This window comes from Lepidochelys olivacea, assembly GCF_965140295.1.
Source record: "Lepidochelys olivacea isolate rLepOli2 genome assembly, chromosome: 1".
Lineage (NCBI taxonomy): Eukaryota > Metazoa > Chordata > Testudines > Cheloniidae > Lepidochelys > Lepidochelys olivacea.
The window spans coordinates 282,429,194-283,005,909 of record NC_140411.1 but is presented as its reverse complement, the minus strand read 5'-3'; the positions used below and the strand labels follow the sequence as shown (position 1 = coordinate 283,005,909).

General features: G+C 40.5%; 1 protein-coding gene across 3 annotated transcripts; it reads left to right on the top strand.

Annotated features, from left to right (window-relative positions):
* The first annotated feature begins 197,481 nt into the window (after nucleotides 1-197,481).
* Nucleotides 197,482-563,535, top strand: NAV3 (neuron navigator 3). Of its 3 annotated transcripts, XM_084632115.1 has the most exons (40): nucleotides 197,482-197,872; nucleotides 309,232-309,349; nucleotides 309,980-310,032; nucleotides 334,676-334,748; nucleotides 341,410-341,593; nucleotides 358,526-358,594; nucleotides 361,450-361,589; nucleotides 378,379-379,414; nucleotides 395,586-395,701; nucleotides 412,375-412,483; nucleotides 412,907-413,290; nucleotides 417,197-417,316; nucleotides 469,727-469,865; nucleotides 487,143-487,419; nucleotides 490,105-490,810; nucleotides 492,239-492,393; nucleotides 492,514-492,727; nucleotides 500,043-500,084; nucleotides 502,538-502,698; nucleotides 505,173-505,361; nucleotides 507,737-507,789; nucleotides 511,823-511,846; nucleotides 514,035-514,112; nucleotides 528,189-528,272; nucleotides 530,863-530,974; nucleotides 532,202-532,323; nucleotides 532,895-532,915; nucleotides 534,091-534,263; nucleotides 540,212-540,365; nucleotides 542,652-542,826; nucleotides 545,553-545,650; nucleotides 546,838-546,933; nucleotides 547,210-547,378; nucleotides 548,154-548,389; nucleotides 550,497-550,651; nucleotides 551,612-551,683; nucleotides 552,155-552,351; nucleotides 553,096-553,214; nucleotides 556,344-556,547; nucleotides 560,754-563,535. In XM_084632115.1, the coding sequence occupies exons 1-40, from the start codon at nucleotides 197,630-197,632 to the stop codon at nucleotides 560,871-560,873; spliced, it is 6,990 nt and encodes a 2,329-aa protein (XP_084488241.1). In that variant the 5' UTR covers nucleotides 197,482-197,629; the 3' UTR covers nucleotides 560,874-563,535. The 3 variants fall into 3 exon arrangements, with proteins under 3 accessions (XP_084488241.1, XP_084488239.1, XP_084488240.1); XM_084632113.1 differs by having other exon boundaries at nucleotides 492,239-492,727; XM_084632114.1 differs by lacking the exon at nucleotides 532,895-532,915 and having other exon boundaries at nucleotides 492,239-492,727.
* Nucleotides 563,536-576,716: the final 13,181 nt, after the last annotated feature.

Sequence of the window (576,716 nt, the reverse complement as noted above, 5' to 3'; positions counted from 1 at the left end):
CTAGTTAGTTTCTTGGATCCTGTTTATTAAATAAAAATATCAAACCAAAAATCAAGAATTCCAGTCACAGTTGGGACAAATCACAGATACAACAAGAAAAATCCGAACTCTCCCTAGCCCAGACTCTTTATCCGGAGAACTAGCGGATCAATTTGATATGGATCCCCATGCCGATTGCCATTTTGCCAAGCTCATCTGTTTTTATTTTTGTTTCTCCTCAGTCATTGCTAGCAACTAAAAGACTGCACAAACAGCAAGACTATAGGTTCAGGTGAGTTGTTCTGCACCTGAAGACAGGCTGGACAGTAGCTCTGCCATAGGTAGTATTAAAGTACTGTTTTAGCAACTGCCACAGTCTCAAAAACAAAACAAAAACAATGTACGCGGCATATGTCTGCCCTCCTTTACTGTCGTAGATAAGGCTAAATCCTCTGGTGTCTGAGAAAGTCAGAAAGGCAATTGTCCATAAGTCTGACCGTGCATCAATGGAACTTTTATTTTTAGGTTGAGAGATCCCAAATAAAGATATTAAGGGAGCAGAATAGCAGAAAATGTTCCATGGTATCCTCTGATCCAGAGCAGACTTCCTGTGGGCAGCCTTTATCTATTGTGTGCTTCCCTCGTAGGTTACCTCTGACATACAATTTACTGTGAAATACTTGCCACTGTATTATCCCTGTACTTGAAGGGAACTCTAGTTTGTGTCTATCTGTTACACTTGGTCATAGTTATCTAACCTCTTTCAAAATGACAGTGGCCGCTTTGGTTTATTGATTCTCAGTTCATCAGGTTGACTATACATTGTGTAGAGAAATATGTCCTTAATTAATTTAAACATGTTCTACCTATCAATTAAATTGAGTGTCACCTTATTCAGAGGCTGAAATCTGATTGTGTCTCACAAAGCCAGATATTTATTTTATATACCCGTATATTGGCCTGTAAAGTAAAGCAGTGCAGGACAAATATCAAGTGTGGGAGAGGGGAGAAAGAGAATAGAAAAGAGCTATCCAGAGAACTGGGATTTAGTTCTTCCCTGGAAGCAGATGGAGCTGGTAACACTGAGCTTTCGAGTGGCATCAGTCCCTTCATAGAAAGAGTTTTCTGGCTCTCAATCCAAAGCAGCTCTGTTTTTACAGATTTTACTAGTTGTGGAAGCCAGCTTGTATGGCAGCCCTGGCCACAAACAAATAGAATAAAATGGCACAAATAGTACCCAGGAGTCCAGGAAGCCAGAGCTTACATTACTTTAGGTTTAAAAGCTGCTGTATAAATACTTGGCTTCTCATACAGAAAAATACTTCTGTTTTCTACATTATTCGGTAATCTGTGGTAATGATCCAAAACAATGCAGTAAACACTGTTATAAGCAGAGATGGGCCCAAGCAGAAAAATTCAAATGTGGACCTGTCTTTCAGAAGTCCCAAAGTTTGTGTTTTTAGATCGGGGGGTTCATTTTAGCCCAACTTGAATCAAGATAGAGGGTGGCTTTTGTTTTTCTATTTTTTTTTTACAAATATGTTGCATTTTATAAGGGCTGCTGTATGCAAATTATACAGAATGAAGACAGCTGCAAAGTACCCCTCAGGTGGTCAGTACTTCTTTTCCTTTCTCTCTTTCTCTCTCTCTCATTGTTGAGAGAATGATTAATGCAAGTTAAGTCATTCTTCCACAGTGTACACACAAAGTGTGGCTGCTGATTCTGGCCAATGCAAATTTGAGTTGTCAAAAATCTTGTAGTGTTTTCTTGATATGTCAGTTCATGGCAAAGCTAGAGAGAGAGACACACAGACAGAGTTCTCTTTTCTTAGCAGAACAGCTGGCAGAACAGACTGGAAATTGTGCTCTTCAGGAATGAGCTTTCACCAAGGTAAGTCCAGTGTCAGATCTTAAAGTGCCAAATTTGCAACCCACATTGTGCTGTTTTGTTGAGTAACATGGAATTTCAAAAGAGGCAAGTGAAACAGTGGGAAAATAATTTTTCTTTAAAAGAGGGGACTGTGACTGAGGTGATTGCTGTGGCAGCTGTCCAGAGAAACTGGAGGCAGTTCTATGTGGGAATCAGACACTCTACAATGGTCTAATTGTTTATTTTGTTTCATTTCATTTGTAATCAACTCCTCTCTTTCCTTAATGGGACTTTACTTAATAAAACAAGCAAGTAAAATGCCCATTAAGGAAAGAAAAGAATTCATTACCAGCATATAATACTTGTGAAAATGCTTCTTGAATACAGGATCTTAGTTAGAGCAATGCTGTTTTGATTACGTTAAATACTATCATTTTCTTTTCTTCCTCTTTTTCCCTTACACAGCATGTGTTTATGATTGCCATGGGCACAAAGTTCCCAGAAATGCATTATTTGGAACAAAAAAGGACTTAGCTGAGGGAAGGAGAGATGGTGTTGGGGGGTTCTGTGTGGGGAAAGCACACTTTGCTTTTAATATTTATTTTCTATATTTTTTAGTAACACTGGAGATTTTAGAAATCTTTTACTACTGTACATTGAGGTTAATGCTAGAGATCAAAAATAAGAGTGTAGTCTTTTGCTGTACTTCCCAAAATACAGATCTTGTTGATTATTTCACAAGTATTTCATGTCTTGTATCTAAGAAGTGTAGCTTAGCAAATGTTCCTGGTATATGCCACATGCAGCTATAACACAATCTTTGTTTTAGCAAATTTCATTATGAATTACTCTTCAAATGGACTAATGCAGTAGATATCCATACAGTGATTTGGATAAATGAAATATATGGAACTGTTGTTAGTGATTCCCAAGATAAGGCTTTCTTTAGATTTGAACTAAAATCCCTCTTTGTCACACTGTAAAGATTTAAAGGAGTGTCCAGATGGGTGGCACAAGGGGCCTGATCCAAAGCCCACTGAGATCAATGAGAGTCTTTCCAGTGACTTAAGCAGGCGTTGGGTCAGGCCCTTGTACTCTTCAGAGGACAACTGAGTTTTCCATATACAGGAGTGAAGTTCTGGAAAACCGTCAAAGAGGAGCAGTGGGGGCAAAAAACCTAACTGGCTTCAAGACTGAGACTGATATGTTTATGGAGGGGATGGTATGATGAGATTGCCTACAATGCCATATGGCCCCATCTGCGACTGCTAGCTGCAAATATTTCCAATGGCCGGAGATGGGACACTAGATGGGGAAGGTTCTGAGTTATTACAGAGAAGTCTTTACCGTGTACTTGGCTAGTGGTTCTCTTCCACATGTTCAGGGGGTTTAACTGATAGCCATATTTGGATTTGGTAAGGAATTTCCCCTTCAGGTTAGATTGACAGAGACCCTGGGTTTTTTTTGCCTTCTTCTGCAACGTGGGGCCTGGGTCACTCACTCATCTGAACTAAAGTAGATGGTGGATTCTCTGTAACTTGAAGTCTTTAAGTCATGATTTGAGGACTTCAGTAGCTCAGCCAGAGGTTATACGTCTATTACAGGAGTGGGTGGGTGAGGGTCTGTGCCCTGTAACGTGCAGGAGTTCAGATGAGGTGATCATGATGGGCCCTTCTGGCCTTAAAGTCTATGAGTCTCTGTAAAATTTGTAGTAAAATATTTACTACATTTTGCAGGAGAAACATTGAATAATATTCCTGTTTTAGAAAATGTCCCTGTTTATCTCTCATTTATTTGGCTAAAGAACCGCAGTCTCCATGAACTGTCAATTTTTAGTACATATGCATGTACGCACACACAGATACATTATGATAACATCGTGGTCATAGGCCACTTCTGAAAATTTAAGATTAAATAATCAAGAGTTCTTCACCTCATTCAGAGCAACCTAACAGGTATGCCAAGGAAATCCACCAACTGCTCAGATCCAGCAGCTACTCCCCTTTCTGATGCTAGATGGATCAGCTGCTTCTTTGGAATTGCAAGCTGCCAAGCTATGACAACATGGACTTCAGCTCTTTCTCTCTCTCTCTCTCTCCCACCCAGTCCCCCACCCGCATCCTAGACCCTGCTAATGGGTTAATGAAGAATTTGTAGACGTTGGGAGTTGAAGCCAAACTTGCATCTCTGCTACACAGGCAGCTGCTCCCTTTGACAAACCAAACTCTGGTCTTTCGACTTCCACTGTACAGGCAACATAATAAGTGTTGTTTTGTAGGCCACACAGAAATGGCTGCAATTACATTTTTTTTTCTGGGGGAGGGGGGGGAAGTCTTAACAATGAAGTTGTGGATTTAAAAAATAACCAACTATCAAGGTTCCTTCCCCACTCTGAACTCTAGGGTACAGATATGGGGACCTGCATGAAAGACCCCCTGAGCTTATTCTTACCAGCTTAGGTTAAAAGCTGCCACCACCAAAGTTTACACAAAGAACAGGGAAAGAGCCCACTTGGAAACGTCTTTCCCCCCCAAAATCCCCCCAAGCCCTACACCCCCTTTCCTGGGGAAGGCTTGATAAAAATCCTCACCAATTTGGATAGGTAAACACAGACCCAAAACCTTGGATCTTCAGAACAATGAAAAAACAATCAGTTTCTTAGAAGAAGAATTTTAATTTAAGAAAAAGTAAAGGAATCACCTCTGTAAAATCAGGATGGTAAATACCTTACAGGGTAATCAGATTCAAAACATGGAGAATCCCTCTAGGCAAAACCTTAAGTTACAAAAAGACACAAAAACAGGAATATACATTCCATTCAGCACAATTTATTTTATCAGCCATTCAACAAAACATGGGGGAGGGATAGCTCAGTGGTTTGAGCATTGGCCTGCTAAACCCAGGGTTTTGAGTTCAATCCTTGAGGGGGCTAATTAGGGATCTGGGGCAAAAATTGGGGATTGGTCATGCTTTGAGCAGGGGGTTGGACTAGATGACTCCTGAGGTCCCTTCCAACCCTGATATTCTATGATTCATATCTAACTAGATTGCTTACTAACTTTTTACAGGAGTTCTGACCTGCATTCCTACTCTGGTCCTGGCAAAAGCATCACACAGACAGACAGACCCTTTGTTCCCGCCCCCGCTCCAGATTTTAAAGTATCTTGTCTCCTCATTGGTCATTTTGGTCAGGTGCCAGCGAGGTTATCTTAGCTTCTTAAGTTTTACAGGTAAAAGGACTTTGCCTCTGGCCAGGAGGGATTTTATAGCACTGTATGCGGAAAGGTGGTTACCCTTCCCTTTATATTTATGACACCAACCAAAATCTATTACAGAGGATCCCTCTTGGCTTGGTAGTTAAGACAGTGTTGAGAATTGTGCTTTACAGCAAGATAGAAATCTTTGACTGAATGTGGTCTCCAGATGTATTACAATAACTCTTCAGAGAATGATTGAATTTTCTCTAATAATATTTACTTATTTACTAACATTGACAAAGGAAACAATTTAAAATGACCCCTTTGTGAAATTTCATCCAATATTCTAAGATTTCTGTAACTAAAGAAATGTCTAAATGTCACACACATACACTTTTTCATAGTACCTCAAACACAGGGTGGTCTTCAAATTTTGCTCATATATATTATTCCCCATATTTATTAAAACCTAATTTAGATCTGTGAAAACAAGCCAATGGAACGGCCAAGGTCTCCCAATGATTTCCATCTCCAAAGCTGCCCAGCTTGTCTGCCAAAGCTGTGCTTCTTTCATATACCCCACCATCTCTGGATATAGTGGAGAAAAAAGGAGGTAATACTGGAATGGTGGTAATGGATTTGGAGATGAGAGGGATTGCTACTATGGGGGCATTTTGAACAGGAAACAGCAGCACCAAAGAGAAACTATGCTCTGAACCTCCTGTGATTTGTCATAGTTTTATAGATTCCAAGGCTGGAAGGGACCATTGTGATCATCTGGTTTGACTTCCATGAGTTAATTCCTGTTTGAACTGAATCACATCTTTGGCTTTTTATTAAAAATAAATAAATAAATAAATAAAAATCTTGATTTAAAAATTGCCAGTGATGGAGAAACCACAATAATCCTCATTGTTAAAAATTTATACTTTATTTCCTGTCTGAATTTGTGTAGCTTCAATTTCTGGCTGTTGGATCGTGTTATGTCTTTTTCTGCTAGATTGAGAGCCCATTGTCAAATGTTTGTTCCCCATGTAGGTAATTACAGACTGTAATCAAGTCACCCCTTATTCTTCTCTTTGTTAAGCTAAATTGATTGAGCTGCTTGAGCCTATCACTATAAGGCATGTTTTCCAGTCCTTTAATAATTCTCCTGGCTCTTCTTTGTGGAGTGATCAGATGTGTGGCTAACGACTATAAGTGGGGACTTCATGACTCCTCCCTTTGCCTCAGTGGCCAGTTAGAAGATGTAGGCCACATATTTGCAGGGTGCATCCATGGTGAAGGGCTGCCTGTTTCCCGCATGGACTTGCTAATGTGCTTCCCTCAGCTGATGAATGGTTAAGATCTTTAGACTAGCATACGTGACTTGATAGTCTATGTAGATGCCTCCCCCACCCCATACACAGATATTCTCTGAACTCTCTCCAGTATATCAATGTGCTTCTTGAATTGTGGACACCAGAACTGGACACAGTATTCTAGCAATGCCAAATACAGAGGTAAAATGACCTCCTTACTCCTACTCAGGATTCTTCTGTTTATGCATCAAAAGATTGCATGAGACCTTTTTGGCCATAGCATTGCACTGGGAGTTCATGTTCAGATGATTATCCACCAGGATGCCCCCAAATTTTTTTCAGGGTCACTGCTTCCCTGGGTAGAGATTCCCATCTTATAAGTGTGGCCTACATTCTTTGTTCCTAGATGAATGCCTTTACATTTGACCATATTAAAATGCATATTGTTTGCTTGGGCCCAGTTTGCCAAGAGAGGCAGATAGTTCCATATCAGTGAGCTGTCCTCTTCATTATGTACCACTTTCCCAATTTTTGTGCCATCTGCAAACTTTATTAATGATTATTTTGTTTTTTTTCCCAAGACATTGATAAAAATGTCAGACTGTGGCTGCACTGCTAAAGCACTGGAATTTAAGTGAAGGACTTCTCCTGTCCAGCATGCTTCTCAAATCAGTGGGAGAGCACAGGGCAGAGGTCTGTTGTGGAGCAGGCTATGGAGGAGAGTAGTGAGGGGGAGTGAGCCTCTTCACCCTGTCCCAATTCACTCTTCTCACAAAACCCACCTCTTTTCTGAGGATTTAAGGATGGTGGAGTTATTTGAGGATGGCTGGGGCCTTAAAAAGAATGGGGTATTTATTTAGGGCTTAGTTCTGCCATCCTTTCTCCTCAAGTCATCCTACTGAGGTCAAGGACAGATCTAAGATATTCGGTCGTTCGGGTTGTGTAGAATGGGGCTGTACTGGCCTGGTTTGTTTCATTTAAATGTTTGTATAGTGTCTAGGATCAGTGCTGTTAGTATGTAATGTAGTTTGTGGAAACTCTGCATCTGTATGTAAATTCAAGTAAATAATAAACCATATTTGTATCTATTGCATAAACTGGCTTAACAATTTGCCCCTGGCACATTCCTGAGTGATATAAGAGTGGAGGGTCAGTAAATTAGGATTCCAGCACACACATCATCATAGTGCAAAACAGTCATGTAGGTGATGCAGCGTTTCCACAAACTACATTACAAAGAAAAATAGACAAGCCAAAGTTAATAACAAAGTAGAATATGGTGAATACTTAAGTCACCACACAGTGATATCTGAGGTGACCATATTTTTCTATAATCATATAGAAGATTAGTAGGGTGACCATATGTCCTGTTTTGGCCAGGACAGTCCCCTTTTTAAGTTCTGTCCTGGCCATCCTGCCTTTTTTGAGAAAAATGGTCATTTGTCCCATTTGCTCTGATCGGTTGGCAAGAGCAAATGACTAAATGCTCAGTTTACCAAAACATTTGGGTGCACCCCCGTAGGGGAGTGTGGAGGAATGTGGGGTGGGGTGGTGGAAAGTGACACGAGGTGCTGAGCAGTGCGGAGGTGTTTCAGGCAGCAGGAAGCGAGGGCAGCTCTGGCGAGCCTGCGGGCGGGGTGTGTGTGGGGACTCTGGCAAGCTCCATGGGCTGTCCCATTTTTACTTTAGGAAATATGGTCACCCTATGCATTAATCGTAAATGTTGACTTTAATTGTTGACCTTTTTAATTTGCATTAAACATAAAAAAGAAACTGGTTTCAGCAATGGGAAATCAACTTGGCTATTCTTACCTGCTCTCCTTTGCAGACAACTGTACACCCCTCTAATGGAGTCAGAGCTTAGTTAAAAAAAAGAAGACTAGGATGGAAAGAAAAGAAAAACCTTTACTTTAGAGAACACTGTGGGAGATAAAACTGTTTCAGCCTCCTGTCACATTCACAAATGGTGACTCCCTTTATGTACAGATCTGTTTTGACATATTATTGATAAAAGAAACATGGCCATCTTGGTGATGGAATTTAAAATTCACCTTTTTTTTCCTCTGTCTCAAACATTCTGCTTCTAAGTGTGGTCTTTTGTTAGAGAGAGCACGATTGGGTATTCCTGAGACCTCAAGATTCCTGCACTTGGTCTTCATCAGAAGTTTGATACTCCTTGTCTTATGTTTTCTTCCTATAAATATGGAGTCCTTTCTCAAAAGAAAAGTTGCTAATCTTCTTCTAACAATTGCACAAGAAGTCTTACTGTAAAACTGTTAAGACCTCAAACATTTGGCCTTTAGCTGCTATCTACGCAGTACGTCTTGCTTTTATATTGGAAAAGGCAGCTGCAGGAAAAAAGGGTTGTACAAAAATGTACAGAGAATTATTCCAGTAATAATAGCATAGCTACTCCCTTTGAATCACCTACCAACATTGGCAGGCTTGCCACTGCAACCACCTGTGAGCGTCCCTAAATCAGATTTTTTTCTTCAACAATATTTTCGTTCACCTATAAAATTAATACTTTGTTGTTCATCAATATTGTTTAATTTTAATAAAAGTAATAAAATTTACCAACACAGAAATTTATCTGCTTCACCAATTCAGGAACCTGCTGGTTGAAACAGGATTCAGATGAATAACATACTTGTAGCTGTTTAGGGAATCCGAAGTTTTTTACATGAAGCACAGGATATATGCTGGCTATGAGAACCAAGCTCAGCCTCAGTGCCCTAGTAATGCAGATTCCTATCTATAGGAGGAAGCACTGGAAGATAAGTACCTACAGCAATTTCAGATAAAGATATAAATGTTAGGTCAAGTTACCTTCAAAAGAGTTCTGCATTTTGTGGTGAGAGTTTTGAGAGTCCCAGGCTGCTAGTGATATGGAAAATAATATGGAAAACGTGAGAATATTATTGGACTGTTTCATGAAGGTGACTTTTAGTGAGAGTTTAATTGGACTTCTGAGTCAATGAGGCTCTAAAGACCAATGAGAAGAGAACCAAACTGTGGCTCATCAGAATAAAAATACAATTTATCTTTTCCCTGGTTGAGAATCTAAGGAAACTGACTGGCCTTTAACATGCAGATGAAATGTAAGAAATTGTTTATCTGAGTGCAGGTTTTTTATATATGACTTTTTATTGTCCTAGTACATCTCTAGGGCAAATAAAGAGGTTTTTGATCATCCTGTGTAACTAAACTTTTTAATAGGGGGTAAGGGGAAAAATACTGTATGAGTAGGAAATGAATACTTGTGCTTCCTTCCTCTAAGTCAGTTTCTTTTCTGAACCATTCCACAAGATAAACATAACTGTGCCTTTGTTTGAAATCGTCTGCAGTGGTAAGAGTTATTAATGTAACAATGACACTATCTTTGGTAAAATATATTTGTCAATTACGGGTTGTCTCAGCTGTCTTTATCCTGCAGAATTTCTCAGGTACTATCAGATTTCTCTGAGATTCAGTAGCGCTTGTTCAGTTTTTGAACTGGTATGCCAAATAAAATAATTTAGCTTTTTTGGGGGGAAGGGAAGTATATATATAATGCTGAAAGAATGAATGAAGTTGTAACATAAATGGGATAAAAGGTTCAAGTGCTGGGTGTAGCATGCGTTGTGTCAGGCTGCAGGACTGAAGACAGATTAGTTGAAATTTGAAAGCTCTTTTGAAGTGTTGTTTGCATTAATTGACACGATGCCCACTAAACGCTGCTTAATGACCATCATTGGCCAGCAGGTAAGTTGTGACTATGGTTTACAGTACAAAAGTTGGTCATTTCCCTGTTACCTCATTCTACTTCCTTCTGTTTGCTAAACCAACATTGTAAGCTCTGTGGGACAGAAACCATCTCTTTACATCATGTCTGAATAGTGCCTTGTAGAGAAGGCTTATTTTTTAATGTTTACATTTTAGATTTAGCCATCCTACTTTTGCTAAAGACTAAAAAACATGCTTTCCGTGCCAGTCGGAGCATTTAGGCAGAGCTTGGGCAGAAGTCTGAAGTGTCACCCTGTATTGCAGGGTGAGACAATGCTGGGGGGGACGGGACTCCTTTTTTTTATCCTCTGTCATATTGCAGATTTGCAGTCTTTGGATACATGCAAATACCTGCTTTTGGCTTGGTTTGACAGTAATCCTTTTAGGAGGAATAATTAATACTACCATAACTATTCTTACTATCGTTATTATTTATTAGTCACATATGTTCAGGAAGCCCTAAGGGCCACAGTCATGATAAGGGAGTCCCATTGTACATACACAAACAAAGACATAATCTCTGTCTTGAGGAGTTTAGAGTCTAAATAAAACAGGTAGCTTATTTAGGGAAATTAGGTCTCTTCTAAGAGCAGTTTCTGCTGTCTGTACCTTCCTTATGTCCTTATTTATAATATATTTTAAATGGCCAGAAGTCAACATATTTGAAGGTTAGAATGCAAACAATAAACTGGAAATATTTTACCATATTAATGTAGAAGAATTAAACAATTAAAATAGTATCAGAGCTTTAAAACACTATAGAAGATCATAGATATTTTTGTGTAACAGTGTCGTCTGTCAGGATGCATTTACATACACTGATACTTAAGCACGAATAATACATGTGGTCAAGGTAATGCAGAAGAAATGTCAGTTTAATCTGTGGTAAGTAATTTTACATGCTAGGTTTTATAGTTCAAAAAATGTTCTAACACTGATTTGTTTTCATTGTTGTTATTATCCCAAAGGCTTCACAGAGTATTTTTAGCTGTTCTCTGTTTTGAAAAGCAAGCAAATAGCTTAATGCAAGTGACAATTAATGTACAGTTTCATGCTTTCATTTAAAAAAAAATCTCTTTGTATATAACCTGCCTCTGTGGATTTCATATTGTATAAGCAGTTGATAGTGTTTCAGTGTTAACTTACATTATAGTGGAAAGGGTTGTTTCATGGCACTTGCTGCCTGTGAAGAGCAATGAACAACTAAACCTTGTTGTGTATGTACAGTTGATTTAAGTTTTGCCCCTTTGTGATGATTAACTGCAGTGTAATGCTGAGATATTACTCATGCCGTTTTGTTCCTTTTCCCCTAATTTAAAGGAGGATACATGGTTAAGGGGGAGATTTGCAAAGGCACAAATGGTGAAAGCTAATGGGACTTAGGCACTTAAGCACCATGTAACTTCTCTGCCAGTAGTTACATTACCGTAATGCCCAGAAGCTCCAAACAGAATCCAGGCCCTATTGTGCTAGGCACTACACAAACATATATGAAGATATGGGTCCCTGTCCCAAAAAATTATTCACAATCTAGGGGCTTGATCCTGCAAGGAACTTATTTCAGGGTCAGAGTCTAGATGAGCATATTAAACTGAGTAATGAAAACATTATTTATGTATAGGATTCTGTATAGCTTTGTGGTGTTCCGTTTTCTTAGAGGTAGTGGAATTAATGCAGCAGTATTCTTATGTATTGAATAACATGCCAACCACACCTATTTCACAAATGTATTTTTTCAGTTTCAGACAGTCTAATGCGGGCATAGGGCAATAGTCTAGCATCAGAAGATGCATGAGATCACTTTTTTGTTTTCATGCTGATAAAGGGAAAATATTCATAGCAAATATTTGGTGGTGTTCTATTGTTTCTGATGATGAAGGGAAAAGAACGGCTTAGGAGTTGCAAAAATACAGGTGCTTCCTTTAGTTTCATTATAGCACATGCAAGGAAACGCGGCTATGTGACACACCCTGACAAGAAGGGAAATTCACTGCTTTATCTTATCTGCCTCAGGACAATATGCTCAATAAATAAGGATGAAGGGGGCATTAGGTGCTATGGAATTTGAAACCAGAAATCATTGATACCTTTGAGCTAAAAGGGAGAGGACTCTACTACAGTGACAGGGCAGGCTGCTTGAATCAAATGAAAGTGAACATCTTTTGTATCCGAATAGGACACAGTTGTATTGATAGCTGAATTTACAAGATTTTGTAGCATTCTCTTCATATTTTGCCAAGATTAAGGTGACATCTTCTAGTTGCCCCAGAACTTCAGCAGGTTTGATGGACTTCTATCTGCAAGAAGGAAGGGGGACTCTTATGAAGGGTAGACTGGCTTTGTGTGTTAAAGATGATGCCCAAATTTGGAGTATAAACAGCAATGGGCACATCTAGAAGCAAATTGAGGTAGAAGTAAATATTTTATCCTTAATGGCAAAATACAGCACTATTGCTGCATGTCCTTGGTTAAGTGTGTACTCTTAATGAATATTATACTGTAAATTAATTTGGTAGGTATAACAGCAATGTTCATCAACATCAGGAATAAACCATTTCTGTCCAATTTTAAACTATTGTTGTATGGCTACTTCTAAAGAAGTTTCCAACTTCTCTTCAACCTGCCTGCTCAAAGATCTTAAGACACCTTCCACCTTCCTTTCAGCTTTTGCCAGACAGCATCATTATTTATTCTTTCCACTAAGAAAGCATTTTTGGTGGCCATGTATTCCGCTTAAAGAGCTTGCAAGTCTTTTCAATTAATTTCTAAGACATATGAATTAGAACTTGCACTGAAATCCCATCAGAAAAAAATCTCTCATCATTATATGCTAAATGCTAAGGAAAAAAACGTGGCATTTAAAATCATAATACTAGATAGCAAGTCATGCAAAACTGAAGTAAACTGAAAGACAGTAGTATAGAATTGGAAGAAGATAAACTTCTGTACTTAAGACCATGGTATAATTTGGATGATTCAATATTTGTGAGAGAACGTGCTCTGGTTACAGAGAACAAAGCAGCTCATCATGGTTAACACAGTTACCAAGGGACTGATTTTCCACTTCCATGCAAAGTCTATGTAAAGTGCTGCCAATCTGATTTAGCAGTATTTTAGTGACTTTGCACATGAGTTGCACAAGTGTAACTAACTAAATAGGGTGCAAGGCAGTGGAGAACTGGGCCTCAAACTTTAGTTGTACTCTGAAGAATGACAGTGTAAAAATGGCCCCTTCTTACTATACAGGTTTATGTGATGTGATCATTCAGAGATGCATCTACTTCTTCAGTAAGAAAAATGAGTTTTCAGTCCTGTGATGGGGTGTCCATCCCACACGAGCCTTGGAGGGGTTAAGATGGGGAGCAGGACCAATTAACTCACTAGGCTGCACTTGGAGGAGGAGCCAGGGAGAAGGGATTAATTAGAAGAGGCTCAGCAGGGGCCTGTAGAAAGACCAGTAGCTGAGAGCAGCTAGGGGGCTGCAAGGAAGTAGTTTGCAGTCACTCCCTGGGAGAAGGGAGATGGGTTTGGGGCTATAGCAGCAAGTAGCCTACATTTACTCTCTAGGTGGAGGGAGTTTTGCAGCTGGGAAAACCCAGAGAGGTGGAGGAGGAGCCAGAAAGGTAGGAAAGGCTCAGGCAGTGCTTAATTTGTGCCAAGGCTGAGCCCGCACCTCTAGGATTGGCAGTTAAGAGCCCCAGAACCTCTGGGCTTGCTGTATCACTTATGAATGTAAAAAAATGGCTTGAGCCCCAGCACCTAATTACTTGAATTCCAACACCTCTTTCATTACAAGCTATAAGCACTGGGCTCAGGGGAAAGGCAGCAAGGTCTGAGATAGGACAGACTTTGGCTGCTGATGAGAACCCCTGAGCTGGAACCTGGAGAAGAGGATGGGCCTGCGTTCCCCTACTAGCTACTAGGGGAAACGGCACAGATCAGGCAGGAGAGAGAGGACTGCCTGGGGCAGTTTTCACTGGAAGACTCTGATACCCTGCAAAGGGGGGATACTGATAGTGACCTGGCCAGGCGGTTGCAGAATAGAAACTCCCTGCTTGGAAAACACTGACATGGATATATTATGTTGCCATCTGGTGTTGATGGATCTTCAAAACGTATTGATTACCTTGTAAGAGTTTTATATTACCTTAGTGCACAGGCTATCTGTAGTACCACATTTCTCTCAAAGCTCCGTTATGTGAAAATGCGGTTCTGAGACATCTACTCAGAATGACTGGTTGGTTGAGCCTTATCATAAGGAGGAGAAAGAATGGAGCAGGAGCCTTCAAAGCTTTGCTGCCATCACTAAGGTTATGTTGATTTAGTGTTCGTTGTTTTGTGTGTCAGTGAAGTGTGCCTTGAGGGTGATAGCACTGTTGAACTCAAACTGAATGTACTAGAGCGGTTTTTAGTACCTGAGATGTTGGAGTGGCACGGCAGAAGAAGGGCAAATGCTTGGTATTATTAAGTATTAAGTGAAAACGTGTGAACACATTTTTGCCTCTCTATTTGTCATTGCACAGCAGTGCCAAAATCAAACTAATGTGATGTTAATGAGTAACTGCTAACAAGCCCCCAAATACAAATTTAAAGGAAAGAACTCTTTTTTGTGGGACCATTCACCTTGTCCTATCCTTTAGTTCTACCTTCTCTCCTAGGAATTTCAGTGTGTGTATGTATATAATGCATATTCTGTGTGCTAGGGGTGTTTAACCTATAGTCTTAACTGTGGCCCTCCAGGGTGACTGTGCTAGGAAGAAAAATTGTATTTATATTTTATTACAAATTGAAAATGTGTTTTCCCCAATAGCTTTTTTTCCCCCTGAGAGAGAAGGGGAGAGTGAAAAGCAAAATAGCTGTTGAGCCTTCGGAGGAGGGGAGCAAGTACTGAGAGAACAGGAAGCTCAAGATGTGTAGTCTCCACAAGAAAAGAAGAGGAAAGGGACCAAACTAGCTGCACACAGATAGATGCAGTAATGCTGGTCCTCCCTGGAAATTGAGTCTAGGAAGAGGGAAGGAAGCACTGGTTCAACAAAAATAAGGTAGGGGTAAGAGTGATTAATTTTAGGGCAAGGAGCAGCCACTGCAGTTGTTTTTATAATGGTGATAGGGCCCCAGTAATTGTCTTGAATTGATTTTGAGCAGGGGGCAGGTCAGGGCGGATTGGTGTAGTAACAAGGGATGTGGGAAGGTGGGGGTATTCCTGAAGAGCATAGCGGGGAAGAGGGCAGAGATTTGGGGGTTAGGGTGTGTTCCTGGGCAACAGAGTCCAGACAGCTAAGTCCTTGAGGTTTTCTTGGGAGGGAGGCAAGGATGGGGTTGCTGGCGAGGAAGGATGCCTCCTCCTTCAGGTCTTTAGGCTGAAAAGGTGGTTTCCCAGCAGATGGGTTGGGGTAGAAGGCTGTGATGAGTTGTGTTTCTGAGGGACTGGAGGGGGCTACAACCCAGGACGTTAGAAGGAAGTACTTTCCACTCCAATTCTGTCTGATACTCAGGAAAAGCAGCTGAGCAGCTTTGAACCTTTGGTGTTCAGGATCTGAGTTGAGAAATACTTTTATGTTCTCAGTGTAGCTTATTGAGAATTTAGGAGAGGATAGCAAGAAGAGGGAGGGAAATGACCACTTTAAATGGCCCTTCCCCTCCTGAATGCACCCCCTTGACCTTTTGAAATAACCTGATTGGTCCTTGGGTTTAAAATGTTGGATACCACTGCTGTATGTTATGATAGATGTATGTCATCACTAGCAGTATTTCAGGACCTGCTCCAGTTGAAGTCAATGGGAGCCTTGTCATTGATCTGAAATGGGAGCAAGATTGAGCTCTAAGCATTTAAGATAATTTTTTTTTACATTTTTTAAATTGAGGGATAATATTTTTCATATTTCATTAGAAAATACTTGTCTTGGGATTTAGGGTTTTTTTTTTATTAACTTGTCTATTAGTTTTTAGGAGCAGAGTTCATAAACGATGAGGGCTTTTAAGGCTCAAACTAGTGGCCTCCTTACTGAAGGAACATTTTCTTATGAGAGCTCACCAATTTTCTGTACTTATTTTTCTCAACTTGATTCAGAATCTTCATTTTTAAATGAGTCTAACCACTAAGGTCTACATGTTGTGCTTTGTACTTTATGTGAAACTAGTCTGTACTACCCTAAGCTTTCTATACTTTCCTGAGTTGCTTTTTATAACAAAAATCTGATGTTAATAAGCTCTCTGTGCCGTGCTGCTGACCTAGTTATGTGTGACTGGAGTCAGAATGGGAAGAAAAGACTGCTGTTTTTCTATTTTTGGTTTTTGCTGATAAAATAATTTTAAAATATCAGATCAGAAAGACCACTAGCTATTCTTTAAAAAGGTAAGCGTGGGAAATATTGATTAAAATTGCAGACTAACAATGACTTTAATACAGGGGTTCTCAAACTGGGGGGCAGGACCCCTCAGGGGGTTGTGAGGTTGTTACATGAGGGTTTGTGAGCTCAGCCTCCACCCCAAGCCCTGCTTTGCTACCAGCATTTATAGTGTCTTTAATATATAAGGGGGGGTGTCATACTCAGAGACTTGCTATGTGAAAGGGGTCACCAGTACAAAAGTTTGAGAACCACTGCTTTAATATAATCTTTTCAGAAAATTCACATATTGGCTTTGAAAAGCATATTTCATAAATGCAATAACTACTGTAATATGCCAGTTAGATGATTTTTTTTTAAATTACAGGATTTTACACTCAAAGCCATGTGTTAGATTTTTCTATGTTAAGAAGGATATAACAGATCTTTTTTTGCTATCTTCTTACCTTGTCAGTTTAGATTATATTTTAAAATCATTCCTTTATTTAACAGTGCAACAACTTATACAGACCAAATTACCTCTTTAAGGGTGACCTAGGCAAAGTAATATAATACCAATTGTTTTGATTTAATTTAAATGCTACTCTTTGAATATAATGATATTAAACTTTCTAAATAAATACATGCACATGAAGATCAAGAATTAGCAGGAAAAGACACTTGGAAATCACTGAAGGAGAATGCATCAATTTGCAGATGCATTACTGCTATTCTGATCCTAGGTTTTTAATGATTTTCAAACAAGTAGCAGATGCTGTAGGAAATGTGTAAGAGTGTATCACATTAGCCCTGTTCAGAATGTACTTGCACAATTCATAAATATAAGATAAGGCTCCAGTATTCTGCCATTCAGAACAATATACTGTATTTTAATAGACATGCAAATGGGATTAGAGTTGTGCAGGATCATTACCGTTCACATCCTTGAGCTGCTGTAAACAGTGGGAATGTCATTGTCTGTTGTGGGCTTGTTAGCCTGTTTCTTTCTGTCAGAAGCTTTGTGGAGTAAGTCCTTATTAGAACTAATCACAAGTGTCTGTTAGGGCACTGTTGTTCCTGCTCATGTTATTCAATGAGAACGGGGCATCACCCTGTATTAGCACACTTGTGGTTTATCTGATTTCAGGCATTGATATTTGTACCACAAGTCAGATACAAATAAAATGAAGATTTGGAACTGAAATGTTTCCCCTTTCTATCCGTGCCATACACATATGAACCCCAAAATATTTGTGTTCTCCTTCCAGCAAACAGTAACATGTTGGAAGAAGAAACCCCACTATCTTCTGATAGTGAGTGGGGGAAAGGACACTGAACCAAAATGTTTCTGGGAAGGTTTTTAGAGATTTTGTCTGTTATTTATTCTTTCAATTTGTATGTATGTTTTTAAAAAAACCACCCATCCAGCTGGTGCCTCTTACAAACGTTTAGATGAGATATTGCAATACATATATAAATTCAGTAGCTACTACTCCCTGTACAACAAATAACCAAACACAAATCAACTTAACTTACAAATACCCCAGTTTCCCCAGACATCCCAACCATCAGTCATCTCCCGCACTTCCCTAAGCTTGAAAATATAGATCTACCTTGCAACATGCCAGGGAAGTCAACAAATCTGGGTTATTTGCCAAATGACAGATGTGAATTCTAAAGCAAAGGGGTCCTCATGAAGAATGCCCTATTGGCAGTTCTTTCTGTGTTAAACTGAGAGAGACCCAACTCAAGCCCCTCTGCTATCTCACCTGGGGCAGTACAGCACGTGGACAGAGGCCGTCTCTCAAATAGGCAGGTCATAGCAATTGAGGGCTATATGCACAAAACCAGCACCTTAAACTCAAGATGGAAATCAATAGGTAACCAGTGCTCCATGATATTGCCAAGTGAACTTTGTATTTTGTACCAGCCTTGGTTTCTGAATGGTTTTAAGGCATAGACCCATCTAGAGTGGGTTACATCAGTGTAACACATGGCCCTGATCTTGGCAATACTCTCCACATCTGAAAGAAATAGTTGTGAACTTCTTTCCAGGCACAGACGGTAAAAGTCAGTATTGGTCTTAACTGGTCATCCAGTACCAGATGTGAATCTAACCAGACCATTATAGTGCGAACCTGAGTGACACACCACCAAAAGATTCCTTTCGATATAATCTTAACATATCTTCCAGTTGATTTCCTAGATTAACTGGTATATTTGTTGCCATGATAAAAACACTATAGTTACAATTGTGTTTAACATTTCTGGTATGGACTGTAGTTCTTGAGGGTCTACTATGTAAATTTGTTCCAGGCTAGAACTTGACTTGGTTTTTGTCTTGGAAATGATATTTTTTTTTAACAAATGTAGATTAAATTGGTCTACATAGATTTTAAATTTAGATGTTTTTACAATTTTGTCTCATGTATTTACAAGGAACTGACAACATCGTGAAATCTTAGATGATCAATTATTATTAAAGATTGCTTGTTTTGTATTGTAAGCATATATGTTACTTTACAAACATAGTGTAAGGCATGTTTCCTGTCTAGTAGAGTTTATAGTTGAATATGCTGCTATACCTTCAGTGCAGTCTGTTTAAAAGTATGGGGATCATATGTCACAACTTTATCAAAGTCTGGCAGTGAGTTATTTTGGGCTAACAAATATTTTAAGTGTCACGGGCTTGCATGAGCCAGTGGAGCGCCTCATGAGGTGAGCTCACCAAGTCTTACAACAGTCAAATTAACATTCAGCTCAGGATGGTCCACTAGGGCTTCACATTCCATAAAGTAAACAAAACCATCTTTTGTTGACTCAAACAAAACGATGCATTCAGAGTTAGGCCTGGACTAGACCAGTTTTCTTAGGTTAAGACACAGGGAAATCCTTCCTCCCTTGTTCCAGCTTCACCCAGCACCCCTTGGAAGAAGCAGCCAGCCTTTTTAAATCCTCCCTGCTGGGCCCTGGTTGGCAACTGCCTGCTCCCAGCCCTTTTAGCTGCTGGAGGACCACTTTTCAGTGGTTCCATCTGCAGCTGGTTCTAGGTGGTCTTTCTACGCAGCTACTGGAGGTCTAAGCTCAATGCTCTTTTCCTCAAAAGAACACCACCTTGAGGTGGGATGTGCCAAGGCAGCGAGGGCCTCCAGCAGGAGGCAGGAAATGCCTGATATACTCTGTCACAAAAAGCTTTATGTTCAGTTATGCTGTTCTTCAGAAAATCCTTTCTAATGGTTATCCCTCTTATTGTCGAAGATGTTCCACCCTTCTTCCTGTTTTCCCCTCCTTCTCATCCTCCATCATGGGCACTATCCTGCAATGCTTATTCTGGGAAAATTCTCACTGAAATTCGCAAGAGTTTTTTGCCTGAGCAAAATATATAGGATTGGCCCTATATTATTATGTATTCCAAAGATACAGGTATGGTATATCCTCACTTTTAAGCCTGTGCTCCTGACTGAGACTAAGGCAGAATTTCCTAGGCTCAAGCTGCAAGGTCTTCACCATCTGCAGGCAGTGTCACCCAGCAGCCCCCTGATGCTGCCTGTCACAAGTTACTGATTGTCGTCGGTGGAGGAAATTACTTGCATTGCTGTGGCCAGCTGTCATGCCAGCCAGCTCAGTTTGCAGCTTAGCTTATTTTACATCAGAGGTTTTGGGTCCTGTCACCACATCTTTCTGGTGCCCATCACTTTTAATTAACATTTTAACTGTGTCTGGTCAGAATGTCTTCGAAGGAATATACTAATTGTGCCGCAGCTAATGCCTCAGGGCTTTGAGTCCTAAGGCTTCCCATACCTCAGACTCTTAAAATTGCTGGATTACTGCTTGGTGACTGTTCCCTCTCCAATCCCACATTTCTGAGTATGTGGGAAAACCCAGTAGCTTCAGAAAGTATCTTGAGGATAGGCATACTGACTAAATCCTCCTGTCAATTGCTGCCACTCTGTTGGAATCAAAGGCCCATTTAACCTAGCTAAGGATCTAGCCCATTGTGCCTGTCATGGGCAAACATGATTTTAGCCTCATGTGTCTTGGAAGAGGGGTAATGCCTGGGTCAGCTTGTGGCTCAGTGCATAGTTATTACCACTGCGTTGAGCAAAATTGACAGAAAAACCTAAAAGCTTCACAATAACAGTTTCCAGGCACAGAACTCTGGGGTCAGCTGGCTGAGCTGAAGGACTGATGCTCTCATATCCCTTCTTTGCCTAACTGATGTGCCTTGCTTTTCACCTGCAGGAGGATGGGTCTTGTACCACATGTCTGGCTGGCATTGTCCTGCTCCCCCTGCTCTTGTCCATGTGGCTCTGTAAGGCAAGGACAGAGTTTGGCTACAGTGGTAAATTTAAACAAACAGGGCCTAATTCTTGTTTACACCAGGGCCACTTTACATCACCCTGGCTGCGTAAATGGGTCTTATGGTAGATATAAATTCCACTACCAATTGTACAATTTCAAAAGGAAAAGTATCATAGCAACATTAGCTAATCCATGTTGCATATGTCTGATATGTAATATTTTGGATATTTAGGTTATTAAATGTATTCCCCAATACACACATTAGTTAAGTGCTGTGTGAGTTAGTTAGCCAGCTTTTATAACCTGAGTTTTTGATTTCTAGACTCTGTTTAAATTCACAATCTTAATATTGCAATACAGTTTTTGCATTTTGTTTTAATGAATTTCAAAGAGCACTGACCTAAAAGCTCCCGGCTCTGTAGAAGCTGGCACTTCTGGATGCAGCTGCAGTCTGAGCCTTGGCATCTGCTGTTTGAAGTATTGGAACTGAGTGCAGCTTCAGCTTGAGCTGTGTCTCCTTCAGAGGGGAAGCAAACACATTCCTAGTCTCCTCACAGACAAGCTGTGCTGGATACCTGCTTCCTCACTTTTCTCAATATCTACACACCTAATCATGTGTAATCCTTATGTTACCGCACACAAGGAAAATATTGTGTGCACACAACCAAATGAATTTGTGATTGTATATGTATTTACACAGACACATACCTGTATTTTACCCTACAAACCAAATCACTTTGGAACTATGTTTATAATGTAAAATAGTATAATGGTAAAATCTCCTTCCTTAGAGGTTTTTAAGGTCAGGCTTGACAAAGCCCTGGCTGGGATGATTTAACTGGGAATTGGTCCTGCTTTGAACAGGGGGTTGGACTAGATGACCTTCTGGGGTCCCTTCCAACCCTGACATTCTATGATTCTATGATTCTATGTCTTTCTGTTTGCCAGAAGCTGGGCTGAGAATAGGCAACAGGGGAAGGATCACTTGATGATAAACTGTTATGTTCATTCCCTGTGGGCACCTGTCATTGGGCTCTGTCAGAACACAGGATACTGGTTTGGACCTTAGGTCTAATCCAGTATGGCCGTTCCTATGTTCCTTACGTAGTAGATCAAGACCCCCTGAAAAGATTACATAATCTCACTTGACTGTTTTGCCTTGCTATTCTGGGTCCTTATGTCATATACCCTTCTAGTGTAGTTAAGCTTCAACTGACATTGCTCTTTTTTCCATAAACAGGGATATGAATCTTTTTGGGAAAGAACAGCTTCATTTTTTCAGGCCTTCCCGGTGGAGACACTGGGTCCACACTATGCTAGAAGACGGCATGTGTCAACCGTTCAATAATAACAGAGGCCACTTAAACCTCCAAAGATGTAATGTCAAAGGTCTGGACAATTTTAAGCTGCTGATCAAGTTTTGGTGGAGTTTTTTTATCAACTTCAAAGATAAGTTTGATTGCATTCAGAGGAAAATGTGACTTCTTTTGTTGGGTGTCAGATACTTGTGCTCACTGAGGCTCTTAAGGTGTTCGGCAAACTTTAGGGTATGAGCTAGGATTTGTATATATGCCCCTCATGGCTAGTTAAAATCTAACAGGCAGACATTGAGTCCAGAAATAGGGTGTCAGATGGTAGGATCCTTCGCAGCGGTGCAGAGCTGTTTTTCTTGTTCACTCTGGTGTTTGGTTTAAATATCTGGTATCTAAATATCTCTCTGAAATAGAAGCAACAGGGAGAGGGACATGTAGATCCTACAGGGAAAATGTTAGAACATCTAAATTCCAAAGAAAGCTTAGATTGATGCTTAGGTTTTGTTTGGTGTTATTTAAGTTAACAATAAAGGTAGATCCCAGAAATGTAGTAAGTTTATACTTGAGAGCGCACACGTGTGCGTGCGCGGACTTGGTTAGGAGCAGAATGCAAATGCCACCTGTTTACAGTTCATTATTGCTGGAGTTTATCAGCGTCTCGCTAATGGCGGAGAGTGATCTATCGTCTCAGAAACAAAAAATTGTTTGGCATTTTGCTCAATCCTTTATTTTTCCTTGACTCACTGCATTCTGCTTTTATACGTAGTTGTAGTACAGAGACTGTCTTGGAGTCTTTAGTTGACCTCCTTTTAGAGGTGGACAAGAATGTTCAGACACTTGTTTATTTTTTGTTTGGTTGATTTTTTTGGGGGTGGGGAAGGGGACGTCTTTGTTTTTTTTTTTCTTTTTTTTTTTAAAGATCTGTTAACTGCCTTACATACCATTGATCTCCAGGTTTTATTGGGGTCGCTGTGACTTTAGTGAGGGGTGACAGAGTGCTGCTTCAGTTTCTCTATCCTTTTCCCTCTGAAAGATCTCAGAGTGTAGTACTGTTGCTTGCACTTTTGTCCTGTACGTTCTTAGGCCTTTTCACAATAGCACTGACCAGTTTTCCTAGTTTTGACATGGCCTCAGGGTTAAGCGTGTTTCTATTCTGTAACCACTCCTTTGAAATGTGTATGTAAGGCTACTTGGAGAGATAATGAGGCAATTTGGACTGCAGTGCTTTGCAACCAAACTGGACTTTTCAGTTTTTCAGGTTTCTGGATATGTGATTAAAAATTAGGGCCTGAATGAAGAGTGTTTTGAAGCTCAGTCTGGATAGGATAAATGTGATGCTGATTGGCTGTAGAGTTGAGATCAGCTCTCTTGACAGATATTTGCCCAGCTTTGTTAGTAAGGTGTGTGGTTGAGGGGTCCTCCCTCTGCTTTCAATTATCACAGTAGACAAAAATCAATTATATGTCTTGAATTGGAACCTTTCTGTTAAGAGCCAGACCTCACCATGTTGGTCCATGTCTTTGTCACTTCAAAACTGGATTACTGCAATGCACTGTACTTGAGGCTATATCTGAAAACCCTTCAGAAACTTCTGCTGGTGCAGAATTAGTCTTCCTGCTTGCTTACCAGTGTTTCCTGCAGGAGACCTGTGCTCCACAGTATGCATGGGCTTCCAGTTAATTTCCAGCTATACGATTTTATTAGTAAAGAAAGGAGATGGAAAGCAGAAATATGTTATGGCAAAATAATTATTAAAAGAAAAAATGAAATTGAGAATAAAAATAAAAATAAACACCCATTACACACAGCTATTTGTTTTACATCTGCTATGAACTCACCACAATATTCCAATAAACAGGTTACTTGCACATAGCATTTGCTGTAATTCTGAAGTATAAAAATAATCGATTTACATTATATCAAAAAAGTGTATTTCACTTGTACTATATATACATATACGTTACACTGTGCAAATTAGGGCATTTTCTGTTTCTGGGCCCTTAAATATATCCTCATATATTCTGCATTATTGAAATCCTTATTCTAACTATTCTATTTTGAGCCTTAGCTTTCCCTCCTTGTTAACTCTGTTTTTAATATTCATTATGAGGTATTAATGAAATTCTATTTCTCCTGTTGAGAGTATGCTTGTAATACTAGCAGACTATCATGCACAGTGGTAAGGAAATTAGATTAGCTTTTTCTCACATTAACAGATTGATTCTGTGTGGTGGCTTTATTAATTTACTCACATCTATTTCAAATCACTCAGTGCTGTTCTGTTCTTTACGTGCCACAAATACTGTAAGATTGAAAAATAAAATTATCATGAAGAGCTAGACTTGGATGTTTTCACTTGTATTTGTGATGTGATCTAATTTGATTTCTGCTTTTTAGATGCTTCAGTCATAGTCACAGTAAATTATTGTGTTATTATTTGCCGTACAGCCAAAATGTAATGGGTTCATGAATCCAAAGCATGAGACATACTGTAGATATTCTTTAAGAGGTACAGTGTAATCAGAAGATAAAGCATTTGAAAGATCAGCTTTAAATAAAATATGCTATTGGTTCATATAAGAAATCTTTGATTTTTAAATGCATTGTTTTTATTTTTAAAAAGTAGTCTCCATGCAATTCCTCTTCTCTTTAGAAAAGAGTCTCGTAATTTACAGTAAGTCCTCTCAGAAAGAGAAGAAAACAAGTAAATCTGGGAGCCTGGTTATGCAAGCTTTACTCCCGTTCAGTAGTCCTCATGGTCGTGCTTGAATCTGCTCTTGTGAGTAAAGACTATTGAAGATAAATAAGAGTTACAGAATTGGGTCATAGGTTATTAATGGGGTGATGCCAAATGTTTCCTACTGTTTTATCTGGTAAAACTGTTATTGCTGTAATTAAATGTTTCCTGCTGACTGGGGTGGTGTTCAATGAGCGTAAGAGAGGTAGAATCTTTAACTGTACTTAGACCAGAGCTTCTCAAGCTATCTGAGGTTGGGGACCGGCAATTTTTTTTCCCAATGTGCGCGCAGACCGGCAGCCAATGGCTCCGCAGACCACCACTTTGTGTAGCACTGTTTTAGACTACACCTCGATCTTTTTCAGTCTGCTGTTTGGCTAATGCTTAGTCATCTTTTTGTAGTAGTTTTTGTTTTGTTTATTTAAAACATTGAGGCCAGTCTACACAGCAAGTTACTGCAAAGCAAGATGGTGTGCTGTAGATTCATACCCTGGCCTGCTGTGCAGTAATTCTTTGTGGAGACAAGCCCTGAGATTAATATTGCATAAACAGCTTTATGTAGATGTGTATTGTATTGTTTTGTATCTATAGCCAGAGCCGCCACTTCTTGTAGTTTTTACCTATTACCATTGTGAAGTTCTTAGGGTGGGATTTTCAAAAGCACTCAACATTGGCCCAGCTCTGCTCCAGTTGAAGCCAAAGACTGTCCCACTCTTATTTGTTAAGAACTGGTTAAAGAAATTTGAAATATGTTGGGAAGCAGTGTGTCAGAAGCTGTGGCTGTGTTTGGCATGGGACATACCCAGGCATGCGTATACAGGACTATGACTTTAAGGCCGTGTTGAGTAGGGAAGCATGGGGGGGCTGTCTAATTTATCAGCCCCAAGATGCACTATGCCTCGGACAGGCAAGACATGTCTGGAAGGACTAGGGGAATTCATCCAATTGCCTTTGTTGTACACTTTAATAGGAAGCAGCGTCACCATCCGTGGACCACATCAACACCATCATTGGTGCATAATGTGTGAGGGTCATGAATCTAGCCCAGGGGTGGGCAAAATTTTTGGCCTGAGGGCCACATTGGGGTTGCAAAACTGTATGGAGGGCCGGATAGGCATCCCCAAACAGCTTGGCCTCTGCCCCCTCCCACTTTCTACCCACTGACTGCCCCCCTAGAACTCCCCACCCATCCAACCCCCCTGCTCCCTGTCCCCTAACTGCCCCAACCCCTTATCCACACTCCTGCCCCCTGACAGGCCCCCCGGGACTCCCACACCTATCCAACCCCCTCTGTTCGCCGTCCCCCGATCACCACCCCCAACTTCCACCCCATCCAACTGCCCCCTGACAGGCCCCCCAGGACTCCCACACCTATCTAACCTCCCCCTGCTCCCTGTCCCCTGACTGCCCCTCAGGATTCCCCCCCTCCTTACCATGTCTCTCAGAGCAGCATATCTGGCAGCTGCGCTGCCTGGCCAGAGTCTGCCGCGCTGCCCTGCAGGAGTGTGCAGCCCCGCTGCCCAGAACGCTGCCTGCGCGGCGGTGTGGTTGCAAGGGGGGGGGGAAGCAGGGGACGGGACGGGGCCTAGCCTCCCTGGCCGGGAGCTCAAGGGCCGGGCAGGACAGTCTCGCAGGCCAGATATGGCCCACAGGCCATAGTTTGCCCACCTCTGATCTATCCCCTATCTAGAGTCCCCCACTCCTTGTGTGATAGGAACTCAAGCGCTAAGTTTGTGTCAAACTTCTGCACGGGGGCAAAAAGTAAGGGGAGGTGGCTTCTTGTGCCCTCTCCCTTCCCTCCCTTGTGCACCCACACCACATATTATGCACAGTCAAATCCATAGCTTCTAAGCTCTGTACTGTATCCACCAAACAGGCTAATTTATCCACTCAGCGGAGAGTGATGGAAAGCTGTGCCACCCTATGGGGAGTTTTGGAGGGACTGTGTCTGAAGGAGTCGCAAACTCTTACCAAAGAGTCTAGTGCGCAGGAGCTGGATAGGCTGCACTCCAATTTGGTTAGTGGGCGAGTGCAGATGGAGGGGTGATGGTCTCACCTTTTCCTTCTGCCTTTGGGAGTCTCTGTGGCCCAAGGGTGCATTAAATGAGCAGTCCCTGTGCTTCCTGGCATGCAGGAGCTGCAACTGTTTTAGGTATTTGTGCAGGCTCCTTGCACACTGTCCTCCTCCCACGCAGGAGCCTCTCTCAGTCTGACCCTATATGCTGAATTTAGCTCTTGAATGTACTTTCCCTCACTGTTTCTTGAACTCCACCATGGACTATATGTAGTTTCATGGATAATCAATACTTTTGACAAACACATAGCACAGATGAAAAACAGGGGAAAAGATGGTTCCAGCCTAGATTTTTTTTTTTGGAAAATTTGGAAAATATCAAGAAATGTTGGACCTGGATAACTACAGCTGTTTTCTCCTGATTACTGCAACCTAGAAAAACCCATTAATTGTCTATCAGAATTTTCAGGTAATGAAGGTCTGAGTGAATTAGAGCAATTGCAGTAAAGAAAACCTAGGACCCCGACTTTGTGCGAGTGGACCTTGGTGCCTGCCTGGATGCCTGTTGTCTTCAGTGAGGCTCCACACAGGTGTGTGGGCCTGCCTGAACTCAAATAGTTGCAGGACAGAGGCCCTACTGTGTATGAGGTGCACCACTTTTTTCCAGCGGTGTATGTTACACTTCCATTTTGAATAAGGGATTCTGTAAACATTGTGTAACTTCTCTGTCTGGGTTAGTAGCTAATCATGAGACTGACTTGATTTTTGATACACACACACACGCGCGCGAAATCTTCTTATCCTACGTCTGAAATGCATAACAGTTACTGTTCTGCACATTGCCTAATCCAAGTGATGCAAGGGCCCAGTGCTCTACAATACTGTTATTAAGGTAGTGTCAAGCTGTCTGGTGTGGCTCCAGGGTAGGAGTACCAACATGAGACCAGACTGTAAAGAAGAAGGAACACACACCAAATTGGTTGTGAGTTCTATACTTAGATTTCACCAATCAATTATCAAGTGTAAACTCTTTAGGCACCACAACAGCCTTAACATGGAGTCACAGACCGTTCCCTTGGGTACGCCCATCTATCTTGCCATCCAGCAGGCTTCCCTTTGTGATAGATGGTCCCTTACACTAAAAATCACAACTATATTCAGGCTACTCCCAGTCCCAAAGGACCAATCACTTACCTGAGATCAGTTGCACTTTAGATCTCACACCAAAGATGACCGCTGTAGCCAATCCTATAATAAACTAACTAAAGATTTATTAACTAAAAAAAATGAGAGTTATTTACAAGGGTAAAGCAGATACACAAACACACACCAGTCTTAGGTTCCAAAAAGTGGTAGAAGCTTCTATAATAAGCAAGTTTTATATGTCCTTTAGGGCTAACCAAGGCTAAGCAGCTGGGGATTCCTTGCTTATGCTTAGAAACCTTGTTCTCTCAAGATCCAAGCAGCATACAGATCTAGTTTCTTCCTGTCAGGGATTTATATTCTCTTTCCTTAGAGTTCAAGCTGATGGGATGAGTCCTTGTGCACATCTCTTCCTGGGTATGGAGGGAACAGTCAACAAAGTGTTTTGTCGTCTGATGTTCTACGTTGGCTTGTCTGGTTTCTATGGACTTCCTTTTGTTGGGCAGGAAATAACACTCCTGTGGCAGACTAGAATTTCACTCTTGGTAATGTTTCTCTCCTGACTGTGGGGCTTTACAGTTTCAGAGCAAACAAACTTATACAGTTCCAAAGCAAATGCTTAAATATTACTTTATAACATGGGATACAGAGATAAGTGAGATTAATGCAATTTACAGGCATTTCGTAAAGTCTGAAGACATTTCTATAAACTTAACATCTATTTTAACAATGCTGACATAGAGGTGAGACAGACTGGTTTCCAGTTATACATTGGCCAGTGTTCAGTTGAGTTGGCACCTGATCTGTCACCGTCACAGGCAGTTCATCTGCTTTTTATTTGAGGTGGTATTTTTATTATTGCCTACATTTATTCTGAAAGGATGGCTTATCAGTTTGGTGATTCTAAGAAAAGGAATAGAAGGAATCTTTTTACAAGGAAGTCTTTAAATGGTCACACATATAATCTTACATTTTGGCAGCTACCACCTTCTCTTTCAAATCATTTTGTGATGGTTGGTTCTTGATGGAAGCATCGTCTACTGGTTAGGGGGTCAGTTCCTCCTTAGTGCAGGGGGGGAGGGGAGAGGAAAGGGGTTTGGTAGAGAGGCCCAGGTCCTTGCTTTCCACCAGCCTCCTGCCCAGGGCCGCCTAAAGGTTGCCAAAGACCAGGCACCCAAGAGCACCTTACAGCTACCTTCCCTGGGGCACTGCCTACACCCCCACCTGCCCTATAGTCCAAGTTTTGCATTCTGTAGCAAAAGGTACTGAAGAAAAGTTATTACCAGACGATTGGGCCTAGCAGGTAAGCTCTTTTTTTCCCAGAGGAACTGCTGCATTCTCCCTTCTCAGAAGATCCCAGTGCAGGTCCTTCTTTCTACCTTCTCAGAAAGGGTCTGACCTGTCTGGCTTCCTTTTAAGCTCCACCTTCATCTGGCTCATGCGCTGCAGGTGTGTGTGTGTGTCTAGGCCAAGAATTGCTCTTTAACCCCTTCAGTTTCAGTGCGTGGTTTATACCCCCTGTCACACACTCCTTAAAGTCTCTCCTGCCCATGAAGCCCCTATGAAGTAAGTCAACAATAGTATTTATTTTTGGATATTTAAAAAAATAACTGTTGAGGCACAAAGATATGCACTTAACTGAGTCACTTGGTAACTGCATTGGTGAAACCCTTGCATGTCTTTGCCCCATTATCCTTATGCTATATTGTGCCTGTCTTGTTATATCCTATCCAGAATTAAATTAAAATGTCTTTGGATTGCCGTTCTGTCTGCAAAGCAACTGGTTGCTGTAAAAACAATAAATAGAATAACAAGTCATAATGCATAGCATACAGTTGCAGAAAGATTCACATGTATAATAATGTTTCATTGTTTCATGTTCTCTATGTATATAAATCTCCCCACTGTATTTTCCACTGAATGCATCCAATGAAGTGAGCTGTAGCTCACAAAAGCTTATGCCCAAATAAATTTGTTAGTCTCTAAGGTGCCACAAGTACTCCTTTTCTTTTCGCGAATACAGACTAACACGGCTGCTACTCTGAAAAATGGCTAATATAGCACTTGCTTACGCATATGTTGCTTGTAAATTCCCGTGAAAGGGGCACTCTTCTGTTCATTATAGCAGGCTTGATCCAGGGGCAAAGCTCCTATTTATTTTGGTGCAAAATGACCCATCGATTATGATGCTAGAGAAGTGGACAATATGCATGCAACATTGTTCCTTCACTACAGGTATATTGTTGCATTATCCTGTTGCTTGTTTTTCAATGTGTAGCATTTCCTGTGAAGGAGCTGCTTAAACCACAATGTCATGGTCAGCATTTAAAAAAAAAAAAAAGATTAATTGGAAACTTGCTTTTATTACAAGAGGCCTAGTGTGGATGCTGACTTTTGTGTTTCTATAAATGGTCCATGCATCAGGCTTAGGGGCTGTTTTCAAGGGAGAATGTTGCAGTGTGTATGTCACGCCTTCCCAATAATGCCAGAGCAGAGAAGCTACTTTTTAGTGTGTGTCTGGGAAGGGGACAGGTAGAAGAAAATTGTCTGGTAAAGAAAAGAGGCTTGATTCTCTCTTTGAGTTTTGGGCTCTCTCCAGCAGTAAATTCGTCTGTTGTAGAGATGTGTGGCACAAGCTGTGTTCTACCCCTGTTCTACTATAGGGCCTGGAACTGATTGGGTCAGCCTGGTGAGTTGATTCATGGTCACACCATGAGGAGTAGATTGCATTGTCCTTCCTCAACTTCCTCCCATGGGCTCAAAAACTCAGGTGGCATCAGACCACCAACAAAAATAAAATAAAATGCTGAAGTATCACTTGACTTCCTCCACCAGCTTTCCCAACCAATGCCAATATAAATGGACAGTATTGTGAGTAGGGTCCCCTCAACATAAGATTCCTGGCCTAAGGGGTTTTCCCTGAGAAAGATAGTGGGACACAAATCTATTTCACAAAGGTATATGGGACCATCACCACTGCGATCAGGTGCTCAGGCATATCAGTTCCTATCAGTTCTTAGTACTAAAGTGGGAAACTTGATGGAAAACTAAGGCTATTAAGAGGCATTGGAAAAAGTAGACTTACAATTCTGGCTGCTATTAGACACTATAGAAGGGAATAGAGATCACATGCAAGTTGAAGAAGTCCCTGGAGTAAAACAATAAAAAGTGCTACTTTTCAAGGGGTAGCTGGAACAAAGCCAGGTGCTGAGGTGAGGTCAGTAATTGCCCTCAGGTGCATCAGAGTTCTCTGCATGACTCCCAACCAACCCTTTATGGAATTAACCCCGATTGGTACCAGCTTCTTTTAGTTTGGGAACAAATGACTATCTACAGCTTTAGTCAAAGTGAAGTTACTGGATATTGTACAGAGGGGTCCTGTATGCATCTATGGGAACAGCTTTGCCCCAGTCTCAAGCAGCCTATGGAAATGCCAGAACATGAATTAAACCATACATCTACTTCAGATCAGAGGAATATAACCTATTCCTTCTCAAGGGCTGCTCCCCATTCTATTTCTAGCCTCAGAGAATAAGGAACAAACAGAGAATCGTTCTGTCTGAAACATCTGAACAAGTTCCTAAAGTAGACTTAGCTTCATATTCCCATTTTACCATACCACAAACAGTTCTCCTGCTTTGCATATGGATGGTAGGATGCGGGTTTTTTTCAACTTTGATCATTGCCATTTAATCTGACCAGTGCTCCCAGGGTCTCTTTCAGGATCATCGAATTATACAAACTTGACTTTAAGGAAGTAGGAAATTTACTTCTCTTTCTGGATAAGATTTCTGATTAGGGCTCAGTACAGAGGAAGACAAAACAAATTTACAGAATGATATGATTCCTTCAGTATCTTGGATTCATGCTAAACACAGTAGTGTGGTGCCAGGGAAGATGACAGCCTGGGGTGAGGGTGAACACTATCAGGTACAAGATCTCATCTCAGGAGAATGTTAACTGAAGATGGGCATAAAGAAACACAAGTGGTGTGTCAAATAAAAATCCAGTTCTTTGTGAAAACTATTGGGAATGCTGATCTCATACAGAGATGTGGTTCAGTCACCCAGAGTTCACATGATCCATACCCAGTAGTTCTCTTGGTCTCACTGAAGAGGTCAACTATTGCAAAAACTGGTCCTCCATCCAGGACCAGACAAGTTCAGAATGTATATTTGGATGAAGTGATTAGCACTTTTATGGACCCTAGAAAGAAGTTAACCAGTAGAACTTTCTATTGGCTGAAGCAAATAGACAAGTAGTTCTCACAATCATCATAGCACTCATTCCCAAAGTAAATTAAACAAATATTCTTCCATCTGTCAAGTGTCAAAGCTCTAGGAGCATTGAATCTCAGGGCAGCAAAGTCATTTCTGCTGCAGTGAGATCTGCTAGGTTGCCATGTGGCCATTGATACATGAATCCATCACATTCTCCCATTGGTCATCTAATCTTTAGCCAATGCCATTTTTGGCTGAAGTCTTCCCCTCCTTCATTGCTTAGGGAAAACGAGAGGATTTTTTGTATACCACATTTCAGATGCCCATAATTAATGGATGGTCCTGTTTTCCACCCTGGAGGCATGCTGCTATGGAAAGCCCATTGTAACAGATTGGTGGACCTTAGCATAGTGAAGAATAGGAAAAATTATCTCTGCTTACCTGAAAATTTCACTTCTTCATGTAATTAAGTCCAAGATCTAGCCTACTCTAGACAAATGAATCATCCTAAACGGAGATGGAAATTGACACCCAAAGATGCAGGTTTATTCTGTTAGGGGAAATTATTCCCATAATCTGTAATAGCAGAAACTGTTATTTTTCTTCAATAGTTAATGCAACCTGTAAATTAGGGTAGTTTTATTCTATTTTTCTAACCGTGGAAGTTGTCTCAACTGGAGGTAACTTTATGGTTGGGTCACTCTCCTCTGCCAGTGACTGACAGGTTTGTTCTGTGTCCCTATGCTTCAATCAGGCCAAAGTATCCCTTGTAACTAATCTGTGAACTTTATTACTCGAAGAAAGGAATTTGTCAACTAAGCACGGATAAATGGTCCTAGTCTATATTCTGTGTCCTACCTCAGAAACCTTGAAACCATTTTGTTTAACCTGAAATAAGACTCACGTATTTTTTTCAGGTTTCAGAGTAACAGCCGTGTTAGTCTGTATTCGCAAAAAGAAAAGGAGTACTTGTGGCACCTTAGAGACTAACCAATTTATTTGAGCATGAGCTTTCGTAAGTGAGCTGTATTTTTTTCAAACAATCTTCTTGGCAACCTTTGATCTTTTAATGTTGAACTTCTGTTGCAGAACCTAGATTTCTAAGTTGTTTGCAGTGTTAAAGTCATCTTGGTCCCAGGATATTAGAGAGAGAAAAGATGTTACCTCACTCATCTTCTCTCTCTAGAGTTCTAAGGTAATTCCTGACAACAAATCTATTACTCAACATGAACCCTGATCCAGAATCAAAAGAATCATTTTACTTCTGCATTCCTTTTTGCATTTCTTTTAATGAATTCTCTATTGATTTCCTTACTACAGGGAAGTTGACAAGGATTTAGTTGTAGTTAGTCATTGCAAAGTCATTATCTGGTTTGCATTCTGTACTTTGCTGGTTGTTGCTTGTATTTTTCTATGTTAATTACAAAAATTAATATAGAAAAATACAAGCAAAAATACAAGCAACAACAAGCAAAGTACAGAATGCAAACCAGAGTAATTTGAGTATGAGCAAACCAGAATGCATTTGAGTAATTTGAGGTCTGTGGACATTTAAAAGAATGAAATGCATGTTGTAATGAAACTCTTAATAACAAGAATCTGTAAGAACTTTTTTTATTGAAATGTCTTTTTTAGATCTGCATTAGAGCAAGGCAGAGATTTCAAACAATTTTGAAGAAATATTTTTTTCAGATTTTTAATAAATTTGTTTAAACTGTCAGAGTTGGCAGCAACAAGGGCCAGATTCAGTATCTAGGGGTTCCTTTTCAACACTACAACACAAAACCAGCTTGAGCCCCCAGTCAGTGACCTGTGACATTACACACCACCCCCTGGGCACCTCTAAGAGGCAATGCTTCCCCTTTTGCAAGCACAGAGTCTGAGTGTAGCAAAAAACTTTTCATAAAAAGAGGGAAATGATGGAGCATTAATTTGGGGAAACACTGCAAACAGGATTTATAAACATAAACCATGAGCAAAAGACCCACCACCAAGTAAGTTGGGCAGTATCCTTTTCCCCTCGGGTTCTTAAGTCCAGCAACCCAAAAGTCCCTTTAATGTGCCTGTCCCTTCTCTGCACCCCAGTCACAGTTGCTGTCCTTGGACAGAGCAGACCCAGAGTTCAGAGGTGCATCTTCAGCTTTCACCTCCCACCCTGGGTAGAGTGGGGGTGATAAGGAGGCACCTTACTCGCTCTGCTGCTCGGGCACTCACTCTTCACCAGCCGCCCTGCTGACCACACATCTCCACCAACCATGATAAGATGTCTTCAGGGCCCCCACACTTAAGAGAGCTCTCAGTGATTTCAGCTGTTAGTAGGGGAGCCTCACTGCTGGTGCACACTGGGCAGTCTCTTGCATCAGAGACACTGTCCCAAAGCAGGTTTAATACTTAGGCCTAGATATCAGTGATTTCAGCTTTGCTGTGTTTAACAAGACTCTCAAATGAGTCTAACTTAGCTGTTATACAGTGGAGAGGAAAGGTTAAAGGGTGTTTAAGACCCCTAGGCAAGGCCCACACTACCAGGTACTAGTACCTATCCCCACCATCTCTCAACTCACTGAGCTTTGGAACCCATATCCCCTGCCTAGTGAGTGCCATTAAGTTGAGGGTGAGTCCTTCCATCGGGATATGCCAGGTACAGTTTTGCTGCCCTTGATTCACACAACAAGGATAACTAGCTTTTATTACTCCTGCCCCAATAACAAGGAGACTGGGGATCTAACACTAGCCAAAAGTGATCATTTGGGCAAGCAATCCCATCATGCTGAGCACCTAGGCAGGGTGGGTGTGCCCATGCAAACGAGATCAGCTCCTGAAGTCCTCTTCCACAGCTCACCACCATGTCAGGGGAGAGCTCATTCAAACTCTGCTTACAACTGTATTTGCACCTCCTTTGTGATTACTTTCCATAAAATATTTTTGTAAACACATTTTTTGGCAGTAATAGTCATCGGCCTTCAGTAGCCTAGGACAATATCTGTGTGAATATGTGAATTTGTTCTGAAAATATATCTCTTTTTACAGACTTATGAGACAACCCAATAATTTCATGCAATCAAACTCAAAGATATTGCCTCTGTGGCAAGGTAATATATTTTAACTGCTGATTCGTCTGACTTTCATGGTATCAATGCATTTTAAAGTTGCATAGAAAGCTTTTATCATTTATAGGAGGTTCAATATTTTTATCCAACATACTTTCCAGAGAGTATGGAATGTTTTTACATGAGTGCTCTCCTCTGGCCTCTTCAACGAGAGCTGCTAATCTCAGATTACAGGTTTTCCTTTTGTTCTCCAGAAATCTGATTTTACAATATAGAAAATCCATTGACCTGTCCTAGGACACCAGAGAGCTTTACAGCTGTCCATTTCTGTTTGTATAGTCTGCATATTGTCAAATACAGCTTTAATAATGTTTTCTGGTATTTCCGAATTTTCTTGCTAATTCAGGGCTAAAATAAGGGATTGCTCCTAACCCATTGTAAGAAACTACAAGGAAATGCACTGTTCCAGGAACAGTCCAGGGAAGGTATTGTGGTTCTTAGAGTCACAGTGGGAAGTCACCCATTAGTCTGTGGAAGCTCAGTTCTGCTGGTTGGTATATTGGAGATAGTGGTGCCAATGTTTTGCCTATTCCCCACTCACCCTTATGGGGCGTGGGGGGTATAGGGGGAAGGAGGGAGATATGGAATAGAGGCCCTGTGGAGACTTTTCCTCCTCTCAGTCTCAGACTGGTGATCTGGGGTCTCTGTATATCCTTGAAATACTGAGGGGAAGCTGTTCCTCACACAGACTGTGAAGAACTGTGGTGATTAGTACCATGTCAAGTGAGGTAGGATAGGATCTGTCATTTTATGTAAATGTGTGGGAGAGCACTGTGGCAGTTGCTGCAGCCCATAGCCATAATGTAACTTCCCAGGTTGGAATCCAGCCAGGACAATGTGGTTAACATCCCTACTTCTATGAGAAATATTAGTAATCAGGGCCTTGGTTTTAGGCTTCAGTAAGGAAACTGCACCTCCAACAGCATCGTGCCCCTTAATGTCATGCCAAGAGCCCTGGTTCTGTACTGACTCAGAGTTAAGAGAGCAACCTAGCAAATAATGAACACCAATCCTGGGGCACTCTGGATTTCACCGAGGAGGTCTTCCAAGTGCTGACTAACGTCAATATTTTGTAGCTTGTGAAATCTGATGAGATTATAACTGGAGGCTGTGTAACTGTTTCCATCATCAAAAGGAAAGATATTCATCTTTGAAGGGGATATTGAGAAAAATAATTATATTAGGCTAAATAATCAGCAAACTCTGGGAGAAGCAAAAATCAGAAAGAGGTTAACACTTCTCTTTCTCAACAACTGCTCCCTCCCACAAGAGTGTCATTTTTATCCCCCCAGAAGCCCTTTGACTTGAGTTTCCAAGATTGATGTTTCTCCTGTGGTTACAACCTAGGACCTGCCCCCTTGACAAGCTAATCTGGTGAATTCAATAGGGTGTTGGAGGGAGGACCTCAGAGTGAACGGCTCCTGCATTGTCTCTTAGATGTTGGCCAATGACTGGCTATCTGAAGCCAATGGTCTCTTACCTCCAGTGAGCCTCTTCTTGAATTGACTTCATGTTTTCATTCAGTAACCCCTGTGACAAAGTTCCTGCTCTACCTTGGTGGGTCTTGCGCTTAGTGGTGGATTTGCTCACCTTGGAGCTTCACAGCAGCCCTCAGCTTGGCCATTTTTCTGAACCCACAGTCCAGGTCGACGACTCCTGTGTCTGACCAGGAGTTGGGAGGAACCCGGGCCCGTCCTCTACTCCGGGTTCCAGCCCAGGGCCCTGTGGAATGCACCTGTTTAGAGTGATTCCTGGAACAGCTGTGCGACAGCTACAACTCCCTGGGCTACTTCCCCATGGCCTCCTCCCAACGCCTTCTTTATCCTCACCATAGGACCTTCCTCCTGGTGTCTGGTAATGCTTGTACACCTCAGTCCGTGTTCTCGCTCTCAGCTCCTAGTGCCTCTAGCTCCCAGCTCCTCACACACACACCACAAACTGAAGTGAGCTCCTTTTTAAAACCCAGGTGTCCTGATTAGCTTGCCTTAATTAATTCTAGCAGCTTCTTGATTGGCTGCAGGTGTTCTAATCAGCCTGTCTTAATTGTCTCCAGAAGGTTCCTGATTATTCTGGAACCTTCCCTGTTACCTTACCCAGGGAAAAGGGACCTACTTAGCCTGGGGCTAATATATCTGCCTTCTATTACTCTCCTATAGCCATCTGGCTGACCCTGTCACATCCCCTTACAACAGACCAAATATACAGAACATAACTATTCCTCAACAATTACTGACCAATTCCACATCCTTCACACAAAAATAGATGGAAAAATGATTTACACACACAAGAGAAGCTGTAAATTCTCTGCTTATTACCTGATTTACCTGTTGCTGCTCAGTATATTGCTCCATTGAAAAACAAGTAGTATGTAAATGTATTTGCAGCTGGTCTTTGATCCCAGACAGGCATGTTATTTTCACATTTTGTACTCTGGATCCTGAAAATGAAATGTGCATATATTTATTTGGAGAGTCTTGGAATATCTGGGTGCACAGGATGCTTAGACCCACCATAAAGCTGCCATTTTTACCCAGATTAAGGGAGCAATAGTTCATTTTTTGTACATGAGGATTCATCATATTACTCATGCTCCATGAAATGAGAGAGTTTGTGAATTTTTGTTTATTTATTTATTTTTTAGAAAACATGTAGGTAACATCTGTGTGAAGATTCACTTTTAAAAATTCCTACTCCCTTTGTCTCACTTGTGTTGATGATGACGTCCAAGAGATAGCATCATGACTCCTCTGCTTCCCCTCCCTGCCCATCTGCTTTCTGCCGGCTCAGCGGTACTAAAGTAGAAATAGAAATTACTCTTCACATCTTTTCCTCTGTAGTGTCTCCATTGATAGCACTTGACTTAACAGTTAAAGATGTAATTCTCAAGAGTATGCACTTATTGAAATACAAATATACAGTATACATAGAGCTTGCTTTGTGCAAACTTCTATATGCCAGCAATATATCTAAGCAGCCTTACTAAATGCATGCTCCTTACCTGTATCTGTATTATGTAATTAAGGGCACATACTCCATGATTTTGCAGAGAGGGTATTAATCAAGCATCTGTTGAGGTTATCCAATTAAAGCATAAAGCAAGAGTGTTGGGGATAGCTCAGATAGACATTTCATTTATATTTTCCAGACTCAAAGAATGAATCATAGGTCACTTCCAGCACTTAACTTTGCTCTCCTTTCAAGGGAGTTTTACCACCGATTTCAGTGGGGAGGTAGGCCAATGCACTTTTGAAAATCTCACCTTAACTGTATATGATTTATTTTGTATTAAGGAAAACAGAGAAAGGAAGAACAAATAAGCAATCTCCATGTGAGTGAGAGCAGAAATTCCCATTCTACAACAAAAGGTTGAGAAAACCTGACCCTTGAGGAAAGGTTAAAAAAATGTTTAGTCTTGAGAAAAGAAGACTGAAGGGGGACCTGATGAGTTGTCAAATGTGTTAAGGGCTGTTATAAAGAGGATGGTGATCAGTTGTTCTCCATGCCCACTGAAGGTAGGGCAAGAAATAGTTGGCTTAATCTGCAGCAAGGGAGATTTCAATTAGATATTAGGAAAAAATTTCTAACTACCGGTAGTTAAGGATATTAAGTACTGAAATAGGTTACCAAGGGAGCTTGTGGAATACCTATCACTGGAGGTTTTTAAAGACAGGTTAGACAAACACCTGTCAGGGTAGTCTAGGTATACTTTGTCCTGCCTCAGTGCAAGGGAATGGACTAGATGACCACTTGAGGTCCCTTCCAGCCCTACATTTCTATGATTCCATTATTCTGGATTCCCCCTACCAAATATGCAAGAAAACTTTTTCCATTTCACAGGTGCCATATGGAGGGGAAAAAATCCAACAACCCCAGAGCCCTAGCTATGCACACAACAGTCTTGTATGTTGTTAAAGATCTTGATGGTTTCGTCTTCAGAATGAATCACCAAACTTGCGTAAGGAAATATAATATATATATATTCTTTTGTACCACTAAATCCATTGCACTCAAGGGAGATTCAGTCCTGCAGAGGATAGGAGATATTTCTGACACTGTTGGGATTCTTACAGAGGAAAGCTAACTTTAGGTCCTGCTGGGACTCCATAGGAGTTCCCCTGACAGAGAACCTCTTGGGGCGGGCAAAGGGTGCCCAAAAAAGCCTCCTGTGTCAGATGACAATTCAGATGCCCTCAATAGACATTAGAGACCATGCTTTTTCCTTTACAATTTCCTCTCAGTGAAGTTATGGCTACTTTGCAGCACTTTTTTGTTCTTCCATATGCTTTTGTTCCTCAGGATCCCCCATCCATATTTATGCTGGCATAAACCGACGGAGTATTTTGAAGTTGGTAGACAATTCAAAAAAAATAGCAGTGTATCTCAGTCAGCTGTTCTCCTTGAATGAAACACTTTTAAAATAAAATAATGCCTTTAATACAGGTCCTTTAAGCAAGTGAACTATTAATTTGTTTGCTGACAATTTATGAGCAACTGAAAACACATTGTAAAAACCACTCATTCACATAATAAATATATGTCCCTCCATTCTGCAGGAAGACTGCTCTCAATGATTTTTCTTTTAAAGTAAATGTTTATATAATATATTTTATATGAGCTTTTTGGCTTTGATGGATTACAGTCCTATTGCCTTTTCCAGAAAACATAATGGAAGGCCTCTCCAGGAGCGGGGAGTTCACTTGGGGAGGGGGGGGGGGAGGGATGGCTCTGGGGGAGTTCATACATCGTGTGCAACTGTGTATTTAGTGGAAACTCATTTAAATATCATGGCCGATTTTGTAAATCATTTATGCACGGAAAACTACTTATGTTTAACTAGAGAACAAACAGTAAGCTCCTTCAGTGGTCATATATTGGAATGGGAAGAGGTAGGGTCTGTACAAAGTGGTTGCTAATTTAGATTCTGGTCTCAATTGCACTGTAGTAAGTCCAAAGCAATGCCCTTGCCTTAGGTGGAGCTACTCTGGATTTATACTTGTTAACTAAGATCAAAATCTGGCCTCTCTATTTGTAATTTTTCATTTTGCTTCTTTTAAGTATGGAAAAATAGGTTGTATCCCAAATTTTGTGAAAAGATGAAATCTAGAATATATCTTATCATACTAGGAGATGATTACATTAAACCAGAAATAGGTTAATCTGATTGGTCATTATTTGTTTTCTCATCGATTTTATTTTTGTTTGTGAAATATTGCTGATGCTCTATATTTGGGATCAAATTTTATATCCACTTCATTGCTGAATAGCCCTAGTTTAGTCACTCAATACACAGAAGACCAGAGCAACCAAATTTTCTTAATTTTCCAGGGGAAGGAGTCCACAAGTCACCGTTTACACAGCCAGAAAATTTCCCCAGCATGGGAATTGCCACCTAGGCTTTAAAATGCCATTGATCGCAGGGTCACGTAATAAAGATTACGTACCTAAAATGTAGTCGTTAAATCTCCTTAACTTCCAAGACAGCTTTGGAACAGCAAATTACATTATTTTGCTTTAAAAGTTGAGGAGAAACTGTTCCTGCAAGCCCACAGATAAAAGGTTTGGGTGGAAAAAATAGCATCTGAAGCACTGGCGCTGTATAGTAAGCCAGCAAATCCAGGTTTGATATAGAAAATCATCTTTGGAATCACATATTTATGTACACAGAGCTGAACTTGATCTGAATGTTCAGTAAACTGAAGGGCGTGGGTATGGGAGGAGTTGATCTACCTCTGACTAGATCATCATGTTTTTTCAACTCTTTAAGACATTTCAAATAAAATATACTCCTTTCTCCCCCTTTCCCACTCAATGCTTCATGTTACTAGCATTCTGTTAACCAGCAGTTTGTGTTTTATGATCATTTACAGGGAATGTAATAAACCTTTACAATATTATTGTTGTTCATCCTGACTTTGTTTTACTATTCAATATATACCATACATTGGCTATGTTACATTTATTTGATCCTACTCTATTTTCTATGATGTACTCTTTATTCTCTTATCCTTTTGATGTAGTGTATCATTCATATGTTATCTTTTGATTATAATTTACTTAGGTATTTTGTATTCGTTCCTTCATTCATTCCTTCACCTTTCACTCTCTCCTCCCAAAAGAATGAAACATAACGCAATATTTGAATAAAGGAAAAATAAATAATGTTTCTTAGGCTTTTTAATCACTATTCAATATTCCTCCGCCACTTGAAGACTGGCTGCCTGTACCTACACCTACACCTACCTCACAGTGTTGCTACTACTGACTAGTATGCTGCCTTATTAACAATAGCATGTACCCATTTGTGACAGACCTACGATCCCTACTGCAATAACCAGCAGAGTCTATTCCCAGCTATGTCCTTTTCGCCAACCACACTCCCCAGTGTGGGGGAAAGGAATCACAGAAAATGATTGCATGATGGCAATCCTCAGGGGAAAGCCATTACATAACAGTACCATCTTTGCAATATATTTACGCTAAATTTAGTTATCCACACTCTCTAGAGCTTTTCATCTGAGGCTCTCCAAGCACTTTACAATAATTAATCAATCAAGCTCCTCTGAGGTAGGACAGTATTATTATTGTACACAGTTTACAGATTGAGTCCCAGAGGGGTTTAAAAAACATACCCAACGTCAAATATCAAGTCAGTGGCAGAGCTAGGAATAGCATCCAGGAATCGTGGCTCCCAGTCTTCCTAGAACCCTTCTCTGACCACTAGATAAGCTTACACTGTCTCCCATTCTTTTCTCCTGTCTTCAGGTTTGAAACTATACCAGTCAAATAATTAGGGCTGAGAAAAATCATGAATGAATATCAGGATAGTTTCTTACCCTTATTTCCTATGACCATGACTGAACTAAGTGGTGGATTTTTGTATTTACTGTTAGCCCTAGGGTTCATACCACATCTTGCATAACACAAAATAGTGCTTACATCAACAGAAATATTTGACTAACGTAACTCTGAAATGTCGTTACTTAGTATTATCCTAATGAGCCCACACTGGACTCTATTCTGTCTCATGTTGAATGCTGGCCTTTGTTATTACTTAAAAAAGGAGGTTTTTAGTCAGTGATTAAATTGAATAAATAGCCATTTAAAATGATTACACTTGTCAAAATAAAGAATGGGAGTTGTATTATTTTTTAAAAAGATTACATGGTTCCTGAGAATTTTTTTTATCAAATAAAATGGAGGATCAAAATAACCAATAATTGAATTAAGTATCATTTGTAATTTTGATTGTTGAACCCTGTCTGAATTCTTCCTTCTGTTGATATTTGAAATTTCAAGGACACTCTTGATGTGGGATTGTCTGTTAGAGGCAATGTCTGCCGATCCTCTGCAGGCATTTCATAGAGGTTTCACATGGTGTGCCCTGTCAATTTAGTTCACACATGATATATAGCATTAATTATCCGTGGGCTGCTGAAAGGATAAATGCTTTTATTATTACAGGATACCAGCTAGAAGAAAAGTACGAACAAAGACAGTTGCCATTATTTCACTACTTTTTTTTTAAAAATTGTCATTTTCTATTCTCTTAAACTCAGTGATTGTTTAAAAAGGACTGATTCTTGCAAAGACTTTTGTGTTCAGAATAACTCTATAAATATATTCAAAAGTAATTAATAATAGGTATAAAGAAAAAAGAGGTGATACAGATGGAATGCTGAAGTATACAGTTGGCTGTATGAAAAGAAAATCTAGCTTTGCCCATGTAATAAAACTAACAAACAGCATAGATTGGAATGATGCTTTCTGTATTAACTGGTAGTTAAAATGGGACTATGTTGATATTAATTTTTTACTTCCCCCTCAGAACACTGCTGTTACAGAAAAACAGCTATCAAAATAGAAGTGGGAAAAAAGATGCCATCTTTACCTGGGGAAATAACACACGATCAAAGCACTTGTCAGGCTGCACAGAATTACAGTGGGGCTGGGTTACAGGGTGCCCTCTATAGAACATGGATTTGATTCACTCTACAAGCCAGAGTATGGGTGTGTCAGTGCAGGATTCACTGCAGGAGGGGAGAGTAGGCTGCAATACTGCTGGCTTAGGGTGACCAGAGGGCAAGTGTGAAAAATTGGGGTAGGGGGTGGGGGGCAATAGGTGCCAATATAAGAAAAAGCTCCCAAAATCGGGACTGTCCGTATAAAATCGGGACATCTGGTCACCTTATGCTGGCTGTCCATGGGCAGCTTTAAAAACTGACTATATCTTCATAGGAGCTCTGTCAGTTGAGACTGTACAAAAGATGTGCTGAATAAGCCATTTCCCAAGTGCCCTGATCCAGCTCCTTTCCGTAGCTGCTTCCCTGTCCAGTTTGAGGGCTGCCTTAGTCAGTTCCAGGCCCCTTTCCTGCTGGAAACTATGCAGTGAATCTGATCACCTGAATCTCAGTAAATCTGCCCCACTTTCCAGTTAATCTGTCTGATAGCCATGTACAAAATATTTGATCATGTATAGGTGTTCTTTTTTCTGGTATGACTAAAAATAAAATACAATGGAAATTGCCCAAATGTGTACTCATCTCACGGGAAAGTTTTTGCTTCATTTGGTAACTATGATCACTCCTTTTTTTCCGTGGCATGAGCCAATGATTCTCCCATTGGGGATTAGATTGTTGCTGCTATGTAGCTGGGCAGACATTGGAGCCAGGAGTGATTTGGTTTGCTGGTAGTTCCTGCAGCAGCCACCAGGCCTACAGAAGTTCATGTACAGTGGCCACTGAGAAAAGACTTCACAGAGGTGCAGTGTTGCCTCCTCCACCCCAGTTTAGCCCTCTGAGGAAGAACTGAAAGGAAATAAGACTGTGTAGGCCAAGACTGAGTCTCTAGTAAATGACCTGAGGGCTTGCAACTTGACAGTTCTTGGAGAGGAACAGAATGATTTAATGGAATTAATAGAGGAAAAAAGCACTGAGAAAATATTATCCTGGATAGGAAACAAGTCCCAAATACACTAACATTAGAAAATATTCTGTAAGGATCAGTCCCACACAGATGACTGAAAAAAGCTTGATCCTGTAATTCCTGCACATTTGGAACTCCCATTGATTTCCTCTGTATGCATGTTGTCAAACACGTGTGAGGGGTTTTGAGGTCAAGAGGGCATTCAGAATGCTCAGGAAGAGCCCCACATGGCATCCCAGGATAAATGACTCCCATGAAAACCAGAGGATAAGGAACTGGTTCAGCAGTTCTGTTCATCTCCTTTGTTTGCATCCTACTAATTCTACATCACTGACTCTGTCCTGTTTCTCCCCTCTGGACTGCTATCACTGAGCTCTGTTCAGTCTACTCTCGCTCTCTCTCTCCATAGGTTCAAAAATCAGCTGCTATTCCTAGCCTGCCTAGAACCCTCTGATACTAAGAGTCATTCCCTTTTTAAAATTTTCTTTTAGGAGCAGAGATTACAGGGATAGCTCAGTCTTATAAGACATATATTGCTTAGCTGTTAGAGTGTGAAAGGTGAGCACCTCGCACCAGGGGTCAAATTCAATCCCAGGCCTCTCTGTCCCTGAGTTGTTGATCACTGAAACCATCAAGAGAGCATTTTGTCAGTTTTTACGGCTGACTCTAACCCTCCTGGGCATTCTTCAGTTGCAGCTCATGAGATGTCTTTTTTGCTGTGCTGTTTTTTTCTGTCTTCAGTCTATGCTCTGTATAATGAACAGGACAAAATTCCAAGCCAAATTTTATTAAAAGGACATCACTAAAAACATTCTGCTGGCTGCTTGTGTACTCCTTGGGAATGCTTTAACGGTTGTGCTTAAAAGGAAAGGTCACCTTTTACATAAGTGCTATTATTCTATGACTTTCAGAAATCAGAGACAAAGGTAGGACCCTCATTGAGGCTGTAAACACAAGGGGCATCCGACTGGTGTTTCCTGATGTGGGATCCTCAACACTAATAACACAGTTCTGCTGAGACACCACTCAGAATATTGAATTCAGTTAAATAGTCCAAGGATTGGAATAGAGGGAAGTCAGAGAAAATGATTGAGGCTAGTGGTTTTATTTGAGGAATAATTTTAAATAAGAATATGTAGGCCTTGATTCTGCAAAGACTTACGCACATGTGTAAATTTTATAGACTGTGAATAATACCATTAAATCCAACAGGATTATTTGTGTACATGTGGGAGTGGGGGACTGATTGGTATGGATGGGGCAGCAAAATGTCTAGTGCCAGCCCTGTTGCCTGGTGTTCTGCTAGTCGTAGCTCAGTTCTATCTTGAGGAGAGCCTCGCAATTTGGTTTTGGTCATATCTTGTACACTGACTTTCTGCAAAGGAGACCGCCATTCTGGAAGCCATTTCAGTAGGCAGAGTAGGACGAACGACAACAGTTACCTTTCCCCCACCCCCACCCAAAGTGATTTCTATGATATTGAGAGGAAATATTGTATCTATTAAAATGCTTTAAAAACAAAACAAAAACCTCACTTTTTCCCCCCTCCAAACTTTCCTGGCTTGGCATGTATTTTCTGGAATGCTGATGCTGCAAAGGAATTACTAAGTCACATTGAAGAGGGGCAGATCTGTATGACACTATAGGTGTGTAGCTCTGAAGTTAGCTCGGAACTGAATAAAACCTGAATTTAATAGCCAGTATTTGACGTAGGTTCTCAATTATTATCCCTGATCTACAGATAAGTAAATTTAGGGCACTATCCTAAAGATTAGTAATTAGAAAGCTATTTGTAATGTGATTGGCATTTGTGTACCCTGATGATACAAACTGTATTAAAACCTTAAATAGTTATGTAAGGGGACTGTTGCCCCCTTACTAACATTCAGTGGTGGTGTTTTAGTTGCTAGCTCCCAGAACTAAAAAGGGGGAAGGGTCGTTGGGGAATCAGGACCCTGAGACGGACAGTCCCCAGGAACAATGGGGAGAGGCCAATGCTCCAGGTTAGCCTGAATGACAGGGCGGGCAGGCTAATCAGAGAGTCAGGAGGCCAGGGTGGTCCTGTCCTCCGTGTGAGCTGGATTTGCCTGGGTCAGACAGAGTGGGGCCGAGCTAAGGAGAAAGCAGGGGCCCAAGCTAAGCTGGGGAGCAGAGCTGGGCCAGATCCAGAGGGATCAGAAAAGCAGCCCAGAGAGAGCAGAGCCTGTCCTGGGAGCAGAGCTGCAACCCATGAAGCAGGTCAGTGCTGGGAGCAGAGTCACAGAAGCAGCCTGCAGAGCAGACCTGTGCTGGGAGCAGAGCAGCAGCAACCAGAGGCAGAGGGGCCAGAGAAGGGAGGTGGAGGCAGAGCAGCAGTCGTGCTGAGGCAGAGTGGAGCTGGAGCAGTCTGGAGCTGGGTGAGGTGAGCAGCTGGGGAGAGCGAAGGCAGTGGGCCCAGCACAGGAAGACGCCTCAGCCAAGAGGCTCTGCAGGCCAGGCTTGGATCGTAACCCCGACAGGGCGGGGGTGACACTGGGAAGAAGGGTCCTACCACTTAGAGCCTGAGAGCGTGTGGCCACCACCAGAGTAAGTGTCCAACCCACAGCATCCCTACAGCACAGCCAGGGCCTGAGAAGGAGGCCTGGGACTTACAAGGAACAGGCTGGGAACTGCCCTGACATTCCAGAGACACTGTTTGTGATGTTCCCTGCCACAGAGCGGGGTGATGTGTTTCCTTTAACCTTTCCCATTTTTCCTTATTCTTTTTAAAATTAATTTTTGATTAAATAACTTGCATTTGCTTTAAATTGTATGTAATGATCAGTGGGTCAGAGACGTGCCCAGTGCAGAGAGAGTACCCCGGAGTGGGGACACCCTAGCCCCTGTCCTAGATGACCACAGCAGGGTTGGGGGTCGAGTCCCCCAGGAAAACGAGGACTCTGCTAGACAGGAGAGTGGAAGGGGAGTCCTCAAGGGCAGAGAGGCCACTGGGTAAAGGAAGTGGGAGCGAGGACTCAGATCCTTTCACTAGCCCACTTCACCGGGGTAGTGCAGAAGCCAGGAAAGTTCCCCACAATAGTGGGACTATTCCCCCGCTTACAGATGGATTACTTGGCTACACCTTTCTGTTTGTTGAGCCATGAATAAACTTTCTTGAGTCATTATTCGGTTCATCTCCAGAACTGACAGAACTCAGTACTTAAGGTCTGATTTGGATTCAGTGGGAGTTGCAGGTCTTCAGCACCTTTGAAAATTGGGTCATAATCAAATTGCCCACAGTCACACAAGTAGATTGTGGAAGAGTGGGATATAAATCCCATGTGTCTAGGCTCCCAGAAAAGTCAAGCCAAAGGGGAAAGCTTTGAAATTAAAATTGTCCAGTTGAAATGTGAACAGATCTTTTAAAAATGACCAAGTACAAAAAAAACTTTCAGAACCTCAATTATTAACTGAATAAATGGTAGGTTTAAACGTTAATAAAGTATAACAAAAAAGGTTTCCTCATTTGACGAGATCTTTATTCAGGCTTTCTTTGTGCCTCTTGCAATAATTATTAACATGATCAACACTTACAGCTCTGTAAAGAAGGAAGTTCAGCTTTGGGTATTAGTTAAATTGTTAGCTGTTGCTGGGTGAAAAACCTGAATGCAGCTCTTGGCAGATGTGAAAACAAAAAGAATTGTTTACTTTTAAAATGTGTTTTACTGTTATAACTAAGATTTCAAATAATTGTATGTATTTTTTGTTTAAAGCATTTCAGTTCAACTTTAGTTTTGTTACTATCCATTTGAATAAGCTAAGTGGTGGCATTATAAGGTATAAGGGACTTTTGGAGAAGTGAAATGTGAAGGTAAATAACAACTCATTAGGATTTTGGCAGTAAATACTGGGTATATACTACTGTTACACTGGTGGCAATTCTGAATGCCATTTGGTGGGATATTAACAGGAGAGGTTGATGCTGTATTTTTTTTTAATTGCCATTTAGATTTTGTGCCCATGAAAATATTAATTTAGTAGTTGCAAACAAAATGGAAAGACAGGGTGTGTTTCATTTCATGGTACTTTGTTAGCTGTACTTATTATTTTGTAGTAAGGATTGCTGAACTCTGGGGTCTAGGTTTCTGTAGTCATCATCACTTTGCTGAAACTGCTAGTTGCAAACATAAAATTATATGGGTTTAGCCTCAGTGGGAAATTCGCAAGCATTTTTAATGTGGTTTGAGTAAATAAACATTTGTCATCTTTCACATTCCAGGTGTATAAAGAAATCTCAAACCCGTTTATTAACTGAGCTGAACATTGAAAAGATACCATATACAACAGGCAAAAATACCATTTGCTTGGCGATAATTACTAGTGTTCATTTTCTCACTTAAGTGATAGGACACATCACACTGTTGCCATAGCAACTTCTATTCTGTTCCATTAACTGCTTAATGTGAATTTATGAATGCAAGTTTCAATGTGTGAAGAAAAAGGCTTGAAATAGAGTGTGATTCATCATTTAAAATGTGTACAGCCAAGTTATGGGCTAATTGGACCTTTCTTATTTGTTTTTGAATATTAAAATAGCATATATTATGATCTATAAATTGTGTGGGTAACCAATTAAGCAGGAAGTAATTTAATATTAAATGAATTTCAAAATGATTTAAGTATTTCTCATTTTGAAAATGTTTCAACCGTTTTGTGTGACATTAACAAAATAACATCATTTTATATTTTTATGAGGAGTTGGAAGGACATTGGCTTTTTTATGGTGTATTTGAGACATGTTGTATGTCATTCTATTTTAGTTCAGATTGTTAATTTTGGGTTTATGGGTCTTATATGATCCTCACTAATTTAACTCCATTAATTTAAGTAGTGTTACTCCTGATTCACAGCAGAGAAAAAGGAGACTCTTATGGTTAAGGCACTGAAAGGAGCTGTGGATTCAAATTCTGGGTCTGGTCACAGACTTCCTTTGTGACCTTGGGCAACTCACGTCATCTGTGTCTGCAGCAGTTCCTGCCTGTAAAGTGGGAATAAAAAGCCTTGTTATCTCCCACCTTTTGTGTGTCTTGCCTGTTTAGGCCAGATCCTGTAAACACTTATGCTCATGTATAACTTCATGCATGTGAGCAGTTCCATTGAGTGTTAGTGTCTGCAGGATCAGCACCTTGGATTGTAAATTCTTTGGGGGCAGGAAATATGTCTTGATTTATTATGGATAGGGCCCTACCAAATTCACAGTCCATTTTGGAGAGCCGTAGCTGCTGGCTGGGAGCCCAGCTCTGAAGGCAGAAACTGCCACCAGCAGCAGCACAGAAGTAAGGATGGCATGGTATGGTATTGCCACCCTTACTTCTGCGCTGCTGCCTTCAGAGCTGGGCACCTGGCTAGCAGCTGCTACTCTCCGGCCACCTAGCTTTGAAGGCAGTGCAGAAGTAAGGGTGGCAATACTGCAACCTCCCCATAACCTTGTGACCCCCCCTGCAACTCCCTTTTGGGTCAGACCCCCCAGTTTGAGAAACGCTGGCCTTCCCCATGCAATCCGTGTAGTATAGTGTAAAAGCACACAAAAGACCAGATTTTATGCGGGGTGGGAGACCAGGTTTCATGGACCGTGACAGATTTTTCATGGCGTGAATATGGCAGGGCCTTAATTATGGATTAGGCTCTAATCCTAGCTGCGGTTTATAAGCACTACCATAATGAGAATAATACATTAAAAAATAAAATAAACCCTACATTAAAGGAATGATATTAATATTGCAAAGTAAAGCACCCAAAAGTTAATCAATGACAGAATTAAGACTAATTGGGCAGGATGGTCCCGAAATGTATATTTCCAGTCCTGGTCCCAGGCTGCATGACTCTGGCATGGCATTTTTCCTGGATTCCCTGCAGCGCCGCTCCGTGACTGCCCTAGGCTCAGGGGTGGCACCAGCCTCCTCTTGGTGGGGTAGGGGCTCAGGTGGGCCTTAGGCTCCTCTCACCACAAGGCCCCTCCCTCTGCTCCTCCTCTTCTCCCTAAGGCCCTGCCCCTGGCCAGACCAGAACCTAGAGCTGGGCAGTAGTAAGAGCCACCTATGGAGTCCAGGCTGCTGTAGGGAGCCCTGGACCCTCCGCCTGACCAGGGTGGTGTGCCCTGGGAGACAGAAGGACAGCTTGGGGGCTGCTCTTGGACACACCTGTCCCCTGCCCAGGGCAGGTGGAGAGTCTGGGGCTCCCCACAGCAGCCCAGGCTCTATAGGTGGCTCTTATCACTGCCTGACTCTGGTTTCTGGCCTGGTCATGGGGCCTCATGGGGAAGAGGAGGAGCAGGGGATGGGGCCACATTGGGGGGCGAAGCTCCTGCATGTATCAGGTTTTTGTATTTTGAAAAGGTAGTCAGCCTAATTAAGACTTCACATACAACCTTAATTTAGCTCCATTCTGCATATATGTTAGGATACAGCCTTTAATTATTTGATCACATACTACTTTTGGTAAGTTGTTCAGTGTTTAAGAATTGTTATTCTTTCTTTGGAAAAAAGTCTCAAACTATTCAGTGACGAGTATAAAGAAGTAGGAAGGAAGTGTTTAGGTTTACTGGGAATAATAAGAGATGCACTTTTTTTATGTTTGATGCTTTCACACTGACAATTGTTCTCATTACAGCAAATGTAATCAATCCTTTTTTAATAGCACATTCTCAGTAGAATCAGACCCTGGGCTTCATTTTCATGTAATTCCAGGAAAATTTCAATTTTATATTTGTAATTCAGAAGTTCACCTTTGAGGATGTCATGTACTAGAATGAAAGACGTACTGTGTAGATAGGTGCTTTGGTAACATATAAGGTCAGACATGACTCACTCCCATGTCCCTCTCCCTTTCATTTTCCATTTTTTCCTCTAGATTTTTCCCAATCCTTTTATGCCACATTTAACATTTTTGCTGTGTATCTCTATGGCTCTGTCAGCAAATGAGGATTGCTGCTATTCTGTATTAAGGATGATTCCTACCACTACTAGTCACGAAATCAAAGAAGCAAATTCTGCCCACAGATGTCTGCATACATACATCTCTCATTGAATCAGTGATAGTCACATGTCTGTATCTGGGGTAGACAGTTTAAGGTCAGTTGGGAGCTCTTGATATTTGGCTTCATAAGTATGTGGTGTTGTCTTAAGATAACCTAACTGAGCTTTTAAAACAGAGAAGATTTAATAGAGTCCTTGACTTTAAGTCTGGAGCGGTGTAGGGAGCAGGGGATGGTGGTCAGGCCTAGTGGTTAGTGTCAGGCACCTGGAACCAGAGCTGGGGTCAGAGTCAGATGCCAAGCCTAATGTCAGAGACACAGTCAGGTGCCAAGTCAGGGGTCAAAGCTGGAGTCCGTGTCATGGGTAGGGTGTAGCAACAGGGACCTGGAGCGAGGCAGGATACCAGGAACAAGGTGGGAAGGCAGGGCTCAGGCAAGTAGGCAGGGTCAATACTAGGAGACAGCCAAGGATTCACCTAGTAACTCAGACAACTTCTTGTGCCTCTTTCTGGTTTAAGTAGAGCTTCCCAGGCAATTGGTGGGACTGGATGTCACTCCCAATCCGGAGCCTCATGGGCAGGGCCCTTTGTAGCTAGAGCTACTTTAGCTTTCCTTCTCCAGTGGTTTGGGTGGTGGCTGTGGTCTGAATGCTGCCAGGAGACCAAGAAAGCCATTATTGCTGTTGGAATGCTGACAATAAATGTGATCATAGATGAGTAAAATGAAGTCCTCTAAGCTTCAGGCAGTGGTAGTCCTTTTGGCATTCACAGAAAAGATGCACAAATATTAAACTTTTCTGAACATATGTGAAACAGATAAATAAAATTAAATAGATGTTTAACTTCCAGGGAATAAAGCATTCTGTCATGGAGAGAGTCAGACAGAGCGGGGAAAATGAGAAGTTTGTTGATGTGGAAATCCACGTTCACGATAGATCTCCATCATTGCCAGATTTTATCTTCTCAGTAAAAAAAACCAAAAAAACAGAACACCCTGAAGATATGTGTATGAGTGTTTTTAATAAAGTAGGAGCTCAGTTCTCTTACTTATCCAGCAGATTTTACTACAATTTAACACACCACCTTACTACAATTTAACACACCTCCTTAAAATTCAGTGCCTTGAAAGAGACTTTCTCTGTTGCTTAAGATGGGAATCTGTGAATACTTTAAAAATGAGGAATGTGTCCCCTGAAGAGTCATGGGACTGGATAAGAGAAAAATAATGGGCCGTGAAATCGACACACCTAGAAGTGATGGTCTGTTGGAAAGATCTGGCCACCAGGTCACCCATCTATGGAAGAGGCATCATAGCTATCAAGTCGGCGGCCATCAAGTCTGAAAAGAAAGTGGGCTTGGGTACAAGAGAATGATTATCCTTACTGGTGAGGTGGGAGAAGGGAATGTTAATGATGGAAGGAATAATCAGAGAGTAATTTTCCTTTTTCTAATCACTGAACTACCCCGCTAAACTATGTTAAGAGTACTGTGGAATAGGATAGTTTGCATTTTCACATGTTGTAAGCAGGATGAAGTCTCCTGAATCATATTGATAAAGACATAATTTCTCATGTTGGTCTGGACTCCTAGAGCCTTAGACTGTTGTTCGAAGAAGACAGGAGGATCTGGGTGACTTCCAAATGTAAGCCACTGCATTGTGGGGGAGAGTCTGGAGGACCAGCCAGCTGGCATAGCTGCAATTCTTTTGTAGCTTCCTATTCACATTGGTAGAAACCACTGTAGAAACTGTATCAATTCAGCAAGAGCTGAACTCTAAAGGATTTCTCCCAGGTGTTATGACTATATACATAGATGCAAGTGCTTCAAGGTCAAAATATTTCAGTTAATGGTTCCTTGCAAACCCTTTTCATTTATTCAGCCAAGACTTCATTATGCCTGGTTTCTACTCAAAACCATGAACCAGAACGTCTGCCCTGCAATAGGTCCTAAGTAACCCCTCTTGGTTTCAGGGTTTGCAGTGAACGTTTCAATGATTAGAAAAAGTTAGATATTCATAAGTGGAAGTTAGGATGACCAGATGATAGTTAGGAAGAGACGTTATTTCTTTGTAACCTTCTAACATAAAAGCGATAACTTTATTAGATTACATATGTGTAGAGGGTGTTCACGTGCATACAGTTTATTACTTGTATTGCAGGAGCAATGCTAACCCCTTTTTAACAAGAAAACCTGATGCAAATGTGTGAATCAGGGAGTGGCAAAAGGTTGAAGTTTAATCCCACAATTCTTTTTGGCAGCATGCTATTAAACAAACAAAACATAATCATGTACTATTTGTTGGATGGTTGTTCGAAAGTGCCTTGACTTTACAGCTGCAGGCATTGTATAATATAGCAACACAAAAAGGTGTTGTAAGCATGTATAGTTAAGAGAGGGGAAAAGAGAAAAAGGAATCAGGGCAAATGGGAAAAAAATGGCAAGAGAATTTACTGAATTTCAATAATTATAAAATGATCTAGGGCACTGTTTTATAAGGAAAGAATTTTTTTTATGTTGCTTATTTCATGTTCCTGCTATCCCACTGAAAACCCTATGCAGGAATATTCCCCTCAGTACTAAAATAGGCAAGGTATTATAATAAAAGCAAATAGGGGGTCCCCTTGAACTGGTTGGGGCCCTAAGCAATTGCTTAGGGCATGTCTACACTACAGACTTAAATTGACCTATGTTAAGTAATTACTGCGAAGGCTGATGCCCACAATTCCTTCCTTCTGTTGGTGGTGTGGTGTCCTCACCAGCAGTGCTTCCACCTACTGAAGAGGGGCAGTGTGGGGGGCTGAGAGCCAGAGCTCTCAGCTCCATGCAGCTCCCCGTCGGGAGCCCAGGTGCCTCCTGGGCTCCCCGCTCCCAGATGGGAGCAGGCCGATCACCCAGGCGTCTCACCTTCCCATTGCCCGCTGGGGTTGGGGGCCAGCCCCTATAGCTTCTCGGCCCTGAAATTGACAACAGAGCCAACAGCTGACACCCTAACTACACCGACATAAGCCCTACGCCTCTTGTGGAGGTGGAGTTATTGTGTCGGTGTAGTAGGGCACTTACATCAGTGGGACAAGACCTTATGTCGACCTAACTGTGTAGTGTAGATCAGGCCTTAGTCTGCTAATGCCTAGCGCCTGCTCTGCTTATATTCAGTTTTAATTATTGGATTGAAGTCTGGGGAAAAAATAGTTTTAAACATGGAGTTGAAGCCACGGAAATATAGCTAAATTAACAGTGGGTAAAAAGTGACATGATTTAAAAAATGTTGAATGCTCATGTGTTTTTGATACATCTATATATTAAGGTAATGAAAGCCATTGTATTTCTATCAGCAGCAGATTATCAAATGTTTAAAATGATTTACAGTGTGTGGAGAGCTGAGTAATAGATTTTCAACAAAACTTGCATCATTCCATTTAGGATTTTGAAGCCTGCTGATTTAGACCCAGATTCAGCAAAGCATTTAAACGTGTGATTAAGTCCCAATGATCTCAACAGGACTTAGAAACGTTTAAAGTTAAGGATGTGCTTAAGTATTGTGCTGAACAGGGATCATCTTAAGCATGTGTGTAAGTGCTTTGCTGAATCAGAGCCTGAATGAGTAGGCACTGATTGATCTCTGGTTATAGTAGAGGTATATTAGAGAGAGGAATAGTCTGATTTTTCAAGTCTCCTTTAGTACAGCCAAAACCCACCTTTGTTTACAATTGCTTATTCTTTACAAATATTCTGAGTATTTAGGTAATACTGAATTGTTTTGCATTTAAATCTAAGATTCAGCTGTTCTGTTACTTATGAAGAATGCAATATATCCTCTCCAAAATTACAGCACTTGCTTTTTAAGTAAAGAATGAATTTTCTGAGAATTTCCAATAAATCCATCAATTTCTACACCTTAACATGTTTAATTTTCTTTTAACGTTAATATTAACTCTGGAGTTCCTGGATTTGTTTGTTTAGGTAATAATTACAACAACCCTATATTGTATTTTACCCTAAATTACTGATTCTATTCTCAGTTTTAGCTCCATCTTAACATAGTTTTTCTCTGACAATGGGTTAAGCAAGAGTTAGATTCACAGATGGTAGACACCCAGCGATGATACATCTGACTGGAGTGGGATGCTATAATTCTCCTGAAGTCAGCCAGCACTACCCCAAATGGGAGTAGGTCTGATGGAGAGGTAACAGGGCCAGGAAGCTGGGAGATGGATCATTGGATCTTTCAGTGATCTCCTGACAAGGTCCATCAGTTGAAATCCTCTGGGCTGATTTAAAGCTATTCACAAGGGTAGAACCTGTTGGTGAGGGACGTCATAGTTTCCCCTTCACCACAGCTGTCCTTGGTGGTCATAGGGGGGTGCAGATTGTACTCACAGAGGTTAAATTTGCCCCAGTTTCCTAGAGGGGATTTTAAGGCAAAGAATGCATATTCTGGATATCGTGTTACAAAGTTATAGGCATCAGACTGTTTCTTGAATGAACATTCGCCAAAACACTAAATGGGTAATCCCTGATTTGCAAATTTCATGAGTCTTAATTTGATTCTGATTATCCTATAAAACCAAGTAATTGGATGATTTCAGTCTGTAACATAACTCCAGAGTGACTAGAATAGAAGAGATGCAGTTATTTCAATTTTCTGTTTAGTTAATATTTATGTACTTTCTGTGGTGGTCAGTGTGGGAGGTTAAAGAGCAGTGTTTTCCAGTTAATCCTATAATGTACTCACAAACAGGATTTGTGAGTACAAAATCCTGAGCCCCTTTTATGTGATTGGAATGGATGGCTGTGTAAGCAATCTCTTCGGGGGTCATGAGTTTGAGGGATGGTTAGCTTGATGTGCAAGGGTTGGTGGATGGGATGTTCTTTTGGAGGGAGGTGCAGAGCTGCTCAAGGGCCTGTAGGGAAGTTATACAACTAAATACCCTGTGCCCTCCGCCAAGCATCTCAACCTTGATCTTGGTCCTATCCTTAACCCTCTTCTCCACTGGGAGCTAGGAAGGATACAGTAATCCCTAGATGGAAGGAGAGCGGTGTTGGAACAGGAGACCCGACATTAAAAAAATAAACACATTTGTATCTAGGCCTGTCCCAGCGTGGCTGGCTCTTATGAAGGGAGATAAGTCCCAGCCCACCTGTGACATAGCTAATTTGACTCCTCAGGTGGAGAGAATTCGGCAAGTCATGTGACTACACGGAGACTCTGGGAAGGTATTAAAACAGAAGCCTGTGGTTAGTCAAGGAAAAATGAAGCTCTAGGAAGGGAGTTGGGGCTGGGCAAGAAGACCCATCTGCAAGTTCTCTTTTCCTTGTGGGAAGAAGGCAAAAAGGCAGGCCAGGCCCTGAATCTTCTCCATGTACTTAGAAAGCAGAATGGGGAAGTATCTCAGGCATGAGGGGTTGTGCCCAGGTTTAAGGGTGGGTGGAAGAGTTTTGGTGTTTGGTTTTAGAACTTTATGTTAATGAAATCAGACCCCCCAGGAGGGCAGTTACTGGGTGAGCCAGAAGGTGTGGAGTTCTGGAGCCCTGAAGAGGGGAAACCGAGGCATGGCACTGCAGAGTGACCTCTGACCTCAAGGGCAAGCACAGGAGGTGGCTGCCCTGTTACAGGGCTCCAATCCAGCAAGGCATTTGGCACATGTTTAATTTTATGTATCTACATAATCCCACTGACAGCAAGGGACTACCCGTGTACTTAAAATTAAGCAAGAGCTTAAATGCTTTCCTGGATTGGGGCCTTGCTGTGTGTGGTGGGGGTAATAAGGAAAGCTCAACCTCAGAGCTGTTGGCCAGGTGAGCTGAGGAGAAACTTATCCCCCCACCAAAAAGAGATGGGGAGGCGCTGAACAGCCTAAGTTCTTCCTCGATACTGTAATGAACAGTGCTGTATACATCCTTGGATTTTTATAAGTGAGCATTACAATATCCAGCAGGCAGATGTGGGTGGAGAAAGAGATTTCAACTCCTGTCAACAGAAAGGATGGGTCCTAGTCACACCTCAGTGGAGTGCTCGATGCTGCCAGGATGCAAGCAGAACTGGGTCAGGTCACACACTTTTGGTGGCCTCTGTAGCACAGACATGCCAGGATGCAGGATTTAGCCTCACATTCATTTTTACACCATTAAACTACAGTGCTCCCGATAACAGAGCATGTAGGTAGTTGTTCCATTGTTTATCTGTTCAGAGACTGTGTGGAGTATGCAAATATGATGCTTTCTTTGTGAGAGCAACAGAGTGACATAAATCCTGCCTGTTCAGCTTTATGTTGTAACTCAAGAGGCGCTTACAATTGTTCAAATCACAATGTACTCCCATTTCTCCTTCAGATAATTATCTTTATTTTATTTTGGTTAAAAAGAATGTGTAGTAGTTTGAGATTGCAATTAATAAATAAAAGGTTTTCACAGCTAATGGGTTCCCTTTCATACTCCAAAGGCAACCTTTGTCTTGCTGTTTTTACAGCTTTTGCCATATTTATTTGTATAGTATAGCATAGGATAGAGTGAGGTCTCCTTAAAGATTTATTCAACTAGTGATTATCAATTGAAAAACTAATTTCAGATAATCCCCATGGGTGAGCAGGACTCCTGCCTCCTCCAGCACATAGATGGATGGTGTTCACTTAATGAAGAACTATGCAATATTGTGTTTTGTCCTCATTGTTCAATGTGTGACCGCAGGCCTTATTAGCTGCTCGCTGTTCACGCCTTGCTCAGAAGACCAAATTAATGGGTTTTTCTTTGGTGTTATAATAGATCACTATAGTGTCTGAGTGCGTCACAAACACTAATCAGTCTTTCTGGAAGTATTTTCTTGTGTACAGGTTGCAATGTTTGATGGGTTTGTGCATGTTTAATGTCTATACTGTGATTTCTGGCTAAGGGAATTTGAGCCAGAGGTGAAACTGGAGGAAAATATAGTCAAATATTGTCACTGAGCCTTGTTGTGTCCAAAGACATACATTCTGGGTACCTCAGAATCATTTAAAATAATCAAAGGGTTTGGGGTAAGGCCAGAATCCGATTAACTGCCATCCTTGGATGAATGAACAGATGAATGAAATGAGTTTGATTCTTAATTTCTTTACTGTTTTGGAGGTATGTATTGGGCGTCTAATTTTCTCTCAGTGCAGGGACAGTTGCACACACAACTTCCCAATGCACTGAGAAAACAATAATAGACCCTTTCATCAGTAAACACAATTAGAGATTACTCTGTGTTCTGCACCTACTGTAATTGCAAGGACCAATCTCATTAGATTCTGACTACAGAGTTTGTCCTTTCAAGCTGTAAGCATTTTCCATGTGTCACCCTGTTGAGTGGCTTCTGACCGAGAGTGCCAACCTCAGAGCACACTGTCAAAAAGCAGGGCAGACACTCCAAACTGGTTTTATGTTCTATAATTAGATTTCACCAACCTCGTAACAAATGTGAACTCCCAAAGTACTCCAGTATTCTTATAATGGGGTCACAGACAGTCTCTTTAGACACTCCAGCTGGACTATGTGATAAATGGTCACTTGCACCACAGATCACAAAATATTCAGGTTGCTTCCAGTCCCAAGAGACCAGGTCAATTTGTACTTCAGAGCTCACACTAGTACAATGTTGGTAGCCAATCCTGTAATGAACTAACTAAAGGTTTATTAACTAGGAAAAAGGAATAAGAGTTATTTACACATTAAAGCAAGCAAGTATATATACACAAATGAGTTCCAATCTGTAATTCAAAAGGTAACAGAGTTGTTGTAATCTGTCAGTTCAAAGTGTCTTTCATGTCTACACCATACCCAGCAGCATGGGGATCTCCATGCTTATGTTTTGGAATCCTTGTCCTTCAGAATCCAGACAGCATAAAAGAGATTCAGTTTTTCCTTGTGAGGAAGTTTTATACCCTCCACTTCAGAGTCCAAAACTGATGGGACAAGTTCAAGCTTAGGACTTTTCTTCCTGGAGGTAGTTAGGAATGCAGTCAACAAGCCTTCTGTCCTTTATGCTACACAATGCCTCATTTGCCTTCAGTGGGCCATCTTGTATTCAGAATGAACATTTTACCTTAATTTCTGATGCTTTTTCTTTTTGGTGAGTTACACAATTGCAGAGATTTACAATGCAAACATTCAATATAACTTTATATCATGAGCTATAGCGGCTAGAAGTGAGATCAATACATGCAGCATCCTACAAGCATTTACAAAGTCTAAACACATTCTTATCAATTTAACGTCTAATATCACACAGGTAAGCAAGACTGATTTCCAGCTATGCGTTTGAAAGTGTTTAGTGAGACCTGGGGCCTTGGAATGAGCTGGCACCTGATCTGCCAGCATCACAACATGATTTCAAACTGGTTGCAATTATTATTTTTTCCTGCATCAGTTCTGGGAGCATCTAGGGCTGAAATATTAACATTTTAAAGAAATACAGGGTACTAATCTGTGACCCATTGCATCTGGCAATGCATTTCTCTAGTACATTTACGCAAAAAATATCTGGTATCTGCTAAGTATTGATGTTTTAAATTTAGGCATCTGCTGCAGTTTTTTCAACTTTAAATAACTAGGCCAAAATTTGAAAATTAAATGCCTCAAATTCATACATTTAAGTGACTATTTAGACACCTGACTTTGTAGCCTGATTTTTAGAAGTGTTGAGCATTTGTAGCTCTCCTTGAAAATGTTGATTTCTGCTCATAATCTTGATCTCAGATAGAACAGGCAGTATAATTTGGGAGCACTTAATTGTCAAACCAAAGATGTTTGGCAGGAAAAAACCAAAGAATTATGTCTGTGTTTTTATATATTTGATTACTTTTCTTGAGTGACTGTGCAAACAACTGTACCAATGTTCTTAACTTATGAAATTGCTCCAGGAGCAAAAATAAATACTTGCAAAATGCAAAGCATTGGAGAATTGTCTAGGGCTGGGAGCTCTGGTAGCATTAACTGTACTATACTCGGGCACTTTTCAGTAAGAAGTGTCACAAGGAAATTTTTCCATAACTGAGTCAGTAAGAGCCTCTTGTTTATATTGTGTGGCTTAATGTGTTCCTTTAAAATTTCCTTTTTAACACATTGTGCTGGGGAATGGCATTTGCAATGCTAATGCAATTAAGTAATAAAAGTTAAGCACTCAGTAGGATTATGGAAGTATAGAAATTTGTAGATTTCAATATAAAGAAGAAAGTAAAACGTTATTGAACCCTCAACAGAGCATAATCCAATAGCAAAAATATTGTAGTAAAAGTTTTGTCTAATTACATGAATTACACTTGATTTCAGTGCAAATAGGAAAAAACACCAAAGTTATTTTTCCTTTTGAGTCTGGTTTTCATAGGAGCTATTTGTTCCATTCCCTAAGCTAATGTAAGAGCATTTTCAGTAGTCAGGTGCCTCTGTAGTTTCCACTCCTCCACATTACAAAACTGCATGAACTATGAACCATTTAACTTACTATCATATATGTTAAACTACTTTATATATACATTTGTACTCTAAAAGGTGGAGTTAAAAATCAGAAATGTTATACATGGATTTTCCTGCGAAAGCTGATATTCACACCTACCCAGTTTTAAGGAAGAGATTGCTTTTTTGGTTCAAGCTATTTAGGGAGCCATCAGTGGAAAGCCACCTGGCAATACGAGCTATGACTTAAAGGGATGGATGTTCTTACCTTGAAAACTGCTGCTGTGGCTGTCACTGGGAAGGAATGAACTGTAGGCAATAGCAATTCAGGTCTTCTGTAATAGTTCAGGCTCAATTAGAAATATCTTTTTTTATTGAGTAACCCTTTTTTTATTGAGTAGTACTATCATCAGTAGCCCTTTACGAGTGAAATAAAAATGAATGTGCTTAACGAGAAAAAAATTTTTTTTTAAGTTTTCCATCAGGTTTATTATATCTTTTTGGCGCTTGGTGTTGGGACCAACACACCAAGGTGGAAGTAAAATAATTAGATGTATCTTTCTAAGACAGCCTAGTAAGGCTACGACATCCCGTGAAGCTTTCAGTCCAGAAAGAGAAAGATTCCTGAATTCCATGTTCAGGCTTAATTAGTTATGTCCTTATGATGATGAGAGAGTGTTCTTTCTGATTTTGTTCAGTATGTTTAGGCTTTTGAAATGGAGCGGCTAATACTTTGTGCAATGGCTTACAGGAAATATTTTCCCTTTCATTCTGTATTTGAAATTGGAATGAATTACAGAGTAAAGTTTCTGCATATTATTAAAATCACCTTTATCAGCACTGGGAACTTGACAAGAACTAGAAGCTAGGGTATTTTTTTATTGGAGATTGCTGAGAAAATAACATATCAGTGAGGCAAATTTGTCTAAAAAGCACTTCTCTTTGTTTGCAGGCTTGCTTCTTCACTGCCATTGTGGACAACAGTGAATTGCAAAGTTGAGGTTTCTATTACTGTTTTACATATTGCAAAACCTGTTATCAGGGTGACCACATATATTTCAGAGACATACATTGCAACTGTTTTGAAAAATATGGGACAAAGCTTATTTTTAAGAGAGCAAACTCCATTATGGTTTTTATTTAGTGTACAAAATCCTACATTAGAATATACAACCCTTTGCTGAAATATAGGGCACAGTGTGCATGATGATAAAATTGGATGTGGGATGTAAGACCTGAAATAAGGTGCAGTCCGTAAAATATTGGACAGGTATAAGGTCCTTATTCCTTACACTTTATAGATGATTAGATAGTCCGGTATTTTCTATCAAGTATTTTCTAAAGTATATTTGCTTTGAAGAAAATATGAGACATGAAAACCTCTGTGAGAAGATGCTCCTCTCACTCGGGATGCAGATGACAGGCCAACTGGCATAAAAGGCCATTACTTATTTGATTCCTCTGGTTGGATTGTGCTGGACACCCTCCGGGCTCGCCTTCCCTCCCATCTATGCTGTAGACAACGTTCCCTGAAGATAACACTGCCACCTTGAGATCAGAAACTGTAAAAACATATTCAGGAAATACAGACAAGACTCTTGTCTTCTAACATTGTTTCTTTACAGTAGGGGAATTAGCTACCTTTAACTTGAAAACTTAACTCTTCTGCTCAAGCACAGTAAGTCAACCTTTGTCTCAGATAATCAAACTGCTACTCATTAAAAGGTGATTTTCTTACTTTCATCTTTAGTAGTGTCTTTTGGGTGCTTAATTGTGAGCTTAAAAATCATTCTGCTGTGGATGCCTAAAAATATAATTTGGACAGCTATTTTATTTCAATGAGCCTTTTAGTTTTAAGTTATTCTTTTGATTGGGCCTCCCTGTAATCTCAGATGTCACTGATTAAAGGCCAAATTCCTACCTAGGTTACCCCTAGACAGCCCCCCAGTTGCCTCCCATGTAGATGTATGGGTGCACTGATGACAAAGCTGTACCTGTTGATGCAGAGGGGTAAGTGAAGGCAGAATTTGGCCCTAATTGAGAATTTTGCTGAAGAAGATAAAATCTCTTGGAGTTCACTGAAAAAAAAATGCATCTGCAGATTCACCTTCCCTTCTTGTATCAGCCCCAATATGTTAATTGACTTGGGCTGATCTATAAGTAAGTAAGAGAGAACTAATTAGCATTGCAAGGCTTCAGGAGCAGGTTTTGTTTTAAATGGACTGTGAATTATTCTGCTTGAAGACATTGCTTTACCAGCTACTGCAACTATGCTCTAATGAAACTTGACCATTATTTTGACACTTAGTAAAAATGTATTTGATGGAAAAATATAACCCTCTATATGCTATGCAATCTTCAGCTTTAATTCTCTTCCTAAAGTTTGCATACAGTTAGTTTTTTTTTCTGTTTAGACATTTACACCCTTCAACATAAGCAGCAGTATTTCCATTCCCTTCCTCTTTGTCTGTTTTGTCTATTTAGACTGTAAACTCTTCTGGTAGGGATGTCTCTTTCTATGTGTTTGTACAGCACCTAGCACATTTGGGCTCCAATATTAGTTGAGGCCTCTAAGCACTACTGGAACACAAGTAATAAATAATGACAATAACAATGGAAGGAAGATGCTCCTGTGGTTAAGTCTTTGGACTTGGACTCAGAAGATCTGCTCCTTTCCTGTGGTTCTGCCACAGACTTCCTGTGAGATCTTGGACAAGTCCCCTGGGGCCAGATTTTTAAAGGTATTTAGGTGCCAAGTGGAATTTTGTGAAGCATTTAGGCATCTAGCACCCATTGAAATTAATGAATATTTGGCACCTGATTGCTTTTGAAAATCCCATTATGCACGTAAATACCTTTTAAAATCAGGCTCTTAATCTCTCTGTGCCTGAGTTCCCTATTTGTAAACCACAGATAAAAATGCTCCCTTGCCTCAGGCATGTTTACTATATGTTACTATAGAGATGCTCAGAATCTCTGATGATGAGCACTGATAAAAACTTGAAGTGCGGAACAAAATGTTAAGACAGCGTGTCTCTCTTCTCTTCCTTTGTAGCATTGTCTTAGATCTCTTCCCTTATATCCCCTTGTTACTCATTTCCATTTCATTTTCACTGCACAGTTTTTGTTGCTCCAACATCATTAGGGCTGTTCTTGTAATATGTTAGCAGAATAGCAAGTAGAAGGCTGATCAAAGAGAGCGGACCTGATGGCCTGAGAGCAGCACTGCATTTCCACACAATAGGGATCAGAGGAGTGGGAACATGGAGAGAACTGGCAGGAAAAATGGTGGGCAAGGGGAAGGGACAGAAGGGATTTAGTGGCAGGAAATCAAGAGGTGGTCTCTAAATGATGACCAGAAAACGATCCCCAAAGTTGGGATTTCTTGAGAAATGTTTTATTGCAGTTGTTTACTTACATGCAGTAAGCACATAATAGTGTGGACAGTACATCAACATTGTTTTCTTGTAGCATGGGTTAGAAGATGGAGAAAAATGTTGTTTGTTGAGATTGTGGTATTGTAGAGGCTTAACCAGATATGGAAGTTGGAATACTGTGCCTGTAGCTTACTGTTCTTCCATTGACTCTCTCATTGATTTTTGGAAGGATCTGGAGAGAGAAAAATGAGTGTTAGCTTTCTCCCTTCAAAAGAAAGAATATAGCTGGCCCAGCCTGAGTATGAATGCTGCTGAGTAAGTACATTACAGACTTACTGCTCTAAATTGTGCGTTTATAGTGGCGTCAGATTTTTCGATAGAGCCGTTAAGTGTAGCACTCATTTCCTGCATATTTAAGCATTCTCTTCAGGAACTCTGACAAAGGAAAATATGTTAATTCCTTTAACCATCAATTATCAAATTCACATGTTGTACATCAAATGATCAATCAGAAGAATACCTCATTTTAGTGAAAGAGCAATTGTGATAGAGATGTGTCTTACATTATTTTTAGTTTGTGCTATATTGATACTCTGTCTTCATGTTGACTGGAAGCAAATGAGGCAAAACCCTGCACAAGTCACATGAAGCCTGCCTGATGGATCGATTCAGTTAGCTTCAGTAGAGTGTATATACAGCATGATGTGGATGTGTAAGTAAAGTAGACTTTAATGTTATACCTAGCACAGTATTACCAAAAATGTGAATAGGAATCAAAAAGGGATGTTAAATGTATCTTTGGATTTTGTTATTGGCACCCATCACTGCAGTCTTAAAGGAAGGACTTTTTTATTTTGTTGTTTTTGTTTTAAGCCATATTAACATGAAAGGGGCTGGATTGACAACACTGGAAATCTATGTCATTGATTTGTTTACAGCACACAGGAACCAATGTATAATTACTATGGGTGGTCATTTTTGTGATTGGAGGCATGTTTTCACTGTAGAGTGGAGTGATACTACCCATCTATTTCAAATAGGCCACCCATTTAAAAAAATTAAGAAGGTTTTATTATTTATATCTTACGTGAATATAGCAGTAACATTTTATATGAAGATGTAAATGTTTAGTCAAATTTATGTAATAAGGTAGACACTACAGACCTGACACATCATATGATGAGCATAATGATCTATATAATAAGATTTCAGTTTTGTCATCTGTCTGTATGTCACTCTGAAGCCTAGAATGTCTGCTGAGTCAGTGAGAAGCAATGGAGACAGCTACAGGCATGGTTAAGAGCTCTTTTTGTTCAGAATATCAATAGATTAAATCATCACGCTGATTCGCAGTCTGTTACTATCCAATTTGTAAGTGCTCAGATATTTTAACTTTATGAATTACACACGTGCAGTGTACAGCTAAGTAAAGTACGTATCTATTCCATGCCAAGGTTACTAACTCAACCAATCACCACCATTTCTCTACAGCTAATTTTCATACCACAGTTTCACAGCTGAGCAGAGATGGTGGATTACTTGGCCCAACTGCCATACCTATTGCCATACCTATTGCCATACAACTGCCCATACCATGGGCTAGTCATGGACTAGAACCACATTCTGCTAGGTGCTATACAAATACAAAACAAAAAGATGGTCCCTCCCCCAGGGAGCATACATTCTAATAACAAGACAAGAATCAAGAGAGGGACACAGCGAGACTGGTGGGGCAGTACAAGGAAACAATAAGACAGTTTCGGTCAGCTTGATAGGCGGTGGTCTCAGCACACCGGGAACCTAACCGTCATGTGTTTTCTAGTCCTCATGAGAAAGGAGAGATCTGAAGATGAATAATGAGGTATCTTCATGGCGAGCACCATCCAAGCATGTGGAGCAGCATGGGAAAAGTCATGAAGGTACTTGGTTAAGAAGTGGAATGTGGATGCTGGTATCATGAGCTGCTTGAAGGCAGGAGTTGAATTCTCGATAGAGAATGAGAGATAGGATGGGGACAGGCTGTGAAGAGCCTTGAAAGTGAAGACCAGCAGTTTGATTGATGCAATAGAGAAGGATGAGCCAGTGGAGGGTAGAAGGAGATGATTGATATGGTCAACGTACCGGGCGAGAAAAATGAACTTTTGCATCAGCATCTGGATGGATATCAGCAGGACAAGATTACATTTGTCAAGGCCAGAGAAAAGATATTGTGGTTCTCAAGACATGAGATGATAAGAGCCTGGATTGGAACTTTAGCTGTGAGGATGGATAGGAAAGGCCATATCTTAGAGAAGTTACGCAGAAAGAATTGGCAAGCTTTAGACATAGTTTGGAGGTAAAGACATCAAGAGAGGTCCACATGAAAGATGACACCCAAGTTGCAGGCCTATGTAAGAAGTGGGGTGGTAGTGTTGTCCACAAGAAAGAAGTAGAGGAGAGGGGGAAGATTAAGTGCTCTGTTTGAGCCATATTGAACTTAAGCTGACAACTAGACATCCATGAGGAGATGTCAAAGAGACAAGCCAAGATTTTAGTTTGGATGGAAGGAGACAGGTCTAGAGAAGAAGGTAGAACTCTGAACCATCCGCCTAGTGGCCGTAGTTAAATGTGTTTAGGGACGAGATCAGCCAGACGTGAGGAGGAGAGGACCAAAGAAACCCCTCTGGAATCCCTACAGAAAGCTGGAGGTGGATGAAGAGGATTCTTCAGACTTACACACTGAAGGAACTATTTTTAAAAGCTTGAAAAGAATTATGTTCTTATGTGAAATACTAGTCAGAAATCTATTTTTATTTTAATTGGGTTCATTTATTTCATCTCCTATTTATGAGAGATCGTTTCAAGGTTCTCATTTATTTTTATTATTGTAGCAGAAATTAACTTACGCTTATGTTTACTGTTTTTATTTACTAGATGGAAGTTTATCTGCTGCAGCTCCCTGCCTGCTACTTCCATAAATCACGCAGCATAACTAGATCTTGTGTATCAATCAGTACTTACCCGTGTACCTACAATTTAACAACAGAAGCTAACTAAGAGGTAAATACAGGGCCTAATCTTTCCTCCCCATGCAAAGCTTGAGTAAATTGGCTTTGAGCAGGGTTTCTCCATGGGGATAAAGGAAACATAATCATTCCCTACACCACAAAGGGGAAGAAAAGCTGCTCCATAGCTGCAGCTATACCCTCTGAACCACTGCACTCCTTGCTCTGGCCCCAGTTAAGTGAAAATCTTAGAGATGTCCTTACATCAATTTGTGTTCAGCAAAGCACTTAATTATGTGCCTAGTATTAAATTCACTTGGACTTAACCTTAAAGTTAAGTACATAAGTGCATGTTTAAGTGCTTTGCTGAATAGGGCTGGTTTGCTGTACTGAGAATGGAGAGTGTGGCCTTTGGACCCTGCTCTTCCCCCAAAATTCACCTCAGTGATACTGCAGATGGAGCCTCTTGAGAGCACAGTTTAACAGAACTCAAGGCTTTCCCTGACTTGTCATCTTTATTCACAGAAATGGCACTGGTTCAGCTCCCTTTCGGGACCTAATCATCTTTAGAGAGTGTATGCAGGATTTTGGCTGTATTATAGCAGAGCTCAATTAGGGTTGAGAGTCGCTTATTGTTTACAAGACCAACTTGACTATTCTAAGGGCTCTAAAATCCACAAGCTAACTCAGTTTGCCTTGACATTTGATGTACCCCATGGTGGTGCAGGGTAGTAAAAATGTGATGCAGCTGTGAGGAAAAGGCTAGTTTCATTCTGGGAAGTATTAATAGCAGTGTTGTATGTCAGATAAGAGAGAGGTAACTGTCCTGCTGTACTTGGCATTGGTGAGGCCTCAACTGAAGGACAGTGTCCAATTCTGGGCACCGCACTTTAGGAAAGATGTGGACAAACTGGGAAGAGTCCAGAGGAGAGTAACAAAAATGATAAAATACCCAACCTACTATGAAAGGTTAAAAAATCTGGGCATGTTTAATCTTGAGAAAAGAAGACTGAGGTGGGACCTAATGATAGTCTTCAACTGTGTTATAAAGAGGATGGTGATCAATTGTCCTCCATCTTCACTAAAGGTAGGACAGGAAGTAGTGGGCATAATCTGCAGCAAGAGAGATTTAGGTTGGATAGCAGGAAAAACTTGCAAAGTACAAGGGTAGTTAAGCACTAGAATAGGCTTCAAGAGAAGTTGTGGAATCCCCATCTTTGGAGGCTTTTAAGAACACACTGGACAAACACCTGTCAGAAACGGTCTAGATTTATTTGGCTCTGCCTCAGCACTGGGGATTGGATTTGATGACTTCTCAAAATCCCCTCTAGCCTTACATGTCTATGAATATATGGTAAATTCTGGGGTCATTTCATCAAAGGGTTCCTGATACACAACCCACCTAACTTGAGCTGTGCATAACATTTTCAGATACTTACAGCTTTTTTTTTTTTGGTGCAGAGCTATTGACTCTCGGGGGATGTGGAGATTGTGGTAGCAGGGCAAGCTCTGTGCTGTTTGGGGAGTGCATGGTGGGGACTCTGCCTCTCTGCCAACCTTTAGTGTGGTGTTCTGACACCGCTACTGAGGGGCCAGCACATCCCTAGATAACAACCCTTAGTAGTATATTTACAGGCCAGTAAGTCTAACTTCAGTAGCAGGCCAATTAAATGAAACTACAGTACAGAACAGAATAATCAGAGAGATTAACACAGTAGGCTGGGGAAGAGTCAACACAGCCATGTAAAGGGAAATCATGAGTCACCAGTCTGTTAGAATTCTCTGAGTGGGGGTCAACAAACATGTGGACAAGGGTGATACAGTGTACTTGGACTTTCAGAAAACCTTTGCTAAGGTACCTTACCAAAGTCTCTTTACCAAAGTAGGTAGTCATGGAATAAGAGAAAAGATCCTGTCCGGGATCAGTAACTGGTTAAACGATAGCAAACAAAGACGAGGAATCAGCATCAGTCCCAAAACCTAACAGAATGTTAGGAACCATTAGGAAAGGGATAGATAATAAGACAGTAAATAACATAATGCCACTATATAAATCCATGGTATGCTCACATCTTGAATACTGAGTGCTGCTCTGGTCGCATCATCTCAAAAAAGGTACATTAGAACTGGAAAAAATACAGAGAAGGGCAACAAAAATGACTAGGGGTATGGAATAGCTTCCATATCAGGAGATATTAAAAAGACTGGGACAGTTCATCTTCTAAAAGAGTCTACTAAGGCAACGGTTCTCAACCAGGCATATGTGTGCCTCTGAGGGTATACAGAGGTCTTCCAGGAGGTAATCAACTCATCTAGATATTTGCCTAGTTTTACAACAGGCTACATAAAAAGCATCAGCAAAGTCAGTACAAACTAAAATTTCATACAGATAATGTCTTGCTTATACTGCTCAATACACTGTACACTGAAATGTAAGTACAATATTTATATTCCAATTGACTGATTTTATTATTATATGGTAAAAATGAGACAGTGAACAATTTTTCAGTAACAGTGTGCTGTGACACTTTTGTATTTTTATGTTTGATTTTGTAAGCAAGTACTTTTTAAGTGAGGTGAAACTTGGGGATACACAAGACAAATCAGACTCCTGAAAGGGGTACAGTAGTCTGGGAAGGTTGAGAACCTCTGTCATAAAGTACCCGACCCAAAACAGATGCTTTATTTAAGGAGAAACATAGCTAATACGGAGGAAATTGTTACTCCTTCAATTTTAATTAGAAAAACAATACACACAGGACACAGATTCTGATTTTTGTAAATATACTTTCAGGGTGTGGGAGGAAATAATGTATATTTGTTTAACATTTAGCAGTTATACCATGATACAACATAGAGAACAAACTTTGAACTTTATACTCTGTATTCAGTTTTCTAATGCTACATCTTTTGTTATTATCAGTATGTTATCGTAACATTGGGCTGCATCACAGAATACCCCCAAATGATTATGTTACCATGTGGAGCCTTTGGATGGATATATATGACCTTTATAAAATAGTCATTTGGCTAGGAGCCTGGAAAATCCTCATACACTAATTAGAGAGGGGCCTAAGCAACAAAATTCAAAATCTAAGTTTTGGTCCAGATTTTGAAGTCAATGTCTTCTGACTCTCAGTCCAATGTCTTCTCCACTGGCACACACTACCTACTGTATATACTATGGCCCAGAGAGTAGATCATCCCTTTCTTTCCAGCACTGGAAGGACTGCACTTAGAATTCTGCTCAAGTTGGCACTAGAAGTGTAGCAACAAATTGGAAGGAATTCAGAGAAAATCATCGACAATAATTAAGGATTTAGATTCATGAAGATATATTAAAAAGTAATTATATTTAGTTTGACTAAATGATGAAATAACCAATATGCTAGCACAAGATGATTTTTATGGGAGATAGCTGAGAAGCAGTAATTAAGAAAAGATGGTAGATGGTTGTCTCTGCAAACACTTTGTTGTGATATGAACATTATTGCTTGGCTGCTTCTTTGCTAATCCACAGAAATTGCATGCTAGAGGGTTGTACAGTGCCTTACATGGCAAGCTGAATTTCAATGGTACGCATTTTCCTGCATAATCATGTTAATGTTATTTAATCAGTGGTTGTGTTGTTGTGCCATTTACAGTTTATCGCACTTTCCTATCCTCTGGGGTGGGGCCAGAAATGAGGGATTCAGGGTGCGGGAGGTGGCTCTAGTCTGGGGCAGGGGGTTGGGGTGCAGGAGGGGGTTCAGGGTGAAGGCTCTGGGTGGCACTTACTTTGGGGGGCTCCCTGGAAGTGGCAACGTGTCCCCCATCTCCTAAATGTAGGAGCGGCCAGGAGGCTCTCCACAGTGTGCTCTGCCTCTGCCCGCAGGCGCTGCCGCTGCAGCTCCCATTAGCTTTGGTTTCCCCCCGGGCCGCGTCTATGTCTGGGAGTGGAGGGACATGTCACTGCTTCTGGGAGCTGCGCAGAGCTGGGTAGGGAGCCTGCCTCTCCTGTGCCAACAGGACTTTTAATGGCCACCAGGGTCCCTTTTTGACCAGGTGTTCCGGTTGAAAACTGGACACCTGGCAACCCCTACCTAGCATAATGGGGATGGAGCCACTAGGCATTTCTGTAATGGAAATAATGGATACTAATAATTGTTATGTGACCTATTTATTAGTAGGCTAGCAGAAGCAAGGCAGAGTTTCCAAAATAGTGACATTAGGCACAAATTCAGCAACAGAGTCACATTTATTTATTGCTGGAAGATGGTACAGAGGCAGGTCCCCTCCTGTTGCTAGATTTGCTGTTACAAAACAGTTCCCCTTTTTCCCAGAGGCAGGAAACACCAGACACAACAATGAACTTCCTCGGAGAGTTAATTTCTCCGACCAGGGTTCTTCCCATTTGGGAGCTGAAACACCATTTAGGATGATTTGTAGCTTTTTAGAGAACATTTTGTGTACCACGTACTGGGTAATAACATGAAAGGATGTTATGTTTCTTAAAATGAAACTGTCTCTTTATTAAGAGAACTATCTACAGAGATACAACAACTGCAGCTAGGATTCCAGCCATGGACATACAGACTGAGTTCCTAGGGCTTTCTCCAAATTCTTCCATCCTGCAACCTGCGCTCCCTTCCTCCAAGTTCCATGCAGGTTGCTACAGTGCACAAGATGATTTTGCTGATCTGCCATTTTGTTGTACCTTATACTTTAGCTTTGTTTGGATTTTAACCTCCATTTACATTTATGGGGCAGGGACTATGTATTCTTTTTGCTTGTACTAAATTGAGCACATTGTGGGCACTTAACAAATAATAAATTAAATGTTTGTTTTGGTTTGATTAGTTGTTGCAAACCTGCAGGCATACTGTAAAGTCTAGTGCACAACTCATTGTAGAGTAAGGATAAAACCATAAGCCAGAATTTTCAAACTTGAGTGTCTAAAGTTAGAAATCTAGATAACTAGCTTTAAGCACTCAAGGTTGAAAACTTTGGCCAAACCATGAGGGGAAAAGACTTCCGTTTCAATATGTCAAACAAGTTGATGTAGATTGTAGATTATGCTGATAATGATAGAGTGAACAAAACACTGAAAATCAGCTGAAGGAGCAAGAAACTAGCTGAAAGAAAAAAGTTGCTTTAAGATAAAAAAGAGAACAGAGTAATAAACATTCTGGTTGTGATGCAGAAATTCCCATAAGGCTGTAGTCCAGCCCCCGGGTACACACATTATACTCCCTCTTCAGCATTACATAGATGTCCAAGAAAATAGGCATGACTGAAAAACAAAACCCTATTAAGAGAGCATGGAACAATCTGGATTTTGCTAGTTAAAGGACTTAAAGCATGAAAGAGAGAGCTGAGACTAAAATAAGGTGAAAGATGTGCATGAAATAGCAAATAATATTTTAAATGCTAGTAGGGATGCCTGAGCTAAAAGCTTTGAGCAGTTCAGACAGTTAAAGTTTCATAAAATAGCCTTTTAAAATCCTCCTGCTTAATATGATTCAGTATAATTTTCCAGACTGCACAAGATGATCCAGACATTCATTGGCTCATCAAATCCCAGTTTAAATAATCTACAAAACTGTACAAAAAGTTGAGCCAGGAGTTTTCTGTCATTTTCTCCCATGGAACTACTTGTTTGAAAATATTAACTCCTGAAAATTCTGGATACTGAATTTGCTGGATCGTCTCAATATCCACACATCACCAGTGGCTTTACTTATTCAAATTTACACTAATTGTACAGAAAACAGTGGATGTCCCAATCTCTGTGCACTGTTGACATTCTTAAATATATATTCATACAGAAACGGATTCATGTATTTAATCTGAGATAACATTACCGATGAAAGAAAAGGAGTACTTGTGGCACCTTAGAGACTCACCAATTTATTTGAGCATGAGCTTTCGTGAGCTACAGCTCAGAAATAAGCTGTAGCTCACGAAAGCTCATGCTCAAATAAATTGGTTAGTCTCTAAGGTGCCACAAGTACTCCTTTTCTTTTTGCGAATACAGACTAACATGGCTGTTACTCTGAAACCTGTCATTACCGATGAAGTGAGCTGTAGCTGACGAAAGCTTATGCTCAAATAAATTGGTTAGTCTCTAAGGTGCCACAAGTACTCCTTTTCTTATTACCCAGGAAGTATGTGATTATAAAAATAAATAAACCATACAAACAAACTCACCCCCTCCAGCCACTCTCCAGCTTTACCAACCTTCTTGCAAGTAAGGGAGAAAAGAAGGGCTTTGTATTGTGTTCCAACACATGATTAAAATTTTATAACATTTTATGTGCTTTCAGGGAAATTGGAAAAAAATAAGAAATAATCCTGGTTTCTGTTCTTTAAATCGCCAGATTGGTGCTTAGCTATTAATGTGAGTTGCATCTAAAGTAGGTAGGGAGGACCTGGTCTATCTAATTTATCTATTGTGTCTGTTTTGTGTGATGAAAGGGATCATTTGACTTAGCTGGAACGTATTTCCCTAGCAGCAGAAGATGGCTATTGTTTTAACAGCTTTCAAATTTAAAAATGAAATGCAGGGGACATGAAAGGTACCCTTGTCTCTGCTTTTCCATAAGTAAGTGCCTCAGGTTGTTATAAGGTTAACTAATATAAGGAAAAGAAGATTTGAACATTTATGAGGAGGAGTTTATAATCCAAAATTTAATCCAAGGGATCATAACTGCTGAATTTAAAGATTTAGTTGACTATGCAGATGGATGCAAGAGCCCTTGCTTAGAGACTGAAGTAATTTTACCAATTTATAAGGGACACTAGGCTGAAGTTAAAATGAAATGTACGGTGTGTCCTATTAAAAGTGAACTATGCAGCATGTGAGGAGAGAGATTACCTGGGTTTACTCAGTTATTTTTAGCTGAGGTATATTCCACATACTTGGGTTAACTTTTTTTTCTGACAATCTCCATTAGCAAGATTGCCTGTTAGGTAGGAAAAACCAGGTAGGAAACGGGGCACTCCCTGAATTTCTACTTAGATCTTCCACTGCTTTGTTTTCATGGGGATGATCCCACCCTACAGAACCAGCAGAGGATTCAGCTCCCTAAAGAAGTGGTCCTCCAGAAATCTGCAGAGGTTCTATGCCTTTCCACTGATTCATTGGACTGTCATGATGTGAACAACTGCTGTTGTCAACCTCCTCCCTAAGGGATTATCAGAGTGTGAGGGCAATGAATGAGATAATGTTGACAGGGAAAACATGAATTTACTGTGAATAACCCCATACAGTTGAGAGGGAATACTGCCATGGAACCAGGCATGATCTCTCATTCCCACCCTTCTTACTGTTGACCAGCCTCCTCCCAAGTAACATCCTTGTGGATGGGGCTTCTGCAGGGCTAGGGAAAGGACTACAGTGCACAGACCTATTACTTTCTCTTCCCCTCTTCATTGTCCAGGCTAGATGCAACGGATATGCGAACCCCAAAGTTAGAATGATAAAAATGGGTGCCTTATGGGTGTTATAGGTGGAGAGCATAGTAACCTATACTTAAGGTTTCCTAATACTTTAGATTATGACTGTCTGTTTTCAGTTGCATATAACTCAGGCTGAATTTTCCATGCTTAGTCTCTGCATGAGTTTGAACTTTTTTGCACTACACACACATAGTATTTCTCTTTCAGAAATGCTCTCTTCCCATCCCTGCTGTATTCCCAGTTCCTCTGAATTTATATATTCCTTTGCTCTATTTTCACTATACCTTTCATTAATTTTTTTCTCTCTGCTCCTTCTTTCACAGTGTCCTTTTGGCAGCAAATAATTCTAATGGCATGCAAGTTCACACCATACTTTCAAACACATCATTTGAATGGATTTGTGACTAGGCAGAACTACCGATACTTGGTCCATCCCCAACTCTTTGCTTTATCTAGTAAATTTCTCAGTTTCTTTTTCTCTTCTTCTACTGACCTTATTTTCCAGTTCCTTTAACGCTTTGCTTACGTGCTGAAACTCTCGGCTCTTCAGGCATGAAGCGATTGTCAGCAGGTGACGCTCTTCGCTTTTCTGGCAGTTGGCCCATAACATCAGGAGACTGAATTCTATCTGGCCAGTGGGGATGATCTTCCTCCTGTCTTTTGCTCTGGCTCGTAAAGGGCTTGGAACAACCTCTTACACTGGGAAAGCATATCCGGATAGTAGACATTCTGGGACATCCCATAAGCTGTGGCCTAAGTCTCTTAAGGAGTGAGAAGAGGCATAATATATTTTAATTGTTATTTATTATTTGAATTGGGGTTGCCCCGGCACTGTACAAACAGAGAACAGAAGATGGTGGTTTGAAAAAATAAGGCACACAGGCCTTTTTACAGGAGAACTTTTTTTCTTGTGAAAAGTGAAAGTACCAGATATAATATAGAAATTGAATAACGCATGGTTCTCTTTAAATGTGGGTTTGGTTATACAAGTGGATGGGAAGAAACGTTTTGTTCCCAACTTTCTGACATTTGAACACTCAGGACCAAATAGTCTCCTTGTATGAATCAATGTGACTATGACACAGCAAATGTTCTGAAATTAATAATTCAGGGTTGAAGACGAGGTTTGGAATTGAGTCAAATAATATTTGACAGTTTTATCAATCAAATTATGAAATGTTACAAAATATACAGCACACACGTATATAATTACCTTTTATTGACAGACAAATCCTTTTTATAAGAGGAAAGATTTCCTGGAGGCAGTGTTGCAGTATGTGTGCATTCTTTGTTCTCTTTATGATGTATCCCTAAATTGATAAAAATAATAATTGGCAAATTGATTTATCCCTAAATTTTTAAAGTGGTGCTCAAGGTTTGAGCTATACATCTCTCTCGGACTTTAATTGACTTCCCATTGACTGAGAATTGACATGTGTAGTGGTTGAGATATTTTTTGGAATAAGACCTTGTGTAAATCTCAGATATTAAAAAATCTGGCCAAGGAAGTGTTCCGTGTGTTGTTGCTGAAGTTTCTGCATATTTGTGTTTGGTTACATGCTGCTTGGCATGCTGCTGGCTACATGTGCATGGCAGGCGTTTTCTTTTATTTAGTCTCACATAAAAATACCCTGGGCACATTACACATAAATTGTTACAATAAATGGCTCAGCCACTCTGAATGAAACCAAGACAGGATATCTGACACCTTGCAGCGGGCAAAATAGTAACAGCTTCTGAAATCTAAATTACCGTTTGACTTTCCCAAAGGTCCTAGCTGTTCTGTCCATATTTTGGACTCAGGGAATCAAACTCTCTACTTGGATATGTGCAACAGCACTTGAAGCCATGTGAGTTTTACATAAGTAGCAGGGGACAGAACTGAGCTGATAATTGAATAATATATAGTGAGTTAAATCCTGAAGTCCTTACTCAGACAAAGCCCCTATAGACTTTAACAGGAGTTTTGTGTAAGTAAAGACTTCAGGACTTGGCCCAATATTTTTATGAAAAATAATTAATGTTATTTTTTTCTAAGTAGGTATCTGTACATGTAGGGGAATTAAATTATGTGTCTTTGGCACTTTCCCCATGACTGTGCTGAATCTGGTTAAGAGTGAGATAATGCTGTAAAAAGAGAAATAGCTGGAAGGTAAGGGGGAAACTGTACAATCCTGCTGTTGTGGAATTTTATTAATCTTCTGATACAGAAATTCGCAATCTGGGGTTCCAGATGGAATTCAGATACAGCTTCATTTGCTTTTAGGTATCCAGAAGCAACCAAGGATTCAAGAGAAACTTGGTATTCAAGAGACCTTCAGTATCAAAAGGTGGTAAAATCCTTCAGCAAAGGGAGTTACATAATCTTGCCCTACATCTTCCCACTGTTTGTTTCATTTTACCAACATTATCTCTGCCTTATCCAGACTGTATGTTAGCCAGCAAGCTTTCTGGCTAGACAGTAGGAAAGCAGCACACACATTAGAGATATCCCTCGATTGTGAAAACATTTCCAAGTTCTCTTTTGTTTCCAGACTCTCACTAGCTCTGATCTTCCCAGTTCCCCATATGTGCTTGTTGAATAATTCCACAGTGCTTCAGAAATAAGAATGAAAGTTGAAATTTTCAAGGCTAACTCAGGGATTTAGCCACAGGACTTCCATTGATTTTAATAGTTATCTGGCTAAATCCCCAAGAACATACTGATAGATTGCAGTGTGTTAAAGGTTAAGGACATATTACAGACCAAAAAAGAAGGCACTTTTATTCACCCAAACGTTACCAATTACTTATCAGTTCTATTACTTTTCATTGTGCTTTATCACTACTGTGCGTTCAAGAAATGTCAATATTTTTATTCTTTGTATAGTCAAATGTGATGTAATGCAGGATATTTCCATTCTGGAGCGTGTTGCTAATTGTTGTTAACAATTCTTCATACAAATCAAACATGAACTGCTAGTATTATCTGACTTCTTAGGTATTGCTTAATTTAAAGACCAGAATGCTATAGTTTGACCTGATGGCTATTAAATTCTGAGTCAAGTGTCACAAATATTACTAATTAGATAAAATGCCCCACTGGAAGTCTTTGATGATAGTCTCAATTTAATATGCTCTTGCAAATGAATTCTTAGACTGTGGAGCAATTAACTTGTCACTGTGTAAGCCCTTACATTTACTGCTTAAAGAATTACTCTGAATTCTGAAATTAAATCTTGTTACTGTAGTTCAGGAATTCTGCATTTTTGAGGTACTGGCTAGATGGATTCAAAACTTTGTCTTTGAAGTACAAAGTTGTAAGGTCACAGATGAATTCAACCTCTCAAGAAGGGTAACCTATGATTAAAAAAATGAAAGGTCATAGAGGGCTAAGAAGAAAGAATAAAAGAATACTTTGATTTAACTTCCTCTTTTCTTTCTTATAGTAATTCAAATTTGCCAGACCCTATCTAACTGTATATTTGACTTGCATATGAACAACTAGAAGCCAAGTTGAATTGCCTTTGAGGAAAGTCCCTTTTGAATAGCGGTCCTTTCCCCCATCTATTTAATATATCTACAACATAGAGTCTTTAAAATGAATGCTGGAGTTTTCATCATTATATAATATGTACAATATTTAATGTACTATATATAATATATAGCATTTTAAATTGCCTCTTTGTATAAGTAAATCTGAGTACCTCTGTTCTCAGGAAGATGTATTTATATTCAAATGAAATCAAATCTTCTTTTCCATACAAAGCTGGATTTGGGTCTGTAGGGGCATCTAATTATGAAACCACATTTTTCAGCATACTGGTGACTGAATTCTCTCCCCTCTTTTTTTTTTTTTTAAAGAATGAGCTTCCGATGTTTTCTGTAGAAAGTTAAGCCCCACTGACATTGAGTAATTGTCTTTACAGCTCACATACACTTTGAATTTAAAATTTAATCTGTTCAAATCAGCTTGCATTACAAGCGACTTGTGCTTAGCATGTTCCATGAATGATTCAGTAGATCTTAATAGCTACCTTAGTAATTTCTTATGAATCATTGAAAGAGATCACATTAGTAAATGTTGGTGGTAAGTACTAGGAACACTTTGCTTGAAATAGTTTACCATGAGCATTGTTGAATCAAGAATCTGTGTCTGTAACTGCCATAGAAAGAGTTGTTTACTGCCTCTTAGATTTATTGTATTTGAAGAAGAGGGCATTCAAGATTTTCCAGTTTCTTCCTGTGAAATATAGAATTAGTGTGCCAACCTGACAGCCATAGTACAATGCTTGCCAGCTTACATACAGAACTATGCCTCATTGGCCAACTCATGGAGTAATATAAATATATGTAATGTCAGGAGTGGCTTAATATTGTCAATGAGATGAGAGAAAGTGCTTTTGGCTTCCACAGAAATCCTTCCTTATATTATATTCATTATAGCATATAGAGTAGTTTTGCATTTCTGTAAAGGCAAATAGTATTAATAGCAATTGGGTGAATTGAAATATCTCATGGGAAGTATCATTAGAAAGGGAGGTTCATGTTTTGTAAACTTGATGTTCTAAGGACTTATGAGTAGTATTCAGTGCAGCAGCAAAGGAAGTATAGTGCTTTTTCCTTATTATTCTTCACATAAATATGTAAATTATGAATGGGAAATGCTGTTATTTTTTCTGACATGGTAATTTTTGGTTAGATTTAGCTTCTTGGTGAAAGAGAAGGCTAAATATCATCCTTTTGAGAACCTTAAATCTAAACCGTGGAGCTGTGATTATTATATGTTCATTATATTTAGTGTGTTTTGCTAGAAAAACTTTCACTTTTTTTCAAAGTCATAAATATCAGTGAAAAGTGATACTTTTTAAAGCCATGAAACTTTAAGGTATGTTCATGGCTTTGGGACATTGTATGGTGATGCAGAGTAACTATGATAAATTGAGCCATATAGTTTCAAAGAGAGTCAGTAGAACCTGAAACAGTCATAGAATCCATACATATATTTAGTACTGGAAGAGTCCTTGAGTGGTCGAAACATGACCAAGTACTTAACTATCCTTATAATTAGGAAGTTTTCCCTAATATCTAACCTAAATCTCCCTTGCTGCGGATTCAATTGATTACTTCTTGTCCTACATTCCTTGGACATGGAGAACAGTTAATCACTGTCTTCTCCCTAACAGCTATTAACAGGTCCCTCAGTCTTCTTTTCTCAAGACTAAATATGCAAGATTTTAGAATGATGTCTAATATCATTTACTGTTTGGGTTTTTTAAACTAAATGAATATGGATGCAGTATTGTAACATATGTGGGGCTTCATTGAGATGGTTTGTTGACCAACATTGACTGGGGCTTATATGAAGAATGTATTTCAGTAAACAAAATTCTAATAACATCAGAGCACTTCATTTTGACTGTAGTTATTTTTTGTGTTATATTACATAATAAAATCTAAATGGTAAAGTCAAAATGAGGTGATTCATTAATGCCATTTTGATATTTCCAAAATGAATTTTTTCAAAACATTTGTTTTTTGAGAAATTTCAAAATATTTACTTTTTGTTCCAATTCAGGATGCAAGGAAATTTTGAAATGTTGGAATTTCCTGCCAAATGGAGGAAGCGCTACTGTAACCCACACACCTCTTGGGTGTGGTGTTCCGTCCTCTCTAGTGGCACGGAGACCACTTAGAGATTAATGAGTCTGCTACACCCTTAGCTAACTGCCATGAGGCTTTTGGGTCATGCATTTAGCTCCAGAGGTCCCAGATTCAGTCCAGCCCGCTGATGACTGGGGTCTATCAGTGATACACTACTCTTTCGACAGGCAGCCAATTTGTTTCTGTCTCAACACTGCTGGTTTATATTCTGCAAAGACGTTACCATGGTCTATTTTATTTTGGTCTATTTTTATTTCAGTTTTCCTATTAGACCATAGAATGGAGTAAGCACGTTTCTTCTCAGCACTTGAGACTTATGGGTCTGAAACATTATCTCCAAATAAAATGATACAACCAGAGCAGTGCAAATATGGCAATGAAATTGTTAATGTTCAATTTGAGGTTGTTTGAGTTTTGTAAGATAGTTGAAAATTTATATTACTTTTTGCATTTATTGTCTGAGAAACCATTTTCAGTGGAAATTGACAAATGTAAATGTAAAAATATTTCACTAAATTTATGAAATATGGAGCGATAAGAAGCCCATTTTTCAGAAAAGTATCACCAGCAAATGATTTTTTCTTTGATGCAAAATTTTATTTCACAAAAAGAGAATTTTTGCTAGTCATGAAATCTCCCAAAACAAAACTGCACAATTGTATATTTTCCCACAGTTTCGTGCAGCCCTTGTTTCAAGAGATATTTTAGTTCTAAGTTATAGACACTCTTCCTTGACTAGCCTTAGAAGTTAATGAGGTCTGCTGAGAGATGTCGACCTGTATATGACATATACAGTAGTGGTGGGTAAATAAGTGTACCAGCATGTTAGAAAGTTGTAATCATCTCTGTTCCTGCACAACAGTTTTATGTATGGAATTATCTTTCAAAAAGCGAAGCCTGCTCATTTAGGACTCAATCTTGCCAGGTGTTGAACAGACACGTGAGGTGGGCGTTGAGTGCCTTGCAAGATCGAACCCTTAATCAATCCATCCTCTATGTAGAACACCAGTGTTGAGAATGTCTGAGGGATATTCTTCAAAGTAAGGGCTAAATTGTGCTGTTTAGGTGCTGCCCTAAGAATGGAGAGATGGAACCACACCTCCCAAGGGGGAGTTGCAGGGCACTCTAAGCGTCAGTGTGGCCTATAAGGGATCAGACAGAGTCAAACAGTCCTACAGTTACTTGAGAAGTTATGCATAAATATAACTACAAAAATAGCATCTCTCTCTAATTAAATGTACAATTGGGGTGGTGTCAGGCACAGTCTTATGTTTACTTCTCTGTGTCTGAAATGAACAGACACCATGTAGGAGCTTAAATACCAAAGTATGCTAAGATTACTTAACATGGTTTGTGATACATTACTGTACATACATATGCATTAGTAAATATATGCAATTTTATGAATATCTGTTACTCACAGCAGTAATACAGTACTGGCATTTATATTGTGCCTGCTCTGCTGGGTGGCCTGGAGCAAGTCACTCATGTGCTGTGTGCCTCAGTTTCTCCATCTGTAAAATAAGAACAATGTGGGTCTCCATAAGTGCTTTGAGATCTACTGATGGAAAGAGCTATGGAAAGGCTAGGTATTATTATAATTTCCCATGTGATGGCCCCAGATTTTTACAATCCAGCTGTGGATCCACTGACTCAGTTTTTCTGCCTGTGTGGAAGAAGCTGAAATTTTCTTATTAAAACTCCTATCTCCTCTACAACGATAATGGACTCAAGATGGCCCGGTTATAACACTGTTATCCCTGGGTGTAATACAAGTAAAAGTATTGTAGATGGGAGCCAAGCCCCTCCATGACTTTGGGGTTAAGTACTGATGGCCTCCAGGGAGGGGCTGCTTCAGGAGGAAAAGGGTGTTCAGCCTCAGGCCATGTCAGCCCCAGAAAGTTTTGCCAGTAGCAGCAAAGCAGGCCAATGGCAGGGCCAGGAATACAACCCAAGGCTTTAGCCTGGTCTAGTTTACATTCAGGGAGGAGGGATAGCTCAGTGATTTGAGCATTGGCCTGCTAAAACCAGGGTTATGAGTTCAATCCTTGAGGGGGCCATTTAGGGATCTGGGGCAAAAATTGGGGATTGGTCCTGCTTTGAGCAGGGGGTTGGACTAGATGACCTCCTGAGGTCCCTTCCAACCCTGATATTCTATGATTCCATAACATCCCAAAGTGCTTCACAAATACATGCAAGTGTGTCTATATGATATAATGCTACAGAAATAGCTGTGGTGCACAGTATAATTGACAAAAGGGGGGAGAGAGAATTTTTGGCCAGTGACATGGGGCAAGCCCTTACTCTTAAGAAAATTATTGTGGAGTCTGTTTGAAGCAAGAGTTCAGTTTCTCCTAATTTTTCAATGGAAAATGGGAGGCAACCTAGTGACAGAGGATGTGGAAAAAGCTAATGTACTCAATGCTTTTTTTGCCTCTGTCTTCACGAACAAGGTCAGCTCCCAGACTACTGCACTGGGCAGCACAGTATGGGGAGGAGGTGACCAGCCCTCTGTGGAGAAAGAAGTGGTTCAGCACTATTTAGAAAAGCTGGACGAGCACAAGTCCATGGGGCCAGATGCGCTGCATCCGAGAGTGCTAAAGGAGTTGGCGGATGCGATTGCAGAGCCATTGGCTGTTATCTTTGAAAACTCATGGTGATTGGGGGAGGTCCCGGACGACTGGAAAAAGGCGAATGTAGTGCCCATCTTTAAAAAAGGGAAGAAGGAGGAATCCGGGGAACTACAGGCCAGTCAGCCTCACCTCAATCCCTGGAAAAAGCATGGAGCAGCTCCTCAGGGAATCAATTCTGAAGCACTTAGAGGAGAAGAAAGTGATCAGGAACAGTCAGCATGGATTCACCAAGGGCAAGTCATGCCTGACTAATTTAATTGCCTTCTGTGATGAGATAACTGGGTCTGTGGATGAGGGGAAAGCAGTGGACGTGTTGTTCCTTGACTTTAGCAAAGCTTTTGACACGGTCTCCCACAGTATTCTTGCCAGCAAGTTAAAGAAGTATGGGCTGGATGAATGGACTCTAAGGTGGATAGAAAGCTGGCTAGATTGTCGGGCTCAACGGGTAGTGATCAATGGCTCCATGTCTAGTTGGCAGCCGGTATCAAGTGGAGTGCCCCAAGGGTCGGTCCTGGGGTCGGTTTTGTTCAATATCTTCATTAATGATCTGGAGGATGGTGTGGATTGCACCCTCAGCAAGTTTGCAGATGACACTAAACTGGGAGGAGAGGTAGATACTCTGGAGGGTAGGGATAGGGTACAGAGGGCCCTAGACAAATTAGAGGATTGGGCCAAAAGAAATCTGATGAGGTTCAACAAGGACAAGTGCACTTAGGACGGAAGAATCCCATGCACCGCTACAGACTAGGGACCGAATGGCTTGGCAGCTGTTCTGCAGAAAAGGACCTAGGGGTTACAGTGGACGAGAAGCTGGATATGAGTCAACAGTGTGCCCTTGTTGCCAAGAAGGCCAATGGCATTTTGGGATGTATAAGTAGGGGCATTGCCAGCAGATCGAGGGACGTGATCATTCCCCTCTATTCGACATTGGTGAGGCCTCATCTGGAGTACTGTGTCCAGTTTTGGGCCCCACACTACAAGAAGGATGTGGAAAAACTGGAAAGCGTCCAGCGGAGGGCAACAAAAATGATTAAGGGACTAGAACACATGACTTCTGAGGAGAGGCTGAGGGAACTGGGATTGTTTAGTCTACAGAAGAGAAGAATGAAGAGGGATTTGATAGCTGCTTTCAACTACCTGAAAGGGGGTTCCAAAGAGGATGGATCTAGACTGTTCTCAGTGGTAGCAGATGACAGAATGAGGAGTAATGGTCTCAAGTTGCAGTGGGGGAGGTTTAGGTTGGATATTAGGAAAAACTTTTTCACTAGGAGGGTGGTGAAACACTGGAATGCGTTACCTAGGGAGGTGGTGGAATCTTGTTCCTTAGAAGTTTTTAAGGTCAGGCTTGACAAAGCCCTGTCTGGGATGTTTTAGTTGGGGATTGGTCCTGCTTTGAGCAGGGGGTTGGACTAGATGACCTCCTGAGGTCCCTTCCAACCCTGATATTCTATGATTCTATGATACAATAGCTACATTTAGGACAGCTTAGCCATTTAAATAGTGAAATAACACAAGACAAACATTGACTAAATGTGGCACGTTCATAAATCTACATATGGGAGTTCTGACTATAAGAGGAGGAGCTATGCTAGTCCTAAATATGTTTTGTTTAAAAATACTATTTAAATCACTAACCCCTTTCTAATCAGGCTTTCTCCACTGACAGCGTTGGGCAGAGGATCTGCTTCTGCTCACTTTGCACCATTCAGACAGCCAAAGGGAGTGGAAACTTCCTCTAAATCACCGATTGAGGATACCTGTGTTATGGGGGAGTCCCCAGTAGGCACAGAGCTGGAATAGCTGTCTCCTACACCTCCCTTCCTATAATTCAGGGGCACTGTGCATGTTGGGGTGGGAAAGGGGAGAACGGGGGAGTGGCTGGAGCACATTGCACTTTGGCAACACCCAGCTGTCATATGAACCCTAAGACCATAGCCAGCTGATGCCATTTAGAGTAGCCCCCAGGCTGTTCAAACTCATGGTGGGGCTGGAGCGGGGGCAAAAAATCAGGGAGCCATAACAAGCTTCCTGACAGACAATGGAAACTGCAGCAGAGACTCTGTCCCCACATACTTGTCTAGAGTGAACCAGTGCCGATGTAGAGAGAATAATCACAGCAATCAGCCATATAAAGGCAGCCATTGAAAGTTATAAGTTGTCTACTATATATGTGCAGGACCAGGATCTTGTGCTGGTGGATTGCATTGCAGGAATGCAACTTCACTCAGCATAGGGTGCTCTGATTTTGTGTCTGATTTTTGTCTGGAGTGGTCATGAGGATCTATAAACAGAATATTGCAAGCTGGTGGGAAGAGGGAAATATGTGCTGGCAATGAAAAGGACCGTGTAAATGCCTCCCAGGAGTAATTAAAATATGTTCCAAAATATTTCACTTGTTAAAAATCAAGTTGATAAAGAAATGTTGTTAAAATCATGCCCTTTTGTATATTAGAACTCATGGGTCTGATTCTGATCTTACTGGGCTTTTACATCTGTGTAACTTTACTATCAGAGTTACTCCTCATTTACATGGTGGCAACTGATACCATACTTGGGAATATTGCTTTGATTTATGTACCAGATAATGTATCCTCTAAGCTACATGGGTAGTTTTTTACTGTCTCCTATGTAAATTTGTAAGTTGTTAAATTTTCTACACCAAAGCTCCACTGTTGTTCCTTGAACATAGTGGAAATATAGTGGAAATATAAGGAGAACTAAAAGCACAAAATTAATAACCTTGTGAATTTAAGGGCGCAGATTTGAGATAAAGACTATTTTCTGGCTTATCTACCATCTACATGACTCTTTTTTTACCGTTAGATTTAATAGCGTACATACTTTTTTTGTTTTCTTGGTGAATAGAAAGTTGTTTTATGTTTTTGTTAAAGACAACATTTTACGATCAAAATAATTCAATGTTATAGTGTAGTGATCAGTTGAAAATGGAGACAAAATGCATATACTTCTTTCATAAAAATGTGATTTCCATAGGATTTGAACACTATTTTTACAATATAAGGAGGATCCTTTAGCCACTTAGCTATTTTCTTAACATCCATGGGCTTTCAAGTAAATTAATTTGCAATAGAAATATATTACCTCACACTGGACACCTGTTACAAATAGCCATGTGACGTTGCACCCCATAATGCTTTATAGAAGTATGCTTATGAGTGTAAATATGACATAACTGGAATATGTTTTATGTTAGATATGCCATGTCACATATCTGTGCAAAGATTATATTCTTCTGCATATATTCATCCTATTTGTATGACTGTATCACTATTGTATCTGAAACTAGAAATATGAAATATAACTGAGTTCCTATTGTAATTATGCAAAGTGTGGGCCATTAATGTGGTTTGGAAACTTGATGGCTCCCATTAACCAGGACAACTGACTGTAGATGGCTCTATTTACTTGTAAGCCTTCCTGTGAGTCAGGACAGGAAGAATGAAGGCTTGGGGTCTCACAGAAGATGTGACCTTGTCACCTAGTACTGGAATCCATCTTAAACCTGGTGCTTTTCCATTTAGGAGGTGGAGTGGAAAGCCAGAGAGGTACAAAGGATTCCTGCCTTGTGCAAAAGATATATAAGGGGGTGGAACAGAACAAAGGGGGCTGCAGTCATGAGAAATCCCCTAGCTACCACCTGAGCTGGAACAAGGACAGTACTGGGGAAAGGATTGGGCCCAGAGTAGGAAGGCATCCAGTCTGTGAAAGAAGCTTACTGAAACATCTCTGAGGGTGAGATTTTATCTATATTCAGTTTTCTACTGTATTAGGCTTAGACTTGCGTGTTTTATTTTATTTTGCTAGGTAATTTACTTTGTTCTGTCTGTTATTATTTGGAACCACTTAAATCCTACTTTTTGTGTTTAATAAAATCATTTTTTACTTATTAATTAACCCAGAGCAAGTATTAATTCGTGGGGGAGCAAACAGCTGTGCATCTCTCTCTATTGGTGTTACAGAGGGCGAACAATTTATGAGTTTACCCTGTATAAGCTTTATACAGAGTAAAACGGATTTATTAGGGGTTTGGACCCCATTGGGAGCTGGGTATCTGAGTGCTGGAGACAGGAGCACTTCTTAAGCTGTTTTCAGTTAAACCTGCAGCTTGTGGGGGACGTGGTTCAGACTTGGCTCTGTGTTTGCAGCAGGCAAGCGTGTCTGGCTCAAACAAGGCAAGGGACTGAAGTCCTAAGCTGGCAGGGAAAACGGGCTCAAAGGTAATCCCAAAGGGGTTTCTGTGATGCAACCCGTCACAATCCATTTTAGCTAAACACCTTCTTCCCTAGTCTACATAAAGTCTTACTGTCACTTGTAGAGTGACGATGTCAGTAAAGGCAGAAGAATCTAGCATCAGAAATGCACTGCTGTGCACACAGGCAGACCCCTGTTCACCATTCCATCCCTATTCAGCAAAGCACTTAAGCACATGCTTTGCTATAGACACATATTTAACCCTCATATATTTCAGGCGTTCAGATGCTTTGCTGAATCAGGACCTAAACCCCACATTTGCGGTTTGCAAAGGAAAGTCTGACCCTACCATTATTATAGGGTTACAAATGATGCTGCAATAATAAACAATACCAATTACAAGTTCTGTCATTATTGGCAGAGCTAGTTCCTTTAAAATTAACAAGAGAATTTGGATGACCACAGTTTCACCATAACCAGACCTTTTTCGTGTGGAGTTGTCTTTCCCTGTTATAAATGGCTCTGGTAGCACCCCTCATTATTAGGATTGCTTTACATGTCCCGTTATAAGACCCTGTTTTCAGTTGCTTGTAACTTTGCTAAACTTGAATGATTTAGGCTGAAATATTCCAAGCCAGGTGCCTGTCTTAGACTGAATTCTTTTGGAAAGTTTCGGCAGAGAGGTTCAGCCCTTTCTAAGAATGAGGCTAGACAAAAATATTTCATTTTCCAAATATTAAAAGTAATACTAGTGATCTTTTCTTTAGGGAGTTTTAGTGTCCTTGGGCTTTGCAACAGGGACTTTCAATTTGGCATTGGAGTGGCCTTTGTGTCAGGGATGTTCCTTTTACTGTTCTTGTGAAAGTCCTCTCAAATTTAGCATATTATAAGGCAGGGGATTGAAGGAAGAGCAAAGACAGGCTGACAGTTAAAGCAGTTGAATGCTGTCCTAAAGAACTAGATTAAATCCCACTCTCGGCCAGAATTCCTGTATGATGCTAGACAAGTCACTTAAACCAAAACTTTCACAAGTGACCACTAATTGTGTGTTCCTCATTTTCTGGGTTCCCAGCTTGATGCTTTGGGTGTGATTTATAGAAGTGCAGAGTGCTCACAGCAGTAACTGTGCTCTGAACAATGCTATATCATGCTAAGTACTCTGAAAAATCAGGTCCTAGGCATTTTAAATTGGACACCCAAAATTAATGGAAACTTTTGACCTTAATTTCTCTCTGCCTCAGTTTCCCATCTGTAAAGTGGGAATAACAATACCCCTCACACAGGTGTTGTGAACATAAACTGTTTGTGAAGCACCCACATACTATAGTGATGAGCAGCATAAAAAAAAAACCGTGAGGAAAGTAATAATTCTGTATTCAGACCAAGGTTTGAATAGTGTATAGGAAATAAGGCATGTGGTCAAACATTGAACAACTAGGACAATATCGAGTAGCTGTTCATTAAGTGAGCATTGTCCATTCTGTGCATTGGATGAGGCAGAGGTCCTGTGGAAAAAATAGTATGGAATCATGTAATTAAAAACTGCATCATAATGCATATGCACAAAGGGGCCAAATTAAGGTTACACAGGCAACCTTAATTCTGGCATTTCCTAACTTTTGAATGCTTGATTTTGTAACCTTAATATATTAAATGCTCTTTTAATGTTACTTTTTGTGTGCAGTGTTCTATAGAGTTAAAATCGAAAAGTTGCTGTTTGCAAATATTTTATGCATTTCAGACGTGAACTCTCTCACTCAATGGCAGTTTTCATGAAAGTACAAGGGTAGAATTTGGCCCTCCATTTGAGAAACCATAAGTTAAGAAATTCAGATTTGAGTGAAATGAACCATATGTTATATGCTGTTGAAGCAAAACAATGCATCTTTTGCTAAAATGCATCCCATTGTGCCTGGTTTGAAGAACAGGTGCTAGGTTTCTTCTTTCACTATGAATTTCATAGTTTGTTAATTTCTGTCACAATATCGATATTATTTAAAATAATATGTTTGTAAACTAACATTTGGCCTATAACTATATAAAGAGAATTATGTTTAGCTTCTTCATAGAAGCGTAATATTGTAGCTCATTGATATAAGCAAAATAAAAGTTAATGTAAGCAGCAATAAGATTTAGCTCTGTCCATAAAGTCAACTTTTTTAGAAACATAAAATACACATGTGTATTTTTGACACAGTAGTGAATCAGAGACTTCATTTAAGGGTTGGAGTGGGAGGGTGAAGAGGCTGGAGTAGTTGTGACTGTACTTTGCTCTAGAAGTGGAGTCTAGAAGGTTTGTGGGGAGAGAGTGAGTTTTGTATGTGTTGGGGAAACACGTATAATATCTAAGTAACAGTGACGATATTTTTGTAAACATTGCCTGCTGTTCCAATCCCTGAAGCCTATTAGTTGTGCCACGACTATCATTAGAATGTAAGCTCTTAAACCCAGATTTTTAAAGGTAGTTAGGCATTGCTCTACTCAGTGTTGCAATGCCTAACTAATTTAGAAGCTTAAATGTCACTTTCAAAAGTGATTTAGGCACTCAGGGAGGCCAAAATTCCATTGCAAGTCAATGGGATTTAGGATCCTAAGTGCTTAAATTACTTTTGAAAATTATATTTAGGCTCATATATCAGTTCGGTTTCCTCTAGCTAGTCAGATCATTTTGTTTGGCCTGCATAGAGGCAGCTGGTGAAATTATTCTTTGGGGTGAGTGCTGAGCAGGGAATAGCTATGGATGGACCTGGGTTGCCCACAACCTACCCAATTAGCAATCAGGTCCACCTAAATATGAACACTAGGCATAGTGCTTAAAGTGAAGGTTGTTGAAGCGGGTGCAAAGTGGAGTGGAGCCCCTAACTGGATGCAGGAGCTCATGCACTGAGGTGCAACATCAACCATCTCTCTATCACTGCTGCAGGGGAGGGGATCTGCTTCATGCCCCCCCCCCCGCTCTGATTACTGCCTTCCCATTGGCTCCCAGCTCCCACACCCAATCTGATTGTGGCCACCTCCCTGCCCCCTGGTGAGGGAGGCTCTGGGAGCCCCTGTACCAATGGGGAGGCAGTAATCAGAGCTGGGTGGCACAATGGCAGAGCTGGTTCTCTGCTGGCATAACAGAGGGGCAGCTGAGGTAAATTTGAGTGGCATAGTGACTTGATGCTATGGGTTCTGCTGCTCCCAGTCTCTGCCTCTGCTCTGCTCAGGAGCTGCTCAAGAATATCTGCTGCCCTAGCCAAAATTCTCACAAGTTTGGCAGCGTTTGTTTAAGAAAGGTGAATTTGCCATAAAATGCCTACAATAGGCATAATCTCAGCGTTTCTACTGAGGCAAGACTTACACAAGTTGTATCAAATTAATATCAAAATACTATAAACCACGCAAAAGCTTCCATGAACATCAATTCACTGCAAAGTCTGGCAACACATGCCTTAAAAATAATGTAATCAAATGCATTTGGACACATGAGTGTATGGTACTTGCAGCTTCACATAAGTCTTTGTTGCGGGCAGTTGGCAGTAGACATTATTTTACTTTTTCTATTTGGATGAGACTAACCTGGAGCTACAAACAAATAAAAAAAAAGTCCACATGAATGTTTCAATAGTAAATTGAAAATCTATAGGGATTGTGTAATGAAGAGCCTGTGTTCCCTGCCTTTTAAGACTAGCAAATATGTTTCTTAAGACATGAACATCTAACCTGGTTGTCAGAAGTTCCATATGGGAATCAGTAGATCAGGACTTTAATTGCTTTCTTCACTGCAAAATCTCTAACCACATCATTTAGATCCAGTGCTTCGGGTAAAACATGTTTGACAGATTATTTCAAGACCCACTAACCACATTTGAGACACGAAAGATCGCACATAAGAGTTTTGGTTTTGAGTTTTGGTTTTATGAATTTTGGTTTTGAGAAGATGCGCTCAGCACTGGCAACAGTTATGTGAAGTGTCAGAAGAATATGCAGGGCAATAAATGTATTGGGGAAAACTGATGCCATGTTATTCAGGCAGCGGATGTATTCCAGCTGTTGTGTAGGACTAGCCTTATGTTCCACTCTGTAAGCAAGCACTGTCAATTTATCTCATAACTCTGAAGCATATATATCCTTCAAATCACCATCTGTCTGGACGAATTGGAGAACAGTGCACTTTTCAAATAATGTCTCCTGACTCCTTGAAGGCAGTTCAGGAATTTCTACTAAACACTGAAAGACTTACTAAGTTTTTGAAGTTGAGAAAATCATTCCGCAGCTGACTGTATGGCAGTATCACTACTGAATAAAAGAAGTTCACTTTGGAGCTCTGTTCAAGGTTGACAGTTGGTTCATTGCAAGCCTCAGTGAAAGAGTCTTTTTCCTTCAGCTTTTGACTTGGATCTCTTCTTCAAATCTTCCTTGTAAGTTAAGTGATTCTGCTAATTGTCAAGCAATAGCAACTGCAGATGCAAAACTGCAATCTGACCAATAGTTTTGGCAGAAATCTTGTAGACTGCTTGCTTAATTGCTTGACATGGAGGTCAAGTTTTACCACTTGTAAAGTCTTGCTCACTATGTTAATTTCAAACAAAATATCATGCCCTTCCACTAAGCTGCACAGAAATTTGAAATTAAACATTTGTCCAGTGATGGATCTTGCTTCTTGCGAGATTTGCTTCAAGAAGTACCCGTGTTGCATCATCAGCTATGGCTAGTCTGACAAAGCTCTGTCCTTGCCTCCATGGGTCCCGTGTTTCCTGGTGGATTTCGCGTGCCTCAGAGGCTCACTGTGACCCTCCACGTAACCCTTCTCTCTCTAGAGACAAGGGTCACAGTCTACTGAGCCATTTTCATCATAAGCCAGCGAGGGAGGGGAGGAGAAGTTATCCTTCCTTGCACAGTCTCTGTTGTCTCCCAGTCTCAGTGATTAATCAGGGGGCAAAGATGGGGGGGAGGAGAGCCCGGGCCCACCCTCTACTCCGAGCTCCAGCCCAGGGACCCTAATAGTATCAGCTATGGTAGCTGACCTTTTAGAAACATAACATGTACAATTCCCTGGGCTACTTCCCACAGAGCAGCCCTCACTTCCTCAGGCTCCACTTCACCCTTACCTCAGGGTCTCCTTCCTTGTGCCTGATATGGTGTGTACTACTCAGCCTCTCCAACAGCGCAACTTCCTCCCACAGCTCCTGACATGCACACCCACCTGACTAACTGGGAGGCTTTTAACTAGTTTCAGCCAGCCCCTGATTGGCTTCAGGTGTCCCAATCAACCTAGCCTTCTCCCTGCCTTCTGGAAAGTTTTTAATTGGCCCCAAGTGTCTTAATTGACTGGGAGCAGCTGCCATTTCACTTATCCTGGTACCAAGGATTTGTTTAGCCTGGAGCTAATATATCTGTCTCCCACTACTTTTCCATAGCCATCTGGCCTTGCCCCATCACAACAGCCATGCATCGTGCACTTCTCAAACTTGAAACCTTAATGCTCTGACTCTGCTTTCCCAGCTTGTTCCAGACAGTTGTTTCACTGTAAGACCTGAGTTTCTGTTATTTCCAAAAATATCCCATTGATACGTTGACAGTGAAAAATAAACAAAAATTGCCTGAATGACCCCACCAAAGCTTTCTGCATCAGTACAACATCCAGCAGCATTGTTCAGTACCAGGTTGAGCGAATGGGCATTGCTAGCCATGAAAAATGTTCAAGTTAAGGTTGTGCACCCATTTCTGCACTCCACTATTCTTTCCCCTCATATTAATTCTGTTGACGTAATCATGTCCGCAAGAGATAGTCCCATCTTGTTTAACTTACGGAGAAGAACTTCCATCATACCTGCACCAGTTGAATCATTCAGTTTCACAAAAGCTAAGAAGTTTCCCTATATTTCCATGTTTACATCTTGTTTTCCTCATCTTGTGGAAATCTATCTTACAATCACAGTGATTTGTTGTATGTGTCTAATTTCTGGTGTACATTCAAAGATGACTGAGTAATATTTTGACTCCTTCACCAGGGATAAGATTTTGCCTTTGATTTTGATACTAAGAGGTCAATCAACTCTTCTGAAAGTTTTTTTTCCCCAAGGGAATGAAAATAGGATTTATTTGATGTTATTCTTCTCAAATGTTCTTTTGCAATGCCATCAAACATGCCCATCAACTCTACAAATTTTACAAAATTTCCATTACTTGATTTATACAGCCTGTCTGAATGGCTCAGAAAAGCCAAGTTCTCAACAGCAATTGTCCAAGAATGAGCCATAATTCTGTGCAGATCATTGCCCCAGTGTTCTGTTTTGACTTTTATACACTGATGATATTGATCAACTGTCTTATTACAGTTTAATCTTTCTTCCATTTTCCCACATCTAGACCAATGAGATGTGATCAAGAGATTTTTCATGACTGCAGATAATTTTTTCCAGTTTCAAATGCCATCGCTTGCCAGCCCAGACATCACATTCAAAGTAAAGATCTTGCAGCAAAAAAAAATACACTTCCACTGCTTACTGAGTAAAGTTACCAGATCCTTGCAACAGCCCCACCAGTTGACATATGGTGCTTGTAGTGATTTGGAGCAAACTTCCTGTTTCCAGTGTGGGAAGTTCAAAAGATTTTACTTGCGTGGGTCCTTTTGCCACTAGCTGTTCTGCAACTCTTCAGTTTATTTTGGGCCATTGGACAGTATCAGATCAGCATCAGTCTTCTTTTCGCTAGTGATGTTGCTTATAGTACTCATATAATCACTATCTTTTCCTGAAGAGGCTTTGTCCGACTCCAATCCAAGAGTGGTTTTTACTTCAATGACTTCATCACCAGGCAGTTCTGGTTCCTTATTTTCACAAATTTCCTCCACATCTCCAGTATTAGCAACATTCATTTTTCATATATTTTAACATAGAACCTTTCTGTGACTCACAAAAAGCATCTTTTTCTGCTATGTGTTTTTCATATTCTGCACCAGACAAATACTTTCCGTTATCTGACATTGTAAAGCTCCAAGAAGCAAAAAGCACTTTTTAAAACTCATGTTGGTGTTTGCAGGACCTGAATGATCAAAAAACTCCTAACTGAGGTCATTCATTGTTGCTAACAGTTTGTGACCTCAAGTAGGAGTTTGTTATTTAAGGTATTAGTGACACTGGTAGACTGCTTTATAATGAGTAACTGAATTGTAAAACTATCATTTTGTTCTCATTTCAGTTTCGTCAGTCAAGAATTGAAACTATAAATAGCTTCTACCAGCAATTTGCTGCCTTAGAGAGCTACCTAGTTTGCCTATAGCTAGAGTGGCCCCCGGCTCCGCTCCCCATGGATACAGGCTCTCTGTCTTGTGAGGAGCCCAGGTCCCAGGCTTCCCATCAACACAGGGTCCATCTCCATCCCCACACCACCCAGCTCTTATTTCCTCCCCATTGACAGAGGTGTGCCCTGCCCACTACTGGAGAGACCCTGGTCAGAATCTCATTGGCTTTCAGTTCCCAATCAGCCAATGGGGAGAGTCTGAGACTGTGGTGATAGGGAAGCAGCGGTGAGCAGAGTGGTTCTGAGGTAGGAGCAGCTTTAGTAAAAGACTGTGTCCTGCAGCGATCTGCCTCAATCTTTAATTAAAAAAAAAAAGGCTGTATGGCTTGTCAAAGGGTTTTAGTAGATTTTGTGGTCCTCTACTACCTTAAAATTGCATTGCTGTCCCTGAGTTATGCATTGCAATGCTGAGTGCAGCAATGAATAAATACCTTTAAAAATCTGAGTCTTAAGGCCAAGGATTTTGTCTTCCTATACATTTATAAACCACCTAGCATATTTGAAGTATTACCTCAATATATACAAATAATAATAATATTAAGAGTTATAATAATTAATTTACAGAAGTTGTGATTACTGTATATAGATTTAATCAGAAATAGTGCCAAGCGAGAGCTTTTACATGCACAAATCTTTTCAGCATTTGGAATGTGCTGAAGTAGGCATGAAAGGCTTGAAAGATAAAGAAGGATTTTAGGAATTTTAATACCACATTAGTTTTCAGGCCAGACACAGGGCTTTTATGTTTGTTTTTATCAAGAATGCTTCAGCTACAAAAAGAGAGATAATTTTGCAAACTACATTTTTTGCAGGTAATTAGTCCCTAATGTGTTCTATAGTTCTTCTTGGTGTTTTGGAAACATTCTGAAATAGTTCAACATTTCATGTTTGCAAAGGAGTAACTAAATGTAGATTTTTTTTCTATTTGCATCTGTGTTTCACAGTAATAAATTCCATGTGTTATGTTTTAGCATATAAGCTCTGATTCATTTAACTGGGAATGGAACAAACAGTGTAGACTTGAGTACCTCCTGCTTTTTATCTTTCATACTCTATCATTATTTGAATCTAAGTTGGGATTCATGTTTTGTAATACCCAGACTAACCAGCATTCTATATTACCTATGCTATTAAATATGCAACACATATTACTGCTGTATTGTATGCTATTAGAATATGTGTCTGGTACTTGAAATGTCTTAGTAAAAACAATAAAAAAGGTGCAGAATGAACATACACACTTTGTTTTTAGTACACACAGTGCTATAATACAGAACAGGTCATGATAGATTATCCCTGGCTCTTACACTGGGGTGGTGTGAGAAAGGGAAGGGTGCAAAGATTCATGCTGCCCATTGTAAGGCCATAGGGGAACACTGTGATTAACTGGTCTGACCTCCTGCATAACAAAGGCCTCTATCTTTTTTAGAGAAACATCCCATCGTGATTTAAAAATTGCCTGTAATGGAGAATCCACCACAACCCCTTGACAAGTTGTTCCAGTGGTTAAGTACTGTCACTTGTTAAAAATTTGCATCTTATTTCCAATCTAATTTTTTCTGGCTACAGCTTCGAGCCATTGGATCTGGTTAGACAGTTGTCTGAAAGAACAAAAAGAAGGAGGAGGCTTTTCCCCTTTGTGTGCCCAGCACAGGAGCCCGAGCCAGTACCTGCACTCAGGAAATGCGTGGACTGTTCCCTCATTGAACCCCACAGGGCACTAATCACCTTAAATGAAGCAGAAAGGAGACAAGTCTCTCTAAAAACCACATTGACCACAGAGGCCACAATCCATCAAAGTACGTAAACACATGCTTAAGTTCCTTACTGGATCACAACCAGCGTTAGGGGAACAAGCTCACTGTTCTAGAAAGTGGTGCAGGCCAGGCTGCACGGTCCCGTCCCCTTCCCCCCCCCGCCCCAGTGCACTGAGCTACCTGGGCAGGGTTATTGTGAGGCACAATCCCTCCATCCTCAAGCTCATGATGGCATGGTGAGACTTTGCATCACCCCTCCTTTGGGCTGGGGACTAACTGTCACAAATGGACCATTAGTGTTCATCTTGCCTGAATTTCCAACTTTCACCACAACATTGTAATGTGGTGGTTACACTAGCCACAACATCAGTGCTTGGTATTGAGGTTCATTTTTCTTTTGAGAGTTGCATGTGGAATCCTCAACCTGACCTGCAACTGAATGAAAAAGTAACAAAGAATATGACTTTGGGAAAGGATTTCCTCATTAATTGGGCCTGATATTTATATATTACTAAATATGACTGGCATTAGGCTGGATTTATCAAAGAGATACCAGGTATTTGTAGATATTTATTTTTAAAATGTTAATAAGTGGCACTCCTTTCCCAGTACTAAAGTAGAAAGGACTGCGAATAGATATTAGATACTGTAACTTTCACCTCAAGCTTTCTTGTTAGAAGAAAGACCACATTGGTAGTAACTGACAGTTAATTATAGCCTGCCAGTTGTTGTTTGGCCTATATAAAATGAGTTGATAATTTCACTTCAATCTAGAATGGCCAGATACCCACATTTCAGGCAACACCATGACAATTAGCTGTAATTATCATCATAGCATGAAGTTTCAAGAAGGGGTACGGGGAAGAACTGAATTAGCCTGGAAACAGAATTATCCTCTCATCCTCTAGAGGTGCTCTTTCCATTGTAGTATTGGCAGAGCTTTGTGGGATAAGACTGCATCACGACTGCCCTGTGATGTAATTGATCTGCAGATCAGCAGCACACTTTCAGTTTCTGTAGCTATGAATCAGTCACCTGTCACAGTTAAACACTAAGCATCCAGATTCTCCTATCCATACTCATGTTGAATAGTGCCTTATTCCAGGAGTAGCCCTACCAAAGTCGATATGACAGCTACTGGAGTAATGTGTTACTCAAAGGAAGGGTATCCAAATCTGTTCCTAAATTCATTTTTTAAATGTTTCTCATATCCAAGAGTAGACAAACAATTGTGAAATTTACTGCATGTTTTACAGTAAAATTGCACTTACTCTATATAGCTTATGGACCAATTTGATGTTAACGAAATGCCATTTCTCTGAAAATGTGATACTTATTGCTGGACTAATCATTTACTTCCAAATTTTAAAAAAAGGAATTGTACTTATTAATTTAAAAACCAATCACCAGTTGTCATCGAATCCTGCCGACTAAGTGAAGAACTTTGTACCATAGTAGTTTGAACCAAGAAAAACATTCTGAAATGAAACTTGGTTCCTATCACCCTCTTCAGTATTATGGAAGGTCAAAAAGTCTGTTCAAGAAACAGGAAACACTGTGTGTTTAAGAACTGGTTTAATGTAAATCTGACAGAATATTTAGAAGTTAGAAAGATGTAGACAATGGTTTTTAGGCTCCCTCTTTGAAAGCCCTGATGCCTGAAAAATTTCAATGTGTTTTATTCTTTCATGAACCATGCCCAGAGTGGTATTTCCATTTCATAAATGGAGCTAGAAATCAACTTCCCCAGAGCAGCACATCATTTCCCAGTTTCAAACCCTGATAAATGTTATGATTTCTATACGCTGATACATAAAGTCTGTGAAGAGTCTTGATAAAGACAATATTGGAAACCTAATTCCTAATCTGATCTGCTGTGAATTTTCAGTTTAAAGAGAAACTTGATTGTTATGGTGAGGGACAACAGATTTAATAAAATGCATAATTGGATTAGTATAAATTGATACCGTAATCCATTGCTGCTCAAAAAGGACAGAAAAACAGTTTTTTTAAATTAATGGTTGGATTTTCCCCCTCAAGATAAGTTCTTGCTTACGTAAACTTATATCAGGAAAAAGAAAAGGAGTACTTGTGGCACTTTAGAGACTAACCAATTTATTTGAGCATGAGCTTTCGTGAGCTACAGCTCACTGTGAGCTCACGAAAGCTCATGCTCAAATAAATTGGTTAGTCTCTAAAGTGCCACAAGTACTCCTTTTCTTTTTGCGAATACAGACTAACACGGCTGTTACTCTGAAACCTTACATCAGGAAAGTAATTCATATTGGAGGTTCTCTTTGTATATAGTTAGATACAAATTCAACGTTATGATTTCTGAAGTTCATAGAAGTCAGAAGCAAAGGTGCTATCAAATCACTACAGAAGTGGATACGGGCCAGGTGGTAAAGATAGTCAAGTGGGATTTGACCACAATAAAGCCTGTTCATTCAAGGCCATTTAAAAACTCAATTAATGTCATGAGTCATTGTTTGACAATTCAATTAAAGTCTATGACTTTCCCAGTTGATTTAATCAGTTACTTCTGCCTAATTTAATAGATCCTATGTCTTTAGCTGTTAAAGCATGATCGGCATTTCCGTGTTGAAATGGTTATACAGATATCATGATTTGGCACAATTCAAAAGAATTCACTGTGTCTATCTGTGCATAGAGGTACCTACAGAAAATATGGAAGATGTTCTTTATATACATTGTTTATTGTTGAAAATAAGATCTGAATTAGGCCTTTTAATGAAGCTTCAGCCCTTTTTCTTTACAATCTGTGGTTTGGAATATGCTTATATAAATCTTACGTACTCTCGAAAATGAATGTCAGGTTTTATGAAAGCATTTTGATGTTAAATCTTTCCTTGCTTAAAGAACTGGTTCTTGGATTTGAAGAAGACACCTAAAAGACTTCTTGTCATTGGAAGCATTTAATGTATTATTCGACCAATTACGTTTAGAATAAAGAAAATTATTCTTCCTTTTCAATTCATTTGAAAGATGTCCTTTTGGCAGCATTTTAGTTTTGTGATTCAAATATTCACTTTCCTGAAAATGAGGACTACAGGTGTATACAAACCCTAATGTTGTTCATCATATATACTATCTGCATTTAAAAGAGTTAGCACTATTAGATGTAATTGGTCCAGCTCCTCAGCTGGCATAAATTGGTGAAAGTGCATTGACTTCACTGGAGCTATTCCAATTTACTCTAGCTAAGGGTCTGGCCCAGTTGACTAGTACATTGTAAAAAGAAGTAATTTTGTGAAACATTTGTTCCATATGTTCATAGATATATAATGACTGCCCACTTCATTTCTCTTAAAATACATTTAAAAGTTCTTGGAATTTATCTCTTATCACTGAATTTACAAATAACATTCTGCGGTGTAATCTTCTTTATGTGGTAACTGCATATCTTTTCTTTCATCCTTTGTGAAGTCTGTGGAAATATGGGAAGGATGGCCAAGTGTTTGAAAACAGAACTGGAAAATCAGGGAAATGAGTCTTTTTCCGGGTTCAGCCATAGATTTCCAGTGTAACTTTTGGCAAGTAACTTAACATTCTTTGTGCCTGAATTTCCCCATCTGTAAAATGGGGCTTGTAATACCTACTTGTAAAGCACAATGAGATCTTTCTACACCAAGGCACTACAGATTAAGTACAGAATATTATTGTTTTATTTTTGAAATTGGACTATGACTGTAGTGTTAGGTTTGTGAGACATCAGAAGACATATCTTAATAATATTATCTTACATTGAAACAAGCCTTTCATCTAGAAGGATGTCAAAGTGCAGAGGGCACTGCTGCCACTGAAATCCATTGTAAAACTCCCATTGACTTCGGGGGGAGCAGGACTTCAGCTATTTGTAAATTTGGACTGGAAGAACTGTTTTGCAATGTACTATAGCACTAAATGACATTAGTCAGGAAATGAGGAATAATATTCTATCTATTTGGAAACATCATAGGGAATTTATTTAACTTGGATGTACTTGAGTTAGAATTTGACCAGGTTAAGGGGAACAGTACCCCATTATGTTTTACTAGAAGTGCCAACAGATAGTAACAAGTAATGCCTTCCTGTTTTGTGTGTCATCTGAAATATTGTATGTGAATAACAAATTCCTTTTTGAAGAGGTAACAGCAATGTTGTTGTTTAGAGATTCTTCTTTAAATATTTTCCATAACTGTGAACTAGAATGAGTAGAAGAACAGGTTGGCTTTTCTTAATATATTGCCCATATTTTTTCTAGAAGGTATTTCTATTGTTTCTTATACTGAAGAGGTATTCTCATATATAGTTTTACTGTATGTGCCACATGCCATCTTCTGGGCATTTTTAGAATTGTCAGTTTGTTAAAATTGCCCTTAAACTGCTAAGTTGGTCGTTTCTGTATTTAATTATACGATGAAGAAACTTAGAATAGTTGACATCCATCTACATTACAACATTATCCTAGAAGAAATCTTGAATTTCTTAATGAGTCATTTTTAGAATTGCAAGATAATGGTTTCATTCTCAGTACTAAATACACTGGGTATTGTCTCAATGCAGGGACAACAGTTCTTTGTAGAGCCAACAAATTCATTGACATCGCAGGAGTAAGTGTGCATTTTTTACAGACTGCAAAAAAGCACTGTAGGCAAAAAAAGCAGAAAGAAATGAAGAGCAATATTAAGTAGCTGAAATGAGACGTGTTCAGATACCAGAATGATGAGAATGGTATATAAGAACCATAGATAGAATTACTATGTTAGAAGTTAGTTTTGTGCAAAAAAAAAAAAATTTGAACCAGTTCAAATCCCAATTTTTGGAGACATCTTGTAGTGGGGAATGGAGGGCTCAGTGGGCAGAACATTACATTTGTTGACACAAAGCCAAAAGTAGGATCTATATCCTCTGGACTTGTTTAGGTGATGCAGGCTTTTGTCCCCTTTCATCCATATCCTAACTCTCTCTCTCTCTCTCTGCCAGATACTTATCCCAACTTGAAATCGTCTTCCACCAAATAGAAATGTCCCGTGACTTGTCTACCCTCCACTATCTCAAAATCCTCTACTATTAATGAACAGATCCTGCCACTCTTACTCCTGTTGCATATCTCTTTATTCATTGTGTAACCCTTTGGAACAGTGGTTCTCAACGTTTTGTATGGGTGACTCCTTTCATATAGCAAGCCTCTTAGTGCAACCTCCCTTATAAAGTAAAAACATTTGTTTATATATTTAACACCATTATAAATGCTGGATGCAAAGTAGTGTTTGGGGTGGAGGTTGACAGCTCGTGACCCCCCCAATGCAATAACCTCAAGTCCTAACCCCCAGTTTGAGAACTCCTGTTTTGGAAGCTTGTTGGCCTTCTTAATGAGTAATATGGACTATTCAACATGAGTAAGAGTGGCTGGATATGACCCTTCATTAGGCTGCTGTTTAGTAGCATTTTGTTGCTTAGAGAATGAAAATTTTAATGGGTGGGTTTAATTCCACTTTGTGGACTAGTATTCTAGTAGATATAAATGAAGGCTCTTTCTACTTAGGGGTTTGGGATTTTTGGACGGAGTCGGGGGAGTTGGCTTATTTTCATTTGACAGTAATAACACAGCTACATACTTAAATTTGTCTTTTGTTTATTTTGCACTGTCCACTGTTCTCCTTAATAAGATTTGAGGTTCTAAATAGGTTTTTAGATTATATACACAAATTATATACAAATCTTAAAGACAATTGGCAGGGGGTCATCATAGTCAAATTGAATTAGAATTGAGAGAGGAGATCAGGAAGTTTCTAAGATAATTATAACAAAGCTTGCATTTTGATGTGGAGCTGCAGAAATTTTCCTTTCTTTGCCAGGAAATTGATGGTAAATCTAAAAAAATCTCAAAGCTGTCCCTTTCAAATGGTCCTGCTGTAGATGCTGTATCTCTAAAGAGATGCTGTGAATATGCCATCAGTACCCATATGGCAGCCAACAATTCCTTCTTTTAAACCTTTCCCAAAATATTCCCTTCCTTGTGAGCTACTTCTTGCACTTCAGAAAACACAAAACGTTTTTTTTTTCCCCTGAATTCCCTGGTGGATAATGTGCTTGCAAAAGAAGCTATGAGTTTTTATGCCCTATTAACTGTGAATGGAAAAAAAATGCCCTTGAGAGTTGCCTAAGTGAAGTCAGTTTAAAAACTTTTAAATGCAAACCGGACAGCTAATGATAGAGCATGTGCCTGAAAGCCAATATGAGAGTATCTCTATGAGTTAAATTAAAGAACTGTTAAATGTGCCTTTTGAACTAGTCACATGTTGTGGGGGGAGGAAAGAAAAAATGTAATTTTTAAGGAACAGTAACTTTAGAATTACTGTTACCGGGATTAAGAGTGAGTGAATGGAGCTGATCAGGCAAATTACACAAAAAATCTCCAGGTTTCAGAGTAACAGCCGTGTTAGTCTGTATTCACAAAAAGAAAAGGAGTCCTTGGGGCACCTTAGAGACTAACCAATTTATTTGAGCATGAGCTTTCGTAGAAGTGAGCTGTAGCTCACGAAAGCTCATGCTCAAATAAATTGTTTAGTCTCTAAGGTGCCACAAGGACTCCTTTTCTTTTTGCGAAAAAAATCTCCACTGACTACTCAACAGCTCACTAATGGGCAGGTAGTCAGAACTACTATACTTGAAGAAATTTTAAATTGAATTTCAAAATGAGAATAATCAGATATTTCCTATGAACATAGAATTAGAACTAAATAACACAATCCTGCTGGTCAGTTTCAACTTGTATTGCAGGCATTGGCCAAATTCTCCACCAGTGCAGCTTTAATGGGGCATTCCCCGGGGGAAATTTGTCTCTGTTCCTTTGGATATGGATGAGGTTCTTCATTTTTAAGTGACCCAAAATGTAAAACCACCTTACTCAACTCTCAGCTTAATAGACACCTGTAATGAATCCTTTCCCTATGCAGTGAAATACACCTTAATATGCCAAATAGATAGAAGCTTCTCATAGGAAGTCCAGTGTAGTGTAGTTGGGATGGGTGTGCGTATTCCAGTTTAATTGCAGAGGTACTTGTGCACTCTCAGCTTCAATGCAAACCAGAATTCTTCCCCAAATATTGTGTGCCAATAGCTGCAGCCACCATGAAATGTAAATAGTTCAAAAAACAAGAAGAGGTGTAGGAGAAACTAGCAATATGTCAAGTCTCAAACCACAGAAATATTCTTCACATCTCGGGAGATAAAATACTCTCTCAATCTTTCATTTTGAAACGGTCTGGAGGGAAAAAAAGCTGGGGGAACCTGTAACTAGGGGGTATAGCCGGTAAATATATTTTTTGTATATGGTCAACTCCCTTTAACACGTTTGATGTACAACATTTAAAGCAAAGTAGACATATGGGTTGTGTTCACTTTAATGTGATATTTAACTTATATTTTTAAGTGGGAGTCCTCTGCCCCCATTTCAGAACTCTAAGGGATTCATATTTACCTCCACTTACGTCTTCCTCCATGTCACAGACTTTAAGGAAGAGGATTGAATGGGACTCCCTGCGAATCCCATCAGTGCTCTTCCTACAATGGGGATCTGTAGTTAACTTTAATGTAGTAAATCCTTAAAAGTAAGTCTAGTTTTGAACTCCTTGAGAAATTGTCTGGTGCAGAGCTTTTTATCTCTGCCAGGAGACATCAGAGAAATTAATGGAAAAGTAGATTTGGAGTGCTACTGTGTGCAGTTCTCAAAGCACTGACTATGTAAAACAGGCATTCTGAAACCTACCATAGGTAGTCTCAGCTGAACTTTAGTGTAATCTCTAAGGAACAGATCCTGCTGACCTAATGCAGATAAAACTCCCAGTGAACTCAATGGAAATTTTACTTGTGTAAGGACAGCCGTATCAAGACATGTTTTTATTTGTTATTACTGTAGCGCCTCGGAGGCTAATCGTGAACTAGGACCTCATTGTGCTATGCAGTGTACCAACACAGAACAAAAAGATCTGCTTGGCTTTGTTGAGCTCTCTCCCAGATAATTAATTACTCCTTGTCCAAAGTTCCACTGCAGTTACTAATATAATGCCAAACAAACATTGACCTCTGACAGTACTGTTTGACATCACTTACCTCCATTTTCCTTTCCTTGAATTCTGATGGCTCAATAGGACTCCATTTACTACTACTCAGAATTCTGGAATCCTATTTGCTGCTACTACTAATGGGATTCTGCTTGCCATTTCATGTGTGACAGTTTAAGATCCTGCCTGCTTTCCTGATTCCATAATCTGAGGTGCCTCTCTGGTTCTGAAATCCTGTGGATGCTCTTGATCCTATTTGTATTTTCTGTGTCCAGTTTCTATTATTCTAAACTTTGTAGCTAAATTATAACTCAAGGGATGGGATAGGATAAACCTCTGTGTAACACCAAAGAGAGAGTGGAATTATTTTGTGTTGCCCCAGGAGATAACTAAGAATAATGGGATGAAACTGAGCAAAGGAAATGATAGGTGAATATCAGGAAGTGGTGAAATCCACATCGCTGAGTCATTTAAAATGACACTGGAAAAAGAATGTACTGCGGGGAAGAATCATGCTTTGGTCCCAAGGGAGAGAAGTGAAGTGAACAAAAGATGACCTCATAGATTTGTTTTATCTGTCAAATCTTGATTCTTTCCTTGCCATGCTCTTCCTTTCTCTTATTGATTCATTTTCAGTGTATTGTCATGCATATTTACACATGCTCCCTGATAGACTGATAAAAAGTACAAAGATGATTATTTAGAAATAACTCATTAAAAAATGTAGAAAAAAGTTACCAAGTACAGTCATCAGTTAAATTACAGCTTTCCGGGCTTTTGTCCACCTGGTGACTACTTCACAGTTGATGAGTTAGTCCAAGAGTTATAAACAAAATAAGAGATTTCTCTCTGAAATTTTTCAGAAAATTTTCCTGACAAAAAGTCATCAGATGGGCCCAAGCCTACTTACCTTCTTTCCATGTCCATCACTGCCACAAATGCCAGAGAAATGTCAGTGCACTTTTTTCCTATACACATTCTGTTCTTCGTCTCTTCTTTTTGTCCCCTTTGGCTTAATTTAAAATTAATTAACCTATTATACTTAATAGATTTTTATTTTGTATTAATGTGGATATTTTTGGCACCAATTTCCATTTTATTTTAACGTTTTGGTTTAATTTCTATTTAGTTTAACATTTTTTATTGGCCTGAACTTTAGAACCATTACACTAGTTAGCTCATATCCAAACCAAATGACTTATAAACCAAACAAAAGTAAAGTACTTTTGAAATTATGGATTAGTTGGTACTTCATGCAGATATTTGAACTAAGGAATAATTAACATTTCTGGAAATTCCTTTATTTTGGAAATAACTAGTTTTCAAAGTGTTTTTTCAAAAGCACCAACCTTCCAAACTTAAGTTGCGTTTCAGAGAATGAAGTAACAGAAGCCTCTGTTTATTCATGTTTTCTCGGTTTGGAGAGACTGTTTCAGTGTCCCAGATGGTCCTAGTGAGACTTGGGTTTTGTTGTGGTTCCTTAAGAAACCAGAAGCATTTTGTTTCCTTCCCAACCAGCCACACGCCTATGCTGTGTACACCCTGAGCAACAACTGACTCTCACCTACTTAATTTCTGTATAGTCATGTGCAGAGGAAACTGCACTAGCTCCCACCAGGCTCTTTGAGCTGCTCCAAGTCCCTCATCCACCTTCTAACCTTCCAGCTGCTCTGCCTTCCATTCTTACTCTCAGCAAATCTTAGGGATGTCCTGGATCCCAGCAGGGAAGCTGGGGTCAAGAGAAAAAGGGTAGAGATGAGAAATGAGTGAAGAAAGGGTGCAGTTGAATTGAGGGAAATGAGAGGGGAAAAGCATTCAGAGAACTGGGGAGGAAAGGTGATGAAAACAATGGGGAGAGAACTAGGGAAAAGAAAAGATAAGGAGCAGAACATTTTGGGTTCAGATTTTGGGCAGGGAGAAAAGACTGACGGGAACATTTCAAAACCTTTAGGTTAGTGGTCAGTTGAGGGAAGATAGAGAAGTGAGAGGAAACAAAACCAGAAAACTCCAAAAGAGGAGAAGAGATTATACAGACAGGAGGGGAGAGAAGCAATAAATCAGGCAGGAGTTGAAACAAGTGGTGAGTGAGAATAAGAATTAAACAAAAGAAGGGCCTATGGAGGGCAAGTTAATATGCTCTAAGGAGGGGGACACATGCAAAAAATGGCAGTGTTTCCCAGATGTTCATTTTGAAAATTTTTTCACCCTAAATCAGATTGTTTAGAAATTGGAACTTTTCAATAATGTGACAGTGCACTTCTCCATGGTTGGCCATTGTATTTCCTTGTAGATCAGACCTACTAAGAGGACGGATTTTCTTGGTCCTGGAAGTCTCTCCCCCAACTTCCTTAGTGACAGGTCCCACAAAGCAGAAGCTCATTCTCTAGACTCTCAATTGCTAGACTTTTATTTCTTCAGTTGTTGTCTCCCAACTCTAGGGTGCACTGTTCTGACGACTAGGTAGGCATCTTGTGTCTACCTCAACTCTCTGGCCCAACTTACTTCCCTTTTTGGATTTCTGCTATTTACTGCCTTTGAATATATGAGTGAATGATGTTGCCCTCTAGTGGCTTATAAGTAGAGAGGACCTACTACTACTACTGTCAGTTTCCTGCTCTGTTCTGCAAAGCACAATTTATGACTTCTTCACTCTACCTCTACGTATGGAAAAAGCTATTTTAGTTAATTTTTAAAGGTTTTAAAATATTTATAATTTCTCCCGTCTGTCTTGTACAGTAGAACTAATCATAACTGATTAGTGCAATATCTACACTGCAATCAGGAAAAGTGATTGCAACACATGTAGAAATACCCAAACGTGCTTTGATCTACTCAAGTAACGATGACCATGAAACTGCAGCAGCACGGGCAGTGGATTCTCAAGTATGTACCAACGTCCTAGGTGGGCAGGGCTAGCCCAGGTTACATGCTAGAATCACACCTCCTGACGGCAGTGTGGGCATAACCTAAGCTATCTAGCTTCCTAGTTGGACTGATGCTAACGTAGTTATGTATAAATAAAATTTCTCTAAACATGGTTTTGTTAAGCATATACAGAAAATGTGGTGGTGTTATGTAAAAGTTTTATTTGACCTCATTCGGAACGTTCAGTGTGCATAACTCACTTCCGAGTAAGGTGGCCATCCTGAACTCATGCTGGTGCCTTTATATCACAGCTCAACATCATGTTGTTTTTTTTTCTTTTGTGTGTGTGTGTATATGTATATATTGAAGTCAATGGACCTACTCATATGCCTAAAGTCAAGCATGGACCTAAGTGCTTGTCAGAATTGGGTTGAGTGCTCACAAGATTGAACCCTATAAAACACAATATCAATTTTTGATCCCAAGTGCCACAGCTTTTACTATAAAATTAAGGATTTTTTAAAAAAAACAAACAAACAAAACAACTTTCACCTTTCATATAACCTGTAAAAAGCTATTTTACCTTAAATGTGCTACATCATGACTTTTGCTAAGGCCACTCTATTTTATCTCACAGTGTCATGTGACCTTCTCAACCAATAGCAGAGCTCCAGGGGTAACATCAACAGTTATCTCATATCATTGTAAACATGAAAAGTGACAACCGTTAGATAATTCTTTCTGTGTTTTCCCCAGAATCCCACCATTCTTTTTAAAATAGTTTTACAAAACATAGTTCTTCTTAAGTCCTTGTGTTGATTGGTAATGGTTAAAAGTCCATTAATTGACATTTAAGTCTGTGTTAAATTCCTTTCCGTGCTATAGTGTTTGTGTCTTGCAATATGGGTTACAAAGTTTGGTAGAAAAAAAAGGAAATGTGTCCTTAAAGCTTCCCTAAGTGTGTAATAAGTTTAAATTTATCAAATAACAGACTCTTACAGCTCCAAATGTGCTTCTAGCATCAGATCTATTTTGCTTCTATTTTAGGACACAGGGTTATGTGACTTTTGGCTAAACCAGTGACTGATTGGCTGATCACCAATTTTGCCACTCTCATAGCATGGCTAATGTTCTGCTAAGAGTATAAATCTATTTTATATTGCATGATCTTGTCAACCATTTATTGCATTTGACAGTCCAAGGTTATAATAAATACACTGAGGGTGTGAATGTAAGGGATGAGAGGGGGTTTAATTTCAAGACAATGGTTATCCTTTTAACAACAATCAGAGTAATGGAAACAATAATCACAACAATAGTAACTGAAATTATTTTTAATAGAAATATTTAATTGGCATTTTATTGACAATGCAAAGAGGAAGAAAGAGTCAGAGTGAGTCACAGCCATTCTAGGGCAGATCCCTTTGGGTAAATAAACATATATGGCACGATCGATAAAGATGAACGTTAAAGTTAGTATGTCACAATACCAGGCATAAAGAAAAATGTGCTAAACTGTGTAAAAAAAAAAGTGCACAGCTGTGTGTAAATTGTCAATAGGGGATACATTCTACAAGAAAACTGCTTTACTGTACATCTGAGTTAATGTTGGTGAGAATGAAAGGAAAAAGTATATAACTTTTAGCAGAAATACTCTGAAAGACTTTTTTTTCCGTTGAAAGAAAAAGAAATCAGATTATTAAATTGCAGTAAAAAGAGTAATATTTAAGTATTTATTAAGTGAAATAAAAGCTTCCATTGCCAGGAACTATTTTTTCAAACAAACAAGTTATTGGTGAGTTTTTAAGTAAAATTCATTTTTCTATTAGCTTTTCTTAATATACCTCAGGGTGCATCATTAATGAAACTCGGCATGTGGTCTGAATACCCCAAGTTTGCTGATGTGGTCATTTTCATTTCAAGTATTTTTCTTAACTACCACGTGCCAATTTTGCTGAGAATGAAGAAAGAAATTATGATAAAGATCAGTCATTGTTCCTGGAGGCCTCTTGTTTACATCATGACATTGAAGAGCTGTGCCGAACAGCTTTTGTATTCCCATATCATCCCTGTTGAGCAAATTTGCATATCACTGTGAAAATATTCCACTGAAAAGCTCCCCACAGGAGGATAAAAGATATTGTTGTACATTTACAAGATATAACTCCAAGTTATAATTATACTGTCTGAAACTATTGGTGTATAAGATTCAGGCAAACTTAAAAAGAAAAAGACAAAATGCAAACTACCCCAACAGCCTAGAAATAAACATGCTATTCTCAGTATTACTCCAGCATAGTATTTGTAAACATTGATTATATTAGCATTTATACAATTTTTAAAAGGAGGGGGTTATATCTCTTGTTAGAATTGCTAATTGAAATGGCTAGAACAAAGGATTGGATCTTTAAAAAAGTAATTTCAGAGTGGCCATTATTACAGTCAGATCAGATTTTCAAACTCTGAATGCCTGACCCTTATGAGCCTTGTAAAACCCAGAAAATATCTTCAATTTTTTTTAAAAAAACGTTCTGATCCATACATTAAAGATTTGCAAAAGAGCAGAGTACAAGATGTATGCTGTTTTTTAAAGCTGTGTGAACAATCAATTGATCTGAAACTATGTAACACATTTTCATTGTTCATGGTGAAAAAAACTGGAAAAAAATAATTTCAGGTGCAATCCACTGTTTTGTTCCATTTTCATGCATTTTAACTTCTTTTTTAAATTGAAAACAAATTTTGGATTTTGGGATTTTGGAAACAGCATTCACAAAACTATTGGTCCTTTGTTCTATCCTATGGCCTTGTTGGTTAGAGCAGTTCCCTGGGCTGTGGGAGACCTGGATTCAAATCCATATTCTGCTTGCTTCAGAGCAGGGACTCATGCTTGGATTTCCCACATTGCAGGTGAGTTTCATGTATTCCCTGGGCCAGAGAGAGTGAGAATGGCTCTACAACCTGGTGGTTAAGAAACTCTCCTGGAAGGTGGGAAATCCAAGTACGAGTCCCTGCTCTGAAGTTGGGTTTCAGTCACTACTTTGTTAAATATTGATTTATACAAAATGAGACAGCTTCAATGTGAAGGATCAAGAAACATCCACCCCAGAAAGCTCAATCACCCAATGGTTAGGGCACTCATCTGCAATTCAGGAGACCCAAATTCAAGTACCTGCTCTGTATCAAGCAATGTGGGAACTTGAACCATGTCTCCCACATACCAGGTGAGTGTTCTAACCACAGGGCTGAAGGAGTGTAGCACCTCCCCTGGTGGTTTTGTGAATGGCACTTAAGTCCCTTTGTGAATCTAGCCCGCAGGTATGGCCGCTCGCAGCACCCAGTGGCCACAGTTCGCTGTTTCCAGCCAATGGGAGCTGCGGGAAGTGGCGCAAGCTGGGCCATCGCTTCCCGCAGCTCCCATTGGCCTGGAATGGTGAATCACGACCACTAGGAGCTGCGAACGGCCGTACCTACAGACGTTCAGGTAAACAAAGCATCTCGCAGCCCACCAGGGGCTTACCCTGAACAAGCTGCGAACCAAGTTTGGGAACCCCTGATCTAGCCTATGCTTCCTCCCCACAAATGTTTTGGCTGAATCTATTCAGTGAATTTGACATGAAGTCATGACTCATTTCAGTGGACTTGAAACTGTTTTCAGCAAATTAACTATATGTCCAAAATGTTTTGCCCAGCTCTGTTGATTTTCTTGTTAACAGAAGAACCTCAGCAATCCTTACTAGTCGCTGGGAGGCAAATTATGGGTTAGCTAAATGAGCAAATTAGCAAGAGAACAAACATGATTAAAAATAAATCAAATATATCACATTAAAAAACGTGTTTTGTTCTCTCTTTTGACAAGTGCAATTTACAGTAGTTTAATTATTTACTATAATACTTCAAAGCATGGAAGGAAATGTCCTGTAATATATTTTGTAGAAGCAAGAAGTCTTTGTAATATGACAACTCCCCATAGCACTTTGCGATGAAATAACAGATTGAGAAGTCTGGTGAGACTAGCATGCAATTTATGAGCATTATTGGGTTTTTGGGTTAGCAAAACAAGAACTGTTCAAGTTCTGCTACATATAGTAAAAAAAAATAATATGGTGTAGAATCTATGTGAGAGTTAATTACATTTTTTAGAACCCTGAAATAGGTGACATCTTAAAATGTTGTCCGTCAGTGTAACAAGCCATAATATCGAAGTTTAATTTTGATAATGATTTTGTTGAAGAATGCACCCTTGGACACCAAAAATCATCACTGTGCCCTTAACACTTGTTATGACCAGTATTTGCAATAAGTCAGTTTGTTTGGGATCCATGCTGCCTCTAGTTTAAAATGTTCCTTGTGTTTGGGGTTGGATGGTAGGGTAGGCCAGGCCAAGCTAATGCTAACTTTCAGATCGTTAATTCCTTACTTACTTTTTAACACTGACAGGGGTCTGAATAATAGGGGAGTTAGATTATACAAGGCCTAATAATGAATCTGAGTAGGGAGATATAACATTTGTCCAATCTTTATGAAGGAAAAGACAGATGCTGCTTTTATCCTTCATGTGCTTCTCTAAGAATGAGCAAGAATTAGTAAAAATGGATGTGTAAATCTGAATTGAAATGTCAGGATCCAAGGAGGTGACTCAGGCCTCTGACTAGTTGTACACTATGTAACGTAACTGACTTCAGTGAGATTACTTTTGATTTACATCACGATGAGATCCTATTCGGACTGAAGAAATTAATTTTATTTAGATTGTCATCCAATCCCACGTAAGACTGACACTAGATTATGCGGAGATCAAATCATGCATTTTTCTCCTGATTGTTCAGCGTTTCTGGGTACAACGTTTGGATTATTCATGAATATATTGTTTCATGGGTGACATTTACCTCTCCTAATATGAATGCTGCTTTGTTGTACTTCATCACTGCAATTTAATAGGGATAATATTATGTTAAATTACTTACTAAGTAGCAGACATCTCTCATCTCTGACATTTATATGTGAAGGTGTAGGAGCTCTAATATGGTAACTGTATGAATGCATTCTCTGAAATTCCACATTCAGTAGCATACTTTCAGATGCTGGAGCTCAAACAGATAAAGTATCCCATATTCTAATGGTGCATTACAGTAGGTTTTGGTTACTGCTAACAAGATTTTGTTGATGTCTGCAGCAGTACTCAAATTACACCAAAAATTGCAGAAATGGAATAAAATGAAAAATACTCTTTTACAATCTGGTAGAAATCGCTTTAATTTATATTATTATATGGGCCATTGAGTTCTTTGAAGAACATCCAGGCTGTTTCCACACTTATTTTTGCAGGAATATGGTTTAAATAAAAGAACAATCAGAACTATTCTGGGATACAGCCACATTTTTAAATTGCCATTACTGGCAGAATATTATCCAGTTCCTTTGAAATTAGGAATGTTCATCAATATAATAGTTTTCAGCCAGTTTAGTCTGTGATGTCCCATTAACATATTGTCCACAGTTAACGTACTGACGGAGCTTTTTTGCTCCTCCTTTGCAGGGCTTGAGCCTGCCATGAATTAAGAAGTATCAGTTCAAGAGTTCAAAGGTTACAAACATGAAGCAGATCGTGGGCCTTGCTAAAGTCCCCTTGAATTGCCTTAAATCAGCCCTTACTTATTACCGTTATTTATTATTTGATATTACGGTAGTGCTTAGAAGCCCAGTGGGAGACAGCATCTGCTTCAAAAAGCTTACGTTCTAAATAAGACAGACAAATTGTGAGAAGGGAAATGACTTGGTCTAGGAATAGAGCCAGGAATAGAACCCAGGTTTGGTGCCATATTAATTAGACCACAATATTGCCCAGTGTGAAGGAAAACTCATTTGGCATAAAGCTCTCTTGCTATTAAGGAGGCAAGAAAGAGGCATTTTAAGGTTGGGAGTAGGGAACAATGCACTGTGGTGGTCTGGGATCAGTGGAACTTTCCTATGTGGCCATTTCAGCCAACATTAATTATAGCAATCCTCAGGCTGCTTTAAAATGTGCTGCTAGGAGCCACTCTGGCCACAGGATCAGGAATGATAGAAAGATAGCTTAAATCTGCTTATTCTTATCCCACCTCAGCTGCACTGAGCGCTGTGTAATTATATATACTCTTTGTTTGCCATTTTTGAGTCAAAATGTTATTTTTGTTTCCAAACAGCATTTTGAAAGGAAACAACAATTTTTGTTTCATTTTGACTTAAAATATCATTTCATTTGGTTTTTCTGTTTCAAAAAAACCAAACCAACATTTTAAGTTGAAATGAAATGAAAAGTGTCATTTCTAATCAACATATTCATATAAAACTCATTTTGGTTTGGTTTTTTAAAACTGAAAAACTGCAATGAAACAATATTTCCCATGAGAAAATTAAAAAAAATAATTGGAATTGACGTTTTGCTGTGAAAAAATTTGGTTCAAGTGAAACCATATGTTTTGGTGGGAAAACTTTCCACACACAAAATTTTGAGTAGTTCTGTTTTGTACACTCTCAGCTTTGTGGTACCTCACTGTGGGAGTGGAGTGGAACAACCATGAAAGGGATGTCTGCACTCCAGGCACACTGAGGAGGTGCTGGCTACAAATTTGCCCATATGAAGAGGAGCATTACAGGCACACCAAGTTGCTTACATGGATCCATTGTCCCAAATTGTCTGACAAAGGGCGGTGTACACAATTTCAGTCCATAGATTGCAGTAACAGCTAACAAGGGTGTTAGCTGTCATGGCGCCTCTTAATGGGTTGTAGGCCAGTTATTTAGCTTTGCATAAGGAAGGAATACATCCACAGAGTATTTCTGGAAGATTAACATGTGCCTTATGTGTTGTTTATATACGGCATCAACGTAAAGAACTCCAGCATTACAAATATTATTTTAAAAATGCACAAACTGGTGAATTTTATTGCTATTATGAAATTTCCTCATTTCATTTCAGTAAGGTTAGAAAGAAACTCAAGAGCTTCATTGGCCTGCTACAGCAAGGTGAATCAGGGTAAAGGAGCCATACCCTCTGTCACAGGGTATAGCTGGGTCTCCGACAACCCAGTCTGAGATACCTGCTGCCATCATCAAACTTCTAACTTGGACATTTTATCTCAGGGCACCCCTCCCACTTCTCCCTTGTTACAAGGACTCTGTTTCTAGGAGCAGGGGTCCTTGATAGATATGGTAGTAGATGAAGACCCTGTACAGACCCTTTGAAGACCCTGTACAGAAATCTCCATTCATCAAACTTCACTTCAAACTAAATTCAGGGATTTGTGACTTATTGTTTACAATTAAAAATTAAAACCTATGAATGAACTCTGGTACTGATCATCTGGCAGGACCCTCTGTCCTTTTTAAGCCTCAGGAAGTCTTCTTTCAGGGTTACCTAAGTCACTGGTCTGACGTTTGCCCAGTCTAATCTCATCACCATCATCTTAGCAGCCCAGATCTCTATTATCCCTGATGGACCTGTCTCTGCAGCCTGGAGGGAACTTTCTTGGCAATTTCCGCTAACCTGGACCAAACCATCTCCAGCTGGCAAGTCTCCACTCTCCCTCCTCCAGTGGTCCTCTTCCAATGCTGACTTTGCACCTAACATTCCAGGGTGGCTCCCAGCAACCCAATGGGCCCTCACAGAGTCTTTAGGTTTCAAAGCACTTTCTCACTTCCACCCATATATTTTACCTCCCCCAAACTTCATACCTAAAATAATATAAATGCAACCCATACCTTAACGTTCTCCACAGTCTTTCTACAGGGATTTGTGCTGTCAAGGAGGCAGATGTTGGCTAGTTAACTCAGATGGAATGATTCAGAAAGTGTTTCTATTCTGGTAGAATAAAAGTAAATTTCACAGGAATACAGACTGCATGTTTGATCCTCATCTTATCCAATGAGTCCAATAAATTATTTCATTCCTGATGCTTTTTGAACATTTTCATGATATTATGATGTATATGCTGACCTTAAAAATGTGGCTTTAGTATTTTTTTGAATCCTTGTTCTGAAATTTTACTATCTTGGTGGATCTTCTGTGTAGCAGTTTTGCTGAAGGAGTCTGTATGCACTCTGATCCTGGGTCAATGTCTACTACATCTTGGTTTAATATGTCTCACAGTATTGTAGTTTTTTGAACAAACTGTAAGGCATTCTCTCCTCAACTCCCTACATTACCACTGTGATTCCTACATTTGAACAGTAGAATAAATAAAATTCAGATATTTCTGAGCTCAGTAATTTCATGCACTATCTCCACCTCATGACTGTGTCAGCAAGTTTAGTCCATTCAATTTATTTTTGAATGGCTTGAGTTATTATTTATTATTGAAATATGAAGCCCTTTTCATTTTCCGCATTTCTGGCTGTCTAGACATTTATACTAAGGTGTCTGACCACTTGCAGATTTGTTAGAGGAGAACCACTTGCAAATGTAGGGCAACTGAATAGTCCAATCGCTCCAATGTTGAAATGCGGTCAAAAATCTAGTCCTTTGCACACGAAGAAGCACACTAACTTGACACCATTGCCCTCTCTCCTCTTTGCTTGATCCTCATAGAGAATTTTTATTGTCTTTTGAGTAGTTAGATGCATTGAAGGCCAGTATCACTGAAATTTGTAAGTGCTGATCTCAGCTTCTTCTTTTGAATAATAAAGTTATTGTAAGTATCAACTCTTCTCTTCTTAAAATTGTGATGATCATGTCCTTCCTTTTTGTGTGGCTGCTGCTAGAAGAAAATAAGTAGATAAATGAAACTGGAGCCAACACAGAGCCTTTTAATTTCTCCTCAGGATACAGTCACTGGTTTATTTGTTCGCTGGCACTGGGAGTATGTACTTGCCTCTGTGCCATTGATGACAGCTGGAAGAAAGAAAGGGGAAAAACCTGACTAAGATTGAAGACAGCCTTTTAATTTCTTATTATAACTGGGGTTGTAGCACTGCCTATTGTAAAAGTTGCCCAATGCTTCCCATTATAAGACCATTATTCAGTTGTTTATAACTTTGCCAGATTTTAACTGTTTGGGATGGATTTTTCATCTCTGCCTCGGGATTTTAAAAAAAATTAGCCAAAATAGATCAGGCGTTTCTGAGAACAAGGCTAGGGAAAAATACATTGTTTTGCAACTTTTTCTTTGAGAAGATCCCTATGCTTTCATGGATTCCAAGGCCAGAAGGGACCATTGTGATCATCTAGTCTGAGCTCCAGTATAACAGATGATAGAACTTCCCCAGCATAATTCCTAGTTATACCTTTTAGAAAAAACACCCAATCTTGATTTAAAAATTGTCAGTGATGGAGAATCCACCACAAGCTTTGGCAAATTGTTCCAATGGTTATTACTCTTGTTAAAAATTTATGCCTTATTTCCAGTCTGAATTTGTCTAGCTTCAACTTCCAGCCATTGGATCATGTTATACCTTTCTCTGCTAGACTGAAGAGACCATTATTAAAAATTGGGAGCAGGACTTGAAATTTGGCAGGGCGGTGGCCATTGTGTCAGCGACGTGCCTTGTAATGTTCCTGTGAAAAAGTTATAAGCCTTTGAAAATTCCCTATTTGTACATGCTCACTAGAGATTTCTTATAGTTTAGTGGCTAAAATCTTTGAAAAATCTGTCCTCACTGGGCATACTCCATTCCATCACAGCTCCTGTATGTGACCAGACTCTGCATGCATCATCCCCATACAGTGACGATGCACATCCATCCCAGGGCTGGAGAGGCAAAGCTCTGATTGGGGTCAGGGTCTCGGATCTGGGAGAGGAGAGAGACTGGCACTTGGTTGGGCAAGGAGACTGTGACTGTGAGCCAGTAGGGATTCTGGATGTGGGACCCCATGAATACAGCCCTATGAAATTCACTGTCCTTTTTAGTCAATTTCACAGCTGACGAATTTTAAAAATAGAAAATGTCATGCTTTCAGCTATTTAAATCTGAAATCTCACAGTGTTGTAAGTGTAGAGGTCCTGACTCAAAAAGGAGTTGTGGGGGGTTTGCAAAGTTATTATGGGGGGTGTTACAGTACTGCTGCCCTTACTTCTGCTCTGCTGGTGGCAGCAGCGCTGCCTTCAGAGCTGGGCAGCTGGAGAGCGGCATCTGCTGATGGGGAGCCCAGCTCTGAAGTCAGAGCCGCCACCAGCAGCAGCCCAGAAGTAAGGATGGCCTGGTCTGGTATGGCTATTCTTACTTCTGGGCTGCTGCTGGTGGCAGCGCTGCCTTCAGAGCTGGGCAGCTGGAGAGCGGTGGCTGCTGGCAGGGAGCCCAGCTCTGAAAGCAGAGCTGCCGCCAGCAGCAGCCCAGAAGGGAGGATGGCCTGCTGTGGTATTCTGTGCTGCTGCCTGCAGAGTTGGGCCCTCAGTCAGCAGCTGCCACGCTCCGCCACACAGCTCTGAAGACAGCAGCACAGAAGGAAGGGTGGCAGGGTATGATATCGCCATCCTTACTTCTGAGCTGCTGCTGATGCAGTGCTGCCTTTGGAGCTGAGTGCCCGGCCGACAGCCACCGCCCTCCAGCTGCTCAGCTCTGAAGGCAGTGCAAAAGTAAGTGTGGGAATCCGGTGACCCCGCTAAAAATAACCTTGTGACCAACCTGCAACTCCCTTTTGGGTCAGGACCCCCAATTTGAGAAACGCTGGTCTCCCTATGAAATTTGTATATGATAGGGTAAAAGCACACAGAAGGCCAAACTTAATGGGGCGAGACCAGATTTCACAGTCCATGATGCGTTTTTCATGACCTTGAATTTGGTAGGGCCCTACCCATGAGAGTAATGGGGGCAGAGATTAGAAGCCAGTTAGCAGAGGAGAGGGGAACACTGAGATCAGACAAGGTATGTGGGAAAGGCAGGGTCATTGGGACAAGCTGGACAGGGAGACTTGTGTAATAAGGTTTTTGACAGTTCAGGTTATTTTATGTAGAAACAATATTTTACCTCTTTGCCCCCAACTCTCTGTTTTAAGCTAATGTAAAAGGACACTGAACACCATGCTTGATCATAAAAATTCCAAAAGGTATCAGAAGGTATAGGTTGCTATCATGCCTTTGTTATCTTTGTGCTGCACTTTTAAATTTATAAGGACTCTGCCTGTGTGCCATTTTGTAGCCTCATATTACACAGGAGACAGACTAAGTAGGATCTGTCGTGTAGACTTTCCGTTTTTGTTCTTGGTTTTTTGCTTAATTGATCTGAAATCATACACTTGCTTCTATGTGTGTGGAGAGAAAATCATCAGAAAAATCCACTGAGTAAAACTTGCAAAAAGGAAGTACAGTGACAGATCGTGTGTGTCTCTTGTGTCTTTGAGTATAATTTGAAATGAGATTGTCAGCTTGTTTAGGGCCCAAAATGTATGTCTGCCTTAAAGAAAAGTAATCCCATGCACCATCCCTGTGAAAGGAGATGGATATGTTTTCTGGTGTTTTACACAGTTGTTACTTGCCTGGTAGACCTCTGAAGTTTCATTGCCAAACATGTTGAGCCCTGATCTTTTAAATGAGGACAAAACAATAACAAACATATTAGAAAACTGTTTTTGGAGCAGCACATTTCAAATGAAATGGAAATAACTAACTTCATGAGGTGTAGGTGTTCCTTTAATTTCAGGTATATGATATTGTATCTTTTTGTTTTTAATGAATTATAATAATAATAATAATAATAATGTCAGTATGAGATGGTAGAAAATAGAACACGCAGCTTTTTTTTTGTATTGAATATCTTGATTAGTTGTGATTCTGTAATCTTGAATATGTATTCACGAGTATTCCGGGAAAAAGAAAGGGGGAAAAAGAAAGTGTGTGTATTATCTTCCAGGGAAGTTTGAAGGGCATTCACCTTTCTTTAAGAGAGGAACATTTAAGAGTCTTCACTTGTTCTCTTTTTACTTGCATTTGAAAAGGAGAACCTTTGTTTCTAGATTTTGGTCTAGCAATAGTTACAGCACGTTTTGCTGGTTAATTATAGATACAGCTTGAAATAATAATCACAGAGCTAACTGTCCACCTACTTAAAAATCTTTTTTTCATCTTTGCTGCAACAGCTTTTTCATGTCAGTTACAGTCTGTCCAAATGCATTTTTAAAGCATTTCAAAACATTATACAGACATTTGTACCACGGAAGACCACTCTTCCACAGAGAATGTTCAGTTTAACTTCTAAATACATGTTTATATTTACATAACACTCAAGTGTTAATACTGATATTTCCAATGGGAAAATGTTGGTTGACTTGACGTTTGTCCTTGTGTATGTGTGTGCAGGAGACAAATCTGACTTCATCTGTTAAACTTCAGGGCTGTCAGGGAGCAGTGACATTTCAAAGGAGATCTCCCAGCATTCCCCCGAATAGAGGCTCTCATGATATTTTTGCATTTAAAGAGGTTCTGTCAAGGTTGACAAGCCAGTAATGTAGTTGCTTTTACAAAGCAATTGTTGTTTTAAATAACTTTCCCGCATCAAAGATATCAGCCCTCTGAAATAGGCTACATCAATTAACTCTTACTACACAGGCTAGTCCACAGGGGGCAAAGCTGATGGGAAAGAGGAAGCAATTTAATAGTATATTAGTTTACAAGTTAAATTTGTTGAAGGACATGCATATGTACTATATTACACAAGATCACTTGGGCATGTCACGGTACCAATATACTCTCCACCCTCACTCCCCCCACACCCATGATCAGTAAGGGATTGGAATTGAATCTCGTTTAACTTTTTATTTTCCATGAAATGTATAGCTTGACGAATATAGGAAGTATTATTATTACGCACAATCTATAGATCTCAAGACTCTTCACAAAGATAGGGAAATAGTATTGACAAGGACGATCAGAAGGAGTCTTCTGTATAGAGAGCTCTAAAAAGGACAAGCAGTAAAGGGCTTGTTGGGATACAAAAGCGCTGTATTAATAACTTCTGAGACCATCAGGAACTTTAGGACTTTATTCTTATGACGTGGAAGCTTGGAAATACATTTTCTTTAACACACAATGGTTACATGTTTTGTTATGTATATATGTATGAAAAATCAGTAGTATTTGTGCATGGAGGAACGCTTCCTTTAGGAAAAAAATTTAGAAATGTCCTCGATAGGAAGCGTTCCTGCATGAAAGTTTTACTACTCAGATGCATATTAGCTAGACTGTTTTTTGGGTTTTTTTTAATTTTCAACTTGAAAATGTAACAAATCATTTAAAAAGACTAATGTCTGGAATCCTTAACGTAAGACCTGCACAATAGCAGTCAACATCTGAGCACTATGAATAGGGACATGTTTGGAGAAAAACAGGAGTGCAGCATTAAATTCTATCAAAATACACTGAAAGTTTTTTTGGAGTGACAGAGTGGGAAAACAGTACATTTAGTTTTTTGCTAAAGATAGGAAGAGTCTCTTCTAAATAAGGACTGTTGGCATGCAGGGACTGGAGTGATTTTTCCAAACACATTAATTTTTCAACTGAATAACATTGGCAGTATCCCTGCCAGATTTTTTTTTGTTAGGTCCTTAATCTCCATAAATGTTCAGGCTATAAAATACATTTAAAGTTGTTCTAAAAAGCTGAGTTCTTACTAAATTCCAATTTAGAGAGAGACTTAGTGTTCTGATATGTATACCGAGAGCCAAACTTCTGAACTTACAGTCACCCATGCAGTTCCATCAATACAGGCACTCAGATACTATACTGATAAGCATAGTATACAAACCTAGATAGATTAAACTTACTATGGTTCTACAGGTGTTAATTACCAATCCAAAACCTACTGAAGTCAGCATGTGTTCTTCCATTAATTTCAGTGGGTTGTGGATCCGGTGAAATCAAACTTTGGATCAGGCTAAATGAGGCCAGAATCTGACTCTGATTATAGTAGTTGCAGAGAGATTCTAGTGACTGCTTTCTAACTGCCTGTCCTCCTCAGCTGAAATGTACAACCTTGAATACTATGGATCATCACTAAAGAAATGCCTATAAATAAATGAAATTCTATAATCTACTCTGTTTTAAAGTAATAGTACTTAATTTCTTTGTATATTTATTAGCAAAGAAAGCTGGCAAGATAGTTTGTTCAACAGTGCTCAAGGATCATAAATACAGTACTGTCTCCATGCTAACATGAAACTTCCATGCAACAAAACAAGCCTTTTACAAGAAAACCTTAAGTAGGCTCAGCTGATAGCGAAATGAAATCCATATGACAATAGTTACTGTACATCAAGGCAATAATTTTGGTTTAGAATAAAATTGGTCACCATGGATCTGTCATGGAATATAATCTCTGATGTGCCATATCTTGGCCTCTTATTTGTTTTACAATCCTCTTCTGGTTAGAGGCTTGATCCTATACTGGTTTCATTGGGAGACTCACCTGAGTGAGGAGTACAGTTTTGGGGCTCTATTACTCACCATGAATCTATGTTATTCACTACAATAGAAAGTTAGGGCACACAACACCTCTTTTGTCTTCAGTTTTGGATATGAAACTGTGCTTTGACATTTTTTATTTGACCCTGTTCTTCCTAAATTACACCAGATTACTTCAAAGTTATTACTCAGTTTGCTTTCTCTTTCATGCTTTGTTGGCACATCACCATGAAATAATTTGATATATGACTGAACCATACTCACTGCAGCATATAAAAATATCACAGACCAGTACATTTAATTCTTCTTTCATCAAATAGAATCTTTAGAGTCCAATCTTACTTAAACCAAATATGCAGGAGGTCAGCCTAGATGATCATGATGGTCCCTTCTGACCTCAAAGTCTGAGTCTATGACTCCCACCCCCAGTTCATTCTAGAATACAACAAAGTATATGCTTTTAACTCAATTCTACAACTCCAGCTGGTGTGAATTGTAGTTCCTTTACTATAAAGTGACAGAATTTCTGTCACAAACAGTTTCAATGGGCCTCATCATGCATCTGCATTGCATTTGTTGGCCTTGTATGTTATGTGTTTTTATTGAATTGTACTGTTGTATGACAAAGGAAAGTCAACAAATGTTATGTTACTGTGAAAGATGATGTAAGGGGTAACGCTTCAACCATTCTCTTCTTAAACTGTGGTTTAGTGAAATGACGTGGGGTAAGTAAGGCCATATCACAGACTCAGATCCCACACATCTGACATAGAGTCCATATTACAAAATACAACTGTGCCTGAATGTCCATACCATAACTGTGCCCTGCATGCGTGGCAGGTCTTGCTCTTTAATGAGGAAAAGTATAATAACATATATAACATAATACTTAAAAGTATTTCTTCCAGTGTTAGAGAGTGGTTCCTTTGAGTCTGCGTTGAGAGAAGAAAGAGAACACTGGGCCAAATTCAGAAGTGAGTCTGAGGGGAGACTAAGTTGGTGTAATTTGCACCTTTTTCTAGTCTTCTCAGTGAGCATGTTACAGCAATGTAGAGTGCCCTATATTCATTCACTTAGCTTGATGTGTGATTTACGCTCTCCCTCCTCACCCACTACATTTCAGTTTGGCCCACTGAGTTTGACAGAATCTTGATAGTGTAATGCTAAAGAGCCAGGAAACAAGAGGGCAACAAGAAAAGTAACTAACAGGAGGATGTAAGAATGCATTAGTCAAAGTAGAGTGTAGGAAACACCTATTTTAAATTTTACTTTCCGGCACCACACAGCTCCTCAGAATTTATAGGAAAGTGTAAGGTGCATGTATCAGAAGGGAGTATACATACACATAAAGGAGTCTCACCTGAGTATAAAGGAACATAAGTTACACCAACTTACCCATTACCTCTGAATTTGGCCCCGTGGTTGGAGTTTTCCAATGCAGTGCATTGTTCTGGGCAGTCCTGAGCTTACTGAAAAGGGGCAGGGTGCATGAGAGTGGTAAATGTGGATTATACTTTTACCAAACTTTGAAGTTCCTGGAAGCATAAACATCAGCTGACTCTTTCAAGGGTTTATTCTTTCATTAGTGCACACTCAGAACTTCCTTTAAATATGGCCCAGCCCTTGCAAAGGCAGCTGCCCACGCCCCCCCCCCCATTTAACACAGAGATTTTTTTTTCTGTTCAGGGAATGAAGGATCCGGTATTTTATTGAACACAGTAGCAATGCTGGAGACTTTGACTGCGGGGAGTTGTAGAAGTGTTTTGGGGTGGGTAGATGATTGAGTGGTTTCTCTTTACCTGAATCAGTTCATAGTACTAACTTCCTTTTCCTTACCAGTGCATTTGAAAGTAGTTATCTTCATGCCAGATGCATGAGTAATGGTATTTATAAATGGCATTTAATATTCCACACAAACTGGGGAGAAGATATTTCAGAAGAAAAATTAAGAGGGATGAAAAAAGATGAATACTTGAAAATTGCTCTGTGAAAAAGTCATTTCCTGTTAGGGTTAATATTGAATTTCTCAAAAGAAACTCAGTATCTGATGCATTCAGTGCTTATTAGGATTTCCCCCTTTTTTTCTTCGCCCTATCTGTACTCTAATCATTCAGTATAAATAACATATTGCAGTTCAAGGCTAATCATTTTCCGTTCTTTCACAAATCAGTCAGCTATTCCATGACATCAATTATTTTAAATGATCCTTATGCTTGATTATTTGGTTAGTGATTTCGGAACAATATTGGAAATATTAGACTTTAAAAAAATTAAATCATATACTGCTAGACAGATGAAAGTTTATCTTGTCCAAAAACATAAGACTCATGGCTCATTTTTATCTTTGGTTTCCCGCTGTAAAGAATGGGTGTCAGCTTCCTATGTAATTTTGATTTGTTTATCCAGCAGTTTTGTTTGTCCATGCAGTTTTTTCTGTGCCAATTGTGGTCAATATTTGGTTTCCATAAAAGGTAGGAGTTTTCTTTGAGGCTATCTTTTTTGCCATTGCCAAACCCACAACTGATGCACTATTACTTCCACTTTTGTTCTTAATTTAAACTTGGCATAGTGTCTGCCTTTGGTGTAAAACATGAAACAAACTCCATTCTAACACTAAAACTAGGAGGCGACTCCTTTGCTTCAGATGTGTTGTGGTTTTATAGAAAGGGGTTTTATGCTTCATAGAGGGTGCGGGGGGTGCAAAGGGGGATTTACCTGTGGAAGTTCTTTCCTTCTCTATCCTGAGACCCTTTTCTTTACGAATAAAAAAAAGGGAACTGGTTTATTTTAAAGAGAACATTCAGCCAAAAAGAAACACTAACCCTCTCCTTCAAAACTGATCCCTTAATCAGAAAGATCTTTATTTTTATTTGAACAATCTGAAAGTGTTTAAAAGTGGAAAACCCAATTCTGGTTCACACATCATTTCAACTGCAGGGCTTGTACAGTAGCAGTGGCCATACCAGGACTGAGGAAAACTCTTCTCAGTTTGACATGGAAGCATTTTGGAGGCTACATATTTTTTTCAGAGCAAACAGTGGATGTGGAAACATTGCAGAATGTAACAATTCTTCTTCTTCTTCGAGTGCTTGCTCATGTCCATGCCATATAAGGTGTGTGTGCTCGCCCCATGCACTGGTGCTGGACATTTTCCCCTCAGCAGTATCCGTAGGGGACTGGCTCTGGCACCCTCTGGAGTGGCACCCACATGGCATGGTATAAGGGGCGCTGCTGGCTCCCCACACCCTCAGTTCCTTCTTGCCGCCAGTGATGGTGCTGGAACGTCTTCTGCTTCGGTTAGCATTGATTCCTTCCCTGTTCTTGTGAACTTTGAAATCCTGTAAAATAGTTGTACATAGTTAGTAGTTTTCTTAGTTACCTGTAGTAGTAGTTCTCAAACTCTCCGTTAGTTCCAAACGCGGCCCAGCTTTAAGCCCTGTGATTGCTGCAAACGGCCTATGCCCGTCAGTAACCCACATACCAGCTGCCTAAGGTGCTTAGGCGAAGGGCACATAAGTGACAAGTTCTGTATCTGCAAGTCCTTCAAACCTAGGACAAAGAAGGAACGCAATATCTGTCTAAGAGCTCTCTTAATTGAGTTGGCACTCACTCCAGCACCGGAGCAGTGGTCTGACTCCACACTGAGCACCATGGCCTCCGTGCACAGTGCTCCCCTGGCGCCGTCCACAAGCCAGCACCAGTTTTCCTCCACGGCTCCAGTCAAGAAGCCGAAAAAGACTGTGAGGGGAAAATCTGCTACCTCCTGCAAGAGAAAGGAGAGGGCAGTGGGTGAGCCAAGACTCATGGTGGGCAGCTCAACACCCGCCTCGGGAATTGGGGCCCCAGCTCAAGTCAAGTGGTGCAGCCCATCTCATGCCTTCCCTGTGGCTCCAGATAGCGGTGCAGGCCCCAGCCAGCTTCAGGTGCGGTCGGCCACTGAAGCCCTTCAAGCAGCTCAGGAGATCCTGATGTTCCCGGTGCCACCATCATCGGCTTGTGCGGTACCCCAGTCTTGGGGAAAACCTGTGGTGGGATCTATGCATGTGCCCCCTTTCCCACTAAGAGGGATGTCCTGTCAGCATTCGCCCTCCCGCAGCCGTCATGCCTCAGGACAGGAGAGGCAGGCTCAGCGGAGCCCTCTTTGGTCCCTGCATGGGGAGCACTGATTGAGGGACTCAAGACGTACCTCACCTGTAGATTGGTGCAGACCCTGTGAGGCATGCGTCACCCGGCAAGAACTACAGACCACCCCAACCATCTTCAAGGGCCTGGTACCAATCCTGGGACCGATGGGGCACCAGAGACCGCTGATCATCGGGCCGTCATCACCCATCTCCAAAAGGAAGGTCGCTCTACTCAGGACAATCCTCCCAGCAATCAGCTCATAGTAGCTCCCGATCCCATTCAACTGGTACTGGTTGAGTAGCATGAGGCGTGGATGGCTGGGTATCCAACGCAGATCCGCTGAATGCCATCAGTCCCCGAGAGCCCAACCAAGACAGTCTTGCTCGGACAGGTTGGCTTCGGGACGCAGCAACCGGCACTGGTCGGACAAGAGCCCGATCCTGGTCGCCTGGGACTGACCACTCTGCTGGTAGCTTCAGCTCAGAGCGAGGTTCTCTGACTGCAGGACAAGCCCCGGTATCGATGGTGCCAACTACATTATCAGCACCAAAACCTGTCCCATGGCCCCAAGTGCAGTGGCCGGTGCCATGGTACCCATGGAACCCTTGGGGGTTCACCCAGCCTTCCCAGGCTGCCCAATCAGTGTCGGGAGACTCGGAGAGGTCAGCGGCCTCAGTATCCCATCCCTCTCTGGTGCTGGAGTCTTCGGAAGGTAAGACCCTGCAGGTCCAGGAGGACCCAGGGGAGCAAGCTGCTGGACCACCAATGGATGTGGAGGTTCCCACGGCACTGGCATCGTCCTCGTCATTGCCAGACAAGTCTATCACGGGGCCCCCTCACCCAGTGCCTTGGAATGATACCACGGTGCACCAGGAACTTCTGAAGAGGGTCACTTCCAACCTGGGGCTTCAAGCAGAGGGACTGAAAGAGCCCTCAGATTCTCTGTTCGACATCCTCTGCTCCATGGCTCCTGCCATGGTGGCTCTACCCATTCATGAAGGGGTTTCTAAGATCACTAATGCCCTGTGGCAGACCCTCTCTTCCCTGGCCCCTATCTCTAAAAGGGCCAAACACAAGTATTCGTGCCAACCAAAGGGCATGAGAACTTATACTCCCACTCAGCCCCCAATTCTCTTGTGGTCGAGGCAGTTAACTACAAGGAGAGGCAGGGACAACCTGGGGCCACCCCAAAAATAAAGCCTCGAGGAAGCTGGATCTTTTCAGACGAAAGGTTTATTCATCTTCCAGCCTTCAGCTGAGAGTGGCTAACCTAGCTATGTTTCAAAGTAGCAGCCGTGTTAGTCTGTATTTGCAAAAAGAAAAGGAGTACTTGTGGCACCTTAGAGACTAACCAATTTATTTGAGCATAAGCTTTCGTGAGCTACAGCTCACTTCATCGGATGCATAAAGTGGAAAGTACAGTGAGGAGATTTTATATGCACACAGACCATGAAAAAATACACATTGTAAGGAGAGTGATCACTTAAGATGAGCTATTACCAGCAGGAGAGTGAGGTGCGGGGAGAGAAAACCTTTTGAAGTGATAATCATGGTGGGCCATTTCCAGCACATTTCCAGGAGTTAACAAGAACATCTGAGGAACGGTGGGGGGGAGGGGAGGAATAAACAAGGGGAAGTAGTTTTACTTAGTATAATGACTCAACCACTCCTAGTCTCTATTCAAGCCTAAGTTAATTGTATCCAATTTGTAAATTAATTCCAATTCAGCAGTCTCTCGTTGGAGTCTATTTTCCAGTTTTTTTGTTGAAGGATAGTCACTTTGAGATCAGAAATTGAGTGACCAGAGAGATTGAAGTGTTCTCCGACTGGTTTATGAATGTTATAATTCTTGACATCTGATTTGTGTCCATTTATTCTTTTACGTAGAGACTGTCCAGTTTGCCCAATGTACATGGTCTCAAGTCCAAAGGGATGTCACGATGCTTCAGGCCACCTGCCACTCTCTGGGCCTACTGGTAAATGAGAAAAAGTCAATGTTAGTGTCAGTGCAGAGGATAGAGTTCATTGGAGCGGTCCTCGACTTGACCTCTGCCAGGGCATTCCTGCCACTGGAAAGGTTCCACACATTTACGAACCTCACCGCGGAAGTCTCTGTGTTCACTCTGACTACAGCCAGGGTCTGTGTGCACCTCCTGGGTCACATGGCAGTGTGCACTTACGTGGTCTGCCATGCCAGGCTTTGGATGCAGTCCCTGCAACAATTGCTGGGGACGGTCTATTCCCAGTCCCAAGACCCTCTGGAAAAGATCATTACCATTCCCCAGACGATACCTACCTCACTGCAATGGTGGACCAACTGCAGGACAGTTCTGGAGAGGGTTCCATTCAACAGCCGCCCTTACTCCATCGAGTTGGTGTCAGACACCTCGGACCTCGGCTGGGGTGCACATCTCGGTGACTTCCAGACACGAGATGTGGTCCCTGAAGGAGGCAAAGATGCACATAAACATCACAGAGCTCTGAGCATGACACGAGCAACACATCTGAGCAGTTTGGCTGGTGTGAGAAGTCTTCCTGCCCCACCTGTTGGGCAAGGTGGTATGAGTCCTGGTGGGCAACACAGCCTCAATATTCTACATCAGCAGGCAAGGGGGAGTGTGCTTATCGGCTCTCTGTCAAGAGGCACTCCATCTATGGGACTGCTGCATCAGCTACGAGATCCACCTGGAAGCTTGTCACCTTCCCAATGTCAAGAATAAGCTGGCAGACCAGCTCAGCAGGGATTTCTCCTCTCACCACAAGTGGTCGCTCCATCCAGACATAGCCTGCATGATCTTCCAAAGGTAGGGAACTCCCCAAATGGACCTATTCGCTACCAGATGGAACAGGAAATGCCACTGGTTTTGCTCTCTGCAAGGTCTGAACAAGTGTTCCCTCTCTGATGCCTTCCTCCTGTTGTGGTCAGGGAGCCTGATGTATGCTTTCCCTCTAATTCCACTCATCGACAGGGACCAGGCAAAGATCAAGAGAGACAAAGCGCCGGTTGTCATGATTGCCCCGGCATGGCCTTGCCAGCATTGGTTCGGCACGCTAATGAGCTTGTCAGCTGGCCCTTGCCCAACTGCCCAGACCTGTTGTCACAGGACCACAGCCAGCTCCTGCATCCCAACCTCAAGTCCCTCCACCTCTTGGTGTGGATGCTGCGTGGCTGAACCCGGAGGAACGGACCTGTTCGGAAGGAGTCTAACAGGTCCTCCTGAGGAGTAGGAAGCCCTCAACCAGACTGACTTACCTGGCCAAGTGGACAAGGTTTCCCTGCTGGGCATCCGAGCGTGGCATCTCTCCCTCATGTTCTTCCATACAGGCTATCCTGGACTACCTACTCCATTTGAGGAACCAGGGCCTGCCACACTCTTCAATTAGAGTGCATCTAGCAGCCATCTCTGCTTTTCACCCACTGATCCAAGGACAGACAGTGTTTTCCCATGACATGATGGTCAGATTCTTGAGAGGGCTCGAGAGTCTCTTCCTGCAGGTATGGACTCCTGTCCCTCAGTGGGATCTTAACTTGGTCCTCCCTAGCCTCACCGGCCCACCCTTTGAGCCGCTGGGTTCCTGCCCCCTTTCCCACCTGGTGGCAGTGATATTGGCAAGATGGGTCTCTGAAATTAAAGCCTTAACCTCAGAACCTCCATACATGGTTTTCTACAAAGATAAGGTTCAGTTGCAGCCATCTGGCCTTCCTGTCAAAGGTGGTCTCCACCTTCCATACGAACCAGGACATCTTCCTCCTGGTGTTCTGTCCAAAACCACACAAGACCAGTGAGGAGAGGCGTCTTCATGCCCTGGACGTCTGGAGGGCCTTGGCTTTCTACTTAGAACATACCAACTGTTTCTGAAAATTGATTCAACTCTTCTCTGATACAGCGGATAGGATGAAGTGTCACCCAGTGTCCTCACAGAGGATTTCCAATTGGATTATCTAGTGCATAAGGACCTGTTACGACCTGGGGGGGGGGGGGGTTCCACCACCATCGATTGTCAGAGCCCACTTGACGAGTGCAGGCGTCTTCAGCGGCTTTCCTGGTGCACATCCCTATCCAGCACATCTGTAGAGCCACAACCTGGTCCTCTGTTCACACGTTTACTGCTCACTAGGCCATCACGCAACAGGCCGAAGATGACACTGGGCTCAGCAGAGCTGTGTTGCGATCTACGCGTCTGTGAACTCCTACCCTCTCCAGGGTACTGCCTTGGAGTCACCTAATTTGGACTGGACATGAGCAAGCACTCGAAGAAGATAAGACAGTTACCTTTTCTGTAGCTGGTGTTGTTCGAGATGTGTTGCTCATGTCCATTCCTCAACCTGCCCTCTTTCCCCACTGTCAGAGTTTCCGGCAAGAAGGAACTGAGAGTTGGGGGAGCCGGCAGCACCCCTTATACCGCGCCATGTGGGCGCCACTCCAGAGGGTTCCAGAGCTGGTCCCCTACGGATACTGCTGAGGAAAAAACTTCCAGCACTGGTGCATGGGGCGAGCACACGCACCTAATATGGAATGGACATGAGCAACACATCTCGAAGAACAGCAGTTACGGAAAAGGTAACTGTCTTTTACTGCTTAGATCACAATGGGAGTGATAGAATTGGAAGCACAGAAAATGTCTCAGTTTCCCCTATTGTTGTAATTATTATTTATTTACTTAAGTTTGAACTGTGCTTCTCACAAGAGTCAGTTGATTTTATCATATTGCAGCCTTTGTTATTTTAAAACAGGTTATACTGTATGTATTGTAAAAATGTTATAAAATACCATGGATGAAATCCTGGCCCCATTGCAGTCCCTAGTTTTGCCATTGACTGTAATGGGGAAAAGATGTTTCTCGAGGGGATCAGAGTGTTCTCTGGGCAAGATTCTACCATCCTTACTCACAGTGAGTGTTAACTTATTCCTTGAGTAGTCTCTAGCAAGATACTAGTGAGCATAAGGCTGAGAAAGCAGTGTCCTTTGGATGGGATTTTCAGAAACACTCAGCATTGACCTAACTCTGCTCCCATTAGGCTCAATGGGAGATTTATGATTGTTTTCAGTGAGAGCAGAGTTAAGGTAATGTTGAGTATTTTTGAGGATGCCACCCTTTATGACTGACTAATGTGTGTATGAGTGGAGATCATTTCTGTACAGATGGACATAGGACAAAAAGGATCATTCAGGTCACCGAATAAACAAAATCTTAGCACTCTGTCGTCATTGCAGTTGGAATGAGAATAACCAGCAAGCTAATCAGCCCCTGCCAGGACACATGTTCTAGCACATAATTTTATCAACCTCGGGCTTCTTTTTAGCAGCCTATATGTTCACTCAAATTGACATACCAGTCCTTGTTTGGCATTTATAATGTGAAAATAGAGGAAAAAACAGGGAGTGTTATCAGGCTTTTTAGTAATTTTTTTTAAACCCGTTTGGTTGGATAACTTGTCCAGTTTGTCTTACAGTACTTATACAAAACCATAGTTTGTCTGAAGCAATCGTTGCACTATACCGTTGTCAGTACTTTATGATCAAGATCAGTGTACAGACAATCAACTGAGCTCTTCTATCCATCAGGACAAATGCAACAAGCAAAATTTTTCTAGTCAATAGAAATACAATAATTTTGCTTAATTATTTAGGGCTAGATTGTGAGCATTGCTCACATTGCTAGTAACCCTACTGACTTCAGTAAGAAGATCTGTGGAATAAGATGTTGTCCAATTTGGGTTAGAGTTTCAGAATCTGAGGCTGGGTGTACACTACAAACGTACATCAGTATAACTACATTGGTTTAGTCATGGAAATTCAAGTTGCCTTGGTGCAAATCTGTAGGGTAGGCTGTATATCAACAGAGATAATGGAGTTAGCGTGTAGACAGAATAGTGGAGGCTTAAGTCCTGAATTCCCTGCTGCTTCATCAGTAGAGTTGTACTTTGGAGGTGTTTCCCTTTGTCCTCACGCCCTGGTTACAAGTGAAATGTTTTCCTATTTCTACTTTTGGAAAGGAAAAGGAGCAAAGATGCCTTCATATTTGTTAGAAAAGATCAGTTCAATTGGTGATTAATGATGTGGCTTGGGATGTATTGCTAGATGATATTCAATATTTTGTAAATTAAAAAAGGGATTTCTGCTGAATGTAAGTTTCAAATGAAAAGAACAGGGTGTAGATAAAGTATTGATTTGATTTCTACTGATACTTGTACCAGTGCTTTACTGAAGCTTTCAAAGCAAAATACACCAGGGATTCGGATACTATCAATAACTGATTGGCTACTGAACCTGGATATAATAAAAGGATTAAAGCCGGTATAGCAGCAAAACTTTATTTTGTATTATTTCAGTTAGCTATCATTTCATTATTTATACTAAAATTTTCAGAAGTAGATACAGCTACAGCCTATTCCAAAAAAGAAATTAATGAAATAAAGAGCTTCATGTGAGTACTAATAAAGCTAAATAGTGCTAATATCATGCTGGGAAGTGTACAATAAAGAATATATATCTATATAAATGATTAATTTCAAATTTATTTTACTGAAGTGATATTATATCATGCTGGGAAGAGTACAGTAAAGAATATATCTTTCCAGCATGATACAATATCACTTCAGTAAAATAAATTATGAAATTAATAATTTCAGGCTAGCATAACCAAGAGGAAAATAATCCAAAAGTCTTAGCACAGGACTGTGAGTCACAAATTCCTGAATTTTAATCCTGGTCCTGAAATTTACGCATTCTGTGGCAATCAATTCCTCTGCCTCAGTTTGCCTAGTTCCAGAATGGAGAAAATGCTTAATTTGTCTTCCTCACAAGGCTATTGTAAGAAATAATTAGCTAATTTTTGTAAAGTTGTTAGTAGAGGAAAAGAACTATACACGTGAAAAAATACTATTATCGCAACAATGTTTAAGGGATGCACCCCATAGTGTATATTCAGTAGCAAGCGAGATATGCATACACAAAAATTCTACAACTGTTTTAAGGCTTTAATTTGTTCAGCACTGTCCTGTGCATAGTGCATTTAGAAGCATCACTGCTAGACTACAATTCCCAAACATAATTTAAGGGGCATCATTTTCAATATATCTATTCCCATAAAGAATCCATATAGGACATACACAGTAGATCTTTAATAACCATATTATACTATTAGGTATCTCCAGCATCAATTACAAGAATAAGAAAAAAGAGAATTTTGCTTCAACAAGGGTCAATTAAACAAACAACAGGGATAAGACTTTAAGTACAAATCAGATTATGTCTAAACTGAGCAAACCCATCAAGTATTCCATATCTGCTTTATTGTGCTCTAGTTCCTTGTATTATGTTCCCTAAATCCCATCCTGAAACTGGTTAGATGAGTTTGAGTCATATAAAATGTAACTTTTGTTTTTATGCAGACCTCAGAGTTTAGTAGAGAAATAGGAGTAGTTGTGACAGCCTCAGCCATATATTTCTGTTTCACTGAGACACATTCCTTTCTCTTTGCCTGCATCTTTGGGCTCTGGTCCAAAAATAACTGGATTGTGTTTATATTCTGTCCCCCTTTGCTTTTGCCCTCTTCAGAACCCTGTCATGCTCAGCACTTACTATCACTCTCATTTCTGGGCTTACTTCATTATCCTTTCCCCAGTCTTTGTTGTGAGAGCCATTGTAACAAAGCGGCTTTTGGTGGGACACAACTGAGAGAATCAATTCAGGACAAATTGCTTAGAGCAGAGCAGTCACAGCCCAGGGTTGGGTGTCCTTTATTACTAACGCATACCAAACCAGCTAAACAGAGAGGACTTCGGTTTTACCCCACTGGCTAACGAGAAGTCATAGAAGCAATTACCTCAGATACTCCAGTTCCCTTGTATCACCACCAGCACCACTCCTTATGGGGATGAATGGTTATGAAAACAAATATCCCAGTAAAAGAAAAAGAGGTTTTTCCGATCCCAAAGGACCAAGCCCCAGACCCAGGTCAATATACAAATCAGATCTTACCCACAAATCACACTGTTGCCAATCCTTAGAATCTAAAATCTAAAGGTTTATTCATAAAAAGAAAGAAATATAGATGAGAGCTAAAACTGTTTAAATGGAATCAATTACATACAGTAATGGCAAAGTTCTTGGTTCAGGCTTGTAGCAGTGATGGAATAAACTGCAGTTTCAAATCAAATCTCTGGAGTACATCCACAGATCCACAGATTTCAGTCCATTGTTCAGAGCTTCAGTTTGTAGCAAAGTTCATCCAGAGGTAAGACGCAGGATTGAAGACAAAATGGAGGGGTTTCCATGGCCTTTTATATCCTCTGCCATGTGGAAGGAAAGCCCTTTGTTCTTACTGTGGAAAATCACAGCAGCAAGGTGGAGTTACAGGTAGAGCAGCCATTGCTCACATGCTACCTTGAACGTCCCCAGGAAGACTCCTCATATGTGGATTGGAGTCTCCCAAGGTCCATTGTCAGTTAAGTGTTTCTTGATTGGGCACTTAATCTGCAAATTCATTTATCAAGAAGCTGACCAAATGCTTCACTAGTGCTACTTGGAATCAAACACATTCAGATACAAGTACAGAGCCAATATTCATAACTTCAAATACAAAAATGATACACACATACAGACTGCCTAATCATAACCAGCAAATTACAACCTTTTCACGAACACCTTACTTGACCCCCTTTGTACAAGATTTGATGCAACTATAGGACCTTAGTTGCAACAATGATCTATATGGTCACAGTTCATGTCAATAACGTAACAGCCATGTTACATTATTTTGTGCTGAATACCTTTAACACTTTCTTCAGAAAAAGGAGGGAAAAATGGTTCCATCCATGCCACAAGCTCAAAATGTCTTCTTCAACCAGAATTCCTAATACTCTCAGTAATTTTTGCCTCAGCTTGATTGTCTAAGAATGCTTGTGTTTGGTCAGTCAAGATTTTTCTAATCAATTTATACAGAGAGCTAGAGAATCAAGAGCTGAAAAGTCTTCTGGGCTAGAAAAAGCTGAAACAAAACCCTCAACAATGTTCAATTCCTTCAATTCATCTATCAAGATCACTGATTTTAGAGGCCATTGGGTCAATGTTTCCTCCAAATGAAGCCTGCAGTTTGTCACTCTCAGCAGGGAGAGTATGGGTAGACAATGCAGTGCTTTTCATTCGATCAACAACTCACTGATGTTCCACAAGCCGTCAAGCTGTGAATGTTCCATCTTTAGATATGCTTACAGATATTCTTGGAAACATACCTCTTATGAGCCCTGGTTCAGCAAAGCATTTAAACATATACTTAAAGTTAAAGACACTTTTCTTTTTAAATGCAGTTACACAAAACATTTCCATAAAATTCTCAATATGAATAATTTGGGTTCCATTATAGAATGAAACTGGACCCGTTTTCATTAAACGTTAGTTCATCTTTCAGTGCATTTGAGTGAAAAAGATACTTCAGTGAAAATCTCTAAAATTTCCCAGTTTTACGAGGCAATTACTAATTTTGTGAAATGGACAAAACAAAACTGTGGAAACCTTAATGGAAATGTGCAATACTTTGCACAGAACTACCATTGAACAAGGTCACAACTGTGTGCAGGGTTGGGGTACTGATGAAGAAATCTAAGTCTTCAGTTTTACTTTCCTCTCCTTCGCTATTCGTATACCAGGTCCTGATCAAACAATAAAAATTAAAATGCATTAAAGTCCTACTCACGCCAGAATAGTGGTCCAGTTTTTGCCACTGATTTTAGTGGAAGCAAGATGGAGCCTGGTGATGTTCTGGAGGGGATATTGGGGAGTTCAGTGGAGTTCCTTGTTAAAATTCTCTAAGCAAACTGAAGGAGGTTGAGGTGATTTCTCTGCCTCTGATGAAGTTCACACTATCTCTGGATGGTGCTAAATTCCCTTGCCATAGTTGCCATGTCCCTTCTCTCATAAATATATTTCTAAGAGCATATAGTTTGGACTAGACTGTGAGTCAAACCCACAGCCAGATCAAGGCTGCTCACCCAGCTACCATGACTCCCCACCCCGTCCCCTGAACCTGCCGTGATGTCAGTGATTGAGCACTCAGGCATGCTGCAGCAGCCTGTCCCTGGGCAGGGCTTGAGTCACATGACCTGCAGTCACACTGACCCCAGCAGAGCTGCAAGTTAGTTTGTGCAACAGCCCTTCTCGGCCAAGAGCCCTCCTGGTGCCTCACAGTTTTACAGACTCCCTAGACTTCCAGCCCACCCTTTGATTCAGTCGCTGTTTCTGCCCCACCCTTGTTCCAGCCCATTTTAGCCATGCTCCAGCCCTGTTACTGACCCTTTCTAGCCCTGCACCACCCTCCTGACCCCCCGACTCTTGGACTGACTCTCACCAGGCTTCAACCTTTGACCTGCATTTGGACTCAGACCGCTGACCTGATTTGGCTTGTCTGCAATCTGTGACCTCAGATTTGATCCATGGTCTCAGTTTCAGTGCTGCCCTCAGCCTGGTCCTGACTCTATGGTTGGATTCAGCCCTTGTACCTGTTCATGCCTATGGCTCTAGCCACTAGGCCTGACCACGTCAAACCCAGTGCCTGACACGGACCACACTAAATACAGTAGAATCTCAGAATTATGAACACCTCAGGAATAGAGGTTGTTCATAATTCTGAAACGTCTGTAAGTCTGAACAAAACATTATGGTTATTCTTTCAAGTTTACAATTGAACCTTGACTTAATACAGCTTTGAAACTTTACTACGCAGAAGAAAAATGCTGCTTTCCCCCCCTTTTTTTTTAGCAGTTTACATTTAACACAGTACTGTACTGTATTTGCTTTTTTTTTTGTCTCTGCTGTGTAGTATCAGTATACTCAGCATATTTTCTGGCACTCTACTGATCCTGACCATTAGACTGTACTGCCAGGGCGGTCATCCAGACTCAGCTGTGGGGATAAAATGCACTTCTCCTCCCTCCCCCAAAGGGGGGATGGGGTGTACCAGCCCCATGACAGTCCCCAAAATGGAAAATAATTATTTTGAATGTGGAACGTAAATAGTAGGAATTGTAGTGAAAAATTTATATGTTTTAGCTTTCTTTTTATTGTTTTGTTCCTTTTTACTGTTTCAAAATGGAAAGTTATGCTAAGCCACTCTTGCACATTCTCATGTTATATATCAGAGAAATTAGGAGGTCCATAATTGCACGTAATAAGAATCTGATGCTTAATAATTTTGGTGTGAATAATAATGCATATGCTCAAATGGCTTTACAAAAGATGGTAAATATTACATTCTACAGATGTGGAAACAAAAACACAAAAGGTTAACTGATTGGGTCAAGGCCAATCAGGGTGAGGCTCAGAAATAGAAGTTAGATCTCCTGACCCCTGTCCTTGGTCCAGTGGACCACAACTAATCCATAAGGGTAAGTTTGTAATAAATTATAAGTGTTTGAAGTTTAATTGATAGCCAGGAATTAGTGCAACTTGCTAATGCATGGAGAGCACTGTTCAAAGATACTTTGCATTCTGGCGTACACACGTACATACATAAATACACGCACACATTTTTGTTATTTTCATGTCTGTAGAATAGCACAGTTTGCAAGGAAATTCTCAGCTGAGAAATGTCTTGAGACTGCAGATCATTCTTCTGTACCTTTCCTCTCCTCATGAATTTTAAATATGCAAGAGATGCATTCTGATACAGTTGAGGGCACAAAAGTAATTATGGACTTTTTCTTTGCTTTGGACACACTTATCTCTGGAGGTTGCTTACATAGATGTGGAGCATAAGTACCAGCTGCATAAACCAGGAGTCAGTGGGAAATTCACAGAATACTTTTTTATAGTAAGCAGAGCAGCTGAGCCTTCTAGACTTCAGAACTCTGCTAAAGCCATCTGGATACTAATATATTAAACTAGGACTGGATGCATTTAGGATTTTTTTTTGTGTGTGTGGATGTTTAACCCAGATGTTGCACAGTATGTTCATGTGTACTGAGAAAATCACTGGTTTCAACTCACTGTGATTACATAGCTAAATAAAACCCTTTATCTCATTCTCGATTATCTGTCTTTTGACAATCAGTAGTTGTTCACAGTGTTGTAGCTGTGTTGGTCCCAGGAATATGATAGAGAAAGGTGGGTGAGATGATGATATATTTTATTGGACCAACTTGGTCAAAGGTACAATCTTTCGATCTATGCAGAGTTCTTTGGGTCTGGGGAAGGAAGCAGAGTGCTTAACAATCTGTCCCAACTTGTATTTATCTCAGACACTCTGCTTCCTTCTGCAGACCTGAAGAAGAGCTCTGCTTAGCTCAAAAGATTGTACCTTTCACCAGCAGAAGTTGGTCCTATAAAAGATATTATCTCACCCACCTTGTCTCAATCTTACATGCTGATTCAGGTCTGAGCAAATAGCTGGAGTTTTGCCCTAGTTGTGTATGTACTTTGGGAGTCATATCATGAGAAGTATGAAAATTGAAATTCCTCTGAACTGTTTGAAAAAATCTAAAATCTTTCTTATCATGTTAAGTAGTTCATGTATGATCAATAAATAGAACCTTGCATTAACCCATTGAAGCCCCTGCTTAAAAGATCCCTTTATATAGTTTATATAATACCATCTATACGTTTAAAGGCTGATCCTGCTCCCTTTGAGGGAGCAGGGCTTAAGTTTGCAAAAGTACTTTGGGACCTTCAGAGAAATTCTCTTAGATATTATTTGCATTATTACCTTGCTTTTTGTTTTTGTTTTTTAAAATACTTTGACATATGTCATATGAGGGTGCACTTTCTTGGTTGGAATAAATGTATTTCAAAAGGCTAGAAAGTGGACAAAACATTTTCACTTGTTTTACGGTTTGAGGGTTTTTTTTCTATAGGAAAAATGTGACTACAGGCAGAGCTTTGCTAATAAAGGAGAGGACCTAATTGACTAAAAATCCTTCCTGGTCACACACCAGGGGCAATGGGCACTGCCAGTCAGAGCTGTCCCCGGGGTATGGTGGATTGGGCGACCGCCCTGGGCCCCGCTCTTTGAGGGGCCCCTGCACTGAGATAAAATAGTGAGGAGGCAGGTGGGCAGGCGAGTGGGGTGAGGAGGCAAATGGAGAAGCGAGCAGCAGGTGAGCAGGTGGGGCAGGGGCAAAGAGGAGCCCCCCTACCAGAACCTCTCCCTCCCCCCATCGCTTCCTGCCCGCCAGTGGGCCCTGTCGATCAGCGCCTCCTCCTCCCTCTCATCACTTACCGCTTGCTGTGGATCAGATGTTTTGCGGCATCAGGAGGCACTGGGGAGGAGGGGAGAGGAATGAGGGCGCAGCATGCTCTGGGGAGGGGCAGAACTGGGCGGGGAAGGGGCAGAGCAGGGCTGGGAAGAGGCGGGGTGGAGTGGACAAGGGGTCGGAAGAAGTAGGGCATGGGTGGGGCCTTGGGGAAGGGGTGGAGTGGGGGCAGGGCCTGGGCGGAGCCAGGTGAAGCACCCCCTGGCAGATTAGAAACTCAGTACCTATGTCCCAAGGCCCGCCCGCCCCTAGGGACGGCCCTGGTACCAGTTGGTTAGCTGGTCAAGCAGGATGGGAAATGGTTTTAGAAAGCTATATCTTCATTATTAATTGGGAGCAAAAGTAGCTAAACTGAGACATCCCTTCTTATTTCCAGTTGGGAGCAGCTGCAACAAGACTTAAATAACATGGATTCCTCTTATCGTCTCCCAACATGGGATGGTAGCAACTGCCTTTCTCCAGCTCTGGCCTGGAGAAGAGAGGTTATAATTTTTGAATGCAGCATTGAACATCTATCTGTCAGGTATTAGTTGCTTCATTCCAAGAGGATTAGTACAGTGACACTCAATTATAATGCATTTCAATGTATTTTCACTCCTTGGATGTTTACACCTACTTCAGGATCCTGTCTTTAATAGGGACAATTGGTAAAAATTTTCCAGCTTTGCTACACCCAGTTCAGTTCCCCTAGTGGTAGGAACATTGGAATTCTGTGTGTAGATGGGCTGGTGGCTGCTGCATCGTGTTGATTAGACCTGCTCTGAGCATGATTAGTTGTCAAAGTGCTTAAAACACCAGCTTCCTGTCAAAGCAGATTTGAAGCTCCCAGGAGTGATAGTCCATTGAAATACTTGACGGCAATGCAAAACTTTCTTTCATTTCTCTAGAAGCCATTTCAGTATGTGCGACTTTGGCTGCAGAGCATAACCTCTATGTGTTGGAATGAATTCCACTTTTTCAATGGGTTACATGTTCTACTGTACTGAGCAGTAAAATCCATTAAACTATTTTATGTAGACTCTAGACAAGTATAGTCCTGGCTAATATGCAGTCTAACAGCGTTGGTCTTACACTCTCTTAGAAGAAGAGCAAGAGCTATTGTGGGGTACCAGTTTCTTTCCATCTCTTTCTTCCCTCCACCTGAAGACTCCTGTGGCACCATAATGCTTTTTCCATTCACTGTCACCCTTTGTATCTCAGTATTCCCAAAAGAAGGTCATTACATTGCTGCTGCTGGGTCCAGGCCCAGAACATGAGATGCCACAGGCAATGCGGTGTCTTACAAGATTGCACTGTTTGCACATCCTTAAAATTGTCTCTCCTGTATAGAGAGTAATTGTTATTTGGGAAGCATAGGTAATGTACTCTTAAATCTTCTTATCTTCAATTACGGGCAGAATTTGCAAAAAGTGTCTAGGAGGCATAGGAGCACAAGTACCATTGAAAGTCAATGTATTCCTAAGCTACTTAGTTGCTTTTGAAAATTCCAACCTATATTAAGTACAGAAAAGAAGGGTGGTCTCTGTGGATAAAGCAATAGACTGAGGCTCATGAGGTTTACAGTCTGTTCCAGTCTCTGCCACCGATTTCATAGTTGATTTTGAGCAAGATACTTAATTTCTTTGTGCCTCAAGTTCCCCAGCTACCTCTAGGGCTATGTCTACACTTACAGCGGTTTGGAGTAAATACACTGCAGGCCCCCTAACGTGGGTATAAATAGCAGCGTAGACGATGAGGCACAGCTCAGGTGAGTGGAGTAAAGACGTGTCAGAACCTTAGGGTGTATACCCAACATGCTGTCTACCTGTCCAAGCACACCCTCCCTGGTATACACTGCTATTTTTAGCAGTGTATTGTCCTGCTGCTGGGGCCTTAGCCCGCTGTAAGGAAACACGCCGGCAGCAGGGAAAGGCTGTGGCAGTGGAGGCAGTGGGAAAAGGCTCTGAAAGTGCTCTGCTTCTGGAGCCTTTCCCTACCTCAAAGAAAGGCCCTGGCGGTGGGGAAAGGTTCTGGCAAGGGGAAGGCAACAGGGAAAGGCTCCAGCAGCTTCTGCCTGCTGGAGCCTTTCCCTGCTGCCTTTCATTGCCATGTGTAGCTACACACTGCAGCGTGGAGGCAGCCTGCTTTTCACTGAGGCATGTAGCTACACACACCCTACATACTGCCGCTGTGTAGACAAGGCGTAAGTGTATCATGAGGATAAATTCGTTAATATCCTGTACAGTACTTGGATACTAATGATAAATTCCATTGAAAAAATCTACTAATCACCAAACTAACTAAGTACAGTGCAAAGATCTCTATCACTTTTCAAAATAAGATTTGACATAATGCTGCTGCCTGTTGGCTTTACATTTTTTTAAAAATCTCTTTTCACATAGATCTCTCTGGCACATGTTAAATGCTTGGCTGCCAAAAACAATCAATTTATAGAGAAGTGCATAACTTCCAGAACTGTGAATTATTAAATGATGTGTCTTAAATGTTTTCTGTAAAAACATATTGGTGGTTATGTTTGAATGCATGAATCCTGTCTGGTGTAATCATTCTTGCAAATAATTACTTAGTAATGTAAAACTTGTCTCCTTTATTTCTTTTGCTCTCTAAGGACCCAATCCAACTCTCATTAAAGTTAATGGGAGTCTTTCCAGTGACTTAAGTGGGAGTTGGATTGGACCCTAAGATCGAGCAATCTCACAGCAAATGTGGAACCACAGGGCCAAACTGTACTTTGTGACACTGGTATAAATCCAAAATAACGGTAACATTTTCAAAAGTGCCCAAGTGACAGCTTTTAGGGCCAGATTTTTAAAGGTATTTAGAAATGCTGATTGGCATCTAGTGAGATTTTCAAAAGTGCCTAGCTCCCACTGATACCAATGGGCGGTAGGTGCCTGGGCACTTTTGAAAATCCCAGTACGCACCTATCTGCATCTTTAGGTGCCTAAATACTTTTAAAATCTAGCCTTAAGGTACTTACACCCAGTTCCTTAAAGGTATTTAAGTGCCTAACTCCCATTGATTTCACTTACTTGCTAAGCTACCACGGTGATTAGTGAGATATAAATATCTAACTAGGTGATAGGACCTTCAATGGAGTGACTCCAGTTTTATACTAGCAAAACTCAGAGCAGAATTATTTGGCTCACAGTAAGTTAGCTACAGGATATGGTTAGACAACACTACAGCTTCCACAGCTGCACTAGGGCAGAAAAAAAAATAATTTTTTTCCAGTGCCGATTTGTGTACTAAACTTTGAATGAAAGTACTGTGAGAGCAAAGTTTCCTCCTGCAAAACTGGGAATGTGATTCTTAAAAAGAAACAATTGTTAAAATGTTAAAGATATACCTTAGGTAATCTGACCAAATATTTTGTTCTGTTTAATAAACCAGTTAGCACTACATAAAAACCATGTCAAGAAATAAGCAACTGATTTTGAAGCATAATGATTTCCTACTAAGGAAGAAATTGACACAATGCGTGAAATCCTGGCTGTACTGAGATCAATGAGAGTTTTGCCATTGACTTCAGAGGGGTGCAGAATTTCACCCACTATATTTACTGAGGCTGTGATCCTGCATACATTTATGCACATGCTTAACTTTATGCATCCGAGCAGTCCCGTTTAATGTAATGGGATTACTCACGAGTGAAAAATTATTCATGTTTTCAAGTGGCTACCGGGTCAGGAGAAAAAAAATAAAAATCCTATGCTTGTAACACAGGCAAATAAAAGGAAAGAAATTCAGCTGACCTCTAAGGCTTGTATATAAAAAGGCACATTAAGGTGAGACCACTGAAACTGCTCAGGTGATTAAAATTAAGTGCATAAACAATTGTAGGATCAGGCCCACAGAAAGCAGTTGACAAGGTGCCCCATCATGCTGAGGTGATTTATTAGCGGTTTGCCTTAACTGCGAATTTCCTTATTTTCATTGGCACTCCTCATAACCTTGCTATGATTTAAATAGTTTTTGAATTTGTTTATTTTGGTTTCTAAGTACAGTAGTTATAAATGGGAAAATAAATCAGATAATATAATTGCCCTTTTCTCCCTGTTTTACAATTTAAGTTTACAAAATACAAACCATAATTACTCAGTTCACTAATTACATATGTTTTTCTGGCTCATTATTGTTATGAATGGGCAATAATTTCTTAGAGAGACAAGGTGGGTGAGGTAATATCTTTTATTGGACCAACTTCTGTTGGTGAGAGAGACAAGCTTGTAAGCTAACATAGCGCTCTTAGTAGAAAGCTTGTCTCTCTCACCAACAGAAGTTGGCCCAACAAATGATATTACCTCACCCACCTTGTCTCTCTGATATCCTGGGACCAGCCGGGCTACAACAACACCACATACAAGTAAGTTGTTATCATGTATGGTCTTTTGGGAAGGGAGTGTAGTCTAGTGGTGATAGCACAGGACTGAGACTGAATTCATGGGTTTTCTTCACAGCTCTTTTACTGAGTTGCTTAGACATGCTGCTCAAACTTTCTGTGCCTGTTTCCCTCTGTAGAATGGTAATACTAATACTTACTGTGGTGAAGTCAATGGAAGTTTTGCCTTCAAGGAAGCCAGGATTTCACTCACAGCGCCTACCTCATAGGAGAGTTGTGGGGCTTAATTAAAATGTTTAAAGATTCTTTGAGATTTTTGAATAGAAGGTTCTGTATAAATTCAAAGTATTATTAGACTATTTGTTATTCAGGGAATAGTTACCCTTTCACTAACTTTATGTTAAAAGGTGTTGCGGATGAGTGGTTCTCAAGCTGCGATCTGTGGTTCATTGATGGTCTGCAGACCACTTCCAGGTTGTCCATTTTCAGATGGTTTAAGAAGCACTTTCAGGTGGTCCATGTAGGGGCTTTGTCACCATGGCAAAGCATCAGTGTTCAAGCTTCTTATAGCTCAATGCATGACTTTAAATTTCCAGAGGCTTTCTGACCAATTGATTTTTTTGAAAAAACTTACCATTTCTGATCTTCCTGTTCATGCATTTCTGGTCCAGGATTTAATTGGTGTAAATTTGCAGTTTAACTTCTTGTGAATGCCAGAGTTGGATGGGAGGAGGAGAAACGTGAAGCTTAAAGTGACACAAGGAGATTAGAGATAGTGGGGACTGTAGGCAATGATGAGAATGTCATTACTAATACATACATAAAATCCTATCCCCAAGGAAGGGGAAATAGTACCACAGGTATCAAAAGAGAGGTGGGTCATAAAAAAGCAGCTGCACCCATTACGCTATCACAAGTTTATTTTTATCTGGTCCACTCACACGGTCTGAATATTATTTTTTATGTAACTGATGGCTATGCTTTCCATTGAATAGAATTGAGAAGTTGGTAGGAGAGTTGGTTACAGGAGAATCTCTTCCTTAAGAAACGGTCTACAATATTATCATGTTTGAAAACCAGTCTTGTAGATTATATGTTGCTAAAAATTATGTTCATGTAAAATATGTAATACAATCCACAAAAAGTAGTTATAACTGCATAAGCAATTGCTGACTTCCTTATTATTTTTTAAAAGCAATACAGTTAGACACTATCATAGAAATTAGAGAGAAAAGAATTTAAAATTTAAGATTAAACTTGTTAAGTTTATGGAGGAGATGGTATGATGGGATAACATGATTTTGGCAATTAATTGATCTTTAAATATTCATGGTAAATAGGCCCAATGGCCTGTGTGGGATGTTAAATGGGATGGGATCTGAATTACGGCAGAGAATTCTTTCCTGGGTATCTGGCTGGTGAATCTTGCCCATATGCTCAGGGTTTAGCTGATCACCATATTTGGAGTCGGGAAGGAATTTTCCTCCAGGGAAAGGAATTTTCCTCCAAGGAAAGATTGGAAGAGGCCCTGGAGGTTTTTCGCCTTCCTCTGTAGCATGGGGTATAGGTCACTTGCTGGAGGATTCTCTGCTCCTTGAAGTCTTTAAACCACGATTTGAGGACTTCAATAGCTCAGACATAGGTGAGAGGTTTTTTGTAGGAGTGGGTGGGTGAGATTCTGTGGCCTGCGTTGTGCAGGAGGTCAGACTAGATGATCATAATGGTCCCTTCTGACCTTAATATCTATGAATTACATTAGACTCCATGAATTAAGACAACAAGGTCATCTAGTCCATGGATTCTCAGTCTAGGGGTTATGACCACTCTGTCCATCCTACATTGGAGAATGGGAGGTGTGTCTTGGCTAGGTTCCTGTTAGTGGTCTCAGGGGTCCCACTTTAAAAGAATTTGAGCACCACTGATCTAGTCCATTCCTTAAGAGTTAATGCTGAATATCTCAACCTCTTCTCCAGGTTTTTGCTTTTGTTTTTCTTTTGTCTAAGAACTTAGATTTAAAGGGTGAAATTCACCCTTGTGCAGGGGGCCAGCTCAAGGGTCTATGCACCACTTAAATCCTATTTTGAGGGATTAAGAGGGACTTAAGTAGTTCATAGATCTTGTGCTGGCCCTCTGAACAGGGGTGAATTTTATCCTAAATGCCTACAGTGGGAGAAATCCTTCAAGAAAAGAACAAAATTGCTTCTGACTTGTTGGGAACCAGTAAAAGCATCCAAAACCATTCAGTTCTATTTGTTTTGGTTTTGAAGAAAGTCTCCCTCTGACTTGGGTTCATGCGGTAATTTATTTTATGAGAACTTGTTACTCTGGGGTGGAGAGAATCATGATAATTCAGGACCAGTTCTTTTATGAAGAGTCTTTTGCCATAATTAGCACTGGTTCCAAAATGCTGACAGAGCTGAACCACTGCTCATTATGAGTCAAAGCTGGACATGGGTAAAGTTTAGTTGGAAACTTACCAGAAAGGTTTTGAAGGCAGAACTATATTTTATGTTCAGTGTTACATTTTTATCTTCGTTTTCTGTCCCTTTTAACTACTGTTATGTAGTTAGAGGGATAGAAAGTCATTTAAGAAGTTAGGATAAAGTTAAATTGCCTGACTCAAACAACCAGAAACAAAACTGCATTTTGAATGGGTTTTAGGATCATTCTCGAGGGCTAAAATGCTCCTTTGTGACAGCCACTTTAAGCGATGTGATATGATAGCACTCAGCCTTGATTCTGCTCATTGACTAAAGTGCTTATCTCTCCTACCAGCTTCACCATCATCACTATTTTCAACGTGGCTCTAAGAATCACCCCATCCAAAGCCTTGCATACTGACAGGTTTCAGAGTAACACCCATGTTAGTCTGTATTCGCAAAAAGAAAAGGAGTACTTGTGGCACCTTAGAGACTAACCAATTTATTTGAGCATAAGCTTTCGTGAGCTACAGCTCACTTCATCGGATGCATACTGTGGAAAGTGTAGAAGATCTTTTTATACACACAAAACATGAAAAAATACCTCCCCCCACCCCACTCTCCTTACAATGTGTATGATAATCAAGTTGGGCCATTTCCAGCCCAACTTGATTATCATACACATTGTAAGGAGAGTGATCACTTGAGATAAGCTATTACCAGCAGGAGAGTGGGGTGGGGGAATGTATTTTTTCATGCTTTGTGTGTATAAAAAGGTCTTCTACACTTTCCACAGTATGCATCCAATGAAGTGAGCTGTAGCTCACGAAAGCTTATGCTCAAATAAATTGGTTAGTCTCTAAGGTGCCACGAGTACTCCTTTTCTTTTTGCCCATCCAAAGCAAATCGATCCTTCTGGGCATTTCAGCAGTATCAAAATCTCTATTAATTTAATCAGATTCATAATGTAGAATGCATTTTCTATTGTCTTAACTAGCTGAACATAGTAATGCACACAAATGATGTAAGCTGCTGTCAATCAGACTTGGCATATGGTGGCACCACACATATGTGCATGCTATTTATCTGAATACTCAGGGTAACAGTAGCAAATAAACATCTGGCAGGGTTTTCTTAAAGCTGTGGTCCTTTACTGTCTCTTCTAATTAGTTGATGTGTTTTTAAAGGTGGAGGTCACTTGTTTTCTCTTGGGTACAATGGTGTCTCTATTTTGGGGTATTTTGTCAAGGGTTCTCACAAGCAGTATTCAGATGGTTGGACTCTGTTATGAAAGCTTTTAAACACTTCTGTTCATATCTAAATTGTGAATGGAAAGGTAAATATTTGTAATGCTTTGCCAGAGAAAAATGAGGGTGAAGGCAAATGATGATCCAGTAGCTGAGAAAATATTACTTAGCCTTTCTACATATGGAGAGGTTCTTTAGGTCTTGGACATATTCAGCAGAAACATGTCTGCCTAGTAGAGAAATAACTGGAGTGCGAACAGGAGGTATACTTTTGTCCCAGTCAGTCATTGCCTCTCATGCTCCCAGACACCTTCCAGGAGTGGGAAAACAGGGGGTGCATTCCTGAAGACTCCTCCTAACCATTCCACACTGCAGGAGAAAGAAGATGGCACTGAGGAACCTCAATCCTTCCATGGGGCCAGAAAGGGAGCACTAACAAACCCTTTTCTCTACCAGCCACAGGGATTAAGAGAGGAAGTAGAACCACAAGGAGCCCCTACTGCCACTTTACAGATTGGGGTGAAATCCTGACACCATTGAAGTCATTGGCAAAAATCCCATTGACTTCAGTGGGGCCAGGATTTCACCCCAAGGGGAGCGTCTAACCAATCATTTATAGATCTGTGAGCAGCAGGGCAGGGGCTGAGTGGGACTGGGGAAACAGTCTTCCTTTCCCACCTTCCATAGGCCAATCAGGAGGGGAAAGAAGGGAGCTGGTCCTGGAAAGTGGGACTTCCCCTAACCTTTCCACACAGAATGGAAGAGTGGAGAGCATAACCAGGGAATGTCAGAGAGAGTCTGGTGAGAGTGAACATATATACTGAGTTGCTTTTTAGTGACTTCTTTACTATCTTTTCCAGTCCAGACTGGATGTGTCAGTGAGTAAACCTGTTTGAGTCAGAGATCTGTTACAAGAGAGCAGTGCAACATTGTTAACTATTTAGTATTGACACACTTTAGAAAGGAAGAGAAAATTGGAGCTGCAATGGAATTCTGGACTCACCTTAGACTCATACCTGCACTATAATAAATTGAGGCAGACAAGGGGAAGATCATAGAAGGATAACCAGTGCTGTAGCTGGGATTTGGACCCAAGATATCCTAGTTCTCAGACTGATGCTCAGATCACTAAGCCACTGCCAGTGGTCTGTAGTACTGCTGTAGAAGTTCAAAGTACCATTCTCTCCACTCAGTCTTGGATTGAAGCTGAAGAAGCTCCAGGAAAATAGCCCTAGCTGAGGAAGCAAGTGGTGAGAAATTAATAATTCCACTAGGAGGGCTTTATTGTTGTTCTTTGTTTATTTTCATCATCATCTGATCATTTTGTCTGTATTTTTGTAGTTTTGTGTGTATGTTTCCACTGTGTTTTCTCTTTTAGTATTTTTTGTTAACTTTCCCCAACTCCTCCATACTGAGAATGGAAGAAAAAATATTGCAACACCAATTTGGATTTTCAGTCTGTACCAGATGCTTCTCCTTCTTATTAACCCCAATCCTTATTGGGATTACAGGGACAAACCATCCCGATGTGTAGAAAGAATAAAAAATATGGCAGGCGACCAGCTTGGCTTAACAGTGAAATCCTTGCTGATCTTAAACACAAAAAAGAAGCTTACAAGAAGAGGAAGATGGGACAAATGACCAGAGAAGGGTATAAAATATTGCTTGGGCATGTAGGAGTGAAATCAGGAAGGCCAAATCACACCTGGAGTTGCAGCTAGCAAGAGATGTTAAGAGTAACAAGAAGGGTTTCTTCTGGTATGTTAGCAACAAGAAGAAAGTCAAGGAAAGTGTGGGCCCTTTACTGAATGAGGGAGGCAACCTAGTGACAGAGGATGTGGAAAAAGCTAATGTACTCAATGCTTTTTTTGCCTCTGTCTTCATGAACAAGGTCAGCTCCCAGACTACTGCACTGGGCAGCACACCATGGGGAGGAGGTGAAAGCCCTCTGTGGAGAAAGAAATGGTTCAGCCCTACTTAGAAAAGCTGGACGAGCACAAGTCCATGGGGCCGGATGCACTGCATCCGAGAGTGCTAAAGGAGTTGGCGGATGTGATTGCAGAGCCGTTGGCCATTATCTTTGAAAACTCATGGTGATTGTGGGAGGTCCCGGACGACTGGAAAAAGGCTAATGTAGTGCCCATCTTTAAAAAAGGGAAGAAGGAGGATCCTGGGAACTACAGGCCAGTCAGCCTCACCTCAGTCCCTGGAAAAATCATGGAGCAGGTCCTCAAGGAATCAATTCTGAAGCACTTAGAGGAGAGAAAAGTGATCAGGAACAGTAAGCATGGATTCACCAAGGGCAAGTCATGCCTGACTAAACTAATTGCCTTCTATGATGAGATAACTGGCTCTGTGGATGAGGGGAAAGCCATGTTATTCCTTGACGTTAGCAAAGCTTTTGGCACGGTCTCCCACAGTATTCTTGCCAGCAAGTTAAAGAAATATGGGCTGGATGAATGGACTCTAAGGTGGATAGAAAGCTGGCTAGATTGTCGGGCTCAACGGGTAGTGATCAATGGCTCCGTGTCTAGTTGGTAGCCAGCATCAAGTGGAGTGTCCCAAGGGTTGGTCCTCAGGCCGGTTTTGTTCAATATCTTCATTAATGATCTGGACGATGGCGTGGATTGCACCCTCAGCAAGTTTGCAGATGACACTAAACTAGGAGGAGAGGTAGATACTCTGGAGGGTAGGGATAGGATACAGAGGGCCCCAGACAATTTAGAGGATTGGGCCAAAAGAAATCTGATGAGGTTCAACAGGGACAAGTGCAGAGTCCTGCACTTAGGACGGAAGAATCCCATGCACCGCTACAGACTAGGGACCGAATGGCTAGGCAGCAGTTCTGCGGAAAAGGACCTAGGGGTGACAGTGGACGAGAAGCTGGATATGAGTCAACAGTGTGCCCTTGTTGCCGTGAAGGCCAATGGCATTTTGGGATGTATAAGTAGGGGCATTGCCAGCAGATCGAGGGACGTGATCATTTCCCTCTATGTGACATTGGTGAGGCCTGATCTGGAGTACTGTGTCCAGTTTTGGGCCACGCACTGCAAGAAGGATGTGGAAAAATTGGAAAGCATTCAGCGGAGGGCAACAAAAATGATTACGGGACTGGAACACATGACTTATGAGAAGAGGCTGAGGGAACTGGGATTGTTTAGTCTGCAGAAGAGAAGAATGAGGGGGGATTTGACAACTGCTTTTAACTACCTGAAAGGGGGTTCCAAAGAGGATTGGGTCTAGACTGTTCTCAGTGGTAGCAGATGATAGAAGGAGGAGTAATGGTCTCAAGTTGCAGTGGGGGAGGTTTAGGTTAGATATTAGGAAAAACCTTTTCACTATGAGGGTGGTGAAGCACTGGAATGTGTTACCTAGGGAGGTGGTGGAATCTCCTTCCTTAGAAGTTTTTAAGGTCAGGCTTGACAAAGCCCTGTCTGGGATGATTTAGTTGGGGATTGGTCCTGCTCTGAGCAGGGGGTTGGACTAGATGACCTCCTGAGGTCCCTTCCTACCCTGATATTCTATGATTCTATGAATACTTATGGGTTCTCCCAGATGATGAAGACAGCAATGTCATAAGCAGTTTGTTTTCAGCTCTCCCCTATTTGTCATCCACCGTGCTGTCTTGGTGTATGTTCTTATCAGTCTGTTAGTATGTCAGTGGGTGGAATGTCCCAGGGCTCAGGCTCCAGGCTGATTCTGAATGTCTACACGACAATTAAACAGCCCCTTAGCCTGAGGCCCATGAGTCCGAATCAGCTGACATGGGCCAGCCGTGGTGTTAGGGGGCTTATTCCTTCACCCACTTACTTCCCTGGTCCTTCTCGCATGAACAGAGAGCAACAATACCCGAAGTCCGAAGGTGCAAACAATTCGATGTTTATTGGGGTGAACTTCCAGCAAGCTTAAATACAAGTTCCTTTTTTCCTTATTTTCGAATCCCAACTTACTTCCTGTTTGCCCCTAATTTATATAGTAATATTCTTAGCTATACCTTAACCAATCATTCTACTAAAATTTAACTAACCAATCCTAACATGGATTAGCTAACCAATTATATCGCACCACCTTAATTAGTTTACACCCAGCAAAATTAATTATACAGCAGACAGAAGCAATCACAGAACCAGACAGAGACCATGCCAATAAACAATAGCAAAGTGGGAACTATAATGACAAAACAATACAGAAGTGAGGATTTCACAACTACATCTGTAAAGACATAAGAGTTTCCCAGCTGTGTCTATTGATAAGTGAGTTCTTACCAGACAGAAAACTATCAACCTCAATTTCCTTTTACAGCTTCTAGGCACTTCCCTTTCTCTGGAGGTGATAGGCACTATAAGGACAGGATTAAATTCCTAACAGCCCAATAGCACCTTATTTCAATGTGACTAGTTTGGAATGTGAGGATGTGACCATTCACTTCCCAGCTTATGGCTGCCTCTGTCGCTTAGCCAAAGGCCTTAGCCTAAGAACAGGGCCTCAGACTGTCACAGTAAGAGAAGGCCCTTACACTGGCAGACAGTGATTTTGATTCTTTCTTTTATACCTCTAACTAGCCAAGTGATAGGAATACACCTAAATTCTTAGAGTATAGGCCTTTACAGACAGGCCTGAATATCTATATCCTAACACGTGGGTGTTCAGTTGCAATGTAGACACACCCTATCTGTCTTGGACCTGGGAGAGATGTATCTTTGTGATCTCTAGAATGGAGTTATTTATTTTGTCTGTGCAACACAGAGATAATTTAAAGGGAATGTTTTTCTAAAATTGTTTTATTTCATTCTATGTCTGGCCAAATAAAATATATTTGTGTACAGTCGGGCAGCACGTCAACAGCAATGTAGTTCAAACAATGAAGATAATTTCTTTAACATTTTGAGGTTGCCTACGCTGAGGCAGTGTTCTGTGTGGAGGGTAAACATTCTAATAGGAACAGTTTATTTATGTGAATCCCAGATCTCTGCTGCAACTGCTGTTAAATATTCCAGACGACCATCTTTCATCTTCTCCTAGATCATAAAATAAACATTTTTCTCTGTTAGTAGTCACATACTATATATGTGCTGCTGTGCTTGGAATTCGGAGTACTCCATAGTGCATGTCTCTTGAAATAATCCTAGCATGCGCATCTCAGCAGCAAAACAATGGAAAAGTTCACCAGATGGGAAGCTCTTCTGTGCCATGTATATAAAATCCTAAAATAATTTTGAAGTAAGGTTTTAAATTTGAATTGGCATTTCTGAACCTTCACTGGTGCTTGTAGTCATTTTGCCTCATTTATGACCCTGGCAGAGTTGAAGCCCAATATGCGAGACTGTGAAATGGTTCATATTTCCATTAATATTAATTCTAGAAAGAAAAATTCAAGGACAATACTGTAGCCATTTATTATTCTTGTGTGAAGCTTGTGTCTGTTGGCATGGGCAATTAGTGATGTAACTGTGGTAATATGGGGGTGGGGGTAATAGTTATTTATTGGTCTTTCATCAGTCAGTTGTAATGAGAGGAAAACGACACTCAGACACCCAGGGAGGAGGGAGAAATATAGCATTTCAGATAAATTAATACAATATACCCTTATTCCTAAAATGTGGCTTATGTGAGAGCTAAGCGGCAATTGGGCCTTGTGCTGGCGTTTGCACAGGGGTGAATTTCACCCAATATGAATAACTGCCTTTTATTTATTTTGTTTATCCTCCAGTCCGTCTGCATAGTAGATGTGGCCAATTCCTAACAGAGTGACAGGTTTCAGAGTGGTAGCCATGTTAGGCTGTATCAGGAAAAAGAATGAGGAGTACTTGTGGCACCTTAGAGACAAACAAATTTATTTGGGTATAAACTTTTGTGGGCTAAAATCCACTCCATGCATCTGATGAAGAGGGTTTTAGCCCACGAAAGCTTATGCCCAAATAAATTTGTTGGTCTCTAATGTGCCACAAGTACTCCTCATTCTTTTTCCTAACAGAGTGTTATTCAAATAGTATTTTCAACAGGCACCAACTTTTAAGCCAAGCGCTGAGGACAGTTTTTGTAGCTAAGTTAATATATTACTTGAATGTGAATCAGTAAATTGGTTTTATGGATTGTTTGGATGTTAATAAGCAATCTACTGTGACTTTTTTATATGCTGTAGTTCAGAACTGGTACTTAATATTTATGAAGTAAACCACATTAAAAATAAACTATTTGGTAATGATTGAGACATAAATTATTTTTTTTATCAGCTATTCAGTTTGGAGTGGAGCACCTTTTGATTACAGGTATTTTATAGTTTACAACAGTATTTTATAACTGATATCCTATTCATTGCAACATGCTGCTGCAGCTTTTGCCACTGATTCACCATTAGCTTTATTTGTATACTATGTATTTAATATAACATAATTATTAGTTTGTTTAATAATTTTAAGTATTGGAATTTTAAAAATTAACACGTCTAGCCTGTTCTCTCTCTAATGCAAAAGGCTTTGTAAAAGAATATCAAGATAAGTAAATTAACATTCTCTGCCTTTTAATTTTGTTTGCAAATGTATCTTTATTACTTTAGGGCCTGCAGAAATTATATGAATTGTATAAATGCCAGTTGTTATTTCTATTACAATCAGCTATCTTTACTGATTTAATTTAAGGGAAAAAATTCTGGCACTGAATATTGATTTATGAAATATGCGTGAGTTCATCTCTGTGGTTTGAAATAATTTGGATACATATTTTTTAAAGCAAAAATAAATTCCAAAGCAAGATTTTCTTGAACACATTTTCAGATACAGACTCAGAAATGTAAATATATATATTTTTTCACTCAGATGTTTATCTTTCTAGATATTTCATGTCTTTATCTTGATTGTTACTGGTTCTAATTAGTAATGCATATGTGATATTTGCCATTCTCGTGGTAAGTGTGCTTCTGTTGAAGTTTGATTAATTGGCAGACAGAGTATTATGAAGTTAGATGCTTAATAGTTATGGTTTGTCTCTCATATGCTATGCCAAATCAATATTTTCTTAAAATGGGATTGAATTTAGTTCCAAAATATTAATGGACACAAAATAGTTAACCAAAATGCATTCTGAATTTTTTAAATCGAGCATAAACCTTTGACATTTCAAGTAGTTATTTTGTAGATACAGAAGGCCAAATTCTACATTGCTTCAGCATATGCAACTCCGATGAACCTCAGAGAATTTGGATAGGAATAAACAATTTATTTATTCAGCATTTGCATATTCGCTGAACCAAGCAATAGCAATGGCCAAGGGGAGCTCTCAGAGCCCACTGCTCAGTTTGGTTAGCTGGCACTCCACAACGTGTATCATTGTTTGATCTGTGCTGCAACTTGGATTGTCTCAAAGACTCCCATGGTGCTGGTTGGCTGCACAGGGGCATTGCCCAGTCAGGAATCAGTTAAGAAAGGTCCACTGATGACGTGGCAGGTCGAAGTGGGTAGTGTCTGTGACAAGGAACTGATTGGTGGTTGGTGTTAATCACCGGTCTTCCCACTACAGAGACTCTGCTGTCACATGCTGGCATGGCAGCCTCGACTGCAGTGTGTGTCATGATGAAAGACATGTAGTTGGTGGGCTAAAATGGTCACTGAATAAGGGCAAGCTTGAGTTGGCACATACCTTCTCCAGCAGCTTGCCGGCTGCATTCTCCCTCCTGATGTAGGAGGGAACAATGTGGATCAGAACTGGAATCTATGGAATCGGTCCTGTGATGATGCACATTGTTGAGTTGAGTTGCACGTTGAGTTGGTGTGTGTTGACCAACTCCATACTGGTACCCATTACTCTGCTATTGAGTACAAGTGGCAACTGCTGAGATTCTTAGGATTGGAGCATCCACTCCCTATGAAGAACCTGCCAGTGTGCTGAGAAGGTTGTTGCACACCTTGACCTTCTCTGCTATCTTGTTCAGGTGGCTTTTGTATGTCAGATGCTCGGAAAAACAGATGAGTGGGTTACTCCAGGGGTCAGTACTATCCCCAACCTTGTTCAATCTATACATCAATGACCTGCCACCAACCCAGTCGCAGAACTTCATCTATGCAAACGACATCCGCTATGGACTCCAGGCTCCGACTTTCTCTGAGTTGAAGAAGACTTTGAGTGATGATGCTGTAAAACTGGCCGATGCTAAGAGGGAACTAAACATCGTAATGAATGGCCAGAGGCTGAAGCATGAAGCATACCCAGTTTACTGAGGAATAACCAATGGAGCTGCTGAGTGCTCAGCACTTTTGAAAATTAGGCTACCATAAGATGTCTAACTCTGATTTGGAGCCTACTTAAGGCCCCGATTTTTGAACATATTAGTCAGGGTCTTGGCTCTGTGAAAGTTAGTAGTCCTGGGGTAGAAATTTTACCTACACAGTGGTTCAATCTGTAAATTCTTCCTTGCATTGGTTTCCAAAACAGATTATTTCACAGGATGATAATGCTGTACAAGAAAGTCACACAACTGTTCCTCTGGGGAACTGTAATCAGGAGGGCACTGTGTGGGACTTGGGAACTCTTAGCCTCTTTTGAACCTATTTCAATGCTTGGAGAGACATAAAGCTTTTTTCTTCTGTTTTAATTGCTGTATTCTAAAACAAATAAATTGTCAATAGAAGCATCTGAAACACATTCTTATGATTTGGCTCTTCTGAGTTTCTAATTGCTTGTCACAGGGTCAGCTCACCACTGGTGACACCTCCTCCTGGCCATCCTGGGGATTAGCTTTGCCAGGTGCTGCCTTATTTTAGTGGTATCCCTACCCATTGTCCTTTCTCACCCTGTAGGCCTCTCTCACTTCAGGAACCACAGCCTCCTCTTCATGACTCGGCCCTTTGGTTCAGTCACCATACCTGTTCCCCACTGCTGGGGGTGCCAAAGTCTTTCTTGGCAAATGGGGTCAACCTTCTACTCCAAGTTCCAGCTCAGGGGCCCTCTGGTCAGCAGCCAAGGGCTCCACTGTCCTGCCTTGCTGCTTTCCCCAAGCATTTGCCCACCATTCTGGCTTCCCCCTGCTCTCTGGGTTTGCCAGCCTCCCAATTCCCACCTCCCAGGAGGTAAATATGGACTACCCTCTATAGTCTCAGTACACCTCCCTTCACCCAGGGGAGTGACTGCAGACTACCTCCCTGCAGCCCCTTTCTGCTCTCAGCTTCTGGGCTTTATAAAGGCCTCTCCTGTTCCTGTACCTCTGAGCCTCGTTTAATCAACCCCTGCACCTAGAGGTGCCAGAGCTCAGCCATGGCAAGACATGGTACAAATTAAGCACTGTTGCTGGACATTTGTCAGTGAGCATGCAGGTCATAAAAAATAAGGTGTGGTTGCAGTTTATTATCAAAGAGTGTACTTGGTCTTCTTTATTCTTTTGAAGGAAACGTTGCAGTGTCTATTGAGTCAGTGCTGCAGTACCTATGGTCTATGTACTGAAAGCTATTATACTTTATTGGTTACAGCCTAATTAGGGACCCCTTAATCAATGGATTCCTGAAACTGTAGTGCTTTATAGTGTAAATGAGTTCTCAGGGACCTTGTAACAAGCACCTTAATGACACAATTAGATTCACATCTGAGAAGGAGCTATTATATTCAATCATGTCCAGCTGACTGCTAACATAGATGGCCAAGTTATAAACGCCTGAAAATAGACATTAAAATTGAAGCAGCATTAGGCCCTTAACTGTAATGACACAAATGGCACTAGTATCATAAAATGATTGTGCCCACCTGGCATTCAGCAGAGCATTAAGAAAGGTTAGTTTGATGAGCAGTGGCCCTAGAGAAAGACTTGGACTCCCCTCTGTGTACGCAGATGGTACCATTTTCCTTCCATGGTCCAAAATCACATGTGATTTACAGAACAAGATTCTCAAATATGGGAGAGAGTCAACATAAGGAGAAAAAACAAATATGTCAACTTTAGCAGTGGTGCAGCATATCTCTGTGTGGAAAGGTTAGATCTCAGAGTAGATCAAACAATTAGCCAATGCTCCTCTCTGGAAGAAGGAAACAGATGGATTACTTACAGACTAGTATTGCTAGGAGATCTGTGGCATTGACTATAGAGGAAGTTTCTCAGAGTGGCCTCCTAAAATGGCAGCCAAAAGGGAAGAACAAGGAACTGGCAATACACAGAGGAAAGAAACTGGCAGTTTTAAAAATTGCGTTCATGGATCTTCAGACTGTGTGTCTGTCTCTCCCTCCCTCCCTCTCATATCTCTGACTTCGGAATATCAAATATATTTATAAGGATTCATAGATTCCAAAGCCAGAAGGGACCATTGTGATCCTCTGGTCTGACATCCTGTGTAACACAGGCCATAGAATTTTCCTAAACTAATTCCTAGATCTTTAACTCAAAACCGAAATCATATTGAAAAAATAGTATTTATATGCAGGTTAGTCCACATTTAAAATTACGTGTTTAGTACTGTTGGATTATTGGTAAATATCACAGAGGCCAGACTATCCTTCCCATGTGAAAAGATCTTTTAGGATCCTATCTTGATTTAAAAATTGCCAGTGATGGAGGATCCACCACAACCCTTAATAAATTGTTGGAATGGTTAATCACCCTTGCTATTAAAAATATATGCCTTATTTCCAGTCTGAATTTCTCTAGCTTCAATTTCCAGCCATTGGACATAAACTTAATCAGATCCTATAGCTTCACAATATTGACAACCTCAAGCATTCAAAAATCTTAAATCATGACCCAGAAAATCATGATTGACTTAAAAATCATGAAATTTAAAAAACATGGTTTTGACTCTTTTATTTGCTTTCTTGTTTTTCAGACTTTAAAGTTCAGGTTCTTTGCAACCGTGAGAGCTAGAAACTTTTTTTATTTTTTTCTTAGTTTTTTAAATGAAAGCTCAGATTCTCACAATCACAGGACTTCAGAGCAGGCTTTACAAAAAAATATCAACCATCATGAGACTCATGATAAAATCACAAAAGTTGGAAATGCTGCCTTTAACTCAAAACCGAAATCATATTGAAAAAATAGTATTTATATACAGGTTAGTCCACATTTAAAATTACGTGTTTAGTACTGTTGGATTATGGCTAAATATCACAGAGGCCAGACTATCCTTCCCATGTGAAAAGCTCTGGAAAGGGACTGTTTATTTGCCTTTCTCTGTGAGGAATCCTCTAATTACTCAAAATTGTGTCTTAATGCAATTATGTCCAGTTATTCCTCAAAGGAGGGCTGGGAATGCATAGTGTTTACCTCACTTCAAATAAGATGCCCCAAACCTGGCTGATTCCCTGAGATCTGTGATAAGTCAGTTTCATCAATGTAGAGGCCCGGTACCCCATAGCAGCCTTGGTGCCTATGCAAGACTCTCCTTTAGCCACAGCAGCTGTTAGGGGAGCTCTAGAAAACTGAATATGGGTCATGGAATGTATGGGGCCAGTGGAATGTGTGTAAGGTTGCTAATTTTGGTTGGACATATTCCTGGAGGTTTCATCACATGACACAATTTTTAATTAAAGAATAATCTTTAATTCCTGGAGACTGACTATCCTGGAGGGTGGCAACTCTAAATGTGTGTTCTCTTGTTTTAACTACATCTCTTCCCCCCACCCCCGTAAACCCCAGATTGTACAAAGGGGTTCTGCAGAGCAGAGGCAATGAGTTCCTGGGGGGTGCTCAACCCTCGCTCCACCCCAGACTCCGCCCCCACTCCACCCCTTCCTCCCAAGTCCCTACTCCACCCCTGCCCCCACCTCTTCCCGCTCCTCTCCCTCCCCTCCAGTGCCTCCTGCACGCTGCTGAACAGCTGATCACCGGTGGGTGGGAGGCGCTCGGGGGGAAGGGCGAGGAGCTGATCGGTGGTACTGCCAATGGATGCTGAGCACCCACTGTTTTTTTACCCTATGCTGCAGGGTATGAGAGGGGGCAGAAATGGTGCTGTGGAGCCATCTGATTTCCCTTCCTTGAGATACTGGGTGAATCTTTGCAATGAGGGCCACTCTGGGGAGGGCAAAATTCTCAGCTAGTAGAAATTGTTTAAAATAAAACCCACTGAAACAATCCAAATTTCCTTTGTGTTGGGAGCAGGAGAGGGATTTTATCCCCGTCATTCCCACCTCCTGTTCAGTCTTTTCTGTGAGATAGGGTTGCTAACCCTCCAGGATTGGCCTGGAGTCTCCCAAAATCGGTATCAATCTCCCGGTGACTATTGAAAGCAAAATGGGAGATTTTAATACAATATTTCAAGAAAATGACATTACATCATGTTGGGGGGAAAAATCTCAAAGAATAGCTTCAGTCAGAGTTGGCAACCCTACAGTGGGATGGGAACTGACAATGTCTGCTTTTGCGATTAGGAGCTCCTTTTTTAACCTGCATCTATGGCACTTCTGAGAGAAATGTTGGTTACACGGCTCCCTGTGCCCTCTTGCTCCCATTTTTGTTGGTAGACCACCTCCACCTCTGCTCCTCTACCCTGTTCTGTCTTCTTGGTGGGATGCAAAGGCTGCAGTTGAGTCCTGGAAGATCAGCATTGTAAGATTTTTTACCTTAGCAAATATGGCTGCACATTATGCTTTCTCTCACTTCCTTCACCTCTCTCCTTTATTTAGCGTTGTTTAGCAGTTTGTTATAGATTGAATCTTTTAAAATGGAAATTACTATTTTAACTGGTTTTTATTCTTGAGAAGCATTTGTTTACTACGGCAGTGTCTGAGCATTTTATCTGGGCATACTGCCTCCCATACTTTCATGTCTCTCTTTATTGGTGAAAGCAGAGTTTATGTCTTAAATAACGCTTCATTTAGGATGAGCAATAGATCATTCAGCTGATGCTATTAGGTCACTGCCTATCTGGATCTGCATTTGCTGTCTAGAGAAAAAAAGAGCTATTATTATCTAATGATCCCAAAAAAGTGAAATCATAACTCATATTACTAAACATTTTCAATTCTTGTTTTGGAGACATTATATTGATATTGTGCTATAATACAGTTTGTGCTGGGTTGATAATTCTTTTACTCAATTTAAGTGCACAGCTGTCAAATAAAGGAAGTACCTTGAAATATTCATTTGCAAGCATGTTTCCAGCGTACAAGATGTAAATATATTTCTTTAGTGCCTATAATTTTCTGTGGTTTGTGTTTAAATAGTCTTATTGTTTTTATCATGTTCTGTGAAGCAACCTGTCCTATCCCTTTCAGATTTTAGAAAAACAGACATTCTTTCAAAATCAAATCAACAGATGAGAAAAGTAAATCAGGTTCCTAGGTAACCTGGGAATATGAATTTATCAGCAATTACCTCATTGGAAGACAAATTGGGATGGACATGGGAGGGCACCCTTGTACTGGAAAAACTGATCTTAAGAACTGAAGAAAATATTGAGGGGCTCATTTGTGGCTTTGCCATGAGCAAGGAGCCCTACATTTGTTGCAATGCCCCCGGAGCGGACTGGAAGTCCGAGAGTTACAGTGTGTCTTCTGGTTTCCCCTTGCTTTGTAGAAGTTCTGAGTGCTGGGTTATAGGTCCTGCAGTATACTTCACTCTCTCAACACACATGTATGCTGGGTGGAGTCAAGACTCTGCCAATTTCATGTCCATCACACTTGAACAGTGGGTGGTGGAGACATACAATTCAAGAAGGCTCCTCATCTGCCTAGATTAATAGATTTTAAAATTTTTGAGGCCAGAAGGGACCATTGTGATCATCTAATCTGACCTCATGTATATCATAGACCACTGGATTTCCCTGAATGAATTTCTGCTTCAACTTCAATAGCCGTGGTTTAACTAGAACTTGTCTTTTTTGGAAAAAGATGCAATCTTGATTTAAAAAATTTCAGTGATGGAGAATCTACCACAACCCTTCGTAAATTGTTCCAATGGTTTATCACTCTTACTGTTAAAAAATTGTGCCTTGTTTCTAGTCTGGATTTGTCTAACTTAAACTTTCAGGCATTGGAGCTATTTATGCCTTTGTCTGGTACATTAAAGGGCCCTGTTCTGGTATCTGCAATTTCCCCCCTTAACTGCCGTATGTGGCCAAACAAATAGAGACACAATCTGTCATGAGGAGAGCACATTTCTTCTTGCATATAGCTAACAATTTGAATACAGCATCAAACTAATATTTGCAGGATTCTTTTATATTTTGTAAGAGAAATACCCCAAGTTTTTCTACATGATAACTATTTTTGTAGCATATGAAACATCTTTACTGACACCATGAAAACAGGTAAACCTTGTTTGATTTCACTGTAGACTAGAAATGTGCCTGAATCTTGAAATAATACTTTGTAGTAAAAATTTGTTGAATCTCAGCAAGCTGGTCAAATTTGGCCTGGTTTTGAGAAATTCTTTGACTTGAATCTTTATTTCCCAAGGTCTTTCCACCCAACAGGTCCTTCTTTGATTGTCGTTCTTGGGAGAAGTCTTGTGGCCTATTACCACCTGGTCTTTCAATGTGTTCTGAACATCACCTGAAAGCCTCTACCTTTCTTGGACTCTTCATTGGGTAGCTTATTGATTTCCTTCGTTCTTAAATCTTTTTAGGGATTGGCCTACTCTTCTTCCCAAACCATCCTCCTGATATGGATCTTCATGAGGTAAGAGGCCTTTCTGATCCACTTCCCTTAATTCTTCTTCATCAGAATGTCAATATTGGTTCCTGCTGTCCCCAATGGACTAAGGTTTTTACCGCATTCTAGGGCCTGATTTGATGTACTCAGGAGGGCACTGCATGGAAATATGGAAACTTCAGCCTTATAGCTCTTTTGAACCTCCTGCTTCAGTGTATTCTGATTTTTGGTGTTCATTTCAAGCTTTTTTTGTCCAGCTTTTTATGTCTTCTTCTAGCAGTCTGTGCACTTTGTTACTGATGGTTGATATAGATCTTGGCAGTGATGGCTGTGTGCATTTTATTTTTCATTTGTAATACACTGATTATGTTTCTTGTCTTGCGATATAGTTCCCATCCTTGCCTTCCCTGTTACTCTTGAGGTAGGTAGTAAGTTCTTGTTTTTGTCTCTTGTCTTCACCAGCAGAAAAAGATACGTTTCCTGAGGCACACAGTCTTGTATTTTAAGTGCCCCTTCTTGTGCGTATACTTTCCTTCTTGTATAAGGAACAGAAATGTGGAAGAGAAAAATGTGAGTAGTCCAGAAGCAGGTGACCCTAGATTGCTCTCTTTGTTAATAATGCTTCTGAATGATTGCCAACATATCCTTAGTGACTGTTTGACAAAAAATTAAATAGATTTGGACATCTGTATGCTTAAAATAAATACAAACATCCTGAATAAGATAAGCAAGCAAGATTATTTTCTATTTTACTGGAAATGCAGCAGTTTGAATGCTGGTGATTCCATATGTGCAGAGACAAACGCTTCCTTTAGAGAAACGTTCATAAAATGTACTTCAGAAGTGGAAACTAGGATAATCCAGAAGTGTGTCTGCAGCATGCAGCTTCTCTTGACACATGTATGCAGTCTTTATTAAAGCCTAGCACACTGAGGAATCATGCTACTCCACTGCCCACCGAGCATTTTGAAAATCTATCATAGTAGTTTAAAACTATGTGCAATGATTGCACAATAATTTACATTGTAAAGAAGGAACAACATTTCTATTACCCCCATTCTTCATACCTAAATTACATTCTTGCTCATGATCCTGAGCAAGCGTGTTACATTCTTTTGCTTAAGAAATAAATTAAATCCACATCAAACAAAATGTATTTGCTATATTTTTTTTCTCTTTCTGGACTCTGTTGCTCAAATTGGGTTGAAATGTTCAGTTCCACTTTATAGCAAAACCACAGTTTTGTAGCTTTTTCCATGGTGAATTACAGATCAGTTGTGCTTTCAAGGTTGACAGACATGGACTTGGTTAGAGTATTGTATCTTTCTTAAGTTGGGTTCCTTATGTTCCACTGTAGCAAAAACTGACTTGCCAAATATTTTTATTGGCTTGTCACCTTTACTGTTGTAAAAAACATTAAATTGAGAATCTATTAAAACCAGATTCTAAAAAGCCTGGAATTCTTAAATATATGTTGGAGTGCTATGTATGGGGTCAATTTAGTTGTCCTCAAAATTAGATAATCTGGAGCAACACGTAGGACACGTAGAATGTTGTGTGCAGAATTCAGTAAGGAGAGAGCAATGCAGACTTGTCATAGTCATAACAAAATCAGAATTTAATTTTTATGAATATGAAATACTGTGGAGCACTTGAATGAAAAACACTTATGCTGAAAAAACAGAGTATAGTGCAAAATATTTGGATTGTTTGTATCCAGTATGGTACCGGGGCCTGATTATTTACATTTTTTTGGCAGACTTATGCCTGTTTAAAAATGTTAAAGATAGCCCCCATGTACAGTCTTTGCAGGTGCTGCTTCAGAATGCTCTTCTGAAAAGTGTATATGATTAGTTGGAATGTCTGGCTGTAAATAAGGAAATAAAATCTTTGCTATACCAGGGTGCAATAACACAATATTTATTGTAGCATAATAGTACTTAGCATATTTTATAGTTCCCATTAATGTATCAGCTGTTGCTAAATGCTACTGCATTGTGGTATCCGAGATATCACAATTTTCTTATACTTTGAATATGGAATAACATTTGTAAATGTGTTATATTAGTTGACAATTGCTTTCTGTTTCAATGGTGACCATTTTATATACAATTCAAAGTACAGCACAAATATTGCCTCAATTTGACAACACCGCTCTGAGGCAGGGGGATGTTATGGTTGCCTGTTTAGAAATGGGAAAACTGAGATACCGAAATTAAATGATCTTTAGGGCTTGTCTACACAGGGACACCCAGGAAAGTTAACTAAAAATTAACTAACGGTATGAATGTAAAGTAGGTTACTTAAACTATACTAAACCCGTCATAATTAAGGTGGCCTTGATTTGGTTTAATGAATTAAGATAAACTGAATTAAGGCCACTTTGTGAATTAAATAAACCAAATTAAGGCCATTTTAATTCTGAATGAGTGCATCCATACAGGGGTTTAATGTAGTGTAACTAATCCACATTAAATTCATGCCATTAGTTAATTCAGATTAACTTTCCTGAGTATCCCTGTGTAGACATGGTCTTATTCTCACTTCCCAAGATTAAGAACTCTGAGGACATGGTATGGAAAGCTCTTGCATGATAATGTTTTTGAATCTATGCATTGTGTAGCATAAAGAGTTTACTAACAGCATTTCTTTCTCCTTAATGGAAGGCTATCTTTATGGATTCTTTTTGGATGTGTCTACATATTGTATTTTCTATAAAGGCTCCATCCTGGGTCTGTAGCTGGCTTTTCATTCTGTATTTACATACTGATCTTTTCATTTTACTGTCCTGTTCCTTCTGCCTTTTTGACGGTTTTGGATTGAAACTGAATAGGATGTCTTGATAACCATTTCCTGACACCAGATCTTTCTACAGGACTTCCATTTGTATTGTATTTGGACTCCAAGATATTGTATATGGAAAAACAATAAAATGCAAAGTTTAAAAAACATTCTTTTTCAGTGAGACTATAAACTCCACCTCAGACTCTTCCTTACAGCCTTGTTTTCTAATCCTTTCAAAATACTTCCATTCCATTACAGCAATCATGAGTTGAACAGACTTTCAATTGTAGATAGCTGTTTTTTCCTGCTGTTTCCATATGCACCAGACATTATGCATATGTATTGAGAAGTTTTCCTCAAAATCTGGCATCTTTCTTAAAACAAATACAAGAAGCAATACAAAGCAGTATAATTTCCTTTAGTGAGATTATTCAAAAATTTAAAGTTTCATATGTGCACACGTTTTTGCAGGATCAGTGTCTTAGGGTCTAGTGTGTTTATACAAAACAGAGTGTGCTTCTATAGATTTGTTGCTACCTTTGTGATATATATCAAAACCATTGTTTTGGGTTGCTGTTGTTGTTTTTTTTCACCCTGGTGCTGCACCTGCTGCCTCAGCAGTAATTTCCTGAGAGGGAAAATATACCATTGCTAGGCAGTGCTAACCAGTAATGTTCAAAAAAGAAAGTAAATAATAACAATCGTGTTAATTTCCACTCCCATCTGAAAAACTGTGAAGAAATCCGGTGAGTGTCGCTGTACAATTAACAGCCTGGCATTTGGGTTGTCAAAGGTATGACAGTGGCATTAAAATAAAATTTGACAGCACCCACTGGGGCCTGGTCCATACTAAGATACTTAAGATGTGTCTGCACAACAGCTGGCGGGTGTATTTCCCAGCTCGGATATTTACAGATACTCTGTGCTAGCTCTGCTCGAGCTAGCACCTAAAAATTAACAGCGTGGCCATGGTGGTACAGGCAGCAGCTATGGCTACGTACCTAGGGGATTGCACAAAATTGCACTTGGGTGGATAGTGCAAGCTGCCACCCATGCCCAGGTGGCCACACTGCTATTTTTAGGTGCTAGTTTGAGGAGAGCCAGTGCACCCATGTCTATCTGATCTGAGAATTACACTTTCCTTGGGGAAATACCCCACTTAGTACCATTGCCACTGGTGGAATGCCCACAGTCATAGCTAGTATAGGCCAGTCACATGCCTTTTTACCATTTTCTCATTGAGGCCTGTTCTGAGCTGGATGGGACAATGTTGGGTGGCATTAATACTCCAACCATTGCCCAACACTGGTAGAGCTGCAGCAATGCTGGTTGAAAGTGGGAGATTTCCCCAAAGCTCTTAATATAGCGTTAAATACACAGAATGACACAAAGCAAATAAGTCTTTGTAGCCAAAAAAAGTTAGATAACTGGGCTAGACAAGAATGCATGTTCTGTCAGTTTTGAGGACCTGTTGCCACCAGGTATTTCAAGTCAGCTGAGGTAATCTGAATTGCAGTCAGAGTATAAAAAAAGATTCCAGAGAACCATGCTATGTATGGGGTAATGGTCTTGGAGCATTTCTGAGGGCAGACAGTAAATCAATGTGCGGTAATTAAGAATGAGTATGCACCATTGAGCTAAGAAGTCCTGGAAGATCCACAGTCAACAAGACACTGAAGGACAGACGTGTTGTAAGTGAGTCTGAGAGTCATCATAAACTCCTGGGTAATTATTGAGGAGGGATTTGTGAACAAAGGGAATAAATGACTAAAACAAAATCATGAATGGAAAAAGCAGGTCTTTATATTAAAGTTCTCATGTTTCTTCTGCAAAGCGAATAAAAGTAATTCTCATAATAAATGTAAGGTGTCCAGTTTTACATGTAAATATCTTTTCAAATACTTTAATGATTTTCCCCCTAACCTATAGTATTTATTAGGGAAGTGTTCGTAGATTATAAAAGATCTTGATATCACATTTTGATACAAACCAAAACCACAAAGAAGTTTTACAGGGTTTTTTTTTATTATTGTTTAAAAACAAATTACTATTCTGTTCAAATTTCCTTAGGTATAGTTACTTACTACATTTGCTACTTCATTCCTTCTTATTTAATTAAGATTTCAAAAAGATCTTTTGGAGGTGCATTGACCTTTGCCTTCCAGCTGAATGGCAGTTAAAGGACACAGGCATCAAGCTGTTAAATATAGGCACTGAGGGGAACATGTTCGTATGTAAATGAAACAAGAGGCTAGAGGCTTTAGCCTGGTCCTTGGCTCTGGCACAGAGTTGCTTTGCGACATATTACTACACCTAAAGTTGATGTAGCCATCTATGGGAGGATCAACCCGATGTCGGTGGTTGTGGCAAGGATAAGATAGCATGGTGATTCTCATGACCTTGATAATCCTCAGCTGTTTTGGCGCCTTTGCAGCTGGCAAAACTTTCTGCAAAGTTTACTTTTTGGGGGAACATCATTGAGACTTAAAGCTAAGTCTATAAACTGTGGGTCTAATTCTTCCCTATCACTCTTGACTTATAATGGTCTAACAGAGGGGAAAACCAGGCCCTATAGCTAATGTAAAGTATAAAACAAAAAGTAAGAAAGGGTTTTTGTGGGGAGAGCTTAATTTTTCTCTAGTGTCTTAGGGCCTGCTGGTGCTAGATGATGTACAAACGTAACAAAAGAGTTCCTACCCTAAAGAGCTTACCATCTGAATATATGTCAGGAGACAATAGATAGATATTGTTGCAACCTGGTCTGGTACCCCACTTTGCAGTCAACAGTCTGTTGTGAGTGGACCCAGTAGCGGGGTCCTGCATGCTTCCGAGCCAGCTGAGTCTGTGCAGAGTCTAGTTGCCGTTTCTAGCTCTGGGACTTTAGGGTATATTCCCAAGCTCAGACTTCTTTTCTGGTGCCCTTCTGGGACATGGGACTCTGCCATCCAGCCACCCTAGAGTGCAAAACCAGCACTCAAGCCCTCCCAGTTGTTTACATATGCTCCCCCAGTGTTTCACCTAGACTATTGGTACTCTGTGCTTCTAGTTTAACAACATGGGAGGAAAGCCAGGACACAAGTTTAGCAAAGGAATTTGTTAACCGCAGAAACTGTACATTTAAAGCACTTGAGAGTTACAGATCTTTGAAAATTAAATAAAAGGCCTGTAACACAGTCTCCCCTGGCCTGATTTCACCCTTTCTGTGAGTCCGAGGTTTGTCAGAATTTTAGGCTAGGCAGTCTCTTCTGCCAGTCCTTCTTATATGCGGTGATGGTCGGCCCCCTGAACAGAGCAAAACTTAGGTATGGTCTTAGATAGGGTCTCTGTCTCCTGTCCAAGCGTTCCCCTGGGATGCTCTAGTCCCATCCTTTGGTTATCCTTGATCTGCCTGCAAGCCCGTATCTAGAAGAACCATTGTTCTACGGGATGGACCAGGAGTTGAGAGACAATCAAAGACACTGGCTCCAGATTGCAGTCTTGATGGCTACTCCGTGCTAGTTCCTCAATGAGGTGTTAAGCACCTTTTCTGGCCAGGGTAGCTTTGTTTAGTGCAATTCAGTAGGCTTACTTTGGGCAAGTTTAGATGTCTGTTCAAGACGTAATACAAGATGGAGTTCATAATTTGATACAGACATAACCCACTCTGTCACAGATGCAACAGACATGGAGAGAAAAAGATACAGTGAGGAAATTATGGTTAGTGTGATAAGCAGCGTTCACTGCACCTCAGTTGCCTAGCCAATATCAACTGTTCTGGAGACATCTTGACAGAGCTAAGTTTTAGGGAAGGATTTGAAAGAGGACAATGTTGTGGATTTACAGATTTTTAAAGGGATTTTAAATGATAATCCAAGTGGGAAAAATGTTTATAATAATGAATTTTCAGTCTGAACTGTAGCCTTCCCAATTTTAGCACTGCGTAGACAAAACATTAAAATGTGTTTTCATTTCCCGTCTCCTTCTCTTTGCTCCCTTTTCACAAATCTCTCTGAATGTAATAATTTTGCTGCCTGCTCTCCTCTCTATTTCTTAACTTGTGTTTTATTTTAATCTTTTCTCGGTTGCCATCTTCCTGCTCATATTTTTACAATCTCTCCTTGAGAAACCCACATCAGACTTTTGAATTCAGATGTCTGGGTGGCTTCAAAATTAGATAAAATGAGTTTGCCCCTCATGTAACAACCACAAAGCGGCTCTGTTTTTTCTTGGGTGTCAAAAAAGTATTGCTTCGGTCATAATTTTTCTGGCTTTCTTGATGGTCCAATTAAGGTACTGTAATTTGTATTAGCACTTTTGAATAATGTCATTATTTCAAAACTGTCTCGCATAACATGAGATGTTTTAGTATTACATTCAGGTATCTTTCTCACTTCTGCCATTTCAAAGAGTGATTACATATTAGAAAACCTCAGGGCTTCCTTCTGCCCTATGATATGTATGCACAATTCTTTTTGATTTAAAGTTGCATAGTTTTGGCTGAGGGCTGGATTGAATCTCCATTATGTGAATTTAGGGCCTGGCTCTGCATCCACATGTTGAAGTCTTATTATTTCAATGAGAATTTTGCAAGTTGGATAGTTTCAGAATCTATCCCTTAGGAAGTACAACTCATTGAATGGCCAGGTCAAAGCTGTTAATGTGCTACTGGCTTTTGAGTATAACTGTAAGTTCTGCTTATTTTTGACTTCATCCAGTCTCATTTGACCATATGTAAGAAAATTAATTAAATATAGTTTATTACACACTATAAATTATACATCTGATGGGCTTTAAATTTACAATACCCATGTTTAACAAGAGGTACCTTGTGCTAAATGCAGAAAACTGCCTGGTAACTTTCAGCTTGCCTCTTTAATAACTTATTATTAATGAAACTTTGTTTTTAGTATCAGGCTTCTCAAAAGTAAAAAAAAAAAAAGTCAAAGAATTAAAAAAAAGCACAAAAAACCCCAAGAATTAATTTTAATCTAGGAATAAACTAGTTATAGGGTATGTTTTAAATCTATGTAATTAAAGGTTTTGGATGAGTTAGAAAGTAGCTTTAGTCATAGGATTTCTGATTGGAGTTTGTCATGGAGTATCCACAGTAATATGGATTTTTTCCTACATTGATCAGATGTGAGACAGTAGAGTGAGTAGCGATGAAAGTACTTTGGCGTCCAAGTCATGATTCATAAATGCCCCTATTTGTAAGGATAACAGTACAGTACTGCTATTTGCTCATTGTCAGTAAATGGGTAGAGAAACACATTTGGTCATGAAGGGGATATGGAGAACTTTTATCTTTTCTTCTAAATATTTTAGGCAGTGGTTACAGACTCATCCATAACCAATGTGTTTAACAAAAGTATAAAAAAACAAATTCTGCTACTTCCTCTTTAGGAAATTTCATCACAGCATTCTGCATTTCCACTGTTTAAGTCAGCTACATTTTGATTGTGTTGAAATCCATATAATTATCATGGTACACTTAAATATGTCTCTGGCTCTGCTCTTTCCACTAGCTGTTGTGACCTGTTGAGTTGCCATGATTCCTTACCTACATTTCCTTTGTCAGGGTGAGGGAGAGCTCAGACAGGCTTTCCCTCCAGCCTCACTACCTCAGAGCTAGATTGGGCAGCCTTGTGGTGGAGAAGCAATCCACCAACTCCTCTGGTAGGCTTTGGCCCTCCTTCCCAGGGGTGGTCACAACTGTGCTCAGAGGTTCCAGCAGTTGTCTAAGTACACCTCTACCCAGATATAACGCTGTCCTCAGGAGCCAAAAAATCTTACCATGTTATAGGTGAAACCACGTTATATCTAACTTGCTTTGATCCACCGGAATGGGCAGCCCTGCTCCCCCGGAGCGCTGCTTTACTGCATTATATCCAAATTCGTGTTATATCGGGTTGCATTATATTGAGGTAGAGGTATTGTTGAGTGTGTATATGTGGAGCTGGAGGAGCATCAGGCTGGTCTCCTCCTTTGCCCTAGAAAGCCAACACTTCTTTCCCCCCAACACCGCGTGGAGTAGCCAGGTGGGAAAGTCAGTCCCCAGCCATTAGAGACAGATTGGTGGCAAACCGTAACCGCTGTGTGAGGATCTTCTTGTATTGCAGGAGTATCCTGCTGATTTCTATATGCAGAATGGCAGTTGGCATGAAGACTTACGGAGGGGCCCCAAAATGAGGCTGTGGTGGCCATCTCAGTGGAGGCTGAGTGGGGTTCATGTGTGGAAGAATACGCTGCCTAGGAGAGGAACAGAGTACTTTTGCCATCTTTTAAAAACTATGTAAATAAACTTAAACAAATTAACACAATACAGTGGGGGTGTCAATCAATGCCATGGTGGGGATAAGAGGTTCTACTTAAAAACGTACTAATGGGCAAGGACAGGAAAAATGTAAAATCCAAAATAAAATAGGCATGGGATAAAACAAAACAGAAACAGGAAAGAAAAAAGAACTTTATAACTTATTTTTAATTTATTTTATTGTCAAGTGTTTTGAAGTCAATAAGGAGGACAGGTTTAATAAAGAGGGAATTACATTTTTTAAAATGACAGTGAGGATTAAAAAACAAGGCCCCAAACCTGCAATCATCTATGAATTTATCTAAATTTACTGTCATGAAAAGTCCTATTGATTGAAATTGTAGGATAGGGGCCCAAGTGAGAACAGTGGCAGTTAGCATTTTTCTGATGTTCAGTATTGACTGACTTCAGAATGGAGTCTAACCCTTGCGTGTGTGCTGTACAGGGAGAGGGAGGCTATTTTATATGATGATGAACAACTTAAAATACACTGGGCTTGATCCTCAACTCATGTAAATTATCATAACATTAATAGAGTTAACAGAGCTACGCTGATTTAAACCAGCTTAACATCTGATCCAATGTTTATAAAATGGACCAAACTACAAGGAGTACTCTGATTGGCCCATGCCCACAATTATGTAACAGTCACATTTGTTGACATTATCGGTCACAATCCTCCTCCTTCACGTTTGTATTAGTGGAGCTGGTTGGAAAATGGAAATGGTACGAAAAGTTAAAATTTTCCATGGAATGAAAATTCCAAACAGTTTTGATTTGGGACAATCAAAACATTTAATTTTGGTAATGTAGAATCGTTTCATTTTGATGGTGAATCTTTAATTTTGATACAGTAAAAAAAATCTGTTTTCATAATGTCAAAACATAGTATGTAATATAATGCATAATGTAAAATGTGATGGAATAAATTAATATTTTAAGAAGTCAAAATAAAATAAATCAAAACAATAAAGTTGAAATAAAATGTTTTTACCTTATCAGAATGAAGCATTTTGACATTATCTAAACAAAATGAGAAAATTTTGTGAACAGCACCATCCATTAGCAGCATTCTTTTCTCTGGTCTTGACAAATGCAATCTTGCCCTGCATCCATTCAGAACGTTGCAGCAAAGATGATTTTCTTACCCTATTGCTTTGACCAGGTCAACCCTCTTTGCATTCATCCACTAGCTCCCCTTTCTCTATTGCATCAAACATCAGCTACTTGTCTTCACTTTGAAGGCCCTTCATGACCTATCCCCATCCTACCTATTATCTTTCACTCACTATTGAGAGATTGACTATCACCTCCAATCAGTCTATAATGCCAGCCCCCACCATCTACTTGTTAAATTTTCAAATAAGCTTTCTCCCATGCTGCCCCTCCTCATTGGCAGGAACTCTCTAAAAAGATGCTTCACTGTCCACCTGCAAATCCCTCCTTAAAACTGTGATGACTAGAAAAAATGTTAACAGTTAGGCCCTTGGTATGTTGAGACCACTGCCTGTCAAACTTACCAGTATTGTCTCATTGTTTCCTTGCACTTCCTTGTCTGTATCCATGTATTGTCTCTTGCCTTATTACTTACCTTGTAAGCTCCTTGGGGCAACGACTGTCTTTTTGTTCTGTTTTTACAGCTTTTAGCACAGTGGAGTCCTGGTTTTATAGCCAGGGCTCCTAAGTGCTACAGTAATACAGTTAAATAATTATGATAATACTTAGGGTTGTATACAGCCACCCCTAAGGACATAACAGCCATACTGGGTCAGACCAAAGGTCGCTCTAGCCCAGCATCCTGTCTTCTGACAGTGGCCAATGCCAGGTGCCCCAGAGGGAATGAACAGAACAGGTAATCATTAAGTGATCCATCCCCTGTTGTCCATTCCCAGCTTCTGGCAAACAGAGGCTAGGGACATCATCCCTGAACATCCTGGCTAATAGCCGTTGATCAACCTATTCTCATGAACTTATCTAATTCTTTTTTTCACCCATCACTGTAATATCTGAGTATCTTCCATGTAAAATCAATAGCATCATCAAAGTCCCTAGTGGACTCTCATGGAGACTCTAGCATTTCTCCTTTTCGGAGGTCAAAACTCTGTTTGGAGAAATTTTTTTTGTTTGTTTTTGGAGGGGAAGAGTTGGTTGGGGTTTGGGAATAAAAGTGGTGTTCAGTTTGTTTGTGTTACTCAGCGTGAAAAGGGTTGACCTCCTTGAGATACATCCAAGAAAGGGTGAAAATAATATGTTTACATGTATTTAAAATCAGCTTAAAACATCGGAGGCTTTAAGATTTGAGTCCCTTTGTGATTTTGCTTGAACTAGCACCTTCAGTGTTTTGCTCAGAGGTAGCAATTGTGGCAAGCAACTTCCAACCTTTACATAACCCACTGCTCTTCAGATGTTTATATTCCTCTCACAAATGAGTTTTGACTTCAAGTTGGCTCCAAGTGGAGTAAGAGAATTTAATTAATAATAAAAACCTTGCTAATTTCTCAGTTCAGTTCAGAGCAGCTTCAATCTGAGCCAGAGCTGTTTCAAAGATATCACACAAGAAATGCTGAATAGCCCACTCCGCAGCTGCCAATTTAAGCAAATACCCTGATGGTCCTAAAGTTCCTAGATGCTTCACTGCTTTTTGAATGTATTTTAAACTGACTTGCATAAATTTCTCTCCCCCCAAAAAATATTAAAAGACAACTACTGTGCATATAAGGCCTGGTGCAACAACCATTGAAATCAGTGGAGAGACTGATTCCACTGGAAGTTGAATTGGATATATAGCTTCCACCAAAGCTTTTGAACAATTAATCATTTTAGGACTAGAACTGTTAGTGGGAGCTTTGCCTGAATAAGGATTGCATAAAGGCTGCTGGATTTGGCCCTCAGTTGTGTGTTATTCAAGTACTGCGTAAATCTAAAAATAATGGGCCAGATTCTCAGCTGGTATAGATCAGGCATAGCTCCACTGGAATCAGTAGAGATACTTAAACCAAACTGAAGACCTTATCCAAAAGGATGAAAATTAAATGGAGCCTGAAATAAATTACAGGACCAAAGTTTGACCTGCTCATCTCTCTCACCAACAGAAGTTGGTCCAATAAAAGATATTCCCTTACACATGTCTGCTCTAAAACGGACTATTTCTACTTGAAAAAGTCTCCTGTTGAGTGCCTATATAAAACCGACTCTCCTTTAAAAGGGATGGGGTGTGTGTGTGTGTGGTCTGAGCAATCTTGAAATCCCAGCTCCAAGAAAATCAATCCATCTCGTCTCATGAGGAAGATGGACCAGACAACCTGATAGGCATTTTTCCAATTCCAATTTCTGCAGCATTGTCAATGACAAATGGAGGGCGTTTAGTTCATTTAGAGCACTAGTGTGCTCATGCAGATTTCATTTGATCCCACTGGCTCCCAAGAATAGAAAACTGAGAGGTAGTGAAATGCACATCGTTCAGTAAAGTGACAAAGAAGAAAATTTGTCAAGAGAAAATGTTGTATGAAGAGGGCTCAATTTTGGGGCCACTTAAACTTGACAAATAGGTGGCATAAAATTTTAAGGGCAATTTTTTCCTGGTGGAAGCATGTTAGAATTAATTGGATTTATACCAGGCATACCGTTGGCTGAAAGATTATAATGCAATGCCACATTTTAACAAAACATTTAATTGTAATAATTTGAATTATTCAGAAAAGTGATTTGTAATGTTTTCAGAGTTATTGACCCAGAAATGTTTACAGGGTGCATGCATAATATCACACTATTGGGGATCTATCTACTGGGCAAACAGACATCACTCTATAAACTATTCAAAAAACATGTACCATGTTCTACAGTCTAAAAACAGAAGGAATTAGGTGGCCAGGTTTTACAGGGTGTCGTCTGCTTACGCGACATAAAATGGTGTTTTCATACACAAACTGTTCTCACAGCGCTTTCTCTGAAAATGTCTCTCCTAATATTTACATTTCAAATAATTAGATTTTTCCTTGATTTTGAAAACAAATATTTCCAATTGTGGTTTGTGTTGAAAATCCCAATATTTCGTAGCGACAATGAATAGAGTGGGTCAAAGGAGAAGAGAGGTCATCGGTGAATAAGTGGAACATTCAGATATATGCTGGGGATTTGGAATCTTAAACTACTGTGTATTTACAGTAGAGCTGAAGGCCAAATTCTTCTCTGGCTACTGTGCTATAAATCCAGAGTAACTCACTTGAAATGCAGAGAAGTTGCTCCGGGTTTATACCAGGGTAAGTGGGAGCAAAGTTTGGCATTGGGAGTATGTGTTTGTCTTGAATATAAACCAGGGTGAAACAACCCAGTCACTGACCTTAAACGAAACCTCTTTAGGTTCAGAACTCAAGTGATGTGTCCCCTCCACTCTCAGTTTAGTTAATAAAGCTGGGGGAACATATATTCCTATTTCTCATGCTCTGGCATTTGTCTCATAAGAGACATCACAGAATACATAATATTTGAATCAGAAGGTGCTGAGACACAGCACAGATTATTGCACAACCTCTGAGTTCTTAACTTTAGAAAGTCACATAAAGAGAGTTTATTGGGAAGGTGTTCCGATATTATGGTGATAGATGCCAGTGTAAGACCTGGATAGACAGATAGGAGGTCAAAAGGAAGGAAGGTATTGTGGGCAAATGATGCTGGAGCTTGTCTGAGGGATTAAACTGCAGAGAGTTGAGAAGGTTAGATAATGAGAACAAGGTTGACAGGAGCCTTAGGAAAACATCATGAGGAAGAAGGATGATGGGATTTGAGATCCAATCTCAGGAGATCACAGGGAAAGTGAAAGAATTTCAAAATGTTCAAGTCAGTCTTTTCAGAAGGGGATTGAAACTTTTTCATCAATTAACCTAACTGAACCTTTCAAGTCCATCCATTGCTAGCTACAGACCCAGCTGCTCATCACATGTGCTGCAGGAATGATAGTGCTGTACTGGTATTGTTTCTGAGAAGAGAACAGATATTGTCTAACTTCTTCTCACCCTCTGGGGTGGGAGGGGAGAAGGTAAGAACAAGAGAGAGTTTTGAAGAGCAGTGAAGAAAAAGAAAGGCAATCTAATTGCAGCTTTACTACATGTAGGGGGCCAGATCCTACTGATATAAATTGATGAGAGTCCATTGAAATAACTGGAACTAGGCCAATATATACCAGATGAAAATCTGGACCATATTTTTCTGGACGTTGTAGTATCATGATCAATGGAACTGGACTTAGGGGTTCTGTTTTCTCTTGAGGGACTATTATTGATGGGACAGAAGGGGAACCAGGAATGCGGGGAGTGAGGCTGGAAGAAAGTCGATACATGGACAGAGCAGTGCAGAGGGTTTAATAAAGGTCCAGTTGTTCAGCTGAACCTGCATTCAGCATCACTCTTCGCTAGTGCAACATGGTGGCAGCAGCGGAGCCATGAGTTCTCAGCAGTGCAGCTGCTGGCAGTGTGAGCTATGGAACTCAGTCTGAAGCCCCCTGAGCCCTGGAGTTTGTATACACAAACCTAGCCCAGCAGTGAAGCCAGTGGAAGGAGGAGACTGAACTGTACACAGACGTACTATTCAGGAGGATGACAACAGTGGGAAAGCAAAACTTTTTATTTTACCTTATTGGGGGACAAAGCAGCACCACGCTGAAGCTCACCCCTGTCTCAAGCCTCACTGCAGTCCTAAGAGCCCTGGGGACCTCTTGCTCCTCAAAGCAGAACAAAACTTTGGTGTGCCACAGGTGTCTTCGTAGAGACCAATTCAAAGGAGAAAGGACAGACCCCTGTGTTACTGCCTTACACACCCGGGCTGCTACATGCAATTTTGGGGACTTAGACTCCGATTTGGGACAGACTAGTTTGCAGCACTTGATATCACCACTTGTGGGAGTGGCAGCTCTGGGATGGCGATTTCACAGACAGATGCTTAGTCGTGGGGCATGCAGTGGAAGCCTCGAGAAAAAGAATGAAAGTCCTACAAGGTACAACATCCCCAGAAGTACATGCAGTGAGACAACAGCAAAGGAGAGCACAGTTCCATACCCATAAGGAGATGCATTTACTGTGGGAGACATCATAAGCAGGTAAAGGAGAAGTGCCCGCACTAGGACAGCACTGCAAGGAATGTGAAAGTTGACCCATTTTAGCAGTGTGCAAGAGCAGAGGAAGATCTCAGTAAGATTCAGTCAGACTTGTACAAGAGGGGAGGAATGACACATCAGAGAGCAGTGATGACATTGTGACTCTCCTGGAGTCTCAGAGCATATCAGGTTCAGGCTGACAGGACAAGAAAAAAAATAAGAGATAATCCCAAGCTGTGCGCATGTAACAATGTTAATAGGAAAACGCCCTGTGCAATTTCAGCTGGATAGTTGGGCCTCCTGCAAAGTTATTCCTTGGGGTGAATTGGATTTGAACACACCCATTACAAAAAGCACATGCAACCTAATAATGTACAACGAGAGCATCATGCGGTCCACAGGAAAGTGAACTCCTAGATACTATCCCAAAAAATAACAAATAATACCAACTGAAGTTTGTGGTAGTGAATGGCAGGGCCATCCCTAGCAATTCTGGGGCCCTACGCAGCCCCCCCCCCCACGGGGGGGTGGGTGGCAGGCCTCTGCTGGTGGGGACCGGGTGGGATGGCTCCAGGTCTCCGCGAGGGGGAAGCTGGGGGGCTGGCCCCAGGCCTCCGCCAGTGGGCGGGGGTTGGCTTGGGGAGCAGGGGGGAAACAACCCCCCAGCACTCACCGGTGGCGCAGCCGAGGCTGGGTTGCTGCACTCCCGCTGCTGGTGAGTGCAGGCCCAGCCCAGCTGCAGAGCTCAGGGGAGTGGGGACTGGGCTGAGGCAGAGCAGGGGTGGGGCTGGGCCTGCAGTCACCAGCAGCAGGAGTGCAGCGACCTGGCCTCAGCCATGCAGCCGGTGAGTGCTGGGGGGCTGAGGCAGGGAAGGGGCGGGGTGGAGCAGGGGTGGGAGCCTGCGGAAGAGCCAGAGCAGGGGCTGGAGCAGCTGCGCAGGGCACCAGGAAATTTGATGCCCCAAATTTCCTGGTGCCCTACGCAGCTGCATGCTTTGCTTGTGGGTAAGGACGGCCCTGGTGAATGGTGAGCACCACACACTTCTTTTTGGGAATACAGGCATATAAGCCATAGATCTGATCAGGGAACTGCGTCAGAAATTAATAACTGTAGTGCAGGAAGCAAAAGGGGGAGTCCCAGGTACATTGTTTTCAAAGGCAACGGGTGCCTTGAAGGAAAGCTCTGACTGGAAGTGTACCCCATAGTGGAATCTGTGTGCTTATCAAAAAGAAAAATTCTAATGTCACTAAGTAATCCGGTACGCAAGGAGCTCACGAGTCTGCAGAGCAGGCATATCATAGCACTTGTAGAGGCCAGTACAGGCTGGGGAAAGCAGCATTGTAGTGGTAAAGAAGCTGCCAGGCAAAATATTGCCAGAACTTTCAAAAGCCAGAATCTTTTTGGTATGGGTTTTGGCACATACGCCTGAATAAAGGGTCCAACAGGCTTCAACCATTGCAACACAATTTGTTGGCTATGGAGGGCTGTGCATGCTAATGAACATAAGCCTGGTACCAGAGGAGTTCCAGAGAAGATTCCCCAAGCACTGAATGGACTGCCTGGGGTGAAAATAATTGCAGATTATATCCTCATTGTAGGTGAAGGGAATAAAGATAAAGAAGTGAAATGGGATCATGACAGAAATCTACCTGTTTCTTCTTTGAGTGCCGGTCCCTAGGTTTATTCCACATGTGGGTATGCATGGGTGCCATGTGCCTGAGTCTGGAAATTCTTCAAAGCAGCGTCTGTTGACCCACATACGTGCGGTAGTTTACCTCGTGTTCTTGGCTGAGGGTATAAGAGATGGTGTGGGTCGACACCTCTCCAGTTGCTTCTTACTACTGCATGGCCTCTACTCAGAATTGTGTCCTTCTTCATAACTTGTAAAGTGAAGTTGTTGTAAATGGTTCTTATATCTTGTTTAGTAGAGTTAGTATAGGATAGTTCCCTACTCCCACCCATTTAGGGGAAATCCTCCCTGGTTCTAGGACTATGCCCAGAATCCCAGGATTCAAGAATTGTCTCCTACCTTCTTTCTTTCTCTGTCAGTGACAGGCATCAATGGTGCCTGTGCTGCCCTGGATGAAGCACACATCTCTGCAAAGTGCAGTATCTGTCATTCTTTCCCACCCAGAGCTAGAGAGGCCTGAGAGCTCCAACTTAAAAAGCTCCTGATGGAGGTAGCTATGAGGCCCCAGTCTGACCCAGGCTGTACATCAGCCTCAGTCGACTAGCAGCACCCCTCCAAGCATGAGCCTTTGAGCGGAGCCTTTGCCGCTGAAGCTTAAAGACCCCCCCCCCCCACAGGGCTCCCCATGAGAGGGCACTCTCATGGGCACAAGGACAGATCCCAGCAGAAGACTGTCCATAAGAAGCACATTTCCTCTCCGAGCTGATCCAGGTTGGGTGAGACGTCCTGTATGAAACCCACAGTACTGGCTCTGCTGAGGGCCCCTAGGCTGGAGGGCAAGGCATGAAAAAAAGAGGGAACTGGCAGTGATGGTGGGCCCAAAACAGAAAGATAGAAACTTCCCGGTCCCATCTAAGAATGCAGGTCTGGACTGCACCATTGGTACTGCCTCATTTATTTTCAAGATTGACCGACTGCAAAAGATATGCCAAGTCCTTCAAGTGTTCAGACTCTGGGCCATAGAGAGACCTTTGTAACACCAGAGGATGTATTCCTTCTCTCCTCAGTCTCCATTCCGTTTGGACCCTGCACTCCTGAGAGACATCCTTACCCCACAGGAGGAATCATTATCCATGTCCTAGAAGCAGCTTCATCCCCATGCAACAGTCAGGAATGCCCTGGTACCGATGGTACCACTACTACCAACAGAACCTTCCTTGTAGTCGGAGGAGTCAGAGGAGGGAGCTGCATCAATATCTCTGAGAAGGCACAGGAGCCCCAACAGACAGTGCTTACCATTCCTTTGGATATGAACCCCTCACCCCCAGGGAGATCTGGTACTGATTCCCTTTGCGGGGGGCACCAAGACCGATGGATCCTTCCTTCTGGCCCTATTGGATCCCCTCTCAGGAGTCATAGCACTCTTCCCCTTCTCATCAGCCAGTTCCATCTGTGTATGAGGAGGAAGACCTGGAGCCAGTTTTGACGGTACTGACAGGTGCATCCTCATCATCTGTAGATGACACCATTATTCTGTCATCGCCTTCTCCACCAGATGACCACTGCCAGTATCAGGAGCTGTTGCAAAGGGTCACTAACAATCTACAAATTCCACTGGAAGAGGTCCAGGACCCTCAACCCTGCTCTTGGATATTTTACAGCCACAAAGACTGACCAGAATAGCCCTTTTGATTAACAAGACTATATTGGAATTGGCTAGAGGAGTTTGGTGTACACCAGCTTCTAGTGTCACTACACCAAAGAGACACAAGAGGTGTTACTTTGTTCCTGCCAAAAGAGCTGACTTCCTATTTTTCCAATAGGGTGCCCCTAAGTCATTGGTGATACAGGCGACTACAGAAAGAACTTGGTCGCACTACTAAAAATCTACCCCAGCAGAAAAGGGGCCAAAGACACTGGGCCTCGTAGGTAGAAAGATCTTCTCCTTGGCAGGTCTCTAATGTTGCATAGCTAGTTACCAGGTTCTATTAGCTAAATACAATTTCAAGTTCAATCCATCCAGTTCATACTGGTGACTACATAAGAGTGCAAGTGATCCAGAGGAATAGGAGATACTTAGGAACCAGCAGACAATATTTAGAGAGAGCCTACAGAGATCATCACAGAATGGAGAGGCAGCAGAGTGGAGGCCAGCTGCACAAAAAGGGAGGAAATTGACAAAGAGTTTGCTAGATTCAGCAACAGGTGCCAGGGAGACAAAGAGAGGGCGCTTCAAGTGTGGTCATCTGTTGAGGAGACCAAACTATCTCAAAGACTATATAACTAGCTGAGTCTGTAAAAGATAAGACGCCAACTTGGTAGCAACCTTGGGCCACAGAGAACCGGGGTGAGCATCTGGGCATCAATTATCTGTTTTAATGTTTATATTAAAATGTTTTTAAAATAGGGAAAAATCTCATGATCAGTGGAACTGGACTCAGAGGGCCCAGGGACTTTTATGACCAGATTACGAATGAAACAGAGATACAGGGATTTAGGCTGGAAGCAATTTAGCAACATGGACGGAGCAGTGCACAGGGTTTAATAAAGTTTCACTTTATTCAGCTTAACCAGCATTCACCATCACTCTTTCCAAATGAAACAATTGCGTTGTTCACTGTGATGCCACGAGTCTCTAACAATGATACTGTCAGCTTTCTTCACTGCTAACAGTGTACCATTGTTAATGTCTTCAGTGGTGGCGATAAGTTTGCATTAGCTGATTTTCAGAAAACAGTTACTATCACTTTTGCCAGATGCTCTCACTAAATGTCCACTTCATCTTCCTTCTGGTTTTGATATCTTCATGCTTTGTTCATGGTTCATCCTACCATGCTGTTGGTGAAAAAGATTATTATTTTGGCTTCTTATTTTTTTCATATTTGTGCACGTTGATGTTGTCTTTATGGCGGCCATATGTTTGTTATGTGTTCCAGTTCTAAAAGCTTAGCTGGTGGATGCAAGCTGGTGGAGAAATTTTACCATTTGTCTCCTATGTAACACTTTTGTTGAGCTTGAAAGTAAGTCCAATGTAATAATGTAGTCTCCTTTTTGTGCATGCTACATCAGTAAGGTAATATTTCTGAACAGTATGCTGAGCAGCAGGAAGGAAGCAACTAACATCTGCAGGATCTGAACTTATTTCTGACAGCTGTGTGCTCCTGAGGGCTCCCTTTTTTTTGAAAGATAAAAAACAAACCAGGTAAATTGCCAAGAGGTCAGTCATGAATTTTAAACATATGTATATATATGTGTGCATGTGTATGTATATAGATGGAGAAAGAAGAAATTTGTTGAACTTCTTACTGAAAACCTGCTATTTTGATAATCATTTCAGCTTCCATTAAGATTGACACAAGGCAGCTGTCTAAAATAGAAGTAAGGTGTTTGGTAATGATAAACTTTAGCTTGTTCTTGCCACCTATAGAACCAAACACTTTTTTAAATTAGAAAGTTTGAAATTAAAACATCTTATTTTGATGGGGACATATAGAATCATGAAAACTGTTGTTGTCAACATTCCAGAATGCATTCCAAAAACACAACAAAATGGTATAACACACACACTTTCAGGTCTAATTATAGGAAATATTCACATGCAGATAGAAGATACAGGGAGGCAGCTGATATTCACAGTATATGTACTAGGCCTATTTTTACTTGAGATAGAGGAGGTAAAATACAGCTCATTCACTCAGGAGCAAGAGCATAGTTGAGCTTTTCCCTGGACAGTTCATGACACACTAGGCTTTTTTATACCGTTTTTCCCCTATAGTTTTGCTAGTTAAGTTAGCTATCTCAGTGTAAAAACACATTTATTTTTTGCAGTGAGAGCAAAGCTTTAGTCTGCTTATTTACTTTGCTTTGTCCTTGCTGAAAAAACAAATGTGTTGTTACAGAGATAGTTAACTTGAGAGAACTGCCTTGATGTACAATTGTAGTGGAGACAAGCTTCTGTAGTTTTTATCTCCATGTAGGCAGTTTAAGACAACCTCAGTTAGTGGGTGTAGCATTGAACTTGACTAACGACAGTTCCTGGTCTCCACTAGGATTATATGTTGAGATAGATTCTGTATATCGAGTTAGCTATCTCAGTAAAAAAAAACACACCTACTTTTGCAGTGAAAATATAGTCTAAATGTGCCTGGGCGTTAAAGCCTGTACGAGGTCTAGGACCTCATTTAAACATTAGCAGTTCTGTTTAGAACAGAACAGCCCTTTGCCGATGGCACAGAGCAGCTCATTTGCAGACATTGAGGTGGTGGTTTTGCTGTTCTAAACTGAGCTGTGCCTGCATTTGTTATCAGGAAGTGCTGCAGGTTAAATGCCAATACGACTCTTCAGTCAGTGTGGAACACAGGAGATAAAGGATAGGGATTTTTTTTTTTTTTTTAAAATAGCAATTTAAAAAAAGAACATAATAGTGGAGGAAGGTTTATTTGGTAACAGAATTAGTTGGACTGAATGGAAGACATGTCCAGTAAATGTGATTACATGCCCACATAGATGAGATGTAAAGGGGGTTCCTACTCCATTAATCTATATGGGCTATCTAGACGTTGGATCCAGGTATGTAGGAGAAGCAGGTGCTGTGTGTCTGCTTACTCCCTCTCTAGACCTGGTTCATGGGAATGGGTGAAAAATGGGTGGAGCCTGGGCTGCTGTGTTGGTGCAGAGGGTGTTATAATTTGTTGCTGATATAGACGAACAGCAAATGGCCACCCCCTTGAACAAGAAGAAAGCAAGAGGTAGATTGTGACTCAAAGTGCTACTCCTGAAGTAGTGTGGCTCATCCACTACCCCTTGTTCAGGGCCTAATATCAAAATCTAGCCCTGAATGTCTTGTCATATTTATTCTTATGCAGTATTCTATATGTTTTGTGTGAACACCAATTATACTAAACTCTCAACACAACCCATTTTCATGAAGTAAATTTTTTCCTGGCAGTTCTTTATATACACTTTTGGCAGTGCAAGTTTTCTCCATATCTCCCAAACTCTCTATGCAGTAATTTCCATAGACTATAGGGATATCTGCTGGTGATAGCAGAGCTGATTGACTTCAAAGTCTCTCTCACTGTTGTTGCCGAACTTGGCCAAGAGTTTGCTCATGACTGTAACAGATGTTTCTGCTTTTTTAAAAAGACCAATGGGAACCTTATGAAGGAGGTTTTTTTACTTCAGTCCAGAAGTGAACGCCAGCATAGCTGTGATTTTGAAACTCTCTACCCAACTCACAGGAACAAAAGTTGATCAGCAGCAAGTAGATCTGAGCCAGTATTCTTAGGAGCAAAGGTTCCCTTTCCAACAGATGAAAGCATGAGTTTACCACTCTGCCAGCTACTTGATGGCAGATAATCAACAAATTCCTGTTTGGTCTCCATTCCTTTAAGACGATAGGTCATTTTTACAGTTCATTAGAGAATTTCGCAGTGAGTTTATTTTGTGAAGAGAATTTGGATGAAAATTCTGAAGAGTTCACACGTGCTGACACAAAGCATTGCTTTGATTAACCTTCTGAATATTACTAGGTTCTTGCCCAGCTAATTACGAATTTAAACATTTCCTTAGTATTACAAAATAAGTGAGGTAGGTGTTTTTAGGATTTATAGTTACTTTCATTAGCAATCTTTGGTGTAGGGAAACCTTTCCTGGGAACAGTGATGGTGGGGGAAGAAATAGGGACCAAACCATTTTTGGGGGGAATAAAAAATTGAGCGTCAGTCCAAAATCAAATTCAAACTTATTTTAAAGTTTTAAAAGAATGAGTGGTGACTTTCTTTCCTTTTTAGACTTCTTAAGATGCTTCCTATTCCAGCTGAAATTTCTTAGAATCTCTTAATGCCTAGAAATGTTATATAGGGTTATGTATTCTAGGACATCTCTGATCTAGAGTAAGCAAGTTTTGAAATCAGCAGCCATTCAAAGGCCCGCAAAAATGACGCAAGAACCGAGGGATCCCTTCATAGGTAGAGAACCATTTGGGAATGACAGAAAAGGGATAAGGGGTAGAGGGTATTTGTTGAAGGTCAGGGAAAGGATGCTAGAGAGGCCAGTATGGCTGCTAAAGGTCAGGCAAAAGACCTGCAAGACAATGGCTCAAAGAGCAATCAAAGGGGAAGATGGCAGAGAAGGAAGGAAGAACCAAGATTTAGGGTATATTTCGAATAATCATTCAGACCAGCTAATCCAAACTGAATTTTGAAGAAGATCTCTTGAAGTTTGTTCATCACTAGTTGCAATACCAGCAGGATTCTGAATTTTCAGCATTTATCATTTGCTCCATCTGCTTAGTAAGGAAGAAATGGTTTATCCGTTTTTTTTTTCTTTTCCTCCTCCTGAAAAGAGAAACTTCTGCTTTCATTAAGCTTTACCAGCTGTCCATATGGTCTAGTCAATAGGTCAGTGTGTATGCAATTACTATTAGCCCTTGTTCAATCTTGCAGCAGTTTTTGTTTGTTTCCCAATCATATTGTGTTTAATCCTGATTACTTTAGACCAAACACTTAAATGATTAAATGCAGTGCACATCATCAGAAATAATGATCAGTTATGGGAATATTTTAGCTTGTGTGTGTTTCTATTAATTTGAAAGCCTCAAACCCTCCAGCAAAAGGGCACCAATCCAGTGACTCACTTTGTAGCCTTGGGAAGTCACTTATCTTCATGATGATTCCTCTTGAAAAATTAACATTTTAGTATTTGACCTACCTCCCAGAGACGATGTGATGCTAAATTATGTGTAAATGGTTTTGAAATCCTCAGTTAAAAGGTGCAAAGACTGAATAAAGAAAGAAAAGGCTCTGACCTTTCTTCTTCACACCAACTAACATGATAAAACCAAAACCTCCCAGTTGCGTCTTAAGGGTCAAATTGCTCATAGGGTAACATAGTACCCCTGCATGACAAATGTACCTCTTGAAAAATTTCCTTCTCCCCGTACACTGACAAAGCAGAAGAATTTCCTTTAGGAAGCAGGATGCACCTTTCCCTGTGGCTGTAGTTATAGTTTGGATTGTATATCACTTTAGATCCCAGACTGTTATGGAAGACAGTCAAATCTTTTGAATTTAGTATGATTGCAAACAGCATCTGGTTATTACAGATAATCAGTCCATTTTGTATGTTGCCCTTTGTTTAGCAAAATTAATCCACATTTGTTTTGTAAAATGAAATACAATAGGATTATTTTGTGTTCTCACCATAGCATTTTAACTGAACAATTGAATCTTATCATTGTCTAATTAACCAGACTTCTTTTTACACACCAGCTAGAGGCTTTTCAGGAGTTTAACTCTTCCTCAACTCATTACCACAACTTGGTACTACTTAAAAATCTGAGCCCAGTTTACTTGGATTTATTACACAAGTGATGATAACAACACTTTTAATACATTAATATTATCTGTTGCCTTTTTTAAATATTAAAATTGCTTCCCCCAATTATATTTATCCAGTGGCTTATAGGAGGAGGAAAATGTGAGTTTTTGCTATAACAGCATGTACCAAACAGTCAACATATTTGAAATGGTTTCAGGAGTGGGACTAACCTACTTGGAGCCAGCAATCATACCAGCAATAGCCACAGCTGTTGTACGAGAGGGGCAAAGTGGGGGAGCAACACAACCTAGAGTTTTACAGCTTCTGGACCCCAGACATTTAGCTGTTTTGACCCTGGAAACATGCAACAACTTCTCTGAGGAGGATTAGACAGCAGAGGGATCAAGTAAATCTCTTGGCACCACTTGGGGCAGGTGTCCTCCTCCTTGCCTCTTCCTGTGGTCTGAGAGACATCCCCAGCTGTTTATTCCTGCATTCAGTTTGGCAAATGTTTGGGGGTGGAGAATAGGAGCAGCCTTCACAGCCCTAAAAGTGTCTGATGTCAGAATTGATATGGACGGAAAGGAGACTTGTGCTGGAATCTTGTACTGTGGTGGATTGACTAGCAGAGGTGTGGAATGTTGGAAGGATGACTTGCCAGTGGTTGAATGGGGAGGAGAAGAGGATTGGATAGTGGTGGAGAGGGTTGGGTAGCATGAGCAAATGATGGGGATAAGGAAGGGGGTACTTTGCCTTGGAAAGGGATTTTAGTGGTTTGGGGGCAGTTTTGTACATATCAGGGAATGTATTTTGTAACAAGCTATATTACGGTTATATAACTGTGTGACTGAATTTTCATTGCCCTCATCTGCCTATCCTCCTATTTCCCCACCTATTGCTGTTGCATCAGGTATACCATTAGAATGCAGGTCTTGTGGGGCAGGGACTGTCTCTTCCTACATGTTTAGAAATCCCCTGGCATAGAACATTTTGAATGCTACTGTAATATAAATAATATATTATTTATGTTCATTTTGAGTTCAGGATCGTAATCACAATATAATTTGTCCTGTTTTTTCCATTAAAGTATCACACTATCTTTGAAAAACTGCAGAATCTGCTGCTTTGACATAAACGCTATTGTTTTTTAAAGATTTCCGAGGATGCTTTCCCAAAGTATGATAATTTGGAGATTTTAGCTGCATACTTGCTGTGTGCTGAGGTCCAGAAAGAAAAGGCACCAGCCACTTAAACCTTCCGTGATTTGTATATTTTGCCCAGGATTCAGGCATCTGAGCAGCACCTCTCATTTGTCCTATTTACTATAAAGGGCATGTTCCAATGGCAATGAATAAAATGTAAGCCAAACCTGTAGGAAGTGTAAGGCTTTCATCTCCTTAATTTTGACATGGATCTGCCCCTCTGTATTATCTCATGACCTCCCTCCCACTGTCTTGCATATTTTTGCAACAACTGCTATTGCCCTACAACCAGCCTCTTTTCCAGATTGTTCCATCAACACTGCACTGTCATCAGCCTTTGGGAGCATGATGCACTGTTAAGCATGATGCCTAAGAGTTCTGGCCTAACAAACTAACCTGGGAAAATGTTGTTTCTGGACCTGGATTTCCTACGTCATAGCAAACACTGGACTTTTAAATGTGTTCTGCCCTTTTTTTCCCCTCCTCTTTTATTTAGTGGTAGGATAGGAAATCCATCCCAAAAGTTACTACAGTTTACAGATAAGATTACTCAGATTTTACACATTTGTTTACTCCTCTATTCAAAGAAGTAGATATGACAGCTATTCTCTGATCTGGTAATGCATACACTGTATGTACACTGTTCCATTTTGAGGTTGACATGAACTGTAACTATGTGAATAGCCTGTTAGTTATTTAGTGCTTTTAGACAACTGCTGTATAAACAGATTGTTATGGCTAATAATTAATTAAATTTAATGTGCTTAGTACTATACAATTAACCAAAGAATAGTCATCTCTACTCACCACTTTCTCCATATTGTTGACAACATCCTTCACGTCACTCAGCTTCATAACCTGGGGTCATGTAGTGGGGTAGACACCCACTCAAGCCCAGAGGGGTTTAAAACAGCCCTGAGAGAGGGCTGTTGTAGAAGGAAGGCAGTGGGGCTGATTGGGGAAGCAGCCTTAGCTGGAGGCCACACCCCAATCAGGGCCCACCTGGCTCTATAAAGGTTGTGAGTCAGAAGCCCAGGGAGACTTTCTTTCTGCCTGTAGAGGGAGAAGGGCCTGGCTGCAAGGTGCTGAGCAGGACACCTAGTTTGGAGCAGGGCTGGGGGAATCCCAGGCTGTGGGGCTTGGTAAGGTCTATTAGGTATGGGGGTTGCAAGGGCAGCCACAGGTAGGTAGAGGCAGCAGGTCCAAACCCAACCTTGCCTGTGAGGAGTGGCTTATGCTGCTGTCTGCCTCAGGACGTGGGGGCTAGCTGGTAACTGGCAGGAGCCTATGACTGAGGTGAGGTAGGGATAGTGGGTGGGGGGTTGCCCTGGGAGGGGGAGACCCAGGACTGTGGTGTACTGCCAGGGGGCAGCACCCAGTGAAAGGGGCACTGGGGTCCTGGGAGGAACACGGGAGCCAGCAGCAAAGCGAGATGCCAGCCTGAAGATGGTGCTCTGGAGGCTGGAACGCTAATTCCCTGAGATGACCAGCAGGAGATGCCGCTGGCGAGTCTGTGTCTGGTTACAGGTCATCTTTGACTCCTGTTATGAGATGCATGAGATACAGACTGTATTCAAGTCCTGGCACTTTTCTCCATAATAACTTTAAGATATATCTGTTTCTTGCTGTCCATATCACTAAATCTTTCATCCAAGCCTTTTTCACCTCTTTTGTTTATTGCACCCTCCTCCGCAGTTTGTCTTTCCTGACATTCACTTTGTTCCTCTCAGGTCCATTCAGAGCACTGCTGCTACGACTGCCTTTCTCACCCATTGCCTAACCATGTCACTGGCCTCTTGAATTCCTCCCCTCTCTTTCCTCAGCTTGGTCAAATACAAGCTTTTGTTCCTTATTTTTAAAGTCCTTCACCAGCTAACCCTGCTCGCGTACCATTTAGTTTCTTATTGTGTTGCCTCCTGCCCATTCAGTTCCACCAGCAATGCTAGCTTCTATAACCTATTTGTCCATTTTGCACACAAGCAATTTCTCCTGTGCCTGTACACCTGTAACACCCTCCTCCAGCTAGCCTGGAAAGCCTACTCTTTATTCTTTCATATCCCTTCTAAAGACCCACATCCACTGTGACGCCTATAGGAAGGTGTCAAGAATAGCAGCTAGGAAGATGGTCAGTAGGGACTTCAGATATTTATCTTATTTGCTTGTTTGTTTATCTCTGATTTAGAATTTTAAAAAAAATGAACTGACTTCTAACTATCTTGCTGTCTACATAGTGGGCCTACATAGCTGTTTACATAGCTTTTACTCATTCCTTCAAATATTTCGACCCCCACTTGCTGCATGTTGTCGTTATCCGATTATAAACCCTTCAAGGTTTTATTCTGTTTGTAAAGCACCTAGCACACTGAAGCCCTTAATCCGATTGAGGCAGTTAGGCAGTGGCAGAATAATAATAACAATAATGTAATTAAAACAAACTTCGAAAGAATAACCTGTTACTGGTACTGATTATTACCTCCAAAGTCTGTCAGCTATACTTTACTCTTTTTTTTCTTTTTTTTTAATCAGTAAAGAAGTAATAGGTTGCTTACTGATTACTTTTAGGGTTTTTGTGTCAAGCAAGTGGGTTGCGGAAAGAGAGTGGAGGCACCATGACCTCATCACTCATCCTCAGGAGAGGAATAGCAAGATTGCCAAAATATATAACTCTGTTTATTTACTTCTCAATGTTATAATTTTAAGAAAGAATGTGTTATAGTTGTGTGCTGTTTTAAAGAGTATCTCATTTACTATCCATTAGTCTTGTTAGCAGGTTTTTTGTCTTCAAGCCATGGGGGTGGAACCCATCACCCTGTGCTTTAGTCCAAACTCTGAAAATCTCATCTGAGTTTTCTGCCTCACAACAGGCAAAATGGCAGATCGCACATGTCTATTTGTCTACAGCTTTAACTGTAACAGCTGTGTATAAAGATCCTCAGATGCTGACACGTACATTCCCTTTATGATGATGCAGGAAGACAATAGACAGCACAAGGTGCCTCCTCCTTTGTGCTGTATGCAAGGACTTGGAACATTACATTCTGCTAGCACCCTTTCTTGTAGCAGAGAGGTGCAGTGTATAGATTCATAGATTCCAAGGCCAGAATGGACCACTGTGATCATCTTGTCTGACCTCTTATATAACACAGGTCATAGAACTTCCCCAAAATCATTCCTAGAGCACATCTTTTAGGGAAAAAAATTAGGGCTGTCAAGTGATTTAAAAAATTAATCATGATTAATCGTGCTGTTAAACAATAATAGAATATCATTTATTTAAATATTTTTGAATGTTTTCTCCATTTTCAGATATTGATTTCAGTTATAACACAGAATACATGTACGGTGCTCACTTTATATGTATTTTTGATTCCAAATATTGCACTGTAAAAAACACAAGAAATCGTATATTTCAGTTCACCTAATACAAGTACAATGGTGCAATCTCTTTATCATAAAAGTTGAATTTAGAAATGTAGAATTATGTACAAAAATATAACAGCATTCAAAAATAAAACAATCTAAAACTTTAGAGCCTAGAAGTACACTCAGTCCTACTTCAGCCAACTGCTCAGACAAACAAGTTTGGTTGCAATTTGCAGGAGATAATGCTGCCCGCTTCTTGTTTACAATGTCACCTGAAAGTGAGAACAGGAGTTCTCATGGCACAGTTGTAGCCAGCATCGCAAGATATTTACGTGTCTGATGCACTGAAGATTCATATGTCCCTTCATGCTCCAACCAGCCTGATAATGGAGTCTGCTTGGTAATGATCCAAAGCAGAGTAGACCCAGGCATGCTCATTTTCATCATCCGAGTCAGAAGCCACCTGCGGAAGGTTGATTTTCGTTTTTGATGGTTCAGGTTCTGTAGTTTCTGCATGTCAGTGTTGCTCTTTTAAGACTTCTGAAAACATGCTCCACACCTTGTCCCTCTCAGATTTTGGAAGGCACTTCAGATTCTTAAACCTTGGGTCGAATGCTGTAGCTCTTTTTAGAAACCTCACATTAGTACCTATTTTGCGTTTTGTCAAATCTTCTGTGAAAGAATTTTTAAAACGAACATGTGCTGGGTCATCATCCAAGACTGTTATAACATGAAATACATGGCAGAATGTGGGTAAAACAGAACAGGAGACATACAGTTCTCCCCCAAGGAGTTAAGTCACAAATTTAGTTAACATTTTTTTTAACGAGCATCATCAAACTAGGTTCACCGGGGGAAGGAGACCAAAGCCCTGAGGTAAGTGGGAAAGCAGGATACCGGGAGGAAGCACAGGCTGGAATGTCTGTGAGGGGAGGGCTCCTGCCTCATACTGGGAATGAGGGGCGATCAACAGGTTATCTCAAGTGCTTATATACGAATGCACAAAGCCTTGGAAACAAGCAGGGAGAACTGGAGGTCCTGGTGATGTCAAGGAACTATGACGTGATTGGAATAACAGAGACTTGGTGGGATAACTCACATGACTGGAGTACTGTCATGGATGGTTATAAACTGTTCAGGAAGGACAGGCAGGGCAGAAAAGGTGGGGGAGTAGCACTGTATGTAAGGGAGCAGTATGACTGCTCAGAGCTCCAGTACGAAACTGCAGAAAAACGTGAGTGTCTCTGGATTAAGTTTAGAAGTGTGTGCAACAAGAGTGATGTAGTGGTGGGAGTCTGCTATAGACCACCGGACCAAGGGGATGAGGTAGATGAGGCTTTCTTCCGGCAGCTCACGGAAGCTACTAGATCGCATGCCCTGATTCTCATGGGTGACTTTAATTTTCCTGATATCTGCTGGGAGAGCAATACAGCAGTGCATAGACAATCCAGGAAGTTTTTGGAAAGTGTAGGGGACAATTTCCTGGCACAAGTGCTAGAGGAGCCAACTAGGGGGGGAGCTTTTCTTGACCTGCTGCTCACAAACCGGGTAGAATTAGTGGGGGAAGCAAAAGTGGATGGGAATCTGGGAGGCAGTGACCATGAGTTGGTTGAGTTCAGGATCCTGACGCAGGGAAGAAAGGTAAGCAGCAGGATACGGATCCTGGACTTCAGGAAAGCAGACTTTGACTCCCTCAGGGAACGGATGGCCAGGATCCCCTGGGGGACTAACATGAAGGGGAAAGGAGTCCAGGAGAGCTGGCTGTATTTCAAGGAATCCCTGTTGAGGTTACAGGGACAAACCATCCCGATGAGTCGAAAGAATAGTAAATATGGCAGGCGACCAGCTTGGCTTAATGGTGAAATCCTAGCGGATCTTAAACATAAAAAAGAAGCTTATAAGAAGTGGAAGGTTGGACATATGACCAGGGAAGAGTATAAAAATATTGCTTGGGCATGTAGGAATGAAATCAGGAGGGCCAAATCGCACCTAGAGCTGCAGCTAGCGAGAGATGTCAAGAGTAACAAGAAGGGTTTCTTCAGGTATGTTGGCAACAAGAAGAAAGCCAAGGAAAGTGTGGGCCCCTTACTGAATGAGGGAGGCAACCTAGGGACAGAGGATGTGGAAAAAGCTAATGTACTCAATGCTTTTTTTGCCTCTGTCTTCACGAACAAGGTCAGCTCCCAGACTGCTGCGCTGGGCATCACAACATGGGGAAGAGATAGCCAGCCCTGTGTGGAGATAGAGGTGGTTAGGGACTATTTAGAAAAGCTGGACGTGCACAAGCCCATGGGGCCGGACGAGTTGCATCCGAGAGTGCTGAAGGAATTGGCGGCTGTGATTGCAGAGCCATTGGCCATTATCTTTGAAAACTCTTGGCGAATGGGGGAAGTCCCGGATGACTGGAAAAAGGCTAATGTAGTGCCAATCTTTAAAAAAGGGAAGAAGGAGGATCCTGGGAACTACAGGCCAGTCAGCCTCACCTCAGTCCCTGGAAAAATCATGGAGCAGGTCCTCAAAGAATCAATCTTGAAGCACTTGCATGAGAGGAAAGTGATCAGGAACAGCCAGCATGGATTCACCAAGGGAAGGTCATGCCTGACTAATCTAATCGCCTTCTATGATGAGATTACTGGTTCTGTGGATGAAGGGAAAGCAGTGGATGTATTGTTTCTTGACTTTAGCAAAGCTTTTGACACAGTCTCCCACAGTATTCTTGTCAGCAAGTTAAAGTATGGGCTGGATGAATGCACTATAAGGTGGGTAGAAAGCTGGCTAGATTGTTGGGCTCAATGGGTAGTGATCAATGGCTCCATATCTAGTTGGCAGCCGGTGTCAAGTGGAGTGCCCCAGGGGTCGGTCCTGGGGCCGGTTTTGTTCAATATCTTCATAAATGATCGGGAGGATGGTGTAGATTGCACTCTCAGCAAATTTGCGGATGATACTAAACTGGGAGGAGTGGTAGATACGCTGGAGGGGAGGGATAGGATACAGAAGGACCTAGACAAATTGGAGGATTGGGCCAAAAGAAATCTGATGAGGTTCAATAAGGATAAGTGCAGGGTCCTGCACTTAGGACGGAAGAATCCAATGCACTGCTACAGACTAGGAGCCGAATGGCTAGGCAGCAGTTCTGCGGAAAAGGACCTAGGGGTGTGTCACAAATATAAAGGGAAGGGTAAACCCCTTTGAAATCCCTCCTGGCCAGGGGAAAGCTCCTCTCACCTGTAAAGGGTTAAGAAGCTAAAGGTAACCTCGCTGGTACCTGACCAAAATGACCAATGAGGAGACAAGATACTTTCAAAAGCTGGGAGGAGGGAGAGAAACAAAGGGTCTTTGTGTCTGTCTATATGCCAGTTTCTGCCAGGGATAGACCAGGAATGGAGTCTTAAACTTTTAGTAAGTAATCTAGCTAGGTATGTGTTAGATTATGATTTCTTTAAATGGCTGAGAAAAGAATTGTGCTGAATAGAATAACTATTTCTGTCTGTGTATCTTTTTTGTAACTTAAGGTTTTGCCTAGAGGGGTTCTCTATGTTTTTGAATCTAATTACCCTGTAAGATATCTACCATCCTGATTTTACAGGGGGGATTTCTATTTACTTCAATTTTTATTAAAAGCCTTCTTGTAAGGAACTGAATGCTTTTTCATTGTTCTCAGATTCAAGGGTTTGGGTCTGTGGTCACCTATGCAAATTGGTGAGGCTTTTTATCCAACATTTCCCAGGAAAGGGGGGGTGCAAGTGTTGGGAGGATTGTTCATTGTTCTCAGATTCAAGGGTTTGGGTCTGTGGTCACCTAGGCAAATTGGTGAGGCTTTTTACCAAACCTTGTCCAGGAAGTGGGGTGCAAGGTTTTGGGAAGTATTTTGGGGGGAAGGACGCATCCAAACAGCTCTTCCCCAGTAACCAGTATTAGTTTGGTGATGGTAGCGGCCAGTCCAAGGACAACGGGTGGAATATTTTGTACCTTGGGGAAGTTTTGACCTAAGCTGGTAAAGATAAGCTTAGGAGGTTTTTCATGCAGGTCCCCACATCTGTACCCTAGAGTTCAGAGTGGGGGAGGAACCTTGACAGGGTGACAGTGGACGAGAAGCTGGATATGAGTCAGCAGTGTGCCCTTGTTGTCAAGAAGGCCAATGGCATTTTGGGATGTATAAGTAGGGGCATAGCGAGCAGATCGAGGGACGTGATCATTCCCCTCTATTCGACATTGGTGAGGTCTCATCTGGAGTACTGTGTCCAATTTTGGGCCCCACACTACAAGAAGGATGTGGATAAATTGGAGAGAGTCCAGCGAAGGGCAACAAAAATGATTAGGGGTCTAGAACACATGACTTATGAGGAGAGGCTGAGGGAGCTGGGATTGTTTAGCCTGCAGAAGAGAAGAATGAGGGGGGATTTGATAGCTGCTTTCAACTACCTGAAAGGGGGTTCCAAAGAGGATGGCTCTAGACTGTTCTCAATGGTAGCAGATGACAGAACGAGGAGTAATGGTCTCAAGTTGCAGTGGGGGAGGTTTAGATTGGATATTAGGAAAAAGTTTTTCACTAAGAGGGTGGTGAAACACTGGAATGCGTTATCTAGGGAGGTGGTAGAATCTCCTTCCTTAGAGGTTTTTAAGGTCAGGCTTGACAAAGCCCTGGCTGGGATGATTTAATTGGGGATTGGTCCTGCTTCGAGCAGGGGGTTGGACTAAATGACCTTCCGGGGTCCCTTCCAACCCTGATAATCTATGATTCTATGATCAGCATGTAGGGTGACCAGATGTCCCGATTTTATAGAGACAGTCCTGATTTTTTGGGTCTCTTTCTTATATAGGTTCCTATTGCCCCTCCATCCCAGGTCTTGATTTTTCATACTTGCTGTAAAGTCACCCTATCAGCATGGGAGCACGTCCTCTAGAATGGTGGCCAAAGCATGAAGGCGCATACTAATGTTTAGCATATCTGGCATGTAAATACCTTGCAACGCCAGCTACAAAAGAATCATGCGGACACCTGTTCTCACTTTCAGGTGATATTGTAAATAAGAAGCTGGCAGCAGTATCTCCAGTAAATGTAAACAAACTTGTTTATCTTAACAATTGACTGAACAAAAAGTAGGATTGAGTGGACTTGTAGGCGCTAAAGTTTTACATTGTTTTGTTTTTGAGTGCAGTTAGGTAACAAAAAATTCTACATTTGTAAATTATACTTTCACAATAAAGAGATTGCACTACAGTACTTTTATAAGGTGAATTGAAAAATAACATTTCTTTTGTTTATCATTTTTACAGTGCAAATATTTGTAATCAAAGATAAGATAAAGTGATCACTGTACATTTTGTATTCTGTGTTGTAAAAGAAATCAATATATTTGAAAAAGTAGAAAAAAATCCAAAATATTTAATACATTTCAATTGGTATTCTATTGTTTAACAGTGCAATTAATTAATTTTTTTTTGTTAATCGAGTGAGTTAACTGCAATTTAATTGACAACCCTAAAAAAATTCAATCTGGATTTAAAAATTGTCAGTGTTGGAGAATCCACTATGACCCTTGGTAAATTGTTTCAATGGTTTAATTACTCTCACCGTTAAAAAATGTACACCACATTTCCAGTATGTTCTTTTCAACACAACTGTATCAGACCCTCATGTCGGATGCAAAGAAGGAAATTGTACTTGTGGTGTTTACCCTGTTAGCCACTTGCTGGCACTGTTGGTGGTGGTAGCACCCAAAAGGGGATAAATTGAGGGCACTGCCATGGGTTTGCCACTCTTCTGCGTCAGCCAGCTGAGCTTGGTTTGTTGGGTTGTACCCACTGCAAAATGTGCTCCCTCGGAGGACCCTTGGGTCACCTGGAATTCTCCCTCAGGTCTCCTGCTACAACCTAGGGAGGTGATGGCTATAAGAAGGAGATAGAGTTGACTTTTTTTGCCCTCTTTTATCATTCTGCTGTTGTGTAAATGAAGAAAAAAACTGAAAATATTTCTGTATAAATTAAGTGCAGTTGTATTCTGAAAAATAAAGGAGTACTTGTGGCACCTTAGAGACTAACAAATTTATTTGAGCATAAGCTTTCGTGAGCTACAGCTCACTTTTGAAAAGTAACTCTCTAAAAGCAGTGTAAGGGTCCACATTTATTCTCTTTCAAAGTTGCTGAATTTAATTTTTTTAAAATGTCTTTTCTAACTGTCACCACGACAAATGTAACCTGAGATCTGAAAGTCAAACTGTCTTTTTTCTGACTTGAGTATCATTACTAGTAATAAATATTCTGCAGTTGGGACTTTGTTAATAATTCTGATTGCAGTGTTAGAGCCAGGATAGTATCTTGGTCATCCTCCCACAACAGTGTCCATTCTGGAGAGAGAAAGGGGAATGAATAAAAAGTACCAAAGACATATTTTTTTTTGTCCATAATGTCAACAAATATGACTCACAAGGAGTTTGAGTCAGATGGTACCATTTTTACTCCAATGCTTTTTTCAGCACACTTAGTCACACTTAAAAGGGGCTCACCTGCTATGGATGCTTGAGGGAATTTATGCTTGCTTGTTTTTTTATTCTGAATAATGTGCATAGAATTCCCCATACTTTGAGAGAGAATAGATGGTGCTTCCTGCCCAAGGAGTATTTTAATGGACAATGAATGAATTATGAATCTATGTCCATAATTGATTTCCATGCTAAGGTCTGTCTACACCTAGATTTGACCAGGGCATAAAGTAATATTGTATGTCCCTTCTTATCAACATGTATAGTCCACTGTGACTGATTTTGTAGCTTGTTCTGGCTGGCATTCCTAAGTGTCAAGGATTTGATATTGCCAGATAGAGTATTTTTACAAATAATGGACTGAGAGTACACTTTAGACATGGATTTTATGGAGATTTAAACATTTTAGTATGGGAAGTGTTAATTGAATAGATGATGTAAGCAAAAAAAATGAAATATTATGTTTACTAAATCTTGTAACAAGGCTTGTGATGTTCCTATATCCTGCCCTTTGTTTTTGTATGGATTTTTCACAGCAGAGGCAGACGTTACCCATGCTATGATTCAGCGTCTGTCGCTAGCCACGCTCTTGCACGATTTTAACCTGATTTCACGGGATGAACAGGGAATGAAACAACGTAGCTCATGGCTGTCAGCGATGAAAAATAGGCAGGAATCAGACAAACAACTTCATCTCAGAGATTGTTTCCGGGCTAAAAACTCTCCCAACAGCTGTTTGCTTTGGCTGCCACTCAGGTTCAATTTTTTTTTCAAGTTTTTGGGTTTTTTTTAAGATGTGGGCTGGTTATTTATGTAGTCAGGAAGAGGTCTGTGTTTCCAGTGTTGTGGTCTCAGTGCTGTTTTGACAGTTGGAGTACAAGGAGATTTCTTCTTTTTCTGCGCCCCTCCTCCCCTCCCCCCCCATCCGTTCACTTAATGCACAGAATGGGAATGCTGTAGAGAGAAGAAAAAACAAATTTATGAGGTTTTTAATCCCAGACAGGCAGCTTTGTGTCAGTTACCTTCAAGAAAAGTTCACGCCCCAAAGGAGTGTTTAGTCTTACACAGCCACTGACTAAGCAGTGTGTGTGTGTGTATGTGTGTGTGAGGGAGAGAGAGACACAGACAGAGATGAAGGAAAGTTTTTTGCTGCCTCTTGAAAGTTGTAGTATTGTTTTAAAGATGACTTTTGTTTAAAGTATTTGTTCTGGAATTACTGAAACTGGAGTCAAGCAGACTGAGGTCAGAAGCATTTTCTTTGGCAGAAAGAAGATACTTTTATAGAAGCCATGCCTGTACTTGGGGTTGCCTCAAAGCTAAGACAACCAGCTGTAGGGTCAAAGCCTGTTCATACTGCCCTTCCGATACCAAATCTTGGCACGACTGGGTCACAGCAGTATTCATCGAAGTCTTTGGAGCTTACTGGGGCAGAGAGCTCAATGCTTTCTTGTCAGCTTACGTTAAAGTCAACTTGTGATTTTGGAGAGAAGAAAACACTTCAAGGAAAAACCAAGGAGACAGAGGATAGTAAGGTTAGTTCTGAACTTTACCTGCATATTGAACTCTTAAAATGTTGGTTTACTTATGCAAAGTCTGATATCTGTCTTTAGCAAATAGCATGGTGGATGTGGAGTGCATGTGTAAAATAGGAACTAGTTTATGTAAATAACTTTCTATAGCCAATATACTAACACATATTGTAACTGTGTTTAGCTCATTGTTGGAGTTTGAATGTTTGTTTTTAAATGTACATTTTATGATATCTAATGGAGTGATCCTTCATGACAAGCTTCTGGTGAGGGTGAGTCATATTGCACAGTGATAAAAATCATGCTGAGACCCAGATAAGTAGAACTATCACATGACAGGGCTTAAGAAAATATTGAAACTTGGCAGCTTCATGTTATATTGCAATGTTAAAAAGGGCTCCCACACCCACACTTACTCCCCAAGGGAGATGCCTTTAAAATAAAAACAGTCCATTGATTGTTCTGTCCAACTTTCAAAAGATCTGGCTAGACTTGCTGCAGAAACTTTGATCCAGAAAAACAGTTCCTTAATGAAAAGTTACCTGTCTTATTCACTTCTTTAAAATAGCCTTATCTTGTCTGCTCCCCTTCCAGAGATCTTTAACCTGCTCTGATTTCATTGTGATGTAAAGCAAAATGAAACATGTTCATCTGGGGGCAGATGCCATGATTTTAAGACTTTTAAGATGTTTGTCTTTAGTCATTCCTAATCTCATTGCAGTAGTTTAAAATATATTCTGTTTTGGGGACAGCAATACCATTAAATCTGTTCTTGTCAGTAGTGTACAGTTTTGTGGATCCTTCATCCACCACAGGGGTGGCCAGCCTGTGGCTCCGGAGCCGCATGTGGCTCTTCAGAAGTCAATATGCGGCTCCTTGGATAGGCACCGACTCCGGGGACTAGAGCTACAGGCGCCAACTTTCCAATGTGCCGGGGGGTGCTCGCTGCTCAACCCCTGGCTCTGCCACAGCCCCTGCCCCCCCTACACCCCTATCCACCCCCTCCTCTGAGCCTGCTGTGCCCTCTTTCTCCCCCCCCCCCCCCGAGCCTCCTGCACACTACGAAACAGCTGATCGGGAGGTGTGGGGAGGGAGGGGGACGTACTGATCGGCAGGGCTGCTGATGGGTGGGAGGTGCTTGGAACCGGGGGGGTAGGGGGGTGGATGGAGCTGATGGAGGGCTGCTGACATATTACTATGGCTCTTTGGCAATGTACATGGGTAAATTCTGGCTCCTTAGGCTCAGATTGGCCACCCCTGACCTACCATGTTCCAGGGATTAACATGTAATGTAAATGTAATGTAGCAGTGTTTGCATGCTTACTTTCCCCCTCTTTATCAGTACCGCTGATTCTTGAACACTGATTATCTCACTGTTGTTAAACCGATTTCTATAATGGCTTCGTTTTTATTTTAAGGAAACTTGCAGATCATCTTAGCTATTACAGTGGTAGCAGACACACAGTGTATGTACTTTGTCTTAGTTTGAGAGTGCTGTGCCTTGAGAAGTCCTAATTTCCCAGGTTTTGTGTCTAAAGCAAAGGACTGGGAATCTGAAGATTTCAATTCTGTTCCCAGCTCTGCCACTGACTTCCTGTGGGATCTTGCGCATGTCCCTAATTTCTCTGTGCTTTCAGTTTCTAACTGTCATAGGGTTCTCTGAAGCACCCAGCATTGCCTCTCACACAAGAGGGTAGTTGCTTTATAGAAAAGCTCTATAGAAATTCAGAGAATTATTATTCCCACCTGTTCGGGAACAGAAACAGCTTCATTTTTCATCGCATGATTGCAATGTGAAGATTACAATTAGTAAAGCCTTTTGACACACTAAAATGGTGTTAATCTGATATGCTTTAAAATGTATAGCTTCCTGCTTAGTAGTTTTAGATAAACTGAGGAACGGTAAAGAATGTTTTCTTTAATGATGTGCTTTCATGGGTTTCCATGGGGGTAGTGTATCAGTTCTGCAGGTTATTTTCAGAAAATAGCATGCAAATTTAAAATAGCCACTTAGTTGTTCTAGTTAATGTCAACAAATGTTTTGGAAGGGATATAAAACCTCATGCTTCTGGGTTTAAACCAATCACTGAGGGGTTAGGATGAGAGCCTCATAGAGGCAGATTATCTCACGTCTGCCTGCTATGGGGTCCTTGCCTCTCCCTCTGAAGCATCTGGTGCTGAGCACTATTCGAGCCATGCTAGACTAGATGGACGATGGGGTCTGATCCAGTATGACAATTCTTATGTTTCTAGGGCCAAATTTTCAAAAGAGCTCAGTACAAATAGTTCCCTGAGTTCTCAGTGAGAGCTGCTTGGTGTTGAGCCTTTTGAACATCTGGCCCTTAAAGGCTAAGGCCAATAGGGTTACACTGAGTCTAAAGTTAGGTTCCAAAATCCTTAATTGGGCCCCTAAATAAAACTAGCCGGATGCGCCAAAGTGCTGAGCACTCAAATTTCTCACTGACTTCTGCAGTTTTTTTTATAGTGTCCACTGAGTGCCTGAAGCTCCTGCTGAAATCAGGGGACACTAGAGAGAAAAGCTGTTGAAGTCAGTGGGAAATGTGAGTGATCAGCACAATTGAAAATCAGACCAGTTTCATTTAGGTGCCTTAATAAGGATTTTCAGAATGTAACATTACACACCCCAGTTTGAAAATTTGGCCCACATTTGTTTTATTCTATACCTTCTGGTATATTTGTAAGCTTTCTAGTTTTCTGTTTAAACTTATAAACACCAATAAAATAATCCCAATACTCCTCTCCCCCCACCCAAAAAAAAAAAAAAAGCAGAAAAAGAAAACATTGCTTATTCATTGAGCACTGGAAAAACACCAGAAATGGTTAACTGTAGCTAAGGCTTCTCTACAAGGAGCAGTAATACAGACTATAGGGGTGTGATTTCTAAAGCCCACTCGCATGTTGTGCATTAATTGGTCCATGTAGACCCTGCTGGTTTGCACTAAAGGTTACCTAGTGTGCTTTAACATAGTGCTTCTTGAAACAGTGCTATGTTAAAGCACACTGGGGAAAATTACAGAGAGATTGCTCATTATAATATATACTACTATAGTGAGTAATGTATACAATATACGTCACTCCTAACAGTATATACAAAGAGAGAACCCTGAAAACCCATGACTTTTGGACATCTATATTAAACTCAAAAATTGCTAAAAAATATAAACCCTGAAAAAATGAAATTAATAAACCCTGAAAACAGAAGTCCTATATATTTCCCATTCACATTTTAAATCAGTTCTGGGAGGTCATTTTATCAAAATATTTTGGGGCACAGGTAGATGGTGGTGGTTAGTAAAACTACCTTTAGGTTCTCATTGCTAATAAACACCAACATTCCAGCCTTAAAATTATTGAATGCTGTTTTCTCACATCACTTTTGTGGGAGATCCACTCCTCCCTGCCTCCCACTCTTCCCTTGGCTACCCTCAGTCACATTAGCTAAAATGTGCAGCTAAGCACATGTTTTCAGTGAGTTATTAGGGTTAATGTCCCTTCAGGTTTGCTCTGGGCAGATGTAAATTCCACATTACTGATGGCACTGTCCCAAAGTTGACCACTTTCGAGTGCTGTTCTCAATAGTACTTGGGTTGATTTTCTTGGTTAGCAAACATATTAATCAAACATATGATATTCCTACATGGCTCTGTGGTATACAGTGCTGTACTTTAAGAATGTTTCCCTTGTAACAGTGATCAGATAAAAGGTCTTTTACTTAGTGTAATGAATACCCAGTCAAAGTTTCCAAATGAGAGGGAGATCTGCTTATACAGTATACAGTTGGTGTGCTTACGGTATATAATTGGATATGTGGTAACTGATTTTTGAGGGAAAAAATGTTGAATGTATATCTGTAAAAGACAATGGAATATATGAATTAATCATCTGGTTAACATTTGTCCTTGGCTGCTGTATTCTAGGTTCAACATTGCTTTTTAGGGCATTACAAATGCAACACTGGTGATCACTAACCTCTCTTGTCATGTCTGGAAGACACTCAGATTGACATATATAATCTCCATTGTATATTCAGTCGCTATAAGTGCTAAGATTTCCAAGATAAATCTGGATTTACACATGTCAACACAGTAGGTCACTCTGCCATCCAGCTGTTTCCTCCATGACCTTCATGTATACTGCACCCGATTGTTAGAGACTTTTGACACTGCTGTTGGCTTTCTCACATTATTACATTGCCAGGGCTGGCTATAAATACTGCTGCAGAAATTAATTCAGTGCTCCCCGTATGCTCCACTTTCCTCACTTGGTTCTGCTGTCCTTGCACATGTTGGACTGTTTTGTGGACATGATATAGTTTGATGCTTCCAGCTATAGTAAGGTCAGTCTGCACAAGAAAGAGTATTTCCCTCTTTTCTTAAAGAAAAGTATTGGATGGAAAAAGTGTTTGAAGATATGCTGTTTTGTTTTTGGTTGGGTGGGGAAATAATTAAACCTAGGAAACTCTTTGCAACAAGTAGTTTATTCATTTGTTCATTATTTGAAACTGTTTGGCACATAGTTTATGCAGACATGTTTCAGGTCCGAGACTGCTCCTGAATTATTACATGTGACTTGCATCAGTTATGCTCGTAATGCCATATGTTTGTTCTGTATGATTAGTCACCTAAATCACGTGTTATACCGGCTTCCTGACTGGCTGACTCCCAAGCTATTTTAGGAGCTTTTAGGTTGATCATGTGAACACTTATGGTGTGAATACTCACACCAAATATTTGTACAAATGTATTCACAACACACTTTCCCTGGAAATCTTACAGTTTATACCTATGTATGTGCCTAGAAAGGGAATGCAGTTGTTGGAGTGAATTTAGAAGGTGAAGTCCTGGCCACACTGAAAGTCAGTGGAGGAAATGATTTAACCCATGGTTTTCATTAAAACCAATGTCCGTAAATACCTTTTTTATATTATTTGTCCAACTTTGAATATTAGTAGTTCATGTTCCAGTGATACCATTTTCACGTTGCTTGCTGAAGACCATGAGATCAAAATAATCTATATTGCACTGGAATAGTTTGTAATACTGTCTCTTATCGTAGAGAGCACCACCAATCCATAACAGCACTGAAAAGAATGTGTCGAGTGAGACGGTAGATAGGTAAATTAAGCAGAGGCCAGACAGTAAAGAAATGTGGGCAGAATTTCTTTATTCAAAGCTTACATTTTACAAAAACTACTTTTCAGATTCACCAAAATTATACTTCTCTGCACCATGCTGGCCACCTACATACCAGAGGTGATTCAATCCAAAAGAGGGCAGGTGGTATGGCTAATGTCCTCCCCCTTAGGTGTTTTTGTGTGGATGCACAAACACTCATGTGAGGCCCGCACTAGCAGATAATGCTGATGGAATGCTTTGACTCAGCACATCCCTGAGCCACGTCCTCTTCTAGCCAGTGTTTTACCACTTTTTGACCTCTATAGTAGTCTGTGTTCTGCTCCCCTGACCTTACCCCTGTGTCAAAACTTTCTGTTTCAGGGGCTCTACACCTTGGCTTATGCTGGCAGAAACTGGCAACATCTCAAGTTGACTCTACCTCATTCATTTTTGGTACCTCTCCTAGAGTTTGCAACTTGATTGATAAAATTTTATCCTTCAGTCCTGAGTTAATTTATTCTTGTTGTCCTATAAGTCTCTCTCATATTAGTATGTCATTGCTCCTCCTGTTCAGAAACAGTTGATTGCTTCTAAACCAGTTCTGACCATTCTAAAGTTGGTCCAATTCCTGCAAACCTAAAACCTCCCTACGTATAGCAACCTTCAGACCTATATTGAGATTCCTGTAACATAGTATTTACTGACCTTTTAAGAGAGGTTATAGGCTAAGAGTTTCCCAGCCCCTTTTCAGTACTGAACAAAATAATTCTTTGTCACTGTCAAAGGAACTCTGAGAATTGTAGAATACTGCAAGGCTTACTGAGAAGAAATGCCAGAAAATATATCAGCCTTCCCTGACTGAGTGGGGCTCTCTAACTAGGTGAAATGGGGAATCATTCAGCCCAGGGCTGTGTGTGGAAAAGATCTGTAAAGAGGCAGTATAGAGAAGAAGAGGTAATTTAGTCTTGGACAGGGATCCCAGCTCACAGAGGAGAATGCAGCATTAGGTACCAGGGAAGTTCAGGAGGATGCAGTTAAATATTGAACTGAACTGAAATGAAATATTTCAATTCAGTTCCACAAACTGAAACAAAATTTTGATTCAGGAATGTCAAAACTTTGTTTCAATCTAAAATTTCCAAATCAAAAGTTTTAGGTTTTTTAATGAAAAGTTGAAATTTTCTATCGGGGAGAAAAATCACTTCCTGACCAGCGCTATGAGTATTAACCCCTGTGTCAACAAAGGCAAAGGCTGTAACCCAGGGAGGGACAAAGATGTGTTTTGTATTTGGAGTTTAATATTTGTCAGTGGGTACAAGCTCCAGAAATCAAATTGAGGCATGGTCAACCTCTATGACAGAAAGGTAAGAATCCATTACTTTTCCTAGTCTGGTCATGAATAGAAAGCCAGTAATATCTGACCAAATGACTCTTGAGGCCTAATTTAACTTACATCATAGAACCATACCTAAATCCTGGTTTGAGGTCTTCCAATGTACTTTAGCCTACTATTCCACTGTGATGTTGGAACCAACATGAAAGGCAGCTGCTCTTTTTTTCTGATATAGTAAGTCCCGCCTCTCCCCAGACACCAGACTTGATGCAAAATTCTGCTCCGCCTATTAATATCAAAAAGTTCCGTGAATGTAGGAAGAAGGGAATATCTTTTCCCATAATTCACATTCGGCTTTCTCTTTCCTCTCTCTCTCTCAAAGCCATTTCCCCACTTACTCTCCTTTTATCAGTGAAGCATGATCTGGATGGCTAAGAGTCTCTTTTTTTTTTTTTTTCTTTTTCTTTTTCTTTTAACCTGGTCTTGCAGAGTAGGGAATACTGTGACAGCTCTGTTAGCATGCTTACTAACCCTACCTGATTTCACCCACAGATACTTAGTCAAGTTGTTACTTCAGTGCTGAATTCCATCTCCTCCTTGGTTTGGCTACTTCCTGCTGACAGTAAGTTTCATCCACCATGGCTGAGGATATGGAGCTGGGTCATGGAGTTATACACTGTTGAAAGGTATAGGTAAAGGAGCTCCAAGAGATAAAGGCAAGGAACCAGTGAGGGCATGGGAAGAGAGGTGGAGAAAATGATCCGGAAGTTAAGATGCACAAACCTATGGAACCATAACAATATACAGTCCCAAAACAACTTTCCTCACCCAATTGGTGCCCCCTACCTGCTGCTGAATTCTTAAGTGGAGGAAGTGGCCTCCTCAACCACTGCATCTTCAGGGGAAAATGGCAGGCCCATTTTCTCTTCCTGCACCATTGGAGGATTTATCTGCCACTTTCTTGAGATAAGGTGACATAGGGGTTTTCTCCTCATTCTGTCCAGTTGAGGGGTGTGTGTCTGAGGGCTCTTTCCACTGTCCCCATGTTACTTTAGTGGTGATCTGTACCATCTGTCTCTCATCTCTCTGTCCCAATACACCTACCCCTGTGAATCATCTATCCCCATTTCTTGCAATCTCTTTCCCTACATCTGTTGGTATCCCCTTCCTCCATCCTTTGTCTCTGAGTCCTTTTCCTCACATATTGATCTCTTCTAAGAGAGCCCACACTATGTCCCTGGATTCCCTCTGATTCCATGTCTCTTCTTCCCATGTTTTGGATGACTTGCATCCACTATCTCTGGGTCCTCTTCTCCCAAGTGCATCTCATCTTCAGTCCTGAGATAGTGACCCTGGGAGAGTAGGAATGGGCTCCCTTCTCTACATCTTCCCAATCATGCCTCTGTCCTCACTCTCACATTAAGGGTGTCTAAGGATATGCTATTTGGTATGGAGTGGGAGGAGGAGGCAGCTGCGGTCTGTTCTTCTGGCTGCTTTCTCTATTGCTTAGTTAGCTTTCAGCAGAATGGCCAAGGAGAGAAAAAGGGCAGTGGAGGCAGCCAGGAACCTCCTGCCTGCTTCCCACAGTGGCCGCTAGTGATGGGAAGCCAACATTGTTTTTAAATTGCTGAATTAGCTGCCAAAAACTTCAGCCAGCACTGCAGACACCTGGGACTGCATGTGTTTAAAATGCAGGGCAGCCTTAGCCAAACTGGGACAGTTGGCAGGTATTCAGGATATCAATTATTTTAGTTTCTTGCCTTGTGCTCTGTATTCTTTCTCAAACAGATAGCATTCCTTGGTGGCATCTTTAATATGCTCTCCATATCGAGCACCATCAGCGTATACTATATTGTCATTGATTTAAGAGCATTCTACTGTATGTGCTTAGAAGCTGCTTTACTCTTAAACATTTCTCTCATCATCATCTTTACCAACCACATTTCAGTCTAATTGAGATAAATGTACAGTAATCCAGCTAGGTAATTCTCCAAACCTATATGCTTAGGAGTAAGATACATTTCCAAATACATGTGTGTGGTCAAAAGCTGCTCTTTCTGTGGTTTGGGTTTCATTTGTAATGGTGAATAAGGCTGGGAGGATACTTACCAGTCTGAGCTACAAGCCTCTGCCTGTTTAGTGTTTCTTGGTTTATTTAATTGTATTTTCATTTCTTAGCAAATGAGAAAACAGAATATAGATCAAGTGGGTTGTATTGTGAAAAATGGTACTAAACTTCAACAGAAAACAGTTATATATTTGTTTTACATTTGTGCCGAGAGGCCCCAATAAAGATTAGGCCTCATTGTGATAGGTGCTGCGCATATCCTTAGTTAAAGACAATCCCTGCTCCAAAGACCTTACAACATAAATAGATAAGACAGACAAACGGTGGGAGACAGGAAAACATATTATCCCCAATTTATAGATGAGGGGATCAAGGCAGAAAGAGAGTCAGTAATTTGCCTTCAGTCACACTGGGATTTTGTGGAAGAACCAGGAATTAAACCCAGATATCCTGAGTTCCAGTTCACCACCATAACCACAAGACCATCCTTCATCTTCCGTAAAAAGAAAAATCAATTTTGAATTAAATGTCCCTGTAGTGGGGTATTTTTCCTCTTTAGTTTTCATGGAATGTTCTTACTCCTCATTCCAGACGAAGTCCATGATAGTTGAAGGTGCTGAGCGTTGCTCAGGATGAGCCTCGGAGTTAATATACGATTTAAGTTTTTCTGTAGGAGCAAGTAGACACTCTATTTTGGTTTTGATTTACCTGATTAACATACATTGTGCCATATGCCTTTAGGAATACAGGATGTCTTGTGTTCCTTATAGTGTAGGGAAAGTATGCTCCAAAATCATATGTTTATTGCTAGGCTCACCACTTATTAAAATGTGATGTGGGAAGAATAAATAGTCACAGAATAAAAGCAGGCCTCTTTCAGGAAAGGTTTTAATTTTTGATCATGATTCCAGCCCATGAATATTCTCCAGTTTCTTTTTGGCAGAAATGCTTGTACTTGATAGACAATAATGGCATCAATTACAAATGTGAATTGCTTGTTTTCTTAAAGCAAGAGTTAATTTCTGGTCTAAGTTCGCTGTCTGCTTTTTCTAATTTAGTAAGATCTTGAGTTAATTTTGTAGTTTTTCCTTATACTTCCAAATAGTGCACATGGAGAGTAGTTAATTTTAATGCAGCTCTCTGTTTCACTTTGACCTGATTCACAGGATGAAGTTTGGAGACAGCCCATGATTTAACAATAGCCTTTTGACAGCAAGGGTGTTTGGGAATTAAACTGGACGGGGGGGGGAACATCTATCTACTCTCAAATTTATTAGTGGAATAGTTTGTACAAATCTTCAGTTGCCCATGATGTTTTTAATGTCACCACCCTTTCTTTTTTTGTTTTTATTGGAAGGAGAAAATTGGCTGAAAGATAGCATAACTTATTTAAAATTCAGTAAAGGAATGCACAGTGTTTTGTCTGGTAAATGCAAGTAGATAATTCCCTTGTGTAAAGTGTGCAGCTTTCTGATGGCTCTTATGTATGCACTGTGTAAACTAAGTTGAGAGGACTTGGAAAATAAGCAAATCAAATCAAAGGGAAGCATAATCCTAAAGTGGCTAGGGCAGGATCGGCGTATATCTGGGTATATAAACTGAGAAGGTGCCAGCCACTAAACATGTCTGCAACTCCTTCTGAGTAAAACATGAGCAAAGATAGCCAAGTTCTATATTAGGATTGTGCTAACCCACTTTCAGTGTGATATTTGTTCTGTCTTATCTGTCTAGCCGTTTTTACTTATGAGACTCTTCTCTGCTGCTTTGCCACCCTGTGAGCCTATCACTATGGAATACGTTCTCATTCAGAATATCTGCTTTTCACCATGTGGTCAAAATAATTATTCAGGTGACAATGTCCAATTAACACAGCTGCCATTCATTTGAAAATCCAGAGCCAACGGAGATGTTGGGGTGTCTCTTGCATTTCCCTTTTCAATGTATTGTTCTGCAAACCTTGACTCTAAATGTCTAACACCTGGCTTTGCATCTTGATAGTACTGTGCTAGACTCCAAAGGATTTGGCTGTGGATGCTTCCTGTTGTGCATCAGGATTTGATTTACAGGACATCTGTAAAACCACCAAAGCTGAGTAATCAGAATAGTCATGCGCAGAAAGATGACTCCCTAGTGAGTGCTGGAAAACAGTAGAACACTTTAATTAAGCAGGAAAAGGCTGCATGGCTTATACATGATTTAGGATGAGTAAGACTTAAGTCAAGGTGCAGGACTTTTACTCATCACTAACTACAACAATGGAATTTCCTGGCAACACATCTATGCAGTAAACAGGGCTTCATTTTTTGTAAACTGTCTCTGAAACAGAAAGGAAGAGAACCAAAGGGACTGTGTAATTTATAAATAGCAATGGTTATGTTAAAGGAAACCTCTAGTGAACAAATACAATGGTTTAGAGAGCTAAATAAATAGTTATAAACAGGAATATATATTGAAAAGAAATGTGCAAAACTGTTTTAGAAATATCTGTCACTGTTTCAGTGTCTCCAGTCACTGAATGGAACTGCTGCCTTGCTCAGTGCTGGCCAGCACTCCCAGTCAGAGACCCATTGTGCTGGAAAAGAGAGAACTGAAGGAATATTAGGGAGCAGTAGAAATCTGGAAGCTTCAATGCTGTGTGTTCTATTTATTTTAAAAAATAATTGTTTACATCCTGGTTCACAGGGACATGGCGTGGTCCAGTGAATAGGGCACAGCCTGGGAGCCAAGACACCTATCTTCTCTTCTAGGCTCTGCCAGTGACTTACTGTGTAAATTACTTCACTTTCCTGTGCCTCAGTTTCTTCATGTGAAAATTGGGAATCATGTTACTTGTCTGTATTTGCAGGGGAAAAGGACTCTTCAAGGGCTAAATACCATTATCATTGATGATTGTTTTAATAGTAATTAAACCAGATCACTTACTTTTGAAAATAGTTATTGAATTTACCGTAAAACAACTTTGAAGGGCCCTTTGATTTTAAATGGTGAAGCAGATTGTTTCAGATCTATTTCATGTCGTCAGACTCAAATTGGCAATTTTCAATTGGTTTTTAATTGTTTTTTATTTCACTTAAATCACTTTAATAACCTGCTTATTGGTTTATCCTTGTTTGTAATTAGGCAAACTGATGAGAAAATGTACATAATAATGCCATTTTCCTGCAAAAAATATTATTCTGATTTAGTGACAAAAGTGGTGGGGCTTCAGCACAGTGGTTGCTTCCCATCAGTTGTGTGTGCTAGAATCACATCAGTGCAGTATTTTACAAGCTTGATTTTAGATTTGCACAGTATTATAGCTAGTTTTTGAAGAGGTGTAGATGAGACCTTCCCTGGGGACTTAATCTTGATGTGGTGGGAAGGCTTGTGTATTCCAATAACCCTGAGAGCTGGTAGGATGTTTAACTCCTGGTAAGGCCAATCAGCACGGACAGGTCAAAGGGTAGGGACCAGACAAAAAGCAGTCCACCTGGTAACTGGCTGATTGCAGACGCTGAGTGGGATTCAAGTAACTTGAAAAACCTCATGAAGGACCAGTGGTTTCAGGTGGTTGAGCACCCCGGGAGAGTAGTGGGACCTCCCAGTGGAGGAAATGTTATCCAAAGGCAGAAGGGTTAAATCACAGATTTAACCAGTGGCAGCCACAAAGTGGAGGGAAAGCAATGGAAAATCACCTACTCTACTTTTTCCTACAAGAACTTTCATGGCAGAACAAGAGAAAATAGATAATTCATGTGTGGTGCTGGATGGTGAGACCCTCAAGTCAGAGAGCCTGACAAAGTAAACGGGGGAGGAGGTTCTGGCCATTAAGAGTACCATTTTCAGTTATGATGGTGCTGTACCCAGTCCTGCTGGAAGTACAGCACTTGATGCTTGCACCAAGGTAAAGAGTGACCTGAACTTTCTTCTCCAAATTATCAGAATTGGAGCATAAAATGTGAGGAGTATGTATGAAGGGAAGCTTGACACTGTGACCATATGAAATAGATAATGTGGAATTCCAGAGCTATGCTGGAATGGTAGGGGCCCTTTCATGAGGATGAATAGATACGCAGTGAACTATTCAGGATCTGAGAAAATGGGATCACATTTATCTTATCCTAGGAGACATCCAAGTGTCGTCTTGGATATGACCCAATCAATGATAGAATCAGTACAATTCACTTATGACCTAAACCACGCAATATGTCAACCATACAGATATATGATTCTGCAACAGCTGCTGAAGCCACTCCAATTAATGAGTTCTATGAGCAGCTTGAAGAGACACTTGTTAAATCACCAAGAAAAGATATCTCCCTTGTAATTTGGGACCTGACTGCAAAAGTTGAAAGCATATGGCCTCATAAAGAAGTAATAGGAAATAATGATATAGCAATGCTGGAGATTGAACAGCCAATGGATAAAGACTTTCCCAAGTGCAGACTGCAGGTCAGATTATCAACCACTAGCCTCAAACATAAAATTAAAACTTAAAAGATAAGATATTCGGCAGGACCACTGCACTTGAATCTGATCAGAATCAACTAAAACTACATGACTTCTGTCCAGAATAGGTTTGAGGCATTGTCACTGGTGAAAGAGGAGAACAACTTGAATGAACTATCAAGTTTGAAGCCGCCAAAGTACACATTCCAAAAAGTCAGCATAGTACCACACCATGGCCGACTGAGAAGGTGTTTGAGCTGGCGGAACAATGAAATAGTGTGGAGGAAAAATGGCTGAAGAATGTGGAAGAAAATACAAGGTACTGAACACAGAGATCCAAAGGTTTTAGGGTAGCAGCCGTGTTAGTCTGTATTCGCAAAAAGAAAAGGAGTACTTGTGGCACCTTAGAGACTAACCAATTTATTTGAGCATGAGCTTTCGATGAAGTGAGCTGCATGCGCAAATAAATTGGTTAGTCTCTAAGGTGCCACAAGTCCTCCTTTTCTTTTTGAGAGATACAAAGGTGGATTAGACGAGATAAAAGTGAACACATACAGGAAAAATATGCAGAACTTGAGAACCACAAAGAGTAATAATGCAAAATGCCTGTTCAGAGTGGTTAGACTTCTTACCAAAAAGTTTTACCCATAATCTAACACAGTAAAAGAACATGATGGGAGAATCCTCACTGAACGTGATGATATCAAACACCAGTGGAAAGGTCACTCTGCCAATCTGTATGCCTCATTAGAGCCATTCACAGGATGACAGAAAGGAGAGTGCAGAGATGAACCATCAATCCTGTAAGTGGAAATGTTGTGTGCTATTATGAAAACTATGCTTGGGGAAAGCACAAGGAGTAGATAATGTACCAGCAGAACAGCTAGGGGTGTCACCTACCACTTCACACTTAGACCCATGTGGGGTATCATCAAAAAACTACAACTCATACTCAATAGGGACCTCATCATGAAAGAAGTATTTCCTGAACCTCCATTTCTGGTCTTCAGAGAACCCCCCAAGCTCATCAGAAGCAAGCTCCCCATAGACCAAGAGACACCAACTCAAAGTGGCACCAGACACTGCCAGAACAACAGATGCAAAACCTGCAGACATATCTCCACTGCTACAATGATGAACAGCCCCCACTACCCACCTTTCAGGATCCATGGATCCTACACATGACTACCCAACTTGTCGTATACCTCATCCCATGTACGAATAACTATGGGCTTGTCTACACTGGCACTTTTCAGTGCTGCAACTTTCTTGCTCAGGGGTGTGAACACCCTGAGCACTTCAAGTTTCAGTGCTGTAAAGCACCACTGTAGACAGTGCACCAGCAAGGTATAAGTACAGGAAAAGATGGGAGTTGCCTTACCAAGTGTGAGGTCTGACGTACACTTGGTAAGGCAACTCCCATCTTTTCATGTGTTTATACCTGCTCCTGTATTTTCCACTCCCTGCATCTGAAGTGGGTTCTAGCCCACGAAAGCTTATGGCTAAATAAATTGGTTAGACTCCTCATTGTTTCTATCTTGAATGGTCCCTTAGAATATGTGCTAACTACTTTATGCTAAACAATATGTTCCACCTTGTATTTAGCTGTGACACATACCTTTCCCAGACCTGAAGAAGAGCTCTGTGTGGCTCCAAAGCTTGTCTCTCACCAACAAAAGTTGGTCCGCCATCTCTCTCTAATATCCTGGGACTGACACAGCTACAAACTCACTGCATACAACTTTGGAGGAGTAGGACACACTAGCGTTAATGGAAAACTTGACTCTTTCTATCCAGAATATTATTAAAGATAATCCCATATAATTGGAGAGAGCTCATACAATCTCATTGTGAAATCCTGATATAAGTTCAAACACTGGAGGATCAGAGGTGATCACATTTTCAGACTGCAGGAACAGAGAAGGTATCCTGCACTTACAATTAATTGTCTCAGCATAGATGACACTAAAGAGGGTGCTCTCACTATTAGACCCTCTTCTTCTTCGAGTTCTGCTCCTTGCCAAACTATGGGTGCTACGTGTGGATGCAATAGTTTCAAAACCCATTCCCACGGCAAGAACTGAGAACAGACTTGAAATTTGGTCCAAGGTGAGTATCTTTCTACTGATTGTGGATTATTCTTAAAAAAAAAAAAGATACTGGTTTTTCAGAAAGATGATTGGCTTCAGTTAGAGAAGCTACAATGTGCTGTAGATATGAGCATCTGTCTTGATAGAACTTCCACATTCGTACATCTATATCATGCATCATCTATGGCTAGTTTTTATATGGCAATTTTTTTTAAAGTAGTATTGTATACCCCGCAACAGGCACTCTCTGATGCAAAAATAAGAGAAAATCAGAGTTAGGGCTCTGAATGCCCCCTCCATATACTCAGAATGACTATAGCTGAGCTCTTAGAATAGTGGTATTACTCCTAGTTTTGATGCAACTTACTGTAGTGGTATAGGGATTGGGCACAAGAACATTATCTCAAATGTTCTTTCTTTGTCCAGCTATCCTGGAAGGACTGGATGTGGTGTTAGGCTGCCACTTTATTCTTAAATATCTAGAAGTACCCAGTAGATAAAATTGTACAGTGCAGGTAATTCCATATACATTTCCATGTAGTTGGGGGGGCTCCCCGCTTCCAATCCTGGTCCCATCCATCTCCCTGCTGGGACCCTGCCATCCCCCCTTGTATTACTGTCATAATAGTCATAGGAGGCCCCAACCCTCCTTTCTTCACTCCTTCAAGGGATTTCTTCTTCAAATGCTTTACCAATCAATTTTATCTGATCACTATCCATTCCATAGGAAGTGCCTGCATTGGCCTTCCGCCACAAGCTTACATAATGATTTGCAAAGTTACAGCCTAATTCTATTTCCCTACCACACCAGGTCCCTAACTTGATGTGGGGAAGGCAAAAACCGCACCTTGCCTCAGCCAATCTGGCGGTGAGGGAAAATTCCTTTTCAGCACCTCAAGAAAAGGGGTGTGACATTTTGTACCTTGGGGGAGCATATTGTAACCCCCATATTTTTCATTTTCATATAATTGTGATCCCACACATAAAGCATGCCTTGTAAGGTATCAGGGGAAAGTTATGATCTGCTGAAAGTTATTTCTCTATCCATATATGTGTATCATTAATGCATATAAAGTTATGAGAATTGTGTTGTATGATGGTCACTAAAACATGCTGTAAATTGGGGAATCAGCCAAATATTAGCTCCCCAGAGACAACAGCAAGGAAAGTAACACCCAGGCGGGGTGTCAAATAGCCCATCAACATCCATTGTCCAGTAAGGGAGCTACAATGCAATGACTCACCTGCATGAGGCCCCACCAGGGGAATTGCTCAACCTTGCTTAAAGAGACTCAGCAGTGCACAGCAGACATGCCTGGACTTGTATTCTACAAGTACATGGACTGAGAGTATAAAACAGAGTGGACACATACTGGGCCTTTCTCCTGCCCCCACTTATGCTGCAACAAAGACACTGAGAAGAGGACAAGACTCTAACACAGGAGATTGGCCCAGGTTTAAGGAACAAGCCTGTATATTAAGGACTGCAATATCCAGTGGGGTGAGAAACTCCTTAATCTGGTTGCTGCCCGGTCTAATAGGGTTGAGAGTTTAGACTGCGTGCTAATATTTTATTTTGTTTTGGTAACCACTCTGACTTGTTATGCTTTGATTTATAATCACTTAATATACCTTTATAGTAAATAAATTTGTTTGTTTGTTCTACCTGAAGCAGTGCATTTGGTTTGAAGTGTGTCAGACTCCCCTTGGGAGAACAAGCCTGGTACATATCAATTTCTGTGGTAAATTGACCAACTGATACAAGCTTGCAGCGTCCAGTGGAAATAACTGGACACTGCAAGACCGAGGTGCCTAGGTTTGTGTCTGGGACCAGAGATATTGGCTAGTGTCATTAGCTTGCAAGTAGCTGGGAGCAGCTTACATGCCAGAGGCTGTGGGTGAACAGCCCAGGAGTGGGGGTTCTCACAGCAGAGCAGGGTAAGGCTGGCTCCCAGAGTCAAGGATTGGAGTGGCCTAGCAGATCACCAGCCCAGATAACACCAGAGGGGAACGTCACAGGGGGCAGCTAGTGTAATGTCCTCAGCAGATAATGATGAAACCTGGTATTTTAACCACTTCCATGGAAGGAAGGAAGGGTGGGTTATGCTAGCCTGGTCCAGGTTAAAGAGGGCTTATCCAGAACCACCCTGTATATAAATACTCGCCCCTCCCTTCTTGTGTGCTAGGGAGGGGTGGGGTCAGGGTCCATCCCCCCCACCCACCAACATGCTCCAGCCATACTGCTGCTTTTGTCTTTACCTGGAACAGGTAATCCTCTCGGGGGAGGGGCCTTAAAGTGGGCAATGACCCCTTTCCTAGGAGCCTGCTGGACAAGCCCCATCCCTGCATTTAAAGGGGGCAACTCACTGTTGCTGTCTAGCCAAAGAGCTTAAGGGGAGGACAGATTTCAAATTAACACAAAAGCTTAATATGAATGCAGTTCTGTGCACTTTAATTTCTCCTTAAAGCTTTTATTTTCTGGGTTGCTTCCTCGTCCTTCCATTTTTGAGTGCATCCTGCAGTTGCTGTAAAGATGTTCTGAGATGTGTTACAGTGTGCCAGGCATTGGCATGCCTCACCGTATCTCAGAGCAGGAAACATGGATTGAAATGGAGACAACTAAAAGCATTAATAATGCAAAACATTGATTCAGTACACTGCTACAGCTCCTCTGGAGCCACTATGATACAGTGAGGTAATAAGCACGGTTTTGACACTTTGGCTCCATTATGCTGAACTGTGTCTACTGGAAGCATTATAAAGATAATATGTCTCTAATACACGGCGTATATTAAATATTTATGTAGGGCAAGGTTTGTTTTATTATATATGTAAGTGTTGGGGAGGGAAAGGGGCCAAACGTATCTAAATGCACTTTAAACATAAAAAAATTCTTTTTTATGAAGGTGGGAAGATTTAGAAAAGAGAAATTTTCTTTTAATATTTATACTGGATCACCACCTGCAGAAAGTCCCTTCCTGGTATGGGATAGCCCTGCAGCTTCCTGGCCTTGGTGATTTGGTCCTCTGGCTAAGCCATTAACAAAAAACTCCACCCCTTCTAGGGTATACAAGTCTAAAAACAAACTAGTTTCAAACTGGGCCCTGGTCTTTTTTCAATAACTCAGACCTCTTGACACACTTCTGCCAAAACTTGCGGGCTTAGCTTCCCTTCCTTGGCTCCTTTTCATCTCTTCCCTCCTCCGTGCCCCTTTGGGTTGCTTGCTGCTCCTTACAAAACAGCCACTCTTCAGCTTTCCTACCTGGAGTCTTTCCCTGCTTTGGCAGGCCACTTCCAGCCCTACCTACCTTCAGTCTTTTTTCCCCCGCTGTTTCAGGGTCTCCTGCAGAAGGCTTCTGTTCTCTGCAGTTCTCTCTAGGTGTCTGCTGCAGTTGCCTCCCCCTTCTCCAGCACTCAGGCCTCTCCCTTATCTATCCTAGAAGCTTGGTTGATTTGAGACCCATTTCCTGCAGGTGAGGAGGTGAGTTGGCTGTGTCACAGGGCGGGCTGAGACCATATCCAAAGCCAGCCACGCCGTGCCAATAGTCTTATAAAAATGACAAACAGTACTTATCACTAAGTGCTGCTCCTTTTCCAAACTCTTACAAAGGCACCTTAATTTTTACAATGACTCCAGTGATGCAAGAAATAATACTAATACTTTTTATAATTTGTTACAGCTTACTATTAATAGCAAAACTAAAGCAGAGAAGTCAACTTGCCCAAGGCTACAGAGTGTGAATCAGTTCCAAGAACCTGAAATTAGAACTGAGCCCTTCAGATCTGTGCTCCTCTGTAATTGTCCTCTCAGCTCTTCTCATTCTCTCTCACTTTAAGGCCCGTATTATGAAAATATTGGGTTATTAGGCATTATTAGGGTGGTCATTTTAAACTTGTTTTCTTTAGAAAGATGTCAGTCATCAGTTTAAACTAAGGACCAATGGTGACCATCCAGGCCCTATTGAAGTCGATGGGAGTTTTGCCATTAACTTTAACGGGGCCAGGGTTTCACCCCAGCTGCTTGAAAAGTACAGTTTGTTAAGGCTAGCCATTTGTGGCTTCTTACGCTGTCACAGAATATGTTGTCAAGTTGTGCAGACAGTTTAAATGGTTTTTTTATAACAAAACAACCAAATCAACTGGTGCAATTTTGCAAATAAATAAATGAATAAAATGCCTCCAGTCCTAGAATTTGTCATGTTTCTACCCCGTCTAATAAAACAGATTTATAAAATGATTGAGGACCCAGTTCAAAATAAAAATAAACACAAACCAAACCCAGAAAGTATTTTTCTTCATTGCTTTTAACTTTTACTTCCTGACAGAAACAAGTGTGAAAACGTAAAAAATTGTGCTTTTGTTATTTCTGGCCCAGCCAAAAGCAGGAGGTACCAGAAATCTAATGAGACTCCCCTTTTATTATTAGATTTGAACCTCAGCTTTCTTCAACGCAAAGAATCCCAGTTTTGGTTTAAGAAACCACTGACATTTTTGAGTGTCTCTCTGGACTCAACTTCTGAAGCTTTTAAAAAATTCATCCAACATCTCTAGAAAGCCTTTCACAAAGAGGTTTTATAATGAAAGTTGGACAGAAACTGCCACAGCTGGTGCCACTCTTATGGAGAACCCATTTATTGGCGTGTATGTGCATCAATTGTCATGTGTGTAACTGAGTTTCAAATGGTTGACAGGAAAGAAATGAAGAATGAGAAAGCTAATTAGCTTTGCATTGAGAAATGGTCCCGGAATAAATCCCTCAGCTTTGGGAAAGTTTTTGGGTACATATCTGAACTTTTTGTGATTCTGGCCCATCCGCACTTTGACATATGACTGGTAGTTTCTGATAATCAGCTAGTTCTTACTTGCCGCAGACATCTCATCCTTATACGTGAAAGGGATTGGTTCAAAAGGAGAACAGATTCCTGTATACATTCTCAATGTTAAACAGAAAATGAGATGTTGTACACAAGCCTGGAAAAGGAAGCAAAAAGACTTTACTCTCTGACATGCTTGCTCCCTCCCCGACCCTTCAGTTAAATTTGTTTGTTTGGACACTATACTCTCTGCAGAAAGCTGAAAGGAATGAAGTACTGTGGATTATAGGGTTTTTTTACATATATTGAATATTTAGATTCTGTGTGTTGCTTTCTGTTTGTGACTTGTTATTGTGACTGGTATGTTGACGTCCTTGGAATTTCCAAACAGTATAGATGACAATTTCCTAATTCAAGAAGTGTTGCAGCAAACAGAGGGGCATTCTATATTAGACCTTGTCCTAATAAATAAAGAGGAACTGATCACAGAACTAAAAGTTAATGGTGACTTCGGTACAAAAGTGATCATGACTTGATGATCACATTTATCATGTGCAAGCAGAGTAAAGTCCAGACCAGTTATATGGTGCTTTAATAGGGCCAGTTTCATCAAGCTGAAACCACTTATGAGCCATATCAGCTGGCAGGAAGAATGTAATGAGCAAAATGTGAATGGTATTTGGGAATCATTTGAGAACATCTTACTAGATGCCCCAAAAGCCACAGCTGAGGAAGAAGGCTATGCTGCTACACTCACACTCACACACAACAACAACAAACTTTTTTAGAGGAGAAGCGAAGGTAGTTGTAAAAAATGAAAAAAATAAAATATAACAGATGGAAGAAAGGGGAAGTTGATAGTCATGAATATAAATAAGAAGTTAGGAATTATAGAAAATTGATGAGGGAAGCCAAGGCACACAAGGAGAAATCTATGGCCAGCAAAGTTAACGATAATAAGGAGGTATTTTTGAACATGTGTTAGGAACAAAAAATAATCCTGAGAATAGTTTGCTACTAAATGGAAATGGTAGAATTATCAATAATCATGCAGAAAAGGCAGAAGTGTTCAATAAATATTTCTGTTCTGATTTGGCTGGAAAATAGGGGATCATATAGTGAAACACTTTCCATTCCACTAGTATTTCAGGAGGATGTGAAACAGAAGCTACTAAAATTAGACATTTTTAAATCAGCCGGTCCAGATAACTTGCATCAAAGAGCTGGCTGAGGTGCTCACTGGACAGTTAATGTTAGTTTTCAATAAGTCTTGGAATACTGGGGAAGTTCAAGAAGACTGGAGAAAGCCAATATTGTGCCAATTTTTTAAAAAAGACTAAATGGGATGGTCTGGGTAATTATTGGCCTGTCAGCCTTACATCAGGCAAAATAATGGAGTGGCTGATAAATAACTTGATTGATAAAGAACTAAAGCAGGGTAATGTAATTAATCACAATCAACATGGGTTTATGAAAAATCAATCTTGAAACTATCTTGATTTTTTTTTATGAGATTGGAAGTTTGGTTGATAAAGGTAAGTCTATTACAACACTATTAAAGTTGTGTAGGCATTTGACTTGGTACTGCATGACATTTTGCTTAAAAAAAACCTAGAATGATGATAAATTGACATTAAATAAATTAAAAACTGGTTAACTGATAGGTCTCAAAATGTAACTCAACAAGTGAGTCTGTTTCAAGTGGGGTCCCCCAGGGATCGGTTCTTGGCCCTATGCTATTTAACATCTTTATCAATGACCCAGAAAAAAACATAAATTCATCGCTGATAAAGTTTTCAGATGATGCAAAAATTGGGGGGAGTGGTAAATAACAAAGAGGAAAGGTCACTGATTTAGAGTGATTTAGATCACTCAGTAAACTGGGTAAATGTAGTAAACAGTAATATGGCTAAATGTAGATGTATATATTTGGGAACAAAGAAGGTAGGCCATACTTACACAATGGGGAACTCTGTCCTGGGGAGCAGTGAGACTGGAAAATGATTCTGAGGTCGTGTTGGCTAGTCAGCTGAACATGAGCTCCCAATGTGATGCTGTGGCCAAAAAAGCTAATGTGATCCTGGCATGAATAAACAGGGGAAGCTTGAGAAAGAGTAGAGAGGTTATTTTACCTCTGTATTTGGCACTGATGTAACTGCTGCTGGAATACCGTGCCCAGTTCTGGGGTCCATGAATCAAGGAGGATATTGATAAATTGGAGAATATTCACAGAGGAACCAAGAGAACAATTACAAAATTAGAAAACATGCCTTATAGGGATAGACTCAAAGACCCAATCTGTTTAACTTAACAAAGAGAAGTTAAGGGGTGAATTGATTGCAGTCTGTAAGTACTTACCTGGCAAACAACAAATATTTATTAATGGGCTCTTCAATGTAGCAGAGAAAGATATAACATGATCCAGTGGCTGCAAGTTGAAGCTAGACAAATTCAGACTGGAAATAAGGTATACATTTTTAACAGTGAGAGTAATTAACCATTGGAACAATTTACTAAGGGTCGTGGCAGATTCTCCATCACTGGGAATTTTTAAGTCAAGATCGGGTGGTTTTTTTTAAAAGATCTGCTCTAGGAATTATTTGGGGGAAGTTGTATGGCCTGTGCTATACAGGAGGTCAGACTAGATGATCAGAATGGTCTTTTCTGGCCTTAGATTGTATGAATTATTGTGGGTTGGTTTGTTTTTTTTCCCCCTCAGCTACCATAATAAATTGGGTTGGCACGCCATTGCCCCCATTTCCTTGTACCGTATGGTACAATGAACAGTGCATGTCAATTTCTGCACAGTATAGCCAAGCACGCTCATGTAAAAACTGCGTATGAGGAAAGGGTAATGAATCGGACTGTTTGAAAAGTCTGAGGAAATACTGATAAGTAAAGTAGCTCATAAATTCCACACAGACAATTGCTCATTGCTCTGAAGATGAAAACTGAGCTGCCCCTCGCATCCTGCGCATGACTGACTGACCTAGCAGTAAATGCTCACTCGGTGAAACTCTGCTTGTGTACCTTTCTGCCAATGTAGGTTCTTGCCTTTTTGTCCTAAGTTACGTGTACTAAAAAAAATCCAGTAATCATAGGCTGCTATTCAATAAAATCATGTTTCCTTAAATAACATGTCTTTTTTTAAAGATGCATAATATTTGGTGCCCAAAGTAATACAGCTGATTATTGTTAATTCAGTGAGGTGTATATGTGGCTAATAAAGTTGGTCTATCTGCAGAACTAGCAGTGGAGAGGAGGGAACACAAACAGATGGAGGAGATCTCCTTTCACTGCAAATAAAGTGTGTGGAAGTGATGAAAAATATTGAAGGGCTTAAAAAAATCCAAAACTATTTTTTCCTTTTGCGTGGGTCAGAGAAGTCCAGGATCAATTTACACAAGCAACAAAAGCTTCGAAACTCTTGCAGTTTGGGAGGAGGGATGTTTCCCCCTTGTTTACTTAAACAACAGTAATACGTTTTTCATTAGTGATCACACAGTTTTTCTGGAGGCTGGTAGTATCTGAAAGTGGGCAGCCAAACCTTAACTCACACAGATATGCTCAGTGCCCATTTAGAGAGCTGGGTTACAATCACACGGTGTCTGACTCAAAACAAGGTAGGAAAAGCATATTCTGCCTCCTTTGGGAGGCCTCCACTTCCCTGCATGAATTTGAAAAAGTATTGCGTATCTGAGTGCTAAAGCATAATGTTTGTTGTACCCTTGAGCATGACACGAGAGAGTGAGGGCTGGGTCCTAAGCTGGTGTAAATCTACATAGTTCCATTAAAGTCATCAGATCTATGCTGATTTCCATCAGCTGAGATCCGCTTCTGAATCTTCAGAATAGACTGGGAATATAAACCTGAGGAAAATCAAAATGAGAATGAAGGGATCCAAAATGCTATGGAGATGAAGATACTAAAGTATGTCACCTGCGTATAAAATTGATAGATATAAACAGGGAGAAAGTCAATGTCCTTGCCATAGTGAAGTCAAAATGGGACATTACCCAAAGATACAGTAGGTAACCACTTCAGTTTTACAAATATCAAGCAATCTTACTGTGTGAAAACAGACAGGATAGCTCCAGAGAGATTTTCCAAAAGAGTTGGTTGGAAAACACACTATTGCAGGTAACTTGAGAACTCCCCACTTCTCTATCTCACCATGGTTTTACACAGTCTTTGCATTCAGCTGCCAGAAACGGAGGCCCCACATTCATTTGGTCTGACCACTTTTCTAAAGGGAAAAGGGGGGTGATACTGATCCAAAAGCTTTTGATATATTTAAAAAAAAAAAGTCTGGAAAAAGAACAGTTCACCTATCTAGAGATGGGATGTTTATAAAACGATTCTCAAACTTTTCCACAGTGGGTCCACATCTTTATAGAGAACTTTTTTGAGGATCACATCCTCTCCCCTTCACTGTCATGTGCATGCACCTCTGTTCTCATTGATGATTGAATAACATCCCTTAGACAGGGAAGTATTGATGTAGTTTAGCAACTGAAAACAAGAAAGCAAGTCAGTACCATGTGACCAGATAGCTCTATGTGGACCACTGGTGGCCCTTGGCCCTCAGATTGGGAACACTGACTAATAAAATTATACCCATTAAAAAGGCAAGTGAGCAGCCCCAGAGGTAGCAAGATAAATGGTTGGTGAGATGCCTGCAGCCACAGGAACATCAGTTTGTAGCATCAATTTTCCGGGTGTACAGTAAATGGGCCTATAAAAGGTATGTTTTAGTGTTCTGCAGTCAGTGCAACAAAGACAAGAGGTTTAACAAAACCACAACTAGTACTACTCTAGTGTCTCTCTTTCCCCAACAAGTTCAGTGCTCCTGTGTGTGGGGAGATAGTGAATTGTAAGAGTAATAGTTACTCGCCTTGTGTTGGTGTGTTTTGAGTATGTGGAGAGGAGAGAAGGGTAAATATATGAAATGTTATGGATTAGAAGTAAACTTGTCCAACTTGAATATGTAATATTTCTATACCTCTGTATGTTTCCCCATAGTTTCATAAGTAACTACTGATTTTGCCTGCCTAAATATTTTTGGTGCCCAATTTGAGGCACTTCAAAGGGGCCTGATTTTCAGATATGACTGAGCATCCGATCATCTCAAAATCAGACCCCTTTTAGATTGTTTAAGTTGGCCATCCAAAAATTGAGGGCATCATAATTAGTTGCTTCTGAAAATCTAGGCCTCCCTCTTTTTCTTTCCTGGTTAGGTTAACTCTTTCAGGAGGCTCAATCTATTTTTTTCCTCCCCATCTTCACATTCATTTTCTTTATGGGAGCCACACTGAGTGGGACCCTAATATATGGCCTTACGTCTAGGAGTTATCTTTCTTTTCAGCAACTCTATTGGCTTGCCTCATTCTTCCCTCTTCCTCTATTTTTAGGCTTATTCTTACTAGGTGAAATCAAATACTGATGGAGAGTTGAAACTGAAATAACTTGCAAGCTCGTTTAACTCAAAAGTCAATTCTTTGGCCAAAGTGTGCCAGTCATGCAAAGAGTTTGCAGTAGCTCTAAAAAAATTGCCCATCAGATTTAAGTATTATCTTTCCTCACTAAAGTGACTTGCATAGCTTCCCCACGGTGTAGGTCTCTTGAAATATAATAATTGTTTACAGCTGAGATGCTCTCTCATACCTCTGCATGATAAAATACGGTATGGATATTTAATGGCACAAAAAACTATTGATTATTCTAACGAAAGTGCATAGGCTGTCTTAGAAACTGCCATAGAAGCTGATATACAAAGATTTTTCTTGTCTGTCCCATTATATAAACACAGGAGTGAGACAGGTCAGATGAGATAAACGTAAAATGTGGTGCTGTTTGTTTGGAGACAGTTACAAATCACTGGCTCAGCTTCAATTGCAGTGAGCTAAATTCAGTCCTCAATGTAACTCTATTGAAGTCAGTGTAGTTACACAAAGAATGTGTTTCACTAAGTGTCCATTATGGTAGTTGTAGTGTGGGAATTGTGCAGTGTAGCTTACTTTAAAAGGGTTTTGCGAAAGCTCTCTTTCTTGGGTTAAAATATTTTTTTGTTTTATGTTCCTTTCATACTAGTCTTTTAGGGTCAAAGACCACATATTTTTAGACTTTTTTCTATAATACCAAAACATGACAATATCTCAGATAACAATTGCATACTATAGATAATTATTAAAATTGGAAAATGAAAGTTTGCTGCTCTTTCATTATTCATTAATATTATATATATATATATATATATATATATATATATATATATATATATATATATATATATATATATATATATATATTCATATTTCAGTAGAGCCCTGTTGGGCTTTACTGTATAAAGAAGAGGCACCATGGCCCCTGCCCCCAAAGGACTTAGTCTTATAAGAACAGCAACATAGGATAGGTGGAGGAGAAAGGGAGACAATATTACATATCTAATTTTTATATATGTTTTTTGTTTCTTTGCAATTATGTATGATTATATAAGTATTATTTTTTCCTTCCTGACCCTTGGCCCAGCCATTATATGCTGGCTGATTTCTTGTTAGACATCACAGCAGACATTGCTCTTGAGATGGGTGTTGAACGAGGAGTCTCATGGCCAATTCCAGGAAGGCATTCCATGCCCAAGGGGTGGGGCTGAAGAAAGCATAGATGTTTGTGGGAGGGCTGGATTCATGTGTGGTAGATCCTGCTGTTGTTTGGTGGAACAGGGGGGCAATATGTTAAGAAAGAAAGAAGAGTAGATAAGTATGGAGGGGAAGAATTGTAAAGGACCTTGAAGATAAGAATCTGAAACTGTGGAGGATAGGGGGTGTCAGTGCATTCAAAGGAATATGTAGATATGCTCAGAGAGATGGCCAAGGAAATAATCTTAGTAGCTGTTTTTTTTTCTGTTAATCAAATGACATATAGAGTAATTGCTATTATTTCTTTGTTAAAGCATATTGTACTTTACTATCATCTTTTCTGTAAATTGTCATGCGATCATAATAGTACATGTTAAAAATCAAATTTCAGCTATTTTTAAGAACACCCATTTTGATATCTACCTTGGCAAGCACCTCTCTAGTTCTTATTTACAATGTATATGCAGTTAATCTTGGAAAGTGCAATGCATACATTTGAAAAGAAAATTAAGGGGTTGATTCTGGATCCGATACAGGTCATGAAACAGGGCAACTCTTTTGACATCAGTGGAGTCTTGTGCAGAGGCATAAGTAAGATCTGAATAGGGTCTAAAGAACCCATAAGAATGGCCACACTGGATCATACCAATGGTCCATCTAGCCCAGTATCCTGTCTTCTGACAGTGACTAATGCCAGGTGCTTCAGAGGAAATGAACAGAATAATGAAGAACATTTATTTTCTCCCCTGTCCCAGTCTGGCAATTTGCTTTAAGCTGACTTGAGAAGTTTTTTTGCATAAATATGCTGTCCCAATACATTTTATCAGAATCTTTTAGGTTCTTAAAGGAAAAATATAATATAATTACTAATTATTTATTTATTTTCCTGTTGGCTTTTACTTATACCAAAGTGATACAATCTTGCTCACTAATCAATATCCTAAGAAATGGTCTCAAGTTGCAGTGGGGGAGTTTAGGTTGGATATTAGGAAAAGCTTTTTCACTAGGAGAGTGGTAAAACACTGGAATGCGTTACCTAGGGAGGTGGTGGAATCTCCTTCCTTAGAAGTTTTGAAGGTCAGGCTTGACAAAGCCCTGGCTGGGATGATTCAATTGGGGATTGGTCCTGCTTTGAGCAGGGGGTTGGACTAGATGACCTCCTGAGGTCCCTTCCAACCCTGATATTCTATGATTCTATGAAATACCTATAGACATTGTGCTGCATCATAGGTGAAAATATGAAGTCTTCTCACTGAGTGAATAATAGCGCTGTAGCCCTCCTGTAATTAGCCACTCTATTTTTCTATTCTATTTCTATGTTCTTTTGTGGTAACCATTTTTTCCCTTACCCAACGTCTCCATGTTGTTAGCCTTCTCTCTGACCACAGAGGGCAAGATCATGATATGACAAGCTCTGAAGTACCACTGCAGAGCTCCTGCTTTGGCCAGAGGGGATTACTTGATAGCAACACATGATCATTCATCCTACTTCCCTTCAGGGGCTGAAAATTTTGCTTACACAGCACTTCTAGTCCCTGTTCAGTTGCCTCTGACAATGTGATTTGTGGGAAGTGTTCTGTGACAGGCCCTCTTGCCTAAGGCCAAAGACAGATGTCATAGACAGACTGAGAATTACTGACACTATCAGTCAAAGCAGGGTCACCTTTCTGAGGCTGGAGGTAATTACTGTGCCCATGGAATCCATGGGGTGGATAATATATGAGATTATGGCAAGAGGGTGACAATGTCTCTGATCCATCTGAATTCCTCCTTTTCATGGTACAGATGTCTGACACATGTAGACTAGAACTGGATGAATAACTGATTTATTTTTTTTAATTCTTATTTGTGAGTGTGTGAATATTTAAGTATTCAGAGGAGCAATAACTTGAATTTGCATCTCTCACCTCACAGGGGAATGCTTTGACTACCAGGATATAGACATATTCTCTCTCTCTCCCATTATTTATACACAGTGGAACATCTTCAGCAGGAGTGATTGAGAGAGTCCCAAACCACAAGGCCTCACAGCACAGTAGTTAGGGAACTCTTTTAAGGAAATGGCAGTTCAAATCCCTGCTCCACATCAGGCAGTGGGGAGAATTGAACCTAGGTCTCCCACTTCCTGGGTGAGTGCCTTAATTACTGGGCTAAAAGTAATAAGGGAGCCACCACCACAACCTTCTCTTTCTCTTCTGGCTGTTTTGTGAATGGTGCCAAAGTCTCCTTGTTCTAGCTTGGAAAAAAAAATATCCAAAACTATTCAGTGAATGTGTGTCAAATTCACAATAGGTTCACTCAACCCGAAATTGGATATTTTTTCCAGCAAATCAAGTATTTGTCTGAAAAATGTTGTCTAGCTCTAATACAGGCATCTTAATCTAGCTCTGTGTGCTACTGTGGCAGCATCAGCTGTATGCTGGCTAGCACATTTCTTTAATAAGAGAACAGGTTTTAACATCACGTTTAATGTATAGTTTTCAACTAAAAAACTACTTTATGTGGGGATATTTAAACCTAGTGTAGTTTGAAATTTTCCAAACCTCACAGGCTATTTTTGAGGTTTACAAAGCTAGTTAGAACTTGGGAACATCCTCCTATTACTCATCCCCATTATTTCAAACTCTTCTCTCTTCCCCCTGGCACACCCCATAGATGATTCAATTTTTTTAAAAAAAATCTAGTTTCAGGGAAACCTATGGTATGTGTTAAGGATAGAAGAATGCCCCCTGCTTTCCCACCAGAGCTAGCTTTTCTCCTAGTGGGTGGCCTGTACACAGTATGTATACTATATAATGTGATCAATACAGTGTCTGTCTCCTTCTCTGCTGCTTTGCATAGGACCAAAGGACACAGGAATGGAAGGGGACCACCTTGGTTACTGAGTCCAGACCCCTGCTGTCGCAGGCAATCCTATCAGATAATCTTAATCATAAATTTATCAAGTTGCATATTAAAATTAGTTAGGTCTCTTGCCCCCACTGCTCCGACTGGGAGGCTGTTCCAGAACCTCACTCCTCTTACAGTGAGAAACCTTCTTCTAATAGCCTGCCTGAATTTATTGATGGCCAATTGATGCCCATTCATTCTTGGGACAATAATGTACTATTAGCTTCAATAGCTCTTTCCTCTCTAGTGTTTGCCCTACTGATGTAAATGTGCTTTGTTCCCAGGCTTTCTATTTCTGGAGTTTCTGGAAAACACCTGTAAAAGTCTCTCAAATTTTCTTCCATCTGTGCTTATTTTAGGGCTTGTCTTCGCTGCCAGGGTAAATTGACTGAAGTTATGCTAGTCCAGCTATGTAGCTTAGGTCGACTTATCCTGGTGTCTTCACTGTGCTGCGTCAACGGGGTACGCTCTCCGGTCAACTTACCTTACTCTTCTTGGGGAGTTGGTATACCAGAGTCGACCAGAGAGCACTCTGCTGTCCATTTAGGGGGTCTTCACTAGATCCACTAAATCGACACCCACTGCATCGATTGCAATAGCTCCAATTTACCAGTAGTGAAGACAAGCCGTTAGACTGAAAATTTTGAAGGTCAAATCCTGAGGTCAGTCTTTACTAAGGGAAAACTCTTGTTGAAGTCAGCAAAGCCGAGTAACCATTTCAAGATTGGGTTAATGGAAAAGTAGACAGTAAAAGTAATTGTTTATAATCTGCAAAGCTATAACACTCACCTGTAGTCCCATAATAAAATAATATCATATTCTTTCTGTTATATTTGTCCAAGCCTGTTTAAAAATTGATAGTAATTTCCTTAAGCAGGCTGACTTCCAGACATGATACGTGAGAGAGAAGGAAAGACGAGACAAAACTGGCTTGATATACCTTTTCATTAGGACAGGTTTCAGAGTGGTAGCCGTGTTAGTCTGTATCAGTAAAAAGAACGAGGAGTACTTGTGGCACCTTAGAGACTTATGCTCAGATAAATTTGTTAGTATCCAAGGTGCCACAAGTACTCCTCGTTCTTTTCATTAGGATAAATCTACAGTTCTTAGTGCCTACAGTTGTTGCTATCTAAGCTTTTCATTTTTGTCTTTGTAAAACTAGATAATGCTTTGCAGTATTCCTGCTATTGCCTAGATTCTCTATACTTGGTATTGTGAGTACTTAAGAAATACCAAAAGACAGTTATTTAGTTGGAAAGACAACTATAAAAGCTTTAAAGGGTATCCATGGGATTTTGAAGCATGCATTTTAGTTGTTCAGTCATACTTTTTTCCCTGTGTTTGAATAAGGCGGCATTATGTAAGGGGCCAGAAAAACAAAACAAAATTAACTGTTTGGCACACTTCATAGAGGTTCAGTCAGGGAGGAAGAGAGGATTTAACGGTCAGAATATTAGAAGCAGCTGTGGATACCTCAAGCAGGTTTAAAACTTTAATAGAGCTGCATATGGTTTTAAAAGCAAATGGGGAGGAGTGCTGGCATTGGCTCACACAATTTTTGAATGGCAAGGAACATAATATTTCAGTAAGTCTTAGTCAAGCTGTTTTAATTAGCCTACAAAAGAAAAAAAGATCTTATGAACTAAAAACATCTTGCACTGAGTGGGTAAACTTGATCAGTTTAGTCTGAATTATTTGGCTTCAGTCTACATGTCTCATTTGATGTTTGCTGGCCTACGAACAAATGCAGAAGAGCCATGCAGAAGAGAAGGATTGGAAAGTGCTGTAGACTCTGTACTTTTCAGAGACATTTGTCCCTCAAATTTGTGTACTTGAGCCAGAGAGTTCAGGGTCAGGCTTTGAAAAGTAGTGCTGCAGCCACATTTATCTGGCATTGATGCATACACAGGGGATACAACATTGGCACAGTTACAAAAAGGGAACTGATTACAAAAGTATATGGTGTGGTGGTTTTAATAGGGTCACAGTTTATTAAAATCATACCAAGCAGAAAAGGAAAACTCTTCAGAAACTTTTATTTCTCTGTTTTTTTCCCCTTTTCTTTTCCCGTTCCCTTTTCCCAAAAACTCTTCCTCTTTCCCCTCCCCCCCCCCAAAGAAAAAAGGTAGAATCCAGCTATTTTAATATGGGATCATTAGAATACTCTGCCTCTATAAAAGAACCAAAAGATCATTTTGTCAGACAACCAGTTATTCATTGTGCTACAGAAATAAGTGCAAAGTTCAGGATGATCACAATGATGAGTCTGTGAAAGTTCACAGTCAGATATTCTTCTTGAATGTAACATGTGCCTTGAAATCTGGAGTTAGTATATGGTTAAAACTAGTAGAACCAGTTTTTATAGCTTTTTAGGGCCTAATTAAACCATTGGTGAACTGACAGCTCAAAACCCATTATCTGTGAGTTTAGGAAGTTTGCAGATGTCTGTAAGTGCAAACAAACCTGTCTGGCTTGAATCCTTCATGTTTTAGCCACCTGCTGAATAAGCAATAGGACCAGTAAAAAAGACAGTTGCATAGACACCCTGTTCTTTTACTTTCCAGACAGAAAGCTTAGCAGCCAATTTTAGATAATTGAGAGAAAAACGGAAAAGAGGCAATAAGACCCCTCTCTCCCTGCCCTGGAGATTTAAAGTGTTTTTCCTCAAGGTTTACTATGCTGTCATAAGGTAGAATTGTACTCTTACAAAAAAGGGTTCAACTCCATTTCTCCAAGCCACTAGAAAACCTGCTGTTACTAGGACATGGCCCAAATGTTATTGCAAATTAAGGGACTTAATCAACTTTATCAGATGATCAGAGGAGCTACTAGCTCTGAAATAATTTTCAAGTAAATCTCTTATACTGCAAGCCATGTCGTAATTCTGGGTTAACTCCCACATATATTGTCAAGGGTTGGAGACCATTTTTCTTTTCCCTTCCTTCTGGTGTTTTCTCAGTAGAGATTTGGGATTCTTGGGTAGGGGGGAGTGGCGGGGAGGTTCTCCCTTTTTTTTTTCTTTTTTTTCTTCTTCCAAATGGGTAAACTTGGCTTTCTGTAATTCTTAAGGGGCTTCTCTAGATGTTGGATGCCCATTAAAATTAATTCTGTTCCAATTCAAATGTCTTTGGAGAAGTATTGAGTAAGGCAACAGTCCCTTCACTCCCCTTATATTAGACTAAGTACTAGGTATATTTCATGTACTCGAATTCAACAAGCAAAAATGTGCAGCTGTTAGCTCATTTTTTCAATGGTGATTTTGGCCAAATGAGAATTTCTGTGCCCTTTTGGTTATTTACATCCAAGATGCTCCTTTCTTCCTTCCACCAGTGTTGTCTGGATCTGTTGGCTCCATGATGAATTGATTTTAAATCCAGCAATGATGAAATAGATGTTTTGCCATTGGTGAAGGAGGATACAAATGCCAACATGGCCAGACTTGCAGAGGCTGCTGAATAATTTGAGAATGTTTAGTTTGGCTTCATATTACAACGGGGGTGGGGAGGGTGGGAAGGGGGAGTTGGAGGAAAGTGACCAAGAGTCAATTTTTGAATTCATTCTGAGATCTGGATAATCCACATAAAGTAAGAACATGTTACAATGGAAGGAAGTAAATTCAAGAACACAGAGGTTATATCCTACTTCCTTTGCTTTTTATACTAGCATATAGTAAACTCATTACACTGTACTAATGAAACGGATAGGGGACTAGAATTGCTTTCCTGGGGAAGGTGAATAATTTTTCAAACCTGATTACTAAAATACCTTAGTCCCAAAAAGAAACCTTGCCTAATGCCTACATAGTACATTAGGTATGCAATGTTTGAATTAACATACACTCTGTTCTTGTAAATCAGCACGTTTTTATTCTGAATGTCTTTTTCCATTTATTATAGCAGAGTGGTTGCTGTTGTCTTGGTGAGTTGTGTGACTTCACCCACAGAATTGCCTCAGTTACAACATACATTAAATAATCTTCATCTGATAAACATGACAGATTTGTAGTTAACACTGGTGGTGGTTTTTTTTTTTTTTTTTTTTTTTTTGCCAGTCTCAGATAAACATGTGGATCGTGTCTGCAAAGGCAAGCAGTCAAAACACAAAGGACAAACTAATGGACATATCTGTCCAAGAACAGAAACATGGATGTGTCCTCTGCAAAGATAACAGACAATTTTATTTGCATGTGGATATTTTTATGGTCTATGCATTTTTATTTCATAATAGAGAACTCTACATGGGATGTCAAAAAGATATGAAGAGAAACTTCCTACTTTCCTATTGGTTGAACATTTATTGGACCACATGTCTTTGATCATTCACTAAACCACTTAACACATTCTGTATTACAGCCATTGTATGGTGAACAGTACATTAAAGCATATATTAGTTTTAAAGTCTTGTAATGAATTTAATCTTTTTGCAGTGGAAAACTTCTCTAACTTTGGGTATGTTAGCAATTCCTTTAAAAAAAAAACACACACACACACATACACACTCTGCCCTGAAATCCAGTACCCTTTTATTTTCTAATTGCAAAAGGAACATGCATTCACTCGACATAAAAATATGAGATGCTTCCGGTTGGCTACAAGTACTGTTCAAGCAGGCTTTTAAAGACTCATTTGGAATGAAGATAGTTGAATTGTCTACAGAAGGAAAAGAAATTATTAAACCACAAACAATTATGTTTAAAACAAGATTGAGAGTATGACAAACCCACAAAAAATGAGGAAATTCAGAGTAAAGGTTAACAATTTGGTCAGAGACAGTTTATCAATAACTCACCCCATTTTTATGGACGTGTTACAGTAACAAAAGTAAAAGGAAACAAACGGTAAGGAACTGTTCTGGTCAATCGGCTCTGCAACAAATGCTCTAAAATATTTCTGAAAACCAAACTTATGTTGGTCAAGCTCTGGAAGACCTTAACTATTGTCATGCAAGCATAGATTATATTTTAACTTGAGACGCAGAATGGGCCAAAGTCTGTGATTTTTTTTAATAGGGCATAACTCTCACCAAAGTCTATGGGAGTTTTTGCAAAGAATCACAGAATTTGGTCAAATGTCAACACAGATTCCATGACTATTGTGAGTTTAAGAGCAACCTTTTTTTTTATATTACCTACACATGTTTTTCCTTATGACTGTGATGAGAGGTGAGCTCAGGTCATGACATTCAGATATGAACTTGGATAAATATCTTAATTACTACCCCAAACTACTTTTCTGGCACACTATACACTGTGTATGGCTTTAGAAATGTTATACCTGACATCACTTTGGATTGAATTCTACCCCTGAATGCAACTGGGAGCCATGCATGTCTGAGAACAGAATTTGGCCTTTCAACCCGTAAGGTCTTGGAAAGCCAAATGCCCTCATGATTATTATTCATGATAATGAACACATCCTTGGAGCTTTACAGAACATATAACACTGGTTGTCCGCTTTTTCTTTCTTTCAACAGCTGAACAGGTATCAGCAGGTGTTCCTAATGAGTGTCACCTAACCATCCTTACGAGCTCAAGCTGAAAAATGTTGCTCCTGTACCTGAGGTTCCTGCATGGAAAAGAGTTATACTCCTAGTGGCCATCTGTTCAGCCATGTTCTTCTATTTATAAACAGACAGTGGGGGTAGTAATCCGTATCAGATGGATAAAAGATGTTATCTCACTGTATATTTTTTTGTTTCGAGTCTTCATCTGGGTTGTTAAAATACTGGATTATAGTAACTAGTTACATATAAACACAGTACTTCTTACAGTACAGACAACAGTACAGAGTTACTTTTTACAGATGTATTCAGGAAATGTAATTTCCTTTAAGTTAATTTTCTTGGTAAACTGACTTCCTTTTCTTGAGTTGAACGATAATGTTATGGATTTTAACCCTGTGTTCATATTACTCTTTTTTTTTCCCCCTCTCTTCCTCCTCTTCGGCAGTAAATGACAATTATGTGCCTTCAAACATATATTTTCCTGGTTTCTGACAGAGCATTTAATTTCTGTGCTCTTCAGATGATCATTATCTACAAATTTAGGCATGATATTTAGACTCATCTCTGCTATGCACAACCTCATGTATCCAAATCTGTACTGTTTAGGGGATCTACTCTTTTTTTCCCAAGGGATTATGAAAACAAACCTTTTTATCCCTTTTCAAAGTTTCTCCGTATGATCTTACACATCACAGTCACTTTACTTTACCAGGAGGCTATTTTCAAAAATTTCTTAGCAAATGAATGGAGTCCAAATAGTGCACGTGATCTGAATTACAGTTCTACTGCAGAGGTCTGTACAAGAGATTTTTCTAGGGGATTCCACTCACGCTCTAACAAGCGGAGTGATGGGTTTTCACTCACTTTTGTGTTTTCACACACTGCCATTATGTGCACCATCAGAAGGAATGGGATATGTTTGTCTCAGTCCCTTTGATGGCATTCTGTAAAGGAAGCCAGCTGAATTGCAAGCCAGTCAAGACATTGAGAGTTATAGGATGCAGTGGTCTGAATTTAATAGATCCTAGAATCTCTTAAACTTCCTGAAAAACTTTGGATTCAGACTTTCTCCCGTGTCTAAGATAGTAGACTGGTCACTCTCTATTGATGATAATTTCTGGTATGGTGATCGAGTGCTTGCCCCTGCCTGCCAGCAGTAGGGGAACTGAAAAAGTCCGCTCTGTGTTGCAGTCACAGCAAATTAGAGGGATCAGAAGCTCTTGCATAGTTGCAAGGGCATCTGGGTAGGTTGTAGGTAGTTGTACCATGAAATACTTATGTTCCCCCGACTGCTTATGGCCAAGTTACAGGATGGACTACTACACCCCCAGAAGACTTTATGGATGGTGAGATGGATGGCCCCTTAATAAGTATTAACTCCAGCCCTAGGAGTTCCCATGTGCCACGTGACATGCATTCCCTCCTCCTGCTCACCTACCCACATCTGCTTAAAGTACTGGTGAAATTGCATGCATCAGCACAACTACATGGAGCATCCCTTAATAGAGTCTCTCTTGAGCTACATGAAGTTGTTGTGGCACCTCCTTTATTTTCACTTGACACCCCCCTCCCTGAATCCTCAGCAAAGTGAAACCTTGGTAAAGGCATAGGCTGATTATCTGCTGTTGCAATCTCCCTCCAACTGTCTTTCCCCTAATGAGGGCCTCTGCGGAAGCTAGTGTTGATCTCTGAGTGAATCTAGTTGTTTGGGTCACTCACCCTAATTTAGTGTTCCTGAAATTGATTTCCTGAAAGGCAGCATGAGACATCACGGTGAAATACAAACAGCATGATGATATTCCCTAAGTAAATAAAGCTGGTACAGTTCATGCATGGCTGTAGCTGTCTTTACTCTCTTGCTTTATACAAAATATTTGCCCTTAGACCTATATGTTCTAGTATTGCAAGTTTTTCTACTTTTCAGTGAATGATAATTCTGTCAAATGAACAGAAGAAATTTACTCTCCATAGATCTCATACATCCTTATACAGTGCTTTCAAAGACTGATCTCTGACTCTGAGTAATAACATTAATGTTAAACACTGTGCATATGTTTGCAAATTATACAAAGACTTTAAAATACTGAAATACTGACTGTCTGACCTACTAATATTGACTGTATGATATGACCTGTACAGTGCATTGTAAATTTCAAAAGAGATTATGCATGAGCAGAGTTGTGGTAAAAGCAAGACTTTTGAATAGACAATTCATCTTACTTTATGTGTCTTCTGTGAATATGAAGGGCAGAGAGTTCTGGATAGCAGAGGGAGAATGTGCAAGTAATACTCTATGGCTAATAGAACAAAGACATGATTTAGGAACAAAGAGCAATCTGAGGAGCTGGGAATCTTGGCACATCTGGTGAAAGTATAGGAGATGAGAAGGTCTGGTAACCCAGGTGATACGGGGAAATCTATGGAGTGCTTTGTAAATGTGTTTTGGAATCACTGAAAGGGATGCCACGTGGCTAATCACAAAACCCCAAAATATCAGAGAACACTGAAAACTAGTAAGCCTAATGTCAGCCCTGCACTGAAATATTCATTTTGGCCCTGAAGTATAATGTACCCATGGTCAGTCTGCCTGCTCCATTCTTCTGGCCAGGAAGGATCTTGCAATTTACAAGAATGCTGCTCTCGGATGACTGTATGCTTCATTATCCTGATTAGGCAGACAGAGCAGAGCTATGATGCCACATGCCTCATGTGTCTATCCATCTTTTACTGGCATTCGTCACCACAGTATCTGTGAAAGTATGACTACTAAGAAATGTAGTGCACTGTGTGTGTTGTGAATGTGTTGGTCAGCTGGCAATTCATGTACGCTGCTCTTCTCACTTTGGTGTTGGGAGGGTAATGGGGGTGCTTATAGAATTTAGAGGCCAGTCCTCATTTTTTGTTTTGTTTTGAGCACACTACTTCGGTCTATGGGAATTCCTGAGTTCCAATCACAGCTATTGCTCTAACTGGCTTTGAGAAAGTAATTGAGGCCATATTTTCAAACATGGGCACCTAGACATAATGCTTAGGGCTTGCTCTAGTAAATCACTTAAGAGTGTGCTTAACTTTAAGCATCAAAGTCGTTCCATTGACTTTAATGGGCTACTTACGCTTGAATGTTTTGCTGGATCAGGGACTGATTTTTCAGAAGATCTGAGTCCCCACAGCCTCCAGTCAAAGTCAGAGTTACCTGCTGGTGTTAAGCACCTCTGAAAATCAGGACATTGGGCACCCATGTTTGAAGTATGGCCTAAGAGCTGTTCTTGATGCATTACACACAAAACATGGTAAAAAGGCACCGTGACAGTGTTTCTCTTGTAAATTATTTTGGAATGTAGCCAAACACTCTCACAAATGTATGCCAAAAGAATAACGGCAAGATGCTTCATAGCTTTATATACATTCTGGATCATATTAGGCATGTTGCTTATAGTGAAAGTTACCAAAACAACCATAAAAGCTGCTTCTTGCCAAATAGTATTATTGAAGACAATCCTACCTTAAAGATGTGCATGTTGGTAGAATTAGTTCTGAACCAGTCTGTAACCCTCACATCTCCACTCATTCTTCAAAGGGAGATCAAAGAGTCTATTATCCCCCACCTGTTGCTCTGAGCTTCTGCCTGAGACATGCAAGATTAATAATGAATTGATACTGTTCCACCTGTATGCTTCTCTGGATAATGTAAAACAAATCATCACTATGTAAAAAAACTCAAATCTGTAAAAGCAAGTAGTTCAAAGTCCATAGGACTGGTAAACACCCTAAGATTAAAAAAATAAAATAAAACAAAGATAAACATGGAAGACTTGTCACGACTATAGTTATGTTGCTGGTGAACAGCAGGACAGAGTACTTTTTGAAAGTACTGAGAGTAGATTTTAAGCCCTTTGGAACAAGGACCATATCTATTTACCTGTTTCTATAAAGACCCTATAAAGACCTGCACTTTTCAAAAATAAAACATGGAATTGTACCCAAGAAAGTAGTCCAGAAAGTACTCAACAGGCTAAATTAGCCTTCACAGCTATTGTCCCATAAGAAATGCCTTCTGGGCTGTCCAGTTACATAGGCTAATTCAGATTCATATGAGGAATATCTTCTTTCCAGGAATCACAGATGGCTGAATTACACGTTTTGTACTGCCCCCTTTCCTAGAACAGTCTCTGATTTAGCCCACCTGATTGCCGTGGTAATTGAGTTCTGGAAGGATACCTTGATGGGGTAGTTCAGTGAACATAAATTGGAATTGAGCATGCACTGGAATTGAACATTGTAAATGTTTTTCACTGAACACAGCATGTATTTCACTCAACATCAGTTACAGTTGAAAGACATTTTAAAGAGCTAGGATTCCGTGTTAACCCCTAATCTGCCCAGCACTGATTTTCCTTAATTCTAGTATAACCAATATGATCAGGCCATTATGGAGGTTTTCCTGTGCTGACAGGTTTATTTGTGTAAGCCAAGGAGAACCAGTGGCCTCTGTCTCCATAGATATTACATGTATTGAATAAAATAATGACCTACATTTACATAGTGCCTCCAAGCCAGAAGTTCTTTACAAAGTCGAGTGCATAAAGGATACTTCCCCCAACACCAAAATGCATTACCTCTGGGAGGAGCTGCAATAGCCACTTAACATCAAACATTGTACAGTGTAGTTTAGGATTGGAAATAGAAATTGATTATCCACTGAAAACTATAGGAGGAAAAATATGTAGAATAAAATTATGCCAGTTGGACTTTGGCCAGAGTAGCAGAACTAACACCTGGTACTCATGCATATATGCACTTTGGGATCTTTAATGATCACAAACAGTTAAGAGCTTACATTTACATTTTATTTGAAAAAAGCATTCCTGTCTCTCCCCCCTTCAAAGTGACATACGTGGCTTATTTATTTTAATTTATTTATAGGAATTTCTATGGCCCTCGTCACTGTAGTATCTCAGTGCCTGACAAGCATCAATGAGTTAAGTGTAGGGAAATATTATCATCCTCATTTTCCATATGGTGAAAGAAGAAATAGAATTCAGATTTCCAGGCCTCCAAGTCTGTGTCTTACTAACCACAAAATCATCCTGCCTTTCCTTCAGTTCACAAAGGGAAGTATGCCACCTGCTAAGTAAGCAACACCACTTCCCGTAGCCTCTGTGTTTTCCGTGAACGTCTGAAATACAATTACTAACTGGTCCCAAACCTACGTTCACATGAGATCTGAAGAGCTCATAGTTTCAAACTTTATGACTACGGAACTTTTTAAAAGTCCTATATATAAAATAGCCATAAGTAGAAAGGCAAGAGTTCAGCTCTGTAGTGATTTGGTGGCCTCCAACCAGCAAACTCCTTCAGGTGGTGGTGAGGATCCAGCCATTAGGAGCAGCTTGTAGGATTAGAGCCTATTAAAAAGAACCCTGCTAAAGAAAAGAGAATCCATAAACAGTCTGAATATCCACGCTTAAATTGTTAAAAAGTTGTTTATAGTGTGTTAATGGAGATGACTTAAATGAACAATGTACTGTGTATGAGGTGGTTCATGATAGATGAACATTTATGAATGCCATATTTTGTATATCAAATTAGAGATGCTTGTGCCAGATTTGGGGAAATAAGAATGAATTTCCCCATGAAATTGACATGTTTCAATTAGCAGTACTACAGCAACACACATTTTTTTGCAGGAAACCATATAATGGGAGGAAGAATGTTAAATCCTGAATCACGAAATGAAGAAAAGTTAAGCATTTAAAAGGATAAAGCAAAAATATTATTCGAAGTAGAGAAATTATTTCACGTCACTGTTTTTTTATTTAACTCCCCCCCCCCCCCTCCCGGCCCATTCCTTGAATAGAATGGTAAGTGTGTGAAATACTTTTGTTGGGACTGAGTGGGGACTGAGTTCTGACCAATGTTTTACCATTAGAGAACAGGTCAGAAATTTCCTCAACTAAATCATATCCCTCTCCTTTTCAACCCTTTTTCCAACGAAAGAGGCCTAGTAACTGGATTTATGCACTATTTGTACATGTATTACTGAATCAGGTTATGATATCTCCAAAGACCTTACTATTTTTTATTATAATTATTTTGGTAGTAAGCATCATCTGACTAGAGATGGTCTCATTTTCTCCTGGCCCTCCTCATTTTTCTCTTTTCTTTTCTTTTCTTTTCTTTTCTTGGTCCTGTGTGACAAGCGAAGGACTTCCTGAGTTCAAGTTTAAAAGCTACAAACACAGTCTTCCCTACTCCCTGTTACTCCCCCGACACTCATACTTACCTTCCTCATTCACTCTATTCTTTTTCTTCCTTTCCCATGACCTGTCATTCCTCAATCATAGAATCATAGAATCATAGAATATCAGGGTTGGAAGGGACCCCAGAAGGTCATCTAGTCCAACCCCCTGCTCAAAGCAGGACCAATTCCCAGTTAAATCATCCCAGCCAGGGCTTTGTCAAGCCTGACCTTAAAAACCTCTAAGGAAGGAGATTCTACCACCTCCCTAGGTAACGCATTCCAGTGTTTCACCACCCTCTTAGTGAAAAAGTTTTTCCTAATATCCAATCTAAACCTCCCCCACTGCAACTTGAGACCATTACTCCTCGTTCTGTCATCTGCTACCATTGAGAACAGTCTAGAGCCATCCTCTTTGGAACCCCCTTTCAGGTAGTTGAAAGCAGCTATCAAATCCCCCCTCATTCTTCTCTTCTGCAGGCTAAACAATCCCAGCTCCCTCAGCCTCTCCTCATAACTCATGTGTTCCAGTCCCCTAATCATTTTTGTTGCCCTAAATCATTCTATAACCACATTCATTATCCCCTTCTCTCCTGGGGTAGACAATGATATAGAAAATGGGAAAGACAGAAAGATACAAAAGCCTTTTCTACACTTGATTCAATGAAACACATGACTTCGATCCACCTCTCTCTATCTATACAGAGGCTATTTGCCAAACTTGGCTTTGTAATTAGCCTTTTTTCAATTTTATTTGTTCTAGATCCATAGACTTCCCAATTCATAGAATTCTAGAATATCAGGGTTGGAAGGGACCTCAGGAGGTCATCTAGTCCAACCCCCTGCTCAAAGCAGGACCAACCCCCAACTAAATCATCCCAGCCACAGCTTTGTCAAGCCTGACCTTCAAAACTTCAAAGGAAGGAGATTCTACCACCTCCCTAGATAACGCATTCCAGTGTTTCACCACCCTCCTAGTGAAAAAGCTTTTCCTAATATCCAACCTAAACCTCCTCCACTGCAACTTGAGACCATTACTCCTCGTTCTGTCATCTGCTACCACTGAGAACAGTCTAGATCCATCCTCTTTGGAACCCCCTTTCAGGTAGTTGAAAGCAGCTATCAAATCCCCCCTCATTCTTCTCTTCCGCAGACTAAACAACCCCAGTTCCATCAGCCGCTCCTCATAAGTCATGTGTTCCAGTCCCCTAATCATTTTTGTTGCCCTCCGCTGGACGCTTTCCAATTTTTCTACATCCTTCTTGTAGTGTGGGGCCCAAAACTGGACACAGTACTCCAGATGAGGCCTCACCAATGTCGAATAGAAGGGAACGATCATGTCCCTCGATCTGCTGGCAATGCCCCTACTTATACATCCCAAAATGCCATTGGCCTTCTTGGCAACAAGGGCACACTGTTGACTCATATCCAGCTTCTCGTCCACTGTAACCCCTAGTCCTTTTCTGCAGAACTGCTGCCGAGCTCTTTGGTCCCTAGTCTGTAGCGGTGCATGGGATTCTTCCATCCTAAGTGCAGGACTTTGCACTTGTCCTTGTTGAACCTCATCAGATTTCTTTTGGCCCAATCCTCTAATTTGTCTAGGTCCCTCTGTATCTTATCCCTACCCTCCAGTGTATCTACCTCTCCTCCCAGTTTATTGTCATCTGCAAACTTGCTGAGGGTGCAATCCACACCATCCTCCATATCATTTATAAAGGTATTGAACAAAACCAGCCTGAGGACCGACCCTTGGGGCACTCCATTTGATACCGGCTGCCAACTAGACATGGAGCCATTGGTCTGTGCTATCCATTGTCTAGATAATCAAAACATCCATGCAGCTCTGAATGACAATCACATACTGGCATGATAAAAAGTATTTATCTTACATACCAAATCAAGGGAAAAATGCTTAGCTCTTACAAATGTAATGCTATTAATTTGTTCTTACAACAAGTACTGTATCTCAGATCCCTCCACAGCTATTTATAATGTTCCTACAAATATAAACTAAGTAATTATTAATATATGTATAAGTAAACTATGCATCAACATAGCAAATAATGTATCTCATGGGGTATATCCCTAAATGTTTTAGGGCAAAGGTGAAAAATGATACAATAGGAAGCCTTGTGTGTGACTTGGGAAATAGAATCTGATTTCTGTATTTTATTAGAAAGAGGATTAGAAGCAATGGGAAGGGGGAGAGGATGGATAGTGAAGTGGAATTATAAAAGAGTCAGGGAGTCAATTAGTTGCAGGCAGGCTTTTCCAGATGTTGGAGATGGCATGGGAGAAGGATCAATCTCATAATACCAAGAAAAAGAAGGCAATGGGAACAAAAAGGAAATTGGCGTATAAAGGAATGTGTGGACTGGAAAGAGATGAAGTGAGAAATTCAAAGGAAGGGGCAGGTCTGTGGCGAGTCATAAAACCGGGACTGAGTGAAGAATTCTGTGGGATGATCGTTGGAGTGAGGGGAGGCGCTGCTGAATTTTGCACAGATTGAACCACGAAGGGTTGAAACTGGGCAAGAAGGAATTAATGTACTCAAGGTGAACAATGGAAGCGTGGATCAAGTGTCATGTCTGTATGTGTGGTGTTTTCAGAGCTGACAGGCTGATTTATTCCAGGCCTGAGAAACATGAAGGGTGAACAAGATTATAGATTTAAGCCAAAGGTTCCCAACCTGCTACTCGGGTGAACGTTTGACAGGAGTCTAGGAGTTTCGTGGTGCAGCTTTGATGACTAGTACTCTGGTTACCATTTACCAGGACAGTCATTTTGAATATGTTGAGTTAAAGGGAGTTAGTCACTATCATACATATGAAGAATGTGGATAAAGGCATAAAGTGAGGAAAGGAACAGAACAGTGAAGGGGATAGAAATGTGGTTATTACTTGCATTGAAATAATAGCCCTTTCAGCAAAGGACTTCACTGTGAGAGAGCCATTGTGGGAAAAGTCTAGCAGCAGAAACACAGGATAAATTAGGTGTAAGCCTGAAAGGCTTTCCCACAATATGTTGGGACACAACCCACCCTGCCTTCTAGTAGGTGCACAAGAATCTTCTTGCAGCAGAACTGGTGTGTGTGGTTTCTCTGCATGGGGAGGTTGGCCAGGACGGACACAATTAAGGTAGTTTGGCTATTGAGAATAGAGATTTGGGAACAGGATGAAGGCAGGCCAGGGAATGGATAGGCCCAATGGATCTGTCTCTTTGTGGACTGTTTTACATGACTGAGAGCAGGCAGTGTTGAGTTTGTCTCCACTTTCACAGCATGGGATGAGGGATCATTTATCCTCCCACCAAATCTGAGGAACTCCCCAGTCCTCAGCTTGGCTGGTTGGGTTGTGTGCTGGGGAGTGGGTACTGGATTAATGCAGAGGAACAGAGAAACCCACAGGATATTCACCTTTGGCTCTGCTCCCTGGCAAGATAGTGGGAAATAAGGCTTTACCCAGGGGTTTATTTGAATTTAATTGTAAATAATATGAGCACTAAATCCCCTAAAAGTTTTACAGGGGGTGGGATGCGCTGCCAACAGACAGAATATCAAAAACTATTCCTCTATAGAATGGATGGATATATTTAACCGTAAATTAGACACACATCTGAAATTAACAGAATAAAGATCCTTAAAATATTACTGCTCATGAAAATTGGCTGGGGACAGCAAAGTGGAGGTAGGACTTGATTTAGAATTAACAATGCAATACTGTTATATATGTGTAATTTTAAAAGATCACTGTGAGCTGCTTGAAAGGATTTCCAGCAAATGTTACTTCTTCAGCATTATGTTGTGTGACATTTTTTACTGTGCACTGAGAATTTTATAAGAAGTAATGGGAATGACAACACTGCCTTGAAAAAACAGAAATGTCTGAGTAAAGAAGCCCTCAATTATTATTTTCTATTAAATAGGGTAATATGTATTTATCATTAGAGAGATACTCTGTCGGGATCCAATCACAATCCAAGCTATCTCCTTCAAAGAGGAAACGGGACGTGGAAATATTGCACATTTCTTTAATCTACCTGGTCACTCTTTGGCACATTTCATTAACCTAAGTGCTCATTCTTTGTCACATAGTGTTTCTTTAGCAGCAGAGAACATACTTGAATTTTTAGAAACTCTTTGAATTGGAATTCAGTCTTAGTTCTTGTGTATACATAGACATGCACTGATTTAACTACAGGTGTGTTTTTAGATTGATTTAATTAAACCTGTACAAGCTTCCATGGAGACGTTTATATTTTGATTTAGCTTAATCATTTAAAAAAAAACAGAATAAGATAAGCTGATATAAGACTTTGTAAACCAAAACGGTAGTGTCTGCACACAAGCTGCATCAGTTTAACTAAACTGGTTTAAAAACATAGCTCAACTGGTGCAAGTGTTGTGTAGCCAAGGCCTAACTAATCTGCTTAAAAATTCTGTTTTAGTTCAGAAATACCTGAGCTGAATATCAGTGAATGGAGGAGCAAAATTCAATTCTAATAAAATATTAGACTCCTTTTAATGTAAATCACCTGATGAGGGAAGTAACTTTCATTCCACAATTGGTCATTCTAAGAGCTGGAAAACATATTTCCTTTGGAAAAAAAATAGGGGGGTGTCAATGTGGATATAGGAAAATCATATTTACATGTTAAGAGTTTTACTTTGGGTATTATTTTTCAAAGAAAGAAGCCAAATGCTGCTCTTAGTTACACATACACAACTTTCCTTGGGCCAAACTCTGTCTGATGGGGTTAGCTTCTATGCATCAAAAGATGGAACTCGGCTCCTGGATTTAAGGAAAGAGAGACTGAAAAGCCTATGTTTCAAATTATCCTTCTTAGGATATGCTGGGGTAAATTTTAGACAGTGTTTGCAAATACTTCACCAAAGGATAAATAAATCTGTGCAAGTGAGACAATAAAACTGAAGATTACTGCTGTTTTGTGAGTGGCACATTAAAGCAAACTATGTGCAAGGTTCAGACTACCTGCAAATTTAGATGAGGCATCTATGTTCATTTAAGATTTAATTAATCCAACTGTAATTCATATTAGATTTTCCTGTTAATGTTTTTTGTAAATTACTTACTGCAGAGAGGGGGGCCCTAAGACCAAATGGTACCCCAGGCAAAGAGTGTGTCCGCCCTGCTCTGTTGGTTAATCTTTTAAATACCTTATTTTTATTTCATTTATAGCCCATTTAATGACTTTGATGCACAATTTGCATACATGATTTATCTCTGTCATATAAGATGCTAAATTTTCACACTAGGTTCTATAAATCTGTACTTATTCATGCCATATATACACAAATAAAAAATTGTTTCCTCTAAGCTTATAGAAACTTTTTAATTTTAAAAATAACTGAAATGTACTAACATCAAGAAATTGAACTGTACACAAACGTAGGGTGGACCAGTATTGAATAGTGTTACAGTAGGTGACAGCCTTAGAATATTAACCCTAATCCTTTAGTTCAAAAGGTCGCTTGTCTCACCTTTGCCCTAATGTCCTGAAGCACAGCATCAGAGAGATCAAAAAACTGGCCAATGGCATTTTAAAGCAATAAAATAGCACGTGACGTCAATCTCTTGTTGGCCTTCATTGATCAAAGATATGTTTTAATGAGCCTGAGCTACAAATAGCTGCGCTCACCACTCGCAACTGTGACCAGCAGTGAAGCAGAATCCTCAAAGCTATCCACACATTAGGAAAAGTGTCCTTCAGCTCTGTATCATGAGTGAAATGGAGAATTTGGAAAGGAGAGTGCTTCCCACATGGCAAAATGTGAGGAATGTTTTCTAATTTGACATAAAGGTCTTTATCGTTGACATCTGAACATTCCCTTGTGTCAGCATCTGGTGAAGTTCCATACAATTGTTCAAGAGTGTTTTCCTGTCCACTGGCATCTTACTAAGGTCATACAAAAAACCCCAGGTCTTTTTGTAGTGTTTCATTTCTCTGAACCTTTCTTTGATGGACACTGGAGCAGTGTCAACGAGTGAGGAAAAAAACCCTCCCTCTTGTTCTGCAGACTTAGAAAGTTATCAAACATTACGTGTTAAGCATGGCAAAAGAAGGAACCATATTTCTTTTATTTGTTCTGTAGATGGAGGTTCAATAGCTATCTCTGGGCTCTCATTAAATATGTCCTTTATTAGTTGCTGCTCACACTCTTCAAGTCTTAAAACACAAGTATGCTTTCACAATTACACAATAAAACAAGATTCACAATATCGGAGCTGGGCTTTCACATTAGTTCGTTCTTATATCTCACTGACTGAGTGACTGACTGGCCCCTTATATACCTGCAAGGATATGGCTGACAACATTCTAGGAGGTTCAAGGAAAATGTGGTTCTTGGAAAGTCTAGAAGGTTCTACAAAAGTCCAGAACATCCTAGGAGGTTAGTGAAAAATGAATCCACATATGGGATACTAAGGAACCGTCCTAGATTGAGGTGTCATTAGAGGAGGTTTTGGAACAAATTGATAAACTAAAGAGTAATAAGTCACAAGGACCCGATGGTATTCACCCAAGAGTTCCGAAGGAACTCAAATGAAATTGCAGAACTACTAACTGTAGTCTGTAACCTATCATTTAAATCAGCTTCTGTACCAAATGACTGGAAGATAGCTAATGAGACGCCAATTTATAAAGAGGGCTCCAGAGATGATCCCAGCAATTACAGGCTGGTAAGCCTGATTTCAGTACCAGGAAAACAGTTTGAAACTATAGTCAAGAACAAAATTGTCAGACACATAGATGAACATAATTTGTTGGGGAAGAGTCAACATAGTTTTTGTAATGATTTTTGAAATCATGCCTCACCAGTCTACTAGAATTATTTGAGGGGGTCAACAAGCATGTGGACAGGGAGATATAGTGGACTTAGATTTTCAGACAGCCTTTGACAAGGTCCCTCACCAAAGGCTCTTAAGCGAAGTAAGCTGTCATGGGATAAGAGGGAAGGTCCTCTCATGGATTGGTAACTGGATAAAAGATAGGAAACAAATGGTAGGAATAAATGGTCAGTTTTCAGAATGGAGAGAGGTAAATAGTCATGTCCCCCACGGGTCTGTACAGGGACCAGTACTGTTCAACATATTCATAAATGATCTGGAAAAAGGGGTAAACAGTGAGGTGCAAAATGAGGAGAGATTAATAAGACTGGGACTTTTCAGCTTGGAAAAGAGATGAATAAGGGGGATATGATTGAGGTCTATAAAATTATGACTAGTGTGGAGAAAGTAAAGAAGGAAGTGTTATTTATTCCTTCTCACAATACAAGTATTAGGAGTCACCAAATGAAACTATTAGGCCATAGGTTTAAAACAAATGAGAAGTACTTTTGTCACACAACACACAGTCAACCTGTGGAACTCCTTGCCAGAGGATGTTGTGAAGGCCAAGACTATAACAGGGTTAAAAAAAGAACAAGATAAATGAATGGAGGATAGGTCTATCAATGGCTATTAGTCAGGATGGACAGGGATGGTGTCCCTAGCCTCTGTTTGCCAGAAGCTGGGAATGGGCGACAGGGGATGAGTCACTTGATGATTACCTGTTTTGTTCATTCCCTCTGGAGCACTTGTCATTGGCCACTGTCGGAAGACAGGATACTGGGCTAGCTGGACCTTTGGTCTGACCCGGTAGGGCTGTTCTTATGTTCTTATATGTGAAACATTCTATTTTCCCTCTTGTTGCTAACAACAACAGCACCCCAAGCCCAGCACCCCAAGCCCAGCACCCCGCAAGCCCAACACCCCAGGTGATCACCTGGGTCACCTGCCCCTAAATTCAGCCCTGACGGCAGATACAGTTACTTCATTATGGATTTCTCAATAAATTCTCACTTCATGTATGAAAGCCTTTTCTTTTAACTTCAGATAAATGAATTAGTGAGTCGATGTATATTCATGAGAATTTTGCATTCCTATGAATAACTTTGTAATTTATATCACATGAATATAAAGTGCATTGTATCATAGTAGAAATAGCACCCTGGGCTTCACATCTGTATATTTTCTGGTTCAAAAGTGAATGTTAAATCTGTGTCTGGTTGTGCACATAACTCCGTAAGTGATCAGCTCTGTCAGTGTTGATAATTGTCAACCTGTGTTGAATTGGCCTAAGAGGTTTTGGCATAATTGTTTTACTTCCTTCCACCACCTGCAAATGCAGAGCACGAGAGAGAACTAAAGTGAAATAAATAGCAGCTGTTCTGTTCCCTGCTTTATAAGTTTATACACGAGAATTCTCAGTGAGAGTTCAAAGCACTAGAGACAGGAAGATGGGAAGGTGATACAAACTGCTAACTAGAAATAGTTTACAGGAAGGGTCATGTGAATAGAAGGGCCTTGAAATCTGGCATTCTGTTTTTATGGCCTGAGGAGATTTTTATTTGTTCATCTTTCTATGATACTTCCAGAGAGTATAGAAGTAATGGTAACTAAATATACTGTAAGGATGTATATAAATACTTTGGTAATAAAAAAGACCAATTAGAGTATGGGAAAACCATATCCTATCAATATGAATGACTTTGCTATGTAATACTAGTTTTCTTTAAAAACACAGATGCATCTGCTTAAATGCGTTTCCCATAGAAATGTAGTGCTGGATTGATCCAACACAGTGAAGATTTACAGTCTTCTGGAGTTCGCATTGTGGGTGTTAAAATTATTCTTATTCTTGGTATTCAGTAATTCCTGTATTTTTACAGTGCAAAGGTGTTCACCACCTGCTTCTGTGAATATCTACCCTACTACATAAGGGTATCCAGTAAGGGATATGTGAGATTTTAGAAAGTCTTTTCTTCTCTTTGTAATGATTTCAGATGTACAAATATGGAAGGATGTTCCTCGTTTAAAAAGATATTGAGTGATGAGGACAATAAAATCAGGATTCCCCCCCACATTTGCATTCCTATTTAATGTAAATATGTGAGGAAAGTTTCTGCATGTGCACAGTTGGTCTTTCAGAGTTTGTCACGTGGTTTCTAAAAGAACCTCACTCATAAGACTCCAATAAGATGAATTAATCTTTACAGACCACTGTCAAGGTTGGCTGGCCACAAATATACAACTCTTACTCCACTCTAAAATGTCCATCTACATTTTATATCGATCACAAAACAACTATGCACTCTCCACAACAAGGCTAGAAATGAACTATCAAAGGACTATATGCTGCACTCCCCCAGTTGGAAGTTTGGTCATACGCCCTGGGGGCAATATATGGCCTAATTCATTTAGCCTTGCTGCCTTAGAGACAGTATGCCTAATGGTTATTATGCTTCCCCTTCAGTCTCATGGTCTAACTGCTCTCTGGACCAAACTCTTCCCTCAGCTACATCCACTGAAGTCTTGAAAATTCGTGCTTTAATAGTCTGGCAGGTAGAGTTGTGTGATACCTAACTGTTTTTTCATTTACTGACTATCATCTGATTAAAATATCACGATCACATTTATTTAATTTAACCTTTTCTCATAAGATAAGGTTTGAGTCCTACTTCCCTCGTCCCCTTTGAAGTCAAAATTCACAGTGACTGATAGAGAAGAGAAGGAAGCAGGTATCAGCTGGTGATCCAGAGTTCAGCAAAATAGATGGACCAAAAAACTATGATTCAACTAAGAAGCCTCACCCAAACTAATCAGAGTGCACCTTCAGAGTGCCAGGAGCATTTGCTGCACCAGAAAAGGAGATCAAAGAGGCCTAGTTCTGGAATGGAAAGGACTGCTGATATTCATTTTCAAACTAATTGAAACACAACGAAGATACCAAAGAATAACTGTACTACCCCTAGCAGTCGTCTTCATTTTAGAAATTTGAGTCTCTAGCTCTTAATAACCACATATTTTTAAAAGCATAATTGACATTTGGGTAGAGGATGGAATGGTCATACTTAGCTCTTGCCAACTTTTACTATTTCCCTTGAATTAGAGATTGGTAATGTAAAAGTATTGTGAAAATTTAAAAAATATAAAATAAGAATAATCTGTTCCTGTGGAATATCCATGTGGAAATTTAAAGAACTAACCTGCTTTTCACAGTTAATGCTATTTTAAGCCTTGTCTACGTTGGGGATGAAACCTGGTTACAGTTGTCAGTCGAGCTGCACCAGTGCACACCCCTCGTGTACACAGGCCAAACCGCTAATAGCAACAATTTACATCTGTGCCTTTCAGTCCAGTTTCAAGTAGAGGAAAGTACATGGTGCAATTTTTGTTTATACAGTTTTGCTTGTCTGGGTTTGGGGTTTGCACTAATGCATGCATGAAATACTCATTGTCGACAAGGCCTTAGTTTTTGCACTTCACTCATTTTGGACAGAACCACTAGACCTGTGAGGCCTTGTTTATAGTCTTTTCTACTTCTTTCTTTGGTACAGCAGTGCAGTGTCTGGATTGCAAATACTGCAAGGGGATGCTTCGATTAGCTTTTATATAAAACAATAATTTCCGTGAAATGAAGAGCAAAAATTCCTCTGAATAGTTATATTCATATTAGATATTACAAAACCCCTTTCCCAAGAAAATCTAAATATCGAGTCTATACTATGGTATTTGACAAGGTCTATATGTAGATGAAAAATCTTATAAAATATATTTTTGTCAAAATCCTTACTTGGTCTACAATAGTAATCTATATTACTAACACTGGAGGAATATGGAAAACTTTTTACAATTGTGTTGGCTGGTTGGTTGGTTTTTGCAATTCACTTAGGGTGAAATTCACCCCTGTGCAGAGGGTCAGTGTAAGGCCTGTGCATCACTTAAATCTCACTTATGGTAAGCCCTCAAAATAGGCTTCTAGCAAGACGTAAGTGGTGCATAGGCCTGAGGCTGGCCCTCTACACAAGGGTAAATTTTACCCTCAGGGGCCCAATTCAGCAACCTGTATTGACACTCATAGAATATCAGGATTGGAAGGGACCTCAGGAGGTCATCTAGTACAATCCCCTGCTCAAAGCAGAACCAATCCCCAATTTTTGCCCCAGATCCCTAAATGGCCCCCGCAAGGATTGAACTCACAAACCTGGGTTTAGCAGGCCAATGCTCAAACCACTGAGCTATCTCTCCCCCCCAAATGCACTGAGTAGCATTTACACATATGAATATTCCCAATCCCTAATGACTCAAATGGGGCTACATGTGTTTGAGTGCTAACTAAGGCCTTGTCTACACTTGCAAGGTAGAGCGCATTAAATCAGCCCTGGGCGCCCTAACTCCTGAGGTGTCCACACTGGCAAGGCACTTAGAGTGCCTGGACTCCGCGGCTGGAGCACCCCTGGTAATCCACCTCCACCAGAAGCATAGAGCTTGCTGTGCCTTGGCTGAAGTGCTAGGGTGTCAGTGTGGAGGACATGTTGCATTACTGCACTGTGATTGGCCTCTGGAAGTCAAGTGGCCACTCTGGTCATTGTTTTGAACTTAGGTGCAAGCATGCGGATATCCCCCTTTCAAAGCTCCATTTCTGACAGCTGGCTGCTTATCTGCCCCGGGACACACAGCAAACCATTACTGTGGAATGCTCCTGCTGCAGAGGCAGGCATTTGTGCGTGTGTGTGTGTGTGTGTGAGAGAGAGAGAGGCGGGGGGATGGGGGCTGATGTTGGGGTTTTCCCCTCCCCCCTACTGCTGCCTGAACTTACAAAACAGCATGCTGACACACACTCTGCCCCCCAAAACACACTGTCTCTCCCCCCACATACACACAACACACTCCCTGTCACACTCCACCCCCCCCCCATTTGAAAAGCAGCTAGCTATCCAGTAGGATGCCCTGGAACAATGGGATTGGGAAACCTGCCCCATGTGATACTGTGCTTGCCCTATGCACTGCTCTCTGTGGCGTTGCAAGAGCTGCTAATGTGGACATGCTCCACAGTCACAAGGAGCACAGTGTGAACACACAGCAGCGCTTTCCCTGCTGCTGTCTGTGAGGGCTGGTTTAACTCCCTGCGCTCTACATCTGCAAGTGTAGACGTAGCCTAACATGAGTTCTTACTTTGGAGAGTGAAGCTTGACTGGCGAATGTAACTTCCTAGTTATTGCAAAGATTTTTGTTATATTAGCCCAGTGGTGGCGCATTTGGGATTGCCAGAAGGCAAGAAATGTATCCATCCAAACCCTGCCTGCTGTCTTGTTTTCAATCAAATTAAGTAATAATAATAATAATATATAATGAAAATGCTTCTGTTCATATCAGGTTTAATAAAACCCATTTTTCATAACAAAATTTAGACTTTAGGCATAAGCAAAGTTAGTTTCTTTTTATTTTTTCTTATACCTTATTGATTTTTCCATTATAACAGTCTCATCCCTCTGAAATCCCTTTTATTTTTCCTTGAATTGGCCCTGGGAAGATGACTAAAATCAATATCAATTTTAGATTAAGGAAGTTAAATTTTTTCAGTGCAGTTTTTAAATTACTTGTGTGTAAATAGGGAAAACTTATCAAAGTACCTGTATTCAACAAATGACGGAAGAAAATTATGCAGATAAAAGAAATTATAATGACAGATTGGCTACGTTTTTTTTTTTTAAAGTTCTAGTTGAGCAAAAGCTTTATTTTAAATAAAAGACAACACTGAGTAGAAGTAGAAGTGGAGAAAAGACATTTGGTTGATTAATTTCTGCTTTTTTCAGTGCCTTGTGGATTACAGATTAATCCTGCGTTAAACAGAATGACTGAATATACTCCTGAGAAAATGGCTTTCAGAAGTCCTAAAGGAAAGAATGTGGACAAGTAGACTTTAGCCTTCAAATATTCTGTTGTCCTCTGTCCATCAGCCAACTAAGCACTAAATTCCTCCCTGAATCAGTATATGAAAAAAGGACACATAAAAACATCACCCCAAGGCTCAGCTGACGCACAAAAGACTTGAGAAATCAGTTGGAAGTGAGATGAAAGAAAGTACACTTAAATCAACAGGGAAGTCAGACTCTTGCAGTGAATACAAGCAGACAGTCTGTAGTTTGTTCTTAATATAAGGTCATAATTTGAGATTTTGCAGGGATTTTTTTTTAAAAGATACTGGTTTTTCCATAGAAAATCTGCACAGTAATCACATGCCCTGGATTCAGTGAGTTTAATCACATGTCCATTAGAGCAGTTTAATTATTCTCGTTTCTGAGAGATGATGTTTATTTATTCATTCATTCATTCACATCCTTGGAGTTTTAATAAACATTCTTTAGTTATCATGATGAACATCGCATAGTGGAAAAAGCTGCAGAAACCAACACAGTTAACAATGGTTCAAACTTTAGGCTGATCACAATGTATTTTTAGTGAGTTTTACAAGAAAGTAGTTCTTTCCCATCACAGATTTTGTCTGCTCATCTGCTCATCTTTCCTCAGTGAGTTTTTAGTTTGCAAAGATTTAAAGTCTCTTGCGTATAACACAAGATACTGCCATTTGGAAGGTAATTCCTTATGAAACCAGGGAAAGTAGGTTCTGCAACTTATCTAAAAGCACTATGTTGCAGAGAAATGTTAAGCGTGAACAACAAGTTAGGACCGGGAAAGGGGTGTATTCATAGAATCATAGAATATCAGGGTTGGAAGGGTCCCCAGAAGGTCATCTAGTCCAACCCCCTGCTCGAAGCAGGACCAATTCCCAGTTAAATCATCCCAGCCAGGGCTTTGTCAAGCCTGACCTTAAAAACCTCTAAGGAAGGAGATTCTACCACCTCCCTAGGTAACGCATTCCAGTGTTTCACCACCCTCTTAGTGAAAAACTTTTTCCTAATATCCAATCTAAACCTCCCCCACTGCAACTTGAGACCATTACTCCTCGTTCTGTCATCTGCTACCATTGAGAACAGTCTAGAGCCATCCTCTTTGGAACCCCCTTTCAGGTAGTTGAAAGCAGCTATCAAATCCCCCCTCATTCTTCTCTTCTGCAGGCTAAACAATCCCAGCTCCCTCAGCCTCTCCTCATAAGTCATGTGTTCTAGACCTCTAATAATTTTTGTTGCCCTTCGCTGGACTCTCTCCAATTTATCCACATCCTTCTCGTAGTGTGGGGCCCAAAACTGGACACAGTACTCCAGATGAGGCCTCACCAATGTCGAATAGAGGGGAACGATCACGTCCCTCGATCTGCTTGCTATTCAGAATCTCTCCTTTACAAATCCTACATTTTATTGTCTTCTGGGAAATTCTGTATCAGTGGTAGCCATTCCTGCTGCCTCAGTGTGGCTGAATCCTGTGGTCTGTGTGCGCTTTATTTCCTAATGAGCCTTTATAATCCTGCTCCCTTTTTCCCTCACTCCAGAGTTATCGAGGTCTGATTTAATTGCCATGATCACCTGAGGAAAAAAGAGTAATTTAATCCAAGGAGTTGGAGATTATATCAGCCAAAGCATATTAATGAGTGCATGTTTTTGTAATCAGTAAGGCCCTACTTAATTAGCAATATTGCGTAAATTGCGGATCCCGCAATATTAGGCTTCCACTGCAGTTTTGACAGCGCGAGTGCTGCTGTGCACAGGGCTGAGAGTGGGAGTCCCGGGCCCACACTTCGCCCTGGGCTGCTGACAGCGAGAGCCCCTGTTCTCAGCCCCAGGCAGTCAATAGCAGGAGCCCATGCTTTCAGCCCTAAACTCTCACTGTCAGCCTCAGGCTCCCACTCTCAGCCTCAGGCGGCCAGAGCTGCCACTCTCAGCCCGGGGCTGCTGCTCTCAGCCCCAGGTGGCTGACCTCAGGAGTCCCCGCTCTGAGTAACAGGTGGCCAACAGGCGAAAATCACACAACAATAATAATGGATCTTATTACCGCAAATAATAAAGCCCCTTATTGCTTTTCTGTGATTATCCATGGCTCGTCTGCAGCTCAAACACAGTTTTTGACCGATAATCCCGCTACTCAAGTAGGGCCTGAAATAATCAGGCTAATAATGACCTCCAGACACTGCTAAATATGGAGAAAAAAAACCCAAATAAAACAGAGCTCTAAACATTTCACAAGACTGGCTTTTTTCACATCATCTGAGAATTTCAATTTGGGCTTATTTATTTGGGAGTGTTGTCTTGAGAGGCCAGGAGACAAATTCTGTCATTTATATAAATAAGAAACGTTTTGTAACCCTCCTCATTGCCAAAAACCCAATCACAATCCCTACAGGATACAAAAGGAATGATAAGTCCTTGGGAAGGATAAACAACCTTCATAATTTAAATGGCTAGAAACACAGTAGAAAGTGGATCACACTTCCTATCTAATCAAGCAGACCACTTAACCCACAGTTTCATTTGTGTCATGTATACCAAGGAGACTTACACTTCTGTTCCTAGGATGAAGGTCAACTCTGCCTAGAGACCATCTGATTCAGAGCTATAAAATGCTTGAGTAAAATGGGCTTTCTGAGGGAATTAAGTGGATGGAATTCACATGCTCCAAACTCATTAGGGTTTCAGCCCCTCAGGTGCCTTTGTTGCAAGCTATCATCTGAAATAGTGATCACAGCACTTGCATACCACCTTCTCAGCCATTAGGTCTAGCCAATCATGTGTCCGGTGGATCCTTTCCCAACCCATTTTCGAAAGCTCCCTTTCCTGAGCCTCCCTCTGAGGTAGGAATGGATTGCAAACACTGCCCCTATGGCATATATACTCTACCTGCACCCAACCACTCCTACTACCCTGCAGATCCAGGGGTTTAGATAGCATTCAGGGCCCTAAATTTAGATTTCCATAGTTGCTCATTTCCTACTCAAACCTTCATAATCAGTGCAGCTGTTGATATTTTGATTTGTAAAAGTGAGGGTAAAAGAGGTCTGATTTTTCAGATGGTGCATGCTTACCAAGATTTAAATTCTCACATTACTGATCAGTTATAAATTGCATTGTTTTCTGACATTTTTGTGTCTTATCTTCTAATTAGGAAGCTCAGCTTAAATGCCTTAATTGGCTGCAAATCTTTGTTTACAGACTCTCATGGAAATTATTCTAAGAAAAGAACTTTAAAGAAAAAGCATCTCAGAAAAGCTAGTACACGTGACAAACCATAGGAAATTAGCCATGCTTATGGGAAAGGTACGGGGATATATAGAGTAGTTCACCTCTAGAACCAGTGGTTCAAATCCCACCAACATCATTAATAGCTAGCTGTTTAATGGCCTCTGTAAAATTAGTGTGTGGTCTTAGTATATAGGTTGTGAACAGATGTCCACATCTCAAAAATCCCCTACTAAACTGGAACTAATTTGTACCCTGTTGGAGGTCTCAGCAAGGAGTCCAATGACTGTGTTAGCATGGAGGTTAAACTAGTTTCTCATTCGCTAAATGGCTGTCTAGGTGGCAGTTGACACAAATTGGTATGCCAATTCTGAGAAACTTGCTGCCGTACATAGCTTACTGTTCTTTGGGTAAATGGAGAAATACAGTCTCTGTAGCTGTCAATCTGACTCCTTAGATGAGCATCAAATTCAGTTAAAAATAGAAAATTAACAGTGGATATTGTTTTACAAACTCAAAAAGGCAATAGGACTGATTCAGGCCAGTTTAAATCTGGAGTATCTGCATTGAGGTCAGTGGAGTTACTCCACTGTAAATCTATTGTGAGATGAGAGTTGGGTCCGGTTGTGTATAATAACATAGAAATAATTTATAAGAACATAGAACATAGAAATCAAATGGACCTTTTAGCCATCTGTAGATAATGTGTGTGTCTTTCATCAATCTCAGCATTTAAGTTGAGAGCTGTAAAGTGCAAAATCCTTACAAAGCAGTAGTTTTTCCTCCTAGGGCAGTAAACCCCAGAAATAAATGATACATTCCTTTTCTGGGAATATTTTACAGTCTCATGGAAGGTTTGAATGTGAAGTAATGAAGATATTTGTGTGAACCACTTGTGTGCAACCCCATACAGTTTGTATTCCATATTCACAGTAGATGTACAGAATATTAAACTGACAATGGTTAATTTATTCAGGAATATACATGGTTAGAAAGTCCAGTCCACTGATTTGAACACAAGAGAATTTATAACTCTAAGGCTTTCAGGGTGGCCAGAATGTCTTTACTTCTATTCATTTTTGTATTTGCTCACTGAAATGTGAACTGCTAAGGGGAAACAGATTTCTTTAAGAATATCCCCTCTTGTGTTACATGTTACATCACGAGTTATGGACTTCTTCTTTTCAGTTGTGGGCATGAATGCCTTCACTAAAAGCAACTTCTAAGGAATTGTGTACCACAAAACTGCAAAAATTCTAGCAATTCTGTGTGATCTAATTATTATAGCTATAATGACTGTTATCTTAGATCACTTCGTTTTTCATTACATCCTTTGGCATGTGTAACTATGTATCAAGTAAATGTATAAATGTACTAGCAAAGATTTACAGCAGTGACTAGTGATTTGTAAAAGTGAGAGTAGAAAGGGTCTGATGTTCAGATGCTGCATGCTTATCACTTTCTGGAAATCAGACCACTTGAAGGTATCTCACGTTGGGTACCCAAAACTGAAACATACAAAACCACGAGTCTAATTGTAAATTTGTTGCCACTTTATGTAAACTACTGCAGACACTGGTGACCAGGGCTAAATTCATATTTTTGTACATGGTTTGAATATCACCCTAAACCTATACTTTATTTCCTTCTCTGAAATTCTCATCCAGTCTTGAGATTTATCATGAAGGTATTTATCATGAAGGTATCATGAAGGGACCTATTAAGTCATCAAGTCCATCCACCTGCCCATGGAGGAATATTCCCTATAGTATATTCTAGAATGCTTTATCTAGCTTGGTTTTAAATTACTCAAGCACTGGGACTTCCATCACTTCCCTTTGGAGACCATTCAAAAAGATATAATGGCCTTACACACAAATGTTGACTAAGGAGGCAAGTTAGCACTAACCCTACATACACAAGGTTCACATTGCTAATGGCAAAAGCCTACTGAAACAATAATACAAAATTGTTCTATGTCAGGTGTTTCCAAACTGTGTTCTGAGAACCCTGGTGATTTGTGTAGAGCCAACTGATCACACCTAATAATCCACCTCATTTTTCCAAATGCCTGGTGTCCCGACTGCTGATAGTAATGGAGATGTTGGTACTATAGAGCTGTTTTTATGGCAGGTTCATCTGTAAAATACTCTAATGGGAAAAAATATTCTTTTCATAAACCTGCAAAATACATTTTAGATTTTAAAGATTGCCATTACCACTTTTCCTATCAAATTTTATAACTTTGTTATAGAATACATACCAGGCTGTTTTACTGAAGTTTGATCTGACACAGTATAAGGCTGGGTTAGTGCCATGCACCTGGGTTATGCATTAATATAGGTCCCTCAGCTTTGAAAGGAAACCTGCTGGGTATCATATCTTGGGATGTATCATTTAAATTTCATATAGGTATATGCTTAAAAGGTAACTTTTAGTATCTTTGTTGTTGTCTGAATATGGAATGAAACCTCTTAAGCAACCACTTTAGGGACCAACAAAAGTCAGTTATGTTAGCAGAGTTAGGGCGTGATCTAAAGCCCACGGAAGTCAATGGAAAGATTCCCACAGACTTCAAAGTGCTTTGGATCAGATCATTGGTCTTTAACTAAATGTTGAACAAAATTCTACTGTTAGTCTTTGGGAGACCTTAAAGTTATTGCTTAAAACAAGGGATTATTTATTGAAGGTGTCCTCAGTGCAGGTTCCACTGCATATATATTAGACATAGTGAATAAAAGCTATCTATCCTCCCTTCTTACCATCTACAATGGAGACAGACACATATCCCACATATGCAATGGGATAGTTATGTGATACATAAATTTGCAACCATCTGATAAATCGCATTTACCATGCACAGTTGACAGTCTTAATTGCTCTCTGCTCATTCTATCTAGGGTTACTACTCATATTCTAAATCTGAGTGGTATAAGGCAGCCACTCTCAGCTTTGGAATCCAAATCAGATTAATAAATAACAGATGAGGCATTGGATCTTGCTCTTGAACATTTGGGTGCATTGTATATTAGCCTACAGGTGACTGAAAACAATTCTGAGATCTGAGAGAATACAATGGTTGACATTGTAATAGACTTGCTTTTGATTGGTTGAATATGACTGTAACTCACTGGTGGAGTGAAACAAAACAATGTGTGTGTATGGACTGTTGTCACCCACTACCATGTATTATAGTTATATGATACTAAAGAGGCAAATAATATAGGTAAAATGGTAGTTAACATGGGCCACGTTGTGGCTGAGCCTTACACAGGTGTGTGGGTCAGGGAGCAGAGCAAGCCATCCTGTACCCCCATGAGTATACATCTTTCTAGAAAGGCTGGGGAGCAGCCAAGGCACCACTAAAAGCTTGTGCAGTCCACCTATGTAGAGAGCTGCCTGTGGCTCACTGTGGCTTCGCATTGCCCTCTATGCATTTTAATGGCTAAATGCTACCATTTGGTTCCAGACTTGGAAAAATGGTGATGCACTGATATGTTCAAAGAGACACCATCAAGGCTGAATAATTATTACATTGTATGTTATATAGCTATCCATTTAATATCTGATCTACACAGGCATCCAGACCTTTCTTCTCTAATCTTTGTGTCCACTGCCTCTTTCATCCTGTGTGTTATGTGGCAGAAGCCTTACCTTACAGCAGAGAGTAAGATCATTGTTTTTGGGTATTCTGACAATGATTCCATGTCCTCATTGGTGTGAAGGGGTCACTTTTTCCCAAGTTTCTTCAAAAAGCTCTGTCCTTTTGTTAAGATGATGTTATAATGTACTTTTGGCATGTCTGTTCTAATGTGATAATCTCTGGTCAATTTGTTGTTTTTCAGTTTTTTTATTGCAGCCTATACTTCTGACATCTCTATTGGACTAATATTGATGTCAAGTTGATCAGATTCACGTTTTGTCAAAATTTGATGCTGAGATGGGACTGGTTCTATTTGAGGACTTCTTTGAAATGATCTGCCCATCTGCTTTTCTGTGCTACTTCAGTTGTAAAGCTTTTCCTGTCTTTCCTTTTGATGGGCTCATGTGTAGATCCTGTGTAGACCAGATATTCACACAAAGGACCATCACAGGAGAATGTATAGAATAGCAAGCTCCCTATGAATCAATTTCATTGATTTTCAAAAGGCATTTGACAGCCTACACAGACACACATTATAGAATATTCTTCAGTACTACAGAATCCTAGATAAAGTCATCAATATTATCAAGCCCAAGTACAAAGAGGCATATTACTCTGTCAGGATGAACAACCACACAACAGAGTGGTTCAGTGTGGACACTGGCATGAAACAGGGTGGTTGTTTTTTTCTACAGTTGTTTGGTATTTCCATAAACTGGATAATGAAAAAAATGTATTAGCAATACATATGCCAACACAGCATGGATAGAGAGCAAATGCCTAGAACACCTAGACTGTGCTGATGATTTTACATTACTGAGCAACACCCCTGAAAAGTTACAAAGACAGACACCTTGGCTAAACTAGCAGGCCAAGCATTATTTATACTAGAAAAGAACATTATTGAAACCCAGACGTCAAGTATTAACATCACATTAGAAGGCAAAAATCAAGAAAGTAGAACAGTTTGTCTACCTGGGCAGCACCGTATTAGCCAATGGAGACCTCAAAAAGTGGTGTCCTTGAAGTGACATCAAGGATAGCAAAGACATCCACAGCACTTGCTAAACTCAACAACATATGGGAATCAAAGACATATGGCACCAGAATAAAACTGAGAATTTTCAATGTAAACTTAATCTCAGGTACTAATATATGGCTACGAAAGCTGGAGATCAACTAAAATGTTAGAAAACTAGACACCTTTGAAAATAAGTGCCTCTGAAAGATTCTGGGCATTGATTGGAGAGACTTCACCCCCAACAAAGTGATCTGAGAAATCACCAACCAGTGCTCCTTTCCACCAGAATCAGAAAGAAGTGCTGGATATATTTGAGGGATGTACTCTGGATGCCAACCGCAGATTCCCACGTGAAGCTGTCAAGTGGAAACTAACATGTGTGAGGAAACAAAGACGCTGAAGAAAAACTTTAAGAAGAACCCTTAGCAGTGAGGACAGAATAATCTTTCTCAACACCATAGAGCAAATGGAAACAACAACAAATGACAAAGAGGAATGGAAAAGACTAATTTCCGCCCTGAGCAGCAACATTGGGCATGGGAAGGATGTTAAAAAAAATTCACTTAATAATTGATATTTTCTGATGTGTGTGTTTGTATACACACCTTAATGTTGTTTTAATGCATATTGTTGCACCTAATTGATGTTTCTAAAGGAAAATTAAAAAGAAAGAGAGAGAGACACTGATAGTGCCTGTCAGCATTTAAACAGTCTGAACTGGACTTTGAACTTCACACTATCTTGAGATGAACAGAATGTTGGGAGTAAAGTTCACACACTTCACTGAGGTGAAATGGAACAGAGGATGTGTGAATTTGGGAAGAATATGCTATGTGTGTCAAGGGGACATTTTCAGTCTCCCTCTTGCATATTGCCTCAGCTTCAGCACCTGAGCCTGTCTGGCTACACCAAGATACTCTATTTAGAGTCTACGTTGGATTGTCTCAAAGGGAGCCAGTCTATGGATCCGCTAAAAATCTTCCATAGATTTTAAGGCCAGAAGGGATCATGATCATCCTCCTGCATAACATAGGCTATAGAATTTCACCCAGCTATTCCCTCATTAAGCCTACTAACTTGTGATTGAGCTAGAGCATAGCCTTTATAAAGACAACCAGTCTTGACTTAAAGGTTCCAGGTGCTGAAGTACTTGCCACATCCTTTGGCAACAGTGCTCTATCCTATTTAAAAGATTAATTTCCCTCACTTTTAAATTTGCAATCTTATTTTCAGTTTTAATAAAGATGCAGATACTGTTGCGCATACTCAGAAGCAATGTTTCTGCTGATTAGAAATTGTTCGTTTTCATACCATTCCCACTAAAACTTAGCAAATGTCCTATTCCATAATAAGGATTAGTACAGAATACTACCAGTACAGCTAGAAGACAATATAATCATACACATTCTCACTAGATAGCAAATCCATGATCTTCTACTCACTCTGCTTTCTCTGTACAGGATGCCTTGAAATGGCAGAATAGCTTTAAGGTAGCCCTGTTTATTCAGAAATGAAATAATGGTGAGGGATGTGGCTATATAATGGAGACCTCCTTAGGTATCTGCCCTCTGATTCTGCCCTGTAGCGCCTTAGGCTGGCACATTTTGAATATCTGCTTCAGTATATACCTCCCCACTTTCTAAAATAGTTTGAAAACATTAATTGTTCAGAGGTTATACTTTTTTTAAAATAATTGTTTATTCTTGTCTGACACTCCCCTTCCTTTGCATTCCAAAGTGTCATTGTGATTGGTATTTTTTGGTATTTATTATGTGTGCATGAATGGTTGTGTCTGTAGATAGATATAATTTTAGAAATTAAGAGAAGAAGTTATCAATATGTATATTTTATTCATTTATTACATAGAAGCACCTGTCTCCTGACCCTTAGGTCTTAGTGTTATACCTCTATTTTAGTGTGTGTTTTGAATATTTATGCTAGCACACAGTTTCTAATTTCCATTCAGATTAATTTGTTTTACTGTGTACGCTGTGCTTTATAGGAAATATGAATGATTTCTTATCATTATAGTCCTTTCAGTATTGTATGTGCACACTAGAGTGGTGTAAAAGACTTATCTCAGTACTCATTTGCAAATAATGCTGATTTAATGGATTCTTAACTTTGAAAATTTGTGATAGTCACTTCCGCATTTTAAAAATCTGCTAAACATTTGTGCAAGGAGAATAATTAAATACAGATTGATTGTACCCTTTGTATAGAGTATAAAGCAATGTGCTTTTGAGCTCCACGGATGCTGTGTGAAAGCTAAACATTGGCCTTAGCATTTTGTAACAGTATTCTTTACATTAGTATTTTTCTCACATTCAATCTAATCTAATCTTATCGTGTCTGTCCATCCCATGATTGTATATAGTGCCTATCAAAGTAGTATCTAACAGTTCCCAGGTAAATTAGAGCTGATGGCAAAATTTCAAAGTTTTCTGCTCTTTCCCTTTTCTGGTTATTGAAAGCTTTACTTGGGATAAACATCTGTTCTTCTTCTTCTTTTAGATACAGGTAGAGCCCATGTATAATGCAATTATGCATATTTAGGGTGACCATACATTCCGTTTTGGCCGGGACAGTCCCCTTTTTAAGCCCTGTCCCGGCCATCCCAACTCTTTTGGCAAACTGGGCACTTGTCCTGTTTTATCTCGCCAGCTGACCCTATGCCCAGTTTTGCAAAAAGAAAAATGGGGCATGTCCCCCTAGGTGGACACAGAGGGAACATTTAGGGTAGTGAGCGGTGACGGCAGGTGGCTTGGGCTAGCCCTACTCAAAGGAGCTCAGGCGAGCAGCAACACCAGGCAGCTAGGGCCAGCCCCACACAACAGTGCCAGGTGGCTCGGGCCAGCCCCTCACATAGGAGAGAGGACGCTCAGGCTAGCCTCGCATGGAGTCTTGTTTTTACTTTGGGAAATATGGTCACCCAATGCATACATTGTGTGTGAGAGAGGTTGTTCCAGATCTGTTCCTCTGTCAATTACCTGTTAATTATAAATATTGAATACAATTAATATTAAATCAATACATCTTGTCTAACATTTGGTGAATAAAAATTGTACAGCAGGATTACCTCAGTGATATTTGTGTCATTTTTTACTGCAGAGAAATATATAAATTTCCATACTAGATCAAGGTAAAGGTCAGTCAGGCTTGGTGTACTGTTTTCAGTCAGGCTTGGTGTATTGTTTTCAGTCAGGGGTCAGTATCAGATTTTTCTCAGGAGGGTGATGTGCTCCAGAAGTATCTAGCTATTCAGTGCTGAGCTTGAGATGGAGAAGAGATTTTTTTTCTTCACCCTCGTAAGCGATTAGCTTATTATTTTAAGCATGGCATTTGATTAATATAATAGCTATCTCAGCTTGCTTTATGTACCAAAGTAATAGTGGTCATGAAAATTATCCAGCCACAATATTCTGAGTTGACGCTAACAACTTGATATGGTAAAGAAGTATTCTCTTCCATGTGCTCTAAATTTAGTGCTGTTTAGTTTCATTTTAAATTCCCTTATTCTGGCATTAAATGAGAGGATAAAAAGTAATGAGCTTTCACTGTGCTCTTCTTTATTTGCACCTCTCCCATTTGCATGCACCTGCTGCATGCTATGCTGACCATGCATCTGCAAAACATTCCTGATTCTTTCCTGAAGCTAGTTTCATACCACTTCCTGCCCTAAGAACACACACAAATGGGTGTCTTGTGGATATCAGCAGTCATTTACTCCCTTTTTGTCCCCAAAATTTCCATCTAAGGCATCTGTGCTGAGGAAGGTAAGAATTTGATACCAGTTGACACTGTGATTAGACACAATAGGCAGTGATATGTTGCATGGTACCATTATCATAAATACATTTTGAAGAGTAACCTCTAAATTTTGAATGCACTACATGAGGTTTTAGCTGTGGAACCACCTTTAAAGTCAATTGGAGCTGTGCTGCTAAAATGTTGTGAAATGGGCATATTCTGCTCTTTGTTCCGCCAGTGTAAATCTGAAGTAAGGTTTGAAGGCATTACTCCAGATTTACAATAGCACACCTGCAGAACTTGGCCTATTACTTTGAAAAGGTAAACAAGAGTCAGTACAGACATTGTGTTTGGTCTCCCTAAAACAATTACCCACATAAGGATAATGAAAACAAGTTTAATTCAGGAAATACAGAGTCTCTTTTGCTGCACAGATAAAGTATTGAATTGATTTTTTTTATGTTTGTTGGGGTTTTTCTTCCTGCTTCCCCATAAACCAGGATGGTTTTAGGGAATTTACATATTTCATTGATGTGTTTTGTAAAATAAAAAGCAGTTTTTACCAAGAGATGAAAAAATGTAACAGGAAAATGAATCCAAATAAGCTGAACCCGAGTGATGCTGCTTCTGTATGGGGAAGGGAGGGGTGGGGGGGATGCTTCCTGTGGATACAGTTTCTTGTCTGCTTTTGCTTTAGTATTGTTTAAATACCAAGGTTACCATGAATACTATGAAACGAACAACACTGATGGGTTGGATTTCTTTTTTTTACTGAAATACTAACCACTCTGTTGTGGAAAACTCTCCTTTTCCTGTGAGCATGTTAATGAAACAGAGTAACTGACCTATTTATTGCTTTAGGATTTTATCAAGCTCGATTTCAGCAGATGGATGGCTAAGTGAGCTCTCTAGTATTGAACAAATTCCTCTATTTCTCAGGTTTTCATTAACTTTTATTTTTACCCTCATGAGCTTTCAAAAGAGATCAGAGACTTACTTTTACCCAACTTTGCTTTCAGTTTCAATCTTCATTCATTTTCCTATGTGGTGCCTTTTTTTCCTCCAGGCCATTGTGCTAATTTCACATGTATTGCAGTGCCTTGTTGTGCCTGAGCAGTTCATTATAACAGTTTACTTGGCCACAGTGTATTCTGGGGTTTGAGTCTGGGTAGAATGCCATAAGTAAACCTTATCCACTGAACAATGGCCTTTAATATACAGATATATACATTATACGGGTATAATGAAACCTGTACACAAGGCCAACCTCTGTGTTAATAGACCACTTCAAAATATCCACAAACATGCTGAGTACATGTCTGATCACCCTCACTTGGAAGCCCACCTTGTTTAAGCAATCAGCTTTTATTAGTCAATTGTGTGGTTGCTTAAGATAGCTTTCATTGTAGAAAGGTATATTTTTAGAATAGCGGCTGTTGTCTTTTATCACTAAGGTAAAGCTCTGCCTTATATGGAAAATAACTAGACACTATAAGATTTAACCTGAATGAGTGAAACATGATAGATGGATAGTGGGCTACATGCTGGGATCATTTGGAAACTGAGAATGCTGTGTTAAGAATGGCTTCAGAAAGATCATATTACACTGGGGCTTTGGTCTGCATTGGCTGGGCAGACTTCAAGGTGAAGTTCAACAAACCACTTCTGCTTCCATGCAAGAATACCATAGCTGAGGTCAGTGGAGGTGCTTGAGATGGAGGCCCCTGACTGTAATGAGAGCAGGCAGAGGCTTAAGGTATGGAATTTGGTTCCCTCCATCATCTGCCAAAGCATATTTTTGTTAGTCCTCTAGGCATGCTGCAAAGCTCTTCTGGTAAGGGCATAGGCTGGGGTGCTGCTTGAACAAGGTTATTACTATTGTTTGGGGAAATTCATTAGGATGATCCTGGCTGGGCAATTTGTTTGTTATTGATTTTATTCCTGTTATGTGTAGTTTAGTTCTGGTACTGCACCTAGACCTATAGATAGGCGATACATAATTTGAAATAAGTAAATAGAAGCACAGCTGTTGGATTCAAAGATGTGGTGAGGTTGGAAGACAGGAACTCCTGAGCTTGTCAAGTCATATAACTTCTTTGCTTCAACTTTAAAATGGGGAAATATATTTATTTCCCACCAGTGCTGTGAGGACACTGAAGATGAAAAGTGCTAAATAAACACTATTGTTAATTATCAGTAAGATAATTATTTTATTATGTATTGTTTTTATATGTAAGACATACAGCTTATCAGTAAAATTTTCAAAGGGATGTAAGAATCAAAGTCCTATTTTCAAAGGACACTTAGGCACTTGGGAGCCTGAGTCTCACTGAAAGTCAATGGGACTGAGGCTCCTAAGTCACTTACTCACTTTTGAAAACTTTCCCCCATTATGGGTGGTGCAGATAGTAACACACATAATCAGTGTTGTCCATCTCTTTCCATTTGAAGACCCTGTTTACAGTTGTTTATAATGGTGCCAAACTTTAACCATTTGAGTTGAAATTTTCCATGCTGAATGCTTGCCACATGCTGAAATTTCAGCCAAAAATGCATCAGCCTTTCTCCAAACAAAGTGGGGGGAAGTATGTAGTTTTGCATTTCTTAGAAAGATTGTTACAACCATTTCACTGAGAAACTCTAGCACCTCCATGTTTTGAAACAGGGGCTTGAAATTTGGTGGGGGCATGCCTGAGTGTCAGGAAAGTGCCATAAAGTGCCCCTATGAAAATCCTCCATGAAAAAGCTCTAATTTGAACATCTAATGAGCTTCTGAAAATCTCAGTTTGTAGATGTTCAGTAGAGACTTGTTGAGAGTTTGGAAACTGAATTTTCAAAGATTCTATCTGTATTGAGCATGTTCTATTCCTGGGTTGTATAGACTGATCAGGACTTTCCCTGCAGTTGTTCCTCCCGTTAGCCAGGAAGTGCAAATTCAGAACACAGAGACTGACTCTCCTCCCCTGTCAGTGCTCCCATGCCATCACCCAAGTAGGAAAGAGGACTAGGTGGAAATAGCGTGATTGAAATTCCAAGAGGTGAGGAACTACGCCTAGTGAGGTGGTGAGGGGGCTGACTGAGACAAAGGGAGGTGTGGGAAGGCTGGACCAAAGATCTAAGAGGGAATGGATAATTGGGACCAGGAGCCTGGGAGCAGTGGGGCATAGAGTATATAGGTGACTGGGATGAGGAGTCACAGGTGGGGTGGGTACTAGGACTTGGAGCCAAAGAGGAGAAATAGGGGACACTGAGTCTCAGGGACAATGACAGGGTGTGGAGAGGCCAGAGGCAGAAGTGTTAGATTTTGAGGAGGATGGGGGAAAAAAGGTTTTAACGACTAATGCTCTCAACCTGGAATAAAGCCCAGGATTTCTGAGCCTCACCCCATCAAGTCATAATTGATCAACCATGTAAGGTTGCTGGCATCCTGTGCACTGAATGAGGCAGTGGTCCTGAGGAAAAATAGTATGTGGTGGTGTAATTAAAAGACTGCACCTTAATGCACAGGCAGCCTTAACTCTGGCATTTCCTCAGATGTGAGTGTTTGACTTCACAGTCTTAATTTTCTTTTAATATATTTTTTGTGTGTAATATCAATATATGTTGGTATTGTATTTTTCAGCCTTGGTAATATTTGATTTGTGAAAACAAAGGGAAAGATGAACTTCAAAGTTCGCTTCCTGGAAGCACATTCTAATTCCTATATTGCCTAGTTCCTTTCCCCGCCCCCTTCCCTCTCTTCAATTTCCTTTTTTCTTATGTTATCTTTCCATTTGCATTGTATTTTACCCCATCTCATTCATCCTTCTATTTCACAATCTACTGTTTCTTGTCCTCTATCATCTTATTATTTAAGATCTTTTAAAATTATATGCAGAACATTTCTGTTGTGCTTTTTCTCCACCTTGAATAGTGAATCAACTCAACTTCCTCTGAAACGCAGTCCTGCTCTCTATGCCCAATTCCTCCTGTCTTGAACTATTTAGCGGAGGCATAGCCACTGAGAATACTGCTGATGGGAAGTGTTCTCTCCTCATAAAGGAATAGCTGGTGATGTAAAGCTGGTATATCTGTCTCTGTCTATCTGCTGCTAGCCTCCTCTGTATAGGGGCATGTCAGGTGCAGGAAAGAAGGCAGTCAGAATGTGCTTTGCTCTGGAGCAGAGGCTCTCAAACTTTCCAGACTATTTTCAGGAGTCTGATTTGTCTTGCGTACCCCAAGTTTCACCTCACTTAAAAACTACTTGCTTACAAAATCAGACCTAAAAATACAAAAGGGTCACAGCATGCTATTACTGAAAAATTGCTTACTTTCTCATTTTTACCATGCAATGATAAAATAAATCAATTGGAATATAAATATTGTACTTACATTTTAGTGTATAGTATATAGAGCAGTATAAACAAGTCAGTGTCTGCATGAAATTTTAGTTTGTACTCACTTTACTTTTTTGTAGCCTGTTGTAAAACTAGGCAAATATCTAGATGAGTTGAGGTACCCCAGGAAGACCTCTGTGTCCCCCCCAGGGGTACACGTACCCCTGGTTGAGAACCACTGGTCTGGTGAAACAAATATCCCCTGGGACTGTTCTAGCTGAGGTAAGTCAGAACATCCCTCAGGCTGCTTTCATGTGTACCATGGACCAAACCAACCCCTGGCTGCACCCAGAATATTGATGGGGTTGGTGAAGCAGGAAATGTGGAATAATACTACCTCCAATGCTCCTCCTGAGGTGCCTGGCCACTGTCCTGTAAAACTGCTCCGTATCATCTCAGCATCCAAAAAATCCTTGGCCATTCCTGGCTGTTTTCTCTATTGTTCACGTAAAATGTACCACTGCTCTGTGATGGATGACACTTGCTCAAGTGTGTGTCATAATAAACCCTAATGCTTCTGCAGCTATGAATTTTCTGCTTTAACTCAGGTGTTAGGCGGTTAATGCTACTGAACCAGAAGAACCTGTTCTTTCCCTGAAAACAGTCATGAAGTCATATCTGGTCATTGATATGTTACAGCATTATGGCTGAAGAGCTTACACAGTAAGTGGCAGGCTATGGGTGGCCCAAATTGCCTTTTCCCCTGTTGTCCCATGAAGAATATTAAGCCATATATTATGTAGGCATTTCAGGCATGATGTCTTTCTTTGCAGTACTTGCTAAAACGCCATGGGATTTTTTTAGTGTTGTTGCTTTTAAACTTGGTGAGTGAAAGGAGTGGAAATCATAGAACATCTTAAACAAAATTCATTGGGCATATAATTTTCCAGTGGCTCCAGGGGCTTGAGTCTGTTCCCTAATTAAATATGAATCTAGTTCACCAGACTGTTTCTATATTAATATAGTAAATATTCCAAGCCTTCATTCAGTTTGGTCATATTATCCATAGCTCCCAGTACATCATAAAACCGGCTTCTTCTTTTTGTGGTAACTGCTTTTATTTCAGTGAATGGTAAGCACATGCAGCCTATAAGTCTCCCAATGCCAGATATTGATTCCAGAACACCTTCTAAAATTCCCATTCCCATGCTGGGTGCTCTATTCCACTCTGCCATCCTACTTTATTATGAACTTTTGTTTTGCAAAATTATGTAACTTCTTATACTGATTTGATACAACATTTTGATTTAACTGTTGCATTTAATTTTATGACTGAACGTCATGAATAATTTGCCGTTCAGTTAACCTCATTCAGTGTGGGAGTATTGCAACCTTTCCCTATTGTAAACTGTGCAATTGCAGTACATCTTGAGTCCCCGACTGAGATGTATTTGGATCAGTATGTAAAGACTTGTGATGCTGGAGAGTATAAAAATAAGGTAGTTCTAGCAGCTGTCTTGTGCATTAGAAGCTACTGAGAATATAAGCAAAGGAGGGAAATTACAGAAAAATGAAAGCTGCCTTCAGGCTAACAAAATCTTTTTCCTTTCCAAGTTCCTTCCCTATTCCTTAATTGAATACCCTCTCATACTACTTAAAGCTTCACTCTGGTCTGCCATACTGCTAAACAAACACAACTTTTTCGGAATCTCTCCCGCTCTTTGCTTCTCTGGTTGGTTGAATTTGTCTCGACCTGTCCTACTCCCTCCCCCTCATCACCAGTTCCATGGTTGTCCAAAATCCTCTTCCCCATCCCTGGACTCCACCTGACTTCTCAACCTTCTGGAGAAAAAAAGCAGTCCAGCTCTTTCTGCTCCATGATTCTCCATCTATTATTGGAAGGCCATAAACATAGTCGGTGTGACTCAGCTAAATCTGGGAGAAAAAAAGAGCCATGATTGTGAGAAGCTTCACTGTAGAAAGTGGCAGTGGTAAAAGACAGGGCAAGAGTCTTCAAAGATGGTTCATTTCAGGTTGCCCTTCTCTAGGCACTCTGAGCTTTCTTTAGATATCATCCAGTTGACACGTGAAGAAATAGGTTTTCCCATAATGCAGGAAAAATCTTTGGCCATAACTTTGAGATGGTGTTCCAGCTGGAATTTTGGATTTAAGACAGTGGATTTCTATTTTGCATAAGAGACCTTTTACCAGAGTGCTATACCCTGGAGATGTCTTAGAAGAAATACTGGATAGGATTGTGCTTCCCACCCGTTTTCAACCTGGGCTGTGCGCCATTGGCTTAGACTATTCGACATAGTCCCAAGGTGGGGATTTATGGTGACAGAATAAAAAAATAAGATTTATTTTTATTTAGATGACCTGTTGATCTTCATCAACTCTCTGCCTGCTCTCAATTTCCAATATTTTAACATCATAATTAAACAAGTTGAGTTTAGTGCCAAATGTCTCAAGCTTTAAATGAGTGAAATTTCAAAGATAATGAGTGTGATTCGAAACACACTGGAAAGTCCTTCCCCAGGAGAGTGAGATACATTAAAACATGTTTTAAAATTAATCCAGAAAAAGTGACACAACAAATGAATGAGACTTGGCAGATCAGTTGACAAGATTAATCTGTAAAAATTTGTGGCTGATCATATTAGGACTGGAAAAAATGTAAATGGAAAACTGTTTGCTAAGCATGTGTTATACATTTAGGTTCCAATACAAATAGATTTGAATTAATCTCGGCCTCCCAACCTCCAGTGTTAATGGAAATGAATATTGGACTTGGATTGGACTATCAAATCAGATAAGCCTTTTTCTTCATTTATATTTGGTTTATGAGCCCTGAAAAAACCTGCCTTTCAATCTGGCCAAAACATTTCAGGGCTCTTGCCTACACCTGTCAGACTTGCATGACTAAACCTTCCCAAAATTACAAAGAAAATTTCAGGGTGTGGGGGATTTTCTCCTTATGCCTTCAGGAGTTTACCAGATATTTGAAGGTCTCTCGCTTTCTTAGTAGACTGGTATGACATCTCATCTTGCTGGTTGCAGGCAGTGTAAAGCTGACTGTAAGATCCAGGTAGCTACTGAAACCAGTACCAGAGATAATTTTAAATGTGCCTTTCAGATGAAACGTCAGTGAACTGAGAGGAGAATTTGGCTCAGTCTTTATACAAATTTGGCTGCATTTCAGCGATGGCTAAAATAATCCTTATGTATGTATAATATTATTTGTATATAGTTTGTACATTGTTTGTAAAGCTCTTTGGGATCTTGCTGGAAGGAAAGTGATTTAGGTGAATATAAATCATTTTAATTAAAATTGTTTCAGAAGTGCATTTCCAGTGACTGCTTGGGAGTTGTAATCTGCTGTCTGCAGCACAGTCATTGATCAGCTGGGAGAGTGCAGAATTCAGCACTGACCCTCAACAGCATTTAAAGAATCTATAGGTGCCAGATAGAAAGGGCCTGGTGAAGGGAGCGGTATTTAGGGGGCAGGTCTGGCTGGTGAAGGGGAGCATATGAATGGGAGTGTATTTCCAACAGTTAGTCTGAATTTTGGATCCCACGTGAATATTAGCCTGCATGAACAGTTTGGCTTTTTCAGAGGACTCATGCGAAGTTAAGATGCTTTGGAGTGTCACTTGCTCTTCATCAGGAGACTTAAGCTAGAGAGTATTTATTAGCCTTTAAAAAAATCTGTATTGGCCCAGCAGCATGATGAGGCAGCAGTTTGGAATAAACATTTGTAAACTGGATGGGGAGAAGTAATGCAATTAACGTGAATTGGTTTCTTCCCGTTTATTTATTTATTTTTGTGATGATTCTGATAAAGGTCCCTGAGAGTTTACTTTGGGAATTAGATACCATTATGACTTGAATTTTATGAGCCTCCCACAGGTATTGTTTGAAACTCAGTATCATGCAACCATTTTCATCATTGCAGGTCAATCTTGATTTAGATATCTGGTGTATATTGTCTGAAATTAGTTTGTAAGCTGCTCAAGGAAGAGATTGTGTTTTTATTTGCACTGGGAGATGCTTTGTATGCTATTTAGGAACCTTTCAAACAAATAAGAATCAATAAAGTTGCATTGGCTGTAGTGGGGGAAGCATGGTGCGGGATGGTGTATGTTTTAATTCTAAGGGAATTTGAGTTCAGCACTCACACACAGACCTCTTGTGCAGTAGAGGCAGGTTGCTGTTTATGAAATGGATTCAACTCACTTTGCAGCAACTCTGGCAGTTTTAGAAGCTGTACTGTCGGACTATGTAAGGAACCACATCCCGTTGTAGAACGGTTGATACAGTGTGAAGGCCTTCAGAGAGAAGGTCAAGTAGGATGGAAGGGATAAGAAAGTAAAAAAAAAACCCATCTACAGTATATTATTAGTTCTCTCTGATCAACATCAGGCCTATTTGGAAAGGTGTCTAAGTGCTGCCATTGGATAAAGCTAGAGCTGATACTCTTTTAAAAAGGATAAATTCCTGGCACATTGCGTGGCTCCCTCCTGTTGTTGGGATGTGCTTTTTTATTCCATTTTGAAGCTGGTGGTTTGGGTGGGAAGAAGAAGCCAGAAGAGAAGAATTATGGAATGCTCTATATCCCACTGCTGTCTTTTTGTGGTGATTTTTTAAAAATTTTGGTTAATATATTTGAGTATTTTCCAAAGTATCTTTTTTCCCCAAGTTTGATGGAAATTTTGAAAAAGGACTTTGCCTGAATCTGAATCTAAGATGAATCAGCCTAAAAATTATAAATGTTGTTGGTACCTCTGGAAACATGGCTTGTGGTCCTACGTCCTGCTTTTGGAATGTCATGTGAAGTTAAAGAATTAAAGCAGTGTGCTCACAATTTTTTTAAAGCTTGCTTCAGTTATTTCACTGATGACAATGAAAACAAGAAATGTGTGATTCTATTTTTATAAGGACATATATAATTTGCAGTCTTTCACAGGGAGGCTAGTGCTTGTACCTCCATTGTCCCAGCCTCAAGTATACTTTATTGGTTTGTTTCATCATTGTCGTTAATATTTTTGTTTTTTGATTTTCATCTCCCTTCTAGAGTACTTCCTTCAATGGTAGTTGGTAGTTTTGATCACTGCTGGTATTATGCTGCTCACTGCTTCGATTATTGTACAAGTAACATTCAAAAACTGTTAGGGTAAAATTGAACTATTGGTATATTTAAGCACAACATAGAGAGATGCAAAATTGAATTCTAATTCTCTTTGTAGGTTTCAGTATATTAACATTATTTCAGTGTGCCATTCATGATGACCACTGGCACAAGAGGATTAATTTAAATTAAAGGATTGCTTTTCAGTTGCCAACTGGTATAGATTCACAGTAGCTAGAGATAAAAAAGACCAACAAGATCAGAGTCTGCCTCTCCCTTGTAGCAGGTTATTGTGGTGTTTAGATGTTGCTTGTAATTATTAGAATTGGGAACACTGGCTGTTGGGAGTCTGAAAAGACAGGAAACAGGAAGGAGCGGGGAGGAGTTGAGAGGCTGGGAGAAAGCTACGGAGGGTGCAGCGGCAGCTTGGTAAAGAGTTTTCCACTTTGAAAATAAAGTCCTGTTGAAGCTTGTTAGTACCTTGCCTGGTTGATACAACATTTTGGTGATGAGGATGGATCTTCTGCCTCTGAACCTACCTGCACCCTTTCTGCAAAGCCCAGGTGAGCCTCCAATTGCTTTCACTACCTGGATCCATATGTTTGAGATTTATCTGCTTGCAATCAGTGCTACAGAGATTTCTGAAGAAAGAAAGCGTGCTCTGCTAATCCACTGCATTGGAGTAGAAGGGCAGCGTATATTTTACACTTTTCCCCTTGCAGATGATAAATATGAGACTGCACTTACTGCATTAAAGAATTTTTTTGTGCCAAAAATGAATGTAGTAGCTAATCCCTCCAGATTTCACCAGCGTGAGCAGAAACCAGGGGAAACTATAATTCAGTGTATTGCTTCCCTGAGGAGTCTGATTGTAATCTGTGACTTTGGGAATATGGCAGATGAGATGATTAGAGACCAGCTCATTGAGAAAACAACCATGCTTCATGTAAGAGAACGCTTACTTCTAGAACCACAATTTACACTAGAAAAAACAATAAGCATTGCTACTCAGATTGAGTCAGCTACAGCTGAAGCCAAAATAATGAGCATGGATACAGGAGGCACAGTCCAGGCTGTGACTCCTTTGCAGAAAAGTTCACTACCGCTGCAGACACACAATTGCAAGAGGAAAACTAATGCAAAACCACTGAATCAGCAAATTCAAAATACAGTAAAACCATGTTTTCGCTGTGGATCCCTACAACACCTTGCAAGCTACACAGGATGTAGCTCAGTGCAATCATTGCAAAAAGATTGGACGTTTTGCTAAAGTGTGTCGCAGTAGCCAGTTCAATCAACAGGTGCATACAGTTAAAATACCAGACGTTACTGTGCTGAGCGTGGACAAAATCACTACTGCACATATTCCAGAACAGATAAAGTGCACTGTAAACGTTTCCGCCATACCCTCAGGCAAACCACACTCTATTCAGCTAATGTTGGACACTGGCTCAGCAGTATCTATACTACTTGATTCCATCAACAGTTGAACAGAACCAAGCAAAGTCTCAGGCTTTCACAGACAAGCGGCGGGGTGCTAAGGAACCAAAGTTTGAGTGTGGTTCCTTCGTTAGAATACAAAAACCTGGAATTTTACACAAAGGGGACCATAAATTCACAGCTCCTCTTAAAATCATAGAGAAGAAGGGACCTTACACCTATCGACTTTCTGATGGGCGGATATGGAATGCTTCTTATCTTGCACCTGCCTATGCACCAAGAGGAGATTATGCCAACACCCAATCTGTATTGGATGACTTCACCGTAGTACTAACACAACAAGACATTGCACTGGAACTGGGGCTTGAGAGACAGCCTGTCAGACCCAGACGACCACCTGTCTGGACTAGAGACTATGTTATGTAGTATCTACAGTGTTTTCAGTGTAATATTTCTGCCAACAGTATAGTATCTTGTTTCATATTTGTTCCTGTGGGTTAGAACAATAATGTTTATTTTAATTGGTAGATGTTTTAGTGGTGTTTAGATATTGCTTGTAACTATTAGAATTGGGAGCACTGGCTGTTGGGAGTCTGAAAGGACAGGAAACAGGAAGGAGGGGGGAGGAGTTGAGAGTCTGGGAGAAAGCTACAGAGGGTACAGCAGCAGCTTAGTAAAGAGGTTTCCACTTTGAAAATAAAGTCCTATTGAAGCTTGTTAGTACCTTGCCTGGTTGATACAACAGGTATCTTCCCTCAAAAGCTGTATAGATTGAAAAAATATATAAATATACCACAAGCCAGTAAAGATTTTCTCAATTAAAAAAAATCAAGAAATCCTAACTTGCATGGTGTTTTGCTAATATGTTTACTGCTCTTTGCTGGAAATATGTAATGAGGCAATGGCCGTTGAGCCTCTGCTGTCAATATACAAATATGAACCTGTTTTTCATTACATGCATTTCTTTGTGATGCTTCAGTATTAGGAGTAAATCTGTTTATTTTATAATGATCCCCTAATGGTGTGAGACTCCCTGTTAGCCAATAAGATATCATGTCAGGAAAGCAGTTCTAAACCATTATTTTTGGGTACATCTTTCTTTCTCTGGCCCATCTCCACTTCTACTATCATTTTCCCAACTAGAGAAGCAGGTGCTCTGCTAAATTTTAATATTGTCTTTAATGAGATTCTGGCATCCTAATACTTCCTGGGAGGTTTGTGGATTTATCCATATGCCATTTAGATACTTGAATTAATCCTTTTAATCTTGCAGAACAGAACTAATTATCTCATGTTATGCTTGATTTTTGTCTGACACAAAAAGCGTATTATACACTGCTTTCAAAAACAAAGCATTTCAAGTGATGTCAGTTTGCTGAAATACACTAAGTTGTTTCTGTTAGAATCACAATTGCAAATATACACCGTTATAGTGTTTGTGCTAAAGGCACCTGTTTGGAATTTATTATTGCCCTGAGTTGATTATGGATGCTAGATATTTTGGTTACATAATAGACCTTAATGAATGAATATTTCTCATTTCTCCTGTTCCAGAAGGTCCTTTAGAGTTAATAATGTTGTGTGGCTCACAGGTAGTGCCAGCTCTAGCTTTGAAGTGTAAAATGATTTGGCTGAAAGTGCTGAACATAATGTTGTTGAAGCTACAATGAACACAGTCCGGGGGAACATTGAGGAGCGTAAGAGTGAGTCTATATTGGGAATTGTTGTTTGGAGGACTCCATTGTTTTGAAAAGGAAATTGGGGTAGGAAAAGGGTTACAGCTGCATATCTGCAGAACTCTGCGTATGTCAGTAAGTTACCTCTCTAGTATTTCTAAGGATTTTAATACAGTTCTTTCCCACAATATGAAACACTCCAATTGTCAATGCAAGTGGATATAGATTTACAATATATTTCTTTAGTTTAATATAGTTTTTACTCACTATATGAAGCACTCTGCAATTTTGAATATGTATGGAGTCCAGATTTTACCAAACAAAGCTTTCCAGATACTTTCTGCCAAAAATCCAAGCCAAGAAAATAAACCACTCCCATAAAACTATGGGATGCCAATTAATAGTGGCTTTTAGCATACGCCTTCCAGTTTTCATTCTCATTTAGGCATTTTGAGTGGTTGTTTCAAGAAGTGTCCACAAATTGTATGTTTTTTGTGGGTTTGTTTGTTTGCATACAGTATATCAAACAAATGTACAGTAAAATCTGTGCACTTCCTGATAGGATACTAAAATACTAATTTTATATTCCAGGTGATGCTTTTCATAGTAAAGTCTCCTGTAAATAAAATGTGTGCTTAGCAACAGATGCCCTTGGAGGCCAGTCTGGAAACTTACAAGGGAGGTATTATTTTTGATAAAATAAATTGCATTCTATTTTGATCAAAAAATTGGAATTGACACTTGAAGAAAAATAGCAAGGTCATATCTCCACTCCCTTCCCCATAAAAATAAGTTACTAAATAAAAACTCATTGGCTACTTTAGCTATTTTATGAGTGCAATGGTTAAAGGGAGCTGTTACAAGAAATACAAATCAGATTGTAAAAAGAAAAGGAGGACTTGTGGCACCTTAGAGACTAACCAATTTATTAGAGCATAAGCTTTCGTGAGCTACAGCTCACTTCCTCAGATGCATATCGTGGAAACTGCAGCAGGCTTTATATATACACAGAGAATATGAAACAATACCTATTCCCACCCCACTGTCCTGCTGGTAATAGCTTATCTAAAGTGATTTCCAGCACAAATCCAGGTTTTCTCACCCTCCACCCCCCCACACAAATTCACTCTCCTGCTGGTGATAGCCCATCCAAAGTGACAACTCTTTACACAATGTGCATGACAATCAAGCTGGGCTATTTCCTGCACAAATCCAGGTTCTCACATCCCCCCCACCCCCATACACACACAAACTCACTCTCCTGCTGGTAATAGCTCATCCAAACGGACCACTCTTCAAGTTAAAATCCAAGTTAAACCAGAACATCTGGGGGGGGGTAGGAAAAAACAAGAGGAAACAGGCTACCTTGCATAATGACTTAGCCACTCCAAGTCTCTATTTAAGCCTAAATTAATAGTATCCAATTTGCAAATGAATTCCAATTCAGCAGTTTCTCGCTGGAGTCTGGATTTGAAGTTTTTTTGTTTTAAGATAGCGACCTTCATGTCTGTGATCGCGTGACCAGAGAGATTGAAGTGTTCTCCGACTGGTTTATGAATGTTATAATTCTTGACATCTGATTTGTGTCCATTTATTCTTTTACGTAGAGACTGTCCAGTTTGACCAATGTACATGGCAGAGGGGCATTGCTGGCACATGATGGCATATATCACATTGGTGGATGTGCAGGTGAACGAGCCTCTGATAGTGTGGCTGATGTTATTAGGCCCTGTGATGGTGTCCCCTGAATAGATATGTGGGCACAATTGGCAACGGGCTTTGTTGCAAGGATAAGTTCCTGGGTTAGTGGTTCTGTTGTGTGGTATGTGGTTGTTGGTGAGTATTTGCTTCAGGTTGCGGGGCTGTCTGTAGGCAAGGACTGGCCTGTCTCCCAAGATTTGTGAGAGTGTTGGGTCATCCTTTAGGATAGGTTGTAGATCCTTAATAATGCGTTGGAGGGGTTTTAGTTGGGGGCTGAAGGTGACGGCTAGTGGCGTTCTGTTTCTTTCTTTGTTAGGCCTGTCCTGTAGTAGGTAACTTCTGGGAACTCTTCTGGCTCTATCAATCTGTTTCTTTACTTCTGCAGGTGGGTATTGTAGTTGTAAGAAAGCTTGACAGAGATCTTGTAGGTGTTTGTCTCTGTCTGAGGGGTTGGAGCAAATGCGGTTGTATCGCAGAGCTTGGCTGTAGACGATGGATCGTGTGGTGTGGTCAGGGTGAAAGCTGGAGGCATGCAGGTAGGAATAGCGGTCAGTAGGTTTCCGGTATAGGGTGGTGTTTATGTGACCATTGTTTATTAGCACTGTAGTGTCCAGGAAGTGGATCTCTTGTGTGGACTGGACCAGGCTGAGGTTGGTGGTGGGATGGAAATTGTTGAAATCATGGTGGAATTCCTCAAGGGCTTCTTTTCCATGGGTCCAGATGATGAAGATGTCATCAATATAGCGCAAGTAGAGTAGGGGCTTTAGGGGACGAGAGCTGAGGAAGCGTTGTTCTAAATCAGCCATAAAAATGTTGGCATACTGTGGGGCCATGCGGGTACCCATAGCAGTGCCGCTGATCTGAAGGTATACATTGTCCCCAAATGTGAAGTAGTTATGGGTAAGGACAAAGTCACAAAGTTCAGCCACCAGGTTAGCCGTGACATTATCGGGGATAGTGTTCTTGACGGCTTGTAGTCCATCTTTGTGTGGAATGTTGGTGTAGAGGGCTTCTACATCCATAGTGGCCAGGATGGTGTTATCAGGAAGATCACCGATGGATTGTAGTTTCCTCAGGAAGTCAGTGGTGTCTCGAAGGTAGCTGGGAGTGCTGGTAGCGTAGGGCCTGAGGAGGGAGTCTACATAGCCAGACAATCCTGCTGTCAGGGTGCCAATGCCTGAGATGATGGGGCGCCCAGGATTTCCAGGTTTATGGATCTTGGGTAGTAGATAGAATATCCCCGGTCGGGGTTCCAGGGGTGTGTCTGTGCGGATTTGATCTTGTGCTTTTTCAGGAAGTTTCTTGAGCAAATGCTGTAGTTGCTTTTGGTAACTCTCAGTGGGATCAGAGGGTAATGGCTTGTAGAAACTCGTGTTGGAGAGCTGCCGAGCAGCCTCTTGTTCATATTCCGACCTATTCATGACGACAACAGCACCTCCTTTGTCAGCCTTTTTGATTATGATGTCAGAGTTGTTTCTGAGGCTGTGGATGGCATTGCGTTCCGCATGGCTGAGGTTATGGGGCAAGTGATGCTGCTTTTCCACCATTTCAGCCCGTGCACGTCGGCGGAAGCACTCTATGTAGAAGTCCAGTCTGCTGTTTCGACCTTCAGGAGGAGTCCACCTAGAATCCCTCTTTCTGTAGTGTTGGTAGGGAGACCTCTGTGGATTAGTATGCTGTTCAGAGGTATTTTGGAAATATTCCTTGAGTCGGAGACGTCGAAGGCTGACAAAGGAGGTGCTGTTGTCGTCATGAATAGGTCGGAATATGAACAAGAGGCTGCTCGGCAGCTCTCCAACACGAGTTTCTACAAGCCATTACCCTCTGATCCCACTGAGAGTTACCAAAAGCAACTACAGCATTTGCTCAAGAAACTTCCTGAAAAAGCACAAGATCAAATCCGCACAGACACACCCCTGGAACCCCGACCTGGGATATTCTATCTACTACCCAAGATCCATAAACCTGGAAATCCTGGGCGCCCCATCATCTCAGGCATTGGCACCCTGACAGCAGGATTGTCTGGCTATGTAGACTCCCTCCTCAGGCCCTACGCTACCAGCACTCCCAGCTACCTTCGAGACACCACTGACTTCCTGAGGAAACTACAATCCATCGGTGATCTTCCTGATAACACCATCCTGGCCACTATGGATGTAGAAGCCCTCTACACCAACATTCCACACAAAGATGGACTACAAGCCGTCAAGAACACTATCCCCGATAATGTCACGGCTAACCTGGTGGCTGAACTTTGTGACTTTGTCCTTACCCATAACTACTTCACATTTGGGGATAATGTATACCTTCAGATCAGCGGCACTGCTATGGGTACCCGCATGGCCCCACAGTATGCCAACATTTTTATGGCTGATTTAGAACAACGCTTCCTCAGCTCTCGTCCCCTAAAGCCCCTACTCTACTTGCGCTATATTGATGACATCTTCATCATCTGGACCCATGGAAAAGAAGCCCTTGAGGAATTCCACCATGATTTCAACAATTTCCATCCCACCACCAACCTCAGCCTGGTCCAGTCCACACAAGAGATCCACTTCCTGGACACTACAGTGCTAATAAACAATGGTCACATAAACACCACCCTATACCGGAAACCTACTGACCGCTATTCCTACCTGCATGCCTCCAGCTTTCACCCTGACCACACCACACGATCCATCGTCTACAGCCAAGCTCTGCGATACAACCGCATTTGCTCCAACCCCTCAGACAGAGACAAACACCTACAAGATCTCTGTCAAGCTTTCTTACAACTACAATACCCACCTGCAGAAGTAAAGAAACAGATTGATAGAGCCAGAAGAGTTCCCAGAAGTTACCTACTACAGGACAGGCCTAACAAAGAAAATAACAGAACGCCACTAGCCGTCACCTTCAGCCCCCAACTAAAACCCCTCCAACGCATTATTAAGGATCTACAACCTATCCTAAAGGATGACCCAACACTCTCACAAATCTTGGGAGACAGGCCAGTCCTTGCCTACAGACAGCCCCGCAACCTGAAGCAAATACTCACCAACAACCACATACCACACAACAGAACCACTAACCCAGGAACTTATCCTTGCAACAAAGCCCGTTGCCAACTGTGCCCACATATCTATTCAGGGGACACCATCACAGGGCCTAATAACATCAGCCACACTATCAGAGGCTCGTTCACCTGCACATCCACCAATGTGATATATGCCATCATGTGCCAGCAATGCCCCTCTGCCATGTACATTGGTCAAACTGGACAGTCTCTACGTAAAAGAATAAATGGACACAAATCAGATGTCAAGAATTATAACATTCATAAACCAGTCGGAGAACACTTCAATCTCTCTGGTCACGCGATCACAGACATGAAGGTCGCTATCTTAAAACAAAAAAACTTCAAATCCAGACTCCAGCGAGAAACTGCTGAATTGGAATTCATTTGCAAATTGGATACTATTAATTTAGGCTTAAATAGAGACTTGGAGTGGCTAAGTCATTATGCAAGGTAGCCTGTTTCCTCTTGTTTTTTCCTACACCCCCCTCCCCCCAGATGTTCTGGTTTAACTTGGATTTTAACTTGAAGAGTGGTCAGTTTGGATGAGCTATTACCAGCAGGAGAGTGAGTTTGTGTGTGTATGGGGGTGGGGGGGATGTGAGAACCTGGATTTGTGCAGGAAATAGCCCAGCTTGATTGTCATGCACATTGTGTAAAGAGTTGTCACTTTGGATGGGCTATCACCAGCAGGAGAGTGAATTTGTGTGGGGGGGTGGAGGGTGAGAAAACCTGGATTTGTGCTGGAAATCACTTTAGATAAGCTATTACCAGCAGGACAGTGGGGTGGGAATAGGTATTGTTTCATATTCTCTGTGTATATATAAAGCCTGCTGCAGTTTCCACGATATGCATCTGAGGAAGTGAGCTGTAGCTCACGAAAGCTTATGCTCTAATAAATTGGTTAGTCTCTAAGGTGCCACAAGTCCTCCTTTTCTTTTTGCGAATACAGACTAACACGGCTGTTACTCTGAAATCAGATTGTGTCAGACAAAAGATAAGGAGTCAAAAAGTCCAGATAAACTCTTCCTACGTTTGGGCTCTGCAGAGATTATTCATACTAAGTTTATTAAATATTTATTATTTATACTAAAAATGTATGATTACACATTCTGGGTTTGGTTCTGCACTGGCTTGAAGCAGTTGTGTGCAAGGAAGACCTAAAGCCAGCCAGAAGATATTGGTATACAGTGATCTTCCAGTAGAGGAGAGCCAGTATAGCAGATCAAAGACCACCGCCACTGCTGACAGCCGACAGGATTGACTCGGGGTTTCTTGCACTACACTTGTCTCCAGCTGTCATATCAGCTACTTCAGGCAGCTGCCACTAACTGGAGAGATTTAAGGCTGCTCTAATTTATGCTGGGGGATTGGCCTGCCCAGACCTGGCCCAGTTTCGAGTGTGTGCCATGGCAGTATACAGCAGTATTCATCTGTGTTTACTCAGTTGATGCAGTGCAAATGTATTGCCATGTTTTAGAACACTGGTTTTGTCCTATTTTTTTTTATTTTAAAAGGATGGAAATCCCGTAGTAAACCACTGCAGTTAATGCCTTTCTTATCCTTTCCTTAGTTAATTAGGTTCCCTATGGCATATATACTGAGCTTTCAAAGCAAAATGATCTTTAAGCAAACAATTCAGTGGCTTTCTATGCTCTGTAAAAGGACACCACAATTCAAAATGTGTTGTCTCCTTTGGCATTTGCTAGCTCGTATTATTGGATCTGACTGAGAGTAAGGTTTCTGGAAACGGCTCTGTTTTTAATACATGCATATGTCAAAATACATATATGGCTGAAGGGAGTGGCTTAATGGTTTGAGACCTGATTTTTAGAGGTGTTGAATAGCCAATAGTGTCTGTTGACGTCACTTCAGTTGAAGTTATAGGCACTCAGTACCTCTGACAAATCAGGGCACTAAGCCTAGAAATATGTAGACTTGCACATTTAAATCTCAGCAAAAAATCAGCCATATATCCATATATAGTAGATACCTTGAATTCTGCAGCCTGGGGGTGGTGGTGTATTTCTTTTCAGTGCAGAGTAAGGGGAGGCAAATGTCTTAGTTGTCCCAGGAAGAGCTCTGGTTAGGGGTAAAAGACTCAGTGTTTCTCTTCTGTTGATGCCTTGCTGTAGGAGAGGTAATTACTTCACCTCTTTATGAAATGTAGTTGATTCGTCATCTTGTGCTTGGCCAGCTGCTGTGGCAGAAACTGGAGGAGGAGGATGTACAGCCCAAGCTCCCTCCACTTACTCACAGAGGGAGCATTGGGCAGCAAGAGGTAATAGTTTTGGATTTTAGAATAACATAGCTTCTGTGAGTACCTGGGTTAATCTTACCATAGAGTCATAGAGTTTCGGCCAGAAGGGACAACCAGATTGTGTAGTCTGACCTCTTATATATCACAGGCCATTAAACCACACCCAGTTACTCCTGTATTGAACCCAATATCCTGGATGAGACTAGTGTACTACAGTTCTCAGGACACTAAACCTTTGTTTAGTGCCACACGAAGAGTACAGGAGATGCACCAATGGCTGAGGGCCCATCAATGGCAGTGCCCTTGAGTAATAAAGTGAGGGCCCTGTCTCAGCATGGGATTGCTGTTAAAAGCCAGATACTTATCGTATTAAAAACATACACAGTGCATTTGTGAAAAGAAAAGGAGTACTTGTGGCAGTACTTCAGGAACAATAATAGATGAGTAGAAAATAAACGTTTAGCTTTCTTTAATAGGCATTTTGTACTAGACAATACAACAGCAATAGTCATCTATAGATATTGACTTGCATATACATGCCAGCTACCATAAGTACAGTTATTTTTAGTTAATTGTCTGGTTTTCATTGACCAATAATAACTATTGTTGAGAACACACACAAAATCCTACTTACAACTATTATAACAGTTGACTGCTTCAACTCATTTTAAAGGTAACCCTTTCCATCTAAAAGCATATCATATTTGCAAATGATCAAATATAGTGAAGTGACTAATACAGTTTCTTATTACAAGCATGTGTCAAGTATTAGATACAAGCAAATCATAATTTACTTTAAGTGTATGATACTTTATAAATGAGATCTAAAATGTTCCAATTATCTCATGTCTATATGCATAGGAATAGCATTTGAGCCTTAATTGTTAAAATCATTTGAGCATTTGCCTTACAAGCAACCTAAGAACACTCTATACCATGCTAATCTCATTCAATTCCACTCCATTGTCTTTCCTGACCTAGAGAAAGGAGTTGAAATGGCAGAATTATTGGTTGTTTAGTATACATGAGTACTTGTGTTACAGCATTCCCAGATAATCTTTCTGATGGGATTGAAAGAGGGAGTAACTTGATCAGATGGCTGTCAAGAAATATATTTTATATGGACTGGAGTTGGTTAGTATTGAGAGGCCAGAAAAGAGGAGGTTGTTACAGTAATCAAGCTGGTAGATGATTAAAAATTGAATTATTAGGCATCTAGGTTTATATATTCAGGCTTAGATACTTACTTAGTTATTCCCACCTGCCAGATCTTGTGATAAGTCCCCACTGACAACCCTTCCAGCTGTCATTCCTGATCAATCTTCAGAAGTTTTTCCAGCCCTCAATTCCTGCCAGCTTGTTCATTCAAATATGTACACTTGGGCTGGGAAGTCTTTTGAATGTGCAGCTAGAAAAACAAAAACAAAGACGCTAAGACTTGCATATTCAGGGAAATCATTCTGTCCCTCCTGGAATTTCCTGGAGCTCCAGGACTGTCGTGTCTACTTTGCAACTTCCCTGCTGTTGTTCTATAGAACAACCTAGCCCAGTGGTTTTCAACCTTAGACTTCTACGAGCCCATACACTATATGTAAAATTTCCAAAGGGGTCTGCATCTCCATCTGAAATTTTTTAAGCATCTGCAAATGAAAAAAAGATTGAAAACAACTGACCTAGCCCATCACATGCAAACTGAGGCCAATCCTGGTCCAATTGCAGTTAAAGGAATAACTCCCATTGATTTCAGTAGGAGCATTGGCAACTTCTGTGCCATTCATTCAGAATAGTATTTTTCGTTTCCATAGTACCTACTGTTCAAGGATTTAAAACCAATTTATGAACATTAAAGGCTTGACCTGTAATTATTAATATCCCCATTTTATAGATGGGGAATCTGAGATATACATGAAATCTGTGGTGAACAGAACCCAGATCTCTTGTCTCCCAGTCCTGTACCTCAGCTACAAAACTATCCTTCCTCTCTCAGTCAGTATCATTCCGGTTGGCTTTTCTGTGCACCAGTGGGATATATTATTAGAGTGCTTTATGATATTAGCCCATTTCCAAAGAATGTAAGATTTGCCATATGGGATCAGACCATTGAATTATCTACTCAGATTCCTCTCTTTTTTCAGTGGCCAATATCTGATGCTTCAGAAAATGATGAAACCCCTCATAATGTACATAGCCAATTGTGCAGCACTCTACATGTGAGGAAGAGTGGGAGAAAATGTGGGGGCAGAGAAGTGTTTTCGGATCCCATACCTTAAACCTGAGATCTGATTATTATTATCTCAGATTGCACAGCTACACAACTCATTAATGGACATATCATTTATCCAGACTTCTCAAAACCGAGCCATAGTATTTGACCTTACGGAGTTAGTAATTTAGACAGCAGACCAGTTCTAAACTTGTGAACTCAGAAATATTCCATCACAATTGTAAAAGGCATTTTGACGTATGCTTCCTACTTCAGCGAAAACAGACTCACAATATTAATGGGTGCCAAAGGACACAAGCCTACCAGAGCTAGGTACACGCACCACTGCTGAAAGTATCACAGCTTTACCAGTGCTCCTTTCCTGTAAGCAATCATAGAATCATAGAAAATCAGGGTTGGAAGGGACCTCAGGAGGTCATCTAGTCCAACCCCCTGCTCAAAGCAGGACCAATCCCCAGTCCCCAATAGATATGTGGGCACAATTGGCAACGGGCTTTGTTGCAAGGATAAGTTCCTGGGTTAGTAGTTCTGTTGTGTGGTATGTGGTTGTTGGTGAGTATTTGCTTCAGGTTGCGGGGCTGTCTGTAGGCAAGGACTGGCCTGTCTCCCAAGATTTGTGAGAGTGTTGGGTCATCCTTTAGGATAGGTTGTAGATCCTTAATAATGCGTTGGAGGGGTTTTAGTTGGGGGCTGAAGGTGACAGCTAGTGGCGTTCTGTTATTTTCTTTGTTAGGTCTGTCCTGTAGTAGGTAACTTCTGGGAACTCTTCTGGCTCTATCAATCTATCAAACTGTTTTGTGTTGTATCCACACAACAGAACCACTAACCCAGGAACTTATCCTTGCAACAAAGCCCGTTGCCAATTGTGCCCACATATCTATTCAGGGGACACCATCACAGGGCCTAATAACATCAGCCACACTATCAGAGGCTCGTTCACCTGCACATCCACCAATGTGATATATGCCATCATGTGCCAGCAATGCCCCTCTGCCATGTACATTGGTCAAACTGGACAGTCTCTACATAAAAGAATAAATGGACACAAATCAGATGTCAAGAATTATAACATTCATAAACCAGTCGAGAACACTTCAATCTCTCTGGTCACGCAATCACAGACATGAAGGTCGCTATCTTAAAACAAAAAAACTTCAAACTCCAGCGAGACTCCAGCGAGAAACTGCTGAATTGGAATTCATTTGCAAATTGGATACTATTAATTTAGGCTTAAATAGAGACTGGGAGTGGCTAAGTCATTATGCAAGGTAGCCTGTTTCCTCTTGTTTTTTCCTACCCCCCCCCAGATGTTCTGGTTTAACTTGGATTTAAACTTGAAGAGTGGTCAGTTTGGATGAGCTATTACCAGCAGGAGAGTGAGTTTGTGTGTGTATGGGGGTGGGGGGGATGTGAGAAAACCTGGATTTGTGCAGGAAATAGCCCAACTTGATTGTCATGCACATTGTGTAAAGAGTTGTCACTTTGGATGGGCTATCACCAGCAGGAGAGTGAATTTGTGTGTGGGGGTGGAGGGTGAGAAAACCTGGATTTGTGCTGGAAATGGCCCACCTGATGATCACTTTAGATAAGCTATTACCAGCAGGACAGTGGGGTGGGAGGAGGTATTGTTTCATATTCTCTGTGTATATATAAAGTCTGCTGCAGTTTCCACGATATGCATCTGATGAAGTGAGCTGTAGCTCACGAAAGCTTATGCTCTAATAAATTGGTTAGTCTCTAAGGTGCCACAAGTACTCCTTTTCTTAAAGCAATACTAAAACCTAAAGCTAGTGCTCATCTTCCTTTTTTATTTCATTAAATGACTACAGCATGTGACTTGCATGCTGGATGTGGGAGGTGAAACTCTTTTCCTTCCATTGCTAGTAATTTTTTGTCCTACACCTGAATTGTTTCTGGCTGAATCATTTAGCAACATAAATAATATATCCTTAGGCTTAGCAGAATTCATTTAAAAAATTGTTTTAACAGATAGTGTCAATGTTAATATTTAAGTATTTTTTTCAATGTTTATTGATTTACATTTTCACAGTTGCACAAAATTGTGGGTTTTAAGTTTTTTTTCTTTTGATCAATTTATATTTTCACAGTTGCAGGAAATTAAGGCGGGGCAGACAATAGTGTGGTCATAAAATTATGATATAATGGCAGATGTTAAGATTCAAGAAGTTAAATCTTTATAACCGTTAAAATGCAAATTGTTAACATCACATGTCAAAATATACAAACTACCCTTAAATCCAAACTCTAAGAAGTTCTCGGGCAGCATTTTTTTAATTTTGCCTATCTGTAATTTCTGTTATTGTCAATGGCAATATTTTGTGTCAGTTTGTGTGTACAGTGAAATTGATGTTTACTGACACTTACTGATTGATCAGTAATCCTTCCAACCTTCATATTCTTCAGATTTCCATTAGCTGCGCCACTGTTTTACCTTCACTTTCATCTGTGATGTGCTTTGTTCTGATTTTGATGCCTGGATAGGATGACAGCATTGAGTGGTGGCAGGACACTGCTGGGGAAGCCTCAATCAGTTCCTGCCACTCCAGCCCCAATCAGGGGAAATGGATTGGGGCTGGGTAAATAGCCGAGTTAATAGTCAGTTAATCACTGACTGCATCTGTCAGCCTCATTAGGCAGGAGCCTTCAGGTGGGAGGAAGTGAGTGAAAAGGGCGGCAGAGACCAGGAGGAAAGGGAGGCTCAGGGAGAGGTAGGAGCCTGCTACTCTGTTGCTGACTAGGCCTGAGTTAGACCAAGCCATTGTAAATAGCCTATATATCAGTGGTGGGCAACCTGCGAGCCGCAGGCTGCACGTGGCCTTTCAGGGTAATCCACTGGCAGGCCACCAGACAGTCTGTTTACATTTGCATGGCTGCTCGCAGCTCCCAATGGCCACAGTTTTCTGTTCCCAGCCAATGGGAGCTGCGGGAAGCGGTGGCCAGCATGTCCTTGGTGGCCTGCCAGCGGATTACCCTGATGGGTCACAGGTTGCCCAACACGACTGTATATAGTAGGAAACTGGTGGTGGGAAACGGACACAAATAAAGAGCACGGGAGTTGCACCAGTTTGGAGTGTTCCAGAGTCTGTGAGGAGTGGGGCCAAGCTGCTGGGTACGCAGGGGCACAACGGGCACCCCGTTACAAGGGAAGGACATTGAAAACCGCCAGAGCCAATGAGCAACCCAATTCCCTATAAAATAGTAAAAAGGGATTAGAGTGCTTCAAATTTTTGAATGGAATTAGCACAGTAGCGTATTTCCTGTCCAGTGGCAAATCGGATTTTAAGGATTTGCAAGCAAGATATGGCATAACATTTTCATGTAAGCAATGTGCTCAGAATATGCTTTGGTGAACAAGACTGTTTCCATTTGTATGTCTGACTTTAATGTGTAGCTTTAAGAATTCCATATATGGAACTTTGCAGGCTGTAAAATCAAAGACTCTATTTTTAAAAATATTGTAGGAAAAGCTTGTGTCTTAACTATATGCATCTTGTTCTCAGTGAACAGGACACTATTACCGTTGCATTATTATTGTGTCAATATTCTAGATTAATGGTCATTGCAAAGGAAAAGTGAGGTTTCTTAGCTGTAAAACACCTCCAGGAGGTGAAAGCCAAAATCGTGAGAGATGCTGTACACCCACAGCTCACTCTCTGTTAAGTCAAAGGAAGTTGCAGGTGCTCAGCACCTCTAAGGATTTGGCCCATAGAAAATGCCTATGGGCCAAATCTTCCTAATTTAGGGCTAGACTGTGCAATCTGCACAAAATCCTGCATAAGAGTCAATGCAGAGCTGCACCAGCCCAGGGGAACAGACTCCTACAGGGATGCGTGATGCATGGGCTGGTTCAAAGGGGGCAGGAAGAGCCTCCTTTTGGATGACTTGCTTCCCAGAGAGAGACAGAAGCGAATATTCCCCATCACAGGGGCTGCTATTGTAATTGGCCCTTGTGTGACCCATACAAGGTGTTGTGCCTCCATCTGGGATTGCCTTTCTCCTGTGTACCCGTGCAAGGATGGATTCCAATCTAGTCCTTAACCTAAACATAGAAAGCTGGCTTCTGCTTATCTGTTGTCTTCAGTGGACTCACTCTGATGTACAGTGCTGCAAGTTAGGTACAGCTCTGGCCTGGAAACTATAATATAAGATCCAACTGGAAAACATCTTTACATGTTTTAATTCCTGTGTTTAGGGAGATGAATGTTGTTTATGTTCACTGTAAACTGCAGCCTTTAGTTTTGGCTCTTTGACATCCTTGCTGGGTTAGAGAGGATGTTGCTTGTGCTTGGGAAAAGGTGATTACATTAAGCATTCTGCTGGTAAACTGACTTCTAGCAAGTATACTTAACATGTGCAAACACACCTGTTTAAGCATGGGAAGAGGGCAACGTTTAATTATTCTTTTCTTTGAACTTTGAGCCAGGAATGCTGTAGTTTGTGGGTAGTCCAGCTGGGTTTATTTACTGTGACATTGGAACAACAACAACAATAACAATATATTTAGACAGCAGAGGCCCATAGCACTGAATGTCCATGACCACACTGTAGGGCTTTATTACAGGCATGTAAATCTCCACAGGGTTATTACTACTCTTGTGCCACCGGGTTACTCATGGGCAGGTTTCTATTTCCTTAAATTGTTCAGTATTTGGTACCAGGAAAGAAAAATAACCCTCCTCTCTACTAAGCAATCCACTAATATTTGCTGCATATTCTTTCAAATACTTGAAAGGCTGCCATAAAAAAAGATGGAGAAAAGTTGTTCTCTCTTGCCACAGAGGGCAGGACAAGAGGCAATGGAATCAAACTACAGCATAGCAGATTTAGATTAAATCTGAGGAAAAAGAAGAGTAGGACAATAGAACAAACTGCCTTGAGAGTTTGTGGAAGATTGTCCGGGTACACCTCAAGAAGGACAGGAGATTTGTTACGGGTTTTAATCAGGCCGCAACTTTATTATATAGATGTCTGGGACTATGCAGCAGATAAAGTGAACAGTGCAGGCAAATCCATACTTACTCAAATCAGTTCTCCGAGGTTTCCACCAGCCCCCCCCTTTGTTTAATCCATGCTTATTCGAATCAATTCTCCGGGGCTTCCAGCAGCCCCCCTTTGTTTAATCCATGCTTATTCAAATCAATTCTCCGGGGCTTCCACCAGCCCCCCTTTGTTTCCATCCAGGTCCCCCAGCCGACCCATGGCTTGGACCTTACCATCCACGACCCTCGTAAGAGGGTTAAGGAGGGCTATAAGAATGTGGGGGGGGGTTGGCTCCCTGCCGTACCAATCATAGGAGTCCCTGAACCCCCTCCCCCGTTCTGTTCCTTTATCCAGTACCTCCTTTTAAGTCCTTTACGAGGCCATTTATCTGGTCACTGGCTGCCCTCCCTATGGAGTACCTGCACTGAAGATCCGCCCAACCTTACAAAATAAGTTGCGACATATGGCCTACCACCTTTTCTATTCACCAGAAAAGGTCCTCCCTCACACCTGCTGAGGGGAAGGTGAAAAAACCACACTCCACCAAAGCCAATTCTGGTGGTGCGGGAAAAATTCCTTCCCAGACCCTCTTTAAGAGGGGCGACTAGCGTAATGCCCATAGCAGGTCCTAACCCAGCCTACTATTTGCCTCCACTAGGGGAGGGAGGGTGGGTGCTGGCTGCCTCGCTACATGGAACAAAGAGACTTGCCCCACCCAGGTTTTGTACCTTTACAAACTCTGCACCCCTTTAGTTGTGGTGCAGTCATTCTTCACTGGAGGTTTTCAAAATGAAGTTGGCTAGCCATTAGTCTTGGATGATTTAGACACACAAATCCTGCATCGTGGCAGGGGATTAGACTAGATGACCCTTGCAGTCTCTTCTAAGCCTATGATTTTATGATTCTGTATTAATTACACGGGGTTTGATTATGTGGTCTGACACACACATAGCCTGCACTGCAGTGTAATACTGCTTGAATTTTCCCATTATGGAGCAATATGTCAGCTTTACAGAAAGACACTTGTCATATTTAAAAGTCAAAGGGCTAAATTCAAGGTGAGCTGTAGCCTAGAAAAGTGTCCACAAGGTTGGGAGAAAGGAGGCCATGAGTTCTAAGCTTACCCCTTCTACTCACTGCTGTTGATATTTCTGTCAAGTTCTCAATAAGGTTTCATACTCAGGCCAAATGTAGAAGAGTCAGAGAAAAATTGTTCAGGGGTTGTGATGGATGACGTCTTTGTTCTCAAAGCTCTGTCAGGTGTTTCTTGTGGCTTTTTTTTAATTGAATTATTGGTAAGGCAGACCATCATGCACATTCTTCTTCTGTGGTCACAATAGATAGTTATATAAAGTCTACTGGCTAACACAGAACATCAGCCACCTCAGATTGCTGCTGCTGGCCATGAAGTATGGACTTGCATGCAGTGGAGAACTTGTTCAGTTCAACACAATCAGGATCCACACAATGTCATGCAAGTTGAGCCAAGGTTGTCTACTTTCTTAGTCAAAGTACAGAAAGTCATACATATTTGCTATTCATTTATCTGTTAACTTCTTCAGTAACTCTGCTCATAATGAATTAGTCGCCTGGAGCATGTCTATCTAAAATGTTTAGGTAGTAAAACTTTTATTTTTTCTCAAAAAGAAAAGGAGTACTTGTGGCATCTTAGAGACTAACAAATTTATTTGAGCAAAAGCTTTCGTGAGCTACAGCTCACTTCATCGGTATTTTACACTGAATACATCCGATGAAGTGAGCTGTAGCTCACGAAAGCTTATGCTCAAATAAATGTGTTAGTCTCTAAGGAGCCACAAGTACTCCTTTTCTTTTTGCAGATACAGACTAACACGGCTGCTACTCTGAAACCTTTTATTTTTTCTGTATCTGCAGATTTAAGATCAAAGGTAAAAAAATTTCTCGAGTGTTGGCCTACTTGTTGAGTCATCATTTCTTCATAACATCAAACTAAGGAATCCCTCCAATTTTCTCTGTAATTTAAAAAAAGAGCCTTTTACTAGCAATGGCCGAAGGACATCTGTGAACCTCTCACAACCAACTAAAATACACAACAAATTAAGAATATCTGCTTTATTAAGAATGCGAGTGTTTCTTCAGTGGAACAGAATGACTTGTATTTACACATGCACTCTATGGTAATTAAATATCCTTCACTTTATATCTGATAAAAAGAGAAGGGTGCCTTTCTTTGTGGATGGTTGTGTTCCAAACTTTATCGCAATGCTGATTATGCAGTTATTGCCTTGTGCCCTCTGTGTCATTGTGGTTGCTGTTTGATTGGAATTGGGAGCGTGCCACCGCAAATAATTGGAATATCCTGTTTTTAGATTATTGTTTACAGGACTGTTTTGTATCATTAAGTATGACTGATCATTGTGAACATTATATGTACCATTTTTAGGATGTAGTAATATTTTTAATGGGTTACAGCACAAGCCACTTTATTTTTCATATGCCATAGTATGTATTTTACAGCCACAGTTTATTTCAGATGTTTCGTGAAGCATCCCTTTGGGGCACAAATTAAATCATATCCTATATGCATGTGTGTTTTACTTGCTTACTGTTTGACGTCCATCTGTACTGGAGTCGTGTTACCTGCATGCTTTTCCTGTCGTGTTGTATAAATATCCATTTTTGAGTGCATACGTCTATGGGTTTATAAGATTTAACCAAATTGAGGGAAATATAGTACTTTCACATGCACAATACACTACACAGACACATAATATTTTGAGAGACTCACTTAAGAGTTATCTGGCTGAATCTGGGTTTGTTTTATTAAAAAAAAACACAGACTGAAGAAGCAGATCACCCACTTTCTTTCAGTGTACAGAACATCTTTTTTCATTCTTCGTTAAACAGACACAGATGAATCTTAAATGCTTCAGCAGATTCTATCATGGAGCTTTCGGCTGAGAATTCTGTTACTGCATTAACATAAAACATTATATTAATTGAGATATTCACATTGAATATGACAGTAAACATATACTACCTGGAAAGGAAAGCAGAGAACAATGTCCTATATTCAACTGTTTCAAAGCATTCTCTGGGTGCAGCTTGACTTGGAATTTCCATCTTCTGCTTTCCCTCCAGCTTATAGTTTCCATGTACTGAAATTTGGTAAAAGTGAAATAAAAATGTATTGGGTCTCTATATGATTTCAAAATATTCCTTCAGAACACACTTGCTTTCTGTCACTGATAGCATGATTAATTGAAAGCACCTTAACAAGAACAGACTTCTATTTTTAAAGGAGAGAAAGGACAACTATATGAAAAATAAAGGACAAAACTTATTTTTAAGGGACATCATCTCATGACACTTTGTGTGCTTATGATATATGATTAGTACCACACTCACACATTTATATCACAGTGTGTCTTTGGCGTGATGGTTGCTGAAATATGGAACAAAGTGCATCCCATGTTAGCTTGATACATGACATGGGATGTGAGGCCTCAGTCTCTGAGCCAAAACCCAGTAAAGTCAGCGTTCTATCATAGATGTCATCACTGAGATTCAAATATTTTTAAGGAGCCTCAATATGACCTCTAATTTTGTTTCTGGAGAACTATATGATATTGCTTGCACAAAATTAGAGCAGTTCCCAGAGCACTTTACAATATTGTCCAAATTTTACATGCAGAGAAACTAAGGCAGTGTGCTAAAGTCCCAAATTTTCACCCTTTTTGTCTGATTTAATAGATTCATAGATTTAAGGTCCAAAGGGGCCACTTTGACCATCTAGGCTAACCTTCTGTATAAAACAGGCCACGGGACTTCCCTGAATTAATTCCTATTTGAACTAGAAGCATATCTTTTATAAAATAAATCCAATTCTGATTTTAAAATTGCCAGTCATGGAGAATCCATCATAACCCTTGGTAAGATGTTCCAGTGATAAATTGTCCTCACTGTTAAAAATGTGTGCCTTATTTCCAGTCTAAATTTATCTTGTTTCAACTTACTGCCATTCGATCTAGTTATACCTTTGTCTGTTGGCTTGACAAGCCCATTATTAAATATTTGTTTCCCCATGTAGGTACTTATAAACAGTGATCAAATCAGCCCTTAATCTTCTCTTTGTTTAGCCAAATAGATTGAGCTTGTTCAGTTTCCCACTGTAAGACATGTTTTCCAATTTTTTACTCATTCTCATGGCTCTTCTCCGAACACTGTCCGATACATGAACATCCTTCTTGAATTGTGGACATCAGAAAAGGACAAAGTTTACCAGTAGTGGTCACACCAGTTCTAAATATAGAGGTAATATAACCTCCCTCCTTCTACTTGATATTCTCCTGTATATGTGTCCAAGGATTGCATTAGCCCTTTCAGCCACTGCCTTGTACTGGTATCTCATATTAAGATGATTTTCCACTGTGGCCCCCAAGTCTTTTTCAGAGTCACTGCTTCCTGTGATAGGGCCCACCATCCTATAAATATGACCAGAATTCTTTGTTCCTAGATGTATAACTTTACATTTGGTCATATTAAAACACAGATTGCTTGTTTGCGCTCAACTCACGAAGTGATCCGGATCACTCTGTGAAGTGAGATGTCCTCTTTCTTATTTACCACTCCCCCAATCTATGTGTCATCTGCAAACTTTATCAGTGGTAATTTTATGGGTTTTTTTGCAGGTCATTGATAAACATATTTAATAACATAAGGCCAAAACCTGTCTGCGAGGGACCCCACCAGAAACACACCCGCTCGATGGTGATGATGATTCCTCTTTTACCATTACATTTTGAGACCTGTCAGTTATAAAACCATTTAATGTGAGCCATGTTAATGTCATGTTGTTGTGATATGTTGGCTGGAACCAGGAAATGTTGATGGGCAGAAAAAATGAGAAAACAACAGTAAGTGAAAAAGTTAACTAAACCCCAAAGCAAGTGGAGTGCATATCCTCTTCTTCAAGCTTTGAGTGAAATTTTAGGATTTTTCTTATTTTATTTGACGTGATTTGCTTATCCCTTGCTACAATTTCTTAGTTTAGGAGAATTTTCATGCTTGAGTTGTTTGGGATTTTAGTCAATGTCCTCAAAAGATGCCAGGCAATAGCACAGCTTAGTCCTGCTCCACCATACCTCCAAGTCCAATTTCTGAATTACAAATCATATAATTCGGCTGTTTTACAAAATAGGTCCTTTTTACAATGGTATAATAGCACATAATACAAGAACATATGTTATGTATGTGGTTTAGATTAGAGTTACAAGGGAGATCAAATCAGCTTTCTGATTAGAAAATAGTTGGAACCTTAAATATGGAGAGGCTATCACCAGTTCATAATAACCTAAAGACCTGTCTACCTGAGACACTGCTTCTCTCCATGTGATGAACTGCCAGAGCTGTGGTCAGAGTTGGTGCTTGAGCAAGTTTCCTCTCTTTATGTATTGGGACTGCTGGCATGGTGTTCCAGACTCTAGAATGTGCTCTCTCCCTTGAGCTGAAATAGCTCAAACATGATGACATTCCAGGCACACTGCAAAAGCCGTCAAAGTTTCACAATTTTCAGACCAAACCAGTTTTTCAAGTCTCAGAGATTGGGGGCAAAAAAAAAAAAAAGACTTTATATTGGACACTGGTTTCAGCTTTATTTACTACTGCCTAGTAAATAAGTTTCACCATAAAACCTTCTAGGCTCAGTGCTGTATGACACTGCTGTGGCTTATATGATGTTAGTGCCCTCTATACCTAGTCATAGGCTGATTGAGGCAGAGTGGCTGGTTCCGTCTCAATAGCAAGGAAATTGAAGAATAGCAAGGAAATTGAAGAGTGGAGGGTGTTTTTAATTTGCAAATCACTTCACAATCTCTAGTCTCATTTGAGTTTGTGGATTATTTTACTCCACTTATTTTTACATGCATCAGAAATATTTTGTGACCCAAAGGAAAGCCTATGTAAATGCAGCTCTGTTTACCCTTTGCATGAGTCTTAACTCTGCCTGTTGTGGATTTATTAAAGAGAATATAAGAGACTAGATATGGAACTTATCCCAGCCATGACAGGACACAGATGTTTCAGAGATTTGAACAAGAGAGTAATGCAAGGTTAGAATAAATGCTGTAAAGACCAATTAGATTATTTCATTCATTCCCAAAAGGGATAATCACCGATTTTATTAGCAAAAGATTTATCTACTCTGGTCCTTCCCATTCTTGCATTAATGTTGGAGCTCTAAGCATGTTATGGACTGGCCCTATGGATGGTCAGAATGTATGGCGGCACATATGTAGTGACAGGAGGGGAGCAGGAGCTCCAGCAGGGCAGCCAGAGCCAACCATGGCTACTGCCTCAGGGAAGCCTGTAGTGTCGGCGCAAGAAGGAGAAGGGCATCCCATGCTCCAGTTGCCCCATCCCGGAGGCATGAAGTAAGAACTCCAGCAGAGCAGCCTGAACCAGCCTTGGCTTCCTCACAGGAGGACACCTAGAGAGCTACTGCCTGTGCCTTTTGCTGCACACCTCCTCCTCTGGGCTGGCAATGGCAACACTGCTCCTTCCCAGATCACCTTCTTCTCCCTGCCCTCCCAGCTCTGTTTCCCAGTCTGTGGGGGAGGAGATCTATTTGGCAGTGCAGAGCACAGAACTAACACTAACTCCCTCAGCACTAATAATGGACATTTTTTATAATGAAAGAATATCACACACATGTGTGCATGTGCGTGTGTGCTTCAGTTTCATCCCATTCCTTTCAATCCCATTATTTTCTTGTCACTCTACTACCCCTGGTTTGGTTCTGTTGTGTCATTTTCTCCCTTGTTGTTACAGGCCCAGATTTTTGCAGGTATTTAAGCATTGCCTCTCTCAGTATTGCAGTGCCTAATAGATTTAGGAGCCTAAATTTCCTTTTCAAAAGGGGATTTGGCACTTAAGAGCCTAAATCCCATTGAGTGCCAATGGAATACAGGCTCCTATGTGCCTAAATCCCTTTTGAAAATGAAATTTAGGCTCCTAAACCAGTTAGGTATTGCAACACTGAGCCCTACCACACCTGAACAGCCATAAAAATCTGGGTCCTAATGCCTTAGGGAAGGCTCTATCATGGTTAATTTGTGGTTACTTTATGCTACAATATGCAATGCAGCTGGTGTGCTTCTCCATCAACCACTATGCCCACTCCAGGCTCTTCCCCTGCCCTGGAGACTGAGCAGTATCCCTTGTGGCACCACCTATGCCCTGCAGGAAACCCAAGGCATCCACATTGTAGTGAAATGCACTGTGAGGATGCAGCTGAATCAGATTTCAATCCATGTTTTATATGAATACAAACATACATGGTAAATAGTGCATTCTCTGTTTTAAATTATTGTTGGAAGGTAATTTGAAGGCCTAATATTTACAAGGAATGCTGAACCTGACCTGAGATCTAAAGACCAAATCTGGTATATTTAAAATGAGAAATCTCCAGGACTAAAATTGTTCTAGGAATCTCTGTATGTGATAACTAGTGTTGCCTCCTGTTACTTCTGAAGGCTCAGTGCTATTATTAATAGTCTCGTGGTGTCATCACTGCCATAAAACAGGTCTGCAGAGCAGCACGTGTCTGCTTGATTGTTTTGCAGCTACTATATGATTATCTAGCTCCTTCCTGTGGCACTTTGCAGCTACTGCATGGGACCTATAATACGTTACCTGCAGTGAGCTAGTAAAAACAATGATTTGATCAATCTATTAAAAAAGTTAATCCATCTCGCTGCAATGAATGAACATATTGTTAGGTTATATAGGAAAAGGGGTGTTGTTATTTTTGGGGGTGGTGTTTTTTTATGTTTACCAGATACAAATCCCTACACACACACACAATCTGCCAGTTTTGTTGTCTTTCATCTGACTGAGGGGTAAAGCTTGGAAAGTCTTTGATACCAATATATTGTATATTGGTCTCTAGCACTTGTGGTCAGCTAAAGGTGAGCCAGGATTTGGTATGAAATGTGAAGAAAGGGAAAGCAGTAAGTCACCCCAAAAGTTACTGGAATGATTGGATTCACAGACTGAAATTGTACCTGGAAATGTATATCAGCCCAAGAAGGGTTAGATACATATTCCAGAGACTGCCAATGGCTGCTTTACGGAGAGTTGCTGCTGCTTTTTTGCTTAACTGTGATTGGTGAAGTTCCAGTTAATTAAATTGTATTTTTTAACTGAGGATCATTGAAGGTTGTTAATGAATCCACACTCCTACTTACAAGGTAGAACCAAAAGTTAAAGATCCTGATGTTTCAATTATTTTGCTCTTTAGATAGTTTCTATTCATTAACAAGTAATTGTCCTCATTTGCTCAACTGGGATTCAAAAACCTGAATTACAGGTTATAATTTACTGAATATTTTGTTAAATGAAAAGCATTGGCTTCCATTTTGCCTATAATTTAAATCACTCTGTTTTCATTTTCTGGATTTATAGCTGAATCATCCTAATAGTTTCCCCTCTCACGCAATTCACATAATGTCCCAAAGAACTTTTTGTTTTCTCAATGATCATATGGAAAGCCAGATGGAGAGATGGAAGAGAAAGCAATATTTAAAAATAACATGTTTACTGCATGCAGCTTTTGCTGCCTGCAATAGACAGGATGCTGCCATACACCTGGGGTGCATTTGATTTACAGCATTTTACAGTATTGATTTTCAGCACAGCAGGAGCCTTCCTTCCATTCTGTTGAGGTTGAGCTCAGTCTTCTAATATTTTTTAATTCTAATTAAATTTGATATTCCAGTTTTTGTATCTGAAAGTTTCTTTCTTTAAAGAGAAAAATAAACTATTGCAGACACACGCTAATTTTAGCTTTAACAATTAGCTGAAGTAAAAACTTGGCACTGTTAGCTTAGTACAAGGATTAAGTAATTTAGTAGGTTGATGTGCTTAACTATTCTACTTAAACTGTAACTGTTGGAAGACCAAACAATATATGGATTGTGTCTGAGATCAGAGGTTTTGACTCCTAGGTCACTGATTCAAATCCAGTTGATACTGGCAGAGACTCAGGGCCTGGTTCTCTGGTGCCCTCCAGTGTGACACAAAGGGGCTGTAAAGGCTTTAGATCAGCTTACTGGAGAATTCCTCTGAGTAGGGAGTAACCTGTACAGCGGTCTATACAACACCCTCACAGCCCCTGACAGAGGGAGCATGGCCAGAACACCACTGCAACCCAACTGTTCTTGACTATTGTAATAGGCCCTTGTGGGCAGCCAGGCATAATTTAGGGCATCTGTGAGGCTGCTCTTGCTTATTCTGAGTGTTGGGCAGGGCACTGGATGGCACCTGAATTTGATGAGGCACTAAGGTAATATAAAGCTACCTTTGCCCTCGGTGATGTTTTGGGGACCACCCAGACCAGTAAGGGGATCTGTCACCACCTGCCCTTTAACTTCAGGGGCATTTGTGCTGTGCAGCTATGCTTCAATTCCCTGATGCCAATAGCCTACCCACAAGCATCAGGTCTGATCCTGGCTCTCACCAGCCCCGTTAGAGTGACACCAATAGCTCTTCCAGTCCTGCGTCTCCCCAAACACATTCTCCCTCTGAATTCTTAATTACCAGACACTCAGACCATTCTCCTCTGGTCAGCCCTGAAGGCATGAAACCAGACCCCCAGATACCAGCTTACACTGGCACATACGCTTCACACAGTTTGCACACCAGAGGCTGGCTTGGATGCAGATAAATAAAACAAGTGTATTTAATAGAACAACAGATTCAGAGATGAAATCCTAAGGGAAAGTAAACACATACAAGTCACACAGAAAAGAAATGTAATGATGCAACCTCAGGCTTTACACTTTCCTATTAGATACAATCGCTTTTCTAATACAAGTACCTGTTGCCTTAAAACACTTTCCCCCTAGCTATAGGAGTGATCCAGTGTTCAGAGACCGTCTCCTTCCTAGAGGCGGGCCCTCAGGTTCTGGATAAAAAACCTCAGTTCCAAGCCTGCTTTCAAAGGCCTTTTCCTCCGCGCCCCCCTCATTCCACAGTGACTCATGGTTAATTAGAGGAGAAAATTCCCTCCGGATTTGATGTTTGCAGCCTGGATGTTCTTTTCAATTTTGAGTTGTCTCACTGTCTTTCCAATAACTCTAATGGTCCACCATGGTCCTTTCCTTGGCTGGGCAATGAATAGTTACTTGTAGCTGGTTTCATGAAAACAAATGGTGTGGGAGGAGCCCCTCCCTGCCTGATTGTTCACCTGCTCTGAGGTGTAACTGAATTTTATGAGCACAGTTTTCTATATACACAAATATATAAATGCATAACCATGGTCTATATACATGGCCACCAAGTTCAGAACATTACAAGCTTTCATAAGAGACCTTACTAGACATATTTTATAGTACAATGACACAGTATGCAATCAGTTGGTTGAACTGCTTATTTTGAGAGTTTAAAACTTTTGCTCTCCTCTTGGGGTGTCTGGACCCTGATTGTCTCCCCCACTCTATTTTTTCACCGAAGAGTGCAGAATCAGGCCCCAAAAGTCGTTTCTTATTGAAAGTCTTGTCTGACCCAGCTAAAATAACTTGCTGGTCTCAGTCATGTTCCTAACACAGAAGTGCCCACTGCACAAGACGCAGCACTACAAACATTGCTAAAATTGTTGGCTGCTCCAATAGACAGCCTAAGTATTCGATGGACACAAAGACTGAACGGCTCTGTTCAGTCTTTCCATAGATGTCCTTTCTAAGTCAAGGCACATTGATAGGCCAAAACTTGCTGCTGGCCATGCCATATTCTGTGGGTAAATATAGGCAGCTAGGAAACAGGCTGTTAAAAATAGCGTAGTACAGATGCTTTGTGTAGGCGGGGGGACAGCGGTGGTAGGGAAGGATATGGTGGGCATTGAGACAGTTCTCTCATGCTGTTCAAAATGCAGCTATTTTTTATAGCAGCTGCTAAATGCTGTATATCTGGATGTGGGGAGTGGGTGGCAGTTACTGATCAGGTATCAGAGAAACATAGTGCTCCAGACAGTTGCCCAGTTTATATATTGCCTCTTTAAATAAGTTTGAAAATACTTGTAAGGCCCAGGCATGGAAAAATGCAATAAAAGGTTTTTAAAAATATGACTTCACTTGAGTTGCATTTAACTAGTTCTGTGAAGCTAAAGTAAATAAGAAGGGGGTATGCGTGCTATAAAAGCAGTGGAATTACAGTTTACCCCACTGCCCCTTTCTACCTTACATATTAAAAATTTGTGTCTAGACCTTTGTGAGTGGGACTTCACGGGGTTGTGGAGAGGGCAATAATTAACCAGAGTCAATGACAGAATGCCAGGTTGGTATATATTTTGGCAGCTAGAGAAGGTGTCTGTTTCTTCAGACTCCTATAGACTACCAACTTCAATGACTGGAGAAGGTGTCTAATATCTCCTTGCTGTTTATAACAGTTGGCTACAGCTCTTTTTTCACTGAGCAACATCGGCATAATGGCGTGACAGTACAATAGACTAACTTTTGTAAGGAAGGATGTCTTCTCAATAGTAAACACTTTTTAAAAGATCCCTTTTGAAATCTGAAAGCTTCTATTCTGTAGAAAGCAAGCAAAAATTACAGATGGATCCTCAAACCACAGGATATGGATTTTACCACCGTTTGTTTATAAGACTGTCTAATATATGAGCATTTAGACAAAGTGATTAAAGCACCGAATTGGGAATTAGTATATCTGGTTATGTTCCCAGCTCTGCTCAGCCTCGAGTGATTCACTTAAATCACTCTGTGTCTCAGTTTCCCCACCCCTAAAAAGAGATTCATTATGTTTAACTATCTCACAAGGATATCAAGGCTAAATTTATTAATGCCTGTAAAGCACACTGAGATCCTCGCATGGTGGGTGCTACAGAAGTGCAGTGTATTACTACTTCATTTTGGCTGACAACAGATGTGAAATCAATTTGACATTTGACATTTCCCCTGTATTCCACAGGATATGCACAACTTTCAGCAACCCAGATTAATTAATTAATTAATTAAATGGGAGTGGGTATGCTGTAGAACCAGTGATTTATGATTAAACCACCCCCTCCCAGAAAGAAAGGAAACAGCATATCAGAATTTCCCATTTTCACTTCCTTAAACTGCAGTATTCTAAAGCACTTTGTTTCACTACAGATTCTGCCAAGTGCATCTACTGTATTCCTCACAGCAATGTGTGAAGTATCAAAATGAAGTTCGCAACTATATTTGGGTATCAAAGATTGTTTAATTTCCCCTGCTCTTGAGTGATAGAATGACAAGCAGTTCAAGAATGCTAGGGGAAACCAATGTAACTTGAGAAGGCCTGTGCCCTAGTTCAAATTGCTCTATTTCAGCATTGCAAGTAGTTAAATCATCACAGACACTGGGACCACACAGATACAGAATTTGTTCTTTTCTGTTATCGTGTTGTTGAGACTGGCCCTCTATGGCACAGATAACATAGACTCCCTGTTTACATTGTTAACTGTTCAAGCCTAATGTTGAAGTTGAATAGTCTTTTGTCAGACGTGTATGTAAAGAACAGTGGCAAGAGAGGAAACTCATTGTCAAAGAAATGAGTAAGTCTGTAGTTCATTCCAACAAGCAGTAATAAGACTGCATTAGTAAAGTAAGTGATGGCTCTGGGAGGAAGCGTAGCAGTGACTCACTCTGGTGTTTGTGTGGGTTTTTTTTCTTAGACTTGCACTGTGTTTAAAGCAGCATGTCCATCAGTTTAAAGACTTCTAGGAGAAAAAGATTTTTGTAAACATAATTGAACAAATAATGCAAGCTGACATGGTCTAGTGCCAGATTCTGCAAGATGGTAAGCATCCTGTGACACTTTTTGGGGTCACATGAGGTGTCCAGGGTGAATTAGCACCATGTGACCACTGTGAGACGGAGCCCTGTCGGGGCCCACAAGGGGACATGCTCCCCAGTCACTGGCTGCTGGCTCACTCTGCTTCGGGCTCCACGTGCCCTGCTCTTTCCTCCTGCAGGCTAGTGATTTACATCCCAATTTGTTATACTCGAGTGCCAGTCCCTTATCTTCTGGAAACCTGCAATGTGCATCGCTCCGCTGCCTCCATGGAAGCAGAGCACCCAATTCACTGCTTTCACCTCACTTCAACAGTCTCCTTAGCACTTAGGTGTGTCTGTAACAAAACCAGATTGACGTTTATTTAACAGCGTTTGAGATAGAAATTCAAATAAAAGCAAATGAAAGGATTTGGAAACATAAAGTTACAGGTAAAAAAACCCCATAAAATTCAATCAATAGCCTATAGACATTAACAAGTTACTTTCCTGTCTGATAGGGTATTTCTCACCCAATGGACAATTCTTGCAGTGCCTGCCAAGTTTAGAAAGCTGGGATCCACCTTTTTCCTCTGTGATGGATAACAACTTGTGCTTTTTCTTCTACTCTGATACAGTTGCAGGCTATTGTCTCTGAACCCAGGGGCTCCCCTATTCAGAGAGCTCTCCAGGGGCTTGTTAGTTTTTGTAAATGCTCGGTTCCACATGGTCTAGACAGCAAGCAAAGTGCTGTCTCTGCAAATGTCCAATTGTTCTCCATGTTGATTGAGTTAGCCTTGAGACCCCGCCTTGCCTCAGGTGAGAAGTCTCATGTCTATTGTTTTGCAATTTAATAATCTACATGGGTGGTTCTCAAACTTTTTTTTTCACGGACCACTTGAAAATTGCTGAGGGTCTCGGCGGACCACTTAATGATCTTTCCAAATGTTGTTTGCACTGTTAGCTAACTATTGTAAAGCACTTTGGATAAAAGCACAATACAAAAAAAACCCTTAATTATAATTAATGTTTTTTGTTCTACAAATAAAAGCACACAATTCATATTTTAATATCAATAGTCTTATCTTTCTAATGCAATGGATGTGTCCTCTCTCCCCCACCACAGCAGTCCCCAATCTGGGGCTGAGAAGGGGGTCACTCCCTCTCTCCTCCACTGCAGCAGCCCCCGAGCTGGGGCTAGGAAGGAGGAGGGTCTCTCTCCCGCCACAGCAGCCACAGAGCTGAGACTGGGAAGGGTGGCTGTTTCTCCCCTGCAGCCACAACCCTGGAGCTGGGGAAAGTCACCTCTTTGTCTGGCCGCCACAGCCCTGCACATCCCCAATTCCCCCCACCCCCTCTTCTCAGCCCACTACACCCTGCCACCCAACCCCTATTCCCCCTGAGGCCACCACCTCACCTTACATGTGTGTCTTCTCCAGGATCCAGGCACCTAATTAGTGGAGCCACGTCTAAACGTCTCCACTAATTAGGTGGGTGGCCCTTCATTCTCTCGTATGCGGCAAGTGCACACCTTAGAGGGAACTCTCCGCGGACCTCCTGAATGAAGCTCTGCGGACCACAGTTTGAGAACCTCTGATCTACATTTTACATGGCTCTTAAGTTATTTCCCATACAAGTATCTCACAATAACCATGACAATCAGCTAGTTCTTAGTTTTTGGCAGAAAATACACATGACCTCTTTGGTTCAATATTGAGAAGATGGTTGGACGAAGGGAAAATATACTTGCCTGGATACGTCTGTGTCACAGTCCTCAGCTCCCACTTGAAGGTGCTCATCATGTCACACTATTGGGGTCCTAATAAAAAGCAGATGGAACTGTTGACTTGTATCATCGTCTTTGTGTGTCTTCTCCATCCTGCATATGCTGGATGTGAGAGTTTTCTATCAAAGGGTGTGGGGGCATTTTGTGTTTACACTCAAGGAATCTTTTTAAAGATAGATAATTATCAGCCCCTCAGGTATTCTGATAATCATGAACTATAAAGTCCTGCTTCTCTATTTCACATGCCATTTTCTTCAGAGAGTTTGGTGTAAAAGAAACAGCACATCAGCATGATAACATTCTTACAGTTCCATATATCTGACATACATGCTTCTCATTTTTTACAACTAACTTGTGAACAGTTGGATCCCTGAAAGAATGGACTGAATGAGATGTGCATTCTCTAATGGGGGCTGTGGGAGAGGGAGGAGGGCAAGGCAGATAACAGGGTGGTGATCCCTGCAGAAGAAGAGGAAATGAAACCGTACATTCCACTCCAGCTGTTTGATATTTTATTTATATCAACAACATTTTAACCTTTTCATTCTTGGACCATTTTGTAGGTGAAGGATCTCCTGGGTGCTTCACTGCTGAGGTGTGGTCCACTGACATTGCTTTGAAAAATTCTGATTTATATGATAAATATCTTTCAATATCGGTGTCTTTGTAACTTTTTCTTTGAAGTTGTTAAAATATTGAAAAAAGGGAAAGTGTTGGGGTGTTTTGCTTGTTTGCAGGATGCTGTCTGTTCTTTGGATATTAGATAGAAAACAGCTGCTGTTTAGTGAGAGGGATCGTTTGAGTTGTTGTCAGAATTGGGATTGGCATAGCTGATTATGTCTGGGTGTGCAGCATGAAGAAGGAAATGCTTGACAAAGTTTTTTTTTTTAAATTTGTAATATGAAACTAACCCAATGTAATTGGGTCAGATGTTAAATTACATGTGGTTTAGTGGGCCAATTTCTTTGGAGTAGAGAAAATAGTTCAGATTATAGTATACTATAGTAATAGTTCAGAGAATGGCTCTCTTCAGTTCTTTCAGGTAATATCTCTCAAAGTTGAAATCCTGGTGGTAGAGAATGCATGATGCTGTACATTTGACATACAGGTTTTATTATCATGAATTCATGGTGTTCCACATAAGCTGTAATGCAATCTTTAGAGCACTCCTTATAACCATGCTTTCTGTATAGGCCACACATGCTAAAGAAACACTACTTTAGAAATGTTTTAGAGGAGGGGTTCTTAAACTTCTTTTCATCGTGACCCCCCTCTGACAAAAAAATTACTACATGACCCGGGGGCGGGGAAGGGGGGGCAGGCGGGCAAAGCCAGAGCCTCACCACCCAGGGCTGAGGTTTAGGCTTTGGGCCTTGGGCGGTGGGGCTCAGACTTCGGTCCTGGGCTCCAGCAAGTCTAACGCCAGCCCTGTGAACGCCATTACAATGGGGTTGCAACCCACTTTGGGTTCCCAACCCACAGTTTGAGAACTACTGTTTTAGAGAGATTAAAAACATTTTAATGGGGCTGCTTTTCATCTCCCTCCTCTCCTAAGACAGGTGAATGGGCATCACAACTGTGGATGAAATCAGAGTTAACAAATGCAAGGTGCTGTACAAAGCAGTTTTCTGGGTGAAGAGGGGAAATCTAGCATGGCCACTCTTACAGAAGTGCTCTTTGGGAATGGGAGAAAGCAAGACCCTCTTTCATTTCCAGAATGTAATGCAGAGAAATTTTTTTAAGTTCTACAGTGGTCAAGATAACCAGTTATTGACATTTCCTCATTAGATCAAGCAAGTTATCCTGTAATTTATGACATTCCTTATTACCAAGTGGAGAGGGAGCCTTTTAATGAAGTGCTCAGGAACTTACAGAACTTACATGGGACCAAAGTTCCCAGGAACTTTGAAACTCTCTCTCTCTAAGTGCAATACTTTATGGTGAGGTGCAGTAATTGTATCATGATGGAGAACAGATGCTGATCTTGTGGTTAAGGTACAGAACTGAGATCCAGCCCCGGATTCTCTTCCTGTGTCAGCCACAGATTTCCTGTGTAATGTGAGCAAGTTGTTAACTGCTTTGTGCCTTTGTTTTTAATCTGTAAAATGGGGATAGTACTGTTTCCCTACCTCCCCAGAATTCTGTGTGGTTAAATAAATGCCTGCTTATAAATTGAGTTGAGATCCTTGGATGGAAGAAGATGTCAAGTGCAACACATTGTTTTCTGTGTTTTCTTCCAATGGTAATATCACTGTTTATGGACATACTGTAAAAAGTCCTTGTGTATAGTACATAGTGAAGGTGAGAATTACCGCAAAGTCTACGATGTCTCTTGCCAGCAGAGGATCCTATTGCAGTAGTAAGTTATTACACTTTTCCTTAGGCCAGCGGTGGAGAGCAGCGGGGATCAACGCAGCCCATGAGGTAGGGCAATGTTGGCTGAGAAAAGGCTGGTGGGCATGGATTTGGCACTGCTGCACAGCACTCCTTTTGAGCTTGCAGTGGTAGCCACAGCTGCCCCTTCCTGCCAGGAACCCCAGGGGAAAGACTCCTAGTATTTTCTGAGATGCCGTGATCCTTGCTGGCACATGGAGGTGTAATTTCCACCTCCCTTTCAACAGGCGACTCTGATCCCTCTATGTGTGTACACTGTACATCAGGGGTCTCCACCTTTTTACACACAAAATCACTTTTTGAATGTAAGGGCAACCCAGGCTCGGCCCTGCCCCTTTCCCTGGGGCCCCGCCCCTTCCCTGAGGTCCTGCCCCACTCACTCCATTCCCCCCTCCCTCCGTCACTCGCTCTCCCCCCACCCTCACTCACTTTCACTGAGTCAGGGGGTTGGAGTGTGGGAGAGGGTGCAGGCTCTGGGCTGGGACCGAGGGGTTTGGAGTGTGGAAGGGGGCTCCAGGCTGGGGCAAGGGGTTGGGGTGCAAGAGAGGGTGCGGTCTCTGAGAGGGAGTTTGGGTGCAGGCGGGGGCTTCAGGATGGGGCAGAGTGTAGGGGGCAGGAGGAGATTCAGGGTGCAAGAGGGGATGCGGTTTCTGGGAGGGAGTTTGGGTGCAGGAGGGGGTTCAGGGTGCAAGAGGGGGTATGGAGTGCTGGCTCTGGGAGGGGGCTTCAGGTTGGGAGTTGGGGTGCAGGAGGGGTGTGGGCTTCCGCTGGGCAGCACTTACCTCTGGCAGCTCCCGAGGGTGGTGCAGTGGGGCTAAGGCAGGCTCCTTGCCTGCCCCGGCCCCACACCATTCCCAGAAGCAGCCATCACACCTCTTGCAGCCCTTGGGGGGGGCACATAGCTCTGTGTGCTTCCCCTCTCTGCAGGCACAGCCCCTGCAGCTCCCATTGGCTGCAGTTTCCCATTCCTGGCCAATGGGAGCTGCGGGGACAGTGCTTGCAGGCAGGAGTAGCGCATGGAGACCCCTGCCTCCTCCCCACCCCCCAGGGGCCTCAGGGGCATGCTGGCCGCTTCTGGGAGCAGTACGGGACCAAGGCAGGCAAGGAGCCTGCCTTAGCCCTGCTGTGCCACTGGGCTTTTAGCGGCTGGAGATCGCGATCAACTGTCAGAGGCTCCAGGATCAACCAGTCGATCACGATCTACCGGTTGGTGACCACTGCTGTACACGTTGCTGGGCACTCTGTTTCAGTGTCTATCCGCACACTTTCTGTACAATTATTCTCACTCCCTTTGCTCTGTTCTGGGATGCCCTTCAGCTAGCATTTTTTAACCTTGTGTCGATAAATGTTGTTTCTGTGCTGTCAAGTTGCTGAATAAGATGGGCGAGTCAAACTCATCCCACCCCTAATTTTCATGCAGAATGGACACAACATACTTCCAGACTATATGCTGTAATTCCAGTGACATGACTACTGTACATTTGTTGCTCTCACTCTCTTCTGTGTACATTACAGCAGGCTTAACTATAGGCAACAGAGCAAATGAACTGTCGCAGAACAGCAGGAAGTTGTGAATATTTGCATAAAATGAAGCAGAAGCATTTCAAATACAGTATCATGAGCATCAAACCCAGTGAACCATTACACACACAAATTTCTGTTACCATTTCCTTTAAAATCAAATATTTTAAATTGTTTGAAGTGTGTGTGTGTGTGTGTAAATTTAGAGAGATGGAACTGGAGGGTGGTGGGGTTGTGGTGGAAGTGATTGATCTGTGACAGCAGTTTCCTTGATAGTCATAAGGGGAATTTTTTTCTTGGTCACACTGAGTTTGAACACTCATGAAACAAACTGAATCATTTCAAGTTTAAAATAAGAGACAAAATGGCAAGAGGAGGGGAGGACTGTGTTTTTTAAAATAATGTTAAGACAGTTTCCTTTAGTGCTGACTTCTTAAAGTGGAATGTGATGCAGATTAGTTCTCATATGTAAGCCAACATTTGTCTTAACAGTTTTTATTGTCTTCTTTCTCTTTTCCCCTCTCTCCCTCCTTCCTTCTCCTCTGCTCTGCAGATTTACACTGATTGGGCTAACCACTACCTAGCAAAATCTGGCCACAAGCGGCTGATCAAGGATTTGCAACAGGACATTGCAGATGGAGTTCTGCTAGCAGAAATCATCCAGATCATTGGTAAGACCTGTGCTCAGAGAAGCAGCATGAGCTGACTCCTTGCATGAGGTGGGGGGAGGGATATATAACTTAAGTTGGATGTATTTAACAATCGGATGAACCCAAATAATACATCCTGACTTGGTCCATATATCTCTGAAATGTACGTGTTTTTAACTTGTCTTAATATTTGTGTGTGTGTGTGTGTGTGTACTATACTTTAAATGGCCCAAACTGTTTCTTATACACTTTGAATTGTCAGAAATGAATGCTGCATTAAAGCATATGTTTCCCATGTGTGCATTTTGTTAATTGGCGTGGCTCATGCTTTCTGGGATGCCTTGAAACTGTATCCTGACCCTGCAAAGACAATTTTGGAAGATTTCATGTCAGCAGTCATTTGGCAGGGGCTGAAGAATTAGCAGCAACCTCCTTCACACTTCCCTTTTGCATGATTTGTGCATGTGGAAGAAACTGCTGCTAACAAGAGTGTTGTTACTGTAGGGCTGTACTGTACTTGGAAGGGAGCTCTGTGTCAACAAACCCCTGCATATTTTATTGCTTTGCGTTTTCTATTCTTCTTCTGTTGTTTTTCTCCTCCCCCCCCCATTTATTCTTGTGGGTTTTTTTCACGTTATTGTTTTTCTTTAGCCAATGAAAAGGTTGAAGATATCAATGGCTGTCCCAGGAGCCAGTCTCAAATGGTAAGAATAACATATATTCTTAGTAAATATTAGAATCTCTTCTCTTTGTTAAGATGCTTTTTAATGATTATTTATTTTGTTTAACTGTGGAATACTCAAACCCATGTTTACTATAAACTACTAATTCTCTTTTAATCTTCCTGATACCTTTATGCATATGTTTGGTGCTTGTCAATTCACTTTGGTACAAACTAGCTCAGGGTCTTGAGTTAGCTGAGCAACAAAATTTCGTGAGTCCCAGTTAACATAGTGAACTGCTGTAACAAACCTGATATTCTCCTGAAAATCCAGATAATTTCATTTAACTTCAGTTTGAAAGGCAATAAACCCAAGAACAAATTTTAAGGGGAACCTTTGTGTCTGGACAGCTGGTTTGAAATACAGGCCTTGCCAACTTATTTTTGAATATAAATAGCCTTCTGGCTTACCCACTCTGAAGTCCATTTAAACACACTGACTCCAATATTTTCAGAAATATGCATGTTGGGCATATAGCTCTCTGAGCTATAACTGGCTGCCAGCTAAAGGCAGGTTAATACTCTCTGGCAGCTAGCCTTAATTGACTGTGATTCAGATGGAAGCTTGTTCATTTTTTGCTGTCTTGATTGGTTAGTAAACTCCAGGCTTAATACAAGAGAACTTCATTAGCAGGTTGTGGAAATGACAGGTACAAAATCTGATTTTCAGTTACATCACCTCTCATCTGTGGCAATCATTTGATATCAACACTGCACTGTCTTTGAACTGCTCCACTAGACCAATTCCAAGGAATTGTAGCTGCTTCTTCACATTCAAATAATATGTGAATAATTTGCACACGTTCGCTGCTGGCAAAGCTTTGGGAGTGAGAAGATTTGGGTACGTCTTTTGGTGAGGTTGCAGTACTAGCAAACTACTGAAACTGGACAAGAAAGTGGGAATTGGAGATTATCAAGAGTGTTTACATTTAGTCACCTATTTTTAGGCAAGGTTTTTTTTTTTTTTTTTTGTAAACTGGAAAAAGAATAAGGAGAGATTTTTAGGTAAAATGAAACTAAGTAATGATGTGGTTGTTTTTTAAACTTTGACAGAAACCAAAATCATTAACAGTATCATCTAGTGTTATCTCTGCTTTCTAACTTTGTATAACAACACACACACACAGAGTTATTATTATTCATTGCTTGTATTACAGCAAAAAGTAGAGGTACCAGCTGAGACTGGAGCCCCATTGTGCTAGGCACTATGCAGGCGAGTCGTAAAAGTCAATCACTGTCCTGATGAGCCAAGACACATGTTCAGGGCAGGAGGAAAAACAAAACTGTGGAGAAGTAAAGACTTGCCCAAGGTCACACGGGGGCTGGGAATTGAACTCTGTGTGCTAGGCCATGCTGGCTCCCTTGTTAGCGTTTTAATAGCATTTTAGACCTGTAGATCTTAAAGCAGCCCACCAGGGTTGGGAAGCATCATTTTCTTCAGTTTTGCAGATGGGAAAATGGAGGTTGTGAGATGTTAAGAGGTTTGCCCAACGGAATACAGTAATGGGAGAGCTGGTAAGAGCTCCTGAGTCTCCTGAGTACTTGTAGCTTGTACTGTGCCCTAGCTACTGAATCTAGCTGCTTCCTTTTCCATAGCTGTTTGCCATATGCTTGCTTTCCTGGCATCACTTTGCTGTTTCTTTTACTTCATAGGATGATCACTGTTTGCCTTTGCTTTCTCCCCTCCTACACCCCAGTAAACTTGTAACTCTCCCAGTGGGGTAGCTCTCCACTTTTCTCCTTAATTTGCTTAATAATTCATATTGCTAGATTCATAGGTTCCCAGGCCAGAAGGAACCATTGTGATCATCTAGTCTGAGTGCCTGTATAATACAGGCCATAGAACTCCCCCCAAATGTGCTACGATTGCATTCTCTTTCTATGACATTTTCAATAAAAGTGCCCCAGGACAAAGTGTTCTGACTGAAAATGTAAAATAAAACAATAAAAATAAAACAATAAAAGTGGAATGTGATGTAAAATAAAACAATAAAAGTCAAGTACGTAAATGCCGATGCATGGATCGACAGTGGCTGCTTTGTGCTTCTTCTTTGGCACCACAGAGTAGCTAGAAACCTAGTAGTTTTGTCCACTTAATGTTCCTCCTGTGCAGAGGGAATCTTTGTGTGCTGTAGTGGCCCAGTGTCTCATCCCACTCCTGGTTGCAGTCAAAAGCTCATGGGCAGGACATACTTATGCCTCAGGACTTCACAGCGCTGGAAAAGTCCATTGGGGACATTGGCAGCCTTCAGGAATAAAGCTATCTGTGCTCCGCCTCTAGCTTATGTGAAGAACGAGGGCATTTACCTGGGTGTCCTGCTGCTGAAAACGTAACTTATCCTGCCACGACCGAAAAAACACAGCAGGCAATGGATGTGGTTTAATTAGGCTGCAACTTTATTCGTGTAAAATATCTGGGAGTACCCGGCAATAAATTGTAAAGTGCAGGTCATCATCATTTCCTTAATCATTTGAATATAATCCCCATTGAAATTCCAGCTATACCATGGCTGGGAACCTGACACCTCTCCTTGTATGGGGTGAAAGGGAGCTGTAAAAGAAGGGGAGCATCAGCTGATGCTCCCCACTGGTCCACATGTGGGAACCCCAAACCCTACTACTTCATCTCCCTTAACAGAGGCTAGGAAAAGGAGGGAAGTTGGCTCCCTGCTGTATGAGACATAGGACCCCCAGCTCCCTTAATCAGCTCCCTTAAGGGATGCTTTCCTTCAAATCCTTCATCAATCAATTCTATCTGATAACCATATCCCTTCCATAGTGAGTACCTGCACTGGACATCCGCCACAAGTTTTGCATACTAAATTGTGACTTTATAACCTTAACCCCACTGCTCCACCCCACCACGTCCCAGACTCACTGTGGGGAAGGCAAAACCCCTCACCCTGCCTCAACCAATCTGGAAGTGAGGGAAAAAATTTTTCCCAGCCCCCAAAGAAAAGTGCAACTAGCAAAATGCTTGCAGTGGATCATGAGGAAACCTGGTCCTTTTGCCAAGTTTGTGGGTGGTGTCAGCCCAATACCAGTTAAAAAGGGCTTCTCCAGGGCTGCATGGGGTATAAATACCACCCCACCTCTTGTCAGCAAGAAGGGCAGCACAGTGACTTGCTCCTGACCTGGCCACTAACTGCTTCCAGCTCTTCCTGTCTGTCCCTGTAAACTTTCCCCCAACCCTTGCCCCCCATTGTAGGGGGAATCTCTTAAAGGGGCCATGCCCCTTTTATTTCAGACAGGTGGACAAAGCACACTGTATGGAAAGCTGTAGTGAGCGCATTCTCTCTATAGATAATCCAGTCATATTGCCAGCACTGATTCATAATTAACCAACAACAAACAAAATACCTTCTTAGTGCTCTCTTTGACTCTTGTCTGTTTCGGAGATGACTTTTAAGACACCTTAGTTGGTAATTCACCCACAATTTTAGTTCCTAAAAATCTAGTTTTTAATTATTTCCTTGCAGTGATCTACCCAAATACTTCCTTTTCAGTGTCTACAGTTCATTCTCATGTTGGCAATGTGCACATAGTAAGCCTGTGGCCAGTGGGGCACCCCTAAATCTTTCAATTCTTCTACCTGAACAATGGCACTAAATTTTTATCAGACTTTGATGATGCCTTCAAAACAGTCACTAATATAATCAAAGTCTTCTTCACAAAAGTCCCAGGAGCACATTCACATTGAGGGTGACAAATGTTCATTGCTGAATACACAAAAATTGCTGGGAGAAACAAAGAACACTAATCCAAACCACAAAGCCACTAAAAGCGTTCTAGAAAAACAGGGCCTCCATACCAGAGTCACATACGTAATGATCACCACAAACTTCAGGGCTCACGGATGCTGTCAATTGACAAGTGGGAACTAAACTAGGACACCTTTGTTCAGCCATCCACCAAGGGGTTTTCTCTTTCATCTAGATTTATCTACCAGATTTAGAACAACAGGAGATACCAGAATTTTGCACTTAAGAATGGCACTTGCCCTTCTCCTTCCTTGAATGAACAGAATGGTATGCCTATCCCTGTCCAAAAGAGGGAGCAGTTTTTTCTCAAATTAGGAACATTGGGTTTGGTTTTAAAGCACTGGTGAATCCCTGCTATTGGAGACATGATGGCTAGACATTGCAAAGTAAAGTTGTATATCAAAATCCACCAAGCCACTTGATGCTTTTTGCCAATTTGGCCAAGAATCTGCACTTAGAATTGTTCTTTAGAAATCAATGTTTTCCCCTTTTTTAATCCATATTCATGAAAGTGACTGTACAGAGAATATTTTCCTTCATATAACAGGGATTATATACTTTGTGAAAATTGTTTGTTTGTAAAGAACATTTTAGTTTTGTGTGAAATGCTTCAAATCTAGAAACACTTGATGGTTCGAGTGTGGTCCCTAGAGTTCCACATGAAACTCTGTGGATCTCATTGAATGGACACTAGCAAGGCTGGTATGCCTGAAGCTAGATCTACCATCATTGTTTTTATTTGCAAGTGTGCCTGCCTTTAAAAAGGATGGTGACATATTGGAAAGGTTTCATAAAAGAGCTGCAAGAATTACTTGAGGTCTGGAAAACAAGCCTTATATTAAGAGACTAAAGAAGCTCAATCTATTTAGCTGATCAAAGAGAACATTAAAAGGTAACTTGATCATGGTCTGTAAGTATCTAAATAAGAAACTATTTCTGATAATGGAGGATTTCTAATCTACAGGCTAAGCATAACAATAGACACAGTTTGGAAGTTGAAGCTAGAAAAATTCAGACTGGAAATAAGGTGCAAATGGTTAACAATGAGAGTAATTAACCACTGGAACAATTTGTAAGGATATGGTGGCTTCACCATCAGTTCAAGTCTTTAAGTCAAGAGTGGATGTATTTCTAAATTATATGTTCTAGATCCAACAGAAGCTATGGATTTGATTCAGGAAGTACTAAGTGAAATTCTATGGCCTGTGTCATGCAGGAAGTCAGACTAGATGATCATAATGGTCCCTTTTTAACTTAAAAGTCTTTGACTATATGAAAGGAGAAAGGAAGGGATGGGCGTAGAAAGCTTGGATTGCCTTCCTTATGGTGAATTTAGCAACTAAAACCTATGAGTTGTGTCCAAACCCAGTGATACCCTCCACTCTGAGAAATAAAAATTATAGATGAGGAAACTTTTTTTTTTCTTTCTGGGGGAGAGGACTCAACAAATATTCTGTATTTTCCTCATCGAATTTACAGGCAAAATTCAACCTCCAAATTGTATCGCCTGTGCCCCTGCCCAGTGAAGGAAAACAGAATCTGCACAGAGAGGAATGGATAGCATGACACCCATATACTGCCATCATGCACACACTGGTGTGAAATGCTGAGAAGCTGGGAACTTCTCTGTGTTTCAACCTTTGGTTTTGAGGAGTCGATACTAAATAAAGTATTATGGTTTATTTTTAAAAATATGAGGAATTTGGATTAAGGATACCAAAGGTCAAATCTGTAAATATTGCAGTGAAATCAGTTATATACATTCTGGATATCATATTGATGTTTACACATCCGAGTAGTTCCAAGCCAGTTTTTCCATTAAAGTGTGTTATACTCTGAAATGGTTTATATTCTGAAATCAGATTACAATAGAATATATGTATTACAATAGAATATATATACAATGGAAATATATATATATATATATTTAAGAAATATAGGAGTGGGAACTTCCTCCCTAAATACCATTACTACACATTCAGTCTGGGAATTTGAAAGCCAACTTGAGTTCCTTCCTTCTTATGCCTGAGGCCTCCTCTACAGGCCAATTTCTGACCTCAGTTGTACTTGTGCAACCTCCTTGCCTTCTAATTTGCCCCCGGTGTTTCTTGACTAACCCCATGCTTTCACTGGATTTGCGCAGATGTACACAATTGGCTGTAATTGGAATTTAGTAGAAGTATGCAATAAATTCTAGAATCCATCTCTCTCTCTCCACTGTGCTGGCTCTGCAGTGCTAACACAAGTGAAAAAAGCAGTAGAAATGTGTTTTAGTCACTGCTGTAAGGAAGCATGATTCTGGGTACACAAAAGATACAGATCCACCAAGCAAAATGGTGCCATTTTTAATGCAGTCACTTTCAGAAGACCTACTCTTCAAGGCCCAGATATTATCATTGAAGTTTTATGAGTGTCCATTTTGGAAAGCAAAACAAGGCAATCTGTTTTCCCATAGCAGGGCAAAGACCACTGGGCTGAATGGGTCTCTTGTAAGTTTTTAAAATAACTTTGAAATCTTTACTGTTTGAGATGCATCTAGATAGAGGCACATGAAAAGGGATCACTCACAAGTTCTCTCAGAAAGGCCACAATATCAGTATTGTTCAAACAGCAGGGCAGTTTCTCCTATCTATCCTGCATACTTATATGACTTCCGTCATTGCAATGTCTGAGTATGCACTTCTTTCCACTTATTAAAAGCCAACATCTCTTCTAAATAGTGACTTCTACACTATAGCTATAGAACTGGCTAGGAGCATAGAGTCCAGAATTGTATGCGCTGAAACCAATATGATTTTGTCTATGGACGTGTACAGCTATAAACTAAGAAGGGCATTGCATTTACTAGGGAAGGTAAGAAGGTGTGGAAGCTATATGTGTTGGTCTCACTTGGTTGCAGGGGCATGCACAGGAATTTAAATTTCACTGCTTTTGTGGGGGCATGTTCTGTGCCCGCACCATGGCCCCAGGGCCAGAGGAGCTGTCAGCTCCCACGGCAACTCCAGGGCTGGAAGAGAATGATTTCCCCACTGCAACCCCCCGGGGCTGGAGGAACTCTTTGCCCCTGTCAATTATTGAGAGGCTTTCCCCCCGCCCCCTTGTGCATGCCCCAGCTTGGCAGGAAAAGGCTTTTGATCGTCTATAGTCAGGATACTGGAAAACTGAGTGTCCACTCTGTACAATGGGGCAGAAATTAAAACAGTTTCATTAGCCTCTATGGTATTTTCCTTTACAAGGGAAATCTGTCAGGGATATATATTGTCATCCAGTTTATTTATTGGAAAAATTGGCTAACAAAACTGGGGAATTAGAGGGAGTTAGAATTGGGGCTGAAAGAAGCCTTTTGTCTCTCTTATAGCTGAAACTGTTATGTACCTAAATCAGGCTGAATTGCTCCACTAAACCCATCAGTGCATTTACCAATTTGGCCAAGAATCTAAACTCAGAGTTGCTTGGCAAAAATCACTGTTGTCTCCTTTTAATGATCAAGTCACCAAGGATATGCTTAGTGGGCTGTAGAAAAATTAAAATAGTTACATGTGTAGTTTGTCCACAAAGAAACAGAACTGATTCCATTAAATACCAATTATATACTTAGAATAATATAATACGGACTTAGTATAGTAATTCACCAATGCTATTGAAATACTTAAAGTCCTCTATATGTACCATTTTCACAATGTGTATGTGTGAATATTTTACAAAATATTGTTATTTTAAAAGAATGTTTACATTCTAAAGTCAAAGGTCAGGAAATGCCACAATTCAGGGTGTCCAAATAACCTTACGTGCCCCCATTATGTGTATTTGCACTGTGATACAATCTTAATTTATGTGATCACGTACTATTTTTCCACATGATCTTTACCTGATTCAGTGCACAGAATGAGAAGCTTTTCAATATTGGCAAAAGTCTCCATTAATTTGGGTGCCAGTTTGAGACACTTGGGCCTGATTTTCCAGAGTAATTAGCATGTGTATAGAATTTTATATGAGTTCAAAGCACAGCTCTCACTTGCTTCAGTTGCAGTTGTGAGTGCTCATCACTTATGCAAATCTGGACCTAAACATCTCATGTTGGGCATTCAGAAAATGAGGAACAATTATTGGCCACCTGTGAAAAGTTTGGGTTAAAGGACTTGATCAGCATCAGACTGGGGGGGGGGGGGGACACTCAGAGGCAGAGATAGAATCTAGTACTCCAGGGCAGTTTTCCCATTTAGAGACCCCCTCTTCCAGATCAATTTCTTTGTCAGAATCCCTCTCCCATTTTTTTCATGTCAGTCTTTTTCTTCTCTACATCTTTTTCAATCAAAATTGTATATATCTTAGAAATTAAACCTTCTGTTCTGCTTGCTCCTGGGTCAATTCCTCAAATGTGGTTAAAGGTCTTAAATACTGTATCGTAAAGCATATGCACAAGGAAGCAAAATTCAAATGGCATAGGCAATGTTAAGTCTGGCATTTCTTAAGTTCTTAGTGCTTGACTTAGTAACCTTAACATTTTCTTAATGTAGTTTTTGTGTGTTTAAAAAAGAAGATGACATTCCACCATGTGGAACCATATTGGTGCCCACAGGGTTCATCAGCAAGGTAGGAACCTTAAGAGCCACAGCACACACCTCTAACAGGGTAACTGGTATTCTCTATGTGGACCAGCCACTAGAAGGGGGGTATATGTGAGACAGATACCTGCTTGCCAATGGGTTTCACAGATATGTGCTTACAACAGAGAAATGTTATGAATCAAAATATGAGTTCTCTACCAGATTCTGGGGGGTCATCTGGTTATATAGGCTTCTTTCCCTGGACACCAGCAGCAGTAGCATTGAGCGAACAGGAAGGACTAGTTCCCTGCTCTCAATTCCAGAATTCTCCAGCTATGAGGAAGAGCCATTGCAGGCTACAGCATGCTTAGTGCTGACAGATTGTTCAGAGAATTTAGCTGCCAGCCTCTGACAAGTATCTACTGCACTTGTACAAACTGATTTTCAAAGTCATATAACCCGACCAAATTTTGGTGGCTTTTAATGGGGACAGCAAAAAACAACTCTCTAATCCTAGGTTGATCTCCCTGTTGATCCCAGGTCAGTTCCTGTTCCAAAGCAGGCTGGCACTAAGGTTCTTAGTGAAATAGCTGTCAGAAAGTTTAAACATCGGCAGGAACAATGTATTTTTTCCCCAATCCTTATCTAATCTATGATGTTTTTGCTGAAACTTTCCACACCCAGAAAAAAGAAAAGAAAAGAAAAAAGAAATCAATCTGAGGCAGGCAACCAGCATGGGAAATTTCAGGCCAAATGGCTAAAGTTTCTCAAAATTATAAGCACCTGACAACAGCATTATAATGGAAAATATTAGGAAACTTGGCTGTAGCTTTTGCTGCCAGCTCCATCTATAATCATATATATGTGTATACAACAGGCACAAACATGTAGGCAAACTCATTTTTGTGAGGAAGGAAGTATTGAATTTTTAGTTCTCTCAATTTCATTTTTGCCATTTTTAATCATGACTTGGCTGATACAATTTTAGTCCTGCTTTAGTTTCTTTTTCCTGGAACCCTTTATTCTGCACTGAAGCAAGCAGTCCTCTTTGCAACCATATGAGATCAGAGAACATTAAAAGAACCACAAAGTTTTTGACAATTTATCTTCACAAAATGACTCGGAGTTATTCATTCGCACCAGACTGTGAGCTACATATTCCGTTGAATTGCTCACATCTGATTGTGTGATGTCATAAAAGAAAATGCTCAGCAGGAACACATCCTGGGTATCATGTGCTAGAAAACAGTGCACTAATCAGTAAAGAGGAAGCACATGCACTCGTTAGCCCTTTTGTTTAGGTTTTCGAGTTGCTTGTCATTTGAACACATTTAATCCCAAGAATAAATCAGCAGTTATTTAATAAAAAAATCATGTATCAGTTTCAGTGAAGATAGAGAAAACGCTCACCCTATATAGTGTAGTATATTAAAATACACTTAAAGTCGATCATGAACATATAGAAGAACTATGGCAAGTATTTTAGAAAGCACCTGTTGGTCACAGCAGTGAATACATTTCTCCCAATATAGTAGCAGAAGGATTATAGTAAATATGTCTGCTATATAGTGGTGTATCTTTATGATCTTGTATCGCAAAAAAAAAAAAGTAGCATTGTTATGAATACTGGGAATGTCTCGAATGCTTAGCATATTTAAAAATAGCAGATAAAAAGCATGATATTTAGGTGAACGGCAAAGACACAAGTTCAAACTTTACAAGCAAACAAAAAGTTGTTTTGAAATGGTTTTCTTTTACAGTATGTCCTAACTGGCTTGTATTAAATGCCAGTTTTCATCAAATGCTTGTGTGAGTCTTTTGGACTTTGATTTAAACACTAAGGAACTATATTACAATATATGACCCCACCGTGGGAAATATAACTAAGATATATCTAAACTGAGTTAATCTGCTAATGTCACAGACAAGTTATCACAAAGTCTTTTTACTTCAGCAGAGTTCATTAATTCCCCTCCGTGTAAGGGCTTTTGACCATGTTCATAGCAATATAAACTGAATCTTCTTACTTTTTATGTAACTTACCTATAAAAATTTGCTCTGACCTAAAACTTAGTACACAAGATCTCAGTTACAATTGACTAGTACCACTTTTCTTTTTAAATAAACATATGCATTATTTGCCAGCTTTCTGGTGTCATAGGAGTATTTAAAACAGTCATGCCATGGTTTGAGGAGGCATGGGCCAGATCCTCAGTTGGTATTAATCAGTATGGCTCCATTGAAATCAATGGGACTATACTGATTTACCTTACCTGAGGTTCTGGCCCAGTGTTTGGATATGGATTAGTTTCACTGTTGTGGTTCAGAGTCAGTCAAAGGTAAGGCTCAAGTTTGGACTTGATCATACCAAGATCTCACATGTTGATAGCATAAGATCCCTGCTATCTTGAATGGCGGAGATCTTACCAGATCAGTGGTACTTTTGACACTTTAGTCACTTCTGCTGTTCTGGCTCAGTACTTCTCCTCAGGCCCCTAAAGTAGCTTTTTGCAGGAGCAATCACCCAGGTTTATATATACAGTATCAGCAACGGTGTATGGAAGATGTAGGTGCGTTGGTATACTTCATTTTTACACATGAACCTGGGGCCTCCCTTTGGACCTGTAAGGTCTTTGGACCTTCTGTGATAAGCAGTCAGATCCTTACATGGTGTAAATTGGCATAGTTGACGATGTGGTCCAAATACTTCACTTTTTAATAACACCTACTGGATTTTGGGGTCTAAAAATGTTTGGAGAACTATTTCAAACATTTTTACATCCATGTACTTCACATAGATATGCTAACTTTGGCTATGGCTAGAAGTGAAAGTGACAACATACAATATGGTATCTTGTACATCCAGGTAACTCAAGTGCTTCAGAAGACTGTGATAATATTTTTTTGGCTAAGCATCCAAGGAGGAATCCTGGCTCTACTGAAGTCAATGGCAAAACTCCCATTAATTTCGGGGGGCCAGAATTTCATGCTCAGACTTATGAGTGCACTGCTTATGAAACAGAACTTTGACGTTTCCCCTTCAATAGGACTTTAGGCACAAAACTCTGTGTTAAGAGTATGGTGAAACCCCACAAAGGGTGCTCAGATAGCCTGTTGATGAGCATGAGATGAAAACATAGCTAGATGGCTATACTGCAGGAGTTGATTTATATGTGTAATCTATTTTAATTCTTTATAGTGCAGAAGTATGGCAGATTAGAGCATTCTTTATACGAAGTTTTCAGAATATTGAACATATTGAATACTGAACAACACTTAAGTACAATAGCATGATTGAAGACTAGAATTTGAGCCTTCCATCTGAACACTCGGCTTTTGTGGGTTTCTGATTTAAATTTGGATTTCTTTCGGTATACTTTGCCGTCTCTTTTATTTAATGTGGTTTTGCATTTCTTAAATGTTCTTTTAAGCTTCAGTTTTATTTGAATCAATAACATGAAGACTGAACTTAAAAAGAAGCCAATGACATTGGTTAAGCTTTATTTTTCCTTATAGGTTCCTGAGAGCCAGAAAACCAGCCATGTGACCATAGGTCTGTGTGGGGGTGTAATTAGATTTCTGTAAACAACTCTCTGTGCAATGCTTTGAATATTTAGAGACTGTGACTAATTATTAAGTATTTTGTAGGACCTTTCATCTGATGAGCTCAGTGGGGTTTTTTGTCAGGGTTTTTTTGTTTTTGTTTTTTGTTTTGCATATTTTTGAGTGTCAGGAGTTCGCATGTTGTAGGAATGATTATTTGTTGGCTGTAAGTGGAACTGAACATTTGCAGTCAATCACAGCTCTGAAGTGTGAAGTATAATTACACTGAAAACTGACAGGTGAATGTGTGTAATTAGAAGATCAGGGTTGATTCTTATGAAACCAAAGGGCAAGTCAGTAGAAAATATTAAATTCTCGATGTCTCTCCTCCACATGCTGTAGCATTGTAGCTTCCAATATAATCACCAGTGAGTGAGGGTTAGAAAGCAAAAAGGACATTGGGATGGATTCCATTTGCAAAGTTCATGATATGTCTAGGAATAAAGTTCTCTATAGTTTTATCTGTTTCTGTATCCTGTAAAGAGAACTGAAATGCCCTCAAAGGTTTAAATCTTCTAAATAGGCACTTTATTATAGTCTGCATTTTGACCCAGTGGAGAGGAATTTTGTTTAACAGAGTAAGGGATACATCTGTATGATGCCTTTCACTTTTCTGAAGCTGGTTAATCTCCATAAATGTTTAGATAAAGGTACCTAACTGAAAGTAAGGCATTGCATAACACTAAATCTATATCTAAATCTATAGGCAGACTCACTGAAATAACAAAGTGCTTCTATTTGTTGTATCTGCTTATGTTTAAACATGAGCTCCCAGTGTAACACCATGGCCAAAAGGGACTAATTCAATCCTAGGATATATAAACAAAAGTATTGAGTGGGAGTAGGGAAAATATATTATTCCTGTATTTGGTACTGGTATGACCATCATTGGAGTACTGTGTCCAGTTCTGGTGTCCACAGTTCAACATTGAGGATGTTGATAAATTGGAGAGGGTTCAGAGAAGAGCCACAAGAATGATTAAAGGATTGAAGAACATGACTTATAGTGATAGACTTCAGGAGCGCCATCTGTTTAGTTTAACCAAAAGAAGGTTAAGGGGTGACTGGATCATGCAGAACAAATATTTGATAGAGGACTCTTCGGTCTAGCAGACAAAGGCATAATAAGATCCAATGACAGGAAGTTGAAGCAAGACAAATTCAGACTAGAAATAAGGTACAAATTGTTAACAGAGAGGGTAATTAACGACTGGTACAACTTACCATGGGTTGGGGAAGATTCTACATCACTGGGAATTTTAAAATCAAAATTGGATATTTCACTAAAAGATGTTCTAGCTCAAAAATTAATTCAGGAATGCTCTATGGTCTGTTTCAAAGAGGAGTTTTGACCAAATAATCACAGTGGCTCCACTGAATCTATGAACCATGTAATATCTGTAAGAAAAATATCTCACAAATCCTTAGAGTAGTATTTATCTTTAATTTTCTGCCCTTCCTAGTTGTGCAGCTCTTTTACTGATAAGAGAAATTCCACACATGTACACAGACTAAAATACCATCATAGGGAACTACAGTAGAACTCCATTTATCCGACCCTCCATGTTAACTAAACAACCAGTGCACATGGGTCCAGAAGCAGGCAATCTTTTCTGTGGCTGTTAGATGGCGATGCAGCCTGGCACTTTCCCATTCTCTGGATTATCTGAATTGTTGATTATTCAGTCTGGTCCTGGTCCTAGTTAGATTGGATAAACATGTTTCTGCTGTACTGTGAAGATCTAAGCAGAGAATGTTGTGCTTCATACAACTCACGCTCTAACCTTCCAAGTGACCTTTTACATTCTTGTATGAACAGATCAGTACATCTGCCTGTTGCACGGTCCAAGTATTTGGGGAGTTAATTTGCTTTAACATTGCTGGGGTCACTGTTAAAATTTTGCTTTCGAAGTGTAAGGTGGATGAATTTGGGTCACATATTTCTTTTTAATATCTGTTGGAGATGGAAGTGGAAGGTATGTGGGTTTTAAATAACTCCAGCATCATTTCCTCAAAAATTTTGCCTGCGAGACCTTCCACATACCAGTAGTTATTATTCTCTAAGGGGAATTTTCTCCCCCAAATGCCTCCAATAACTTTATTTTTAATTTGTGTAGATTTTTTTTGTTGAAAGGCCCTGGCTGAAATTGGAACAGACTTTTGGGTTGACTTTACTTGGGTAGTTTAATGCTAAGTATTTTCATTAAATGCTTACTTAATTATTCCGTCAGTAAATAAAGACTTTATTAGGGAACAGGGAATGTCAATAGGCTATACCTAACATCCAGAAAAGTATTATAATTTCCATAGAATGATTCTCCTATGTCCCTTATATCCGGGTGAGGTAACAGGCCACCTGCACCAGTGAGTAAGCAGAACCAACTTAAATCTCCCAGTAGAACCAACAACAGCTGCTAAAAGGATGGGTTTGCAGATGTACATCACCCACTCAGACTCAACATTGTCTTCCAGCAAAATTGCAAAAATACATTTAATATCAAAATAACATTATTGGGGAGCCATTGGAAATGGAACCCTTGACTAAGGAATTAGATTATTTTAAATCTTCTAATAATCTATTCTGATCTTTCCCTATATTTTTGCAATTTTTACTGGTCTTTGGTGTGTCTCCAACCTTGACCAGTCACCAACCCCACCCCTCAATAGCATGAATCCATATTTCCATGGAGAGTGCTCCGCACAGTCCTAGGCAAAGGCAACAGTGCTGCAGAGGCTGCTCAGCATAGGAAAATCCATGCTTAGAAGTTTCCCTTGGCATACAGATACTGGACCCAGTAATCAAGGTACCTGAAGATTCCTCCGTGGGAACAGAGTAGGTTTTTTATAACTTCAGGACAGATTCAAGGCTTTGGATAGGTTTTTTTTTTCCCCCATGAGTTCATATTTGGAAGTATTTACTGATTTTGGTAATAAACTTGATTAAATTAGGCATGTACTTTTTTATAGTGGACATGGATGAAAGCAAAAGCAATTCAAGAAGTTTTGTTTGGGAATCTAAAACATTCTTCCATTGTGCTATGTTGATAAGAACACTCATTTTGAAGAAGTGAGATCAACATGAAATTATTCATTTTCACCAATTTGAAACTAGCTCACTTTCAGATCTTTTATGCCTGTTAAACAAGTGTACACTATACAGTATCAAAAAGCACCCAGCCAGTTAGATGTACTGTAACACCTGTAAGAAAGAGGATCAGAAATCCAGTCCATGTTGTGTCCTGAAGTTCCTGAGCTTTACTCCTTATCTTATGACTTAATATGGAAAAGAGATGGAGTAAAAATACTTGTTACAGCAGGGACCAGCCCTTCTTGAATGTGTGGAAAGCACCTAGCACATAGTGGGAGCTACCATAAATAAATTAATAATAAAAATACCAGATACTATATAAACATTTTACACCTTTTTGGTAAATAAATGAACCATAGGGACATAGTTCCTGTGAAAAATTGGTGAAAGCACCAACACTACCAGAGGAAATGGAGTACTTAACTCTTCGTAACTTTTAAGAAAGATGAGGCCAATCATTTTAATGATTTCCAATAATTCCTGGTTATTTACACTTAATGTACATTTTCAAGAAGAGAAACAGCTGTATTGTATGGGGAATGGGTGTGACCCCTATATTTAAGTTGCCTTACACTTTCCAGATTTCTATAAAAGGACTTGGCAAACTTTCAAAAGAGCTGAACACCCTGTTTTCACATCCAGAACAAAAGGAACGTCTCAGTCCTGAGCTGTTTTGAAAATCAGGCCATGTTATATAGGTGCCTAAATGCAACCTGAGTTGAGTGGAAAGTCTGGTGCATAAGGATGGACAGATAAAAGAAAAAACTTGGGCTGATTTTCCATTCCATTATACCAATGTGACTCTGTTGACTTCAGCAGAGTCACACTGGGATAAATTGGGTGTAACCGAGAATCAGGCCCAAAACTCATACTGGCAAAACCATAACATGTGTGTGTGTGCACATGCACACACAATGTAATTGGAATAGCACACAGTGTTTTCTTCTGTAGCTTGTTTACTGTGCTACTTCAGTGTCCCCTCACCATCACTACCTTAATGGAGAAAAATACTAGAGCTCTGGGTAGTTTATTTAGCTCATGTAGTTGTAATAGCTGGGAAAACTATATGGTGTTAAAAGCCTTCAGACTCGTATGTCACCTGTGTGGTGTATTTGGTCTGCTGTTGATTATTCTAATCTCTGATAAAAAATGTGAATGCAGAATTGCTAATACTTTTCTCTTTATGACTGTACCTTTATAATTTTCTACACATTTAAAATAAGTATTCTGCATGTTAGTGAAACTTAAGTTTGCAAAATAGGGAAACATGCTGAAAAAAGGCTCCTAAAAGGAACAAAGTTATAAGGCAAACTAAAAATGTGGGTGTTTCCCACACCACAAATGCATTGCCAGCAAGACACAGATGTGTGCAGTATATGAGCCAATGGAAAAAAAAAAAAGTGAGCAAAGATACTGTTTTCGAATACTCCAGAATGGCTTAAAGTGGGCTAGGCCAAAAAAGAGAATAACTGTGTGTATGTATGTGAGTGTATATGTGACCTAGCCAAAAGTGATGTTGCACTGTCCAATTTAAGTGGTGATTACAATATAGGCCATCCCCACCCTTGAAATATTTTCCTGTTCTTTCCAGGGCTCACTGCTTCAAGCATTGGGGCTATAATGAATGTACAGGATACAGGGATTCATGCAGTAGGAGAGGACCCTGTGCATATTTCTGATTGAAAACGAATAGAATTATAGTTTAATTGTGTAACTTTTGAGCTTTGTACTCTTATTTCTCAGTCAGGCAGATCCGCATCAGACACTATTCCCTTGTTTTAATAAAAATAGTTCTGTAATGGTCCACAATAGATAGTAGCGATACTGTTATGCTTTGGGTGATCGCTACAGAATTCTGCGCTATATTTGGATACAATAATAACAGCTGCTATAGAAAAACCTAAAGGCTGGGTCTGTATTGGGTACATTCCTGACTAGCCTCTCTGATGCAGTAGGGCGGTGCTCTTCAGTGAATACATTAAGAAAGACCATTTCACATTCCTATCACTCTACTTCTGGTAGCTAACATTAGAAAGCATTGCTCTGTCCTTTTAAAGGGAGCTGTGTCATTAGAATATATTCAGGTAAGCTGTCAGAGCCCTAAAACTTTATTATGAACTTATTAAAAATTTTATAGTTAAGTAGTGACAGACGTGACACAAGAAGAAATAGATTCATCCCATAATGAAGTTGTGTATCTCCTATAATACAATGTATTAGGTATTTTAAATGATGATCACAGAACTGACTCCAGAGTCTGATCTATTTGATCTTCTAGTAGTCTATCTCCCTTCCAATGCAGGATTTTTCCAGTTGCATATTTATTACAGTTTTGTCCAATCTAATGTGAAATGCCAAGTGTTGGGCCTTCTTGTGTTCTTCTGGTAGACAGTTTCACAAGCTAATACATGTCAGTCAGGTGCTTTCACTGATATTTTGGCTAAACGTTCCCCTTCCTAATAATCTGTTTTACTGAAAGGAGGCTGTTAAAAATGGTATCTTCTTTCTCAACAGATCTGTTCCTTGTGTGTATTCAGAGTATCATATTCTAGTGACTAGCTAAATTTTTACTGCATACCAGACCTGTCAGCACTACAGAACTTAAATGAGAATGAGCTGTATGCTATTCCATCTTGTTTAACAGCAGCAGAATAGTTTGCTATTTTTGCATTAGTTATACCTGGAGGTTTAATTTGTAAGGTTGCTTATGAGGGTGACATTTGACCTGTATGACTTTTATTAGTGATAATGATCTATAAGAGGGAAAGAACCAAACCTGACTTTCAGAGCTCAGGTTTATATGGTGGGATATGTAAAACAAACAAAAAATTTTATTTGTAAGCAAAGCACATTAGAAATGGAATCACTGTGGCCCAAAATATACAGAATTCCACAATACGTCTTTTACATCCTTCTTTTGAAGTGTGTTTGTATTACGGAAAGTATATGTGGCATTCCATGGTTAGTTAGTTTCAGTAACTGCCAGAACAAATTTTTCTCAGTTTGCAAGTCAAAATTTTTTTCTAGCTGCTCGCCCTGTGAACTCAATGAGAAACCTGTAAGTCAAGCTTTGTTCACCCTTCTCATGCATAACACCTATAATAAAGTTTCTACAGATAAATCCTTTAAGTAGCTATACCTTTATGACTTAATTTCCTTTAGCTGTGCTGCAATTGGAGCTCAATACGTGAATCAGAACAGAACCCAGCTCAATCTCCAAAGATGAGTTGGCTAACAGAAATAAAAGAAATAAAAATCTACTTATATCACTAAATAAACAGATAAAATTTGGAAATATACACAGGGAGCAGATCTGTATTAAACAAGAAGATGCTATATTTACAAAGACACCTTCATACTTCACTTTGAGGAATCCAGTACATAGCATGGCTGTTTAACAGATATAGGCAGTAATCACATTCTGTGTGCATGTTCTTTTAAGGTAAGGAAACTTTGCAGATTTTTGTCTGTCTGCTGTGAGCTTCAGAAGAAGGCATACCAATCAAATGCAGAGATTTATATGAATATAGACAAATATACTGCTTTATTAGTCATTATTATTTGTCTTATGAGTACCTTGCAGTTCAATTTAAACTTGGAAGTGGAGAAAGTATTGTCTGCCAACCAAAGGAGATGAAAGCTAGTCTTAGCAAAAACAATCATAATAAATAGACATATTCTATATGGTGAGTCACTGAAAAGTTTCAATCCCACAAATGAGCTATTCCCATAAATCTACTAACTGCTGGTATTAGGTATTCTCATTCATTTGTGGAGACGTGTCTGCTGTAGTTATTTATTTCTATAGAGCAGCGGTTCTCAAACTGTGGGTTGGGACCCCAAAGTGGGTCACGACCCCATTATAATGGGGTCACCAGGGCAGGCATTAGACTTGCTGGGGCCCAGGGCCAAAGCCCGAAACCACTGCTTTGGGCCAAACCCAAAGCTCGAGCCCCACTGCCTGGGTGACAGAGCTCAGATTTTGGCTTTGACCCCGCCTTCCCGGGGTGGTGGGGCTCGGGCAGGCTCAGGTTTTGGTCCCCACTCCTGGGGTTGTATAATCATTTTTGTTGTCAGAAGGAGGTCATGGTGCAATGAAGTTTGAGATCTCCATTATAGAGTACTAAAATGCCACAATGCTTCCCATAAAAAAAACAATTCATATCTACAGTGCTTTATTTGTTACAGCAGATTTTAATACATATCTTCTTTAGTATTATACATAATAATTAGGTGTATCGTATTTGTGGTATTACTATGTATTTCTTAGAGATGGATGGGTCCTAACTACAAAAGATCTGTATCTGAATGATCAACCCCCTAAATTTTGGGTGGTATTTAGATGTGGGGACTTGGTTGGATCGAATATCCACAGTAAGCCTTGACATTTGGTATTTTTTAAAGACTACAAACAAAAATAAAAGCATGCATTTTTGATAAGCAATTTTTAAAAATGTAAAGATAAAAGACCTGATTGTTAGAAGCAGCCTACCAGTTTGTGGGAACAACTTTGCAGGCTCCATTAAATGCAATATCATTTAGACCCTGCTATCTGATTGTGATCATAGAGCGGGTTGGTTTCTAAATTACAGACATTTTCCCTGAGTTTATGTGTGTCTGCAAAATTGGAGCCAGGTCTCAAAATCAGCCCCAAATATTGTTGAATTTAAGAAAGAAGATTTATATTATTACAGAAACTTTTGGTCACTCTGAAAATTAATTTCATTGTCAAGCATACAGACTCATTGGTAGCAATAGATTTTGGTATGGCTAGCTATGTGTGTGTGTTTGCATCTATCTAATATATGGGCAATGAGAGATTTATTGTGTGGTTATCTATTCATCCCTGGCTTTTAATAAGAGCTATGTTTTGTAAATGATGTGATAAAATCTGAAGTAATGATTGAAAATACTGTTTAGCATATAGACTACCTGAATGTGAAGATCGTATAATATGATGAGCCATTACTGTGGGATTCCGAAACCAAAATCTCTGTTTAAAAAATGGTTATGGTTGTGAAGTGACAAAAATGTATTATTTTTATAAAACGGGCTGAGCAACACTTTGGGAATTAGCAACAACAGTGCAAAGTTGCTCACCGGTAGCCCAATCCTGCACACATTTATATGTACACCTCTGTTGATAGAATTGGGCCCATGTTTGGTGTTCCTGTGGAAATCAGTATGCCTACCTGTAAACCTGGAGAACTTTGCTTTCCTGAACTGGTTCTGTTAGGGTTGCCAACCCTCCCGGTTTCGCCAGGAGTCTCCTGGAATCGGGCTCTATCTCCCGGAGGCTACTGAAGCCAAACCGGGAGATTTTAGGCTGCAAAATGTCTGGTGGCACAGCGGGGCTAAGGCAGGCTCCCTGCCTGCTGTGGCCACAAGCCATTTCTGGAAATGGCTGGCACATCCCTGCAGCCCCTGGCTGAGGGGCCCAGGAGGTCTCTGTGGACTGCCTTCACTCTGAGAACCGCGGCAAATGGGAGCTATGGGGGCAGTGCCTGTGGGCAGAGGCAATGTGCAGAGCTGTTTGGCCCCTCAGCCCCTCCACCCAGGGGCCACAGGGACGTCTTGTCGGCCACTTCCGGGAGTGATGCGGAGCCAGGGCAGGCAGGGACCCTGCCTTAGCGCCACTGTGCTGCCGACTGGGAGCCACTTGAGCTAAGTGTCGCCAGGCCAGAGCCCTCACCCCCTCCTGCACCCCAACCCCCTGCCCCAGCCCAGAGCCGCCCCCTGCACCCAAACTCCCCCCAGAACCTGCACCCCTCACTCCCTCCTGCACCGCAACCTACTGCCCCAATCTGAGCCCCCTTCAGCACCCAAACTCCCTCCCAGAGCTTGAACCCCTTCCTGCATCCCAACCACCTGCCCCAGGCTGAACTCGGAGCTCCTTCCCACATTCCGAACCCCTTGGCCCCAGCCCAGAGCCCGCACCCTCTCCCACACCCCAGCTCCCTGCCCTAGCCAGGTGAAAATGAGTGAGGGTGGGAGAGAGTGAGGGATGGAAAAAACGGGGGAGGGGGGTGGAGTGAGTGGGGCAGGGCCTCAGAGAATGGGTGGGGCAGGACGGGGCCTCGGGGCGGGGTAGGGGTGGGGAAAAGGGTGTTTGGGTTTGTGTGATTAGACAGTTGGGAACCCTAGGTTCTGTTCAGCTAGACTGCTCGATAACTTTAATTATATTTGTTCTGCTAATGAGGAACATCATCCTTCTTAACAGTTAGGGTTAAAGTATTTTCTGAAAAGGAAACGGGGCACAAAAAGTTTGTAGATCAGGTGTCTGTGGTGTTTGTGTCAGATCTACATGACATGTATCCTGTTTGTCACAATGCACTCCTTGAGGCATAAGCAGATAGAGTGCTACTTTCCACTCTTGGTGTGAAGTAAAGCTGTGTCCCAGCCTATTTTAACCATGTCACCCGCTACTTAAATAAACATGGTGTTCAGAGATCCATACCACTCTTGATTGAAACAGCATTGAGGAGTGGAAGTTGGTTGAGGTCTCTTAGAACTTTTGTAATTGCAAAATTATTCTCATCTGTTTGTACATTTGAATAAAAAGTGTTTGAGGCTGTTGGGGTGTCAGTTCAAAGAATAATTGTGGTTAGCCAAGGCAAGAAGAAGGCAATTAAAGTAATGTTTATGGATATACTGAAAGGTTAAAAATGGAATGATTTAAAACAAACTTTTCTAGATTGGAAGAGAAAGGAAGTGAGGACTCCAAGAATGTATTAACCTGTGGCTTATTCAATCTTCTAACCATTCTCTAAACTTGTATTAAAATGCAATTACTGTCAGAAAACTGACTGTAAAAATTACATTTAAGGGCTTCTGATTTATTCTTCATCAATGACTCCCCCGTATCAAACTTGATCAATTTGCAAGTCAAAACAATAATTGACTATAAGACTTACTCTGAAATGACAGCCTATTGTCTGAAAGCCAGGCTGTGTTCTTATTGCTTCGTATGCTATCACCTACACTAATGGTTCTGGAATTGTAGTTTACAGTTCTGTTGAGGACTCAGAAGCAAAATGGAATTTACATTTTACTTCTTTAGCTGTACAGTAAGTTTAACAGATGTGGCATGCAAGACACAGGCTGTAAGGAGTAGACATATGAAGTAATTAGGTGATATTTTTATAGTTTCTTTTTTGACCATAATCACACTTTTAAAAACTACCATTAGGGCTATTATATTTATGAAATACGCTTAGTCTCCCAACTATATATACACACCACATAAAAATAACTAAGACACATTAAGTAACAGAGGCTGCAAATGTTCCCAATAAATTAGTTCAGATTTTTATAGCCACAGTCTCCTGATTCCACTATAAAGGGCATACGATTGCTATGAAATATGTCTCGGTAACATCATAAAGTGTGTCAAGAAACCTTGATTTAATTTTTTGTAGGTAGGTGTTGCTGAATGTTCAATCTCAGTCCTTTTTTTTTTTTTCCAATTTAATCTCCAGGATTTTCTATTTGGGTAAAATTTGCCTTCTTTCAAGTAGTTCAGTGTTTGCGCTGAAAGTTGAAAGACGAACTCAACTTTTTTATCATTCATCTCTAGGCAGATCTTGATTTGTGTTAAATTCCCTGATAAAACAGAATTTCCCATCAAGCTATTTTTGCATAAGGAATGCAAATTATATTGTTTAAGGGTCTCTTCCTGCACAAAAGTTATGCCCAGGGTAAAAATACTCACGTTCAATTGTTTTCAGGATTGGGCCCTAAATTACCCAGTTTGTTTTTGCTTTCTATGATGCCAAATGATCCCAAGTAAATTCCATTAACATCTTAGAAAATGGCAGAAATAATGGCCATATTCTGATTTTACAGTGGTGTAAACATAGAGTAATTCCATTGACTTCATTGTAGTTACACCAGATCTAGTGTAAATATATTTATTTTAAAAAGTGTTAGCTAGCATATTATTTGTATTTATTTGCAGAAAAAAGGGGACGAGGAAAGAGATTATTCATCACTCCCTATATACCCTAGTAGCTCCTGAAAACTGTTTGATCAATCCGTAAGGAACTTACGTTATCAATCTTTGTTTTCTGCAGCCTTAGCTTAGTGTAATTTGTTTTGCGTGAAGCATTTTTCGCACATGCTCTCACCTTTAAAAACGTTGCCCATGTGTTAAAAGAGACTCTGTGTGTGGGTTTTAGAGAATATTTCTTCAATGTGCACGTCTTGAAAGCAAACAGAAAGTTTCTGTTCATTTTATAAAATATTATTTTCAAATGGTAGAAGGAGAGCTGCAGTCATAGGAGATATGCAGAATAATTGAAGGGCTTCCTCCTTATTTATTTGCACTGCTATTCAGGTGAAAAGTGTTGTTCCAGCCTGGGAAAAAAAGATAACCTCCAGGCTAAGCACCTTTTAATCAGCTAATAATTTACCCCCCGTATGCTTTGTGGATAGAAAAGTGCCAATAAATCTTATTGTAAAATGTGTGAATGTGCAAATGATGCCTGTTCAAAGAAAACAAAATTCATTGCATTTACCAGTTTACCTACAGGTTTGTATATTAAGACGAGGGTGAATCATTTTTTAATATGCTTTACAATTAGATGATGTGAACAATAGATATTTTAAATAGGTTAAACCTTTTCTTTTATCTATGCAGTCTTCATCAGCTTTTTTAGTTGAAAACTTAAAGTAAAGCCAATCTGCAGAAGACACTGGCAACATGTCATTTTGCCCATTTTTGATAGAAATTTAACTAGACACATCAAATCTTTGCGTGCCAAGTTATTAACTTAAAATGTGTTGTTTAATGTTTCAAGATTTATGAAATATAAAACAAACAAACAAACAAACAAAATACAGGACCACAACAACCAAGGATGGTGACTCACAGAAACACTGTTTGGAACTTTCCATTTTCCTAACCTATTAAGAAAAAGTCATTACATTTATTCTGGGATTACTCATTTTACAGGCAGAATTGTCATCGTTATATTGCTCTTGCTCTATGCTTCTTTTCCTGTCATCTACAGCTGTGCTTGGTATCTGTGCAATGTGCTGGACCAACCATGGCAGTCACCATCCTGATGACCTTTACTGAGGAAGTATATTTTAGAGAAACTTTAACATAAAATATACTAATAGATGAGTTTTTAAAAAAATACTAAGAAAAACCAAACGAGGACTCATTGCTGTGACATCATCATTTTCTCAAAATTACACTTCATCCCAGACAAATACCTTCTTTGGCACACTTGTTGAATGTTTTTGCTCACATTCTTTCATTAAGGCAGTCTCCCACATCTCCAGACACACGTGTAGTGTTTAATCCTCTATGGATGCTTTCATTGCTGCTTATTTGTAGTGTACAAAATCCAGTTTTATGTTAAGTAGGTGGGTTGCTGATCTGTCAGCATGCCATTCTGGATCGGGCCTTTATGAATTGTTTTTAAGCACCAAAGTGGACAATGAAAGCTTTATAGCAATGCTCCAATTAGCGGTAATCATTCTTGTTAAACTCTGGAAAAGAGCTGTAGTATGTGATGAATGTAAAGTATTCATTCCCTTTTTCTCCCCTCTCTGCATTCTCACTCTAGTACATTTTGTAAAATAGCCTTAAATTGCTTGTTATTTCTGTTCATATTGCAGATTGAGAATGTTGATGTCTGCCTTAGCTTTCTGGCAGCCAGAGGAGTAAATGTTCAAGGTCTTTCTGCTGAAGGTAAGAAAAATACATCATCAACACAGATAATGGAATTCCTTTCTGAAAACTAATTTTCTTAATACAGATTACTTGCAACTAAACACCATTCTGAAGCTGCATTGAATTGCATTGAAATACACACACACACACATATACATATAGAGACAGGGGGGGAGACAGACATGGTTTAAACTTCCTTTCCGGTTTAATTAAAAATTAAATCAGAAAATTCAATATGTATATGAAAATTGGGGCAATAATTTAAATGAGTAATTTACTTTTCTGTATTTTGGTTCCTTTTCCTTTCCCCCCAATGATTTATAGCTACAGGGATTTCCAGATGTACATTTTTATATATTCATACATAAAGTATATTGGATTGGATCCTACAAATATGCAAGCAAGTGCCTTTGCCCATGTAATTAGTCCCAGTGAAGATGACTCACTTGAGTAAAGATATTCATATGAACAAACATTTTTAAGAGCAGGCCCAAATCTAGTAAATATTTGTGTGTGTGGTATGTATAAAATGGAACAGTGATTGGACCATTAAGAAGAGATGCTAATTCTATACATATTAATATCTAGTAGTAGCCATTTTTATTGTATTATAACCCTCAATGTACAGTCTGATGTACTACTATTTATGTATGTTTATCTTTAACATGTTAGGTTAAGCCTAGTCGTCCAACTTTTAGCTTCATTAATGTGCTATGCTTGCATTCTAAATACAAATGATACTAAAACAAGTGGATTTTTATCACTGCCTTTATGCAGTATTACGGAATTAGTATGATGAATAAAGGTTTAACCGTGAAAGGGGTTGAGCACCCTTGCAAGGTGCTGAGTACCCTGAATGCCCTTTGACTTCAGTGAACGGTGAGGGTGATCCGTACTTTGCAAGATTTGCTAATTGTTCAGTTTTGCTTTAGCACAATTTACTGAAAGGTAGAAGGCTGAGTACTCCTTTATCAGAGCTGGCAAATGCAATAGTGTTTCTTTCTAAAAGGTAGCCAGCAAGAAATCTTTGAATGAGATCTTTTGTTCCATATTAAAATTAACCGAGACTTCTTATTTCTCACTATCGCCATCTCAATAGGATCTTAGTAGAACAGTAACATTGCTATGTAAGTGTGCACAAAAGTACAGCATATGGTGTCTTTGTCACATTATTACTCAGTTGTCTGATTAGGGGAAGTTACTGCCTTAATTCAGAGTATTACCTATTTTGTGAAGATATCATCTATTCTCTATTATATCTTTCCATCTGCTAACGAGAATACTTAGCATTTATATAATGCCTTTCATCTGAGGCTCTCAAAGTACTTTACAAATTGAATTTATTGTGAAGTATAATTTGGATAGGAAATCCATGGTGTTTTACACTATCAAATGAGAGAAAAAACAATCATTTATTTAAAGGCTAGTATATCATATCTACACCATGCTGTAGCATGTTTTAGATGAAAACCCCTTCTTAATTCTACTCTTTGTTTAATAACAATGATCAATACACACTGAAATTCACTCCTGCATCTATACCTTCTGCTTTGTTTAGATAACACACTGTCGGTACTTATAGCCTATTAAAAGTACAATGTTAAAAACAGAAATATTTTTTAAAGACTTTATCAGTCTTTGAAACCTAATTCTTCTTAAAATGGTGAGTACACATCTCAGTCTTCTTTTTTTTTTGAAATTCGTATTTTAATGCAATTATGTCTGTTTTTTAAATATTACAAAAATACATTTTATTGATGAAATAGTCTCACTGTTTGCAGCAGACAGATGGCTTACCTAGCTATTTTAAAGAAAGAAGGGTTTGATCCAGTATTTCCAAGACTGTTATTTAAGCCAGTGGGAGTTTTCAGTGCTCAAGTAGCGCAGGAGCAGGGTGTCAGTATACAGAGGTTCTGGGTGAAATTCTGGCCCCATTAAGTCAATGGCAAAACTCCCACTGACGTCAGTGACAACAGGATTTCACTCTCTATTAGAGTAGGAAACACATTACAAATATTGCATTATCATCTAGAGTTCTATAACCACTGCATTTTGATTATTTATTTGGCTATCCTATATAGGACATTCCCTGTGGCTGTCATAAGCCAATAATTTATATCCTATATTATAAAACTGTGATGCTGAATTAAATGCTCTAATGAGAGACAGTCCACTGGGATCACTGAAGGATTCATTTAAAGAAAAATTATGCTAACTGAATCTAGCAATACTTGAAAGGCAAAGTCACGGATATACCCTTCTCTTTGATTACATAGTGCACTGGCATTTTTGTCCTGCTTAAGTCAGTATACAGCAAAATGGAGAAGCTCTAAAATGACATATACTGTATTGTCATTATGTCTTCATTTCTGTAGATTTTTGGTAACATTGTCCCTCTTTCTTTATTTTCAGTGCTGTTGTGTCCTTATTAGTTTTTGGTGTTTCACTATAAAATATTTATTTTGTATTAGAAAACATCTAAATTCTCTCCTAGCAATTTTGTGTTCTGTTGAAACCATAAATAATAATGATGATAAAAAAAAATAAGGCACAAAGTTCCTTCCAAAGAAAGCTGATGACACGAACTTTGGGTATAAAAGTAAGGTTACAAATCCTTGGGCAATATTGTGCTCGCAGTCACACTAGTGTAAAGTTGGAGTGAATCCTTTGAGACTATTGAGTTCAGTGAATTTACTCCAGATTTACCAGAGCAGAAGGTTGACTCCCTTAAGTTTATTTCTTCAGCACGAACTAAATGTAGTCCCACCATTCCTCTTTAGGAGAGGTAATTAAGGAAAAGAGAAATGTAATTCATCCATTTTTCCTTAATAAATGCAACTTGAACTTTTAAGAGACTCTTCCACTCGTTTGTCAGAATATTTATGTTTAAAGCTGGTTATCTGGATTTTATAAACTAGTAAGTCTGTTTCTTGTAATAGGCTTTGGTGAATGGTGGGTTATTCATCAGCGCATGCTGCAAACAGTCACAGGAGCAGTAAAACCTAATATCTAAGAAAGGGTTTCACAGCCAGCTGCCACCTGATCTGACACTTGAAAAAGGAGTTACTGAACAGAACTAATTTTCAAAACTGTATTGTACAATCACCACTGGAGAACCCAAAGGATAATAAAGAATAAAACAGTAGCAGCAAAAGGTAATTTTTTTTTCAAGTGTGAATATATACGTTATCTAAAAAATGCTTTTGGGTCCTTCAGTGGTCGGAGAATCTTCGCAACTTCTTAGCAACTTCTGAAAGTATGGTAATAAAAATAATTGTTTTCTCTCTCTGAGTTTTTTCCAGAACCCGTGCATTATAAAGTACGCAGCTAGCCACACATATTTTCGGGCACCCTGTTTTTAGCCGTTCATTATTTTTTAACTTTCACTTTCTATTGGGAAAAAAATTAACTATGATGCTGCCAGCAATTTGACTTATAAAGTTATTTAATCTGATTATCTAAGGGGGAGACAAGATGATCACATCATTATTCAGTATTGCATCAGGTGTAATCTGAAAATAAGTTGGCAACTGTCAGGGAGAATTTATTAGGAGGGGAGGACTGGGGACTATGATTAATCATTTTCTGTTAAAGGAAATGGTTTTGCAAAAAAATATTTCTGGAAATGATAAGAAATAATTAGTCATATTACTCATGGCCTAGTAGCTCATTTTGACATACAGATTCTTCCTTTCTACAGAAACTTGTGAAAAGCTGTTGGTCTCATCAAACTGATAAAAGATAAAGTTCAAAACTGATCATATCCTGCTTTAGAAGTAAATGTAAATATGGTTTAAGATGGAAGTGGTAGATGAGTGGGTGTGTTTAGCTTAAAAACAGATAGAGTTTGATCTTTCAAAGAGAAGATTCTTCTTTTATTAATCATTTCAAGTCACAAAAATTAGTCTGTTGCTATAAAATGACCAATAAACAAACCAATATCAAGCACAGAAAATAATTTTAAATAAGAATTATGCTTTAAATGTCATCAGTGAGGTTGTCTTTTGGAAGAATGTTCTTAAAAAACGTTGTTTCACTCTTGTTTTCTTAATGGCGCACACTTACCTGAACAATGAGCCCAGTCTGACTTCAAAAGTCATGGCTTCCTAAAAGAACATAACATGTAGGAAGTGTTCTTCTGTACAGCTCTGGTGGTTCCATGGGAAGTTGAAGATCTTATCGCAATTTTCATAGCGTTCTGTTCAAATTTTCCTCTCATTAAAATAGGTTCTAATGTACATGGCGGTGTTTGCTATTGTTTAATGGAACAAATGTAAGTTGGCTGCTATGTTTTGCCAACACATTCATGTATGTGCTAGTAGCTGAATTATTCCTTCTTAAAGAGAAAAAAAATAGTTTGCTAAGGATATGACTGTGAAAATGCTTATATAAATTCTGTTCTAAAAAATTCATTAAAAAGTGCTATAAAGCTCCTGCACTTTAATACATCTATATTTGCAGGAATAATAGAAATCTAGCCTGAGATACTCTTTTGCAAGATAAGGTATTGAACAATTTAGATTAGGCATTGTTAAAATTTGTAGGTTTGATGAAAACCTTTCATAAGAAGTGAAGCACCAAAGTAAATTGACTGTGAGGTTTTGAGCAGACCCACGTGCTCCAGATAATTTCTTTAAATAATGCTTTTTTCCCCTGAGGCTACTTTCTTGACACTGGGATCATTTATAAGATGGGAATAACATTGTTTACTCAGTACTTAATCTCAGTCAAGAAACAACAAAAGTAGAGAGTGAGGAATGTGAGACAGGAGGAAGCTACCGGGGATCATCTTAGTTATGTTGGTGGCAGTGTAGACAGAGGAATATTTGAACCGTTAAAAAAAAAGAAATGGTTCTTCAGTCTTTCTCATTCAATATTAGAATGTGAAATGAAAAGCTAAAAATAATATAAAAGAAACATTAGAAAAGCTTCTGAGAAATCCTAAGCACCAGGTTCTGCTATGAAAAAGCTGGCTCATATATGGTAATCTGCAGTTCCAAGTCTTCTGTTTTTAATTTGTGGGAGGATTCTCTAAAGCTATTTGATAGAGGTCGGTATATAGAAATCTGCAGGTAATCTGCCTTCATGCTGTGTGCAGTAGGATTGGCATACCACTCCAACACATGTATGATCACCTGGAATTTTACTGGAGCACAAACAGAGAGAGGAACTAGAATCTCCAAAACGTCCTTGCAAGACGATTTAGTTTCTCAGTACTGTCGGTTCCTGCTTATCTGCTCTTGACTTTGCTCCACTTTCTACTTCCTTTGTGCTGGCAGTGCCAGTCTGGAATGTCCGCTCATCTGCTTCTCCCACAGCCTTCTTCACCTGTTCTCTGTGCTGATTCCTAGGCAGGGACAGTGTCTCTGAAGTGACCTAGAAGGCCACTAACTTTCCTCCATCAGATCTTTCCACAATACATTATACATCCACAGTGCATACTAGAATTTGGTCAACTAACAATGGGAAGATGGGGTGGGGGACAACCAAATAGAGCGGATGTGTATTTATATAACCCCCCTCAAAATATATATAGATGTAAAAGGTGTGTATATGTATTGCTAGGTTCTCTGTCACCCACCATTTGAATATTCCTTCTCCTTTTAGATGGTAGGTTCTTCAGAGTTGAGACAATGTCTTCCTGTATGTGGACAATCTGTAGCACATAACCAAAATATAAATAATAATAAAGCACATACAATATACTGTATTTCCTGGTAGAAATGAAAAAAAAAAGGCCAGACATTAGGAGCAATTACAGTAGAGGTGTAAAATTAAATTCTGAATTTGAAGGAAAGAGGATTGCAACCACCTTTGTGGGAGGATTATTAATTGCAGTTTTGATGCAGTATGTCTTGGGGTTGGGGAACTGTTTTGTCCAATTCACATTCTCTAGAGGTATGGACAATGGCTGGAAAATGGAGATATGGGGCTAAATCCTCTCAAACGCTTGATCTCTCCAGTCAGACAGCATAGCCAGCTCAGATACAGTCATTCCTGCAGACTTTGCACAGAGGGTCTATCAGAGTGCTGTGCCTGTGATGACCCCAAATTGATTAGTAACTGGCTAGTTTTCAAATATCTCTCAACTACTTTGGCCTTTATTCTGTGAGATTTTTTTCTTTAAAGATATTTTAACTACCTTTTAATCAAACCTGTTTGCATATAACCACAAGTAGAATTGTTTTATTTTAAACGTTGGATTGGGAGAATTTTGATTAAGAAATATAAATAACTTCTTTAGCAACTGTACTCCTGTCCCCTATACCTCTCACAAGTCTTTGTACTGATTTTAGGCAGAGGGAATATATTGATTTCACGTTCATTGCAGATCACTTGAGCTCTTAAGGGCTGTATTGCATTAGGAATTCTACCTGTGTTTGTGTTCATATCGGTTCATGTCTAATCATGGCAGCATTATAAAGACAGATGGGTAGTACAGTGTTAAGAACAATCTGCTACCATGCCTGCAGTTCTCCAGTAATGGAGATGCTGCATAAGAAGTAATGACTGATAATTAAGCAGTAACTGCAATAACAATGCAATTAAGCAATAGTGATATGATGCTTGAATACACATACACGTATATCTATAGGTGTATATAGACACACACAAATATACACACCTACACATACAAAAGTGAGAGTCTAACCCTGGTGTTTTCACTTCTTTTTTATAGAAATAAGGAATGGAAATTTGAAAGCCATTTTAGGACTGTTTTTCAGTTTGTCTCGGTACAAACAGCAGCAGTACCATCAGCAACAATACTACCAATCTTTGGCAGAGTTACAACAGCACGTCTCTCATTCTTCCCCTCCCGCTGAAATCAGCCAATCCAAAACACAGCAAGATATGCAGTCCAGGTAGGTCTAAGTATTCTTCTCCGCTAACAGGGCCTTTTTATTTGTTTGTTTACAAAAAGGCCTCGAGCTCTCTCTGTTTGGACAGAAATTTGTAGAGGGTCAAGACCAGAAAAAGCTGGTCACTAACTATTTAAAAGCCTTTAGCATTTTACGTAGCCATTACTTTGCTATGCATAAGGGCACCATAGATATTTTATGTGCCGAGGTGGTATAGTAGTTGTGTTCCTTTGGAGCAGAGTTGGATGAACAGTGAATATTTATCACCATATTTGGTTGAATTTTTTCATGTTTTTTTACTGTGTTCGTGCACTTTTGTGTTTGCTGTGCAAATGTTCTGGAAGATGACTTTACTGGCCTGGATGTTATAGGGAACAGCACATTATACATGAATATTAGAAAATAGAAAAGCAAATTATGAATTTGTTCACAGGAGTATCTCACTTAATTCTTAGAGCTAAACTCATCCACTTGGGGAAAAGAAACAATACTGAGTCATATGTGTGCCGAATCAAAACCAGCTAACACACCTCATATGTAGTATATTGACCATTTGCAATGAATTTCACATGCCTACTCTCCACAGCGAGAGTCATTTGCCTAACTATGCAGTGAATAATTTCAAATAATGAATAAACGAGAAAAATATTAAGCTATTGGAAAACCATTCACAATAAACAAACAATCTCCCCTATGCTATATTTTCTGTGAATTATTTACGCAGTCTACGTGAGTAGTTTAAAAGAAAAAATAGTGTAAAGGGTCAGCTGGCTTTTCTCAGTGTTTTGTCTTAAGGGTTTGGTTTAAGTGTTAGGTATCGAAAGCCATTGAATTCACAGTGATGGAGGTTTTAGCTGTTGTATTCCATTGGTTTCACAGTGTAGCTGAAAAACATCTTATGAAAGGGTTGTTATATATTGACCGTGACATGGGAACTATTTTTTAAACACAAATATCTCCTTCATTTGAAAACACATTAACATTGTTGACTTTACTGGAAAAAGCAAAAGATAGTACAGACAACACATATATAAACTCATTTGAATGGCAGCCTTTAGACCAGAGCGTCAATCTTGTAAATGTTCAGTTTTGTTTTGTTTCATCCATTTGTTTGTTTGTTTAAATGACAGCTGCTTACTATATGAACAGCCGCGTGTGGAAAAATGTGATATGTCTCACTCAATACTAGATTGTAGAAGTATTAGAATGCACTAAAAATGTTTTGGTACTTGTATTCATTCACATGTACAAATTCTTAAACTGTTTTGTTCCCCCTACATTAATGTTTAGGACAAATATGTTTCCTCCTCTGCTGAGAAATTGTCTACCAGATTTCAGTTCAGTGGAAATTTTTGCCTTGAAGTTATGAATGCAGTAAAAAGTTTGCAGTGGAAGTGCTGGTTGGGGCATTTTAACTGTCTTATCTCATTTGAAAGGCTAAGAAAATTCAGAAATAGTAGTGTTTAGATTTGCCTTGGATATCAATTTCAAAAGCACTGATCTTTTTTGCTTTCCACTGAAAATTAAACTATATGCAGATTTTTTTCTTATAGAGCTCTAATTTAAACACTGATCCTGCAAGATGCTCAACTCCCATGGAAATCACCTGATAGTTGAGGGTGTGAAACACCTCACAGGAGGCAGTCAATATCTTGTAATATTGGGCCCTGTGTACCTTTGCTTTTCACAAAATAAAGACTTTCCTTTTTTCAGTTTTGCCTTTCCTCTTGTGCTGGAAGTGACTTTGAATGAGGCTCCCCATGTACTCGGTGTTCAGCACTCTGACAAATAGTAAATAAGCCTTTGCTGCTGATACATTTTACACCTAGTATAATAAAAGAAGTGGAAAGTTTATTATAAAGCAAGTTGTTAGGGATAGGCAGCAGTACGTCCATATTCCTTCCTCTGCTTCACCACCACTTTACATGCAGCCTGTACATATGTGTAACAGGGTCCATGACCTGCCTCTCTTCCTGGGGCCCGCTTGCTGCCCCCAGTAAGTCTCAGAGAGGCTTCAGGGTTGTGCAACACCCATGTCTTTATTTACCTATAGTTATCCCACCACCAGTGTTTATCTATTTACAAGCTTTACAGGATTATTCAACCTCTTTTACAGGCAGAGTCAGCCATCAGCAAGGAGGCCTCCAGTTCCCTCCCTGACTTCTCCCTGGCTGCCCCCCAGCCTTCTGGCTCCCTCCCAGCCTTTATAGCCCTTGGCTTGTCAGGCTAGCAGTTGTTGCCAATCCTCAGGCCAGCATCAGGCCTTTTCCATCAGCCTCAATCTGTTTCCCCTGATTGGAGCTGACTGAGCAGTGGCTAATTAGGTGCTTTTGCACCAGCACCCTGCTACAATATGTGATTGTCAGAGAGACTTTGAAGGGAAAATCAAAGTTTTATAACGGATTTAGAAGAGAGTTATTACAGTGTTATTATAGTCTGTTATCCAGTCCTTTGCTCTCTATCAGCAGGCACAGGGTTAATTTTAGATGGGGTGCCTTTCATTAGTAGTCATCCAAGATTTCAAAGTTTTTTGAACCAGCCGTCTACCTACACTTCTTTTCTCCATTGCTACAACTTGAACTGCCTAGTGGTATCTTTTGGAGTACTAGCATGATGCTAGTCTTCCTAGCCAAAGTAGTGGATCAAAAGATGGACACAATAAGCACAAAGATCCTCCCCTTGGTTCTGTTGACTATGTATGCCTCCTTATGTTGAGAGCTGTGATTGTGATATATTCAGAGCCCTGATGTCTCATGCCCTCTTGGAGGATAAGAGGTACAAGAGTTGAAGCAAGTTTAGCCAGAAGTCCTGTCCAGGTGAGGGGTCACTACTTCACTTAGGGTATGTCTATGCTGCAATTAAAAACCCATGGCTGGTCCATGCCTACTAACTCAGGCTTGCAGGATTTGGGGTAAAGGATTGTTTAATTGCAGTGTAGATGTCCGGGCTTCCTTTACTAAATCTGTGTGCGGTTGAGATTTGGTCCCTGAATTACCCTTGTATCACTGTACGATATGCTGAGCTATTATAAATCTCTATAGTTTCCTATTTGGTTAACAGAAAACAAGAATTCAGTTATTATATTCACACTTGGAGAAATTTGATCTCATTCCCCCATCCATCCATCTCTTGAACTTTTTATGAAGGACATAACTTTACAACATCTCTTTTGCAGTATAGTTTTAGTGACCAAGACTCAGGCATTTGGTTCTGAATGTATTCTTTAATATTTCCTTACAAATACTTGCCATTATCTTGATCTGCTAGTAGTTTAGGAAGCTATAGAACATAGAAGAATTGACATCATGGAAAGTCTAGTATGTTTATTAAAGTTAACACTTTTCTTTTGCTGCTGTTATGGAGGAACAACAGGACAATGTCATATAATAATGAGCCTCTCGACTGACAAAAAAAATTAGTGCTCTTGAAAAATCTGCATGGAGAAATATATATATGCATGTGAAATATCTGTATGACACAGAGCAGCACTTTATTTGCTTGACCATGATTTTTTATTCTAGATATAAACAAAAATAGCATTGGGCTGATTAAGTTAGATGTTGCTTAGCTAGAAGCACAAGGTGAATTAATGTTAATGTTTCGTAAAACAGAACCATTGACATATTTTTGACAATTAATTTTTAACATAGGAACTTAAAACTTACCTAGTTCATTAAATGGTAATAATGTCTCAATAAAATGTAACATAAAATTGCCTTGCATTGTTTCTTTTTTCTGTATTATCAGAAGAAATTATCCTACTCCAATAATCTATCTAGTGGAGTTAATTAAATTGTACAGGTCTATCCCTCCATACCTGATCTTAATCTTAAAGATGATTCTCATAAATATAAAGTATTGTTATAAGTCTTCCTTGCAGCTATTACTTGAATATTTTCTTGCTTAACCTGCTCCAATTTCCACTGTATTTCCTTGAGAGCTCCTGTTTTTAGGTAATGCTTAATACTCTGAAAAACTCTGTCAGTTAGAAAACTAAGGTTAGCAAATTATTCATGGCAATATTAGGGACATGTTCAAAACATTTTTTGTCTATAGTAAATGTATGCAATACATATTTGAGGCCTATGACCCATTTTTACCCAGGAAAAATTCCCACTGATTTTTGGATAAGGACTATAGGATTGACCCTTATGTGGCAGAGGCAGGATAACTAATATTTGAATGGTATGTTTATCTTCATTCACTCATAAATAATGATTTATATAAGACTTCACATTCATTATGAACATCTGTCTTCTTGTATGTGGGTTAATGGCAGTACAACCCTCTTTCTATTTCTTCTTTGTATATTTTGTTCACCAAGAGCACCTACCTGAGGCCACTGTGAAAATACTCTTTGTGTTTAATGGGCTGTATAAATTCAACATTTAAATGTATTTTGTGTATAGATGTAAACACAACAAAGTGTGTATACTGCACAAGGAATATGTTTTATATACATTTTTTTAAAATGTTAACATAAACATTTAATTTTCATTGTGTAATTTGGAGCTTTGAGAATGTCTTTTATTATTATTGCAATTCCTTATTAATAATGTTTATTACTCTGCTGGGGATTATCTTGCTATTTGCTCCTGTCTGGTTCGTCTTTTTCCCCAACACACACACCTTGGCTGCCTGTTCAACCCAATGGTGAGAATATTTGAGTGTTGGTCTCTGTGTGTTGTAGATGTATTGTAGTTTGTGCTGAAATATACAAATATGTGACTCAGACTAATTTCATTTGTTTTTAAAAATAGATTGGATTTGAATTAAAGTAATTTATTAAAACAATCAGGTGGTAGACAATATCCAGAATATTGCCCCTTTAAGTGAAAGCATTCAGAAGTCTCAAAGTATTTTGTGGGTACATTTCAAAGTGACATAACAGAAGTGTAGTAGAGACCACAGGTTGGTGAGAAAATTCCTTTTGTGGCAGTCAGATATGATAAGACGATTGCCTAGATTCATCTTGATTTAGCCTGAGATGAAAGAAAGTATTTAGTGTTATTACTTGTGTTTCAGTGAAGCACTTTGAAAAGTTAACTCTTTGTAGATAGTCTACTGCTGTAGAGATAAATATAGTCTAGATTATGAAAGTATTGGCCAAAAGTCAGGATCCTCCATCTTTATTTCAGCAACCAGTAGCTTCTATTTGATTAATGTTTGCTTTGCTGTTTTATTTCCTTCATCAGTGAAAATTATGAAATTATGGATGTCATCATTTCCACTTCGAAATACAGGCCTCAGGTGAAACAGTTATAAATGTGGAAAGGGAAAATACCATCAATAAGTCGCACTGAACATGGTCAAACTATAACAGTGGGTAAAATCCTAACCCCATTGAAGCCATTGGGAATTTTGCTGCTGGGGTCAGTGAGGCTAGGATTTCACAGTAGGAATGTAAAAGAGAGGCTCAAAATACAAAATGCAAGTTTGATCCAGATTTCAAAGTTGATGGTGTTTGGATCTGGGGTTTTGGTTCAGGCCTTTCTATGATTGTCACTGGGCTTGAATCCACTCCTGATCCCATTGAAGTCAAAGGAGTTTTGCTATCAACTTCAATGGGAGAAAGTTTGGGCTCTTTAGCAGCAGCAGAAAAAGAAGTAAGAGTCTGATAGAACCAGGTACTAAAATGGATCTGAATCAACAAAAATTGCACTTCATAGAGAACCAACGAGGCTGCATTTGCAATCATTACAGTCCCCTTTTAAGTAAGATTATTGTGGAGAAGCAAAAGTTCCAGTACATACTTGCAGTCAGAATGTTAAAGGGGTGGCAGGATAAGGTTTGCTCTGAGAGAGGAGATAATGTGTCCAATCCTGTAAAACCAGTTCAAGCCAAACTCCAAACCATAGGAGTCAGACCTGCATCAATAGGGAAGGATTGTGCCCCCCCAAATGAATATCATTTGGCCTATAGACTTCTGGAGGCAGCAGTTAAGTTTCAAGTTTCAGATTAAGGAGGCAATGTCTTGGGCTGAGAATGGAGAGAGTTAAAGGAATTTACAGTCAGAGAAGTGTCATTATCCAAAGAATAGTCAATTTATGGAAAAAATATTAAAGATAGCAATGCCACTAAATGTGAACAATACTAAAAATGATTTAGACACCCACTTAAAGGAAAAATATGTGGTCAGTAATAAGCAGTAACTCAGTGGAAATAATAGACTTAGATTGGTTTTCTGACCTCCTTCCATCTCAAAGTTTCCTGCGTTCCTGCATGACTAACTATGAGACTTTGCTGCTACAGTATCTTAGATAGGTGTCTCATGATTTAGTTATGATTCTGTTGTTGCTTTGAGCTTTGGCAATAAAAAATATCATGGTGCTGGTGGCCTTATTTATATATGTCAGTACAGATACATGACAACAATGGTTCCATTATATTTTTTTACACCACATTTTGCTAGTGGATTCCATTATCACAGCAATACATTTAAACTTGCCATAGTGTTGATCTTCCAACCACCCAGATACTAAAATAAAACACATGTGGATGAAAGCAAAAGTTCTTTCTCATTTATGGATTAGGCAGTAGCTGGTTTCAGTGAGCTGTCAGCAAAATTCCAAAAGATGGACAAACTATTTTATCACATACAGGAATGATGTGCGCAGCTTGAGATCCAGATGGATTTTGTTAATTCGTTATATTAAAGGAACACCCTGTTTTTTTAGGAGCATAAACAAAGTTAGGTGGCTGATCTTTGTAAGCAGTTACATGTATAGCCAATACACTGAACTGAGTTTCATTTTGCTTCTTTCTCAGAAGTAGTAGAGGAAAAATGAAGCATGTTGCATTCACAACTTATTGTATCCTATACTATGCTAGGTACACAAATATTAATGTAATGCCTGTGATTATGAATGTAAACGGCCCCAAATCAAAATATGAAAAGCCAGATTCTAGTCTTGGTTACACCACAGTAAATTCAGAGTAAAGGCATTGACTTCATTGTTTTTATAGGGCTAGCTGTATCTTTACAGTCTGCTCGGAGTGAGTGGCGTTACATCACTGCACCACCGCACGAGTAAACCAAAGAATTAATTGTGACACAGTGAGTCACAATTTCCCTCTGCCCGTCCTGTGTCCGATTACCCACTCTGGTAAGGGCAGAGCCAAGGCTCTTCTCTTTCTCTGTCCCCTCCCTGCCAACATGATCTCATTGGGAGTATCAGCTGTGTAGCTCCTGCTCTCCCCCCTACAACCAGTGTCCGTATATAAGCAGATGTGAGCAGACGCATAAGGCGGGGACATTATTCCCTCTTTCTCCTCTTTGTTACTTGAGTAAAGGCTATTACAATCTACCCAAAAGTAACGGTTGTCTTAGTAATGTTAATATATACTGTAGATAGTTAAATCCATTTGGAAGGCCATGCAGAATGTAGTAGAGTGTTTAATAAGTGGTGCATCTCTTTGTGAGCACATGATGCTCTATCCCTAACCCTAGGATCTGCGCTAGCTGCTTGTTGACTTCCTCCTTGACCTTAAGATGTTGTTTTTACTCATAAAGCCCCAGTTGTTCTGAGACCTTCCTATCTGGGAGACCAGCTCTCTTCCTATTCCACCCTGCTGCATTTGAGATCAGTGAAGGCATTTGGGCTGGAGTCGTTTTGGTAGTTAAAATAGGGAGCTGCTGGGATTGACTCTCTGTGTGGGTCCCCCCATCTTTGGAATTCACTCCTCCCATTCATCCAGATTGGTTGATCTTTCAGGCATGCTGCAATGGCCAATCAATTTCAGCAGGCATTTAAAGATGGTTGAGGCGACTGGAGTTAGATTTTGAGTGGGGAAAATGAGGGTTGTGAGATGTTTATTTGTAACCTATTTGCTGAAAAGTGGTTGGTTTGTTGGGAGGTGAAATGTGCTTGCTATTTTGATGTTGGTATTGTATTTGTTAATTAATGGCAAGGGAGTCTAGAGAGTAAGCTAGGCATTCTTTCATGTTGTTCTATTGAAACCCAATCCACTAAAATAGATACTAGCTCTGATGACTAGTTGTTTATTTAAGCAAATATGTTATATGTAATGCAGATGGGTTTTATAAATTGAAATAGTGATTTTCTCTATTAGCCTTTCAGTCCACTTCCTGCACCTGTGGGTTCAAATCCCATATAAGTCAGCAGAAGATGGTGGTCTTATTCTAGCTTCTGTTTGTTTACTTCACATAACTACCAACTGAATTTGCACATTTTGCATTGACTGAAAGTTTGTGCAGGAAATTACTAAAATAGTAAGTTTGTTTCTGGCCAGAGTTCACTTTGAAGTAATTAAAAAAGCAATATATGTAAAAGTGTATATCACCTGCCTTACGTTATACTTCATTCATGTTAATGTTACCTGAATAACAGCTTCATAAGCAATAATTTTAAATTTTTCTTTAAAATATCTGTTCTGATGTTAAGGACCACATTTTCAAATGGCCTTTGAAAATGCAGCAGTAGTATTTGCAAAAACACCCATCCATGTGCTTCAAAATCCAGCAATTGTGCATACAAATCAGACAGTTGTGCAAATACTAATTTGTGCTTACACCTTTTTTTTTTTTTGGAGGCCCCTTTCAAAGGCAAATTTGAACCTTCTCCCAAAGGGGACATTTAGGACTACATATGTGATGATAGGTGTAGCAGAGACTGGCAGGGCCCCCTTGGCTCCTACCTCTGCTAAGCCCACAAAGTCACTCTGAGACCGTGGAGTTAGTAACTACTGGCACAGTTTATTCACAGATTTTTTCCCCACCACCGTTTTACCATATACAGTTGACCCTTCACCGTCGCAGGCAGGAGGGAAGAGCTACCTTCCAGCTTCCTTTCCCTGCATTTTCTCTTTCTTTCTGCTTCTCCCTGGCTTCCCTGACCCCAGGCTAATTAGGCAGCAGCTGTCTCTGCTTCCCCAGTTAGGGCCAGGTTACCTCCAGCCAGCAATAATGTATTCCCTAAATGGGAGCTGGCATGACAGAGGGATAAATCAGTAACCCTTTGCCCAGCACCCTGTCACAATGGCAAATAAATATTTAAAATACTATTTTTCTTTGTTTGGTTTAAGGAAAATGTACTGGTTCTTAAAGATGACAGACTGAACCTTTTAGTAATCTTCTGTTTATTCATACAAAACTGATACAGCATGGCAGTAGCAGTAAATAATTCCCTGCACAAACCCCTGTCATAATACGTTCATATCATTTTCATCCTCACAAGAAACAGAGGAACCAATACTGGTGTTTGGTAAATGAAAAAAAAAAAAAAACAGGAGGACAATAACAGTAGAAAAAAACCTATAATTTTTTCCCCAATTGTTTTAAATTTAAGCTTTTCTCTATCCCATCTTTCAAAGGTTCCCCATCTCTTTCATTCAGACTTGGGAGAGGGACCCTGGAAATTCTGTCAATCTCTAATCTCCTATTATCTGCCCTGGTGTAATGTTTATAGTCATCAGAAGTTCTTCCTCCTCCCCTGAGATATATCTGGTGCATATCACCACATTGTCCTCTGAAAACCTGGGAAAAATAATTCATTTCAATCCATAGCACTGATTTCTCATGTCAATAAATTATCCTCACCATCTGTTTAAGAACCATAATGTCTCCTTCATTGTCGTCTTGTTCTTTTTGCATTTCAAACTGTAACTATAATAGTTTCTTCACTATCTGTCCTCACAATTTAAATAAAAATTAACTCCATTCTGTAATCTTTTAAATATTTAATTTTACCTGGCACATGCCTTATTCTCACCGTTGATTACTTTTTACTCAATATTGCTTATGTGCATTTGGCCACAATTTATTCCTCCTGGGGCCTGATCCAAAGCCTATTGAAGTCAAAGAGAATCTTTCCATTGATTCCATTGAGGCTTTGGATCAGGCCTTTATTGCATTTGCAATTAGAAGAAACAGAACCCTTAAAAATACATGATTTTTTCCTTGAGTGGCTCTCTGTTTCTCTCTGTGTTTTGGAACTCTTGTGTATGAGATCAGATTCTCTATTCATGGAGAAAAGAAAAAAAATCCTACTTCCAGCATCAAAGAATTACATGTTGTTGTTTTTATCAATTAGTGCCCAGGCAAAAGAGATTAAGATAGAAATTAAAAACATGAATGTTTAATATACTTAAGTATGAGATATACCACATTTATAAGAGATAGACAAGCTGTTTAGAAAGATAGCTTATATAGTGGTCTGTGTTTTGTCCTGCTTAATAAAAACACTCTGCAACATGAGAACATGCCAAAAATTATGATAGGAGTTTTATTAATTTCTTTTTATGGTATGACTCATTTTAGGCACCAATTCACCAGTCCATCCTCATACAACAAAACACTTACACATTTGCTGAATAGGGATGGTTTTAGGAGCATGTTTAACTGTTTTGAGGAATTGGGGCCCTAAAAACCTCAATCTTATTTTAGCATCTGCAAACCAATTTGTTTTATCCAGAATGGTATCAAAGGATCCAAAAGAAGTCAGATAGAAATAAGAGGGAGCAAGAACTAAATGCTATGTAGCTCCCTGCCATCTGGTACGAAAGATTCATTATACATCTGCTTCTTTTGCAACTTTAAGACTAGAATTAACATAGGTACTCTGAGATAGATTCATTCTGTTACTGGGTCCTTAGTGGAACTAAGACAGAGTCAATCAGAGGTGAATGTGTATATGTATGTATATATACATATTGCTGTATGGCTGCAATCCCAGTCTGACAGAGCACATTGTTATTTAATTGGGTGCTTTGTGTGGAAAAAATATTATTTTTTAAAAAAAGGTGTTTGAGGTACCTAAAAGTACTTATATACCAATTTAACTAAAATTGCTAAGTTATTGTTGGTTTGCAGTTTTTAGTAATTTTTTTCTTTTCATTATTTTATTGACATCCTTTCTTATGTCTTTAAGGGTTCTCATTTCATTTAATTGTTATTAAACATTTACTTTGTGGTAGTGCTCACAGGCCCCAATCAGTATTAAGGCCCCATTGTGCTGTACAAACATATACAAAGGCACAGTCCCTACTTTGAATGATCTATGTATATCTGAAGTCACTCTGTTTTGAAAGAAGGAAGTCAATGTGGAGAAAAAATAAGAGGGAAGCAAAAAATGCCTGAGGTAGGTGGGGAAGTGAGGAGCCCTGGCTCTTGGCAGCGTGCCTAGTGGGGAACTTGGGAGCACAGGAAATCATGAAGTTTGAAACCCCAGGTTGCTAGCTCCCTTCCAGGCAGGCTGCTGAGGCGCCAGGAAGCTTAGGGAAAATCGAAATTTTCTGGCAGAAATTTTTTTGATTTTGTGAAAAGAAAAAAAAAAAAAAACCTACCTGAATATCATTTTGACAGAAAATTCCCATCCGGCTGTAGTGCGTACTCACCCCACCAATGTGGTATGACTGTACCTTGTCATGTCAAATTCAGGTACTCAGTAGGGTAAAATGATTTTGATCACATAAGAAAACCTTTTATTTCTGTTTTTGTTTGCTTTTTGCTTTTGTTTTGTTCTTGATTTTTTTCTCTCTCTAACCAGAATTAAAGTGTCCAGCAATTTTAACAAATCACATGGCTGATATTTTCAGAATTACAACCTACAGGACATCCTATACATTACAGATGGATTGGCACACTACCATCACACTATATAGTAACAGCTGCTAGAAAGACTCTGTTTTTAATAAATAGCAAAGGATATAGGGAGTCATTACATGGGTTTCCATTGAAGCTGGGGTTTAAAGTACTGTCAATTTGACTCATGCTGTGTATCCAGCTTCCGATGAGCTCTATCCCTCAGTTTTCTGTGCTGTATACAATTTCATGGCGCTTCCTCCTTCTCATTCCTTCCTTCCTGTACCACTCAGCCATTAATGTTCTTATGCTGTTTGTCTGCAGGCAAGGGAGTAAGCAGACTGATTTCCCTGCAGTTGACTCCAAAGTCTGCCATTAATTCATTGTCTGCCCTTCACCCTCACTCTTCACAGATGGTCATTTGAACTGATGAGTTCATTACACTTTCCTCATTCTTTCCCAGTTTGCTCTGGTAAAATTAAAATTCTGATCCCCCCTCGTTCTCTGAATTAACCAGCCTTTGGTGAACAGGCATCGAAGAATCTTTAACATTGTTACTTATGGAAACTTTTGAGGGTTTTCATGCACCTGCTAGGAGCAGTTTCTAAAGCCCATAGCCCTGCTTGCAGCTGACCTATTCAGTTTTCTTTCATTGTTTGCACCCTCTCGGGCCTAAAGATCAACAACAGAAACGAGCCAGTTTTACCATTTCATTGGGATTGTTGCGACTAGGTTAGCAGTCTATGCGTCCTTAAGTTGCAAGAGAAAAAAAAAATGTTACGGCTGATCCAAAGTCCACTGAAGTCAATGGAAAGAATCCAGCTGATTTCAAAGGGCTTTGGATCAGACTCTTTCTTGCCTTTTTCAAACAGGAATTTCCTAATGATGCAATGCAGCACGGCTGCCCTCGGTCCGAGGGCCGCCCAGAGGATTCAGGGGGCCGGGGCAAAGCAATTTTGGGGGCCCTTTAATTAATTAAGCGCCTTTTAAATTTTTACTCACCCGTCTTTGGCGGCATTTTGGCGGCGGGTCCTTCACTCACTCTGGGTCTTCGGCAGCACTAAAGGACCCGCCGCTCAAGACCCGGCGCGCCGCCCCCTCCGTAAAAGCACCACCGGGTGAGTAAAAGCAGGAGGTGGTGCCTTTTTTGTGATGGTTCCCCCCTGCTTGCTCCACCTGGCTATGCTACTGGCCCTTCCATAAAAAAAAAAAAGTTGGAATACTGTAGAATACTATATTCTCATGGGGGCCTGGGGCAAATTGCCCCACTCCCCCCTGCCCCTTCCCCCCCGGTGGCCCTGCTTGGTCCTGTGCCTGTCTGTTAGGCTGCATTGACTGGGCCATTTTTGTAACTGTTACAACCAGTTTTGATGGGAGCAGTTAGCCAAAAATGCAGGGTCTTGTGGGTCGTTCCAGTTAGGAGGAAAAGTTAATGATGGAGTCAGGTAGTTTTTTGATGCAGCCCTTGTCTATTTACAAAGTGTGTACAATGTCCTGTTTCCTGGAACATAGCAGGAATCAAACAAGAGGCTGTGTTTTTACTCACAGTTCCGAGCCCCTTTTCCAGTCAGCACTTAGCCCACAAGATCCCTCTTCGAGAGCTTGTGTACAAATAGAGCTGTTTCCATGTGTAGGAGCTAAACAGGAATAAGGCACTCTTGTTCTGGAATAAGAGCGTGGTCAGGAACAGCTACTGTGCTTTAAATTTACACTCTACCTTAATCCACGTTAACTTTCAACTATGGACAAGTCATTTGCTTTTCTTGGGACCACGTTCCCAATGCTGTTTTCTTTCTTTCTTTCTTTCTTTCTTTCTTTCTTTCTTTCTTTCTTTCTTTCTTTCTTTCTTTCTTTCTTTCTTACTCACTCACTCACTCACTCACTCACTCACTCACTCACTCACTCACTCACTCACTCACTCACACACATACACACACACTTCTCTACTACAAATACTGCAATACCCAGTGAAACCCCTCCTCCCACATAGTTCATATACCTGACTGGCCTGATGTGCATTCTTTTTTGGCTGTGACATGTGCCTGTATTTTGGTTGAAAGCCCCTATGGTTTCAGCTATCAGGTACCAGTAAGGAACTTAATGGCATCTTATAATTATCTTAGATAAGCAGCAGTTACAACCCCAAGGTTCAATGCACTTTAGACTAACACATAATAATACATTCAAATATGAGCGTGAGCCTGCACGGTATGTGTTGCAAAACTTCATTTTTTTTCTGACTGCTAAATTATGTCTATAGGCAATCGGCAGTATTGGCAATATTTTCTTTTTAAAAGGTAGTGTAATTCTTGGAAGAACGCTAGACTTTTGATGTGTTGAAGGTCACATCCAGTGGCTCTGGAGCAAGTTTTAAAGTGGGGGTGCTGAATGTGATGTATTTGGGCTGCTGTTCCTACTTCAAGGCGTGCAGCACGCCCAACACCTGTAGTTCCAGCGCCTAGGGTCACATTTGTCAGTATGGGGCAAGCAGTTTTGGAAAAGGTAGCTGTGCAAGAAGCTAATCGGTCCATCATCGTCTACTGCTAACCAAGAGACATAAACCAAAAGTAATTAGGGACTGGATGAACCCATTGTATTTACTGCTTACAGCCTTTTTCTCTCTTCCTCCTCCCCCCACACTTATTTTACATATCTTTGGAAAATGAATTCAGTTTTCAGAAGAAGAGGGACTGAAATGCTTTTTAATAGACTTTGGAGATTTGAAAGCAGTCTCAAGACAGAAGCTCCCTGGACTTGGAAGGGGTTAGATGGAAACAGAGAGATACTTCGCTAGCAAGCATTGTCAGTTGAATATCCCTCTGCATTTTGTCTTCATTTAATGGAAACGACACCCTCTGTACCTGCAGACTGGCACACCAACACCTCAAGAACACGGAGAAGTCATAGTTGTCTGATCTTTTCAGCTGCCTTGGAAAATTATTGTTCTTCTAGGTCAAAAAGCTACCGTAGAGTATCGCTGTACATGGCATTCACAGCTTTCAGGCAGTGCCTGAGATGCATCCTATTCACTTTGCTTTAAAAATCACTGTCTGTGTTAATTGTACTTACATCATTTTGTCTTACACTCAGGAGTTACTCTCCAGAATTTTGTAACACATCATAATTTTCACTAATTTCTATTAGTGTGCCTTCCCAACAGTGTAAAAGTGACACTTCAGCATTATGATGCCGTCATGTGACCTGCCAGGTGTGTGGGAGACCTCAAAGGGTGAGCTATTAAGGCAGAGAATTAGTCTTAAATATTCAGCCTCTGAAGTAAAAAGGAGAAGTTGCAGTTGCTTTTGGGCTTCAAGTGCCCAGCATGTTATTGTGAAATTGCGATAGATGATAAAATAATACAATACTGTAATAGAAGATATAAAATAGTATGGAATGTGTGTGCGCCCATATATATAGAACATGGGCTAATTACTATTTTAAATCCCAGAGGAGATGCTGTCATTTCAAACCATGAATTGTCACTGTTCTGAGGTTATACAACCTGTCTATTCCAAAGGGCCGTGGCACTGCTGTCTCTTTGGGTGGTTCCACACCCCAGTGTTAGGACTCGTATACTCTTATATCTTTCAAACCGTGTGTGAGCAGGGGCCGTTTCCAACCTGCAGACACAGTTCATATTTTTAGAGGCCATACTGTGATCCCTTACTGGGGTTGTATTTATTAACACGGAAATTAGCAACAATAAACACAAAGTTCGGTTCCCACTATCTCAATAACAGTCTGGGCACTTGAAGCTCAAAGGGAACCAAAGTATCTTGTTTTTACTAGCGGCTGAATATTTAAGAATAATTCTCTGCCTTAATATCTCACAGTTGGAAAAGGTCTCCCACCCACCTCTTTGTCATCCTAGCAGGTCAAATGAAGGGATCATCATGCTGAGCTGTCACTGTTACACTGTATTCACTATTTTCAGTCACTATATTCAGCGAGACCAATACGCTGCCTAACTTAGTGCATCAGCAGAAACCACTTAACTTTTTCCTACCAGAATCAATACCTCCTAGCAGGGATAGGTGTTTCTGGCAAATAGTGCTAGCCTATTATACAGGGCCTGAGGACCAGAGGTGGTGGCTGCTGCTGCTGCTATTACTGCAGTGATTTAAAAATATAAAGTGTGGGAGTTGCTGGGTTTATGCCAAACCAATCAAAATGGAGCTTGCATTTTACTTGGTTTCCTCCCACATCCTCAAAAGCCCTAAGGCTCTGATTTACCATTTCACCTGACCTATGATTAAAATCACCTTTGTGCCTCCCCATGATCTGGGGCTCTAAGACCTGACGGCTGCTCTACATTGTATCAGCCATAATAGCTAGAGTATATCGGCTGCAGCTCCTCCCCATAGCCATGCGTCAGACAAACCCCTCATGCAAATTGCTGGGAGACCCGGTCGTATAGAGCCACACTTCACTAGGGAGTGGCATAAACTGGCCGTAAGGCAACAGAGATTCAGCACCAGGCGTCTCCTGCTTGATGGGACACATGTCTGGCCTTCCAACAGGGTTCTGTTGTAGTAACCCCCTAGCACGGACATGTCTTGTATTGCAGAAATGCCCTCTGCATGCTGAAAGAGGCTAAGATGCGACTCCTTATGGAATGTGACAGGAAACCTAAATAAATAGCAGGAGTCGCCTATTAAAGCATCTGTCTGAGCAATGCACTTTGTTACAATTAGCTTGAGTGATAATGACAGAAAACATCAGTGGACACTTCTATATGGCTACATTTATCAGCGGGGTATCTTTCCTTTGGTGTCAAGTATCAGAAGGGTAGCCATGTTAGTCTGTGTCCACAAAAACAAGGAGTCCAGTGGCACCTTAAAGACTAACAAATTTATTTGGGCATAAACTTTTGTGGGTAAAAAACCCACTTCTTCAGTGGCCTTTCCTTTGGTGGGTTCAATTTATATCTGCATTTTGTGTCCACACTGGGTATGTAGCTGCAAATTGGAATATTTGTTCTCCTCTAGCTACCTAATTGCAGATACAGATCAGGTAGCTGGAGGCAAAAGTACTTACATATTTGCCTGCAGTTCTTTTTGAAGACGCAAAAACACAAACACAAATTTTGAAGCTGCAGATTACACTACCAGTGCTGAAACTTGGGCATTCTGAATTTTTCCCCAAACTGTCTATATCTAAACGTTAATACGTTTTTCTAAGTGAGGCAAATTACGGTGCCGTCCATTATTTCATAATCTGTACATTGCATTACTCATATCCTGCACATTAATTCATTCTTTGCTGATTAATTTGGGTTTTCTGTACATGTTCAGCTTGCATTACATTAACTCATAGTTTGCTGGTAAGTGTGTGCTTTCTATATGTGTTCAAAAATTCTTTTTAATTCAATTTCTCTGTTTCTTCTCATACAGTCTGAGAGCCAGATATGCAACTCAGTCTAATCACAGTGGAATTGCAACCAGTCAAAAAAAGACTTCTAGGTCAGTTAATATCTCTCATTTATTGCTTATTAGTGATACTCAACTGAGTCAGTGCCCACTGGTATTTTATTCTTTGGACATAAGTAAACATTGCAATGTGTAATCATGCAAATTTTGTACCACCGAGCTTTGTCATGGGAAAGCCTTGCACCTGACTGGCAAAAGCAAATTTGTACAATACCATTAGCCATATTTCTGATTGTTATATGTCCTGCATCTTTGTATCCTGCATGTAAAATATCAGATTTGAGGGGTTAGAAGGCTTAGGGATTTAGTAAAGCTTTTGACTCAACTTCTTACTTGAGTCACAAGTGAAAATGAATTTGGAAATCCATCCAAAGCTCCTGTGTCCACATCCAAAATCATCACACAAGTCTCGTTCATGGAGGGTTGTCTATTTTGGTGGGATGTATTCCTGGAGGTCTCAGCACATGACATAGTCTATAATTAAAGATTAATCTTTAGTTCCTGGAGACCCCAGGACAATCTAGGGGGGTTGGCAACCCTAAATTCCTGGATGTCAGGAGCAGAGGAGCAAAGATGTAGCAGACAAACAGTTACGGACTGTGTCTACTGTCCCTGGAATAGCACAGGTAAAGCCCCTCTTCATGAGATACTTGGATTTGGAGACACAAAGGGCCTCAGCTAAAGCTTGAAGTGTACTTGACAGAGCTGTGTGCAGAAGCTCACACTTTCCCTGCCTGTCCTGTTGTCTGCTCTTGCCAGTGCTACTAATCTTTCACTTTCATGAGCACTAAAATCCACAAACAGATTTTTAGAAGAAAAGAATTCAAGTCCCTCTTGCTGTTGTAAGTTTGTGTTTATGATAAGCAATGTCTTTATTAATCACACTGTTTGCTGTACAGTTCATTGCTGAGAACAATGAACTATAAATAATGTAATCCACAATAAAGCTTGCATTTCATAATGTGGTGCACTAATACAATCTGAGTGACTGGTGATAGCTTGCAATGAGCCATACCAGCGTGTAGTTGCTTTATGCCTGTGGTCATAGGTCTTCAGTCTCATTTACTACTGACACTACTGTCTTGTCCACCATTCAGCATGTGTAGGCTAACAGTTTTTATTGTCTAATACTTTAAATCTATGACAGTGTTGCCAAGGCCCTGATCAGAGGTATGTGACTTGTCCCTTATCTGTTACTTCCTACTTTGCATTTCCTTGGTTGCTTAAAATGATTCTGCAAGGGCAATTTGTAAACTGAGTTCAATTAATGACCGTAAATGAAGTAAATTGGAAAGTATGTAGAGCAAGTTACCTCATGTATAATGTGCTTACGGCTGCAAGTTCGAGGATTCTGGCATGTAAAATATACACTTAAGTACTTTACATTTTAATAGAACAGATGAATTTCCAGTGTTGCACATGACTTCTCATTGCTTTTTTTTTCTCATTACCTTTGACAAATGATCTCAGGGCTCTGACTGCCTGTCAAATTAGGGTAATGAGAAAGAGCAAATGGATTTTTAAGTTTGTTTTAGTGCATTCTTCAGGGAACAGAAGATCACTAGAATTCATGGGTCATGCTAAAGGTTAGAATGCATACAGCTGTAGAGACAGTCTGCTCTGGTCTCAGCACAGAGACTAGTGGGGCAGGCTGGCAGCCAGAATGAGCCATAAAAATAATGAATGGATTAGCTCTCTGAGGCTTAAATCAGTAATGTAACAGAATGTGGGGCTCTTTATATGTGTTATCTAATGAAACTAAAATGATTTCAACATTTTTGATGTACCAATGTGTTAAGCGAAACATTTATAAAAATCTAACATTTTGGAGTCCTTTAATTTCTTTCCTCTCTCCCGCTATTGCCCTTTCATGATGCATCATATGATGACACTAGTATCATTTGAGAACTCTACAATAATTCACGCTGTTGTTAGCAAAGTCTTTGAAATTACTCATCACATTTGCATAGTCCATCAGTAACAGAATATGGGTATTATATCCCTATTGCAAAAGTCTGTTGATGATCTCAGTATTTTATTATGTGTTGTATAAAAAAAGGGGGGGGGGTATATTTGCAGTGGTGATGGAGGAAATTTGAAGCAGACTTGTATTAAATAATCTTATGTCAGAGAATTGAATCAAGCAAAATACAATGATCGTTTATACATACTACAGACAATGGCTCCTAATTTTTTCATAACACTACTACACAGTAAGGCTCAGATGGTGGCAGCAAATAGTAACAAATGAACTGCATAGTCTGCATTATATTCTTCCATAGGGTATACATACATCTGCAATATCTACCTTAGCATATTTATTTTCAACATTCTGCATTTGAGATAAATATGCAGACCAATTTGAAATATAGTTAGAGCTACAAGCCAATAGCTATTCAAAATGTATTTGAGTGAAGTGGCTTAGTAAAAGTCTAGTTATTGTGCTATAAATGCAATTAACTAGAGTATTTACCAGATTTAGAGAATTTGGGGTATTTCTTCAAAATATTTTATTGTTATGTTCTCTAGTCAATTTTACCGTATTTACTCCAGAAAACAGACTTGTGATATATTTAAATAAAATATTACACTGTAATAATATATGTGGGTGAATCTGTTTTAGCAATGTTAATGGCAAATGCAAAGCATCCTTGTTCCCTGTGATGCTATAAAACATCTTTTTCCCTTTTGTGTGTGTTAGGATTAACTGTTATTTTCATTGATCCTGCTGAATCTAACTAACTTGATTCCTGTCATTCTTTGTCATTATGTGAAATCATTGTTATTCATTTTACTGGTTCCATACTTTGGTCTGATACTTGACAAAGTGTGTGTTTGATGTCTTTGCATCTTGTACAACAAAGTAATTTCTGATTATACTATTCTAGGCTTCCAGGGCCCTCAAGGGTGCCAGCTGCAGGCAGCAGTACCAAGGTCCAGGGAGCTTCTAATTTAAATCGGAGAAGTCAGAGCTTTAACAGCATTGACAAAAACAAGCCTCCACAATATGCAAATGGCAATGAAAAAGGTAAGTGCTGAAAAGCCACCAGTAACTGTTTATAGACAACACACAAAGTCTGAAAGCAGAAAAGAAACAATCCCATGTGTAACACAAAAATGATAATTAAAGATGGGCCAGGAAGGTGGTGTTGAGATTAGGTTCAGGTTCATAGCTGAATCAGGGCTAAAATGTGGGTTTGGACTAGTCAGCACTGAAATCTTGTGAACAGTTATTGCAATATTTTTACCCTCATTGGTGAAAATCTCATGAGATTCGCTGTGAAATAAAAGGTGACTTGATGTTTCATGGGGGAAATACTGAGCCTGATCCAAATCCCATTGACTTCAGTGTGCTTTGGATCAGATGCTCTGCGGAGTCAGCAGTTTGTGTGGGATTTAGAACCAAAATCTTTGGGTTGCATAACCAGACCAGAACCATAAACTGAGAGGTGAGTTCGGACCTGGAGATTGAAGTTTAAACCCATTTTCTGAAAAATTTGAAGGGGTTAGGATTCAAGTTTCATATTTTGCTTCATCTTTAATTACAAGCTGCTATTCTATCTACTGATTTAATTGCTTATGTTCTCCTCTTCATCCCCATCACTTCTTGATCTCCTCCCCGGCATGTGGAGCAGTTTTTCTAGAAAATGTCCCTCTTTATTCTTTATTGCAACAAGAAGAATCTGAAAATTCAGTATTCTGAGTTGTGTAACTACTCCAGGCCCCTTTCTTCTCTGTGTAATGAACGGCATTCTATTCATATCTCTGGGTTAGAATATAGTCGAAAATGATACAATATGCATAATACCCATTTGCATCCTTGGGGTCTGTGGGAGGAACAAATATGCAGTGAATGTTCTTCATCTAAGCAACAGGCAACTATCCAGATTTTTTCTGCAAAATTCTGATGAACATGCTTTGCCCCTAGCAGCATCTGAAGATATAAATCCATCCTTTCGATAGTTATTTCATTATTTTTACTATTAGGGACAAGTATTTTGGATAGCTCTGTAGTTGATTTTATTTTATCATCAGCTTGCTTATGGCAAGACATGCAGATTACATCCATAAAGCGTACAGGATATGTACTGAGCAGTCAATATATAGTTCACAAATACTATAGTGGACTTATGAAGTAGGAGGTGTGGCTGCTTGAATGAAGGTATGTACAATAGTTTAGGTTTTAGAAATGAAACATGATTTTGACATAAGTTTGCAGTTGAAACAACAGCATATGGAGGAATGAATGATTAAAGGTGGGAAACTTTTTTCCATAGTTGTAGATGCTAGTTTGTCTCAGCTCATTGCTTGCAAACTGTCTTTGGACTGCTAAGGCTTGCCTTGCAATGCACATTTATGTGGCTTTTTCTGTGATGGATTTCTTTACTTTCCCATTTCTTTCCTGCACAGAATAAGAACCTTGATGAGATTTTTAGTGAAGTCATCACTTGAAAGAGAATAAGGGCTGCTTTGTTTGTATATAATCATTCGATTCATTTTACAGGATATAGAAAATGTAATGTTGCATAAATACCGAGTACTATATTTTAAATTTTCTGTCTCTGCTCTTTTTTCTTACTTCAAATAACAGCAGCAAAGATCTGAATACATTGATTTTATATGAAAACATAAGACAAATCAAGTTTATTTTACAGACATATATATGAAAGCAGACGTTAATGAGGAAAAACAACTATAGTGAGTGCTGGGATAGTAAAATATTTCATCTAGGATCCTAAAAGGACAAACAGAAAAGTGTATCAGAATCCACCATATCAGTTCCTTTGCCTAAAGAGAAAAAAACTGCACCAAACTGGTTTTAAAGTTAATTATTGTGATGTGTATATTGTTTAATGTTTCTGTGACCAGTTTAAATAGAAACATTTTCATATCTAAGAACCTGTCTGGCATGAATGTATAGAAAATATGTATGAAACAAACTTTCTTTCTACTAGTACTACTACTACTAAATAATAATATTTAGCACTTGCTACTAAAGTAACTTGAAAAGTTGTTTTTCCACAGCAGCACAGCACAGCACAGGGAACTGAAAGCTCTATTTTTAATGTATGGTCTTTGCCATGGGCACTACAATGAGACAAATTAATGCTAGCAGCCCGAGTAATACCAGTGTATAGTGCTTTCATAATATTAAGTGACCATTCTGATAATCTTCCTGTATGGTAAATATGAATATATTACAGATAAGTAAGCTGAGGCAGAGAAGTTAAATTGCTTGCACAAGGAAGTGATTGTGTGAGGAGGCATCAGAACTCAGGAGCTGCGGGCTGTCAGGCCTGTGCTCAGACCACTAGTAGTGCATAGTTCTCTTCAGCATGACTCAATATATGCTGTATGAGTTTGAATACATTACACAGGGTTATTTACACAGTTTACACACATTGACACATGTTATCAGGAATTGGTATTAATTGAAACTTCAGTTACTGTATAATTAACATGGTTTCCAATTGAGTTACTATCAGGGATGGACATAAATTTACAGATTCAAGTGCCCAATCCTGCTCCAATGCAACCAAGAATGGACCCAAACTCAGATCTGGCCCAAACCTTTACACACACCTTGACAGTTCTTGGACCCTTTTTGAGGTTCATTTGTAACTTATAAATAAGTAGGGGTGTATCCCGTAAGGAAGAATTCACATGAGGCGAAATTCTGACCCTGTTGAAGCCAATGGGAGTTTTGCCATTGACTTCAGTAGAGCCAGAGTTTCACCCACAAAGTCATTCTGCCCGAGTTAGAGTTTACTTTATGATAGCTTTGATTAGGACATGTCGACCCTGAGTACATAACACATATCAAAAATCTAAACACGACAATGCTAGAGGATTGCAGTGAGTTGGCTCATATGGGCTAAGTCAGCTGATCTTTTTCCTTCTTCCCTCCCCTGGATGCTATATCCTTTGGAGGGATTTTAGTCAGAGTATCCGTCTTAATGGAGTGTCTGCTTCTGAAAGAATAAATAAAAAAGAAAATAATAGAAATAATTCTTTCATTTTGAAATAACAAGAATGAAGTAATTTAACTTAAATTCACACTTTTTAGGAAGAACAGCCCTGCAACAATACACATTTATCCCAAATATAGACTTGTTGCAGTGATTCTCAGACTGTATTCGGTGTACCACCTTCAGAATTTCAGTCAGTGGTAGTATACTTTAAACTAAATCTCATACAACCTGACTGCGCCCACTTACCACCAATATTACAGGTTACCACAGTTTGAGAATCACTGTTCTAAAGCATAACATTGCGTGAATTGGAAAGATAAATGTTGTCAGTTAAGAGTAGGAAAGAACAAATGTTCTGATTAATGTTCTCACCACAACGTGCTGAAAAAAAGACTTTTAGAATTTGACTATTGCCCCTAAATTATTTTTGTTGCATGGAGCTTAAACTGAAATATTTTCACTGTAGTGAAACGGAGTCATATGACTATAACCCCACTTAATAGTTAAAAAAAAAGCCTAATAAAGATAAATGCTGAACTTCTGGCAATGAATGTTTGTAATATAAAATAGTTTTGCCTATCTTTGGGGCATGCATATGTAGCTCTCCTGTGGAGGTTTTCCCAAGAATCAATAAGCATGTGGGGTGGGCAAACTGCTTTGAAAGTGTTTGGTTATGATCTCATATTTTCATTGTCAACAATCTATTGGCTAGTCTAAGCTGCTTTCTAACCTTCACACAACTCCTATTGAATTGATTGGGATCACTCATATGCAAGACATTTGCTAAACTTTAAAAAAACAAAAAAACCAACAACTTATCCCCCTTCTCGTATATTGACTGTTACGGAGCACTCTAATTGTACTGAGTAAACACACCTTGTAAAAACCCCTGTCACATCAGACTCCCTTTTAAAGTTTCCTTTGTTCTTATGTGTAGTCACTCACCCTTTAAACATAGCAAAATAGTTCTAAAGCTACTTGATACTAACCCTCCCTCCCCTCAAAATACATAAATGCATTGTGAGATTGCATCTTTGGAACCATCATTGCATCGCTCAAAATTACATTTCCACCCTGCTTTTATTCTGTACAACTCTGACAAATTGGCCATGCACTTAGGGGCAAATCCAGTGCCTCACCTCCATGAAGGCAGGAGAACAGGTATGGCTGTACCACATAAAGGACGACTGGGATTGTGCAGAAGTATGCACCTCTATGTGGTATGAAGTCCTTTTATGGGGCAATGTACTGCCCTACAGCAGACACATGTTAAAGATGAACAGAGCTATTTCAGCCAGGGGATGAAATAGCCTTCACAGACTGGCTCCCCAGCCATTCTGTGGGCTTGTGGGGAAAATGTCTATACCTGTACATTTCACAAGCCCTAGCTAAGCTACAACTGGGGCTTTGGTCTGGAAATGTTACATGAGAGATTCTATTATATTGGTATTATTAGGCCTATATGTTTGTCCTGGTTTCATTTTATGTCCATTATTTTGTTACGCGCCTTAGGGAAAATCTGACATTGGCTACTGTCAGAAAGTCTGCATCCAGGAGAGGTAGTGCAGGATGGCAGTTCACTATGCCAATCCAACTCTCTCAAAAGCAAAAAAAAAAAAAAAAAAGGCACTGTAAGATGATGCTTAGGGGGTCAGAGCATTCTTCTTGGTGTATGCTCCTGATCCAGTAACATATGCTTATGTACATATATCCTTGTCATGTGCCCCTTTACACAACCATATAATCATTGTTCTCATAGCAGGAAAAATCTGAGCAGGTAAGTGGAAGAAGAACGTTGTGTGGGTGTCTGTTTCTGATTAGCATATATATAGGCAACAACTGAACTGTCGTTTGTGCTGGATTGTATATGCAAACTTCTGTATGAGTTGGTGATTTACAAGTGTCATAACCATACAGCTAAGGGTAGCCTAGAATTCCTCCTTACCTGTAAGGGGTTAAGAAGCTCAAATAACCTGGTTGGCACCTGACCAAAGGGACCAATGGGGAAAGAAGATACTTTCAAATCTGGCCGGGGGAGGTGGGGTGGGGTGGGGAAGGCTTTGTTTTTGTGTGTTCTCTTGGGAAGCAGAGAAGCATCAGGTCAGAAAACTCCTTCTCCTATAAACCATCCTAAAAGTCTCTCATATTACAAAAATTGTAAGTAAAAGCCAAGCAAGGTGTGTTAGATTATCTTTTGTTCTGCTTGTGAATTTTTCCTTTGCTGGAGGGAGGTTTATTCCTGTTTTTTTGTAACTTTGAAACTAAGCCTAGAGAAAGTTCTGCTGTGTTTTTGAATCTTTTGTTACCCATAAAGTTATTTTCTATCCTGATTTTACAGAGGTGATTTTTAACTTCTTTTTAAATAAAATCCTTTTAAGAACCTGACTGATTTCTCTATTGTCCTAAGACCCAGGGGTTTGGGTCTGTGATCACTTTGTAACCAATTGGTTAGGATATTATTCTCAAGCCTCCCCAGGAAAGGAGGTGTAAGGGCTTGGGGGGATATTTTGGGGGAATAGGAACTCCAAGTGGTCCTTTCCCTGATTCTTTGTTAAATCACTTTGTGGTGGCAGCGTACCATCCAAGGGCAAAGAATTTGTGCCTTGGGGAAGTTTTAACCTAAGCTGGTAGAAATAAGGCTGAGGGAGCTGGGATTGTTTAGCCTGCAGAAGAGAAGAATGAGGGGGGATTTGATAGCTGCTTTCAACTACCTGAAAGGGGGTTCCAAAGAGGATGGCTCTAGACTGTTCTCAATGGTAGCAGATGACAGAATGAGGAGTAATGGTCTCAAGTTGCAGTGGGGGAGGTTTAGATTGGATATTAGGAAAAACTTTTTCACTAAGAGGGTGGTGAAACACTGGAATGCGTTACCTAGGGAGGTGGTAGAATCTCCTTCCTTAGAGGTTTTTAAGGTCAGGCTTGACAAAGCCCTGGCTGGGATGATTTAACTGGGAATTGGTCCTGCTTTGAGCAGGGGGTTGGACTAGATGACCTTCTGGGGTCCCTTCCAACCCTGATATTCTATGATTCTATGATTAAGCTTAGGGGGTCTTTCATGCAGGTCCCCACATCTGTACCCTAGAGTTCAGAGTGGGGAGGGAACCCTGACAACAAGTTTAAGATGTAAACATAAAAATAAAATTTAAAAATTAAATACACAAATATATTAGTCAGTATCAGGAAACAAAACCTTTTATTCCACTTCATTATCCATAAAGATGGACTACTGGTATACAGATATACAGCATCTGTTTAAGATGGAGATAGTTTGCCTGACAAAGTATAACGTAAATTACATAAGGATTTTTACGTTTGTCTGTAGTATCTGGATTCTGGACTTTAATACGGTATATGTGTTACAAGAAAACAGAATATCTTATTTCATGTATCTCTGATGCCAATTGCCATGATATATGTACAGGCTTGGAAGGATTTGATCTTTGTTTGTTAAATGTCAGTAAATGTTGATTTTGCCATACATGCACAAACTGACAAAAACATATTTTCCATTGATGAAAATAGAAATTGACAAAAAGGTTTCAATTTTTATTTTGTTTAAAATTTCCCAGGAATTTATCAGTATTATAAAAAAAATAGAAGCAGGTGAAAATCAGTACAATAAATTAATTTCACAATTTTCTGCGTAAATATTGTGGTTAACACTGGGGGACTGGAGCACCAAAAAATAAATAAATAAATAAAAATACAAACCCAACAAATAGCAAGAAGTAAGAAAACTGAAAGTGAAAGCAGTTCAATGGTTTATTTCATGGACTGCACATTAACAATGTGTGTGCACATGCATGCACTTGAGTGTGTACGTATATCTTCCATTACATTGCTTGCTTGAACAGAAAGCCTTGTATTTACACTCAGACAAATTTATTATTAACATAAATACAGCTACCTAATGTAACGTATCTGATTTTCTTCACATAATCGGTATTTTCATGTACTTGAGTGGTCCAGGACTGTGGTGCAAATCGGTAAAGAAAAAAAAAACAACCACCACCCACAAATAATAGCTTATGTAAAACCTGGGACTTTTGCAATAAAAATCAGTGAAAACGGAAAATGAAGGGCATTATGGACAGGCAATGAATGACAAATGCTGCTTGAGAACTTATTAAAGTTTGATTTAAGGGTATTTACTTAGTATATTTGTATGTGTTATGTTGACAATTTTTGTTTTAAAGCTTTAACTTTTTGAATCTCCACATATATTGTCATTAAATAATTATTGCTTGTCCCCCCCATGATTAGGGTGACCAGACAGCAAATGTGAAAAATCGGGAAAGGGGTGGGGGGTAATAGAAGCCTATGTAAGAAAAAGACTCAATAATCGGGACTGTCCCTATAAAATCGGGTCATCTGGTGACCCTACCCATAATTTCACTCAACTGTGAAAATTTAAATAGATAAAAATTGAAAAAAAGCTTAAAAATAAACATGGATACACTCCGTCAAAATTATTTTTAAAAAATCAAATTCTGCCAAGCCTACATATATGCAGCTTGAATCAACATGCTGGAAATATTGATTTATGTTGTTGTTATTGAAGAAGAAAAGTTAGTGTCCTGCCATAATAATCAAAACCTCTCTTCACTCTTTAAGCTGGTAACCTACAGATTTAAGATGTAAAACTAAAATGTAAAAATTAAATACTCAGATATATGTTGTTTGGATTCACTCTGTATCAAAATTACCACAAGGTGGGGACAGATGTCATGTAATAAATAGCTGAGTTGAACTGAATGTGCTCAGCACACTAACAGATCTGCAGGTTGAGGGAATGCATTTAGTTGGGAGACAAGGTCATTCAGTATCAGGAAACAAATCCTTTTATTCCACTTTATTAATTGTACGATGCACTACTGATAATACACTTGGGCACACAAACAACTCTCTTTAAGGAACATTAAGGGTGTGATTTAAATTAAAGATTAAGAACCAAATTAAAGCTCTGAGTGCATCTGTAACGTATCTGGCGCTGATTACAATTTGTGATATATGTGTTATGAAGCAGTGACTTGAAGGCGCCTGTGGGTACTTGCTGTGTGTACAACACAACAAGCTATTGAGGAAATGCCAAAAAGTAATTTTTACTTTGTTTACTACTGTCTCTTCATTACACAAGCTTAATATTACTCCAAAGGAGATATGGTAAGGGAGGTTTTGTTTTGTGGGTTTTTTTTAAATCAATACTTTTTGTAAGTAAATGAACACAAGTTAAAACTGGTACCAGTTACCAGATACCAGATACCAGAATATCAGAGTTAACACACCAGAACATAGTGGAGTCATATATTGTTATACATAGTCTGCATATACTTTTAACACTTTTTAACAATGAAGCGCATGAAAACTGGGAATAAAGGCCACAATCCTCACGTGTAATCAAGGAGTACTCAGTGCATGTCCAGATGTGAGTGCAAAGGAGTCTTTGCTCACCTCCCATCCTGGGCCATCAGCCACTAGACTGGTCCCTGGAATAATTAAAGAAGCCTAAACCTTGCTATAATCGACACCAGCAATCCACAGCCCCTAGGCTCTGCTCCAGCAGCTGGGGCTCACCAGAAAATAATAGTGGCCCAACCGCAACCTCTGCACTGGTGGCTGGGAAGGAGGTGGCTCTACAGGAGTACCACAGTAGGCCCTGCTTGAAGGCTACTTCATGCCACTAAAAGGCTAGGATCTGTCTCAAAGCATTCCCAGTTTTGGGGGTGTATTTATGGGATAAGCTACCAGAAGAGATTAGAATGAGATAAACTCTGACCTATTTTAAAGACCACTGTAGACTCCATCTATTTGCTAAAGTTTTCTCACAGTAACTAAATCCTACAGAGTTTCCTGGAACTCGGGAAGGATAAAGAGCAGAATCTTCTGTGAAGTCCACTGTGGGCATAGGCATGCAGAGCTAATTCATCTGGGCAGGGCCTGCATATTATCGTGACGGGTGTTAGAAAAAATAAGATAGAGCATCTGTTTAAGATAGAGATAGCCTGATAGATGGCATCACTAGGATCTGGATTCTTGACCTTAACTAATACTGTATTTATGTTAGGAAGAAACAGATTTTGTGCATCTATGGTGCCTATTGTTATGATACAAGTGCAGTGTGGGTCAATACTGCTGTATTTTGTTTTTGTTGAAGAAAAATTAGGGCACCTCTCCCAGGATACTTACAAGCCTCTACTCCCTCTTATGAGCTGGTAACCTGCTTTCATTTAACAATGAAAGCAATCTTTGAGCTATAGAACTTATAGTGCAAGAAACAGAATTGTAAATAGCCCTGGTTTAACACTCAAAGGAGAAATGCTGCTAGTGTCCTTTCTCACTAACTATAATATTTAGATTCTTGGACCTTGGGCTCACATTTCTACATAAAGCTTTAAGTGCAGTTTTGGTAACACATGAATAGTATTTCAAGTGGACATTTTGTAGTCGTGCCTCAGAAGTATCTGCCACTCTGAAATTGACACTGAATAATATGGACACGTCTAAGCATCCTTTCAGTAGCCCTCCTGGTATTCTGTGCAACAATACAAAATACACTAACTTGAAACATCATCTGAGCTAATACAATTATGCACAATAATTGAGAGACATACTTGGTGGTTTCAATGGGTTTAATCACCATTAACACTTTGTTTCTCTGATGCCACAGAGTAATGTTAACCAGCAAGTAGCACTCAACTACTCAGGCCCCCACACTTAGCAATGTGGGCTTAATTTAAAAGAGCTCATTCCCAATGCATGTGTTTTTCATACATCAGTCTGTTTTGCTTAAGAAGGCAGGCTGTTTGTTGGAAAATATGGTTAGTGTTTAAAATATGTTCAACTGTATTGATTATTACACAGAGGGCCTGATTCTCATTTATACTAAAGCCCCTTTGTCCTGCTCTGGCACTGCAAATGGGTTTTAGGACTAATCTATAAAAGGATTTAGTGGTCTACCTCATACTTTGGGACCTAAATCCCAAATTGAGATCCTCAAAATCCCTGTTCAGCTGCCGCCTAACCCAGCATGTGCCCACATTCCCTAGACATAGGAGGGTGTGTCTACATAAACAATTTGTTCATGGTAAATTTGGGGCATGCATGAATCTATCCCAAATCAACCTGCCTTGGACTAAATGTCCATGTGGACCCTGCTGATGCACATTAACATTCATTAATGTGTTCTGATCTAGTCCCATTTCAGTGAGCACTAGGCAGGCTAGCGTGGAAAAGATACACACCTCAATTTGCCGAGAACTAAATGCTCCCGTAGAGAAATCCTCAGTTTCTGCTGATGGGTATGCACACAGTTGCTAGAATCCTGATATCCAGTGCCTTGTTCACACCTAACCCTCAGCAAGATTAACAAACTAGGCATCCCCTACCTTGCCTGTGGGATCCAATCTGGTAGGACTCAGGTCACATTAGAGTATGTCAACCAGATTGGGACCCAGGCTGAAGCTGTCTTCTACCTTATAGCCCAGTGGTAAGAGCACTTCCCCAGGACGTCGGAAACCCACTGAGCTAGGGGGTACTCTGGGGTGAGTCTCCGTATCTCTCCTTTTGAAGCTGTTTCACTGTGAGTAAATAAATAATCCATTGGGCCAGAAAGAGAGTGAGACTGACCCTGTTGCACAGTGGGTAGGGCACTCCCTTGGGATGTGAGAGTCAGAACCCAGCCTCTGCGCCTGTCGTATTTATGTGTAACCCTTCTGCCCGTCAGAGTTGGCAGCAACAAGGGCCGGGTTCAATATCTAGGGGTTCCATTCCAATAACACAATGCAAACCGGCTCGAGCCCCCACCCAGTGACCTGGGACAAATATATACCACCCCCGCTGGGCGCCTCCAAGAGGCAATACTTCCCCTCTCGCAAGCACATAGTCTGAGTGTAGCAAAAGTCTTTTAATAACAGAGAGAAACAATGTGGCATTATGTTGGGGAAACACCACCAACCGGATTCATAACACAACCCATGAGCAAAAACAACCCCACCCCAGGCAAATTGGGGCATGCCCTTTTCCCTTTGGTTCTTGAGTCCAGCAACCCCAAAAGTCCAATGCCCCAAAAGTCTCTGTCCCTGGTCAGGGCAGCCCCAGAGTTCGAAAGTTTATCGGCGGAGCTTTACCTCCCAACCTGGGTGGAAATGGGACGGGGGTAAGAGGCACCTTACGTGATCTGAAGCTGACCGCCCCATAGCTCCATAGCGGCGCTCCGCTCCGCCAGCCGCCCCACAAAACTCCTTCGCGCAGCTGCACTCCGCTCCACCAGCCGCCCCACGAACTCCTTCGCTCAGCTGCGCTCCGCTCCACCAGCCGCCCCACGAACTCCTTCGCTCAGCTGCGCTCCGCTCCGCCAGCCGCCCCACGAACTCCTTCACTCAGCTCCACGGCCCACAAGCAGCTCCTGCCATCCACACACTGCTCCGCGTCGAACTGCTTCACCAGCCGCCCCGCAAACTGCTCCACAATATATCTTCAGGCTCCCCCACTACTTAACACAACACTCAGTGATTTCAGCTCTTAGGTGAATTCAGCTTATAGTAGGGGAGCCCCAGTGCTGGTGCACTGTCAGCCCAAAGTGAGCTCAGCAGCCTATAACTAGACTTCTAATGAAATCAAAATTAGCTCTGATATTCCACAGTGGAGAGAGGAGGAAGTACAATCAGCATGTAAGGCCCTCACCAAGGGGCCCATGCCACCAAGTATTAATACTTGTCCCCAGCCTCTCTCCATTCACACAGTTTTGGAACCCATGACCCTTGCCTAGCGAGTGCTACTTAGATGATGGTGAATCCCTCCATCGTAACAAAAGGCCACGTACAGTTCCAAGCACAGTTCCCATAATCAGGGTAATAACAATTTATTCTTCCTGCCCCAATAACAGAGACACTGGGGATCCCACAGCGGCCAAAGTGACCATTTGGGCAGCTATGGTCTCATTCTAGGCGTGGTGGGTGTGCCTATGCAAATGAGATCTGCCCCTGAAGTTCTTTTCCACAACTTGCCACACCTCACCACCAGATGTCAGGGTGGAGCTCATCCTGACACTGCTTACATATGCATCCGATGAAGTGAGCTGTAGCTCATGAAAGCTTTATGCTCAAATAAATTGGTTAGTCTCTAAGGGGCCACAAGTACTCCTTTTCTTTTTGCGAATACAGGCTAACACGGCTGTTACTCTGAAACCTGTTTATAGACTCTAACAGCTTCAACAGGAAAGACTGAGAGAGCCCCCACCCTGGAAAATTCTATTGCCTGGGTGTTAGTGCACACACCCAGCCTGGGAGACACCCAAGTTCAACTCCTCCTGAGTCAGAGTAGAGCCTTGAAACCGGGTCTCCCACTTCCGAGGTGAATCCACTGGGCTACAGAGTATAAGGCCACTGATTCCCCTCCTTGTTTTTGGCAAAAAAGGGTTGAATTGATTTCGGTGCCTAACTCAAAGAGAGAGTTCAAGGCTCTGAATTCTGGGTGGAGGGAGGCGCTTCCCTCCAGCCTGGAAATAAGTGCCTAAATCTCTTTGAAGGGTGGAGCTTGGGCCACACCCCTCTCCTTAGCATTTCCTATTGGCTAGCTTAGGCAGTTCTCTGCTCACCTTGCTGGCTTTTGTGAATCCTGTTCTTAGGCATCTAACTCTCCCTGTGCATTGTATAGGAGGGAGTCTGGGTGTCTATCATAGGGCTGCGGATTCCACTGTGCAGCAGCGTGCTTGAAGTTAGGTATTACAACACTAAACTTAAATCCCCTTTGTGGATCTAGCCATTAAAGTAAATAAGAATCAGATCCTAAATAACTGTCAGTGTTGTGCTGTTGCAGAACTAGCAACTGCTATCAAGTACTGTCAACAGTGAAACTTTCTGATATATTTTCTCCTGTCCTGGAAAATGCACTGTAATCAAACCTCTGTCATCAGTCTTAGCAAAGAAATATGGTGCCCAAAAGGTAGAATTAAATTAGACATTTCAGGGCAGTGGCCCAGAAACGTGTTGGTATATGTGCTAGACATTTTTTGCTTGTAGGAACAGAAACAATATTTCCCAGACCACTATCTCTAGTATAGGTTTCTCAACGTAAGTGTTGTATTTCTCAAAAACCAGAAAGGAAAATCTTTACTTTTGTTATCTTTCAAAATCCATCTTTTTCCCTTTCAGCGTCTCAATTCTGTGATTGGAGATGTTCGCTAATTTACTGACATCTGGGACATAGAGTCATAGAATATCAGGGTTGGAAGGGACCTCAGGAGGTCATTTAGTCCAACCCCCTGCTCACATCTGGACCAATCCCCAATTGAATCATCCCAGCCAGGGCTTTGTCAAGCCTGACCTTAAAAACTTCTAAGGAAGGAGATTCTACCACCTCCCTACGTAACACATTCCAGTGTTTCACCACCCTCCTAGTGAAAAAGTTTTTCCTAATATCCAACCTAAACCTCCCCCACTGCAACTTGAGACCATTACTCCTTGTCCTGTCCTCTTCTACCACTGAGAATAGTCTAGAACCATACTCTTTGGAACCCCCTTTCAGGTAGTTGAAAGCAGCTATCAAATCCCCCCTCATTCTTTTCTTCTGCAGACTAAACAATCACAGTTCCCTCAGCCTCTCCTCATAAGTCATGTGTTCCAGACCCCTAATCATTTTTGTTGCCCTTTGCTGGACTCTCTCCAATTTATCCACATCCTTCTTGTAGTGCGGGGCCCAAAACTGGACACAGTACTCCAGATGAAGCCTCACCAATGTCGAATAGAGGGGAACGATCACGTCCCTCGATCTGCTGGCTATGCCTCTACTTATACATCCCAAAATGCCATTGGCCTTCTTGGCAACAAGGGCACACTGTTGACTCATATCCAGCTTCTCGTCCACTGTCACCCCTAGGTCCTTTTCTGCAGAACTACTGCCTAGCCATTCGGTCCCTAGTCTGTAGCGGTGCATTGGGTTCTTCCATCCTAAGTGCAGGACCCTGCACTTATCCTTGTTGAACCTCATCGGATTTCTTTTGACCCAATCCTCCAATTTGTCTAGGTCCCTCTGTATCCTATCCCTGCCCTCCAGCGTATCTACCACTCCTCCCAGTTTAGTATCATCCGCAAATTTCTGAGAGTGCAATCCACACCACCCTCCAGATCATTTATGAAGATATTGAACAAAACCGGCCCCAGGACCGACCCTTGGGGCACTCCACTTGATACCGGCTGCCAACTAGACATGGAGCCATTGATCACTACCCATTGAGCCCGACAATCTAGCCAACTTTCTACCCACCTTATAGTGCATTCATCCAGCCCATACTTCTTTAACTTGCTGACAAGAATACTGTGGGAGACCGTGTCAAAAGCTTTGCTAAAGTCAAGAAACAATACATCCACTGCTTTCCCTTCATCCACAGAACCAATAATCTCATCATAGAAGGCGATTAGATTAGTCAGGCATGACCTTCCCTTGGTGAATCTATGCTGACTGTTCCTGATCACTTTCCTCTCGTGTAAGTGCTTCAGGATTGATTCCTTGAGGATCTGCTCCATGATCTTTCCAGGGACTGAGGTGAGGCTGACTGGCCTGTAGTTCCCAGGATCCTCCTTCTTCCCTTTTTTAAAGATTGGCACTACATTAGCCTTTTTCCAGTCATCGAGGACTTCCCCCGTTCGCCACGAGTTTTCAAAGATAATCGCCAATGGCTCTGCAATCACAGTCGCCAATTCCTTTAGCACTCTCAGATGCAACGCGTCCGGCCCCATGGACTTGTGCACGTCCAGCTTTTCTAAATAGTCCCTAACCACCTCTTTCTCCACAGAGGGCTGGCCATCTACTCCCCATGCTGTGATGCCCAGCGCAGCAGTCTGGGAGCTGACCTTGTTAGTGAAGACAGAGGCAAAAAAAGCATTGAGTACATTAGCTTTTTACACATCCTCTGTCACTAGGTTGCCTCCCTCATTCAGTAAGGGGCCCACACTTTCCTTGGCTTTCTTCTTGTTGCCAACATACCTGAAGAAACCCTTCTTGTTACTCTTAACATCTCTTGCTAGCTGCAGCTCCAGGTGTGATTTGGCCCTCCTGATTTCATTCCTACATGCCCGAGCAATATTTTTATACTCTTCCCTGGTCAGTTGTCCAATCTTCCACTTCTTGTAAGCTTCTTTTTTATGTTTAAGATCCGCAAGGATTTCACCGTTAAGCCAAGCTGGTCGCCTGCCATATTTACTATTCTTTCGACACATCAGGCATCTGACATCTTCTGATCAGAATGCTTTCTTGATCTAATATTAAGATACGATTATAATCTTTTAATTATTAAGAGCTTTAGTTTCAGAAGTAAAGGAGTACTTGTGGCACCTTAGAGACTAACCAATTTATTTGAGCATGAGCTTTCGTGAGCTACAGCTCACTTCATCGGATGCATACCATGGAAACTGCAGCAGACTTTATATACACACAGAGAATATGAAACAATACCTCCTCCCACCCCACTGTCCTGCTGGTAATAGCTTATCTAAAGTGATCATCCAGTTGGGCCATTTCCAGCACAAATCCAGGTTTTCTCACCCTCCACCCCCCCACACAAATTCACTCTCCTGCTGGTGATAGCCCATCCAAAGTGACAACTTTTTACACAATGTGCATGATAATCAAGTTGGACCATTTCCTGCACAAATCCAGGTTCTCTCACCCCCTCACCCCCCTCCCAAAAACCACACACACAAACTCACTATCCTGCTGGTAATAGCTCATCCAAAGTGACCACTCTCCCTACAATGTGCATGATAATCAAGGTGGGCCATTTCCAGCACAAATCCAGGTTTTCTCACCCCCCCCACCCCCATACACACACAAACTCACTCTCCTGCTGGTAATAGCTCATCCAAACTGACCACTCTCCAAGTTTAAATCCAAGTTAAACCAGAACATCTTCTGGTTTAACTTGGATTTAAACTTGGAGAGTGGTCAATTTGGATGAGCTATTACCAGTGGTCAGTTTGGATGAGCTATTACCAGCAGGAGAGTGAGTTTGTGTGTGTATGGGGGTGGGTTGTGCTGGAAATGGCCCACCTTAATTATCATGCACATTGTAGGGAGAATGGTCACTTTGGATGAGCTATTACCAGCAGGATAGTGAGTTTGTGTGTGTGGTTTTTGGGAGGGGGGTGAGGGGGTGAGAGAACCTGGATTTGTGCAGGAAGTGGCCCAACTTGATTATCATGCACATTGTGTAGAGAGTTGTCACTTTGGATGGGCTATCACCAGCAGGAGAGTGAATTTGTGTGGGGGGGTGGAGGGTGAGAAAACCTGGATTTGTGCTGGAAATGGCCCAACTGGATGATCACTTTAGATAAGCTATTACCAGCAGGACAGGGGGGTGGGAGGAGGTATTGTTTCATATTCTCTGTGTGTATATAAAGTCTGCTGCAGTTTCCACGGTATGCATCCGATGAAGTGAGCTGTAGCTCACGAAAGCTCATGCTCAAATAAATTGGTTAGTCTCTAAGGTGCCACAAGTACTCCTTTTCTTTTTGCGAATACAGACTAACACGGCTGTTACTCTGAAAAAAGTTTCAGAAGTGAAAGTTACATGGTGCCTCCATGTTCTCCTCAGCTCTGAGAGATGGACACTCTAAAACAACATGACAGAGAAGCAAAAACATTATCGTTTTGCAAACCATATACTTAACTGTAGCCTTCTGTGTATAAACCAAGTTTAATATAAACTGCATTTTCTGTCCGTCTTTGAAATCTCAGTTGTATCTGTGCTTTTAAAGGCATAACTAATCAGAATATCATTTTAGAGCAGGGGGAAGAAAAATAATTCTGTCATTGCCAGATATATGATTCTTACTCTTTTTTTAAAAACAGATTCACCAAAAGGCCCTCACCCATCTGCAGGCATGAATGGAAATGTGCAGCATCCCACCAGCACTGGGCAGCAGCCGGTCTCTGCCATACCCTCTCCAAGTGCCAGCAAGCCTTGGCGCAGCAAATCCATGAATGTCAAACACACTGCCACCTCCACCATGCTGTCCGTGAAGCAGCCTAGTCCCGCCACGTCCCCAACTCCATCTTCAGACAGGCTCAAGCCACCCCTTTCTGAAGGAGCAAAACCCCCTTCATCTGGACAGAAATCCATGCTGGAAAAGTTCAAACTGGTTAATGCTAGGACTGCTTTAAGACCCCCCTTGTCATCAAGTTCAGGACCCAATGACAGCGGAAGAGAGGATGATACCTTTTCGGAGTGTGGCGAAATGGACGGCTTTAGCAGTGGGCTAAATAGTGGTGGCTCCACCAGTAGCAGTCCTAAAGCGTCGCCTAAGCTAACCCCTCCAAAAGCTGGAAGCAAAAATCTCAGCAATAAAAAGACTTTGCTACAGCCAAAGGACAAAGAGGAAAAGAACAGGGACAAAAATAAAGTTTGCACTGAGAAAACAGTAAAGGAAGAGAAGGATCAGGTCACTGAAACATCGACAAAGAAGAGCTCAAAAATTGCAAGCTTGATCCCAAAGGGGAACAAGACTACAGCAGCCAAGAAGGAAAGTTTAATACCCTCCTCTAGTGGGATACCAAAACCTGGATCAAAGGTACCAACAGCAAAGCAGAGTGCATCACCTGTTTGTGCAGGAAGTAAAGAGTCTGAAAAATTCAGGACTACAAAGGGCAACCAGTCTCAATCGACAATGAAATCACAAGCTAATGAGAGAGGCTCCACTTCCTGTAGTCTTGCTTCTTCTGAAGGAAAGGAATCTAGCCCAACTCTGACCCCTGGTTCTTCTGCAGCTCTTTCTGTTTCAATGGCTGCAAGCAGTGGACAAGTCACAGGAAATGGCATCGTCCAACTTCCTCAACAACAGCAATATAGTCACCCAAACACTGCCACAGTAGCTCCTTTCATTTATAGGTAAGGTCACTAAAACAGTTTTGTGTTATAATTTATAAGAAGTGTAACTGGAACTGATAGAATAATTCATAAAGAATCAAATGGCTAGTGGATTTTATCTGTTTGTTCCCAAGTTGTACACAGACATGATTTTCCTAAAATTTGTGCACTACTCAAAATTACTCTATGAATAGTTGCCATGGACATTTTTTGGTTTGTAGCTCATACATGGGCAGTTTGTTGTGAGTATTTGCCATTTGAAATTCAAGCTGTTTTGATTGGGTATGCAAGTCACATGATACATTTCTGGTTGATGAGCATAACTCTTAAAATCAGATTTCCAGTGTTGAATACTTTTGCTTAGATTTCAAAAGCTATTTTCTGCCAGTATTCTGCAATATTTGCTTAGAATTTGCTGTTTCCTAAATATTCTTAAAGTAAACTTTATTGGAATCATCACAGAAGATGACACAAAAGAGGCATTAGCGAGGGAAATAATTTAAAAATTCTTGCAAATATTCACCGAGGGCGAATTGGGTTAGCATGGGGGTAGATTGCAGCATCCTGATTCTACTCTACTGACCCCAGCATAACAATATTGCAGAAGGGCAGCTTTACATTAACCAGAAGGTATAATCTCTTATGTTAGTGTAAGCAGGGGAATAGTCCTGCTATTGTGGGGAACTTTCCTGGCTTCTGCACTACCCCAGTGAAGTGGGCTAGCGAAAGGATCTGAGTCCTTGCTCCCACTTTCTTTACCCAGTGACCTCCCTGCCCTTGAGGACTCCCCTTCCACTCTCCAGTCTGGCAGAGTCCTCGTAACCCCAACAAGACTGGGCCCAGGATTCCTGGGGGGCTCGACCCTCAACCCCGCTGCGGTCACCTAGGACAGGGGCTAGGGTGTCCCCACTCCAGGGTACTCTCTCTGCACTGGGCACTTCTCTGACCCACTGATCATTACATACAATTTAAAGCAAATGCAAGTTATTTAATCAACAATTAATTTTAAAAAGAATAAGGAAAAATGGGAAAGGTTAAAGGAAACACATCACCCCGCTCTGTGGCAGGGAACATCACAAACAGTGTCTCTGGAATGTCAGGGCAGTTCAGTCTGTTCCTTGTAAGTCCCAGGCCTCCTTCTCAGGCCCCGGCTGTGCTGTAGGGATGCTGCGGGTCAGATACTTGCTCTGGTGGTGGCCACACGCTCTCAGGCTCTAGGTGGCAGGGCCCTTCTTCCCAGTGTTGCCCCCGCCCTGTCGGGGTTACCAATCCCCCTCCGAGTCTGGCCTGCAGAGCATCCTGGCTGAGGCGTCTCCCTGTGCTGGGCCCACTGCCCAGGGTCCCCCTTGCTCTCCTCAGCTGCTCATGACACCCGGCTCCGGACAGCTCCAGCCCCACTCTGCCTCAGCACGGCTGCTGCTCTGCCTCCACCTCCCTGGGCTGCTTTTCTGGCCCCTCTGCCTCTGGTTGCTGCTGCTCTGCTCCCAGGACAGGTCTGCTCTGCAGACTGCTTCTGTGAATCTACTCCCAGCACTGACCTGCTTTGTGGGCTGCTTTTCTGGCCCCTCTGGCTCTGGTTGCTGCAACTCTGCACCCAGGGCAAGTCTGCTCTCTCTGGCCTGTGCCTCTGGCTTTGGGGCTGCAGCTCTGCTCCCAGGATAGGCTCTGCTCTCTCTGGGCTGCTTTTCTGGTCCCTCTGGATCTGGCCCAGCTCTGCTCCCCGGCTCAGCTTGGGCCCCTGCTTGCTCCTTAGCTCAGCCCCACTCTGTCTGACGCAGGCAAATCCAGCTCACATGGAGGACGGGACCCCCCCGGCCTCCTGACTCTCTGATTAGCCTGCCTGCCCTGTCATTCAGACTGACCTGGAGCACTGGCCTCTCCCCATTGTTCCTGGGGACTGGCTGTCACAGGGTCGTGATTCCCCATCGACCCCCCCTGTGAGTACTGGGAGCTAGCAACTAAAACCCCCCCACTGAATGTTAGTTAGTAAGGGGGCAACAGTCTCTTTACATTAGGTAGGATCTGGTGTAATGGATTGAAAAACAAGAGGTAAACTATGGCAGCTAGAGATTTTCATTTTACACAATAAGGAAGCTATAATAAGGGAAGCTACTATTATGGCTGGTTTCAGTAATAGTGATTGCAGTTTAATAAGGTTTCAAATGTCAGCTGTTGGAGGATTTTTAGATTCAGTTGGGGGTAAATTAAACATTTAAAAAAGGAAAATTTGATAAACTGAGAAATGTATTATTAAGTAGAATAGGCTGGCAGTTTTTGTTAGCAAGTGGAACTTGTAGATAAAAATTGGCTAAAGATTAAAGAGGTGCTGGAGTAGACGCAGAGGGAGCATATATCATTATGTAAAACTAAACACGGCTTCAGAACCAATGCGGGTGAGTGATAAATTATTGACGTTTATTGTGATTAAAAACAGAGCTCCAAAAATTATGAGGGGGAAAAAGCCATAGAGCGTAGTTTTTATTTATTTTAATATTCAATAGCTGGCCTCTTCAATTAAATATATAGTTGAGCATGTGTAAGAGAAATATTTAATGAATTGATGTGATTCTGAATAATTGAGTAAAGATCACATATTATGGTAATTCATGGCCTGAAACAACTTCAGTGATATATGCAATTTACTATACTGAATATAAAATGGAATATATATATGAATATAAAGATATATGTGGACCCCATTCTGCCCTTAAATGCATATGAAACTAACATTTGCCACATGGTGATGCCATTTCATTGCATGTTGTTACAATATGGAAATATGTTATCTTTTTTTTATGCTGCATCAAAATGCAAAATACATTTGGACTATTAAAGGGGAGATTCAAGTGCATTTACCAATAGAATTTGGCTTTATGAGTAATCCCTAGAATGCCTCAACCAACTGTATTTGAAGTTAAATCTTGCTTGAAAACAATTCAAAAGCCCAAAATCTAATCTCACACCAGTGTTAAGAAGAATAACTCCACTGACTTGGCTGGAGTTACTTCAGTTGTACATCTGTGGAACTGAGAGCAGAATCTGTCCCACAGATCCTGTACTGAATGCAGATACACGCTAACTCTATTCCTTGCGGGTCTCAAGGTCTTCGAAATAGTAGACAATGATTTTATAGCAGAGTATAAATATAATCAGAGACAGAATATCCATATTTACAAACTCAGCATAATTATTCCTGGGGGGCATATGGTAAATAGTACTGTATGTGAAGCCAGGTTGGTGTATTTGCATTTTCTCACTAGTAAACACAACTGTTTTCTTAGTTGGCCACCGCAATGTATGCACATAATTCTCAAGTATGCCTGTTAGCTGCTAAAATAACTCCAAAGAATAATGGGCTGATAAACAAAAATCACTGTCCAAAAGAACTGTTTTTTACACAGTGCTGTCAGCTGGAAAAAATGCCCAACGCCTGCAAATATACACTGCTGTCCTTGTAAAGTGATAGGCCCAGTGTAATTCAGCAGAAACCCAGCAAAATTCTATACGTAATCCTGCAAACTCCTATAAAATTGTACCAGCTACAACACAAGGGTCCAACCTGTATAGGCTCCCAGCAATGTACCATATGTAAAAAGTAAGTTATTACTTTAGCTGGGTTACTTGATGGTAACCTCTGAATATCAAATACTATACAATTACAGAGAATTTCTTTGGCCACAGTGACACTAATGTGGATTTAGGGATAGTAGAGTAGTAGTAGGGACTGTTGCAAAGGAGTTTCTTTGTGAGATGAGCATGTATTTTTCTTTCAACAAGGAGTATGATGGCATAGTAGTCATTATGTGTTGTAGGTAATGAGTCATAGTTGTTATTAGTGTGTTGTATCTAAAAGAGAATGTTCCATAAGCCATCTGAGGGGTAACCGTGTTAGTCTGTATCCACAAAAACAATGAGGAGTCCGATGGCACCTTAAAGACTAACAAATGTATTTGGGCATAAGCTTTTGTGGGTAAAAAACCCACTTCTTCAGATGTTCCATTAGGATGCGCTGAAAGGATTTATTATGAGTGTCCTTAGTGCACAATTGCTATCTGATGTCATATTTATCCCCCTTAAACACCAGGGCAGGCAGATTCATCAGGGATCACCCCTTCTCTTCAAAGAAAAGAGACCATAGATTTGACTATGAGGGAATCTAAACTGATGTGACCTTAATTCCTCCAGCCTCCTCAAAACATAACAACTTAGATTCAAACACAGTTATGAATGTGCAACTAACAATCCTATACACGTCGCCTCTGGACTTGGTCCACAGAGTCCAAACGATCTAAGGTACATCTGCACTGAAAGTGGGAGCATGCTTCCTAGCACAGATAGACAGATGTGCTAGGTCTGCTCCAATTAGCATGCTAAAAATAGCAGTGTAGCAAGGGGTAGCATAAGCAATGGCTCGGGTCAGCTGCCAGAATACAAACCGGACTGGATCACCTAGATAAGTACTTGGGCAACTAGCCTGAGCCACTCTCTATGCTACCCTCGAGTGTAGTTTACTTGCCAAAAGGCTTGATGAGAGGGATGTAGCAGGAAAAGTAATAGAAGGGTCTAAGTAGGTGTACAGTTAGTTAAAATAGTCCTGGTGCTAATTTAGCCTACAGCTTCTTACACACTGAGGGAACTACAAAACTAGTGTAAATTACACCATCACTGAAATTCAGTGAATTTGACCATGGAATTTTACTCACCTTCACACGGTGCTGCTAAGCGTTCAGATACAGAAGGGAACAAAGTAGCACAATGGAGATACAGTTGCAGGGGAAAGGGAAGAAAGAGGCAAGGCTGAAAAGGAAAGGCTTTTAATCTTGCCCCACAATGTCAGGGATTTTACATCATCATTGCTTATACTTTATACAGGTCATGAGAGGGATAGATTAATTTATATTGATTTGTAGTTATTGACTACATTTTATTGTCCCAAAATATTATGTACACAGTATCCCCTAAAAGTTTTAGAGTAGTGAGGATAATATTTTGCACTTACATATTATTTTCTCTTTCTGATCTGGGCTGTGTACACTGCCAATCTTCCACAGAAAGGAAAACCTAAATAAAAGCTTGAATAGTAACACAAATGACAAATCCACTCCATGGGCTAGTGTAAATTGTCCTTGTGTCAATGAAGTCAGTGAAGTCAAAGGCGCTGTGGCACTTTACACCAACTGAGGATATGTCCCATGTATTATCCACAATCAAAAATATATCTTTAAAAGGCAATCCTTGAATTACATTAAATGAAGAAATAATTAGGGCTGTTGAATAATTGCAGTTAACTCACACAATTAACTCAAATTAACTGCGATTTAAAAAATTAATCGCAATTAATCTAAACAATTAATTCTAAACAATAGAATAACTATTGAAATTTGTCAAATATTTTGGATGTTTTTCTACATTTTCAAATTGATCGATTTAAATTACATCACAGAATACAAAGTGTACAGTGCTCACTTCAAATATTTGTAATAAAAATTGTATAAACTGTAAAAATGATAAAAGAAATAGTATTTTTCAATTCACCTCATATAAGTACTGTAGTGCAATCTCTTTATCGTGAAAATGTAACTTACAAATGTAGATTTTTTTTGTTACATAACTGCACTCAAAAACAAAACAATGTACAACTTTAGAGCCTACAAGTCCACTCAGTCCTACTTCTTGTTCAGCCAATCACTAAGACAAACAAGTTTGTTTACATTTACAGGAGATACCACTGCCTACTTCTTATTTACAATGTCACCTGAAAGTGAGAACAGGCATTCACATGGCTCTTTTGTAGCCGGTGTTGCAAGATATTTATATGCCAGATATGCTAAACATTAGTATGCCCCTTCATGCTTCGGCCACCATTCCAGAGCACATGCTTCCATGCTGATGATGCTCCTTAAACAAATAATGCATTTGTTAAATTTGTGACTGTACTCCTTGGGGGAGAATTGCATGTCTCGTGCTCTGTTTTACCCGCATTCTGCCATGTATTTCATGTTAAAGCAGTCTCGGATGATGCTCATTTTAAGAACACTTTCACAGCAGATTTGACAAAACGCCAAGAAGGTAACAATCTGAGATTTCTAAAGATAGCTACAGCACTCAACCCAAGGTTTAAGAATCTGAAATGCCACCCAAAATCTGAGAGGGATGAGGTATAGAGCATGCTTTCAGAAGTCTTAAAAGAGCAACACTCAGATGTGGAAACTACAGAACCCGAACCACCAAAAAAGAAAATCAACCTTCTGCTGGTGGCATCTGACTCAGATGATGAAAATGAACATGTGTCAGTCCACTCTGCTTTGCACTGTTATCAAGCAGAACCCATCATCAGCATGTCCTCTGGAATGGTGGTTGAAGCATGAAGGGACATATGAATCTTTAGCGCATCTGGCACGTAAATATCTTGCAATGCCAGCTACAACAGTGCCATGCGAACTCCTGTTTTCACTTTCAGGTAACACTGTAAACAAGAAGTGGGCAGCATTATCTCCTGCAAATTGTAACCAAACTTGTTTGTCTGCGCAATTGGCTGAAGTAGGACTGAGTGGAGTTATAGGCTCTAAAGTTTTACATTGTTTTATTTTTAAATGCAGTTATTTTTTTGTACATAATTCTACATTTGTAAGTTCAACTTTCATGACAAAGAGATTGCACTACAGTACTTGTATTAGGTGAACTAAAATATACTATTTCTTTTGTTTTTTACAGTGCAAATATTTGGAATCAAAAATACATATAAAGTGAGCACTGTGCACTTTGTATTCTGTTTTTGACAGCCCTAGAAATAATTGAAATGTTTATAGTATTATTTAGCCTTATTTTATGAACTCGTACAATAATTACTGCAGAAGGATAGGTCCAGCTCCACAAAAGGACTTAGGTGCCCAACTTCCACTTTAAAAGCTTAAGTCCAAACTTTAGGTGCCATTGAGCTCCTCAAAAAACATGTTTAACTGCTGCCTAACTTTGGAGGTGCCTAAACCTCCCTGATGCCTAAATTTTTGCTGTAAAGTCCTTTAGGTGCCTTGGTTTCTACAACTAAACTTGTGCACAACACCTCAGTCTAGCTGCCCAGGGATGTATCTCATGACTGAGCCCTCGTGGGAGCCTTAGACCAGGGAGAAAGTGGTTCAGTTCCTTCCTTTGCCTAATGAGGGGAAATGATCTGAATGTGGATTTCCCACCTCTCAGATGAGTGCCCTAAGCACTGGACTATAGAATCATTCTTATTTTCTCTCAGGGCCAATGCAACAGCTTCAACAAGAGAGACCCCTATCAAAATCTATCATAGCCCAGTGGCACTTGCCTGAGAAATCAGAAGCCCATGTTCAAATCATTTCCCCTCACCAAGCAGAGGAGGGAATTGAACTGGCATCTCCCACATCCTGGGAGATTCCCTTGACCACTGGGTTAAAGGTTATAAGGGAGCTGCTGCTGCCTGCAGCATTCTGGCCATTTTCTGTGGAGTTAAGGATGTGCCACTGCCATTCTTGCAAGCAATCACAACCTCAGGAGGAACCAAGAGCAAAAGGAGCAGTTTCTTAGCTTCTAACCCCTAGCCTCTTTAGCCAACACCAGACTCAAAAGCTCTCTCTCTAGTTTTTCCCAGGGTCACACTGTGCTTACAGGGCCCTGCTTGGCGTTCTTTGCCTCTCCCTCTCTCTGTCCTTCTCTGTTCTCAGTTTCCACTTATACATACATATATATAAATACACATACACACACCTCCACACACACCCCTAATGGAACCCTCTGGTGCTAGTTTCTGGGCAGATTGTGTTAGGATTTGTTTTAGATGTTGCACCTTAACTGTCTCTTACAACTATCTTAAATGAAGGGCTTGTTCACACATCTGTTTAAATGAGGTTTTAACTCAACTTATTACAAGGTTTCATCCAGCTCATAACAATATGCGTGAAGTTAGAGTAATTGCTAAATGAAGGATTGTCTGGAAAACATTTACACCTCAGCATGCTGTCGGGAGTAAGATTTTCAATATTGGTTTAATTAATGAAACAGTTAACAGTTTACTAAAAACTGCTCCCTACTTCTCTTCCTGTTTGGTGGTTCAGACACTTTTATTACTAGACCACTGGTAAGGGTTTGCAGTTATATGGGACTTGTACTGCTAAGATAGGTGAAGTATGGGACATGGGTGCTAAGGTAGGATTGAACCTCCATAGGCATTGAGAAATGATTAATTAATGGCACTGGACTGTTAAGGAGCTTTGTATCCTAGCTGTAGTATTTTGAGAAGAGTTTAGCTGCTCCCTTTAGTTACTGTGGAGGCTCTTTACAACTCAACATTTACCAATCAGCAGTGCTTGCCAATACCTCAGTGTCTCCTGTTTTAAAGATAAGAAACTACTGTGGTCACCAACTGTGGTAGTGAATGTTGAGTTTTCAGTTGCACCCATTGTCCCAGTAATTTATATATTGGTTATGAAATAGCTTAAGATAGATTGTGCTGCTAAACAAACAGCAAGTCATTTTTGTTGTTAATTGGCAACTCACAGAAACGCACAGGAGTGATTTGTCTGAATCTGCCATTTACATTCCCTGTTGTGAGATGAAGATGGCAAATTACAAAGTCTTGCAATCATAGCTAGCATTATAACACTGCCCACTACATGCTTTATTTCCAACAAAAACACACTAAGGTATTTGAAACAGCTCCCTCCGTACACATCTTTACTTCATGAGGAGAGGCCAATGCTTTCAACAGAACATGGCAGGTAAAGAGAGAATAAGTGTAGGGAGAGTGGGGGAGGGGGAAGATTACAATAAACATTTTTGGCTTATTTCTCAGATAAAACTAAAGCCCAGTACTTCAGTTACCTGTTGTTTATTGCCTAATAATTATTCTTTTTAAATATATTTTTGTATAGTTGTGATGCTGACCTAGCCCTCAGATCAAATAATCAATAAAATGCACCCAAGACAGCTGCACCTCTGGGAGTTGTCAGAAAAATTAAAAAAAACATCATATGGAATCTTTCGGAATGTCAAGTAATAAAATGTTAGATGTCATCTGTGATTATCAAAAGGTGGATATTCCATTAAAAACAGGAAGTTATTGAATGTATTAAAGATATTAATTACTGTGTGCAGAGGTCCAAATTCTGCTCTTAGTTATTCTTGTACAGTTTAATTTAAACTAAATTTAGTGGGGTTTCACAGATGTAGTTGAGGGCACAAGTTGACACACGTTTTATTGAAGACCAATTGGAGGTAAAAATCATTTCCTATTGTCATGATTAAAACAGAAAGGAGATTTTCATGACAGTTGTTTAATTAGAACTAATTAACCTTCATTGCAAATGTTCAGCGCTAGAAGATAAGTCAGTGGTGGAGCTTTGCCTCACCTGCAATTCTATTTGCTTTCCTTGATCTCAACACAGATGTGCAAGAATTAAAAAAACAAAGAGGGATGGAGGAGTAATATTTAAGGTTAATGAGCAAGTTATTTAATTTTCTGTGTGCTAGCCTGCAGACATTGGGTCAAATTAATCCCTGATGTAATTCTAGAGAAGTCACTGGAGTTACACCAGGTATTAGTATGATTCCATTGATTTTGCTCCCCTCAGTGCACTGGAAAAGACTTATCATTCGCAATGCAGATTGCACCAGTCTTCACTGCTGAAGATATTTATTAGCAACAAGTGAAACTAAAATGGTCCAATTAAGCATAGGAACATCTGGATGTTTGATCAGATCCTTATTCAAACTACCACACCCTGTAGGCATGGCCAGATTAAAGCAGTCCCAAACTCTAGACACACCCACATATGTGGCCCCCACAGCCATACCTTGATCCTCCCTTAATTTGAACCATAGTATCAGGGTCCACCACTACAATAGCTGAGGAGCCCAATACCACTCCTGTTTGGACAGGCAGGGGCCTCCCTCTTCCCCTGTGCCTGGGCAAGCAGGGGTACATCCCAAAGAAGGATTCAGCCTCATCCACCGAGGCAGAGGATTCTGTATATGTGGGTGTGCCCACTGCCGTCACCCTAGCAGAGCCCTGATGGGGCATCAGAAGGAGGGCCCAATCACTGAGTTTCTACTGAGGTTGTGTCAGCAACGGCCCCCAGAGTTCCAGAGGCTTGGTGTGCTCTAGTGGTGGTGGGACCCAAGCATCTCCCCCCACACCCACACCCCTATGCCCACCCCCGGCTCCAGTGGCTGCTGTTCCTCTCTCTTCTGGAGCAGATACCTTCTTGGCCTCCCACTTCCAGAATAAATAGAAGGTTTCATGTACTCCACTGCAAGCTGAATTTAAATTCTGCTGTAAGATTCTTGAGTTCTTCCATGGAAATTCTGCAGAAGCTTTCGATAGTCAAAACAACTGAGGTTTTATGTATTTCAATATGAAAATGCCAAATACAGCCAGTACAGTGATTTCTGTGTTGTTTATTTTGGTAGCAAACCCAAATTGTTTTACATTGCCCTCACACTTCCAGTTTTGAGTCAGATAAATGGGGCAGATATTTCATGCCTCCCGAGCTATTGTTTCTGGCTGTCTGCAAACACAGGAAGACACCACTGAATCATTTACATTTGGTTCATATTTTGAAGTTATTCTTTGCAACAATGAAGACTAGAAATATAATTACATTTTTAAATTATAGCTTGGATTATGATGTCATCATGTGGCTCCAAGAGGTAAGTCCTTGGCATGTGCCTAGTTTTCAATCAACCTTGCCTGTGAGGTCTGCAAATTCGGTGTAGAAATCTTGCAAGTGTTTTTTCTCACAGTATTTCACTACTTCCACTCCTGGTCCCAGCTGGAATCAAGTTTTTGAAGAGCAAAGAAAATAGAGGGGGACAAGGTTCTATAAATGAAATGTGTCATATTGCTAAAAACGTTTGGGTTGAGCTTGGGCAAGAGAATGCTTAGGATGGTTCTCATTTTATTGACACAAAATTGCCCATCAGGGTAGGAGCCTTTTTACCTCTTCCTACCCCAGTTATGACCATACAGTCTTTACTGCTGAGTGAGATTCCTCATTGTCACTCTGCTACTTAGGACGCAATTCTGAAAGACCTTGAGCGTAAAACTACCAGGGATGTGAGTGTGTTGTACCAATAAAATAAAAACCAGCAGGATCTTATTAAAGGGAAAAAGGCAAAATACCACATTTATTGTGAATACAGAAAGAATCATAGTAAGCAGTTAGTTATAGCTATAACATTCCATTCAATCTCATATTTATTCACACATTCATTCATACAAACACACACACACACACATACACACCCACACACACAGGTTCTGCAAGGTTGTTATCATAGTTACCAGCCTTAGAGTTGCTCATGCCAAGCCACTGGCCAGGTGGCCTGGACATGAGGAGGGAGCAGGGCCTTGTCAGATGCTCATCTGATGCTCCTGGAAGTTGGTTTGCAGAATCAGACCCCAAAGTTCTCACTTTTTAGAGTCTATTTTTATAGGAATTTCTTCCTATGCCAGTCTATGGGAATTGCTTCATCATGCTGTTGCTGAATCAATCAGCAGATAGCACATTCCTGACGGCTCCAAGATGTTATCTTGTTCTTTGGTTCTCCCATTCTTGAGGCTGTTGGGTGGATTCCAGTCTGCCCTCCGGGGGGTCCTCTGGTTATTTCCACTTGACGCCTTCTTCAGCCGATGGACACTGGATTCTTAGGCTGGCACCTCCCTGATCATTCAGTTATTATCCACACCAAGCATCCATCCACATACATCCTCTATCTCTATTTTAATCACAATTGTTAATACAACAAAAGGGCGGGGAGTCTCTGGGTGTTGTTTCTGTTGTTAGAGTATTGTTTTGAGTCTCTCTCTCTGTGAACTGCTTTGAGAACAGACTCTGTCTTAGAATGTACTAAGACAATTAGCAGCTTGCAAGTTTCACACATAGAGGGAGAGAAACAGCACCAAAAACCAAGAGACCTCTTAATTAGTAATACCCTGGAATTTAAACTCTGGGGAATCAAACTCATTTGTGATTTTAATTCAGAACTTCTTTAATATGATCCAACAAGTGGGAATGCCGTGCTTGCAGCCCATGGATTCCTTGTAGTATTAATTAATTAAATAATTAGTGTGTCACAGGAAATAACACCCAAGAATCAAAACCAGTTCATATGATGGCAGTTAGACATTTGCTTCTTCACCATTCCCCAAAAATACAAAAACTGGCTATAAAAACTATGCATGTTGCAAGCTATCATTTGTGTTTATATTTCTGTTTAATACAGTTTTGAGTACCATAAAGAGGTAAGAATTCTACTGAAACAGATGTGTTTGGTTCTTTGTATATTGAGATCTGCTCCCTCATTCACTTAAATGAGTTGCTGAATAAATCCATTAAATACACAACTTTGAAGTAAATGTAGGAAAATAATTAACAGGTTGCTATTTCATAAAAGAAATTTCTTTTAAAATTAATCCTCAAATTCATCCAGTATTTTTATCAGTTACTCCTATGAACGGCATCTGTGCTGGGGACACCCCAAAGGGCATCTTGTGCTTCCCACAATATGTTATGGAAATGGGAATTTTAGGAGTCTAGATGTAATTTTAAGCTTTCAAAATTGGAAAATATATATAAAAAAGGATTTAGCAGGCCCTTATCAGAAACCAGAGGCAATTAGTGTTTTGGCATGTAATTTATGATTATCAGCACAGGATGTAAGGATGGCAAAACTGAACTCTAAATTAAGATTTTTAGAGGGAGTTGTGTGTCTTGTTGCACCCTGTTCACACCATTCCGTTTTTGTGTTCTTTTTCCACTCATGTACAAACACAGTGATGACCATTAAAAATCATCATTTACCAACAGTTTCCCCATCCTGCTTTCTGAGACATTGCAGATTTTTCCTAAGAAGAGATAACTATTGTACGAACCCTTGGGAAATGTCGACTGCGTAATAGTTTACCCCTGTTTAATGACAAATAAAGGTATCCAGTACTGTACTGCATAGTGTAACAATGTATTTTATTACATTTTAATAGTTACATATATTTAGTTCACATATGTTCTCAAGAATACTGGTCATTTGTTAGCAATCTAATAGAAATGTATAATTTTTACCTGTATCTCAGAATTTCCCAAGAGTTGGGTGGTCACATGACTAACATCATGAAGTAACATCATGAAGAGGAGCCAAACTGCACATAACTTTGAACATTTGGGGATAGATTTTGATTTTGGATAGCCCTAAGCAAGGGATTATGTGTAAACTGTACTGCTCCAGGGATGCCCCAGGGGATAGACACATGCCTACAATTCATCCATTTTTTCCCCCTTTGCTCCCAGGGATAATTTACTGCTGGCCTTTACCAGCAGTAATTTACTATGCTTCATACAAAAAGAAAAGGAGTACTTGTGGCACCTTAGAGACTAACCAATTTATTTGAGCATAAGCTTTCGTGAGCTACAGCTCACTTCATCGGATGCATACTGTGGAAAGTGTAGAAGATCTTTTATACACACAAAGCATGAAAAAATACCTCCCCCCACGCCACTCTCCTGCTGGTAATAGCTTACCTAAAGTGACCACTCTCCTTACAATGTGTATGATAATCAAGGTGGGCCATTTCCAGCACAAATCCAGGGTTTAACAAGAACTTCGGGGTGGGGGGGAGTGGTTAGGAAAAAACAAGGGGAAATAGGTTACCTTGCATAATGACTTAGCCACTCCCAGTCTCTAGTCAAGCCTAAGTTAATTGTATCCAATTAGCAAATGAATTCCAATTCAACAGTCTCTCACTGGAGTCTGGTTTTGAAGTTTTTTTGTTGTAATATCGCAACTTTCATGTTTGTAATCGCGTGACCAGAGAGACTGAAGTGTTCTCTAACTGGTTTATGAATGTTATAATTCTTGACATCTGATTTGTGTCCATTTATTCTTTTACGTAGAGACTGTCCAGTTTGATCAATGTATATGGCAGAGGGGCATTGCTGGCACATGATGGCATATATCACATTGGTGGATGTGCAGGTGAACGAGCCTCTGATAATGTGGCTGATGTTATTAGGCCCTGTGATGGTGTCCCCTGAATAGATATGTGGGCACAGTTGGCAACGGGCTTTGTTGCAAGGATAGGTTCTGGGTTAGTGGTTCTGTTGTGTGGTATGTGGTTGCTGGTGAGTATTTGCTTCAGGCTGGGGGGCTGTCTGTAGGCAAGGACTGGCCTGTCTCCCAGGATTTGAGAGAGTGTTGGGTCATCCTTCAGGATAGGTTGTAGATCCTTAATAATGCGTTGGAGGGGTTTTAGTTGGGGGCTGAAGGTGATGGCTAGTGGTGTTCTGTTATTTTCTTTGTTAGGCCTGTAGTAGGTGACTTCTGGGAACTCTTCTGGCTCTATCAATCTGTTTCTTCACTTCCGCAGGTGGGTATTGTAGTTGTAAGAATGCTTGATAGAGATCTTGTAGGTGTTTGTCTCTGTCTGAGGGGTTGGAGCAAATGCGGTTGTATCGCAGAGCTTGGCTGTAGACGATGGATCGTGTGGTGTGGTCAGGGTGAAAGCTGGAGGCATGTAGGTAGGAATAGCGGTCAGTAGGTTTCCGGTATAGGGTGGTGTTTATGTGACCATTGTTTATTAGCACTGTAGTGTCCAGGAAGTGGATCTCTTGTGTGGACTGGACCAGGCTGAGGTTGATGGTGGAATGGAAATTTTCAATTTTCAATAACAGAACGCCACTAGCCGTCACCTTCAGCCCCCAACTAAAACCCCTCCAATGCATTATTAAGGATCTACAACCTATCCTGAAGGATGACCCAACACTCTCTCAAATCCTGGGAGACAGGCCAGCCCTTGCCTACAGACAGCCCCCCCAACCTGAAGCAAATACTCACCAGCAACCACATACCACACAACAGAACCACTAACCCAGGAACCTACCCTTGCAACAAAGCCCGTTGCCAACTGTGCCCACATATCTATTCAGGGGACACCGTCACAGGGCCTAATAACATCAGCCACAATATCAGAGGCTCGTTCACCTGCACATCCACCAATGTGATATATGCCATCATGTGCCAGCAATGCCCCTCTGCCATTTACATTGGTCAAACTGGACAGTCTCTACGTAAAAGAATAAATGGACACAAATGAGATGTCAAGAATTATAACATTCATAAACCAGTCGGAGAACACTTCAGTCTCTCTGGTCACGCGATTACAAACATGAAAGTTGCGATATTATAACAAAAAAACTTCAAAACCAGACTCCAGCGAGAGACTGTTGAATTGGAATTCATTTGCAAATTGGATACAATTAACTTAGGCTTGACTAGAGACTGGGAGTGGCTAAGTCATTATGCAAGGTAACCTATTTCCCCTTGTTTTTTCCTAACTCCCCCGCCCCTCCCCCAGACATTCTTATTAAACCCTGGATTTGTGCTGGAAATGGCCCACCTTGATTATCATACACATTGTAAGGAGAGTGGTCACTTTAGATAAGCTATTACCAGCAGGAGAGTGAGTTTGTGTGGGGGGTGGGGTGGGGTGAGAAAACCTGGATTTGTGCTGGAAATGGCCCACCTTGATTATCATACACATTGTAAGGAGAGTGGTCACTTTAGGTAAGCTATTGCCAGCAGGAGAGTGGGGTGGGGGGGGATTTTTTCATGCTTTTTGTGTATAAAAGATCTTCTACACTTTCCACGATATGCATCCGAGGAAGTGAGCTGTAGCTCACGAAAGCTTATGCTCAAATAAATTGGTTAGTCTCTAAGGTGCCACAAGTACTCCTTTTCTTTTTGAGAAAAAACAGACTAACATGGCTGTTACTCTGAAACCTGTCATTATGCTTCATACCCCTCACATATACATAGATGCTGGCTTAGCCATTCTGGCCATTGAGTTGGGGGTTAGACTGTTACCTGCCTGAATATTGCCTACCTGTGTCAGGGAAAGATTAAGCAAACAAGGGCCCCTGCTTATTCCCTGACTCAAGTCTGGGTTGTTTATGTAGGGATGTAAAGTCCTTACTCCCTTGGTGAAATGTGTCGTTTAAGACAGAATGTAGCACCATGCAATGAGGGTAGAATGTGGCATTCATGATATTTTCACCGTATGCCTTTTGTTGAGATGAATACAGTGCAAAAAGATGTCAGTTATGCCCTGAATTAACATTTACCATTGCTGTGTGTATAACAGACATCTGTTATAATGAGTCTTCTTGGTTGATTTCAGAACACACTCAGAAAATGACAGTACCTCTTTACCACCTGCTGACTCCTGCACCAGTCCTACTAAAATGGATTTATCATACAGTAAGACTGCCAAACAGTGCCTAGAGGAGATATCTGGTGAGTAGCATGTGGGAAAAACCTCAGTATAGGAATGTATATTTCTTTGTTTACATAGCTCTCCTACTAATAGCTTAGCAATGGTTTAAAATAATGCCTTTGACCTCTACTCATTATATTAAATATGCAGAGAAAGTGGATCACACGCTGTTAGCACTTCAACTGCAAATTCTTTTATCTAAGATGTCTCACTTAGAATATCCTCTTCATCATTTTGCAGAAACTGGAGTGTTCATAAATTAGGATTTCAAGACATTATTATTACTGAATGCTCTGTGAGGAAACTTGAGAAGCCTATCTCGTAATGTGTGACACTGGGAGAATAAGATCAAATCAAAATGTCAGAAGCTGAAGTGTTAATAACAGAACATTTTTATTTCTGTAAGTCAATCTAGATTCAAAAAAGGGAGTAACTGAACAAATCCTTACAGCTGTGCTAGCCTGTGGCCCACTCAGCAAGGTTCTGTCTTGGGGTTCCCTCTAGATATGGGTTGAAATCCTTACTAAATTCAATTGTATTTTTTTTGTGACTACGGGTCAGATCATCAGCTGTTGTACATTGGCATAGTCCTTAGATGTCAATGGAAACATGACAATTTACATCAGCTACGGCCATTTCCGGTCATAAATCTAGCTGTCAATGGGCACCAAACAAAGTGCGCCACAGCTGAGTTTCTCATTAGGATTGAATTGCATAGAAGAGCTGTGTACTTTTAAAGGGCTTGTTTGTCTGAACTGTGGTTTCCTTTTTTTACTCTGTACCATGACTTTCAAGCTCACTTTTATGAGCATAAAGGGTGAAATGTTCTGGAGGATGGCGTGGATTGTACCCTCAGCAACTTTGCAGATGACACTTAACTGGGAGGAGTGGTAGATACGCTGGAGGGTAGGAATAGGATACAGAGGGACCTAAATAAATTAGAGCAGTGTTTCCCAAACTTGGGAGGCGAATTGTTCAGGGAAAGCCCCTGGCGGGCCCGGCTGGTTTGTTTACCTGCCGCGTCCGCAGGTTTGGCTGATCGCGGCTCCCACTGGCCGTGGTTCACTGTGCCCGGCCAATGGGGCCTGCGGGAAGCAGTGGCCAGTAGGTCCCTCGGCCCATGCCACTTCCCGCAGCCCCCACTGTCCGGGCACTGTGAACCACGGCCAGTAGGAGCCGCGATCGGCCGAACCTGCAGATGCAGCAGGTAAAGAAACCGGCCGGGCCCGCCAGGGGCTTTCCTTGCACAAGCAGCGTCCCAAGTTTGGGAAACACTGAATTAGAGGACTGAGCCAAAAGTAATCTGATGAGGTTCAACAAGGACAAGTGTGGAGTCCTGCACTTAGGATGGAAGAATCCCATGCACTGCTACAGACTAGGGACTGAGAGGCTAGGCAGCAGTTCTGCAGAAAAGGACCTAGGGGTTACAGTGGACGAGAAGCCAAATATGAGTCAACAGTGTGCCCTTGTTGCCAAGAAGGCTTACAGCATTTTGGGCTGTATAAGTAGGAGCATTGCCAGCAGATCGAGGGACATGATCATTCCCCTCTATTCAGCATTGGTGAGGCCTCATCTGGAGTGCTGTGTCCAGTTTTAGGCCCCACACTACAAAAATTGGAAAAGCTTCCAGCAGAGGGCAACAAAAATGATTAGGGGACTGGAACACATGACTTATGAGGAGAGGCTGAGGGAACTGGGATTGTTTAGTCTGCGGAAGAGAAGAATGAGGGGGGATTTGATAGCTGCTTTCAACTACCTGAAAGGGGGTTCCAAAGAGGATGGATCTAGACTGTTCTCAGTGGTAGCAGATGACAGAACAAGGAGTAATGGTCTCAAGTTGCAGTGGGGGAGGTTTAGGTTGGATATTAGGAAAAACTTTTTCACTAGGAGGGTGGTGAAGCACGGAGGTGGTGGAATCTCCTTCCTTAGAGGTTTTTAAGGTCAGGCTTGACAAAGCCCTGGCTGGGATGATTTAGTTGGAGATTGGTCCTGCTTTGATGGCTTCCTGAGGTCCCTTCCAACCCTGATATTCTTTGATTCTATGAAATTATGGCCCATTGAAATCTACTGGAGTTTTGCCATTTTGCCCCAAATTTTCAAAATTCAAACAAATGTTAAAAAACACATCTGGTTTTTCTCACTCAAGATGTAATTTGTTTAAAGGAACTCATTTGACACACACAACTCTGAAATGCTATCACGCTTAGAAAGGATCATCAAATTTGCCCCAGTTTTGTCAGACTGCTTTGGCATCTGGCCTGATTCATATTAAAGTGGAGGTTTTATCTTGTTTCAGGATAGGTAACTGGCTCTGTCTCAGTTTTTCCTCAAGTGTCTCCAAACTGACATCCCGCACCTGCCAAATTCTTGATCAACTTTTTGACAAGTAGCCCAGTCTGAAACCTAATTAAGTGTTCCCTTTAGGTTCCAGTTAGATATATATTATCATGGAAACTTCTTGCATTCTAAATTAGTTAAACTTAATCTTCCTAAAGGCAGATACATGGCTCATTGGTCTTATTGTAGGCATAACAATTAAAAACATGCACATCTAAATAGGTGTAAATATTACAAAAGATGTTTCAAGAAATTATCCGAAGGGATGGTAAAAAATCACTTTTGTGCCTGCTGTAATGATCCTCTAAGATAGCAGGTATCCAGTCCTTTTACTGTTCTGTGTCAAAGTGGCAAATGCAGCAAAAAAGAGAGAGTGGCATATGGGGCACTAAAGAGACATCAGAGATGTTTCTGATCTCATTATTCAGACTCTGTCATTAGCTGCAGACTGCCATAATGGGCAGCATGGCGGCACCACTGTGAGAGTTCAGCCATTGTTTCACTGTAAATTTGGCACACGGAGGAAACCAAATGTGTGTCACTCATAATTGGCAGTTAGAAATATGAGGAATGGCTGGATCAAACAATCACCCTGTGCAGCAAATGTATTATTAGCTATATATGTGCTGAAGAATATCATTTGGACTCTATCCATGTGCTGGCTATTCAGGAGACTGCTCTAGGATGAGCTAAGCAGGGGTAAGACAGAGATTTCCAAGCTCCCAAGTATATTCCAGCCACTCAGTGGGATAATCATCCAGCAAGGGATGTCATCTGTACCAAGGACACATGCAAGGGTGATTTTTTGTGATATGGACTCTTAAGTAGATAGGATGGGAGAGAATTATGAGTTGTTTTGTCTTTCTGTAACCTTTCTCTATTACATTCTATTTAGGTTCTTATACTGTGCCCATTATCATGTTACCTAAGCCCCAGGCTTGTTTTGGTTTTTGAATGACTTGATACGCAAACCCACTAGCCAGAAGTACAGTTAGTCAAAAAGGGTCTAATTCTGCAAGGTGCTGAGCGTCCCCTGCAAAATCATTTGTACAAAGGGAATTGAGGTCACTCAGCCATTCACAGGACTGGGCTCAGAAAGTTCTGTTCCATTTGCATATTTGTTTCATTTGTCTTTTTGGTCTTTGTTATTGTTTTTAAAGTGCCAAATGTTTACTGGGTGTTCTGCTAGGCAAATAGAAAGACAAGATTTCCCAGTCAAAGTTCTGGCAAGTCTAAGGGCCTGAGCCTGCTTGCACTGTATAAAGTGAAGTACATGCATAGATCTCTGCAAGATCAGGGCCTAATTTTAGGTATGGGGTAACAAAAAATGAGGAAGGGAAAGAGAGCAAGGAATAGGGTTACTAGAGTAATAAAATAAATTCTAATCCTAGTTTTGTTATTCACTCACTGTATGACCAAGAGCAAGTTGGTTAAACTTTCTTCACCATTTTCACCATCTGTAAAACAGGGATATTTGCCACCCTACGTTGCAGAGGTGGTGTGGGCATTAATAAGCTAATTATACAATAGCACTCTGAAAAAAATGTACATCTCTAGAATTGCAAAATATTATTTTAATAATCCAATTATGTTACTAAGCTTTTGCACAGTGTTTACATGTTTAAAGAGTTTAGCATGCCTGTTAAGGCTGATTCCCCACTCTGGAACTTCCCGTGCAGAAGGTGGGGGCCTGCAAGGACTCTAAAAAATAATACTTACCACTCTAGGCTGTATTAAATTCCCAAGGTTACAGCTTCTCTCTGACCTTGGATTGGTAGATGTTGCCACCACCCAAGTGCAAAACCCTCTTGAGAACCCAGGAAGGCGCACTTGGGACTTCCTTCCTGTGGGGTACCCTCAAGCCCTTTCACCTCCCCCTTCAGGGAAGAGCTGAGAAGAAAAACAAAGGAAATCAGATGTTGTCACTTGCTAATTAAACGACGTGCACAAACCTCTTAGGACACAAAAATGAAATTCTGTTCTTAAAAAAGGTAAATTATATAAATAAAAAAAGAAGAAAATACATCTGGGATTTACGCTTTTGCTAGATTTAAAAAAAAACAATTACAAGGATTAAGCATTGAGAATAGCTTTCTTGAGGTCCAGCTAAAAGGTTACAAGCAAAACAAAAGCACCTGGGGTTAGCACAGAGGAATCCACAAGCCATAAAGAAATAAAAGAGATAAACCTAAACGCGTCTTCCTCGACATTTCCTAATCTACTAACATATCTGGAGTTTTAGATGAGTAGTTTCTAGGCATAATACTAATATTTTTTCATACCTGGCCCAAGCTTCTCACAGCATAACTGTTCCTTGTCTGCCTCTCCCCGAGAACAACCACAGACAGACAAAAGGGGAGTCTTGTTTCAATTTTAAAAAGTTCTAGCCTTCCCATTGGCTCTTTTGGCCAGGTGCCCACTCACTTCCTTTTACCTATGCATAGCAGTAAGACTTTTAACCCTTTACAGGTAAAGCAAATAGAGAACAGCTACTAAGAGGGATTTTATAGCTACTAGCTGGTTGGAAACCCCTTCATTTATCACAATACCATAAATAATTATACATGAAGTTGCAAATATTAGCTAATTATAAATACACCATTCCTGATGTTTCATGTGGAAGCACTATACAAAAGTTAGGAAGGAGGCAAGGAATCATTTTAAGAATTAGAATTATATCCCAATATTAGCAGTGGGATTAGCATATCAACTTTGTATTTTCAGATGTGCACTTTTTTCCCCTTTCTAAAAGAAACACTTGAAAAGGATTTTGTAAACCATGTACACATGTACTTAGAATTAACTACATTTAGCATGTTGTTCTAATTCTGTGGATTTTGAGGTTCTATTATATAATTCATTAACAAAGGGCCAAACTGTGCATTCAAACATCAAGGAAAGTTGTGTGTGCTTATCTGAGAACAGAATTTGTCCATAGATTATTAAATTTGTAAATCATTTTTAAGATTCCTTTGTATGTAATGCATTATACAAAATAAGGTTTATTATTTCTATAAGCATGGGGTTGGGAAAATTCCCTATTGTCCTCTCTAAAAATGACACTTCCATCTTTAGGGTCCAGTACATTAGATTGTCATGTAATTGAGGAATATAATGTAATGTTTGCTACCTCAAAACTTCCTAATGTGATTTCTGTTCTATAGCCTGTTCCTGTTCATGGTTTTAGTTATGTTTCTTTGTTTCCATTTATATTTTTTAAAAATTTAAAATGGGAGAATGAGCTTTAGAAGACTATATTTCAGTAAATAAACCTGGGACTCTTCCATATTGGAGTCTCAGGTATTGTCACATTGCGGGGGTACATAGTAGATCAGAGGGTAGGTTAAAATCATCATTACAAAGGGACAGTTATCATAATTCAGAGTTCTTTGTGCTGTGCATTCATCCCAGGTACATTGTGTGCATCTAATGTATTTTAGGGGATGATGAAGATAGTAATAACCTGGGCAGCTAAGACAGGGGTCCCATGGAAAAATAGCATGTGATCATGCAATAAAAATCTGTAGTACATTACATATGCACAAAAAGGGGCGAATTAAGAATGCACAGGAAACCTTAATTGTAACATTTATAACATTTAAGTGCTTGACTTTGCTACCTTAATACACTAAATAAGCTGTTTTATCTGGCACTTCACCAACCGGAAAGCTCTATAAACTGGAATTTCTGATCTTCATTGAAAGTCCTGTTTATAGTCTGGTTGGTGCAGGCGGGCAGGGGTTGGGGTGTGGGAGGGGGCTCAGGGTGCCGGATCCAGGGGGCACTCATCTAGGGCGGCTCCCTGCAAGTAGTGACCCGTCCCAGCTGCTCCTAGGCAGAGGCGGTGCCTCCACCCACAGGCCCTGCCCCCGCAACCTCCATTGGCTGCGGTTCCCAGCTAATGGGAGCTGTGGGGGCAGCACACAGAGCTACCTGTCGTGCTTCCGCCTAGGAGTAGCTGGGTCAGGTCGCCGTTTGCGGGGAGCTGCCTGAGGTGAGCGCCCCCTGGATCCCCCTCCCGCACCCCAACCTCCAGCCACGCACCCCCTCCCAAACCCAAAGTCCCTCCCTCTTAGTTAACCCCCATTTTTCACTTACCAGCACCCTCCATTCCCCCAACATGCTGTATAAAACTGCTTTTCCTGTAACATTTTAAATGTAATTTCTGTAATTTTAAATGTAATTTATTTGTTGTGTATCTATCTATCTATTTGCACCTATTTTAGATCAATCGATAGATAGATAAAGTACACACTTTTCTGCTGCCAGGTAGGTCTTGTTGCTGATTGCAGCATACACAGTGGCTGGCTGGAGGACTAGATGCATTTCTCAGACTTCACACTCTTGTGGATGATATGTGTGGGCAAGCCCATTAACAATCCTGAGTAGCATGGAGGAGTCCTGCCCTATTGCTTACCCTGAGGAACAAAGACACTGCCACCTTCTCCCCGTTGCACACCAGTGCTGCATTAATTTGAAAATGAAGCAATTGAAAATAGTCCTTTGGCCACTAGCATCGTGCAAACAGAAGAGTGTTCATTGCTGACATTCTTTCTCTCTCTTTCTTTTTGGAGGAGCAGGGGAAGTGGAGTAGGGCTGGATTTCCTTTAGTTCATTTCATTTTGAACAACCTTCCCATCTGAGTCTCTCATTTTCTTTCCTGTACGCTTTTTGTATAGAGGGGTCCAGCAGTGATTTAGTTTTCAAAATGATCATCACTGACATCATTAGATCTTTATTTCTTTTGTTGGAGTCCCCCAGGAAAAAATGCACCCCTCCATTTTGTTGCTAGGAGATATATTTTTATCCAGCCCTACCTTAGGTAGCAGCTGTAAAATGAGAGGCTGAAAAGCAAATACGACACTGGGGCAACTCTTAATGCCCATCTATTACTAATATAGAAAGTCTGCAAATAATCTGTCCTTGTGTGTCATTAATTCCTGGGGTTTCCCACAATACAGTGTGTTACAGGTGTATTATGATGCTGACAGAATCAGTGTATTGTTATGTAGCATTTCTATATTTATTTTGGACATTTATGCACAGTATTTGGCCAAATTGATTGCTCCTGGGTAGACCTTTGTGTTTCAAAGATGGGATAAAATTCTACTTTAGTGCTAATTTTCTGTTCAAGCACCTTAATTATTTATACAAGTATTTTTTTCCCACTGGGAGAAGATATATTTTAAATGTTAGTCTCTATGTATAAAAGCAACATTTAGCTCTTGTAAACTTTGTTTCAGACTTGAAATTGGGTGGCTTTGTAAGAAAATTATATTCTTTCCATAGAGTATTTTATTTAATAGGTTCCCTTTTGAAGTTGTGAAGCCTTGATTTTGATCAAAGCTTTATAATTCCATAGTAGCTTCTGAATCCCAAGAATTTTTTTGAAGGAGGAAATGAAATCTCTCACTTTATAAATCACTGCCACAGAGTGGGTAGCATCAGGCTCCATTCTTTAGTTTCTTTATCCTCTTAAATTATATTTATTAATTTACAGCAGAAATTGCAAGATTCAAGAGCCATTCGCAAATCTGCTTTTTAACTGTCCGCAAAGGGAGTAGCAGGGAGAAGGAACAAATAGTTTGTCATTCTTACCTTCCAGGGAGAAAAATAGCATTTCAGTGCGAGCTAGGGCTAATATTGTAGAGGCCCAGTCAGGTGAAGCGGTGTCTTGAAACCTGTGGCATTTTAAACTAGACAGAGGCTTCTATGTCTCCGGTTTAAATCACCAGGATGTTTGCTGCCATGGCAGCCAGCAGCATCCACTGCAGTAGCAGGGAAGAGTCATAGATCTGGGAATGCAGGATGAATACTAAAATGTGAGGAGGCTCGTGCAGAGCTTTGCTTCAGTGGTTAATTTTGGCTCTTATTGAGCTCTGACGCGTAGGCTGTACTTGCAGCTCTGTGTCAGCCCATCTAAAGTAAAGAGCTGTGCGTTGGGATCGGGCATGATCTTGTGAGAGGGGAAAAAAGCACAAGACAGTACTTGCGCTGTACTTTGGATTTCAGAACACTGCAGCTGTAGAGAGAGATGCAGGCCCATCATTCTGATGAGACTGGTGATTGGATGAAGAGGGGAGAATGCAGTTGGCTTTTGGGATTACTTCTATGTGGGAGCAGAGTGTTTGATCAACTCTCTTCTGCTTGAGAGAAATTCAAGTAAAAATGCCTGTAAGTATTGCAGATTAACGTGACTGGAAAGAAGTGGCTTAGCCCAGGCAGCAATGTACATTTAGAGAAAATGACTGTGCCTGTCTAGTCATTTACAGCACATAAACTGGATGCTTGAGATTTGCTTTTCATTACAAATGCAAAGATGTGCTACATGGTGTGTGCATCGTACAGTACTGAAAGGGTCACACCTGAGACCTGCTTAAAGATCTGAGCTACTGTAGATCTAGGAATATGAAATCTAGCTGAGGTGAAGCTTTAGCTGAAAGGATGCAACGACCTGCTGAATTATCAGTCTTTAAAGGCAAGGATGTTAGAAGAGGGAATGCTCGTCTTCAGAAACAGAAGTCTTTGACCAACCTTGCACTCATAAGTGAAGGGGAGAAGAGACGATACTCATACAGGGAGAACTGGTTTGGAAATGCCTCGAAGTCTAGCCAGAATTGTCATCAGAGAGAGGCAGAAGTTGGAGATAGAATCTCATTGTCCAAGTTGCTCTCGCAGTCGGTGCACTCTCTTCACCATACCAGCAGTGCAACACCCCAGGAAACTGAAGTCTTACCACCTGCTGGAAGCAATAAGTCAAGTAGAAGATCTGGAGGCCAGTCTACAGATGCAGGTTTTGAGGTTGGTAATGAGGAAAGGGACAAATCAGATGATGAAAATGTCCCCTGCAAGTCAAATTTCACTAGCAGGAACTGGGCAGAGGAAGAAGAAGAAGGCTGCCTCCGTGAAGGGACTGCACAGCTGGATGAGGATGTCATAATGACAATGCTGGGTGACCTAGAACAAGTACTTTACACTGATATATTAGGTAAGTTAATTTCTGGTTGACACAAGAAAGGGCAGAGAGTTACATAAGTATTAGAACAGATCTGCATGGAGCAGACTTCTGTTGTTGACAGTAATATTGTGAGACAGAATTGGGTTCGTTTGCAGTAGTATATAAAATTGAATTTTAGAGTATTCCTCTCTTGCTTCCTTTGTTCCTTTTAGGTTTAAAGGGTGTAGGTAATGAAGACCAGTTTCTAAATCTTTTTTGATAGGTACATTAGCAGCAATACGGTATGTGAATGATTGAGCACAGTTTTCTTAGCTCTTTAAAAATAAAGTGAAACATGTGTTAACAGTTTATTAATAAATATTTTATTTCTGTTTGAATAACTTTCCTTCTCATTAATGTAAAATTAGGATCCTTGGATTCTTAACAAGGATTGTTTTAGTAGGCAATATTATGGCCTAGTTATGACTTTATCCTCACATTTTCCCTCCACCCTCCAGGTAATCTCATACATACACATGGAATTTCAATAGAATTGTGGGTGCCAAAGCTTCACATTCTAGCTACATCAATTCGTGATAGCAAGCATCTAAATTTCACAGTTGTAGGAGCTTCAAAAAGCTTCTGAGCTGCTGGTATTACTTTTCATCTCATTCCTTGGAAGGATGGGTTGTCCAAAGTGTTCATTTCAGAAGCTTTTTGCTGTTGTGAAGGAAAATGGTTGAACGGTATGCGTCTTTTGCCAAGGCTGTGTAGCGTGTATCTAGTCTGTAGGTTTCCTACTGGTACATATTTGGATTCAGACTGGAGTTAAAGATTTAGGATGTAATTTATGAAGAAAGTAAAATTTAGTAAAAATGTTTCATTTTAAACTAATATAGAAATTAGATATATTCTTAACGTTTAGGACCAAGAGTACTTTACACTGAGGTGCCAGGTTTGACTTTTTGCATGGAGATTAGTTAAGAAAACTGAATGGTATACCTGACTCTGTCACTTGCACCTCTGTGAGCTTTCATTTCCCCACCTGCAAAATGAGGATAATTATACCTTCCTTTGTAAAGTGCTTTGAGATCTAAGGATGAAAAGTTCTACATGGGAGCTTATTATTATTACTATTATCTGGAAATACTTTGATGAAAGGCTCTATATAAGTGAAATTATTATTTTATTATTATCTGCTTCAGGCATTAATTATAGTTAAGGCTACATTTTAGTCTCGGGTATTTTTAGTAAAAGTCATGGACAGGTCACAGGCAGTAAACAAAAATTCACCCCCTGTGACCTGTCCATGACTTGTACTATATACCCCATAATCTTGGATGCTCAAGCAGGGGGGCCGGGGGTGCCACAGATGCTCGGGGGGGTGCCATGGGTGCTCTGAGGGGAGCAGCCTGGGACCTCCACTGTTTTTTTTTTGGGAGGGGGGAATGGTTGGCGGGGCTCGCAGGCTCCCTACCTAGCCCTGAATGGCTCCCTGGAAGCAGCAACATGCCCCTCCCTCTGTTCCTAGGCAGAGGTGCGGCCAGGGGGGCTCCACGCACTGCTTCCACCCCGAGTACCGGCTCTGCAGCTTCCATTGTTCGGGAACTGCGGCCACCCGGAGCCCTCACCTCCTCCTGCACCCAACCCCCAACCCTGGGTCCCCTCCCACACCCAAATTCCTGTTGCTGCTGTGGGGGCCGTGATGGCCCAAGACTGCCCCAGCAGCAGCCAGTGCGGCTGGCATAGGGACTGCCTAAGCTGCTCAGGTGGCCCCCGGGCCAGCCACACCAACCACTGCAGAAGTGAAGGAGGTCCCAGAAAGTCACAGAATCCATGATTTCCATGACCTCTGTGACAAATTCACAGCCTTAATTATAGTCAGCATGTAAGTTTTGGAATTATCATTATCAGGATTATTGATAAAGCAATTAACGGCAAACATCACTACCGGGAGTCTAACATACTTGAACAATGACTTCTTTAAAAATGATCATTTTGATTGTCTGTGTTTGTATCCCAAACAGGGGAGAGAGAGAGAGAGAGAGAGAGATGTAGATATTTGCAGAGAGAATCCATGGTTTAGTGTGCTATAAAGCTGCTCTATGCAAGAGTTTTTGATGTCTGCATTAATCATGAGTGTTGAAGCCTTGAATGAGTGAAGCAGGTCATTCCAGATGAGTGCAAATAAAATCTTCATACTATACCCTCATGTAATCTGCACATGACATGCCAGAAGGGAAAAAAATTTAGAACCCTTTTAATTATTTTTACTGATTCTATTTTTCTTTTTTCCTACCTGTAAAGCTATTTCACTTTAGTAACAAAAGCCCACCAGTAAAGGCCTAAAAGAAGGAGAGAAATTAAAACTAATACAGTTTAGAAACCTCTAGAAGTAATACTAAATCACTTTTCTTTACATAATAATGTTACAATTTCAGTCCGATATCTTCTCATCTGTTTGTGCTAGAAACAAAGAGTTTTGTGCCATTGGAAATGGGGGATTATTCAGTTTCTAATGGCCTTTTCTTTGAGAGATTACAGGAGAATAGACTTTAAACATGTCATATTTCCAAGATAGAATATTGCCCTCTTGAGCTTTGGAGAGTTAATTTTGGGAGAGAAATACTATGTTTTGAGGGAAACAAATGGTGGCCCCATTCAAGGATCAAGACTCCATTATCATATGCTTTGTACACACACAATAAAAAAAGACAGGCCCTACCCAACGTATCTTATATTCTAAATATATGACAAGGGACAACAGGTAGAAACAAACAAGGGAAAGGGAGAGGATAAAGTAACAGTGAATATTAAATATTGAAAATATTAGCAATAATGTTAAAATAACTACACACAAAAAAACACACCCAAATAAAAACATGTCAATTCTAAAATCCAAAGATTTTAGAATATGGAAATGAATAGTTAAGGCGGATAAATATGCAGATATCCTCCGTCCCTCAGATAAATATACACATGTTAAGTATGGATATTGCACAGTCTAAGAACGGCCTTACCTCTGCCCCCTCACACCTCTAAACCTCAGTGTACAGACAAGGAAATCCTCCTACACCATCCCATTATATATTATATACATTTCCAACATGGGCTACAAACCTTTACAGATGAACAAGATCCACAGTCCCAGTCTTCCCTCACACCATATCTTCCTTCTTACCGTCCAGTTACAGAACTGAGATTTGACCTTCCCCATCCCAATTTGCATTATGTTCAAAATAACGTGCATATTATGTCTTATTTTCACAAACAATACCTCCCCGCACCATTTCCCCATCCATTGCTACACATGATATAGAAATCCCAATGTACTGCCTCCACCCACCATGTACAGACTAGATCAACTGTTCTCAAACTGTGGGTTGGGACCCCAAAGTGTGTCGCAACCCCATTTTAATGGGGTTGCCAAGGCTGGCGTTAGACTTGCTGGGGCCCAGGGCTGAAGCCAATGCCCAAGCCTCACCGCCTGGGGCAACTGGGCTCAGGTTACAACCCCCCCACCCTGGGCTGAAGCCCTTGGGTTTCAGCTTTGCTTCCCCTCCCCACCACACCCGGGGTGGCCGGGCTTGGGCAGGCTCAGGCTTCAGTCCCCCCTCCTGGGGTTGTGTATTCATTTTTGTTGTTAGAAGGGGGTTGCAGTGCAATGAAGTTTGAGAACCGCTGGACTAGATGGGGTTTGAGAACAGCGGGACTAGACTGCCTTTTTTTTTTTTTTTTTCACCTTCACAGTGCAAGTCATAGACCCAACCTTCCAAAAACATACTGTACCACATTTAAGCAAATCCACAATACACATATAAGCCTGATTTCAGAAAGGTACTTAAATGGATGCCTACCTTCAAACACATGAATAGTCCCATTGATTTCACTGGGACTACGCATATGCTTAAAGTTAAGCACATGCTAAAGTGCTTTATTTAGTTGGGGCTATTGGCATCAGACATAAGGCTGGGTTTACACACATTTTTTCCACTGCTCTAACTATTTCAGATGGGTGTGATTTTTACAGAAATAGTTATACTGGAATAACCCCTAGTGTGGATGCTGTTATACTGGTATAAAGGTACCCATACCAGTATACTTTATTCCTCTTCATGTACATGAATAAGCTATAAGAAATGTTTATACTTGTGTAACTGTGTCCACACTTGAAGTATTGTACCACTTTAACTATACTATACTGGTATAATTAAGACAGAACAATTTTTGCCTGTCGACAAGCCCACAGAGTTCTCTGACTGGTACTATACTGCATTCACTTACCAAGGAGGAAAGGAGTTGTTTTATCTGGGAAATACATTGGTTTCAGTTGTAACAGTTTCAAAAATGTCTGAAGCGTTTGTTGGATGGATGGATGGTAGGTAGGTAGGCAGGTACCAGGATGCAGAACTGAGTTAGAACATGAACCCAAAGGAATGTACCTTTAGCCAAAATTTCAAACTGGAGAAAAAAATTAGTGACCTGTAGCCCAAATTTCCTTCACCTTTCCAGTAAATTGGGCTATTTTCAGATCAAAACAGTTTAGGGGTGGAGTTAAAATTATTATGGAACCTGATTGCAACCTTAACTAATGTGCAATAACTATCGGTTAATAACACACATATAAGCCATATATATATGTTTAGCTTTATATATATGTTTAAAATATATATATTTAGCTTTTGCCATAGGATACCTTACAGCTTCCACACTTACTTCCCATTCTAAGACACATTATTTTCATTCCTTAATACATAGGAAACTGTGGTATCATAGATACCACGGTGTGGTAACTGTTAGTGGATATTGACTTCTTAATTATGACTGCTGTATGCATGTATATCCACAGTCCAGTGAAACAAAGGTGATTCTGGTGGGTTGAAGGATGCAGGCAGAGGAAAATAGCATAGTAAATTCTACATTCTTTGGATGAATGGGAGGTATGTGGGCCTTTTTTAAAAAAAAAAATTTTTTTAACTAAGACGTCTTATTGGATCCTCAGCTGTTGTTAGAAGTTAAATAGCATTTGTGGCCAAACCATATTTTTTCCTCTGTGGTTCGCTAGCAGTTAGTGTCAATTCCAGCCTTAGGCTGTCCTCACTACAGTTTATTCATTCCTTCATCACCTCCACATTGATTATTCAATTAATTAAACCCCCTTCTTCCTATCTAGATTTCTGCTGACAAAATAATCTTTCTCTTTCATTGTTTCAGTCTGGTTGTGCACCTCTTTGAGTCTCTTTGCTGACTGCTCATTGCCTGGTGTGTCTTGCTTTGAAACACCTACTTTAAGATCTCATAGCCCCTGTCTACATTATAGTTACATCTGGATGGAAAACAGAATTTCTGTTCCACTGAAAATTCCAACATTTAAACATTAAAACATCAAAAAAAATCCTTCCAAATTACAATGAAAAGTCAATTTTTGGAAATTCCTCATGGGACAGAAATTCAGAAAGTTTTCTCTTTGGAAGCATCAAAATGTTTCATTTTGGTTAACGTAAATTGTTTCATTTCAATAAAATTGAAACAGTGTAATATAATATTAAATATAGCATAATATAGTATCAACATTAATATTTTAATATAATATAAAAGTGAAAATAATGTCACAGTGAAACAAGAATGTCAAAAGGATTGTTTCTAAATTGTCTAGCAAAAATATTGGCAAATTTCACACCAACCCACAAAATATTTTAATTTTGATGAAACTCTCTTTTCCTGTGAAAAATTGTTCCTCCAAATTTTTTCTGGTGATCTCTAATAATAGACTTAGTTTTCTCTTGCCTTTCTCTCTGACTCTTCTGCTCTACCAGTGAGAAAACCCTTTCCTCCCATCACTGATATTTCTATGCATTCTATGTTTAGATCTCACCTATAAATTTACCTACAGGACATGAGGGGAACAAAAGGTAGCAACAACACAAAAAAAGCCAGCAGTACGAAGAAGTGTACGTGCCTTACTGAGTAAACATAAGATTATGTTGTTATCACCCTGTCCTTTCTCTCCCCTTGTGTTTCTGACCTTCTCTTTTGTGTCATGTTGAATTCAGATTCACAAGGTGTTCTCCTGACATCAGCAAATATGAGATCGAAGCCAAAGCAGTTGCTTAATATCACCAGAATCCTGAGATGGAATTACCAGGGAAATGCTGAACTTGAGTTAAATAATACTTAACCTATTTTTAAAGGATTTTACAATTTCATAACTGATGATAACATTTGTAGCATGCTGACTAAACTGGGGTTAATCAGGTGATGTATAAGGGCATAAAATGATCAGTCCTGGAGTCAGGGAGGAATAGTTTTCCCCATTTGTTCAGAATTGTACAAATTGCTAGAATTATGTCCACCCCCACCCACCACAAAGCATCACAAATGGGACACTGTCATAGGCAACATTCTGGGTGTGATAAAATCTGTGATACTGTATGTTATTTAATACTATACTCTTCAAAAGAAAAGAAATGCAAATACAGGGTAGTTAAATGATTATGTTAAAATAAACAAAAACTGCTAGATAAACTATACCATTTTAAAAATATATTAATTTCTGATTTTAATGTATATTAAATATTTGGTAATTTTTGTTGTTATTATGTTTTATATTTGATATTGTTTGTTAGGCTTTTACATTCTTCCTGGGTAACACAGTATTTCACTGTGCATTTTATCTTTGTGGGTTTATTTATTTTTTGTATAGCAAAAAATTGTGGGTTTGATGCAGGAACTTCTGGGTGTCATGCAGGAGGTCAGATTAGATGATCATTATGGTCCGTTCTGGACTTAAAATCTATAAATGTATGAATTTTATTGGGACTTAGTGTTTTATGTCCACTGTGAGGGTTATGGGAAATAAGGCTCCAGCTCAGGAAAGGGAAATCCCTACTGAGGAAGGGTGCTGAAGTACAGGCTTAACTTAAGTGCTTTCCTGAATAGTGATAGGTTTTAAGTATGTGCTTAAAAGTTTTCCTAAATTGGGGCCTTAGTCTCCACAATCCCCACAGGGACAAAACGAAAACACTGTAAGTCTGAGTATCATTCATAATTTTTCAGCCTTATCGAGACCCCTCCACTAACTTGCTATTTTTAAAATGAGCTTTTAATCACCACAAAACTTATGCTTGCTGTGTGTGTGCGCGCAATATTATTGGCAGGATGGGTGTGTGCATGTTGTATGTGGGTGGATGGATGGACACATCTACAAATACACTCTGGGAGCTTGTGTATATTCAAATTTTAAATGATACGTATGATATGTATGTGTATACATATATAAATTATATCATGTATATAGTTGTCCGCACACATGCATATGTTAGTTTATATCTATATTTGTAGACACACACACGCATACGATATGTGCACGTGACTGCACACCCACACAGAATTTATATTATTGTTTTTGTTTTCTTTCAGGGGAAGACCCAGAAACAAGAAGAATGCGAACAGTAAAGAATATAGCAGATCTGCGACAGAATTTGGAAGAAACTATGTCCAGCCTTAGAGGGACCCAGATAAGCCACAGGTACTATTTGTGCATGGACTCCTTACATTTTGGAGTGTGGAACAATACTTGCAGTCAAGACCTCCAGGCTTACCATTAGAGGTTTGCAAGGGAAAATTAACAGTGCAGTTTGTGAAGATAATATTCAGATTCACACAGATAATATTTGTGTGTCTGGGGTTCTTGTCATAATAATTTGATGTAAGTGTTATGTTTACCCTTCTGTAAATAATATCTCAGGACTCATTTGGAAGCTTGTCTACAGTTTTAAATCTCTGATGTGTACAAATAAAAAAAAATCTTGTAGAGAAAAAAGTGTTGGGTTATTATATACCTGGTTTACATTTCTACGCTCCACCTATCCGTGCCACTTTTGCTCATCTTTATTTCTCAGAAAGAGAGAGAGAGAGCACAATTAATTGACTTCTATGTTTTGTTTGGCAGCACATTGGAGACAACTTTTGACAGCACTGTGACAACCGAAGTGAATGGGAGAAGTATACCAAGCTTGACAAGCCGATCCACGCCTGTGACTTGGAGGCTTGGCCAGGCCAGTCCTCGCCTCCAGGCAGGAGATGCCCCATCCTTAGGTAGTGGTTACCCTCGCAGTAGTGCTGGTCGCTTCATACATACTGACCCCTCACGATTCATGTATACCACACCTCTTCGCCGAGCAGCTGTTTCTCGCCTCGGGAATATGTCACAGATTGACATGAATGAAAAAGGAAGCAGTGATCTGGACGTGTCCTCTGAAGTTGACGTTGGCGGTTACATGAGTGATGGGGACATTCTTGGGAAAAGCCTCAGAACAGATGACATCAATAGTGGGTAAGTGGCATTTTACCCAGCCAAAACCCTAATGCAGGACAGGGCAAATTGAACTGGATTTTGTATAAAGAAATCTAACCTGGTAAATGTAGAATTGTGGACACTACATAATACTTAAACAAAATGATAGTGCTGTTCTAACTATTGTTTGTCCCCTATTGAAGTCAATGAGAGTTCTGGTATTAGCTTCAGGGTGAGCAGGAGCAAGTTTTTAGAGGCATTAAGATAAAGTATTTATTGAGGTTTCCACAACTGTTCCGTAAAACCTGTTTTGTTCTATTGTTCCTTAGGGGCTTTTTCAGTATTTTTCTTACATTTTTTTGGATGACACATTGTATTTTCAGATGGGGCTGATGAAAGGCAGTTGCTGACAGGGCTGACTTTTGCTGTTTGCATGTCAGATGCTGTCTGTTATAGTCTTGTGTAACTGGCCTTTACCTCAGTTCTTCAACTGTGCATATCATTTCTGACCTGTAGGAATATCCTTGGAGATAGGAATATGTCAGTCACTGTTTTCTTCTGGTTAACCCAGGAGCAATGGATGACAATTATTTTCATTTCTGCATCCTATTTGTGTTTGTTCAGTTGATTTTCAGGGACTGATTTCAAGCGGATGGTGAGAGTAGACTACTGTAATTTTTGCATATAGAGATTGCATGTCCAGGCTCCACTTAAAAAGACCTTTTTAATGTTTTTTATTTTAAATACAAATGTGCTAGCGATGATATTCCAGGTTGATTTGTGGGTATCTCTGAGACTCTTGTCTTTGGGACTTCAGACAGGAGCCTTATACTCATTTGCCACTTAAGCATATTTGTATTAAGTAATTTAAACTCTAAGAATTTGCTTTGAGGGCTAGAAATTCCAATATATAATTTAAGACAAAAGGCCTCATTTTCAGTTTTATCAATATTTGAATTACTCTTTGTTGCTTCCTAATGTACCAGATAGTGTATAGCAGGCAAAGCGCAATTTAAAGGGTGTCTTATGTACAGGGCACATTATAATATTCCAGGGTGCTTTTAGTGGACATCAGAGCTTCACAGTAATTCTGTCTGCTCAGACAACTGGAAACATCGGACACAGGAAATTATGGGACATAATTCACCAGTTTATACCTAGTAGATCAAATCCAGCCCATTAATCACAAGTGATTTAAAGATTGTTAACATCTGAAGGCTATTCAGTGGCTTAAGTGAAATTAGTTGTTGGTCTGAATCTAATTCTTAGGGGACATTTGACCACATCACATCACACTTAGCTCAAATTGGGACTCTTGCTGACAATCTTATCAGATATATCAAAGGTGGAATGGACATGAGACTGAGTTACTCGAACCCTAGAGATGGCCTCTGCAGGTCACAGTTGAGGCACTTTGATGGGGCAGGTTAGTGTCACAACCCATTCTCTAAGTGACTGTGGATGTGAAAATGTCTAGCTTAGTGTATTGCCTGCCTGCCTTTCTGTGGTATGGGGAACTGTTTTCAATAACAACCACAGCAATTCTACACACCAGCCTGTGGAAGACAAAGCATGATGGGGAGCTGATGTAACTGATCTCTGTAGAAGTGTTAAAGAATGGATGATGGTGAAACAGGATGTAATGTTCCAACAACTTATCCACATTATGGCATTGCTGGCCGTCTTATGTGAGGTTCCATGCCTCTGCCTGGTTTTAAATAATGAGCTAAAAAGAAGAGGAAGAAGACAGCTCAGAATGATTTAGTGGTGCCTGCTGTATCAAAGTAGAAAGGAGTGTGTGAAATGCTGCACAGTGATATTTGAAGTTCCCTTTTCCATAAAGAAAAGTATGTTATACTTGTGCTTTGTTAAAAAAGAGAGGAGGAGCTTTTGCAATGCTTGATGTGAAATGTATTAATTAGCTTATCACATTAGAGAATGATGAAGTCATTGTGTTGTGTGATTTTTCTTTACGTTGGTAGTAAGGATGACTCAATATACTGTGAATAGTAACGTGGTCAGCTAACATACTGTAGGTACAGTAGATATTAAAATACACATTCATATGCTCTGAAAAGTCAAGATCCATTGAGGTATGTACAGACTTATCTCTTTTCCCTCTCCCATTCTCACTTTAATTACTGTAAACACTTGGGGATAAGAATCCATCAGTAATTAGGAATTAGTGCGAGGAAGGCCTGCTTCACAAGTTAAGCCTCTCTACCGTGGCCCTTATTTATATGAGGGGGACACCTTACAGACCTGGTTGTGTTCTAGCCACAGTTGTATTTAATGTGCAATTCCACAACTACAGTATTTACTACATGATTCATCACCTGCTCCATAAATTTGCTCCAGAATCCTTAAGCTTTCATTAAAAAAAAAACCTAGCGTCTATGGTTGTGAGGGAAACCTTCCATGTGTGAATCAAACATAATCCAGCACAGTGCTATCTTCTGGAGTCTTCCAACAGACTGCCTGAAACCAAGGGGTTGCACATTTACAGTACTTTTCAGATTGGGAGCGACTTCTTAACAAAGGGACATATGTTGTGGATGTTTTCATGTTTAATTAAAAAAAAATCAAACAACAACCTTCCTTCCCGCCCCCGGCGCATTTTAGTATACTCAAAATCGCTGCAGAATTTAGGTATCGCTTGCCAAAACATACATAGGGGCTCACAAACTAAAGCCACAATCCTTGGCTGCACTGCAGCAGCTTGGCGCTGCAATATCTGTGCCAAGCTGCTCAAAAGTCAGCTTAGCTAGCCATGGCAGGATCTTTTTAGCATAGGCGGATCCTTCAGTGGCATACAATTGGCATAGCCATTTCTATGCCGCCTCTTCCTGGCTGCTGGCAAAGTGGCCATGTGCTCTGATAATCCCAGGCTGCTGTATTAGCCCCATGAACCCAGTGGCAATTGGCTTAAATAAGAACAGCTCTCAGAGGGACTCAAAAGGGACTGAACCAATATACAACTGGCCTGATATTATTACTTGTAGAGTATCATACAGCTGCATGGTGCTATACAAAAGTAGCGTCTTCTCCAAAGATCTTACACTTAAGACAAGAACAACAGGATGACACAACAACCCAGGAATGGGATGAGGAAAGGGGGAGCCTGGGAGACAAGGCAATATGATAATAGGGTCTCTTGGGAGAGTAATGCATAGATCTTGAGGGTTACACAGATTTGTGGTGGTGCTTAATTAAAGACCATAGAGCCCCTAAAGATATGACTGAGTTTTAGGTAGGAATCTCAGAAATTCTTGCTGCGGCTTACAGTTCAATCACCTTTAATTAGTCTTTAGTGATTTACATTAAGCAGCACCACACTGGTTGCTGTAATTTTTAGCCTTATAAATTTCATTCAGTACAACATGAAGAAAGCAGTATGAAGCCACCACATGGAAAGATGACAGCATAAATGGTCAAATTTTTAAAAGCCAGCCTCCATTTTTCATGAGCACAATTAAGACTATTGGCATAGCTGACTATCTGATTGCACCAGAGTAAGGACTGTAAAGTCAGATTCGTAAGCTCTGTCTTCTGTTCACCCTTTCAGATGGAAATGCTTGCTTTTATCAGGGCTATGCTTTTTCTTAATTCTGGTGCTATTGCCTTCAGCCAGCATCGTAAAATGCAAGACAGATTCATGAAGGGACCTGGAATATTGTAAGATTTAGCACAACTCTTTTTCCTGTGCTAAACACAAACAAGGCAAAAAATCCTAGAGAAATAACAAGAGTGGCAGCAGAGGCTAATCTCTTTGTGAGGGAGACAGTGTGATGAAAGGCGATACCCTGATAGTATTAATACAAAAGTATTATAAGGTGGGAAAATCTTTACTTTGAGCTCTGAATTCAACAGCCCATTAGCTGTAGAACAAAACATAATTGCCAGATGTTTCCATTTCCTACTGATTCTCCAGACATTTATTTTCAGGTACATGACAGACGGCGGACTCAACCTGTATACAAGAAGTCTGAACCGAATACCAGACCTAGCTGCCTCCCGAGACGTAATCCAAAGAGGGGTGCATGATGTGACAGTGGATGCTGACAGGTAACACCTTTTTTTTCTATAAAAACTATCGGAGCTTACAGACAAGGTCTGATCATCATTCAGACCTGCCAGCATTTCAAAGCTATTCCTGAGTAGCAGTGGATGACGGCAGGGTTCATGGCTCATTGGGATCTTAGCCCTCAGGATTGAGAGGACCTAATGCCACAGTAAGCGGGGAAAAAAGTCTACCTGGGAACAAGAGTCTGTCAAAAGGAAGAGAACATGGGGGAAGAATCCATTTTGTGAGGATGGGGGAAGAACGTCAAGAAGTACAGAATGGGGGTGCAGTTTGGGGGTTAAACTCTCCGAAATAGGACATGATGATTTTTTATGATAAGTCTTGTAAACAGGGATACATGGGAAAAACAAATAGAGTGAAAATGGCGCACAGAGCTGGCAAAGTGAAAAGCTAACACAGGGAAAAGGAGGAGAAGGGAAGGAGCAGAGCTGGGGGCAGGAAGCAATATATACAGGACTCATTTGTGCAAGATGGCCACCACCCTGCTTTTGGAGCAGCATAGTGCCAAATGCTCCATGGAGAGCTCTAGTGTCAACTCTGCTCAGCTCTCCATCTACCTTGTACCCCCAGGGATGCTAGAAGAAAGCAGCCTCTGTGGATGCAGGGACTGAAGTTATAACTAGCTTCTGTACAGGCATGCAAAAAGGGAGAAGACTCCTTGCATCATCCTCTCATTGTGCACCTGTGCAAAATCCAGGCACAGTCCATCCCAGCATGTATACCAGAGATTCACTTGTGCAAGCCTCGTTGAGAAGAGGATCTTATATCCCTTTTCCTTTAGCCAAAAAATATGTTTTTCAGAGATGGACTCAAGCCACCAAGTCTGGGTCTAAATTCATAACCCATCTTTTGCAGAGCTCAGAGTTGTTCAGAGCTTGGATTTTAGTCCAGACCATTCCAGAGACAAAATCCAGCTGCAGAGCTTGGCAGTGTTGAGAATTCAGGGTGTGGTTTTTGTCCAATTTTTAAAAATCAAGTTTCACTTTAGGGGAAACAAAGAGAGGGTTTTATCAGGGGGCGGGAAAGATTCACAAAATTGTACTGGTTTTGCAAACCCAGCAAATTAGCTGAAGCAGCTCCCATGACCTCCAACTCTATGAGGTCAATCCGTCCTTGGGATTTCTGATTATTTATAATTTCCTAAATTGTCTGAGGAAAACATGTTCATGATGCAAGGCTCGTACAGTCTGGATTAGTCAACGAATACATATAATGTACAAAAAGATGGTTTTAATCTGGAGGTGCGGTTACTTTTCTTTCAGTGCTTTTCTTTTGTAAATGAATTACCATGGATAGACTTTGCCAAAGAAGTTTGTTTTAAAGAGGAATCTAAGAAGAGAGGTTCATTTAGGGAAGGAAGGGAATTCCAAGCATTGAAGGAAATGCAAAGGAAAGAGTAGGAGAGGAATATATATAATTTGATTGGAGTTGTCTTAGGCAATAGAGAGGGAGGAGGAGGAAATGAGAGATGAGATGTAGTCAGGATGGACTTGTGTGGAGCCTTGACTGTGAGGAGAAGCAGCTTAAATTTCATGTGTAAGAAAAAGGATGGAGAGTTTAGAAGATGGGAGAGACAGGATGAGTTTAGCATTAGGTATTCAAAATTGTTAGAGATGGGCCCACGCTGCAACATTCAGATACCAATTTCAAACCACCCAAAATTTCAGAAGTAATCTGACCCAGGTTTTTAGCTCAAATCCACTGTAGAGTGAGGGTCCAGATTTTCCTTGCTTTCCAAGCTCTCGACTCCAGTCAGGGATTTTGGTTTGTGAACACCTCTAGAAATTGTGTTTCATAATATATGTGTGGATGTCTTCTATATACTATTTATGTACATAAATATTTTGCTTGTCTATATTATTCAGGGGGACTGGCTGCAGCTCCAGTTATTAAGGTTGCTAGACATTTGCCATTATAAGACCATTTTCAGTTTCTTATAATTACCTGTTTGCCAAATTTTAACCATTTGGACTGAACACAATTTTTTCCCCATGTTAAAAAAATTATGGTGACCTTTTTTTTGAAAAGCCTTAGCCTCATTCAGTGCACAGGATCAGTCTGCTCTACGGATGAATTGGGGTGTGTAGTAAAGGAGACAGTGTCTGTCAGACTCTTGCTTCATTTGTTCAAGAGGTTGGAAGGTGTCTAGTGAATGAGGCAGGGGTTTTCAGGGAGACAAAGGAATGTCTCATGGTCAAGGCACTTGAATGCTGCCCTAGAGAACTGAATTCTATCCCCGCACTCAAGCAGAGTAGCTGTGAGCAAGTCCCTTAAACCACACTTTTCACAGGTCACTACTCCTTGTGTGTTCTTCATTTTCTGGGTGCCGATTTGATACTCTGTGGTCTGATTTGCAAAAGTACTCCGCACTCACAACTGAAGTCAATGGGAGATGTATTCTGGACATATAAAGAGCTGTATAATGCTAAATAACCTGAAAAAATGAGGTCCTGGCCATCTTAAATTGGGAATACAAAATTAGTGGAAACTTTTTACCTTACTCTCTCTGTGCCTCAGTTTGCCATCTGTAAAATGGGGATAATACCACCCTTTCGCCTCACAGATGTGAACATAAATTAACTTGTTTGTGAAACATTCAGATACTATAATGATTAGCACCATAGAAAAGCCCCTGGGGAAATTAATAATTCTGTCTTCAGAGCAGCATTCGAATAGTGCCCAGTAAATAAGGCACAGAGCCAGACATTAAACAATAAGAAGAAAATAAAATATTGAATTGCTGATCACTAAGTTCCACCTGAACACTAAATAAGGCAGGGGTTCTGTGGAAAAAATAGTCAGTGGTCATGTAATTAAAGGTTATATGATAATGCATATACACATGGGGGCTGAATTAAGGTTGCCCGAGCAACCTTAATTTTGGCATTTCCTAACTTTGCAACTTTAATAATGGCCCTTCATATTAGTTTTTTATATGTATTGTAAGTATATCCTATGCCACCATGAAGAATGAGAATATGATGTTCAAGTGCCAAAAACGGTTGTTTGTTTTTATGAGTTCTTGTGACCACAGAACTCATGTTTGCCAAAATGGAAGCTGATGCACAAGAGAGCTGTGTTTGATCATTCTAACGAAATGAAAATAAATTATTGTGCATTTCAACAATGTGCACTAGGTGGACTAAGCCTAGGTGGAAAAAACAATGCAAGTTTTTGCAGTGTGACCCTTGCTGTGACTGGTGGGATGGATTTCCATACTTTATCATAGTGAGCGTACTTACAGTTTGATTTTTATCCTTAAATAGTGTTGTGGATATTACTTTCATACCCTGAGGGAGAAAAAGACTTTATATTAAGGTTTGACTTACCACTTACATGCTATACTTTCATGTGGGAGGCAGTGCTCACTCTCATTTTTCCCACCGAGGTGTGGAATGAATTTTGTTATGTGCACCAATATGGCGGTGATGTGTGACACATCACCTTCATATCTATGCCCATAACAAAATTCATGTGGTGGGGGTGGAGCTGAGGGGTTCAGAGTGTGGGAGGAGGCTCAGGGCTGGGGCAGAGGGTTGGGGTGCAGGGATGTGAGGGCTCCAGCTGGGGGTGTGGGCTCTAAGGTGGGGCCAAGGATGAGGGGTTTGGGGTACAGGAGCGTGCCCAGGGGCTACGGCAGGGAGAGAGAACTCCCCTCAGCTCTCTTTCACCGCAGCAGCACCTGGGCTGGGGGGGAGAGGCGCCTCTTTGTGCCACAGCAGCTCTGGGGCTGGAGGATAGGCGCCCCTCCCACAGCTGCAGCAGGTCCCCCGGCGGGTTCCTCGAGCACCTGTGTGGCACTGAATAGCTTCTACAGGGAACTTAGGTGGGAGGTCTATAGTCCTATATATCTGCCTTTTGAGGTTATGAAGGACATATATGTGCTCCTTAAGAGAGAGTAAAGTACCAGTTGCCTTGCCATAATGCCTCTTTCATGACGTTACTGCATGATCTTTTTGCCCCTGCCCACCTAGTTGGAAAGCACTTCATTGGCAGCTGTGTGCAGAGAGAAAATATCTTGACATTACTGCCGATAGATATTTTACATTAGCATGCATCCAGGAAGGGCTTTTTTCTATATGCTCTCCATTACTACAGCCAACAACTTTTGCTGAAAGTGCCTCCATGTTCCTGATGGAAATTGTACTTGGGTTTTCCCTGAAACCTTTAATTCCTTTGTATCCTTTATGACTTTTTGTATTCTTCAGTTGGCAGTGCTCTCCAGCCAGGTGGGCTAATGGTTTCTCTTGGGGAAAATGCTAGTTATGACAGATGCATGCACTGGATCTGATTTTCCTCTCACATACATGGCTAAAAGAGGACTTACTGCACTGAAGTCAGTCTGGGTACAGTGGTGTAAGAAGAGGAGAAGCAGCCCTATGGTGTTAATGATTACTCAGTAAGCAACTACAGCTGGCCTCTGCCTCTTTCCCTGGGACTCTCAGACAGCCAACTAGTGGAGGAAGGTTCTCCCCTTCCCACCAACCCATGTGGAAACCTAGCATGAAAGAGTTCTTTCTAAATAACTTATAGGTTGTTCATAACATTATAACAAGTTTAAACACATGAACATCCAATATGTCTGTCAGAGTTCAAGAGTTGCTTACATAATGCTATATACACAAAACTCTCAAAAGATTCATTATAGCAGGTCATTTTACTGTATGATTCATATCAGCTCAGAAAAATGGATGAAGAGACATTGGAAACAGCAGAATTTAAGATAGTCCCATGGTTCTTGTATTGTAGATTTTCTTACTTGGACACTTTTTATCTTTAAAGTCCAATTTGCATGGATCATTTGCTGTTGTCTTTCCTGAGGTGCAAGCAAAGTTCCAGCTTGAGCAGATGAATCTTTTGAAGTGGGTGTGAATTTGTGTGTAGCTGGTGGTCCTTCTGTGATTGAATTATATTTTTATTTATCATCTTGCCCTTCTACCCTGGACTCTTATTGCTGCCTTTTGGGATTCACTAGGAGAGCATCTGAGGTGCATTCTTAAAGTTTGAACCTTTTTGGAAGTAATATAAACTAAAGCAGGTTAGATGTAAGAAAACAGAATTAATTAATTCCCTGGAAAGTAGAAAAAATAATTTAGAAGTGAGTGATAATGATTTGCAAGCCATTCTGTGTAGCCAGAAAATAAAAAGCCCGACTGTAGCCAAATCCAAACTTGTTATAAGTCAATCAAGTTGTTTCTACTTATCTCAGGATGGAATTTGGCTCACTCTATCAAAAAGCTATGACATTTTCCTTACTTTCACACTAATCAGCAGAAGTGGGTCACCCCATCTTTCTTCCTCCAACACTATCTTTAACTTTATCCTTTCTCAGTAATGTGCCAGACCTCAGGCCAAGCATTCCATTTAGTTACATTTTATCTCTGTGAATCTCTCCATAAATTAAGCCATGTGCTTGGGGTCAAGTCCAAGAAGTTAAGTGGCTGGTTCTCCATGAATGTACCTCTTATGTGCCTTGGTCACTACCCAGCTCGAATGCATTTTTATTGCACTGTGCTTGACATGAACCCCTTTTCACATGGTTTCAGCATTCTTATGTTTAGGGCTTCCTTAAAATGCTTGTACCATCTGTTACTTGTGCAGAGGATTTGGCAGTCATTTTACGCTCAGCTCAGGCTGCCCTGTTGTTTGTTCTCAGCCAAACCATAATCACCATAATACATTATTAATTATAATTATAATAAAATAAATCCAGATTTTGCCTGCAGTTTATTAACTAACTTCCTGCCTGGCTGACTATGAGTCTTTCCCAGTATTTGCTTGAGTAGATGAATGTTGAGTAAGAATATTGTATTTTCTTAAAAAAGAAGTTTGGGGGATTGAACTGTGAACCCAGTTTCACAACATACAGTTCTGTTAGGAGCAGAAAGGATTATGAATGATGACTTCAAATTTTAGTAGGTGACATGGATTGTTTCCCCTACACACTTCATTTTCAAAATGTCGGTCACTACATTGAAATCATTGATATTATTTGGAATTTTACTCATCGGACTGTTTGTCTACACATAGGTGTTCGGTATACCATAAAAGTCATCTGCCTCTCGGGACACTCCTGCTTGCCATCTATATTTCAGTCCTGTAATCATTCTGTGCCTTCTTCCGTGAGTCCCTCTTGTTTAGTACTAATCTGATTAATGTACCACTCTTCTGTCATATTAACACTGTAACTGTTGCCTTTTCATTTAACCTCTTTCCTGCCTTTGATGGTTGTGATCTCTACAGCATTAATAAAAATAATCACACCAGGTCTGTGAAATAATAGGTAAATAAATCAGTGAATAAATGTTTGGTTTTTGCCCAATCCAACAGGCCTTACTCAGGCAAAACTGGGAACCCTACCAACTACGAGTCCACTGCTCTTTGCATTACAGCTTGACATTCCTCTGCTGCATCTGCCTTCATCACAGAGTGCATCTGGCATTGGTACACTATGGCACACAACAAAAAAGGTCATTATATTAGTTTTGAAAACTGGCATGATTTACCAGATCATGTGACCTGTTTTCATAATTTTTCATGGCTGTGATTTTGTAGTACACTGTATAGCCTAAGGTCACAGTAACAGTGAAATAACCTCAGTACTTTTGCTGTTATTATCCTGATATCCCTGAAAAACATAATTAAAGAACCCATCTTCTGGTATAATTTAAATATAAAACTTTCTTTTTACTATTATTGCTTTCTTCATCAGTTTTAATCTTCCAAAATTTCTCTCAGCATCTGTTACTGTTAACCTCTTCTATCATTTGTGTTCATTATTTTCAAATCATCTTGCCTTTCCATAGTCTCTGTTGTAAATCTTTACTCATTTTAGCATATGTTGTTGCTATGCTATCAAAATAATACTCAGCTAGGAGTATCTTTTTCAATACATATTTTAGGGTTTTTTATAATATTTCTATAAACCAGCAGTGCTATGCTAAACTATATAAAATCTACACATGTTTTTATACAGCCCATGCTTGATAGATAAATCCTGTCAAATCAGTGCTGTTGATTTATTTTGACACCTTAAGTCATTAAGCGTACAAAGACACTGTGGATGAATATGTATTCTAAAAGATCATAAATTAATCTTGAAAGCTTGTCCCTTCCGCCAACAGAAGTTGGTCCTGTAAAACGTACCACCTACTTTGTCTCTCTCATATCCCAGGACCAACACAGCTACAATAACACCGTAAACATAAGTCAATAGTAAGTTTTATTTTAGCATGATTTGTAAATTTATATTAATTTAGAAAGGACATTTTACTTTGATTGACTATTACTGTGTCCTTGGTCATGTTTTCAAAAGCAAGAAACTGGTCAATATGAATAAAATAAAGCAACCTTTGATCTAATTTTTGTGGGATTCTACTCTTTCTTTGGTTGCTTTAAATTTTTATACCAATCAACAGAAACAAAAACCAAAACACTAAATATTTAAGTTCAAATGTCTTATTAATATCAACAATATAAACAGTGCTGTTGTTATTCTGTCATAAGTTTGTTAAACTGTCACAGACCTGCAATGTAATGTCTGCTGATGTTAAGCTTATATAAGGAAATTACATTGAAAAGGAAAGAAAAGTAGATGGCAGATGTTTAGCTCAAAACAAGAATGAGCTGTAAGTGATTATTTATGGGAAATGAATAACAAATGAAGTTTTCTCTTTCTCTGTTTTTGTTAAATAGTAACAGAAAGAGATAATATCAGTTAATTAGCTGGTTCAGATTTGTGAAAGTGACATATATGGAAGTAAAAACAACAAGGAGTCCTTGTGGCGCCTTAGAGACTAACAAATTTATTTGGGCATAAGCTTTTGTGGGCTAAAAGCCACTTCATCAGATGCATGGAGTGAAAAATACAGTAAGCAGAATATATATTATAGCACATGAAAAGATGGGAGTTGCGTTACCAAGTGGGGGGGTCAGTGCTAATGGGCCAGTTCAATTAAGGGGGAAGTGGCCTATTCTCAACAGTTGACAAGAAGGGGTAATTCACTTGGTAAGGCAACTCCCATCTTTTCATGTGCTATAATACATATTCTGCTTACTGTACTTTTCACTCCATGCATCTGATGAAGTGGGTTTTAGTCCATGAAAGCTTATGCCCAAATAAATTTTTTAGTCTCTTAAGGTGCCACAAGGACTCCTCGTTATTTTGCTGATACAGACTAACACGGCTACCACTCTGAAACCTGTCACCATATATGGAAGTAACTTTTTAGTCTTCTGCAAGGAGTGGAAGTGAATTGGTTTTCACATGATGCTAAATGGGCTAAACCATTTAACTTATTGTAGGATCATTAAGATGAGAGACATCCATTTGCAGCTGATCCATTGTACATTCCGTTTAATCTACCCTTAGAGAGTGGGTGGTATGGACATATTTACTAGTGTCATATGCATTCTATTTGCATTCTTCATTTCTGCTTAACTCAATGTTTATTTTAAATAGTTATAAATTATTTGCAGTGAGGCTGGATTTCATTATATTTTAACAAAGTGCAAATATTTCCTTTCAGGAAGAATGTAGATGGGATTGTTTTGAGTGTAACCTACTATTTCTAAGGAGGATATCAGTATACACGATGAAGACTCTCTCAGACATGCACAGTGCTTGAATACACCTTCAGTAGCAGCATCTTTCTGGTCCGCTACTGTAACTAATTACTAAGGGGAAAAGAATGATTTACAGTCTGTCTTTAATTAGAAGAATGAGATGGGAGCAAGCTTTTGACTGCTCACAAGAACACTCCAGGTTTAATTATATAAAGATTTAATTTGATTCTCTTTGGTGTGGTATGCATTTGATTCCAGAAGCCAGGGAATACACTATATTCTGTAAACTGACTTGGTTTCACTGATGACTTGGGGAGCTGGCCTTCTCTGATGATTGTCTTCTGCTGTTGTGCCACTAACAAAGACCTATACTGGAGAGCATACCCTGTACTAAGTAGAATTGAGATTACAGCTCTGAAAGATTACAAAAATGATCTATTTTAGACAATTACTTCATTAGCCCCTTGTAAAAATTGTGTGTCTCTTTGTGTTGGGAGCTTTTCAGGGTTTACTATATGGGATACAATAATATCTGCCCAAAGAATGGATCACCAACCTACTTTTTGCTCTACTTTGCCTTAGGTATTGATAATCCTCAGAGATACCTGCTTCCTCCTAGAGAAAAATATTTGATTATTAAAACAAAATGTCTTGCTCTCCTGCCTTAAAAATGTTATGTTTAAGAACTGCTTATGTACTATATGTTTAAGAACTGCTTATGTACTGATTGACTGCTTACTAAGCTTAAATAAACATATGCATGCGTGGCAGGCAAGGAGAACACCATTGCATGACTCTTGAAATTAACCTCTTCAAAGGAAGTAGGCTTATTCAAAACACTGAAAATCTCTCTCATGGATTTTTTGGCTAGAAATCAGTGTCTTGGAACATTTTGTATTTGGCAGCTTAAGTAGAATTCACAAATGATGGGAAATTATGAGTAAAACTAAGGGCCAGATCTTGGCCCATCCTGCAACACCCATGTAGGGGGGAGGTAAAAATGGACATAAGGCTCCTTTGTGCCAACTAGCTATGTTGTACTGCACCTCTGCCACCCCTCCAGGTGCATGAGGGGTGGGTGGGGCTAGGAAATGATGGAGCCCTAGTAATGCCCCTCCAAGACACTGGGTCAGGACATTGGAGCATGTGCACTGCTCTGAGCATAGGGCTGTCCCTGTTGGAGCAGGGATAGAACTGAAAGGCAGGTTGTGACTCTTTTAGCTGCGTCCACACAGCACACCACTGGAGTTGTCATGTAACAACACACCACAGTGCAAAGCAGGCAGCATCCACATTGTGGTGTGTAGCTATATGTGCCAATGAAAGGCTCTGGCAGAAGGGAGGCAGAGGGGAAAGGCTTCAGCAGCTCCCTGCTGCCAGAATCTCTCCCTTCTTCCAGAGCCTTTCCCTGCTGCCGGAGCTTTTCAGTGCAGTGGAGAAAGACTCCAGCAGTAGGGAGGCAGTGGATGCTACACTGCTAAAAATAGCAATGTAGTTGGAGAGGCATGGCTTGGGCAAGTAGAGAGCAATGTAGAGTATGTACATATCCGTACCCTTCAGGCATGTCTTTATTCTATTTGCCATGGTCCAGACTGTTATTTATACCCATGCTAGGGGACTAAATGAGTTTGTGCACTAAACCCTGCCGTGTGTGCAGTGTAGACAAATGTAAACTTTGAGTTGCAATTCGCTTCATGCACTACTTTTGGGACATGACAATAAGATGCTATTCCATACATGAGGCTGGTAGGAAAATTACAATATGTCCGTAATGTATGTTTTCAAAATGAACTTTGGATTGGCAATTATGATGCAAAGCAAATTATGCAAATTATGGTGGAATTTTACTTGCCCACTATATATTAGAAGTAAAAATGATTCCCAGGATCCAGGCTGAGAAATTATCATGCAGTATTTGTAACTAGGTGAAAGTGAAAAGAATTAACACGTCAACAAGGCTGAACAGGTTATAGAACATGAAAGCCTTTACATTTTCAGAATAAGAAAAGGCTATTCAGCCCAGGAAGTTTGGTACAGTCATTGTCCAAGTTGACAGACCATGAAGCTGTGATTTGGTAAGGATACATCACAGAGAGTAGCCACCAGTCAATGTACAGAACATCACTCACTGTGTAATACTCTCTGTAGAATACTAATATGTTCACCTCTTTCTTTGAAAGGTTTCTTTCCATGCAATTCTATCACATTCTACTTTTCAAATCTAAATTGTGTCACTTCTGAGTCTCTCTTGATCAAGAAAGGAAAAGATGATCCTTTTTCATAAAGGAGGTTCTGGAGACTTGCTGCCCTTATTTTGGTTCCCCTGTGGTGACTTCTCCTAACAGACAAATATTTGGTACATCAGTATGCTTGGAGTTTGTTTTCGTTTGAAGTTACAGCATTAATCTCATCTGTATCTAATTGTTAAAATATTAAGCCTTCAAAGATTTCCTTGCCATATGTAAACAAAACATTGTCATAACAATTTAAGCAGGATCAGATGTGCAAAATTAATAACGGAACCCGCAATGCATTTTACAAAATCTTTTGTACCAAAGGATACAATTAATTCATAATTCAAACCTGCTAAGTGCATCGAATCATTTAAAAGAATAAACTTTCTTTGTATCAAATTTAAAAAAAACACACTTTTCCCTAATTTAAACTCTCCTAAAAGAAAAAGGTGTTAAAAGGTTTCCAGTGTGTTTTGGCTGTGAGGTTTAACTTCCTTAGTTATTTGCGTGGGAGAAATTATGGTCCAGAATATTTCAGATTGAAGCACAGAACAGAAAAGGGTGGACGCTGAGTGGGTAAACTCATGAAAGCAAAAATTGCTTCATTCAATTTTAAAAGAGTTTGTAGCTTTGAAAAGAATTGCATTGCCTTGGGAACAACAATAATTGACAGTATAGGTATTTCTCATTCCTCAAAGTGCTTAATTTGGAAATAAATCTTAGCAATATACTTTAGAGGATTGGGGTTTTTTGCTTAACATATCTGTGATAAAGTACTTGGAAGTAACAGGTGAGCCAGTACTCCGATCACTCGGACATTAAGTAGATCCCCCAGAGAGGTCTGAGGGAGGAACCGAATGTAATTATCTAACCAGGTTAGGCATGCTAAGGGATTAATTAGCCCATCAGCTGAGGACTGGCACAAGAAGAAAGTACAAGGAGAGGAGCAGGGCTGACTGAGCCTAAGTTTAGAGAAATCTGAAGGAAGGGAGACCTCTTCCCCTCTCAGGCCCTTGGGGAAGGGGTGATGGTATAAGTGACACTGTAAATCATTGATACTCAGATCTCAGTGGTTCAGGAGCCAAATTAGAGATCAACATTACCTAAAAGAGCCACAGTAGTGTAAATTCATTGTTTCATTTAATATATATATATATATATATATATATATATATACACACACACATTATATATATGTATACATTACACCCATGTGAAATGTGAGAATTATATATAATTCTCACAGCAAAAATGACTGACCAAATATTCTATAATTGGAGAATATAGTAAAAGCATCTTGACTGGTTAATATCTTCGATAGGTTAATAATTAAATCACATAATATTTTAATATCAAGTGCTGCAAAGAGCCACAGGAGACACATTAAAGAGCCACTTGTGGCTCCCAAGCCTCAGTCTGAGTATCACTGCTGTAAGTAGTATTGCTGTATGGAACTGTAAAGGTATTAACCGAAGATCTGTAATAAACTGCTCAGTGTGGATACCTAATCGGTGGAGTCTGAACTGTGTCTGGGGTGTCAGAAGGCAGGAGCAGAGCATGCCCAATTAAAATATCCTACAATTTTAAATCAGACACTAGTATATTACCTTATCCAAAAATAAATGAAATTAAATAAATCAAATAAAATTGAACAAATTGCTGGGGAAAGGAACTGAACAAGAAATCACATGATGAAAAACATTACTAGGTCATTTAGTGCATATTCCTATTGGTCAGTTTAGTCTCAAGTGGTTGGGACTTTCACCACTCTCTTTCCCCCCCCCCCCACCCAGATACAAGCGGGGAAGGGACTGTCCACAGGTGGATCTGTGCAGGAGTGCAGATGACTACCTTCATGGCACCACCCACTCACCTCCTCAGAACCTTCTGGAGCTTGCTGTGCATAGGTCCAGAACTGGAACTGTGGGAGAAAGTGGATTTGGGTGGACTGGGGACAGGGGTGGGTAAACCAATGGCAGGCCTGTAAGAGACACTGGCTCCCTCTGGTTCCCACAGAAGTTTCCAGGAAATGATGATAAAGCCAGGGCTATTTTATATTTTCTGTGACACCTTTCTGAAGAGTTCCATGGGCATCCTCAGGAAAATCCTCAGGGAAGGGATCTGTTGGGAGCCTCCATATAAATGACACTGGCCTCCTCTGGATCCTGCAGTGAGGGAGGGATAAACCTACAAGATACAGTGCCTTTCCCAGACAGACACCAGGCATGTCCTATGTGGGAGTTGCCTTGACTTAGGCAGAGACTCAGCAAAGAGAACATTAATGTAGGAAGGACCAGAAATGCTTTAGTGGCCTTCAATTTGGGAAGTCTAAGTAAGAGAGGGATGAAGACCAGGTCTTCTCCTCCCCATTACTTCCCCAGTTGGCTACATCCTTCTTGGCTAGGGGCCAGGGAGGCAGACCAGCTAGCACTGAGCCCAGGCAGAAATAAAGGTCCAGAGCAAGATGCAGTCAGGTTGGGAAGCAGGGGATGATAAATCCCTGGGTCTCCATGACTTTGCCCCTCACTCATCTTTCTGCTGTAACTGAGTGGTTCGCAGTAGAGGAGGGTGTTTTTTTTTGTTTTTGTTTGTTTTTGGCACAGACATTTACACCTTCAGTGGAATGGTGTCCATACAGCTGAATTTTGTGAGAATTGGTTTCCCTGGGAAGAGGCAGTTCAAGTCCAGAAAGAAGCCCCTATCTGTGACAAAAAGGGCTACTACAATCCTTGGATGTATATTCAAGGGAGTAGTGAGCAGGTGTAGAGAGCTGATTTACCTTTGCATATGGCATTAGTAAAACCGATACTGGAATGTTGTTTTTTACGGTTCTGATGTCCACATTTTCAAAAGGATACTCGAAAAATGGAGAAGGTACAGAAAAGAGCCACAAAAAGTATTCAAGAGGCTGGAAAAAATGCCTTACAGTGAAAGATTTAAAGAGTTCAATCTGTTTAGTTAGTCAAGAAGAAGACTAAGGTGTTGATTACAGTGTTTAAGTACCTTCACAGCAAAAAAATACTGGATATAAACAAGCTCCCTAATCTAGCAGAGAATGGCATAAGAAGAGACCAATGGCTAGAAGTTGAAGCCAAACACATTCAAATCACTAATCAGGCACATTTTAATAGTGAGGGTGATTAACCTTTGAAACAAACTGCCAAATTAGGTGGTGGATTCTCCATCTCTTGATAGCTTCAGATCATGCCTTTCTGGAGGATATGCTTTGTCAAATACAAGTTATTAGGCTCAATACAGGGATAACTGGGTGAAATGTAATGGCTTGTGAGATACAGGAGGTCAAGCTAGATAATCTAATGGCCTCCTCTATTAATTTCTACAAGGACATTGCCAGAGAATCTAAAGCAATGCATGAATTTGTTTTTTAATAGTCTTCCTCTGGGAAGCTGTGAGACATCCCAAATATAGATATTGCAGTCCCTCTGTGAATAAAATTAGTTGGCCTAACAGAGGAAACTTTCATTCCCTAAAAGATCATTTTGACAGAAAGTTTGGGAGAGATCATAGGCCTGTCACAGACTATTTTGGTGAGTTTGGTGATACCCTTCTGCTCCAAGGCATTATCTTTTGGACTTTGGCTCTGGATTCAGACTCTCTAAAGGATGACAAATAGATGAAGGTCTTAGCCAAATTCCGGTAACCTCACAGGGAGGAGAACCACTGGTAAAAATCCTGGCACCAAAAGTTCCAGAATACGCAGAGGTTCAATGCCCCTCTTTTTAAAGGTGAGGAAACAAGCTTTTCAAGGCCTCTATGTTAAAAACGTAGTACTGCTGGATCCAAGGAGTTCTTCCTTTTCTTGGAATTATTCAGATACTCCTTTCACTCTTGTTACAAGAATATATTCCAGTGGACTATTTGCAGGTACTGAGTCAGACAGTTCTAGGCTCACTCAAAGGTAGAGGCCCACACCCTCAATTGAAGGGGAGGAATCATTGGACCCAGGCTGCAACTGAATATATATTCCAGGGGAGCTACTGGGCAAAAGGCTCAAGGAAAAGACAAAAGCCAGCAAAATCCGCCAAGCTGCCTGAGGAGAATTTTTGCTGGTAGGCAAGCAATTCTCTCCCCCTCATCTTACGGAAAGGACAGTTATCCAAGATGTTAAAATGCAAAGGATGTGATACAGTTCCATTTTTACCCATAATTCACATGAGTAGAGGTGCTAGGAAAAGATTATATTGTCTTAGGTTGAGTTTGTTTAGTGTGTATCAGATATGTTGTTTTTCATTAATTTTAGACACTGTTGAGAGCAACTTAAAGTGTTCTATAAACTGTTCCAATTATAAATTGCAGAAAAAGGTAAAATATGCTTCTAATTGGTTTATTGTCCCAGTCTGGAATGTGGTTGCTCTTAGCTAGTCATTAGTTTTGTTTATATTTAAACTTAATCATATCTATTTATTTATGCTTATAATTTTTATTGGAGTGCTTCATGCAGCTTCATGTGCTATATAGTACCTTGGGTCACGGTTGGTATTGTAATCCTTGTTGATTGCATTATTGTTATTGATAACTGACATCCTGGAAATAAGATGTTACCAGTGGCTAGATGATAGTGTTGATCTTATTACTCACCTTGTTTTTGTGTCTTGTGTAAAAACATTAAGGTCACAAACACAGTAACCGAGAATGTAGGCAAATTCTGATTTAAAAAAGAAAATCAAACCCATTTTTTAAAGAAAAGGCGAGTTGTTTTTTTTTTAAGTACTACTGTTTGTTTTAAATTCCAGCTGTGCAGGGCTTCATTGCTATGAAGTCTCTTACCTACTTGTAATTGCAATGAATTGTCATCACATTTTAAGTCTGCTTCAAAAGAGAGTTCAGTGGAGGTGGAAGGAAACTCTCCACTGACATAAAACTTGAGCTAACTCCTGCACCAGCCACCCCGTCACCCAACCCTATATCCTAGGTAGGAGTGTGTTGTATCTACTCTGTACTTCACTGACCTTCATCTGGTGTAAGGTCCCATGAGTATACTAATGCATGCCATGGCCAGGACTGGTGCTGAGTAGCATGCAGAATCAGGGAACTATAACCACCACCTCCCTGACAGACACTCCCTTACATTCCCCATGGTGCACAGTATGGGAAAATCTGCCCTGTAATGCAGTGCTATATAAGCGCTAAATATCAATATTATGCTGACTGCAGGCACACCACAACCATGATAAAAAACAGCTTCATGAAGTAGCATTTTCCTACCAACCCTCTCTCCCCTCCTAAAAAATCAGTGACTCCTGGCGAGTTTTCCTAAAAACAACAAAAAACTCTAGGCCTGACTTTCATCGCCCGGATCGCAAACCACTGTGCATTAATGTGACTGAACAGTGCAATCCTTGACTTTATAAATAAAGAGAATAACCATATATCCTTGTTTCAGCATTTCTACTTTACGTTGTGCTTCTCCAACTGTTTTACACCACTCTGGCAGCACAGAAATCAGAAAGCATCCTTAACCAGCTCCCTGTGGACTCCCCTTTGGAAGTATACACTGGGTAGTATACATAAGGTGTAGCAGATTTTCTGGATTCCAGTGCAGGGAATTCTCCTTGGAGACAGGACGCATGGTGATGCCCGGAAGCCGGAATGGCCCCTAGGGTAATGGGCAATTGGGCATAATTTATGTTATATGTACACTGCAGCTGGGGTGTAATTCACAGTCATATAGACATACCTGCACTAGCTGTAATCTAGCTAGCTCACTAAAAATAGCAGCAGCGTGGGCTATCAACACGAGCACAGCCTACACTGAAGCCCATGCAAATTCAACATCACCGCTATTTTTAGTGAGCTAGTTAGTTAGATTACAGATAGCATGGGTATATCTACATGAGCTGCAGATTACAACCCCTGACTGTAGTGCAGAAGTAGCCTTCGCGCAACATTGAGGCTCCTCTAAATTACACTGAAAGTCAGCTCTCCCCCAGTCAGCCCCAGAATCAAGGAAAATGCAAAGATGATCTAGAGCCACCTTTGCTTCCACAACTCCTCAGCCTTGCCAAGTGTTTCTCAGCCACCATTCATGATCTAGCTTGAAATTTTCATAATGATACTAATTATCAGTGCCAAGTTGAGGCTGCTTTCACATAAGAGCTACGTGATGATCAGGGGGCCTCTTGTATTTCTGCTAGTAATGTTTTCATTTTCATGAAAAATTGTCTTACCTTTTTATTGCTGTTGCTGATCAAGATTATATTTCTATAATCACTTCAAGACCCCAAATTGATTTCTGATCATAAGACTGCAGTGCTGAAGTGCATCAGCCAGCAGTTGCTGGGAAACCAGCACTTCTCATTCAAGTGGCAAGGCTGCATTCTGTGGAATGTAATAGTTTCTGGAGTCTCAAATATGTATGTTGCTAGAATTAGTGATACAAGTCTAGCATAAACCACAGGTAACATCAACTCCATCTAATTATCTCACACATTGATTTTTCAGTTTGTGATTTGAAGCAGTGAGGCCATGTACTAGCTAATAGCTATGCTAATGTGGAAAGAAAAAAAAGAAAGATAGGATAATTTAGCAATAAACAAGTAGTGTTCATTGTGTCCTGAAGACGAGATTTCCATTAAAAACTGGTAGGTATAACAAACTGCTAATTTTCCAATGACTTGTACTATGGAGAATTACGTAGTAGAACTGTGAATAAAACTAAGTTATAAGAGAGAATGCAAAGATTTGGCTGACATGCATTAGGCATATGCATTTTTAAACATAGAGAGGCACCAGTAGGAATTTTACACCACTATATCTTCACAGATTGACTGACTTCTATTGAATCTCTTGTGAAAAACATCTTTTGAATTAAAAAAAAATCACCCATGGTGTGCCACAGTATAAATTTTCTACTGTACATAGGGCCACGTCTTGCTGCATGATGTGCAGTTAGTTCAAGATGCTGGATGTGACAGTTGTAGATTTAGTGAATGGCTTTCTCTTTTCACTTGCCCCTCAAGAAGTCCATTAGGAGAGATTAATAAATTAATGTGCATACCCTGGCAGCCTTTGTTCTTTAGGGAAACCCAACCAGAGATGAATCCTGCTCTCCTTTCCAGCCTCTTGCTCTTCGTGATCAGAGAATAAATAAGGATTCTAGACAGCCAAAGATCCAGATTAAAGAATAAATATGTGGCACCACTGTGGTTTTAGAAGAGTCTTTTATGATTTCACCAGGTGAATCTCATGAGAATGTTATAGTGGTGTATTTTAGTAGATAAGAATGGGTGTTATGGTTACATTTTCATCCTTTGTCCCTTTAAAATAGATAAAAAGCCGACCCTCCATTGACCCATTGAACCCCAGAGTCCTTTCATTTCTCAAAGGAGAAATCATGTGCTACGCACAGTACAGTGGTCACCCTTAAAAACTTCCCAAATCCTCACCAAGGTTACCATGGTATTCCCTAGGTTTTCATAACAGTAAGTAGAGAGAATCCTGTGAATGCTTCTCTATTTATCTAAGGCAAAAGTGGCAAGTCTGTAAAAGTGACCAATGTATATAGGAAAGTCAACTCTCCAGCAGGCTAAACACTGAAAGGGAGCAAACAGAATGCAGTGGGGGCAAATAGTCCTGGTACTTGACTTCAGAGCGAGGAAATGCCAGATTATATTTATAATTGTAGTCCAGGGCTGGAAAATAGGATTTTGGTGACTCTTGATCCACCACAAGTCTCCCACTGGTAATAATTGAAGGTTTGCATGAGACATAATGAAGAGATATTGGCGGGAAAGCATATTTCAAAGTGGCACATGCTACATATGTACACAAGGTATATGGTACTCACCCATCACAGCTGCCCTTTTGGCACTAGCTGGTGTACTAGGGTCAGGACCATCACCTCAGCCCCGTCCCTTCTAAGTAAGTTATCCTTTGCTATTTTAAGGGCTGCCAGCTATGCAAGTAAATCCCTTTTTATGATGAGAAAATGCAAGCTTTGTGGCTCTCTTCCACATAGGTACACTGGGTCCCTGTGGTGGAAGAGGAATGACGAATGAACCATAGGAACAGCCAAATCTGCCATGAAAGCTACAGTGTAGGAGATGTGACTGAGTCTGTGTTCCAGCTATCCTCAGGTGCCAGAATGATCCTTTAAGGCCATTGGCAGCCCAGGGGAAGTTAAAGCCACCCTAAATTCCCTACTGCCCCCAGTGTCTGGGGACCCAAAAAGGGACATAAAGTTATCTCTACCCCCATCTTTCTCATTATGTGCTGACTGCAACTAAGATGGGCCAGAGACTTTCATTCCTGGTATTCAACCGGATAAATGAATAAACAAAAATAACTGGTTAAAACCAATCAGTATTTTTGTGTCTCAATATTTTTTTCATTGTGAAAGAAACATAAAATCAATGTATTTGTTGGATGGGAATTTACAGAATCAACCCTTCCTTTTTGGAAAATGAGTATTATTTCAGTTTTTCTCTAGCAAACTCTTTCCCTTGACTTTTCAAAAATAATGGTTATTGGTACAATGAGTTAGTCTGCCAAACTATTTTTTCTTGTTAAAGACAGATTGTAAAAGGAGGTCACTAGCTCAGCTATTTTTGAGTTATCATTAATTTAAACCCACTCCTCATTTATTAATGGGCTTGCTTTCTGTCTAGCACTAGTTTTTCCTCTGATATATTTATAAAAGCCTTTTGTATTCCCATTTGGATAGTGTTACTTCATGATGCTTTTTTGCTGCCCTTATCTTTTCTCTGCAAGACTTGACTGAGTGTATATTATTAATTGGTTGCCTCCCTCTTTTGCATTTTCGATACAGGACTTTTTCAAAAGCTCTGATCTTTCAGCAGTTTTTTGTGAAGTCGCATGGGCTGTTTCTTGTTCCTTGCATGTTTCTTTTAAGAGGAATTGAAGTCTGTGGCATCTTTTCGCTGGTGCTGTGTAGGATTGTCCAGCCTTCTTGGGTGCTAGTGATTTTTAATACTTGGACTTTACTTGCTAGATATTTTAATTCATCAAAATATTATTTCTTAACATGTAATATCATGGTACTGCTATGTTCCATAAGCTCATTCCTTACTGTACTGAATCTCAAGCATCTCTAATTCTTTTCATGTTCTCCATCAATTACTCCATATTAGTAAAAAGAAAGTCCAAGATGGTTTCCTTTCTAGCTGGAGTCCATACTTTTTGGGTCATAAAGTTTTCTTCTACCTAATTTAGGAACTGATTTGATGATATAAGCTTGGTTGAATTTGTTACTCAACAGGTATCTCTCTTGGTATTACAATCCCCATAAGTATTATGAGGTTTGGTCTAACAAAATTCATGATGATGCTCTCCTTTATTTTTTTTCTTTTATTTCTTGTATCCTCACCTAAAGAATTTCACCATCTGATCTTTTGATTGTGGAACTGTAGCTCACTAGTAATGCAGCTTTTATATATAGCTTTACCCTTTTACCTTTTCACCCCATTCTGGCTTTCTGATAAATATAGAGACAAACTATTTTCACTTTCTTGTTTTGTATATGAGAATAATCCCCCCTCAGGTTCTAATTATGTCCTCGTTTACCTACCTAATATGTACTTATGTACACACACCGCCGTCTATGGGAATTTTAGTACACAAGTAATCTTTTTAGTCTTCAATTCTAGTTTCACAAGAACTCCATCTTCTGCCTGCTGGAGTTATTCTTCTCCCATTTGGAATGAGCATGACATCCATGCATTAATGAGGGTGGCTTGGTTAATATCCTACACTCTATACTGAATATGTTTATTATGCAGTATTGAGATAAGGACGGAACAGTAGAGACAAAAGACAACGACAAAAGATAGTTGCATGTATTCTATTTGAAAATGAGTCTTTAACATCCTGACAAATGCCCTTGATGTGTAACATTCAAAGAACTGACTTTAGCTTTGCAAAGTGGGTGGAAAAAAATTATACTTGAACATAAGAGGAGGGCAAAAGTTCATAAACTGGACAGGAACCTATTTCATTGAAACAGGCTTTCAGTATTTTTGCTGTCCAGACTGTTTTTGTATTTCATCTTTTTCTCAGTAGTTCATTCTCTGACTTGAAAGATGTCATCATCTATTAGAAAAGGAGGGGAAAGGATTTTTTGGAACATTTATTTTCTCTCTGTTGAAGTCATTTGTGCCCGTGGCTCATATTATTTTCATACTTAGCTGCCCATGAAGTCTCAAACATTGTCAGTGTAGTAATTTATTTGCAAGCGTATGTGTACCATGCTGCTGGTTTGTCTTCTTCTCAGATTTTCTGCCTGACAGTTGTGTTTTTGTTCTTTTTCTCTGTAGCTCTAGCCAGTTAGTAGCCCTGAGTTTTGGTTTCCTCTGATTTTCACTCAAGCTGACATTTATGGGAAATGAGAGAGCTTCAGGATGTTGGAGAATAAAGAGGGATGATTGGCTGCTGCTCTGGCAATGATTTATTAAAGCTGCTCTCTTTATATCACTGTACTTAAGATTCTGGCAGCAATTACCATTTTAAACCCAGAGAGCCAGAGATTTATAACTCCTGAGGAATAGTTTGCTGTGTGATAAACTTTGACATCCAAGGTCAAAGCCTAAGAATTAAGTCTTTTTAAAATCAGCCATTTATATGTTCAGACTAAATTGTGGCCCTTGCTCCCATAAACCAGTGAGTTTGGGAGCTATTTTCCCCTCACATAGCTCAAATTCTAACTCCTCTATGTTTTCTCAAACAAAATAGCATGTGTTCTGCAATATTAAGGGAAAAGGAAGGGCACTGTTTGGGTTTCAGCCTGATTCATATTATGAGAAGGTGTATTTCATTATTTAATATATAAGAGGCACGTTGCTGGTGGCAAAAGAATTAAGTAAAGGATGGAAATACTGTTCTAAATATGTGAAATGCCTCTGTATCTAGGAAAGGGTATTTTTCCCCTACCTTAGCTAATAGAGAATAGTGCGTTTCTGACTGTCAGTCTGTACAGTTATTGCACTAGTTGTACTGTATTTTGTGCTAGAAGTATACCTGGATTTAATTGCCATTGCCTGGACAAAAAAATACCCATCATCAGGCCGGATTAACCTTCTGTAGGCCTGGCGCCAAATGTATTTGTGGATCCCTATGGGGGCAATGGGGCATGGTGCAGGGGATTGGTCCTCAGAGCAAGGGGCCTGCCAGGGCAAAGGGGCACGGTGGAGCTGGGGTAGCGCCGCCCAGCCCAGTGCGAGGACACTGTTTAGAAACCGGCAGCCACCAGTCGCACACTGGCCCGCCCAGCCCTGCACTGCCAGTGCACCTCTTCCCCTTGGGGACAGGCCCGTGCACCGCACCATGCTACACCCCCGTTCAGCACACCCCCCTCCTATGCCTAGCGCCACACCGCCCAGAGACTCTGCCACAAACCCCTAGGCTCTGCCCAGAGACCCCCCACACACACACCACCATAACTGCACAGTGCCCTGCACATCACCACCTACTGCCCAGTGCCCCACTGCCCACAGACCCCCCCCACAGTGCTCAGTGTCTCCACCACCATAACTGCACAGTACCCACACACAGACCTCCCTTACTGACCAGCACTCCCACACAGACCCCTCTATCCCAGCACCCCAAAACACACAAACCTGCCCCACCCCCCCAGTGTCCAGCACCCTTCACTCCCTCACTGCCAGCACCCCTCCACAGGCCCCGCAGAGACCCATGGCCTGCTGGGAGGTGACTGTGTCTGTCGGGCTGAGCCAGCAGCACACCAGGGTCAGTCCTGGGGCGGGGATCGCTCCGGCCCCTCAGGAGCAGCGCAATCAGCCAGGCTGTATCAGGAGGGGGACCTGCCTGTGCTGGGCTCCCTCAAGAACCTGCCCGGATGTGCCCACCAACCCTGCCTGCATGGTGGAGACTGGTTGCTGGGTGGTTAGCCCTTCTATAGGCAAGCGGGACCTGCCAGCTGGGAGCAACTCACACATCAAGGCCTGGGCCTGGGCAAGGGGCCAGACCCGGCCATGTGGATGGGTTAGAGGGGTCTGTAAGGGCCTGGCGCCATGGTAAAGTCCATACTGTCCATCAGTCTCAGAATGAGAAAATGTATCAAAAGCAAAAATCTAAAGTTCCAGAATGAATACATTATCACTGGTAGTTTTTTATTGATTCCATAACAATAAATAAATTGGCGTGGCCAGTGATTTGTCTTAGCACTTAGCACATGGATAGCCTTAAAGAACTCCACGATAAGGATTAGATTGCTGGTGTTAAGGACCTATACAACAGTCACTATCAACGAATGAAGTCCTTTCTCTCTCACTCCTTCCCCATCTCTCCCTCCGTAGCCATTCAACATCCAAGCCACAGTGCAAAAACTACCTTTCCATAATGCAGTAGAGTCAGGGCCTCATCTAAGAGGACTTTATACAGAACAGTGATCTTCAGTGGTGCACTTCATGGGACTGTAGACAGAGACAGAGATACTGTGGGTGGGTCACAGTAGGCAGGACATGCCAGCAATAATCTGTTTGCTCACTCATGCTCATGTGCATACACATGTAGGTGTGTGCATGTGTAGGTAATTGGGGGCAATGGACTGTGACTAGGATTCCAATCTGTTCAAGTTTTCCCCAGATCATCTCTTTTGAGGTAAATCTTGGAAAATCTGTAAGAGTGCTGAGAATCAGCTGTCCAGTTTTATGGGCTATGGGATGTACTTTTTGCTTGTTTGTTTGTTTTGTTCCTCAGAAATGGCAGTCCTAGTTGTGAACCACTATTGACACTCATAGATGTGGCTCCATGGGTGCATTAAGCACTGTTTGTCTCCATCTTTGTAGGTCCTGTGTATAACAGCTGTTTTCTGTAGACTTTGAATATGGTTCAGTAAGCTGATTGGAGGTAAACGCTAAGAGGATGTGATCTTAACAAATGGGTAGCAATGACATAGCTAAGTTTATAGCATTTACATGATAAAGTATAGCAAACATCTTCAGAAAGTGAACCCATAAATAATAACACTACACATCCAAGAAATAAATACAGTGAAAATGTTTTGGAGTTGTAGCTCACGAAAGCTTATGCTCTAATAAATTGGTTAGTCTCTAAGGTGCCACAAGTACTCCTTTTCTTTTTGCGAATACAGACTAACACGGCTGTTACTCTGAAACTTGGTTTAAACTATTCATCTAAACCTGTTGTAGAGATACAGTACATCCAAGACACTGTTTAGCTTCTTACAGTCAGTCGAACTAGATAATTACAGATTTACTCTGACAGGGCTACTTAGAGCTGCTAATTATTTAACAAATACAAAATGTTTACTTGGCGACAGCATACTGTATATTTCAATTGGATGATTTTGTACATCATATTATAGTCCTGCATTGGAAATTGATAAGATGTGCATGTGTGCTTTGATTTTTCCCTTTCCTGCAATAGTACAGAAGAAAATATACTACTTTATTGTCATATTTCTTGTCATAATAATATTTAGCAGTTACATATCACCACTACAAGTTAAATTTACAAACTTTAATTTATTCTCCCACAGTCCTTATCAGTGGTTATTATCATTATTTTATAGATGAAGAAACTGAGGAAGAAAAATTAAACTTGCCCATCAGATGAGATTATCAAATAAGCTAATTTATGGAGTTTTTGTCCCTCCACTTTGCTGTGACAGTGCTGGTAGCCTTCATTCCAAACTTGTCCACTTTTCCCCCAGAAACCTCTATACCTCCCTTTATGCAAGGGGCAAGTCTCTGCATCAATATTCATAAAGCTGCCTCCTTATCCTTTCATACATTTCTCCTTAAACCTACTTTTGCCATGTTTCCCACAAATCTCTCCCATCTGTCACTGATTAGGCAAATGACGTCTGTTCTGTCTCTGACTTCTTCTGTGCTCAGCTCTGTTACCTCATCCTCCCACCATTCTTCACCCAGCTTGTCTGTTTTCTCCTCAAGTTGCATCCTATCCCATAGATTGTGATCTCTCTGGGGACGGGACTCTCTTCTTTGTTACATGTCTGCAAAGTGCTGAGCACGATAGACCTTGAGCCCCTACAAGCTACCATGATTCAAATAATAATCATTAATAATAATTCATAATAACAAAATAATAATCATCAATAATAATCCAACACATCCTAGAGAATTCGTTTTTGAGCTAGGGTTAGAGTTTAATCTAAGCTGCTGCCCAAGCCTATACTTTGAGCACTTGACTATGCTTTTCTTTCAAAATATGATATGATATATTGTGCCTTCCATTTCTCACCAGAATTTCCCTGTGAAATCAATGAGAAATCCTGCTTAAAAATAAATGGCATGATATGGCTCATGAAAAGAATAATTGTAGGTAACTGAGAGCATGAAAGTCAACTTAGCTGTGTCTACACTGGGGGTTGGGTTGGCATAGCTAAAGTGCCTAGGGGGTGGATTTGTCACGCCCCTGAGTGCTATAGCTATGTCAATCTAAGTTTTAAGTGTAGACCAGACCTCAGTTTCCTGGGCATTGGGCCCAATCTATTGAGCTCAGCAGGGTGTCAGAGAGAGAACTTCAGAACTAATAGCTCTTGCATTGTCCCTTAAGTGTTGGCAGATGGGGGGCTATCTCAAGCCATTGTACTCTTTCCCGCTTATGTGCAGTCAGCCTCTTCTTGAATTAAATTTGTTCATACAGTAACCCCACTGTCATAGGGCTCCCTGCCAGGAACACAATCCTGTGGCAGGACAGGTACAGCTGTCTCTGTCTCCCTCCTGCAGTCTCTCCAGAAATAGTCCAAAGCATCTTCTCAAATATAAATAAGGCCCTGGTGGGATTCATTTATGTTCTGTACACATAAATCATAGAAATCCCAACACCATAGTCCAGAATTCCCCCAGCATAGTCCAAACAGTGCATGCAACGTACAGCCCCGGCGTCCCTGGCCGCACCCAGTGCTGCAGAGCAGCCCTCTTCTGTCTTTATAACAGGACAGCTACCTAAGCCCTTCCAGCTGGAGTGTAGCTAGCTCTACTGTTCCCAGCAGGAACTCCAACTACATCTCTGCTGGGTGCATCTTTGCCAGGGGCGCATCCCTTACTTCCCCTGTCCCTCTTACTGTTCCTCTAGTTCCAGCTTTGCGGCCTTGGAGATGTCAGTGTGAAAGCTCCTCCACTGCTCCCCTGTCTTCAATCCTCTCCAGCCCTTGGCTATGGGCCAGGTCAGAGCCAGCAGGCAACTACCTCTGCTGCTGCTCCTCTTGCCTTCATCCCTGTCCCTCTCCCTGGGAATGGCTTCCTGGTTTAGTCCCTCTGTGGCAGTGAATGCAGATCTGTCTCTCCCCTCCTACTACCCTGCTGTGCTGAAGAGAGCCCCCTTCAAGTCCTTCCTTCAACTGGACCATACTCAACAGGCCTGCGGGGGCAAGGCTTCCTGGGCCCAGAGTTCTTCCTGTACCCTTAACTCCCTGGTGTGGGGTTTATCCACCCCATCACAGCTGCGTATGTATAAAGGGGTTAGGGTCAGGCGTACTGTAAAACGGAACCCTTCCCCACCCAAAGTTATCCTGGGGGGGATAAGAGACAACTCATCTCTCACAGCCCCCGGCATTACTCAGAGGAACAGGCCTGTGGTTCCCCACCTGTGAGAAGGGGTAGGACTGTAGTAACTCCAGGGGCCTTCCCTTCCTCCTGATCTACCTAGCAAGGCTGCCTCAGCAGAGCCTTACCTACTGAGTTTCCGGAACATTCTGGATTTGGGTTTATAGCTGCAACCTAATTACCCTCCCTCTTGAGGGACATCACAGCTCCTCATGATACCCTGAAGACTGGAGACTATGACAAGGGAGCTAACAAATCACTTTACCCTCTTGTCACGGTACCTCCTCTCCAATTCTGGTTTGTACCCATGTCAGATCCATCTGTAAGGGGGAGTGCTCCCACGCTGTTACTGGATAGATTCCTAGTAAGTAACATACCCTTAACTGTGATAATAGCTTTATCTTGACCTAACTGTTAAAAAGGGACTCACACACAGAACACCAAATCCAGTAAAACAGATTTGTCTTTCACAAGAACAGCTTGAAAATGGGAGAAACCTTATTAACAGGTTTCAAAATACACTAAGCAGTTGAAAGGTTTTAAAGTATACTAAAGCAATCGTTATGCTACTTCCTACACCCAAATGAAAGGATGAAACTCTTTATATGTATATGTACAAAAAATGCACTTTAAACAGTAACAGTCTCTTCTGTGGGGTGGTGAAACGTGGCTCTTTGGTTTGGTGGTTCCACCAGAGGTGTGTGATTAGGATAATGCCCTGCCTACTGGGTTTGGCATCGCTCACAGCTCCACACAAATTATCAAGCAATGTTTGATACTCCACTCCCCCCACATCCCCTTTTTTCTTTTTGTGGAAGCCCACCAATCTTCCCCTACAATTTGAAATATCAGTAGATGCTGTTCCTTTGTAGGCCTTAGTGAATGAAGAAGACTCACCTACCAAGCAGGAGAATGCACCGGGGAGAGCGGACACTCACCCCCCAGTAGTCAGGGGTCAACTGAAAAAGAGAGAAAAAATAAAACCCATCCTTCTCTGAGCTCCACACTCCCCTGTCTGCTGTTATGTGGGGCCGCCATTGTTGGGGCTGTTCACAGCTCACACTGGTCTTTGCTTCAGGACTGGGCAGGACAAGCCTCTGTAGAACCGACTGCAGGTACCCCACAGAACTCGCTGCCTTCTGCTGGTTCACAGGCTTCTGCGAACTCCCCAGGCCAGGACTAGTCACGCTCGCCTGCAAGGCTAGTCTCAGGGCAGTGTGGTGGGGTGGTTTTTGCCACCTGCTTGCTGGGTTTGCCACCTGTTTGTGGTGGGTCCCTGCTAGGAATGCCTCTCCCCCCCCCACGGCTCCCCCCCTACCCCATCTATTCCCCTCAAAGTTGCCCTGCTATGGTTGTTAACCCTCCAGGATTGTGCTGGAGTCTCCAGGAATTAAAGATTCATTTTGAATGAAAGATTATATCATTATGTGATGAAACCTCCAGGAATACATCCAATCATCATTGGCAATCCTATTCCACGCTCCACCTCTTCCCCCTGAGGCCCCACCTCCCCATCCACTCCTCTTCCCCCATCCCCGCTGTCACTCACTGCTTTTCCCCTCCCATCCCCCTGCCTCTGCCCGGGTAAGGAAGGATGGTAAGGAGGGATTCACCTACGGAGCCAAGGTTAGGAGCTGCAGCTACCCGACACAGCTAGGAGGTGGCCCCGGCTCTCATTTAAAAGATGTGAAAGATTTGAAGCAATCTGGGGGGCTCTTCTAGCAAGTCTATATCGTCATGTGGTGCTATTATAGTTACTCTTTTTGTCTTCCTTGCTTCATTTCCTCCAATTCTTTTTCTTGTCACAACTGACCTTAAATTAGACTGTATTTTCTCTTGGTTTAAGAACTGTCTCTTATAGGTTTGTATATAATGCAAGCACAATTGGAGTCCCAGTCATGATTGGAAGATAATGAATATACTTAACAATAAATTATAAATGAATTATTTCAATTTATGAATCTCTGATATTTTGAAAGAGATAATAACTCATATCTATAGGTAAAGCTTTAGAAGCTACTGAAAGCTCCCTGAGATATTTCTCCTATTTTTGAATAAACATAAAAAAAATTATGTCTTTGGCTGCTTCCTATTTTTAGGCACATATAAGAAAATAACATCGGATCCTATCTATTCCCTGCCTAGTTTGGTTGCCACCAATATGTGGGTAACTATTATTCAGGGGTCACTTTATTTAGGATTATTTGGCAATGAAGGCATAGGTATTATATAGATAAATAAAAATGGCCACATCAAAACACAGAGGCTTTGGAAACAAGTGCTCAGTTATGTGAAGAAATATTAGCTATGAAATACTTTACGCAGACAAAAAAAATTAAGTGTACTGCCATTCACAACTAAAAATATCTGTCGGAAGATAGACCATCTCTAGACTATGCCCTTTGGTGATGCGTGTTACAAACACATTGGGGATAGAATAGGCCAGTTATTGAAACTTTCACATTCACATACCATGAGAAAAAATATGGCATATTATAAGACGCCTTTGTTGTATACCCACAAATAAAAAGCAGGTGGCAATGTTCTACTTGCATTTCAAGATATCTGGTCTATTGAGCCTCATTTATGACTATATTATGGTCCTGTCTTAGTCTGAATGAGATGCAAGTGTGGCATATATCTTACTGAGTGTAATTTAATCTAAGCATTGGGGCCAAATCCTTGAGTCTGACCTATGTTTTCTTCTATGCTGGCTTTATGCTATATTCCCCCATGACAAAGGGACATTCTCTGGCTTTGGTTGTCCAAAAGGGCCGGGATATCATTTGTTTTCTTTTACTAGATCTGCACAGATGACTTTGCATTACTAGTGAAGCAGATGGAAGCAGTCCTTAAATAATTTCGTTTTGTTGCCCTCCTAATGGACGTGTCCTATCCCAGTTCCAAACATCAAACTACAACTGAAAGTATTAATTCTGTACCTGGTAAAGTGTAGGTGCCCTACACTCCCATTGATGTCAGTGGCATAACAGCCAAGGGGTGATGCACATCAGAGAGCCTTGGGACTTCTCTACACACAGCTTTTTTTTTTTTTTTTTTTTACCAATTTAACTATGTTGGTTTAAAAACCAATATAGTTAAATCAATGCACTCGTCTGGTGTGGACTGAGTTATACTGGTCTGAGGCGCTTAAAGCTGTATAGTTAATTTCAATATATTTGATTTTAGTATAGTTAATCATTACCAAATACCTGCCTTTAGAAAGGCAATTTAAGGGTTTTAGTCTGTTGGCTTCCACTCTCAGCCTGTGTACACAGAGTGTTCAGCTCATATTTTAAAGGTGAGGGGAATCAAATAACTCATCTGAAAAGAGTCTGGCAGCAGAGAGATCACTCCAGGTTCGAAACATGAATATTCATCAGATGAGATTCACCTAAAATAATCAGCAGGCACATCATTATATTAGTCTTTCTCCAGGAAAAAATGCCAAGTTTGACAAACCATACACTGCATTTATAACCTGACTTAAAAAATGATTGTGTTTTAAATAGAGGAATCTTTTCAAGCAGCATTAAACAGAACATGTTAGCAGTTTCCCATTAAAATGCTTTCAGTATTTCTAAAGTTCATTGATTTCAGACACATAAAAGGCAAAAGTGTGTAAAGATATAGACTTACTACTTTGCAGCAAACTACCTCCTTCACTCCAAACGTTAATGATAAAAAGAGGAAAAAATACACCTAAATAACATTCCATCTCCTATGTGGGAGTGCTAATTTGGAGAGATGGCTAGATTAACACAGCGGACCGAGGCTCCTAATTGCCACTTTATTCTGGAGTGGAGCTTTCTCATATCTCCTGTTGAAGCTGACTTTTTATAAAACACTTAAATATCATGGAAACAAAAACTAGACTCTTGGTCTCCCACCTTTCAGGTGAGTGCCCTAACCACTTGGCTATACAGTCATTCTCTCTCTCTCTCTCTCCCCTAAAGAATATTTAAGTATTCTATGCAAAATGTAACAGCTTCAACAGGAGATAGTGAGAGAGCCCCTTCTTCCCCCAATACTCCATAACACAATGGTTAGTGCTGTCACCTGGGAGAAAGTCTCTATTCCACATCAGTTAGTGTGGGGATTTGAACACTGGTTTTCCACATCCTCAGTGGGTTCTCCAATCGCTGGGATATTGGGGGCACTGCCACCACCTCCTCTGGTTTTCCCTTTAGAAAATAGTGACATGGCTTTGGCACCTAACTCCAAGAGAGGGTTCACAGCTGTGCATCCCCAAGTGGAGAGAGGTGCTTCTCCTCCAGCCCAGACTTTGGCCAGGCCTGCACTAAAGAAGTTAAGTAGACCCAGCTAAGTCACTCAGGGATGTAAAATATCACTATGTAGACAGTACTAGGTTGATGGAAGAATTCTTCTATCAACCTAGCTTCCGCCTCTCGGGGAGGTGGATTAACTACAGAGACAGGAGAACCCCTCCTGTTTCTGCAGTGAGTGTCTTCTACACTAAAGCACTGGAGGTATGGAGTAATCTGCCTATAAGGGAAAGTTTCTTCCTAACATCAGGTAATTTATGGTTGCCTTATGCCTTGAAGCATGATGGTTTTTATCTCTTAGATGTTTTTATCCGGTGTAAGGTAAGTGTCGGCATTCTTGTTATTTTTATAAACATCTAATACTTTTAAAAAAAAGTACTAAACTCCCAGTTTCAATGGCATCTTGTGGCAGTGAATTAATTCCACCAGTTAATTATGGATTGTGTAAAGAAAATATGTTGTATCAGTTTTAATTTTGTGGCCCTTCAATTTCAAATTTATTTTGTTAAATCACCCTTTAGCTGAGAATTTATGTCCAGTTTCTGCTTAGTGAGACTTTTTGCTTCTTTTGTAAAACCCCTGAAAACAAGCAGTTTTTAATAGAAATGATTAAACATTTTTAGCTATTGAACTGTAAATAGTGCTGAGTGACTCTAGAGGTTTGCTTCGACAGGGCTGTCATAGAAGCTGTAGATCACAGAAAAGCAATAAACAACAGAAAACAGTGTAAGGACAGAAATAGGCTCAAGACAGAAAATTAAAATCAGTAGAGCACTAAACAGAATCAAATGTCAGCAAAAGATGTCTGGACTAATTTTGCTATAAACAGCTTGTCTTGGTTCTCGTTCAGGTTTGTTTTATATGAAAGAGCATAGTAGAGATAACTTTATTTTGGTAGTGGGAGAGCAGAGGAAACTCAGGAAGATGTACAGTTTGTGGCTCAATCTGTGAGAGAGCCTTTAATGGCTTGTTTATTTTAAATGGGTGTGTACTCAAAAATCCCACAAAGTGTAAGCCATCCAGACAATACTGACAGTTTTGAGTATGACCAGAGGCTTGAACCACCAGTTTATCACATTCAGCTTCTCCAAAGGCTTTAAACAGAAGTGTTATAATGGAAGAGTTATATGGAACAGCTAGTCTCATAGGCTTCTCATGATTCCTTACATGTCAGACAATACAATGGATGTGTTGTGGTTACATCCCAACAATCTGGGGAGAGAACAAAATTCAAACACTTTAAATAGGAGAAAGCTTGAATGACTAAGTAAGGAAACGGTGGTCTAATACTGCATGATATAACCAAGTTTGCATTTTTGTCATAAAAATAACAAAGTTCATAGTTGTAATATGTTTATTGAAATACTCATGGCTTTTGAGATTTTGTGATTTTTGTATCTGGGTAGGTGGATATAAGTAGCTGAGGCAATTTCTGCATCTGGTCAAGCAATATAAAAATCCTTTTACAAATACTTCACTAAAAATGAATTTTGATTCAGGCAGTTTGGACCCTTTCACTATTTTGTTGTTCACAAATACTAGTTGGATGAAGTTTTGTTCACAATTATGTTTCTGAACAGCAAATTTCAGGCCCAGCGCTAAAATTTATTTAATCCAGCAAATGAAAGAAAAGTTTAGGTCAATCAGTCAGGAAGAAGAAGCTAATATTATGTGAGTGGGTGGTCACACACAAAGCTCAACTATTGAGTTTTGAATAGTTCATAAGCAACTCGCTTCGAAACTGTTTGCAAATAATCTTTCCAACCCATAGCTCAAGTATGTTCATTCACTGATTTTACCAATACATTTGTAAAACTTGTCTGTTTGTGAACAATTAACCATCAGAAAAAAGGGCTACATTACTTGAATAAGCAGTTTTGCCAAATGAATTGTTCGAGTTGCTCTACCAGATTCAGTGAGAAAGTTGAGAGCTGCCAATTTAAAATCTGGGCTTTGCATAGAAGATGAGAGAGAGCAAGAACTCTTATTATTAGGACCAGTGATTTAGCATAAGGTGAAGGGAGGGCAGAGATTCTGTGATATTTAGTTTGTAGTCACAGAGCTTATAAAGATGATTAAATTGTCTGAACATTACAGCTGTTCCTGCTGCCTCTGCAGTGGCTGAAGCAGCATAGCAGCGCTCAGTGTCTGCACTGCTGTGAGGCTGAACTGGTGTTCTCTATTCATTTCTACCCTAGTGAGTAGATGTTAAAAAAATCACTGTCACCACCACCTTATTAATATTCTTAGCAGAGGCGCCAAAGAGCATGTAGTATGAACTATCCTCATAGCCCTAGGAGTCGTCCTGCCAGTTCATTTTTTAGGCACACTGATAATGCAGTGTAAACGCGCATGAACCTGTCAGTCCTGCCCCTTTTATGGGAATTGAGAACTTCAGGGTCTAGGCATGAAAACTGGGCACTTTTTATGAGCAGTAATAGTCATTTCAGAGGAAAAGTATATGTGTAAAGCACCCACATGTGTATTATAGAGACAACATTCCTTCTCTCATATAGTTATAATGGACTAATTCATTGTTGCAGACAGTATACTGCTGAATGAAGTACCCTTTAACTCAACCTTATATGTCTAGGATTCAGCCAATCAAGCAAGTAATTTGCCTAACAGCCTAGTACTTCTTGCTAATGTCTACAGCTCTGGCCTTTGTAAGTAAAATCCATACCATTCTCATACTGCACAGGAGTGTACGAGTCTCTTTCTACTATAATCCATCACATGTTTATGATGTTTTGCTATCTGGGTTTCTGATGGCTTGCTTGCATTCTAATGCTTTTAAACTCACACAGCATTAAAGATTAGTCTATTTATCCTTAGCTTTCTTTTACATGGGATAAACCTAATTCTAGTCCCTCTGTTCTTCTCCCTCTCAGAAGAATCCCAGTCTTTAGTCCAACTCATACTCTTCCTCCCCTTCTCATGTGGGCAAACACCTTCATGCTCCTTGTGTGTAAAGAGCGCCCCCCACCCCCAACTATCAGATTCATCTCCCCTATCATTTGTTGCTGGTTTTATGCTTCCTCCCTTTTTTTTTACACTGCCCCTATCATCAGTTCCTCCTGGGTCTCTTCTCTCCTGTTGGTTCCTAACTTGAGGGAAGGGAGGGGTCAGGAGCTGGTGGAATGGGAGTTTAGTTGCCTCTGGAATACAAAGTGACAGGAATGGCTGCTGACAGAAATGTGAGATGAGTGAAGGGTCTTGGCACGTCCTTGTCCTAATTTAATTCCTTCTCACCATTTTGAGCTGATCAAAATTTATCCAAGGCACAAAGTTCTTTAATTCTATGATGTAGTGTTTAATATTGGAGAGACTGACATATTTCTTGAACTTTGAATGGCTGTTAGGGTGGTCTAAGGAGAGAGTCTTCAGCCCTGTGACATAGTGTAGGTTAGCACTTTTGAGAGAAGCAAGTCCTGGCCTTCCCTTCTCAAGGGCACTGCCAGGTTAAGGCATAGGCCTTTCCCTAAGGTACCGGTTCCCGGACTAATGTGATTACGGCTGCATCACAGCTTTCTTTTTTTTTTTCTTTTTTTTCTTTTTTTTTGGGGGGGGGGTAAATTTCTGTCCCTCATGGTTGTGAAGAAAAACGTGTCTTGAATGCATCTACTTCAACAACCTGAATCTGCAGACAGCCTTAACAAATATCTGAGAGGGGTGGATCTCATTAGGATATTAACACCAAGACCCACTTCTCAAGGGGTAGGGGCTACCACCACCACTCCAGAGGAGAACTCTGTGAGGCAGGTGGAGAAGAGTACAGTGGTCATGGCCCATCTACCCAAGCAGATACCCCAGGGCTGCTAGAGTATGTAATAGGGCAGTCCCTTGATGTCATTCCTGTCTTTTTGGAAAAAAAAGTAGGTGATCCCTGATGCCACTCCTGGCTGGGGGAGAAGGGAGCCCCATGGTGTTGCCTCTTTTGCACAAGAGGCTGAAGCTGCTACTGTTACACCAGATGGGAGGCAGGGCCACTTGGGGCATCATGTCGTAGTGTGCCTGGGGCCTGGATTGCCATAATTCAGCTCTGCTCAAAAATAGTTTCATTCTGCCCCACCATACACTCAAAACCTTTCCTTCTACCTCACACAGAATCCCTCCCCTACACCCCTCTCAGCTTCCTAGGCACTCTAGGTAGATCCTGAGATATTAAACAGTAACTAGATCCCAAGGCCTTAGGCTCAAGAATACAGTTCTGCAGCTATCTGTATATTGTATCAGCTAAATATTGGGATGTTATGATTACATATTCTTTTATTTTCTGATGAAGATGCCTAGAGGTAAAAGTCAGTAAAATGCGTCCCATATTAAAATCCTGTAACATGCACCGTGCCGATAAACTGTGTCAGTAATGTCCTGAATGCCTTTTTTCTTTTTTGCTCAATCTTTCAATGATAGTAATTCGGGCACTTTCATCCATTTGAAAGAGAGAACTCGTGGTGAGATGCATTAATGCTGCCACCTTTTGAGCAGAAAACAGTATTATTAATGCATATCTCCACAGCAGTTAAGGGAGGAATGGCCATATGAAATGTTCTGTTGTTCAGAAGTTGGACAATGACTTTCTGAAAACTTTAGGTCCTGAGTTTTAAAGCAAACACAGTTATTAAAAAACTGCTTCACAGCAAAAGTTTCAGCAATACCTCCAAGACAGGATGTTATCTTCAGGGACAAAGGTTCACCATTCAGGAAAGCACTCTAACTCATGCTTAACTATAAGCATCTGCAGATGTCATAGGTGGGCATATGCATAAGTGCTTTCCTGACTTGGACCAGAGTGTAGAAAAGTTGGAAGTTCTATAAAATGTTGGAATCCTTTGTTGGTTATTTAAAAGCATTACTTATGATATACAACAAGAAAAGTACCTGTGAGGACAAGGCTACAATGAGATCCCAGTCCTAATTGGAGCCTCTGGGCGCTACAAAGTACAATTAATATATAATAGTCATTAATAGCCATTTGAATTAGAGGAGATATAAGCAGTGAACATGACTGAGGGACATTTAGAAATGCTGCAAAAACCTAACATAAAATCAAAGAGGAAAGCTACTATTAAACCTAATAAGCAGAACTTCCCTTAAAATAAAATAAGCATATGTGAGTGTGACCTTTTGGGAGGTGAAAGCATTTTTAAATAAATGTTCAGAGCAATACTGATAAATGCTGGGCAAATTAGCTCTGAAGAACAAGAATTGGATACCGTTTGAAGTGCATGTTTACTAAACTCAATAAATAAATCTCTAGGCATAAAAAGAGCCTAGAAGACGTCAAAGAAAAAAAACCCCAAAAGAATTTAAAAAACCCCAAACCTCACAACTGAATATGAATATTACATGAAACGATTTATTAAAATGGAGAAATGGCTGCACTAGATAAAAAATCAAGTCAGTGTGGGCAACATCAGAATAATTGGTATTTCAGTTGGAAAGGATTGCCCAACCCAAATGAATGTGCAGAGAATTTTTTGACTAATTTACTTAATCTGAAAACAAAATGATCCACCAAATACTGAGAAAAGATTTTTATTTTATTTTTTTTGTCTAGAATGCAAAATGGGAGAGAAGCATGGGGTGGGTTTGGGAATTGTTACTTTATCTTCTTCTGAAAGCTTTAATAAATTCTAAAGGAATATTAGCCACCAGGGCTTGGTCCTTGAAAGCAGGAATGACTTCATTGTTTCTTCCCAGGCCCCATAAACTGAGGCATGGAAATGAGTAGCGAGTGGAATGCAAGAGTTTCATGAAGAAGGCCTAAAAATGGCCTAGTATTCTTTCTAGCAAAGTTGTGAATCTAATACTGGAACACTAAACTAGTTCTTCGTCAACTTGAGAAAATATGAAAAATATGACACCTTAACCCACTCATACAGAAAATAAAATAGCTTTGTGTCCTGTTAAATTTATCACTCTCTTCCTGACAAACCATTATCAGTATCATGCAGGTGAAAAGAATAGTGTGACTAAAATGGTGGGTCACATGGTACCTAATGTACTAAAATTTGTATATGGGGCAGAAACCTCACTGAGTTTCAGATGGTGATGTTTCTTCCTAATTATTCCTTTTTGCAGCATCTCCCCCGCCCCTCACTTCCCACTGATAGGATAGCAGATTCAGTCCCCTGAATCCGTGGATGTCCTGAGATCCATATGGGGAAACCTCCACAGAGCAAGGGTATGCGCAATGGAAGCCCACTGTTTCCATATAACTTCCCAAGGTTAAACCATTCCTCTGACTTTCAAGTTGTCATTTTTGTGGTTACCTCCAAACTCTGTGGTAACTGTGCTGAGTCAGAGAGGAATTTACTATGGGTTCCTCCAGTAGCAACTGCTTAAGGGATTTCTGACTGGTCTTGAGAGGAGTATGTGATGGAGAGCTGCTTCTTCCCCTCCACAGCCCCTACTGTGGTTCACCAGTCATGGAGCCTTTACTGACGGAACTTCCACAGTATCATGGGGCAGGATGCATGGGAGCCTGCTTCCCCCTCCTCAGGTTTAGCCCTACTCTAGCACACTTAGTCATTCTGTGCACTGCATTTTGTGGGGCAACAAATTCCAGCTCTTTCCCACAAACCAGGCCACAGCTTGTACACTTAAGCACTACCTACACCAAAGATGAAACTACATTAAAACAGCTGTCTTAAGTACATTTATTGCTGGTAGGGTCATAGAATGGATGACATGACCATCATGATTTAATAGTTTTTATTGCATTAGCATAGTAATATATGGCTTTAGTGATAATACAGTTTAATCAGTTATGAGAAAGAAAAATAAATCCCCGTCCATACTTATCAGCAAAATTGGGTTTGAAAACTGTTAGCAACAACTGTACTTAAACAGTTTATGAATGTGGAAGAAAGAATATATATGGGGGAAAAGATTACCAGCAGACTGAGACTTTGCCTTCTGGTAAATGCCTTTGTCTTGGTGACAGCTGAAAAGTAATTATCCAGGCTGGGGTTCTCCTCTGAACATTTAGTACTAGGACCTATAGGTTTACTTGATTTTTTATATATTTTCAAACAAGTTTGAGTAAAACATTTTGATTATTCCAATACCACACTTTGAATCAAATGGGAGACTGACAGTTTACAAAAGTGAATGTCAAGGTTGTGAACGTCACAAACCAAAGATTTTTGGGTTTAGTGTGATTTCTCTTAAATGGGCCGTTTATGTTCACTTATACTGTGTGGTTCTGTTTCTTGGTTTGTTTGCTGGGTGGGAGCTGACGATGTCAGAAATTATTTTCAGAGTAACAGCCGTGTTAGTCTGTATTCGCAAAAAGAAAAGGCGTACTTGTGGCACCTTAGAGACTAACCAATTTATTTGAGCATAAGCTTTCGTGAGCTACAGCTCAGCTCACGAAAGCTTATGCTTAAATAAATTGGTTAGTCTCTAAGGTGCCACAAGTACTCCTTTTCTTTTTGAGAAATTATTTTGATTGCTAATACAGCAACCAAGTAACAAGGTAACTAGTAAGTTTGCTTTACATCTCTTTTGTATTTGCCCAAGAACTTTAGGAGTTGTCATTTATTTACATGAATTCAACTGGTGCTAATTAACTTGTCTGTATGTGTGTTTGAAAAAAATTAAATGCATTCTTGGATCCAAACAGTATCTTATAAAACATAACAAAGAGCAGCAGGGAGCTAATTCCATCAAGAGCTTCATTTCCACGGTTTATGATGATAGTGTCAACATGTCGTGATGGAATTATTTCCTTGCATCTTACTTCAGCCCATACATCATTTTCTATGGGCTATTTGAAATGTAATTAAAAATGGATGCTGTTTATCCGCTTCATACACCACCAAGAATCGCATGTTCCTATGAACAATATATCTTTTTTTGTCTGATATCTATTATTTCATTTGACTAACACCTGCCTTAGCAGTTCATTATACATAGATTTTTCCTTTTGATTTTTGCCTTATTCTTATTACATATCTAGAACTAGCTGATGACCCGCTAATATATCTATAATATTTTATTAACAGTTGTATACAAAGACAAGTAGAAGCAAAAGGAACTCTGAATCTCATTCAGCTCTTGAGCTGTTTCTATTCAGATTTCACAAAATATATAAAATTAACAACTGAAAAACAATTAAATATTTTATGGATCAAATTGGAAAACCAAATTATTTTCTCCTGGTGCTAAGTGCAGATTATTTCTGACAATATCTATAAAGCCTTGGGAAGAAGAAAAAAGGGCTATGTCGACTCTGAAAAATGTACTATACTACTATTTGTGGACTAGAAATAATTTCTTCGGTAGGGTGTCGTTTTCTAATTGGAGCTTCCTAAACAAACGGTTGGTTTCCTTAAATATGAAAGAAAATTACTCCCAAAATGGTGAGAAACAAAAGCATCTCTGCATATTTATAGCTATTTTTTCTTAGTTGTAAACAATTTTCCTGTGAAAATGCTGAATAAATCTATTTTCAAATATACATGACATAGTTTTCTATCAATGACCCTGAAGTAATACAGAATTTACACTTCAGTGGTTGCCTTGTGAAAGGACTGACAGGTAAGGAATGCATTGCACTTGCAGAGCAAAGGGAGGTGAAGTATGACTCTAGCTGGATATGTTTTCGTTTAGCTCTGAGGGGAGAATAGCTATAGCAAAATTTATAACCCATGTAAATTTTTGGCTGGATTCTTACTTTGATTCTCACAGTCTGTGGTTTGAAACAACGTATTGATTTTATGTACTTAGTGCCATCTTTAATCTGTCTGTTAAGGGTCATTGTCGCTGTTATATAAATAATGAGCTGCAGTGCCCAGAGTAGAAGACTTAACATTGATTAATAGATGATGGATTGAACTTGGAAGGAGAGAGTTTGCCAGTTGATATATTGGGACATAAGGAGGGGTGTTGCTTTGAGTAAAACAGTCCAATTATTTTCTTATCTTTTCTCTTTAATGAGCTGGGAAATCATTTCTGCTTTCACAAGTCAGTTCAGGGATTAGCTAGAATATCTATATTCAAGGCTAAATCCTGCCCTTGCTCTCCTGGTTTATGCTGGGAGCAGAGGCAGCAGAGGATCAGCACAGTGCAAAGCTCAGGGCAGCAGCCTGGACTGCACCGCAGAACTCACTTTACTGGTGCTCTCTCTAAAGGAGCACCATGCACCTCCGGTTAGAATACACTGTACACTGCTAGTCTAGAGGCTGAGAGATGCATCATAACCAATAGACCATGGAACTGTTGAGGAAACTGGCATTCTTCCCTATTGCTGCCTTGCTCAGGGGGGGCAAAAAGACTCCCTGCACCTTCTTCCAGCGCCAGCTCACACATACAGCATAGGGCAGGCATTGGCGCAGTGTGGTGACATCAGTAACATGGGGCTAGCTTGTGATATCTTTACACTACATGTAGCAGCTTACTTCACAAGTAGTCATACTGACTTCAGTGGCACTATTTGTGGCATTAAGGTACTATCCAGAGGGTGAAGGGGGCATTACAATCTTGCCCATAGTAAGGAAATCGCAATCTGCTAGCAGTTATTAAGCACACATAAAAATATGCATCTACATCACCAAGAATAAGCCCAGTTGTAAGGTGTTTCCTACCAGCACTCTTCTGCTTAATTCCTGCAATGGACCAAACACTAGCTGCATGGTCAGACATCATACTGTTTTCAAAACTAGATGCCACAGCAGGTTTCTTACAAGTGCCTCAATAAGGTCCAAGTTGTAGCTTGATCTATGCAGCCATTCAGGTAATAAGTGGGAATAAAACTCCATGCCTCCTACATGGCCTCCCCACATCTCCTCTGCAGTCACAGAAGGGAAAATTTTAGCTTCCCCTCTCACCCCCAGTGCCAAGGGCTAGTAGCAAGTTACTACTCCAAAGGGAAGGAAATACGCCTTTCTGATATTCCCATTGTCATTCTTGCTGATAACAACTCTGTAAGAGAACTGCCTAGTGGGCACAGCATATGGATATGGGAGAATCCAAACTAAACACATTTCCAACAATCTTCACTTGCTTTGCTCAGTATCTGTTAAACTTTCCAGAAATGGTGGGTGGTCTTTTAAGCATTTCTAAATCGTTTGTCGCCATGGTGTCAGGGCACCAATAATAGCATCTACTGGAAATTTGTATAGCTTGGGAGAGTGATCTCATAGCACCAGATGGCAGACTGAAGAGCAGTTGCCTACATATCAAGACACCTCCGCGAAAGAGAATGTTATGTTTAGCCTTGGCAGGATTTGATTTGATAGATGTCAGTAAACGTCAATTGCAGCTGACACACTGAAATCAACATTTAAAATTATCAAGCAGTAACAGTCAGCGGGACTGCAGCCTCTCCCCTTCCCCCCCTTGGGCCTTCAGGGATCCAGAATCACCAGCTCTGCAGCCCCACTGTCATGGACCTGCTCCCTCATGCCCATAGCAGAAGAGCTGTGTATGGCTCCTTGCACTGCCGCAGGGCAGGTGACACCAATCCCTGCAGGCCTAAGGTGTGGGGAAGGCTGTGGTCCTGGCAGGGCAAAGCTGGGATCCCTGGGCAGGGCTGTGAGGCAGAGGACAAGTTCTCTGACAAGGGAGAGGCCACCCTGCTACTGAACGGTTCCTACCTAGGGACAGAGCCGTTCAGCAGTGGGACAGCTCGTCATCCTCCTTGCATTCGTGGCCCAGCGTCTCTGCTCTTCCAGGAATGCAGCCTTCTCCATACCTTACACCTGCAGGATAGGGTGTCACCGGCTCTGCAGGAGTTCAGGGCATCTTCTGTAGCCCTGTTGTTCCGGACCCACACTCTCATTTGCTGGGAGTGCTGAGGGTCTCTGCTTTGCCCCACCAGGACTGCAGTCTTCCAGCCCTCTGCAGCAGACTGCAGACTGCCCCGCACCTTGTGCCCAGTCTCTTGGGCCCCCTGCAACCCTGTGGTCAGTGCTACCTAACCCTAATTCCTACCCAGCCCCTTAATTTTCAGCAATTATAAAAATAGTTAAAAATATAATCAAATCTTTAATTAAAATCAATTAATCATCAAAATTATAAAAATGAAATCTGCCAAACCTAATTATGCTCAAATTTAAAACAGGCCTTACCAGTGAGTTTGGTTTATGTCTCTGTTAATACATGCTCAATGTGTCACTGTAAAACAGATCATAAACACTTAAGGCCAGATCCTGGCCCCCACATTGGCAGCACAAAGCAGATAGAAATATTGCTGATCTGGCTCCACTTGAGGATTCCTCCTATGTGGTGGGATCCTAAGATGGCATAGGACTTACTGTGACTTCCCACCCCCATTTTGGTTGTGCCAAGCATAACTCAAATATAGTGCAGGATTTGAGTCTAAGTGCTGTTATTGAGGTTAGAAGTCTTCGATGAAAATCATCTCATAGACTAATAGACTTAAAGCCAGAAGGGACCATCATGATCATCTACTTTCACCCCTTGCAGACCCCAATCCTCTGGCTGAGTCATGATTTAAAGACTTCAAGTTACAGAGATTCCACCATTTACACTAGTTTAAACGTGCAAGTGACCCGTGCCCCATGCTGCACAGGAAGGGGAAAACTTCCCAGGGTCTCTGTCAATCTGACTGTGGGAAAATTCTTTCCTGACCCCAAATATGGTGATCAGTTAGACCCTGAGAATTTGAGCAAGACCCACCAGCTAGACACCTGGGAAAGAATTCTCTGTAGTAACTCAGAGCTCTCCCCATCTAGTGCCCCATCACCAGCCCTTGGAGATATTTGTTGCTAGTAGTTGCAGATCAGCTACATGCCATTGTAGGTAGTCTCATCATACCATCCCCTCCATAAACTTATCGAGCTCAGTCTTGAAGCTAGTTAGGTTTTTGCCCGCACTGCTCCTCTTGGAAGGCTGTCCCAGAACTTCATTCCTCTGATGGTTAGAAACCATTGTCTAATTTCAAGCCTAAACTTGTTGATGACTAGTTTATATTCCTTTGTTCTTGAGTTCACATTGGCACTTAAATAACTCTTCTTCCTCCCTAGTATTTCTCCCTCTGGTGTATTTATAGAGAGCAATCATATCTCCTCTCTGCCTTCTTTTGGTTAGGCTAAACAAGACAAGCTCTTTAAGTCTCTTCTATAAGGTAGGTTTTCCATTCCTCTGATCATCCTAGTAGCCCTTCTCTGCACTTCTTCCAATGTGACTTCATCTTTCTTAAACATGGGATACCAGAATTGCACAGAGTATTCCAGCTGAGATCTCATCAGTGCCTTGTATAATGGTACTAACACTTCCCTGTCTCTACTGGAAGTACCTCACCTGATTCATGCACAACACAATTATTTTGATGGACAATGTATTGTTTTTCCTCTAAAACTGAATATATCCTAAGAAAGACAACTTATGGGCCAAGTACAATGATCAAATAGAAGGGGACTGAATTGGCTGCCTTATCAGTGGGAAGTAATGCTAAAAGCAATGTTTAGGAAGAAACGTCACCATCTGAAACTAGTGAGCTGTGTGCCCCTTGTATAGATTTCAGTAGAGCAGTATAGCGGATTCAGGATAGCATGTGATCCACCATTAATAAAACTATTATTTTCTTCAACATGATATTGACAACAGTCTATCAGAAAGAGACTGATCACTTTAATAGAACACAGAGCTATTTTGCTTTCTCTAGCTGGATTAGGGTGTCAGTGTACTTGTTGCTCATTTCCTCAAATTTCTTGAGTCAATGGAGACCTAGTTTAATATCCCTGTATTAGATTCACAGCTTTGCCAGAAAGCATAAAGGGACTTTTTTTTGCTTTCATCATGAAACTGCCTGCATGAAATCAAGATTGAACAAAGGAAAAATGAGACTTGCAAGAAATGCATCAAACTGACAAAGCGGGGAGTTGGATTCACCAGAGTAACCTTCCAACAGACCCTGTAGCACACTGACTGGACTGTAGTTGCCTTTATATGGCTGATGGTCTGCTTTTCATTTGAAGCTTTAGGGCACTCTGGCTTGAGGTGCTTTCAAAAATTAATGAAATACACCAGGGTAGAGACAGATTCCAAGCAATAGTGCAGTGATCAGTAGGGTTACCTGCACTGAGCTAGCAAATTCAGGGCCTTATATAAGCTCATATAAATAAAGGCTGGGGAACGGAAGGAACAATTACTATATCCACTGCATCCTACAGTGTTGCCTGACAGACCTTGACCGCAAGTAGTGACTTTTTCTGTAAAAGGACATTATAGATGTTGATTATTTTTAGGAATGCATTGAGCTAGCAAAACTTATCAGCACCACATCCACTCATCATACAGAAGCTAAAATCAGTCTGTACAAAACATGGGTTCCTGAAGTCCTTGTTACTAACTGAAGTCCTTAAATTACGTTCAGTGTTAATACTTATTATTTATTGAGTGTCAAAACTGTATTCAACAATGTGCAGGACACAGAGGACGTATTTTCTGGTCTGTAATTTTCTGCCATTACCTCCATCACTGACACAAAGAAATTGCACGTGTCTGCAGGTGTAATTGCATAGGGTTTAGTCAAGTATTGTCTGGCTTGTTTAATAGCCTTTGTGCCAGAGCTCTGGCAAAGGGAACTTTGTTCCCCTGCTATGTTGAGCAATGTCTGATCCCTTATCAAATATTTTAGTGAAAACACTTTTGTGTATATGCTTAAAAATAGCTTTTTGTGACCATTAGTACAAGTCAATCTCAGTCATTTGGATGTTCATGGAAAACAAACACAAAAGTAGCATCAGCACATCTGACTGTAAATTATTTTTAAATTTGAGACAGTACATGTAGGAAAAATGTTTATAAATTCATCCAGCTCTGCAGTCTAACCGTATACACACGTATACACATGTTGACTTCAGACACCTCACTATTAGCCCACAATATTTCCAGAACAACTGGGAGCTAGTCAGGTCAATTAGAACCATAAAAAGATTACTATACCAAGATCTGTCCACTGTTCAAGCACTGGTGAAACAAGGAGAAGGGTGATATTGAAAGCTAACTAATGGACATGTAACTGGTGTAGAGAGCAAGTTTTTCATTCATAGAATTCATGGAATGTCTTCTGTGTTCAGGCAGTTGGCGCTTTTCATATAGCATTTGGATTTATGAAGTATTAGTAGGCTGCCTTCTGTGATAAGAGGAGACAATTCAGAAGTGATGGTCTCCACTTAAGTAGAAGGGGTATTTTTGGCTTCAAAACTGGCAGGATTTGTTAGGCAAGGAGTAACTAGAATTCTCTTTTAGCCATCTGAAATAATCTGTTAGGCACATCTAACTTATGAAACAAGAACTGAATTGTTCTGAAACAAAAGGAGAAACATTAGGAAAATTAGTGCACAGAAGTGTCTTTACACAGCTTTCAAGGAACATGGGAAATAAGCTTTTGGATGGAGCTTATAACCTAGTGAGTATGACTGAAACCTTGGAATACTCAGAACTGTAAGGTAAGTATAGATAAATATTCACACGCACGCACGCACGCACGCACAAAACCCCACAGGTATGTTAAAAGACCATTATTAAGGGTGCAAAGTCTAGCACTGAAAAGTTAGGAAATGCCATAATTAAGGTTTCCAATGCAACTTTAATTCTGCCCCTTTGTGCATATGCATTATGATAATTATTATTTACATGATCACATAATTTTTTTTTCCACAGGACCCTTGTCCCATTCAGTGCACAGAATGAAGGGTACTATGAACTATTAGATATTTCGTTTTCTCCATGTTGTTCAGTGTATGTGACTAGGCCTTATTTACTATACACTTTTCAAATCCTACTCTGAAGACTGAGTTTCCTCATTGGATTTTCTATAATGCTCATCACTATAGTATCTCAGTGTGTCACAAATATTAATGAATTTATTTCCACAACTGCCCTATACGATGAAGGGTGGTGTTATTCCCATTTTACAGATGGAGACTAGAGGCAGAGCGAGAGTAAGGTCAAAAGCATCTGCTAATATTGACTGCCCAATTTGAGACCGAGCCCCAAACATTGGTGGAGATGGGCCCCCGGGCCCTGAATATTCCTGAAGTACAGGCACCACGGGCCTATATAACTCGCCGTCCTTGTCCAGTTCTGAAGGGCAGCATTCAACTGCTGAAAGCATCCTTTTTTTCCTGCAGTACCCTGCCTATTTCACTACCTGCCTTCCAACTTATGCAATAAATGAAGGAGAGGTTCATAAAACAGTGTCTTTTACAATAAAATCCCAATTCATCACCACCTCTGTTCCATCCAGTGCATTGAATGAGGCAGTGGTAGTTGTGAAAAAATGTAATTAAAGACTGTGGCATAGTTATGATTATGTAATTAAAGACTATATCACAATGCATATGTGCAAGGGGGGCACATTAAGGTTACACAGGCAACCTTAATTCTGGCATTTGCTAATTTTTGGGTGCTTGACTTTGCAACCTTACTAATGTTCTTTTAACATAGTTATTTTGTGTGTAATTTTCTAGTTTTTTCTAAAAAGCAAATGGGGGGAAAAAACAAGAAAAAAACACATTGCTAATCAGCAGGGTTGGAACCTTTAGTTCCTCTACACAGACTTCAGCCACTTGAGTTAACGGAGTAACTGATAGCAGTAGTATTTTGTTATCTTCTATGTGGACCAACAGTAAAGAGGGATGAGACACATTGTGCTATTGGGTTTCACATGTATTTGCAGACAGCAGAAAAATGGGGGCAACTCTGAAATCTTGGGTTCCATTCCAGGCTCTAAAGAGGATTGTGCTCTAGGGGCGCACACTCTTCTAACCATTCCCCAGAAGCATGTCCCCTCTACCCTGTCCCTGTCTCTTCCCCGTCTCTGTCTCTTCCCCATTCCTGGCGCCTCACCCCTGCCTCATTCTCCTCATCTAGCCAATCACAGTCTCCTTGCCCAGTAAGTCTGAGTCTCACCCTCCAGACTCCCAGTCCCAGACTCCTGGCCCACAGCTCCTTATCCACAATTTCTTTGCCCACCCAGTCCCAATTTCCCCCTTCTGGCTCCTCATCAGAACTCTCTCTCCCTGTCTCTGGCCTCCAGTCACACACCTCCCCATCTGTTTCGCATCACTGCTGGCTTCAAGTCCCAATTCTCCATTTTCTGGCTTCTCGTCAAATGTCAATGTTCCCCCATCCCTTGTTACCCTGATGGGCCATATGCCGAAGGTTGCTGACCCCGGTTTATCATTTGGCTACATTTTCATGGGGACAGAAAAAGGCACATCCCTTATACAAAGGCCATCCCCTTGCCAAAAGTCAAGTTTCCTTCTCCAAAGCATGGGAGTGGAAGAAATTTTCAAAAAGGTCACCACAGTTTTTTAATATGGACAAAACACTATTTTCCCCAAGTCTCATTGTAAGAAACAGCTGAACGGTCTTGGCTAAAGTTTAAAAAAAAAAATCAGCCTGAGATAGACATCTGGCTTGAGAAATTTCAGTCCAAACAATTATAGTTTTGGCAAAGTTACAAGCAACTGAAAACACGATCTTATATGGGAAGTATCAGGCAACCTTAGTAATAGATAGTGCTACCAACCACCTTTATGATTATGCAGGAGAGATAGAAAGGAAAAAATAGATTCAAGACTTATACAATGTGTCAGAAGCCTCTAAAATGCTCCTGAGTTTGACAGTGAACAGTGTATTCAAGGATAAAAGGAATTAGGACCAGAAGTTACTGTGTGTATCTGCTCCCAACACCAGGAATAGACAAGAGGTAAAAGGAAATATCCTTGGACCTGTTCTCAAGGCTGTATGACCCTGAGAACTTTCTACAGGATAATACACTCATCACAGTCTTTAGTCAAACGTTTGCTTGATAATAGTTACAGCTAAACATTTACCATCAATGAGAGTCCTCAATTACATACAGGACAACTTAATTATCCAGAAATGAGGTAACCTAAGCCTTAGAGAAGCCATACTAGATCTATTTCCTACCGATAGACCCTTTGTTTCTCTCCCTCCTCCCAGCTTTTGAAAGTATCTTGTCTCTTCATTGGTCATTTTGGTCAGGTGCCAGCGAGGTTACCTTTAGCTTCTTAACCCTTTATAGGTGAGAGGAGCTTTCCCCTGGCCAGGAGGGATTTCAAAGGGGTTTACCCTTCCCTTTATATTTATGACAGTCTGAGAATCTGAAATAACAATGGTAGTATTATAATAAGAGAAGTGATGCAGTTACATGAACATTGTAAAAGTAGTCTGGACAGTGCGCTAAAATGCACTCAAGAGAACAATCTTCCACTACCAGGAAGAATAACTTACATTACCTACTTTGTAGGGTGTTTCCATCTCTAATATTTCTGAATCTGCTGTATGATGCAAAGCATTGCATCTTTCAACATAATTAGCTTAATGGACTATCCTCAGCAGAATTTCAGAGGGAAAGAAGGCTGAGGACACTTCTGTGTGTGCTTCTAGTTCAACTTCAGCATACTGTGAATAACCAGACTTGAAGAGATTCCAAAGGAAAGATGCTGAAAAAACCCAGAACCAACAAATAACTACGATGGTATGAGTGGAACAAAAATAAAATAAAATAATTGGGATTGAGCATAGGCAGAAATTGTGTTCAAGAGCTCCTAAACATTTGGAAGACTTCTGACCATTTGAGATTAGAGAAATATTCCAGCCATATGTAGTGAAAACTCTGAAAGGTCTGAAAGATGTAAAACATTTCTCTGCATATCTTCTAAGGCTGCCAGAAGTGCTTCCAGAGCTTACCAAAACACTGAGTGAGTCTTCGTGACAAGTGTGAAACATCACCGAGAAGCCATAGGAGAGTGAAAGCATGATCTGAAAGATTAATTCCGCCAAGGCACTTGAGCTTCAGAATACAGAGACTGTCTGTATGTAGATTTTGTGAACATGCTTCAGTTACGTAGTTTTAAAACTGAGATAAATTAGAAGATTTGAACCTTCTTCCTGAAAGGTTTATGGTGACATCCTCAACTAAGGATTAAAGGTGTAAAGAAAAGAGAAAATTGGAGTTAAAGATTGAAAAAATATTGTTGCGAGTTGTCCAGCTCTGAGAAATGCTCTAAGATGGGTTTAATAAAATGGGTGTGTTTTGTTCTTAGTATTTTATACTCAAACATGGTGCCTGTGACAGCATACAACACATCAATATCACATCCTGCTTCTGATTGTATTTGCCAGGGCATACTGTCTTTGATAATATCTAACTATAATTAAAGGTATTTCCAGTTATTACGCTTGACAGTACTGCAAACAGTATATACCTAGGTTACAAGTAGTATTTGAATAATGGCTTTTATAGGCTGTGAAGCTCCCTATCTGTCACATTAGACAATGCTAAAAGGGTGAAAAGGCAGTAGATATAAATGATTAGTGGAAACAAATAGAAGTCTTAGTAAGGCATGTGTAAAAGAGTCTCTCTGGGGCACCTCTCTAGCTGGATTGGGTCCCCTTGCCATGCTCTGTTACCACCACAGGCTCGGCCCAGTCCAGGCCCAAGCCTTTTAGTTCTCGCAGTGGGCCCTGCCTTTACAGGCCGTCTTGCTTTGTTCACAGGTGGGGAACAGCAAAAGTTCAAATTCAACAGAGAACAAGCCCCTTTTGGGATCAACAAAAAGAGACAAGGTCAGTGGCACCCCCTAACTTCAGGGGTGCCTGCATAGCAGCTTTACTGCAGTCCTTCTGGACAGACAGCTAAAGGAGTCTCCCCCTGCTGGGCAGGGCTGGCTCCAGCTTTTTTGCCGCCCCAAGCAGCGAAGAAAAAAAAAAAAACAATTGAGCTGCCACCGAAGAGGACGAGAGGGAATGAAGGACTTGCCGCCAAAGACCCGGACATGCCTCCCGAACTTTCTGTTGGCCGCCCCGGGCACCTGCTTCCTTCGCTGGTGCGTGGAGCCAGCCCTGCTGCTGGGGTTGCCCCTGGTTTCACAGACTCTTGACAGAGCTGGGGAAGTCTCTGGCATTGGGTTCCTTCTGCTGCTTCAAGAGCCACAGCCTTCTCAGCACTTCCCCTTACGGACAGCAGCTTCCTTCTTTTAAAGTGGTCCGGTCTCCCTTAGTACACCTTTAGAGCCTCCTTCGCCCCTTCCCTGTCAATGTGGGGTTTATGCAGCATGTTTTTAGAATCAATCAGATATAAAACTGCATTCTTAAATCGTGTTTACTGTCTATGACATGGCAATGGTGCAGAAGCTCTATTTATTTGTAACCCTTACACTGAATACCAGAGAATGCAGTATTGTAGTCTGCTCTCACCCTTCTGAAATAAGTTTCTTTTGCCACTGAAGTCATGTACTAAATTGAGTCTCTACCGTTGCAGTATTCAAAGTAACGGTCTCTGAGGCTGCTAGGATACCGGCCAGTGCACTGAACTTTCTGATCTCCTCAGTATCCAGATTATTTGTAGCTTCTACTGTCACATTCCAAAGCCTTCCATGTAGTAATGAATACATATGTGGGTTTAACCCTCTGTAGACGCACATGTACAACAAGGATTGTCAGATTTTTCCATTGTTTTCCCTGCTCTAATATTAGCAATACTATAGATTCCCAGTGTCTAGCTTTATTCAACCTGTTAATAGGAGCTCCAGTTTTTAATATATTTGGATGCAAAGTGTAGGACTTACAGAATGTGCCTTTTACAACTCTGGGAGTCTATAGGCTCCGACATAATAATGTCGCTAGGGCTTATTTGATATGAATCGAATTTCAGTATTAAACGTTAAAAGTGATAGACTGAATTTTTCACACTCGGTGGACTGGCTGGCTCCTATATTAAAGAATAAAACTGCTGAGGGAATGATCCAGACCTGGATTTATAAGGGAACTGCCGGCCAGGATGGAAGTTTGTTGGCTGAACTCTGCAGAGAGGCTATCATATTGCCTGTCTAGTACTACTACTCTCTCATTTATGGAGGCATACAAAACATAACTTTATGTCCTTTTCTTTCTAGCATGATACTAGCAGTTGTATGAAATAGTTTATTTGGAATTCAGGTAGTAGCAGGCACCACTTTTATCTGTTCTGTGGCAGTTTTGTACTTGCTGACATTCACCTGGAAGATCTGAATTTCTCCTAATCTCCTTAACTCCCCCATTCTGCCCTGTGTGAGTTTTTCCCCATAGGATGTAAAACTCAGGATCAGATTGTAACACTACAGAGAGATACTCAAGTGGAGTAGGGGCCAGGAAATGCGGCAAGATTCCTGTAGTCCGTTGAGGGGAGTGGCTCCTCCTCCTCCGGGTCTGTGGGCAACCAGTCTGCCCCACTACGTCTCTGGGGGTCGCCTGATGTGGGGAATCGGGGGGTGACAGGAGACATGAGCTCTGGCCTGTGGTCAGGGCCGAACAATAAACACAGTTATGGAGCCCCAGCCTCGGGGCGGGGCAGCAAAGAGTCTCATGCTCCAGCCTGTACTCAGGCAGGGCAGCAAACAGTCAATCAGCCTAGGCTCTGGTTCAGAGCGGGGCAGTAAACAAAGTCACCAAGCTCCAACTCTCACTCAGGTGGGGCTGCAGGCAGTTAATGAGCCCAGGTGCTGGTTCAGAGCCTGGCAGGAAACAAAGTCACTCAGCTCCAACACGCTGACTGACCCTCTGCCAGCTTTGCAGCCAGACGGGGTCTACTACCCTGGGGCCACTTCCACACTCCCTCTCCACTGCTGGTCCAGTGAGGTAAGGTGATCAGTGGGTGCCTCAGTTGCCAGCAGAAGCTCTGTCGGAGTTGGGCCAGCCGGCGGTCCGGGCCAGTCATCTGTCTCCTGCGGAGTCAGGTCATCCTGGGGTCCGGGTGGTCTGGGCCAGTCATCTGCACTCTGCGGGCCTGCAGCCACCTCCCAGCACGAGTGCTCAGGGGATGTATGTATCCCCTCCAGTGGCTGGGCCCCTACTGAACTTCCGGGTCCCGCCTTTATACTTCCACCCCATCCCTTGGCTCCTGGGGGTGGAGCTAGGGGGTAGGGCTCCGCCCACAAAGGGGTGGAGCCACCCTCTTCCTCTGTGTCTGGGGAGGGCCAGGCCAGCTCACTACAGTTCCCCTCACTGAGTTTCCTCTGAATTCTTCTGTAAGGAAGTTGGAGATGGAGTTTTTCTAACTCCCTGTACCCCAGCCCCTCCAGGTTAAAAATAGGGCTTGCATGAGAATATGTAGATGATCTTGCCATAGAGCTGTCATAGCCCTCTTCCATGCCTGCTTCCCAGATCTCCTGAAGCAGAAAGGACAATAGCAACAATAGTTTGTGTTTCTATGAAATATATAACTTCTGTTCTCTAAGTAACCAGCTCCAGTGAATGTTTGATCAAAGAATCTTGCTCTGATGACACAGCACCCACCAGACAAAGGCTGAGACAAGAAAACAGAGCTATTGGCATTATTGGCTGCCTAAATGACAGTTGATTAGGCTGGAGAAGAGATATTTCCTTTGTTTTTCTGTAGGCTGGAAATCCATAGGGTACTGCAAGCTGTTAATAATGCTTTGGCTACCAATACAGGTAGCTTTAATGGATTTCCCTGCCAGTGTACTGAATGTGATTGCAATGAAGCATGAAACAACCTTTTTTAATGACTTAGACTAGTGCTTGCCCAGAGCTACATTTTTAAAGACGTCCTGGTCTTTCACTAATTGAACAGCTACCAGTACACATTTGAAAATGCGTGATTAATTAGAAATGTCTGAAAACTAATGCGTATTGTACATTACCAAATATTACTTAATGTTCATTGTGTAAACCTCATGCAAAAAAGGTACTATAGAGACTATTGTTTTGAGGACATTTCCTGTCCGTTGGCTTTGAGTGGGTAAATAGATATCCTTCTTTTTCCACAGCTGGGATGACAGCAGCTCAGTTAGTAGTGGCCTCAGTGACACTCTTGATAACCTCAGCACGGATGACCTGAACACCACCTCATCTGTCAGCTCTTATTCCAATATTACTGCTTCTTCAAGAAAAAATGCTCACACTCAGGTAAGTAGCTTTTCATTGTTGCCTCTTACCATACCCTTTCAAGTGCATAGTACACCAGCAGGGCCGGGTTAACCCACAGGCTAAGATAGGACCTCCTATTTTTAGGCCCTACTGGTCAGGCAGGGGGCGCATCCGGGCCGGGTGAGGTGTGGGAGTGGGCTTACTCACGCAGGCCTGCTGGAGCGCTCCGGCCAGCAGGAAAGGCAAAGCAGCCCCCTGTGGCTTGGAAGGAGCTCTGCTGGCACCCTGCTGCTTCCGCTCCCTCCCGTCTGCGTCTCCCCGTGTGGCAGGAACACACTGCCAGGTATCCGGTTAACACTGGTGACCAAACACTAAAAATCTGGTTACAATGGGAACCCATGCCAGCCATGGGTGTGGTCTGAGCAGGCTTTGTTCCCTCCCCCTCCCCCATCCCACACCCCCAATTTCTCCGGAGCTCTGCTTAGCTGTCACGGAAGGAAGAAGCTCCCTCTGTCCCTCTCCTTGGCTGAGGCTGGCAGGCAGCTCCAGGACGCTGCCTGCTGGGTCCTAGTGCCCATCAACATCATCTATTTGTGCTGGATCCTGTTTCTGAACAACTGGTGAGTGCCTGTGGTGGGGGTGGGGGAGAGGCAGTACCAGAGCGGTGAGGTGGGAAGCTCGCACAGAACCTGCACACGCTCTATCAGCTCCAGCCAGAACTATCATCCCTCCCATGTATAAGGAACGAATTCCCACACATTTGTAGGGAAAACAAAACAAAACCTCCCATTCTGGATACCAGTACTTTACATATTACAGTACCTTCCATCGAGGGGCTTCAGATTGATGATTCACTGTGTTCAATACTGTATTGAACTGTACTAAAAATCAAAGAAATCCAATTTTTTTTGTTGATGTATTTTTCTGTACTGGGATGCACAGGCAACCAAGTTCTTTCCTTATGCTCAGCCTAGTTCCAGAAGCCAACACATCTTTGGCTTTTAAGGGGTTGCAAAAGCATTGGAGGAAGCTCAACACACAATGTTGTCAGTTTCTCCCTCCCCTCTCCCTCAAGGATTTTAAATCCACTTCTTAGCAGGCTTTGATAGAAAGACTGGCTGAATAGGCTAAAGGCAGGTTCTGTCCATTTGCTGGTTCTCTAGCAGTTCAATCCATCATACAAGTACCTCACCTTTGATTTCTTTTGGGTTTCATTCCAAAAACGTAAAGCTAAATAAAGCTGAAGTTAGTACTCATTTTTCTGCCCCAACTCAAACCAGCTTCTTTCCCAAGTGGAAAATGTTGGGTAAGCATGGAATGTGTGTAGTTCAAGAAGGGAAAGAGAACACAGGCCAATTCCTGCTGACAGTTATACCTGTGTAGCCTTATTGACTTTCGGGAGAACAGATTTTTGCACAACAATAGATTTTAGTTCCTTCTGCTTTTCACACCTGGTATAAGCAGAATCTCATTTACCTTCCTCCCCTAAACTCTGAGCACTTTAAGGGAAAAAAATAAGCAAGGTCTGCTTGATTTACACATGCAAACAAAACAGGAAGCTCTCCCTTCATTCTACACCAGCCTTCAACAAACTCCAGACCTGATGTAACGAGGATGTCGCTACGGCAACCTTGGTTCGACGTTCTTTTGAAAGCTCCTTAATGATTTTAAGGGTGCTGATTTTCAATTAAGTATTTTCGTTCAAGGGGTGCAGAGAACACAACAGGGAATAGCTTTGTTTTGTCAACTCCTAGTCATTCAGAAGCTGAAAGGCATTAGATTAAGTTTGTTTAATGTTTGTACAGTGATTTTGAAGAGCTAACATAGTACAGAAGTGCTAAATGTTATGACTGGGTAACCATCTAAAGATCTGGGTCCCTTCTAGCTGTTACCTTTTTCTTACGGAAAGCTTAAAACAAACAAATGCAAACCGTAGGGGGCTGGTGCACACAGAAGTCATGCTTAAAAAGCTTCATGTCAGAGCTGCTGATCAAACATTTAGACTAGATAATACTTAGTCCTGCCATGAGTGCAGGGGACCGGACTAGATGACCTCTCGAGGTCCCTTCCAGTCCTATGATTCTATTCCATAATTCCAATTGTGGAAGAGCTTGGTGACAGAATGGCCTGATGTGGTGAATCCCTGGAGATTAACTACACAAACTGTATCATCCCACAAATAATATTTGGGTTCAATGTGAAAACAGTAATTCATTGTCCTCAGCCAGTGCAACACTGGGAGGCAGCTTTCAGAGCAAGACAGCCTAAAATAAAATGCCATCCAATGTAATTTTCCCACTACTACTTCCTCTGTTCCAGTGGATTTTACACCTGAGTGGTTTTCTTGTACATAATAAAAGCTGGCTGCCTCTCAGACTGCAGTCAGAGTGAGATGGGATATGTGGTGTAGAATCCATAGCTGGGGAAAATACCTGCAGGGCTTGGCTTTGCACTGTGCCATGTGGAGAGCTGAGGGTAGAAGCACAAGGTTGGAAGAGGTGAGCAGCATGGGGAATGTTGCAGTGTTCATCCTTGTACAGACGAGCACTCCACTACCTAGGAGGAAGGAGGCCTAAGAGAAGGACAGCGTAGCATCCCTCGTGCTACCTCTTACTCAGAAGTATCTGTTTGAAGAACTGAGTGTGGCGATGTGTTACCTTGTTACCTTGTTACCTTGGTTACCTTGGCCTGTTGTTACAAGTTACCTTGGCCTGTTGTTACAGAATGGTTTGGGGAGAGCTAGTAGTGAACTGGCTTTGGACTGCCGGGCTGGCTTGCAGCCACTCAACTGGACAAATAAGTAAAGAGATAAGGAGGGCCTGAGAGTGTTAAGTGTGGGAATAGAAAACAGTAGTGTTTCCTGCCAGAGCCTTCTTGTGGATGTACATGCCCCCCCTTAGAAAGAGATGATAAAAAACAGCTATGCAAATTGCTTTAGACAAACAGTCTCACCTGAGGACCCTGGCCTTGGGGGTGCCCAGGAATTCCCCATGCTGGAGCAGCGCCTGCTACAAGCCCTCAAGGACAAGGCTGGAGGGTCTGGGACTGTCCGTAGCAGAAGGGGCATAAGCATTGATTCTTGCTTGCTTGGTTGCTGGAAAGCACGTATCTAGTAAGGCGTGAAGGCTGGGAAGCTTATTGTACTTTGGCAATAAAACCAGTTATACTTATGCATCTGGTGTGGCTTCACTGAGTGTATCAGAGCCCCGCCCCTTTGGCCTGACAGGTGAGAGTAGAATAAATTTGTTAATTTAACATAAATAAATATGTATGTAGAGAAATGTTTGATGACTTCATAATTTCTTTTGCAATATGTAATTCATACTTAGGCCCTTCCTTCCCATTATATTTAGGCCCCTCAGAACCTTAATCCGGCCCTGTCTACCAGGAGAGGTGTATTTAAACACAATACATACAAAGTATATAGCATACTAGAAAAAATATCTTCAGTGGCAGTACATCCAAAACAAATGACATGATGAATATTGGACATGGTTTTCTATTTTATTTATTTTCAAGAAACATTGCATTCTAGTAAACACAGAATGTGATGTAGTTGAATCTGGAATATATGGATTTCTACTCATTGCATCTTACTCTGTTACAAATGGTACAATTTAAATTAATCCTATTTTCATCTGTCATGACATGTAACATATCAGGGAAGGAAACTGTAGACTTTATAGCCATAGGGAAATTATTTCCCTTTTCCCTCCATAGGGAGAAAGGAACTGGCAGAAGGAGGCTGTTCTTCTGTCTCCTCCATGGGGAGAGGTGAGCCAAGGGTGGGAGGTGAGAGCTTTTGTCTTCCCCACTCCCCTCCAGGAAGAGAGGGGGACGTTTGAGAATGTCAGGGACATGGACCTGTGGGCATCTTCTCTCCCCTGATCCAGACCTGCTGGGACAGCTGCTCAACAGTCCTGCTCTGTTCTTGTGAGTGGGGTTTCAGTGCTTCTTCTGGGTTCCCCTAGCACAGGAGACTGAGATCTTCCAGAATAAGGGCTCTAGTGGGCTGCTGCTCCTGGTCAAGCCAGGGCACACCTGTGGCGAACAGTTGCTTCAATTCCTGCCTGTATGGTGGTGTAGAACACCAGAGGCAGCTTTCTGCTCTTGGAGTGATGAAGCAGCACTAGTACCACAGTTGATAACTTTCACGTGGTAAATAAGCACCCTGACTTTCACAATGAGCCAAAAATCAGGCTAACCCCATTTCAAAACAAGGCCAAACAAGTCGATCCCTAAGAACCCCAACACTCTGTGACTAGATCCCCCAGTGTGCAGTCTGGGACTGTGGTGGGCCTGCTGTGCACCCCTGACTCTCTCCCTGCATGCTCCTGCTTGCCCCCTTCCCCACCCCTTTCTGGGAGCTGATCAAAAAAAGAAGCTACAAGCTAAACAAACAACAGGCTACAAGCCAAAAACTAGCCAACAAGCAACTCACAAGCCAAAACCAAGCCCAATTTCTGCATTTTTTCCTCAGGTTTGGCCTGTCTGACTAATACTCTCCTGTCTAGTACTCATTCACAGTCTGGCCCAGGCCCCTCTTGAAGCCAGACCAAGACAACCTCCAGGCTTGTCATCCCCCAAGCTTGGCCTTGTTTGTGCAATTTTGTATTTATTTTTTTATCCGTTTATTTCTTTCAAATTAAAAACATTTAAATAAGCTGCTGTCCTAAGGTCTAGACACCATTAAACAAGTAGAAATTCAACAGTATCAAAATATTGTGCTCATAAACATCAATCAGCAGAAAATAGGTAAAACCCCTTCCAGGAACACATGTCATTACCCCTCACATCTCCTCAAAGGCCCAAAAGAGTGTGCAGAAGGTTAACAACTGCAGGCTCTTGCAGTGCAAAGAGGAAAATGAGTCCCACAGTCAAGGGGCCTTCACAAAGAATGCACTGCCAGATGGCTCTTGTTTCTAGAGAGGGACCTCAAGTTCGAGCTCCTCAGCTGATAACAACTGAAAGACTAAAACACAGGTGTCTCAAGTAACCTGATCTCTGGGCTTTAAATGTCAACACTGGCACTGAATTCCACCCGGAGCCATTCATAAGCAGCCAGTGCAGCTCAGTGTTTTGTGCTCTCAGCATGCTGCTTCACTTAACATGTTCTGAGCTAACTTCAGTTTCGTTGTGGTCTCTAGATGTAGCCCTACATAGAGATGCATACGCTGCAGCTGGGAGCATGCTTCCCAGTGCAAGTAGACAGATACACTCGCTCTGCTTGAGATAGTGCCCTAAAAATAGCAGTGTAGACAGGGTAACACAGGTGGCAGCTTGGGCTACCAGGTGGTCCAGGGAGGTTAGTAGTCAGGTGCCTCACCCGTGCTATTCCAGCTACACCGCTCTTTTTAGTGCGCTAGCTCGAGCAGAGCTAGTGCATGTTTGTCTACCCACACTGAGGAGCATGCTCCCAGCTGCACTGTAGACATACCCTAAGCGCTCATCTTAGCATAAGAAGATGCAACAAAGTCACATTGGGCATTGTTGCTACCTGAGCTACCAGTGGCAGGTCCAGAATAAGTCAGGCCTTTAAATTTCAGGCCTGTGGCACAGAAGGTGGTCAGACCCCCTCTATCGGTGTGCCAACGTAATCATCTTCAGTTCTTCCAGTTGTTCTCTCCCAACCTACCAGGGTTATCTCCATCTTCACAAGGCTGGGCTTTAGCCGCTTAGGGATTGTCTACATTATGCTGCAGTAGAGATTTCAGGGTGTGAATTGTAGAGTGCACCAAAGTGTTGTGATCCAATTGCCCTGTGTAGACGCTGCCGGTGCAAATGTAAAGATACCTAGTTCACGTTAACATAGTCCTCTTTCAAACAGGCTATGTTCATATAGCTATTATGGCTGCTCTACTCCAGTTGGGGAACATCCCCTGGCAACAAAGAGATAGTGGGCTCCTTGCTGCAATCAATGTACATGACTGGTGTAGCATAAATGGGCTGCAGCATAGGGAGGAAATTGGCCTGTTTTTTTAATAAAAGAGGATTAACAGTCACTTCATGGTGGCAAAAGTACTTTTACGAAAAGGATTTTGTTTAGCATTTTTGCAGATGATGCAATTTGCTTTAAAAATGTATCTCTACATGTATTTAAAAGTTTGTCTTTGAGAAAAGCTCTTGGAATATTACAGTCTCAGTAACATCATCATTGACAAAAACTCTCTGCTGAAGAACCCAGCAGTATTTGTATGCATATTTGCTTGGATTCTTTTCCCATCTTCTTTGTGCAAAATCTGTTTCCCTGCCAAAAGCATATGCAAGACTATGTTAGCATAGTCAAACATTGCATTTTTAATGCCGCAAATACTATACATTTCAATAGCAGCTAATTATTACTATATGCTGTCACAGGGTACTCACTCATTACAGGTGGCATCTCCTCTTGGCTCTTCTGGGAATTGGCTCCCTTACAGGTCTGACACCTTCCCTTGCAGTTTCTCAACCTGTTGTCCTTTCTCTCACTCTGTGGCCCCTCTGTCACTCCAGGAGCTACAGCTTCCTCTTCATGACTCGGCCCTCCGGCCAGGTCACTTCATGGTTTCCTCTGCCGGGGTATAGAGTCTCACTGCACCCATTGTCCAGGCAATGCCACTCTGTCAGTGGTTGGTAGAGGAAAGCAGGCCAGCTCACTACTCCAGGTTCCAGCCCAGGCACCCTACAACACGCAGCTAATGTCTGCTCAGGGTCCAGCTTTGCTGCTTTCTCCTTGGACTGCTTCCTATTCCACTTCCCAGAGCTTTTCTGCTTCACCCTTCTCTTTTGTGGGTATGCCCTTTCCTCAGGGCCAGGCTGCCAGGATCCTACTCTTTCCCCGGCTCCCTACTTCCCTCTCTAATGCACAGAGATTGGCTGGAGACTTCCTCACTGCCGTGCCCTCTCTCTCTCTCTCTCTTTTTATGGTGAAACAGACTTGCCTATATAGTCTGTAGCTGCCACCAACTATAATTCCTCAGTATTTAACATTTTATAGCCTCTCGCTCTGCCCTGTGTCTTTCAAGTAATGTAACAGCGCCTTTCAAATAATAATCCATTTCCTTCATGTTTTTACTATATCACATCATGTATTTTTCCACTTAAGACATTTAAATTCCTCAAAAAGCTTTTCCCTTTCTTTTTCAAAACCCCTACATACCCATAGAAGGTGATCTCTTTTTCTTCCACCCTACAGAGCACACATAGTCCATCTTTGTGTCTTTTTATTCAAAAAGGATTTTCAGCCAAAATGGCCAGTTAGTACTCTAAGCAAAAGCACTTTGTTAGTTCTATCCAGGCCTGGAAGTATGTCATAATTCTCAAATCTAGAGCACGATTCAAAACATGATCTTCATCTTTTTTTCATTAATCCATTTTTTTTTTTTGCCATTCCTCTTCTAAATTTGTCTGTACTAGGCTTTTGAATCCCTGTTTACTCAGGGGTATCGCTGCATCAATCCTTCCATTTCTTACAGCATTATTAGCTGCTTTGGCTGCCATTTCATTCCCTGTTATCCCAAAAAGCACTGGAATCCAAGCTGATGCTACATGTATCCCCATCTGTACTAACTCTGTTAGAAATATAACTTCATTGATTAAATCACTTCTGCATACTGAGACATCCTTTTTTATGACCATAAGGCCTGAGATTGAATGCGAAAAAATGACTGCTGTTTCTGCTGGGTGTACATCCCAGATCCAATTTAATGTTAGCATTACAGCTACATAGTCAGATATTCTTTTGGATGTATTAATTCCCAATATTTGTATACAATATGCCATCCCTGTTCTTCCTGCCTTTCTTTTTTTTTTTGGACCCATCTATATATATTTGACAAAACCAACTCCACTTTTCAACTGTAGACTGGTACACTTCATTTTTAATACCTACTGTCTCTTTTTTTACTCTTAAATTTATAAAATTAATCTAACTCAACATTTGGACATTTGACTTTCCATCCATAACTAATTTTGCCATAACTAAAAATTTTGACTTCGTTCAACTTTTCTTTGTTTTTCAACTGCTGCATCACACTTTTAACTCAAATGGTATGTGGAATTCTAACATTGTGTGCTTTAGTTTGCCTATCAAATTCCCAACAATTGTCATCAGTTTGTTTGGTACTTTCATCATTGCAGTTCCCAGTAACTCTGGCCTGGAAGGTGAGGTCCAGTAGTTTCATTCGTAGTGTAACTGGCATTTCACTAGAAGCTATCTGTAGTGCATATAAGTGTTGTAATAAACACAGCACACACAATTCGTAGTGCCTGGGCTTGTATTAAATCTAATTTTTTAAGTTCTGATTGTGATGCTGACCCAAAACCTTAGCAGCTGTAGTCAATAACTGGTATGATTAAGGCTCTGTATATCATCAACAATGTTTTCCTATCCACCCCCCATCCTCAAGTAGTCCCAGCAAGACTTTTAAGCAGGTTAATCCTTTCTGTACATTTATCTTTAACATAGTTTATATGATCTTTCTAAAGTAATTTAGCATCAAATATTACCCCTAAGAATTTTAATCTTTTAACTATGTCTATTTGTTCTCCAGACATATACAGTTAACATTCCTTTGTAATTTTCCTTTTTGTAAAGATCAGTCCTGTGGATTTAGCAAGGGGAAAGTTGAAACCCCATGCATTTCCCCAGTCAGAGGTCTCCCTTAACATTTTGTTGATTCTCTTTTCTGCTACCTTTATATTCCTGCTCCTAACCCACATAGCACAATCATCTGCAAATAGAGTGACACCTACACCCAGCACTTCTTTTTTTGGGAAATCATTCACTGCAAGAGGGGCCTGGGCCAGACTGTGAATGAGTACTAGACAGGAGAGTATTAGTCAGACATGCCAACCTGAGGAAAAAATGCAGAAATTGGGCTTGGTTTTGGCTTAATTGGCTTGTGAGTTGCTTGTTGGCTAGTTTTTGGCTTGTAGCTTGTTGTTTGTTTAGCTTGTAGCTTCTTTTTCTGATCAGCTCCCAGAAAAGGGTGGGGGAGTGGAAAAGCAGGAGCATGCAGGGAGAGAGTCAGGGGTGAACAGCAGGCCCACCACAGTCCCAGACTGCACACCGGGGGGATCTAGTCACAGAGTGTTGACGCAAGTGCTGGAGGAACCAACTAGGGGCAGAGCTCTTCTTGACCTGCTGCTCACAAACTGGGAAGAATTAGTAGGGGAAGAAAAAGTGGATGGGAACCTGGGAGGCAGTGACCATGAGATGGTTGAGTTCAGGATCCTGACACAGGGAAGAAAGGAGAGCAGCAGAATATGGACCCTGGACTTCAGAAAAGCAGACTTTGACTCCCTCAGGGAACTGATGGGCAGGATCCCTTGGGAGAATAACATGAGGGGGAAAGGAGTCCAGGAGAGCTGGCTGTATTTTAAAGAATCCTTATTGAGGTTACAGAGACAAACCATCCCGATGTGTAGAAAGAATAGTAAATATGGCAGGCAACTAGCTTGGCTTAACAGTGAAATCCTTGCTGATCTTAAACACAATAAAGAATCTTACAAGAAGTGGAAGATTGGACAAATGACCAGGGAAGAGTATAAAAATATTGCTCGAGCATGCAGGAGTGAAATCAGGAAGGCCAAATCACACCTGGAGTTGCAGCTAGCGAGAGATGTCAAGAGTAACAAGAAGGGTTTCTTCAGGTATGTTAGCAACAAGAAGAAAGTCAAGGAAAGTGTGGGCCCCTTACTGAATGAGGGAGGCAACCTAGTGACAGAGGATGTGGAAAAAGCTAATGTACTCAATACCTTTTTTGCCTCTGTCTTCACGAACAAGGTCAGCTCCCAGACTACTGCACTGGGCAGCACAGCATGCAGAGGAGGTGACCAGCCCTCTGTGGAGAAAGAAGTGGTTCGGGACTATTTAGAAAAGCTTGACGACCACAAGTCCATGGGGCTGGATGCGCTGCATCCGAGAGTGCTAAAGGAGTTGGCTGATGTGATTGCAGAACCATTGCCCATTATCTTTGAAAACTCATGGCGATCGGGGGAAGTCCCGGATGACTGGAAAAAGGCTAATTTAGTGCCCATCTTTAAAAAAGGGAAGAAGGAGGATCCGGGGAACTACAGGCCAGTCAGCCTTACCTCAGTCCCTGGAAAAATCATGGAGCAGATCCTCAAGGAATCAATTCTGAAGCACTTAGAGGAGAGGAAAGTGATCAGGAACAGTCAGCATGGATTCACCAAGGGCAAGTCATGCCTGACTAAACTAATTACCTTCTATGACGAGATAACTGGATCTGCGGATGAGGGGAAAGCAGTGGATATGTTGTTCCTTGACTTTAGCAAAGCTTTTGACATGGTCTCCCACAGTATTCTTGCCAGCAAGTTAAAGAAGTATGGGTTGGATGAATGGACTATAAGGTGGATAGAAAGCTGGCTAGATTGTCGGGCTCAACGGGTAGTGATCAATGGCTCCATGTCTAGTTGGCAGCCGTTATCAAGTGGAGTGCCCTGAGGGTCGGTTCTGGGGCCGGTTTTGTTCAATATCTTCATAAATGATCTGGAGGATGGTGTGGATTGCACCCTCAGCAAGTTTGCAGATGACACTAAACTGGGAGGAGAGGCAGATACGCTGGAGGGATAGGATACAGAGGGCCCTAGACAAATTAGAGGATTGGGCCAAAAGAAATCTGATGAGGTTCAACAAGGACAAGTGCAGAGTCCTGCACTTAGGATGGAAGAATCCCATGCACCGCTACAGACTAGGGACTGAATGGCTTGGCAGCAGTTCTGCAGAAAAGGACCTAGGGGTTACAGTGGACGAGAAGCTGGATATGAGTCAACAGTTTGCCCTTGTTGCCAAGAAGGCCAATGGCATTTTGGGCTGTATAAGTAGGGGCATTGCCAGCAGATCGAGGGACATGATCGTTCCCCTCTATTCGACATTGGTGAGGCCTCATCTGGAGTACTGTGTCCAGTTTTGGGCCCCACAGTACGAGAAGGATGTGGAAAAATTGGAAAGCGTCCAGTGGAGGGCAACAAAAATGATTAGGGGACTGGAACACATGGCTTCTGAGGAGAGGCTGAGGGAACTGGGATTTAGTCTGCGGAAGAGAAGAATGAGGGGGGATTTGATAGCTGCTTTCAACTACCTGAAAGGGGGTTCCAAAGAGGATGGATCTAGACTGTTCTCAGTGGTAGCAGATGACAGAACAAGGAGTAATGGTCTCAAGTTGCAGTGGGGGAGGTTTAGGTTGGATATTAGGAAAAACTTTTTCACTAGGAGGTTGGTGAAACACTGGAATGCATTTCCTAGGAAGGTGGTGTTATCTCTTTCCTTTGAAGTTTTTAAGGTCAGGCTTGACAAAGCCCTGTCTGGGATGATTTAGTTGAGAATTGCTCCTGCTTTGAGCAGGGGGTTGGACTAGATGACTTCCTGAGGTCCCTTCCAACCCTGATATTCTATGATTCTATGATTTATCATAATATTAAATAAGGTTGGGCTGATAACACTTCCCTGTGGTGTACCATTTTTAATATTATATATATTCAGCATAACTTTCCCAACTCGGACTTGCATGGTCCTTTTACTCAAAAATTCTCTAATCCACCCATACATTCTTCCATTTATCCACACATGGTGCATGTACTTTGTACAATAACCCTTCCCTCCATAGCATGTCATACACCTTTTCAATATCTAGAAAGACAGCTATAATGAAATCTTTGTACCTCATACTTTTTTGTATTTCAGTTTCTAATTTAGCAATGTGATCACTCGTGCATCTTCCTCTCCTAAAAACCACTCTGTGCCCTATCTGTAATGCCATTGTTTTCCAAACAACCAATCTTTCTCTCCATCATTTTACACAGACAGGATGTAAGGACAATTGGTCTATAGGTATCCACTTTTGTGGAAAGTTTGCCTGTTTTTTGTATTGCAATTACTACTGCATGTTTCCATTCAACCAGTCTCAGTCCTTTGGTCCATATAGTGTTAAATAATTCCAAGAGAACCCTCAAACTGATTTCACAGACATATTTAAATGTTATGTTACATACCTTATCTTTACCTGGAGATCTATTTTTGCTGATATCAATAGCTTACTCAAGTTCTCGCATACAAAATCATTAATTCAGTATAGTATTTTCATGTTTAGAAACATAGAATCGTGGAGTTGGATGTGACCACAAGGGTCATCTAGTCTAACCCCCCACCAAGATTCAGGATTTGATGTGTCTAGACCATCCAAGACAGATGGCTATCCAGCCTCCTTCTGAAAACATCCACTGAAGAAGCTTCCACAACCTCCCTAGGCAACTGTTCCATTGTCCTACTGTTCTTACGTTTAGGATTTTTTTCCCCTGACATTTAATCTAAATCTTCTATGCTGTAGTTTGAACCCATTGCCTCTTGTCCTGCCCTTTGTGGCAAAAGAAAATAACTTTCCTTCATCTTTTTTATGGCAGCCTTTTAAGTATCTAAAGACCTCTGTCATATCCCCCTTTAATCTCTTGTGTTCCAAACTAAACATACCCACTTCCTTCAGCCTTTGTCATATGGCTTACACTCCATCCCTTTGATCATCGTGGTCGCTTACCTCTGGGTCCTTTCAGGTTTCTTTACATCCTTTCTATACATTGGTGACCAAAACTGGACACAGTACTCCAGCTGAGGCCTAACCAGTGCTGAGTAGAGCAGTACTATCACCTTCATGTTATGCCTCCGTTAATGCAACCTACAATTGCATTTGCTTTTTTTGCAACAGCATCGCATTGCTCACTCGTGTTGAAATTGTGATCCACCACAACTCCCAGATCTTTCTCAGCAGTGCTGCTGCAAAGCCTGTTATCCCCAGCCTCTATTTGTGCATTTGGTTTTGCTTCCGTAAGTGTAGCACCTCACATTTATCTGTTGAATTTCATTTTGCTGTCTATAGCCCAGTTCTCTCATTTATCAAGATCTCTCTGAATTTTAGCTCTATCCTCCAAAGTACTGGCAACTCCTCACCCCCAATTTTTTGTCATTTGCAAACTTGATCAGGATGCTCTCTATACCTAAATCCAAGTCATTAATAAAGATGTTAAACAACATCAGACCCAGAACAGATCCTTGTGGATCCCCACTTGAGACCTCCTCCAATCCGACATCATTCCATTAACAGTTACTCTTTGTTTGTGGTTGTTTAACCAATTATTTATCCACTTAATTATACTTTATACTGCCCTAGCCATAATTTTCATTTTTTCTGATTTTTTCCATTTGTGACGTATCACAGTGGTTCTCAAACTGTTTTTTTCACGAACCGCTTGAAAATTGCTGAGGGTCTCGGCAGACCACTTAATGATCTTTCCAAATATTTTTTGTACCATCAGCTAACTTTTGTAAAGCACTTTGGATAAAAGCACTATTTATAAAAAACTTAATAGTTAATTATTTTTGTTCTACAAATAAAAGCACACAACTCATATTTTAATATCAGTCATCTTACCTTTCTCATGTGATAGATGTACCCACATTCCCTTGCGACGGCAGCCCGCGAGCTGGGGCTGGGAAGGAGAGGTGTCTTTCCCTCTCTCCCCCATTGTGGCAGTTCCCGAGCTGGGGCTGGGAAGGAGGGGGGTCTCTCCTCGCCACAGCAGGCACAGAGCTGAGGCTGGGAAGGAGGGCCATCTCTCCCCGGCAGCTGCAGCTCTTGAGCCGGGGAAAGTCGTCTCTTTCTCTGGCCGCCACAGCCCTGCACATCCCAAATTCCCTCCACCCCCTTTTCTCACCCTACTGCCCCCACCCACCTACCCCTATTCCCCCAAGGCCAGCACCTCACCTTACATGTGCATCTTCTCCAGGGTCCAGACACCTAATTAGTGGAGCCATGCCAGTGCAGCTCCACTAATTAGGTGGGTGGCCTTTCATTCTCTCGTGTGCTATCTCCCAGGTGCTCACCTTAGAGGGAACTATCCGTGGACCACCTCTGCTCTATCATAAATGCAATAAACTAGGGCTGGCTGTCAATTAATTGCAGTTAACTCATGCAGTTAACTCAAAAAAATGAATCATGATTTAAAAAATGAATCATGATTAATCGCAGTTCTAATCGCACTGTTAAACAATAGAATACCAATTGAAATGTATTAAATATTTTGGATGTTTTTCTGCATTTTCAAATATATTTATTTCAGTTGCAACACAGAAAACCAAGTGTATACTGCTCACTTTATATTATTATTTTTAATTACAAATATTTGCCCTGTAAAAATGATAAACAAAAGAAATAGTATTTTTCAGTTCACCTCATACAAGTACTGTAGTGCAATCTCTTTATCAAGAAAGTGCAACTTACAAATGTAGATTTTTTTGTTGTTACATAACTGCACTCAAAAACAAAACAATGTAAAACATTAGAGCCTAAAAATCCACTCAGTCCTACTTCTTGTTCAGCCAATCGCTAAGACAAACAGGTTTGTTTACATTTGCAGGAAAAAATGTTGTCCGCTTCTTATTTACAATGTCACCTGAAAGTGAGAACAGGTGTTCACATGGCACTTTTGTAGCAGGCATTGCAAAGTATTTACATGCCAGATATGCTAAAAATGTGTATGCCCCTTCATGCTTCAGTCACCATTCCAGAGGACATGTTTTCATGCCGATGACACTCATTAAAAAAATAATGCGTTAATTAAATTTGTGACTGAACTCCTTGGGGGGATAACTGTATGTCTCCTGCTCTGTTTTACCCACATTCTGCCATATATTTCGTGTTATAGCAGCCTCGGATGATGACCCAGCACATGTAGTTCGTTTTAAGAACACTTTCACAGCAGATTTGACAAAATGTTAAGAAGGACCAATGTGAGATTTCTAAAGATAGCTACAGCACTTGACCCAAGGTTTAAGAATCTGAAGTGCCTTCCAAAATCTGAGAGGTACGAGGTGTGGAGCATGCTTTCAGAAGTCTTAAAAGAGCAATACTCCAGTGCAGAAACTACAGAACCCGAACCACCAAAAAAGAAAATCAACCTTCTGTTGGTGGCATCTGTCTCAGATGATGAAAATGAACATGTTTCGGTCAGCACTGCTTTGGATTGTTATTGAGCAGAAACCATCATCAGCATGGACACGTCCTCTGGAATGGTGGTTGAAGCATGAAGGGACATAAGAGTCGTTAGCACATCTATCATGTAAATATCTTTCAACGCTGGCTACAACAGTGCCATGTGAACTCCTGTTCTCACTTTCAGGTGACACTGTAAACAAGAAGTGGGTAGCATTATCTCCTGCAAATGTAAACAAAATTGTTTGTCTGAGTGACTGGCTGAACAAGAAGTAGGATGGAGTGGACTTTTAGGCTCTAAAGTTTTACATTATTTATTTTTGAATGCAGTTATTTTTGATACATAATTCTACATTTGTAAGTTCAACTTTCATGATAAAGAGATTGCACTACAGTACTTGTATGAGCTGAATTGAAAAATACTATTTCTTTTGTTTTTTACAAAGCAAATATTTATGATAAAAATGAATATAAAGTGAGCACTGTACCCTTTATATTCTGTGTTCTAATTGAAATCAATATGTTTGAAAATGTAAAAAACATCCAGAATATTTAAATAAGTGGTATTCTATTATTGTTTAACAGCGCAATTAATCGTGATTAATTTTTTTAATCACTTGACAGCCCTACAATAAACCTTTATTTTTTTCATCACTCGTAGGTCGCCTATACCTTCTGCAGTATTTATCATATTCTCTATAGAATGAGGCTGTGTCTGCATGTTTTCCTGTGCTGATTATCTCTTCCTTTTCCACCTGATGTTTTGAGAGTCTCCGTACAGCACTAACACAGCTGCTACTCTGAATCCTCATGAGATATGTTAGCAATTTTTGTCTTGTGTATGTCTTTAGCTTGCCTTGCCACGATACACTCTCTCTATGCCAGACTGTCGTTATCACTGCAGTTGCTACATTTGACCTCTGTCCCTTCCATAGCATTTTCATAGGAGTGCTTTCTCCTACATTTATCACATCTTGTTTTCCCTTTACACTGTTGTTGGCACTAATAACACCTTAAGGGAGAGATGATATATGGCTTGGTTCTTTAATATCTGAAACCTTAGTGTTACTTTCTCGGGTAGAGTCCCTCCCTTACATGTAATCAGTACAGCTACTGATGGCTTGCTTTCTCCTCCTCGTTTAATAATTAGTCATTGACTTTAACACTTTATCTTCTCCTATGCTTATGGTTATCTCAACATTGGTCAGCTCTAATGACACTCCATATATTACCCCATTTTTTTTCCAGTCAAATACTTTGGTAGCTGCAGCTTATTTTAAACTTTCCATAAATTTTAGTTTTTAGCAGTTTGTCAGCTTGTTCTTTGTTTTTACATTCAGCTAAGAGATCACCATCTCGGAGCTGTAGACAACCTGTGACCGCCAATAGTGGGCAGACAGAGTGTAAAGTTGGGGCCATGTGACCAGCCCACGTCTCACCTCTGGGAGGAACCTTCCAGCCCCACGTCCTTGGACAGCCAATCCCACCAGCTTCTGGGGATGGGGTTAGGGCCACAGGAGCAGGGAGAGTGTGCCTCTGGGGTGACCCAGGGAGACTCGTAACACCAGTGTCTTCCTGAAGCTCCCGTGCCCTCACAGACACGTCATCAAGGGGAGGGGCATGACCAATGCTCCTACCTTCAGCTGAGCAGAGGTACCCTGCTGCCAGCACCTTCCCCAGCAACCCCCAGCTCTGTGGGCTGCCACGCTCTCCCCACCACAGTTACCTGCCCAGTGGAGGCGGGAGGGGCTCCGTCCTTCTGCTGCTGATCCTCCCCCAGCATGCTTCGGGCTTACGTGGCCCCTGTCTCTGACAGCCAGGCCCAGGTTGGAAGCGGAGAGGGCGGGGCAGAGTCACTTCTCTTGCCAGCTGAGGGTGGCCGGTCAGGGTTGCTGCCTTTGTGCAGCATGGTGGGTGTCTGCGATATAGCCCAGCTGGAGAGGCAGTGGCAGCGGACTGCCCCTCTGCTCCCCGCCCAGCCTGGCTGCCAGGGAGAGGGGCCAAGTGAGCTGGAAGTGCCAGGGGTGAGGAGCAGCAGGCACTCCCCCGCCAACAGGTCGAGCAGAGCAAGCCATGCAAGGGCAGCTCAGCACTCAGAGAAATCGAGGTGGGGGGGGGACTTGTTTGTGAAATCCCTAGGGAGTGGAGGGACAATAAGGTGTTACAGCTGAAGACTGAGGTAAATTGGGTTTTATAATAGCATTCATAATATAATCTGTGGTACAAAGAAATCAGTTTGCTTTATTCTCCTTCTCTTCCTTGGATTTAAAAAATGAGAAAATATTGAATGAAGCTGAGACTTACCATTTCCTGTGATGTAAATGTCTTGTAGCTGAAGACTGATTCAGAGAAACGGTCCGTAACAGACAGTGAAAATTGGGGCAGCACTGAAGAACTGAAGAAGCCAGAGGAGGACTTTGACAGCAATGTAGATGGCAGTGGTAAATGGAAGGGCCTTCCCTCGGGGCTGTCCGAAGACTCAGAGAAGGGAGGTCAGAAAACATCTCTGTCTGTTTCACAGACTGGATCCTGGAGGAGAGGCATGACTGCACAAGTCGGAACGACCCCATCCAGACACAAAGCTGGGACAAGTGCTCTCAAGACACCAGGTAGTATTATGTCTCAGAAAAAAAGAGTCTGTAAGGGGTTAAAAATAATTAATAGATGTTATAAGCATGTCACAGGCAGTAGAAGGTGTTACAAATGGTTATAAATAATGGTTATAAGCCATTGACTCACCTATTAGTCTCTACAACAATTGATTAATTAACAATTAAAATATATATTAATTATTTATTAACCATTTATAGATGTACCCTTAATATAAAGTGTGACTGAATTTTGCTTTATTGTCATGGGAGTAGATAATTTCTTATCAGGGAATTGTAATGTATTGTTTCCCTGTTTTTCTTTCTGTTATTTTATGTTCTCGGAAAGACTTACACCAACAGTTGTTGAGAGTGTAAAACAAAAGCAGCACAGATTACAACAGTATAGGGGAAAAGCATTGACACTGAGGTGAGAGAAACCAAAGTGAACATTTTTGAATCAAAGTTTAAGGGTCAAATGAGGCTCCAGCTATAAATAGTGTAGCTTACTGCTGAGAAAAGAATTCTGTCTCTTCTTTTTAAAACTTGTGAAACTTTTTCTTCAATACTAGATGACTTGCAAAAGTTCAGAGATATATCATCCCCACAAAGGCCACTTAAAAATGGTAGCAACCAGTGTCAGTGTTTTGGCAATCTAATTTTGAAGCCAAAAATCATAAGATGATGGGAAGTAAAGATGGAAAAGATCTCTATTAGATTGTCTAGGCCAGGGATCAGCAACCTTTGACACGTGGCCCATCAGGGAAATCTGCTGGCAGGCCATGACAGTTTGTTTACCTGCAGCGTCCGCAGGTTCGGCCGATCGTAGTTCCCACTGGCTGCGGTTCACCATTCCAGGCCAATGGGGGCTGCGGGAAGTGGCGGCCAGCACATCCCTTGGCCCGTGCCACTTCCTGCAGCCACCATTGGCCTGGAACTGCAAACCGAGGCCAGTGGGAGCTGCGATCGGCCGAACCTGCAGACGCTGCAGGTAAACAAACTGTCCCGGTCTCCTAGTGGATTTCCCTGATGGGACGCATGCCAAAGATTGCTGATCCCTGATCTAGGCCATCCTTCTGCCAGTGCAGGGTTGTTCTCTGCAGTACATTTTCTAGCACATGGCCCTGTCTAGTCAAAAATGTTTCTTTCAAGACCATTTAAAAAATATTTTATGAACCAGCAGAGGAGCCTTCAGCCCAAGTCTGGCATGGGCTAAAGCCACCTTTGCGTGTCCCTGATTCTGGAGCTGCCAAGTGCCAGTCTGGCCCCAGACTGTAAATTTAGAGAGGCCTGAAGACTGCTTTTATCTACACCATCTACAGCACCCCTTCTGGGTCCATTCCAGCAGCTAGAGCTCATCTGGACTCAGATATGCCCTAGCTACACCCCTGCTTTAGCAACTAGGAGTAGGGTGGCATAAGGATCACTACTTCTGCTCTGTACCACCCAAGGATTTCCCTGTGCTGGTAGAATCCTCTGTTCCATTGGAACAGAGCAAAGCAGCCACAGTGCAGGAGAAAATTGAAGTTTTTATTTATTTTGAAAAAAATCCATACACTCTGTGTATGTATGTATATATGCACATATGATATATACATGTGTGAGAGAGTGTACAATGCACTGTGTGTGTATATGTACATATGTACCTATTTCTACAATAATGGAATTGGATAGAATAAGAGAAATGTATTAAAAACTTCTTCCTCTTCATGACAGTTTGACACCACAAGAGGAACCACTCCATAGAGCTACAAACTTGCTATAATAATTTGCTATATTAATGAAATACTATGATGTTCTCAGTATAAATGTCTTTAGAAGTTCTTATGATCTTAGAGTAGGCAATCTACGAGAAATCAAAATTAAAGAATGTAAAGAGAAGTGACCGTTTTGATTGTCACCGCAAAGGTGTTTGTAAAGGTAAAATAAAGTGATTGTTTTAAATCATATTTATTTCACAGTAGCACTGTATAGCAATGTAATCTAGAAAGATGCATGTGTGTATACTAATGAGGACAGTCTCACACAAATAACAATCGTGAGGAGATACTGGGGATATGGCAAATAGAATTAAATCATAATACTGGCCTGATGCTAGATCAACAGTATTATGACTTATTATTGCCATTTTGTAAATACTCATTGATCATTGTTTGCACCTTTACTATCACAATGAAATTAACTGTAAGTGAATGAAAACGTATGCAATGAAAGCAAAACTGAAGGATGAAGGCGAAGTCATTTCTTCAAAGATAAGTAATGTATTTTTGAATTGTTAATTGCTGTTAACATTTTATTTTCACATATTATTTCTTCAGTATACTGTATTACTAACCAAAAAACAACTTTGTCTAAAAATCATAGTTTGAGCTTCAAGCTCTTCTTACAAATCACACGAGCTATGCCCACATCATGTATATGTAGCTAGAAATCCTCAGTAGAATTTCAGTCTTTTAATACCTGATGCTTATCTTTAATATACTGCATCTGGTACTGACTACTGACAGAGATGAGATATTGAACCAGGACTAGATAGACTTAATATCTAATATTGAACCAGGACTTAATTGGTGTGTTCTCCTATAGCAGTTTATCTGCTTGTATATCATTTATATCTCAAAATACAACCGTGTAGTAATTATATCTTGATATTAAGATACTATAGATATAAATATGGAGGTCTATATAAAATATACTCTTAATTAGGAAAAACAGATGATGCAAAGGCTTCTGAAAAAGTGAAAACTCCCCTCAAAGGCACCTCTATTCAGCGCTCTCCATCAGACGCAGGAAAAAGCAGTGGCGATGAAGGAAAAAAGCCTCCCTCTGGCATTGGACGATCAACTGCTACTGGATCCTTTGGATTCAAGAAGGCGGGGGTGGGATCTTCTCCTATAATCACCACAAGTGGGGCAACCATAACAAGTGGGTCGGCGACTCTGGGGAAGATGCCCAAATCCGCAGCCATTGGTGGCAAGTCAAATGCAGGGAGGAAAACTAGCTTAGATGGGTCACAGAATCAGGATGACGGAGTATTACATGTTAACTCGAAGACCACGCTGCAGTACCGGAGTTTGCCACGCCCTTCAAAATCGAGCACAAGCGGTATTCCCGGCAGAGGTGGACACAGGTCCAGCACCAGCAGCATTGACTCTAATGTGAGCAGCAAGTCTGCAGGGGCCGCCACCACCAAACTGAGAGAGCCCACGAAGATTGGCTCAGGGCGCTCCAGTCCCGTCACCATCAATCAGACAGACAAGGAAAAAGAGAAAGTGGCAGTGTCTGATTCCGAGAGTGTTTCATTATCCAGTTCCCCCAAATCCAGCCCAACCTCCACCAGTGCCTGTGGGACACCGGGACTCAGGCAGCCAGGATCCAAATACCCAGACATTGCCTCGCCCACATTCCGAAGGTAATGGGTTTGTAATGAAATCCTATATTTAAAAATAAATAAAGTGTGAAAGAAATATAAAATATTTATTAACAGAATTCTTAAGGAATGAGGCTCTCACTGCAACTCTGAAATGAGTGTGTCTTGAATTTTGACCACTGTCCCACAGTAGCTACATGTAAATCATGAAGAGTATAACAAGTTCTCATTGAATATTCAGATAAATCCCCAAACAGAAGAAAGTCCTCTCATTTATAGAGGTTCTGTCACTTTAATGGTGTTTGCAGCCTGTGGGGGGAAAAAAACTAATGAGCATTTGGCTCCATAGAAATACTGATTAATAAAGTATTTGCTTTTAAAATCGTCAGCAACCTCTAGCTACAAGGATTTTATTATCTTTGTCGTTTCATTACGTCCCTCATCAGAAACATTAACAAAATGTGAATCCGTTGGAAATGCCGTAGTCTAATGTTTATGAAAGTGCACTAGATGAAAGACTTCCATTGTTTAAGTAAAAGCCAATGCTGCCCTCCTGTGGTCTATAGCCAATACATCTCCATTTAGTGGCTGTAAAATGACTGACCTACTATTGATTATCATGGGCTTTATTATAAATAAAATAGATTGCTATGCCATCTTTATTGATTACTTTATTTCTGTGACAAGTTCTGCATTTATATTGAGAGTGTATTATGGACTGCAAACAAAGTGCTTAAGATATTTTCAGCAAGAGACTAAATCATCATTGACTATATTTCAACTTATTTTGCGGGGGGTGGGGCAGACCATAGAAACATAACCTCCATAAACTGCTGTTAACAGCCACATGACATGCATGTCTGTCCTTTCTGCCCTTGAAAAAGGATTGACACATTTAGCTCTGTGTATATTATTGTATCTGACTAATTACTGTTTGGCTCATATCCATACCACCATCTGTGCAAAAGGGGCGGGGGGGGGGAGTGTGTATGGGGGGGAATCTTACACAAATATTTAGCTGTTTGACACTGTGAAGAGTGCCCTTTTACAAGTGATTCCTGCAATCATTTTAGCTGCTTATTGGAAGTAATGTTTTTAGCAGTCTAATGGTTTAAGTGTAGGAATGTAGGACTTAAACTAACTACTGGATCTGGGTGAAAGTTTAATCTGTTTATGCAACCATAAAACCAAAGATTTGCTTGTTTTTCATCTCTGTGTGAAGGTCTATACCTAAAGAGAACACATCTGAAAAACAGTGAATGAGAGCTTTTGATAATAAAATAAACCCCGTGTTAGTGTGATGTAGTTAAGTGGATTTAATGTTGAGAGGTGATTAATCAACAAGGAGTACATTATTTTAGTAGCAGTAATTAAATGTGGAATTTGGCTCTCGTGATGTTATGCCTTGAATGTTTAAGGTGGGTGTCAGTTTCTCTGAATAACAACTAAAACTGTTTGTTTTACTTTTAGGTTGTTTGGTGCCAAGGCTGGTGGCAAAGCTGCCTCTGCACCCAATACAGAAAGTGTGAAACCCACATCAGCAATGCCCAGCCCTAGTAACACATTAGCACGGCAAGGCAGCCTAGAATCTCCATCTTCGGGTACAGGCAGCATGGGCAGTGCAGGTGGGCAAAGTGGTAGCAGCAGCCCCCTCTTCAGTAAACCCTCGGAATTAAATACAGATGTTGTAAGTTTAAGTCACTCCTTGGCTTCCAGTCCAGCATCTGTTCACTCTTTCACGTCAGGTGGTCTCGTGTGGGCTGCAAACCTGAGCAGCTCCTCAGCTGGCAGTAAGGACACACCAAGTTACCAGTCAATGACTAGCCTGCACACGAGCTCTGAATCTATTGACCTCCCTCTCAGCCATCATAGCTCTCTCTCTGGATTGACAACAGGCACTCAGGAGGTTCAGAGCCTGCTCATGAGGACTGGAAGTGTCAGATCTACACTATCGGAAAGGTGAGCTTAACTGTAGACGCAGTGAAAACAAAAACAGTGAGAATGCAACAGAAACAGAAACAACAGAAAGAGAAAGCCCAAATGAACACCATCAAAAAGAGAGAGAGAGAGAATTAAAAGTAATCTCAGGCACTAAGCCTGGCTCACAGCTCTTGGCCACTTTTTGCAGTTTTACAAACACATTTTCTTACTTTTAAAAATGTTTTTTACTCTCTTGTTGCTCTGTGAAAGAGCAGCACAAAATCAAAAACCAACGAAGGCCCCGATCTGGCAACTTGTTTCCCATGGGAGATCCTGTGTGCAGTCCCCATTGAGGTTGATGGGAGGTTCACTTGGGAGGTAATCTTGCAAGGTCGTGGCAGGGCTACACAATGTTTTGACAAGTTCTGCACAGAACATGCAGTCCAGAACAAGAGAAATCCCACCTCCCCATAATCTCGTCACTGTCTTGTCTACCCACAACTGCTGTACTGCTTTAACTATGCAGGAAAAAGTACAGCTCCTCTAGCATGGATGCACTTATATCAATATAAGGGTTCTTATACTTATAGCTTATGTGTCTGTACAGCGAGGGAAATAAGTTGAACTAATACGGAAATGGTTTTCCCATCCCTGAGAGCTTTTGAGATTTAAAAAAAAAAATCTTGACTTACGATGGCAAAAAGTTCAAATCCCAAATATGTTTTTGAACCAATAATCCAAAAAAAAAAGTGGACTAGGTCAATAAAAGTGTTTTGTTTCAATACTTGTGAAATGTTTCCTTTCAATTTCAACCATTTTCAATTTTGTAAAACATTTTTAGTATAAATTTACTAACAATTCAAAGTGAAAAGTGGCTTTGAACTGAAAACCAAAACTGTTTGTTTAGAAAATGTCAAAACCAAACATTTAGACAATTTCAAAACTTTTTTTTAAAAAAAAATTGAAAGATTTATCAAAACCAAAGCCATTCCTACAAACAGTTCCACTTTTGATGTATCGGCATTTTCCAATGAACTAAATGTTTTGTTGGAAAATTCCCAACCAGAAATAAGCTGCACTGGTGTAAGGCACTTTTGTGCTGGTATAACTGCATCCCCACTTGGGGTTGTACCAGTTTACGTATATTGGTAAACAAATTACGCCCATAAGCATCATAGTTATGCCAGTGCACAATCTGTGTAGACCAGCAGAAAGATAAAAATGCATTGACACACACGTGATTTTAAGTTGTCCTTGGCCCCTCAATGTATATGTAGTAATTACATTATATTAGGGCTGTTGATTAATCGCAGTTAACTCACACGATTAACTCAGAAAAATTAATGGTCTTTAAAAAAATTAATCATGATTAATCACAGTTTTAATCACACTGTTAAACAATAGAATTCTAATTGAAATGTATTAAATATTTTGGATGTTTTTCTACATTTTCAAATATATTGATTTAATTTACAACACAGAATATAAAGTGTACAATGCTCACTTTATATTTTTATTAAGAATATTTGCACTGTAAAAATAAACAAAAGAAATAGTATTTTTCAGTTCACCTCATACAAGTACTGTAGTGCACTCGCTTTACCGTGAAAGTGCAACTTACAAATGTGGATTTTTTTTTGTTACATAACTGCACTCAAAAACAAAATAATGTAAAACTTTAGAGCCTACAAGTACACTCAGTCCTACTTCTTGTTCAGCCAGTTGTGAAGACAAACAAGTTTGTTTACATTTATGGGAGATAATTCTGCCCTCTTCTTATTTACAATGTCACCAGAAAGTGAGAACAGGAGTTCGCATGGCACTTTTGTAGCCCGCATTATAAGGTATTTGCATGCCAGATATGCTAAACATTTGTATGCCTCTTCATGATTTGGCCACTATTCCAGAGGACATGTTTCCATGCTGATGACGCTCATTAAAAAAATAATGTGTTAATTAAATTTGTGACTGAATTCCTTGGGGGAGAATTGTACATATCCTGCTGTGTTTTACCCGCATTCTGCCATATATTTCATGTTATAGAAGTCTCAGAAGATGACCCAGCACATGTTGTTCGTTTTAAGAACACTTTCACTGCAGATTTGACAAAATGCAAAGAAGGTACGAATGTGAGATTTTCTATAGATAGCTACAGCTCTTGACCCAAGATTTAAGAATCGGAGGTGCCTTCCAAAATCTGAGGTATGGAGCACGTTTTCAGAAGTCTTAAAAGAGCAATACTCCAATGCAGAAACTGCAGAAACCGAATCACCAAAAAAGAAAATCAACCTTCTGTTGGTGGCATCTGACTCAGATGATGAAAATGAACATGTGTCGGTCTGCACTGTTTGGGGTTCTTATTGAGCAGAACCCATCATCAGCATGGATGCATGTCCTCTAGAATGGTGGTTGAAGCATGAACAGACATATAAATCTTTAGCACATCTGGCGCGTAAATATCTTGCAACCCTGGCTACAACAGTGCCATGCATTATATGCCTGTTCTGACTTTCAGGTGACATTGTAAACAAGAAGTGGGCAGCATTGTCTCCTGCACATGTAAACAAACTTGTTTTTCTGAGCAATTGGCTGAACAAGAACTAGGACTGAATGGACTTTTAGGCTTTAAAGTTTGACATTGCTTTATTTTTGAATGAAGTTATTTTTTGTGCATAATTCTATATTTGTAAATTCAACTTTCATAATAAAAAGATTGCACTACAGTACTTGTATTAATAAGAAGAAATGGAAGGATGTTGAGTATATGCTAAATCTTATAGTTTTGCAAAAGACGTTTAATATCACATTAAAAATGTTAATGGCTTGGCATAAGCAGCTCCCACTTCTAATACTTCATGTATTTGTTCAGTGATTTAATTTCAGTGATTCCAAATACTTTGGCCTCTGGCGATATTTTAAAATTTTGTATCTGTCCACGTGGAGATATTTTGACTGAGTCCTGAGAGAGCCATATATGATGTTGATCTGGCCTCAGAATGAATCAACACACAAATTTCTAGAGAAAGTTGTCATTTCTTGATTTATAGCCCCAATAGGATCTTTGTAGTCTGATTTTTTTCCCCAAAAGGTCTGTTAAAAAAAACTGTGTTGTTTTATGCAGTTGAACCTTCATATGCTTTTTCCAACAAAAATGTTGTTTCGCAACATTAAGAGACAGAAAAAGGTCCCCTTTCTCTTCACGCTGTAAGCCACAGTTATAGGGGCACTGGTTGCTTTCCAGACCCATACTGGTAGTAGACTGGAAAGCCGTGCGGGAGTAGCTGTAGCAATATTTCTTCTTTCTTTCTTTACTGGGAGCAGTTGCATGAGACTGAAAGAGCTTCTAATAAGCTGCATCACCGCCTGCAGGCATAGCTATATCAGCATAGCTATACCAGCAAATCCTTTTAAGTCTAGCCAAGGCTTGAGGTGCGAATTTATACCACTATAACCGTATAGACACACTTATTCTGGAATAAGACTGGCTTTCTCAGTTTATGTTATGTCACTTTGGAAGGCCCCCAAAAGCCAATCCTATATCCAGAATAAAAGGGTCCACATGAAAAATTATACTAGTATAATTTCTATCAGTTAAATTATATCGGTATTGGCTGGGGAAACTATCTTGTGTAGACAAACCCAAAGTCAGAGATTCCTCTGTATTTTTTACCTCTGTGGAGTATTTACAACTTTTATGTTCCTCTTCTGTGTGGCCAGAGCAGAGGAGGAGGGATATTAGATAAGTGTTGCAGAATTAACACCTGTCTAGATGGTCAACAGGCAGCATCATGGGCTGCTGTGCTCAGCAGAAGTCAGGTAGCTGGTTACAGCTCCTTAATTCTCCATCTCTTCCTTGGACTACTCCCAGCTAGAGCAGCCTAGGTGCTGCTTTAACTTATGCCCACTGATTATGTTCCCTAAGGGTCCCAATTTTATAGGGACAGTCCCAATATTTGGTAATTTGCCTTATATAAGCACCTATTACCTCCCACTCCTTGTCCCGATTTTTCACACTTGCCATCTGGTCACCTTACCTGAGGACTATAAACCAGTTAGGTATAGCCAAGTGCATTTCACACCATTCACTTCCTCACCCAACAATGAATCACCTCCCTGAGCTAGGGGCTGTGAGTAGGGAAAAAGAGGGATCATCTGTGATCTCCAGGGACTTCTGGAGAACCTCAGAGAGAGACTTGTGGGTGGTTTCCACAGCTTAAAGGGATCAGAATGGGGATAGAGAATCTGCCCCAATGTTGACAAGGGGAATGTGGGCATTTATGCATGTCTGCTTGCAGCACTGCTGTTGGTAGATTACAAGGTGTATGATGATGTTGGTATTTATAACATTTTGTGCCATTCTCCACCTCAGTGGTTCTGACTTAAGGCAGTTCACCACACTTGTGATGGGTCTTCCAAGAAACTCTAGATCAACACGTTAAATCTGACTTGTTTGTGCATTATCTCTAGAGGTCTATAAACAGTAGGATCAGCGTAGCTGTGACCTAGCAGTATTACTCTGCATTACAATTCAGAAAATCTACTTTCATTTACTGGTTCTGGTTTTTCCTTTAATCCCATAGTTATTAGGGTTTGTAGAAGCAACATGCTCAGCTTCATAAAGGGGGAGGGAGTGCGTCCTGATGCTAAAAAATAAAAAGACCTAGCCAGTTAAGGAAGCTAATTAACGTGCTGTCATATTAGCATTAATTATTAATAGCTGCAATGTGGACATCTCAATTTTGGAGGATTAGTCAGAGGATTTAATAATAGTTTTAAATACAGAATAAATGCTTGTTTTGTTTCATTTTGGGCTGCTAAATCATTTCCATTCCCCAGTTAAAGAATATTCACCTCTTTTTCATTTGGGTATCCACATTCAACCCCCACCGCATCCCCCCTTAGAGTGGGCTCCTAAATTATGGTGGCTGTTAGGTTGTAGTGTGGACATGAGTCACAACATTTCAGGCATTGGTTCTTTAAATAGTGTCGCTATTTTAGGGGTCATGGTGTATAGCTTATTTTCGATACATGAAAACATACAACCTAAAGAAATAACTAACTTAGGTTAGTCTCTAAGGTGCCACAAGTACTCCACTTTTCTTTTTGCGAATACAGACTAACACGGCTGCTACTCTGAAACCAGAAAATCTATTCCTTGTCATGGGCTTTGGAGTATACACAGAAGGAAATGTTGTTGATATTATGATCATTATTATTTGTTATATACTGAAGTGGCACCTAATGGCACAAATCAAGAATCAGGGCCTTGTTTATTACAGAGGACTAGTAAATGCATGAACCATGCATTTAAATCCATGTAATCTCCTTCTCAGCCTGGGTTAATTTTTGATGACTGTTCGTATGCCATGGTTAGGCTGGAAATCAAGTTATAGGTTTATCACTGGACCAACCACTTGTAGACAGTTATAGTCAAGCTTACACTGCATCACCTCTATGGGCATGTCTATACTGCCTGAGGTTCAGACTATCGTGGTGTGAATAGCAATGAGCACCAAAATGCTGTACTGTAACTCCCCCATGTGGATGCTGGAGACGTGAACTAAATTCCTCGTTGACATTAACGTAGACCTCTTCAAATAGGACTACATCACTTCAAATAGGACTACATCAATGTGAGGTAGGAATCTTTTAGTTCATGTCCATAGAGTCCACACTGGGGAGTTCCAGTGCAGCACTTCACACACTGCTGTTCACACCCCTGTAGTATAAACTGTGGGGCAGTGTAGACAAGCCCTGAGTAGCTTCCATCAACTTTCTTCTCCCTGTGCAGAGTGAGGCCCTGACTAAATTAAGGACATTTGCTTTATTAATTCCTACCATTGCTAAGACCGGTTGAGCTCCTCTGGAGTTAGTAACGCTGAGAGCCCTAGCTGAGATGAGTGGCTGGTTAGAGCATTTTCAACATCTTGTCAACTAGACCTGCTGTGAGCAAGGTTACATAAAACTATGTTGAAAACTCCAGCACCCCATCTGCATGAGCGCTCTCAGCACTGCTAACACCACTGAAATTGAGCCAGTTAGCAATAGTGTAAAAGTTTTAGAACTTTTCCCTAGGAAGGCAGTGTGGATCCAAGTGACTGTTTGTCTCTGATGCTTCTCTCGATGGTGTAAAGTACATGCTGATCAGCTTTGTGGTGATGATGTGATGGAACATAGAACCACTCCCCCCCCCCGCATACACACACACACACACATTTCATTTAATCCTCATATTGACATTGAATTATATTTCCAAAATAAAATAGTGTATTTCACTGAAGGGCCAGATCAAGTGTTGCAATTACCAATCAGCTGAAATCCTAGATCATAGGTGCCAACTTACTCAGATCCCGGGAGTTGACTCCCACTCCACCCCAGGTCCCGCCCCCACTCTACCCCTTCCTTCAAGGACCCACCCCTGCCCTGCCTCTTTCTGCCCTCACCCTGCCCCTGCCTGGCCCCTCCATCCCCTCCCCCACCTCTTCCTGCCCCCGCTCCTCCCCTTCTCCCCAGCGCCTCCTGTCCGCCAGCGGGGGGGAGGTGCTGGGTGCTGAGCACCCACTATTTTTTTTCCATGAGTGCTCCAGCCCCGGAGCACCCATGGAGTCCGCGCCTGTGGCCTAGATAATTGAGGGAAGATAAAACACCTGAATTATTTCCTATTTGAAGGAAAGTAAGTGACAGTCCTTTTAAGCAGCTCCCTGTCTCTGGAAGGATTTATACTGCTAAGAGCCCAGTTCTCCTGTGCCTTGCATCTCATGTTGTTGTTCACTCCAGCACAAAGTGAATTTTAAAATGCTGCTACCATCTGATCTGGTGGCATTTTACACCCTATCTGCACTTGCATTGATTGCACAAGAAGCAAGACAATGGTGAATCAGTCTCTGTATATTTAGCACATCTTCCTACAAGCAGAATCTGCCACTTCGCTTCTGGCAAGGCTATGCTGCCTCTTTGCAGGTATCACAAACCTGCATTTTGCATAGAAACATAGCAAAAGATCACAGGGAGCTGTGAAAAATGCAGGTTTATTCTGTGATCGTATGACTCCCATACAGGTCGAGTCTGCATGACTCAGTAAGGAAGATTAAGAATTGGAAGGCAGAACTTCTGTCTGATTTGGACACTCGCCAAATGGCTATTGACCTGGACCAGAGCACGTCTGGATGAAAAATGAACATGTGGCAATCCATGTCCTATCTTCCTCTCTAATGAGTCAGGGGTTTATCATAAAGAGACATTAAAATATATTACATCTCCTTTTGTTATATGAACATATGTAGACTTTTAGAGTTTGTAATTCTGAACAGTCCTGTTTACTATATGTCCTTAGGGGTTTTCTTTGTTTTAACAGCATGCAGCTTGACAGAAATACACTACCCAAAAAGGGACTAAGGTATATACTTTATTCAGCATGATTGCAGCTTCTCTGTTGTTCTGTAACCTTTTCTACATTGTCTCTCCGTCTCTTTCTCCTTGCTGATCCTGTTTACAACAGAGCTCCTGGTGCTTAGGTTTAAATCAAGCAAACTAGACCCTTAACATTAGATTTTCTCTTTCCAGTCTGGCCTAGTGAATAAATTGAGTATAAAGATATATCGTGGAAAGCAAAAACGATTAAAAATAGTTTCCTTATATGATGAATGTTAAGAGACCTTCAATGCAGTAGATAAATAAGAGAGTAACAAAGTATTTTTGCAACACAAAGCAAACTGAAAAAGGGCAGAATAACAAGGTTTTAGAGATGGGCCAGGATGTGGGCTCTAAGTATAAGTAGCCATGGATTTGGTGGTGGGGGAAACAGCCATCGCAGATCCAGCTTGAGCAGTTAAGGATCCACAATCTAAAAGAGACACATTTCAGCATCCAGGGTTTGAAAGCATAAGACACACCCCAGCTGTACTCAGACCCCAGCCCAGCCACCCACATGACTTCCACTCATCACTGCTCTCTTCTTTTCAGATAGGGAAGGCTATCTTCAGACAGGCTACCACCCCTGTCCTAGGCTCCAGGTTGGGTGGCGGGGGAAGAGACTATATGGCTATTCCCACTGTCTCTTCAGGTAAGGCTGCCATATCAGCCTGTCCACTGCTGTAATCCAACAAAGCTCTTCTGGATCAGCCCACCTTCCTCTCCACCCACCCACCCACCCACCCACATAGTCTGACATACAGCCCTTCCCACACTGGAACTGTATGTCCTAAAGCCCTTGTGCTGTTGATAGGAAGCTACACAATATTTTCTGGGCTTCAAAGTCCAAGTGCTAGGAGTGGGTGTAATGATTTCTGCATCTCCCCAATGCCCTTTGAATGAGAGAGGATGAAGCCAAATTTCCCACCACCCCTTAAAGAGTGCTGTTGGATGGAGGGAGTACCCCAAAGAGACAAATAGAAAAAGCAGCCAGCTAGTACCCCTTGAAGAGTCCAAATGGGAGGTGGAAGTTTGTGGTCCCATCCTATAAAAACAGCAAGGGTGAGTGAGGCTGGGGATGGGGTGGAGTGCAGGGAGTTACGAGTCAGCATGTGGGCATAGATGCCTAATTAGCTATTGTCATGGGATTTTTCACCATTTTGGTCTGATGAAGGCTGGATCCCAGTTATAGTCTGTACTGCTACTGGGGCTTGTGTTAAAAATCCGAACCCTGAATTTTCACTTCGGCTACTTCCAGATCCAGAAACCATTGGGGTAGCCCACCTCTACCAGGTTTAAAGAGCAGCATAATGCATCATTTTTTTAAAGAGAGAAAAGAAAGAATTATTTAATCTGAATAGGATACTTTTAAAATATCCCACAGTTGGCATGAGAACAGTGACATGAGAAATTACAAATTCATTTAATCAGCTTCCTAAGCAGAAATGGAAGTGCCTCATAAACCCAGACGCTAAGATAGCAAACGCGTGGGTTTCTCTGGGATGACTGTAGAACATTGGTGGCACATGATAGCGGGGAAGAATGTGAGAGTGCTCTTCAGTTGGCATAGAATTGTGCTGAATGAAGTTTTATGGTGGGCTATCACAGTCAGTTGTAAAAACAGGCTTCTGATCGACACTCAGATGCTAAGAAATACCTGCACATTTCTAATGCTAGATTTTCCCTTCCTCTAACCTGATCAATGGGTTGGCTGTTCTCCCTGTTCTACCTTTGATCAGTTACTATCATTGTATTGGTTAGAAATAGCATACGGTTGATTGATAGATTTGGTTTCCAAACTTTTTTGTTCCAGAGAACTTGTTTTCATTTAAGTGATTATTTGTCCTTACCTAATTTGGGAAAGGACACAATGCCATGTAGCATTCCACAAGACAAACATCCCATTTGATCACAGTAGCTACCATTACCAAAGGAAATTCCTTTTTTCACAACTGTTGATCTGTTTCAGCTCCCTTTGTCTTACCAAATGTCCACGTGCTCGAACACTCCTGTGGCACACTTCTGCAGCCAGTCATCTTTCTTGGCTTTCCAGTCTGTCATTCATCCACTCTACTACTATGGTACTCGGCCTTTGCCTCATATTATTCACCGGCTACAGCTTTTTAAGTCCTTTTCTCTCAGCTCAGCTGTCTCGTTGGTATGATTCATTATGACATTTCACCAAAAAAAGGAGAATGTTATTTTTGTTTGTATGGGGTTTGTTTGTTTTTTTCCAGCAGTGTTTTTCCCCCCGTGGGAGATTTAAAAAAGATGCTTTAAAGTCAACTGTAACAATTGAGTAATTGTAATTAGATACACAACAGTCAAGATTGTTGTTCTGCCTGACCAGCAAAGCTTATCTGATGTTGACTATTGTTCGCTGCATTGTGAACCCTGTTAGTCGTTGTTGTTTTAAGTGTGCCAGCTCTGATTTTTCAGATATACCCCGTCATCTCGGCAGACCAGCCAGGAGGAGGGCAAAGAGTGGCTGCGCTCCCATTCCACTGGAGGTCTGCAGGACACCGGCAGTCAGTCCCCTATCGTTTCGCCTTCAGCTATGTCTTCCTCTGCAACTGGGAAATATCACTTTTCCAACCTGGGTAAATGAATTTTTTCCCTTACTTCCCACACTAAAAAATAATCATATAACTGACTATTTTACAATGCATTTTTTAGTCTGTCTAGCTAGGTACCCTTTTTTTTTATTCCCCCACGCCCCTTTACCATAGTATCTGGGCACCCCACAAACATTAATGAATTTAGCCTCACAGCATCTCCATGATATAGGCAGGAGTTTATCCCTATTTTACATGTGGAAAAGAGACACAGATTTCCTGCCCAAGGCCACGCAGGAAGTCCACGGCAAAGCTAGGAATTAAACTCAAATCTCCTGACTGTTATGGCAGCGTCTTAACCACAAGACTGTCCTTTCTCCCTCACAGCCTGATCCAGCCATCAACAGGATTATTTCCAATGGTTTTAGTGGGCATTGGATCAGACATTTAATCCCTTCTCCCATTTGGGTAATAGTACATACTGTAGCTTTGTTTTGAGATGGGCCCAGATTCAACACTGGGAACAGCTGGATCAGTAGACAAACTTCTTGGCTGGACCATTTATCTGTTATGGGCCCAACCACAATCCTGTCTCCAAATGCCCCCACTCTTAAGAATAGTTTGGATCCAGGTCAGGATCTGAACGTGGCTGCTCTGTTCCTGCTCTGGATTTTATTACTAAGACCTCTTTTTCACCTTCTCTTTATGACAGAAAATGCTACTTTCGGTACCTGTAGTCAAATAAACTAAAGACTTGAATGGGTGTATGTTTTTTTTTCTATTAGTTGTTTTTGGATACACACACAGGGGTTTCATTCCAGTTTTACAATGTTTTGTGTTTTGTTTACTTTATATGATCTTTCTGCTGAAATTTTTTATTCAGCAATTTTTGAAAACTTAGAATCTTAAAATGCTTTGTTTGTTGGGTCTGTCTCTCTGTCCTTCCACAGTGTTTGAGTCTCACTGGCTTAAACAGAATCAAATGTCAGACCTGCTGTAATTGTCATGCTCTAGTAGCTGGCCTACAGAAGGTGTGAACCCTAGTTTTACACTAAGCTCTTATGTTTGAGGCCATTACTACAGAACTAGCAATAACCTGTGAAACATTCACACTTCTGTAGTGCTGCTGTTAGATCTGTATCCTCTGTAGGTTGCAGCCCCTAGAGAGCAACTTTATCAGGCACAAAAACATAAGGCTTTATTATATTACCTAAAATGCTGCACAAAGCCATTTTTATAAGCAAAATTAGATATAGTCTAAGCAAACCACTGGCTGGGACATTTTCATGTGTTTGTATTGGTTTTAAACGTAAAGATACCTCTCTTTAGCACAGATTTCTCCTCGCTACATATCACTATTATTTTTTCCCTTCTTCTTTTATAGCTCTTGTGCTCACTTGCTAGCTTTTCCCACAAGCAGAGACCAATATAATGTACTATTGCAATAGCTTATTTTGCTCTGTCCTTCCTCTTTTATCAGAGTAACAGTGCTATGGAATAAATGGCTCTCAGAAAACAAACACCGCTGTTATGATTTCAGACACATCCAGCTCTGCTGGGAATCTTTTGGTCTATAGCAGGAGATCAAGACACAAATCAACAGGCTGACTCTGGACAGACAGTATTGTTTTTCTGGGCCCTAATTTTACATGGGCCAAGGGGCTCATATCAAGCCTCCCATTTCACTGGCAAATCAACTTTCCAATAGCTGAGAGTAGTTTCCTGAGTGCTGATCTGCGGCTGAACCAAGAGTAGATCAATTTTATTTTGGCATAAGCTTTTGTGGGCTAAAACTCACTTCATCAGATAAATTTGTTAGTCTCTAAGGTGCCACAAGGACTCCTCATTGTTTTTGCTGATACAGACTAACACGGCTTCCACTCTGAAAACAGTAGATCAGTTACTCCTGTTTCTTAATGTCAGCCAGCTGGCCCATGTGGGAGCATCTGTTGAATATGGTGATAGGTGCTATAGAATACTCTAAATAGCACACAAAGAGATTAGAAATGGATTTTTGCAAAGGGCCTACCTCAGTGGAACCTCAATTTATAGGTACTCTATAATCTGTATAATCTGTAATCTATATAACAATTAATAATAATATTTGAAACATTTAACTGCAGAGAATAATTGGTTTGGTTAGTAAAGTTCCCCTGTGAACAAAAATGACAAATGAATATTCACTTTTAATTTTGTAATTGGTGGTGTTCATTTCTTCCTCTGATTTTCTGTCTTATCCATTATTACAGCCTCTCTTTGCCTGACAAGACGAACAAGTGGCTTAGTCAGATGTCAACATTGGTATTGCTCTGTGTTCTGCAGCATTATTATGTGTAACTCCAGTTTCCCCTAGACCGACTACTTTGGTTTTGCATGATAACTTCAGGCCTAAGAATGAAAGCCTTAATTTCATCATCAGTGAAAAGCCCACTTACCCCTGCTTGCCGCTGTTTTCATTTTGCACAGAACCAAATCCCCGATAATGGAACGTACCTTACAAATGACGCTTTGCATTTCAGTGAGTCCAACCAACCTGTCCCAGTTTAACCTTCCTGGACCCAGTATGATGCGTTCAAACAGCATCCCTGCGCAAGACTCTTCTTTTGACCTGTATAATGACTCCCCGCTGTGTGGCAGTGCCACATCCTTAGAAGAGAGACCACGAGCAATCAGTCACTCAGGCTCATTCAGAGACAGCATGGAAGAAGGTAGGGCTGAGTTAACACTTCGATGAGCGAAGGAAACACAAATGTAGCAGGATTCTATTTGAATGGCCACCTTGAGTTGTAAATATTGAAATAATTCAGTCAACCTTTCTGATTTATAGTGAACTGGACTTGTAGCACCTCTTGCTCTGGTTGATCACAAGCGCAGGTACTTACAATAAGCTGGGATAGGCAAGGACGTGTTCTTTATACACTGAACACATTCTGTGTGTGACTTATTAATTTCCTGGAATAGTTTTTGAACTATAGGAAGTAGGATGCAGAAAATGTGGAAGGAAGGGCCTAACTCTTATTCTTGGGAAATGATTTTCTCCTTTCGATATAAAATGCTTGTCCGTGCCTTGGTTATCTCCTGCCTTGACTACTGCAGTCTCCTCCTCACTTGATGGTCTTATTCCTATCTGTCTTCCCTCCATTTTTTAAAATGCTAAAACAGTCTTCCTCACCTCTGTTATTATTTAAGTGATGACAATGTGCTTGGCAGTGTACAAGAAACAAAAATAAGGATAGTCCCTTTCCCCAATCAGCTAACGTTTGTGAGACAAAGAAGAGACAGGATGTAATGAGTGACATAAGTAACAGATTATGTATGTTTTAAATTGTTTTATTTGGCTTTTTTGTTGGTATATCGGTGTGTGGCAGTGGAAACGGGACAGATTGATTCCTCAGTCATCTGCTTAGAGAAGTTTGGTGAATTGATGCAAGCAGACAATGTCACCTAAGGATAAGATCTTGACGGGACTAGTGACAGCACCCTGAGGGGAAGGGGCAGTCAGAAGGAAACAACAAAAGGAACAGTGGAAGTGTGGAGAATAAGACCAGAAAATCCAAGTTAAAACAGGGCGCCAAGTATGAAGTTGCAATGAAGAGGCCATCAGAGACCTTGGAAAGAGCAGTTTCACTGGAGCAGAGTGGGTGGAAGCCAGACTGGAGTGAATGCATGAGTGAGTTAAGGGAGAGGAGGTCAATGCATCAGTAGTAAATGGACTTTAGTAGTTCATAGACCTTTGAGGTAAAGGGGAAAAGGGGCATGAGTTGATATAGATGAAGGGGGAAATGTGGCCTAAACGTATTTTATTTTGGATAGGAAATTAGAGCTAACTTACACAGTGAAGGAAAGGAGCAAGAAGACCATGTGAGGGTCAGAATTAGAGAGGCTGAATATGTGAGAGTAAGGGCAAGGGAAGTTAGTAACTGGGAGGGTATGGTATCAAGGGCAGAGCAGGAAATGTTCTGTGATGGCGGGTGGAAGGAGGGGTTGCAATATCATTTATAAATTTCTCAGGATGGGCATTGGATCCTGTAGTATCTTGAAGTGTACCCAGGATATTGGCAGTGATTACCAAGTACTAAGGTGATTTAAAGTCTAGGTTGCCTATCAAGAAATGTTTTAATTGTTAATGTCTCATGCATGGCACACACACATGCTTCAGACAGTTCTTAAAACAGCATAATATGGTAATAATTTTTTTCCTGGTTAAGAACAAATATGAAACAACATGCACAACTGTGGAATTTTTGTTCAGACAATACGGAACAACATTTCATGTTACTGTATTAAAGATAAACCAACAGATCTTCTCTGAGGTTCTGTAGTGGAGCATCTTCCCTCAGGATCTACCTTAAACATTGTGAGGCTAAACAGAAGTGGCTTTCAGATGTTCTCTCACTGTAGTCCTAACTGGCCACTTTCCAGAGCCCAATGGCCCATTCGTTGGGACCAAATCCTACAGTCTTTATACAGTGCTTATAGAGGGTAAAATCCTTTGATGGTCAATTAGAATACAGCAGTGCATATTGCAGCACCACTTGCCTTTAAATACAAAGGTGCCAAAACAGACTACAAGTCCAAGCATGCAGTGCTCTGTGTTGATCTGAAGAGAATTACCAGATAAGAAAGACCTGGGCATTTACAGTGGCTCCTATATCATTGGCAAGGCACTCCTCCATATGAAAGATGAGATAGCTGCATGCTGTGTTTTAGAACTCTGCAGTCCGCACTCTCGATAGATGGGTGTTCGTAGCTCCATCTCTGGTCTCTTGAAACTGTGTTTATCAGGTGCTTCACTGCCAAACAATAGAGATAATGTTTGGTTTACTGGTGAAAATACTGTCTCATTAAAAATCTCTCATACCTACAGTACACAGGCAAATGTTTCTCCATTTAGAGCAATCATTTCAAGTTCAAGAAAAATAACCGCTGTTTGTGTACACTGATAACCTCTAATAGCTGCTCTTTGTGGAAGATTGTTTCTCATTTTGAAAAGAGATGCCCTGCTATTAAGCTCCACAGAAAAGGTCTCATGCTGTTTCATCAATATTTTATATAATGGCACTTTTTTCCCCATTTTTTGTAGTACACGGGTCCTCATTATCACTGGTCTCCAGCACGTCCTCGCTCTATTCTACAGTAAGTATTGATAGTTTAGGAAAATAAAAAAAAGTCCTGTCTGTGATATTGTACATCTCCAATAAAGCTTTCTAGCTCACTAAATAGTTTTAAGTTTAGGTGGATTAAAATTGCATATAAGTATTGCCAAAAAGCAGTGGAACAGCTATTTGACTTATTATACTTCTGCTTTTTCATATATAATTAGCATCTTTTTTTCTTTAAGTGGTGAATTTAGCGCTCACTAATCCTTTTGTGGTATAATTTGAAGGCTGAAATATAAAAAAATGAACATGCTGAGGCCAACCTCACATGGGGCTGCTTATTATCCACTGCACTATATTATTGTGCTTTGTCATTTTTGACTGATTGCATCATTGTTTGGTGTTTGTGCTCTTTAAGAGCGAGGTCTTGTAATTGGGTGCCCTGTGGAGCATTCTTTTAATGTTACTGTTTGAGAAATTCCTCTTAAAAGTACTGGGTTGTTTGGGGGGATACAATGTCTAGTTTAAATGCCTGTTGATCCTTCACAAAAATGACAGTATGTAGATGTTCTTTTCAAAGAGAAAAGTAGTTTCTTTAAAATTAATTTATTTCATTAAATATGTTCGCCCAGCCCGTATGGAAGTTTGGTTTTAAGTCTTCATTTGATTTGGGCTTTTTTGTAAAAAGGAAATATTAATTCTGATTTTTGTGTGATATGTTGTTGCACCTGTTATGCTGTTGAAGGGCAATGATTTACTTACAAAAGCCTTGATAACAGAGTAGCTGCAGTGCAAGACATATGTCCATATTTTAAATGAGAAGAGTTATGTATGTGTTTTGTATATTCTCTTGAGTAATAGATAAGTGATCCTTTGTAATCTTTTAGCTAACTACAGTTAGAATAGATGTTGTCTAGCCCCTCATGAGGATGAGAAGGTGCAAGGAGCATGTTTTCTCAATCCTCACCCCTTTGTACCCTATACCTTTACAGAAGGGGCATCCTTTGTCTCAGTCCTTGTGTTGCTGGTGACAAGCTCTGACGTTTTCTACTGTTGACAGTTGCTGCCTCACAGTCACTACTGAAAAGCCAGCATGCCTCTCTGAGTTGCCTCTTGTGGTGGAGTGTGTCCACACACACTAACCCCAAAACAGTCTCTGGCAGTAACATTCAGAATAGCGCCTTTCTCTTCCGTTTTCCTAGTGGAAGAAGCCCTGCTGCCACTTCCCTCTCTTGGAAGCATTATAATCTATTCTCATAGGGAGTATCAAAAGCTGTATTTCAGCTCTGATGTCAGTTTTTAGAAAAACTGGCCGATGGACAAAAAGCAAACGATAAAGTGACACCTGGAGCTTTCATCATTTGTTTGATCAGTCAGTAGTTTTGAAATAACTCGGTCCCGATATTTTATATTGTTGCAAGGATATAATAATAATTTGTGTTTGCATAACCTATGCCACTCAAGATCTCAACTCACCTTTCAACCATTAGCTGAGCCTAACAGCACCATATTTCAAATAGGTGACCTGAGGCACAGAGTTTAAAAGACTTAGCCAAGGTCACACAACAAGTCAGTGACTAGCAATACATTTTGAGACTTCTGACTACCAGTTCCCTTCTTTAGCCACTAGACCACACTTCTTGCTAAGTTACTGATTATCTAACTGTGGTAATGGAAGCTATAGACAGGTTTTGTTAAGGGCAAGGAAAGAATTAGGATTATAAAACTAGTGAGATTGCACTTGCAGGAAGAAAATCCTTGATCAGAATTTCTCCTGCTGGGTCCTCTGTGCTCCAGTGAAAAAGTTCAGACAATCTTGCAGCAATTAATCAGGAAGCAGTGCACAAGTGGAAACATCAAACAAAAGATTGGCTTTCAGTATCAAATCAGCTGAACATAAAGAACAACGTTTCATTGTTCAGTGATGTTATGCTTTGCCCCACTTCTTCCAGAAAGAGGTAGCTTCAGAGGGGTTATGGTACACATAATTCATTTTTTACCATTATTAGATCCCATCAGGAAGAAGAAATAAAAGAGGTGGAAGTTTTCTGCAGTTCAGGCCAAAAGTATCATGCAAGAATTCCATAGTAGCCCTCATTTCAATAAATGTCTCAAGTAATCATGTTTATCAATCTCTTTAACCACTACTTTCATTTTTAGCATTATAATTTTGCTGCAGCTTAATCAGTAATTAGTGGGGAGACCAAGAGAGAGTAGCAAGTAAAGAGCTTTTTTTCTTTTGCTGATCTCTGCTGATATTTAGATTATTATCAGCAGAGATCAGCAAAAGAGCTGGAGTCTGAGATTCAGAAGGATGTACTCTTTGACTTGCTGATATTGCATTTCTCACAATGGAGAGGTCCAATGAGAAAGGACTTCAGAATTCAACAGTTTTTTCAGTATGTATTGGGGTTTTTTTAATTGTTTTTGCTTGTTTGACCTAATTCCATTTGTAGTTTCAGATAGGATTCAGACATATTGCAGATCTAGCTTTTGGAGACATTGTGCATGTAAGGAGCCAAACAGTTTTGTTTCACAGCACAGTTTGCCATATAGTGGGTATTAGTAGATTGTGGCATACCAATAGTTTCTCAGCTTTGACAGTAAACTGGTGTATCTTACTCTATAAGGAGCTGACAGAAGGTGCACAGTAGTGTAAATTTAAAATAGCCTAATGTAATTTATACCTTCTTACACCCTTCTGTTTGTTGCTTTATTTGCTGTATTCCTCTCTACTGGCTCCACAACATGTGACATACACTTAGAGTCCCTTAGCTGTAGTAAGCCAACTAAGAGGTGATGTGTAAGGGAGTTGTAAAGTACATGTTAATATTTTGTTGTGAGGCTAAAAATTTGATTGTAGTGGAGTCAGTTTAAGCTCCCTTTAGACTCCAGTAGACTTTCCTCGGAATTTGGCTGTCAGTATCACATTATGTTCCAAAAGCCTGGGGCTGGACTGCTGTGATGTTAGTTTGCATTTTAATTTTAAGCCTTAAATTAATTAGTTTTGTGTCACAGGTTATAGTTTACAAGTCGGTATTGCCTCCACAACCACATTTCGTTCCTTCTGTTTACATCCTTCACCTAGAATCAAAAGACCAGTTTTCTGGAACTTGTCCTTTTGAGGAGTGGGTATGGCTTCCTGTGGGGACTACCTGCTCAATTCTGGTTTTTGGCCAAAGGGAGTCATCTGATTACTCCTTTGCCAGATATGTGCTTCCTCCTTTGCCTGATATGCAGTGTCTGCCATAGTATTGTCAACTGCTTTGGGTCCAGAAATGAAGCAACCTACATCATATCCCGATGTGGCATTTTCAGTTGCTTCATTCCGCAAGCACAATAGTATTCTTGGAAGTACAGAATTCTTTTGAGTTCCTTGAATGACTCCTCTTCATGATCATTGGTTAGAAAACATCTTCATGTCTAAATGCCCTATCAGTGGTCACCATTAAAAAGACAACATTTACAAAGTGGAATGTAAGATGTAATGTAATGTAATGCCACTGTTTCATATTCAAAGGCCTGCATTTGGTAATAGCACAGTATCTCAGATAACATATTTTCATAACCATTAGTAAATGTTGGTTTTAAATGGTGCTAGATATTACTGTAATATATATTACTCTATTAGATGGGTCGCCTGATTTACAGTAAAACATCTGTAATTCTACTAGTGATTTTGGTGGTGGCATCAATGTACACACAGGTACACACACACAGTTACACTGCAACAAACTTTCCTTGATGTTTTATAACTGCAGTTGTTGTTACTGCAGTTCTTCTACTGTTCTTAAGAATCTTTTAGCAATTATAATAGACCTGATCCTGCTGTCATTACTCAGGCAAAACTTTGTTTGTACTCAATTTGAGTTATTCCAGTAAGAGCAAAAGGAGTTAATTCACTGTTTTGAATAAATAAATGAATAAATGAATTGAATAAAGATTCAATTTAAAATTCAATTCTTCATGCAGCTATATTGGGACATGTAATTTCTTGCTATTTTTGTGACCTTTATTATATTGCATTTGATTCTGTTTTTAAAACGGCTATTTTCTCTCTTTCCTTGCAGGCAGAAGAAAAGGCACATTCAGAGGTAAAAATCTTCCCTCAATGTGATGGGATGCTTGTATAGTAGTATTATTAGAGCTCATTAGTTGACAGTATTGCTACAAAGTGGAGATTTACTGCAAAAAAAGACTCGATGCTAAAAATGCGTTGCAGCTGTGCTGACAAATGTTTTTCTAGTCCTCAATCTGCAGGATTTTTGGATCAGTTACAAAAAGGATGGAGAGAGTCAATCAGTATCTCAACCTTGAGGCTGAAGGGGTCGGGATTTGTCTCTTTACAGGCTGCATCAGTACAGTTCCCTATTTAGCCAGAGACATCTATGCAGATCAATGCAAGTGCTTCCTCTTGGGAGCAAGAAAACAAGGTCCACTCTTGAGCCTGTATCACCCACATCCTAGCATGTTGCACAGTGCTAAATTACTGAATCAGTCCACGTTGATGAATTTTAGAGAAAAGCAGATTGTTGCCACATGTAAATCATTTCTGAAGTAAGAAAAAAGCCACTCTCTCCTCAGATTCTATATGAACTAGTAACAAGAGTAGGTCAGCAGCTGGATCCAATTATAGCTTTACACAAAGAGAAATATTAGTCGCAGTAAAGAGGCTTTCTGCTGGAGCGCGGGTAGTAAAATGGCACCAAGGATCTTGCTGCCCCTTCACACAGACACGCACTTTTTTTAAACACTTTCTTAAACCTTCCTTGATTCCTGCAATCATTCTGCTCTTCTTCCACTCAAAATGTTTAATATACAGCAAAGTTTGACACTTGTTAAAAGGTGTTATGAAATACTGTGGAGGTGGAAAGAAAAATAAGCATATCCTCTCTTACCCCACACTATATTTCAATATTGATTTCCCCTAACACTTTCTAAGGTCTTTTCTAGGAAAGATAAAGCAGAGGATTTACTGTTAACTTACAGCAGCTTAGGTGGCATTTTTACATACTTCACTTCCCAGTGCACAGAGGTGAAATCATCCCTCTTTTTTTGCATGAAGAAGCTCCTTATCACTCTGTGTCTTGAACATGAGTTTCATGGACATTATCAATCTCTAGGGAAACAGGGTTTTGAATAGCACAACATGAGAACCACCTTATTGTAGCTGCAGGCGTGTGCTACAAGTGTAACTAAAACAAAAAGGGGGAGTAATTGGTATTGAAAACAAGGGAGAGAGGTTGGGGAAGGGAAAAAAGTCAGTCCAGAATGAAGAAAAAGCTTAGTAACCTATGTCCCTTGTTTTGCACCAGTGAGAACATCCTTGGTTCACATGCTAGCCTTTGTATCTATGAGTACTCATTGATTTTTAAAGCATGCACAATATTTTTCTTTTTGATTTTCATGGGAATCACCTCGCTAAAGCACTGCAATGTCCTTTATAAATGTAAGCATTAATGTGAAAATGTTGTGTGTGCTCACTTTTCTTGCCTGGCTTTACCCATCTTATTTTTGTGCTGGGGAGGAGTCCATTGTATGTGAGAATCTGAGAGAGGTTTAGAGTGAAATCCCCCCTGTGCAGAGAATCAGCACAAGGCCTATGTAGGTAGCTCTCAGGTAGGAGTTAAGTGGGGTTTAAGTGATGCACAGGCTTTGTGCTGGAGATCTGTACTGAGTGAATTTAGACTTGGGTTAAATTTATTTTCAGTCTTGAAAGTATGGAGAAGAATTTAAATGCACTTGTTATATTTGGCCCACAGTATTTTAAAACATATGTGGCTTTAAGAGGGCATACAGTTATATTGCACTGAATGCAGGGAACATTTTCTTATAGCACATGTAGTAATCCTTGGAGTGAGTGCATCGAGTTCTTTTATTTTCAGGATCTGAGGCTTTATCAGGGGATGGTACAAATGATATTATATATTTAGAGCCAAATTTTCAAAAATTAGGGCCTAGAAAATTTGGTTCCAAACTTCACATTTGCATGTCCAGGCTGGAAATTGTGTACATACTGTAAGTACCCATTTGGACATCAAATAAGAGCTCCCATAAATGCGGCCTTTGAGTGTACAATGAAAACATGCACAAATGCTATGTGCGCAGTTTAGATGCCAAACTATTATGATTTTATAATTTGGCTTTTTGAGTAGTTTTACGATTAATACAAATGGAATTACAATACTGTAAAACATTAGTGATCCTCTAAAGAAAAAATAAAGGAAATGCAATAGCTGATGAAACAAAAATGTGATATGAGTTTACCTGTTCTCAATCCAGCAAATTCATAAACTCCGAAGGGAACTGGTTGCATCACAAGAAAAAGTTGCCACCCTCACATCCCAGCTTTCTGCAAATGTAAGTAGTTTTTGTTTATTATTGTAAATAATTCTTGAAACAAATAACTTCCAAAATCGGCTGGTGTACTAATAAGTTCTTAAAGATGTACCAGAATCTTTCAATTAAGTACATGTGAAAGGTGCCCAAATCACGGTCCTGGAGACTTGAGGTCCTTTTAACTATGTATTTATTTCAACATGTCTATAATGCACAGAAAAGGTTGGTCTGGGGACCTCTATCCACTGAACAGGTACAATATGGGCATCCCACCAAATAGCTTGACCCTAAATGGAAGAGTTCATCTCCTGGTGTTAGAGCCTTTCAGTCTCCATGCTGCTCAGTCTTTAGTGTCTGTTCTGATACTGTCAACAAGAGTACAAGCTGTAATGTTATTTTGTGGTGTGATACCTGTTCCCTAAGGACAGGTTTCAGAGTAACAGCCGTGTTAGTCTGTATTCGCAAAATACAGCTCACGCTGTAGCTCACGAAAGCTCATGCTCAAATAAATTGGTTAGTCTCTAAGGTGCCACAAGTACTCCTTTTCTGTTCCCTAAGGACGCAGTTCTGCTGCCCTTATTCATGTTTAGTACCTGAATAGTCTCATTTTACCCAATGTGAGTAAGGGTGACAGAATCAAGCCCAGTGAAATGAAGCCACCAATCCATTTTATGGGTTATTGAACAACCAGTTGAATGTAAAGGACTTGAGTCATATCTGGTCAGAGACAGATATGAAACAGCAACGTATAGTAACAGTGAAAGACACTGTATTCCATTATATGTCACCTAAACCACCAAGTCCTCAAAACACCTGTTTGCTTGTCTGAACCATAATGAAAGTCTCATTTTTGTGATGGTTATTAAATTTCTGCTACAGAGTACGTCTATTACATTTTTAAAAAATTGAACAGCAAATTTGTGGTGCTGCCTTACTGAATGATATAGACACCAAAGGAGGCAGTTAATTCATATCAGCTGCAATAAAACAATCATTTTTTTGAAGATTTATTATATTAGTATGCTCAGTAAAAAAAAATACCAAAATCCTCTATTTGGAAAATTCAAATAAATACCTTATAATCATTTTTTTTATAAAAAGAAGAAAAATAAATATTGAAGTAAGTACTGTGTTGGAAATATATTTTGTGTTTCTTCCAACTTCTGCAAAATGAATTAATTTGGCTTCCACTGAAGTAGGGAAATTGTCGTTGTCATGCCGTAAAATGTAAAGTGTCATCTTATGATGGTGGTGGGCGTAGAAAATTATCCAGATAGCTTCCTTAGATAATATGGTTTTCTTACAGTATATATGTGGTATATATATGGAGTTAAGTGAAGGTTAATATCAAGGGACTTTCTAGCATAGCTAAACACACAATTGTCCAGCCAGGTCTCCAGAAAGAGTTTTTACAAACTAAAATTTTCCAGCTATTTTCCTGTGTTGAATTTCTGGGTAGAGAAACTGAAAAACTTAAGAGCCATCACTAACTTCACCTGTACTCCACCAGTGTCCTAGACCCATACCAGTTAGGTTTCACACAAAGGTATGCCACAGAGACAGTGGTATTTGATTAAAGGAAACCTTGCACCTAACCATAGAAAGTGGTCAGACTTTGCAGATGATACAAAACTACTCAAGATAATTTTATCCAAAGCAGACTGTGAAGAGCTACAAAAGGATCTCACAAAACTGGGTGACTGGGCAACAAAATGGAAGATGAAATTCAGTGTTGATAAATGCAAAATAATGCACATTGGAAAACATAATCCCAATTATACATATAAAATGATGGGTCTAAATTAGCTGTTACTACACAAGAAAGAGATCTTCGAGTCTTAGTAGATAGTTCTCTGAAAACATCCAGTCAATGTTCAGTGGCAGTCAAAAAAGCGAACAGAATGTTGGGAATCATTAAGAAAGGGATAGATATAAGCTGGATATGAGTCAACAGTGTGCCCTTGTTGCCAAGAAGGCCAATGGCATTTTGGGATGTATAAGTAGGGGCATTGCCAGCAGATCGAGGGACATGATCGTTCCTCTCTATTTGAAATTGGTGAGGCCTCATCTGGAGTACTGTGTCCAGTTTGGGTCCCACACTACAAGAAGGATGTGAAAAAATTGGAAAGAGTCCAGCGGAGGGCAACAAAAATGATTAGGGGACTGGAACATATGACTTATGAGGAGAGGATGAGGGAACTGGGATTGTTTAGTCTGCGGAAGAGAAGAATGAGGGGGGATTTGATAGCTGCTTTCAACTACCTGAAAGGGGGTTCCAAAGAGGATGGATCTAGACTGTTCTCAGTGGTAGCAGATGACAGAACGAGGAGTAATGGTCTCAAGTTGCAGTGGGAGAGGTTTAGGTTGGATATTTGGAAAAACTTTTTCACTAGGAGGGTGGTAAAGCACTGGAGTGCGTTACCTAGGGAGGTCGTGGAATCTCCTTCCTTTGAAGTTTTTAAGGTCAGGCTTGACAGAGTCCTGGCTGGGTGATTTAGTTGGGGATTGGTCCTGCTTTGAGCAGGGGTTTGGACTAGATGACCTCCTGCGGTCCCTTCCAACCCTAATATTCTATGATTCTATGATAAGAAGATAGAAGATATCATATTGCCTCTATATAAATTCATGGGACGCCCACATCTTGAATACTGCAAGCAGGTGTGGTCACCCCATCTCAAAAAAGATATATTGGAATTGGAAAAGGTTCAGAAAAGGGCAACAAAAAATGATTAGGGGTTTGGAACAGCTTCCATATGAGGAGAGATGGATAAGACTGGGACTTTTCAGATTGGAAAAGAGATGACTAAGGGGGGATATAATAGAGAGCTATAAAATCATGACAGATGTGGAGAAAATAAATAATGAAGTGTTATTTACTCCTCATAACACACGAACAAGGGGTCTCCAAATGAAATTAATAGGCAGCAGGTTTAAAACAAACAAAAGGAAGTATTTTTTCACACAATGAACAATCAACCTGTGGAACTCCTTGTCAGAGAATGTCGTGAAGCCCAAGACTATAACAGGGTTCAAAAAAGAACTAGATAAGTTCATGGAGGATAGGTCCATCAATGGCTATTTGCAGGGATGGGTAGAGATTGTGTCCCTAGCCTCTGTTTGCCAGAAGCTGGGAATGGGAGACAGGGGATGGATCACTTGATGATTACCTGTTCTATTTATTCCCTCTGGCTCACCTGGCATTGGCCACTGATGGAACACAGAATACTGGGCTAGATGGACCTTTGGTCTGACCCAATGTGGCTGTTCTTATGATCTTATGACTATTTTGAACAGCACCATTTCAGTCTCTGAGTGATATCAGTGCATGGAGCAATAGCAGTAGCTTGACATTAAACTCAGGGAAGATGGATATAATAACAGAGGAAGAATAAAACACGTTATGAAAACTGGTCAACACCATATCATTACTCTCAGAAGAAAACACTTTGTGGCTTTTAGTTCCTTCTGGATACATAACTGACACTGCAAAGGCACATTCCAATAGGTGCAAAAAGTACCTTCCACTTATGATTGTCTAGAAGTCAGAAATTCATCCATATAGCAGTAGAGTTGATCATGATGATCCATGCATTTGTTGGATCCATGCAGATTATTGGAATGCATGCTATCTAGCCATGACACCTTAGACGCACATATGCTCCAATTGGAACAGCATTCAGCAGCTTGCCTGTCAAGCAATACCAGTCAGCAGGAGCACATCATCCTGGTCATTACACACTGAATACCAGTTTAAGTTTGAGGTTTGATATTACTGCCTCCCAATGGAATGCCAGTTTAAATATGAGGTCTTGGCTTCGCTCTTCAAAGCCCTCCATCAGTTGCACCAGGTTATCTCAGGAACTCCCTCTTCCTTGATGACCAAGACCAGCCACCACGGGTGCGCTCCTCAGGAACAATGAAACGATCACCAAGAGCAAGAGTAGTGTGAGGGGATGACAGAACTTTCCTAGCAGCTGGTCCAAAACTGTAGTGATCCTTTGTTGTTTACAGTGTTGTAGCTGTGTTGGTCCCAGGATATGAGAGAGACAAAGTAGGTGAGGTAATAAAATTTATTGGATCGACTTCTTTTGGGAAAGGTCCAAACTTTCGACCTATGCAGAGCTCTTCTTCAGGTCTGGGGAAGGAAGCAGAGTGTCTGAGCTAAATATGAGTTGGGACAGATTGTTAAGAAGAAGGAGTTACATGTGTTGGAGGCAGTCAATTGAAATGAAGTGGGCAATTGTGGGTTACATTGTTATGCATAAAGGGTTGGAAGTGGGAAATTAAGGGTAACAGGCAGTGTGGTGTGTTATAAATTTGTGTATAAATTGTAATAAGCCATAAAATGATCCTTCCTGTAAGAGCTAAAATAACCAAATGCTTCTGACAGGACTAAAGTTCTATCTTTTCAATGTAGCTCTCCCATCGTATCAATGATGATAATTTCTTCTTAAAAATCTTACCTGTCCTAGAATAAGGGGAAGAGGCCCACAGAGATTATGCAAATTTAGACTCTCTGTAGGATTTATATAATTCTGTAAGCTATTCAAAATACCACAGTGATGAATGCAGTACAAATATAGATAGATGTGGAGGGGAGAACATTATAAAACTGTGAGTGGAATTCATATGCTGCAATAACAGTGCTGATCTATAACTAATGGAAACTGGGCTATTTCATAGAGAGCTCCCTGTTGTTCCTCTCAGTTGTCATACAGAATTGACATGAGTTATTGAACGTGTTATCAGGATATAATGCAATATAAGGAATGTGAGCACTGTGTGTACTTTGTACAGTTACTGGGGTTTCAGAGTTACCAGATAATTGCTGTACAATCCAGTAAGGTTTTTAAAAGCAGTTCAGGAAATAACTAGAGTTACCATCTTTGGTAAAAGTTGAGATGTTTGAGAGAGAATATTTTTGTACATTTTACTTGGAGTGTGCTTCCCTAATAACATGTGATAACACAATACATTAAGAATGCACTGTATCTACTCAGTGCCTTTCTTACTAGGTACTGAGAATTCGGGGATGGCTAAAATTTAGATCTACAGAGATTTCCATTAATTTCAAGAAATGTCTGTGCATTATCAGGTACCAGTGTGTGGTAGCTTTGGGAAAATGATGATTCTCTGATGAAATTAGGAATCCCTCAGCGTGGCTTGCTGTTATTGGGTTACTCCACTGAGATTTTATAGCCTGAATGACACCATCTTGGGCTGTGATTTTTTTTTCTTCATATCTTACAAGGAAAACAGTATTGGGCTCGATCTTTACTTTGATGGGAGGTCAACATAACACAATCAAAAAACCAAGGATGCCTCCAGATGTCATACTGGTGATTTGTTAGGTGGCACTTTTCCTTCTGTTACTAAACCAGTGTTCCTGCATGTTTCAGCACTGCCCCGGAGAAAATCAGGAAGCAGATTGTTGCTCAGCGAGTCACAATTTGCCTCCCTGTCTTCTCCCATGCTCTCGTCTGATTCCAGAAGCAGCATATGATACCCCACAAGCAAGCTGGTCTATACTTGCCAGCATGTTGGGGTGGGAGAAGTAAAGTCTAGGCTCTACCCAGTCCCCACCCTCTCCCACTCACTTGCACAGGGATGGGGGAGTCAGGGGCTCTTCCCCCTCCTATGCTACAACCTGCAGTACAGATAGCCAGTGCAAGGGAGTAAGGGGATACAAGGTGGGTTTTTTAGTCAAAATTACTTTTTATTTAGATTTTTACTTCAATTTAATTTTTTAAAGAAAAAAACAACTTGAAAATGAAACAAAACAACATTTTGTTTGACACAAAATGATTCCTCCCCCTGCATTTTTTTGGAAACAAATTATTTGCACAGCTCTTTTGTGCATCTGTGTGTATAACAAGAATGCCAAGTGGTAAGACCTCTAGTCTCACAACAGCACAGTAAATATATAGATTCTATATTTGTCGATGTGTACATATATATGTAAATCTCTGCATGAGAGCATGTATTTGTGTATGCAGATATGCACCGTCTGTGGTGTGATATCCATGTGCTAAACTAAACTTATCATGCTCTCTTGACTGTGTCACCTGCCTACTAATCCATCTCTCTGGAAACTGCTTATACCATTCTAAACTTGTGAGCAGTTTTAAAAGAGATCCTGTTAGCAGCAGGAAAAAACCTTCCAGAGAAACTTCTCCTTTTTTTCCAAACCCCTCAACATCAGGAATTCCTCCAAAAAGATGTTAGATGAAAAGCAACCACTACTTATAACTACAACTTTCTTGCACGCTGTCATGAGATATATATTTTACAAATCCATCTGGTGAAAATCACTGTCAGAATTAAGCCAGTCCTAGGCTGCTTCCCTCCCTTATCACTGATATAAAAAGATTTAAGGCCTAATAGAAAACACCTTCCTATAAACCCAAAGAATCAAAGGGACCATCTTGCTGATATGCTACATGTAAGCATGTTCTGTGTTTTCTTAGGGATGTTTTATCAGATCTCATTTACTATTAACAAAAAGTACAGAAGGATTTATGTTTTCAATAAATTATAGCTCATGTAATCATTTAATTGTTATCTGGACTGTGAAATTTATTCTGTTCACAGAGTAAAAAAAACCAATATAAATATTGCAAATTAGTTTAAAGATAATTTTTTATATATAGTTAAAATTAATTATCAAATGACAAACTCAGGTAGGCTTTTCATTTTAGTTAGACCCTTTCTTCATCTTAGTAAACACAGGTTTTAGCTATCAAATAAATTCAGAATTCTAGTTGTATATCTTTAAAGCTCTGAGGTATACTTGACAAATCCCCTTCATTTCACTCAGTTTGATACCAAAGTTACCTACATTCCACAGAAATGTGAAGTTATTTAAAGCAGAAATTATCATGAAACAGTCAGTTTTCTAGAAGTTACACTAAAAGGAGGAATCTCACAGCATTTTTAGTTCCCTGCATGAATAATTTTGTGGTGTCCCTCATGTTGGGTCTTTGTCACACATAACCTCTCACTTTTGGGCCACAGCAAGTCAAATGTTGTATGAGAGTATTTCCTGTATTGTATTAATCCTTTCAGATATCCCTGTTGTGGAAATATCCATCTTTTGATCCTCAGTTCTTGAGCCTCCAATTTCCCAGTCCTTTCAGTATCTGGAAAATATGCAACCCTTTGTTCTCACTCTGCTCTGGGGAGGAAAACCTATTGCTAATATTCATCATTAATAATTACCTCCTAAGCCACCCACCCAACTTATTTTACTGTATTAAGTTTCTCTTGGCAAAGTCAAGCAAAAGTACTCTGTGTGAGTCAAAATGGAACATTTTTGTCTTTCATTTCATTTCTATATTATTATGCAACTTTTCCTTCATTTGCTTAGTCATGAAAGCATCTTGGTAAGGTTTATGCAGTACATGTATTGCTACAAGAATTGACAAGTTGAAATACGATCAGATTAGCCAAGGCTTTGCTTTCTGTTTTTGGGTTGAAGCCTATCAATTACAAGGTAGACCATTCTTCAGATATTTGAAAACCCTTGTTAAAAGTTTTGCTTGTTTGGGTTTATTTTTGTTATGCAAGTTCTGTTATATCAAGCATTCTGCTTCATTTTATCTATTTCTTTCATTTGATAAACTCCAAAGTGTTTTACTTGTGAGTGATTAAACCTCTGCAGAGTCCAGCTGCTGCTTGGGTGCTTAATTCACCTGAGATTCTGGCTTAGTCTGTTGCTTGGTTCGGTGCCACTGAAGGGCAAATCTCTATACTAATTAAGAAAGGGCAGCTTTTAGTTCAAAATGTATCCAATCAGCAAACTTCCTGCTTGACTGACAAGGGCTCAGATTCCAGTCATCAGCCTGAGCTTCAGTCCTCCCCTGTGTTTTCAATGTGACTTTGATCAATGCCTCGTACTGTATAAAGCTGAAGGGTGCATGACGGCAAAACTGTAGTAGACCCAGGATGCCACTAGAAAACAGAGGGGGTTCTTTGGCTAACACTCTTGTTTGGCCAGCCCTGAACCACTATCCTATGGCCAAACAACAAGATAATAGCAGGAGGCGAACAGGAAAGGTCACCAGATATACATTCACTTCTTGCAATCAGCCAGATCCCTTGTGGCCTCTCTCACATCCTTTCATTCAGCCATGTCAGGTGGGAGGAAATTTATTTACTTATCTTTATTTTATAAATGTGAGCAGAGCAGTATAAGCTATAAAGAATGTAAGCAAACATAGCCTTGGATATATAGACATCACATTCAAGTTGGGCATTAAACCCAAGATTGTATTTTCCAAGAATGTCATAAAATTCAGTGAGTAAAATCAGGTTCTGGTCTTCTTACAATGTGGGACTCATTCTGCAGATCCCATGCACACACGTCCAGTTGCTTTCCAAGGGAGTTGTAGATGCAAGGAATGCAACATCAGGTCCTATAGTAAATTTGGCATTAGTTGTATAACTTGTTACAAATGAATAATATTTGTATATACTTTGCTCTAGAAATGCTTTTAATATTGCCTAACAACATATTGAATGGCTATGCAATTCCTTATCTATGGCTCCAGAGTATCACTTCAAGTACCAATATTGCACTACAGATGTAAAAATACAAGCATGTTTGTGTTGAAATAAGTGGCATTTATGCTAATTATTCTAGACTATTTTACTCATTATTTTAATTGTGTAGACTGTAACTGAAGCCATCTTCATAATCAACTAAGCCTTTTGGGATGCAAAGGATTGATTATAAATATTTTTAAAGTATTTCCATTCAGAAATATTATTTTATAAGAAACAAGAAAGGGCTGTTCTTTCCATATTATGGATGATTTCAGTTCCTCACCCAAATATATCAAAAATATATTATTACTCAGTTTTTTAATTGGAAATTCAAAAGTGTAAAATAGGTACCTCATTTAAATTTCTAAATATTAATAAGGATTTTTTGTAGAGCAAGTGTTGCCTGGCATTATGCATTTCAGTTGTGGTTTGGGTAATCAAGCTGAGAGGACTTTTCCAGTGAACAATCTGGCTAGATTGTACTATACTTAGTCACTCTAATAGGAGTAGTCCCACTGGCTTCTGTTTAAATAAGTGCTCACTAAAGTCCAGCCCTTTGAATTAAAAAAAAATAACATTCTTTATTTGGTAGGCCATTACTCTATTCTATTGTGATAGACAACAAAGGTAATAAAAGTAAATATTATTCAATACAAAAATAATTCTCTAATTATTGTCAGCATACAGTTTGCTTCTCATTCATGAGGTTTATGAAATAACTAACTAAAGAGCATGTTTTGAGCCCCTTAACATCCGCAAACCCAGTCTTATTTTTACTCGTGGCAGAGTCTCTCAGGCGAGATCCATCATCATCCAGATGCAATACCACTCATGCTTTAAAATTATGGAATTTTTAACTGCAAGGAAAAAAATACATTCTATCATAGACTAATTTTTTTTAAAAAAAAAACATGATTGTGACACAGCTATCATTCTCTAAAGCTTTTTAGGCCACAATATGTTATATCTACATCAGATAATATAGCTTTTCAATCCTTAATTTTTCCCATAATCATCTGGTTAAATATTCATAGAGACATGCAATGTAAAGTAAAGATTATACTATATGGAGCTCTGAATTTAAGATATAGATGATAATAAATATGCCCAATTACCTTCCGAAGACTTGTACTTTATTACATCATAATCATGAAAGAGTGGTATAAATTATGTATAGTCAGAGCAAACAATTACATGTCCTCTTTGTGGTTTGCATGCCCACACCAAACACTTGGGAGTTATACTCATGGAAGACTGCGTGCATATCTATTCACAGATTTTTTTCATGAAGCAATGAATGGAGAAAATCCATTATCTTGCTGTTAACAAATGTAAAATAGGAGAAAATTGGCTGTAATTCCTCTATGAGAGTATGTTCTACTTCAGCTCTGATTATATACTGAGTCACCTGTCATATTCAAGATAATTAAAACAAGGTAAAGTTGCCTGGATTGTTTTGATAATACAGTGCTGATTTTTCAAGTGGAAAGTGGCCTTAAAAACTAATGGTGGTTTTAAAAGGCAGTTGCTGTTTTCTTTTAACTGACATGAGAGTGTGAGATTAGTGTAAGAAATCAAGTTGTGCTATTTCCAAAACATCAAGGATGACTTTAAACAGTATATATATCTTAAACTTATATATCTCCACTGTAATTATATATATATATTTTTTAACAGTAAGATTAATCACGATTACATTGTTTTAAGTTAACTGTGATTAAAATCCTTAAAATCGCAGTTAACTTAAAAAAATATAATTGTGATTAATCGCACTGTTAAACAATAGAATACCAATTGAAATGTATTAAATATTTTTGCATGTTTTTCTACATTTTCAAATGTATTGATTTCTATTACAACACAGAATACAAAGTGTACACTGCATACTTTATATTATTATTTTATTACAAATATTTGCACTGTAAAAATGATAAAAAGAAATAGTATTTTTCAGTTCTGTTCATACAAGTACTGTAGTGCAGTCTCTTTATCGTGAAAGTTTAACTTAAAATGTAGATTTCTTTTGTTACATAACTGCACTCAAAAACAAAATTATGTAAAACTTGAGAGCCTACAAGTCCACTTAGTCCTAATTCTTATTCAGCCAATCACCAGGACAAACAAATTTGTTTACCTTTACGGGCGATACCACTGCCTGCTTCTTATTTACAGTGTCACCTGAAAGTGAGACGAGGCTTTCACATGGTACTATTGTAGCTGGCATTGCAAGATATTTATGTGCCAGATATGCTAAAAATTCTTATGCCCCTACATGCTTCGGCCACCATTCCAAAGGACATGCTGCCATCCTGATGATGCTCATTAATGTGCTAATTAAATTTGTGACTGGACTCCTTGGGGGAGAATTGTATGTATCCTGTTCTGTTTTACCCGCATTCTGCCATATATTTCATGTTATAGCAGTCTTGGATGATGACCCAGCACATGTTCGTTTTAAGAACACTTTCACAGCAGATTTGACAAAACGCAAAGAAGGTACCAGTATGGGATTTCTAAAAATAGCTACAGCACTTGACTCAAGCATTAAGAATCTGAAGTGCCATCCAAAATCTAAGAGGGACGAGATGTGGAGCATGATTTCAGAAGACTTAAAAGAGCAACACTCCGATGCGGAAACTACAGAACCCAAACCACCAAAAAAGAAAATCAACCTTCTGATGGTGGACATGAGTCAGGTCCGCTCTTCTTTGGATAGTTATCGAGCAGAATCCCTCATTAGCATGAACGTATGTCCTCCGGAACAGTGGTTGAAGCATGAAGGGACATATGAATCTTTAGCGCATCTGGCACGTAAATATCTTGCAACGCCGGCTACAACAGTACCATGTGACCACCGGTTCTCAATTTCAGGTGACATTGTAAACAAGAGGTGGGCAGCATTATCTCCTGCAAATTGTAACCAAACTTGTTTGTCTGAGTGATTGGTTGAACAAGAAGTAGGACTCAGTGGACTTGTAGGCTCTAAAGTTTTACATTGTTTTATTTTTGAATGTCGGTTTTTTGTACATAATTCTACATTTGTAAGTTCAATTTTCATGATAAAGAGATTGCAGTGCAATACTTGTATTAGGTGAATTTTGTTTTTTACGGTGCAAATATTTGTAATAAAAATAAATATAAAGTAAGCACTATACACTTGGTATTCTGTGTTGTAACTGAAATCAATATATTTGAAAATGTAGAAAAATCCAAAAATATTTAAATAAGTGGTATTCCCTTTTTAACAGTGTGATTAATCGTGCAATTAATTGTGACACATTTTTTAATTGTGCGATTAATCATGATTAATTTTCTTAATCGCTTGACCGTCCAAATATATATATAAACTGTACTCTATAATTTAGGCTGACAATTTCATAAATGCATGCCAAATATCCAAAACAGATATCTGTACACACAATTGCTGATTAATCTCAAGGAAACTACATGTTTTCCATGTACACTTAGGCTCATGTTTATAAAAATTTAGCCCTTGTGGCATGAATCTTCTCAGGACAAGCTTAAGGCTGAGTTATGAAATAGAATATATATCCTTGAGCATATGTTGAAAGCAGATTGTTTGACTACTACTACCATAAATAATTAAATGTATGACTCTCTCTATGTCTACTTATAACACTGACTTTTACATGATGTTGCAGAATCTTTACATCACTCTAAAATGTGTTCAAAACTATTTACAGCGTTAAAAAACAGTTCTGAATATGGCCAGTCTCATGTGCATAATATCCTTCCATCTATGAGAAATAATATGCTGAGTGAGGGGATGGGAGGTTCCTTTCACCTCCCAACAGCATGCCTTGACATGGGCCAAACAAAATCTTCTGTGTTGTATCCTCTTCCCCCACCATTATTCTGCCTTAATCTTTTTTAGATTGTACACTATTCAGGGCACAATTATTTATTTCTGTGTGCTTGGACAATATCTAGAAGATTTTGGGAACAACTAAGTACACCTGAATACATTTGAACAACATTAATAACTGTGCTCACAAAAGAATTAGAACTTGCATCTGCAAAAGCTGTTGAGTAGCATATATGTTTGTATGCACCAAAGAGTTAATTTTGCACATAAATGGGTGCTTGAGCAAGCACAGTTAACCTCTTTGCATCCACAATGCCTACTTTGGGTGTGCATGTTTTGGAAACACAGTACAGGTGCCTAAATTTGAAAACTTTGCCTATAGTCATTTTTACTATTTGATTTTGTGACAAGAGATTCCATAATTCTAGCATGTACTGTATTCTCAATTCCCCACCAGCATCCTATATATTTGATTCAGGAGTACTCTCCCCTTTGACAAATTTTATACTGTTTTAAACTAGGTACTTTTCAGAGCAATGAATTCACATTTTGTAAAAGAACCTCTGTCCTTTAACCATATCTTGTTCATCCTCTCTCATCTTGTCAAGTTCCTCCTGCCTTTTTCTCTTCTTTGCCAGTATGTGTAAGTTAAGCGTCAATCCCCCAGAAAAAAATAAGTTAAGCAAGGCGACCTGTGGATTTTGTGAATCCTACAGAGCTCCATTAAAATAGCAGTCCATTGCCCTCTTACAAACTCTTAGAGAGAAATCCCTCCATTTGAATATTTTCTGATACTGTAAGCATGAACACACTTTTTCTCCTTCTAAGTGACTCTTACAGCCATAAAAAGTTAATAACATCACTGACACGTTTTTCCTGCAATTCCTTGGTGGTTTAATAGCTGTAACATTTTAGATGCCATGACAATTGACTCTTCATATAAACAAATAAATACATAACAACTAATGAGTGTGTCTAGCCTAATACTTCTTGAATATAGTCTGTGCTGGGTATTCTTAGAAAATTTGAATGAAATATTGTAAAACAAAGCATTGCTGAATTTCAATTTCTGTTTGTTGCATCATTGAAAAATGCAGGCATCTAACTTCAAAGAAATCAGTGCCTTTATATTAAAACAACACAAGCGATATATATGCAGACTCAACCCACTATAAAGACCAGTAGGAATAAGATTATATTATGGCTCTCTGCAATGTCTGACACTTTCTGAAGAGTGTTGCTGTATCAGAGAAATAGATAAAGTAATAATATCTTAAAAGGTCATCATGACAGTATCTAGACACTTCCCATAGTCTGGTTCAATGGACTCTTCTAGACGAGCTTTGTATCTGGGACCCTGACAGCTTAGAACTTTTTTTAAAATTCGAGTGCATGAGTCCTTCTGTTGTTATTTTCAGTAATGGGAAAGAATAATGTCAGGGGGGAAGTTCTATTGCCCAGAGTCACAAGAAGAGCAAATCATACTTAAATTTTGAAGGCTGCAACTAAAGAGTTGGAGAAGATAAAACTGAGTCTGGAAAAGTGGAAAATGCTGTGGCAGTTGGGGTGAGGTGGGAGAAAGCAAGTAGTACTGAGTGCTACAGATTACAGATTTTATTAGACCAGCCAAAACACATGAATTATACGTTATGTACCATGGAAGCTTTGCTCAGTCCATTTCATACCCTACCGACATTTCAGATGTTTTTCTTCTGTTTCTTTCACAGGCTCATCTAGTAGCAGCTTTTGAAAAGAGCTTAGGAAATATGACCGGCCGACTGCAGAGCCTAACAATGACAGCTGAACAAAAGGTATGCTTACAAAAGCAGGCACTTGAATGTGGAACATAGCAGATTATTTTAGGGTTTGTGTTTAAATTTAAAAAAAAATATCGAAAGAAAGGACAGCTGTGACAACAAGACAGACACATCTTTCTTTCCTGGCCATTTGATCAAATCTTCATAAAGCTCTATAAGAATTAAATTGTGCCACAGCAGATTACCCTAACAAAATCACAGTATGGTTTGAAGATAAAATCTTTCATTTCCAGATTTTAATTAAAACATTTGTGACTCTTGGTTTAATCCATATGGAAAGATTCTTCAACAAAAGCTCATCATAAACAATCGGAGTATTTCATCCCAATCCGACAACATTGTCAGAATACTAAAAAATTGGCAAAAGAAAGGATTTTAAGTATAGAAAAATGAACCTGTTGAAAGTGTCTGTGAAATGTGACCAAACTGTTGTCTAACAGATTTGGTTTTGATTTTGCTATTTAGAGGGGAAGAAATATCCAAACCTAATACCTAGTATATGTAATCAGATGCATGGTCCCAGTTAAAGGAGCTGCAGTTATAGGGCCCAGTTCTGCCATTTGCTGAGCATCATGACCTCATCCAGCAAAGCATTTCCTTAACTTTAACTATTTGAGTATTCCCACTAACTACAGCAGGCTACTCACAGTCTTAAAGTAAACCATGCACTTCAATACATTGCTGGATTGGCAGCAGGGTGCTCAGAACCTTGCAAGTTGGAGCTCCCAGAATTCTGCTACCCTTCCTTATGTTGAGTAGCCTGTTACTCAGCAAGTGCTCCCATTGGGCCAGACTGAACCCTTTGCCTGCTGATAAGCAATTATTCACACAAGTAGCTCCGCTGAAGTCAATGTGAGTAGTGGTTCACTGTGTGGCCTCCTTTTGATTAAGTGGAACTGCTTGCTGAGTTAGGAACTACTCTCAGTGAGTAAGGGTGGCAAAACCAGCCCATAAGTATCTCATGATAAAAAGCATTTTTGCTACTTTTTTTTATATTAAACAAAAAGTTCTCAAACATTTTATGTTAAAAACAATATTTAAAAATTTAAAATATTTAAATATTTAAAAATCTTTTCTAAGTCTAGTTTCCCTCAGCAGGCCCCCTATCCAGAAGAGATTAAAATGCTGACATTGAAACAAATCAGCTCATAAGTAAACTCATTTTCCCAGAGACTTGAAAGCATGTTTTGCTCCTTCTCCTCTTTCCTCTGCCACTGAGGTTAAATTCCTTTAGCAGCTTTAATCCTTATTATATAAAATGAGAGTTAGAAGGATTGATTCTTAATGCAGCAGTAAAAGAACTATTTTTAATTAAAATTGACTCTGCATTCCAGTGTGGAATTTGTGGCATGGAAGTGGAACAATGTTACTCTGTAAATTGCGTAGCTATTGTTGTAGAGCAGGTTTTTGTGCTTAACATTTTACGTACAGTTTAGAGTTTTTGATAATGATATACAAATTGAGGATGGAATTCATCCATTAAAGAATCATCTTTCAAGTTAAGGGGTGTAGAAGAGAATATTTGATCTGCTTTAGGCTACATAATGACTTTGAATGTCGTAATGAATGTTCAGAGAAGAGCCTTTCTTAGATCAACCTTTAGTGCTGAAATATTTTATTTTTCTTTCATAAGATTCATAGATTCTAAGGCCAGAAAGGGACTATCATGTGACCTCCTGTGTAGCACAGGCCATAGAACTTCCTCAAAATAATTCCTAGAATGTATCTTTTAGAAAAACATCCAATCTTGATTTATTTCAGAGTAGCAGCCGTGTTAGTCTGTATTCGCAAAAAGAAAAGGAGTACTTGTGGCACCTTAGAGACTAACCAATTTATTTGAGCATAAGCTTTCGTGAGCTACAGCTCACTTCATCTGATGCATAAAGTGGAAAGTACAGTGAGGAGATTTTTTATATATATACACAGACCATGCAAAAATATACATTGTAAGGAGAGTGATCGCTTAAGATGAGCTATTACCAGCAGGAGAGTGGGGTGGGGGGAGAGAAAACCTTTTGAAGTGATAATCAAGGTGGGCCATTTCCAGCACATTTCCAGGAGTTAACAAGAACGTCTGAGGAACAGTGGAACTATTTCCCCTTGTTTATTCCTCCTCCCCCCACCCACCACCACCCACCCCCCGCTGGTAATAGCTCATCTTAAGTGATCACTCTCCTTATAATGTATATTTTTTCATGGTCTGTGTGTATATATAAAAAATCTCCTCACTGTACTTTCCACTTTATGCATCTGATGAAGTGAGCTGTAGCTCACGAAAGCTCATGCTCAAATAAATTGGTTAGTCTCTAAGGTGCCACAAGTACTCCTTTAATCTTGATTTTAAAATTCTTAATACTTCATCATTATTACACAGCATTTGAAGTTACATAAATGCAAATGAGAGTATGTTAGCTGAATATATTATTTTTGAAAGAAACTATATAGTCTATCTGGGACGTAATTTTACCCTTGTGAGAGCCCACTGACTTCAGTTTGATCACTGATGTCTTATAATTTTTTTTTATTGTGGAAAAACATTTTTCCTTTGTTATATATTTTGAAACTCTCTTGGCTGTTCCCACAGGAATCTGAGCTTATAGAACTAAGAGAAACCATTGAAATGCTGAAAGCCCAAAATTCTGCTGCCCAAGCTGCTATTCAGGGAGCTTTGAATGGCCCTGATCATGCCCACAAAGGTATGTTTTTGTCACTGTCCAAATAAGTACTAATTTGTTCCCCAGAGAAGAGCAAAGCTGCTGGTTTTCTGTTATTTTGAGGACAGTATTTGTGGCAAGGATGAGAGAATTCTGGAGTCAGTGTTTGTCATATTTGTGGTGTTTCCACAGCTGAAAAACTCACATGCATCACCTATGTGCCACACAGTTCTTGGAGCCCTGACTTCTCAAATTTGTATGGTCAGGAATCAGTTGCTGAGTGCTGAAAGTTAACCCTTTCAGTACACCTGTGGGTATAAAACATGTCCAGGACTTCACATAACAAACCATATATTGCAAAGGTGTGCAGGATCATTCATGTTGTTAATCAACAGTCAAAAAAGGAATAACCAGAGAAGAAAGAATGATAAGGAAGGTGACTTTTTGTAAATGTCATTGATCATTTTTTTATAAGTAGCATAATTTATGAGCAACTATCCCAAGACCTTTTTACTAAATGTCTTCAATACAATGTAGCTTAATTCTAGAAAGTGGCACTTCTGAATAATTCCTTTAAAAAGTAGTTCCTCCCAGTATTTTGGGGTGTATGCAAGGAGTATGTTTTCTGGTGATTAGGATATGGCTATTAGAGACTTAAAAAAATAATAAAACCAAAAGCTTCACTGACCTATATTCCACTTCCAATATCCTTCACCTTCCAGGTCTTTTATTATATTTTATTTTCAATAAACTACTGGTTGCTGATTCCCAGGGTGACATGTCAGGGAGTAGAATCTTGCTTCAAAATCCAATTCAGCCAAGGGTCAAACAGTGTCCAGACCCTTCAGACAACAGCTCTGTAAGAAGTAAGTCAGTGCTTTGAAAATTATTTAAGCAACTGAACTGTAACATAGTTAGGCCCCCAATCCTGGACAAGGATCTGCTTAAATATAAGGGTCCACTTGCACGGATTGCTGTCCGGGATTGGCACCTCAGTGAGAGCCCCCTATTTAATAAGATGCTTAAACTTGTGCCTGGCTTTATGCATGCGAGTAGCCCTTTAACTTCAATGGGACTATTCACATGCTGAAATACCTTGTTGAATCAGGGCTAGAAAAAACATCAATGCCTGTTACATATAGTATGTGTATTTGGGCTCCTTTAGAGAAAGAAGGTGCTGCATAAATGTAGGTATGACTTATTATATTGAAACTAGAGTCCATAGCATGGATGAACAGATGGTTTATACAGTATCTTCTTTTTTTTTAGATTTGCGTATAAGACGACAACATTCCTCAGAAAGTGTTTCCAGCATCAACAGTGCCACAAGCCATTCTAGCATTGGCAGCAGTAATGATGCTGACTCCAAGAAAAAGAAAAAGAAAAACTGGGTATGTGCTCAGCAGGTTTAAACCCATCACCTAGATATTATGTAGCTTCCTCGTTCCTGAATAGCATAATGGCCCATTTCATCTACAATATTCTTGTGGAGCCAGAGAGATATGGAGCAGTTTATACAAAGTCACACTGTGATGTTCCTGGCAAGCCAAAAATTGTTGATTACCAGTGGGAAATTATTTACATCAGTCAGGATCAATTTAAAACAAAATTATAACATTAAAATAGCTGCTATGATTAAACAAATGACTGGGCTTTGATAACACTGTTTTAATTTTCTTTAGTAAAATGGATTCACTTAAAAATTGTTACCAAACAATGAGCTGAAATCTATTAATAGTTCGAAGAGTGAAAAAGATACAATGTTTAGAGAAATAAAGCTTTTTAATCAAACAAATCACAAAGATATCACACAGTATGAAAGTTTTATTGAAATATTTTCTATACATAATAAAAAATATGTTTTTGTTGTTTAAAAAATGTTTATGCAGGTAATATTTTAAAATACTCATCAGCCTTCATTCCCTTGATTTGTAATTCCCCACTCTTTCATGTTTCTGCAAGGTGAACTCTAGAGGAAGTGAGGTGAATATAAACCATGGAAAATTTGGCATGCATTTATAAAGAACCCTATCTTGGCATGATTGCTATTCATTTTGGCAGTAGGCTTTTGTACCTTCTAAAAACAGATTATCCTGTATGTCTTCTCAGTTTGTCTCTATTCATTTTAATCTCAAAGTTTAAAATGTAGAAAGGGGGAGTGTAGCCAAAATCCATTTCTTTCTTGTTAAAGATCATGAGCTGGAAAGAACTTAAATAATATTTCTTTGATTAGTGGTCACACTCCCCACTCTCCAATTATACCATTGAAGTAAAGTGCTTAAGTGCCTTACTGTTTTGTAGAGGGATCAGTTTGTCATCAAGCTTCATACAATTTTAACAAGAGCAATTTTCTGAGGAAAAGCACAATTTTTCCTAATATCAGTTACTCTTCTGAATAGACTACTCTATCAACGAATGGACTAATTACAATGTGAAAATTCATTGCAAACAAAACTGTTGTCCTCTTGGTTCCTGAAATAAATGGCTCTTTGGCTATTCTGTCCCTTTTCAATAATGGATAAGAGCTTCTAGCAAGAAAAGGCAATGCTTGTATATATGAAGAACTTGCTACTTTAAACACAATGGCAATAAAAAAATACCTACCTTTCAGCTAATGTTCTTCTCAACAGTAAACAAAAGGGCAAAACTTATATCACAGCTTAAATTCTCTTGCTTCTGATCCTAATTGTAGCAAAGTACATGTTTGAATAGTTCTCCAGTTCAAACTCTTAATAGAAAAATAAATTAACAAACCACATCAATTGGATTTTGTCTTATACTTTTAGCATTTGATATCAGCAATGTCTGCCTGTATTCTAGAAACAAAGTGGTTATTTAAAACCAGTCACCTTGAAGGGAATGCCATGGAAATGGAATTCCACAGGAGGTTCATGGTTTTAAATGAGCACCCCCCTTAGCCAAAGCACTTGATCCTGCACTTTTTCCATAGCATTCAGTTTGTGCTGCGCTGAATTAATAAAAAAAACACTGTATCATATCTTTAGAGATACTGTGTTGCATATGTTAATACCTTGCTTCTATATACTGACCTCAGGCAGTGGCTAGGATGGCATCTGCAAACTAACTCCTCAAAATAGAAGCTGCACAAATCCAGAGAGGCAAGGGAAGTAATTTTTCTCTCTTTCTCTTTTCTCCAGCTAAGAAGCTCATTCAAACAGGCCTTTGGAAAGAAAAAGTCCACCAAGCCTCCTTCCTCACATTCCGACATAGAAGAACTCACCGATTCATCTCTTCCATCATCACCCAAATTGCCCCACAACTCAGGGGACTGTGGAACATTGTCATTGAAACCATCACAGTCAGCGTCTGCGTAAGTCTCTCTTTCTGTACTAGCTGCACTTATCAAATATCTGGACTGTGAAACAGACCTCCTTAAGCCTGGCCAGTTCTACCTCAGAAACGATCACCAACATCTGCAACCTTTTCATAGCTCTCTCTCTCTCCATCCATCATCTCCTGGTTCTGACAAAAACCTGCACCCCTCCCCCCCATTTAACCACTGTTTCTGCAGCAGCGCTGTCTTATAGTACAGCCCCTCCTCCTTCTCCTCTCACACCCCTTATGTTAAGTCATCCTCAGATGGCTGTGTTGAGGGCATTGGGCTTTTCTCAGTCTTCCTTGCAGTGTTCTGCTCCACCATCTCCTTTGAACAATGCTTCATCAGACAACACTCTCCCCATCTATGTTGCTGTCATGTACCATCCCCCTGGCTCCTTCCCATCTCCCCTTCTGAGAACATCCCATGAGCTGCTGGACACCCTTCACTACACGTTTGTTCTCTTCGCCGCCAGTTCTTCTCCACTCTGACGCCTACATCCCCAACACCAGCCACTTAGTCACTTTGACTCCCTCCTGAAATCCTCCGCTTCTGCTGCACCCTCCTCCACACACACAAAGTAGCTGACTTGTAAAAGGGAAGCTTAACTTTGGCTTCCCTCCCTCCCTTCCCTCGTCCTCTCTCCCACCACCTTTCCTCACCAGTGCCATTTTATTCTTTCCCTCTGTCTCTGTCACCAATCTCACTTGCTTATTGTCTCTACTACCTGTACCTACCTCTACTCTCAGCACCTCTCCCTGTATCTACCTCCCTTTATGCTGGCTTTTTCTCCACAAAGAAAAAGGCATAGTCAAGAATCCCCCAACCTCAAAAAAACACCCTTGACTTCCTTTCTTTTTTAACTACCATTCCATCTGCTCTCCTCCCTTCATTTCTAAACTCACTGAATGCACCATTTAGAACAATTAATAGAGTCCAAGGCCAGGAGAGACCATTGTGATCATCAGTCTGATCTCCTGTATAACACAGACCATAGAACTTCCCCAAAATGATTCCGAGAGCAGATCTCTTAGAAAAGCATCCAATCTTGGCTTTAAAATTGTCAGTAAGGGAGAATTCACCACAATCCTTTGTAAATTGTTCCAGTGGTTAATTACTCTCACTCTTAAAATTTTACACCTTATTGCCAGTCTGAATTTGTCCAGCTTCAACTCTTAGCCATTGGATTATGTTACTCTTTTCTGTGCTAAACTGAAGAGCCCTGGGATGGATGATAATCGCTGATGGCATTGCTGGTTAGGGTGCTAGGCCTCTGCTCACCCCACCTCCAATATTTCTCCTGGGCCAAAATCACACCCTGTTTTGGTCTGCTTTTTGGGTGGGTGTTGACTAGACCCGCTTGTCAGATCACCAGTCAGTCTCATCTCTCCTCGGGCTGACTGAATCCCAAGGAAGATATGGGGTCCCCTGCCTTCATGACTGGGGGGAGGCCCTTCAGTCCATTTGTTGACCCCTGCGGCTGTCCAGTCGAAGCTGTGGGGTTCTAAAAGTCTTTACCCTCTTCTTCCTCCCTCAAGGGAGAGTCTGGAAGTGAGGGTTTTTGTGCCCTTTGTAAGGAGGGGAGTTGGTAGGGGTGCCTGGGCCCTTCCTCTCCACCAAACTCCAGCCCTGTCAAGCTGCTTCTGCTCTGTCTGGCTCCCTTTTGTGCTCTGCCTCCAGCTCAACCATACTCTCCAGTGTGGATGGGGGGTGGCTGGGTGGGGTCATCTGGGCCCAGAATTGCTCTTTACCCCCTTCAGTTCTGGTACAGGGTATGTATACCCCATCACATGCTCTCCACCTCAAGTTCAGTGCCAGGGTACCATTATGGATCCCTTATTCTTCCCCTACCCATGAAAAAAACTCCATGTTCTTATGGTCCCTTGCTGCTTGGTGAATTACTTGGAAACTATAGGGCAGCAAGAAAAACTACCATTGCATGATCCTAGGGTTGGTATCTTTCATCAAGTTCAGCCACTGGAGGGGTGTGTGGTCTATTACTAAAAGGAAAGGATTCCCCAACAAATAATATCATAAGGCACCTATGATCCACTGCATGACCAGGGTCTCCTTCTCAGTGACAGAGTAGGATTCTTGGGAAAACAGCTTCCTGCTAAGGTAAAGAATGGGATGTGCTTCCCCTTCAGAGACCTGCAAAAGTACTGCCCCAAGAATCACATCCGAAGTGTCAGTCTGCAGTATGAATCATCTTGGAAAAGTCTGTACTTGAGAGAACTGGTTCCCAACTTAGCTGACCTTTCAGCATCTTGAATGCCTTGTTGCAGGCTTCAGATCACTGAATTTTCTTAGGGCTTGTGTCTTTTATCAGATTTGCCAGGGGGCCACAATGGTGGCAAAACTTGATACAAAGAGTCTATAATAGCTGGCAAGGCCCAGGAAGCGAAACACTTGCTTTTTTGGTGGTTGGCATGGGGCATTGGTACAAGGTTGTACTTTACCAATCTGCGGCTTCAGACACCTGCCACCTACCATATAGTGGAGGTAAGTTACCTCCCCGCTGGCCAGTCTACATTGGGCAGAGTTGTCCGTTAGTCCTGCCTCTCTGAGGGCTTGCAGTGATGCGGTAATTTGTTTTAGGTGATCGTTCCACTCATTGCTAGAAATGACAATATCTTTGCTGGATGCCACAGTTTAACGTCCATGGGTAACTAGTTCATTAGGCGTTGGAAGGTAGCATGGTCTTAAAGTAGTAGATACCAAAAGGGGTGGAAAATGCAGTCTTCTCTGGTGATTTAGTTTTCAAAGGAATCTGATGATAACATTTTGTTAGATCAAAAGCAGGTATGTATTTGGCAGCTCCTAGCCTGTTCAGCAATTCATCTATCTAGGCATGGGTACTCACTGAATTTCAATATTCACTCTGGAAATCAATGCAGATCTGTGTTGACCTATTGAGTTTTGGCACAAGTATTATGAGTATCCACTCAGTGTGGGATTCTTCAGCCGCCCCTGAGTTCACCATGGCCTGCAGTTCTTGATGGACTATCTCTCAAATTTTCTATGGAAGTGGTCAAAAGCTTTCTTTGACCTTTTCCCTCATTTTGGTGTCCGTGTGATGGTAGGCGCCTCCAGGCAGCACCGAGAATACTGAGGAGAAGGCTTCAATCAGCTATCATAATTGTTGTTTCTGTTCAGGCTGGAGTTCTCCCTCCAATGGTATTGGTCCTGCATCATGGTGCTTGCAGGTGATCTAATGAGTTTTTGTAGGGGAAAAGGTGCTATGAGAAGGCCTTCTTGGTCCCCCCAAGCCTTTAGCAGTTTCACTTGATATATTTGCATTTATTTTCTCTCCCTGGCTGGTAGATATCATAATTGATCACCCCCACCCTTTGTAAGGACCCAGGGACTAGAACCTGGATCTGCAGAGCCTGGGGTGGTTGATATTTCCATAGTGCCACTGGAAAGCCCTGTAGAAGCACGTACAGGGAGCACTGTGGAGAACAGGTGCCGCAGAAAGTACCACTCATGAAACCCAGAGTGACAGTACCCTGTGGCCCTCTGATTGGACAAGTGTCCCTACTTAACCCCAAGGTCTGTCCAGGAAGTTGTCTGGGCAACCACACAGATCTTGGCCTGTTACTATGCCAGACATTACCTTGTCTCCTGAACTCTAGTCTCTGACTCCAGCCTGATTTTGACTCTGACTACTGCCTCATGATCCTAACCTGGTATTGCCTGTGATCTCCAGTTTCTCACTCCAGCCTGACTTCAAGCCTGACTCTTGTTTATGGAGCTTGGCCTTGAGACTCCTCTAACTCTGGCCTGGCGACTTCTGTCCCTGGCGGGCAGACATCAGCCCAGCTGTGACCGCCTACACCCTGGTCCCTTACACCCTTCTTTCCACCTCAGATGGATCCTGCCACTTGGTCAGTCACTTTGAATCTGAGGTCAATAGCAACAATAATACCCTATACCTAGCCCCAAATTCTCACATCCTGGCCCTTTGGTTGCAGGTCCGTTTCTGGTTCTGTTGGGATTTCAGTAGGTTTTCTTTAGCAAAAGCCCTCAGTGTTTCCAAATTCTCCATCAGGTGGATCACATACTGTACCAAATTGGCTTTCTCGTGGTGGTGGTCTGTGATCCTGCATGGCTGTCTCCCATATAGTAGTTCGAATGGTGAGAACCCTGTCAGTGCCTGTGGCACTTCATGGATGGCAGAAAGGGGTGTGGAAGTTACTAACCCCAGTGATGGTGATCCAAGGTCACAAATTTCCTAAGCATCTCTTTCAGTGTCTTACTGAAGTGATCCACCAGCCCATCTGTCTGGGGGTGGTAGACCAGTGTCTTCAAGGCCTTGATTTTTAAGAGGTTGCACAATTCCCCCATTAGCTTTGAAGTAAAGTTAGCCTTCTGGTAGGTCAATATCTCTTTTAGTATTCCCACACATGCAAAACCCCTCATCAGTTCAGTGGTGATGGTGGCTGCAGTGATTGAGTGAAGGGGAATGGCCTAGTAAGTTGTAATATGAGTCTTTATCTCTTTTTCTCATATATAAAATACTGGTACATGGTGTTAATATAGTCAGGCTAAAGTCTGACATTTTCCCTTCTTTAATTTGCCATTTAATGTTTTTACATGCGATGAACTATATCTTCTTTCCTTTGCAGCGGTTTCTTTTTAATTTTTCTGACCTGAGTCTCATGTTCTAAACCTTTTCTTTCCTCCGCTTGCTTCTGTCTGTCTAATGTGTGTATATGCAGGTCATCTGTAATCTGGGCACCAAAGAAAAGGCGAAATGGTCATGTGATATACAAGCATAGATCCCGGTAAAAAGGAGTGTGAGGCATGGAATTGCTATATCCAAGTGCTAACCTGAAGAGTGTGTCATTTTCTTTCCCAAAATGCATTTGCATGCATTCTGGCAATTGAAAGCTGACCTCTCTTTCATGTTTGCATACTACTAGCTATAGTAATACTGATTATGTAGTGCTTTTCCTCTTTAAAGTATTTTATAAACATTAACTATTTAGAAGAAGTAATAAAAGCAAAATAACATCAGAGGAAATTGACTGCAAGCATTGACTGGTGCTGAAGTGTGGCAGAAACTTGTTGTTCCATTTTCTGACAGTTCTATGTCATGGACTGGATTTAATTAAGATAGCTAATGGGTTCTGGAACATGGTGTTCTACCTAACAGGTGAGGCGAATTGTACTGTTGTAGAATAAGAATCAGGTAGCTACTGGGGTTCACTAGACAAAGTCAAGTGAAATGCTTCTGTCTCTGTAACCGCACTATGCAATGGTCTCCACTGTAAAAATCAACATTTAGCCACAGTTACATATTTACCCTATTATATGTATAAGTAAATAACTGCAGTATTTGAGAAACCATGTATTATAATACGGTGACTATAGGTAAATATGACAGCCCCTGCAGGGACTGTCTGTTAGATCATAAGGGTAGGGGCTATATTTTTGTGTATTGCACAGCACAAAGCACACTATGGGTGTCTAATAAATAGTATGTACCAATAGTTTAATTTTACCACCATAGCTCCTTTTTGATCACTGCTACCTGGGGAAATCATAGCCTTTGCACAGAAAAAGTGGCACAGCTGAGAAATATAGTTCAAGCCATTTGAAAATACAGCCATTCCACATTTTAAAAACCAAGCATGTAAAAAAATTTTCTAGGTTTTTGTACATACTCAGTTTTTACATCTTTTTTTTCCACCACAGGAAACTAACTAAATTTGAAAGATAAAAAAAAGAAATGATCATTTCATCTGGACATTTTACCTTTTTTTCTTTATTATTATTTTGCAGTTTGAACCTCTTCATATTGCTTTCATAAAATTCTCTCTCCATTCCTAGGTTTTACCAGCAGCAGCCATTTTCTGTTCTTTGATATGTAATAACGACACTGCTTGTAGGAGAGATGCTTCCTTTAATCTCCTGCCTATTTTCCTTCTCCTCTTTAGGATATGTGAGTGCACAGAGGCAGAGGCTGAAATTATTCTGCAGCTAAAGAGTGAGCTAAGGGAAAAAGAGCTAAAGTTAACAGACATTCGTCTCGAGGCCCTCAGCTCCGCACACCATCTTGATCAGATTCGTGAAGCCATGAACCGCATGCAGGTCAGTGCAGTGGCATAAGTAAGTAGGGCAGTGCTCACATAAAGCATGCTTGTTTGGTTTTTACTCGTTCCCATTATTTTATTTTGTTTATGTAGAGAAATGTTGGAACACAGGAACATGAGAGATTGATAGCACTTCCTAGCGACAGGCTTGATAACTCTAGACACTATAATGATAATATTAATTCTCATCATTTATATTACACTAGCAATCAAAATGTGTGTTGCAGATACACAGGAAAACATAATCCCTTCCCTAAGGCTTTTACAATCTAAAAGGCTTGGGTGGGAAGAAGAGATATGACAGACAATCAAAGAGATCAGGAAGCTGATTGTTACACAGCTTGTTAACTCAAGGGGGGGAGGAAGGCATTATTATTTTTATGTACATGAACTATTCCCTCTACTGGACTCATTAGTTCCTGACCCAACTCTTCTCCACAAACCCAAACAATTTGTTTTTACTAGCCCGCTAAAATTCTTGTTTAATTATTACCCATGACCCCCTCTCATGTCCTTCCTCAACCCAGCTTCTCAGCCTGCATCTTCCCAACCTCTGCCTGCTGACAAACTCCCCTTCCATCTGCATGAGACCTTATTCTGTGAAGAAAGGGGAAATTCAGAAAGGTGACTGCATTCACTGGAAGAGTCCTGGGGGTTTGGAAGCATGCTGGCTGCTCCTGCCATTACAGGATCTCTCTCTGGAGCTCGTAGCGGCAGTCTTCACCACAGAGCCCTGCTGATTTAGGGCCTATCTGTGTTCAATCCTAGCTGCACCTTCCCATTCCTACACCTCATCTGAACATTCAGTCTCCGAAGTGCAAAAACCAGCTCACAGAGTCTGGAACCTGAAATGAAATTCTGAGGAGGGCTCCAGCCCAGGTGTGCTCCTAGGATGGATGGAATGGTTTGCTGTGGTCACATGACTGCACAGGGTTGGGACAGTGCTTGGCTAGTCCCCAGTCCCCTGATGCTCCTGGCAATCACTGTTGTTGCCATGTTTCTCCTTCCTAGAGCATTCTTAAAAGGGAAACCTTCCTGGGCTCTCCAGCCCACATGGTGTTTCTGGGAGGGGAGGGGAAAATAAGTTGTATAGCACTATACTGTGCACACTCAGAGCACCCTAAAACCTTCCCAACACAGCTTTCTCATTGCCCATCATTCTAATGTGGCTCAGCTGGGCAAATGGGTGCAATTAATAATTTCATATATGATGGGGAAGGGTTTGATATCACATGACTCATTTCACTGGAGCCCTGTTCCAGATGTGAACCCAGGTGCCTTTATGTACTTGCTGGCATTTTTTACATGTTTGACCCCTTCTCTTCACTTCCCACCATTCTTTGCTTGTTTGGTTTCTTTCATTGGGGGTGTGGGGAGGATTGCTATCCTTTATGTTTTTACTCTTAAAATGTGGTTGAAGAGCCTTTATGAAAGTTTCAGACACTTAGCAGAGTGTGGGTGAATATGGAATTAAATCTGATCTGCAATGCCATCTCCAGGAATAAGCAGTTGCTGTGTACTGTGTTTCATGAAGCGTCTAAAAGCTAGATTTAGCTGGTACCAGGCTGTGCTCAGGCTAAGTTTTCATTTGATTATTGTAAACTCGATAATCTCTCGGCACCTCGGAGGATTTAGCTAACAAAAAAATCCTGACTGTTCTGATTCATCTGTCACTATATGTTTTCATCAAAAGTGGGTTTTTTTGGCTCTTATGTGAACAATACCATGTTGGGATGATCAAAAACTGTGTCTGATGTCAACAAGGATTATGAAACAGTTAAACTATCTTATTTTTATTGTTTGGTTTTAATTTCGTATCTCCTTGGTGACGTCATTGATTCAATGTACTTCTAGTGGCAACGGTAGTCTTCTGTGACTTTAGCAGCATTATCTAGCTGAGATTTTAGTAACCACTTAAATGAAATAACTATTATATAAGATATTTGACAAAGTAAAATGGCTTTCTGGAGTGAAAATTCCAAGTGCAATATGTCAGACCTGTAGTAAACACAAGGACTTGAACATTGTGTTGATCAGCGGTGATATTGATGCAAGAGTAAAAGGAGCTTTTAGCATTCCCCCCCTCCCATTTCAGCACTGAAGGGAATCCAGTTTCTGCTAATTGTATTGTACTGTTGATATATTGTTGCATGCTGCTACAGAGCTGCTCAATCAGTTAGCTCTTGCTGGTGAGCAGCAAGTTGCCTGAACAACCACCCAGTGCTCAGTGGTTTTCAGAGACAAAAATCTCCCATGTTTCTATACTGATTTCTTTTTGTTTTAGAATGAAATTGAGATACTGAAAGCTGAAAATGATCGCTTAAAGGCAGAGACCGGAAATACCGGGAAGCTGGCTCGACCATCTTCTGAGTCTTCAAGCAGCACATCCTCTTCTTCATCACGGCAATCATTAGGGCTTTCTTTGAACAACTTGAATATCACAGACTCTGTTACGTCAGGTGAATAATACATATATATATATATATATATATATATATATACACACACATGATTAACATGAATGTATTTTTCTTTCATTTTTATCTTCTTAAAGGTCCATATTTCAAATGTGCCTTCTGAAACTACACATGCATTGATTTGTATGCATAAACCTCAGATCTGCATGTGCTAATGGGTGTTTGCACATGGATATCACAAACAGTTTTGGTGATCTCTTTTGAAAATTTGGCTTTAGAAGTCAGAGAATAGCAATATCAGATTATTTATCCTACACACAGTATGTTCCTAGCTCCTAGCAATGTTTCTCTTTGATTTTTGTATGCTACAGCTTGATATTTGATAAGAAGGGCACCATTGTAGAACAGGTGCCAAAGAACTGCTGAAATATGCATCTTTGTGGGACAAATGTGAGAGTAGTTGCTGAAACGTTCCCTTTTATCTGCAGAATATTGTATTGTTCATTTCCTGCAGATTCCTTAAGAATGCACCATTTCTGCAATCAGGAAGGAAAGTGAACACTGTTCAGAATTAGATTCTAATAATTTGTTGTGGAATACTGATATGTAGTCTAGGTTAAGATGACCTTTTTTTCTTTCCATATACAGTCGGGTCCAGATCAACCCATTTACCACTTACTGTAGTGCCAAATCCTGCTCTGCTCACTAAATCCTCTTATTGACTTCTGTGGTAATCCCCATGTAGAAAAGCAACCAGGATTTAGGTTCTGAATATTCCCACATTATACAATACCATAGTGTCTGAGAATAGATAATCCCAATCTCCCCAATGTAATTCTTCTGCACTCATTGCATACAGTGGCCAAGAAACAGGAGTACTGTCTCAACTGTTAGAAGGATGAGCATAGCAGAAGCAGAGAAACCATCAGTAATGCACATCTGTAGAAAGTATAATGCAATCTCTGGAAGCAATAACAGTGTGGCTAATAATTATAGATGGAGTCTGGGCAATACTACAGCTGGGGATGTGCCAACCTGCCTGACAATAATTTGAGTTGGCAGTCAGTCACAGTATCTTTCCAGTCATTGATTACATGGGTATTTGAGCCTCTCTTCTGGTTTAATTTTATATTTTATATGAAAATCAGCATGTTTTTCTTTACACGCCAGCCCTTTTGTTGCCTGGATTAACTCACTGAATGGATGAGACTGTGTTGTCCCTGGACAAGGCACGATGTGTTTTTTCTACTACAAACACATTCATTCAGTACCTGGGAGGAAAAGTCTTATTATGCTTCCCCCTCCCCCCCCCCAACTCTATGGGAGGAAGCCCCTAATACCAGAGCAGTAGTCTGTTCAATAGTATTAAATTTAGAAACCTTTTCATGAAAAGATCCTGAAATTGCAGCTCCAGATCTCTTGGTTCTGACTAAATCTAGAGTTCTATTAAGTCAGGTACAGGAAAAAACCAACAATAACAACAAAAAAACACTGTAGACTGTGTATAATTCTGTGTGTGTTATTTATGCGTGCTCTTCTAGTATGCAAGCTGATTACTTCTGATTATAAGAACTAACAAGTCTAAGGACATACAGAGGAGAGGAAAATCCCATTCAAACATGTACCCATTCCAATCTAAACAATGCCTATCATTTTGCTATGGCAGCAGGGAGCTTGCAAGTGTGTGAAGTTTCCACCATCAAATCTTCTAGGACTGTTGTAGAAACCAACAGGTTATTAACCAGACGCTCTGGAGCAGTGGTCCAGTTAAGTGTGCTTGGGGGTTGCAACACGTGAGACTAATGAAGCCCTAACTGGAGTCTGCTCCATTGGCAAGGCAAGCTATGATGGGGAAGAATGGAGATTTTGAATTATTCAGACAGTTAATGAAAAGCCCCCAAGAGTGGAAGCTTTCATGCTATGCTAAAAAATCTTTGTGGGGAAAGGGCAGTTTGGATTCCTTGCAGGAATATTATGCAGGAGCCCTGTTGAAGGAGCTCAAAAAACAGATGTCTGTTGGAGATTCTCTCTATCTCCAAGACCTTGTGAAGTCCTACATTGCAATCCCATCGTCAGAGAAGTGGCCGGACACCGAGTGAGTCCAGACTGAATACAAAGCAGTTTCCTGGGCAAGTTCTTCCTTCTGATCAAGGAAGTTGATGACATGAAAAGAACAAGAAGGGAATGCAGCTTTAGAAGCTGCATCATGAGGAAAGAGGGACTTTTCCAAGTAAATATGCTTCATAGGTGTAAGGTAAAGTCTGTTGGGAAGGGAAGGTAAAACCCAATGGGCTTACAGCAAGAGTTTTGGCTTCAGGATTTTCTATTTTTCAACTGACAGCATTTTAAAGGGCAAGGTGGATATCCAAAGATTATGTTTCTACATAATATGAGGTTTAAACTAGGTTGTCACATGGATCCGTGGTAGTTTTGAACACACTCCAGTAAGGAAAGCAAAGAAAAAAATGTATTGTAAGTAACTGAATGTATAGGTCCTTATCTCAGGATATACACAACCAAAGCTTATTAGGAACGATTGCCTTCACCAGCTGACAAATCATTACTTTTTCATTTCCAACAGCCATGGAGGAGAAGTAAGTAGCAATTAAAGCGATCATACTACAGATTGTTGTGATAGATTGTTGTGATAGCAGCCTTTCTTACTAAAAGACCTTGCAGCAAACATTAAAATAACAAGTAAAACAAAGCTTATATCGCTTCTCAGTTTAATCACATTCTATAAAATATGTTTGCTTCTTGTGTTGTAGATATTTTACTGGATGATGTCACAGATGGAGCCCACCCCAAAGAAGGCCACAGTGTTAAAATTATAGTCACCATAAGTAAGGGCTATGGTCGATCTGAGGTACATTCATTTTCCTGAAGTCCTAGAATCACAGATATAGTAAATACCACCACTATAGCTGAGCTATTTTCACTTTTTTCAGTCAGGGACTGAAAGTCAAACATTCAACATACACCCTTTTTTAAAATCCTTTTTCCCTATATTTTTATCTAATCCAGGCATGATCAAATGCAGTCCCCAAATCTTCTGCATTATGGCCTATTGCTGCTTTTATGAAGGCTCAGACTAGGGTGACCAGATGTCCCAATTTTATAGGGACAGTCCCAGTATTTGGGGCTTTTTCTTATATAATTGCCAATCACCCCACACCTGCTGTCCTGATTTTTCACACTTGCTATCTGGTCACCCTAGCTCAGACAGACTACTAGTCTGACTCACTTTAAATTGGAGTATTGCATACTGGGACCTGTAGTCTCTTCAGATGGGCTTCTGTTAAAAGTGGTGGTCATTGTAATGTAAGTATAGCCCTTGGCAAGTTGCAAGTATGCTCCTCACGTGGACAAAATTGAGATGTCTGAGTTAATCAATTTTGAATCATATTCTCATGATCTCATGTTTTGTATTCCAAAAATCTTTTTAATATAATGTAACCTGTATTTGTATACAGTGAGTCTTACTTTATTTTTATCGCTCAGGTGCCACCACAAGTCTACATCACTTTTGCACAGACGGTCCCAAACAACTAAGCTAAAAGTATTAGCTCAAAGTCAAAAATTTATAATATAGTTTCAACCATAGATTTCTTAAAGAAAAGAAATCAATTTGACTACTTTGAAGTTAAGTGACTCAGTGTGAAGGGATAGGCGCTTACTTGGTCACAATTCAATATTTTTATAGTGCTAGGCCCAGATTCTGCCCTGCGATAAGGCAGCTTTGTACTACCCCATGAAGCAAAGGCCAACCATTGATGTTTAACTCATGCATGTAACCCTAAATACAGGAGAAACCTTAGAGCACTGTAATCTATATAATGTACTTTATTTCCACATATACAACAATATAATTAAAATAATGGGTGGACAATGGCATGAAGTAAGACTGAAGTGTCAACCTTAACATTACTTATACCTATTTTTATGTGTTAATTATAAGTTTTAGCATTGTATCTTAGAGATCTTTAATGTGGGTGGCAAACTCCTCCTCCAATTTTAGTCCAGTTTGTGAATGCTCTCTCTTTCTCTTTATAGGATCAAAAGATGCAGGCATATTTGATAGGATCCATTGGGGTTAGCGGGAAAACCAAATGGGACGTTTTAGATGGAGTAATTAGACGTCTCTTTAAGGTGGGGCATTTAAAATTCGGTGGATCAGTTAATTCCATATTCTTTGTCTCCCATAAATCTCCTTGCTTAGTTTTGACTTGCGTAATTCATTTTTTTCATATAGCTTAAGTTAACGCTTTTGCTCTTTTTTAAGTTTATATATGCTGCTCTGTAATGCATAGATCTGAGTCTTCTTTAAATGGGACTCCACCTACACTAAAGTATGTGTTTTAATAGCTTGTCTCACATGAGATGACCATGCATGCTTTTACATCTTGTATGTATGTATAATTTTAGGAATATATCTTCCGAGTGGATCCAGCTACTAGCCTGGGTTTAAGCTCCGATTGTATTGCTAGCTACTGTATAGGGGATTTAATCAGAGCCCATAGCCTGGAAGTGCCTGAACTGCTGCCTTGTGGATATCTGGTTGGAGATAATAACATCATCACTGTGAACCTGAAAGGTAAAACCACAACTATGTTTTTCAGATATTTTTCTCTTCTTTGTTATATCCCTCCCAACCCCCCTATTTATCATTTAAACCTGACCTTTTTTCACCCCGTGTCCAGCACAGGAAGTCATTTGTCATGTAAGTTCTTTGTATGTGTTTGTATAGTACTTAGCACATTCAGGCATCTTGGTGCTTTGAAGTATAAATATTAAATAATACAAAAAATATTTCTCTTTTTCTCTCACTGACTTTAAAGTCACAGCAAAGGACAAATGGCTTTAATAGTGACCCGGGACAAAATTCAAGCATCTCATTCAGAAATGTTTCTAAGCCATCCTGCTCCACAATAGGGACTTTAAATATTTCAAAGAGCTGTACATTTTTTCTATGTTGGGGGCCTTCAAAAGGACTTTGCATCATTTGATGTGATATCTTTCTGCTGGTAACCCTTGTTGCTGTCACTTCAACCTTTTTATCTTAAATGCCTTTAATGTTTGAAACGCACGTCTCTGCCTCACTGAGCCTTCTCTTCACATTTACTTTGATTTTGTTACTCCCGCCCAGCTACTCGTGGTGGTGGTGCTGGTGCTGTTTTATCTTTTTGTCCCTTAGGAAGTATCTGTGCAATTCCAACTGTATTCAAACCCTGGAGAAGATAGAATTATTAGATAGGAGAATTTACCTGCTCTCAGCATGGCATGGATGTCAGCAGACACCATGCTGATTTTATGCTTATTTTAGACATCACCTTGAATGGAGACAAGTTCCTTTTTTCTTTTATTCCCAGGAGTGGAAGAAAACAGTTTGGACAGTTTTGTGTTTGATACACTAATTCCTAAGCCAATTACCCAACGGTACTTTAATTTATTGATGGAGCATCACAGAATCATCCTGTCAGGACCCAGTGGCACTGGAAAGACCTATTTAGCCAACAGACTGGCTGAATACATAATAACTAAATCGGGCAGGAAAAAAACTGAGGATGCAATTGCTACTTTTAATGTAGATCACAAATCAAGCAAGGTAAGTTACAATTAAAAATGACTAATTTGTTGCCTGATTTGTAGTAATGAGCAAGAGTTAGTCCTGCTAATTTACACATTGCTCTATTCCCTGGTTTTGTGGTTTCCTATAGAGATGGAACCTCTAATCAGAGTGAAACATGCAGCCACAACTCTCTGTAATCTGAATAGTGCATCGTGTGTGGAAGAGATGAATTTTGGGGTACTTGTCGGACTTCCACTTCACAAGATGATAAAGGCAGAATAAAATGCCATTTTAACTCTAGTCCATGGACTTCCAGTAACTTCTCTCTCTGAATACATTAGCTGTACAATCTAGTGCTAGTCTGACTTGCATTTTGACAGTGAAAATGGTTGCCCAAAATTACTGGATGGGAGTAGGAAGGGTGATCTAGTGCACAGGGCACTGGATTAGCACTTGGGTTCAATCCCTTGCTTAGCACTATATAGGTTCCGGTTGCTGCTGTTTTCTCCTGAAATCTACAGTTGTGGTGCTGATAATACAATATTTAGCCCATGCTTCAGAGAACATGCAGGTCGAATGAACTATTACCTCAGGTTGCCAAGGTATTGAGGGGATAACCATATTACCCACAAGTAACTCACAAGCCACCTATTACCCTAAACAGGGTGTGTAAATTGATTGGTACCCAAAAAAAGATCAGAAAATCAATGTCTTTGCTTAGAGTTTTGTGATGAGCATGTAGCACTGTTAGCATAGATTGAGAAGAAAGTCCACACAGACCATAGAGGGGATAAGAGAACTATTCCATCATAAACACCTATTTTCATTCCCTTTATGCAAATGATTTGTGATATCATTCACTCTGACAGAGAAGTGCTCACATTTATCAGAATTATATATAGAGAGAATATATCATGTGAGTGAGTCACAAAAACATTGCTTTGCTGGCTCACTGGCAAGTGTATGTGTGTATTTTCCTTTCATTTTTTTCTTTATTTTGTGCTAAGATTATTTGACAAGTAAATCTCTTAGTTTGTAATAAAGAAAAAAATAAATCCTTGTCGTGTGTGCTTGAACAATACAGATGGTGCTACAGAGCTAAACTATGAAGAAACTCATGATTTTCCCCCAAGGCACCTCGTCGGAAACAGCCTAACATATTTATGCAACCAAACAAGAACTTTCCCAATGCAACAAATAACATGTTTCTACTTTCAAAAAATGATTTTGCTATCACTGAGCCAGGAAATGTTCTAGTATAATGAGAATGAGATTTCTGTCCAAAGTGCCAGGGATTCACAACAAGGATTGTTGAGAGACCGTGTACCGATATTGTGAAATCACTGAGGCAAATTCTGAGTGATGCGGGAAATGAAAAATCCCTATCCTAAGAAAGTGCAGGTTGAACCCTGCTCTCATTGCTGTGCTGTCTGCTATACTGTAGATTGCACACAAGGGACAGCTAAAAAGCTGGACTAGCCAGGAGACTGAGGAACAATAAACCATCAAGAGCAAAATAAATTGTCATGATTACAGACCATTCTTCCCCAACCCCAAATCCACCATTACTCCCCAGGTAGCTGGCTGTCAGAGAGAAATAAACGTAAGCAATACACTTTATTGTGGCATGTGACATAGCCGCCCCAAAGGGTTCAACAGGTGGTCTGTGAGGGGATGAAGATGATGGGCAGAAATCTGAGGGAATGGGATCAGTGAACTAGATGAGATAACAATCTATTGTTTTAATTGGGTTAATTTGGTGTTCCTAAAAGTGGGGGACTGATACGTGAACTAAAGAGCTCAGCCTTTTGGTAATGTAATATAGAGTATTTTATTACTGGATTGCTGAGAAATGTATCCTCAGGATAGCAGGACACAAACTTTATTACCTTACCTTTAGTGAGACTTACCTACATTTTCGTTTTCACTATACCATGTCAGGTATATGTTTTTCTCTATATACAGCTGAAACTTTAGTTTTGCCCTGGCTGAGAAACAAGTCTTTAGGGTTATGGGAACTCAGTTGAGATATAAGCTATGGGGGAAATTTCTTAACTCCCCTTTGTGCCTTTGAAAATCTCCCCCCTACTAAATGACTAAATGCATTTTACTCTCCTGTTTTATTTGTTTTCTTTTGCTGAAGGATCTGCGTCAGTATCTAGCTAACCTGGCTGAGCAGTGCAGTGCTGACAACAAGGGTGCTGATCTCCCTGTAGTAATAATTCTTGATAACCTCCACCATATTGGTTCTTTGAGTGATATCTTCAATGGTTTCCTCAATTGTAAATATAATACATGGTAAGTAGCAGGTCTTAATTCCCCTGCCTTCTGTGATTAAAACAATTGAAAGCTCTTTATTAGTGTGATATGATGAAATATGTTATAAGGAACCCTTGTAACTCATATCGCGGTTCAGCAAAGTACTTAAGCATGTGCTTAACTTTAAATATGTGAGTAATTCTATCCCTATTCAGCCAAGCACTTGTGTGTACTTCACTTAAAGCATATTTTAATGCCCACTGACTTCAATGACATTTAAATGTATGCTTAAAGTTAAGCATGTGCTTAAATTCTTTGCTGAATCAGGATCTTAACCCCTTCCACTGCTGTAGAACACATCTGTGTCATGGAACACAGGCACATTAGTTCCAGAAGATCCCAGAGCCTGTGGGAGGGTAACAACAGATGTATGATGGTAGTTATCCATAAGGTGTTTTCCTGGATACAGGATGGACCCATGGAGTATGCTATACGGTAGCTGCTGTTTTTGTGGTAGACCTCCTGTTTCCAACAGCTATACTGTGAGCCAAACATTTACCTGGCTGTAGAAGAGTGGAAAAGTTAATTAATCAGGCTATTTCTGCTATAAAAGTGCCTGTGGTAAGGGCTTCCCTTCATAAAATATTTGTGTATTATGGCTCAGTGCTCCTAAGATTCACTGGTTCCTGGAAGTAAAACCACTAAACAGGCCACAGATAATGAGGTATATGAGCAGTGTTTTGCTTCATTTATTTTTAGTGCTTATGACCACTAGTAAAATATAAGTGTGAAAAGGAAAAAAAAAAAGCAAGAACAAATATACTAAAAATAAGTCTGGCCAGAAATCATTGGAATTTGAGACCAAACAGCATCTGCACTTTCTTTTGTCAAAGATGGCTCCAGGCAAGATAAAAATAAAGAATATTTTCTGAACAGGCTCCTGGATGGATTCTGTGGCAGTGAAGCTTCCTACTAAATGTATTACTTTTCTCTTTTTAGTCCCTATATTATTGGAACAATGAACCAAGGGGTTACTTCATCACCAAATCTAGAGCTGCATCACAATTTCAGGTAAATACACTTTCTTTGTCTTTAAATGTGTCTGTTTTCCCCTGTGCAGGCCTCTCAGCCTTCCTTCCTCTCATTCCAGCTTATCCTCCAACACCCATCTTGAATTTAGTCACACTCTACAGCTGTTTGCCTCTTCCCCCTTTCCCTTAATGACAGCTGTCTGTGTGGCACTTTTCCACCTGGCAAAACAGACAGAATATCATTCCTGCTACCCTACTGCCATGGCAGCAGGGTGTTCAGAATTGTAGTAATATGCCCACCTTATAACATACTGGATTTCCATTGGCTCAGAAAGCACAGGCACTGAGATCACCCTTGTGATACAGACTAAATCGATCCTTATGATTTATTATTAGAATTGACTTTTAGTAGATAAGCAGCATTAACCACTGATGTCACTGTTTCTGTGTTTAAGATGGAAGGCAATGTTTATTTGTTGTATGATTATTTGATGTTTTCTCTTCACATTAGGTGGGTGCTATGTGCTAATCACACAGAACCAGTAAAAGGTTTCCTGGGCAGGTATCTGAGAAGGAAACTGATTGAGACAGAAATAGAAAGGAACATGCGCAATAATGACCTCATCAAGATCATTGACTGGATCCCTAAGACATGGCATCATCTCAACAGCTTTTTAGAAACACACAGCTCTTCAGATGTGACCATTGGTGAGTCCTTGCAAGACAGTGTGCTGCTAGACTTTTCTCAGCCAGCAGAATGAAAGATGGGTAAAGCCTGAACCTTTCATAAAGTTTGTAGAAGTTGAATTGACTTAGTAAAATCTTGTGTTTAAGCTGAGACTGAAAACATTAAATCACCATGGGAAATATGCCTTGCCAACCTGACCGAAACAAGGGAGTAATGGAAATCTCATGGGGAAGTCTGTTCTCCTGGGATTTCTATCCTTACTACTGGACTAAAGAGTTTCATATACAGTGTTTGCCATGGAAACATCGACCTGTACCAAGGATCTCCCCCCTAACCGTGTCTACATTTAAAAGCTTTGCTGCTTATCTACGCACTATAATTAATGTAGACACAGTTACACTGGTATAAAAGAGCTTGTGCTGATATAGCTAATTTGGGTTCAGCAAAGTGAAATAAACTATACTGGCATAAGCACTTTTCTGTTGGTGTAACCGTGTCTTCATTAAGGCTTATAATGGCAAAATATCACATTTCTTTAGCTTTGCCACTAAAACATTCAAGTGTAGTTCAGACCTTAGAAGAGGGGGAGACGGACTCTATTTTTTTAATAAAATGAAGCTGAACTCAGTACGAGCCAATAATTGTAGTGCTGGATAAACATTCTCTTTATTCAAGTTTGCCGTGGTAGTCATCTTCCCTTACATTTTTTGGAAGGTTTTTTTCCTCACAGTTCATGTTATTTAACAAAAAACTTTTCTTCTCAGGTCCTCGCCTTTTCCTCCCCTGCCCCATGGATGTTGATGGCTCCAGAGTGTGGTTCACAGATCTTTGGAACTATTCTTTGGTGCCATATCTTCTGGAGGCCGTGAGAGAGGGACTTCAGGTATGTAGGGAGAAACGCTGTCTTGCTTCAAAAAGAAAAAGCATTTTTTGGCTTTGTTTTTATAAGCTTTTTCCAGGGTACGTTTCAGAAATGTGTCAGAGTGATGCGTTGTGCCACAGTAACAAAAAAAAGGGGGTAGAATTCTAGAAGTAAGCATCAGACCCCTTTTCTCCTGCACTTCCTGATGAATGATTTGGCTTTTCTTAAGACCGTGCTTGTCTGTGACACGGCGATACACTCTTGTTCTTCTCTTCACTTGTATGTAATGAAGAGGAGGAATTCAGGGTCACCACACCCATTGCGAGTGAGGACTTCACAAGGGAAGGACCTCAAGGACTTTATACTAGTGGAGGAACAGGCTGCAGCAGAGCTCCAACCTTGTCCCCATGGGTCCCACGCTTCCAGGCGGTTTATGCTAGCCTCAGAGGCTCACTGCCACCCTCCATGAAGCCCTTCTCTTTCTAGGGCCGGGTACAGTCTACTGAGTCCTTTCCATCATAAGCCAGGAAGGAGATTGATGAGAAAACTCCCGCAATCTGTTGTCCCTACTGGCTTATTCAAGAACAGTTTAGCCTCCTGTCCTGGCAGGGGCCTGTCTTCCCCTCACAGGAGGTGTTTCTGTAGTGGCGGGCCCTCTACTCTGGGTTCCGGCCCAGGGACCCTAATGGCAGCAGCTGTTGGCAGCCGACCTTTCGCTGCCAGAGTTGCTACATTTCCCTAGGCCACTTCCCCACAGCTTCCCTGCTTCTCTCTCTTAACGCTTTCTTCACCCTTACGTTAGGACTCCCTTTCCAGTGGCTTTAGAGTGTCTTCATTATCCAGCCCATCAGCCACACTTCCTCTCCTCTGGCTCCCTGTCTCTCCTCAGACTGACTGGAGGAAGCCCTTTCATTGTATCAGAGGGGCTTTAATTAGAGTCAGGTGTTCACATTAGCTTAACAGCCTCACCTGACTCTTTGCAGGTTAATTGGAGTCAGGTGTTCTCCTTAGCCTAACAGCTTCAGCTGACTCTTTTTGCAGGCTAATTGGAGTCGTGTGTCCACCCTAGCCTGGAGCAGCCCCTGCTCTGGTCAGTCAGGGAACAGAAAACTGCTTATCCAGTGGCCAGTATATCTGCCTTCTACTACTCTGCTGTACCCAACTGGACTGGGTCTATCACAGGGCATAGCAGAGATGTCCCCCACACCCCCTCCTATCCCACCCACAACTCTTCCCAACATAGCCCATCTTTCCACATACACCAGGGTATGGACTGCAGCTGTTGTAGGAGGCAGTTCCCCCATGCTATGGTTATTTTCCAATGGGCTTCTTCAGTTACTTTAAGGCACTTTGCACCAAGGGTTGGTGGACATGAGAATCTGACTCTCTTTTGTCTTACTGCTCCCTCAGTTTCTGTCCTCTCTAATGTCTCTCTTATTCCCATCTTGTCTGTGGCATTTTTGCTTCTCTTTTCTTTCCTCTATATTCCTAACTATTCCCAAATTTCTTGGAGTAATCCTGCTACCTGATTTTTTTTCCATTTTCTGTTTGGCCCCTTTACATTTGTTCTCTTTTTGTTCACTACAACTTTGCATGCTATGGAAAGAGGTGGGTAAGGAAATATCTTCTGTTGGGCCAGAAACAAGCTTTCGAGCTACGTAGAGCTCTGAGGAATTCAGAATTCTGAAGAAGAGTGCTGTGTAGCTCAAAAGCTTGTCTCTCTCACCAACAGAAGTTGATCCAATAAAAAATATTACCTCACCCACCTTGTCTCTCTAATATCCTGGGACCAACATGGCTATAGCAACACTGCGAACAATATGGTGTGGAAACGTAACGTTTGCCAAAAATTAATCTGGTAATACAGCCAACACTCATTGAAATTACTGCTTCATAGGGTGAGGTTTGGAATCTTGCATTATTGAAGCATCTCTCTTTTCTAAAACTGCTTGAACTAACTGAGATAGAGTACTGAACATATGATAGGCACTGTCATGCCAAGATTAGTGCGGCTTATTTAGACGCAGGGGGGAGGGGGAACTAATAAGAAAAAAAATAGTGGTAGTCTCTCATGCTCCACCCACATGCCAAGTCCCACCCACTTGAGACATTCAAATGAGTCATCTTCATAATATGGTTATGTCTTTTGTTTCTTGAGTACCTTAATAAGCAATGAAATAGTTAACATTTAAACTGCCCTCATTAAACTGCAGAGTTAAAACAAAAATAAACTTGATATCAACAGGAGTAGTTCAATTAATTTTCACAATCATGAGGGCTACAGACTTTTTTTAAATGAAAACTTCAATTCTGGAGCACAAGATGGCAGCATCCAGAAGAAATTATAGGTTTGCCACAAACCAGCCCAGTTCTTAGACATTCTGAATTGTTTAACAACAACATAATAATACACAGAAGTCCTACAGACTTGCTTTGTATATATAGATATAGCTATAGCTATAGATAGATAGATATATACTGCTGGGCCTACACTATACAGAAAAGAAATGTTCTTATAAGAAGCAATAGGACCAAGATAATCTGAGTCCAGGAAAGATCATTGTGACACTCAGAGAAAATAGGACTCTGAGTAAACTGGAGATAAAAGGAGCTAGGTGAATTTCTTCTCTTCACCTATTGAAGGTGGTCCCTACTTAAGATTAAAGAGGCTTGCTTATTGTTCTACTACAGCTTCCCTAAGCCTGTATAAATGGAACATCTCTGTTTATATTTCCTATGTCCCCCTTCTTTGCAAGATGCGTGAAAATAATGTCACTTAAAATGGGTTTGTATTTTCAAAGTACCTCGCAAACAACTTCTTGTGATGTTTCTCTCTCCTTTCCCAAAGTTCCACTTCACATTTTATCAAAACTTGTAGCTTCTACTGTTCTCAATTTCTTTTTGTTCTCATTGGGGGTTGTTAGGTGTGGAGCACTTTTGAATATGCAGCCATTTCATTTGGGTGCCTATTGGAAGTGAGCTCTTTTGAGCTTCAGGCCATCGCTGTGGGTGTTGAGCACTTTTGAAAGTTGAGTCTGTGCTGCAAAAGCTATTTAGATGTGTTTGATTTCATTTGTCCGATGTTATAAATAGTAATGTATAGAAAAGCACGCAGTCTAAATAACTAAATGTATTATATCCATAATTTAGATGTATGGTAAAAGAGCACCATGGGAGGATCCCTCAAAGTGGGTAGCAGATACTTACCCATGGAGCTCCGCACCTGTGCAGCATGAATGGCCATCATTACTTCAGTTAAGACCAGAAGACGTTGGGTTTGAGGGTTACGCATCGGCACAAGAAGGAACAACCTCCAAGCACATTCCACAAAGCGACACAGAAGGGGATCCCTTGGTAAGAACAAAGCTTTTTGTTTACCTTTGTAGTCTGTGTTTCAACCTAGCAATCTGAAATATAAAGAATACACCAGTTAACTGGTCCATTATGTATTTAATTTATATCAAAAAGAAGAAGAAAAGCAGGAGAACATAGCAGAATAGAAAGCATCACCCTTATGTTACAATTTTAAAATCTCAGTAATTTCATTGTATGTATTTCCCATCGTCTAGGTCAGGGATCGGCAACCTTTGGCACGCGGCCCCTCAGGGAAATCCGCTGGTGGGCCGGGACGGTTTGTTTACCTGCAGTATCCACAGGTTTGGCTGATTGCAGTTCCCACTGGCCTGGATGTGCTGGCCGCCGCTTCCTGCAGCCATTGGCCTGGAACGGGGAACCACGGCCAGTGGGAGCTGCGATCGGCTGAACCTGTGGATGCTGCAGGTAAACAAACCGTCCCGGCCCACCAGCGGATTTCCCTGATGGGCTGCGTGCCAAAGGTTGCCGATCCCTGGTCTAGGTGCTTGCATGACCCTCATCATTATACTAGCTGAACACTTCACACACATTAATCAATTGACCCTCAAAACACCCTGTATAGTTGCAAAAAGAAAAGGAGTACTTGTGGCACCTTAGAGACTAACCAATTTATTTGAGCATAAGCTTTCGTGAGCTACAGCTCACTTCATCGGATGCATACTGTGGAAAGTGTAGAAGATCTCTTTTACACACACAAAGCATGAAAAAATACCTCCCCCCACCCCACTCTCCTGCTGGTAATAGCTTATCTAAAGTGATCACTCTCTTTACAATGTGTATGATAATCAAGTTGGGCCATTTCCAGCACAAATCCAGGTTTTCTCCCCCCCCACAAACCCACTCTCCTGTTAGTAATAGCTTATCTAAAGTGATCACTCTCCTTACAATGTGTATGATAATCAAGGTACCTTGCATAATGACTTAGCCACATAAACACCACCCTATACCGGAAACCTACTGACCGCTATTCCTACCTACATGCCTCCAGCTTTCACCCTGACCACACCACACAATCCATTGTCTACAGCCAAGCTCTGCGATACAACCGCATTTGCTCCAACCCCTCAGACAGAGACAAACACCTACAAGATCTCTATCAAGCATTCTTACAACTACAATACCCACCTGCGGAAGTGAAGAAACAGATTGATAGAGCCAGAAGAGTTCCCAGAAGTCACCTACTACAGGACAGGCCTAACAAAGAAAATAACAGAACGCCACTAGCCAACACCTTCAGCTCCCAACTAAAACCCCTCCAACGCATTATTAAGCATCTACAACCTATCCTGAAGGATGACCCAACACTCTCACAAATCTTGGGAGACAGGCCAGTCCTTGCCTACAGACAGCCCCCCAACCTGAAGCAAATACTCACCAGCAACCACATACCACACAACAGAACCACTAACCCAGGAACCTATCCTTGCAACAAAGCCCGTTGCCAACTGTGCCCACATATCTATTCAGGGGACACCATCACAGGGCCTAATAACATCAGCCACACTATCAGAGGCTCGTTCACCTGCACATCCACCAATGTGATATATGCCATCGTGTGCCAGCAATGCCCCTCTGCATTGTACATTGGTCAAACTGGACAGTCTCTACGTAAAAGAATAAAAGGACACAAATCAGATGTCAAGAATTATAACATTCATAAACCAGTTGGAGAACACTTCACTCTCTCTGATCACGCGATTACAGACATGAAAGTTGCGATATTACAACAAAAAAACTTCAGAAAAACCAGACTCCAGCGAGAGACTGCTGAATTGGAATTCATTTGCAAATTGGATACAATTAACTTAGGCTTGAATAGAGACTGGGAGTGGCTAAGTCATTATGCAAGGTAACCTATTTCCCCTTGTTTTTTCCTCCCCCCCTGACGTTCTTGTTAAACCCTGGATTTGTGCTGGAAATGGTCCACCTTGATTATCATACACATTGTAAGGAGGGTGATCACTTTAGATATGCTATTACCAGCAGGAGGGTGGGGTGGGGGGAGGTATTTTTTCATGCTTTGTGTGTATAAAAAGATCTTCTACACTTTCCACTGCATGCATCCGATGAAGTGAGCTGTAGCTCACGAAAGCTTATGCTCAAATAAATTGGTTAGTCTCTAAGGTGCCACAAGTCCTCCTTTTCTTTTTGCGAATACAGACTAACACGGCTGTTACTCTGAAACCTGTATAGTTGGTACATATTACCTCCATTTTACAGATGGGGAACTGAGAAACTGAGATTAAGTGACTTACCAAGGTCTCACACACACAGTAGCAGAACAGGGAATTGAACATCCTTCTTCCCATTCATAGGAATATCTCAGAATAACTTCTTATTGCATCATTGCTTACTATATCGGGGGGAAAAGTCAGTCAAAATCATTACAAAACAAAACATGTAATGCATTATTTTATTTGCCCATTTAATATGCCCAAGGATGTTTGGATTTACTATTATGTCCCTTGCTAAAGGTATACTATATCAGCCCGACTAAAGTCCTATTATTTTATAAATCTCACTCGGTAGACTGCGTTTGTTATCATCCATAATTTAAATATAGAGAACCCCACTGCACCTATGGTGGGGGTGGTATTCTGAAAAATGGAGAAAGCCCAAAGAAAAGGGACCTTCTCTGAAGAAAATGCTCCGAAGTAAATTGGCACTAAAGAAATTACTCCTGAGTCCCCACAAGTGCTCAGGGCGCTCATCTCCCAGAAATCAGACCATGAATCTCCAGATAATGTGAGGAATTAGCCTGTATGACCCACTGTTTCCCACCTGACAAATATAGGAGTGGTCCTTTAGCCCTTTAGGATTTGCAGTGTGAGTGAATCTCCTAGCCACTCTCCCAGCCCATTCACTATCCCTTCCACATTGCAGTGTGCAGAAATGGCTAAGACTCCTCCATTGTAGTGCAGAAGTAGTGTCCCACCATAATGAATCTTTGCTGTCTGGACCCTCTCCCATCCCCCATGTAGCAAAAGCGTAGCATCTTCACTGCATTTAGGCTTGGACCTGCATGCGTGAAGCCAATGGGAGGGTTGATACTGACTTCAGTGGTGATGAATCAGGTCCATTGACCCTGTATGAGATAACAAGGCATTTCAGAATTTGTCTCATACATAGAATGTAACACGCACGCACACACATCAGTATTTGTCTCATACATAGGGTATATAACACGCACATTGAATTTGGAGCTTAAAGCTGCTTCGTAGTATCCCCAGTACAATGTTCAAAGCTTATAGAATTATCTGTGAATGGTTTAGCTATGAAGTATAGGACATTCAAGGATTCCTAAGCAAACTTGAAAAGGGTTCACACAAATAAAATACCTTCCCTCTTCTTACCTTTCATTGCATATTTTTTTGTTACAAGGAACCTGAACTGTTCACCTAAAATGTGGCACTGTCTTAAAATTAGGTTAATGTTTTTCAGTGCTCTGAGAACTTTGGCATGAGTGCTGCTTTATAAATAAAATTATCGTCATTATACTGAGTTTGTCGCCAAGAATCTGAGCAATTTTCTCAGGCAGGCGTTGGCTTCTGAATGTTTATCAAATGCACTACAGGCTCCGATAATACCCAAATGAATTATGTTATGCTTCCCCTTTCCTCAGGACTATGGTCTGCTGTTTTCTGTTACTGTTCCTTTTGCTGAGGTCAGCTCTTGAGCAGCAGATGGTGCTCTTGTATGTAGCAGCTGGCTACAGTCCACCTCCCGACACACTCTCTCTCTCTCTGAGAGGGTGTGTGTGTGTTCGTGTGATCATGTTTGCAGTTGCTTTTCCAATTTATTCTGCCTACATTAGCCAAAACATTATTGGAGGCTTGACTGTCTCCAAATACGGGCCCAGATGTCCAGCTGTGATACTGTTTCCTTTGCCTGTCTGTGTTGCAGCTGCAGCCATTCACACCGCTGAATTGTAGAGTTATTAGGCAGCGCTCTTATATCCCTATGGCTTATTAGACCTTTACCACTCTGTGGTATTTATTTAAAGCACAGAAGGCTGGGCAAGGGGTGGCAGCCACTGATATTTTGCCCATTCCGAAATCATTTTGCCCTTTCTCTCACTCTGGGCACACTGCATACACCAGAATCGTTTAATTAATTTTTGATGTAGCCCCTGCTGCATTAAATGCTACAGTGATTACATAAACATTTCCTTACCTCCTTTCTCAGATGAATATGCTAATGCGGCTCCAAGAAGCAGCAAATTACTCGAGTGCGCAAAGCTGTGACAGTGATAGCACCAGCCACCATGATGACATTTTGGATTCCTCTCTTGAATCAACTCTCTAGAGGGGACGAACCTTGGTAGGGGATTATAGTAAAATCTATTGCCGCTGACTACTGCCAGGATTAAAGCAGCACACTGAGGTCCCTGAACAAGGGCGGTGTGTTGTAGGTAGGCAGGAGGCTTAACTCTGCAAAGTCAGGAATTAAAATCTTAAGTGGAAAGCTTGAATTTGTTTAATTTCAAGGCATTTCAATATCAGTGGAGCCAAGTAAGACTCCATTAATCAACTGGAAAGGGCCCTAAATGGAGGGCAACTAAGCAGATTGCACATGTGTTAGCCAAACTGGAACCTTTTTTTTTGTTTTTCCTCTCTCTCTCTCTTTAAAAGTTTACAGTGAAAACTTTGTTTTTTCCTTTACTTTTCTCTGAGGTGCTGCGTTAGCAATGCAGTCTTCTGATCCTCTTCTGATCCTCTGTTGTGCCACATGGTGCTGGTCACAGGACTACAGTAGTGTTTGTCGTACACTACTGCCCATTCCAAAATGAATCAAAGATGATGATAGTAACTCAATAAGCACAAACAGTATTGTGCTATCACCAGAAAACACTACTGTGATATGCTGGATAAGTGCCAATTTAATTCTTAATTGCCATGGTCACAGTGACTCTCCATGAAGTTTTTAGTGTACAAGTCACCGATTTTATAAAGTTGTTTTTACCACAAAGGTCTTTTTTAACCACCTGCCCACTCCTTTACAGTTTTATACCAATTATTAACCAACACTGACTAAAGGCTTTTTAGGGCTTCATTTGTTTGAGCCTTTTCAGTGGAAGAAGGAACATTTCCTATGGTGCTGTTTCACTGCCTTAAAACAGATTTCTAGAACAGTTTTACAGTTGGTTTAATTCCTAAACCATTGGTAATTTACACTGTTTTTTTTTTTCATTTACTAACAAAATAACGTCAGTTAACACAGTAGCCTCATATCTGTATATCATGATTTTTTAAGAAATGGATAGGAGAAAGAACAGTTGCTATATAGTATTTTTATCTTGTGAATAGATTGCTCTGCCTACCCTAGGAAATATACAAGAAACCCAGAACCCACTTCCACTATCACCTAAAAGCTGAGAAAGCTGACCCAGGTCCATTCAGTCCTGTGGAATGGAGTTTTTGAAGGATAGATGTTTCGAATTCTTATCCAGCAGAGCTGGATGCACTTGATGCAGCATGAGCACAAATATTTGTTTATTTTTTTTTCTTTTTCTAATTTTAAGCATGTTGTTTTGATTGCTATTGTTGTACATGAAAAAAAAATTAACAGCATTAAAGAACACTGAAGCAGTGATGTCCACTGTGGAAGAGGAAGAGTTTATACTGTAAAAGTGGGTTGGTTTTGCACAGTCTACTGGGTGGGTATTGTAAATATAAAAAGCCTTGCACAAATCAAAACAAACAAACAAGAAATTGTATTTTATCCTGTTGGTGTTAAGAGATGTTACACTTGCTGAGATTTCCTCAATGTTGCAAACAAAGACAGAATGCAAACCTTAAAAGCTGTTTTTAACCTCGTGTGTTTGTCCTGTATTTACAGTTGCTATGACTATGCAGGAGATATCAATGCTAGAGTGAGCATGTTTCAATTTGTATTTTAAGCCAATACCTTTTGGGGGGCAAAAATGAAATTTGAAGTGCATCTGTCATGGCAGGCTACAAACAGATTGCATGAAAACTTATCAGAATAATTGGAAAAGCTATTGCCACAAGAAATAACTGGATAAAATAATTTAAAAAAAAGAATCCAAGGGCTATGGCATTGTGTATCCATACTGTACACTTAAGTGGATGTTACCTTCAGGATGTGTAATTGGTGCTACTAACTCTTTGTGGCCACCCTGTGGTCATTTGCTGTAAAACAAAGACAAAGAAATCAATAGGAGTACTAGTGGCACCTTAGAGACTAACCAATTTATTCGAGCATAAGCTTTCATGAGCTACAGCTCACTGAGCTGTGGCTCACGAAAGCTTGTGCTCAAATAAATTGGTTAGTCTCTAAGGTGCCACAAGTACTCCTTTTCTTTTTGCAAATACAGACTAACACGGCTGCTAGTCTGAAAGAAATCAATGCAGTTTTCAATGGCACTGAGCTGCATCAGTGAATCTAGCAGTCCCTACACGGTGCTATTGCCCTAGTACAAACTCTAATTGATTTTATGCATGTAGAATGTAGTCAGACTGATGTGGAGCCCCAAAAGTTAGATCAGTTTCTATTGTAAAACGTCAGCACATGTATCTGAGAGCTGACTAAAAAACCAGCTGCTCTTTGTTATATATGTGTTCTGAACAAATTTGCAAATCGTTTCCTTCCATTTTTGACACAAACACACACAATATTACCATATACAAAACTTCCTGCAATACATCTCAGTGAGTCCACCTAGTTTACAACTTAAAAATTGTTTGTGAAACATTTGTCTGTATACATTTTATATTTTGTACATTTTTTGATGTAACATATCATGTAAATAGACAGAAACAGTGAAATAAATCATCTGAAAAGTTTTGTAGTCTTTGTAAAGCCCTAATAATAAGTATTTGGTGTCATCGGACTTAACTGGATGATGTATTTTTATTGGTTTATTGTTCCTCTAGCTTGTAAACCAGCTTGCATATATTTTTTTGCAGGTGTGCGCACTGTATCTGTCTAAATTATTACTTTGTCATTAAAGTGGAATTATTTATTGAAAGTGCAGTCTGGTGTCTTTGCAATCAGGAACACTGAATGATTGGGTGGTATTTCAAAGGTAAAACATGTAAACAAAATGGCAAATGGAAGGAATTAATTTTCTATATATACTGCATAACTAATCTTTATAAGAACGAAAGCGTGTATTCTCTCTAGTTCCAGTGATCCTTTTGCTGCTTTTGAATGACAACTTCCAGGCAGAACTGCAAAACAGAGTGGCTAAGTAGTTTAGGAAAAATCTAAGGGCCTCATTCTCGATTCCACCAGTTTTATTCAAGTGCAACACTACTGGTTTCACCCATGTAAAATTGTTCCTATCGTATATAAGATTTTAGGGTTACATCCTCGGCAAGTATAAATCACTGTAGTTTCATTGAAGTCAGTGATGGTCAGTGAAATTCCATTATATTTTAATTCTCATAGAATCATAGATTTTAAGGCCAAAAGGGACCATTGTGATGATCTAACCTGGTCTTCGTTATAACCCAGGCAACAGAACCTCACCTAATAATTTCTGCATCAGGGCCATAACTTCTATTTGAGCTATAACATATCTTTTAGAAAGACATCCAGTTTGATATAAAACTTCAAGTGATGGAGAATCCACCACAGCCCCAGATACGTTGTTCCAATGGTTAATTACTATTAAAAAATGTGCGCTTTGTTGCTAGTCTGAATTGTGTAACTTCAGCTTCTAACCATTAGACCTCATTATGCCTTTTTCTGTTAGATTAAAGAGCAACCTACTATCAGAATTTTTTTCCACATTTATCATGATCGTCATCTCTTAACTTCCTCTTGGATAAATTGAATAGATTAAGCTTCTTTTGTGTGTCACTATAAAACAGGGGCGGGCAAACTTTTTGGCCTGAGGGCCACATCTGGGTGGACAAATTGCTTGCAGGGCCATGAATGTAGGCCAGGGGCAGGGGGTTGGGGTGTGGGAGGGAGTGCAAGGTGTGGCAGGGGGTGCTGTGTGCAGGAAGGGGCTCAGGGCAAGGGGGTTGGGGCAGAGGAAGGGGTGCAGCAATTTTTTCTGTTACCTGCAAATTGTACCAGCAATAATTCTGTATTTTCCTCCAGCACTTTGATAAAGATATTGAATAGCATTTGGCAAAGAACAGAATCCTGCTGGACCCCACCTGGAACACACCAGATGATTCCCCATTTACAATTACTTTTTGAGATCTATCAGTTAACCAGTTTTTAATCCATTTAATATTGAACTGACTATCAGAATGTCATGTGGGACTAACTCAAATGCCTTATAGATGTCTAAATAGATATAACAACATGGGTATATAATAAATGTTGTCATAAAATTCAAGGTAGATGCTAATTTGAAAAGTCAAACCAGTTTTTACATGTAAGACAACAACTGTTTGATGTAATTTAACCTTGCACGTTTCTAAGAAGAAATGTGAAATTCTGAGAACTAGGGTGCAACATAGGAAAATTCTCCTTAATAGGGATGTATTTTTTCCAAGGTGAACTCTCACAAACTTTAACTTCCCCACTGTCTCCAAAACTGCCAGAGTGGTATAAAAGGGCATGCATGTAAGTGAGAACCTAATCCCTCATCCAATCTAGAAATTTTAAATTCATTTGCAGCCAAAACAAAATGAAAACGCTTAATTACACTTCAAGCCTATAAACAACAATATATTGTAAAAAGGAAATATAACTGTTGCAAGTTATCCCACATACATGAGCTAAGGGAACATACTACCATATTTAATTACCAAACTGTGTGTGTACAGTGCATCAATTTATCTCCTTATTAGCATTTATCTGGAGAGCTGACTGATGAATCCCTTTAGTCCAGTGACAGAGATTTTTAGACAACAGTTTCTGAGCTAATGGTATAGTATTCCCAGCTAAGTACTAGTGTAATTGGTTCTGCCTATCAAAACTACTGTTTATGCTATTATTAAATAAACATAGTGTTTCTCAGCATGCACTTTTTTCTTGATAACTGAATAATGGCACACAAATTAAATGCTACCAGTGAGTTAGTCCATGCTACAGCTGCAGATGCACTTTCAGGAGACAAATGTTCTTCTATGGAATAATACCTGCAGCAGAAAATGGACTCTGTCATAAAAGATAAATTAACTAAGGCCTAGACTATGTGACCCCCTTTCTACACTAAATTGCATTTTCCTTGTTCTTAATTCAACTACAATCTTAAATAAACACTGATAAATAGCAATGAGTGATCACATTGTTGCTAAAAGCTGGACTTTACTGCACTCAAGTTTCATAAATGAAATAATACTTTGACTGCCTTTTGTCTGTACAGGTACTTGTTTTGTGAATACTTCTTTATTAAATCAGACTTTATAATTTAGAAAAAGAAAAGTACAGACAGGGAAATGAAACATCAGAAAAACAAGGTGAGTGGTAAATGCCAAGAACTAAAATGGATTCGTATGGTGACATATAACCAATAAGAATGACTTTATTGTGCCATCCTACATAGATGGACTCTGAGAGAACAAAGAAATAGACACCAGAACAACTATTAGCTGTACAAGAAAATCACAAGTAAAGAAAAGGCCCACTTAGCCCAAGTTAACTGTGTCTCAGCATTTACATTTCAATTCAACCAATATCTACAAGAAATCCTATGTTCTCTGCCGTGTAGGAAGCCCACTTAAAGGGCCCTCCATGTACCAAGTTTAAAAATGACTAAGATTTGCAACAAAAATAGTGGAGGACAAATCTAGAAATTATGTGAGGTTAAGTTACTGGACATAGGTTACTGCTGTTATTACAGTGCCAACAATGTCACAAGCACTTTATAATGTACCCTATAGCTTTACAATCTCAGGAACATTTCTGATATCAATGAATTATCATATTAAGCTGTGAAATAATATGGTTTGTTTGGGACATGCTTAAGTCCTCGATTCAGTAACCCATCCCTATTCAGCAAAACACTTAACCATGAGGTAAACTTTAAACACATGTTCAAGGCCCATTGACTTTAACAGAATTTAAGCAGGTGCTTAAAATTAAGGAAATGCTTAAGTGCTTTGCTGGACTGGGACCTACATTGAGATTTCTCAAAGGAGTGAAGTTACTTGGAACCATCAGGGAAGAGTCAAAGTGGGATGGCTGGCAGAGCCAGCCAAAAGAGCTAGAGATCTCTCAATCAGACAAGGCAGCTGCTGGAGAGGGAAGCATTATAGATTTTGCACAAGTTATCTGATCATTAAAATTTTGTAATAAACAAATGAAATTCCAGTCTCAGTTATTCCATAGATATTTTTAGACCACTTTAAGAATCAGGCGCAATTGAGAGATAAACCTTACTAAGAACTCAGTCTCCAATTACTTTTTCCATTTATTCTGCTAGAATATTACACCTGGAATTTTAAAGAAAGAATTGTGCATATTTTCTGCAGATTAATAGAGCCATCCACTTTTTTGATTCTTAATTAAGTTGTTCTGAGTCCTGGGGAAAATGCCAAATGCCTAACTCATGTTGCAGAGAGTGCTGGCATGTTATCTGGAGAGTGCTATGCAATCCTTCATCATTACAAATGTTTTACTTTATTTCTATTTCGACAAGCAAAGCCTATTGTTACACATTTTAAATATATAGTTCTGTCCGTCTATGTACCTGTGAGTAAACCAGTACTTCTGAATACTTCTTTAAGAACATTTTAACAGAAGAATACCCTTGATGTAAAACCAAGTTCAAACTTTAGACTAACATTTCCTCTATATTTCATATCACAAATCTAAACAAATACAATTTTAGAATAACTATTAAAAATGATATTGCAACAATTAATATTCCACAATCTGAGGCTGACGGACTAAGTCATTCCTTCATCTAAACTCCTGATTCTATCAAGTTTACAAAATAAATGCTTGCAAATCCTTTACAGGTACATAAATCATCTTGAAGTAAAAAGAAAAGGAGTACTTGTGGCACCTTAGAGACTAACCAATTTATTTGAAAATGAGCTTTCATGAGCTACAGCTCACTTCATCGGATGCATTCAGTGGAAAATACAGTGAGGAGATTTATATACACAAAGAACATGAAACAATGGGTGTTACCAGACACACTGTAAAGAGAGTGATCACTTAAGATGAGCTATTACCAGCAGGAGAGCCGGGGGTGGGGGGAGAAAACCGTTTGTCGTGATAACCAAGGTGGGCCATTTCCAGCAGTTGACAAGAAAGTCTGAGGAACAGTGGGGGGTGGGGGAGGAAATAAACATGGGGAAATAGTTTTACTTTGTAAAAAGAAAAGGAGTACTTGTGGCACCTTAGAGACTAACCAATTTCTTTGAGCATAAGCTTTCGTGAGCTACAGCTCACTTCATCGGATGCATACTGTGGACAGCTGTAGCTCACGAAAGCTTATGCTCAAAGAAATTGGTTAGTCTCTAAGGTGCCACAAGTACTCCTTTTCTTTTTGCGAATACAGACTAACATGTCTGTTACTCTGAAACCAGTTTTACTTTGTGTAATGACACATCCACTCCCAGTCTCTATTCAAGCCTAAGTTAATTGTATCCAGTTTGCAAATTAATTCCAATTCAGCAGTCTCTCGTTGGAGTCTGTTTTTGAAGTCACCTACTACAGGACAGGCCCAACAAAGATAATAACAGAACCGCCACTAGCTATCACCTTCAGCCCCCAACTAAAACTTCTCCAACTTAACATCAAGAATCTACAACCTATCCTGAAGGATGACCCAACACTCTCGCAGATCTTAGGAGACAGGCCAGTCCTTGCCTACAGACAGCCCCCCAACCTGAAGCAAATATTCACCAGCAACCACACACCACACAACAGAACCACTAACCCAGGATCCTATCCTTGCAACAAAGCCCGTTGCCAACTGTGTCCACATATCTATTCAGGGGACACCATCATAGGGCCTAATCACATCAGCCACACTATCAGAGGCTCGTTCACCTGCACATCTACCAATGTGATATATGCCATCATGTGCCAGCAATGCCCCTCTGCCATGTACATTGGTCAAACTGGACAGTCTCTATGTAAAAGAATAAATGGACGCAAATCAGATGTCAAGAATTATAACATTCATAAACCAGCCGGAGAACACTTCAATCTCTCCGGTCACTCGATTTCAGACCTAAAGGTCGCAATATTAGAACAAAAAGACTTCAAAAACAGACGCCAACAAGAGACTGCTGAATTGGAATTAATTTGCAAACTGGATACAATTAACTTAGGCTTGAATAGAGACTGGGAGTGGATGTGTCATTACACAAAGTAAAACTATTTCCCCATGTTTATTTCCCCCACCCTCCCACTGCTCCTCGGACATTCCTGTTAACTGCTGGAAATGGCCCACCTTGATTATCACTACAAAAGGTCCCCCCCCCACTCTCCTGCTGGTAATAGCTCATCTTAAGTGATCACTCTCCTTACAGATGACATGATAACACCATTTTTTCATGTTCTGTGTGTATATATGGTTAGTCTCTAAATTGCCACTAGTACTCCTTTTCTTTTTGCGAATACAGAGTAACACGGCTGCTACTCTGTGATCTTGAAGTAAGTTGCTTGTTTTACAAATTGTTTTGTAACATGAATTGATTTTATTGTGCACTCTGATCGAATTTGCATTTAAATCATTCTTCTTTTATTAATTTTTAATTGCTTTTCTCAGGTAAATAATTTCATTCACCATGAAGGAAAAGGCCAAAATTAAAAGTTTCATAAACTAAGCAAAGCTATTAACATTTCACTCCCCCACGACTAATGGACTCAACATTCTTTGTAACCTCTTAAATAAGTGCTGAGTTGCCCTACAGACATAGTAATTAAGAAAATTAAAATTAGTGTCTTCATGAATTCATTGGATTAAGGTCCCCATTCAGGAAAATTGAGACAGCATTTAAATACATGATTAAGCCCCAAGGAAAATGAAAAAAGAACAGGAGTACTTGTGGCACCTTAGAGACTAACAGATTTATTAGAGCATAAGCTTTCATGGGCTACAGCATAGAATGGAACATATAGTAAGAAGATACGTACATACATACAGAGAAGGTGGAAGTTGCCATACAAAGTGTAAGAGGCTAATTAGTTAAGATGAGCTATTATTAGCAGGAGAAAAAACTTTTGTAGTGATAATCAAGATGGCCCATTTAGACATTTGACAAGAAGGTGTGAGGATACTTAACATAGGGAAATAGATTCAATATGTGTAATGACCCAGCCACTCCCAGTCTCTATTCAAACCCAAGTTAATGGTATCTAGTTTGCATATTAATTCAAGCTCAGCAGTTTTTCCTTGGAATCTGTTTTTGAAGCTTTTCTGTTGCAAAATTGCCACTCTTAAGTCTTTTACTGAGTGGCCAGAGAGGATGAAATTTTTGAATGTTATGATTGCTGATGTCAGATTTGTGTCCATTTATTCTTTTGCGTAAAGACTGTCTGGTTTGGCCAATGTACATGGCAGAGGGGCACTGCTGGCACATGATGGCATATATCACATTGGTAGATGTGCAGGTGAACAAGCCTGTCAAGGTTCCTCCCCCACTTTGAACTCTAGGGTACAGATGTGGGGACCTGCATGAAAACCTCTTAAGCTTACTTTCACCAGCTTAGGTTAAAGCTTCCCCAAGGTAGAAATTAATTTTATCCTTTGTCCCTGGATCTCCACTGCCACCACCAAACTCTAACTGGGTTTACTGGGAAACATAGTTTGGACACGTCTTTCCCCCCAAAATCCTCCCAACCCTTGCACCCCACTTCCTGGGGAAAGTTTGGTAAAAATCCTCACCAATTTGCATAGGTGACCACAGTCCCAAACCCTTGGATCTGAGAACAATGAAAAAGCATTCAGTTTTCTTACAAGAAGACTTTTAATAGAAGTAAAGAAATCCCCTCTGTAAATTCAGGATGGTAGATACCTTACAGGGTAATTAGATTCAAAACATAGAGAATCCCTCTAGGCAAAACCTTAAGTTACAAAAAGGACACACAGACAGGAATAGTCATTCTATTCAGCACAGTTCCTTTCTCAGCCATTTAAAGAAATCATAATCTTATGCATACCTAGCTAGATTACTTACTAAAAGTTCTAAGACTCCCTTCCTGTTCTAACCCCGGCAAAAGCAGCATACAGACAGACACAGACCCTTTGTTTCTCTCCCTCCTCCCAACTTTTGAATGTATCTTGTCTCCTCATTGGTCATTTTGGTCAGGTGCTAGCGAGGTTATTTTTAGCTTCTTAACCCTTTACAGGTGAGAGGATTTTTCCTCCAGCCAGGAGGGATTTTAAAGGGGTTTACCCTTCCCTTTATATTTATGACAAAGCCCCTGATGGTGTGGCTGATGTGATTAGGTCCTATGATGGTGTAGTGAACTTAACCTTAGACACATCCTTACATCTTGAATATAAGGATAGAGTTAGGCATAGGATGACGTGTCTTCCCAAGTCCCGTAATATTTACTCAGCCAAACCTCTCACTGATGGGAATAGGCAAGATGGCAGGATTTGACCCGCAGGGGTTTTTTTTGAGAGAGATCTTACATCCAGGAATTTTAATTTAATTGAACACTCAGGCACCGATTTCACCAGATCCTATACTGCTAATTCAGATATATCCTCTGAAGTCAGCTAAAAACCTCAGGCTATGCTATTAATCCAGCTGGATAACAGGCCTCTCACTATGCAGCAGTGGAGGTGGTAGCAATAAAATGTTATAAATTCCTGTGTGTAGTTACAGAGCAAGAGGTTACTTTTACCAGGAAAAATACAGATAAATGGTAGCATACATTACAGGGTACTCTGAAAGAAAGTTTTCATAGTAGGAGAACATGTGTGTGGTTCCATTGTTTGTCAGCCACTGCTGTATATCAGAATGGTACGAGTACTAGTATTGATAGGTCATTGTAATTACATAAGCCATAATTTTGTGGGGCTTCTGAAGTGGCTATTTCTAACGGATGTGAAACATAAATGAACGGCTGAGGTGATGGGCCAGAACGAGAGCATTGCTTCAGCAATAGCTGATAGTAAAGTATGCATCAAGGGCCATATCGTGCCATTGATTTAAGCAGAACTCCCTGATGTAAAGGAGAGCGCTGATTAAATATCAGTGGCACAATATGGCAAGGAGGATTCTGCAGCTGGCCTCACCATCACCTCCAGCTGCCCACCAAAATGCTAGGTTCCTTTATTGTTCTAAAATGTTGACTTTTGCATAGCCAGCGTTTTGATCAAATTTCCCATGGCCCAAGCTGTGGGAGAAAAGCTTTCTACCCAGCACATCTTGAAAGTGAACAAGAGCCCTACTGGCATTTTGAATGGAAATTAGAAACAGTCAAGTTACTATAGTGATGTTTGATAAGTAACTGTTCATGTTCAGCAAACACAGAAAGTACTTTCAGGAGCTGTCAATGACATAATATATGATTTTTTAGCACTTGTAGAGCTCTTTTTATGCAGGTCTCAAAGCAGTTTACAAAACTGAGTAAGCTTTATGGTAAGGATTGAATAGGACCGTAACATTATTAAAGTCAGTAGAGTGTACATAGCATCCTAAGGACATTTTAATGTATAAGCCTGTGTGTTCAAGATGTTTCTAATATGTGAAAGCTTCTAGGGTGGATTGGCATTTCTCTTATAACCAGCCCTTTGGGGGCAAATAATATATCACGAGTCAATTTCAATGTAAGCTGTCAGCAGGTTAATTTTTTTTTTTAACATCAACAACAACAACAAAATCCTAAAGGTCACATAAGCCATTTAGAGAGAAATGATACAGTTTGATGATGATACAGATAATGAACAGTTTGTTGTCTATGTTTGAGGATGGAGGCGAGGAGAAGGCATTAGATTTTTGGCATCAAAGATGAGCAGATTTTGAGAGGTTAAGAGATGAAATTTATATCAGCTCTTATCAACCAGCGTGTTACAAAAATAGCCATGTTTAAATATAGGTGTGAAATAAGTTTGTGTTACTGCACATACTTCTTTTGTTGGCCTGTGTAGATAGAAAAAAAATCCTAAAATGACTGTGCCACAAACACATTTAAACATGGTTATTTTTGTAATGTGATCAGTACGCTGAGCTCCTGAACCATGGCTCCTAGGTAGCTTAAGATATCAGTGATTGAGCTGGAAATGACGGCTAGCATCTTATTTTGAGCAGATGGTAGAAAGGGTAGCTGCTTTCTAAAAGAAGGACTATGGCTTTTCTGTGCAAGTGCTCAGAACTATATGGGGGGTGGGAGGAGGCATGTCTAGGGATGGTTTGAAAAATAGGAATGATATGACATGAAAAATTTCAAATGAAATTGAGCATTTTGTCTCAAAATTTTCATAGCATTTTTCTATTTTTTCATCAATATGGTTTGAAATGAAAACCAGCAGATAAAGAAAGGGTTTTTGGATAAATTGTCTTGTTTTAAACTGACTCAGGGTCTTTTTCCTGATCCAGCAAATGGACAGGACCCTTGGTCCCTGGAGGGCCCAATCCTTAGGGTACGGTGGGAAGGACTGAGCCTGCCAGGTTTGGAATTAATGATGGTAAGTGATTAGCATATGTGTGGGTTCTTCCATTGTTTTTAATACTGTGTTCTCTGTAATGCTTTTTTACTTTAAGAATAAAGTAGGTTTACTTAGAAAGTGCTCCATTGTAACTTATAACTGTTGACAATCGCTCTGTTTTCAGTCTCTGAAGAGAAAGAAAGCAGGTGTCCTTGGGCAATCTGTCTGTGTTGGGCCGCACACAGTGAACACAGGGACCTGGCCAGCCTGGGAATACCTGGATCAGAAGGGAGAGAGATGTGGTTCTCCACCCAGAAAGGTAGCAGCTGGGGAGCTGGAAACTGAGAGTGGATGCCTTTGCTGATGTACTATAACCACTGAGGGGAAATACTGGTGCAGTTGCCCCTAACGGTGACAAGAACAATGTGGTAAGAGAGGGCAGGGAGGAGAGACAGACAGAGCAAGTGAAAAGGAAGCAGAAGATGCAAGCAGGAGTCAAGTGAGCAGGGAGGCCTGAGGGGGAGGTGGGAGTAGGGGACCAAAGTAGAAGCAGTACCAGGGGGCCAGTGATAGTGGAAGCTAAATGCCCGCAAGTGGAGAGAGGAAGCATGGGCAGTGTGCTTGTGTCACTGGTGAAGGAGGAGGGGCCTCAGACAGGAGGGACTAAATGGGGAAGAAAAGTGGAGCGATGAGGAGGAGCTGAGAACCAGCCAGGGAGACACTGTGCCCTGAAGACTCAAGAGCTAATGACAGCACAGCTCAGAAGCACTGCAAGTCCTTTCGTCAAAGAGCAGTTCTTCTCTGGCACTAAATCAGAGTCCCGGCAGAAAGGGGTTAATCCTGTGTCTGGTGTCAATTCATTTCCTCTCTGAAAAGATCAAATCCATTTCTTCTCAACCATGTCCCCTCGTGTGCCTGGAAATATTTATACCACTGCCAATCTGAAGGCATTATATAAAACCCATTCTCTCTTGTTAGTTGATGAGATGACAGGATGTATAGAACACAAAACATTTATACATGATGAACTTTCTCCATCATACAGCATTTAGATCGCCTCTGTCACTGGGCTTGCTCCTCTTCCCATTGAAGTCAGTGGGAGCTTGCAACCAAATGTACTGTGAGCAGGATCAGCACCACCCATGCATAGGCCACACCTCAAACAGAATCTCTCCCCTAACAAACAAGCAGAGATGAATGAGAGCAAGCTGCTTGCCTTGCTCTCTCCTGAAGTGCTATTTTATACCCACCGTCTGCCCGCCCATCTGCTGCTCAATCTAGATTACCAAAACCTGAAACCATCCACTGCTTTTTAAATGGGAAAAAAATGTATTTAAAACAGGACCAGAATACACATGATTTCAATGAAATGGCTGGGGCTTTGTGCCCTGTGCTGCTAGATGTGTGAAGTTAGATGAAATGACAAAGTTTGTGTCTTTTTAATAAAAAAATCATCTTTGTACATTCCCAGGACCTCAAGAAAATGGTTTGTTTTTGTCAAAAATGTATTGCCTAGACATGGATGACCTGCTCCGGTGTAACTTGTTTGCTCCAGGTCCAATCCTGCACACTTTATTCTGGTGGAAGGCCCCAATGATGCCAGTGAGAGTTTTGCCCGGGTGGGTGAACTGCAGGGATTGGACCTGCATTTTTCCCCCCCAGATTTCTGTGACATTCACTAAGCAACACCAAATGTCACAGAATGATGATGAATCTTGGCAAAATTGCGCAGTAAGGTTTTATTTGGTGAAACTTTGTATCACAAGGTGAACCTGGATGGGAGTTGACCTCAGTCCCAGGTGATGAATTACTTCAAGTGGTTTCAGCTTCTAGTATTAAAAACATGCACATAACCTTTGGCTATCTCTTTAATGAGTTTAAAATCAAGGAGTTCTCTCTGCTGATAGCCCTTGATGCAGCACAAAGAGAAGCTTGCTGTATAAAGAAGAGGTTTATCAACAAGCAATTTGTTTTTATTGGAGTTAAGGTGTACCATTTTTCCCCCACCAAACTTGGCTTCCGTTAGGAAAAATTATATTATGAACCACTGAGCCTCTGTGGCGATGCACTGAGCAGCAGCAGATTCAAAGACGTTTCCAGCCGAGTGACAACGGACTGCAATTATACCTAAAGCACAAGAGGCCAGAACATAGCTTGCGGGCCAGATGTGGCCTATATTTAAGATGACCAGACAGCAAGTGGACCAAATCGGGACAGGGGGTGGGCAGTAATAGGTACCTATACAAAGCCCAGAATATCGGGACTGTCCCTATAAAATTGAGACCTCTGGTCACCCTACCTATATTGACAGGTTTCAGAGTAGCAGCCGTGTTAGTCTGTATTCACAAAAAGAAAAGGAGTACTTGTGGCACCTTAGAGACTAACCAATTTATTTAAGCATAAGCTTTTGTGAGCTACAGCTTCTGAAATGTAGCTTGTGGTCCAGCTGCTCTCATTTTAATTTGAAGTGGTGGCCCTTGGAGACTTCAAGTCCCAGCATGAAATGCTCAGTTCTGATACACAAAGCTAGGCTGTATTCATAAAGTCATAGAGATTAAGGCCAGAAGGGATTACTACATCATTTGACCTCTTGTATATCAGAGGCCACCAATAACACCCAGCACCCACACACTAAACCCAACCAGGGTAATGAGACCAAAATAAATGAGGCCCGCAGAAGATTAGACTATTATGTGCCACAGGCAGAGAATAGGAGGGACTAAGGTGCATCAGTACTCAAGGCCCCTGCAATGGCAGGGAAATGAAGGAGCATTGTGTGATGGACCCGTCGACTCCGCATTGTATATCTCCATATTAAAGACAAGAGTTGTTTCAAAAGATCCATTTCATGCAGATGAGTGAAGGCATTCAGACTCCTGGCAAGTTGTCACTCTAGCCCTCACATAGGCAAAGTTTGCACTCCCCTGTCTTTCAGAATGATGCACAAATGGCACATTTAGGCTGATAATTTTTTTTAAACAGCAAAGTGAGAGCTTTCACTCTTCATTGGCTCTAAAGATGATGTGTGAGGATTTTCTTTTCTTTCTTGTCAATACGCCATACTATGGCTTATGATGAACAAACCAGTTTGGATAAAACAAAACTAAACCTTAATCCTAACTCGAACCAAACCTGGACTTTTTGTGAGGTATGTGGTGATGCATAATATTCAGATACCACTGCATTTCTGGCTGGGGCTGAAAGCAAAAATAATGGGGGAAGATCTGCTCTGTTGCCAAGGCACAACCAGAAAGTACTGCACATTTACTCAAAAACTCAAAGCAGTCACAAGTCACGTAGGCTAATGCTGTGACTGACTGTTGCACATGTCCTGTGCTGCCCAAATGGCCCAGCATGCACTGTCATGGTGACCTTACAACCATACTTCACTGCTGGAGTGTGATGTCTGTTTACCACAGTAATCCCAGGCAGTGTGGGTTCTTCTGTTCAGCGGAGCTCTAAGGCAGGGGTGGACAAACTTTTTGGGCCGAGGGCCACATCTGGGTGGGGAAATTCTGCAGGGCTGGGGCAAGGGGTTGGGGTGCGGGAGGGAGTGCGGGGTGTGGGAGGGGGTATGGTGTGCAGGAAGGGGCTCAGGGCAAGGGATTGGGGCAGAGGAGGGGCGCGGGGTGTATGAGGGGGCTCAGGGCAGGGGGTTG

Excerpts from the sequence above, each read along its gene's own strand:
- NAV3 (XM_084632113.1), top strand. The coding sequence starts at position 197,630 with ATGCCTGTACTTGGGGTTGCCTCAAAGCTAAGACAACCAGCTGTAGGG. Across the intron at positions 361,590-378,378 it reads TGCAAATGGCAATGAAAAAG|ATTCACCAAAAGGCCCTCAC; the intron begins GTAAGTGCTGAA and ends TTTTAAAAACAG. Across the intron at positions 469,866-487,142 it reads GAAAAAATGCTCACACTCAG|CTGAAGACTGATTCAGAGAA; the intron begins GTAAGTAGCTTT and ends AATGTCTTGTAG.